Source organism: Drosophila subpulchrella, chromosome 3L (assembly GCF_014743375.2).
Source record: "Drosophila subpulchrella strain 33 F10 #4 breed RU33 chromosome 3L, RU_Dsub_v1.1 Primary Assembly, whole genome shotgun sequence".
In the NCBI taxonomy this organism is placed as follows: domain Eukaryota; kingdom Metazoa; phylum Arthropoda; class Insecta; order Diptera; family Drosophilidae; genus Drosophila; species Drosophila subpulchrella.
The window spans coordinates 3,612,983-4,077,691 of NC_050612.1; the positions used below are offsets into that span (position 1 = coordinate 3,612,983).

A 464,709-nucleotide genomic window follows, 5' to 3' on the forward strand; every position below is an offset into this window, starting at 1 on the left:
TAATAAATATCTGATGATTAATCCATGCCCATCCACGTGAATGTTTCTTTGGAAAAAAAAAATTTAATAAATAATATACTGGCTATAACTCTGCTTACACTTTAAAGTGTAGTGTAGTTAAAGTGTAGACCAATTTCAAACAATTGTTCCGATAGTAGCTATATGACATAGTCGCTAGATCGGCATATTTCATTTAATGCATGCACAAATAAAAACAATTTGCAAAGTTTCATGTCAGTAACTCTTACATGTTACATAACACATTATAACGATTGGGAAAGTTTCAATTGAGCTTTTAATATCGTTTAGTGATGCTGATCATGATCATAGTATATACTGTGGCGCCCACAGTTTTGATAATAGAATAAAAGTATTGCTCTCTTACATACCTATCGATTGACCTTAACAATTCCACGTGCACTCTAACGTCCATCTCCCTTTTGCTGCCATTATCTGAGTAACAAGTATCTGATAGATAAATTGCAAGAAATAAGCATCGTATAAACACGGTACTTCCAGCCGGGGACAAACTCAATTGGATATTTGTGGTGCTGCAGCCCTCATAAAAATAAATCTCCCTTTCACGTTTTCCTGGTTCTCCTCTAGCCCTTTTAACGTGTCTGAGATTGTGGTGGCATTATAATTAATTTTGGTGGCCCAAATATGTAAATTTTTGATTACGACAGCAGTAAACAGAAATGGAAAATAATATGCATAAATATTACGCATACGCACTGACAGCGAATGCAGAGTCCCCAAAAAACGGTTTCTGTCCCTCTAAGCGGCTTAAATTGACAGGTTTCCGTAAAACGGGGCTTGCGGAACGGGAAAGGGAGGGCAAAAGGTGGGGAGGTCCAGTTTTCTCATCGAGAGCATGTGTGACCTCGCCGGACGCCGAGCTGCGAGTTCATCAACTGAGCTGCAACTTTGACTCGTTATGACCGGGAAAACTTTCGGTTCTCTTGTTGTCTTTCGTTAGGTTTTTTATTCGCGACTTTTTGACTGCAACTTTCAATGAAATTCCATAATAGTTTTTGCGAGCGCTGCCAACTTTGCATAGATTAGCTGCAAACAGAATATAAAAAGCAGGATAGCGTTGAAGGGAAAAAGTTGCCTGTGGCATAGCGCCATGCTTGACTTTTGGTGAATTATTTAATTAGCGAGCAGCGGGGACAACTTTTCCGGGTGCTTAATTAATCACTGTGGTTTTTTACGTTTTAATCCGATCCGCTTATTTTCGTAGTAATTTGTTTACTTTTCATTTGTAACGCCAAATGAAAAAACCAACAGTTCAATTTTCAGGAAACTAAAAGTACATTCCCTTCTAAAGTCTGTAAAGTTTTCATTCAAGCAAACCGCGATGTATGTTTAAACTATTTATAAACAAAATTCCACATATGGCTCTGGCTCCAAACAGAAGCACGACAAGAAAGCCAAGTAAATTTGCCCAGACCAAACAGAAGAGTTTGACTAAGTCTACGCCCAAAGAAAACCTATTAGTTGTGTGCTATATGAAACCGGCGGCCGAGCCTAGCAACTAAAACTATAAATTTACCCCTTGGTGCAAGTAGATGACGGACGAGGCCAGACAAACTGAGCCAGGCAAAGTTTAGAATAAACACCAACATTTCGAAATGCCGTCAGGCCAAACGTCCACGTATCCAAGGCTATATTCAACTATGTGTTTGTTTTACGCAGAGTTTGTGGCAAATGTCTTGCCGAAGTCATCTCCGCTATCTTAAGGCATCATCATTTTCGGGAAACCCTGGCAAATAATTTGAAAAATCAACATCTGACATTCAGACGTCGCATGGCGACAATTTGCCCCAAAAGGAGACTTGCGCCAAAGTTTGCATTGCATTTACGCCACCCACAGCCCAGTTCTCAGCGCGATTGTTGCGGCGATGGGTTGGCCTTGAAAAGTCAGATTTGAAAAACATACTTTTGCCATTTTCGAAAATCGCACTTCGGCTCTTGTTGGCTCCGTCCTTGTTTGCGTACCGCGCTGTTGTTGCTACTTGAGCACTGAAGTAGATGAAAGGCTTTTGGGTTCTGCCATGGCGTGGACCTGAACGCGAATCGGGGTGGCTGTTTACTTTAGCGGCGGGTGCGGTATCTTTTTTGCTGCCAGCCGACTCTAAACTCGTGTAGCTCCCAAAGCTCGAGTGTGTTTGCCAATTGAAATGCTAGACAAAGTATCTATAGGGCGGTTTGACGTGGGCTGATGATGATGTCGTAGAATGCCACAGATGTATAGATGGATATAAATGGGGTAGCCCGCTGGCGGGAAAAGCGAGCAGTGATTCAAGACTTAAAACAACATTTAATTTAAAGTCTTTGGGAAAAATAACTTTAAGTGCCTGAAAGAAGAGGAGGTAATATGCCAAAGATAATATAGATAATATGGCAGCTAGGTGGCGCCACCTAGCGTTTGAAATCGGTACTACTTACAAAACAATGCCTTTATCAAATAATAACTTTTTAAATATTCGGATGACTTCACTAACTCGCAACATAATCTATAGCGCCACCTAGCGCTAGTGAAAGTAGTCAATTTGCTGCATGTGGTGTGCAATCTTGATTGAATTAGCTTATTATTGATTATTGTTTGTCAAACCTTTTAATGAATGAATAAACAATATCTCATTTAAATTTTGACAAAGTATTAAAAAATGTGGGTGCTAGACGGGCGTTAAAGTGGGCGTAGAAACATTTTATTTGGTCAATCGATAGGGATTGATGAGAGCAATACATTTTAGTTACATTTATTTCTAGCTTTCAAATTGCAGGAGCCAAAGTTCGAGCGGCTTGTGGGCGTGGCATTTTCCGCTGCGTACGAAGATAAGGAATCTAAATCTGAAATCTCAACTCTCTAGCTCTTATAGTTTTCGAGATCACAGTGCTCACTAGGCAAGACGCTCCATTCTTCCTGTTACACACTTTTCCCCGAATACAATATACCTTTTAACTCTACGAGTAACGGGTATAAAATCAATATTGAGAAATTAATAAAACAATTTTTTATTCCTAGTCGATGATAAAAAAATACTATTAATCATCAATTAATATATTATTTAAATAAATTGTAATTAAAGTTTTGACGAAAGACAATTTATCCGAAAGGCTCAGCTAAATAATTGTCAGAAACATGTTCTGTAAGTTCAAATAATTGAAGCGACATCAACATCGCAATACGCACAAAATTTGCTTCTGGTTTGGCAACGAAAATTTTATGCTGAGCGCGTGAAAATTAATTAAAATATTCCCTTGTAACTGCCAAACGCCGTCGGAGCATAACTGAATTTTAATTGAACGCAATCAATGCGAAATTATGAAAGCTGGTAGCCCTGCCATGGCCCTCCCACAATCCGGCCCACAACCTGCAGGCATCCGATTTGCACGGGTCCAAAGGCTCCCTGGCAATTGGCGTTAATTTGTCTGCCGAGAAAATATTGAACAGAAAAATCAACTTTACCTTTCGGATTTCAATTGAACTGCGACCTGTTTAGAGACGGGACAGGGCCAGGGACAAGGGCCCTGAAAAACTTAATTAAATGCATGGAATTCGCTTTGGGCCGGCTTGGGGGTTCACGGTAACCCAATGAATATTTATGCGTGTTAAAGGATTTCAAACAGTCTGGGAGAGTAGAATATCATAGTTCGGGTGGATTGCATGTGAAATGCAATTAAATAAATTTAAATGCCATCTCAGCTCACCTCGAGGGCCCTTCGAATATTTATTCAGATTTTAAAGCCCGTAAGTGCAGGGCATAAAAATAAATCCAGAGTCCGCAGTCGGAGCAGCAGCCAAGTCGAAATGAAATAAATCGAGTAAAATCAGTGTGACAGCAAGAAACAATTTAAGCATGTTGGACAGGATAAGCCTTTTGAGAGCGGCCCTTGGAGGGGCAAGGTGTCTGTGACAATGCAGTAGTGCCGCTGGAGAGGTGGGAAGGGGGGGGACACTGCAGTTTACACACAGTTGCCAGCGAGACATGGTCGTAGATTCTCCGGCAAAAAGGATTTGGATTTGGAGAGCCAAACGAACCGAAAAGCGAACACGACACGAGGCGAGATGGGACGAGACGAGCGACGCAGGACGAAATGTTCTAATGCAATTGCCGCTCCTGTGTGCGTGCGGCTGCGTCTGTGTCTGTATCTGTGTCTGCGCCTGCATCTGTGTCTGTGTCCGCACACATGCAGTTGCAGCCTTGTAAGCACTCGCTTGTGTCTGTGAGTGTAATTGATTTTATCGGTCATGTTAATTTTGATTAAATATGCAAATCGACGATACAAATTCTCATTTGTCGCCCACTGACAGAGTGAGAGCCGCTCACGTGCGAGTAGATTACCTTGGTGGGGGTGGGGGATGCCAAGGCCCCGGGGAGGGGACTATTGCCTGGTACTTGCAGAGGTGTGCCCGTGACACGCTTTGCTTTTTGAGCTAGAAATTATATACTCACAATATTTGCATTTCAATGCAGTGGTCATGAAACAGCAAAACCAAAAATGCAAATTTATATAAGAACGTTTCACAAAATGTTCTATGTTTATTGCAATACCTCTCTGTAACAGTAAATCAATCTGTAAGTCTTCCTTATGAAAAACTTTAGAAAATTCCAAAGGGTTTTTTTAATATTTGAAGGTAAACTCTAAATCTGAAAATACTTGGTGAACCCCTTTATTGTAAATAGTCTTAGTTCTCATTGAAAAGCTAAGCCCGTTTTCCGTCTAGATCTATGTAAAAAGCCAACATATAGCAAGTTTTTAATAGTCGAAGCAATAAATTAACTCGTGCTAGGAAAAGTTCTTACCAAAATTTGTACATTCATTCGAGTGCTTACTCTAATTGTATAAATATTAATATTTAGGCTGTTTAAAATGTATTTTTTAAGGTAATTGTGTTAATGTGCTAAATAAGTTTTCCAAGTTACGTTAAAAAGGATTCAAAATCAGATCGAATCGACAAAATTGATCCAAAGTAAATCTCTGAACCGTCCATATGATACGTAAACGTACAATACTTAAGGGAAACCGTAGACGGACGGTTATTACATTCAGGACTCATAACTTCTTCCTCGAGCCTGGGCAACGTGCTTTCCTAAGCCACGATTCACGGTTGCATCGCTGGTGGAAGGGCTCCCAGTGACAGTTATTATGTTACGGTATTATCTCGTTATTTATGCAGCAGATGACAAATGCAATTTGTTGTTTGCACACCGTACCTGGACCAGGAAGCATCGAGCATCGGGCATAGAGCCTGGCAACTGGCAGCCCCGAAAATGGATGCAAGCACATGATAATTTCCAATCATTTGAATAATCTCCTCCTGGCTGGCCGTCCTCCACCTCCACATCCATCCTCCTCCAAGCCCGATCCCGTCGATGTCCGTGTTCGCTGTGCGCTGTGAAAATATTAGCTTAAGAAAATGTCTAACGAGCTCTACGTGCTGCGGCATTCGAAAGTGTCTGCCTCTCCTCCCAGGCCACCCACCCATTCCTCGGTGGGCGGCGTGTTCAGGGCCTTAGGTGAGTGGCCGGTGGGCGTGGGCGTTGGGCGTGACCACGCCTATTAGCTTCGGTGAGGACATTGGTTGACTTTCGTGCGGTTTTTGTGTATTGATTAAAATTGCTGGCCAAATGCGAAATTGACACATGAGATGCATGGACAATTAGCAAACGTTTGGAAAGGGCGAGACTGTGATACGAAGGGCACAGTGTTTGTCCGAGGAGGGGGGTATTTACACCTTCTGAACTTTGCCCTGGCCATCTATCAGCGCCCCAAGCTCCTATCGAGTCCCCACGCTATCGCTACGCTGGGTGCATAGCATGTTTGCCTATGTCCAAATGCCTAATCATAAATCGAAATCTTTCTTTAAAAGTGGAACGCGGCAACAACGTTGTACGCCCGTATATATCTTATCGGGGGCTACGGACGGCTCTAAATTAAAACAACCTTCTGGCGATCGCATATAATATAAATTGGAATGGTATATAAACAAGTCAGCGCAGCTCGAGTACAGTCCCCACTAAGGTCTACTTTTGCACGCAGGTGTCGCCTTCAGGAAAGTTTCTTAGGACCCTTCTAGAAAATATTGAGTGATGGCTTATTCGGGGAAAGCGAATATGTAGTTCTCAACGACAATTTAATAGATCATGGGCTCTCCCAGATGATTGATGGGCGAAGATTTGGAAAGCGGACCCGAAACTCTCTTCTGCAAGTGCTGTCTTTCAGACTCTGCTCCTCCAAAGGCCCAACTGAATTGGAATTGCAGTAGAAATAGAAATAGACGCGCGGCATATCTAATTGCCGTGCCAAGAGCCTGACAAATGATGCTGCCTGCCGGTGAATGTCCTCTCCCTGCCCCTACCCCTCCCCTCCCCCTTTTCATTTCCCCCAGTCCTCACCCACAAATGTTGCTCCCATTTTCACGCTGCAATTGTTGCCTATGGCCTTTTTCTCACCGGCTGGCGGACTGACAGACTGATTCTGGCGAAATGACTGCGCAAAGGCAGCCTAGTCAAAAGGGCCTGGATGGGAGGCTCAGCCCCAGGGAGCCCAGGGCACCCTCGGAACCGAACTGAACTGAACTGAGCCGAACCGACTGTGTGAATGGTGTCATTAAACGATTTTTCATTGCAAGCTGCCGCAGGTGAAATGTGTTCGTGCTGTGTGTGACTTTTTAGCGGTCCACGACCTTTGGCCCTTTAATCTCTTGAATCGCATTTGTGTTGCGGGAGGTGGAACATTTTTGTGCTTCTCTCCACTTGCCCGGAAATTGAAAATCAACTCACCTGGAGCGGAAATTATTATTTCTTCATTTATTGACGAGTTTTCCTTACTGGCCTCGCCTGGCATTCCGTTTCAGAGAAGTTTTCACCCCGATTCTGAACAAGGCATTGTTCGGCCTCTTTCGCCATCCGCACCCCCACAGGAATGCAGTTTTGAATACATTTTACAATCGGAACACGTAGTTTTTAATCAATTTTACGTGCTAGTAATCGTCCAAAAAGTACGATTCAATGGAAAATGGCCGTAAATGGTTGGCGGTCGTTAATATTGCAAGCCGATGTTATCATTCGGGAAGTGTTAGTCAAGAAAACAGATCTTTCGTAAGCTGTACTTGCGCTTGGATTTCCCTGTTTGGTAACATGTGCAAACACAGTACTCGAGCTATCGATGCGCTATCAATGAGGAAATACTTATAAAGTTGCAAAACTGTGTCGCGCAAGTCATAAAATGAAAATATCCCCGAAACAATGTCGGCAAGAAAGTCAAATAAAGATTGTACTAGGCATTGTACTATGTACTAGGCATGAAGGAAGGCTCCAAATTTAGCTCGGTGAGAGTGTCAGATTGTCATATGGAGGTATCAAAGCTCTTCTTTCTGCGCAAGAAACCTCTATTTGTGGGACTTATGACCCGGACAGGTCCCAAGTCAAGAACTTTACTCACGGCTTATCGGAGCGCCAAAGGGGTCATATCGACGTGTGTATATACTTTTTACTTTGAATCGAGATAAGATATGGCCGCATACTTTTAGTACACCCGAAAGCGAGCCGCAACGAAATCGTAAAAAGAAATTCGTCGCCTGCTTACCTAGAATTAATTTTTGATGGCCATGTGGCCAAAGTTTCTTTATATAACGACATAGTTACAGTCTAAGACGGAAATAGCCAAGCAAGCAATCGATAAGACAAGAAATGTGGGTTAATACTCACGGACCTCATGCGATCGATGGAAAGTAAATTCAAGCAATGTGCTATAGTAGCTATCTTACTTATGAACAACTGTTCATAATAACACCCTTCGAGATTAGGATCTCGACCAACATCATATAGGCATATCGGAAATTTACAATATTTGATTATCCCATGAAATCGAATTTTCAATTCCCGAATGTGACGGCTGCCATCTCTTTCTTGGCTAGCGCTCATGCGATCGGCATGTATCGAAGGTGCCCGTCTTTATCTTATCTCGAAAAAATGCCTGGTAGGTGCCTCAGTGGAAGCATGTACATCGTCGATCGGTAACACATCCTCAAATACACGGTTTGGGTTTTCTTATCGACGACCTTTTTACACAATTTCTATTGCTTCGAGACTGTCACTCTCTGGTTTGTTTGTTTGCTTGCTTCCGACCACATTGCACTATCATGATGGAGAGACTGTTTTCGGACCTCGCTTATCGGCTAGGTTCCCGGGAAGATATCGGAGCTTACCAGGGATCCGTTCCTCCCTGGTACTCGCCCTAACCCTTCCCGTCAGCCCACGGAGCGAGCCCCAACCTGTTTGCCATATCTGCCGGGCGTATTAGACGTGTTTATCCAGCACACATTCGTCATGAGTTCGTCATATCTGCCCTGAAGAGCAGTCGATGGTTCCCACTGCTCACTCGCTCGCCGAGGTATCGATAAGAGTCCCAATCCAAATCCAGCTATCTGGCCGCACGCACACTTTCGTACCTAAAGGTAAAGCAAATAAAAATCGCTCCCCAGATAAGAAGTATCGTATAAAAAGCAATATCTATGAATATATGTCATTATTTCGTTATTGAACTCCGAAGTGTGCAGCGCGCTCGAGGCGCGCTTGTGGTGTTCCTGGTCATGCGGATGTGGTGTTATATGTTTGGTGGACTAAAGTGTTCATTATCGCGTTGTCCTCAAGGATTTCCTCGATCGGCGTGTCTTTGGCAAGTAGAATAGCAGGCTTATCACATGTTTTATTCAATCAGCTGTGAGATTCTTCTATTCTACTTTCGACAACACCCGAAAACATCACCTAACTACGAGTGCAATTTAAGGTAACTGACAGAAAGCAAAACGAGAGCGGTAGAGTTTCTAGCAGTTAACATATATCGTAGCTTATATCGTATACTTTTTATCTGTCGGCGAGTTGTCTCTTTTTCCTTCCTATCAGTCTAACCACTATGCTGAATCACCATTTCCCCGAAACGGGGAGCGTCGCTACCCGTTGAAAAAAGCTCGTGGGCTGGAGCCCCTGGTTTCGTGCTGATCTCATTGCCGCCCACTTAGCCCCTTCAGAGACCATGTGATAGTCGGGTCGCTTATCACCGATTTAGTTGGGACTCTTTATAGAGACCTGTGCTGGTGAAATCAACTGGGACTTGTCGCCACTTTTCTAGATAAGCAATCGCGGTTCGTTTCGCACTTTATTAAATGCCATTATGGGGTCTCGATAAGGAGTCACTGAGTTTGGGGATCTTAACTTGGGTACAAAACCCAAAATAGGAGGTGACACAGATGGATGGGAAGTTATTGATACACTTAGGAATTCCACCCGGTTTTCGCGCAAAGAAATATCTGTGCCGCCCCGATTAGACCCATCTTACCCACTTAGAAGCTTTTTTAATGTGCAAAATACAAATTTCCCTTTAGCTGCAACCCATTTCCTAAGTCCACTTTCGTTTACTTGGTGCCCCAAGCCAAGTTGAAGTTAACGACAGTTTACGACTCACGTATCCTGCCATCTCCCCCTTTGCTGGATAAAAAATAAGCGCCTATATCCATGTCATTTGTCTGTCTGCTCCAGTCGCTCCAGCTCGTTCCCTTTTGACTTCGCCAGTCAACATAATGAAAATGCAATTAATTTTTTCCAGCCATTTCTTTTCCAGCCCAATCCACGGTTCTCAAAGCTGACGCCTCGTCTGCGCTCGGCTCCACTCCACCCCCATCCCCACCCCTTTTCAGCTATCCGATGCTGTTGCAATATTATGACTCCTGCTGTTTGTTCCGACAGCCGGCTGAGGGAAGAGCCGGGTCCGGGGGAAAAGCGGCAAAAGAAATGTTTATTGTGAAGCATTTTCTATGGCGATTGCACTGCCTCTCTGCCCTTTCACCCGGCCAGCGGCAGCCATTCGCATTAAATGAGGAAACCAATTATTCGCGCTTATAAAGATTTACCGCCACAGAGCCGCACATACAGCCCAGCAGTTAGACAGTTGGAGATATAGATGCGAGTGCTCCAACTCCGATGCCCCACCACTCGCCTCTGTTTTGTTTCGCTTTTAATGGGAGCACTCCGCGCGGCCGCAGGCTCGCTGATTAAAGCCGGGGATTGCATCGCAGGGTGTCCTGGGGAGCGGGATGCAGGCACTCCGAGTGGGCCCCAATATGGGTTAGAGTCGAAGAGCAGTAATTACTTAAAAGTATACAAAGGGAAATCGGCTGGTAACGCTTTCTTAGCGTCCAGCCTCCCCCTCCCGGCTGGGCCATCTACTTCCACTTATCCCTAATGCGGCCACAATTTCCTGTTGTCCGAAAAACATTTTCGCAGGAATTTTGCTCATTTCTGATGGCAAATGCCTGGCGCGGCCAATTTGGGGCGCATAGTCGCCGGGCGAGACAAAGGCCTACTCAAGGGCCCCGTCTGGGCATCCTTCTTGGGGTCCTGCCGCTGGCATAACTTGTCATTTGTCTTGGACACTTCGGCGCAGGAAAAGCGGAGCGAAATCCCGCTGAAATTACCTTTCATTTTGTCATCAAAAACCACTTGAAGGGGGCATCCACGAGTCGGAAGCAGGCGTCAGAAGCCACTCGCCGGGTGTCCGGTCCTGTCCTGCCCTGTCGTTAGGGGTAGTCTGTAGTCTACCACAGCAATTACAGACGTTAATGTCCCTGCCCTACCCGCTGAATCTCCGATTTTGGCTTAAGGTCTTTCAGACCCGTCTTCCGGTTCGCCTTGGCCGGCTCCTTTCGGTTTTTGCTTTTATGCGACCCTTTGTGCGATGCACTTCCTGAAACCGAAAGCGTATTGGGGCCGGCGCCGACCTGCGAAATGGATGGAAGAAGCCCGCCGAGCTGAGCTGAAACAGAAGCGTTAAATTAAAACGTAAATACCACTTAGCCGGGCTATAAAGCAAGTGGCCTCGCCGGCCCTACCTGTAATCAGTGGGTAATTAAGCGGAGGAGCGAAAAGTGAGCAGGACACCTTGGGATTGCTTAATTTGTGCAACCTGATTTAATGACTGAGCAGAGCTGGTCGCAGGACTCGGGAGGCGACCGGAAGGAGTCCGCCACCCAACTCGGCGGAACTCGAACCAGGGGAGCGAAGTTAATTTCATGGGACGCTTATCACGAGCCAAACTATAAATAAGCTTCTAAACATTCGTTTTGACAGCTTCATCTGCTCGCAATGTGCATCCACACCGAAAAAGTACAGTACCGCCTCGGGGAGGATGTGGCCCCGCAGTCAAAGTTTTTTACACTTCTTGTGCTCGGCGCTGGAGTTGGGTGGGCGAGGACGATATTGCAGCGGCTGCAGAGTGTGCAAAAAATTCTAAACTGCAATAAATTCATCAAATGTGCAATGAAACATGCTGTAATGTCACGCCCACGGCCCCATCCATCCTGGCCACTCGTTCCGTATCTGCGGGGACCCCGTCGCCGCTAACTCCATTAAATGTGCTCCCTTTTGGCCCGGAATTGGGTGATATTTTGTAGGCAAATGTGCAATAAATTGTACATGTTTGTGCCCGTGTGGGAGGGCAACGTCCCGAGGACCACGGACCATGGTGATGTGGCAGCTGTGGAACGGCGCCCGTTGCAAATTTGTGAAGCCCCAACGAGCTGGGTTCGTCGAAAAACTTGTCCGCTGCACGCCTGTCAACTTTTATAAGTGTTTTTGCAGATTGTTTTTCGACCCGAATGCTTTTTCTATGGGACATTTTTCGGTTGGGAACCTAAAAAATTCAGGGAAGCGATAACGGTAGCATGCAGCGAATGCAATTTAGTGGGTGGGTAAGAGGACCAGATAATGAAACATGGATGCAAAAACTTGGGAAGAAGTGAAATCATAAACTAAGACAGGAAAGCCAAGCTTTTCAGGCACACGGGAAGATAAGTAAAGTTTATCTTATGGCTCAATCAATTTGGTGACCTTAAATAAACGTTTAATCAGTTGAATAAAACTAACTTCCACTATTACTTGGTTTGTGTGGTTACAGAATTGGTAAGATCAATTTTCATTCAAAATGGTTCAATACTTGGTATATTTATATTTATCCCGAACGAAACAAAAATGTTATTAACTTAATGGCAATTAATAACGAAATACTCCGAAGCCCTTCATGTATTTTGGACTAACAGAATAAACATAATGTTATCTAAGGGAAGTCTTTGGGAACCTTATTATTGTTTTAGTTATCTTTGTGTCCAATTTTTGTTCGGATCCTATTAGTTGTTCTAATGTATTAAATAGTATTAAAGCAATAACAGTCTCATTTACACAACACCGTTTGCAAAGATTTGAAAAGGGCAAAAACAAACAAACCAAAAATATGTGCCCCACACACGTCCTTACGTTTGCACAGCTCATTCAATTATGCAATTATTATTTGGCTTTTATTTAATGCAATTAAAAAATTAAGCCGACTGCAGAGCGGACAGAGGGGGAAATTGTGCTGCGTGTGCAGATTCGCGACACCATCTCCACCCACCTTGAAATGCCCCATAGAGCAATCGAGTGGGTGATGCAACAATGCAATCAGCCGAAAGCTGCAAACTTCTGAGGTCGATGGGCAGGGACCTCGGGAGGGGCCACAATGTTGCCTAACGCAGCAGAAAGGCCCCAATACACAAACCCCCCTCCCCTAAAACGTTTGCGTAATTTGGCTATTAAATCGCATTTTTATTTAAGGTCGTGGGAAGGGTGTAAAGCAGAGTGCAGTGAGCAGAGAGGGTGAATTCGGGTTCGGGGTCACCGCATTTGGGAGCCTGCCCTAGAGCTCTGAGCCGGGGTTTTCACACGTGCGGAGGAAGCGAGTTTTCGGGGGAAACATTTCTGCCAACGCAACGGAAACGGAAAATGTTCTATTGGTTACTCCTCGTGTGAGCCCCCACCACTGTGTCCTGCATCCCAAAATCCGAAATGGTAAAACGGCTGCGTGCTAATGGCAGTACTCCACTCCGGTCCTACACTGCAAAAAAATATTACCATATATATTATGGGCCATACAAGAAAGTTTTTTATTGTAATGTATCAAAAGTCATAAATTATCAGAATATGTTATCAAGCAACAAGAACGGAAGCTAGCTTCGGCAAGTCGAAGTTTCTATACCCTTGCAGATCGATCCTATGGGAGCATCGTATATTCAGGGCTTTCCGATTTTTAGAAAACTAAAAATTAATTACAGAAATATTAAGATAATATTTCACTTTAATTAACTATAGTTACTGTATACAGTATATGTTTACCGAAGACGACCCGCTTCAGATAAAGCTATAGTCGAGTACCTCCACTATCAGATACCCGTTACTCAGCTTAAGTGACCAAAGGGAAATGGAGATATGCAAAGCGAGATAGAAATGCGCCACCCACCGGCGTTATGGGCGTCAGAATTGGCGTGGCAAACTTTTTTGGGTCAATCGATAGGTATTGACGAGAATAATACATATCAGTTAAAATTTTTTTCTAGCATGGAAATTGTGGGCGCCACAGGCTTGGGCGGCTTGTGGGCGTTTGAGTGGGCGTGGCATATTTGCGTAACAAACTTGCGCTGCGTTCAAAGCTACGGAATCTAAATCTGAAATCCTAATTCTCTATCTTTGATAGTTTTAGAGATATCCGCGTTCATATCTACGATTTGTAAGGCTTGTGGGCGGTTTGTGGGCGTTAAAGTGGGCGTATACTTTTTTTTGGGTCAATCTATAGGTACTGATGGAACAAACTTGCGCTGCGTAAGAAGCTCAGGAATCTGCATGCCAAATCTCAATAGCCTAGCTCTTATAGTTTCGGAGATCTCAGCGTTCATTCGGACAGACAAACAGGCGGACAGACGGACATGGCTAGATCGACTCGGCTAGTGATCCTGATCAAGAATATATATACTTTATGGGGTCGGAAACGCTTCCTTCTGCCTGTTACATACTTTCCGACGAATCTAGTATACCCTTTTACAACGGGTATAACAAGAAAGAACGCTATAGTCGAGTACCTCGACTATCAGGTACCCGTTTCTCAGCTAAAGGGACCAAAGGGAAATGGAGATATGCATGCATATGCAAATTCCATTTTAAATTTAATAATTATAGCGGGAAGGGTATACAAACTTCGGCTTGCCGAAGTTAACTTCCTTTCTTGTTTGAATGACATTTTAAAACGTGGGGAAATTTAAAAAACGTTTTTTTACAAAGCCGAAAAATGCGCAGTCGGAAATCTGGCAATTGAGTCCGCCTTTTTTTGAGTGCAGCTCTGTGGCTTTGGCAGCAACAACAGCTTGGCACAGTGGAGCGTAAAATTAATCGTGGCAGCAGCCCAGTTCAGGGGGTGGAGAGGGAATTGGGTGTTGCGATGAGCCGACCGATTCGGCTATTTTTAACGAACCACCGCGATGCTGTGTCCATCGTGTCCAGCTTATTGGTTTTGCTGCAATTTCTGCACTCTTATCTTTGTCCTCGTTTTTTTAAGGTCCTTGGGGTGACATCAAAATTTAAAATATTTACTTGAGCCCGCATAAATCTTTTATAAGGCAAGCGAAAATGCTTCCTTGGGGAGCATTTTTATACTTGTTGGCAATTAACGGTTAATTCATGAAGCAGCTACGGCAACTACAAAAAATTCTGCATCTTTAAGTGCATACCTACACATTTTCAGGTAGATATCAACTGCTAATTGTTTCGCTGTATTGACAAATATTCTGGGATTCTAAAAGCTAAAAAGTGACTGCTGGGCTTGGAGAAACATAGCCCCATCGCCGCCCATAAGGTCAATCTATATTCATTCGCTAGGAGCAATCATCACTTGGCCTGTGGTGTGCAGCAATCCAATTAGTTCACCTGGGCATTTTCGTTTGTAATTACCAATACGATTGGAGTCTTGGATGGCCCCCTCTGCAGTGGGTCATTTTAATCTCAGCAGGGCGGGGTGGAAGGGAAGGCATCCCCACAGAGGCAACAGCAGCAGACTCCGACAATTAATATTCAAATTTATTAGCCACCTATGAACCGAGTGTGTGCATTATCAGCAGGCACTTCACAGACCGCAGACTGTCCTTTTCCCCATCTCGCCGAGCACGCAGAACCCAGATACAGGAGCAGAAGGATCGCCGGGATGGGGGAATCGCAGAAAGTATAGGCGAAAATTGCACATTGGGGACCTGGGGGAAATATTTCAACGACTGAGCCGGACACTGTCCTGCACCGTCCTGACAGGGCCTCCTGGTCCGCCGGTCTCGTGTCACACTGCGCTTAATTATTTGCATATGATTAGACCTAATGGGGGGTGAGATCCGCCCCTCGGTCCCCCTGCTCGGACTAATCACCAGAGTCAGCTACGTTGTGTAATTGTTAATGATGATTAGATTCAATTTGGGGCACCATTAGTTAGCTGACGAGGCTACGTTCCCAGTTCACCCCATTGTCTTCTCTTTAAATTTATGCCAACGCCGCAACCGAGAGTCCGGCAGTCCGGGAGGCAGGCACGACGGACCCCAGTGACTTACGTGGACGTTGCAACGTGACCTGAGGCCGTTGCCGAGTTTGAGGTTAATTTCGCAAAATTGTCGAGTCAACGGGTTAACACCCCACCCCCGCCCCTTGACATGCGCTCCCCGGTTGAATAGTTCAAAGTGGTATGCAAATGTGAGGCATTGTGTGGTTTTACTTTGGCCGGAAGGCGTTCACCGTCCGCAGTCAGGACTCCGCATTCCTCAGTCCTCGCAGGTCATCTTGCGGACGTCCATTGTGCGATTTTAATCACTCTGAAAGCATCGGCGCAAGAGTCAACTAATCGTCGTTAGTGGCCTCTGAGGTAATAACTATCGGGCTGTAATTGGGCTCGCCAAAAGTACTGGAATCCGTCCAGTACTTCGAGGTTTTCTGCAATAGATCAGCTCATTCTATTGTAATATGGCAATTTCTTGGGAGTATCGCATCTAATCAAAAGTGTGTAATTACTGTAAAATATTTCTCTGATTTTTCAGGCCCGAGGCAATTTTGAATTGTTTTGTATTTTTGTATTTTTTAATTCCGACCGCAATTGGTGTCCTAGGGCTATGCGCTTCATCGGGCCCTTGCCTCTGGCCATTTGCCAAGATTTCGAGTTCGGTTTCAGTTTATTAACGCAAACAACGAAAGTAAAAATACATCGCCGGGACGAGCAGAAAAGTTTTTAATTTAGGCGAAGCTTATTATCTACTCCCCGCAAGGCCTCTTCTCTAGCAGAGGTGAGGAAATTATTAAAAAAGTTGCCAGGGAATTAAAGATTAGTAATGCAAAATTATGCGCAATTTTCAGTTCGCTTTCCCGCTTTTAGCCACCGGATCCGCCCGAATACCAATCGCGCAACGAGAAGTTGGAAGAGCTACTCCTTGAACACACGGACCATTCGGGCATGAAATTAACAACGCTCTCGAAAATATTGCTAAATGCAAAAATATTGCTCAGTCTTGGAAACGGATTCTATGGATGGTGCATCAGGAGGACCGGTCTAGAAATGGCAGACAGGAGCAGACGACAAAGTCTGTGGGTATTTAAATAAGTTCAACCTAAGTGCAGCCCTCACGATTTATAGTTATTGTGAGCTCCACCTAAAACCCTTTCGATGAATGGTATCAGCCATAAGCATCTAACTGGTTGCAGCTTCAGCTTTATGAAGTCTGCAGACCAGAGATCCGAAGATTTATTTTGTTGCCAATTAAAATTGAAGGTAACTTCCCCCTGCTCCCCTACGCCCTTGTAACTGCTCTGAGATGAAATCTCATTTCTGTAATTGCGAAATCAAATCATTTTTCATATATTGCATGGAAAATATTTATGCCACTCCACTCTTCTGCGGGGCAATTGTGTGGCTGACTGGCAGAAAAATGAACTTGTTAGGACGCAGCCAGCCAAGTCGCCTTGGGGTGCAGTTGAGATGATTTTATTCCCATTTTTATTTTCCAAGTGCCCGCCTTTCTGGCCAAATGTAAAATTGTTGTGCTCGGCATTGTTGGGCCGTTGTTGTTGCCGCTGTTGTGCGGAGCTCAAGCTGCTGCACTTGAGTGCTCACTTCATGGCAACATATGCGAAAAAATTGACCACCTCCAGTGGACCCTCGGACCCTCGGACCCTTGACCAGGCGGCACTCCGTCGAAGGTGTAGCCCAGTGAAGTCACAAACTAAATAAGCTGGCAGAGTGATTGGATTGGGTGGGGATGGCGGTGATGTAATTGCTGGCCGGATTGGGAATCCTTGAAGGAAACAGGCTTTGGCTCACTTCGATCGGCTTAAAGCCCGTTCGAGAGCCTTTAATGAGAAACAAAGGGAGTGCTTCCCCCTGGGAGCTCTGGGAACTTGAGCAGCTGCCAAAAAACTTGTCTCGCTCCAAATCGAATTAAGTTCAATTACAATTCTGGGGCGGGGCAAATGGGGGCTGAAAGGGCTAACCCAGTCGATGAGGAGCTGTCACAGTTTTTTCCCGCTTCTCCTCTGCTAAAATGGAAATCGACTCCGCCATCGGAAACACTTTTCAGCAGACAGGATGCGGCACACATGGCCGGGGCAATGCGAAAATGTGTGAAAACATTTTTGATTCATTAAAAATTTAAAAAGTTCAAAGTGTTTGGCAGACGATGTGGGTTTGCGGGGTGGGAATGGAGTCGCCACCGGATTTGTTTTGCTGTTCGTCTTTTGGCCACTCCCTGCAAATGGGCTGAGGTGAGCCGTTGCGGGGCTGCTCAGTGCATCCCTGGCTGCTGTCTTGGCTGGAAGTAGTCATCGAACACAATCCGCATCCATTTCGCTCACAGTTATCGCCTCAGTTCACCGTGAAGTCTGCAAATCATCAGCCCGAACAGGAAGGCTCGAGGACGGATACTTGTCGCACAACTGTGGCCAGGCCGAGGAAAGGATTTCGAGAGCCCCAAAAATATTAAGACGAAGCAGCTTGTCACCAGGGCGGAAACGGGGAGGTCCGCTGGCTTTGATCTGGCTGCCTGAGATTTTCGGCTTGTCCTCAAACGAAGTGCAGTCGAGCGTCGATAAGCGCACCTGCGTACGTCAAGACGTATCTCCGATTCGGTCCTTCGAGGACAGGTCCTGTGGCTGTGCCCTCGCCCAAGGACCTCGCTGAGAAGCCTGATGCTCAGTTGCGGTCTGCGGCCCACTGTGCCCGACGTCCTCGTGCTCGATGGGCGTGTAAGCAGCGAGTGAGCGAATGAATGACTGGATATCCATTCAGGACGCCAGTCAGGGCGTCGCAACACTCACCGAGCTGTCCTTTTTTCGCTCCCCTCAATACTATGAATGGGAGTGGGTGTGGTTGGGGGATGGCACTCGAGCAGCGAAGCATGTGACAAAACGATAAACACATTGCGGCCCTGCATTGTAATCACTTTGACATTTATGCATATCAAGCAAAAGGACCAGCGTCATCCTCTCCGTCCTCGTCCTCGTCATCTTCAGCAACTTGTCTCCATTCAAATGTAACGCTTTTAATGATGTCCAAATATATCGGCTCAGCCTGCGTTTATTTTCATGCTGGTCTGATTTTCGTTTCATTTTAAATGCAAATGAAATAAAGACGAATTCACAAGCGTGCCGAGGAGAAGCTTCTATCTGATAGATGATTATGTTTTTCCAGCCGCTTACTTTTTGCGAAGTTGGCAAAATAAAAACTTCAAAGGCAGCTCAGGAGATTTATTAAGTTCGAGCAACCGCTCTGCGTTTTGTTAAGTCAGTGAACGTTTTTAATAGGCGGCAAATGGTACAGAAGTGGGTATCCTTACTCGGGACACAAGACACCCAGGCCAGCTGGGAAGTCACCTGAAGAACTATCGCGCTAGATGGCGGATGGGGCAATGTCTAACACAATAAAGGGCCCTGGGACAATGTAATGAAATAATTTCCATTGCTGAAATGATAACAATATATCAAGCAGACACGACAGGAACATTAGGGCTGCTTCCAAAGCCAGCAAAACAACAGAGGCGGCGGAGAATAGCGGCGTTTGTCGCGGCTGGCTTGACAATTTTCAGAACCGAATTCTGCGGCCTGTCGTGGGGGTGGGATGAAGGGCTTGTCTGGGGGTGTCTGGGGCACATGCTGCCGGCTAAAAAACCAATTTGTTATGCGCTATGGTACAATTTAACGGCATTTGATTCCCCAAATTGCGTGGATGTGGATGCATTTGAAGCGGAGAATCAAAAGAACAATGCGAAAGGGCTATGCAGTGTAGGCCAACCCTTCTCGTTGGCTAATTGTCTGCGCTCTCCATGCTGAACACGTGGAGATCTTCTGAATTTTTATTGCGAAACTTTGCTCGAGCTGAACTTTGCTCATAAAGCCAGCCGGCGTGGTTGGGCGGCGTACTTAGGCTGCTAAGAATTCCATTTGTAATGTTGTCCAAACTCATTTGGCCATGTTATTTCATTAATTCAGCCCCGCCCCGAGCAGCCACTGTCTTGGGCGCCTCGATGCTAATTGCCATTTCAAAGCCGCTTTACACCGGAGTGAGGTCGTTCGGATCGCTCCTTGGAAATAAAAGTTAAAATCATCGCAATACGTATACGCCGCGTGGGATACAGAAAACTAATTCCCTGGCGCATTGCTTCCGCAATTAGGCTTGCCCTTCTCTTTCTTTGTGCCTTTCCCGCGCGGAGTTTATTTTATACGCCATCATCGATAGTCCACTACGGTCCGGCACAGTGGGTCAAACTGTGAAAGAAATGGTCCGTAAGGCTTCTTTTCTGGGTATGTATAACTATTCGATCACATAGATTGATTTTTCTAATAATTATTAGTTATAATTTTAATTATAATATAACAATGAATGTTTTTATTTGGGCATTCAACCTCTTGAAGAATAAGTAAGTCTTATATCTTTGGTTATCAATAGTTGAATAAAAACCATTTTCGGGGGTGTCAATAATAATAGCTCTCCCAACCAAAGTTCCTCCAAAAGTGAACATCGGTGTCACGGAAACCGTTCCAAAATCATCTTGGCACTAAAAAACCAACCAAATACTTTTTAAATTAATGGTCCTTTAAGCCGTGGGAGATTTCTGTACCACCCCTGCATATCACCCTTAAAAAAAATATTTCTTACTGCTATAAGTGATTACAAATTATAACTGATATTATTCATTTGCTGATCCTTCTTTACTCAAGCCTAGCTTTTTGGATGGAGGTGGAGGGAATATACGAAAAAAACTTGTCAAGTAAAAAGAGACAAATATTCAAGTACATTGTTCTTGAATGGAGAACATTCGATCTTAAAAAGCGTGTAAGTACATTTTAGGTGTAATGTTCTCAATATTAAAACAAAATGGTGAGAAGAGAAATGTTAAATTGACTTTGTTTAATACATTTTGATAAATATAGACTACTGACAGGCATAATAGTTTAGCTTTGGCGTACCGCCAAATCAGCTTTATTCAAGGGCGTTGAAAATACTTTCAACTTAAAAAATGTTGTACTATTTTTAAGAACATTTTTAGATCAAATGAGAACGTCAGAATTCTCTCTAAGCCTACTATCAAAGTAACATTCTGATAAGATAACGCCCTTAAGAAGTTATTTTCAAATCACTTAATATTTTAAACAATTTTTCTAGAATAGGATATAGTCTGTAAGCTCAAAAGCTGGCTTTATAATTCGGGCCACTTTTTTAATATATGTTCCACGGTGCGTGGCCTTTGATTTTGTGCTGATTTTAGCGCTTTTGTAATTGGAAAAACGCTTCGTATATAGAATGAAATCAATCAAGTGTGGCAGGGAGCACACTATCCTCAGACTGCAGTTGGGAATTGCCACCCCCGCCCCATCCCCACTGCTACTATGTCTTCCGAATCTGTTGAAATTGAGGGAGGAAAATGATACTTCATTTTTGGTTTTTTTTATCTCTAGCCACAGTTGATTTCCTTCACTGAGCAGGCTTTCGATTTGGCCTTTCCTCGATTTTTTCAGCTGTGGCGTCAGTGGCGCTAAATTAATTTGACTGCTTTGTTCTTTATTCCGGCCCACACACACTGGGCAGTCTTTTGTGCGCCCTCGAATGCTGTTATAAATATTAATGAATCTGTTCCTTAAGCAGGCAGCAGTGTAATTTATTGGCATAGTTTTTGAATTGCGCTCAGGGAGGCCCAGAATACTGTGATGTGGGGAGATTTGTTGCGTTAATTGCTGCAAAAAGTTGTAATTACCGTTTGAAATATATTTCCCTGCTGTGGTGCGATGCCAATTCAAGTTTTTGCATTTTCCGTGGCCCGAACTTAGTTGAGACAACTACTTGGGCGCGAACCAAAACTTTCCTTGTCTGGCTTAAGCATTTTTAATGATTGTGTGGGCCACAAAACATCCCATAAGGAACAATGAAACTATGCCAGCCCAACAACTGGGCCCAGTTGTAGTTGTGTGTTGGGCGCGGTGCATGCAAAGGGAGTCGAAATTGTCTTCAAATTGAAAGCGAAATGTGAGCGTATTTTAATAAAACATATGCGGTGCCCCGCCTGCAGACCCTCCTGCGACAAGGGACCCCGAGCCGTACTGCCTGTCGCTTGCCAATAACTCTTGCACTATCTTGAGCAGGACGAGGGACTGGGGACTGGGGACTGAAGGACCGGAGGACATAAAGACCGACCTCATCGCTTGCTGGAAAAGTGCAGACAAAGCCGCAGTCACAGTTCGCTATTGCGGTTGAATTATGGGCGGGCCCGGCCAGAGGGCGCTCGGCCACGCCCACTGCCACACTCCGGTGGGCGCACAAAATGTGCAAGCGACACAAAACATTTCGGAATATGTAGCAGGCTTTTAGGCGGCCCAGCCGGAGGGCCCTAGCAAAGAAAAACAACATTTTGCGGCCAACATTAAGCCCAACAGAAGTGGGCAACAGGATGGGGCAACAACAATGAGCCGAAATGAAATGAACTAAAATAGAGTGGAATAGAATAACTTGGCCCAAATGCGACAAGAAAATTGTATTACAACAATGGAAAGCGATTGTGGTGAAAAGTACAATAAAATGTCGCTAAATTAGACATGAAGACAACCGCAGTTAAAGGGGCGAAGGAGCCGCAAGTGTCGTCTGCGGAAATCATGGTACGGGGCAGTTCAAGTTGGGAGACCGGGTTTCAAGGGATAAGTGGGGCTGGCCAACTAATTGAACTGTGGGCGGAAGAATGATAAGTACATGGGTCTTAGATCGCTTCTTGGCAAGGCTCGCTTTCTTTCCGTACTTCATTTTGATATATTTATAAATTGTTATGCCTAACTGAAAAATAAGAATTTAAGGATATACAACACTATTTTGCCAAATAAGGAATATACCAACATTTTTCGTAAAACATTTATTTTTATGTAAAAAGATGCGTTTACATTTGAGCAAGATTAAAATGTTTGGGAACGTGTTAATTTTGCATTTAATTTGATCTAACACGGTCATAATGCCCCTGATGAAAATAGACCACAACTTGGAGACATGCTGGTTTCAGAATACGACAACGTGTTTTTAAAGCACAACAAACTATTACTTAGGATTTTTTTAAAGACATTTTATTTTCAATGTTCTTGGACTACAAATTCAAAAAAAAAAAGGGAGAACGCTATAGTCGAGTACCTCGACTATCAGATACCCGTTACTCAGCTTAAGGGACCAAAAGGAAATGGAGATATGCAAGCAGTAAAGCGAGATTGAAATGCGCCACCTACCGGCGAAAGACAGATTTAAGCGTTGTGGGCGTTAGGGTAGGCGTGAAAAATTCATTATTCAATAGAGTAAGTTAGCCGCGCACTTTGCTCTCTCTGAGCGCCGGCAGACCTTTTTTCTTTGCCGCTACACACACATACACGCGTAAAAACATTTCGCATTTTCTGGCTCTGACGTCATAGCTTTTTTTCTTGGGAGGTTTGTGGGCGTTAGAGTGGGCGTAGCAAAATTTTTTTGGGTCTATCGATAGGTATTGACAAGACTAATACATTTCAGTTAAAATTTTCTAACTAGCATCAAAACTGTAGGAGCCACAGTCTTGGGCGGTTTGTGGGCGTTAGAGTGGGCGTGGCAGTCTACTGAAACAAACTTGCGCTGCGTAAGAAGCTCAGGAATCTGCACGCCAAGTCTCAATAGCCTAGCTCTCATAGTTTCCGAGATCTCAACGTTCATCCGGACAGACGGACAGACGGACAGACGGACAGACGGACATGGCTAGATCGACTCGGCTAGTGATCCTGATCAAGAATATATATACTTTATGGGGTCGGAAACGCTTCCTTCTGCCTGTTACATACTTTCCGACGAATCTAGTATACCCTTTTACTCTACGAGTAACGGGTATAAAAATGAAGTTATAAAGAATCAAAAGCTTAAACTTTTACCCTGAGCCAAGTCCAAAATATTTTTCTTGTGGCAGAATGCGTTTGTGTTAGTATAAACATATTTTTGGATGTATGTATATACTAAAACCAATATTTATATTTTCAAAATTTAAATAATAATTTAAAGTGCCTAGTTAAACCCAAAACTTAAAAAATTTAAAGCAAATCATTTGATCTACAAACATGGATCGAAAAATTTGAAAAAGTACTTTTTCAAAGAAGAATTGTTATCTGTATTATAAGCCATATTGGCTTACAACCAATAAAAAAACATTTTGCTTTGGACAAATGATAATCGTAGCTAAAACAGGTATATTATATCATTAACTCTGATCAACATTTCACCAGCATATTAGCACAACTATTATTGAAAACGATTATTAAATTAAATTGTTATTGGACAAGAACCAATCACCCACATATTTCTCACGCCCAGTTCTTTCAGCCCATCATTTGAGATTGCCATCTGAATGTTGTGAAATTAAAGCCAAAGTCACGTGCACCATTCAAAAACAATTTAATGAGACGATTTAGACGGAAAGTAATATGCAATATGCCGGAAGGAGCGGAAGTGCTGTCAGTCGTCTTAATAGGCCGAGGGAACGGAACTCCTCAGCTCCAGGGCGGCCAACCCTCTCGCCGTCCTGTAAAGTGTCCGGGGACTGAAATTATGCGATTATCGTGACATTAAGGCGAGAGAATAAAACCCACGCAAGCCGCTTAAAATGCTATCAAAGCCGTATTGGTCGAGAGCTTCCGTCTGGGTCGACCTCCCAGTCCCTCCTCGTATCCTCCAGCTATCCCCGAACTGACAACACAATGCTCGATGACGACGGAAAAGTCGCTGAGGCAGACGCGGAGACGACAGGACACGCTACTACCATCCTGCGACTGAGAATGAGACTCTCACTTCTGTACTTTGTGTGAAATAATTGCTAGGAATTTTCACGCGTATTTCCGCCTCGCCTTCCGCCGATCCAAAGGCAGTCCTGGGAGCGACTTCCTCGGCCGGGCACTAAAATTTCACAGCAATTTTCAGCTCACCTGCGCGCAAAGTATTTCCACAGCTCGTTCCGTTCGTCGTTGCGATTTTAACAATTTTATTAAATTGAATTTATATCATTTACACGCTTGTCGACTTCAAGTCTGCCGAGGACCGGTGGCATCCACCTGCTCCTCCCTCGCCGCCGTTTAATTTCGCGCTTTCGTTTTATGTGGCATTTCCGCTGGATGTACTCGCTTTATGCAGAGGGTAGGACGGATTTTTTCATAGGCACGCCAGGCTTTTGGCAATTTTTGCTTTCATGATTATTGATGCGGGAGAAATTTAATTGGTCGCCTTGTCTGTCCGTCCCTCGGCGAGACCCTGGAGCTCGCGTCCGCCTCCTTATTAGATGATATTTTTCCAGGCTAACGAGTTGCAGTCGCTTCCCGGCACATTAGACCACTTGAGGCGGGTTGAGCCGTTGCGGATGCCTCTGATCTCCGGGATAATGCCAATTGACCGGGCTAGGAGTTTCTTCCTGCGGAAAGCGGATACAATTCTTTTGACCGCTCCCCCTGCTCTGTCTTTTTGTCAAAAGTATTCCCGACTCGGAAACTTTAAAAGAGTTGCCACGCATGTCTGCGCCAAAAATTTGTTTAAATAAAGGAAAACTTTTCTTATTTCGCGCAAAGCTCTCTCGAAAAAAACGAGCTAGCAACAACAAACAAGTAAGCAGCAAAGAAAACTTCGACGCCGATACAATTTCGCAAAATGTCGAAAACTGTGATTGCGTGGCAGGCATCAGGGCTAACCCCTCCTGCTCCCTTGGCATTCAGCCCCCGTTCAGCCCCTTTTCTGCCCCGGCACGCCCCTGCGAGGAACGCCAACTGCCTCGGCGCCCAACTTTGAGTCAAATGTAAATACTTTTCCTGGCAAATATTATCACAATTCCACGCGGCTGCTGCCAGAGACACTAAATAAACTGTTGGCTTGGGTCGCAGCCGAAAAGTAAGCAGCAGGAAATATCCTGCAATTGCAATCAGGGCGGGAAATGATGGGAGTGAGTGGTTGGATCGGGATCCATAACCTTGCAAAGCATCAGCGGCGGGAGTGGGTAAGTCATCATATACTCGATAAGCTGTGCCATCGATGGAGTCCCAAATTGAGCTTGCATTCCGGCCACCATCACCGACGGACTAAACCATATCCATTTCCATGCGCAATTAGCCGGCGTAATGTGACGGACAAATTAGCCGAAATCCCCTCGGCCTGCAACCGATCCCTGCGCACTCACTGGAGGCGCATAAAAATTCATGTCCTCGAATATTGCGCATACGCCGCGTGGCGCCTCCCTGCACAGCGATAAACTTCAAGTGCCCTGCAATGGACGACCACATGGCCATCGTTTGGCTGGGCAATGACTAGAACATGGCTCGCCGCATCCGCATCGATTGCCATCGAGAAGGGGTTACGGGTTCGGAGTTCGCGGCCCGGGTCCTCAGATCCGGGGGCTGTCAGAGGCTTCGCCCTGCCATATTAATCTGGTTAATGATGAAACTGAATCAGCGTTTTAAACGAGCCACTGCACAATGAAGTGCTTGGTCCTGCTGCTGCTCCTCCGGTCGTGGCCGTGTTGCTGTGTCGCATAAATGGCCCGGCCTGCAAATAAATTAGCTGCGGCTTCTCCCGGCTCTCGACCACTGGCCATAAAGTTGCCATTCTCGGCGTTTTTTCTGGCGCAGACTTGAATTCAAGGCAACTTTATCTCGCTGGCAGTCGAGTTTTCGGTTGCATATTTTATTGCATCGTCCGAAAAAGCCCCATGTGCCCTTCCGATTTAATCAATCATTGCCTTAGTTGGGCAGTCTTGTGGCCCCTTAAAGCAATGCCCGCTTAAAGTTCCCCCATGCCCATTGATTCCCCATCGCCACGCAGTGTCCGAAAAATTGCTCAATTATTCAAACGAATTTCACGCATTTAATTGTGTAAATTTAGCCAGGCATGACAGGCCCTACCCCCAGGACCCAAACCCCAGGACCAGGACCACGGCCCACCCACCGTTCCACGTCCGGCAGTCCGAATGGGCCTGATGTGCGTCGGCTAACGGTACGTAACGTCATAATCACCCCGAAGCGCACGTAATTGGCCAATCAATTGTGTCATTGTTCGCATTTATTACGCGGCCTTTCGGTCTCTGACTCTTGGTCTGTCTGGACTGGCCCGTCGTGATTTATGCGGGGTGGGTGGCCAGGGGTCCTGGCCAGGGTCCGTCCAAGTGTTAGGCCTAGCAGAAGGAAAATTAAGAAAGGCGGGACTGCAGCACGGCAAACGAGATCCTGCGACAGCAGTTTCCATGCAGTTCTGTTTCGCCCTGTTGTGGCTTTGTTTTCTGCGTTTTTCCCTGTTTCCAGCTGTAACTTTTTAACAAAGGCACAAAACGAATGACAACTTCCGGTTCCGGTGGGGGAAGTAGGGGGTGCTTTGCAGAGTGGGAACGGGAATGGGGCTACGGCCGGCTGTCACTGCGAAAAATTACATGCCTTGCGCAAAAGTTTTGCCTCTTCATTATTCTAACATCAAGTCGACACGAGTTGCGGTTTTTGCAATTTTTCTTCAACTTCCCGCCCCACGTCGCCGCATTCTTCTGCGAGGAATTTGTGCACAGTCAGACAAAGTGTGAAGCGAGGCACAAAACTTCTTCTGGGGCTCCCGCTTCTTGGGCGCACATGCTGTCAACTCGGAGACAGCGCCTCAGACGCCCAGTGAACAGGAACCAGGAACTGCGAGCTGGGACCTGGGAACTGGGAGCCAGGAGCAGGACCGGGGAAGCGGGCGGAAATTATACGCTGCATTTTAATCACAATTCAAATCAACGGAATCATCGTCTTCATTGCGAGCAGCAGGCGTCCCTGCTTGGCAATCCATTCAGGGCTGCTCCGACGTGTTTAAGAATGTTCCCAAGTGGAAGTGAGCGGGAAGGGGATTGATGACAGCTATTCGGAGTCCTCCACTTGGTTCTTCACCAGCTCGCTAAGGTCGTCGCCATCCATGTGGATCAGGCCAATGTGCATTGTACAACACAGAATTAACTCCCTGAATGACCCTAATTTGCAGTGCGTTTCATGTAGCTCTTCCGAATCATTTGCAATTATCCGTGTTGTTCGAATTCCTTCGCGCGTAAACATTTGCACATAAAATTGAGCGTGCAATTCCCAATTGTTGTGTCGGTAAATGATAAATATTGTTAATAGCTGTAAAATCACTGGCAAAAACGGCTGACCATCCGTTATCAACTGCAGTTTAAAGAACTTCAAAGTGCCTCCTAACAGGCGCACCTTTGGCCCGATGGGAAAACTTGTGGCCGACATTTTGTGGGTGATTTATTAATGTGTAAGCCAATGCAATTTGCCGGCCTTTGACAGATGGCGATAAGCGCCGAGCACCAGCCCCAAAAAACAGCAGAGAAAATGGAAACTGTCAAAATGAGGCAAAATCAATGACAGTTGCAATTCGGGAAAGTTCGCCGGTCCCAAAAACGAACCAGACGGAGAACCGAGTCGCCTCGATCGTATCGTATGCGGCAATTAGCATTTTGTGGCAATGTTGCAACAATAATTTAACGAGCCAGCAGGAGCAGTTCCAGAGAAAATTCGCAAAAAAGGAGAGGTCCTTCGGCGAAGGACAGGATAGGAGGAGGCAGAGAAAAAATTATTTGATTATCCTGCGGCCATGCGCTGTCACAATTTCGCAGACTGCCCGCCGAGCGTGTCGGCTGAGTCCCGATGTCCTTTCAGAGTCCTGGTGTCCTGGTGTCCTGCAGCGCCACGAAAGTGCCACATCAGCGAAAGTCTGTTAACTTCCGGTTTATGGTTGCAGCAGCTTATGGAGTCATTTCCGCCTGCTCCACCCACGGCTCCTCGGCTCCCATTCATTCGGCTCAGCCGGCAGGACACGGCAGCCAGCTGGCGGTGCCCGCAGACCATTCTATTAAATCATCATTTCCCTCCGAGCCTCTCTGCCCCCTCCAGACACCCTTCGGCGCACTGCGCTTGCGGTAATTTCTTCGTCCTTTTTTCGGTTGCAAGTGCTTCCTTTAGATTTATAATTAAGATTTGGTTAGCAGCAAATAGCGGCTCTTTTTGAATTTATGCTGCCTTGTCGGGTGGGCAACTGCAGCTGCCCGTTAAGCGGCAATTTATCATATTTTTAGCGTCAGTTCCTAGCAAATTATATGGGCAGCCGTGGATGGGGAGGGGCCGAGTCGGTTGGGCAAACTTCTGAACAATTCCGCAATTTAATTACGCTGAGAGGCTCGGCTTGAGAGCCACCTGAGTGGATCTCCAGTTTCATTAGCGGACACCGACCTTTCCCGATATTGAAGTTTCGACACGAGCATATCAAGATGATGTGTTCCGCAAATGGGAAACTGATGGGGTTTTAATGGGTCCACCAGAACCAAAGCATTGTGGGCTTGATCGAGTTCAATCAGGTGCATTGGGGCCCACAGCGAACAATGTTGGCGATCCGTAGAGCTCTTCTTCTGGGACTGGTCCTCTTTTCAGTCTGCAGATTTCTCGCAGGCCATAAGGTGAGACATAGCAGACATGAGTACACCGTATTCTTCAATGACCCCCCACAGTCCCTGAATTTTTTGCTTTTCCGGAAGACTGTCACCGGCTACAACAGCAAGTACGTTTCGCTGTACGAGGCAGCGATCAGTGAGGACCGCACTACGATCAACTTCACCCTGAACCTGGCACGGAACATCACAGCGGACATATGGCTGAGGGCCACAATGGGGCAGCGGGTGTCCAAGGGCGGAGACTCCTACAGGGACGTCTTCACCTACAATGTGAACCTGTGCCAGGTGATGGGCAGGGGCAAGGGCAACAGCCTGATCAACTTCTGGCTGAACAACATTATGCGGCATTCCAATATGCCGCGAAGCTGTCCCTTCAAGGAGGTAACCCATACTTTCCAATCGAACCGCCTGACCCCACTTTAATATACCCCTACAGGGCAACTACTACATGTGCAACATCCGCTCGGAGAAGGAGACCATTCCGCGGTTCATCCGCTCGGGCAGCTTCCGGATAGACTCCAACCTTTATGTGAGGGACTGGAACAGCGTCAATTTGACAGACGCAACCTTCTACATCGACATCAAAATGAAGTGAATGGGACCAAGTCTGTGTGGAGGGGGCACTGGATGCCGGCGCAACTGGTCACATTAAAAAGCAATAAATCATTGAAGAGCTCAAATCTCCACTGGCTAACACAATTTCTCACTTCCAATCGGGTAAATCGTTGCACGTGCATTTCGCATAAATAAATTAATGAGTCCTCCAACAAGGACACGGATGCGGACACAGATTTGAGCCCGGAACGTGGCTGGCCGCGCTGCAAGCTGCGATTTATACGAGTGCGCTCCCTAAGCGCAAAATAATTTAAACACTGTCAATAATAGTTTGGGGACAAAGTATTTTTCCACCGACAAGTTGCCCCCGAATTCCCGACTCCCCGGCTCGTCCTCGGTCCAGCTCCTCTCGACACGTTCGCACGCGCTCCCAAGGATGCCAAGGATGGCTTTCCTCGTCGTATTTGCCATCAATTGCACTTCCGCCGCTGGAGTGGGGGCAGAGAGCAATTTCTTGTATTTTGTCGGAACCGGGAAGAACAAACGCCAGACCAGTGCAGCCGGAGCTTCTTTGAAACAAATGCAGGGCAAACTGGGGAGGAGCGTTGCAGGGGGCGGATAACTGAAGAAGTGGCGTCGTGTACTCAAGGAAATTGCCATCATTATACTTGTCGCAGTTGCCCTGCTTTGTGTTAAATAACGTTTAATGTTTGTTTGCCATGAAATTGATTTGCAAAGGGATCGCCTTGGCCTGCCAAGACTTATAAGCTTTGCCCCGGCCCCATTGGTTTTCTATAAATTAAATCATCTGCAAGCCATTCTTTGGCTTACTTCAGAGGGCCCAATTACATGGCTGGGTGGGCGTTTGAACTAATTAGGCAAAGCTCACCTGACTTTCACTCGTTCCCTGGCCCACACTCATTAGTCATCCGACATGCCTGCCGGCGTTGTCAGGACCAGGAGCCGCATGTGGGTGGAGTGTATCCGGGGATGCGCTGTAGAGGGGCGCAATCATCACCGCACAACCTATAATTATACCAGCGGGACTCCGAACAAATTGGCGAGCACGAGGCCTGGGGCAAATCACTTTGGATGCGCCAGTGTGTAAAAGCACATTATGACCGGACCACCAAGGAAGAAGACCGAGGACGCGGAGCACAAAAGGCATCGGGCGGCAATTAGGAAGCAATAAAGTCAAACGCTCCCAACACAAAGTCACATGTTATGCAGACCGTTGGCAGACGATGTCTAATGTATCCTTTCCCTTTGTTCCTTTTACGATTTCTTTTGCTGCATGCGACATCTGCGATCCCAGTGTGACACTAAGGACATTCGAGCTAAATTGAATGCTCCAATGTCTTCTTCTGCTCCTTTGCTGCATCGATAATCAACGCAAACGTTTCGCCGTGCAGCATGTTGCAGCCTTGTTCAGGATATTATTATTTCTCGCCATAAAATTGCAGCTATCATCCATTGCAAGCGCTCCCTGAGCAGTGTGAAGAAGGCAGTAACCATTCGATTATCGCTGCGTGAGTGCGGAAGCTGTTAAAATCATCATTGCACCGGGTACACATCCCGATAAAGTTTCAGTTTTTCGTTGCTCCTGGCATGTTATTAATTAATGTGACTACTTTAAGAAGAGCGTTTTACGTCGTTTATTGCTGTATTTGAAATCATACGGGTGGTCGGGATCCTAATTGAATATTTTTTGGGACTGCCCAGATGTCAACTCGATCCTTACGAGCTTGAATAACCATAGCTCCATCAAAAAGTAGTGACCACATTTAACATTATATTCTCAACTGTAATATAAATTCCATTATTCGTATTATTATTCAAAATATTGTAGGAATATTGGAACGAACATAAGTTTTAATGAACCTGATCCAAAATCTGCACTCCGGTTAAAGGTTCAGTTCATATCCTAAAACAAACTTCTTCGAAATGGCTCACAGTAGTGTTGTCAAATACAAGTTGACATTATTATTTGTGTATTTCTTACACAAAAACTATTTCATTTTAAATTTTTTCTAGCGATATGTTGCAGATCATTATTTTTCAATCCGTTACTCGTAGAGTAAAAGGGTATACTATATTCGTCGGAAAGTATGTAACAGGTAGAATGAAGCGTTTCCGACCCCATAAAGTATACACTAACCGAGTCGATCTAGCCATGTCCATCTGTCCGTCTGTCTGTCTGTCTGTCTGTCCGTCCGTATGAACGCTGTGATTTCGGAAACTATAAAATTAAGTTATCAGGTTCTTGAGATTCTGGGACGCCCACTTAAACGCCCACAAACTGCGAACAAGAGTGGCACCCACAGTTTTGATGCTAGACACAAAATTTAACTGAAATGTATTGGTCTCGTCAATACCTATTGATTGAACTAATATTGCTGTCTCGCTTTCTAATGAGCTGTAAAAACTTTATTTAATTTGAAATTCGTTACCTGAGTAAGAGGTATCTAATAGTCTCGAGGAACTCGGCTATTGCGTGCTATCTGTTTTTTTTGGTGGCTGTTTATCTCTATAGGGAGGCGGGAGATTTTCACTTTGAAATTCTTTATTTACGTTGATTATTTGATATTGTCTGATTTGATATGAGTCTAATTGGTTAGGATCGCGTCAATCGTCAGTCTCAATGTCTCCTCAAAAGATTTAGTCCGATACTTGCCGTAGAAGAAGGTTACCTTTGCGCGATATTCACCAGGGATAAGAAACTTGTGGGTCATGGAGCTCCCCATGCGCCACTGGTGCATGTAGTAATGTCCCACCTCAACTGGACAGTTGTAAATAAAGTTACCATTTTTGCTCATATCCTTGAACCAGCTCTTAAAAAGGCTGTTCTTCACACTCGATGTTGTGGCGCACACGTCGGTCTTTTGGTTGAACATGGACTGAAAGCTCTTGGCGTTGGCAAGACGTAGCAGAATGTCGATGTGGGCCTTGAAGCCCCTCTGAACGGGCCTGTTCAGATACATGTCCATATTCATCATGTTGTTAACTATGGTCATCGAGAAGTTTTTAAAATACTTGGGATTATAGCTGCAGTTGCCGGTGAGGAACTGTACACTGCGTTCCTATAAGAAAGCTGTTCTGGAGAGTTTTTGCAATTGGGGCTGGAGGCTGACTTACCCCCTCGACAAGATCGATTTGGAAAGGCAGTTGAATGAGAACGGACCAGACAAGCAATTTCCACATCTCAGTGCCCACGATGAAACTCAAATGAAAGCCCTCTAAATCTATTCCAAACTACGGTCGCGGGCATGATGTGTTTATTTCCAAACCATTAGCCATCGGCATCAGTGCCTCAGATATGTATGACAGCATCGGCCGTGCAACTCATTATGAAGTCCTCGTCTTTGCCCTTGTACTTCCCAAAATAGTTGTAGGTCTCCAATCGGTACGATCCACTCGTTATGAACGGTGGCACCAAGCCCTCCCCGAACTGCCAGCCCCTCAGGTAGTAGTGGGTGGCATTCAGGGGACACTGGCGGAGGAAGTTTCCGTACTTGAGCAGGTTCTGGTACCACTTCTTGAACAGGTTGATCTTGGCCGCGTTCACAATGTTGCATACGTCCACATTGGTAGAGAAGAGGCTCTGAAAGCATTTCGAGTTTCCCACTCGAGTCCTGAAGTCCAACCTGGCCCTCCATCCCCTGAGCAGTGGCTTCCGCAAGTACATGTCCAGGAAGATCTTGTCATTGCGAATGGTAAATGTGAAGTTTTCAAAGTAGTCCCGGTTGAACCTGCTCTCGCCGGCTATGAACTTGATGCTGCGTTCCTGGGAGAAGCAAGTAGGATCTCGTGATAACCCGCCGCAGTGAGTGACTACCATAGACTACTCACCGCCCTGACAGGGAACAGAAATATGACCAGAATCTCCAGCCTTACTACCTGCAAGATCCACATGGGCAAAGCCATCTATGATCATAAAAGCCAGAGAACGGTTTCAATAAATGTTTTTGTGTTTGCAAAATATATTAATTATCCAGCCTGTTGGAGCCTGACTATCCAATTGTACACTTGGGGATCGTTCTACACTGCACTCCAGTAGGGGATTGTCCGACTGCTTCTTGAACTTGCCATAGAAGAACGATCCGCCGATTCGGTAGTCACCCAGGTAGAGAAAAGAGGGCACATAGCTTGCATCCAGGGTCCAGCCATGCAGGTAATAGTAGCCCCCCTTTATTGGGCAGCTCGTTGCAAAGTTACCCACTTTCAACATGGAATTAAACCATCGCCGATAGATCGACTCCTGGGAGCCCTTGATGAGGGCACAGTAGTTCAAGTCGTGCTGGTAAACACTCTGGTAGGGCTTGCCCTTCGAAAGACGGAACTCGAAGTCCAAGTGCGCCTTCAGGCCCTGCCGCAAAGTGGTGACCAGAATCATGTCCATCATCACTTTGGCTTTGATAATTTGGATAGTAAAGTTGGAGAAAACCGATCGGTCGTATCTGCAGTCACCGGCCTTAAAAGTCAGTCTGGGGGCCTAATTAGCAGATTCTCAAAAGAGCCCACGAGAAAGAACTCTACGACTTACCACACCTTGCCGTATGACAGCAGTTACAACGATCCAGGCCAGAACAATGGGTGCAGGCTTAGCGGGAAACATTGCGGGATGATGTCAACGCGAGCATTGCCGCTAAAAACCGATTTTTGTATATAGCAATTAAAGCCATTTAATGGGCATGTTGTTCGTTTCAAGTTACGCGGTAGATTGATTATTAGGTCAAACAATTACACTCGCACAAATCAGGTAAGACTCGGAACTATTTGTTATGCATTGTTGCCTCCACCAGGCACTGGACGAGAAACAACTGCTTCTTGGTATGATACTTCCCGTAGTAGACCAAGGCTCTCAGGCGGTAGTCCCCGCTCAGCAGATAGGAGGGCACCAGACCCGTGTCGACGTGCCAGCCCTTGAGGTAGTAGTGCCCCTCCGGAACTGGGCAGTTCTCCATGAAGTTGCTGTTCTTGGTTACGCTCTTGATCCACCGCCGGAAGAGCGAGTCCTTGAGGGTCGAGAGCAGCTCACAGTAGTCCGTGTCGCTCTGGACCAGGCTCTGGAACTTCTTGGCATTGCTGAGACGCAGCTGCACGTCAACGTGACCTCGGAAGCCGGCCTTTAGGGCCTGAACCAGCTCGATATCCGCGGAGATTGTGCTGTTCACATACGTGACGTTCATGGTTCTGAAGAATTTGGAGTTCTTCTCGCACTGGATGCGAGTCAGGCTCACCGAACTGGGCTGCCGGGTGCAGATTTATTAAATAAGTTATCTAGGATCGTTCTCCTCGTGGACCTGTGCTTACCTCTGCCCAGGACAAGAGTACACCGATAATAATAAATGCCACTTTCAACATGGGTACTTCCGATCGGAGGTGCGAGTGCAATGACAATCTGCTCTCAATGGTGCTCTTGTTGTTCGTTTGCACAGGGGCCGGTTTCCCTAATTGGTTTTAAATTACTTCGAAATGGTCACTGTTTCAGAACTGGCTTTTTGCTTTCGCTTTATTTATGAACGAAAATCAATTGGCTGTATCGAATTGGAGACCTACGTAGCTTTGAGCAGAGCATAGACGTTCAAGTCCAGAAAAAAGTCCTCCTGCTTTGACTTGTGCTTGCCATAGAAAAAGTGAGCAGTGATACAATATTCCCCGGGAAGCAAATAGTGCGGAACCAACTGCGAGCTCAGCTTCCAGTCATGCAGAAAGTAGTGACCCGCGGGAACGGGGCAGTTGACCATAAAGTTTCCGTGCTCCACCATACTGTCGAACCAGCTCTTGAAGATGTTGGATCTCACCGAGGAAACCACGGCACAGGAGTCCAGAATGTGGGCGAAGAGGCGTTGGTAGCTCCTGCCCTTGTCGAGACTGATCTGGGTGTCGATGAGGACTTTGAGGCCTCGGTGGACGGACTTTAAGGTTGTCATGTCCATGTACAATGTGTTGTTCTTAATTTCCAGTGTGAAATTTTCAAAATGCGTTCTGCTGAAATTGCTCTTCCCTGCCTGGAAAATAAATGACGACTTTGCCACAAAAAGAAAGGAATTGTTTGCAAAATGTCCTCTAACTTTGGTCTAATCCATACTCACTGCATTTGTGATCCTCAATCCGTGAACATAAAGCAGAAGGCCAACAGTGAATACTTTTAACATGTCCATGCTGATGTCGAACGTGTAATGATGCTTAAACTAAATTTCCATCCAGCCACCAGCCAGACTAAACTAATTTTAATTAATGGCAACTTGTAAAATTATGGAAATCACTCTTCGCTTACTTTATTTCAACCACAAAGGCACAGCCCACCACGAAATCTCTGATTCTATTGTTACTCCTTAACTGATTCATGTCAAACTTCACGCGGTACTTGCCTGCATACAAAAACTTTGGGATGTAAAGAGTGCTATAATTGTAGTTCCTTAGGTAGTATACGTTTGGTTCTACCGGGCAATACGTTTTAAAGTTTCCGGCATCGAAGAAGGTTGCGAACCATTTTTTAAAGATGTTATTCCTCTTTCGTGCCAGCATATTGCACATATCCAGAGTGTATTGAAAAATTTTCTGATACCTATTAGAGTTCTGCATGCTAATAAGGAACTCCATATCCATTGTCACACCCGGGACCAAATCCCTTAGCAAGTACAGTTCCAGATTTATCAGTGCATTTTTTACAAGCAGCGTAAAATTAGAAAGATAGCTTCGATTAAACTTTCCACACTGACTCTCCAGCATTATAACTTTGTCCATCTGAAAACGATTTAAAGTTTGCTCTACAAAAGACTGTTATCAATCTTGGAACACTTACAACGGAAGTGGGCATGATCGTAAGGCACACTACTATCGCCACAATACTTAAGTTTTTCATGGCTATTTCATAAAGTCGCGTCTGGTGGAGGGATGAATTTTTACTGAGGTCGATATCAAAAACATTGGGACTTAAATGTTTGCTTCTTATCAAACCGATTATTTTGATTGGAGCTAAACATATTTAAACGGCCATTTTAGAACGCTTATTCAGATTATCATATTCAATGTTACTGGCCTCTATTTTGAATAAAAATCGAAATAGATTAAAATCAATTATATCAGATTTTTATTTTTCCTTTGGTATCAACTTTTTAACATATTTTTAAAAGGGGTGATTTCTGATATCTGCTCTAGAATTGAAATTGTCTGATATGATCATGTTAATCACACCTGTTCAGCAGTGCGTGGCATTTCAAATATTTAACGAGATCAAGTGAGTAATCTGCACATTAAGCGAATACGTTGGGTGCATTACTTATTTAGGCGAACCGAACTCATTTTATAATTGGTCCCATGAAGCCAGCGTGTCAAATTGAGTTCATAAGGTTTTTTCAAAAAAATAATCTGACTGTTTTTGCTATCCTCACAGAAATTACTGGCCATTGTGAGTAATTTGCTGTTCAGTTAAGTGCTTTGCATTTCATATTCTCCCTACAATAGGAAACACAGGAAGTGCTTAGTCTAGGATGCCATCATAATACGATTTACATGGAATATTTTAACATATCGTGCATTGAGAACCGCATTTCTAGTGAGCTGCACACGAAAATGGAGATCCCCACTGGTGTAAAGATTCATAAAAGCCTTGAACGAGGAAAAGGGTGATCGGCTCTAATCAAAACAATGAGGGGTTCTCAGTCTGGATAAGTCAGTCTGGTGAAATTCCAAATAGCTACCCCTAACCGGTTGGTCAGTAGTATAATTGCGATCTGATTCCGCAGTTCGTTGTTTCTCGTCATTACAGAAGCAAAGTGATGACTTACCTAGGGAGTCGTTTGACCTTTGATTGATTGTGAGATTTTCTCAAAACTGATTTGATTGATAAATGGAATGTAACGAGAAACTGTCTTTAATTCGTTGGGTAAGACTGTCAAATTGATTTTCTGGCTTTAAAGCCTTTAACCCGCAGGTTCCTCGGGCTGCAGCGGTACCCACAGTCTTAGTCTCCTGCGAGCATTCAACAAGGCACTCAGTCATTCGTGGCGCTCATCCTAGATGCAGTCAACGTGTCTATGTTTACCCAGCGCAGGGCCCCACCCGAATCCCCGATGCCGCATTTATGTGCACGAACCACTGCAGAAAACAATTGCACGTAATTCTGCTTACGCCGTTTCATTGCAACAATGCTCGGAAAAGGCAGACAAAAAACCGACCTGCCTAGCCATTTGTTGGCGTTTTCCTTTTTTCTGAATTTTCCCCCTTGCCTTCCTGCGGTTGCGACAGACTGATGGCCAGACGGAGTGACAGAGCGACAGATGGAGGGTTGTCCGCCGGGGTCGGCGGGTCAGAGGTCGACCTATGCGCTTAATCAGAATCGGGTCTGTCGAAACTAAGGCGCCATCCAGCATTGTCTGTGCCTACTTCCTGGTCCTGGTGTTGGCCAAATAAATGTCTTGCCTTCGCTCTTCTGGCTCCTTTTGTCTTCTGTTTGTCCCTCGTTCAGCTTTCACTCCGTGACTGACTGCCTTTCCCCTTTCTCCATTCTGCTTCCTCTTTTCCGCCTGCCTCCGCCTGCATATTGCATTTATTTACATAGGCCCGGCCTGACTTTTGATTTTAAGCTCTTTGGCTCTTTGGCTCTTCTAACTCAATTCCCTCTCGGGGCTTTAGTCCTTGCAGCTGTCATGGCGCCAGGTACCAGTGTTTGTGCGGCTGTGATTGTGGCTGTGTGCTGCCTTATGTATTTACGGATGCAGTTACGTGCCCTGCCTGCTGCGGGCTGTGCAAATAGGACACTTGCCCCTTCTGTAGGTCGCCAGGATGCAGACTCGGCCCGTGACCATCGCCACAGTCCTTATGTGTGACTTTTGCTTCTTGAGCCATCCGGATTATGTGGGCTGCCCTAAGAGAAGCTCGTTCTTTAATGCTAACAATATACTGGGCAGATTTAGCCCAATGACATGCTTTGTGTTAATGATTGTTTCTACAGGTTGGAAAAATGTATTGAATTGTATATTATGAGGTAGCCATTCTGAGCTCAGCAGATTACTTTCACGTAGATATAATATCAATCAAGTATTCTCAAACGGTTAGGATCGAACTTAGTTCCTGCGAGTCTAGGATATGACCCCATAGCTGCTTCCATTCTTTGGAGAAATCTGATTGCCCTCAGACCCGCAAAAACTATAGAAAACGCCTCGTCGACGATTTCAACCACAGGCTGTGATTTAGCCCTACAACCCGACCCGTCCTTCTCCCTGGCTCCTTACTGAGCGCTCTCCTGCCACTCCAACTGAAAACGGCAATCAAAAGTGCAACGGAGGAAGACAATTTTCACACTTGGCATGAAAGAAATATATTTTGCTTGGCAAATATGCTGACCTGACCCCTCAGAGCAAACAAGCTGGCAGTGCAGTGGCACTCGTGCGAGTCGGTCGAGGGAAAACGTCATCATAAATGGCCAGGAAGGACTCTGAAGACGGCAGGAGCAGCAATCAGAGGCGCCTGGAAATATGCAATGCGAAAAATCAACACAGCACAACGATGGGAACGACCCCAATTACCCTCGATTCGCAGTGTGAATGGGAAAGGAGTGAAAAGCAGGAAAAATCCCTGAATATTTACAGGCGTTGGCATGAAAATTTGTCACCTAGCAGAGCAAACACCTCCGAATCGAGCCCGAGTGCAGTGCCGGAGTGTGGGTGGGGGTGTGGGTTCTCATGTAATCGAGCCTACAGATATGCAACCAACGAGTATCCCAGTAATCGACACTTGGGCGCGGCAAACAGGACTCCGAACCGAACCCTCCTCGACTTCCCTGCGCCGCGTTTGCGCCTACCGGCATGCAGTTGTAGGGGCAGAGTGCAGCGCCCGCCTGGAAATGTGCAACGCTCTGATTGGCCGTCGCCGGCCGTGCTCATAAAGTTTTCAGGAGCGGTTCGGATTGGTCCAGGCCCCAGCTAAGGGCAGCTCCCAGTGCGCATGGGCGGCGAGAGAAAGTGAAGCGGAGGTGCTCAGCAAATAGAAGGAGCGCCCCACAGTGTGCAATGGTATTTTATTTTCATCCTGGCTGGTTCGAGGGTAGTGTGCGTGCTGTGTGTGTGTGTGTGTGGGGCGATTAAAGCTCCGTCCGTGGTGAAAATGGCCGGGGAATCGCTCTGGAGTGGTGGTGGTTTTTGCAACAGCCACTTCACGCGTGTGTGTGAACTAATTGCATTGGAATGTTTTTGTCTCGCCGCCCTCGATATTGTTGTTATTGTTACTGGGTGTCTGTATTTGCATTCGGGTTTCGGGTGTTTGACATTGATTGCATTTGCAATTTGTATCATTGGGGCAGCACGAATTACTTGGCTATTCATGGAAAACCTAAGCTTAAAAGCAGCTTGGGAATGGAACATTTTGGAATTTAATGGTATTAACAGTCTACATAGTGCATTTCGAATCTCTGCTCTCCTGTTGCATTGGTAAGTGTCATTGTGACACTTAAATTCAATTAAACCTGCCTTGCCTTTATTTTAATGTTTCAACCCCAAGTAATACCCTTGGGCAAGCTTTTGTGTAGACTTCGCTTTTCATTTCTCTCTTGTGCTGCCACATTCTCGTTCGACTGGTTTTCTTTCGTCCTTTTAGGTTACTTGCGTGAAGTCTACACAAAATGGGGTCAAATTCGCCGTGATTTGAAGAGAATCGAGAGCTTTCATACATTGCGAATAAATGTTCATTAGTATAGAAATCATATCATAATTTAATTTGGTACTATTGAGCAACTTCAAAAACTGCTTCTAATTTATAAGAAATATCTCCGATTTTTGATAGACTTTGCTATCAAAAAACTAGTGACATTCGCACCTTCAACATACAAAAGTTCTGATATCAACTTTGGTATTGATCTACTAATTAAATACGCTTTCTAAATTTGTCTCATTCGGCACGCTTCATCAAAAGCGTACAGCTAATTGCCTACACAGGCATATTGATGAATATTGACATGCGGCGTGACGAATGCAAGAAATGTACAAAGTGTATTTACTTAGTGGATCGTAAAAGTTGATATAAGAAAGAATTATAGAAATTTATAAGTTTATTGATATCTCAAACCGTTATATACTTTATAGGGTCGCAAGCGCTTCATTCTATCTGCTAAATAATTTCCGACGAACCGAATCCTCCCTTTTACTTTACGAGTTCGGATATAAAAAGAATTAAACCATAATAATAGACTGGGATATTCATTTTCACCGTCCCATAGCTCCAATTTTCTAAATTTGTAGATTTTTATTGTGCTTTTCGCCTAACCAATACATTTACCTTAAGTCTTGTTATGCATACCTGTATCGCATTAGTGACTAACATGAGATTATTATTCTATACTTTATATGCTCTGCGTAAGGACCGAATCTGTAGTGCCTAAGCTGGAGCTTTTTTGACTGCCCCCAGCGTAGCGACCCTTTTTGCTGTTCTTGAATTAAATTTCTGGTTGTGCACTGCAAAACCAAAAAAAAGTAAACACGTGTAGTTCGCTTGTGCCTTTATCAACTGTTATTTTAACTTGCACTGTTAAGGTGACATTTGCGGCTTACTTTAATTCTTTTTGATAAATTCCTAATCTTTTGCCAAATGACATTTAATAACACTGTGCTTATTGTGATCTTATTGGCTTTGAAAAGCCATTTTCAAATGTGTGCTCGAAAAAAGATGCGTACACACGTATGTGGGATAATACAAATTTAGTTTATTGTGGGAATAGTTACAGAATGTTTCTTAACTTAATGAACGAATTGTTTCTTGATATAATGTATATGTATGTCTTTAAAACCGACTTCTTCGCGGAACCACGCACTGGACGACTTCTTCACTTTACGACTTGCTGCACTCTTCCTCGGTAGCGTCGCTTTTTTTTATACTTTTTATGATTTCTCAGAAAGACTCGATATTCTTTAATATACTCGATATTCTTTTATGTACTCGATTAATAGTATTGGATAACAAAATAATAAACGGACTGTAGAAGAGCAATTCAAATTCAAAATAAGGGACAGGGCCTAAACCGTTGATGTCGCTGTTACTCTTACGCTGCAAGGGTGATACACTAATACTAAACTCCCCAATCCTACACGTATTCTGAGAAAAATGAGGTCACAGTGGGAATAGCTCTGTATTTTGCTAATATTGAATAACAGGTAAACGGATTCTTGGTTTGTAAGTAAATAAAAAAATGTAAATGGTCCAACTCTATATCTTTCTACCATTTGCTTTCAGCTATTCGTATGCTTAACATTATACTCTAACATAAAACGTCTTTACATGTACTGGGGTAAAATGCTACACGTTTTAGGCATTGATATGGCTTACACGCTTATGCTTTGCGTTGGAAACCAATAAATCTTTGCAATAATATCTAACATTTTATCTCTCCTTATGTAACCGATTTCATTGTGTTATTTAAGGAGTATCATCTCCATTCGAATAACTTATGCTAATGTTCCTCTAACTGTTTCTTTATCTTCTGAACTTTTGGGTTCTTGGCCTCGCAAATAACTAGATTGTCTTCAATGAATTTGATTCTACTACTAAAATGTTTGTACACCCGCTAAAGGTGTCAATTCAGTTCCCTTATTTTTATACCCTTGCAGAGGGTATAATGATTTCAGTCAGAAGTTTGCAACGCATTGAAGGAGACGTTTCCGACCGCATAAAGTATATATGTTCTTGATCAGCATGACTGGACGAGTCGATCTAGCCATGTCCGTATGTCCGTCTGTCCGTCTGTCCGTCCGTTTCTACGCAAACTAGTCTCTCAGTTTTAAAGCTATCGGGCGGAAACTTTCCCAAGAGTCTTATATCTTTTTCAGGTAGTATATAAGTTGGAACCAGCCGGATCAGACAACTAATCTTAAAGCCCCATAGGAATAATCGGAAAAAAAAATTTTTTTTAAATATTTCGTTTGTGTATTTTAACATATAATCTCCTAAGCTTGGAAATAACATTTTTTAACAATTTCGAATTAAATTCTATTAAAATCGGACGACTATATCATATAGCTGCCATAGGAACGATCGTAAAATTGGTGGGAAAATAATATGAAACAAATTATAGCCTCGGTGTTTTTTAACATATAACCTTCTACGCTTGGAAATAACATTTTTTTAATAGTTCTGAATTTCGAATTTAATTTTATCAAAATTGGACGACTATATCATATAGCTGCCATAGGAACGATCGGAAAATTAGTGGGAAAATAATATGAAACAAATTATAGCTTCGGTGTTTTTTATCATATAACCTCCTACGCTTGGAAATAACATTTCTTAATTAGTTCTGAGTTTCGAATTTAATTTTATCAAAATCGAACGACTGTATCATATGGCTGCTATAGGAACGATCGGAAAATTGGTGGGAAAGTAATATGAAACAAATTATAGCTTCGGTGTTTTTTGACATATTATCTTATGCTATTGGTTATATCATTTCTTGTATTCTTAAATTTAATAATTATATCTGCAAGGGTATACAAACTTCTGCTTGCCGAAGCTAACTTCCTTTCTTGCTTCTAAAAAATATCACCTAATTTAATATTTTGTATGATAGCCATTATTTTTAAAGGTATCTGTGAATCGTTTTGACATATTGACTATAATTTTTTTGGTGTGTTCCGACCCAATTTTAGCCCGCTTTTCCTGAAGCCGTTTTTTTAAGGCCGACTTGGACGATATAGGCATTTTGTGTAAACGGCGGTCGCACTCACTCCACAAATTCTCAATTGGATTGAGATCAGGTGATTGGGGAGGCGTTTCCAAGACTTTTGGGTAGTTATACAACAACCAGGACCTTACTTTATGGGGCTTGTGCTTCGGGTCGTTGTCCTGATACAATTTAAAGGTGTTGCCAATGCCCATTTTCTCTACCGACTGCTTAAAATTTTTTTTTTAAATTTAAAGGTACCATTGGTTCATTACACCATCTATAAACACCAGATTTCCCACTCCTTTGTAGAGCTCGGTGCTCTAGATGCAACTGGAGGACAAGTTTTCGCTGCTCCAAGGACGAATTCTTACTTTTGCGGCCCATTTTAAATTCGTGGCTAAAACTTAATGTTTGCGGCTTGATTGGCTTTTTGGGTAAACACATCAATTGCGCCAATTTATGGCCATTTGGAGCTGCCACAGGGATTTTTACACTACTTTCGAAAAATACCGAATATTAAAGTAACGCAAATATAGAGTTTTTTTTTTGTTTTTGTATGTTTTTTCGTTAGATATCAAATAAAGTATTAAAATATATTTATATGTATGAAAAGGTATTATTAAAAGCTTTGATATACCAAAAAGAAGAAGATGTCCCTATTTAGTCTTATACATTTTATTCGCGTTTGAAGATGAAAAAAACCGAATATTAATGGGATCCACTGTAGAAGAATCTTATGTGTATTTTTTAAATTTTCAGTTGGCTTTTAAGCTCGAAGTAGTTTAAGAGTCGATCTCCATCTTTATTTCAGAGGATATACCACTTGTTTTGGGGAAAGATATTGGGCTGCCAGTGTCTATAAGGCATGCGGTAATTAATGGGGTTTTGGGATTAATTATTTGTATTTGCGCTCTTACGCTCTGGGCAGTCTTGAAACTTCCCACATGCGTGCCAGGATCCGTGCTTCCTTTTCGGTATAAGGCAATATTTTTCGTAGTGCCCATTTTAATTGCAGTTGGCGAACCGGAAATTCTTCGTCTCCGCCAGGATCAGCGATGCGAAGAATTCATTTCCTGCTTTCGTTCAGGCAAACGAATGCCAGACATTGGCAAAAAAACATTGTATGCGAGCATGGTCACGCAGTCTGGTGCTGGAATTCCTTCGATGATGTCTCAAAAAGCTCTTCCTTGATGTTTATGTCGTTGGCCAGTATAATTTTCTCATTGAAGTACGAAGCGAACCTTTCTCCTGAACGCCATTGACGACTTTGAAACGCGTTCCTCAGCTCCCCCTTAGACATCTTAGTTGAAAATGCGAGGATCAACTGCTCACAAGGACGGTCGGTCGGCTCCGAAATGTGCATGGCGTTTGCCTGCAACCAAATTTGCGCCTTCCCCCTTAGTTTGGCAATAAGGAGCATACGCACACCAAACGAGTCCAAGTTGTACACCTGCGCGATGTTTTGCTGTTGTGTCGTAATCCATTGTGATTTCTTTTGTCAGTGCGATCGTTGTTGCTGAAGATTCGAGCCGTTTGATTACATAGGTAATCTGGCGTTGATCATCACTGCTTGTATCGTGCTTTCCAATACTGGATTCATCGATGTCGATGTTATCCCTGGCGCTGTTAGCGGTGGGGCTGTTAGTGCTAACAGCGTCGATGAAAGCGCAACTTTTGCCAGAGTTTTCTAAGTTGCTGCCGACTACGAGTAAACCCGTGTGCCTAATGCTATTTTGGCGAATCTTCGAAGGGTACTCCAGTTCTAAAGCGGTCATCTTACATTTTAACTTAACTTTCAATCAAACAAAAACACCTCTTAACGAGGTAAAAAGTAGTGGCGAACGCGCCTTTAACAAAAACTTCTGATATCAACAATTGTGACGAAAAATGATATTACATTCGATAAAATAAATAAACTATATTAAATTTATGATTTCAGAGATATATAGCACGTTTCTGTAGCATTAGTTGTTTAGATACTATAAGCATTTTAAATCTGGATTTTTTTTTGATTTCCCGCTAAACTAGCGTGTTTTTCCAAAAGTCGTAGAACAAACGTTTTCTATTTCAAGCTGCTTTATACACCCATAGGGTTTCCAAAACCCTAAAACTAAGATGGGATGCATACAAACCCACAAACAAAGGGACAAACATTTTCATTTTGGGAAGAAGAAGAAAATCTTGTTTTTTGAATTACTCAACAAATGAGGTGTCATTCGACGCGTATTCTCAGTAAGAATAAAACTAGCTAAACAGACGGGGGCTTTTATCCCCACCGTATCCAGCAGCTCCAATTTTCTAAATTCTTACTTTTACAGTTTCACCGCTTTTTCTCCCAAGCAAATCTATATTTCGAGAGTATGCAATCTCCTTAGTTTTTGCAATACCTTTCGATTGGTGTATCACTCGTTGCGATCGGACCATAAATGCAGATTTTCAATTCTGCGGCTATATATAGTAGTTGTCTTCGCACGCTCTCTTGCGCGCTTCGCCACTACGTGTACTGCCGTCTACAGTGATTTAAAAGCTAGGCTTTTCAATTTTCAATTTATAAGCAACGTAACGGGTTTTTGATATTCGAGACTTTCGACTATAGCGTTATCTCTTGTTCAATATTTAAGAAAATCAATATCAATTGTTCATACTTTAAGACGTTTTGTTTAAGTTTAAGAACCTTTCTCTTAATTTTTAACTGTTTTATTATTATGCAATACTTATACTTTTAGCGCCATTCCATACACTATACATAGTTTAAAACGATTTTAATTGTGGTGTTACTATTTACGATGTAGTGGGTAGCGTATGAGCATTTTCAAAGTCCCACCCCTACACCCCCAAACTTTTCACATTTCTATATTTACGGCATACCAAAAGACTTTTTTTTGAAAAAAACAAGTTTTAAGGTCTGCGCCTTGGTTTTAGAGCTTATCCCTCATACGCACTGTTGCCGTTCATCGAACATATTATTTTCCGTGTTTAAAAAATCGTACTAAGCTTTTTCAACCAAAAAACTATTTTTAGGTCTTATTGACCTATCATGAACTATCTTATTGACCTTACGTGAATACATGTAGTATAAGTAATTTTGAAGGGAACATTTAGGCCGTTAGGCAAGGCCTATCAATAATTCACTATTAATCTACCAAGTAAAGGGTTAAGAAAAATATTTAATTTTTTTTATCCTCCTGTATAGTACATATGTAGCGTCTCCATTTTTTAAATAAACCTTTATTTTCTTAAGAGATATGACTTACTAATAAAATGATAAGAAAATTAAATTTTTTTGGGGTTGGAAACGAAGCTGAAAAAAGAAGGCGATTTCACGTTGGGCACGGAAATTCCCGATTACTGTAAACTTAAGGAAACAAATATTTATCACTTTTTTTTTTGACTACATTTTTAAAAATCAAAATATTAATATAGAAGAGTAAAAAATATTTTTACAAATCCAGCCTAGCTAAGTAATGCGTATCTGGTATTCGAGACACCGTGGTTTCGACTATATATAGTTTTTTCTTGTTCGTTAGCTATTACTTCCAGTCAGAGACTAGTGTGCCCTTTTTTTCTCTGTGTCTACGGGAAAAGCTCCCACTTAATGCATGAGCTTGAAACTTACGGCGAAGAGTGTGTAGAGTTCCGAGTGGGAGGGTTGTACTTGTTGCCAGTGTTGTTGTCTGCGGCGAATTCGGAGACGCAACATGTTTGATGGTGACTTATCTCGAACGAAATGCTGTTGCATACTGGACCATGAGAATAAAATTGGAACTAAGCGATATTCCTATATAACCCAGTGAAGTCGCTAATGCAAATATAACCTATAAGAATTGTTTTGCATATTTATTTTAGGTTGCATCTCCGCGTTGTTAGATGTGTTCCAGGGGCACTCATCGACGAGGTGCAATCTTCGGTTTTTTGCCGAAACTTTTACTGTTGCTGTTGCTGCTGGTGTCTCTACTTCGCAGCTCAGTTGCCTCCTTATTTGCCGGCTAACAGTTCGGAGAGGTCCTCGTGCGAATTCGTCGTCTGCAGCTTCGCCTCGTCGTCGGCTGCCCCAAGGACTCGTGCAGTTGGATAGGTTCGTGCCCGTTGCACAATTCGCCAGCGATGGCAAGCTTAAAATTTTCGGAATGCGTTAAGGATCAGTTTTGCGCGAATTACGGTCATGAAAGGTTGCTACCGACGAAGAGCCGGCGTCCGAAACAAACATTTTCAAAATAACATTTCCCAGAGTCTTCCGTTCTGTGCGTGAGTGTACGGTCCGCGACTTTGAGTACGTCTTGAGTGCTTGAAAAAGCAATGTAAACATATCGCCTATGAAAACTGACCTAGCACAAGAAACGTTGAGGAAGTAACTGACCTAAGTCAAGCTCGATAAAACGAAACCAGGATTTGGACAATATAAATGAGGAACAGGAAACCTTTAAATACATAGAGATAGAGTAAATTAGTGTATAAAGCTGGTGACGACCACCAAATAGTTTTAGAACAGATACAAGTGCTAGTAGTTCTTAGTCTTTTGCACAGCTTTTTGTTAATTCATATCAGTTAGAATTGCATTGTGTATCTTAGACATAATTAGATTCCTTGGACGGCTTAACCAAAAAAAGCTAAAAACATTTCCCAACATCGCTCGCTTAAACTATAAATGGTTGTGAAATGTAGTAACGTAAATATCGAAATGTTTGAATAGAACCTTGAATAAAGCAGTACTTTTGAATTCTACTCGCGTTTTCTGATATATTTTAATAGATTAGCTAAGCTTACATCTATAACATTAATTTTTCGGTAAAAGACTGTAGTTCTTTGTTCAGTACTTACACATTAATAGTGAGCAGTGAAAAATATCGAAGAATTTCCAATTTATAAACGGAATAAGTGCTGGAAAGTGTGAAAAAATTCTGAACCGATTTAAAAACCGTGGCAGTCTTGAGTTAAAGAAAACTGAATTAATGGTAAGCCAAAAGTTTTCGATTATATTAATTCAACTCTTTAAACACAAAAATGAATACATTTTATAGGCACTTTAGATTAAATAGGCTTAGTAGATTATAGATATCAATAAAGGAAATTCTGTTTCTTGTGCAAAAGCTTAAACTGAGATCGGAATCAGTCTGTAAGCTTACTAACAGATCATGTCGAATACTGCCCCTTATTCTGGTTTTCAAGCTCGTCTCTTTCTCTTGTTCGGCACAGTGATCTTCCACTCACAATTATTTTATGAGTGTGATAGGAAAACATGTTTAGGAAGAGTAATATAAAATATTTATTGGCTCAAATTATCAGGAAGTAACTCAGTAAGGTCTTGTGAATTTCAAAAGCTTAACTGTGCTACCGTTTGAACTTGGCTGTACGTGACTATAAAAACGGATGTCCAGCAGCCAAAATTGCGACAATGGAACTCACCCGGCTTAAAATCATATTGATTTTCTTGCCGCCTATTCGACACTTCAGATTCAATTAAAATTTTTGGACTAAAATTGCTCTTTGCCAGTTGGTCAAGTGCAACATCGGCAATTTTCGCAGTCAGCTGGAGGACAGGGTGCGGAATTGAGGGGCTTGGGACAGCTGCTAAACAAACGCCAATCCAAGCAATTTCAGAGTTGACTGCATTGCAATGGGCGGCTCAAAGGGAGGAGCTAGGCTGCATGCACTGCAGGAAAGTGATTTTTGCAGTGATCCGAGCCCAAATCCGAATCCGCTTGTGTGAAGTGAGTTGCATAAATGTGCAAGCTGTTCAAGTGATTTCGAGTGAAAGACTCTGAATGAGACGTTGTCTGGCATCGGCTGCGGATCCCGGTCCTTCGACCGTATCTGCCTGCATTATTTTGTTGCATACTTTGCTGCGTCATTAAACCAATTGATGAACCTGAGCAGGAGCGGTGGTGGGGGACAAACGTGTTTATTACGCTTACCGTGCCGTAAGTGGAAAATCAAATTTAAATTCCAGCAATGCTTGCTAGTTGAAGTCCTCTCGAGTGGTTCTTTTGATTAGGCTGCTAAACATGTAGTAAAAGCCGAAGAGGGTCGGTTGAAGTGCTTTAACAGTTCTTTAATATTAATTTCAAAGCAGATATCCCAGTGGTTGTTACACATTGTGCTGTTGTATGCAGGCAGGGCGGTGCTGAAGTCAAAACATTTCATTAAAGGCAGTAACGAACACTGTGAAAAAGTACACAAAAGCAGCTGAAAACAAAATGTTGACAAAAAGCGTAAAACACACAACTCAATAGTGCACAAAATGAAATGAAAATGACGCAACATGCAAAGAGCAGAAACAAAACAAAGAGACTTGCAACAAACTCGGAAAAAATGTAACCAAACCGACTGACCAGCGAACGGAAAGTCCCACCGACAGACGGACCATACAAATAAATACGCAGTCAAAGGCAATCAACGTCAGCCAGCAAGGCACGGAAGGCGGGAAGGCAGCTCGCTCCCCCTTGACAACTACCGATATTTGATTTGAAAACATTCCGAAAAACGCTGCCCAAATGCATCCGCCCTTCTATTTTGAATGCTCGTCATCGCCATCAGCCCCATTTGGCTCCAAGGATCGCTGCAAATAAATAAATGGCAGCCATTGGCACAACAATTACAATCCGCTGCAGACATTTCGCATTTTGTACTCCTTTTTTCGGTTATTTCTTGTTGCCGCTTTGTCACTTGATGTTTTAATTGGAAGGCAACATTTTACTTTAAAGCCGTTGTGCGTTTTTAGACTTTCCAGAACCAATTCTAAATGCGCGGTTGATGGACACAAATTTTGAAATTTAAGACAATAACGTTCGACTCTGATCTACACATGTACATTACAATTCAATTTATACTTAGTATAACCCATTTGGTCGATAATAGCCGTTCCTCGGTTGTCACGAGTTATAAGTCTATTTGTTAACAAAACATGCAATCTGTTACTATGTTTATGCTATGAATTTCATGCATTCTCCAATATGCGATGCCGAATTCACGCTTTCATTTCGCGATTTCAGCCGATTCGTGTGTGCATAAACACCATTTCGTGAATTCGGCAACACACGAAAGTTGACTATGAATTCAACCTCAAAGCGTGAATTGGTGACAATTAAACTCCGGTAACTCTATATAATTATCGGAGTTGCCACATCGATATAAATACATAAGTACACCTTACATTTAACAAGTTATTTGATCATTTAGTGCCAATGGAAACTAGTTTTCATCGTTTATTTTGACGGTAAAAATATGTTATACTGGCTTGCACATACTTTATCTTTAATACTAGCAAGATTATTTCATGCGAATCGAGAAAAAATAATCGGTTTAATAATCGCTAACACCATTTTCCACCGGTCCGGCACCTCTGTCAGCTGAGATTAATAGAATGCATGAATTCGGCGGTGTCGCATAAACAGGAGCAAATTTTATTTCACGCTTTTAAGAAATCATGAAACCCTTAGCATAAACATAGTATATACAACACAGACAAATTCATGAAATGATATTAGTAAAGCTGTCAAATTTTTTGAATTTGATATAGAGCTCTATGGAGTAGTAGGCTGTGAAGTAGGCTGTGCCTCACCATTTCGTAAATTGGGACTGAATTCATAGTCAACTTTCGTGTGTTATCGAATTCATGAAACGGTGTTTATGCACACACGAATTTGCTCGTTTCATGAATTGATTTCATGAAATAGGCATAGCATAAACACAGTATGTAAAGATTTTCCTATTTGATAATATTATATTGTAAATATAACTTGAGTGGCACGATTTATATGCGTATATTTCAAAACGAAGTATTGTCGATTTTAAAAATATTTACCATATTATTTCCTTAAATGAAAAATGGTTTCTATTAAAACTATACGCTGTAGTCAAACTTTTACCGAACCGGGATTTAGCGAAAGTTGTATAACTCATGCTTAAGCCAGATTTTGCCTCTAAGGCTTACTATACTTTTTGCAATATTCAACTTTTTTTAAACTAAAATCAAGCATTATTAAGCTAAGTGAAGGAAATGTCAAGGTAACATTTACACAGCACATACAGATAGCCAGCCAAACAGAAAATAAACGAATCAAGAATGGTGTCTTTCCTTAAACAAATTAAACGTATTTATTATAAGGTTTCAGAGAATTCGGGACTGTAGTTTTTTGAAAAATCTTATAAAGTAAAAAATGTATGGTAAGGGAGACTGCGGTAAGGATAGTTAAGGGTCAAGGATAACTTGTGGCGGTTAAACGGCTCGTTTGAAATGCGTGCCGAATATAGATGTCCTCAATGAATTACTTTTGAAATGAACTAATCATTTTATTATCATTAAAAAATAATGCTAATGCTAAAAGTAACGCTAACAACAAATTACATTTGAAAAAGTAATGCCAATAAAAACATTATAAATTTTAATTGAAATAATCATATTTTTAAAAAGTAATGCAATGGAAAGTAATGCAATGCTTTTCCATTAGAATTACTTCTCCATTGGCATTACATTTTAAAAAAGTAATATTGATTTTTCATTAGCACTACTTTGTCAGAAGTAATAAATTATTTAGCATTACATTTTTAAAGTTAATTAAACTTTGTCAAAAGTAATTAATTGTTAAGCATTACATTTTAAAATGAATTTAAAATTGATGATGATGATTATAGACACAACACTGTCTTCAAACGCCATCGGTTGAGAAGTTATGAATTAATTTCCGTCGACGTCATATTTGATAAAATATTTTCATTCCGTTCGAGAACCTATTGCACATTGGGCGCTCGCGAGATTTATGAATGTAAGTATTTTACGAACCGAAATCTCGTGCCAAACGCGTAACTGTTAAAATCTTGACACCGCTGAATTCTAAGATTATAATAATATTCTGTAAACCAATAAAGAACAACATTAAATTTACATAAATGCTGTCTTCCGCGTCAGTGGGCTATAACCGCATTTCAATATCCTGAAGAAGGTTTTAACAAATAAAACAAAAAAATCTGTTCCATTTTATATAAAAAGATTGGTGGCCAACGAGTCCAAGTATATTTAGAAAAAATGTATTTTTTAACAAAGTACCATTTACAGCGGAACATTGTTTGAAGGCTTTGCATTGATTTGCAAATGGTGAAGTAAAAAGTTAACGCCAAAAAAAAGGCTTTCAAGTGATACCATGGTAATGACTTTTTATTTAAAGCTGCTATGTCCAACCAAACGGTTCTTACTATCCTTGACCCACTCTACCCTATAACGGAATAAGGTAATAAAAATAAGCAGTCAGAGATGCTGATTAGCTGGTCAAAATTGTTTATAAATAAATGTAACAAAGTTCAACGTCTCAAATATATTTCCTAAAAATCATAACAAGGGTTGCTTTTTCTGGATTTTTATTGCAATTCAAAACCAATTCAGTTTTTTCAGTTTTTGTCAGTCGCCTTATTAAGTAAGGTATTTTCTTTCTTAAATTGTGTACTTTAAATATGGGGTAGGGGAGTGTAGAGTAAGGTGACGAGTAGGGTAAGGTGACGAACTCGTCAAACTTCATATGTGACGTCAAGTGGAAAATTCCAAATAATTCTAGTCGGTTTCTCATATCGTGTCCGCAACGTATTCACAATAACATTATTAAGAGTTCGCGTAATATGTTCGTGAGATAATTATACCCGTTACTCGTAGAGTAAAAGGGTATACTAGATTCGTCGGAAAGTATGTAACAGGCAGAAGGAAGCGTTTCCGACCCTATAAAGTATATATATTCGTGATCAGGATCACTAGCCGAGTCCATCTAGCCATGTCCGTCTGTCCGTCCGTCCGGATGAACGCTGAGATCTCGGAAACTATAAGAGCTAGGCTATTGAGATTTGGCATGCAGATTGCTGAGCTTCTTACGCAGCGCAAGTTTCTTTCAGCAGCGTGCCACGCCCACTTTAACGCCCACAAACCGCCCAAAACTTTGACTTCTACATTTTGGATGCTAGGGTAAATATTTGAACTGATATGAATTGTTCTCAACAATACCTATTGATTGACCCAAAGAAAAAGTTTGCCACGCCCACTTTATCGCCCACAAGCCGCCCACAAATATGAACGTATATATATCTCGGAAACTATTAAAGATAGAGAATTGGGATCTCAGATTTAGATTCCGTAGCTTTGTACGCAGCGCAAGCTTATTACGCGAATATGCCACGCCCACTATAACCGCCTAAGCCTGTGGCGCCCACAATTTTCATGCTAGATAAAAAATTTTAGCTGAAATGTATTGGTCTCGTCAATACCTATTGATTGATCCAAAAAAAATTTGACACGCCCACTCTAACGCCCGTAACGCTTAAATCTGTCTACCGCCGGTAGGTGGCGCATTTCAATCACGCTTTGCGGCTTTCATATCTCCATTTCCCTTTGGTCCCTTTGGCTGAGTAACGGGTATCTGATAGTCGAGGTACTCGACTATAGCGTTTAATTTGTCTACCCTTGCAGGGGGAATTGTGATTTCATTTAGATGTTTGCAACGCCCTTCACTACGTTGACGTTTCCGATCCAATCTTAATCAGCATCGCTATCTGTGTCAATTAAGCCATGTCCGTATGTCTATGTTAACGTTGTGATCTCCGAAACTACATAAGTTATTAAGTTAGGATCAATCCCACAGATTCCAGGGGTTCCTGCGCAGCGCAAGTTTGCTATCACGATAAGTAAACTATGAAAGCTAGAAATTTTTTTTCTTGATTTCCCCCGAGTGCACCCTGCTGTAACACCTTCACATCGCAAAGTGCAAGAAATTGGCATGCGATGAAAACAAGCCTTTTATTTATGTATTTTGGTATTCACAGTTTGGAAACTAGAATTAAAATGTTAGATAAAATGGAATTTTATTTTTAAGTTGCTATTCAAATCGAGCTTGGTCAATTTTTTTTCATATATCCTTTTTATACCCTTGGAGACGGTATATTGATTTCAGTCACAAGTTTGCAACGCAAACTAGCCTTTAAAACCATCCAAAAATTGTATTTTCAATCGCGGGTAGTATATAAGTCGTAAAGAGACGAATCAGGCAACTATAAAAATATTGAAAAAATGTTGTGTAATTTAGATTCTGTGTTTTTTGACATATTACCTCCTACTCTTAGAAATATCATTTTTTGATATTTCAGAATTTCGAACTAAATCTTTTAAAAAATCGGACGAATATATCATATAGCTGCCATATAACGATCGGATAATTAATGGGAAAGTAATAGGAAAGTAATTAAAGCCTTATTATTTTTCACCATCTCTTCTACTTTGGTACAAAGCATTTTTTTAATAATTCACAGTTATAAGGACAATTTAATAGAAATCGGACTACTACGGAACGAACTGCAAAGGTATATAAACTTATACTTGCCGATGCTAGCTTCCTTTCTTGTTTATGCTTTAATTACCTTGGTTAACAAATATTTCCTTGGGTGTTAAAATAGACTTAATACTTTTTCTTTATATTTCTTTTGGTATATCACTCTTTTGAAAGGGCACATGTCCAACTGAGAATACGCGTTGATTGACACCTCATTTGTTAAAAATCCAAGGATACTTTTAAAATTTATTCCAAAAGCGAGATTTTGGGGGACTTTCCAAAATATAAATGTTTGTCTCTTTGTTTGTGTATTTCAATGAATACCTTTTTGATTTAAGAGTCCTGGGACCCTTTAAAGGCTTTTAGTTTCTAATAAGCTAATGCTCCAGATGTGTCTGAAAAGTTAATTTAATATGCTAAGCACGTTGCCTTTAGAGCATTGTAACATTTTCTTAAAATTGGTTTAATCGATTTCATTTTAAATTTCAGACTCAACTTTGAATATAATAACACTTTTTGTCATTAAAATTACCATTTGAAAGTTTTTGAGCCATAGGAAGTGCAACCCGTTTCAGTTCAGTACGACAAACATATCATGGTTACCTTAAATGCCCAAAACTATGCAACATTAATTTGATGAAACAAAATTCTTATTAGATATTTGTATACCCTTAAAGTACACATATTCTTAATCAGCACCACTGCCTGTTCGTCCGTCTGTCCATTTCTACGCAGTTTTAAAGCTATGGGGATGAAACCTTCCCAAAAGTCTTATTTTTACTGCAGGTAGTATATAAGTCGGAACGAACCGGATCGGACAACTATATCTTATAGCTCCCTAGGAATGATGAAACATTCTTTTTTTTTAATGTAAAAAATTATCACTTAGGTGTTTTTTGACTTATTAACTTCTACTCACGGGAATATCATTCTATTAATATTTCAGAGTTTAAAAAAGATTTTTAAAAATCGGATGTACGATCGGATTATACATGTCAAAATATTACGATATTTCTTTTTCGGTAAACATATACGGTAGTGAATTGAAATGGAACATTGTCTTAAGATTTCTGCAATTAGTTTTTAATTCTCTAAAAATCGGAAAGCTCTATGCATACAATGCTCCCACGTGATCGACCTGCAGAGATATAGAAACTTCGGCTTGCCGAAGTTATCTGCTTTCTTGTTCAAGTAAAAAGTTTGTCATCAAATACAAATTTTCTTAACAAGTAAATAATTAAAGGCTTAAACAACTTTCTAGGTTAAATTTCCGATGTCTAACTACACATACTTTATTTAAGTTCTTAGAAAAAATATTTATACCCGTTAATCGTAAAGTAAAAGGGTATACTAGATTCGTCGGAAAGTATGTAACAGGCAGAAGGAAGTGTTTCCGACCCCATAAAGTATATATATTCTTGATCAGGATCACTAGCCGAGTCGATCTAACCATGTCCGTCTGTCCGTATGAACGCTAAGATCTCGGAAACTATAAGAGCTACAATACTGGAATTAGGCATGAAGATTCCTGAGATTCCTGCGCAGCGCAAGTTTGTTTCAGCACAGTGTCACGCCCACTCTAACGCCCACAAGCCGCCCACAACTGTGGCTCCTACAGTTTTTATGCTAGAATAAAAATTTTAACTGAAATGTATTGTTCTCATCAATACCTATCGATTTATCCAAAAAAAAAAGTTTACCACGCCCACTTTAACGCCCACAATCCACCCACAAACTTCACAAAATCGTAAGTATGAACGTGGTTATCTTGAAAACTAGCAAAGATAGAGAACCGGGATCTAAGATTTAGATTTCGTAGCTTTGTACGCAGCGCATTTTTGTCACGCGAATATGCCACGCCCACTAAAACGCCCACAAGCCACCCAAGCCTGTGGCTTCCACAATTATGCTAGATGAAAAATTTTAACTGAAATGTATTGGTCTCGTCAATACCTATCGATTGATCTAAAAAAAATTTTGCCACGCCCACTCTAACGCCCATAACGCTTAAGTCTGTCTTCCTCCGGTAGGTGGCGCATTTAAATCTCGCTTTGTTGCTTGCATATCTCCATTTCCCTTTGGTCCCTTAAGCTGAGTAACGGGTATCTGATAGTCGAGGTACTCGACTATAGCGCTTTCCCTTGTTTTATAATAAGTACAGTATACAGTAAGTACAGTATAACTAAGTGGACGTGGCCTAGCCAACAGAAATATATATATATATATAAATACATTGATTTGTATGCTACTACAATAGATCATATAAAAGTATCAAATAAAAACACCTCTTAACGAGGTAAGTAATCGTGACGATCGCACCTTCAACTTACAATAGTTCTGATATCAAATTTTGTGACGAAAAATGCTTTTTAATTAAACTAAGTAAATACACTTCTAAAATGTTTTCATTTTGCCCGCTTTAGCAAAATATTTTAGCTTTGAAGCATCAACGGCATATTCTATTGCAGCTTGATTGTTCATAACAGTTTAAAAAGTGTAGGGAAGTGTAGGGTAAGGCGACAAACTCGTCTAATCTCACGTCCGAATTCAAAATATTTCTAGTCGATGCCGACTGTAATTACAATAATTTTATTAAAAGTTCGCTAATTTTTCGTGAGATTATTTTGACTAAAAGGTGGAGCAAAAATTAAAAATATTATTTAATTTATATGATTTTTAGTGTTTAGTGTTATTAAAAGATTTGAGGAAAACCAAGTTAGATAAATAAACACAAGTATGAATAAGTTCTTGGTACTTTGTGATTTTTTTTACGCCTTTTAAAAGTGGCACCATCATGTTTCCAGCAATACCTTGTAGGGTATCGTGACGACAATTTTGTAGGGTATGAACCCTTTTTATTTCTTGAAGAAGAAATAAATAATTTTCACATCTGCATAGAGTTTTATTATTTCGTTATCTTACCCTACAATTTTGAAAAGTGAAAAAAAATTTTGGCTTACGCCAAGAGCTGTAGTATTAAACTCCGCTGAAATTTTACCTTCGCACTTTTACAGGAATATGTTCAATAGATGTCAGCAACTTTCTGCTTTAAAACCTTTGAAAAATATTTATGTTTGGAAAAGAGATATTTCCAAAAATAAATCGTTCGTGTCTATACCCTACACTCCTCTATTTATTTAGTCGAATTTATAAGCATTTTGCGTTGCAACATTTGATATCAGAACTATTGCAAGTTGAAGGTGAGATCGTAACGATTCCTTACCTCGTTAACTAACTAACTTTTACTAGAAGGTTTGTAAAAAAACGACTCATGTTGCTATTAGCTCATATAAGATTTGAAGCTTCAAGCCACAAAAAATCTTAAGTTTGGTAAAAATGTAAAAAAAAAATTTGAACTTATTAAACCATAAATAAAAATTAGTCTAAAAATATTTTTAAATAAATTTTGTTTGTAGTAGAGCCCAGCATGAATCAATCATTGCTATAATCTCACTCACAAAACGAATCTTAGGAATCCTTTATGGGGTAAGATACACTTGTACCGGCTAAGAAACTATATACTTTTACAATTACTTGCAGTATATAATTTTAATAATGCTCATACAAAAATCATAACGATCGGACAGGGAGAACCGAAGATATTGTATTTTATAGCTTACTAATAAATCATTCAAACCTTATTTTAAATAAAAAAAATCAGCGCATTTCTACTGGCGCGGCGCGCACCACGGATGCCAGCGCCACAGCCCACATTGAAATGGTTAGAATCGTATAAGTCGCATTGTTATTTTAAAAGTTATGACGAACAAAATTAAACAGAATTGGTCAGTAGTACCGCAGCCTCGATGGTGTGTGCCGCGCCAATAGAAATGGGCTGAAATGTCATTTTATTTGAAACTCGAAACAGAGTAACGGATATCTGATAGTCGAGCTTGTAACCATGTGCTCGTATCGAACGATGGAGAGTCTACTCTTGTTTTGATTAATTTGCGGTCTCATTTTCTTGAAGAACTCTTTCAGGTGGCCCATACTGGTTCCTCTTGCTCTAAAGAATTTCGGTTGATTTTGTTTAGAAAAAAGATTAGTAAACCGATTCCACGATATTAGTTTTGACAGTGTGACAGAGTATATAATTTGTATCATATTATATTAACATATTTTTAAGCACGTTACTCATAGAATAAAAGAGAGTATTGTATTCGGCGATAAGTATGTGGGAGAATAATTGGAAGAAAGATTTAGTTTTTATGTTTGAAGATTTTATAAAAGTGAAAATAAGATTTCGTTTTGTCTATCAATAACCACATACCTACAGGACAAGAAACTTGTAGATCTGAGCATTCATTAAAAAGTTATAGGCAAATAAATTTGTGAATATCTGCCAAGAGTGTATTTGCTCCGTTAAATTGGTTAGCTGAGTAAGGGGTCTATGATAGTTACTATATTGTGCACTTAGCGATTTTCAGCGGAGAGAATCAAGGTGGCATTTGGAGGAGTGAAATCTCATTTCCCAGCCAAATATCTACTGCATACGGTCAGAAACTCCAGCTTAGTCGGCTTCATGTATATTCCAAGAATTGAGTCATGGTGCACTGGCGCAATTAGCACACACACGGAAAATAAATTCGGCAAATCCTTCGGGCATGGTCAAAGCTCCAAACAAGGGTCCGTTTCGGTTGGCTGAGTTGTGACCCCGAACCCCCAAAACGGATGGCTGGAGTTGGCACGGAAATCGTTTGAGCGTCTGCAGCCGTATAAAGTTTAATGAGCCGCAATTAATCGTACATGACAACACTATAAAAACGTTTACGAAAAATTATGTCTTTTTTGTCGGGTTTCTCTCCCTCGTTCACTTTCTGCTGTTGGAACGGTTGTAATTGCTGGTGTCTTTGCTGGAACACTCCCGGATGGAAGTCTCTGTGAAAGGGATTCAGTAGGGGGAGCCAAATTTATCCATGAAGTACACGCTTTAACTGGTGAGGGGCGGAAGGGACAGGCGGATCAGGTACTTTTTAGAAGAAACTCCATGTAACAGCTCTCACTCCAGGCGTAACCCGATCAATTTGTCATTGGAATTGCCTTTCCTAATTAACAATTTAAATAAATCGCGTCGCATTTTCACCGGACCAAAATGTAGCAAAGTGAATGCAATTTAATTGGAAATTTAATTGCTTTTGTGGTCGGAATGTGACATGAGCGCCCATTCACCTGTGCGTCCTGGCTCACCTTCGCCCCGACCACCACAATCCCATTTTGCTTTTTCTGTTACTGCTGTCGAGCTCTTAATTTAGACGTGTCCATCCATCGCTGTCGCTTGGCTTTTGTTGTTTTAATTATCTGCGGTTATATTTATTTAAATATTTACCAATTCAATTAGGGTGACCGTTTTTGTGCACCGTCCTGTTTTGTCGTTTATTATTTCATAGACGAATTGAATTGACTTTGAAGCCGGTCCCCGGCCGTGGGTCACTTTCGAAGCCCGAAAGTAACTTCAATTAATATAATGTCATATCTGACAAATAGTATTTGCAGACATCGCTGCCAGAGATCTCGGAAAAAACCTTGCAGACAGTTTAAGCTCGTCTGCTCCCTATTTGTTGGTCCCCCAGATATTCCCTTCGAGTTTTTCTTTTGGCTGGCTGCGTGCCAATTATAAAAGTGATTTCGATGTAAGCTGCACCCAGACCCCGCATCCCACCCACGGGCACACACGAAGCTCACTTCCGTCAACGGGAAGTCATAAGACGTATGAACTTGTCGCCATCGCCGGCGAAGGAAGCCGGGGTCGAACTCGCAGTCGCATTCGCATTCGGGCCAGGCCAAATCCAGAGCCAGGCGAGAAGAAGTTGACGGGGAGCGTCCTGACAGATTCCTCTGTTTGGCTAGGTTCGGTTGGGTTTGACTCGGGCCAAAGAAATGCGATAAATTGAATGACTGACGACGCAGTAAATACTTTTCAGACAGCGGCGGAGTGGGTAGGAAATCACTTGGATCAATTTCCACATCCACACACGACAAATTGCGCGTGGTTAGATTTTTCTTTCGAAGCCCGCTTTTATCCATTTTAGTTTGCCATGTGCACTCATGGTGGATGAAGACCTAGTGACGGGGGAACGAGCAGCCGACAAGGTGCAAATGGAGGGCGGAAAGTGCTGTCAATTCGGGGAGGTCGTGACTGGATTGCGGGATAATGCAACTAAGAGAAGGATGATCCTTTTCCATTACAAAATTTACTAAAGTTACTAGAGTAGCAGCATAATTATGCCTATCGAATGATTTCCTGGAAATCCGCCGCTCTCATCCGCTCATGAACAGCAATACCTCGGCCCATCCGCCTGGCTTTTCGCCGCCGTACAAGGAACACACTAATTTAAATGCACAAAAACTTGCCCCAGCGCTGATTGTGTTTGCCCAAAGTCTCGTTTCATAATTTTTGCACAAATTGCGGTTTTTCAGGCAACGGACAGCGAACAGCCAGCAGCAACAACCGCCAAACGCTTTGGCAACTAATAAAAATGACCAACTCTTTGGCCCATTCCCCGACACTCGCCCACAACTCCCTACATGTGTAAAAATTCACGCCGCAGCCGGGAAAGAACAGGATCCGGATTCGTTAGCCAGACTGCACAGATAGGGGATAAACAGGGGGGCGGTCGGTCGTTGGCCATTTTTGTTGCCAACTCGACATATTTCAATCACGTAAATTTATTACGTAAACATTTGCTTTGCTTTTCGCACACAATTACGACGGTTGGCGGGGCTGAATGGTTGAGGGGCGCAGGAGGGAGCGGGGAAAACGCACAGCCTCCAATGCAGGAACACAAATTTCAATTTCAATCTCTTGGTGCTGCACTCCAGCACATCAGGGCCCCGGGTCCGTGCCACAGCCCATCCTCCGCCCCATCCTCCATGCTCTTCGCGTCCATCCGAGCTAGGCCGTCGGCCTTCTGCCCGCCCGTAATATTCATAATGGATTTACCAATATGGTGAACAATTTTTATTAATGCAACCGACAAGCCGGGCGGCAAGAAGTGAGCGGTCAGTCCTGCCCCGGCCGCCCAGCCCGCCCCGCCCCATGTCCTTTAGGTCTCTATCAACACGGCAGGCAGCTGTTTCACCAGGGGAAACACATGTGTGGGTGCCGAGTCCTGGGCCGGGTTAAATGGGCTTTTGGCTTTTTGATCTTTAAATGTTTGTACAACGCTTTGATGTTCATATGCTGGCCAGCAGTCGTTTTGCCTTCCGTTTTCCGCATTTTTTGCCGTCCTGGGCTGTGAGACATTTCCTTTTCTGCGGGCTGGGTGGCCACTTTTATTCCTGTATCATTGGGATGCGAAAAATCGTAATGTGTAGGTAGTTTAAGAACTGTATTTTATTTCTTAATATTTTAAAATTTATGAGCCTTAATAGTAGGAGGATAAATACATAAATTTCCTAGCCAAGGACAGTTGTCTACTGGATATTTAGAACTTATTAACTTAGCCGTTTTGTATAAAATGGCATTTAGTTAGGTGATGCATGTACTAGCATTACCCATTACCTTCTGCGTCCTTGGCAGCAATATTTTCACCTCCATTACGCTCAATCAACTTGTACGAACAACAATCCCCTCGAAAACAGCATAATGATCCATTTATGGCGTCAAACTTTGCCCACAGCAGCATCTCAGAAGTTAAGTGGATTTCTCGGACTCAGTGACAGCCAGACTTCATAATAATCAAAACCAGATAGATTGTGCGATAGATTGTCTGCCGCGTGGGTCCTCGGGACCCGGAAAACCACCTGCCCGACTTGATGTGGGTTGGCAGTCGTGGAAAATTCTCCGGCCGGGGAATTAAAGGCGAATTGGAGGCGACTGTCCTGGCATCCAATAATTGAAATATTTGCATAATTATTAACTCCCCTTGCGAAGGGAAATCTCATTAAATTGCGCAAGGGCCCCGCAGTGGACTTGATCCACTAAATTGTGGAAAACTCAAAAGAGCGTGAAATGTAGCGGCAGAAAAGTTTTCAGCGGGAGAGAAAATAAAACTATAAAGGAGCACGCCTAAAAGCGCACTTCACAGGGCGTCGGAGGAGGCGGGTTCGGGGGCGTGGCCGGCTCCTTGGAGTCGGGAGTCGGGATTCAAGAGCGACGGCGTCGGCGGGGCATATGAACATACAAAATATTCCCTACAAAGGAGTTGATTACACAAAGGAAAATTACGACGAATCATTTCCGCTGCTTGGCTGCTTACACGACCAGCGAGTGCACAGACCCTTTTCCCGCTTTTCTTTTTGGGGGCGGGCCATTTGGTAAACGGCGGCAAAAACAAAGCCTTTCCACCCACTCCCACTTCGCCCGCAAGTGAGATAGCAAAAAAGGAAATAGGTTCCGTTTGGCGCTTTCCCTCGTCTTAAGTCTTAAAGCTTTGGACTCGACTTGCCCCCACTGCTGAGTCTCTCATCAAGTTGACAACTTTTCGGGACCACATAAATTATATTTAATTGAAATTCTTTCGGCAGCCGCGGCACCTCGAAATTAGCGAGCATCGGCCGAAACAGACAGCGCCCAACTTGGCTGAACTCATAAATCGCTCGGGTGTCAGGGCATTAGCCAGCCAGCCATATAGGCCATAAGGCGGCCTGCCTCCGCGGACTTGTAAACGTCAACGATCGTCTAATGTTTCCATGCGTCATAAATTTCATTGAAAAGCGCTTCCGTTGCGCCATTTCCAGACGTTTCGAGGCATTCGTGGGTCGGGGCAGGTGCTCGGCACGGCTACAAGGATACAAGGATACAGGATACCTGGCTCCTTGGCTCCTTGGCACACACATTCAAAATGCATAAGGGAAATGAATTGCTTTACGAGCAACCGCAGTCCCAAACGACGAGCTCGAAGGACGAGCTGCCTGGGCCGCTTAGGAATATGCAACTGTAAATCAACACCCGGAATAGTGTGGGGGCGTTCCATTTTGTAGGCGTTTATAAGCTGTCGAAAGTAGTTAAGCGTTTTTCATAATTTATTTATGGGCGCCCGGAGGGAGCGGCTGCGTTTAAGCATGTTTTATATTAAGTGCGCGCAGTTTATGGCTCAGTCGGCCATAAAGAGGGATTAGTGTGGCCCACAGCCCACTTCTTGCCACCGACTATGCAAATCGGGGCTTTGCAGATCTGTTTCCGGGCAGGCCCTTTGTAGGTACTGGATTGGCGAACCTCGCTCTCATCGGTAAACAGTTATCCGCAAGTTCGGCTGCTAACACGATTATAACACTGCTGCAAATAAAACTCGCAAACTTGCCCGAAAACTTTTACCGGAGAGAAGAAGGGAAAGTTGCCACTAACGACTGCCAATTGAAGTTGTTAATGAAATAATTTCTTATAGCGGGTGGCAAAGTTTCGCCAGTTGGTCGGGAAAGTGAAACTCAGCGTTTAAGTTTTGCGGTTGCCTTGCCGATAATTTGGCATAGATTTCCCCAGCCCCACTTCCCGAGTCCCCCGCTCCCTCTCCGTTTTCCTGGAGCGCAAAAAGAGCAACTCGAGCTAGCTACATTTATAAAATGTATCCCGGGTCCGGCCTCGAGTCCTTGGAGCCCATTGTGCATTTGTGCTTCATTATGCGCAACTCGTTTTTGTTTGACTTGGCCGGGGCAGCAACTCTAAACAAATTTTCTTTCTTGGCCGCAATTCCCGTCCAAGGCCCTGTCCGTTCGCACTCATCAGCAGGGTCCTTAAGTCTGCTTTCGTGCCATTGTGCGCTTTGTTTAATGTTATGTAAACTTTTGCTCTATGGCCACTCCTGCCTTGTCCTGCCACACTCACTCGGGCTGGTGCTTCTATCTGTTCAGCCATTCATTTGCCGCTTTCGGATGTTTTGTTGCTGTTTCTGCCCCACCCAGCCCCTTTCCCCGTCCCACGTGGGCCCACTTAAAGGTCCTTAAAGTCGCCGGCAGATTGAGTCATTGCATCCAGTGGGGCAAGCAACCGCGCTCGGCTGGGGACTGAGTTTTTGCCAAACTGACAAATTTCTTGCTCCGCTGGCTGCGCGAGGCCGCATGATTGATGACTTTTCAATATGGCAACCGCACCAGCCACAAATGTAAATACTGCCCCTCGTCCTTATCGCGCACCCACAAAGTCCCACCCCGGCGTTTCAGATAGACCGCCGACTTTCATGGCATCAAGTTAAGCACTCAATCGTGGATTACATGCGTTTTATTTATGATTTTCCTTGCTGGTATTACGGAATGTTTGCCTTTGGCTTACTTTTATTGTCATTTATTGTCGGTTTCGGATCTGCGTTCCCGAGGGAGGGTTTCGATTTTTGCTTTTACTTTTCCTCTTTCGCCTGACGGGTTTTTTACGCTACAACTTCGGCCGGGCAACTTTTCTATGCACAACTTTTGCTGCCAAGTGGCAACATTTAATTGCTCAGAAAAATATTTCCCAAAAAATCAAAAACGATGGAGACGAAATAATAAAAATGTTGTCAATTGTTGTATTTTATGATGTTGCTCAAAAGTTTTCGGCAGAGGGGAGATTTCGGACCGGCACTCGAGCAACTTGTTGTATTTTAGATTTTGTTGTCAGCTGACGTCTAGTTAAAAACTTTCTATACTTTTCAGGGGATAGGTCTGTAATGGGAGGGGTCCGTCTCTCTTATGCGTTGGGTATGCCTGGTATTACGTTTTAAAATCGGTGAAAACAAAATAAATATTAGGGGCGGTGTTTAAGGAATCAGGGCACTGTTGTGATCGGTAATTAGTAACTAACATTTCTGTAGGTCTTTGCAAACATATAGAAATTAAACCATAGCTTTTCACTCTGAAACACAAAATTTTGACTGTAGCACCATGAGAACTCAGCTTTGAAAACACCCCCACACTCAAAAGGCTCATTTAGACTGGCCCGAACCAAATATTTCCGCCTGCGCTATATTTACATCGGAGTAGAGAATGCTGTGTGAAAAAATTACCATTTGACCCAACGGATGTGTGCCAAAAATTCAGCAGAAAAAATGAAATTTTTAATGGTAACCATCAAAGCGCAGGGCCGATTAAAGCGCATTAAGGCTTTAACTACCGAGCTGGTTCCTTTCAGTTCCTGGTAGTTATTTCTATCTCTTTGCCTCGTCTGTGTGTGGGAGTCTTTATTTTTATTCGCGTCAATCGTCGGGTAAAGAGGTATACTGAGGTTTTGGAAAAGTGTGTAGCAGAGAAAATAGGGGTTCCTTTAAAAACGATGTTTTAATTCATTTAACATTACAGGGTAGTTGATCTTGCTATATGTAGTGCATTACATCCCTTATAACGAAAACATTTCTTAAAGAAAAGTGTAAGGACTCATAATACTTGTTTTTATATTAATATAAGAGTTCTAAATATTTTGGCAACAGAGCAGAGAGTAACTGGTATCTCAAAGTCGACTACAGCCTTCTTTCTTGTTTTGGTTGCTTTTCTGTTTCTCGGCGGCGATTGCGGATTTCTATGCTGATGTTTGTTGTTTGCTCGCTGCACTTAATGTAATTAATTTTAATTAAAATCCAGCGGGGACGTGAACAAAAAATTTGCCACAGTAATGAGCACCGGAGTCCGTCCATCCGTCCATCCGTCCGTCCGACTGACTGAGTGTCGAATGGTGAACTTGCGTCGCCCCCACCTCCCCCTCCCTGGCCTCTCGCATATCTTTTCGCGCCTGCAGAGTCGAGAAGAAAAAAGGTAGCCTGCTTTTCAGCGCGCTCCTTTCGTGGGTTAAGCGCAAATAGCAACAGACACTGCTGAATGGCCGAGGGTGTGTGGGTGATGGGTGTGGGTGGTGGGTGTGCTGCGGTGGTGCAGCCAGTGTTTGGATACTGCTGGCCCGTAAATTCACATTACATCTACGATGAAGCGCTTGGTAAACATTTTAAAGTTGCCATTTAAATTATGTACTCCGCTCTCGGATGTTGCACTTTCCAAGCGGAATCGGTGGGAGGATTGAAAGGGCTTACAATGGAAAATGTTTACAAATAGTTAAGCAAATACGATTGCAAATGATGCCACATGTGTTGAGCCAGGTCATCAGAGCCATGGCGTTCAAATACACATTGCTATCTGATTGAAAAAATACAGTGGTTTTAGCAATATTTTTATATTAATTCAGAGCTAAATACTTTTTCATCATTGCCCGATCACAGTGCCACCAGAATTTGTTTTAATAACAAAAAATCTATAAACTTTAAAGCGAGCTTAAAATATTAAGAGAGAGGTTTAAAAAAGATTGGTTTTCTTTTCACCATTTTCCAAAGACAACAATTGTAATTGATTAAGAATAAAGCAGTTTGTATGCTAGGACAATTTTTGTACAAAATATTAGTAAACACTTTAGCACTTTAGTTTTTCTAGTTTGGCAGGGCGTTTCACTTTTACGCAACTCCTGAAAAAATCCCTCCAAAGACCCGTAGTGCACATAGATACCCATATGCGACAGACAATAGACACTTCCACCCAGGCAAGTCTTGCACGCCCCATATTGACAATGTGAGTGTGGGTCTGTTGCACCTGGTGGGCTCTAAAGTCCTTTCTCTGCTCCTCGCCTTTTAACCGGCAGCTGCGTTGCACTTTTTGTTGGCCGCCTTCTGTGCTATAAACAAATAAATTCTTTTTCCACAGCCACCCATCCACATACGTATTTACCCCACGTTGGCTCTGGTTCTCTGTGTTTGCCTAGACATTGCATTTTTACCTTCTATACAGATTCACGCGCTGTTGCACAAAGCAAAGTCGGCGTTTCCTGCCGCCCCCATTTTCCACCTTCTGTCAAGGCTCAATTGCTAGGCTACGTTTCGCTGGCTCCTCGAGTTTCCCATGCGAGCAGCGCATGGCTGGAAAATGCGAGCTGCAAAATGCGGCGCGTCAAACAAATAGAAAAATGTTGCACGTGGCTGGGAAAATTAAAATAAATCAGTGTCGGCAGAGCAGAGCACTGACTGGCTTAAAGACGTGCCAAAAGTTTAAGCATTAAAAGTGGGCTAGGGCAACGTTAAAGTAAACAATATACCTGGCTTAAATATAGAATTGACGAATAAAATAAATTAAAATTGTATAAAGCTGTTTTTAAATAAAAAAAATGTCCATACATGGTTTTGGAACACATAGACTGTAAGAAACCTAAAGTTCGGCCGATAAAAATTGCACCGACAGTATTTGCCACTTTTGAAAGTTCTTATAACCGATATACATATATAGGTAGGAGGTAAGTAGTAGCAAGGGAAATTGTATGAAGTACATATATTTTTGGACGCAGTTTTTTGCCGTGTCAATTTAGCCATGTCCGTGTTACCTTCTATCCGTCTGTCCGTATAAACTTCGAGATCTCGAAAATGGTTTTAGGGATTTTATTGATACTTGCGCAGTTGGATAATACTAATCTTAAGATGGCAGATACTGTTGATAGTACTATTAGTTAATTTGCCAGTTCGAAACTCAAATGACTCCCGAAAACAGTGTTAACGTACTAAAGTATGTATTTCTGTATTGAGTATCTCCTTGCTTGCATTACACACATCTTACCTCAAGTGTAGTATCATAAAATGAATGCTAGTGCTCGGGATAACTTTGTAAGAAGCCCTCTGTGCCAAGTTAAAGCTAGTATTTATTTAAATGTATTTAAGACATCCATTAAAGGACAGCCACCGCAACGGAGGCGACGCTAAAGCGACCCTCAAATCCTGTTAACGAGACAGCAGGAGACACAAACACGCCAGAGCAATCACACCCCGCACACCCCTCACACACACGCCACACACACAGGCGACGTACATCCGTCACAGCACAGACACAAACCCGCCGCAGGCGCTAACTAGCGTGGACACAAACACGCAGGACCAACAAGGACAACAACAAAGCGGGAATAGTTTAAGCTGCTGAAGCGTTTGGGGGCAGGGGCTGAAAACTGAAGAGTTTATAAAATTAACATCGTCATGACATCCAAGCAGACGCCGGCACTGCACTCGGGTCCCGGCCAGGACATTCGGAATATCCTTTGAGCCGTTGTTGCTGCTGCCGCTTTGCATTTGTATGGAGCCAGTCTGATTTATGGGGGGCGTGTGTCTGTGCGAGTGTTTACGTCTCGTGTCGTGTTGGCATTTGTCGTTACAAACTTAATTAATGCCATGTCGGGGAGGGGGCTGCCTGTGAGCTCTTGACTTTTGTCGAGCCAGGCAAAAATGTGCAACCAGGACACGCTGTCAGTTTCAGCTGACGTTTGGTGTTTCGGCTACCGGTTCTCGTCCCGGCAACTTCCCGCAGATTAATCGGGAGCGGACTCAGACTCAGAATGGAAATATATTTTTAGAGCATTTGCAATCGTTATTTGGGGATTTAATCAAAGCCATCGCCTGGCAACGCCGCAATCCTTTGGCGAACTCCTGCCGGCTTATGACAACTTCGTTCCCCAAAGCCCCTCTTTGGGGGCCCACCTCTTCGGGCCTTAATTTCGGTAATGCCATGCTGCTTACCCGGCTGGCAGTTAACTGTTATTGTTTACAGGACTCTCGTCAGGAGCCAGAAGTCCTGGTTGTTTGCCGAGCCGTGCCGAGCTCCTATCCACTTGTTTGCTATTTGACTTAATTTAATGAAAATGTTGCAACCTGCAATTTACAAAACTAACGCCAACAAAACTTGAGATTGTTTGCTCGCTCCTGCTCCTTGAGCCACTACACCGTCTTGGGTCCTCGGCAGATGCTCCTGGGATGCGGGCTCAGTTCTAAGTACACATCGAGAACGCTGCCATCTTTTTGCTGGATGGAGAAGTCAAACAAACGAATGCAAAAGGTTTTTAACTGCCTCAAGTAGTCGCAGAAGTAAAAATGTGCTAAAGTGGCAGAAGACGATGACGGCGATGACGGTGTTTGCCGAAGGGCTGGGCTGAATCTCTCCCTATTATGGTGATTGCACCGGGCGCGGGCTCTGTAGTAATATCATAGAAATTCTTAAGTCATCCATAAATCTGATCATTTCATTCCCTCCGTCTTTCAGTTCTCCACACCGGCTTTGCGGCTCTGAATCCGGCTCTCATTCCCCTCATCCATGCGCAACTAATTTGCAATGATGAGTTATCAGAAAGGTAAGTCACCAATCAGAGGATACATTCATTACCTTCCTGGCCGTGACACATGCCAAATTACCGACCATCCATTAGCGCAGGCTCAGCTCCAGCCAAGTCCATGGGAAGCGCGGCAAGTCGACATTCGGGGACCTCTTCTGCAGGTCAATCAATTTGTAAGCATGTCGGATACACTTCGAGGCCACGATGTGTACGATTTTTTATGGGATTGCCCCAATCTCTGCCACAATACAATTTACAGTAAATCAGCTAAAAGCAAAATTACGCGGGTCATTCTCAAACAATTTGCTCGACGGGGACAACAAAAGATAAGAATGCGTTCGAGCATTAAAAGGAACCCAGTCGAACTGAGATACAGATTCGCAGACGAAAACTTGCAGTTGCTGAGGCGTGTGGCTGGGATACAATCGAACAAAGGATACTGCTGCATATTTTCGGGGGTGGCCTGGCCAGTCTGCCAACTAATGAGCTTCCATGAATCGACATGAATTGGATGCCCCATTGAGTATCAGGGAGCGGGGATGGCTGATGCGCCCTTCCTGCTAGTTTCAAAATTAATTGCCACCAGTTTTGTGCTGGCCCGGCTAAAAACGCGACGGCTCAGTGGCTTAGGCGGTGCCGGCCGGACAATGTTGGCAATATCGAATGCTGCGCCGTTCAATTAACTTGTGCGACAATCCAATCAAAAGTGTATTAAAGGCCCGTTTACGGGACCATCGCCATAGCCGTCGCCATTCCCGATCCGGGATGCGGCCACGAGGCCATTTTGGAGAGCCAGCCGCTGTCGATAACAGCAATTACATAAATGTTTTTATGGCAAAAGTCCCAGGGTGGGGCGGGCATCGCCTATCGCGATGCAAAGTGACCGAGCGCCAGCAATCGGCTGACCAAATGAGATTTAATGGCGCCCGCTGAAACAGCTGCAGCTCAATGTGTCCACAACAAAAAGCACTCTGCAATTAAGGCACACACTCGCATGTAACGCATACGACACGTTGGCCGATGGGCTTGGCCGAGGAGTTATTATCAGGAAGAGCCCTTTCACATTACCAGGCAACGCAATACAAGTCCTCTGCCTAATTTATATAGCTACTTGTAATATGTAATATTTAATAAAATCGTTCAATTGGTCCTGGAGGCACAGGCCCACACGACACACACATGCTTTCGGGTCGGGAGCCTGAACTCAGGCAATCAGAATTTTTATTTACAGGGCTGAGCGAGGCCTTTCTTCCTTTTGCCTCCCGTCTCCGAAGAAACACGTGCCTGGCTGCCCCTCAGCACGAACTACGTAAGTAAGCGAAAGCGACGGCGAAGGCCCCAGCCCCATCCTTCTGCCTTACTTACTACTAAATCTGGGAGGAAAAAACTTTTCCAATTTTCCCCTTTTTATCGTAAATTACGCACGATTCAATATTTGGCCTTTTTACTGGCTTGTGTTTTGTCTCTGCGTTGTCTGCCTTTTTTCTGCCTGAATAGCTTCAGGAGTGCGTTCAAGGGGCGACTAACTGGTGGATGGGGCCTCTTACTTTGTCCTTGCTATTTTGCTATTTCTTCTGTGTCTCCCTATCGTAAATAAGAAATCTTATACGTGCGTAGGCCTCTCATGAGATACAGTTTAATCCAGCCCCTTACCACCGAACTCATCTGCTTTATGAATGGACCAAAAGTTAGTTTCACTTTTGTTCCTGAGCGAGTCGATCCCTCTAATCGAAATTGGCCATGGCTCACAAGTGTAATGATTGTTTTTCCATGCGGGGTAATTTATTTAGCATTATTTATAAAGACGTTACCGAAAGGGAGGGCGAAATTAGTTTGTGGAAAGTTTGTCCTATTGATTATGGTACACTCCAGTACTGCAGTCCACCATAAATGGAATTTTTTTTAAATTGAAAGACAAGCACAGTTAGCGGTAAACTTATTTGTTTTATTTTATTAAATTGCTTTAAAAAGTTATTAACATTGTGTACTTATAAGCTATACGCGTTTGATCTGAACGTTCCTTCGGAAGCTTAGAATAAATGAATCCGGTTTTAATTATATTCAAGTCCATACTGAAGCAAAAGAGAACGCTATGGTGGATGTCCTCGAATAGAAGATACCCGTTAATCAGCAGAGGGGAGTGCGAGGGAGATCAAGATGCCACCATGCCACTTCGCCACCTAGCGTCGTTATCCTTTATTTTTTATAACTTTTGAATGGACGTTCCGATTTGAACAATTTTCGGCATATTGATGGACATTGATAATCAAAACAAAATTTACATTACATTATTACATTTGAAATACAATTTCTTCAAAAATGTAAGATCTCGACCGTTTTTAGCGTTATGGGCGTTTGTGGGAAATAAACTTGAGCTGCGCAAGAATCTCTAGAACCTTTATTCTTAGTCCCAACTTTCTAGATTTTTTTTCTATTTTCGAGTAAGGGCTAAGAAACAACATTTAAGCCATATGGTTATGTAGGTATTTTGTTACAAATTCACTTTAATCTATTGTGGTGTAGCATTCAAAATGTTAATTTATTGTAATTCCTTTTGAACAGTATTTCAGTATTTGTAATATAAAAGTCGGATTTTCTTACAAGAGTATTCGTGTTGATGTATTGTTTAATGTGCATGCTTTATTAATCACAAAGTTCTTGAACGTCAATGCTTCGGGAGCTGTAAGACCTGGAGAGTAAGGAGTCCTGCCAAAAGTTACACAAAACTTCATATATGTGTTTTAACAATTCCCAACCAAGAATATAGGATATCTATTGATCGGGGCACTAGACAACGGCTTTCCTTCTAGACTTACATATCATTTGTGACAGTGCCTTTTGATCTGAATATACATTTTTTTCGGCTGAGTCACCGCATCAGATTTTTGACTTCATGGCCAAATAAGCTTAGCTAAGAAAGCAGTCTTCTCTGACAGAAGATAAGCAGAACAAAATTTCAAAAAGATTCCCGTGGCTGCTGCATACAAAATCAAAGCATGAAAACGACCTCAACACGTATCTCGGGGTTCGTAGGACCCTTTCCTGAGGCTGTTCCTCTTCTGGTCAGGGTCCTGACAACTCGGAACAGATACATATACACACATTCAGACTCTCACTTAGCAGATAGGCCGTTGTGTGTGTGGCACTGCTCTGCGCCGAATTGTATGCAACGGCTTTTGTGTCAAAATTTTTATGCCGTGCATGGCACGCAAACGTGTGCAAAAAAGGAGGAACGACGGAGGAAGTGAATAGTCAAACGTAGACCCAAAACTACAGAGGAACAACAATGGCAGGGGCAGTAAATTGAAAGACCGAAGACACGGAATCGGTAGACCGAAAGGTTGGGGGAACGGAGCCAGTACTAGACGACCAAACTGATTCAATTAAATCAGTCCAATTGAAGCGGCTGACGAAATGTGTGGAGAGTGTGTGCATGGAATATTTAAGCTGCCACAAAGGCCGTCGAGGAGACAACGCACTTACTGCAGCCCAGTTCGAGGCCCTGTTTAAATAAGGGCTTAAAGCCAGTCGATCGAAACTTCATCATTATCGCGGGGCCAGCTCTCGCAGCCAAATGTTACCGCCGAAAAAGTTGTCGCATCGCAATTTATACAAATAACTGAACATTTTGTTTGCGCCACACTTGCGCGGGTATTTTTTAATGTCCCGGCACTTTTTGCCGCCTGTCGGCAGCGAAATCAGCGAACCAAGCGCCCAACAACAGCAGCCGCATTTGGAGTCGGCCCTTGTCGACCGGTCGACTGGATCCCGTGACTTTTGTCGCGTATCGTATTAATATCTCAATTTATAGCAATTTATAAAAATATGAAAAACGCTCAAACGGGTGGAAAATTCAGCGGGATTGTGGGGCCACCCCGGAAATAAAATTTAAATGTGCCTTTTTGTAGTCGATTCCCCACCCCACGTCCGCCCACATTTGCATGCCCGCCAGTTGCGCCTAACGAAGCCCCCGGGGAATGCAACTGGAGGCCTGGTTCTCTGCGTTTAAATGGGGATTTGCACTGGCCCGGCTTTAAAAGAGATTCCAATGCAAATTACCATATTCCCCAACTGGGAAACCGCTTCAGCCGCTTCCCACTCGATGCGGCCCACCGTGCGCCCGGCCAAGAACGGAAAACTTTTTAGCACCCAGGCATTGGGCTCTGTGTGAAAATCACTCAAAATTGTGTTTAACTAAGCGTAAAAATTATAAGCAAATTAATTTGCGCAAATCACAACAACAGCAGGGCAACAAATACAACAATAGTGGCTGGGCTTGCAGCAGAAACTTTTATGAAACAATCGGGCAAAGGCAGCTCGGTTCCGTCGCTTTCTGGGCCTGGGATTGGTTTGGGTAGGGGTTTGGTCTGGGTACGGGTCTCGTTCCACTGGGTCCGCCTGGACCCGGATCCTCCAGATCCCGCCCCGAAACAACTGACGCGGCAACCAGACGAGGCGGGGAGTCCAGGGAGGGAATAACCGACAATTTATCTGCATAAAAGCGCAGTGTGCAACTTTGACGTGGATGTCTGTCTTGATGGGGATTGATGGGTGTGGGCTCGGAAAAACTTTGCTGGCTCTGCCGTTGCAAATTTTGCTCCGTCGAGCTGTTGAGCTGTTCAGGGAGCAGGGAGATTAAAGATTGAACAGGACAGTTATAGGAAATGTTTCAATTATTTCGTTGAATTAGGTAAATCTGAAACAACCCCAATCTCAGCTGCCCCTGCCCCGTTTCACGAATTACAAGTACAATTAAAACTTAGAATCAACAAAATTTCAAGAGCAACATAATTTAAACACCCCCAGTGAAATCATTGCCATCATTAATTTGCTCGCAACAAAAGGCGCTGACTGGAAGTGTCCATTAATGTTCGTGAAAAGGGTCGCTTGGCCAAAGGGGTGGTCTTGGGCGGCCGGGAGATTCCTTGGCAATTTTTAATTGACTTCAATCGGGAAATACTCCGAGAAACTTGTACTGTTGCTTTTCCATTTAGAAAAATCAACAATTAAAGGGCGTGGCCCTCCCACTTGAGTCACATGTGCCCAAGGCAGCAGAAGCCGCACACGAAATATCCCAAATTTATGCCTTGACTTGGCAGAGGGCTCATTAGAGGACACAGGGGCGGCTGGGGCGGAAACAACGCCCATTTGCATTTTGTAAATTGTTGCCAACGCAGCCCTGAAATATTTGACAAGGGAGGCGTTGCCCGGCCCCAAACATCGTTCGCTGGCATTGTCTGCGTTTAATTATAGGCGCAAATAAATGTCTATCACTTTGGGTTGTGTGGTCCAGAGGGCCCTCCCCCGCCTTGAGTTATGTGCAGAGTTTTAATGAGCTATCGACATTGGTGGGTGTGCTGGTGGCCTTGGATGGGGGGGGAGTATTTGGCATGGTTACCCAAAGCCAAACCCTGCTTGACACTTCGCCGAGCCGAGCAACTAATCAAGGCTTAGCTATAAGTTTCAGGACCTGCTTGAGAATCGCTTAATCTGGCTTTAACGAGGCCTGACTCCTCGCACCCACGCCCATCCATCATCCGCCCTTCGACCGGCTGCATTCCACCCCAGCTCGGTGGGAGACCAACCCCCTCATTAACGCCCCAATAATTAAACTCAATTAATGGCCAAATGACCAATCAACTGGCGCAGCGAGGGCACATCAAAGGCTACACCGAAATGCATCGACCTCTGGGCCCCGCTCCCCATTCCCTCAGAAGGGTCGGCCATGAAAACATCTCTCTGGGGCCACCCGCTAACAACTTCATTTGTCTCTGTTAAGACCGTCTTGGCTTAGCCACCAAGACTCCTGACAAACTCCTTTCCCGCCGCGAGGAATCCTTATCTGGGGTGGTGGTTCAGTGGGTCGGAGGGGTACGAATCAGACCAAACCACACGCTGTGCTGTGCTTATCTTGACAGCAAACATTTACAAAAAGAAAACAGCGAGTGGGGAGCGAACACGTCTTTATCGCAGCCAAACAACGCGTTTCCAATTTTCCCTTCGGGTGGCTCCGCTGCCGCCTGCGACCCGGCTTTTAAATACTCCGGAGGTAGATTATTCACCGCCCCCACTCCGATTACCTGCTCGCCTTGAAAGCAACTTCTCCAAATCCAATTATAATTGCGCTTATCAAAAATAAGTTTTCGATACTTGTTGGCCTGACTGCTGCAGCGAAAGAGCTCAATAAGTTCGGAGAAGAAGACGGTGTCTCTGCCAATTTCACCAATATGGCAATTTAATCCGCACAATCAGTTTAAGGCATCGCCATTTATCTTTCCAGCAGCAGAGGGGGATGCTTGTATTCCTTTTCCCCGACCTGCGGTTGCCAATTGGGGATTTCTTTCCTCGGCATCGCTGTCAATTACCTCAAGTTTAATTGAAGGTGAAATTGTGTCAGAGCTGAGGAGCAAAAGTTGATGTGGTCAGCTCAGCCGTTCCGGGGTAGGGTTTTGGCCCGAAAGTAGTTCGAATGAACGATGATATTTGTTGGGCTGAATGTGGGGTGGATTAGAGGGGGTTAGTTAGTAGTTCGGAAGTAATGTGAAATCATTTGATTAGCTTTCGCTGGTAAGCCAGGGCTTCACAAAGCCCTGCACTAGTCGAATTCCCATTAAGTAGCTAAGAGTATCGCACTTATAACATAATTGTATTTAAATTATTTGGTGATTTGTGGTGGTTCCTTAAAAAATGATCGCTGACTAAAATATAATAAATGAAAAGGAAGTTTAAATAGGAAATGTTGTTCCCTTTAGTGTTCTTTAAAAGATCTGCAAGTTGTTTTGATAAACCAGTTACGCTTTTACGGGTTAGTAGACCTGATCTGCCTTGCACCCAATTGTACAATTGTAGTAGAAGAAGGCACTTGCTATAAGTATAATTAGATGTAACTCTGCGATGGATATGTATTTGTATATATAATTCCCAGGTGTAAATATATATCAACCAGGACTTGAATGTAGCGGTTAGATATTTAGTAGTCGTTAGCATCTAAAAGTATTGTCAGTTGTAAAGTTGGCCAATCTGGCAACTCTGGTAAAATCGATGTTGATCAAGCAATTGCGAATAAGAAACGAAAGTTTTAATTTATCTGTGTGAGACAGTATATACCACTTTAGATTGTCTTGTCTATTGTAATAATTTTGGTTGTATTATTATTTGTTACAAAAATTATTTAAGAGTAGTCCAGTTGATAAACTATGTGAGATCGGATACGATCTACATTGATTGTCATTAGGAGGTAGCCACTTACCTAGTTTCTTGACATTTGCTTGACAGGCCATCAAAATCGTGACACGCGCTAACAGTCGTGGCAGATAAGCATAATTGGCACTTTCCACCGGTAGTGGAATCGAATGAAAAGCCTAGCTTAATTACATCCGCTCCTGGGCCGAGACTTAAGTTCAGAGGTCGGCCGCCTCGCACTTTCCATTTCGTTTTTGGGAAGTATAATAAATTCGCTCTTAAAATTCATTTCATTAAGCACTCGCCAGAGCTACTGCCACACCAGCCCGACCAGGGACAGGACAAAGGAGCGGGAAGTCTTTTGTTTATACTCGAGTTCCGTTCCCCCGGATCCACCCGTCCTCCTCCTCCGGCCTCAGCCGAACTCGGGCAAATTAAGCAAGCTGACAATTTTCTCTCTCTAAACTGTACAACAACTTAATGAGCCTGCATAACTTTGCGACAACAGCAGAGGGCGGGTGGGGCGTGGTGGCAGCCGGGAAACCAAAAGCTAAGGACTTTCCCCAATTCACAGAGGGCGACAGATAAAAAAAGCACGTAAACTTGGCCGGAGGCATCTCGCCCGGCGAACGGTGGCAAAAGTCATTATTCACTGTACTGGCGCGAGCCTCACTCTCCGCGACTCCCGGCCTCGTAACGCCTGCTAAAAAATAATCAACTTTTGCACGACTGTCACCCCAACCCGGACCATTCCACTCGGTGGCAAGTTCAGCGCAAAGTTTCAGGCCGGCATGGAGACAACTTCCGTATTGCCAGCGGCCCAATGTTGCATATGGCGAAGGGCGAGTGGTGTGTGCCGAATGGCGATGTCCTAGCCCAAGTCTGGCCAGGCTCCCTTTACAAATGACGCATTAATGAAGTGATTTTGCTTTGGGAGCATTTGAGTTTTTAGATTTTCCTCCATCCTAAACCCTGAGATGGAGCCGTGACACGATCGATTGCTAAGAAAGATTGCTGTTAGGTAAACTGATAAAAAGTTATTATTCATTTCTAACTATTTAGACATCTCATAGGGGTGCTACACAAAGACACTCGGATTATTAAATCACTATAAAATGTAACTTTAGGTGTCTAAAAGTATGCAGTGAATGAAAAATAGTCGTGTTTCTAAATAAATTCATTGTAGTTCTGAGCTAAAAGTATATTGTTGCATACTTCTAGACACCTAAAATTACATTTAAACGAGTTTCAAGCCGCTAGTACAATGTTTTATAAGTGGCTTCTCAATGAATTATTAAATTGGAGTTAACATGACACATTATATTTTAGCTTAAATTTGCCCTGCTCTTAGCCTATAAATTTGTCCTATTAAAACCATTTTCTTTATATCAATGATTCACTAACAGAGTTCATGTCTTACATTTTTGAGTGTAATAATATTTAATTATTATTTAATTTTAATATAACAAATTTTTCCCATTATCTCTTAGATCACCGAAATATCCCTCCCATTATTGCATTATTATTTGTAAAAAAATATAATTTCTAGTGGCCCTTGGAAGTTGTTCCTTGCACTTAAGGATTGCTTTGGGATCAGTGGTTACGTGTCACGATGCCATCCCAAGGCCCAGCTCTCATTAACTTCCGCTTGAAGCCTTGGTCGTCTGCGGCCCACTCCATCCAATTCCCTGTTTGTTGCTTTATGCAAATGTTTTTCTTGTTATTATTGCCTGGCCGCGATTCCCGCTGCCGCTGCTGCGTTTGTTGCTTTGGTTTTGCTTTTGGTTTTATAGGAAAACACGCAAAGCAAACAAAGTTGGCTCTGCTCAGTGTTTTCTTACATGAGAGTTTTCCCTCCGGTCTGTTTGTACATATTTTAATTACGCGTCTCTGATTGGGAAGCATTTGCGGCGGGGCTTGACATTCTGCGACTCTGCGGCACAGCTGTCGTCATCCGAAAGGCAGTTTTTCGGTTTCCCTTCCCCAAGAGGTTGACATTTCGGGGGATGCGGGTTCGAGGGCGGGTCGAAAGGGTGCGGAAGTGTTTGCTTTGCGGGCAGCGCATTTTTTGGATATTTGCTTACTCGAGTGCGTCCAGCAAGCGTAATTTTTGTCGGGGAATTAGCATTGCAGATTGCGACACTGGGGCTCCAAAGTGGAACAGTTGCAGCGACAACCTCATGGATAAATTAGGCGCTGTTTCCCCATTCATATGAGGCAATAAAAACCAGCTCCACCTCACGCGCAGTCAAGAAAAGAAATCCGCACTACAGTCGTATACATAAAGCGTGCCATTCCGGATCGAATCTCATATTTCGCCAACTGCTGGCGGATGAAGAGCCCGGCAACATGTTGACTTGACAGTCTGAAGTTTCCGGGCAATTGACACCCTTTTGCAATCCAGCGGTACAACCCCAGTTCAATCTGGGTCTTCGCTTTATAAGGGTAATTCCAATAAATCGAGGGCGCCACCCTTAGCGCGGAAGAATATTACTTTTTTGCATAGCACACAAAACTTGATTATATTTTCTCCTCTGTTTGAATGATGGCAGTGGCATTTGGCGGGGTTGGGCGCCGTGCGCCAAAATCAAACTCCAATCAATAAATCGATGGGCGAAAGTCATCAGCATAAATTGTGATGCCCAGACAATTAACAATCGACCTGCAATCATCATTAACAATGGCCCATAATCCACTCAACGTCGGGCAAATTGCCTCGTTTTAAATTGTAAATATAAATTTTGATAGCATTAAAGGTTATTAAGCCTGCAAATTTATTGTTGTGGCCTGTAGCGAACCCTTTGCTCCTCGCCTTCGCCGCCTCCCCAGCTTGTGCCTTCGATAATTGTGTGTGCTTAATTAAATTTTCATGCAGGTGCCATAAATGATTTTCACCCTTGACGTCTAATTAGATTTACATTTTTACGACCTGCTGCATTGCTCCACTGCGAATCCTCTTAATTGTCCTGCTTAACATCGTAAATAGCACAGTGCACTTGCAAAGGAACAGGCAATTAGCAGAACACTCAATTCTTTTCAGCGCATTGTCAATACAGGAACTATTAACTCGATTAACGCGGCCCCTCCCAGGAATGCACCTTGCCGGGCGTGGGAAGTTTCTTGGCGCGGGAATCCTCCGTCTGATCGCAGTCCTCCGCATCGGTATCCGAGGACTTGGCAGGCGGGGCTGGGCCTCCGTCCTTGGGGGCATCTCCGGACTTGGCCTGGGCGGCCTTGGCAGCTTCCTCGGCCTTCAACTTGGCAGCCAGCATCTGCTTGTGCTCCTGGACTAAGTCGACGGACGGCTTGACCAGCCGCCGAGGGTCCCTGGTGTAGTAGTAGTTGGAGAACAGGCTCTGCGCAGGACCTTTGGGGATGTCCGGGGGCGGTTGGGTCCTCGGGGAGACAGTGTCCGCGAAACGCAGGGCCGTCTTGTGGGTGCGGCCCAGGAAGAAGTTGCGCACCCGGCTCAGGAAGCCGGCCACGTCGCGGTGCTTGGGCTTTGGAGGCATTTCCGGCTTGTGAGTGGGCTGGTCGAGTTGATCGGAGTTTAGACACAAGGCCTAGGTGACTACAAAGTCAGTGGGCAGAAGAGTGCTTATGCACAGCAAGCCTTGCCACTGTTTCCACACGACTTGACGCAACATTTGCCGCGTCAAAAGTCAAGTGTTGCCACCCCTCGACGGATGACTCAATTCAATAAGCGTCAATCTTTCCACGCGCTCAGCTGTCAATCAGTTCGGCATCGAAATCTGCCAACGATGAATTTCAATTATGGCCACAGAAAAGCAACAAAGCTGGCGGGGGAAATCGGGCCACTTGGCCAAAAACAAAACCTTTCGCAGTATCATCGAAGACAGTGCAAAAAGTCGGCATTGGAATTAATAAAAACACTTCAATTTCCGATGCCAGTCAATGCGGAGATCCCTGGTCCACCTCCCCCATGTGACGCCAGTTGACAGGAGCACGCGTCGGGCTTTACTGTACTTAGAGCGGTACAGCACGTCCGGCTGTCAGCCTGTCAGCCGAGCAGCCCACGGCCGGATTTCTGCCTGAGAACACGGGCTGGAGATGTTAATCACGGATACGGATCCTTGAAACTCCGCTCACATTGCATCAGATAAGCAGCTTGTCGAGATTTACGAAATCGAGCTGATTATGTCCTTGCGAGACGGAGATTCCTTGGACGCGTGTCAAAGGGTGGCCCGGTAATTTTCGAACGCTGCTGATGTGTTTACCTTTTGGCTTTTCCAGGGAAATCCTCGAAGCTCCTGGGTGAGGGGTAGTTGTGCCTCGGGTTCCGAACGCTCGAATGGAGAGTCATCGGCTATGGGAAATGCATAAATCAGATTGACTCCTCTCCCAATTTGATTACAATTTACGGCACACGCGGAAATCGCTCGCGATAAGCTCGGCGAGCTAAATATCAGGTTAACATTTATCTGGGAAGGGAAGAATCCGGAGAAATTGATTCAATGTGTGAGAAAAAAAACTGGATTCGGAGTGGTAATGTGGGTTTCAGCTTTCTTTGGACTGAGTTGTGGACACAGTCTGAAAAAATGCCTTAAAAATAAGATTATTAAATACGATATGGCAAACGAATATTTGTAAATATAAAAGAAAAACTCGGATCAATAGTTATAATTTGAAGTGATTTATCAAGATTTTAGAACCGAATGTGGGACATTCATTTTATGTGGGAAATAAAGCAGGAGTCGGAATGGAATAATAAAGCATTTCAACTCCCTCTTGACTGGATTTCTAAAAAATGGATTATAATTTATAAGTAATACATTTTATTAATTATAGAATGGCAAAAAAAGAAAAGTTGAAGTGAAAAGAACAACAATTACATAAATTTAAAGATTCACAGATAATAAATGTAAACCAAAGAAACCCAGCGTTATATTGGGTGAAATTAAAAGACGAGGATCATTAATCTAATGGTTTTGTTTAATATTAAACAAATCATTTTAGGGGTGATTTCGCTGCAGGCGTGATTTACCTATTTTTTTCTGTCATTATTTTCCACATAAAAAATGGGCTATGTAGAAACCTTTAAAGTGACATTCGATTCGCAGCTGACAGTCTGGGGTAGTTCATCTGGGGATGGTACATGCGGTCGATATGTGTTCGCCCTTTGATTGAACTAATTGACACATGTGAGGAGAATTTACCAAAATATCGGTTTGGGATTTCGTAATTCGAGCCAGGGTTAGGCAAGAGTGGCGCGCTCCCTGAACTTTCCCGTTCTCCGATGGCCCTTACCGCTGGTTCTCCGTCTGCTCCTTGTAATACGATATGTCAACAATATCCAGAGGTCGCAGAAAACTTAAAAAGAAGCCGAGAAGCGATGCCGTGCGGCGAAAGTAAAAGTAAAAGTAGCGAAGGTCAACATCATCAAAATGTCTGTCTGGCCCAGGACAAACATCTGAAGGAGCAGACTCTCGTCCGGCAGCGCACACATGCTCCAAGGATCTGCCCGTGTCCTGTGCTCCACTCCTGGTCCTGGCCTGGTCGTAGTGAAAATGATAATGTTAAAGTTTTACAACTTAAGTCGTCAAAGTCAAACACACTCTAGGGAAATTACAAACACATTCGAGACAAGAATGTGAAGCACGAAAGTCGTTGTCCGCCGGGCGAGGGCAGGATCTGCAGAAGGCGGAAGGGGCTGGGAAGGTCAAGGGGCGAGGGTGGTCCCAAACTTTGCGGGTGGTGTGATGAAATATACGCACTGCACATCCTCGCAACTTTACCTGCTCAAATCTTAAGCTCACTATCCCTTGTTGTTCGGCATACCAGCTTTTACAGTGCTTCGGGGTGGAATTAGTGACAGGTCCTAGTCCCTGCCCTCCCCTGGCCCACTTCCGCCATTAGCATAAATAAGCGCTTCTAAGTACGCCCCATAAAGGTGTAAATGCTCCGGTATTATTAGCCAAAGGCGAGCCCGGGGACCCAAAGACAAGAGAAGCTGAGGGGGAGTCCGGCGAAACCGCTGGAAGCTCTTCAGTGACTTTTGCTAGCGCTAAAATTTTATCGCCGCCAACTCACATAAAATTTGCTCTCCAAGTATTTCATAAAATTTTGTGGCGCATCAAAATTGTGGGACTTGCAGCGGACTCCAACTTTCCCTGAGCGCTGTCTTTGTCCCTAGGACGTTGAAATGATGGGTGGAAATGAAATTTTATTAAATGACCGTCGAGTTCTTGGCTTCTTAACTTGGCTGTGAAATTAGCCGGCCACTGGTGGGGGATTCGATGGACCTTCCCGGCTTTGGCTGACTCAGCAAATGGGTCAACTTAAAGATATGACACTGGGGATAGCCTGAGCACTAGGCATGAGGTGTAACAATGTTGCGGTGACTGGAAAGTGGAAGCGATGATGCAGTTCGTATTTCAGCTCCAGGGCTAGCCAAACCTTTACCCAGTTATCTTGGCAAAAAGTTTGCGCTGCTCCGAGAGTGCTTTAAATTGTTTTCGGCAGAAAAGTTTTCACCTCAGGGCATCTCGAATTTATCCCAAGACCCACGGAGTGCCGGGAACCTATCGAGCACTCGAAGCCCGCCTCCTGCCGCTCATTAAAATGTCCCAAACGTTCTGTTTATGCACCGCGAACTGTGTGCCCCATTGGTATTCCCCCACTCAAAAGAGACACCTCCATCCACGCAACCATCTCCCCGGCAAGAGAACACTGGCTTTTTTCGTTTCATGCCCACGTTTATTGTTTTCCCAGTCATTTTCAGCATCTTATCAATTTGACTCACAGGCACAGGCAGAGGCACAGGTTCTGGCAATAAAAGAGTAACCATTGTTTCCGGCGCCAACCTCTTCCGCTTTATTCTGTCATTGATAATGAAGACAGCAACAACATTGTCTTTCCCTTTGCCGGTACCAGAACGTGACTCCCTTATCAATGCGACTTATGGCCATGGCGCAGACTGCTCCTCTGGGGCGCCTGCCACGCCCCCAGCCGTTCAGATATCGCTGAAGCAATTAAAATTTGTAGCTATTGGTTGAGTGGAGCGTTCGGAATTCGGAACTCAGAATCGGGAATTCGATAGCGGCCGCTCGTCGTTCGCAAATCATTTCGCAGTTGCTCAAGACTGCCTCCTTGGCGATTCCCCGGGGGCTCCCCCATCGCTCATTTTTCATACTGACAGCCCAATGGGCGTTAATTGCGTGGGTTTGGTTAAGGTTTCGGCGCAGATAAGCGCGCGTGATTTTTCTGTGAATTCAGTGCCCAGAGGGCACCATTTCCCTGCCCCTTCCCCAGTGCAGGGGGATGAAACCACGCCTCGTTATGTGGCAGTTCACATTACTCCCCCATCAGGCGATTCAAAGGAGGCCTCGGCCTCTTCAGCTTTGCATTTGGTGGCGGCGATAAGACGAAGATGCCAGAGGTTCGGAGGTTGGAAGCGGGCATGAAGTACCATTTTTGAATTGGCAAAACGTGCAGCAAATGGCTTAATTACGTCTGAAGAGATGAGCTTTGACTCTTACAAAAGTAGGGGGTACTTTTTTGTATATTTTTAATGGTGTTTTGGTAGAGCCACGAGATTATAGATACGTGGCTCCTGGGCATCTATTCGGGGAGGTATTTATCCTACCAATATCCCTGTGGCCGCCTTCTGTAGGTGCTAACAAATGATTCCCTGGGGCACCTCTGCTCCGCATTCCTCTCCCGGACCTCCTCCTGCCATGTCCATTTAAATGCGCATATTTCACAGTTAACATGCCTTGACAACATGCCCTGCCGGCTTTCTTCTTTGGCCTGCTCTAAATATGTAAACAAATAGTTTTGGCAATTGCCAAGTGGGGCATGTCAGACGCAACCCTAGTCCCAGACCCCCGCCACCCCGATCCCGGCCGTAACCCCAGTCCCGCAGGTCGTCCAGTCAGGCTGCATGTTGTGGCATGCGGTTGTGCAACGGCAACAACTTTTGCAACATGCAACCAGACTGCTGCCCTCCACTGCCGCCCTCTGCGAGGATGGCAAAATAAACGAGGCCTTAAATCGAACTTTGTACACGGGTCGTGCTGGGTCGGAGGCCGGATCGTCTCGTTTGAGGTTAACATAATTTAAGGCAGCAGGGCTGGATCCCCTGGAAGGAGGTGGAAAGGGGCAGGTCCCCCTGAATGCCCATTTAACATGCTGCCAACGTGCGTGAGCCGTGTGTGAGTGTGGCAATTTCGCAAATTATAAATTTTCCACCTGCGCAATATGCCGGGTGCCTGCCCTGGCCCTCGATTGCCGTTCGTCCCTCCCGAAATGGGGGAAAAGTTCTGGGGCACCGAAGTGCTTCCTGCTCACAGGCAACAATCCGAAAATTGATCGTTGTTTCCGGCTTCTCTATTGCTTCGGTGCTGTTCGGCATATGAAGTCGACACCGAACACAAGCTATACGTGTATGCTTACAGTGCTCACTCGTAAGAGCGGACACAAATAGTAGGATTTATTAAGTTCATTTGATTGCCTTAATTGTACAACACTAATGAGCAAATTAAAATTCTGTAATCAATTCCCAATCGATGGCATTGAACACACGAAGTATATCATCCAACAGTTTCCTGTTGGGAAAAAAATATTAGGTTTATTTATATTAAAAGAAATGTCTTGAAAATTAATTTTAGGATTGTATTCCTTGCTTGAGAAAAAAATGTTAGTTTATTTATGTAACAAAAATCGTGTCATGATAACTTTTTTTTGACTTTTTTAATTTTTGGAGATCAATCAATTTTTTTGCTTACTTGAAAATTATTTAAGAGGGACAATAAAAGTTACTTTGTTGGCCAATTTTAAAATTCATATTCTTTTTTTTCATGGCCACCTTTTAAAGTGGTTTAGTTTTGAATATGCTTTTGAAAAATTTTGTTTACTTAACACCTTGTTTGTAAATCAATGGGCAGTTGGTATGATAGCTGTAAAAATATTTTAAATGTTGTTTGTAAATAAATATTGCACTAAGATTCTTACACTTACTTTGATTCTGTGCCACATTAATCACAAGGGTTTTAAAAAAAACTTTTAAATTACACTTTAGGCGTCTAAAAGTGTGTAGTGAATACTGAAAGACGACTGTCTTCTGAATGAATTCATTGTACCTCTTAGCCTAAAATATATTTTTACTTTTAGACACCTAAAATGATATTTAAAAGTGATTAGTGGCATTCCCTACAGAATAAAAGAAAATGTGTGAAAATAAATGAAATATTTACTAACGTACAATATGTATTGAAAATATACTATTGTTAGCTTTTTACTAAAAATGTAAATTTTAAATATCAGAACTGTAAGAGCTGGCGTAATAACTGCAACTACAGTTGATGACGCCTAATAAAAAAAAATGTTATAGAACGAAGCGTAAAAGGCAACAATTTGTGTAAGAGCAAATTAAATATTGTAACTGTGAGATAAATTCGACATTGCCGCACACCGGACTGGATGGGAGACGGGGTGAAAAGGTCAGCCGGGTATCAGCCGCCTACTGGGATGATTGCATAAACAAAGTGGGAGCCGGAAAGACAGAAACTCGAAAGATGTAAACAATATGCAAAACACAAGGAAGGCGTGCAGGCCAGACCCAGGAAAATCCAGGAATGCATATCACGGATACGCAGTGGAGTTCGCTACATGACTTTGCATACTGAAGAGCAGTGAAAACTCAGGGCGGATGCTGGAGAACAAGGTCAACCTACATCAATTTAACATCAATGTCCATAAATCCCGGCTGGGAACTCGAATTTGGAGTTTAGTATCTGCTCTGCATAAATGTTCAATAAATGTCGCAAAATAAATATTTAATAAACATAAGCGAGAGGCAATATGGAAAGCAAACGGCACGGCCAAATATTGGGATAAAATCCGGGGCAGGAGAACCACCCCTCGTACTTTACAGCTAGATTTAAGTCTCAATTGCGACATAAATTTGCATTTGATGGGGAACGGGGAATTAGGGGGCAAGTGCTCAGAGTTCTCTGATGGAGCTTCCACCGTTTATTGATCGACCGGTTGACGTTGCATCAATATCTGGCGAAAGTTAACAAGCAAGTATATGATGCCGAGCTGCACGATTTAAAAGCTTTTCCCTGCTTTCCTCATCACTTGTTTGTCTTTCGCTTTCTGTTTGTTGTCGCGTCTCGTCTCGGGAGATTTTTTCTTCCCTAAAGACGGGGGTTCAGTTCCAACAGTCGGTCGGTAGAATGTGTTGGTAAGAATGTTTCAACCGAACATCAATTATTTACGTTATTAATATCCAATTAATATTCGATATTCTGAGCAAGTTTTCTATTCAATTAATTAAATGTCCGACGCCTCCCCGCCCGGGTAGCACATTTTTATGTCACGTCAGCGAACTGCAGTTCACTGCACCCCTCCGCAGCCGCCTATGCACACTCATTAACACAACAATAAAGTACAATCGCCCCACGCCCACCAGCCCTCGTGAAGGGGCGTGGACAATTAATGTGACTGACACACATGCAGATTTTGCCGCCGTTCGCGTTGTCATATTTGATTTACAGTTGCAATTTACGCACTTTCCGCAGGAGGAGGCCAGGATCAGGACTCGGGAGGCGCTTGGGCTGGGGCTGGCCGACAGCTGTCCACGTCAGCATCCGGCTTCTGTTTGATGTTGTTAATTGATTTTCAAAGTCAACTGGCGTCCTCCAGTGGCGGGGAAAGGGGAAAGGCGGACGGGCAAGGATGGGGTCCTGCGGGAGGAGCAGGCCTGCTTTCGCTTTCGCCACGCTCGCAGATTAGCAGGGCAGTGTAAAATGCATCTCCATTGAGGCGCAAGCGACATAAAACCAATTCCCAATCCGCATTCGCTGGACAATTTACAGACTGTGGACCCGACAGTATCCCCCCCCCCCCACACGCCTCCCCTGATGTGCATTGTAAGTGCAGTGAGGCGCATTTGCAGCTGCAATTGCCGAGTGGATTTCGGAGTTGTTCCCGCAGTGGCTGTGGCAGGATCCGCAGGACCAGGGGCTCGTGTTTGTTTTATGTGTGGCAATTGTCCAGCGCCCCATCGACATGCAACTGTATCTGTTGTCTGCCTGGCATGCGGTTCAATCAAAGCGATTTTCAATGTCCACAAAATTTCGCAAAAGGACATTTTGGTAATTTCAACGATGCACCCTCCCAAGTCAGGAGCGGACTTCACTCGGTAGAGGTTGAAGTGAGGCCTTACTTATAAAACGGTTTTACATTTTGCACACTTCGATCTTAAAATATATTTCCTCAATAAATTGTGTAAATTATTTGAATACTATTTTAATCCATAAGTGTAAGCATCACCAGCTAGTTTTAAGGCTTCTGTTAACTTTCCATTACTTTTTCGAAAACTTTAGTATACTTAATTGCATACAAATATAAATCTGGTATACTTTAATATTCTTCCTTGATTGGCAAAATAATATTAATTTGGTCAGAATTAGGTGTATTGATTCTAGTCTTGTATTCTTTTAACTGAATTCCATAATTAAGCCAAAACTGTAGTTTACAGATGACGCATATTCAAATCATGTTATACAGTGATTTTCCTATTTTCCTGGAGAGTAATTTCCACTCATCTAAGTTCTTTTTGTGTCTCTTTAAGATGCCAGTACTGCCAGGGCTCGTCGCCCAACAGCCTCGAAAAGAAAAATCCACCACTGGTCGGCAATCCGGCGCTTGTTGTTGGTAATGAGTTTGGTTTTACTGTTTAAATTTAAACGTGTTCGCCGGGTGGAGGAGCGGTTAAACGGGCTCGCCAGCGGTTGGCTACAGTTCTAAAGTGTATTTGCATTTAACGCTAAATGCATTCTGGCAGGGGCGTAGAGGGGGTGGGAAAAGGGATGGATTCCTGCCTGCGGGAGGGAAAACATGACAGTTGCATTAATTTTGATTGCGTAAATATTTTAAGTGTGCGGATTGCGAGAGCCCTCTCAAAAATGTTTGCCCTGGGCCCACTGCCTGGTTAGAGGGTTGTGTGGGCTGGTGCGGGGGAAATGGAACGGCACGATTAAGTGATTGCAGTTGAGATGAGCTGATTGTAAAATCTGGGTGAGCACAACTTACTCCTCCGGCGAGGGCAATGCATATTTAAAGTTTGTTGAAGGACTTGCAGCTAATGGCGAACCTCCGATGCTGCTGCTCAGTTCGATGAACTCCTGAATGGAGTGGAACTCGAGCATGGGCAACTTTTCTAATTAACCCAACAACAACAGCCACCCCACCCCCACTTTCATCTGAGTTCTGCGCCCTCCAGGTTTCCCATTCCCAGTTGTTGCTAATTTCAGACGCCAATAAAATGATTCAGGCCACAAATGTTTGAGGGCAAAAAATGCTTCGAAATTTATGAGCACGTAGCTGACATAAAACTTTCGGATGAATATAGTGGAGACGTACCCCCGTACTCATCCCTCCCTGGCGCATGACGTGATAATTTACTTAACAGGCCCTATCCTGCTAACACGCTCCGGAGACAATTTACAAGATGCAAACATCAAATTTTATGATGTCTAGGCCATAATTAATCGAGATTTGTTGGGGAGCTGACTGGGGCTGAAGGTCCATAAAACTTAAGCAACTTCTTAATGAATATTAACTCAACTTCACTTTTATGAATTCTCGCTGTGTTCTTCGGCTGCCTAATCCGCACCCGTCTCGACTGTTTTTTAAACGCTTACTCTATTTACTTGCCACTTTTCCCCGTTTATTTGCCCTCACCAGACCCCGTCTGACCTTAGCAGCTCAACTGCAATTAAACCTTAACCACATTATCTCCAGCTCCGCTTCTTCCCAACAGCCCCATTTCAAGTTTTTCGCTTTTGGTCGACCAATACCGCAAAGTCTGCGGCATGTGGGGAATTTTCCCATAAGACTGCAATTTTGTCCGGCGTATTATTTAAAGGAGCATCAGCATTTGGCTGAACTTTGGTGCAGCAAGGCCCTGAAACACCCTTTCTTTGAGGGATACATACCTTTTGTTATCACAAGTTGTCGATTTCATCGCTCTTAGAATGGATCTCTTTGGGGTTTATCATTGGAAATATAAAATATTCATAAATGCTACAAAACTAAAAAAATAAATCATAATATATGTAATATTATTAAATGTAAATGAAACTAAATGTAATGTAATATTATTAAATTTGACGTCTAGACCTACAGAACCAATTTGGTGAAATGTTGGACTCATTTCGTGAACAGTTCTTGTACAATTTCATGATTGGGTGTGATCAAATAAACTACTACGTACAAAATAAATTATTGTGAACTTTTGATATGCAACTTTATTGAAAGGGTATTAAAGGTTCATCCAATCTTAAAATGTTGTATGTTTTCCCTCCATTGGCTAGACATTATCTGAATTGAGAGAGAATGAGCGTTCTAAGGGAACAAAGAGCGGAGCTGTCGACTGCTTTGCGGTGATAGCTGAAAATTAATTAAATGTCGCGGCGAATGAAATTAAAATAAAAATGTCGAAAGCTGCTTAGGGAGTGCTTAAACAAAATTATAGCTTAGAACGGAAGGCCTTGCTTTCCAAATGGCATTAAAAAGGGAACAAGTCAAATGGTTACTTTTTCCAAGAACTGTCTGAAGAACTCTTTGTGTTGATAACTCATCCGTTTTCGGGTTTCTTGGACGTTCTTTTGGATTTTTCCGGAAATCTAAAACACTTTGATCTTATATGCAATAGCCTGATCAAAGTGATTGCAGCTTCAAGCTACATAATCCTTATTTAACATGTTCCGATGAAAAATTATATTACTCGGCACGCTGGCATTTAATTAAGCTATCTAGCTAAATCGGAAAAAATAGAAAATTCAAAATATATATTTATTTTGTCGAGGGTATGCGATCGTCATGACAAGTTTACCTCCATCAAAGGTGTTTTTGTGTGATACAATGACAAAATAAAGGACTTGTGTGGGAAAGAAAGGACCTTGCCCTCGCGGAGTAGCCTTTGCAGCAGAAAAGAATGAACTTCCGCCCCAAAAACTTTAATCCATTTCCGACCTAGCTCGGTTAGGAGGCGAGAAATTAATTAGTAGCTTACAGAGTTGAGATACCAGGCTTGCCTTGCCAGGATATCTATAGCTTCCATCTGTTTGGTTTCGTTTGTGCCTTTCCTTATTTTGCCTTCACCTTTAATTTTCTGCGATTTATTGGTCAATTCGTATACTTTTTCTGGGTGATTTGTACTATTTTCTGGTAGCCTTTTCGAAGGGGTAGCTCTGTTGGTCAAGATTTATGAAAAGTTTTCTTTACTTGAAGGTTGTAATTAGCGGTATTAGTATCAAAACTTACACTACGCGAAGTTTTTACAGACATACAATGTTACTCCAACTAGAATTCCTAACCAAATTTCTCTCTTCTGTTGCAGGTCTCAAGGATCCAAGCGTGGACAGGCACACGAGTAAAGGTGAGTCTCCGCACAGCACTATGTTCCGATCAAAAATTAATTAAGAAGCCACTGGAGATGTAAATAGTCCGTAATGGTTGCAACCGAAATTTGTTCTGCTCAGTCAAAGCGACCGAGACAAAGGTCCACCCACACACTGCTCCACCCCGCTCGCCGCAATAACTATAAATTCCCAGGCCCAAGGCAACCGCAAGACATCACCGAGCCCCTCAAAACATAAACCAAGCGGCTCTTTAAAACGCAATCAAGCTGAAAATTAATTAAAATTTCAAGCGGGATATGAAATTAATGCGAAGTCGAGGGGGAACGACGGCGCTGCTGCTTCCTCGTAGACAAACGGGTTGTGCAAGGTAAATCCAGGGTTTAAATTAAAACACACTTGTTACTGTCTTAGACGCTGCCGTCTCCGTTGGAAGTCGTCGTCTCGATTTCATTAAAAATGTTTTTATGCGCGCATTATCCTTTCGCTTTCCCTTTGACTCCTTCCAGGGAGCAATTTAATTTGGCTATGAAACGCTTGCCGCCTCCTTGACACTTTCACTTTCATTTCCCTCCCCTTCCGAGCCACCTTTCACCTTCGCTACCCCTTCCTCAACCCCTTCCACTCGAGGCAATGGCTTGTTTTAAGCAGCTTAAGCTTGTCGTTGACATTCGCCGTGCTGTTGTCAGTGCTGTAAAGGCGCTCATAATTTCACGCTAAGCGAGCACACACGCGTCCTTCTGGGTCCTGAGTCCTGCTCTTGGCTTCCACCGGAGCGTTTCCCACCTCAGTTTTCCGCAGCACTTGGCTTTTCCACGAATCACATTTTCGGAGCGGAGTCGCCGAGGATATCACTGAAATGCAATAAAGTTGAGTGCCGATTCGCAGCGAGTCTCTACTTTTCTTCGTGTCTCGATCCAAGGAGGTTGGCTCTCCCATCCCAACACCGAAAAATGATTTACAGAATGTCTTCTGTGAGAAGTCAATCGATACATATATGGAAAAAGTTTTGGCTGCGCTCTATCCACCATTCGGTCATCCGATGGCTGTTGTCTTTATTTCATTCTGATGAATGTTGCGATTTGACTTCAGCCCAAAAAGAAATACTCATTGCATGCTCGGGGGCCATTGAATGGATTCGTTTTGGGGCATTCATATGCTTTTAACAGAATTAGTCTAGCCGGCTAATGTGATAAATGGACGCGGCTGGCAGGGGCTGGAGTCTGGTGAACCCTTCATAATTACACTTGGAGCGCATGATGAGCTGCAAGTCATTCCGTAGGCAGAAAAACCCATCTTTCCTGCTTCGCCCTGCCAGCTCCTCCGGCCCAAGAAGCCCACTTTAATCTCATAAATCATGGACTGGAAGAAGCCGCGGAGCCAAGGGCAACCGCACATATCATAACATTTAGCATATTTCACTTAGGCAAACATTTAATCCGACATCTTGTCTGCCCCCTGTGCTCCACCTGCGAATAGAGCTCGTTCGGAATGCAAACGCGGGCTACATTTTCATTTCCGCTGGCGTTTTTATTTTTATTCCATGCTGCACGTTATCAAATAATGAATATCAAATGTAATGCTTATCATTTATTTGCCAAACCGAATCCGAGCTGGGAGCTGTGGTCGCCGGGGGAGCTGCCCCTCCCCGCCATGTGGCAACATATTATAATATTTACTTAATTTTCATTTCTAATTCGGTCTGCCTTCCGTGGGCATTTTTTCATGAGGCACATGATATGGCTTTCCGGGACGAGGACCTTGGCATTGGCAGGCGGAGCCGGGGAAAAATAGGAAAAACCTGCATAATAAGCAAGTCTAGCAGCCAAACTTTGGTGTTTGGGGGCCCAAAGTCAAGTGATTGGGTGGGCCGCTGAGGGGTGTTGATTCTTGCAGGTGGCTTAAGCTGCGTCTAAAGCGATAAGGCAAAGTATTTGAATTTTTAATATAACGAAATGCGGATCTCAACGAACAAGGGACCCCACCCCAAGTCCTTCCAGACGCGGACAAGAAGGCGCTGTGGCGAATCGCAGATACTCTGCGCGGGCGGATTTCCCCTCCATGGCTCCCGGTTATTTAACAGTGCTGATGTATTCAAATACGATTCGTGGCCGCCATTTTCCTGTCACTGGCTGTGAAAATTCGCAGCTTTTCCTCTCCCCGGCTTTTCTGGCTAATCTTTTGGTCAGCGAGCACCCATCCCCGCCCTCCCCTTGGACGTCTGCTGTCCATTCGCTTTTTTGAAATTCCAATTTGGATGCTTGTGGCTTTCTCCGGGCTGTTAGTGGACGGTTTGGCTAAGGACGTCTCCCGCAGCAGCCAATATTATATTATTCAAGCCATCGCAGTTGGCTGCCTCCCTCCGCAGACCCCGCCGCTCGTTCGCTGTTCTTGAAAATCGTAATTAGAATTGGTAATGTATTCAAATTGACTTTCATTTCCGTTTGTTCGTCGGTCGCTTCGTTTGTTTTACTTTTGGCATTCTTCATCAGGATTTTGCGCTTTTCGGCGAGTCGTCGCGTCGCCTTTCCCAGAGAGAAGAGGGCCATTCCGCCGTGATTACAGCCATCGATTCGCACACCCAATCGCTGGGAAAAGTGATCAACCGGCAGCCAGGGGCCAGACAAAGGCACTTTCGATTATCGGGGCAGGCTGATTCTCCGGCCATATTTCAAAATCTCCGAACGTGAAACTTTTTCCTCGCAGACCCTGGCGGAAAAGCAAAGAAACTGAAACTTTTCGCTGGCAGGCGGAACGCAGTAAAACCGTAAAGAATTCAACTAATAAAAATCAGGCATTCAAGTGCGAAAAAATCGCGAAAGCATCATCAAATAATGTGCCACTCAAACCGATTCGCCGCCCTCCGCCGACCGCCCACCGAATCGCAGTTTGGATTCAACCAAAGACAAATAGAAAAGCAGGAAAGTAAAAGGCAAGTTGCGAACAAAATAAAACTATGCTGGCAGCAGGGAGTGAAAAGTTTTTCTTGAGATGGCAGCGTGAGCCAGTGGGCCCCATCCAAGATCCTCCGGATGGGAGACCCCGGGAAAGCCCCGGAAAACCGCGTGGCACGCGGGCATCTCTGGCTGCGAACAGGGCCATACGTCATCGGGAAAAACTTCGATGGTTTGGCCAGGAGCGCGTGTCTCTCCATTTTCCTGGCGGATGCGAATGGCCACATATTTTCGCTGCCACGGAGCGTGCGAGGTATTTTCCCCATGTGCGGATGTGGCTGCCGCAGTGTCTGCGCGGCGGAAAAGCAATTTTCCTTTGTGTCGTGCCCAGGTTTCCAGTTGGCATTGTCTTCCGCTCGCCGCACTGAGCTGGCAAATTTGTTGCAACCGAAATAAACACTTTATTAAATGCATTGGAATAAGCGCTGCACTCGAAGGAGTTGAGGTCCTGCGAGCCCCCCGCATGTGGCGGAGGATAAACTTTGAGCCAAGTGAATTTGGTGCTAAGCTCGAGTAAGAGATTCGATGCCGGCAAAAAGTGGATTGCTAATGCACTCGGAGGGCTCAGGGAGCTCAGGCGGGCTAAGTGGGGTAAGTGAAATGAAAAGGGATGGAAACCCCTCCGAAGACCCAAAAAGTCGCCACACAAATATCTCCGCCGAACAGGCAAAGGCCTTCACAGGTTATTACTTATTTATTTTCTGTTTTCTTTGCATTCCGCTTTTCATTTGCCCCAGCTCACGACCCACCGCTCCGATAATCGAAGGCAAGAATCAAATTATGCTAGAATTGAGATTGATTTTTTATTCAATTTTAATGCGACAAATGCAGGCAGATAAACAGACGACAGCTCCGAGGACACACATGGCCCGGAGCCCCTGGCCCCAAACAGGATCTATCCTCTGCGAACACGTGGCCTGGGTGGGCGGTTCAGGGGATCCTGGGGGCGGGGAATGGGAAATTATAACGGCGATGGCGCACAAGGGAGTCGCACTGGATTAGGTCGTCCTCCGGGCCAGGTCCTTATGGGGAACTTTTTGAATATTACAGCATAAATCGATTAGCTTTTACCAGAGCGTCGGTGCTCGTGTGTGGTGTCTGTGTTGTCACTGATTGACACTTGAAGCGGTTTTTTGCTTGCTCGTTGGCTGTTTGCTCATGCTGCTCCAACTCCGGCGCCGAGGCCATTGATATGCGTCCTGAGCACTTGACTTCATCTAATAAGCACCCGAACATAACTCCACTCCCGGGGAGCCCATCCTAGTACACAGCCCATCGTGAGCTGGGCAAATTGGCTGCCGGGCCCTTTCAACGGGATGCGACCTCGATTTGCAGCATAAATTGGAAGGAAATTAAAGATTGAGTGGAGGGAAATGAGCCCTCTTTGAGCTGCAGCGGAAATTGTTATGTGATAATTGGGTATTGCGTTTCTATCGATGGCAACGGGACTCGGCCGCAAAGTGGGTCAAAGGTGGCCCAACTATGGGAATCGAAATCCTTTGGCTCGGTGTTTGTCCAGGGGATTATCGCGTTTCCTGTTTGGGCGCAAAATTACATTTCAATTTGGATCACTTCACATCATCAACGCACCGGGAACCAGTCAACAAAATCTGCTGAGCAAATACTCAAGGCCCTAACCTACGAACACACTGCAATTAGCGCTGGCACACACGAACGCAAGGGTAAATATGACAGTTTTGCAGGGGCCTTGGTCAGGGGTGGATTCGAGCGGAGCATAAGTTATAATTTAATAGAAATCAAAGGCAAATCGCGTATCGAATCGAAACTCGGGAGTAAACGTCGATTTCAGGCAGTCAAAGGGTTGGAGAACGGGTGATCCGGCGATGAGTTATGGGGCAGACGAAATCAATTGTCTTGGCAACAGACACAGCCATCCCATTGTGCAATATTCCAACGCTTTAAAGCGAAAGAATTTCGCATTTCTGCCCTGCCTTCCTTTGTGTTCCAATTAAAAGGGTTTGCGCCGAAGGATTCACTCCATTGTCGGTTGGCTTAGGGGATATTTTCTTTTGCAGTGGCTCGGCCATCCATCCATCCATCCATCCGGTTCCATCCACCACCCCACCTGAAGATCCAAAGATCCGAGTCGAGTTTCACGCTCCGCTCGTTTGGCAATTTGTTGTCGCGGCTGTTGACTTTGTCATTTCACTTTTCCCTTCCGGAACTGTGCTTTCCCCGTGCTTGCACTTTCAACCTTAAGCTTTAATTGCTCGACTTTCCCTGCTCGAAATTGTTGACGTTATTTTTTGTGATTCGCTGGATCTGTGTCCTCTATCTCCATCTCCTTCCTGGCTTTCGCCCACTCATCGTGACAAAGCATGTTGGCCTGGCCTTCGCTTTGTTTTCGGCGCTTCTCGTGGGAAACTTTGCTAAGATCATGTCAAACTCTCGTCAGCATCGTCCTTTTGGCTGCCCGTCTGGTCGTAATTATCACGCTAATGAATCAAGTGTACTCGCTTGTAACTAATTGATATGAGAAAGGGCCTCTGGCAAGCATAGTTCCCAGATTCCGAGTGGGTTGGTTGGGCCGATGAGAATCATACCCGGACAAACTGCGGCGCGTGTGCTTTCTGCAAAGGGTAGTTCGCGGATTCCCGATGATTTGCATGTGAATTTTCCCCATTAGCCACTGACCATATTCGCCGGAGAAACAGGGGAAATTTGATTAGAATTAAAAACTGTGCGGAGGTAATTGCCTGTAGCTCCTGTGAACTTTTCTAAGTGGATTTCGCTGATTTCGCTTACTTTTGTCTTACTTTCCCGGCAACTGGCCCCAGGGATTTCCCGGGAGCTTGTTAAGCGACTTTGCGCCCGCTCAGGTGGCGATGATGATGGGTTTGTTCGCTGCTGATGACTTTCGGCTCCCTGGAGCATTGCCAGCAATAACTGCGATTGTATTCCTGTTTATTGTTATTTGCAGGTAGAACTTTTCCGAAATTGCAAAAGAAAGGCCGAAGCGGCGGAGGGTCGCGGAAAACTTTGCATAAGCCGAGGCGAGCTGCGCTGGCAATCAATTTCAATTTTTAAGCCCTTTACCGAGGACAACGTTTTTAATTAATCGTCGGATTACCAGGAGCTGCAGGACTCCGGACGTGGCTGCTGCCCAGGGCAGCGGTTTACGCTCATCCCGTCCCATCCAGCTGTCCATTTTTTCCATTATCTGTGCCATTTATTCTATTTTCGTCGCACAACTCAACTAAACGAGCGGCAAATTGCCGACCAGCTCCGACCAAGTGCCACCATCCTCCGGCCCAGATGAACTCCATTGTCCCCGCCCGCGCTGCGGCGCTTAATCCTTCCGCGCTTTGTGTCATCAGTGCGAGGACTCCGTCCGCCACTTGTGATGGATTTGGCAGACATCGTACAACGGGCATTCCGGCCATATGGCCATCTGGCCACAAGTGTCATGGCGAATTTCGGGACGAGTGCGGGCTGCATCCCCTTCGATTTACTCGCTTTGTGGTCTCGGTCCCCTGCGCTCCGAAAATCTGTTTTGAAAACCAATAAATCAGATTTATTGGCCGCCTCCTCTGCGCTCCTGCGACTCTGCCGTCTCTCTTCATTTGCGATTTAAGCTCGGCGCCAGCGTTTTTTCCGGTGTATATTATGACAAACTGTTGTTGGAAGGTTTACACTGCGGCTCTATCAATAGCTCCTGCGGGCAATTCCAAAGTGCGGATTAAAAGCTGATGAACAGGACCAACTATGGCGCATGCATGGAAATCGATGTGGGGATAAATCAACAGAGACTCGGAGTAATAACCCCCTACCCCCTTTAGCAACAAGGCTCCGGAACCCGAAGCGGACGCCAATTATCATCATCAAGGTCCATCAGGGGCCATCACAGCGGAGTCATAAATTACAGAAGGTGCTAAAAGCCACATGGACGTAGTAAGTGCCAAAAGTAATGACACATCTCCCACACCTCCTCCGGGTCATCTCGGCATCGGGGATGGCCAGTGTCATCATCGTCGTTAGAGGCGCAAATCTGCGCTCTGGGCAATGTTATTGTAACAATCGACACCCAACGCGTTAAAAACACACATATACAGGCGAAATGATTGCAGGGGTCGGAGTGGTTCGGCATGACCCGTGGCGTATTTCGGTTTTGACCACCATTCCCATTCCCACTGCCATCTCTCCACGGGGTGTTGACAATTCAAACGCAATAATTGCGACGAGAACCGCACGACGCTCGGCGGGATTCGTAGCTGCGATTGGGATTGCGAATGCCGAAAGGTGTGGCGCGCTCGTTACGCCGTGTTTGACACAATGTCAACTTTTGTAATAAGTTTCTACGGCGGTAAAAAGAAGAAGTACATGGTCATGTTAATGGCAGTTGCAGCTCGCTTTGATCTCCGCCCCGGGGTAGTTCGACCTGGACCGAAAGCCGCACCCCAATGAAGACTCACCCCGAACGTCATAGTGGTCCTGGCTTCTCCGGTTGCTGATTTTTGATCCTGTTTCCCATTGTGGCCATTGTTCTCGCACCCCGCATTCATCATCTGCGTTCCGTTTTTTCTTACATTTTTTTCGGCTGGGTGTTTATTATTAGCCTGGCAAATACATCCGCACGCCGAAGTCGCAACGGCAGCCGGCGATCCTTTTTGTGCCTTTTCAGTCGAGTTGGCTGCCATTGTGTCCCGGCATCGGTGAATGAATGTTGGTTTAATGAGTGGAATATGTCAATGGTCGCCTCGCGAGTCTGACAGGGAAGCAATGCAGTCATTAGCATTCCGAAATTACGCAAAATATTTGGTGAAAGGAAAACGAAACATTGCGCAGAAAGACCGATTTTAGTGGTGCGGCAGCCGCAGGCAAGGTTGTAAATGGTGTGGAAGAAAACCGGCATTGTTACCTCGATCAGGATATTCCAGCACAATGTAAAAAAATAAACAATACAGCTTGTGGATACGTATATTTCTTTAAATCGGGTTTAAAACAGTTTTTCCTTTTTTCATTTTTGGAACAGCCCGAAGATAATCCACTCTTCTTATACATATATTATTTACTAATAATGTGGGACTAAGTTGTGATTAGGTTTCAAAATAACTTACACACAATCCCTTTTGCTTAATTATATTTATTAAAGTTTTATTAAGGAATGTTTATGTATTATAAGTTGGTTTAGTTAAACTGATTAGTCTGCGTCTTAGATGTTCGTCTTCACTTTTTCACCGATAGCGTCGTTTTTCGTACGTCTTTTCTGTCGTCCTCGCGCATGCTTCTCCCTTTTTAAGTTTGGCAGACTTGCCACGTCGTCAGATTTCCAATTCTCTTTTGTGGACCAGCTGTTCTGCGTTGCCAGACCATTCCCACAATAATAAGAGCTAAGAATGTTATTATCAGATCATTTTCAATCCGCCATTCTACTGCAGACGATTCACTAGGTTAGTATACCCTTGCAGAGATATTAGAAGAAGACTTGTCCGACCATAATAAATATGTATATTTTGATTAGAATCACTAGATGAGTCGATACTGCCATAAACGGGTGTCCGTCTTTTTTAATATCGTTTGCGAGTTTAAAAGCTGTGGATTCGAGATTTTCCCAATCGTCATTAAATATGCCCCCAGATTATGTTTTAAAACGGCCCTGATCGGATGTTTATGTTCTATATGAAAACATTTAAGATGGTGCATTTATGTACAGCATTTTTCGTCACAAAATGTCATATCAGAACTTTTGTGTGTTGAAGGTGCGATCGTCACGACCCCCTAACTCAGTTAAGGCAAAGACCATAGAATTGTAGTAGAATAGTTGTTTATATTATCTTTGGTTAAGGGGTGTTTTTTATCTTGATACTTTATTTACACAAACTTTGCATTTTTTCTTTCAATATTTCAATATTTAGTTTGGTTAAACAAAAGCCTTTAGCTCAATTAAGTTTCAAAACGGGGCCGATTATATAACATTTATAAGCTTTAGCTTTGACTACTCTATTCGCCCGATCCTCAAAAGCTCAAATAAAGAACTTCTGATCCTAGCACCCAAATAAAAAACTTTTTCCCTGGAAAAATACGACGAAAATAAGGCATAACGCTCTCGAAGGAAATAGTTCGATTTTGAAATTATTTTATTTTAATTAAATAATATATAAATAAGATTATCTAATTAAATAATTACATTTTAATGATTTTTTAAAACTATTCCCAAGACTTGTGCTGTTCGACAGCCATTTCGGCGCCCAAGACTTTGAGCTTGCACATTAATTAAAGGCGACACATTTAATTGCGGCATATGTTCAAGGACCTCTCCGTAACAATATGCCCCGTGGAGCCATTGAATGGCCGCAGAAGCCACCAGAACAGGCTGACATATTGCACAAAAGCCGCCGACCAATGGGTTACTCTGCACTGAAAGCGCCCGCCGCTGGCAAGGACGAACTGCCGGCAGGACTCTGCTTATCGGAGCGCTATCTCCGCTGCCGGTGCTCAGCAAACCGCGAAATCGAATCCGTAGATCAAGCGAACGAGTGAAAAAATAAAACTGATTCAACTCGCGCTAATAAATGAAAGGCAGCCCAAATGTTTGCAATTGCTTTGACATGTTTGACAACAATGGTGAACGGAGGCCGGACGCGGAAGGGGCGCGACTTAAGCCGCTGCCAAATGCGATTGCCCATAGAAATGGAAAACCCAACCCTTAAGTCGCGTCCTGCGAGGTCCTCTGGGCCCTGGGCATTTGCATTGATTTCAATTAATTTGCTTGTTGTGTCATCTCCGATCCTTTGCCGTGTTGTTCGGATTGCTGGCTGTAATTGATATTTGGCTCGGTTGGGATTTCGGGCTGGTGCGAGTCAAGTGCCTGCAACCCCTCGTGTCAAACCCTTCCCCGATGGAAATTATGTAAATGCCAAACATGCATTAGAGGCCAGCGGACCCCTCCGCTCCCACCTCTAATCCTGGTCGGAATTATTCACGCGGATAACTTCTGCGCCGTCTTCGCTCAGCTGGGCGAATTTCCGCGATTCCTCGGCTGCAGAGGATGCGCCGGGGTGACAACAGCCAACTGTCATTGACAGCTTCACTGCCATCCGCCAGGACAACAAGGTGTTTGTCCTTTGCCAAGAGGATGAGTCAGCGGCATTGACATTCACATTCGCATTCGCACTCGCATTTCCCCAGTGCTTTTAGTTTTGTGAATTTCAAATGCCAGGACATCTGTTCGAGTGTCCCGGGGATCAGACCCAATCCTCAAGCGGTTTTAATGCGCTTAGTTTTGAAAGTGTACCTAAGTGGCAGGGAGCTTGGAGAACTGCGATTCGATGAAGAGTGCTTGCCTCACACTTAAGTTCCCATAATTGCGGCCATTTGAATGTCCAACCTAGAACAGTTTAAAGAGTGTGACTATTATTAGTGGTTGCCAGTTGGGCCGTGCGTGTGAACACCGAATCAGGCTGTCATGAATTGATAATGAGGATCAATCGATGAGTCTGTCCTTGGATGATTTTTTGAGGGCTTCAAATATTTATAGTCCACTTGGCATTTATTTATAAAATTCTTTGGGCCTGGGTTAATCGGTTTAAAAGTTGTACCTTCGCAGGGCTTTATTTTCCACAAAGTTTTTCAGCAGCAACTTTCTTTGGCTTCCATTTCGGGCTGCCTGTTAATTGTTAATTGGCTGCATCGATTGTTAATTGTTCCAGTTGTTCTTGGTGGAGACCTGATTGGGGGCATTGTGAGTGAAAAGTTTCGAGTGCTTTCGTCTGGCCAAAGTTGGCGGCGAAACAAAGGGAGCTTCGCTTGCGGATTGATTGGTTGGTGAATTAATTACGTGGATTGCGCAAGATTACATAATCCCCCGTGGCCGTTCATCCCCAATATCCGACTAGTCTTGAAGTTTTCCACACACACACCACTCCTCCCCCAAGTTATGCCCCATTTCAGCCCAAAAATGTTCCGTTGATAATCCTGAAAAATAGAATCCTATTCGGCACTGTCCCCAGTGCCCTCGCAGGCCCATTTCCATTTCCATTTTCCATTTCCAGCTATTGCCCGTATATAGTATACAGTTTTTATTTATTTTGCTTTTAACAAAATTTGGCAAATTTACACTTCGCTGGCAGGGAAACAAACAACAACAAAGGCATCCCATTCCAGTCCCGTCCCACTTTCAGGGCAGCCTGATTGCGCCATAGCCCCATAAATAAGGGCAACATTCAATGCAAATTGGACTATTTACGCAAATTTTATTGCCACACAATTTTTACACATTTATTTTGTTTTTGTTGCCGCTAGTTTTCTTTGCCACATGGAGACGCAAATGCTTTATTCCTTTGTTGCTGCCAATACTTTGTTGCCTCTGCGGAGTTGGTGCCCCAAGCGACTACTAAATCAGGCCATTTGGACGCTGCTTCCTTGACTTTTTCTGGGGCGACAATTTGGTTTCTTTGTTGTGTTGTGTTGTGGGCCTCACCCCACGACGAACCCTTTCTGCCTCGTCGAATTATGCGATTTTGTGTCATTATTCCCTCGCTAAACGAGGCAAATTTCCCCAAGCCATCAGAAATCGTTGGGTGGCCGAATGTGTTTTTTATTGACATTTAGACGCGTCGCAGATTTGCCCCGGCCTCAACGAGTTGATTCCAGTTGGCCTGGCTGTGTCATAAAGCCGCCTACGGTGGGGATTTACCAATAAATTCGTTCTAGTGAAAATTTATTGGCATTGCTTTTTAAACCGCGACGCGTGTTGCCCCCAGAATTTTTATCTCCAGGAAATTGACATTGATGGCCTGCCTGCGAGCGAGTGGAACTGACCTTTAAAGCGGAATATGTTTGCGAAGAATACCGATGGGGTAATTGTTCGGACGTAATCGATTGATTGGTGCATAAAAGAGTAGAAATTGTTCGAGATTGGCTTAGCTTTGCGGTTTAAAATAAAAAGGAAACGAACAAGTATGGGATTCTGTGGTGTAGGAACCTATTAAAGTAGGGGAGTGTGGGATAAGGTGACGAGTAGGGTAAGGTAACGAACTCGTCAAATCTCATTGTAGTTAAGTTTGTATTCCATTGTATGTAGAAATTATCACCTCTTCTTAAAGAAGAAATGAATACTTTTCACATCCGCAAAGTGTTTTATTAAGTTTTTATCAGTTCGTCACCAAGCCCGACAACTTTTAAAAGTGGTAAAAATATTGCTTTACGCCAAGAGCTGTAGTATTTAACTCCACTGGTATTTTTCCATCGAACTTTTACAGGAATATGCTTAATTAATGACAGCAACTTTCTGCTGTATAACCTTTGAAAATATTAATTCTTGGAAAAGTGACACTCAGAAATCGAATCGATTTTAAACTATAGACTATAATAATGAAATGTGTCACTACAAAATGCAAATACTCTTATCTTTCCATAAAATAGTAAATAGACCTGAATCATTTTTTGCCAGGACACGACGCTAAGGACGGGTTTCACCATGCAGACACTGAATCGCACGTACATCAGGGCCAAAAATTAACAGAGTTATTAGCTCGTTATCTTTCGCACTTCATATTTACACAGTTGGCTACCAAAAGCCGAGCAAATCAGTGTGAAAGCCAACCGAAAAGCCAAAAGGGGGCCAATACGCCTTCCCCTCCCCCCAATGAACAGTTTACCCCTAATTTTGTCGCTTGTGTTGCTTAAAATTCAAACAATGTGTTGATGCCTTCACACCAACCAAAACATGCATAATTAATATGCAAAGAGCGGCAACAACAACTACAACCACGGGCAGGAGCTGCCGGCAAGGAGGAACTTTTCCGAGCGGGCTGCTTGTGGAAAATTGAAAGGGTTAGCATAATTTTTTGCGGGCAGCGGGGAGGGTTCGGCCGAGGCGACACTCTGCTTTTGCCTGCTTCATTATCACAGCTTCCGCGTCAACATTATTTCCGCAAAACAGCAACAGCAATGTGGCAAGGGGTGGGGGTGCGTTGTTGTTCTTGTTATTGCCATGCATAATTCATATGAGAAAAGCAACAATAGGCGACAACGATGAGCGGAGGAAAAGTGAAAACCTCAAACCTTTGCGAGGCGGCAGTGAAAATGCTTTAATTGAAGCGAGCACACACAGACACACAATCACTCATTTGCATATTTCAATGCATGCAATTAGGCCCAAGGGGGCGGGGATGGGAGGTGCGGGCGTTTAGCGGAGAAAGCAGCAACTGTCGTGACACGGAAAAAGTTTAGCCCCTTTCCTTGTTCTCCGTCAGCCCCATTTTAACGCATTTCGATTCGCTCTCCTTTCAGCCAAATCCCGGCATTTCACGGTCAACGGTCTTCTGAGTGCCAATAACACGCTCCAGCAGCAGCAGAACCAATACAACCTGCAGCCCTCGAATGACAGTCGCAACATCTACAACAATCCCTATATTCCGCCGCAGCAGCAGCAGCAGCAGCAACAGCAGCAACAGCTGCAGCAGCAGACGCAGCAGCGCACCGCCCACCTGTTCAAGGCACTGGCTGCCTCCGCTGGCGGCACCAACAGCCTGACCCATCCCTACGACTTCTCCAACTCATCCTCCTCCTCCAACGCCAACAACGAGCACCAGGGATCATCCTCGTCGGAAGCGGAGAACGCCTTCCTAACTCATAATAACGGTGAGTAGCTCTCTTTTTGTATATCAGACTACTTATATTGGAAAATGGGAACATCCTACAAAGTGGTAGCACAAGACTCGGCACACACTCAGAGAAAAAATGAAACTTCGCCAAGCATGGAAAGTCCCAGTCTCGAGAATTTCAGTACGTTTTAAGAACCTTTCGGTCTACAATCAAGTATGAATAATTCTTAAGTATAGTCACATTTGTACTAAAGACAAGTACGTATAGTACAAGTAAGTAATTTATTAATAAAGTTAGAAAGTTGCCATGAGTTAGGGACGAAATAATTCTTAAATCAGTATACATATTTTGTGAATGTAAATTGGGTTTGGTAGTACTGCTGATATGAAAAACAAGTATTTTAAACTGAAAATGAAATAAACTAGATATATCTAAAATACATTTATACTGTACGTTTGCTTACGACTTGCCCCTAATTTTAAGAGTTGACAGGTATTTAAATCAAAATGTGCACAATTTAAGACCGTTTTCAGTACGAGCGGTCTTAAAATGGTAAGCATGAAATCCATTCTAAATTAAGACTGTTTGTTTTTCCCTAAGTGCAGTTTACATATCTTTTGCCATCTGCAAGAACATAAGGCATTCAAGAACTTGGTTTAAAATCTTAAAGCTATTGGGTCTCCAGCTTTGCCAACTACTTCTTGAATAACTGTTTCTTTGAACAAAGTTATACTATAAGTTACGATTGTAGATACAGTTTGAATATAATGCTCGTTTGACAACCTGCCTTAGAACAGGAGAAGATACAGCTCAATAATCCTTCCCCTAGTAAAAAATTGAAAAAACCTGTGAATTATCAAAGCCCCGTTAAATGTTGGTGCCTTAAGAATGTTTGTTCTAACTGTTATATTACCGCAGATTCGTTCTTGATTTTAAAACGATTTCGTGGGAAATATTGAAGTAAGAGACGGTGCGTCCGTAGAGAAGGATGCATAAAATGCATGGCTGCAAATTGAATTAGGACTCCTGCAATTAAAAACACAACTTTCCGGAACTCCCAAGTAATATTTCCTTTTCCGGAGCCTTCGCAATGAATCAGAAGGGCGGCGGGCGAGCGGCAACTTGTTCACCTGCCCGGTTGGATGCCAGCTTGCCATAATTTGCACGCAATTTGCATTTCAAGTGGCCAATTCCCCCGCCACCCCGCTCGCATCACCTTCGCCCCAAGTTGGCCAGTGGCCGGGCCTTCCTTCTAATTACGTCTCACAAAAAGTGCTCGGTGCTCATAGCTCAGAGCCAGCTCAGTCTCACCATCCAGAACCAGGCCCGAACTTGGCGCCCAGTCCGGCGGCAGTAAGTGAAATTTATGTGAGTGCTTATAATTTGTAAAAGTAAACGAACCGGAGAGCGGACCAGTCAGAGCAAGAGGTAAATGAGAGTTTGTTTAGCAACAAATTACGCAGGAAGCGCTCGGAAAAGGTGTGCGGTCCTGAGATTTATGTGGGTGCAGCTAGTGACGAGGAGCAGGGGCAGGGTCCGAAAGGAATGCGGATCAGTGGGAGCTGGCCATGATTATCCGAGGAGAATTGAATCATCAGAGTACGTGTACCTATCGCGTGTTCCACTGTCTCTGGCCTGAAGCTGTCCTGACTCCTGTCTGCCCCCAATCGGCTGTTTGGCCCCGGGCAGGAACATCATATCCCCGCCATTGTTGGCTCGTTCCTCGGGACGGATATAAAATGTGGCAAAGTGCAATTGCCTGGCAGGCCGGGTCGAGCAGACGCCGCCAGTTATGCAATAAAAATCATTAAAAAATACAAAAATGAAAGCGGCTAACTTAACAAGCAGACAGCTCCGCCCTGCGATGAAGCCGTGAGAAAGGAATTGAAAAAATCGTGGCAGACGCTGCGAGATGCATCGTGGCTGTAACAAGGACTGGTAACAAGTAACAGGAAACCGGAGACTAAACGAGCGCCCAGCGCCATAGACTTAAATCACGATTAAAAGTGTGATTATCCTTGTGGCGCTACAAATCGCCGCCGCTGCAGCTGACAACCCAGAGGACCAGGACACAGCCACCGCCTGTCCTTTGGCCTCCTCGGCTGCTCCTTCTGCGGAGGTCCTGTTGTTGCCGTTGTCTGACTTTATATCTTTACAACCAGACAAGGCTGCCTTCGATGTTGTATCCCCGGCTCCTTTCCAGAAGTAGTTCCCGACTGTTGTTGCTTTGACTTGTGGATGCCCCACGGCTGACTAGTTCGGCCTCAGGACAACCGGAAGTCAGCTATCAGATACACGCAATCGTTGCTTACTTAAAGCAGTTTCGTGTACGCCTTAAAGTCTGTTATCCAATTAATCAGGGCACAATTAACACAACACTTACGATCACAGAGGAACTCTTCAATCTAAGATTTCAGAATAACGGGTAAGCTTTAACAAAGGATTTCAGGAAACCCTTTGATTTTTTGGTTGATTGAGGCAAAAAGAAGGCAGAGTCCCAAAAATAAAGCCGTAGTTAAACCCTTTTGCAGCTACAAATCTTGGCATTATTTTCCGCTCACATTGTAAATAACCCGAGCTGGGATTGGCCCTTTGCATATGTCCAGAATGCCGTCCGTCAATTGTCGGCTTTTGCCGGGATCCGCCCCTAAACTGTCAATTGTTCGATAGATATTTGCCAATTTTACAGTCGTCCTGGCCGTTCGGCTCGTCCTGCCTCGATTTCACTGCAAACACAAACAAAGGCGAATGCAAATAAACGCCGGCCAGAAGTGGGCCTAGAACAAAGGAGCAGTCAGGGGTGGCTCGGACATTCGGCTTATCACAATTGACCCATCACACGCCTTTGGCCGTCTGTCTGTCTGACATTGGTTTAAGGCCCCTCCACCTCCACCGGTCCCCTTTCGAAGGCGAACAATTGACTCTCGTATTTCACTGATGAACTTAACTTATGTCAAAATATGCGATAAGTAATCCTTTTTAGCCTCGACAGTCGGCTTCCTGGGTCCGTACACTTGTCCTGAGCCGCCTGCCCAGAATCCCCGAGCCGAACCTTTCGCCTGTGCAAATATTTTCCTCCAGCGATAATTCCGTTCCGGGGCAGAGAGTTGATGGAAATGGCTATTTCTGTACATTTGTCACGAAATCTAAAACAAAAAGTTTATTTATGTTTTCTTTGCCCGGCATTGAGGACTCGTAATGAATTGTGACAGGGCCTGACAGATGGGGGAGAAAGTGGTCAAGATCCGACTTTGTTTGAGTTTCATTTGTCCAGAGTTGTGGGGAGGAGGACACTTGGAAGAGAAAAGGACTGGCACAGGTCACCCCAAGCCCAGTCTCACTGATACGGAGTGATACAAAAACATTTCTCGCAGTGCCCCGTACTTTTGATTGCGACAATTTCATGGTTCCGCTTCATTTGAAGGATGCTGCCAGGCAGAGACACATCTATCTATCTGGGCCCGGTCTTATCACCCCTTGCGGGCCAGGACCCCCTCGAAGCACAACGCCGAGATTCTCAATTAGGATAATCTCCAAATGACTAAGCAAATATTGGCCAAATTCGAAAATTCGATGCGGACTAGGCCGGGTCAAAACGCATTGGACACAGGCGAAGTCAGTGCGTGGTCCTTGTTTCAGTTTCCGCTCTGCCAGATGAAATGCGTCTCTGGGGGACCATGGATGAGGATGGTGGGGTGGCATGAGGGTGCAGTCCCCCATTATATGCACATAAAAATAAATTCCAAGACTTTATTATGCCCATGTACTTGTCATTGTCGATGTGTGTGCAATGGACTGTGTTTTGTAGGGGTTTCAGTCCGTGTTCTTTTGTCCCGGGTTGGGGTTCGGTGTTCGGGGTTCGGGGTCCTGCAATTGCAATTGTTGTTCATCCTCATCCCACGTGGGAGTGAGCAGGGTTGGGGTTGCAGACAGATTACAAGTGGGCAGGGGTGCATTTTGCATTTGTTTGTGCCCGAACTGCAGACTGTGTTTAATTTTTCGCAAATGTCCAATTGAATAACATGGGATAAACGCTTCATTGCCCTTTCTGCTGTGTGTGATTTCTATTTGGTTAGTCAATTTTGGATTATTGTGGACAGTTTGGCAAGGACTTTCGAGCAAAGCAGCTTGACAAATTAAATTAGAAACTAAGCCCGATTTCTCTCTGCCAAACTTTCGCCCAAGTTTGCTGGCTTCTCCACCCGGCCGCGGCAATCTCCAATCATGTGTTACTTCGCCAGCGTTTTTGCCTTTGTCGACTCGGCAAAGTTTACTGGAGCACAGCCGCCCACGGCGCAGGAAGACTCCTTGCGCGGCTGGCAAACAAACAAAATGGCATTTTGATGCACCGAAGTAATAGACAAAAAGTGCAGCCGCCTTTTAGGCGCTCGGCCGAGGGCCCGCCAAGCGGGCGGCAGTGCAAAAGTTCTCCATTCGGACGGAGATGGTTATTGATAACCGAGAGTGGCTTCTGGCCCTAAGTGCGCCTAAGTGTATGCCTCAAATATTGTGCAACTGTAATTTGGTAATCTCAAGTACGCCACACACACTCAGGCCGAAAACGACCGGCAGGAGGGGACTACTCCTGCACAAAGTGACTTTTCAATCTCCATTGAGATGACAAAATTTTGCTTTCAACTGCTGGCCAAGCACTTGAGCAGGTCTTTTGGTCGACGTCAAGTGGGATGTTGTGGTCAGGCCATTATAACTTATAACTGGGACTGCTTCAATCCACTTTTTAGTCCTTCCATTTTCCAAATGAAATGCAAGCTGACATCGTATCAATTTAAATCAAATGAAGTGCCATTTGTGCCAGCCCATCCGGTGGACTAGGACGACAGGACGAAGGGACGAAAGTGCTCGGGGCTAAGCAGTCCAGCGTTAAGTGGAGTGCCCGGAAACTTTAGCACACTTTTCGGCTCATAACTAAGCCCCGACTTTCTACGATTCGGAGCCCGGCCGTTGACATAGTTTTGGGCGGACGAGGCACGTGCAAGTGCGAAAGTTGCAGCTCATTACGTGGCGAGAAGTTGCTGGCCAGTGTTGTGTGCAAATTGGAATCCTTGCGCCTGGTCTACTTTAAGTACGCAGCTAAAGGATGGGAAGGGTGTTAACCGTCCTCATCCCCTCTTTCCCCACTCTCCCCACCCCCTACGCATGTCCGGGCACCCAACACACCTGGCCAATTTGCGCTTTTGACCCCTCGAAGGCGAAAATGATGCCAGCCATTTAATGAGCTGCCATTTATATAAAAAGCAGCAAAGTAGCCAAGTGCCGGGACCGGGACTTGGGCTGGGCTGCAGGCAGACAAATATTTAGCAACGTCGGTGGACTTCTCCCCGCAGACAGACACACAAATGAAAGGACTCGGGCACTCACATGTCCCCGGAGCCCCTCCGACCCCCACTTCCGCTCGACTGTGATTCATGCAGAGCAGCAGCGGCAGCAGCTGGCCATAAAAATGGCTTAAAATGATCATCATAAACGTTGAGTGAGCAAATATTGCAATAAAAGTAAATGACTGAAGGACGTCGTAAAATATTTATACGTGAGCTGCTCGCACGGCGGCAACCTGCGAGAGCTGCAGGACATCCAGGATGGGCGGGAGTCATGAATACCGTAAAAGTGTCGGGCGAATGCCAGGAAATTAAGGGTCTGGCGAAAGAAATGTGCTTAGCGCGCGGAAAAGCGTGGATGGATTTGACCCAGTGAGTGCTCAGGTGGCACAATGTTTGGGGTTCCGTTCCCAATTCCCTTCCAGAAAGTAGCCCACCCCCTAAGCAGATTCTAATGTAGTCCAGTGCAAATTTCATTATAGTGCACTTTATGGTGCAAGTTTCGGTTATAAAACGAGCGTTTTATGATAGTTGCAATCGAGGCTCGCCTGCCCAAAGCTCCGCTCCTCTAGGTGGTGTTGTTGAAAAAGCTAAGCCATAAAAGTCTGAAAGCATCCCATTCACAAAGTCGGTTAACAGCAGTAGTGAAAAACTGCACACACTTAAGTTCAAATAAGCCTCATAAATGTCCTATCTCTGCCACCTGATTTTGTTCTTCTTTGAAAAGGTATTATTTATTTTATGACAATACGGTGACATTTTAAAGCGATTTTAGAAATTGCAATGTTTTGCTAAGTTATCTGCTTACAGTAGGCTATGCAAACTGCCTAACATTGATAGTAGCGCCGTTCTTCCGAGCATCCAAACATCCACCCTCTCTCACGTCTGCAAACTACCCCTATTTGCTGAAACTTGCAGAAGTTTCGTCAAGTTTTCCGCTACCCCTGCCTGCTGAGGGGTAGTTAGATAATCTGGGCTAACATTGCAACCCCTCAGATACTCTGTTACGTATAAGCCCCTAATGGCAAGTCCTTTCCAATGTTATAGGAGCTTTTCTGTTAGTGAAATGTAAATGTTATAAATTATTTAAGTTTAATAAATATGTTTGTACACTTCTGTATAAAATATAAAGATTTTATAATAGCAAGCAAGGAACTGTTATTTGTATCTAGTTGCTCCATTCCAAATGGTGTTGAGCAACCACTGTGAAATATTCAGCATTCCTATGCATTTAGCATGAAATGTTGTTACATCTTACATTCTACATTCTGCAGTCTACATCTGCCAACTCCTATTCCAATGGAGCCTACTGCCCTCCGAGGTACACCAACAGCTTTAAGCTCCCACTGCTGTTAGCCAACAGCGGTCCTTTAGGGGAAGCGCCAAGCCAAGCTCCCCGAAAGCTCCTCGCAGGAGGGGGCAGCTCCTGGAGAGTCCTGCTCGCAGGAGCCGAGCTGCTCATTAATGGCTGCTGCGACGCAGACGCCGACGTCGGCCGAGGACTTACACTTACACAATGAGCGATGGCCATTACACTCGTGCTGCACACTTTTAGGCGCTGCGCTGCTGTTTCGGCTTTTGCATAACTTTTATTGTTGAAAACACAGCTGGCCGAATTCGGGCGGAGAGAAAGCCGAGAAAGCCGAGAAAGCTGAGAAAGCCGACCAGGCCAGCAGCCAGGAGCCGACGGCCAGAAGAGCCGACGAGAGCGGAACGCGGAAGTTAACTGCCAGCCGACTGTTGCTCATCTCCCGACGACGCCATTGTCCGTGCACCGTGCCCGTGTGTGTGTGTGTGTGCGTATCTGTGTCCTGTGGCCGTGTCCTGAAAGCTGGAGCTGGCAATGCGGCCGGTAGTCGCATCGTCGCATCTGGCAAACGCCGCCATAAAACGCAACGCATTCAATGTGGCAAGCGCAACAATGAGCTGCTGCCGCCGCTGTTGCTCCTGCTGCTCCTGCTCATCGCTGTATCCTTCGAAACCGAAATCGACGTAGTCGCCATCGCATTCGCAATCGCAGCCGCTCGTCGGGTCGTGTGTATGCAATTTTGCATTAATTTTTGTTGCTCCTCGGCCGACAAATTTAACTGCAGTTTAGTTCAGCTGCCGGCCTGCGCGCTTCGCAATGGCAACTTGAACAACCAGTGTGTGCGACTGTGGCACCCCGGACCGATTCGGCCGCTTTAGTGAACAAATGTGAAAAGAAAAGGCAATTTATTACATTTTGGCGCCAAAAGTTCGACTCGCATCTGCGGGTGTAAGAGTGAGTGCGATTTGTGTAACAAGTTGGCGAGCATGTGGCCGGAAAAACTGAGTCCGCTGGTCAACTGGCACCTCTAACTGCTCATTGCTGGTAAGCCTGCTAGTTCGGTATTCCGCAGCTTATTCATGGTAGTTCCATCCCTTGCAATATCAAAACCACATCACGCCCTCCAGCGCGCTAAGTTAGCTATAATAATCTTGAAATCGGTGCGTATACGCAATCTATCCCACCCTCTATCCTATTATCAGGTGCCTAATAAGTGGGTTTTATTAACCGATACATGGCCACGTTACGTATACGCAGCGTTTCCTAGTTTAGCAGAGCACCTAATTAAACCGATTGCCCACATATCAACTTGCACAGTAGGTAATTAAATAACTAAAGTGGTTGCCAGAACATAAGTTCAAGAGCCCTCCCTAGAACACATTTCCGGAGATAGCGCACGCAAAGTGTAAATTAAATCAACACAAAAGCACAACTGCGAACAAATCGCATCTCCCTAATAAAATAAGCCGCCGCAGGCATTAAGACCGCGAATTCTGGCACTGCTTGGCTGGCCAAAACACTTGAAAACTAAAACAACACAAACATTGTGCCAAAATAGCCGACGGCACAGCGCGAATATTTGCCAAATTCGAATTAATAAGCAAACAGAAAGGGCGGCAAGTGCGTGGGAGTAGGCGTGTCTGGGCTGTGAAGGGCTGCTGAATCGCATGAGTGCATACAGACAGTGCCGGGTCAAAACTAGATAATCTGCCGGCAAGCACCTGCAAATCGGGCTTGAATCGAGTGCATAAATCGAAAATTGCCAAGTACCAAAAACTAATCAAACATCAAACGCGGCAGCAGCCATATTTCGATCCTTCCAATTGAAGCCAGAGTCAGAAGCCGACATTGACAGAAAAGCATTATCGGTGTCAAAGTTGCCCTAACTCGCGCAGTAATATCCGGAAACCTTTTTAACCGACATACAAACTAGTAGATAGTGTTCAAAGTCATCGCCAATTATCGGTTTCGTCTTGTGCTAATGTTACTGACAAATGTACAATGAAATTGACTGTCCAAGAGGTGAGTGAGCTATTCTTTTTAAGTCCCCTTTATACCATTTAAAAAATGAACAGCAAAAGAAGCAGAAAGAAACCCAAAAAGTCTTTTGAATTCTCGACATATTGGCTCACTTGTTGCATTTGCGAGCAACTAATATGAATCCATGCCGAAGGGGGTGGGGTGGCTTTTAACGCATTTCCCCGGCCGCAGAATGATTGCAGCTGCTGGATTCCTCTGGTCCTATTATATATTAAAAGAAAATACGAGAAAATACTTGCAAATATTTTATCAATAATGCAGCTGAAGACAAAAAGAAAGCAAACGCCGGAGAACGAAAGAAAACATCCGGAAAAGCATTGAAGTCCTGGGTTGGTCCTAGACTTGGTCGGGTGGCGATGGGTTTCCTGGCAGTGGATTCTCTGGGAAGCTCTGTTGTTATCGGAAGGGGGAACAGTCGTACAATAAATTCAAGAAACCATGCAGCAAACGACTGGAGAGACGTTATGATAATCATATTACACATACGCCCTGTCCGCAGCGCATCCTCGCATGCTTCTAGACGGCGGAGGAGACCCTTTGCTCTCGGATTCATTTTGTGGGCATTTGCATATTTCCTCTATTGTTTTGAAAGGCCTCATGCCGCACATTACTTATCAATGCGGGCTGAGCCCGACAATGGTGATATTGACGACCGAATGTTGGCTTTCAGCTATTTGGGCTTACTTGAAGATTCTGGGCGCATCTCGATCTTGGTTGGGCATCGGAAGGTGTTTAGCTGTTTTGTGGAAGGGCTATCTCAATTCAATATGGAGGATGGCGACTGAGGCGGTGCTCGTTTGGAATTTTTCAATTTTGCAGCTCGCACACTTCCTTTTATTTCACTTTATTCGCTCGCATATTACATATACAAAACCCACATGAAGACGTATTCATACGCACGCCTAAGCTGCCCGGAGTGGTAGGAGAACCTGGGCAGGAGCGCCATGCGATTTGCATAGGGAAAAGGAACGTCATCAGGCCGGGAAGGCAGAGGGTCCTGGGGAAACAGAGATGGCCGCAGCCACGAATGAGATGTTGCTTTAGTGATTGTCTCTTCTTCCTTCGTGCCTCTGCCACTTGCCTTTTCTTTGTCTGGGCTGTGTCGTCTGCCTGCAGTTCACTTCCGCTCCCATCTCGTTGCATGTGCGAGCCCACACATCCCCTCGCATTTAAATATACATTTGAATTCCCTTTCAAGTTAGCGGGTTCAAAATAAAGCCAACGAGAGAACGTCGGGATATTATTTTTAAAGGTAAGGCGAGTATGTAAAAATGTTATTCCTTTCCTCAATTCACACTGGCAGAAAATTGGCAGTCTATTTCGAACAGAACAGCACTCTGAGGCATCAAAAGCTTTTTTGGATCCCTTAAAAAAGTTGAGACATTTGAGTTGTTAATTGTAGGGTACGTCCATTTTTATTGGATTTTAATTTATTGAACACGTGTTAAGCAAAGTTATTTTAGAAAATGAGGTTTATGAAAACACCTAACTTCTTAGCGTAATAAAATGTAATTTTGTAAATGATGTGTGCAATACCGCCCACTGTGCCTTCAAAGCTTGTGTAGGCCATATAATATTGGGTTTTTAATTTATGGAACACATGTTACTCAAACAATATTCAATAGAAATTAGGACACTGTAAATACTTTCATTTCTTAGCCCTATAACATTTAATTTGAAATTAATCCATGCGATTTCTCCCACTGTGCCTTCAAAGCTTGGTGGGGGGGGTATGAAAAATTGAAAAAGCTGGCGCTGAGGCGAACCACGAGTAGGGGCCAAAAGACGCTCACAAAAGGCGTCGTGAAAATAAAATAAAAATGTTAAAACACAAAAAGAGAAATAAATAAAAAGCAGTAGAAGAAGCGCAGCTGGCAGGCAAAAGGATTTGCATGCGTGTATCTGTGTGGGCGAGTGTGTTTGTCTGGGTGAGCTCCATTTGCCTTTTTACCAGGACTCTGGGACTCAGGGCTCCCAGGGGAACTATTGTTCTTATTGTTGCCTTGGATATTTTCTATGCTGTTAAGTTGACGCAAAAGGATCTCCAGGATCTGCCTGCAGGCCCGAGTACGCGTGTGTGTATGTGCGGAAAGGTACTAAGTCGGAACAAAGCTCGAAATTATGCAACATATTTTTTTATTTTATTTCCGAACGCCCGCCTCTTCCTGGGACCCACCACCCACTCCTTAGTTCGCTCCTCAGCCTGATGGCTAGTCGCATTGGCTTCATTCATAGGCAAAGTAATGAAATTACAGCTGGGGGGAGACTTTGAGTCCTGAGCCTTTCAACTCTGAGCTGATTATGGAAATGCGAATGGGAATTTATCCCCAGCATTTATGCAGCTCCTAATGACCTCCGACGGCTGACAATGAGTTAATTAGATTGTCGAAGCATTTCGATCGGATCTGGGTCACCAAGCAGACTCGTCAGGTATGTGGGAAAATATCCTTGGAGTGGGCAAACTATTTTCTGGTGACAAGTTATGCTTCCGCAAGGAGGCGCATCCTGCCAGCCATGTCCAGCCAACATTTCTTGATTATGCAGCTGCAAACCAAAATGTCAAAAAAATTTAATTAAAATTGTCAAAGTTGATTTCGCCTGGGCGGCAGCAAAGGACACAACAACAAGGACAACAAATACGCAGCAGTAAGAGCCGGAGCTGCATCTGAAGGAAGCGTAAAATGCCGAAATAAGCATGCAACACAACATGTGGCACGGGAAAGTGAGGATGGATCCCGGCTAAAAGTCAAAGCAATGGTCCAACTTTTGCTGTCGGCCAAAGGGAAAATCAGGCTGGGTGCGAACACTGGGAGGGGTGGGTGGTCGAACTTTAGTTTTCGGAGACTTTGCTTGGCGTTTTCAAATAAATTTAATTCAATGTCTCCTCAGTCAGTCGCACAATGGCCACCTCGCACCCCCACCGACTCACATGCTCCGGCATTGTCCGGCCAAGGTTGAGCCGAGCTCCATGTGCGATCCATTCAAGCTTCACTCCTTTGGCTTTCATTGGCTTTCAGGCGAGGCAAACTTCTCTCGATGTATGCAAATTGAAAAAAGAAGGCCCCGAAACAGAAAGGAGCCGAGCTGAGGGGCAGTGACCAAAGGCAAAACTTTCCGACACTTAATGAAAGGCCCCAAAAGAGGGGGCGGAAGGACCTTGATTCGGTGCGGGCTTGATTGGCCCCAGCGCGTAGAAAGTGGAAGTGGCGAGCTCTAAATATGCGAGCACATGTTTGCTTTGACATACTTCTAATTGGGGCTGGCTGGGGGAAATCATCCTGGCTTGCTCGACAGGATCTACCCGAAACAGAGGCAATATGGCGCCTTGAAGAAAGGCCCGACCCCCCTTTTCGCCCCCAAGAGGCATAAGGCCATGCATATTAACAACCTACTTTCACAGCCCAAACGACCGCAACGCAACTATGGAAGTCGTGACTTACTCAAATGCACATTGGTTGGATGGGAAAAGGACTCCCATCCATGTGTGGGCGTTCTGGACGTCGCCCGAGCTCTGGCTCAAGTGGCCGGGCATTTAAATTCAATCGTCGCCATTTTTATGCGTTTCCTTTTCCTATTTAATTTGCGTCCCACTGCTCGGCCATATTGGCGAAGGGGAGTGTCCCGGCAAGTTGGCTGAACCTTCTTCCGCTCCCTGCCATTCCGCTTCTCCACTTCCGTTCTGTGCATATGCATGTGGGGGCGTTCCACCCACCCCTTCCTGTGTCCTGTGTCCTTCGTCCATTTCTGGCGAATGTCCTGCGGATGTAATAATTGTCAGCAGCAGTTTTGCGGTGCTAGTTTAAACGCAACCCTCGCAAAAAACTGTCAGCCATCGGAAATGCTAAAGTGAATTTTATGCTAACACGGGTGTCTGTCCCCCGCTCCGTCCTGTGAAAATCGCAGTGCAAATTGAATTTTTTGCTCGATATTTCTGGCGTGTTGGCATATGGAATGATCTCCGCAGCCGTGATTCGCGGATCTGCATGGCCACCCAGTTCGATTACCGCTCCTACTAATCACATCTGCTCCGGTCTTTTGTGCGCTGCTCGCTGCCAATTAAGCCGGCAACTCCTTTACTATAATCGTGCTGCTCCTGCTGTACATTAAATTACCGGCTGCCAATTAGCCATCGCACCCAAAGCACACAAACACGGCCATAGATAAGCAGCACACAGCACACCAGCTACATCAGCAGCAGCAGCAACATCAGCAGCAGCAGCATCAGCAGCAACACCCGCAGCAACAGCAACACCAACACAAATGAGCGCATTTAAAAACATTACCGCGCTGGGCGACTGCAACAACAAAGGGGGGCAGTAATAAAAGTGCAGGGGTGCCGGGGTGCATGCACAGTGGGGGTAAAAATTGCACGACATGACAGCAAAATGCATATTATGCATAATTAACTGTTTATGCGAATGAGTGACAGGCGAAAGGACATGGGACGTCGCGCAGAAAGGATGCCGGGACACGCCGGCAGCCTATGACCATGATAATCACGGCTCTGAATACGATAATTACGCCGGCGGAGGACAATGACGATGACGATGATTGCATTCCGCATTTGCTGAAAGTGAAACAGCTCTGTGGCTTTTAATAATTCACACCCGAAGACAAAGGGAGACACTCGAGCGGCGGCGGTGGAAAAAATGGGTTAAAAAATGGAAAGCAGACCGGCAGGGCGGTCCCCTTTGTCACCGGGGGCTGGCTGCCGTCGCTTTCACTTCGCAGGCCGTCAATTTGACATGTTTACCATGTGTCTGGGGCTTCTCGTGTAACAAAAGGCTTGTTTGCGATTCGCACGGGCGGGGAAAGAGGGGACCAGGCACAATCCGGGCACAACTTCTAGACTCCGAGGACACTAGTTTTGTTCCGTTTTGCGGTCCTTCCGTTCTATCAGCAAAAAATCAGAGAGAACGAAGATTTTCGGCATGTGTGTGGTGCAAGTTTTGATGACATGACAACAGCGATCATTGTCCACAGTTGGCAGCAATGTGACTTAATAGGTTGTTGACTTTCGATTGGCAGACGGCCCGAAGGAGGAGTCGCAGGAGCATAGGAGCCGGACAGGACTTTCAATTAGTGTCCTGCGATGCGGCAGAGCCCTGTTGACTTGCAGCACTGATTAAATTATGCACATCCCTGCGGAGTGGGCCAAGGAATGCGGCTTTAATGCAATGCTTGGCCAGGCCTAAAAAACCTCGACCCCTCCATGTATAATTCAGTGAATGCCATGGCAATTGCAAATTATGCAGAAATTCAGCCAAAACAGCAAGAAACTATTCAATTTCATTCATGTGCAAATATTTTATTACCCGCACACACAGCCAGACAGTCGGCCAAATTAATTAATAAACGCAATGGCAACAATGACAAATTTTCCGCTTGGAAAACTGCAACCAGCAACGGCAACGCAGAGTACATTCAACCGGACAAAAGGCAAAGGTAAAAAATCAAACACTGCAATTAGATAATCTTTGGAGAGTACACATTGCACCACTGTTAAACAGATAGAGAGTATCTGATTGGCTACAATTTTACCAAATTTAAAGCAAATTATTTTGATAGTTATAGCTTCTAAAAAATAAGTGGTAAGCCTTATTTAATAGAGCTCCTTTTTAATATGAAAAACTGACTATACCTTAAGTAAACTAGAATTTGTTACGAAAGCCATTATTTGCTTAATGCTTTGAAGTATTCAAAATTATTGATGATAAGTTTTTTGGGCTTATATATAACTATCAAACAAAAACACCTCTTAACGAGGTAGAAAGTAGTGGCGAACGCGCCTTTAACAAAAATTTCTGATATCAACAATTGTGACGAAAAATGATATTACATTCGATAAAATAAATAAACTATATTAAATTTATGATTTCGGCCCGCAACAGTAAATATTTATTTACCTACATGTACATTTTCTGTTGTAGAGTGCCGAATACTTACATTTCCCGCCGAACTAGCGGGTTTTTCCAAAGTGGGAGAACTAATAGATCAAGTTTCCTATTTCGATTAGCTTCATGCAAGTAAAGGACCCTAAAACCATAACAGATTTTCCGTTTGAAAAAATCTAATAAGAATATTTTTCATCAAATTGGTTTTTTCATGTTTATTCCAATAAGTATGAAATATTTCGTATACGGAGCTGAAACGAGTTGCACTTTTTATCGTTTAATATCTTCCAAACGGTAATTCTTAGGGCAAAAAGTGTTATAGATCAAAAGTTGAGAAATCTCACAGACTATATGATTTAAAATTTAAAAAGAAATCGTTAGACTCAGTTTTGAGAAAATAGTCAAAAAGTGATTTTAAAAAATAACTTTTTGTCATAACTCTAAATCTATTATATTCAGACAATTTTAATATATGAAGAGTATTTAGCAAATTCAATTATCTTTCCAGAGATATATAGCATTAGTTGTTTAGATACTATACGCATTTTAAATCTGGCCTTTTTTTGGATTTTCCGCTAAACTAGCGGGTTTTTCCAAAAGTCGTAGAACAAAAGATTTATATTTTAAGCTACTTTATACACCCATTGGGTTTCCAAACCCCTAAAACTAAGATGGGATGCATACAAGCCCACAAACAAAGGGACAAACATTTTCATTTTGGGAAGAAGAAGAAAATCTTGTTTTTTGAATTACTTTTGAACGGGACATCGGATTTCAACAAATGAGGTGGCATTCGACGCGTATTCTCAGTAAGAATAAAACTATCTAAACTATAACAGCCGGGGGCTTTTATGTCCACCGTATCCAGCAGCTCCAATTTTCTAAATTTTTACTTTTACACTTTCACCGCCTTTTCTCCCAAAAAAATGTATATTTCAAAAGTCTTGGTATGCAATCTTCTTAGTTTTTGCGATACCTTTCGATTGGTGTATCACTCGTTACGATCGGACCATTATGGCAGATTTTCAATTCTGCGGCTATATATAGTAGTTGTCTTCGCACGCTCTCTTGCGCGCTTCGCCACTACGTGTACTGCCGTCCACAGTGATAAAAGTGAGAAATTAACTTGATCAACATTTCGGATCCCAAATATAGAATATAGGATAAGAAATCCGGACCAAGTGGTGTTCTCTGAGTTCACATTATTAATACAAGAAAATAAAAATCACAGTCATTTCCACCTCTCAAGTAAAAATTTATTTATATATCATTTTGGGACCGAAATTTGTAAAATATTTTGAATCATTGTGAAAATGTTTCGATACAAAAGAGACTCTAATATGTTGTTTCATGTAGGGCCCCACTATTTATTGACTTATTGTCATAGTGAGATGGATTGACTTTTACTTTCTCTTCAAAAAATAAACCTTAAAGATTTGAATGGAGTATGAGGGCCTATGATTCTTTTGTCAAGAGGTCTTCTTCCGCATCTTCCAGCTCTTTAGTAAATTTTTATATATAAATAATTTTGAGACCGAAACTTTTTTAAATGTTTTGAATCATTGTGAAAATCTTTCGATACAAAAATGACTCAAATATGTTGAATCATATAGGGCTCTATCATTGGCTTTTTGTCATAGTGAGATGGATTTATTCTTACTTTCTCTTCAAAAAATAAACCTTCAAGAATTAAATGGAGTATGAGATTACATGAGTCATCTGTCAAGAGGTCTTCTTCCGCATCTTAAGACGCCAAGGGTCCTCTGGATCCCCTCTCCGCTACTGTGCGCTTTTGATTATGATCTTCTACAGAATCACTGACACGTGCTGCTCTACAATAAAATGGTCCCCTTCCTTTTCAACGGATTCATTTGTGCGTGCGGGTGCACTTCGGCTGCGTTTTGGGGTATTTGAATTATTAATAAATGGCTGGATAATGTCCGCGAGCCAAAATCAAATTGCGGCACTGATGGCTGTATCCATATTTCATCCGAGGCCTTCTGGCGAACCACTTGGAAATGCAACTCCTCAGCCGCCTTCTGTCTGGCCAAAAACGCAGCCAGCGACAAAACAAAGCCCGAAGCCGAGGAGAAAGCCGCTTCACACAATCAAAAGGAACTGAAAGTGCTCAAGCATCAGAAAAACTTCAAAGGCGGCTTTTCCATTTCCATTCTCCCGCTAGTCTCAATCTTTTTTCCTTTGCTGTGGCTTTTCCTGCACCACCAAATCTTTCCTCTATTCCAGGATTTTTCCGTCGGGTTTCGGCTGCTTGGTGCAGTTTTTAATTTAATTTGAAAATGCTTAAAACGCGCAATTCTTTTTGTCTCTTCGGCTGCCTTTGTATGCGAGTGCCATCGCATTGTGGCAGGCTCATGTGTGTGGGGCTGTATCCTGAGTCGGGCTGAAGGATAAGGGTCCCTGCCCGATTTTCGCCGGAGAACTGAACAGACTGAGGAGGCCAGTGAAAAGGCAGTCGAAAGTCGCGCTTATGCTGCATTTGTTGAGGGAAAGTTGGCAACGTTTGTGCATAAATGATAGGTCCCTTGCTCTGCGCAAGTGCTTCCATTTTATTTACCACACGTTGCACATACGCCGCGTTGGCTCCTCACAAAAACCACAGAAAACGAAAGAAAATCAACGCACTCACACACGCACACAGTAAACACTCGCAATTATGTGTCACAACTGGAGTTGTGAGTGTGCGAGTGTGTGTGTGTGTGTGTGTGTTTGCCGACCGGTTTGCCAGAGTTGCCAACCATTTGTGATGTTTTGGCTGGCACGCTATCAGAGCGCACACAAGTCCAATGTCAAATATGCGACTCCCGACGTTGGCAAACAAGACAATGAAAATACTTCCCCATCTGTCTCCTGTCTCCTTTCCGCTGGATCCTGCCCCCTCACCCCCCTTGTCCGACGCCCCTGTTTGCCCCGTCTGTTGGCGGCAGCGGCGGCCCTTGATGTTGGCTTTAAAAAACAAAACAAATACGCTCGGCCGGCACAGAGATGGGATCGTGATGCAGGACCTGCACAGGAAAAGTCTCCTTAGAACAGCGAGGCCAGTTAAGCTCCGTTCAGACAAATTTTAAACTTCAAAAGTTATATTGAGTACCACTAACTAATCATGATAATGACTTAAAAATGTAACAGTCAATGTCGCACTCAATAGTTCCTGTTAAACTTTCAAACAGCTCGTTGTCCATTTTCTCGGTACTAAAAGTATGCGTACTTTATATTTTCGTAACTGACTAAAAATCTTAGTAAGCTAAGAAGAAATATAAATATAGTACCAAGTTTGATTTAAATAAAATAATGCGTACGCCCAACGCAGGATGCAAATTTTTTTAAAAGACCAAATTTAAGTTTTGTGTTATGGATTACTTGAAAATACCAAAATTTGGAAATAGAGGACTACAATATTATGCCAATAATTATTTTAAGACAAGCCAATGTGTACCAGTGCTAAAGGATTCTAGGACTAGAATTCGCTTGTGTCTCTAAAAGCTGTATTTGGTTTTGACGCAATTCAAGTGGTTATTCGATTGATTTGGCTTTTGGTCATGTTTTTAAAGCACTAAATATGAGGTAATTTGGGAGTATAGGGCGACTCTGAGTTACAGAGCGGCCTTGACTTCATAATTAAATACGGTGGCAACAATGGTCTTCAACGATTCAATAGCCGCGAGGTGCTTGATTTTCTGCAGTTTGTATAATTTAATTTAAATGAAGCAGTTGATAAACTGCTGTACGAAATTCAACGATTCAGCAAGTCAACCGTTCAGGAAATACCTTAAAAGTTAACTGCAATTCTTGCTATCCATTTTAATCCTTTTAAAAACTTATTTTATAATAAAGGTTTACACAGAATGAATTTCCAAAATGAAGTATTGAAATAAAATATAGAATTTATTATTTTTTCCAGGAGACTAGCATACTGTTTTCAATGAAAATTTTTAATTTAAATTAATTTTTAGACACAACGTTTTCTGTTTTCTTTATTTACGTACATTATAAGCAATAAATCTTACGGCAATTAAAAAATGAGTTATCTGCGGCTTTTCGAATGATATGGCAGAGCCGACATGTGTATGTTTCTGATGATTACCGAAGTGCTAAAGATTGCAGTGCAGCCTTTGTTAATATAACTGATAATTGAAATAATAGTATGTATACATATTTAAAAAAAAAAACCATGCTCTTCGCGTATATTTGTACAGAGTTCTTGGTCAGAACAAGCTCGATCGCAGTCACGGGGCCACCTCTGCCACATAGTCTCGCCGCTAGTTGAGTCCTTGCCACATTCCTCCTGGCCACATGATTTTGTCATTCTGTGAATGCGACCAAAGTTTGCCGAGGGTCGGGAGGCGGGGACGAGCGGAGGGGTCAGAAGCACAATTGCTTTTATGAAATTAAATTACGGAGCACATATTTAAGCACTCCCGGAAAGGAGCTTGTTTTTAAGGAAACTGGCAACATTAGTGGTCTCACTAAAGCAGAATGAAAGCTATCCCTAAATGGCTAAAAGTAATCAATTAACGTCCATCGCAATCGATAATCAATTTTAATTTGAATTACTCCGGTAATTGGATGAAGATTTAATATAAAATTATCGTCAAGTGTCTGCCAGCCAGGCAGAGGTAAGCTCAGACAAAGAGGCTTCTTTGTAATGCAATCAACAAAACAGAAATGCCTGCGCTCCTTTGAAATGTGCTGGTTTTTTCCTTCGAATGCGAGATGAAGAATGAAAGCTGACCGCAAAACTCAATAGACACATGCCAAAGTTAAAGCTGCAAATGTAATTAAATAATTGCAATTAAGCATGGGAAACGAGAGCGCAGAAGGAACTCGAAAATCACATAAATACCTCAAATAATCAACACATTATCAACTTTTACGTAATTACACATGCAGCACGCAGCGAAGATGCAGATCCGGATACAAAGGCAGATGGAGCCGCAGATGCAGATGCAGATGCGGATGCGGATAAAGTTAGATCCAAGCAGATGCGGAGGCAACTCAAACACAGCTCAACAATGGGAATCGGCAAACAAGCCCGACTGGCAAACAGATAGACAGTCCGAACAACAATTGCGGCGTAATTTGGTAAATGGAAATGGATACATTTAATAACTAAACTAAATAGAAAGCCATTCCTGCTTGCCATTGGTCTCCGGCATTCGGTCTGCGTCTCTAATGGATATTTGTTTATTTGCATGGAAATTCGAAATTAAACTATTGAATCATTGAAAGCCCTTTGACTCGGTCTGCCGTGGAACGTGTCCAGCTCCGGTTTCTCCGGTTCCGTCCACCTGCCCGGGCATCCGTCCTGGCTGGCCAGGACAAACAAATCAAACTGTGATTGCAAAATTTAATGGGATTTAAAAATTCTAAATTGCTAAACAAGACTTAAGCTCCCCCTCCTTATCGAAGGTATGTGTGTGGCCCTGCAACCACAAGCTGCTGTGGCTGCGTGCCTAAAGTGGAATTGTTTGTAATGCGTTGATGAGGACGACATCAGCCCAGCAGCCCGAACGCCCAGTGGGAAAACGGGTGGCAAGGACCCTCAATGGGGATTAATTTAAATTAGATTTTTAATTTACTTTGGTCTTTTGAGGCAGCAGCAAGCGGGCTTTTGTTTCCGCGCTGATTGCACAATTTTGCCAACAATTTGTGCGTACTTTTGTGACCGAGGTGTGGCCCGGGGTCGTCATTGTGCTGCCCCACATAATGCCACCGATCCGCCTTCGCGGCGCTTCCGATTAACTTGCCAGCGTCTTAACTGCGATGCCAAAACAATTCCTGTGCCGCTTCGCACTCAAGAGCACTCAATCAGGAAAGGAGCAATGGTCCAACCACTTGGACACGCAATCAGAGGAAACTTTTCCGCACTTTCTCTGTATTGTAATTCAAGACTTTCCCCGACTTTTCCCGACCTCCCCCATCAGGTCAAGCTGCCAACGACCGAAAACCGGAGAACAATAATAAGAGCAACAATGCAATTGCCAAATGCCAACTCCGAGGTGCAGGAGGGTCTTGGGTCTTGGTGGGGCAGCTGGGAGGGGAGCCGTGCAGCTGGAGATGAAAATAGTTTAAGTGCAAAATTTTACGCTTTATCGAATTACCCGCGGGTGCTTTAACTTACAGCCAAACTTCGGGGTGAGCAAAACTTTTCCTGGTGCAGCTGCAACTGGGCGGTCAGGTCACAATTTATGATTCTAAGGTGTTGCAATGAAAACTACCAGCTCCCTGCGATTGCCGGGTAAATTTGTTATATTTCTTACTGTCAGCCAGACCATTTGTTAAATGAGTTGGCAAAGCTAATCGAAAAGTTACGGCGAAGACTGTGGGAGTGTGGAGCTCGCCGGCAGATGCACCGCCTTGACCTGGATCCCGGCCAGGCCCACCTGAACCCGGCCACTTCTGATGACCGGCACAAACAAACGAATAAATAACGCCGGGCAAACAATTTAACCGGGCAGCATACGCTATCCCAGGGACCTGGTTCGGGGCGCAATAAAAAAATAATTTATAACAAAGGCGCCCAGGAGGAAGAGGCTGCGAAGCGAGGGCGAAGCAAGCCCAAAAATGCTAAAGTAAGATTTATGCAAATCGGAAGTAAACATTAATCAAAATTTTTTATCCCTTGTTGTTTGTTGCTGCTATTGCCACGGGCAGCCATTGTGTGGGTGTGCCCCAGTTTCTGGCGCCACTCGCAAGATTCTGGGTCACCGATACGGCTCCGGACTCGGAAGCGGATACGCAGGTCACCTCCAGGGGAACAAAGTGTTTTTCACCATGAACTTCATAAATTAAAACTTCATATGTCAAATATGGCAATCGCTCTGAGGGTTTCCAGCTACCAAATGCGGCTGCGTCATTTATATTGAAGTGTCAAATCAGCAGAACGGGTGCCACACATCCCAACGAGCTGTCCGTAGTCCGGACAGATGCAACCCAGATCCCGTTGGGCCAAGTGTGACCCAGTCCAGTGGTAAAAGTTAGGCCATTCAATGTTTACTTTAAAATCTTAATTTTATTTTTCAGCCAGAAAATAATTTTAAATAACAGTTCCTTGAGACCTATGTATTTTCGATCTGAAAATATTATTTTCATTTGGTTTATTCAATTCACTTTTATTTTTATATCTTAAAGCCTAGAAAAATAGGTATTTTTGTCGATTTTTATACCCGTTACTCGTAGAGTAAAAGGGTATACTAGATTCGTCGAAAAGTATGTAACAGGCAGAAGGAAGCGTTTCCGACCCCATAAAGTATATATATTCTTGATCAGGATCACTAGCCGAGTCGATCTAGCCATGTCCGTCTGTCCGTCTGTCCGTCTGTCCGTCTGTCCGTCTGTCCGTCTGTCTGTCCGTCCGGATGAACGCTGAGATCTTGGAAACTATAAGAGCTAGGCTATTGAGATTAGGCGTGCAGATTCCTGAGCTTCTTACGCAGCGCAAGTTTGTTTCAGCAGAGTGCCACGCCCACTCTAACGCCCACAAACCGCCCAAAACTGAGGCTCCTACAGTTTTCATGCTAGAATAAAAATTTTAATTGAAATGTATTGTTCTCATCAATACCTATCGATTGACCCAAAAAAAAGTTTTCCACGCCCGCTTTTACGCCCCCAAACCGCCCACAAATTTCAAAAAATCGTAAATATGAACGTGGATATCTCGGAAACTATCAAGGATAGAGAATTGGGATCTCATATTTAGATTCCGTAGCCTTGTACGCAGCGCAAGTTTGTTACGCAAATATGCCACGCCCACTCTAACGCCCACAAACCGCCCAAGCCTGTGGCGCCCACAATTTTCATGCTAGATACAAAATTTTAACTGAACTGTATTGGGCTCGTCAATACCTATCGATTGACCCAAAAAAAATTTGGCCACGCCCACTCTAACGCCCATAACGCTTAAATCTGCCTTCCGCCGATAGGTGGCGCATTTAAATCTTGCTTTGCTGCTTGCATATCGCCATTTCCCTTTGGTCCCTTAAGCTGAGTAACGGGTATCTGATAGTCGAGGTACTCGACTATAGCGTTCTCCCTTGTTTTATATATTATTTTTGAAAGAAATATTTTTTATATATTGTCGTAGGGGAGATTGGTAAGGATAGTAAGTTTGGTTGAACATAGCAGCTGTAAATAAAGAGTTATCACATTGGAAAGCGTCCTTTTTTGGCTATACCTTTTTCCTACATCTTAAATGGAACATATTTTTGTTTTTCTCTTAATTAAGAATGAAGAGCACAAGAAAAAATAAAAAACGGTATCGCGTTTGACACGAAATTGTGCTTCTGATAGATAGATGGTCGTGAGCGACCAATGTCCAATAAAGTTTCTCTAACAGAATAAATATATTTTATCAAACGTGACAATGACAGAAATTATTTAATATTTTCTTCACTTTGAGACGTTTATAGCTCAATTTTTTTTGTGTCGTCCTCTAGTGCTCTAAAGTTTCTTCATTTAGAACTGTGCTGGCTGTCAGATGCCCGCTATAATTACAAATATCTGGAAACGTCGTACTTCAATCACTACCGCAAAACACTGAACAAGTAAACACCGGACTAACTGCAGCAGGAGGCTGGAGTGGGGTCCCGTCCAGATCTCTTGGTGATGGAGAGGCGCGTGAACTCTTCGGCGGTGGTGGGGTGGATTCCCACAGTATTCAGCAGGGTTTTGACAGTCAGGCCCGACTTTAGGGCAGCGGCGAAGCCCTGGATGACCTCGCCGGCCACTGGGCCGATGTAGTGCAGGCCCAGGATCCTCTGGTCACCGGAAATCTCGGCCACGGCCTTCAGGTAGCAGTGGCGCACGCTCTTCTGTGGAATGAAGAACTCGGTGGGCTTGTAGTAGCCGTGGAAGACCTCGATGTTCTCGGCCCCGCGCAGCTCGATAGCCGTTTCCTCGGACATTCCGACACAGCTGTACTCGAGCGGCGTGAAAACAGTGGTGGCCACGTCGGCGTAGTCCATCAGCTGGGTGGATCCGGCAAAGAGGCGCCTGGCCAGCAGGCGACCCGCCAGGATGGCGACCGGCGTGAGCTCCGGCCGCCCATATATAATGTCTCCCACGGCAAAAATACGGGGAGCGCTGGTGGCCTCCGCGGCGTCCACTACAATCTTGTCGTTGTGCGTCCTCACTCCGGCGGCCTCCAGGTTGAGGTCCTCGATGAGACCCCTGCGTCCGATGGCCCACAGCACGGTGTCGAAGACGTCGCTGCCCTCCGTTTGCGTGGTGGTGTTGTGGTACCGCACCAGCAGCCGTCCGTCCGCCTGCCGCTCCACGGACTTGGGGATAGTGGTGCCGAGAAAGGGGATTCCCCGCTCGGTCATCATGGCCGCCAACAACTCGGACATCTGTCGGTCGAAGCCGCGCAGCACAATGGAGCGCACCATCACGGTGGGCTCGTAGCCGAGGCCCTTGAGAAAGCAGGCGCACTCGAGACCCACGTATCCGGCGCCCACGACCAGGGTGCGACCCGGCTCTCGCTCGTAGCTGAATATGTCGTCGCTGGTGATGCCCAGCTCCAGGGCTCCGGGGATGTCCGGGTAGCGGGGTCGTCCACCCACGGCCACCACCACGAACTCCGAGGTCACCTGGCGGCGCTCGTCGCTGGGCCTGGCCACGTACTCAATGGTGTGGCTGTCGAGGAAGGAGCCCACTGAGTTGACGTACTCCACTTTCTTGTCGCGCAGGTCCACGCGGGTCACCCAATTGACCGACTTGATGTGGTTCTGCACGGAGCGCACCAGCTTGCGCCAGTCGGGCCGGAGGTTCTGATCGTCCACGTTCCACCCGTAGGCCACTGCCTCGTGGACCGCCTCGCCCAGCAGCGACGCCTGGTGCATCAGCTTCTTGGGGATGCAGCCCACGTTCACGCAGGTGCCGCCGATGCCCCACTTGGTGCCCGCCGGAGTGGGCTTCACAAAGTCGAAGCACAGCACTCGGGCGCCGCAGTCCGCCGCCTCCTTGGCGCAGGCCAATCCTGCCGAGCCGCCGCCGAGCACCACCAAGTCGTAGTCGTAGCGCAGATTCGAGGACGCATGGCGACACCATCCGAGGGAGCTGCGGATCGAGGAGCTGGCTGAGGAACGCAGAAACTTCATCGCCGACATACTAGACTGATGGACGGATAAGATGGGGATGTGTGGGAATCGCAAAAGATGGAATAAAACTTGTAATTTACAATCCGGCACTGCCAACTTGTGTAAGTAACGTTGATTTTAAACAGGCTTGTAAGGTGTAGGAAAACTTATGGGTCCTGTGCGTCCCAGCAAAATATAGCAAATAAAACCAGCGAAAGTAAAATTCGAGCTGTTATTAGTAATCTTATATGAAACAAAAACAGTTGGTCACGTAAGATTATTTATTTAACAAATTAAAGCTAGTATATAATACTAAAATTAATATTTGAAAAAGAAGGGGCGCTGGAAGCTAAAGTCCTTCGGCCCGGTAAGATTATAAATTTAACCAATCTTGTTAAAAGTTTACCATTCCCTTCGCAATACCTGTCGATTTGTGTATCAGACGATCCTATTCTTCATATGTCACAAGAAATTATACAAAATTAAGTATTTTTAATAACATAAGGGTTACTGCCACATTATAGGTGTTCAGTGTTTTAAAGTTCCCTTGACCGATGCTCTTACTAAACCCGAAGTGGGAACGACATTTTTCTTTTAGTAAGATAAGTTTGTGCTTAAGGCTATGGGTTATGGAGTTCTCCACTTTGGTCTGACGATTTCCCTCAGCGTAGCTCACATTCTATACCAAAATGATTTATAAGAGTTAGGTTTTTGCCTGAATCTTTGGGGAACTAGTTCAGGAGAACTAATCGAGTGCACCCCGGGACCCAGTTCTTCGTCGGAAGGGCGCGTGCCTCCGTATATCCTTGAGAAAATCGACGGATATCTTACGCAAATGTCTCCCTTCGAAGTGGCCGAACCTTTAGCATACACATACAAATCCAGTGAAATGTCAGTTTCAATGATTTATGCTCCTCGGCCATGGACCATTTGGAATTTTTGGCAGGCCGTTGGTAACCAGTTTCCTGCTCAGGCATCCCATCCCCAAGTAAATGGCGTTCTGGTCTGCTGCCTGCCCAATCCCACAACCAATCCAAGACCATGTCCATGGCTTCCTAATTTCTAATCTAATATTTTTGCGTACGAGTGCCAGGCGGCGGACGGGTGAGGCAAGGGAAATTCCTTGCCTTGGATGCTTGGCCATGTCCAATGTCTGCTCTGGATATGATTTACTTTTGCGGTTTGTTTTTGGTGCGTTTAACCGCAAATATTTAATGGTTTTATTTCCCGAAGCTCGGCCAGCCCTCAGCTGCGATTCATTTGTACATGTCCTGGTGTGCGGGTGTGTGCGTGCCGGGTATCTGTGTGCCTGGTGTTTTCTGGCATATTTATTAGTTGAACCAACGACCCAGTATTTGTAGATGCCGCAAGGTTAAGCCCCTGACTGATGGCGACCCAGTTAAAGGCGGCTGAACCTGAGCTTCGGCGTTCAGCTTTATATTTTCTGAGTCCTAACGTTCCGGGCCATCGCCAATCGTCACTGAATGCTCCACTTCTGGCTGAGAACGGGAATGCGACTGGATCTCCGGCTCCGACTGGGTCTGGGGATTTTCGGGACGCTTAATCTGCAACTTCATTGTGCCGACGATCAGACTCAAGTGTAGCGTGTTCAGAACAAGTCCAAAAAGGACTAGAGGCACGTAGTAGGCCCAGCAGAGGTCGCTCCACCAGAGGTGCCACACTAGCTTTAGGTAGAAATCAAATAGGCGCTGGTAAGCGTAGAAATTCCACATGAGAATCAGGGCCACCAGCAGTCCGAAGTTGTGGATCTGGTGGGGCAGTAGGTTAATGACGTCACCGGGCAAGAAAGATCCTTACCTGGAAGAGGGCCGGCAAAAGGAGCAGGAAGTTCACGTGCAGGTTCACGCTCCACAGGACGTCGTCGAACTCTACCCCATCATTCAAGGTATCCGGTGGCTTGGGACCAAAGATTCTACCGATTAAGGGGATCCGGCGCCAACGACTAGCATTGGTTGATGGAACTAGACGAGGGGTTTTAGAGATTAGAATTTTTTCTTAACGCAGAGCTTACCTTTGATAATGCGTTGTACTTTCCTGGCCATGTACACCACAAGACCGTTGTAAAGGAGCAAGTTAAGAGCTGGCATACAAACCATTATGCTTCTGTGAAAAATATACTTTAGCTCTATCTGACTCTGACGGGATCAATAGGGCTACTGACTGAGTCGGTTTGGGACCTTACCAAATTGGTGACTTAAAAGGAGAAAAGCACTAGTCATAGGAATCCTAAAATACTTCTATTGTTACCATGGTTTTGAATTTTCAAGTAATTTCCATTTTTATTCTCTCTTTTACAGGTAAGTGGCACCTATCCCCCTCGGGTGAGTACAATCGCGTTTATTTGCATTATCTCGGGGACTAGGGCGAATTTAAATAAAGGAATTAATATCTGAAAATTCTCCAACAATGAAACTTTGCCAGGGAAACGCGGGAAAAACTCTCGGAATTGATGCGATAAAAGTTTAATTCAAAGTAAGGCTTCCCATCCCGCTACCCTGCCGCCAACTTGGTAGGCCTAATGTGCTGACAATCGTTGGATTCCAGACCACTCAGACCTGGACTCGCTCCCCCTTGGTATAATTTAAACTTTAAAATGACCAGAGACGGGGCTAGGCAACAACAGAAATGGCAGAATGCAACCGGGGGAGGTGGGGAAGTTCGGCGCAAACTTTTGTAAAAGTTGTAAAAAATGAAAAAGTTTCCCCAATAAACATTAGAAAAACTTTTGCGCCTGGTCTCACCTCACCATTTTATGACTTGAATCTCCCTCTCCATCGGTAGGCATAATGCCAGTCCTTTTTGCGGCGGCACCTGCCTAGCGACAAGTTTATCAAATGCTTTCCCTCTCAACCAAATGAAGCTCAATTTCGGAAAATCCTAAAAAGTTATCTTTATATTCTGTCTGTCGCCAGGCAAACGACGAGGGCCACTTAAGGCCTGAGCTCTGAAGCTCTTTGGCCGCGCTGGCAGCTCTTTGGGAGCCGTCATGGTAATCAGACAAAAGGTCAAATAATTCATCAAATATTAATTAAGTTTGCGCCTAATTAGTTTGATTCAGCGCCGAGACGCCGTCTTCGCCCAGGGTGCGACATCAAAAAGGTGTTGGCTCTGGGCCCGGGGCACAACTCGGCCAAAAACGCGGGAGAAGGACACCCCGACTTAAAAAGCCGCCTGAGACGGTTACAATTGCCCAATTAAAGTCTAATTACGCAGGAACCTATGAGGGAAGACAGACGGCTCGGGTCAAAAGTTAAACAATTTGGCAAACAAAATATTTGACAAATGTCGGGCATGGGCAGAGGTTCGAGCTAATACTGACGAATAGGAAATGCTTAGTAAATTAACAAAAAGCCAACGATTTGCCAGAATTTCGAACAATACCATAGAAGCTTCGAGAGAAAACCAATGGTTTATTTTCGTTTGTTTGCTGAAATATTTGCAGATGGCAAACTTTTTGCAGCAATTATTTAATTTGTTGCCGATGCGAGGCATAAAGTGTTCAATTCTTTTCCAATTTCCCCATGTTGTTGCCCGCCTCGGATCCTGAGAAAATGTTTCATTCCATGCACAAATATTTAATTTCGTTTATTGAAGTATTTGTTGTTTGGTTTGGCTTCCAAACAGTTTGTAAGGTGGTTGAATGTTGGAGCAAATTTCTGGGAAAGGCAGGACCACACACGTGCCTTGGCACACGCAACTTCTTGACCAACATTCCGTTCCGAACCAAGTCTTTCTCAACCGGGGGGCATGGGCGGTTCGGCCTTTATTTGCAGTTTGTTGTTTGTTTGTTTGCTAGTCCCACTTGGAACAAAAATTTTATTAATTAATTTGAAACTGTTGCTATTGACGAGGTTTCAGGAATTAGCCCTTCCAGCTAGAAATATTTTGATTCGGCCTTCTGCCGAAATCGATTAGTTTACATAGGCAAAGTATTGTAAACTCATATTGGTTGGGCAGTATATGCTGGATAAGATTTCCCATAATTGATTTGACGTTGGCCCCTGAAACCTGCCTGCCTTGGAAAATCCTGCGATGCGCTGGGAAATCCCTTTGTCTTTTACTCCAATTAATTAGAATCCAAATCCAGAACTTATCTCAGAATTAACTACACCAATTTTCGCCTGAAATTGTTTTTAATATTCATAAACCAATTTTCCCCATCGCTCTCGATCCCTCATTCCTGCAGAGGCTATAAAAGTGGGCCATAAAAATTCCAATAAATGCATAAACCCAAATCCACAAAATTGGTTAGACATTGCCAAAAAGTCGGTTTTACGAGCCTTCTGTTGAGTCCCTTCCCCGTATGTTCGACTCCTCTCCGGAGCGAGAATAAACGACTTGAAAATGTTTTTAATTGCAGGCGAATATTTTGGGCAGATTACATAACTAGCATTCGAGAGCTCGGCTGGGCTCATAAAATCCATCGCCCACACACAAATGGTAAGGGAGTGGGATATCTGCCCTATAATGGCACATAAACCGTTTCGTATCCTGCATATATTTTTCAGTTATGTGGCCAGCAACAACTACACCAGCCACAATTAAAACCAAGGCAAGCTCAGCAGAACGTTGTGCGTGGATATTGCCCTTACAGCCCCTTCACCACTGTCCCCTTCAAAATCAAGTATACGACATGATAGCCACATTTTTGTGTGTGTGGCATTGGTGAGTCTGGTAAAGTGCGAATTACAACACTTCCTGCTGGGCCCTTCAGTGTGGCTTTCTTTACGAGCACGGCACTCGACCGAAAAACAAAAGTGTGAGAATTTGGATGCTCATGGGGTGTAATTGGAGCTGTGTGTTCATATTTCTAGTTGTATCGAAAGCAGCTTTCTATCGAATTATTACCTTTGGAAGGCAAATCTATTTGAAATGCCGCACAATGGGCTTAATTGCCCGCAGTTGACCAATATTGTGCGAAATTAATTTATCATAGAAGAGCTGAGCAGTGTGAAAGTATGCACTTTGTGGATGAAGAGCAGTAGATCAAACTGTAGGGTACATGATTCTTTTAAAAAAGTAACACCAATTTAATTTCAATAATAGATGGGTGGTCTATTAAAAATGTTATATTGGGGTTAGTTAACCACAATTTAAATATATATTCATAATCTTATGAACTGTACAGACCTTTTTTAAACCAGTTATTAAACAAATAAAATTGAAACGTAAACGTTCACAGATTGTAAACATCAATATGTTTTTATTTATAGCAATTTGGAACATAAGTATAATATATCTTCGTCACTAAGACCAATTTTTCCTTAAATTTAATATTATTATATTTGATCTACCACTTGTAATAATTACGTAAGTCTTTAGTGACTGTTTCTCAAAGAGAAATATAAAAATCTAATTAGTAATTAAGGACAGACAGTTGAATTCCATGGCATTGATAATTACAATTGTGGTACAACGAATGAATTTAGAGCTGGTTAATGCAGAACCATCTTTGATTGTCTCATTTTTCTATGCCTGCTCGCAATTAGAGATTGTTAAATGCAAAAAACGATGCTCTAATTACACATTTAATGCTTTTAACTGCGGCAACAAAAAATAAATTCAAAATCAGTTATGTTTGGCATCTTTTGATATCAATTCAACTAATCCCGTAATCGGATTTGGCTAGGCAGGTCAATTGCATTGAATAATTAAAACCCTAGCTGGGGAAGCTGGCATGGGAAAATTATTCGGATTCTGATTACCGAATTGGTCTCCTTCTTTGGAACTCGAGCTCTTTAATAATTTCGGTTGGCATATACATCACCTACATCATCGTAAAACTTGAAAAAGTTTTGGTGTCGGAAAGATTCGACATGCAAAAGTTTTTCATGTAAATGACTCAGAGTGCGATGTGTAGTTGGATGTATAATACATATGTGTTTTTGGTAAGCAGTTTACCTATTGCTGAATTACCGTGCTGCCTAGGTAAAAGTTGAAATGGTTTTTGCATGTTTCTGCGGTTATCAAATTTTCTGCTACCAAATGTGTCGGAAAAGTGCTGGAGACAACTACTGATGGGATAATGGACAGGTGTGAAACAATTTAGTGCGCATATCTGAGATGACATCAATGCCGCGAAGCCCAGTTACTCTTCAGTCGCTCTTAGGATAGATTTTTTGCGCTATTCTATAGGAAACAACTTGTGTAGTGCAATGGATAGACGTGATTCGAGCAACAGAGAGAGTTTCTGGGCAATCGAATCTAGAGAGAGTGCATAAGTTCTTAACTTAGCAGTCGATCATTCAATTTCCCAACCGTAAGTCGCCCTTAATCACACGAATCCCACATCACAGCAACCTCACATCATCGATTTCCCCATGGACCACAGATTGGGTGTCCACTTGAACTTAACTACAATTTGGTCGCCCCATTCATGCATATTGATAATCTTGAACGCTTCAATGCTCATTTACTCATCTTGAAAGGTGCACTGCCCCGCAGCACTCCCCCCAAAGAAGGTCCCTAAATTCAAGTTTTTAATCATGCGTGGGCGGTCAGTTAGCCTTTGATTCGTTTTTCCCCATCATCTGCTCGGCGGTGTCCCCATCCCCTGGTCCTGTAATCTCTAAGGGATGTGTGTTCATTTTGGGGCTACATCATTTATGGGCTTCTTCATCCTTTTCCAGCCAGAGGCGGGCACTTTTCCAATCAACTTGAGTGTATGCCAGTGTGCGTGGGGCCGTGTGCGGAAAGGAAAGGGCAGGGAAAGGATCCTTGTCCTATTTCCTGCTGATGCTGACTTTGTGCCGATTTCATATTTTTCATTCGGCAAAATAGATATTTTTTAATGCCTTTTATTAAATCGGCTTAGATTTATTGTGCATGTATATCATCGTTTCACATATGTGAAGCAACACTCAAAGAAGTTGGTATCATTTTTGAATTTACTGAACATACTTGGAGTTTCATAAGATTTATATGTAAATAAAACAAATATGTGGTATCTAATGTAACATATATTATTATTTATAATTTATTTCAAATACATCAAAAATATTTATAATTCGAAAGTAAGGATAAGGATAATTTAGAAAAGTAAGGGTATTGATGGTGGACCCGGACCCACACTATTGACTACTCGGAGTCTTTCATTGATCTATATTGTTATCGGTTGTTTTAAAAACCCAACTGCTTTAAGTCCGAACAAATTGTTTTAAATCGTTTATTTCTCCAGTGTGTTTAAGCAAAAGCTTAGTGTGTGTAAGTGACTAAGATCTTTACTTGAGAGTTGGCTCGTGAAAATGGGAAAATTCCTTTATGGGTCTTAAAGAAAATATTGGCTTATAGTCGGCCTAAATTGCTTTTAGAGGCAAGGGTCAGCGAACCGGGTTGAAACATAATCCCCCGTAATCTAATGAAGACGCAACGGAGTAGCTTTCAATTTATTTTGAAATCTTAAAAACTTGCAATAGGAATGTGTAACCGACTAAACGTTTACAAATTTGACACAATTTTCTATGAATTTTCAATGTCCTTCGGCCGGACTCTCTTCGCCACACACATTTGCAGTAGGACATTCCGGTCACTAATTGTGATTGATGCACTTTAAAATTGTTGGCAAATTATTATTGCCAAAAGGTACGATGGGCCACCACCCCCTGCCTAACTCAATTAGTCAACCTGCCTGCTGCTGCTGCTGACGTTGACGTTCCTGCCGTTGAGTCCTGGCGTCCTGCAGTCCTAGCCAACTGTTGCAACGAAATTACCACAAAGTTTTCTGTTTGCTGCATAATTAAAAAGTTTGAAAAGCTTTTGCCGAAACCAGGCAACAGCCAGGACCCGTCCCCTCCCGGAAAACTGCCGCCAGGCTCCGGTCTGCCTCGTCCTTCATCCTTCTGCATACTCCGGGCTAACTATTATAAACCAGCGGTTATGCGGCGGTTGCAGTTTTTGCATGATTGACAGCCCAACAGCCTGAAACGAGAGCGAGGACGAGGACGAGAAGCACCAGGAGAAATAGGAATACGACGTCGAGGACATGCCGTTCATGGCACCAAAAGCTAGTCAAGGACATGCCCACGCATGTGCACCCCTCACCCCCTCATTGTTGGGAAAATATTTTGAATTTTTCTAAAAGTTTGCCACTGGCTCCCACAAAATGTTTACATTTTTCATCAAATGAGTTTTAGATAATTAATTCCTCTGGCGAAATGAGAACAAAAATCATTTATATTTCGCTCTTTATCCTTCCTTTTTTTCCATTTTGTAATTAGAATTTGGGGCTAATTGCGCATGGGTGTGAGTAGCCAAGGTCGCAGCGGGTTTTCAAAAAGTTGGTGGGAAACTAAAGTTGTCGTTGCCGTTTAGTGGTGATTCTTTGAGCCCCGCCGTTGAAAAATTGGGTACCACGATGCTTTGGAAACGTTTCTACAATTTAATTTCTGCCCCTCTGCGGAGTCTACACATGGCTAGCTAATGACAACTGATTAGGGCTTAGCTGCGTTGTGTTTAAAACTTTTTAGCCAAGAAACTATTTATGCGGGTTCCCCATGTCCACATTTTGAAGAGCAGCACATGTGTGCGGGAAGGCACACAAAGTGTCAACTTACCTGTCGGAGGAGAAGAGGAATCTGGAAGTGGGTGACGTGGGGTTCCGAGGGCTGTGTTGTGGAAGTAGCCGCCGCTTGTCTCATTAATCATTTAAAATAAACAAACACAAGTGGAACGCAATTTGTTTTATCGTCAGTCGTGGCCCCTGCTTTCCGTCCTCGGCTAACACCCCATCACACTTATACGGACCCCCTATCCCGTGGTAGCTCTCAGAGCCTTTGCACTGATTTTCGCCACTCGCCAACACGGATACTCGCACACGCATAGCCAGACACCTGACCGCATGACATTAAACAATTAAAATAATTACGCAAACCTCTCGTAGGATTTGCTTTACCTGGCGACTGGTTCCTTTAGATTTGCAGGGTATGCAATAAGCGACTATTTGTAATTTCCCATAATTTCCCATACTAAATAGTTAAACAATGTAGGTTGGGACACTTTTTATTTTTACCTGCCAATTGGTTACTGACTTGTAAAACACTACGTGATTTTATATTATACCCTTGCAGAGGGTATTATTATTTCAGTCAGAAGTTTGCAACGCAATGAAGGAGACGTTTCCGACCCTATAAAGTATATATATTCTTGATCAGCATCACTAGACGAGTCGATCTAGCCATGTCCGTCTGTCCGTCCGTTTCTACGCATACTAGTCTCTCAGTTTTGAAGCTATCGGGCTGAAACTTTCCCAAAAGTCTTATATCTTTTGCAGGTAGTATATAAGTCGGAAGCAGCCGGATCGGACAACTATATCTTATAGCTTTCATAGGAATAATCGAAAAAAAATTTTTTTTAATTATTTCTTTGGTTTTTTTATCATATAACCTCCTACGCTAGGAAATAACATTTTTCAATTAGTTCTGAATTTGGAATTTCATTTTATCAAAATCGGACGACTATATCATATAGCTGCCATAAGAACGATCGGAAAAGTGGTGGGAAAATAATATGAAACAAATTATAGCTTCGGTGTGTTTTGACATTTAACTTATACTATTGGGAATACCATTTTTTGTATTTTTAAGAATTTTGAATTAAATTTAATAAAAATCGGACGACTCAAACATATAGCTGTTAAAGAAACGGTCAGAGAAATTATAAATGAATTATTTAAAAAAAAAATTTTCTTTGTTGATTTCGATCGTATTTTCTTTTACTCTGGGATAAGGAGTATTTTAACTTTTCAGTATTACGAACTTAATTCTACACAGATATCACTGAAGCAAGCAACAATCCTTAAGAATTTAACATGGTGTTACTAACATTGATAATTTCTTATAACTGCAAGGGTATACAAACTTCGGCTTGCCAAAGTTATTTTCCTTTCTTGTCTATCTTTTACCTTTAAATATAAAATTAACTTAATGTAAGAATATAAGCGGGACACTTTTAAACCTATTCAAACTCACCTTAAAAGCACTCCAAACGTTTGGTAACATCAATTTTTTTTTATTTTATAAATTTTTGTTACTCCTGACCATGGTTTCCATTTTTTAACTTTGACCAAATTACAACTAAAACACGAACGCTGTTTTACCGACACATCCTCTAAATTCAAATAAATAGACTTTACCGAAAGCGTCACCTGGAGGCTGAAACAGTTTTGCATGCAAAGCGGGTATTCCGACTCACAAGACCAAAGACGCTTTAGTTAAAAAAGTTTGTTGTTAATCGTCAAACTTGAACTTGAAAGGATTGATTAAAACTCTTTCTTACCTTATTCCACTTATTTTATTTCATCATATTGAATTTTTATTAAATTTTCAAAAAAACTGGAAAAAACTTTTTTGGTGCATAATGATAATCAAGTGTTTTAGACTAAATCTGACTTAAGTCTCGTTTGCTGAAAAAAGATTTTTAGAGTCAAACATTGAAGAACTTGGCTGTCCCAACTTATAGATTTCCTCAACATACACCCCTCTCCCTATCAATATTCTGGGTAAGAATTACCCGTTACGGCGAGCGACGATATTTCAATGGAATAACGAGCTACGCAGGAACCCCTAGGGTCTGAGGCTTTGTCCCAAACTTTCTGTCTCTTACAGTTTCCGAAACCGTAACGTCCATACAGATGGACATGCCTAGAGTGACTTGGCTGTGATCCTGATCAATAATATATAATTGCCTTCTGAGGGTACAAAAACAAAATCATTTTTATACCCGTTACTCGTAGAGTAAAAGGGTATACTAGATTCGTCGGAAAGTATGTAACAGGCAGAAGGAAGCGTTTCCGACCCCATAAAGTATATATATTCTTGATCAGGATCACTAGCCGAGTCGATCTAGCCATGTCCGTCTGTCCGTCTGTCCGTCTGTCCGTCTGTCCGTCTGTCCGGATGAACGCTGAGATCTTGGAAACTATGAGAGCTAGGCTATTGAGATTTGGCGAGCAGATTCCTGAGCTTCTTACGCAGCGCAAGTTTGTTTCAGTAGAGTGCCACGCCCACTCTAACGCCCACAAACCGCCCAAAACTGTGGCTTCTACAGTTTTGATGCTAGAGTAAAAATTTAAACTGAAATGAATTGTTCTCATCAATACCTATCGATTGACCCAAAAAAAAGTTTGCCACGCCCACTCTAACGCCCACAAACCGCCTACAAACTTCAAAAAATCGTAAATATGAACGCGGATATCTCGGAAACTATCAAAGATAGAGTATTGGGATTTCAGATTTAGATTCCGTAGCCTTGTACGCAGCGCAAGTTTGTTATGCGAATATGCCACGCCCACTCTAACGCCCACAAACCGCCCAAGCCTGTGGCGCCCACAATTTGTATGCTAGATTAAAAATTTTAACTGAAATGTATTGGTCTCGTCAATGCCTATCGATTGATCCAAAAAAAAATTTGCCACGCCTACCCTAACGCCCACAATGCTTAAATCTGTCTTCCGCCGGTAGGTGGCGCATTTAAATCTCGCTTTGCTGCTTGCATATCTCCATTTCCCTTTGGTCCCTTTAGCTGAGTAACGGGTATCTGATAGTCGAGGTACTCGACTATAGCGTTCTTCCTTGTTAACTTTAATATGCTTCTAGGAAATTCGTCTAACATGTTGGAATCCTTGCTAAAAAATATTATTAAACGGAAGTTGTGCTAAATTGACCCGTCAGAAACTTAATTTTTGAGAATTGTGGCAGATATATGCGAGCACTAGTCACGACATGTATCATGCCATTGTTTAGCTAACCCACCTTCGTGTCCTCTGATTCCGGTTCTTTACTGCAGCAAACTTTAAATGTTTTAATCCCCGTTCAGGTCAGAGCTGAGGGCAAATTAATCTGCTGCGTCCTAGCCACTTTTAAACTAAAGCCAAACGGCTTAGCTACCCCTATATGTCCGAGGACCCAATCCCTATTTCGCTTCTCCTTTGCTCCTGCCGGGTTAGAATGCTGCATTACTCGGCAAGGCAACCTGCAAAATGCCTGATAATGGATTATTCCATGCCATAAATGCAAATGCAGGCCAGGGCGCATAACTCCTCTCCTACCAACATGGTGGTGCTGGCCAAGGGCTCAGCCAAGTTACCAACGATGAGGCCATTTTGTGTAGCAACAGTTACGGCTGGAAAAAGAAAGCAGCAGAGAGTGGGGACAGAAGGTGGGAGGGGCCGGGGGCGGGCCACCGGCAGGTTTTTACGGCCACGGCAACTGCAGTCAACAAAGACGCGTAAATTATTTTAGATTTACATTTCTGCATTTCATTTGTGCCCGTAGTGTCTCTATCCCATCCCCCTGCCACGCCCCCGCCCCTCGCCCATCCTGTTTGCGTTATTGTTGTCCGCCACTGCCGCCGCAGGCAGGCGTTAAGCAAGACGGCGTCGGCACATAATTTATGCAATTTTTATGATTATTCATTATGAGCCAGGAAGCGCCAGGCTGGCACAGTGGGTATCCCAGAACTTGGTTGTCACTGGGTTCGTTGCAGGAGTAGGCGACAGTTTTCGAAGCGCAAATTTTTGTCCCAAATTTGCTCAAAGCCGATTTTTGTATCAATTTTTGACCTTGAAATGAAACTTCTCTAAAATAGGAAGAACTACAAATTAACGAAGCCATTAAATCTTTATTATGCCGTTTATGAACAACTATTTTTTTAAGCAACATATCAATTCGTGCTTTTTTGGTTGGGTTCATCTAGGCCAAAAATTGGGTTCAAGTCAAGAACACAATATTCTTGATTCAAAAAAATTAGATGCTTTATTTAAAACGTATGTTCTAATTTCAAGACATACAAAATAGGAGAAAAACTGTCTTGAAAAAGAAAAAACTTTATTTGTGGTTGGGTGCATTTAGTCCGAAAATTGATTTCAAGTCAAGAACAAAATTTTCTTGATTCAAAAAAGTAGTTCCTTTGTTAAGAACGAATGTTTTAATTTCAAGACATGCAAATTAAGATAAAAACGGTCTTCATTAAGGAATTTTGTTCTTGAATGCATCTCGGGTTTTTCCTCATTGTTGAAGAGTTAGAAAGGCTTTTGTCATCCTATAGGTAAGTACTTAAGTATATATGCTCTTTTAGTCCGGCTGAAAGTCTTAGCAACTATGTCCGATTCCTCCCTGTACCTTAAGTTTTTAACTTTTGGCAACAGTGTACAATAAATAATTATATGCTCTTTGTAAATGAAAACCACTTTAACAAAAAACGAAAAAATAAAACAATTGTGTCTAAATATTAAAAGACGATTAAGTGCTAAATGTTTTCATTGTTACTAAAAGCGGCCAGTGGATTTCGTTGCATGGGGATTTGGTAACAAAATTGTTGTTGCAAAACCATTTTTCCTTTCACTTTTAACGCGAGTGGGTGAATGATATGTAAGAGTTAAAAATGGTATGGTACCATACTTAAATTATAGGTTTACATTTAAGGGCATAATTTTGCATGGCTCTAAATTCTAAGGTAAATTGGATAAAGTTAGATACGGCCTGTTTTGTACTTCGAAAAAGTAAACGTTTCAAAGTTAACTAAGCGACGGTATGCACATCTAGGTAATATTTCTCGAATTCATTTTGTGCAGGACTCTAACCACAGTGCGGCCTCCTGGTTTGTCATGTCTGCGCCGCATTTGTTTCATATTTTATGCATTCATACAAATTTTTTCTCTAGCGCCAAGCGGAAATGCAACAAAACGTTGGCATTTTTCCTCCACTCGTCGGAGGAGAGCAAACGACTCTCATATATTTTTTAACTAATTAGCATTAATTTAACCAACTGATAATCCCCGCGGCTTACACCCACTCCAACTGGCAGTTTCAGGTTCGTTTTCAGCGCCCTCTCCTTTTGACTCCATGCTGGTGTGGATGAAGACTGTTCCTGATCCTGGTCATCGTTCTGCCTCGTCGTGCAAGTTGTTGATTGCGTTATGGGCCAAGTTAATAAAGTCATTTGCATCTCTGCTTTAAGTGGCTCAGTTTCAGGAGATTTCTGATTAACACATTGTTGGCGCTCTCGGAGGGTTAAATTGATCCTACCCGTATAGGAGAGTGCTTAAACAAAAGACGCTGAAACTGGAAATCCTATAAGCCGTTTTGGCATTGAGTTTCCTTCTTTTTGTTTCGGAGATTCTTGACGGAAAAATGGATATAAGTACACAAAGAAACCCACTTTCCCGTCGCATCCCGCACAAAACGGCGTGTGCCACATAAGAAACGTCAACCTAATTGAAATTCTAGACAAAATCTTCCGCAAATTACCTTCATTGACAAAAATCTCTAATCCCCGCACAGCGCAGCGAGGGAGACGAAACCCGAAGACGGAACCCAGACTCCGATAAGTTATTCCTCGCTGTGGGGGAGTCCCAGAGCAGCAGGAGGAAACATACTTGAAATGAAGCTGGAGCAGAAGCCAGCGGAGCCCGGCGGAAACGGAAGTGCAGCCGGGAGCAACGATGTGTCTGTGTGGGTGTGTGACAATTGGGATGCAGGTGGATCCTGCTTGAGTCGCTCCGCTCCGTCGATGTCTTCTTCCTGCCCGAAAGTCGAAAGAAATACGTAAATACTTTGCGGTCTTCCTCCTTCGCCTTTTGTCGCCATTACGCTGAGTGCACTGGCCCCGGCCACGCCCACTCTGTCCCAAAAGGGACGACAATGATGACGACGGTGACGATGACGATGATGATGATGATGATGATGGGGCAGAGGGTGGCACATGAGGCTCTCCAGCTGTATTTTTCATAGCCTGCAGCTGCTTTAGCGATTTAATTTAATCAACTGAAAGCGCATTTGCAGCTTTGCTAACCGCGCACACATACAAAAGCATACACGGCACCCACTCACACACCCGAGGCGAGTCTTATCCTCCAGGACACTGCTCCTCAGCTCCTTGCATGTCTTCGTTTTGGGACATTGCTGTCATTCAACCTGCTCCTCCGCCCATTGAGCAATCTCGCCTGGATTGAGGCATCTAAGCTGGATGCCCTGAGTTTTCCTTGCCCGACGAAAATTCAATTTTCGGTAAGCTTTTCTCTCCGATCTTCGCGGCTGCATCTTTTGTTGGGGTTGTTATAAATGTTTCAACAGGGGCTCAATCGAACCATTAAAAGCTCGGAGTTATTGTTAGGATTTATAACACAGGCTAACAGAAATTTTGTGCTCGCCTGATACACAGATAATTTGCCACTACACCTAGTCCTTTAAAGCTTTGGATAGTTGTGTTTTAAAAAAAATTACAATTTTTATTCGCCTATTTATACCCGTTACTCGTAGAGTAAAAGGGTATACTAGATTCGTCGGTAAGTATGTAACAGGCAGAAGGAAGCGTTTCCGACCCCATAAAGTATATATATTCTTGATCAGGATCACTAGCCGAGTCGATCTAGCCATGTCCGTCTGTCCGTCTGTCCGGATGAACGCTGAGATCTTGGAAACTATGAGAGCTAGGCTATTGAGATTTGGCGTGCAGATTCCTGAGCTTCTTACGCAGCGCAAGTTTGTTTCAGTACTTCAGTACCACTTTTACGCCCACAAACCGCCCAAAGCTGTGGCTCTTACAGTTTTGATGCTAGAATAAAAATTTTAACTGAAATGTATTGTTCTCATCAATACCTATCGATTGACCTAAAAAAAAGTTTGCCACGCCCACTTTATCGCCCACAAGCCGCCCCAAAACTTCAAAAAATCGTAAATATGTATGAACGTGGATATCTCGGAAACTATCAAAGATAGAGAATCGGGATTTCAGATTTAGATTCCGTACACTCAGAAAAAAAATCAAGTATTTCGTGCTTGAACCTAGTATTTTCGGTGTCAAAACTTCGCCAAGCATGGAAAATACAGAACGCGAGAACAAAATACTACTTTTGAGCACGAATTTTCAAGACCGAAAATACTAGATTTAAGAACCTTTCGGTCTTCAATCAAGTATGAATAATTCTTAAATCAAGTCATATTTGGACTAAAAACAAGAACGATTTAATAATAAAGTAAGAAATTTGCAGGCATGATTTAAGGACGAATAATTCTTAAATCGATATATAAATATTATGAAACTAAAATGAGTTTTTATTTTATGCTAGTAAGAGAAATAAGTATTGGAAACTGAAACGAAATAAACGAGATATATATAAATAATATTAATATTTTAAGTTTACTTACGACTTGCCGCTCACGGGCACTAACACTACCTTATTTATGCGCGTTATATACTGAGTACTTTCAGAATAAACAGTTGGGAATTATTAGAGTTGGCAGACATAAAAACTCCAAAATGTGCTCAATATGAGAATTTTTTGAGCACGAACGTTCTTAAATGTTAAGCATGCAATTTTTCTTAAATCAAGGCTGTTTGTACTTGTTTTTAGCACGGTGTTTTTCCCTGAGTGTAGCTTTGTACGCAGCGCAATTTTGTCACGCGAATATGCCACGCCCAATCTAACGCCCACAAACCGCCCAAGCCTGTGCCCACAATTTTCATGCTAGTTACAAAATTTTAACTAAACTGTATTGGTCTCGTCAATACCTATCGATTGATCAAAATTGCAACGCCCACCCTAACGCCCATAACGCTTAAATCTGTCTACCGCCGATAGGTGGCGCATTTCAGTCTTGCTTTGCTGCTTGCTTATCTCCATTTCCCTTTGGTCCCTTTAGCTGAGTAACGGGTATCTGATAGTCGAGGCACTCGATTATAGCGTTCTTTCTTGTTTTGATTTGTCATTCTTATGTAAGAGCAAGAGTTTAAGACCACAGCAAATCTCAATTTATGAACAGCGACTAAAAATCAAACAAAAATATATTATTTGACGATTTTTTTTAACACAGGGAGACCGTTTTCCTTATATTAGAGTCATTCTCCAGACTTCTGTAAAAGTTTTGCCTTAAAGAAAAAATGTATTTGTTTCCATTAAAATATACAGTGCTCATAACTGTGGTGGCTGAATTAGTGGTCTTGGCAATTGGACGGCTCCAACTTGAATTGTTCATCAGATCTGCAAGTAATAAGATACCTCCGCTTTATATAAAGGGACTTCTTTTACCTTTTATACAAAATAAAACGTTTTTACAGGTATCACAGATCCAATTTTATTTTAGCTACCCTTAACCCTCTTGGCATTTTTAAACAAATGTTCAAATATATATCTGACTATGACAAATGATATATAGAGTGCACTTTCGAAGATCACGAGGAACTAATCCGGTGCACTCTTCAAGGACTGTCGTCCAAATCGGCTCCCCGAGTGTTGGGCCGCCTGCAGCTTAATCATGTGCTAGACAACACTGAAACACGCACAGAAACACCCACGCAGCTAGGCAAACAAACGCGCGACACGCAGATTTACACTTCACTACACTGAACAACATAAAACGGGTAGCAGGGGGAGGGGGGCAAATTTGCCTGCACATTACCAATGACAACAAGCCCATGGGGCTTTTGGGGGCGGCGGTGCTGGAGCAGCCCTAGCTGAGATAATAATGATCCCGAAAACACCAGACACGCAGCCAAACAAAAAACTGGCGAAACTTGGCGCAAAAAATAAAACCAACTTCAAAAATGGCAGCACTTTAAAAACTGCACGCTCATCTCCCTGCTCGCTGCAGCCACGCCCCCAACGCCGCCGCCCACGGCTGCCGGCGGATTTTCATAGCGAGCTCAGCGAGGGAAACTTCTGCTGCAGAGCGCCAAAGTTGGCCTAAGGCCAGCAAAAAACCGAGTGATGGAAGGGTCTAGGGGAGGGGTGGGGCAGTCAGACTGACAGGTGGGGAACCCCCCCTTTTAGCACCCTGCGGGCTTATAATTTGTAGCATTGTTGTTGCTGCGGTTTGCTCTGTCGCTTTTTTCCACGGGTATAATTTTCACTCGTAAGCGCGCGTAAAATTTGCACGCATTTTAAAGTATAATTTGACATTAATTTGATGCCCGCGGGACAGCGACGCATCCTGTCTGCTACTCTGCCTATTTACCGCACTTTTTTCGTTTATCGATTGCCGGGAATATGAATGAACTTCCCACAGCATACTTAGTGGGATGGAGTCTAGATGAACCCTCGAAAAATCATATGAAACAAGAAGCCTTTTAAGAGGGCTGTGTCGTTGGGATCGCCGTTCCTCTGGCGATCTGAAAACTCATTAAAACGCGATGACAGAACCCAAGTTGTAAGAGGAGTGGGAAACCTGACCGCCAATTAAACTCGATTCGTTTTACAACAGATTTTAGATTTGGTTTTATTGCACTTGGCCGTCTTCTTTTCGCAACCCCTCAGTCCACAGTCCGCATAACCATAACCAAATTTATTTAAAAACTGTAAACTCGACCAGCGGGCGCAGGGAGAGCGAACCGAAGCAAAAGATAGAAAAATGTTGCACAAATGCTGCCAATTTTAAGCACGGGAAGGGGGAGGGGAGTGGGGAAACCTTGCCCCAAAGAATTTCAAACAATGAAGCTCAGTTCTGGTCAAAGGCAAATACCACTGATTGTGACAATCAGCGTGACAATAAAATTGGCGCCCAGGAGCAGGATTGGGATTCGAATGGGATCGGGATTGGGCTTTCGGTTTGGGTTTGGGTTCGGGGATTGCCTCTGGGATTGAGGCTAAATGCTGGCAACAGCTGGCGGCGGAGGGCGGAGATCTGGGGCAGCTTTAAAACTTTGACAATTTCCATGGCCACGCAGAGCGACGGAAGAATTTTAAAATTCCAACATGTCAGACTGGCAGGGGCGGGGGCGTGGCCAGCAAAATGACAGCCCGGTGACACGCACAGACCAACTGTCACACCCGCTGAGCGTGTGTGTGTGAGTGTCTAACCCTTGCAAAATCTTTGCAGAAGTAAAATTCTCTGAAACGGCCCGGTCGAAAGGGGGGAGGCGGAGGAAAGCAGGGCAAACGCAAACATTAAAGGCACACACAGCAAGATGATGACTTTCCCTCCAGGCATCCACAGCCACATCCACATCCACATCCACTTGGTCCGTTCCTTAGCTGCCTGCAACATTATCTAAGCTAACAAATTGTCAACACGTACAAATGCGTTCACTCAAACGTAAACGGGGTAATAACCATTTTTCGTAATAATTTTATGTCACAACAAATCTAGGTTATATAAGCGATTCTCCTGCGCTCGCAGCAGTTTTGTTTGCTCATCCTCGAGGACTGGCAGATGGGTCCTGTCATGGAGGTCGTCCCTGCCATGCTAATGTGGCATTGAACACCCTGCAAGCCCGAGATTCCTTCGAGGGTTAGCACTCGGCCGGCTTAGTGGTCGGGGTCTCGGCTCGGCCAAGTCGGGCTTCCAGGGGTCCAAGTCGGGGTCCGCATGATCCGCCTATGCAAAGGCTCGTTGGCGCAAATTGCTGGCTTCCGCTCGACCAGAAGCAGTCGTCCCGTCGTCCTGCAGCAAAGTCCTGCTGCTGTTGTATCGCGCTGAGATATAAACTAAAGTTGTCACGTAAGCAAAGTTTATGGCCAGAAGGAAAAACGAAAAGAAACCGGAGGAAGCTGAAGTCACAGAGAGAGACTCGCATCCCGGCGATTTTGCAGCTGCTTTTGGCAAATGACAGCATTTCGTTGGACACGCGCCATGCCACCAAATCATCCGCAGACCAATCCCCCGCCAAACCCCTATCCTCGAACCCTAGCCGATCCCGCCAAGACGTTTTAAGCAATTGCGTTTATCATTTAGCTGCTCCGCTGAGCTGGCGAAGGGGCTGGCCGGGCCGGGGGCGTGGCCTGCCACTGATTGACCAAATGATAGACAGACGACACGAGACACGGACTTCCCTCCGTCCCGCCACCCGGCTTACATCTGCAGTTTCGCCTTTGATTGCAACTTTCTATTCGCCCATTTAGCACGTCCTGGCATTCCGTCGATTCCCCGTCCCTTTCACCATTCGCAGTTAAATATTTCAACGGCGCCTGGCAATTGCGCAATTTGTATCTTTCCTCCAGTTGGCACTTTTCCCCGTTTTCCTCGGCCCCTCCACTGCGGGAAAGCGCCGGAAAAGTAGGTCGAATCGTCTACACAAGGCCCCGTTAATAATTCCGTAATTGTTCATTAATATTAAATGGGTGCGGGCCATGAAAAACTAAGCGGATTGCGAGGAGGTTCGGGTAGAATATTTTCTAGAATTTGTGCTGGACCTTGTCTTCCCCTATTGATTCATTCGGTGGGAGAATGATTACGTATTATATCCCTGAAATTTCAGATTTCGCGGCCCATGCCTCATTAGGATACCCACAAATTGGCAATGCAAACGTCGAGCGTCGCCTAATTGGATTTTTGACAAGCAACGGGAATCACGACATTTGCGACAGCTTCGACATCAAGGCCGGCGATTTGGGCCAAATCAGCATTTCAGGCGGCACATTCCTTCATTCCGCCCTAAGCCTTTCCGCACTTTGCATACATGCATGCGCATATGAAAACGAATGTGCAATTTGGCAAATTAATTGCGAAATTGGCGCAAATTTTGCATCGAAACATGAAATTGGGCAAAGTAAGTTTTACTAATTAAACGCGCTTTCAATTAAAACTGATTGGCAGGAGCCCACCGCCCTCTTCCCTTCCCATTCTTCCCCTGGGTCCGCGTGTTCATCAAAGTGACGGCAAAGGTCCCAGCGGGATTCCTAATTGAAGGCCGGCACCGCAATCGCTCGAATTTAAAGAAGCCGAGTGTCGGTATCAATTATTAAGAGCGCAGATGATGAGGTCCCTCGCCAATCACCCTTGAAGTGAGCCAGTGCAGGCCTCAGATTCTGATGGAAACTGGGAAAATATTTGCACACCGCCGCACGTGGCATGGAAAAACAAAGGTCCAGAGTGTGTTTGCCTAGCTGCAGGGAGCACGTGTGTGTGCTGCGGTATCGGCCCCTTCCTAGGCCCGGTTCCACTCAAAATAAAGCGTCATCTTGTTACGCAATCAAAGACACATTGGAGACAGACAGAGGACAGTTCCACCTGGCGGATTCGAGGTTCGGAGGGAGGGCCACACCGTCTGGCTCGAACGAGAAATTACATTTTTTATAATTAAAATCCAATTTGTGCTAATTTAGCGCGTTTGTCTCGCATTACGCGGCGACCACGCCCCTCCCGCCCAACTCACACCCGCGGCAAGGACGCGAACGACAAATATTGTTGCTGAAAGCGAATTTATTTGGGGAACTCAGAGCCATATAACTGCAACTAATTACGGGCCTAGCGAAAAAACGGGATGGGAATGCGAGTGAGTGGAGAGGAAAGTTGCGACTATGAAAATTAATTGAAACGCTTAGACAAAACTTAGGAGCGACAAGCACTTAATGCATTTAGCACAACTCCAAGTTTCCCCAAAGCGGGGGAAAGGGAAAAACACGTCAATGGAGTGCGGGGAAGAGGACTCGCAGTAGCGAGAAGCAATTTAAATCTTACTAATTACTTGGGCGACAAATTGCGCAGGGCGACAGGATAACATAAGGCTGGATCCGGAGTCTCCTGGGATTGGCAGCCTTCCCCCGGCGAAGGTGTCCTGGAACAGGTGTTGGGCCTCGTACGACGCCGCGTCGTCGACTATTTTGAAAAATTAAGTGTCATTTGGCTGTCTCGTGGGTTCATTGTTTACTTATCGTTCCTCGTCTCGACTGCCGTTTTCTGGGACCTCCTGCTCGTTTAGCTCTGCGCTAACTTTAATCGGTAATAGTAAGTGAAAGGGGGAGTGTTGTGGCTCTATAAAGAAGAAAATGATCTCATCTTCAGCAATTAAGTGACTGTTTTCTTTTCCCGTTCCAAAACTCTTACAGATCAATCGGTTTCAGGAGAAATTGGGTTGGGGATAGTTAAAGATGTTTGGATATACATATAAGAAAAAAAAGGATTTTCCTATAAAGATTGTTTATTTGTTTTTTACCTTGCAATATACAACACTCTCGACAGATATAGAAGTCTTATAGAGGCGTTTTTGACATAGTTAAGCCCGATGGCCTTAGGGTGAGCTCGCAAAGATCATTTTCAAAGCGGTTGAGTAAAATAATAAGTGAATTGGAGTAACTAATCTCCTAGGAAGACGTCAGATTATGCATATGTGAAATATAATTAATCCCGTTACTCGTAGAGTTAAAGGGTACAAAATGTAAAAGTATAATATTGATTAAATGTAAAAAAAGTATATTTATTTTGAATTGGTTAGCGGAGTAACGGGTATCTGAGGGTCGAGGCTCTCGTCGATTTCCAGTGAGACTTGAATGGTTACGATTTGGTTAATAAATTCATAAATAATTTTAACACTAATATAATTACGCTATTATGCTAAGATCTTGTAACTAGTTTAAAATACCGTCAAACGGATCATATATGATCTGTAGATTAATGATCTCACATATAATCCGACGACGGTCATATGGGTTTTTGAGCTTTCTGGAGTGCCTTTGATTTTGTCTGCTTTGCCTTACATAGTGAGTTAATATTTTTAAAGGCCATCGAAGGTGTAGCTTTCCTTACCCTGCAGTGTAACCTTTGACGATCTCTCATTCTAACGGGGCCAGAACGCTCCATAAATTCCCTCCAAGTGTGGCCGGTCCAGGGCAGCTGGTTTCGGCTCCGGCCATAAATTTTTAGTTTGTCGCAACAAAGTTCATTATTTCTGGAGTCTTGGGCAACTTTTCTTCCAGGCAGCCGAAAATAAACAGCAGCCGTTGCCCAGCTCCCTTCTGCCCTGCGATAACAATTGAAAATCTTTTTAAGTAATTTCCACACGTAATCCAACATTATTGCAGTTTTTCCAGTCTGTGCCCGGCCAGAAAACGCAACTGAACCCAAAAAATATGGCAAGCGGAGGGAGTGGAGAGCGGGGACTGCAGGGCACCTCCTTCCAGCCAGCTCCTTGCCACTCCGCTCCCCTTTCCGCCATCCTTGTCCTTCGTTGTCGTAACAAATTGCAGATGGCGCATGTTTTTAATTCATTTCACCAGTTACTCGGGAGGATTCAGCTTTGTTGTTTGTTATTCATTCGGCTCCGGCTCGGTCTCCTTCCATCTTCCCTTGTTTTCCCAGTAAAACAATAAATGCAGGGGGATAAGCCGGGCATTCATATTGAGTAATGTGTGTGCTTATGCGAATGAATGCTGAGAATTGCATAATTGGAATCGCCGAGATGGGGCCAAGGATCGATCGAGTGGAGGAGTGGGTGCATTATCGCCCCCACGCTCCCCGGCAGGAACTTTTCGTCCTTCCACCTCGGGGGATGAAATCAATTGGAAACATTTAGTTGCCTTTGAATAAATTATTGGGCAAATAAGCCTGCGACAGTGACGGCGACGATTGAAAACAATTTTCACAACAATTACGCGCCAAAGTGAACCGAGCGTTTCGCAGAAGGGTCCTTGTTGTCCTTGTCAATAATTGATGCAGAATGTACTCGAAAAGCACGTATTTTTCGCAGCGAATTTGTTGCAAATTGAATTTGTTCGGCGATTTCCGGAACCTTTTCGGAGTGCAGAATTATTGGGTTGGAAAGCGATTTAGCTGCCTCATTATGAGCTGCTTATTGCATCCCATAAATTCTCAACTGCTCGGCAATAACTCTGCCCCGCTCCAGCCCGGGCAGAATATTTTTTAATTATGCGCTAAAATCCGTGAAAATTAAAACATAAATCCCGTGAGCTCTGGCAAAAAAAGAATTCCGGGGCACCGAATGGCGATGAAAATTATGCCAAGCGCATGCATCCGACGAGGATTGTGGGTGAACTGCACACAAGGCAAAATGTGGCGGACGGGGCTGAGAGGCAGTGCTTCCCAGCTCATTTAGCCAAGTTAAGCTGCATTCATTATATTCTAAACTATGCTTTATTTGCTCAACATGCTCCCCCTTGCTCCTCGCCGAGCAGCTCCTTCCGTTCGAGGTAGTATAGCATTTATTGATGCTTCGCCTGGCATTATGGCCGCAGTACCGGCCGAGGGCGGATTTGCTCGCTGGATTAGTAAGCGACGATGCTGCAGTTCCCAGACCGGAGTCAGGCGGACCCCGAACCCAGATCCTGCCAGGACCCAGCCCTGCGACCACTTGCAACTTTATTAGCTGCGCTTTATACCTTTATAATGCTCCGGGGCGGGAGGACCACTCCATGGGCTTATTAGTTTCGTCCGTATTGCCTCGGAAGCCCGCTTAAAAATGCAGTCAGCTCTCGTCGACTGCATCGTCAAGTGGCTCAAGCGCTGCTCAAGAAGCTCTGGGCTGGATCCGCATCCAAACTCCGTGTAATTTTGTCCACAGCCCAGAACGAGAAAAGGGAAAACTTTTGCAGCTTGTTTGTTTGCTGGCTGGCTGTTTGTCGTTTATTATTATTATTTCGGTTTTCCTTACCGCCCACTTCCACTCACCGCCTCCGGGCCGCGCTTTATTTAACTTTGGGCAGTTTGATGGCAGGAAATAGAATTTTAATGGATTTTGTAATATCCTCGGCAACGACGGCCACGACGGCGACGACAGCGAAACTTTGCGTCTTCCGCTCCGCTTTAGTTTTCGCATATTTTTCTGCCGTTTGCCTCGGCCCAAGTCGCGGGTTTTGTGTTATTGACATTTTCCTCTGGCTGCCCCGAAAAGTACGGGAAGTGGGAGGGAAAACCACTGAAAGAAAGCGAGGAGTGGGCGGATTAATTAAGTTGTGGCCCGAATTCGGGCGGAATTGGCTCTGGGAAATGCTTTGCATTCGCCGCCCGTCTGCACTTGGCAGAGTAGCTAAGTAGTTGGCCGAGGAGTCCATTTCGCATTGGTTACTGCGGGCCGCAGCCCAAGTGTCCCGTAATCCCCGGGACTTATCGCTCCCCAACACATGTCCAGCTCATCACCGGACCATTCAGGCCATTCTACGTTTCATTAAACGGCTGTCCAGACAGATTCGATTTCACTTGTCGCTGTCTGTCAGCCGGAGTAAATAAAAAATCGAAGGAGCAGGACGGGACTTAAATTTTATTAGCGCCATTTCTCAACTTTTTACGGGTCGAGCAGCACCGGAAGCATAAAGCGAAGCCAGAAGCAACTGTCAATGAACAGTTAATATTTTTGTGATGACGCGCAATATGTCAGTGACAGTCTGGAGAATGTTGGCCTCGATGGAGGTCCTGCGCTCCCCCAGGACGCAATTTAGTTTATAAATTACGGACGCCCCGTGTCAAAGGTCGCCTGACACGACACTTTCTGCGAAGGCGGCCCACTAATCGCCCCAATTAGGCATGGATTTCTCCAAGCTCGGCTCTAAAAAATTATCAATAAATGCGAATTGGGAAATGGGAAATCGGAGTTGCGGGGGAGCAGACAAAATTGGCGAAGGACCTGCAGCAATTTTCCGGTTTCGATGTCGGCATTGACATTGTCATCGTATCTCCTCGATTCGTCTATGTCCCCGTCATCCATCAAGGCGTTTGGGGGGCGTGGCAGAGGGCGGACCCGGGTGAGTTGCCCGCAGCTTGTGGGCTGCCTTTGATCGTTTGGCGTTTTTGTAGCTCATATTTTGTCCTGCTGTCCCCAAAAACCCCCCACTCCGTCCCACCCCGGACGCATTGTCATCAGCTCTCCCCAGCTGGCTAAGAAACATTTTTGCTACTTTTATGTATTTTTTTGAATTCCCCTTACAACAGCCCTCTGGAAGTGTGGGGCTGACGTTGATGATTTTTCATTGCTCGAGTTTTAATTTTACACTTGAGTTGAGAGCGACGCCGCAACTGCTCCCCTCCAGAGCCACGAAGAACCCACCCCAGCCAAAGGGGGCAAAAGTTGGATCTCGAAGAGGTGAAGCTGGAGCTGGATTCGGTAAAATAAAACCTATATATCTGCCACTAAGCACCGCCATTTAATCGATATGTAAGGCATCTCCGAGTGGCTTAAAGCCGCCACTTGCGAGTTCACTGAACCTTAAAGTCGGTGGACCGACCCCTCCGCTTTAAACTTTCCGCTTTTGGCCCGGCCGTCTGGTGATTTATGGCCACGTCGCGAGCTGCTTTGACACCGTCCGACATTTGACAAGAGCTCTGCGAGAACTACTCTGGCCCCAGGACTCCCGACCGACTCCCCCGGAGCTCTGGAGTTATGTAAATGGCTCAAAGGCTGCCCGGCTCTTTGCGTCGCTTGTTTAGCAGGTTGCAGATAATTCATCGCTGACATTGCGTACCAATTTAAGGGTTGAATGATTCGCCCAGCAGGAGCAGACCAGCCAGCCAGCCAGCCAGCCATCCTGCCAAAGGGGTAAGCCGGGGCAGGAGGCGGCGAAGGAGGGGGCGTGGCTGTCTGCCACGAACTGGGAGCGGCGTCTGGCCCTCGTGGCCATGACAGTGGCCCTGGGAGCCACGGCTTTTGTGGCTAGTGATTTAGAAAAAAGGTCATCCGGCAAAAGTTGGTTGGCCAGCTCCAGCTTCGTCGGTGACATGTGTGCCACCTTTGACCCCTCCCCTCAGGACTGCTTAATTAGACACGTGAGTGGGGCCAGCAGTGGGGTGGCTTTTTTCCGTCCCCGGGTTGAACTCTTTAAAGCATATTTATGGGCGCTCGCCACTCATGTGGGTTGCTCTTAATTGCAGCTATTGAAACTAAGTGCTCGTCCTTTTTGGCCCACTCCGGCAGCGGGGTCTTTAGGGCTTTATTAGTTGGGAGACAATTGCCCGGAGCATTTATTACCTCGTTGCGGGCTGTTTTAGGGGGAGGAGTGGGATTGGAGCGGAATTGCAGGTCCCCTTGTTTTGAATGCTAATGAGGCCATCTCAGAAGATTTCAGCTGTTAAATATTCAATGGATTAACGGGATGGGGCCAGAAAGATTTGCCCAAGTTCCGTTTCAGTTGAGTTCCCGCGCCATTGCCTTTAATTTCAAAGTTCGGGGCGACTCCTTGAGTCCCGGGTCTCGGCAAAACTTTCCACATATCAGCTGCGATATTTCCGGGCTCTGTTAAGCGCCCCAGGTAATCACCTCACCTCGCCCGGGACTCCAGACCAAGTCGGGATAGTTTGTCCATTGTACGCAGGAAGTCCAGAGCAGAGCCCAGCGCCAAGTTAAATGCCATCTGACAGCAGTCCAGGAAAGGAAGAGCTTGGCCGTGGGAGTATGGGAATGGCCATTAAAGATTGACACGTGACCGTGCAATGATTTCCAGTTTAACGTTGTCACATGCGTTGTGGAGAAGTGACATAACGGGGCTCCTTTCGAGGATGCGTCGCCTCGTTGGTCAGTCGGAGGGGAGGAAACTCCTTCCTGCTCGTCCTTGGCTCGGCTGGGTATGTGTGTATATTTGGTTTCAGCCAACGTGCAAAGCTTCCGTTGATCCTTTTTGCTCCTTAACATTTTCATAGCTCCTGCTGGGGATGTCTTGAGCCCGACCCATCACTCCGCCCCCAACCCCCTCGACCTCCCCGGCTGCCACTGCTGCGGCATTTGTTGTGTGGCTCGGATTACGCGCTTCACTTAAGTGTGCTCAGTTGCTTCCGTTTCCTTTGTCTCCAGATGGGGAAGGACCCGCAGCCCGAGCATGATTCCGATTCTGATTCCGTTGCCGAGCCAAGGAGTCTGGGCTGAGCGGTCTTGGGTTTCTTTCTCGGCGCGGGCGTGTGGATTTCCACGTCGGGAGTGTCTTCATTAATGAGGGGTTCGCTTCGCTGCCTCTGACTTGATGTATATGACAATTTAAATTACGCAAACGATGCCAGCAGCCAGACAACTGATTGAATGGTCGGAATTGAATGCGCCTCAGTGGCCGAATCGTGACCCCCAAAACACGTCCGTCTGCAAATCCCTGGACGTATGCCTCTAATCACTGGCGTCCGATGGTGCCACACGCCTTGTTAATGTGGCACGCCCCCAGCACCACAGCGCCCTGCCTAACAAGCGCTCGTGCCATCGCCGGACATGTGCGACTCATTAAAATGGCCACGGCGGGAAAAATGTGCGAATCCGGCAATCGCTGGCCAGAGCATTTCTGCAATTTTTCGGGGTTGCAGCGCAATTTTAGGTCGAGAGAAAGAAAACTAATTTCGGCGCAAATTAGTTTCGCACCTCATAGAACGACACGACAAAGCAATTGAATGGGAAACTGAATGCCCCCGTTCGGATTGATGGTCGAGTGGGCATGGTCGGGTGGGTGGTCGGGCGGGCGGGCTTTTCTTCGCCATCGCGCTGTGTGCGTGTGTGCACTTAATAACCTGATCGAATCGCCAACACACAAAAACCCATTGAAATGCCAAAATCAACAAGGTAGCTCTGCGTCCTGCCATCCGCCCTCCACTCCCCACTCTCCAATCTCCACTCGTGCAGCTGAGCTGGGGAAAGAGCAAAATCACTGAATCACAATAATGCCTCAATTTCCGCTGGTCCGAGGCTGCGAATCCTCGAATCCTTGAATCCTCGAGTGCAGGCCAGCTCGACCGTTCGGCGGAGGAGGCGGCCAGGAAACCGGGGGCGGGGCATCGGCGTAATGAAATCGCATTCAATTAAACATAGCACTGGGGGAGGAGAAGCCACTGGAGCCGGAGCCCGAGTTGAGTCGGACTTTGAAGCCCTTAGCCGGGCAAAACCACTCCCATTTCGTCCTGGCAGCGTGCATTCCTTACAATTGCCGAAGGAGCAGGACGAAACAAGTCCTGCAACTGCCATGGGCAACGACTGGGGAATGACTTTTTATTTTCGCACGTTTACTTTCAATCGTTCAATGGCCAACGACTTGGCCAGCCCACAAAGAAAGCCAAATGGGGGTGGCCGGAAAGGAAGGCAAAAGATGAAAAACGATGGCCAAAAAGGCCAGGCAGGTAAATTTGTTCTAGTTTTTGGCTTTTCTTTTTGGCACTCCGTTTGGTAGGCTGAGATTGTCATCTATTGCGGAGGACGGATCGAATGGAATCAAGTTGGGCCGAGCTGAAGGCAAGGATTGCCAATAGTGCAAAGTGGTTGCGCCACAGACGGGATCAGGGCATAATTATTGATTCAGTTCCTTAAACTCCTTAAAAGATTTTGTTCCTTTCAGTCTTTTCCCGCTCTGTAGTAGTTTAAACGCTTCCGACACCCACTATTGCTTAGGAGCGAACATTTTCCAGATTTCGTTGACGCAAAAATGTTGTTGGGCACATCGCGAAAACTCATAAATATTAAAATGGGAAATTGTAGGTTTTATTAATTTAACGGTGGCAATGTAGTGCCGGCGCCAACGGTACCTGCGAACTGTAACGGTAGTTTGGCAGTCAGCCATCTTCTTCTGCCGCTCCGCCTGCTGCTTCCGCTTCCGCTTCGGCTTCTTCGAGGTGCAAATTATGCAAGAAACAATGACACAAAATGGCGTCGCGCGCTCCATTCGCCACAGCCGGAGGCAACTGTACCTCGCGAAGAGGGGAGGGGGTTGTGGGACCAATAGAGCCGTGTCCATGTTCTATGCGGATGTTGCTTAGTTTTTGGCCAAGGATTTGCATAAATTTGCATTTGCGCCGCCCTAATTGAAAAACAGTTGCGCGCTTCCCCGACTTGTGACACTTTAAAGCGGAGCGCATAAATTATGCAGACACCAGGGGAGGGGGTGGGGCACGGTTCTGCCTGGCTTATGATTTACTCGACGCCTGGCTGCAGCTAAATCATTGGCAAATCTGTTGCATGAGCGAGTCTTTAAGCGGAAATCCAACGGGTGACCAGGGAGACGCCCGAATGCCCTTTTCCCACCGGCCAAGGGATGGGATGTCTTTCTGCATCCACATGCTCCGCTGCAGCAAGATGTCTCCGCGACATTAATAAGCTGCTGCTGCAGTTGCAGTTTTTCCCGCTGCGCCGCGGCAGAATGTAATTTTAGTTTGGCAGCTCCGCGTCTTCACGGCTCCCCCTTCCCCGGGAGGCTGAGAAATTGCAGTTCACACGTGCTTCCCATTAAATGAAACGATTACAGCGCGATCTCAAGTCATAACGAAAATTTATTTGCAACGCACTTGCAACTCGCAACCCCAGCGAGTGTGGAAATATTATGTGGGGTTCACGGTTCTGCGGGGCAACTTCTGCCCGGAGTTATTTGTGGGAATGGCTCCCGACTCTTTGGCACTTCGCATAAAGAAGTTTGACATAAATTATGGATACTAATGAGCTCTGTGTGCAGTCATAAAGCATCTTCTGCCGTCTGTGATTTCTATAAATTTCGCTATATCCCACGATATGACTAGGACGGAGCTCGAAGAAGACTGCTTAAATTTTAATTGGCCCTAGCGGGTGGGACTGGAGGGGATATTTATGGGCGCCAAATCAAATGGCTTCTTTCAGACGATCTTTGTTCTTTATCACCCGAAGTTGGGGCTAATTAACAGTTAATAGCCGCACCCAGAGTGCCGTTGAACCCTTGGCCGTGGTTCAGGTGGCTCAGAGTGGGCATCGAAGTCGGGGAAAACTCAAGCGGAGGACCTCGAAGCAGGGAAAGGCAAATTAATTATGCATTTATGTCGTTGCAATATGTTCCCTTACACACACGCGCTCACACACGCACTTCACGTAGGCACACACTCGGCCAGCACTACAACAATGAGGCCTTCGTCCTGGCCGCAGGACGCAAAGACAATGGACGGCACATTTGACCGCAAACAATAAATGCTTGCAACTAAATGCACTTTGGGGGCTGACGTGAGTGTGTGTGTGGGGGGAGCTGGACGCAAATTAAGCACGACGAACACACAAAATGGAGGCCCGCCCCCTGAAAGCCCAACCCCCTTTCGGACAACTCGACTCGAGACACCAGCCCTACCAAAACGTGTCATGAGTGATGTTGTTTCAATTGCTGATTTAATGCGGCGCCCCAATGAGGCGGAGGGGGAGTTTTGGGGAGTTGGGGCGAGGGGAGGCCTGCACTTTTGGCAAGACAAGCAACATGCATCTTCTTGACAATGCGACAAACGATGACGACGACGACAAGGACAAGTAACATGGACTTCCCCCACCATCGACCCGCCGACCCAACATCCCACCGCCGGGAAGACAAACAAACAAGAAAGCCAAGCGACATATATCAACAGAGCAGGGCCCCCAGCAGCAGAGGAGCATTGCATTGGATCGCATCGCATCGGCAGCGATGCATCCCGGCCAAGGAGGGCGCAAGGCAGCCCATCGTACATCAGGCCATTTGCTCGTCTGTCACTGTTGACTGCACTTGTTGTGCTCACAGGCAGGCGACCACCACTGTAGGGTACAGTGGGACCAGCCTGGGTCGAAGGAACCTAGGAAGCTGTACCTTGGGACTTGTATATTCACTTGTATGTGATAGAGCTTTTACTTAATGCACTATCTATCTATCTAATTAACTACGGGATAATATTAATTAATGTCTCGTAATCAAAAAGTGTACCTGGTAATTAAAGTACCTGCTAGTAGACCATAATTAAATAATCAACAGGTCCAGTTAAATATAATCATTAGCCGTTAAATTAGGGCCATTTAATTTCCACTACTAATGGTATAGTCGCACCGAAACATTTTAAATGTCCTTAGGTAGTTGGGTAACGCGGGTCTGCGACTCTAACCCACTGTACTCAGCTTAGTTTTAAGTTAACGATAATGCAGCGACGTCGGAAAGGGTTAACCTGATGTTTATGTTTTAGACGCTGTTGCAGGAGTTGCTGTAGTGGCCCTGTCCTTTGTTTAAAGATGATTAATAGCCAATGTCGCTGGCTGCAGGCTCAATGCATTTCCATTATCAGCATCGGCATCATCACCACTAGATGGTCGGGGGACCATCGTCGTTATCTTCATCGTCAGCTTTTTGGGTAAATTACTCAGCGTCCGACCAAAAACTGTGCGGGACTTTCCAGGGGCCAGGCCAAAGTCGTTTTCTATTCATTAATACTCTTAGTTTTTGCTTCTGCCCCACTGCCTGCCCCCCTTTAGTTGGCCTTGTTTGCCTTGGCCAACGAGTTGTCGAGTTCTTCTGGCTGCTGATAATTAGCTGCACTGTCTGTTGTTTCTTCTGCCCTGGAAGGGCTCCACCAGTACTACTGCTCCTGCGTTTCTTCAGAGAGTCTTGTTCTTGTTGCAGCTTGTTTTATGTATTTTGTGGCTGCATTACTTCCGTTGATGTTTATTCTTAGAGCTGTTTGCATTTGACAAATGACATTTTTGGCATTGTGCAACGACAACGCAGAGTTGCCACAATCTTTTTTCCCTGCCCTCCTGCTGGCATCTCCAGGAATTCGTAGGGGAAATCTAAATTATTTTTTGAGTTATTGCTGCTAGCTCGGCAAAGTTTTTGCCGCCCGACGAGATCTTGATGTCTGTCTGCCCGGCCTGGGCCTTGGCAATTTGTTGGATCCTGACAGAGGACACGTGTAATAATTAATTTCACAATCCGAATGAGAGCCAGGATGCGTATCATCTTCCGTCCCTAAATATTTTCAGTGTAGAACTGGGTGGCCCAAGTACCCGAGCATCCCAAAAAATTATTTATTAAGCCATCCAACTGGAGCCGAAAACTTTTCCCCAGCAACTCGCCCAATTTCTTGTGCTTTTACTTGGGAAAACTTAACTCATAATTTGCTGTTATTTAAAACCATTCATTTCCGCTCATTTTACTATGACTTCCTCCCGGGTTGTCCCCACTCCTCCCACGCCTCCTTCCTCACAAATTGGTGTCTATTTTTTGACGCGCTTTCTCCCCTCGCACTATCGAACTTCTGTAGGTGGCAGGGGTGCTCCACGCCGGTCCTGCTGAATTCCATTAAAAGTTTTACACGAAAAATAGTTGCACACTAAAAAGCTATAACTGTAAAATTATAGTGCCCCAGCAAAGTTCCCAGCTAGCCGGCGAGGAGCAAATAGCAAGTGCAATAAACTATCAAATGGGTGGCGAGTCCTTGGTCCTCGCTAGCTGCCTTATTAATAATTTTTAATTTCCTTGATGACTTCCAAGTTATTAACAACTGCATCGGGCAGAGGACTCCACTCCAGCCACTACGTTGGGCTGGTACAGTTGTGCCGCTGTCAGGAAAGTTCTGGCCTGCTTTCGGGCCAACTTGGTGATGACTTTTATGCGTATTCTGCTTATTTATATAATTACTGCATCGGGACAGCGGCAACAACATCGGCAGTCCTCATGCCTCCGGGCATTGTTTTAATTGTCATTTCGCCCGCTGTTTGTTTGCCTTTCCTGCGGTGCTCTGTCCCTCTGGTCCTGGGACTGGTTTTGCTTTAATGACAGCTGTCAGCATTTTGCGCCAAAGTTGCCGTGCAATAATAGCGCGTAATTTGATTGATTGATGGCGGAGTGAGGTGGGGCGGGTATGTGGTCTAGTATGCCGACATGGCAATTACTTTTCGCATCGACGACTGGCTAATGTCCATAAGTTTCCTGCCAGCGGAACTTTAGAGCACCAGCCATGAATCTCATTTGTGTCAAAAAAGTATTTTAAGACCGACTTGTGAAAAAGTTAACGTACTTAAGATCGTTTTCCTGGCCATTCAACTAGTCCGACCATTAAGTAAGGTAACCTAGATTGTAGACCTCAAGGCAGATGTCCCAATTGTAGGTGTAAGTCATCAGCCAGATTTAGGTAAACTTGTATTATAAAACTTAAAATTTGATAAGAATCAAATTAGTGTATTTCAACATCTGTGTAAATGACAGTCGAGAATTGTTCGATTGCTAACCCTTGCAAGTAGCGTAACGATGGCGGTTGTGGGGTGAAACAACAAAATAGGAAATCAACCCACTGCCCGCGGCTCGAATAAGGAAATAAATAAAATGCAGTTAATAAATAAACAAATAAATTTAAAATACATAAACGGCCGTCTCCCTTGGCTGGGTTGCCAAATGCATATTTGACCCGGCGATTCCCCCACGCGAGAAACAAAAAACTTCGGCTCAGGGTGAAGGTGAAAGGTGAAGGAGGGCGCAGCGTTGTTTGTACACAGTCGGTCTATAGCTCGGGGCAATGTTTATTTTTGCAAAATATGTTGGGCACATATTTACACAAAGTACATATGTAAGCCCCGGCAGCACACACCCAGCTCGGGCATAGAGCCATCATGCGTTACCTTCCGATTTCGGGAGACCTTCGCCCATCCTCCCCTTTGCCCCCACCCCTGGCCTTCTCCGTCTGCGGAGTAAATTCGTTTTGGCATTTTGGCCTCGGCTTTAAATTGCTTTGGCACTTAAGTGGTTTGGCCCTGTCGCGTCCCTCCCCCTGCTCCTCCGATGGTGGACCACGTGTCGTCGTTTTGCTGCTAAACGAAAATTACAAAATGTTTGTTTAATTAGAACTTGTGCGTGTGTGCAATACATCCTGCCGCACCCCACCCGAGTGATTATTCTGAGCTATTGAAAATATGAGCGAGCTCCGGTCCCCGTGAGGCACACATCCTGGTACATCGTATCTCCTTTCTCAATCACATGCCCACACCGCAGTTGCATTAGTGAAGAGGTCTGCCAACCAAGCCCATTAAATACGGTCAACTTAACCTGAGAGTGGCCTCTTGTGCGGTTTTTCCACGTGCATTTCAGCAGGAGCTCGCATTCCGCATTTCGTTGCCGGGCACATGTATTTGTATAATTCAATTCGAGTTTTAATTTAGTCCGATCCCGGGAAACGGGAAAGGGCTTCGTTTGGCCAGAAGTGTTGTGTGGCTTTTGAGTGCTGTGAGTTGCAAAAGAGCGGGGCTGGCTGCGGCATTAGGTGAGGCTCGATGGCACTTGGAGACCCGGTGAAGTGGGGCCCTCAGCCGGGAACTTCGCCCGGTTGAGTACCGAGCGGAGAAAAATTTGCATTGATTAATTAATCGGCCTCGAGAGCCTGAATTAGATGCGGGCAGACCACTAATTGCGGAATCCTTTCAGAATCGCACTTATCAACCAATCATATATTATTGAGTTTGGGGTTAATTATCTGCCAGATGGAATTTCAAGAATAATGAGACCCCCTAACTCCAAATTGTTTCTGATCACATCTTCCTTTATAAACAAAAGTGAAATATTAAAAATAAATATCGACATATTATGATCAAAGTTTCGTAGGACGTGTTTGAATAAGTTTAAAGTTATTTAAGTAAGGTAGAACATTTTGTATACGATGCCGTTTAGTTGAAACATACAACGTCGTTTCCATGTATAACATTAATACAATTATATAAAATAAATACGAATGCTTTGGAAATACCATGTTTTTAAATCAGTGAGTGGAAATCGGACGTAATATTGCGAAAAATGGAAGAAACTTTCTTTAAATTGTAATTATACTCAGGTCCTACAGCACTTAAACAGTGTTTAGACCTTTTTAAGGCGGATTTTCCGCCCAGAACTTGGCGTTAAAAGCAAGCCGACCGATTTCCGCTGGTCAGAGTTGACAGGACTGCCTACATTGGAGGTCCGGCTGGAGGAGCATCCAAAACACAAATGCAACGCGGCGCATAACGCGGCATTTCCGATCCCCTCCCGCCCAACTTCCGCAGCAGGAAACTTTCCGTGCTCGCCGCTCGCGCCAAACTGCGCCAAACATGGAACAAGTTTTGATATACTCGCCAGCCCCAGGATGGCATCCTTGCTCGGATCGAGATCGGGGTTCGGGGGAGGTTCCAGGCTGTTTTTTCGGGCGGTTGTTGCTGGGTCGTTTTGCTGGAAAAGTTGTACGACTTTTCTGGTTTTATGGTTTTGCAGTTCGCAGTTTGTTTGCTTGCTTTGCAGATTTGTCTGCTGGGGCCTAACTAATTGCGGATAATGTGCCTGACTTGCTAATGAATTTGTTTTCTGTCTTTTCGTTGCAGGTGAGTTCTACCGATTGATTTTCGTTCAATGAGTCTCCGGAAGGGTAAAGTATTTTATTCTAATTCTCCTGTACTGTGAGATGTGTTTGCAACTAGCGCATTATTTTACGTTTGCATCTTTCGTTATTATTTTGGTAATTGCAAGTCAACACCAGTCGAACAAATCGGTATCAAGTGTCCGATAAAGTGCCCTTCGATTTGATCATCCACGAAAATCCCAACGTAGAATGTTGTCCACAATGGACCTTAGTTTTCGACGTGTTTTGGTGTGCTGGGGAGTTCTATTCCGATTGAAACCGTCCAAAACTGAGGCCAACTGTGAGGCGTGAGCATCTAACCAAAAAGCGATACCAGCGAGCGCGTCCTTTCAATTCATTTTATTTGCAGTCCACACAAACACATTTGATTTTATATTGTTTGACTTTGGTTTCGGATATAGTATCTCCTTATTTGCCATGTAATTTGGTGTTTGTTTGATTCGTCACGAAGCCCAAGTATATTTTCAATAATATTCCACCACAACAAGTAAACAAATGAAACACGGCATTAAATACGAATACGAATACGAGAACAATAAACTATCCGATATACTTAACCCAATATACCACAAATGTAGACTCAAAGGAAAAATGCTAATTTAATTTCTCAAATAGAACACGACACTGCAAACAAATGCCCGATAACATTGCAATACCGATTTTTACATTGCGTTTGTATTATTTCAACTGTTGTGTTTTATGATTTATTAACGACGTTCCAACTGCGAACCATTTACTTTGTTTACCCGCGCTTAAATTAGCGTGTCAACAGCGCCCGGACCTGGCAGTTAAAAAAACGGAGAACCACCGGCAAAAAGTGTATCGAGTGTTTGTGAAAAGTGATAAATTGGTAGTGCGAAGTGGACAGTGAACCCTGTGAGGTGAACAGTAAGCCCTTCCTAGTGGGGACAATGTGGGTAACAAAAGAGACTGCCATTAACGCTTTGATTTATGCATTTTACGAGCTATTTACTTTATATGAATTGGAAATTTCAAATTTCCGTATCTGTTATAATTCGTTTCAGCATTCTGTTACTGTTTGTTTTTTGTGCATGAGTTTGTGTTAGGTCTCGTTTTATTTTGCAGTGTGTTCAATTGTCTTGCATCTGTGATGATTTACCATAAATTGAATAATAATCGCGCAACAATTCTTCTTTAGTCCTTATACAGCTGTGCTTTCATTTGTCTACTGGTTCGATCTTTTTCATTCTATAACTTTGACTTAACAAGCTCTTTATAATTGCATTTCTTCTTGAATTTCCTACTTCCTCCTATATTTTCCACTTTAACAATTCCTCTAAGCACCTATTTTTCCCGGTTTCTTGGTTTCGCATGCATAAAATCCATTGAATAGCTATGGTAATAATAATAATTATACCGATGATAGTCGAGAAAAATGCATCCAACTGCAATTGTGTGGAAAGCTCATTGAAAATTTACGACCGAAACTCATTTTCAATCGCGCTTTTTTTTAGTTCCTGCTGTTTACCCGTTTTTCAATGAGTCATGGCGAAGTCAAGGATTCAAATGAGCTTTTAATAGAGAGTTACGGCTGAAATAGTTTCGCCCCGAATCGATCTGAGTGGGTTAACCCCTCGTAATCCCGTAACTTTGGCGCGGAAGCTAAGAGTTTGAAATTATGGCACAAAGGAAAATGTAAATGCATTTTTCTCTGCGAAATTTATTGCCCAAATAAATTATCGTAATAATATCAAATAAAAAACGGGCAGAAGCAGGCAAAAGGGGGCAAAAAGAGAGGTAAGGAGAAAGGGGCCCAGGGCCCAAAGCTAACGGTTATTAACATATGCACGAACCAAAGACAAGCCAACGTGCGTCTGAGCGAGAGGGTGAGTGAGTCAGGGGCGGAGTGCGGAGAAAGTGGGGGCAGATGAGCAAGTGAGGAATTTGCAGGCGGCTAAGTGGCACGGAGGGGTTCTGGAGGGTTATTGAGGGTTCGGGGTGGTGAACTGGGGAGTTGCTGTTCTGGAACAAAAATCCTCTGCATGCACAATTTAAGCAGGATTTATGGCTGGCAATATTGCGAAAAGGAAGATTTTCCCCAGCATTCTTGGTGAGTGTGTGCGTGCGGTGAAAAGGGGGTGGGAAAAGGGGATTGCCGGGGCACTGGAGCGACCAGTTCGTCGATTGTGCGTGAGAGAAATTAAATTGCCAAATGGCCATTACCTTGGCGCACAAGGGTTAAGAAAGCTTTTGAGGTTATGAAAATTGCTAAATTATGTTAATACCGCGCCTTTTCCCTCCTTCCCCTTTATTTGTGGGTGTGAATATTGAAAGATTTCTGGGCCTTTCAGCTCGCTACTCTAATGCATATATTACCACCCTTCGCATCCCACCTCTGCCATCATCATTATGCCCGATGTCCTCGAAATTGATTGAGGAATTGCCAACCGGGTCAAAGTGTCGGCGTGAGCAGCCTAAAAGCTGCACTAAGCAAAAATATACCATTTGATGGAAGGGCAAAACTTAATATGACCAAAGCACTACTTTTGTGGAGTTGTTTGGATTTTAATAATTATTATTTTCTTATTATTTTACACATATATTATCAGATGAAGTACAGGATACGTAGCCCTTTCCTCCTGCGCATACGCATGGTATTAGGAATTATTTTTGTCAAGCAATAAGTGTATTCGTACTGAGGAAGGCCACATAAATACATCATTCCTCCAACAGCAGACCAGAATTATATCTGAAGTGCCAGTTTTTTTCTCTGTGCAGAAAAGGAAAGACCCCGAGGTCTCTCCATTTCTTTTTGCACTTTAACTCGATTTGGGGCGGCAACCTGTCTTTGTTCGGTGACCCCTTTCTGTCCCGGGCTCATGCAAAAGTTATTGCTTTAGACACAACAATGGCAACCCTGGCAGAGACAACGGCATACATGAGCATTGTGCTGGGCTGTTCTGTGTTGTGTGGCTCTAAATATTTAATATAAATCGTTGCCATTGGCACTTGCCTGGTGCCGGTGGAGCCGGAGCAGAAGTGGGGGACTAAGTCAGGTTGTGCCTGATTCAATTTTCTTTTGCCAGCTTTGGCACAGATTTATCGCTTATTAGAAAGCATACTGGTGTCGAGAGGAGAAAGGAGCGGCTTATGTCCCAAAATCAGATGATTAAAGGCGGACTCCATTTTTGTTTCTCTCTCCCCCAGTTATTCCACAGGTAGGAGTGCTAGACTAAGCATCTTAACAATTAAAGTTGGCCATAGCGAAGGCAGCTCTGCCCGCCATCCGCTGTCATTTCAAAGTCAAAAGCAGCCACTATTAGTAGCACAATCATAAACTTATCCCGACTGCAGGCACAAAGGAAAATCCAGCATCGACGGCTCAGCTTCCCCCTGCAATATCCTTCGTTTTGCGAGGTCGAGGCATTGGATGAAAGAAATCCAGCCTGACAGTCCATCGTCGGCGTCCTGGCCCTTCCATTATTATGGTAAACATAAAGGAGTCCCGACTTCCTCGCCCATTCGCCACCTCCCGTCTTCCATTTCTTGTTCGCCCGTCGTTTAGGCCATTGAAAAGTTAAGTCGCGTAATCGATTGATTTGCCTGGGCGGTGATTCCATTTTGCGTTTCAAGGTGCGTCGAGGGCTATAAACTTTTGCCCCGCCTCCCGACGGCGTCCTTCTCAGCCTTTGTGCTCGAAATTGAGATTTATTGCAGAATTTGAATTATAATGCAATTTATAATATAAAATGGCAGCCGCCTCGGAGATATTGAGCATGATAATGATGATGAAGCTGTGCAAGGGTTTCAGCGCCATCCAACTTCTGCTGGGGTCGGTGAGGTGAGGCGAGCCCGGCTTGGTCTTTTGTTGCTAATATTGTTGATTCAATTTGACTTCTGCTGCAGGGATAGCTATCCTTGCCGTCGTTCGTCCTGCCATCGCCGACATTATCTGCTACACAAAAGCCGTTCAAAACCGTTCGGATTTGAAGACGTATTAAAATGACAAGCACTCGGAATTAATTTTGCATTGTCGGGCCAAGGCTTCAGCTTATGCCTGGGACTATTTGCATGATTGTTGGCGGGAGTTGCCGGCGGGAAGCACATAAATCAGCTCGGGGAGATAGCGCTTTCACAGGCGGCTCTCAAGGCGAAACCGACTGCCGAACTACTTTCCGAGTAGCCTGGCAACGGCAAAAAGCAGCACGAAAATTTAACTGAAAACACTAATTTCCTGTAGTTAATTGCACATTTTCTAAACTCGCAAACTATCAAACAGCAACAACGGGGGCGGTAAACAAAAACAGCTCTTGAGGCTGAAAGTTTGCTCTTGGTCGGAGTTTTTCGGTCGGTTGCTGTGAGAATTCAATATGTAATTTTGATTGAAATATGCCTGTTTGCTAAGCCCACACACCCAGGAAAACACAAACACGGAGAGACAAGCTGATCCAGGAAAAGGGGCGAAGGCAGAAGACAAGTCCTTGTGCTGGGAAACGAATAACTTTTTAGTTGGCCCAAATGCACCGGCAGAAATCGAAGTGCCCGGGAGCAAGCTCCGCCAGCGGTCGGCCAGGCGGCGTTTCTCCCAGTGTATTCCGGCGTGTAATGAAGTGTATGCGTTTGGCAGACAGGCTGACACCCCTTTCCCTCCCCCTCCTCACCCGACCGCCCGATCCAGCCTATGTTGCGTATTTGCTAAGCCTGGCTGCTCAGCCCGAGTGGAACCTCCTCCGACCTGCGACCTGCGTCCTTCGTCCTGGCTGTGCGGGTTTGTGTCTTTTTGCTTGTAAAGCAATATTTCAATCAAAACAAGAAATAAATTACAGGCTTCACTAGCAGAGAAAGCGCTGGGCGGGAAGGGGCGAGTCCAAGGGGAAGACAGTTGCAGGAGAAACTACGCAAAGTAAAAGCCGTAGAAACAGCTCACAGGGAGTCGGGCTGGGCGGCAGTTGGAGTTGGAGCTGCAGCTGGGGGACAGGGATGAAGAGGGGTGGCCGGCCAGAGCGCTGCAGTCAAAAACAATGCAGGCAAAAAAGTTGCGGCAACATTTTTGTGCCCCTCCGGCTGAAAAAATAGTCGGTGAGGGGGACACAGAAGCAGAAGAAAGCCAACTGAAAAGTTCAAGTAGAAGTAAGTACAAAACTATTTTGTAAGCACGCACACACCAACACACTCAGCCGTGGATCAGCATGCATGCAACACTCGAAAGTTGCAAAATGAAGTGCAGCGTAGGTAAGGCCGGCAACGAGTGTCGAGTCCCGGAGTCCCGGAGTCCTGGAACCCTTGAGCCTGACGGCAGGCGGCACTAGCAGGCAATTCAGAACGTCAGTCCGTGGCCCAAGTCCTGACAGGGAAGGGGATCCTGGGAATGGGGAAGTACATAAAAAGTTCAGAGGCCGGTGGTAGAGGGGAAGGATTCTAAATACCCTTATAAACAACCACTTACTTCATAATTAGGTACTAGTACTGTGAGCGTGTTTTTTTCGCTCACTGTAAGATCATATTCTTGCAATCGATTCTTCAAAAACATTGGCACGTTGAAGCTATCAATTGACCCAAAATTAATGTTGGCTGTATCGTCCACATTTTCAAAGATAAAAATTTAAAAAAATTTTATTCTATTTCGCTTGCCATGACGGCACAGCCATTATACAAAAGTGAAAACTGTAAAATGTTGAAATGTAATGAAGATAAAATGTAAAGATAATATTTATTTTGTAGCTAGTTAGCTGAGCAAAGGGTATTCGATATTCGACGCAGTTGACTATAGCGTTCTGTCTTGTTTTATTTAAATTTATTTGAAATTGGTTTAAATATAAAAGTTAAACTTAAACCATATCATATGTAACATTCGTGTTAATGCTACATATGAAAATAATTAATAAATTGTGTTCTTCGAAAAAAATGACAATTTTTTTTTTGATAAAAAGATAAAATGTAACGTTTTAAAAAGAAATGTTAGCTTTTGTGCAATGAAAAACCTATTTACCTTTGTAATTGATCCAGAAAAACAATTTATAAAAGCACATACCTGTATCATAAATCGAGTAGAGGAAATATGTATGTGTGCCAGAAAAGATCGTTCTAAATTTGGACAGACCTTGAGCGTGTTTTGACACGCATGTCATAAAAAGTATGTGGAAGAGCCTATGAGTCTTATCAGCTAGAAAAGCTGGCCTGGCCGTAAAACAATTCCGTATGTTGTTGTAGACTTAAGCGCTTATCCTGCTAATGACTTGAAAAAGTAGCTACTGCACACATCTCGGAATTAGACAGCCTGGGGCTCGAATGCAGGTCCTGTGAAGCTTGCAATTAACTTTTGCGCAGCTTAAGCCGTTTCTTAACTTAACCGCTTTAAAGCCGACTGCTGGTATTTGCGGGACTTCCATTCTTAATGAGATAACCTCTCCTCAGTCCGTATCCGAAGGAATAAATATCAATTTGTACCTGGGCCCCAAAATCGAATAAAAAGAACACATACAGACAACATAAATAACTGCATGTGGCCGTCATTTCAAGGAGGCATACTGGGGGATGGTGTTGCGCTGAGGATCCGAAAGTCCTACAAAGGGTACATGAAATGCCATAAATCGGTTAAAATCCATTTTAAATATTATTATGGGATTCAGGAAGATGATTCATCTTACTTCGTTTTAAATCCCCGTACGTTTGTTGTCAAATGGTACATCGGATTCGTGGAAATGTATGTAGATGTGGCAGTAGACGTGTTTTTACCTCTTAAGAAGATACTTGCACAGTAGGACCCCAAGTTGTCCAGACTATAAGTCAGAATGTCCTGTTACACAACTATATCTTTGTGAATTCAGGTACTTTCAAATAGTAATAAATACCCTATAATTTCTCATGTACGAAATATGTTTCTAAAATTTGTGAAAAGAACCCTTAAAGTACTCACAAACATATGTGCTTTTAAGCCCCTTTTTGAGACTTCAAGAAAAGCATTTTTTTGAATTATCAAAGGGGTTTTCAACAAAACAAAACAAAACTCAAAACATTTTATGAATCGTAACTAAAAAATGTTAGAATTTTGTTTTCTTTAGATTGTATTTTTTCCATCGGTAAACACGGCGCAGACTTTATTCAGGGGGAACTTAACATTTATTGGCTCTTTGCTGGTCTTCCGGCTGCTGAATGTAAATGGATACGCAGATAAGAAAGGGACCTGTAAAAACATCTGCATAACTTAATATTGGTGCAGGAGGCTTTGCCGAGAGGGTCTAGACGGCAGGAATATCCTCAAGTTCAGCATCGACAACTAGCACGGCTTCGATTCGCCCTTCCTCGCCAGCTGGAGCACTAGGCCTCTTAGAGAGTCAAAGGAAGACCCGGGGACTGCACATTTTATTATAATTCATAAAGCGTGCAGATGAGAATCAAAAGAGCGTCTGACAACTTACAGGGCCAACGGACGTCGGGATGGCAGACTAAACGCAGCGGAGGAGCAAAAGGAATCTAGTAAAATAGTAAACTTTTTATCAAGTCAATTTTCTACGTTGACTGCAAGCCACAACGGCAAGATTTACAGACAGGCCAATGACATGGCCGAGGAAACTGCACAAAACTTTTGCTGTCATGTTTCCTAGTCCCCATTCAGCCCAGTCCTGTTTTGGTCGGATCAGACCAGACGGCGACTCCAGCTCCAGCTGCAACCTTTGCTGCCATATTTTCGCTCCTTGGCTCTCGATTTTTATTCAATTTCGGCTGTCGCTCCTCGATTGCAGCTCAATAAGCTGGAGTCAAGCCCGCCGGATTAGAGTCCTGGGAGTTCGGCGCTGGGAATTGGGGAGCCCTTGGAGCGCATTATTATTCATTGCAGTGGGAGTTTACATAAATTACGCATCAGCCAGGCGACGGCCTGGCCAATGGTCAAATTGATTCCCTTTAAAGGTCAGTCCTTCTGCCGCAAAACGAGACTACAGTCTTATACGGCAGGACTCGAGCTGCGCCTGACATCTCAGTTGGCAGCTCTCCATGGCCTGGAAACCTGTCAGTTATTCAGTTAGCAGTTAGCAGTTAGCAGTCAGCATTTAGCCACTGCTCAGCAGGTGCTGAGGTGCCGAGCGTTTTGGGTCCTGAACAGGAGCCTGTCAACTCCGGGGAGCTGGCTCTGCTGGTCAACTCTTCGCAGCATCCCGAGTGTTGCGTCTGACAATTGCCTCCAGGTGACTTTTTCACCTGGCTCTGGAATTATTTCATACAGCTCGGCAGAGGGCGGAAAGTGCTGGCGAGAAATGGAGAAATCCTGCATTGTTGCAGCTCCTCCGCCTCGATCTTGCTCGCTTTTCCCACCGAAATGGCTGGACCACGTTTACGTCCACGGGCCCGCAGCATTAACTTACAATAACACCGCAGGGCGAGAGAATAAAGAGTGGTTTAAGCGAAATCCGTAAAGTGTGTCAACGAGGTCGCCGTTCGGTCGGTTGACAACTTGTTTGACATAATTCAACACGCAGTTGGCGGCGCGAACCTTTCTGACAGCAATTAAAAACGCATTTCCATCGCAATGCGATACGGGGGAACACGGGTGCTTTGAGGAGGGAGTCTGCTCATCTGAGCTGCTCAATTCGCTGCCGAAGGGCCTAAAGTAATTTACCCAGGAGAGTTCGGCGGCAGCCAGGACGCGACTCCTTTGTGGCCCGCCCCTGCTACGAGGCTTGAAACAAATAATTGCAAATAAATGCTGTTCGGTGGAGGGAACAATGAGATGCATTGACACTGGCGCGCACTGTCAGCTTCATCGCATCGCCAGCCCGGCACTGCCCTTAAAAATGAAAATTAAAATTACAAAATGCACAAATTGCACCGAAGTGAAGCGAGGTGAAGTGCAGCGAAAATCATATTAATAAAAATAATGAGTTTGCCCGTCCTCTTTGGACGCGGCTCCTGCGAAAGCGGCTTGAAAACCCGATTAAAAATTGAGCAGCGAGCGAGGATGTTAAGTAGAAATGTCAATATGACAGCTGTCGTCTGGCCAAAAGGCAAGCGGGTTGACGAGGGCCTCCACTCAATGTCAGCGATGCACATTGTACCTTGATGCGTGGAACTCGATTTCGAGTTTGTTTGCTAATGCTGCACATTACCATTATCCCTGGAAAAGGATTCAGGTATCCAAAGCGCTCGCAGATGGTGAACTTGGTTCAAACTCCGGTGGACATCAACCATTAAGATTAACCATTGGGAAGATTAACCTTTTAAATCGCTTATTAGCTGAGCTGAATTGTACGTATTGATTTTCGTTTAAATTCAACGGCCGAGGCTGGCTGCTAAATGTATTATATGCAGGAATAATGATGCCGCACTTGCTAGCCCGCCCATTTCACTTTGACTTATTGAGCGGAAAATGTGCAATTACCAAAGTTTTAAGACCTAAAAGCTATCACATTCAGGATGCGACAAGCGAGTGTAAATTAAATTAAACATGTATACAAGCAGGGTTAAGCGAAGCTCAAATGGACAGATAACCGGGGAAAATCGTAAAAACCTTAGAGATCCGCCCGTCCGATGACACTCCTCGCGACACTCCCCGGCCAATTTATGGCAGCCAATAAATTACCCGGGACAAAAGCAAATTATTTTCTAATTCCAGCTAACCACGCGTGGATTCGCCCAGGACCTGGCCTTATCTATCTGGGCCGTCGGCGTGGAACAATCAACGGACATTTGACATTGATTAGTTTTCGTGGAATTTTTAATACATCTTTCCAAGGTGGCAATCAGACGCCCTCCTTGGCTCAGACGTCAGTCCATTAGGCGGCCACGCTTCATTTACTCATTTCGTGCAATTTCTTAATATCAATTTTCTTTTGATTTTCGGTCGCCGACTTGCCAGACACGCAATCCCAATCCCCTGCACTGTCCTGCGGAATCTCCCACACGCACACTCGGCTCCTGCGACTGCTACTCCGTCGTCCTGTCCTGACAGCGAATAATTTGCTGTCGTTTGTGTGGAGCCCGCTTCCTTCTCCGCTCCTCGGCTGACTTTCGGGGCTCCTTTGTTGTGGCAGCACGTGAGGTCCTTTAACGCGTCCGCGCTTCCAAAGGTGGTCCTTGCTAGTCTCGTGACGTCTCACTGGCGGGCAGCAAAGTTATAAGTAGTTTTACAGAATAGTACAATCTCCTTTAATTTGTTGCTTCCACTTTTTTCGAGGGGAAATTGTTCATAGCCCATTAAAAGCAATTCTTGATGTGACCAATATCTGAGTTTTAAATTTAAATTGGGTGAAAATAAATCTAACGACTCTCTATGCCAAGTGTACTGATCAGAAGATACCAGGGCTTCTGAAAGTTGCCTGCACAGCCTCTTTCTTTCCCGAAATTAAAGTACTCACTTCAATCAAAAACCCCAGTAAATGAAAATCTCTATTCGAAATATGGCTTAAATCATTTTTGCTTACTTGCCTATTTTATTGTGGTAAGTACTAGGCATAAAGATAAAATCGATTTACTTATGTATGAAAGGGACTTGGATAAAAAAAATGTATAAAAATGGTTAAATGGTATTTAATAAAAATAATTCCGACTTTCATAAGTATGTGCATTGCTAATACATTAGGACCCGCATCTCTTAAACTATTTGCATACCTCCAAGCTCCTGCAAGGGACAGCCAACTCAGACTAAAAGCCGCAATCAAGCTGCGAGCCAAATCAAATAACCCAACATCAAATATCTGGAGGCCTCGGCACGCACTTAAGTGCCACACAAAGCAGGCCCAGTCGCGATGTCCAGGGAGATGCCCTAAGATCGCTGACTAACAGTGGGCTAATGTGTACCCAAACTTATACCAAGTTCCTATAACTGAAAAATCTCATATCATTTTTTTTTTCGTTATAAACCTAACATAGTTATATATTTAAGCCAAAATGTTCAAAATTTTGTAGCCAACTAGAATGAATGCTTAAGAGAAGAAATGATTGTTATATTTGGAGAAATAGGTTGACAGACAAATTATTATAATAATTCAAGGCAATCATAATAAGATTTAAAATTAATCATTTTAAAATTCAAGTAACTCTACCTGCCGCTAAGACTTTTATGGTGAGTTACGGCACGCTTATTTGGCCCACTGTGCGCGATGTTAATACAATTAAAAATCCCCCAAATCTCCCCCAACTTGGCAGCGGCCCTAGGTTTCTGGCAGATATCCAAGGGCCATTGTGGCTGTTGTTGCTGTGGCTGCTGGTGGCAGCAGGATAGTTGTGACAGGATGAGGTCCTCGTGGCATCTCGCCACCGATGCCGTGATGCCATTAGTCGTAAGTGGCGTTTTCCTTTTGATTTTGGTGGCATTTGACTTTATTAACCAAAACTACTCCGGGCTCCTTAGCCCAGGTGCCGTGTGAGTGACTGGGTGCGGGGGCTGTCTGGCAGCATCGAAATGGGTCAATATGTGTGCGCTCCACTTGGGCGGCTCATGTAATATGTATTCAGCCGGCCGCAGTCGAGTGACATCCTTGGAGACTCGGCGAAATGAGCGAAGCGGAGGGTACTGTTCGTACTGTGGGGTGTTTGCATCTGGTTTATGCACGCGACGCCTTCAGGTTTGAGATTTGTCCGCTCTGTTCTGGGCGTGACAGGCGGAGAATACGGCGACTGTACCTGCTCAATCATTCATTTGCCCTTTGTTTATTTATTTTACTAATGGAATTATTTTCTGCACCACTTGTTGGCGCTGTCCGTGTAGTTAAAGCTCCTTGATTCGGATTCATCTGCAGTTTGGTGGCTTAGATGCGTCTTCTCTTCGTGTTGGGCTACCATTCATTATAAAATGTGTTCGTTCAATGGTGCCTATCGGATAGTTTAATGCTATTTACTATTACTATTGATATGGTTAGCAAAGACCGCTTTCTCTTTGAGCAGTCTGTTCCTATAGAGTTTCGCAACTGGGGCTTGTCAATGCTTCATCTGCTAATACAACCTGCAATCAGCGATTGTGGATCTTTTTATGTATTGGCAATATGTCAGCGCAAGGCGAAGCCAAGCAAAGCCAAAGCTGTCACCACCTGGGGAAGCTTGTGGAAGGAGATGTGCCGAAGGCATCGTCAGCTGTAAATCATGTGACATGTATTAAAATTACAATGAAGCTGGCACAAAGGCCGCTCGATGGATATTGCGGAGGAGGTTTGAGGACGTAGCAAGGACATCAGCGCGCTATGCCGGCAGCGAAGTCTGCGAATGGTAAGATGGAATTGTAATTTCAGCTTTGAATATGTGCCAGAAGGGTTCTGCTCGGAATGTCATTCACTGGCAGTTTTGGCATTTTCCCGGCTTAATTCGGTTCTTTTCTTCGGGCTTGTATACCGGCCAGACAATACACCTGCGCTACACACTGGCTGTCACTCCAGTTCCCAAGACGCTGCTTTGCAGAACACATACGCACCCCCATTTATTATTGTAATTTAATAAAGGCAGGCAAAGGAAGACCAAGGGCCATACTCGGACCAGTCCCAGCCCGACATCTCACATAAAATGGAGTTAAATCGAAGAAATTGTCATCGGGGCGAAATTGAAAGTAAATTTTATCCAGCCCCCTCCTCCGAGTCCCAATCATTTTATTGCTGCAGCCCTTTCAATGGCTGCAAGTACAAGAACATGTAAATCAATTTGTCGAATTTTTCTTTTTACTTTTGCTGGCCTCCTCCGATCAATCATCTCCTCTGGCACGTAGTTGCTGCAGTGAACTCGAAGTACAGATTGAGTGACAGGGGTAGAATGGTAAACTGTATAAAAAGTAAAACAATTGTCCGCAACAATTGTTATTTTTGAAAAATAAAATTTTAAAAAGTATTTCTTCCATTATTATAAACAGTTTTATTGCATGTGAATATCAATAGAATGCATATAAATAAATGTTTCAGCGCAACTTTTGTATTAATTGTACTTCATGTTTATAAAAAAATAATTAATACACAAATGAACTATATTCAGTCCAAAATGTAAATACAAGTTATTTGTACACATTAAAAAATCCATTGTCCAAATTTAGCAATATAAGTAATAGCTAAATGGTCGCAACCCCAATTGTGACCAATGAAATACTTACCTTACATTATACGTAGAATGTACATAGAAAACCTTTAAGAAATATTTTGAAAAGTGGCCAAATAATAATTTAAATCTGTTGATTTTATCATTACCTATCGATTGGTTTTTCCTATTTAGAGAAGAAGTCCCACTATAAGTAGTTTTGTTATAATATGTTGATAGTTTTATTTACAAACAAGGAAGAACGCTATAGTCGAGTACCTCGACTATCAGATACCCGTTACTCAGCTAAAGGGACCAAAGGACCGGCGGTAGACAGATTTAAGCGTTGTGGGCGTTAGAGTGGGCGTGGCAAAGTTTTTTTTAAATCAATCGATAGGTATTGACAAGACCAATACATTTCAGTTAACATTTTTTATCTAGCATAAAAATTGTGGGCGCCACAGATTTGGGCGGCTTGTGGGCGTTAGAGTGGGCGTGGCATATTCGCGTAACAAACTTGCGCTGCGCTCAAGCCTACGGAATCTAAATCTGAAATCCCGTTTCTCTATCTTTGATATTTTCCGAGATATCCGCGTTCATATTTACGATTTTTTGAAGTTTGTGAGCGGTTTGTGGGCGTTATAGTGGGCGTGGCAAACTTTTTTTTGGGTCAATCGGTAGGTATTGATGAGAACAATACATTTCAGTTAAAATTTTTGTTCTAGCATCAAAACTGTAGGATCCACAGTTTTGGGCGGTTTGTGGGCGTTAGAGTGGGCGTGGCACTCTTTTGAAATAAACTTGCGCTGCGCAGGAATCTCAGGAATCTGCATGCCAAATCCCAGTATTGTAGCTCTTATAGTTTCCGAGATCTCAGCGTTCATACGGACAGACGGACAGACGGACAGACGGACAGACGGACAGACGGACATGGCTAGATCGACTCGGCTAGTGATCCTGATCAAGAATATATATACTTTATGGGGTCGGAAACGCTTCCTTCTGCCTGTTACATACTTTCCGACGAATCTAGTATACCCTTTTACTCTACGAGTAACGGGTATAAAAATAGTGATGAGTAATTTGGGCATTAGTTTTAGTTATTTAAATGAAGCTGATCTGTGGCGGGTTGGGCCAAAGATAATATAGACTACATCTTATAGTCTTTGGTTGGTCTGACGGGGATGCCAGACCTATTCCCACTTACCTATATGAGAGAGTTAATGCTCTCGATTATTTCGTAATGGTTATACCCGTTACTCGTAGAGTAAAAGGGTATACTAGATTCGTCGGAAAGTATGTAACAGGCAGAAGGAAGCGTTTCCGACCCCATAAAGTATATATATTCTTGATCAGGATCACTAGCCGAGTCGATCTAGCCATGTCCGTCTGTCAGTCTGTCCGTCGTAAATATGAACGTGGATATCTCGGAAACTATCAAAGATATTGTATTGGGATTGTATTGGGATCTCAGATTTAGATTCCGTAGGCTTGAGCGCAGCGCATGTTTGTTACGCGAATATGCCACGCCCACTCTAACGCGCACAAACCGCCAAAACCTGTGGCGCCCACAATTTTCATGCTAGATACAAAATTTTAACTGAAATGTATTGGTCTCGTCGCGAGATTTGCCACGCCCACTCCTACGCCCATAACGTTTAAATCTGTCTACCGCCGGTAGGTGGCGCATTTCAATATTGCTTTGCTGCTTGCATATCTCCATTTCCCTTTGGTCCCTTTAGCTGAGTAACGGGTATCTGATAGTCGGGGTACTCGACTATAGCGTTCTTCCTTGTTTTTTTTCGATCCCTGCAGAGTGTGCTTATGTAAATTAGATATATTGGAAACCTTGCGATCAGATTTAATTATTTTTATTAAACTCAAGCATGTTTAACATCTTTTACTAGCAAAAGTTGTTAGAAACTTTTTCCAAAGTTGGTCATGGTCCAGGATCATCGACATGACATGCGGCTATGAATCGGAAAAAAAGTGTCCCGAACGGAAAAACTTTTTCTTTTATTGGGTTTATTTGTTGAATATTGACTTTCCCAATTGAATGCATTTCAATGAGAACGAAAAGTTTGCTTGCTATCATTTTATTTATACACTTGAAAATAATAAAGGCATTTAATTTTACTGTGCCTAATAGCAGGTCCCTTAATTGATTTAATTTTATCATTACGAGTTTTTCAGGATCTAATATATACAACTCAACACACATTACTCCTCTTAAAAACCCTCAAATGCAAAGGGTGTATTTTAAAGAATTTCGGAACCGAGAATAAGTTTGCCATTTAAAGATTATCAAAAATGTTTGCTTTTTTTCTTAAGTACCTGAATTTTGTGAAACCGAATGGTTTCAACACACCGAAGTGTGTTTGCGGCTTACTTTTGGCATCATATAGTGATAATACTCTTATAGCCTTGCTAATTATGTCGCTTGTGTTTAGAATTGGAAACCTATAAGGAATAGAAGAAATTTATTGTCATGCGCTTACACTTGAATTTAGTTGGACTTTTGGTATATTTTCTGGCGCCCTTACTTCAAATTCACGCTTTTCGCAGCTCAGGAAATTGCTCACTCGTCTACGAGATACCCTTTAAATTCGTGTGCAAGGGTAAAGTGACTAAAGATATGCACACCTTGTTTCGGGACAACCGAGCACCACCGGGCACGTCCTACAGCGTGTGGCACAGCGAGGAGGACGCCGACGACGTTTCGATGGTCCTGATTACGTTCCACACCCCGCAACTGTCAGACCTGGACTTCATCGCTCTGGATAAAAATGTGTTTATGCTTAGCCAATTCTTCGTAGGGACTTCAGGGAACGGATCCTTCCAAACTATACTTGTCTCACCGTCTACACTCCACTGCTTCCCCTTCAGTCTGCGCTATCCGAGAGAGCTAGAGAGGCATTGCCTCGGAGAAGACTTGGGTGATGGAGACGATGTCACCAAGAAGCCGATCCTGTTCTACGGCTCCCTCATCGTTAAAATCCCCGAGGCCATCAAGAACGATGCTCGAACACTCAGTCTCTTTAGGGCGTTGCTGGTTGTCGTGTATGCGAAGACTGTTTATTGATAATTTATAGATTTTGTGCCAGCACACATGCTCTTCTTTTCGTACCAGTTAAACGACAAAATTACAAGTACAAATTACAGTGTTGATTATTTTCAATAAAATCTTGGGCTACGATTACTACCGATGCCGAAATGTCAGCCATGATTTATCAGTCGGTACACATCCAAACCCGTTTCAGACCCCACTCAGGCAGCCATGAGAGGGAAACTGTGGATACTGCCACTCGCATATCTTCTGGCCTCCTCCGAGGGCTCCTTCGACTCTTGCGAGTTTATGCTGGAAAACGAAATTCCCTTCACACTGGCCTGCAAGGCCGAGTACAGCACCGACCTTAAGCTGAACTACCGAGACATTTGGGTCAAGGCCGACGTGCCCTACTTTCTTTGGTGGAGGCGAGAGCCGAGTCTGGAGGTGCTGGTCTCCTTCTACGAGTCCCCCATATCCCCCTGCAAGAACGTTAGCCTGAGCCTCAACTGTCTTCACTGCTCAGACTCCGAGGAGCCCGGCATCCACATCCGACCCGAGGGCTTTCACTGCTTCGAGATCTCGTTCTCCTATGTGCGGGCGCTGATGAAGCACTGTGGCCTGTCCCCCAAGCATAGGATCGATCACGTGGCCATCCACTACGCGAGGCGGGTCCCCAACCGGGACATCCCTTCCGGGGCCAACCGACCTCGTCCTTGGACCCCCGGCAGGCATCGATGGTAAGAGGCGAATCGCAGGGCGGGGGCAACGAGAGAAACTTCTGTCAAGCGGGAGACAAGTGATCGGAACCGTTTTTATTCTCCTGGAAATTCCCATCAAATTTTTCGAAAATGATCAAAGAATCATTTGCCTATAAGCAATGCCAGTGCGCCTCTCAAGCGCACGAAGTCTGAATAACAAGTGGATCGACTGTCCGCCGCTCCATCATCCTCAGCAAACCCAGCATCCCCAGCATCCTCGGCATGCCCTGCGGCCGCCCCGCAGGCCACCGAGTCCGACTCCGCCTTCGCCAAAACTCCAGCTCCAGCCCCACTCGCCGCTCCCTGTGTTCCAGCCAGTGCTCCTCCTAGTGCTCCTGCTTATCCTCGCACCCGCCCCGGCCCTATGCAGGGACGAGAACTGCACCTTCCTCGAGGGCTACATCCTGCAGTTCGTCTGCCACGGCACCTACGTTGAGGAGATGCGGCTGCAGTACAAGGACCGCATCCCGGCCATCGGGACGCCGTACGCCATCTGGAAGCGGTCCGACACCCACGACCCGTCCTACCTGCTCATCTCCTTCTACGACTCCCAGCTCTTCAACTGCTACACGGTGGTCATGAACAGCGGCAAGTTCTACTGCGATGGGCGCAACTATATCGAGCCGAACACGGAGGCCGCCCGGCTGCACTGCATCAACTTCCCGTTCCACTATACCACACACCTGTACGATGCGTGCTCCAAGAAGCCGAGCACGGAGGGATCGCCGCCCATCTCGGTGGCCATCGCCTACATGAAGGACAACATCAGGAGGACGGATGGGACAGGACCTCGCTTGCAATGCCCCGCGGTTGTGCCCCTCCTTGTGACCACGATCCCCTTTCTGCTATCGCGATATTTTGGTATTTTACTATGTCAATAAAATGGTTCCGAATAGTTATACCGTCGATCAGTGGTGGGGCGTCACAGATTGCGGCTGTGGATTAACTATCCTGTCAGCCGGTCCGCCGCCACCTCACTCCTCGTCTGCGGCTCGTTTGCCCCGTGATTGCATGCATTATCTCGAAGCTGCTTATTTTACTCGGATAAACAAAATGGGCGGCGACCTCTGGCCAGCAGTTCAGCAGAGTCCATTGTAGTTGGACATTGCTGTTGTGGCATGAAATTTTAGACATCCCAACAATGGCAGCCAAATGCAGGCATGGACAGCCGCACACACAGGCACGGCTAACTGCCATTTTCAGGCACCCAGGGAGGGGGCATCACATTTCATTGTCGTCATTGTCATTGGCGTTGGCGTAATTTATGTGCTTATATGGACTGCCGCCATATTGGCCTGTGCTGGACCCGCAAAACTCAAAACTTGCGGGGTAGAGACTTTAAGCAAAGTCATTAGCTCTGCGGGGTTAAAGTCTGGGCCTCAAATCGCATACGCAGTGCAAAGTATCTCTTATATTTTATTGACTGACAGAAGAAAAGGGGAAAATCACTTGGGAATAATTTTGAGCAAGGCTCGGAAGAGCTCTTTATTCTTCCGTCCTTGGGAAATAGTGGTCTGTAGAAGTCGAGTTGAGGATCCTCCCATCGCCAGCCTTTCCTTGAGGTCGCGTCCACTATTGGCTTCCTCCAGCTTACGCACTATGTAGAGGAGCACGAACATGGAGCAGAAACGCATTTTGACCAGACTGAAAGTATACTGGAGTTTCGAATATACCAGTTGACAGCAACCTCACTTTTGAAGCAAGACGCACGCCAGACAGGGCAGCAAAGCTTCTAAGCCAGGCATTCCGGCAGCAGAACCCACCTTATGTTTTTTAGACTTGGCAGCATAGTGGATCGCAGCCACTCCCTCCCATTCCGAACCTAAAAAATGGGTAATTCCTGGCTTTGTGCACTCGTATATCAAGTCGTCCACGTAGCTCATTATGTTCCTGTGGCAAAATACCTGGGAGTCCGGCAGTCTCAAAGGCGATTCACCGTCCCCGCAAAAGAAGTCTAAGCCATCGTTCAGCTGGATCGTGCTTTCACAACTCTGTACTGGAGACTCGTTGAAGCTCACCAGCAGAAAGTAGAACCCGTTCTGGAGGTGGTAGAAGACCTTGTAGGGTGCATTAACGGTAGTCAGAGCGTCCTTGTATTTCAAGAAGAGATCGGCGGTGTAGACTCCCCCGCAGAGCAACTCCAGGCGAGCTTCCTGGATCAACGGGCAGGAGAGCTCGTTTGACCCGTCCTCCAAGGAAACGGATGGTCGGAACGTCGTTGCGATTGCCAAAAACAATGAAATACTCAAACTGTGCATCGTAGATTTGTATCAATTCAACTTGAAGTTCCTGTGTAAGACGACTACGTAAACATCGAGTAAGTGCAAAAATTTAGCCGCCCAAACTGAATACGATAGAGAACAAACTCAGAATGCTTATCCAAACATTCACACTCAAATGCCGCTGCACATTGAATGTCAACCCTGGAGTACACGGTGATGAATATCGCATTAAAAATAAGGGAAAGCAGCGCGACGAGTCTGTATTATCGTCATTAGTTTCTAACGTGGCCCAAACAAAGCCCATCCTCTCACGCGCATGTCCTGATTTTCACACATGGCTGATAATGCACACACACGGAGAAGCATTTCAAACAGGATATGGAAAGGGCAGGGCTCGCTAAGTGCGCATTTGCGTGGGACTTTCTGTGAATTTCTTTTTGTTTCTTTGGAGCGGCCTTTCACTTTCACCTGCACGAAAAATATGCGCTCACAAATGCGCACAAGTGTAAACATACAAGAGATGGCTTCAATACTAAAACTAAGGGTTAAAACTTCATAAGTACCGAGTAAAAGGTGGGTTCCAGCCGTGATCCTTCACCCCAATCCCAAATCTGTTAGAACAAACGGCATACGAAAACAATAATTGATGTTTTCCTTTCCTAATTTCATTCAGCTTTGATTGAATTAAGAGTCATAAAAAGGAACGTTTCCCATAACGGACCCAAATTTAGTTTGGCTGTCCCCCAGCCAACATGCACATGTGCTCCCCCACGACCCTTGTCGACGCTTTTTGAGCAATTAAAATTTCTCTGTGCTCTGTGTGCCATTTTTGTTATTGCCGTGGCTCTGAATGCATTTTTCAGCGCTGAATGTTTTCTGTTTTCTCTATTTTTTCGTTTTGTTTGCTTGTAAAATAAAAATTACGTATACGCCAACAACTTCAAATGGCGCAACATGGCGTATGCGTGATGTTGTTGCTCTTACTGCCATATTCCGCTGCACACCGGCTGCCATTTCCGCACCAAACAAAAGCAAACAGAGCGAATGGCAGATACAACAGCCGCCCACTCCTTCCTTCTCTCGCAAGGACCGCGCATATCTATAAAATACGCAATTACAACATGTTGCCGCAGTCGCAGTGGCAGTCGCAGTCGCAGTGGTTCTCGACGCCATTCCCCTCCTCGCTCCGTGTTCCTGTGGCTCCCTTTATGAATTTATACATAACCCAGCCCAGTCGAAGCCCTTTGCCCCACTACACGCCCCGCAGAGTGCACTCGCTTTGTTGCATCCACTCAGCAGTTGCCATTAGCGGAGTGCGATGCGAGTGGGGATTTAAAAATACATATCTTTGATATGGTAATGCTTAGAGCATCTAAGCGGTGTCCACGGCGCGAACGGCGCAGATCAAATCCAGCAGGATCTCGGCGAGAGTGGAATTATTCAATCCCCATTCGAGTTAAAGATCTTCCGCCGGTCGCAAGTTTCAGGTGACCCCGGCGAAAAGCCAATGCTCAGATTCAGGGCAATCTCTGCTCCAGCGAAGCTCCAGTGAAGCTCGTTAGGGGCTCCTTTCGCCCCTTTATTGTCACTGGTTTTGTTTTTGTGCAGTCGGTTACAAATGGCAAGTGGCACACGCTGCAAGGGTTCGCTGGGAAACAAGGTGGGGCCGGGTGGCCCTGAGTTATGCCCTGCGATATGCGCGAACTAAGTTAGTTTTGTATATTTTATGTGCAGTTAAGCGTTTGCATACTGCATCTCGGCGGGAGGAGCCGAAGCAGGAACAGGTGTCGAGAGGGAAGACCCAGCACCAAATGGCTTTGCAAAGGGAGGAATTGCGGAATGGAGAGCTCCAACCTTTCAGCATATGATTGTGAGTGCTTAATTGGTATCAAGTTGTTGCTGGCTGTGCCCCTTCAAGTTGTTGAAAGAGCTGTGAAGGATGGGTTTTCGCTAAAAATGCCCTTCTCAATTGGGATTAACTGCATTCCATGGCTCAACCAAACTTAACTGCTTATATCCGTGTAACTGATCGACAAGGAAAATCTTGGTACGAATTTCCTATCGGGCTTGATTTGTACTCCTTTGCCCCAGAGAATCCTTCGAAAGCGCTGCAAACGCGATAAATTAAAACAGTAAAAAGAAAGCAGAAGAGGAAAATATTAAATCTTCTCGAGTGCCACCCATCGACCGGCAAGAGGGGAGGGCGGGAAAACGAGTAGTACATGAAGTAATTGGAGCAATAAAACCAGAAACCGTGTGAATAAAAATAAAGAACAGCTTCGACGACTACCGAGCTCTGGATACAATGATGTGGCTGGGGGAGGCGCAGTGGCAGTTCCTGGCTGCATCCTGGCAGGTAGTAAAGTAACAGGAATCAAAATAATAAATCAAAATTGTGTGAGCTTGTGCAGGAGCACCATCCAACAGTTGGCAGCTCCCTGCTCTTCCAAGCCAGGAGTGCCAGCTGCACTGCACTGCATGCCAATGGAGACCTCTATCCCCCTTCCTCGACCGCCAGTGATGTGGGCGTGACACGGTGCCGAGGACTCTGCCTTGGCCGTGAGGGAATCTTCGGCCACGCATCCTTACTATACAGACATACATATACTCGTAAGAGGATGGCCGAAAGACTTCGGACGTAAAACTCATTTTATTTTAATCCCTGATTGGTAAGGAATTTCTATTACGAAACAAAAACTACATTATTTTATGATTTTATGAAATCAAAAGTGACTGGGATTCATATGTAAAGTAAACAATTTCTTGTAAAAGTCGCCGTCAAACGATAGATGATGGTTAACTCAGTACTTGTCGCATGCCAAAAGTCTAATTAAAGAATTAAAGGAACGGAAGAATTGTTTTAGAAAATTTAATGAAATAGGCTAAAAAAACATCCAATTGACAATTTAAGGTGGGTGCCCCACACATAATCAGGCGTATAAAAGTATGTAACGATATATTTGAAAGTTTAATTCCCCAAATATAAATCAGCGAATTCTTTAGAACAAAAGGAATCAACCGAATTCCAACAGACGAGCTCTCGGTGTCAGTACCGTTGGCAATAGATATATTAGAATTATATATTTTTGATCATTTAAAACCTATTACATATAGACTCTTATCGTAGCTAGTACTACACCGCCTATGTTAAAATGTCAAAAGTTAGACTTTAGACCTTTACTCAATAGTCATTGAATAAAAGTTATGGTTTTCAGTGTTCAATCATAAAATAACTGTTTTATTTTAAACTTAAATGCTTTTAGAAAGTCGACTACACTTTACTCAAAGCATACATAAAGATACCTAAAATTACATGCTAAAACCCTAGTGATTTTTGGGGAAGTGATATTCCTTACTTGACGATTGCTATTTAAAATGGGTTAATTTTTTGTCCGTGTAGCATGTCTCTCTGCCTGGGCAACCCACCCAAGTTTCACGTTGTTAAAAATTACAAATAAAATAAGCATGGAGTGAATGGCGGAGCCGCGATGGTGCCACAGCAAAATGTGGCATTTGATTTACGTTTGCAATTGCTCGAAGCTGTTAAATAGTGCAGCTCCCGTGCTTGGCGCCCGTTCTCACCCCACTCGGCGGTCCACATTCAGTGTTAATGATCAAGTGGCATCCTGACTTGAATGCCCTCGGGGGGAGGGGGCTGGAGGTGGCGGAAGCTGCGGTTTCTGGCAGCTTAAAGTGGTCGGTTAGTTGCCCGAAACCGCTTTGAGGTTCTGGAATAGCGCGAAATAGCACGAGCAGCTAATGGCGCGTTAAAATCAATGGAAGTCAACCCGGATTTTATAAATTATGACGAGAATGGAATCAAGTGACTGCAAACCGCTGATATTTCAGCGAAGAGCTTCGGAGGGCCTTCACTTTCGCTCTCCGGCCTCTTCAAATATTTTTAATAATTTCACAATCATTTTGATTAACCTGTAGTGGGATCCCCGGGGTGTTTGTTTTCAATGAGGCCCCTCGAAATTCCGACCAGCACTCCCTGGTGCAAATTAGCGCGTTTCAAGCTCGGCTTACCGCTCGACTGGTGAAACGAAAGCCGGATGCCTCTCATATTCGGAATGATCGGCCTTTGGCCGGATGTCAGTCGCTTGTTTAATTACTCATCCGCTATCCGGCGGGCGAAATTGGGTCAGGAGCAGAAAGTAATGCGGAGTGTTGCATAGTTTCATTTAACTGGGCGCATTACGCCTGACAGGCAACAAGCGACAGGCCCGTGGCAACAACTACACATTCTGCAGCATTTGCAAAATCGTCGCAGCACTTAAAACGCCATAAAGTATGCAACAGAATGCAGACAAAGAGCGAACATCGCAACTGTCGAGCGGTTTTTTCCGCCATAATAATTCAAATGAGATTTAAAGTTTCACTCCGTATCCACTCCACTGCCACCCAGCTCTGCCACTCGCCCTCCCGGGCCACGCCCATCGCCCACACAAGGCGTGCCACAAAGTATGCAACGATTTATTTAAATAACAGAGCCAACGTCTTCCTCAGCACCCAGTGTTTGTCCTTGTTTGCCTGTGTTTGTTGTGCTGCATTTGCGCAAATGTAAGCACTTCTTCGCGGTGCGTTGCCTCCGCCTTCTATGCTTTCTGTGCTTTCACTGCTTTCTCTGCTTTCTCCGGCAGATAAGCAACACAATGCGCCATTTGCAGGATTTGCGCCTGCGATGGCGGGATAAACAAGCAAACAAAAACAGGCAGCGAGCTCAGGTAAACACACACGGCAGGTGCTCACAGCTCCAACTGGGGGCGGGGAAGTCCCTAATGATGTTGCCAAAACTAACACGGGGATCGTCTTTGTGCGAGGTGTGTGGAAAATTCCAGCGACTCAGGGAGCAGCTTTACCCGTTTGCTTTTCTTTCCTAGCCATTCGAACGAAAGTCGATCAACAAATAACCCAATTTCGATTGGCAAAACAGTGGCTGGGGCTCTACAACCAAATCCGGCCGAGAATTAAATTAAACCGCACACCCGATTCATTGCCTTCATTACCGAACAAGCCACACCCATAAAAAGGGGCGCAACAGAGCCGTAAAACAACATTTCAAACTTAACTTAATTAACAATTTTTATAACCAGCGCGGCAAAACTTTTACAGCCGACGAAATCCAAAACTCGGCACAAAAATGAAAACGAAACAGAAAAATTGGCCCAGAAAAAGGCCAACCAATTTAAGCGGCTTATGGCCCGGACCCCTGCCCGAAAATAATTCTGCCATCGCCATCCACGTCCATTGCCAGGCACTCGGCTTGAATTTTGCCGGGCAACAAGAAATGGGCGCAGAAAAAGTCTGCCGGCGAATACCGCAATAAATACCGCACAATAAAAGCAAATCTATAAAACACAAGTGAGCAGGACCCGCTCAGGGGAAAGGACGAGCAGATACTGTACACTAGCTCGCACCAGCTGGGATTGCGGCCCAGTCCATGCCGTTCTCGGATCCACACGCAAAGCAATCCTGATTCTGGCCACATTTTTTGTTCAATCGATTTTTGCTAGCTCGCTTTGGCTTCCTTTTTTGCATACTTCACACCATTGACGGGCCTGCGGGCGCTACGCCTTTCTGGTAGGGGTGGGGCTACGGATACCTGTCTCTCCTGCAATCAGGGAATCCAAGCGGAAACCGAAAATCCCCGACACTTTATTTTATTACATTTTAGTGGTGCGGCGCAGCGAACCAAAGGCGCGCCCAAATGCCACGACACGACCATAAAAGAGGCACAGAGCCCGCTGGGGTCCTGGAATTGGTTGTTCGTCAGGACTCTGCGACTTTTCGATTCGTCCATCTCCTAAATTTATAGAACATAAATGGTCTCCGTTCCGTATATGTATTCAAAGCTTAAAAGTTAGGCTAACAAAATGAGTACATGTTTGAGAAGTTCCTTCCCAAACTTGATATTAATTTAGAAAGTATTTTGATGAACATAATATTGATAGATCGAACCACTTAGAATAATATCACAGCTAAAGCGCGATTCTTTCTAATGACAAAAGCGCCAATTATCAATATATGAAGAAAAACACATGCACTCCCTTTACTAGTACTCGAAGAATCTGACATATCCTTAAACGCCTTGGATGTATCTTAATGTACCTGCCACCTGATTGTTTTAAAGCCAAAAAGTCCATTTTACTTATAGAAATCGATCCTCAGTCGATATCATTAGTAGATAAAGTTTCTATTTACTCAGCTATGCTCCCCTTTAATGATTCCAATTTCCAGATTTTAGGGTTACCTAATATAGGCTTCTGTGACTGGGGAACCGTTTGCTGTCTAGCTTAAGGACCTTACTGTCCGCCTCTCCGTCACGAACGTGGCTCTAAAAATTTCGCACGTCGCTGGTCATCGATCTAAAACTAATTAGCAGTAAGTTGCTCTGCCATGCTTGAAGGCGATGGCCAGGAAGACCCGGCACAGTGGCTGCAATCGCGTTCTCGGGCGGACACTTGAGCGGGGCTTCCTGGGCGAACGGTCCCACTGTGGCACTCAACTAGTTTCCGTTATAATTGCAGCAGACACATAAATAGTAAACTGCAATAAAATGCGAGCGGAGCGGGGGGCCATAAAAGAAGCAGAGGGGGCTATCAAAAAGTTGCTAGCAGCGCTTTTGGCATAAAATAAAAGCAAAATGTTGTAAAACGATTGCAAAGTGAGATTGGAAATTACCGACACATAGACGGGCACACTGCTCAGACACAGTGGCTGCCAGCAAGTGTGCGCACAGCCAGCAAACACAACACACTGGCATAGATGAACGTGCAAAAATTACAACAGCTCGACATGCAAACACTGCAGGCAGGGGAGGGGTGGGGCGGGGGGATGGGGCATGGGGCACGGGGCACGGGGTGGCCTCTGGGTGGCAGACACTTTGCACATTACAATGCAATTATTTCGGGCTGCTTGAACTGGAAGCAACCACCAGTCCATGACGTGCACTGATTGCCACAGTTCCGAAGGAGCGGGCGTCCACCCCGAGCTCGAATTCAAGACCCCTTTCCAGGACCCACTCACACCAACACTAACACTCGCACCAACACTAGCACGCACCCGAAGGGTTAACGATCGACGGGAAATTAAAGCGAGGCGAAAAGGCTTCTCCGTTTTCCGACCTGCGCTGAGCGGTGGCAGACTTGCAGCAGGCACTGTGCCAGCTACTGCACTTTGAACTTGACTGACGGCCTGAAGAGCGGCTCGACTTGACTTCCCCCGAGCCCGGCTGAACAGGATGAGCCGGGATGCGATGGCATGGAGTGGAGTAGAGTGGGATAGACCTGGTGGGGTTGGCAGGGCAGGGCAGGTCGTATCGCGTGCCCGAAATAATTTTCGGAAAATGCCTCGTTAATGTTTCTATTAACGGATTAGAGAGCGCAGCGAGCGCTGGTCACGTCAATCAGGCACGAGCAGAAGAAGCGCCAGGGACCCACTGGCATATAGCCTCGCCCCTTGTTGACTTGCCACGTACGTCAGTCATCCAGTCAGTCACCCAGTCAGTCAGTCAGTCATCCAGCCCTGATGTGGATTCGGATTATACTGCGATGATTTTCTTGCACTTTTTCAGCTTTAGTCACACGTTAGTGCGGCACTCGTTTGCTTTTGTTGTTAGCACATTGACACGTTTTGCATAAATTTGCATTCAAATATGTCATGGCGAATGGTCCGGGGAACGGGCCTCGGTCTTCGTGTCTGATTGAAGGCCGCTCGGCCTCGGAAGAGCCTGGAAAAGAGCTCAAATTATAATAATATCCAAGTTTGGCATGTTGCATGTGGGGCAAGCTGAAAATTTCTGATATGGAGTTTGTGCCGGATCTGGGCGTAGGCTGATTCCGTGTCCAGATTGCAGTCTAATGCAGTGAACTCGTTCAGCTGAAGAGGGAGATTACCTAAACTTTATTTTTAGGGAGCCACTCTGGAACCCTCTGTGATTAGCACAGCATTATAATCGGGTCGGACCTCTCCTGGATCATACAAAAATTACTGCAAAGGGAGGACTTTCCACTGGAACAGGTGTTGGGACCTGGGTTTAACTGCCGGGGGTCAGGGGTCGGGAGCAGAGAGCAAAACGCGAAAACATTTGCATACTTTTTGGCACTTTTAAATTATTCAAAGAGAGCACACAAAAGCCGAGCAAAACGGGCGCTGAAAATAAAAGAAAGTGCTGCTGGAGGGGGTCAAAAGCCGACAGGGCCGAAAGGGCCGTCCAACCGTTGGTAGTGACAATTAAGCTGCACTCAAATTGCTTTCGGCCCTACCCCCTATGCTGTGCGCCCGTAAATATGCAACAAGATTTTTATTTAAATGCCACTCCATTTTTAAATCAAATCCCGACACCCGGCCGCGAGCCTCTGCCCTCCGTTCCTCCAGCGCCGTCCGCTTTGTTTTCCGGCTTTTCCTCTGTTGTCCTCGGTGCTTTTAATTTTCATCTTGTTTACTTTAACGTCATTTTCAACTCTTCGGTGTTTTCTTGAGCACTTTTCGCGCGCCCTTGCCCCGAACCCGCTTGCCCCTCCGGTCACGAACCCATTGTGGCGTCCTGGTCCTCGTCATTGTCGCTCGTGTGTGTCCTGCTCGTCTTGCCTGTCTCCTTGGGCGCTCCTTCGCTGCTCGTGAAGTGGCACTCATCCGCACTTTTAAGCCCTACTGAATTCCTTTTATCCCTAAAATAAATATCTTCATCCACAGCAGTGTTCCGTGTTCCATGTTGTTTCCCCGGCCGCCGCTCCTGGCGCTCCTGGCTCTTGGCGCTGGAGGTCCTCCAGTCAGGGGCATTGTCTGTCTGCCGACTGTCGCCTTTCTGCAGGCTCCTCTTCATCATCTTCTTCGTACTTAAGAGCTCTAAAAGATTTTTAATAGAGTTCTCGGGCGACACTTTCGATTGTCTTTGCGTGCGACTTGTGTGGAAATTAAGCCTGAAGTGTGCAGTCTCCGAGATTTCCCTCGCCCAGTCCGCTTTCTCTTTCCACGCATTAGCATCCTACGGCTTCCCTGATTTCCCCCAGTCATCTGCAGACCATCCTCGCCAGGATCCGGGGCGAGGAGAAGGACGTGGCTGCCAACCCATCAGTGACCAATTGATGTAATGCTTAACCCGATTTCTTCGCCCCTCATTACCCCTTTCGCACGTCCTTCACACATTCCAATGACGTTATAATGATGACAATTCGAAGGGGGAAAGTAAGGGATATGGGCCCGGGGACGACCGGATTCGATTTTGGCTCTCGATGTCTGCTGGGGAAATCAGGAAAGCACAAAATGCCAATGAAGAAACAAAGCGAGGGAAGCAGAGCGAAATACAAATCAAATGTACCGCAAAACTGAATGAAGTCAACAAAGGATGCCAACTCCGGACTAATGGACTGGGAGACTGATGGACTGGGAGACAGGACAGGACATGGGATAGATTGGGGAGGGGGGAATGCCCCAGGGTCGAGTGAGAGTGACAAATAAATTGGCGATTCCCATGGGTACACAGCTACAGGACTGCACTCGACGGTCGGGGAGAGGGCTGCATTGTCAAATGCTCACTTTTCATTGTCCTTGCGTGCGGGTGTGTGGCTGTTTCGAGATTGTTAAGCACATAAGTTGAAATATTCCGATTGAGTAACTTTCATTATTGCAGCAACAACGAGAGCGACAACAACAAAGTGCCCATTTTGTATAAATAAAACAATGACAACGATTTCAACTCATTTAAATTCTGTGCCATAATAAATTTGCCTGCATAATTTCTATAGATACGACAACTTTTCCCTCCGTAGCACCAAGCCCCGCACGCCCTTTGTCGGGGCAGGACATTGTTTAGTTTGTTTAGTGTAGACTCCAAAGTGCCTGACTGAATTTTCAATATATTTTCTGCATTTTAAATGATTTTCATGTCACAAATTTGTGTGCATTTCCACCCGGCCTGGGCAGCTCCATGGAATTGCAGAGCAGCTCAGCTGGTTGTGGGTTTTTAGTTTCAGCTCTCCGACTAAATTTCAAGGCAGGGCTCTTTAAGCCGGCATTCCATGGCCCATAAGTCAATGATTGCAAATTACTGGCCGCTCGGCTGGTCTGCTGCGTATTCCATCGGGTATCGGGGCCAACTAATTAAAGGGCTTAGATTCCGTTCTTCCCGTTGCTTCGGAGTTCGGTTGGGAGCCGTGATAACAGCCCGGGTCCAGAGAAAGGACACCAGCCTCGTATAATTGGAGGCGGAGCAACCAGCAGTGCTGCGCTTGCTGTGATTTAATTAATTTCAATGCATAACGCCAACTCGGAAACCGGAACCCGAACTCAAAACCCAAAACCCGTAGAGCCCCGAACCCGGGCCAGTCAAACTTGACACCGAATGCCGAGTCCGAGAAGAGATAGACGCCCCAGCAGGGGGAGATGTACATAGAACAGAATGACTGGCCCGGGAAACGACCATTCCGAGAGCAGACAAGAACTGAACTGGAAAATTAAATCGAGTATAATTTTTTCGGGTGACACTCTGCTTTAAATTTTGAAGCCGAGAACAAAAACACTGCACCCCACAACAAGCTAGGTGAGAGGGAGATGCCCATAGCGACCTTTAAGTTTCATTCTTGTAACTCAGCCTGCCCTCCTTCTTCAGGGACGAAAACATTTTTCCGCAACATTGCGTTCTGACTTTAATTAGCATTTTTGCTCGGCAGAAGGGAAAATGGGGAGAGGCCAGTGCGATGTGTTTTCAGGTTTCCAAACAAAATATGTCGGCCAGCGATGAAATTTGCATTTTCTTTCAAAAGTAAGGACTTCATTTTGAAGGGACTACGACAAGTAACTAGAACGACGAGAACATTGATCCTGTGTCTATTATGACATAATATGACTATACAATAAAACACACTAAACATTTTGAAGTTGCGATATAGTCCTCCATATAGAATTTCGTTACTATTTAGTAGATGAAATGTGCACATTCAGAAAAATTATTTATTCTCAAAATTAAATTTATTAAAATTACCTATAATACCTTACATTATTTACCTATAACATTTAAATTTGGCATAACTTTAAGATGTTATTTAGAACTAAAGGCCTTAAGAGTCTGAGTCGTCATTGCCAGTAGAGGTAGATTCACCGCGACAATAGAATTGCACCTGGAGGCATATTTGCTAGAAAATTGGTTAGCATAGAAAATATCCATTTCGATATCTACTACACAAAACAAATTAAAATTGACCACCAAACAGCAAACTGAAATTGTAGAATTTAAGCCAGTCTAAAGCCTAAGTAGCAATTATCCGTCCCTTTTCGATTTGTCTACTACCTCCAAAATAACCAGCAATGTAAGCATCTGACTGATATTATAATACCCAAAGCAAGGATATGTAATTCCTAACATATTTTATTAGTTACAACAAACAATTTTTTATAAATATACTGTTCATTTTTTAATTATTTACCAAATTAATTATATTATTTTATTTCGTTTCAGGTAAGTGTGTTTCACTATCAAAAATATAGAGTAAGTAATACGATGATCATATCTACATGGGGCAAATACGTATAACTTTCTAAAATTATCAGCAGACTAGAGAAAATGCGACAGATTTCATTGAATCGCCATTAGAATTTTAACGTAAAGATGGTGGTTGAGTTAGAGAAAAGCGTGGGCCTACTTTATTAACATCTAATGCGAAACGGAAATCCAACACTAATATTTCCTAATGACGCAGTTTTCCAGAATTTAATTTTTTTCTCGGGAAGGAGGCAAATTGTCTACCCAAATTACGTTTTTTGTTAACTGTAATTTTTGTTTTTATTATACTTGCGGCGTGCTTAAGCAAAGACCCTCTTTTAATGGATCTCCGTGGAGAATCTTTTCCTTCAACTTCTTTATTATATTTTGTTGATGATGTCTCACTTTTGAGTCATTTACTCGCAAAATTTATCACCTCAGTTTATGTAACACCCTTTAAAAAAAGGTCTTTTCTTTTTTTTTCTGATTTTAAACTGTCATCGTTTAGTTTCATAAATACGTATTTACGTTTGGCAGATAGTTCTGAAATGTGGAATTAGGCAAATGTGCTCCATAGAAAACTCATATTCTTTATGTGTAGATAAAATAATTTTTAAAAAAGTGTATTCCAAGCTTCGGTCTTCGTCACTAACAATACTGGTTGTTTCAGCATTTTTTTCGGCCAACGGTTCTCAGTCGTTGATTTCTTTACTTAAATGGGCACACGGTGTCCAGGAGGGAAAAAAGGGAGGCGGTGATTTTTGTGGCCCCACGACTTAAGCTAAGTTTATGGATTTTGGGTCATTAGCTGTGGATCTTTAATATTACCTTGGCAGGAGTTTTTTCGAAATGAAATATTTGTGAACGTCACTTCTAGTGTAAACAAATTATCAGTACGTCTAGGAAGTGGATAATTCTAGCTAACAAGCTGACTACCCCTCCGCCCACAAGTTTTCTCCGCTTCCAATTAAAAGCGGAACATCCTCTAGTGCTTGCTCCCATAAGATTCGAATTAAGAAAACCTGTCGCAATATTTTGGTATCCCAAGAATAAATTACCGAAGAACGGATTCCCAAGCCCCGCAAGGACACGCGACTTTCAACGAAATTCGACAAAAGCCAAAACCGTAACAAATCGCATTTAAATTTACCTGCCAAGGGGAAGCAGGAACAGCAATAGAAGTAGATCCGGACGCAGGAGCAACCACCGAAAAGGATGCGATAATTTATAGCGTTTCATTTGCTGGCTCGACCCCTCGCGCCCCTGTAAATTCTAATTTAAATTTCGTAGTGTGCCAGGAGCAGTGCGAATGGACTGGAATCTCAGAGGGAGGAGGGGATGGCCTGCGAACAATAAAAAATATATTTTTATTTATGTGGCTTAATTTGCCGAGCGTGCAGAACATTCACAGCAACAACTAGCCGTCTACGGCACTGCTGGCTCATTTCGAATTCATTTCCATATCCTAGCAGTCCTTCCTGAATGCGACAAAACACATACACCAAGTGCAATTGCCCCTTGCAAGGATTTTTCAAATGTTTTACACACAAAATTGTTCATTCCCTGCTCTTTGTTGCGTACAATTAGTTTGACAACAACAATAACCGTCGCCGGGAGTGGGTAACTGCAGTCCCATAAAACAAAAGCGAATGACAATTGGAAAAGGACAGCGACGAGGACGAGGACGAAATCGGGGAGTGTCCTTCCACCGAAAGGTGACTTTTAATGCCTTTTGTGTTGCTGTTGTTGCTGATGTTGCTGTTGTGATTGCTGCTGGTTTGTCGCAACAACAACGAACACGTGTTAACGGGCGAAGGGGTGACAGATTTAACCCCTTAGTCGCAAGCCGCCCTGTTCCACCCGTCACGGCCTCGATTTTGTTTTGTTTTCGCTTTTTATTTTAATAGTGGAAATTATTGCACGCTACAGCGAGGCGAGTTAAAAAAGGTAATATTAACAAGCTGGTAAATTGCATTCGGTACTGGGTACTAGTTACTAGGTACTCTCTCCCTTAAGTGCCGGTCCTCCAAGCGTAAAACTCGAATGGCAGTCACAAAAGTTGAACTACAGAGCGACGTTTCAGTTTAATTTTCACATGAAGCGCTGCCGTATGTGATTAGAAATGAGTTATTCTAAAGACCCGTCTGCCGTGTTATTCAACGATGGAGTTGTCATCTCGTAATCCCATTTCCCTTCTGCCGCTTCTCACTGATTGTTTCGCTTCAACAACCAACCGCTTTGTACCATAGCCCCCTCCAGTCCCCCCAGCCAATTCCCGTGCAGCACCATAACAATTGAAAAACTGTTGTAATAACAGAACTTTTCTAATCAACCTGCTGGACATGGGACAGGAGAGGGCTGGCCACTCTGGCCTCTGCCCCACTTCCGCTTCCGCTTGCCCGACCGGCCAACCTGCCAGCCAGCTGATGCCATGTAAGTTTATTAAAATTATGTCCTGCAGATATTTGCAGACACTCGTCGTGAGAACTCCGGTGCAGTGAACGGATTGGATTGTATCGACATCCAATGAAACGAGCGTTGTGTCGACTAATGTCCAAGATGACAATGGAACCGGAGAGCATTAAGGACCAAGCCGGGCGGGGCGGGGGCAGTGGAAAAACTGTCGAGGCAAACAAAATGGAAATTCAAATGGGTGCAGCGAAGGAGCTGGGGGAGGACTCGATTGGAAGGGCGGTGGATCAAGGGCGTCAAGCTGACAAATCAAGCAAGCTGGGGGCGGGATCCGCCTGCCGTGTCCTCCCCCCTCCTCTCCGATCAAATGAAAATGCATTTATTTATAAAGCAAATGACAAAAGTCCCAAGTGCCAGGGCCAGGCAGGAGCAACAGGACGTATCCGTATCCGTATATGGGTCCGCATCGACGAGGGTATCGCTCGCCATCTCCTCGTGTATCCGTATCGCGTACATGGCACAAATGCAAAACTGCATTTGCGTTCTGCTGTCTAACTAGTTACCTATTGGCAGGACACACACAGCCACCCAGGACAGACCCTCCAGTCTTGTAGCTGTTGGCAATTTTATTGACAACCCAACAGTCGGGTGGGCGGACGTGGACCCCGCCCCCACAAAACCCTTTTTGCACAACCCGCTGCTCCAACTGATGCTGATTCTGGTGCCGGCTGGAGGGTTCGGTTGCATTTTGTGACAATGTTTATTTAGATTTTGCTGCTGCCAATTGCTGACATTGCAATTTCTATTCCTGCCAGGGACAAACACGCACACTCGTAGATAAACACACTCCCAGATGTGCTGCGTGTGCAGTGCGCAGCGTTGCATTTCATTATACACTGGCAAAAACCGTCCTTGATTAGCGCTTGGGACCCACGATTCTGTGCCCGAGTCTTCCCAGAGAGTGGAATATCCGGCAGGAGCCTGCATACATTTAATATGAATTATTCCTCAGCTTCTCGGATTGCATCTGCTAGTGCATCGCCCCTGCCGTCCCCAGCCGGCTCTTTTCGGCATTGCGGTCGTGTGTGTTGTACTTTTGGCATTTTAATTTCAAATTGTCAATTGGATTTAAGTACATTCGACAGGCTGTTGGCCTGGCTGGCAGAGCTGTGATTGCCTTCATCGCTCCCCCAGCGCAAATTTGGGAAATTGTTTGCCCATTATCAGGCCAGGGAAACGAAGCCACAGCTTGAGATGACTTGGCTTTATTGGCGACGTTTGTTGGCCATAAAATTTGATTTTAAAATGTGTCAAGTGTGCTTTAAATGTGACGAAATTTGATTACGCTCTTGTCTGAGCCAGAGCTGTTGATTGCCACACCTCCTCCGAACCTACTCCTCAGGTGGGATCTATCGATTCCCTCGGGCAGTGTGGGTCAAATAAAGTTAATCATATTTGGCTTGCTAAACTGCTCGCCTCGCATTACGGCGTTCAAATGTTTTGCTAGGCCCGCCAACCGATTGCCAATCAGCGGATGCTGTTTCATAATTTTGGGGCTGCACACAGCTCCAATCGATCAGCCGTTTCGAGTAGAGTTTTTCAGCTGCGGAGCCGGTCGCATTTGGATTTGAATGGGCACTTCGATTACTGGTGCACTGGAGCCCATATTGACTGTGCCCCTCTCGATTTTGTTGCAATTACTCGCACCAAATGATTTCAGTATCCATTCATTTGCTGCCTGCATCCCGGTGATAATCGTCTGCTCGTTGGCTGGGGGCGTGGTGGGGTATTTGCAATTAGTGTCAATTAGCGTGGGTTTTTAGATATTGCGCCAAATGTTTATGCAGTTGGTGGGTACACAATGGCCGAGTGAGTGAACGACCTGCTGTTGCTCACTGGTTTCATTTCAATTCCCAGCACATCTTCAGCCCCGAACACACCTGCCTGCGCTCAGTTATTTCAGCAATGTTATGATCTGTTCCCGAAATTAATATACCGACCCTGTCCTGGTCAAGTGCACTCATTTTATATGCCAGCAGCATGCTCGCCAGCTGACACACAAGTTGGAAGGTTACGAAATCGCATTATAAGGGTTCTGCCAAAATATGCGCACTAGAACGGCTGTTCTCCGAACCCCTAACCCTGCCACTTCACCATTTGCCACGCAATTTGAAAACTTGCAAAAAGACGTTGGCAGGGGACAATAGCGAGGATATTTTGCAAACAAATAATAAAAATCCAATTTTACATTTAATCACGCGCTCAGTCAAACAAAAAGAGGGAACTGAAAAGGGCAGAAGTAAACTTTCGACAACGGCTGCCGAGATGTCGCCCAAAGGACGACGCTCGAGCACCAACCCTCGATGCCGCCCCGCTCGTCCATTCAAGGATCAGGAACCGGGGCTCAAGGTGACTCAAGTATTTTGCTTAATTTATTGCATTTTCCACGCTGAAGTGCGCACAAACTTTCGCACAAGCCCCTGAAAATTAGGCTGCTCAACTCGACAGCGCTGAATGCCGACTCCCGTGTCCTGCATCCTCCTGCATCCCGGGCGACCTGCGTCATTATAAATTTAAAAAGCGTGTTAAAAGGGGTGCAGATCCCAGCCTGCTGCCGCAAGCAGCTTAAGCCCTCCCCACGCAGCTCACAATAAATTTCATTTTTCATCATTGCAATTTCTGCGCGTAATTTTTCGTACATGTCGCACATAATTCATTCCCAGGGCTGCGATGTCGCCTGCGACACATGGATTAACAGCCGTGAAATGCCCTCCTTATGCAGCCCCACCCCTCCAAGGACCTTCTCCCCTGCGCAGAGCGTTGAAAAATTAATCCTGAAGTGCTGTGCGACTCGCAGCCCTTGGCTGGTTTCACTTTCTCCCCCGCCAAGATTTACTGGGAACTTGCCACTTGTTCTGCATTAGCTGCAGATCGCACAAGAGCAGCTAAGACTTAAATTTGAGGAAGCCTTCCTCGAGCACGACCATTCCAGGACAGCCCCATAGATGTCATCACAGTCCATGGACTGACTGACTGACGTCACCGAAGGAAATCATGACGCATTTGATAATGACAATGATTGCACAGCTGACGAGTCCACCTCGACTCCTGCCCCAGACGCCTCTCACTTTGATGACAACTGCTTTGGTGGGCCAGCCAAGCGAGAAGCGGGATGCCGGGGAGGAGTCGAAGGAGTCCCAGTCGGAAGAACCATGTGTGATGACTGTGAATGGAGATGGACAGACTGAGCAGAACGGAGGGCCAGGGGGAGCGGCATCAGAAGCCAAAGCCAAACGAGACATGGATGTTACTTTTTACTGTCAGTCCCAGTCGCAGTCCCGATTCCCCCACCTCGCCGTCCCAGTGACAGTTGTACAAGAAATACAAATTTGCAAATTAAGCAGAGGGCCAGACCAGACCATTGTGAGATAAATGACGACATGCTAAAGGAAGTGTCAACTGATTGCGCTGAGCTAGGCAGGCGTAAAAAACACGACGACGACTCATCCGCATCCCCGTCCTCATTCCCCATCCTCAACTTCGACCTCGTCTCGACTCCTGCACGTGACGTATACGCCTCGTTGTGCGTGTGATGAACGAACGGATCTGGAAGGCCCGACAATAAAACACAATAAAAGAAATTATGAATAAATAATACGCAAAGTAACAATAGCTACAGCACCGACACAAAAACGCCAAAAAATTGAATGCAAAGCGGCGTCATCTGTTTATGATTTATATATTTTTTAATATTTGACTGAGAGACATCCGCACCGTCAGAACCACCCGAAGACGGACGGATAGACAGCCTGGCGACCCTGCTTTTTCCCCCATTTCTGGCGAACCCGACATCTGTTATTCATGCAACGAAAATCATCGCAAACAAAATCAGCTACCATTAGGCGAGTATTTGTTCGCCAATTTCAGATGTGGCTCTGTTCTGCACCGCTCACCTTCCGACTTCCTTTTTACTGCTGTTGCTCTCGCCAAATTTAATTAATTTTCACGCCATTTCCGCAGTGCCCGCCTTGAAAGGATTCGCAAGCCAGGCCAAAAATTCTCATTAGCAGCTGCTCAGTGACAAGAAAAGAAAAGAAGAGCGCTCGAAAGTCGCTCTAATGAAATGTTTGCTCGCCACTCGTGTCACTCGCGCATCCGTTTGTCCAAGCGGAAGGGGATGGGGCGGGGGGAGCAGCCGGAAGTGGCGCTGAATGGAGCGCATTCCTGCTTCCGGCCGAAAGCTGCGCCTTGATTAGCCTTAATTAAATTCCACCTGGCTGCTGCAACTGACAATAAACTGGGCTGAGGGGCCCTAATCCAGAATCGACGGTTCATAAAGCACCGGGCAGGGTTTTGGCTCCTACCAATCCTTTATTTTATTTGGGGAGCCTTTTTTAACTTCTGTAGTAGGAGTTCTCAGTGGTCCTGGAACTTCCGCATCCCAGCTGTCGAACTTTTATTGATTCAGTATTAACATTAGTCGTTTTTCATTGAAAATAAATTCCCTTAAAGTCGGGCAATCGTGAATTATGCTAGGGAGTCATGTTTGGATCTGTGATCGTGTGTGATTGATGATCTGTAGCAATGTGACTAGGACAGACTTTAATACTTCAGAAGACCATTCGCTCACTTTGCCTAACCCAAGCTGGATTGGCTAGTTTGGGAGCATTGGTGAAGAAAAACTTAAATAATTAAAGAAAGAGACCGGATCGCTGAATAAAACTTTCCTTGGACTCCAAATGGTTCCAATTCTAGTTCAAATTTAGCAAACAGGTTCGCTTAAAGACTCCATCCCTGCCAACCAATCCGCAGCTGTTCCTCCTCAGAGGAAGAAAGCGCTAACCCAAAAATTATGATCTTGAAATTAAATTTTCCGTCTGGTGTTGCCTTTATGGTTTATGAAGTGTTGCAAAAATATCTACAGATATAGCCGCAATAAAAGCGAACCGAGTCAAGACACACAGCGGAGGATGCTGCATCAGCAAATGGAATCCTGGGAGGGTGGAGCTCAAACGGAGGGCGGCAGGAGTTCCGAGGGCTGCCCACTTGCAGAAGAACATGCAAAAGGATTTTCGTCGATTTTCGAGTGCTGTATCTGTGCTCCTGCCATATGTGCTGCGAGAACTGTTCCGGGGAAGGGGGCTTTCGTCCTGCAGCGCCTTTCCCGCCCTGCATAAACATTGGCTCCCCACACTCCTTCGAGTGACTCGTCGCTGTTGTTTTGCCAGGCTACTTGCGACTTTTTCCCCATTTTCCGCTGGCCATTTGGCACTTCTGCTATTTTGTATTTTCCTCGGCGGCAGTGGCTGTGTTGTAGTGCTCAGCGGCATTTATTGTTTCTGGCGTCAGTTGTTGCACTTTTTTCACTCGCACTGGCACTCGCACATCCATTTCCAGTTCCTCTTTGGCTGGTTCACATCGCGCGTTCTCAGCATTTTTAACAGTTTATTTGGCCGAGGCACAAAACGAGTCCTGGTCCTGGTCCTGGGCCAACTGGCAGCTGAGAAACCGGGCGAGTTGCGAACTACTCCTATTGATTAAGTGGGCTGGGATTGGAAATCACGCAGTCATAAATTAAACAACTGACAAATCAAATTCCCATCAAATGCGCCGTGTACACAAATGTTTCAAGGGCTAAAACAACACAGCCAGAGAGCAACAATAAATCCGCTCAAAATCCTCAAACAATTACATGCAAAGAATGGCACATGAGTGGGTGGTCGGGCCGAAAAGCACAAAGTGGCCATAAAAAAGCAGGGCAGAATGGAATCGAAGAGTCAAACTGCAAGCGCAGCAAGGCAAATATCAAAGAATCGTTGCACAATTAACGAAGGAAGAAAGGGTATGGCTGAAAGGACTGAAAAAAGGAAGTTCCGGGGACGAATCGCTTGTGTGGGTGTATGCCTCGTTTTATGAGATTTTGATATGCGGCCCAAGTGTGGGAAAAAGGACGAGAAGGCTAGGATGTTTGTGAGCCACAGGCAGGCAAAAAGTATGCTGGGCATGGGCTCACTCTGGACGGGGCGAAGCCGCAGCCGCAGAAAGTATGCAACAATAATCCGCACCTCAACGCGTGTTCTATCTGCACCTGAACTGAAAAACCCGACTGCCCCGGCCCTTTTGGTAGGGGGGCCATTTTTCACTCAGCATAATTTTCGCCGCTTTCGGCATTCATCTTTGACCCATGACCCATCTGCAGAGGCCCCACTTCCCACTGCTCTGCGGCAAATATTTTATATGCGTTGCATTGCTCAGTGAATCTTTGGCCTGCCTTTGGCCAGTTTTATTGCCGTTGCAGATGATGGACATTTGGCGTTTGAGCGGGCCTTTCCCCATCCCCATCCACCCCACCCACTTTCCATTCGGCCGCTTTATGCGCCGCCTGCCGAACTGATTGGAAGTCAGCGAATTCTTCGCCATTTTTCCGTTTTTCCTCTTTGGTTTTCCCTGTGTCCAGTCAACGGGCACTTCACTAACAGCTTTGAGTGTCCACACGAAATCGAAGTGGGGAATGGGGAAAAGCGTGTTTGGCATCTTCAACTAGTCGCTTTCCTCTGCCGAATTTCTTGCTCTGCTGATGCAGCAGTGGAGGGGAAACTGCAGAAAAACTGCAGCCGGGCAATACTTCTTCATTTTAGTACTGGGGCGGGGCTGCGATGCTGTCTGAACTGTGATTAGACCATGCATTTCGGCAGGATGCTGCCGCACATACTCGTATGTATCAAAATAAAGCGATTCAACATCATTATTTTGCGGCTATTGCCCCGAAACTTGTGCAAAATTCAGGCATAAAATGACAGAATATCGGAGCCCACCGCAACAATATGGACATTTACCGACCATCCGGCCCCACATCAATATAAACTGGGAACCGGCGGCAACCGAAAATGACATTTCAAAGGCAAACCGAAAGCATATTTCGCCTGCAACATTTTCGCGTGCTTTAATGATCATTTTCATGGCACTCCCACCGGGGAGTGGCCATCCGGGCAGTAGGCCGCGGAAAGGGCCTCGGTGGTGCAAATTATGCATACGGCCGCGACGACACACGGGTCGTATGTGTGATAAAAACCCCCAGAGCGTTTCGAGTGCGGTTAGGCCGGCCAGCCCTCCACGGGGCTGCAGAAGTGCGAGCTGGACTTTCGGGTCTCTGGGCCACAACATCATCTCATTAACAATCAGGCGAAGCGGCGGCAGCCACGAGGACTAGTGCCATCGACATGGTTGCGATTCGCTGTAAGTGTCGGGCACATTTCAAATCAGTTTGCCACGGCTTCCACCGCTCACCACCCTCCACCCGCCGCCTCCCAACTCCCAGCAACCATTATTTAAATTCAAAAAAGCGATAACGACCGGGTAATGATGAAGTGCAGCACTAACTGCCGCTGGACACTGCAGCAGGGAGGCAGGAAAACAGCCAAACAGCGAAACGCGACGGCAGCAACCTGCAACACATCGAACGTTGCAGGGGTTGGCCAAAATTGGTTACGCGTTTTGGTCAACAGACGCCAAAAGTCCCGGGGCGACAGATCCGCAAAAGGGGGGCTGCGACCGGGAACTCGTTCGGCCGGTGACGGGGTCACCATGTAGGCATCAATGGTGACGAGCGATGGGCTAGTTTCCGGCGATGGGAGCGTGTGAAAATGAGTGGCAAAGTGGTCAAAAAGGGTCCAGCAGAGGGCGTTGGTCCCAATATACCCTTCCACTGCCTTCACAGGGTGTTCAAAGGAATCAGTGAACTCCACTGAAATTACAGGCTCTTCCGTAGGTCCAGTCCGCGTCCAGCTTCTCGGTGGGCACATAAAAATGTCTAAAATATGCTCGACAAACGCATCGCCTATCCCCCGATGGTCCGCCGACGTAATATAAATAACCGACTTAGTGGCCTCGACCCTCGGCCTCCCTTTCGCAATTTGTTTGCTTTCAGCTCTGAGCCTTTCGGCCAACAGCCAACAGCCAAAAGCCGGTATCCATGGGCCAGCCGGCTGATAACGGAGCCGCCTTTGTTGTGCTGAAACAGACTGGGCCCAGTCGGTGGTCTGGCCAGTTGCTTTTTATGTGTCATAACCATGGCGGCGGTGGACGCGAATGCAAGCCTAGACATGGAGCAGCCGTGGAGGAACATGCGGATCGGGTTAGGGCCTGTTGACAGCGGTGGCGGCCTTTAATGGCAAACAGGAGCTGCAGGACGCGGCGAGAGCAAACAATGGCCGCGCCATCATTGACTGCGTTAATTGCTGTCATTCATTTGAAAAGTCATACGCGAGATTTTCGGACCGGCACGGTCGCAGGACCTCCTTTCGCTCGTCCTTTGCGCCGTTAAAAGTGATGATTATGCGTCCACCCTTTCGCTTTCGCTGGGTGATTGCCGCCAAGTCCTTCTATAAAATTTAACGGGGCTTGCTTTTATGCCTTGCTTGCTTTTTCCTCCGCATGTCATCATCGATGGTCGTGCAGATATTAATCCCCAATGGGCGGGCGGGCCCAAAAACAATGTGCGCTTCACTTTTACTTTTATTCCGACCCTTTATTGTTATTTGCTTACTTAGACCCGGACCAGGATTGTTACTCGTTTTCCCAATCCCTCGATCCCCTTCGAATCCAATTTGGCTTCTAAGCCTTCGACATTTTCGCTGTGGTCGTTTATTGATTTTGCCCCCAAACAGATGGAAGCTGAAAAGGATTGGGCAGAGAAAATACGATATGTGGCTGTCATTATCCATTGGAGCGTGGCCTGTATCATGACCGTTTAATAAGCATTTTAAAAACATTTATTTTTTCTGGGGTTGCGATTTATAGATGGCAATGCAGCTCCAGACCCTCGCCCCAAAAGAGACCGCATCATCCACTTTGCGCTCCGTACGGGGATAACGTAGCACTTAGCTTTAACGCGGCATAAAACAGGAGTTGCATATTGAAATTTTAATGCAACGCCCTTCTGGCAGAACCCCTCGGTGGAACGGATGCACATACATAAATTCCGCTCGTGTGGTTTTCAAAATGCATTACGGCCAACAGCTTCCTCCGGCTGCTCCTCCGGCGTCCCCACACTGACCTCCCTTTTTGAACCCGGCTAAGCTAATCAAGGGCTGAGCCAACAATTTACTTAGCCCGGACCTCCCGAACCGTGATGGGTGGAAGTGGTATCTCCTTCCTCGACTTCTTCCTGCCCCTCCCCTCCGCCGGTGTTTCCATCATATCAGCTACGGCTTTGGCCGTTACAGTGTGAAGCGCCTTACACGCGGAAAAATGTTACATAAGTTTTTGAGACCGAAAAAAATGGAAAAAAAAATTCTGTAAATTTGTAAACCAAATACAAAAAATATTCGCACGTTATTGTGTACATAAAATAAATTTTGTAATATATTCAACCTTCAAGCTTAAATAAAATAAATAAAAAGATGTTCTAAAGTTAAGAAGTTTTAGTTCTTGAAAACATCATTTGTCGTACTTATTTCGATGCTTTGATCAAGAACGTTCTTGGATTGCGAAAATGTATGCCTCCGTACTTTCGACGCTTTTTCTCTGAGTGTACATCCTTTCGCTACGATTCGTTTGGTTTGGTTTGGTCTCGTCTGTCCGCCGCCTCATGCATAAACCAATTTGCTTTGCATAAGCAGGGGGCAGAGGGCAGGGGCTGGAGGAAGTGGAGCGGTTCCCCTAGTGAGACTCTCCAATTGCAGCAATTTTCCGACTTCACTTTATGCATTTATGCGCCTTTGTCTGCGGCCGCTCCTCTTCTTTTTCCCGGCTGTGTTCCCTGTTTTTGTTGCTGCTACTCATCGTCTGCGGCGTCGGGTCATTAATTTGGAAGCGAACACCTCCTGAACCACCTCCGGGGAGCCCTCCCTTCTCCGGCTAGCCAATCAGCCGGAGCGACCCGGCTCGAGTGGTCAGCAGAGCCCGTCCAGGTCCAGGTTCTTAGCGCCATTTCCCCAGTGAGAAATTAGGAAATTGCATTTGCTGGCAAAACGAGCCGGCAGCGACGTAACGGAATTTACGCGATGCACTCCGCCACGGATGCGGCTCGCAGCCCGCACCCGCCGAAGATTTCCCAGGGCCAGAACGGGCCTTCGACAGCTGGAAATTGCCAAAATGTAAATTCTCATATGCCCGGCAGGCAGGGCCAGGCATATAAATTTATTGCCCGCATAGGCGAGCAGCACCAGAACCCCAATCACCATCATCATCATCATCGCCCTCGGGATGATCATCGCAGCGGCTGTTCGGAACCCTAAAATATTCATAATCAACGCGGCATTAGCTATGGCGCGTTTTCATTTCGTTTTTGGCTTCTGCGGAGCTCATCAATGAATCAGCATCGGAGCTTGTGGCATAATTGGGGCTATGTTTTAGTTATGAGCTGACTCTCAGTGCGCGGGTGATTCGGCAGAGGTGGGGTAATGGATGCCGCTCCGATTTTAAATCGATACATCTTCAATCGCACATCCCGGACCTGGGCAATGCGCTGCTTCTTGCACCGTCTTGCATCCGGCTTTCCCAGCCGGACGGCGACAATAACAACCATTAAGTGCGGCCAACACGTAACCGGGCAATAAACAAGCGTGACAAATGATGCTGCTAAATGAAAGTTGATTGCCAGTTGACGGCCACACCTGTTTCGACTGCAGTCCAGGACATCCCCGATTCCGTGCAGGACAACAGTCAAAATTGTCAGAGACATCGGAAAGAAAGCACGAACCGGGAAATGGCAGCGAAAAAATCCCAGCATTACGGAGGCCAGCAGTTCTGCTCCTGGTCCGGGCTCAGACCCCGGTCCTGTGCCAGCCCATTAATAATGATGGCGGCGACAAAATGGCCGCCGTTCTGTCCTTTGATGTCACGTGTCGGAGCTGCGTGTGATTTCTAGGACAGGACATCGAATCCGCTGCGCCCTGGACACAAAGGTGGCGCAGGGGACAACCAGTTTGCTTGCCCGCCTTGGTCGACAGTCCCGCTGTTTTCCATTCAAATTGCAATGTTGTCGCGCTGTCACACGAGTTTTCGATGGACAATAAGCATCTCAGAGCATGCCTGTGGAATTAATTTAAACAAATTGAAAAAGAGTGCAACAATGAGAAATGAATTGCTTCCATCAGATTCCCTAAACATTTTATAGTAGTAAAACTGATGTGCAGATTTATATGCTAGGGTTGCACTCGATAACTTGAATTTGGTTGCGACTAACATCCCTACTTAACATTTAAGAGTTGACAGACTGGCAACTTTACAACACATTTAAAGAGTACCTGCAAATACCACCGAATATGCTACACCTAATAGTTATAAGTGGATATAGTTTTATATAGAGGAGTTATACATATATTAAGTAACTTATCTACTGCAATACTTTAGCCCGCAACTCGTAGATTAAAGCAGTGCCAGGTGGCCAAACTTTAAGCTAGTTTAAGCTGGTGTCGCCCCTTCCATAAAGCCAAGGCCGGTTCCCACCTCCAGTATAGTATTTTGAAACTCCCTGAGGTTGTCAGGGACAGACCGAGCAGTCTAGCCTGTTCTGGCCAACCGTTCCCTAGCCGGGCAGCAAGCAAATTACTAATTGGCAAGCAAAACGCTCCGGTTGTTGTCCAACAAACAACGACAACGACAACGACAGAGTCCTCTGGCTGGACTGGCACTGCCAAGGGATGCCATCCGAAGGTGGCACACATGGCACACAAGCTTCATTAACTCAAACTATGCTGCATTTTGCGATTATCAAATTGTCTTTACACACATGAAGCCAACGATTGAAGCAGGGCTGAGCGGAGTGATGGGGTCTTCTGGTCTGGTCCTGGGCTCGGAAGGGAAACACTGATGACTGCTGATGGCAAATAGCAAGTGGAAGAGCTGCGCAGCACCAGGACCAGGGCCAGGACCAGGGCGAGGTGCAGGACGGCAACCGCAGAAATATGAAGCGCATGTTGCAGCAACGACAACGGCAGCAGCAGGATGAGTGGAAAATCCCCGAAATGCTTTGGGATATTTTGTTGAGCAAACAGCCATGCAAAAATTCAGCAGAACATCGTTCTCGTTCCCGTTCTGAAAACGACGGAACAGCCAGAACGATGGACATCTGGCGGCGGGGCAGATAATGCGGAGTGACAAACTGCCGGACTGGACGGAACCCGGACACCGACTGGCCGCATTATCACACCTGACGGTGATTAGAGACTCGACGACAGCGGAGCTCTTAAATTTCATGTGCTGCAGCGATTGATAGAAAGTCCGAGCTGATCAAGGGCTTTGATTGATGGCAAAGGTCGGGGAGGGATTAAACCGAGACAGGTCTGGGTCTGTTCCCCCAGATGGCCTGACCATTTGCAATTAGCCTGTCGCACGGAGAACTCCCTCCAGCTGCCTAATGAACTCCCAAGGAACTAAGTTCCGAGTTCCAGCCGGTATCGGGTAAACAAAACAAAACTTTAGCCAATGCGGATGTGGGTCATTGTTTCGGATTGCAGCTAAACTTGCCTGTTATGCAAATATTTTCCATTTAATTAACGCATGAAAACTAGCTGCCGACGGTGGGGGCCGGGGGAAGGGCTAGTGCGGCAGGAACTGTCGCTGCAGATTAAAATAAATGGCATAGAAATTTATCATTCGAATCTGGAGGCACACAACAACAAAGGCAGCAGGAAAGCGGCAAAAACAACTTGACACAGTTGCAAAAGTTGGCAAGAAAGTGGAGCTTTGGGTCAGTTTTCCTGTGTATGCGAGCCATAATTAATCATAATAAAAGCTGGAAGGGGGAGGGAACACGGGGCGGAATTAGTCACAGGGGCGAGGAAAAAATAACCACAATTTCCCAGCATTTTCTTTGCCATTAAAATAAATGAGCCAATTAAGCTGCGGCCCAGGCGCCCTTGCCCCACCTGATGAGCGGTTCGGAGTCGCAAATCCGACCTCGGATTGGGTTGTTCCTGGCTCCAGGTGTTGCGCATCATCATCAGCGAGGAGATTGCTCTGGGTCCTTTTCCCAATTTATGCGCTGCCTGCTGAAATTTATTTGTTCCTCCACTCGGTTCGGGCCAGACTTGTTGACTGGGGCTAAGTCGTTCGAAAACTCGCTGCTAATGAATCTGAAGGAGCCGCTAATTTTTAGCGCATTGTCAACACAACAACAATGTACATCGCATCATATTAGCTAGCTAGGTAGCTTTTTTTGTATTTCCTGCTATTTTTTCTAAATACGTCACACGGGGGAGATAGTTGAGATTTGGTTGAAAGCCTTCTGGGACCTTCACTTCTTACGAAATCTATTTTTCTATCCCGCCAAATAAGCCGATAAAAATCCCCGGAAAGAACATAAACACCTATCCACCACACAGAGTACCTCTGAAAGTAAGTGCAAATCACTCCATCCAAATATTGACATAGCCTTAAAAGGTAGCCATAAAATAAAATACATACTTTCAGGTATAACGAGTAAATACTAGATTTGAAGAAGGTTGAACAAAAGAATTTAAATTGCATTGGAATTGAGAAAACCGCAGGTTGTAGTGAAAAAAGTATGTTGATTAGCTAAGCTAATCACTGTTTTTCTGTTACTTAACTCAGGCGATCAACCGCTTGATTGATCTCGCTGTTTCCAGTTTCCACCGACTCGGCACGAGATGCGCATTAATTGATCGGGGTTTGAACAGCTGCCCCTCCCACCGCGAGAACAACTGCTGAGGTTCCCTTGTCACTAACTTTATTGTCAACCTTAAACTAACAGCACTGCAGTGCCAGAGGGCACCGACTAATTAGAGCTCTGGCACGAAACCAGACACAAGTCATGCGGCATCTGCTGGACACCCTTGGCTGCGGTGGCCGAGGGCGCCGCAGCCTCCTGCTTCACACTCGCCTGCGCATCCTGGCACCTCCTTCGCTGCTCCTCCAGCGCGGCAGCCCGGATGACCGCAAAGGCGGTGCCGGCCCCCAGCAGCGATCCGGCCGCAACATCCGACCAGTGGTGCTTGTAGTCCATGACCCGGCTGAGGGCCACGAACCAGGCCAGGCACACGCAGGCCAGCTGGAGCACGGGGCCCAGCAGGGATCCTGGCAGGGGCCAGCGGCGGTGTCGCAGGAGCAGCGCCACGAAGACCAGGCCGTAGAAGGCCATGGCGGAGTGGCCGCTGGGGAAGGACACGCGGACGTCCCGGATCATCTCCTCGCTGGCTCCGGACAGATCGGGCCGGCAGTCGTAGTCCGTCTGGTATTTCAGGACTCCGCGGTGCGCCTCATCGGAGCAGCTGCTCCCGTCCGGGAAACGCGGACTGCACACCGCGAAGAAGTGGGGCCTCAGTCGGCCGATAGTGTGCTTGCCAATGCTCTTGAGTAGGTCGTTAAAAGCGTAGCCGTAGAGAAACCAGCGCGCCGTGTTGAACACCTGCCAGTAGGACGTGTCCCCACGGTAGCAGAGGAAACTCTCCAGGACGACAAGACCGATCAGCGGGAGGTACAGGCCCAGCCAGTGCAGCAGGGCGGGGCTCACGGTGTTCTCGTGGTAGGGGTACATCAAGGACTCGTCGTCGCAGAAGAAGCCGCGCTTCGTGGGCGGCCCCCAGAAGCGGGCGAAGTTCTCCACCAGGACGAGCACCAGGCCCAGCAGGACAATGTCCACCAGCAGGCGGAGTGGCGGCCGGAAGCTTAGACTGAAACTCATCTCGGGTTCTAGATTCCGGATTGCGTGCGATCGATCCAACGGCCCACTAGTCACTGATCTGCGGCTCGGGTCGAAGTCGGACAACAGCCCCCAGCAATCTGGGCTCTGGCCCACTCGACGCGGATTATTAATAAACAATTCTTATTGTTGTCACTGATTGTATTATTAGACTGCAGCCGAAAGGGGCTCGGGCTGACGTAGACAGTACAGTCCGTTGGGAGGAAGCCCCGGGTCGAAAAACAAAGTCCCCATCCATCCAATGCGTCCATCTAGCTGTTCTGCGGACTATCACTCTGTTGCCACGCACGTGCTGGCGCTATTATCGACTCGATTTCCCCGTCTGGCCCTGAAATGGTCGTCGGCAAAACACGCGAGTTGCTGTTTACTACGGATTCCACATCTCATGCTTACGTAGCCCCAAGCTCGAGAATGCCCCCGAAAAGCTTTTCGAAAAGCTCTAAGAATGCTCTTCGGCGCTCTCTTCCAATTTTATTAATTGGTGGGTCAGGGGTCCCCCAAAATCAGATTAGCATCTCTTGATTCACGAGCTAGGTTTACCAATTGAATGAATTCTACGAGAAGCGGCGCCTTCTCACGATCATCGCAGACGAATTTCGGGAGAAGCCGACCTCTTGGTGCTGCGCTCCTCTGACGCAGCACAATATGATCAAAAAATCGAGGATGAATCATGGCCAGCAGACATTCCAACCGACACCAGTAGCCAGGGCAGCCAGGTATGACAACACTGCGCGAAAATCTGAGTCAGTTGAATGCTCTCGATCTAGAATTATACACTCGTGTTCATAAAAACGGTATCATCGCATGTTTTAGCTATTTGTTTTTAAACTCAAGGAATTATTCATCAATTTGTAGAATATCGAAAATAGAAAAGCCCATCATACTATTGTTCATATGTTGGTCATTTTCGAAATAAATAATGTTTATCGACATTTAATAAAAATAAAACGTTCATGAGTAACGTATTTTCCGGGAAGCTTTGAATAAGTAATTATTTTTTTATAAATTATTTAGTACTAAGAATTGTGTAATTGCAATTATTTCTCACGCTGTTCTGAAAAGAATAAATTTAAAGGAAGTACTGACCGATTTAAATAAGCAAAGTTTTGGATAAAAATGTTCCATAATTGAATTTAAATTTTTAAATTAAATACAAGTTTTAATTTAAACATTTTGAAAGCTAACAAAACATTTGAATTATTTATCATGAATTTCGGTAATATTATTTTTTCGTCGAATCAAAATAAATCGTTCAAAAGGTTGCTTCTAATGAAAAGGGTTAAAAAAGGTGTCAAAGTGTGACATTGAAATGTGAAATTTCAGCAAACAAGGAGTAATAAGTACAGATAAGCGAGTACGCAAACAATGGATTGGGTTAAAACAACACAGTGGGAGTATGCGTTATATTCGTTATAATTATTTATTTTACTGGTACCAATTAAATACACAAATAATACGGTGACTTATACGTAAGATGGGATCGCGAATACAGACTCATACGAACTATACAAATGGGTGATTCCTAACTGTAATGCTCTATAACGAGGTTTGGATACTACAGATTCAACTCGGGCTGCTGGTACATCTATTCTTTATTGCTACCTTTGGAATGTTTCGAATTTACATGACTGTTCGGTTCGACCTTAAACCTTCGAGCAGTACTGATCCTCGTTGAAGCTGCTGTTCGCGGAGTAGGGCGGTGGCGTGGTGGGGCACACCTCCTCCTGCAGCGTGGCCGCCGTGTTCTCCCTCCGCAGACCCCTGGTCAGGATGCTGTCCACCCCCTTGTCGAACATCCTGGCTATGAAGCGGGCGGTAATCAGGGCGCCGGCCACGCCCAGGAGCGATCCGGAGAGGACGTCGGACCAGTGGTGCCAGTGGTCCATCACGCGGCTGAGGGCCGTGTACCAGGCCACCATCACCAGCGCGAACTGCACGAAGTGGCGGCTCAACTTAGATCCCCGCCAGGTGATCTTCCGCTGCAGGTAGAGCGCCACGTAGACCATGGCGTAGAAGGCCAGACTCGAGTGTCCGCTGGGGAAGCTGAGCCTGCCCTGGCGCACATCCTCCACGGTGAAGCCCTCGCCGGCGCACTCATAGTTCTCCACGTAGCGGTGCTGATTTACCGGGTCGGAGCACATGCTGCCATCCGACAGCTGAGGCTGGCAAACGGCCAGGAAGTGGGGCCTCAGGCGGCCGATGGTGTACTTGCCCACCTCGGTGGCGTCAAAGGTGAGCAGCAGGCCGAAGCAGAAGTAGGTGGACTGGCGGGCCAGCTCCACGTACCAGGTGGACACCCGCCAGCCCAGCAGCTCCACGGTGGCCGAGATGTCCCCGGCCCTCAGGTGGCTTACGTACTCCACCACCACGAAGACCACGGCCGGCAGGAGGGCCACGATCAGGCCGAGCATGACGGGCGTGACGGTATTGTCGTGGAACGGGTAGCTGATGCTCTCGTCGTCGCAGAAGAAGCCTCGTCGCACAGGATCTACTGCGAACTCGTACACGCAGATGGGGATGACGAGTATCACCACCACCAGGAGCTCCATGAGCAGACGCCGCGGCAGTCGGCGGTCGGACGGCGCTCCTCCAGCGGAGGCGGATTCGGAGGCCGGCATGGAGACGGCTACGGGCTGATCTTCGGTCGCGTCGCGCATTTCGCTGGCTTTAATTAGTTAATATTCCAAATGGCCTTTATGCTCGCTGGTAATTAGCTTTTTAGGTTTTCGTTTCGATTCGTTTGGTTTTTTACCCGTTTTACCCGTCGCGTTCGCTCGTGGCGTCGGGTTCGTTGTCAGTGACTGACTGAGTCGGCGTCGTTTGGGTAACGATCTTTTAATTTAACGCTCATTCAATAGGCGGGCCTCTCCCGGCATTGTTTTTAGCTCCCCGACACTCTTCTCACTCAACTTATTTTGAAACTCTGCGCGCCACAGCAATTTGTTTATGGCCTAGTTTATGATCTGTTATTATCCGTCTGCGAGGATCTAAGTATAGTTGCAGTTATTCACTTGTCCAGATTAGACAAGAGCCACAAGCCACTGAAATAAAAATAGGATCGGTTAAGACTGCGAACTTCAAAGATGCACAAGGTAATGAAGATGAGAAAACAGATACATAATGCCCAGATATAATCCATTCAAATATAAGGAGTCCGTATGTTACGTATTATTTGTCGCAGTGCAGCTGCTCAAACAAGCTCAAGATCACTTTGATAAGATAAATTAGAGAGTGAATGATAGTGGCGAAAGCTTCTTTAGTGCCATATCATTGCAATTCAGCGCATTTGCGATTACTCAGTTCCCCAGCCGGTGTCTTCATGAGATCTAAAAAGCGTTTGATAAGGCATACAGGAGCGGGAAGCATCGATAAGACCGGGTCAACAAGCTGGGGGAGTGACTCACAGGTTACTCATTAAATGGCATACTATTGTTCTAGGGCAGCCAGCCGTCGAATAGGCGCGTCTTCACGCGCAAGATTTGCATTATCGGGGCCGCAGAATTGCAGCTCTGCTTGGGCGGAGATCCACAGTATAGCTCTCGCTAATCTCTCGCCAAGAATGGCCCCCATTGTGGCCCATTCTCTTTCCGAGTCTCTGATCTGCATGACATCCCTGAAGTGGGAGTTTCTTCCGAACATGTGCACAAAGTTTAACTGTCAATTACATTAAAAAATGGAAACAAGTCACAGTGGGCACCAAATCAACCCCAGAGCCGCTGTCTTAGCTTCGGACTCACTCACTCGCTTTGATATTTGTATTCACAGACGCATTCATAGTGGGTCGTCAAATGGCGCGACCTTTAATTGAATGAATAAGCGACATTTGATTGAATTAAGGCGGCCTGCCTCTGCGAGTATGTATCTCTGGCCCTCCCTCGAATCCACTTCCCTTACACAGCATATTTATACGAACTGTATGCTGGACTTTGTGGACCCTTCACATTCAAAAGAGTGCTCCCTGGCGCTTATTCGGCGCTATTTATTTTATCAGGCCCTAAAGTTATTTAAAAGAGCCCTGTGAACTTTGAGCTTGCGAGGTGCATCAGGTTTCAGAAGACCAACTAACTCACATTTAATGGGTCCTTTACGATGGCTTTATGGTTTTATGTCATCACGTTTCTGTTTTTATTTCGACTATCGTGTATCGAGCCGTGTAATTAAATAATTGTCCACCTGTTTGGCAATTTATTTGTTGTACAGCGCTGGCTACCGACTTTTGGAACCCGTTCTAACCCGATCCGTAAACTTTTAAGCGCCGCTTCGGGATCGCGACTGAATGAAACCGAACAACTTTGTAAACAAATCTATAGAGCTGTTCTTGTACCGGCGATTATAAGCTAGAGAGAGAGGAACCAAACTCACTTCGGCAGAGAGATAGAGTGCTTCTGTGGACGGTGGTCAGCTCCCATATTATAAAGTGGCGATCCCAAACCACTTGTTGAGTGGATCGTAAGCGATCAATGGTTTGGAACGCTGCTAAGCCAAAATGGTGTTCTGCTGTCGGCTATCAGCAGTATTTACGTTTGAAAGCTTTCAGATCGATTGGGGTAGGTTGGATCTTGAAAATGATTAATAAATATGTATATGTGTAGCATCGACTTAAAAGTTTGGATCCATTTTCGACTTGGAATTCAAAAGAAGAAGAATCAGGATTACTAAAGCAGTCAATCTTGCCATGTTCGAATGTTCAGGCGCTGGACAAAACTCTATAGATGCTTGATATTTCACAGGCTGATTCTAGATATGCTACAATTTATTTATAAGTTGCCCACGGTTACTAAATGCAAAATTGTATGGCGCCCAAAGTTTTTAAGGGAGTACAGTTAAGAGTACTTTTACTTTATCATGCCATCAACATATAGGATATTTTTATACCCTTGCAGAGGGTATATTAGTTTCAGTCAGAAGTTCGCAACGCAGTGAAGGAGACGTTTCCGACCCCATAAAGTATATATATTCTTGATCAGCTTGACTAGACGAGTCGATCTAGCCATGTCCGTCTGCCCGTCTGTCCGCCCGTTTCTACGCAAACTAGTCTCCCAGCTTTAAAGCTATCGGGCTGAAACTTTTCCAAAAGTCTTATATGTTTTGCAGGTAGTATATAAGTCGGAACCAGCCGGATTGGACAACTATATCTTATAGCTCCCATAGGAATAATCGGAAAAAAAAATTTAAGAAAATTATATCTTTGGTGTTTTTAGCATTTAACCTCCTAAGCTTGGAAATAACATTTTTAATTAGTTTTGAATTTCAAATTAAATTTTATCGAAATCGGACGACTATATCATATAGCTGCCATAGGAACGATCGGAAAATTGGTGGAAAAATAATATACAACAAATTATAGCTTCGGTGTTTTTCAACATATAACCTTCTACGCTTGGAAATAACATTTCTTAATTAGTTCTGAATTTCCAATTTAATTTTATCAAAATCGGACGGCTGTATCATATAGCTGCCATAGGAACGATCGGAAAACTGGTGAGAAAATAATATGAAACAAATTATAGCTTCGGTGTTTTTAACATATAACCTCCTACGCTTGGAAATAACATTTTTTAATTAGTTCTGAATTTCAAATTTAATTTTATCAAAATCGGACGACTATATCATATAGCTGCCATAGGAACGATCGGAAAATTGGTAGGAAAATAATATGAAACAAATTATAGCTTCGGTGTTTTTTTTTGTGTTTTTAAATTTAATAATTATAGCTGCAAGGGTATACAAGCTTCGGCTTGCCGAAGTTAACTTCCTTTCTTGTTTAATCAGAAAATTAGTGCCAGCAGTTAGAGAAACAATCGTCTATCGCTAAGCCCTGCTTAGGTTGCACACGTTTAAATAGAACGAAGTGGTATCGGTTGTAGTTATCCTCGGTAACAAGGTGTTCTCTGGACACATCGGATTGAAATCAAATCCGGATCAACCCAATGAGCTAGTTTCTTTCATTTCATTTCTTGAACCTTTCCCCGCAGCACACTAAGCAGAAACAAGTTTTGTTCATAAATTAAATGCTTTTTATTACCATAGCTAAGTCTAGTAAGCCTATCATATATATTAGTAGCCGTAAGTGGCTCTGTTGTAGTACCCCGCATAGCCGTAGATCTGCTCGTTTCTTGGCCACTGTCGGCGTTTCACCCGCACCTCCACGAAAATGTGGGCCACAAACACGGTGGCGTAGAGGGCCATAAGCCCACCGAGAGCAGCGCCCGCCGCCACGTCCGTCAAGTGGTTCTGGTAGGTGGAGATGCGCTCCCAGGAAACCACCAAGGCCACCGAGCCACAGGCCAGTTGCAGGGTGGCCCGAACCAATCGCAGCCAGGGGGCGAAGAGCCTGGCCTGCGCGTAGAAGATCAGGAAGCCCATGGCGTAGCAGGTTGTGGCCACAAATCCGCTGGGGAAGGAGTGGCGCACCAGAGCGAGCAGGTCCTGCGAGGCGGCGAAGTCCGTGCAGCTGAAGTCCTCGAGGAAGCGGGTGGAGTTCTCCGCGGACTGGCCAGAGCAGCTCTCCCCACCCTGCTCACCCCACGTGGGCTGGCAGACGTCGAAGAAGTAGGGCCTCAGCCGGCCCGTCGAGTGCTTGGTCAACCGTATGGCCAGCAAGGTCAGGCCCAGGCCAAAGAGGTACACTCCCACGGCCTTGTAGCACTCGCTGATGAAGCTGGGAATGCGGACGCCCACGAAGACGAAGCGCTGCTTCAGCTCCGTGGAACTGGGCACCACAGCGGCCCGTAGCATCTCCACCACGAGCACAAAGGCTGCCGGCAGGGCCACCACTGCGATCGTCAGGTGGACCTTGGTCAGCCAGGGCTGGCGATAGGGATACTTGAGGCTGGCATCGCTGCAGTGGAACCCACGCTGAGCCGTGGCCAGCTGCTGAGGCAGCACCACCAGAGCGACTCCATAGATCCCCAGGAGAATCAGGAAATCAATGACGAGCCGAGAAAGCAAGCGCGTGTTCGGATTGCCGCACATTTTCACACTGAAGAATGGGCGGATCGAAGCTGTCGGATTCTTCCGACCTGGTTCGAGTTCATTTGCATTTCCATCAGTCCAGCCGTGTTGGAGGTTACTGCCACACAAACTTGTTTCACAAACCTTTGTTTTGCTTTTCCCTCTGATCAGGCCGTGGGTCTCGCCAGCTTATCGATCGCTCAAATATGCTAAGGCTCTAATAATTTATTCTACAATCAAACAAAAATTTAAAACATGTTAAATTGAATTTCCCTTTATCAAGATCCGAGAAAAGACTTTCAAGAAAACAATGTTGAGAATATTAAAGTTTTTTGGGTTAGATTTTGATTTCTATTTGTAAATTTTAAATCAACAAATCTTGACATATCGTTTTTATTTCTTATACATGCTACAAAGAAATTGTAATTAAATCTTTCGGTTGGGTTCATTAATAACCGCTATTCTTTTAATTATTTCCAATTAAAATTTGTCTTCTTAAAAGCAATTGTTTCAAATAACTTTCTCAAATAAAATAAGAAACTTTTTTTTGAGTGTAACTTCTAAGTCTGGCAACTATCAAGCTCTTTGTTTCACCTAAGCAGGTGTTTTTCGCGCGCCCTGAACTTGTTGTCTTTCTGGACAAAAGCAGGGCTAACTGTAAATATCTGCAACCTATATGAGTCCAAATTGTATTATCTCCTAGAATAAGTCTGTTGTAAAACCATCGGAATGTGCAGAATACCTTGTAATCAAAGCCCTTCTGTTCTTCTTCTCTTTGCAGGTAAGCCCGGACTTTGGATTCTAAAAATGTATTTGCTAGCTGCAAGGTTTTTGGTCACGACTTTCGAAAGCATCAGTAGTTCTGCCTCACTCGCCAATCGATAAAACACTTTCTACTCCACCGATCCACTCATCGAATCTTCGATGCGCCATTCTACCGACTGAAACGAGCTGCGTGTTCGTATCGTACTTGAATATTTATTTCGCTAGAATACAGACAACAAAACAGGGATTCCGTGCAAGTCTTTGTTTGTGAATGTGTGAATGCTTGCGGGGTTCTCTAAGCTACAATTTGCTAATGGAATCCGGCAGCTGGCTCAGGGCACGTAGCCGTAGTTGTGATAGGTCTGAGCGTACTGCGCCTGCGCCTGCGCCGGGTGGGCCGCCAGGTAGGGCAGCGTTCCGAAGGTGTATGCCGGCAAGGCGGGCGGCTGTGCCGCTCCAGCGGTGGATCCTCCCGCTTGGGACTTGGCGGAGCTCTTGGGCGACACCTGCGGCTTGCGCAGCGTGTTGGCCGAGAAGCCGGCCTTGGGCCACCGCCGGCCGACGAACAAGTCGGCCACGTAGGCAGTGGTGAGCCAGGCGAACACCGCGCCCAACGCCGCCCCCGCCAGGACGTCGCTCCAGTGGTGGTGGTAGTCTGTGATCCGCGTCAGCGAGACGTACCAGCCGAACATCACGAAGAGGAACTGCAGCAGGTGCTTCAGCAGCTTGGAGACCCTCGTGCTCAGCGCCGCCTGGAGGTAGATGGCCAGGTAGAGCATCGCGTACATCGCCAAGCTGGCGTGGCCGCTGGGGAAGGACTGGTTGAGCTGCTTGAACTGGAAGTCTGACATGTTGGCGTTGCTGCACGTGAAGCTGTCGATGTAGCGACCCAGGTTCTGGGCGTCCTGGCAGCCACTCCCGTCCGGCAGCATGGGCTGGCACACGGCGTAGAAGTGCGGTCGCAGGCGACCGATGCACAGCTTCGAGAGCATCGTGGTGAACGTGACCATGGCCAGGCCGTACAGGTAGAAGATGGCCTGCCGGTACAGGTGGCCCAGTCGGTGGCCGATCCGGCAGCCGTCCGCCCGACCCTTGCCGCCCGCCTCCGGCAGCTGCTTGAACAGCTCCACCACCGCGATCACGGCGGTGGGCACGCCCAGCGCGATGGCGATGATCAGATCTTGGCCAATGGTGCCTTCGCGGTACGGATAGCTGAGGGACTCGTCCCCGCAGAAGAAGCCGCGCCGGAAGGGACGCACCAGCTTGTGGAGCAGCAGGCTGGCCACGCTGAGGGCCGCCCAGATCAGCAGGTCGCAGAGCCCGCGGGCCAGCTTCGAGTACTTGGACATGGCTGAGATTCACGTACCGCCGCACGAGCAACAGATCGACTCGACCGGCTGACAATCCGCGCTTAACTAAGCCAGCGAAGCTGCTGAGTCGCCCAACCTGGCCGTGATTCGGGGCCTCTCTCTCGCAGCGCTTTGCGGTCCGTCAGCTTTACAATGGTGCGTGAGTCCCCTCGCACAGCTGTTGTTACTGCTGGTGTTGCCGGGGCAACTGTGGAGCTCCCCATCCGCCTCATCCGCCGACATGCCATAAACATTTGTTGTTTGTTTGCTTTTTATTAATTACCAGAGAGTCAAGTTTCCATTGCGCCGGCAGAACGATAAAACATTCGGCTAATTGGCAGACAAAGGCCAATCAAAGCCTAGGTGGGTTGCGAAAATTCTCGCGGTGCAGTGGCGGTGCCAGAAATGCAAACTCCTTAAGCACTCGTATTTCATATACCATATGCAAACGTTAGCACTCATATTTCATCTATAATCGGCGAAAAATAAACAGATCTCGAGATGCAACACCCACCTCGCACTCTATTGTTTGCAGATTGGGAAACGGGTTTCACTTATTGCTCATGGGCCAGGAGAAAACAGATAAGACTCCGCCAGAAGAGAGGCGGAAGATGCAAACTGGTTTCTGCGGAGAGAGTCTTCGGTTCTCGCCTTTCGCTGCAGATCGTGCACTTTTCGGTGCGTGTGCATAATTTCCTAGTGGGCAGCAAGTGGAACCGACACAAGAAAGGCTGAAAAACCCACTGGACCCCCACTGGATGGGCACCACTCAAGTGTGGTAATTTGGGCTTGCCGCTGGTTAATTGCTCGGATGAGTATGAGTCGCCCATCGATTGGAGCTGAGCGTTGGGAATTTTCACTTTTAGGCATTTCTCGGCCAGTGATTCACTCCGTAACTTCGATCGCACCGCAGTAGAATGGGCAGGGGCTCGTTGGCGCACTGCAGGTGATTCCACACCTGTTCTATGACGTCGCCCAGTCGGATGCGCATTCTTCGGGTTGGCTTGACGCTTGCCTTTTGTGACGTTCGCTTAAAAGCTTAAAGCTTTTGCCTTGCCCGATCGACGATTACCGAGGGGAAACCGGCTTGCTTTGAGATTCTTTCCGCTGTTTATTTTTATGCGATTGCTAATTGAAACGGCCAGCGGACAGGGCTGGAGCGGGCTAAAAGCGGGCTTAGAGCGGGCGACGCGGCTCGTTAGCTTGTAAAATTAACATCGAGCTTAGAACATAATTCGGTGTTTATTAAAAATTGATTTTACTATTTGTCTGGTAATTTAGTCATTATGATAATGTATTTTGTATGCGCACACTTAAGCTTAACGACTTTAAGTCCGAAGAGTTTGTCAATTGATTTTAGTAATTGCCATGTTTAAATGTTAGCATTGAATTTATACAACATTCAGAGACTATACAAGTATTTGATTTAGAAGTATTCAATACTTGTAGTTCCTCTAAGCGCTTGCTATTTTTCCAGTCGTCCACAGAGATCATTGTTTTGTCACTAATAAAAATAAATATATTGAAAGAAGGTTTTTTTCAAGAACTAGCTCATTTTAAATTTGCTTTAAATATATTTTCTTTAAATTAATAACAGTGGCAAATTTTTACATAAATGTTCGATATGTGTTTTACCATACCATTTTCAACACACACAAAATTAATGAGCACTTTTAATTATAGTTGCTTTTAAGAAGACATTTTTATTTAGCTGAGCGCCATATTAAATATCTCCAAACATTCTAATCGTTTTAATTTTCCGAATGGAAATGCCTTTATATCGTTTTAAAAATTTTGTTATCAACACTAAATATGTTTATAAGTGAAATTTTTACACCCTTGAGAGGAATACCTTTGTACCCTATTCTTGATCAGCATCACTGGATGAGTCTCCGTCTGTCCGTTCGTCTGTCCGTTTATACGCGAACTAGTCACAGTTTTTAAGCTATCGAGATGAAAAAGTCTCATTTCTATTGCACTTCAGGGACCGAAAATAACAATTATTTTATTATTTTTGATCAAAAAATTCATACACTTTGGATAAGACTACAAATCGGAGAATAATTCACAAAATCATTTTAATGTGGCCTAAAATTTTTTTTTTTTTTTCGAAATGGTCATGAAGTGATTGTTATTATCTGACTTTTATATATAAAAGATATATATGTAAATATAAAAATCTTAAAATAACAGTTATTTTTTACTAAAAAATATAAATCTTTCCGTTACTTTATTTTTTTATTTATCTATTTAGAATAAAAAAAAATCTAAATAACTGTTATGAAAAGACTTTTACTAAAAAAAATCAATAAATAAAAGTTATTTATTGATCCGGAACAAATATAGCTCATGGGTTATAAATAAAAGGTGAGGAATAACGAATAATGAATGACATATAAAGTAAAAGTTTTACTGTCACGGTTCCTGTTGTAGGTAGTATATAAGCCTGATCGAACCGGATCGGATAACTCTATCATATAGCTCCCATTCGAATTTTTAAAAATTAATGGAAAGAAATTTGTGCCTAAGGGAATGACATGAACCTCCAAGCGTTGGTCAATACTGAAATTCAAATTTCAGGCGCTATCCTGCTACAACAGCCATGTCTTAAAAAAATTCCACACTTTCAAAGTTTTCCGAGTTGTAGCTCACAATATACTGAATGTTGACTATTAATTTATTCGGACAAATTAATGTGTTAGTTATAAGCTAAAAACGTATATTTATTACCTAAATTGGTTAAGCAAGAAGTTAAGTTAAAAACACGGAGATACCCATACTTAAAAAAATCATTTACAAAAACTTATCCATTTAAAATCTACCAGGACGTACCATCATCCTTCTTGGGGCAGTTTCAAAATATTATTTTGTAAACTCGGGTTATTACTTAATTTTCTAAAAACCGGAAAGCCCTTCATATATGTACATTGCTCACATAGAATCAAACTGCAATAATATAAAAACTTCGGCTTGCCGAAATTAGCATCAATTCATGTTTTGGTTGATATTAAAATGTAAACAAAAAATGTATTTATATTACCTCTTAAATAGTTAAAATAGATTTTATAAATTTGAAATTCTTATGTACTGAGTTACACATTTAAAAGACCCTGTAGGTAGGGCCTCCTGACTCCACAAAACCGCAACAATGGTACTAAATAATTTCTGAAATTTTGATTAATATTGGGTAATCTCAGAGTGACTTAAAGAGGTTTCTGGCTCTCAATCGCTTGGGTGCATTGCACGTGCAAGAAATTAAAATCAATTCCAGTCGATCTCGGTTAAATTGCTCAATCCATGGAACATTTAGCGTTGGGATAGGTTCGCAGACCTTGAGGAGATTTGCGGCCATCTATTATTGCTCCCTCAACGAGTCGATGTAAAAACGTCAGTTCTGATTATTCACCCCTCACTTATCTCTGACAGTTCGATACGCCACCTGTATAATGAGTCGTATTTACCGTCCAAATCATAAACTTCCTCGTAGCGTCCACCTGATTGGGTCTGCATACCTAACGCTTTTCGTATCAGCTCCCCTTGGAGGAAATACACTAGGGTCTGCGAACTCGCAATAGCTGCCGGCGTCGGCGTAATGTCAACAGCGTCCTATTGTCGCAGCGCAAACAGATTTCCCCATGCTAATCGCGGAATGCCAATGCCAAGCGTTTCCCTCGGGAGGGGCAAAGCACTGGAATCTTTATCGGATTGAATCGAATATGATCGGATCGGACTGCCAGAACTTCCTCACTTGCATACTACGTCTCCACATTCCCGCCGATTTGCGTTAGACGCGCTATCAGCTGAGCATCGCGATTTCACGCTGACACTTTGCCGAGCAAATTCTTACACTTGCTTATCAGCGACCTGGAGAATTGCAGCCAGCACAGAAGTAAAAACACTTACTTGGAAATAATTTGCTCAGCAGTTTCAATTTTTCACTAGACAGGAAGTGCTTCTTTGGTTCGCAAAACACGAAACCATGTTCCACACATGTGCCGAGTCAGATTTTCTTGTTTACCTCGGTCTGGGCGGGAACTGGGGACAAGGGGCACAGAGATTATTTACTTGTACCGAGAAAATCGCGTGGGTTGTGCAATCGGCGAATACCCGCTGGATCTGCGTATTTAACGAATTATGTCAATAATAAATTTTGATTTAATGTCGCCTCAATCGAAGGTGTCACTAAAGAAGATCCCACTGCCATATAAAACCAGAAACCTTACGATCAGCCCGTCCGCTTCTCGTGGAAGTCATGATGATTGTAGTAATGATCATGAATACTCGTTTTTGGCGCGTGCTGCGGTCGTTCATTGATACGACTTGCGCAGCAACGATTGGCAAAAGGGGCGGATCTGGTGGTTCGATTTCTGTGGAGATCAGCTTACATAAATCCCAGCTGGTGGTTACCGTTCAGCGTCATGTAATCAGATCATTCTGATAGTTATGCTACATTTGGGACAATTTGACCATCGCTTCTGAGTTTCGATTACTCTAACCTACAAACATTACATTAAAGACAATCGCGGATCCACGAGGGGATATGGGTGATAGACCCCAACTTCCTTAAAAATTATATGAAATTGTTTTCTACTCAACCAATTTTTTTGATATCCTCCCCTACAACCAAATTCTGTATCCGCAACTGATTATGTTATGGTTATGTTAAGATATATATTGGAAGGATATTAATAATTTTCTCTGATCATATAACACTTAATAAAAGCGAAGATGAGGAAGTAGTTGCAAGTAAGAACGTAACTGTTTGATACAAAATTGAATTAAATGAATGTTTTCCCATGTTGTTAAATATGTTACCTCTGAAGAGTTTCAATATCTACAATTTCTGTCAACAGCCTAGGGTGACCGGTGTACCGAAGGTTCGGTTCGGCCGTTTTCATTTCCGTGGTCCGCATTGCCATTGTCCGACCAACTCTTGGAGTAATTTCCTTTCAGAGCGACTCCGAAATTAGCATAAATTAACAGCAAATAGTTGCAAGCACAGCAATTCCGATGTAAATTGAGCAGTTGAAAATTGCCATAAAGAAGCCCGATTCGTAGTGCAAATACAAAGTGGCCATAAACTGGCTGCAGTTTATGCACTGCGGCTCGAGGTCCAGCCTCAGTCCCAGCTCCAGCTCCAGCATTCGGAGTCTGGGCAGTGTTTGCCTTCGTCTCCATTACTACAGAACCCACTCCGCCGAGGTCCGCTAACTCACTGGGGTCCGAGCAACGACCTACATCAACACAAATGCCACAAAGGCACGCAGCGAGCAGCAAGCCGTCTTAAGTCACGTTGGAATGACCTACTCCTATGGCCACATCGGGCAGCCCAAGGAACTCCTCCACTCCCATCTTCGCATCCACATCCATCTGCCTCGAATGCAACTCTTTCATTATGCGCAAATGCCAAGTCGCAGGCAAACAAGCCTAAGCAAACTGAGCAGAGCAAACCTTGAAACAATTCAATAGTTTCCTCATTAGCAACATTCGTGCCAAAGCCAACAGGCGACAAGAGAAGTGAGTCTGAGCGGGAGTACACTGCACAATTACGCACTGAAATTTCCCTTTAAGTAGCCTTAAAAACTCATTATATCGACCAGTCAAATTAAAAAAAATGTTTTCAAAAATGTATGTCATTTCAATTAAGCGAATTACTGAAGAAAACTGGGAGGTTCTAATTTATTTTGTGGATATTTAATTGTATAACCGATGAAAACTATTTTTGAACACCATAAAAATTGAAAAAAAAAATGTTTTTAAGTATTTTATTCAAATTATACAATTCAAATAGCTTCGTTCAATGTCGCTTACTATTCGAATTTTAAAATTATTATTATTACATATCGTATAGGAATATGACTAATGTTTAATTTTTAATTAGTAACTTGTTTATTCACAGTTGTCTTAACCTATATTTTCTAAATACGCATCCCATCTTTAAATAAAGACACATGTTTTTATTTAACTATAATTTTAACTTTGATTTAAAAAAAATCTATATATAAATAGTTCGATCGATAAAATAAAATTTTATAATATTATGAAAAGATTTTGTTTTGCACTTCAACAGACTGCTCAGAAATAGAAGGAAAAAATGAGGCGAAAATTTCCCGTTTTAGATTTTGCAAACTCTGAACAAACATTTTAATACCCCCTGAGATAGAGGTAGATAAACATCGATGTAATTCGATGTTTCATCGATCTTTGCCTGTCAAAAATAATTAAATCAAATCAAAAATAATAAATAATTATAATTGTATTATTTATCAAGAAAAGCATTCTACGAAAAACCCTTTTTGAGCAATCTTTATGGGCTTTTAGTTCTGTAGTACCTTTTTATATTTTGATCGTAAAATTCCGGTGAAGTCCAATGAAACATTACTTTTCAGTGAAAAGGCGAACTGCAAACTTCTGACTAAAATATAGAGGTTATGAGAACGTTTGAGAAAACAGAAAAAATCATTTTAATTTTATTATTTAACAAAAAAAAATATTCTATGAAAAGCCCTTATGGGCTTTTAGTTCTATAGAACCTTTTTATATGTTGCTCGTAAATTTCCATGAAATCCAATGAAACATTATTTTCTCAGTGTACGAGCGAATTGAGAGGAGCGCGGTCGTGATAAGGAGTACAAGTACAAGTACCATTGAAATCCAATATCAATGCGAATCGCACACAGCGCTGGGAACCTTCGACGCGGTGGGCCGTCTCTCAGATTCAACTTTGTTTGGGTTTGGGTTCTCCGATCCGAAGACCGTAGGCCGTAGACCGTAGACCGTAGACACTCCAGCGGGCCAGAGGCGAACGCCTGCTTCGAAATCGAGGGGCAGTCGCTACCGGCAGCTCGGCAGCGATCGTCGCCTTCGCCTTCGCCATCGTAGTCGCAGTCGCAGTTGTAGTCACAGCCAGCGAGCTAGTCACATTCGCCGACGATCCCAGACAAAGCGTCAGAGCGGCCCAGAGCCCCATAGACAGCGAAACGTAGTGCGGACCATTGGTTCATGGGCTGCAAGACAGCCTGAGCCAACTGAGTGACGGCTGTTGGCCGTAATTCGCTAATTTCCCGCGAAGAAAATCGCCTTTGAACCCGGCCTGGGAGATCGTGCGCGAGTTTTTCGAAAGCGAAAATCGCAGTAAAAATGCCCGGGCCAGCGAGTAAGTGCGCAATTTGTGTGACAGCCGAAAAATAAGTGAAACGAATGAGCGAATGGCCGCAGATATTGGGCGTAAAAGGCATAGACAAATGTACTGTCACAAAAACCAGTGCCAAGTGTCAAGCGATTGGCTTGAACCCACGCGATAAGAACGCGGCTGAAATACAAATCTAAGAAAAGCCACTCGCAGCCATGCACACTTTCAAGAGGGGGTTCTTCTGCTCGGACCTGAGCATCCGCTATCCCTACAGGGACTGCACGATCACGGTGCCCATGCTGCTGCTGATGATGCTCCTGCTGCCGATGCTCTTTGTGGCCGTGGTGGAGATCATGCGCGTCTGCAAGCGCTTCCGCACCCGGCTCTACCTCCGGAATCTGTGGCGGGCGGAGGCCACCTTCAGCTTCGGCTTCATCGCCACCTACCTGACCACGGAGCTGGCCAAGCACTCCGTGGGTCGCCTGCGGCCGCACTTCTTCCACGGCTGCCAGCCGCGCCTGGACGACGGCAGCTCCTGCTCGGACCCCCAGAACGCCGAGCTCTACGTGGAGCAGTTCCACTGCTCCAACCACAACCTCTCCACGCGCCAGATCCGCGAGCTGCACGTCAGCTTCCCGAGTGCCCACAGCAGCCTGAGCTTCTACTCCATGCTCCTGCTGGCCCTCTACGTCCACGGGGTGTGGCGCGGGCGGGGCGGGGTGCGCGTCCTGCGGCACGTCCTGCAGTTCCTGCTCCTGATGGCCGCCCTCTGCGTCTCGCTGAGCCGCGTGGCCGACTACTGGCACCACTGGTCCGATGTCCTGGCCGGTGCCCTGCTGGGCATGGCCTACGCCTCCATTACCGCCGCCTACGTGGGCGACTTGCTGCGCCGCCGGCCACGCCCCGTGGGCAGGGGCAGCTGCCCGCCCTCCATGACCTACAGCCACCACCTGCACCACCAGCTGATGGCGGACAACAACAACTCGACTGCCTCGGCCAAGGTGCACTTCCTGGCCGCAGCTGCCTCCGCTTCGATGACCACCACCACGCCCCTGGACGACATGCAGGACTCGGATGTGGAGGACCTGCAAGACTCGCGTGACTCCCAGGACTCCCAAGATTCCCACGGGGAGGATGGGGAAGAGGACGACGAGGAGGAGGCCTACAAGCCGCCAGCATCGCGCCCCTCCACCCCGCCCAGCGATCTGACCCACGTCGTCTAAGACAGTAAGCTGGAAATGCGGTGGAAGGGAAGGGACGGAATAATCAGGCTTATCGGCCTGCCGGCTGCTATTTCGACCACTTTTCCATTAGAAACCGAAGCAAACAGAAATATGTGATAAGCGCGCTGCGCACTCTCTACCTGATAGGCACTGTCCACCCCCACACACCTCCTCCCCGGCGTTTTTCGAAATCCAAGCGGATCGGTTGTGCAAGCGGGAAATCGAGTCGGCCTTCGAGCGCCCGAAGACAAATCGGAAGAATTTCGGCCATGTGCGGGTATCTCGCCAAAAGTATCTGCCGCCGATATTGCAAGCCGGATCGAGGCTCTGTATCTTGACCACTGGCTACTGGCGACTTGTTTGTTTGTAAACAATGCCGCAGTCACGTCGCAGTCGCCGCTGCCGCTTTTGAAGTGGGCAGCCCGCCAACGTGGATCCCGCTCGCCAATCAGCTGCGACAATCTCTGGGCAGCGACGCCGACCGCGGCAGATAGTGCATTATAAATAATAAATAATAAATAATGCCCGGGCTCACGGCTCTGCAGCTCCAGCCTCGATCGCATGCGAGGATGGCTGCGAGGCGCGGGATTTATGAACAAATCAATTAAGTCGAGTTTAATTTTAATATTTGTTTTATGTTAATTATGTTTGGCTCTCGACAGATTTTAAGGCTTAATCTAAGTGTTTGCTCTACAGGCTGAATAAATATTTATTGCCCAAGTGATTTACGAGGAGGAATTTTTTAAGTTTGGCTCCCCGACATTCCAATACGGTTGGGTTTCCCATCGACGACCATATTTCCAGGAAACCCCATTGTCGAGGCAGGGTCTTATGGCAACTTCTGGCTAAATTGTCCATAAACAAAGGCTAGATAAGAGCGCCGCCTATCAGATAGATAGATAAATATGTAATTGTGGTCATAATACCACTCGAACACATTCCACATCGCAGAAACGAAAATAAATATTCTTGGGCCGACTAATTGTATACGTCTCAAGCGTGTCGCGTATCTAATCGGAGCCGTGTATTTCATAATCGCACAAGTCGTTACCCACATACCGCCCAGAATAGTCACACTCCCAAGATTCGCGGAGGAAAGTTCGAAGCGGGTTGGCGCCACATTGAACCAGGTGCCTGCTCCTCCTTATCACCTGGATTAGAAGGGTGAAAAGTGGAAAGGTTCTCCAGGTGAAGCAGATACCATCAGCAGGCCATCAATCATGCTTCCCCGAACGACATTTCTTGATTGCCGTATTCAATTTAGGACCGTTCCCCCCGCAAACTCTATTGATTTACCATGTCCAATTAAGCCGAATTTCGGCTATTTATAATTCGCTATTTTTGCGCTCAATCTGCTCAATGCGCAGTTTCCTGCCGGTGACCTCCACAAATCCATTTTGCAGAGACACCTCCCCAGCGGTCCAATCAAGCGACTTCCTCATTTATATTGATTTTCAATTCCATCTCACCGCCCACCCACCGCATTGATATGCAAACGGACGCACGACTGATGTCTTGAATTTGAGGCGCAATTGAGACCCATTACCCAGTCACCTAGATATGGAGGGATCTCTTAGCTGCAGATGTAAATACCGATACCGAAATACAGATACCGAAACCACTTTGCTCATCTGTCTTGCGCCGCTTTGAACTACCTCTACTTATGAGTACAACAAAGGGGAAAAGGAGAAGGGGAAATGCTTCTGCGGCTGCTGCAGATAAACCAGACCGCAACTACAAAAGAAAAGCCATAGGAATGAACGCAAAACTAAAGCCGAGCAATTTATTTTTAAGCACACATATCGGAGGTATAGTATCTCACAGCCATCCCGAACTAAGCCAAGGAAGCCTCGCCGAACTGGAGCGAACCGAGGGAAGGAATCACTTTGCTAATACAAAACAATTGTGTGCAATCTTGCAGATAAATTTCGATGGAAGTGAAAGGGCGGGGAGCTATGCCGAGGAATGCAGTGCACACTAAGGCAGCTGCGTCTTACTTTTTTCCAATTACAATATCGATATTTTTTGGCTTTTACCTTTTAGCCCAGCACGATATTTATAAATGCCAAAGATGCCGCGACAGGCACAGTGGGATGAAAAGAGCTTGCAAGGACCAAAAACTAGTACTTAAAGTTGGCCAATTGTATTTGAAATATGGCACGTTGTTTTAATTGTAGTTTTTAGCTATTAACTATTTTAATTTTTTACCTTATACCTTGTGTAAGCACTTAAGCTTCATATTTATAATTTTTTCCGCAGATAAAATATAATTTATTGTTGCAAAAGGCTTACAAGTGGGTTTGAACCAGTTCAGAAAATAACGAACAAAGTACGACACAAATGTATTATTCTTGCAAATGATATATACACAGAGAAATTTCTGACGTTCTCATCTGAGTTGAAAGTGTTCTTAAAAATAGAACGATATTTTTGAAAATGTTTTTATTTTACCTAAATCAATTGAATTACGGTTATTTACCTCAGTCCATAGTTCATACTTATCAAGATTTTGTTAAAAAAATTAATTAACCTTTTATCTTCTAACCACTTCAGTTATAGTATTGACAACATTGATACAACAATGAACTTACACGGTTTTTAAGAACGAATGCTCTCAATTAAAGAACAATGTACTTGAATATATCTCTCTGTGTACGCACTATTTCTAGTACATTTCACGTGTACTTTACTTACAGGCTTACGTTTTTATATCTTACATCACTGTTATGCTATACTTGCATATGTGAAAGTAAGCCAAAAAATACCTATTTTGATAAATCCAGCATCCCAAACATGATTTTTTGTCAAGAAGAAAGCATTTAAAAATCTTAAACTAAATCCCTATCTGCAGGGGCCACTCACGGCACAAAATCAATCACACCAATCTTTTTTGTATTCCGAAGACTATCATTTCCTTATCATTTTTAAAAAGTTCTTGGTTAGAACACCAATCCAATCTGGTAAAGACTTTCCTTTGTTTCATAACTTATATAGCGATTTTGAATAGACGCAAGCAATTCGGGTGTTCATATTATCTCTTTTATATACTCTTTAGAAAGTACTTTCCAAAACATTTTGGCAGCATATTCGAAACATTTAAAAATAAATTATGAAATAATACAAAAAAGCACCCCCACATACAACTCAAAATCTCACTTAGATTGTCAATGTTAATCTTGCAATTAGGTTCCGCTTCTTTTGTTTGAGTGTAGGCAAGGGTGTTACTATACCTTTGACATTTACTCGGAATTTTCCGCTCGGTTCCACAGTGCGAGCAGACTCCCTCGCACATCGGAGCATAGTTTGTCTCCGCTCTCTATTGACATTTCCTCAAAACTTTTCTCATCAATTCCCGTCAGAGTGTGTGTGTTGGTACTTGTAAATACGACAACGTTTATTGTCATTGGAATTATTACAGCCATATGCGAGTGGCAGGCAATCCCAGGCCCGAGCCCAGGCCCGTTCCAGGCCCCTCTGCGGGTCCCCGGCATGTCGTAGGTAGGACGCACAATGGTTGCCAGGGGAAACCTGTTCCTCGCCTCGGCTTTTCCTTGCCCGCAGCCTGTGGGTGGTGGAAGGTGGGTGGGTGGCGGCGTGGGGCTTATCTTGCGTATTTTTTTGGCGTATGCGAAAATTTAACGAATCATGAAATACGATAATTGAACCATGCACAAGAGTTCGTCGTTGCCGTTGTCGCTAGCGGTGGCATCTTCAATCGAGCTGGAGCTCCAGCTTCGTCTTCGTCTTCGTCTTTCCATTGTTTGCTTGTGTACGCTCAGCGTATGTGTGTGGCATAATAAAATTTTATTGTAGCCAAAAGTTGGCTACCACTTTTTCCATGGCACCCAGGCAGTAGTTTTCCCTCCTCCCGTAATTGTTGGTGCCCACCCGCGGGGAAAGTGGGCTGTGGGGGGTGGCCTAAACGCCCACATAGTTGGAAATTAGCGTGGTGTATGTGGGCGGGCTTTTCTGCCGCACGCGCAACAATGTGGCATCGTCATCATGGCGGTTCTTTGATTTCGCCTTGTCTCGCCAGTTACTTTTGGTTGGCAATTTCATGGCATACTTTCGGGCGGTGGATCGGCTTGGAACCTTCTGGGACGGCCGAGATCTGTAAAGTAGATGAGCTAAGCCACCCAACCAGTCCCGAAATCAAGTTTCCTATGCTTAGTGGATTTTATTTTGAAACCTTACAGTACTTATTTAAATATTATTATTATTATAGTTAAGACAATGAGCTAAGAGAGGGTAGCAGCAGAAGCCCTTAAGATATTTGATAAGAATCATACATCTTTTTTAACATTTTAAAACTATAAATGTTTTTAAGGATTTGATATATGTTATTTTATATGGTTGTGTCTATGGCATTTGAACGATGCAGTTCCTTGGAGAGAACGAGGTGATAAACTGAGCTTTGTTTATTGGGTCGAGGTTGCGCAGAGGGCAGAAAGAGGCGAGATTCTTATCGATGTAGTGAAGTGAAGTGAATAACTCATGGGCGCGTACCACATACTTTGAGGCGCCAGTTGGACCCTACTACTGGCATTCGCAACCAGCCTGATATTAGGCAACCATCCAACCTTAGCGAATGCGATCCCGGGAGCCCTGAATGCTCTTCAGCTGCTTCTCCACCTCCCGTAGATACTTCTCCGGCAGGCAGTTCTCGCGCATGGCCGCGATCTTGGCGCTGATCACCTGCCGGATGTTGGCGTCCCGCTGCTTCTCCTGGTCGAGCCACTTCTCCACCCGCACGGCCTCCAGCTCGGCCAGTCGCCGGCGCTCCGCCTGCTTGTCGGTCATCTGCTGCCGCAGGTCCTGGCGGTACACCTGTCGCTGGGCCTCCCGCTGGCGGTCCAAGGCCTTCTCCCTGTCCTCCTCCTTGCGCATCCGCTCCATGACCTTGGCGAACTCCTCGCCGGAGTGGGCGATCTCCAGGGCCAGGCGCTGCTTCATCTCCTGCGCCTGCTGGGCCCGCGACTCAAGCAGGTCCCGCTCAGCCTCCCGCCGCGAGATGGCCGCCTCCTTCTCCCGCTGGCGGTACTCGCGCTCCACGCGGTCGCGCTCCTTCAGATACTTTAGCTCGTCGTTGGTCTGGCGCGTCTCCATGGCCTCGGCGGCCACCGTGAAGATGCGCTGCTGGCGGCGCTCGAACTCCTTCTTGGTCAGGCGCTGCATCTCCTTCAGCTGGCGCTCCTTCTCCTGCTTTTCGCGCATGTAGGCCGTGACCCGCAGGTCGGCCAGTCGCTCCTGCTCGCCGAGCATGGTCTTGAACACGTTGGACATGTCCCGGATGCGCTGCAGCTCCTCCCGGAACCGCTGCTTGCGCTGCTGGACGAGGGCGCGCTGTTGCTCCTCCTGGGCGCGCAGGAGCTCGGTGGCGCGCCGGATGTCCTTGGCCTCGTCGGCCACCCGCTTGGCCTCCAGGTAGCGCACGTTCTCGCGCTCCGAGAGCTGCCGTCGGATCTCCTGGGCGTAGCGGCTCCGCTTTTCCACCTCCAGCCGCTCGCGCTCGTCCTCCTCCGTCAACGCCTTCAGGGCGCGCTCGTTCACCATGCGCGCCAGCCGCTCGTCGTCCTCGCGCAGCGCCTTGGACAGGAGGTGCTTCTCCTGGATCTGCGCCTCCCGCACAGCCTTGCACTTGGCGTCGAGAATCATGCGGTTGATTTGCTTCACCTCCTGCTCCTGCTCCTGGCGGGCCAGGAAGGCACGACCAAGCACCGACTGCTTCTCCTCCAGGATCTCGCTGAGCAGGCTGATCTTGGCCTCGGAGGTGTCACCGCCCCGCGCCTCGTCGATGGCCTTGAAGCGCCGGCGCGTCTCCTCCACCAACTGCAGCTGCTTGCGGTGATCCTCCTCCTGCTGATCTATCCTCTGCAGCTTCTCGCTGACGGTCTCCAGTCTGCCCTGATCCTTGAGGCGCCGCACCTCCCCGGCCCGCAGCACCACCTGCTTTGTGCCCTGGTTGCGCTTCCGCTCCCGCTCATTGCGCTTCAGCTGCTTCTGGTCATAGGCCGCCGACTGGTCGCAGGGTGGCCGCCTGAAGGAGCCGAAGGCCGTGGTGGAAGGACGAAAGCCCCCCGCCGGTGGACGATAGGCTGCCGTTTGGGCTCGAGCCCTGGCCCTCAGCTCGCTGCACTTCTGCTGCAACTGCGACTCCGCGCTGACGAACCGCACATTGGAGGCGGAGAAGCAGGGCATCTTTCATTAAAACCAACGGGGTAATGAGGTGTGTCGGAGTCACGGAACTATCTCCTAGATGAGGATCTGAACCGCAATGAGTGGGGCCTCAGAGGAAACCGAGTTTATACCACGTTGCTGGGACAACTTGTTTGGATAACAAGCGGTGGTAACCTTGGTGGCCCACCGAGTAGCCATGCAACCCGCTGCGAAGTGCGAAACTATTCGAAAAACACTTGGGCGACTATAAAGAGGGGATGAGACTGCCGGGATAGAGATAGCTGGAATTGAAATACGCTTCCCGGAAGCTTTTCTCTTGATTTGTTCTGACTGCCACCGCTCTTATCTTCCCTGCCCACTGGGCGGGCATTTAAGCAGTCCCCGCTTTTGGGTCCCGGGCATCAAAAATGCAACCAAGCATAAATTTCGGGGCTCTGCGGCAGCCCCCGATGATTTATGCGCCTTGTCCAAGGACAAACACACTCCGCCCACCCAAATCGGTCCTCTTCCCTCCCTTCCAGTCCAGAACAGTCCGCTCCAATGATGTGTGCGAATGTGTGAAAGAAGTCAGCAATTATGCGGCATAGAAAAGCAATAAGCCAACAAAATTCACACATTGTGGACGGAGCCCAGAACTGGACATTTGAGATATCGGGGGACTGGGCCTCCAACCGTGGCGGCAGCATCCATCCATTCATCCATCCATCCTGGCATCCTGGACGCCCACTGGCCAGCGAGGCGTGTTGGAAGTCTAAGCTGGCAAAAGTTTACGGCCACACATACAAATTAACTTGACCAGAGCAACAGACAGAGCCCAAAGCCACGCCCACATTGTCAAACACACACACACAAAGGCGGAGGGGGCGTGGGCGGAAGAGGGGTCTAAGAGGACTGGGGCTAGTTTCTGGGAGCTTGGAAATCCGAAACCGAAACGAGCTCCAGCCATTCCAGCTGACTTTAATAAAAAGTTTTCCTTTTTTCCCTGTTGCACACACAAAAACTTTCTCCTATATGAAATGCCTTCGCATTTCTCCGCCTCCATTTCCATTTCCAACTGGCCCTTCTAGTTGGATGCATTGAGGCGTTAAAGTCAACTTAAGCTGGCTGGGGCCCAGATTCCCCCACAGGGGAAAATGCGTTGCCAGCCAGTCCGCAAATGTAAATTGACATTTTCGAGTGCACGATTGAGCAAATGAACGTTTTTTTCCTCCTCCGCCGACTCCGTCCTTCCAGCTCCATCCGCCCGAGTCCTGGGGTAATGGCAGTCAAGTTGTTGGATTAGCACCGTGAGCCTCCCGAGAAGACGGATCGAAAACTCTGGGAGAAGCCAAGTCCAAGGCGAAGTCGGGGAAGGTCATGCATGGGCTGCTTGATTATATGCAAAGCATTATTAGCCGGACCAGGAAAGGACAGCCGGAGGACATCATTAGCATTCCTAAGTCCAGGCTCAGGCTATAATTTATGCGCTTAAGTTGTGTTCCGGTTAAGTTTAGTCCGCCCTGCCAGCACGCCTCCTTCGTTAATTAAACCCGATGTAAGTCGGCTTGTGGCCAGGGATTAGTCCTGGGCCACGTATAGATTAAGTATTCGAATGCCCTGCCCCAAAGAATCCAACATCTTTTTATCTCCGTCCTTGCAGGTGAGTCTCGGCATGCGGTCCCGAAATGTATCTTGTAGGCAGGCCTCGGCTCTTTGATCACACCCATGCCCAAGCTGCTGGAAAGACAAATGTTTCTCCTTAGGAAAATCTGCCAAAATCATCTCAGTTCCGGACGGAGACGGAAACTGAAATTGACAGCGCTCAGACTTGAGCACAAAACTTTCCCTGCTCCAACATGCATTTTCCAGCGTCATGTTGGCGCAGACATGGAGGGCCAGAAGGACCCAAAGGGCCCATTACAAGGGCTTGAGGCCTTCAAATGCCTTTTGGCATATGATTCATTTGTGGTCCGCCGGGGAAACTTTTCCAGCAGACGCACACATCCTCTCCCAGCTCCGTGTTGACTTATTTGCATAATTTGCGGGGAACGGGGAGGCCAGTAGCCATCTCTATTCCCGACTCCCTACTCCAGTTTATAGAAATGTTTGCCCTGACAGACATTCGATTTCCGGCTGCATTTTCATAAACATGCTCGAGAGATTTTTTCGAACTTTGCATGAAATATTGATCGGCTGCCAGCTTTCAAGTTCAGAGCACCAGCACCGCCCACTTCGCAGCCCGGGGCAATTCCTTACAGTTTCCTGTCATCGTCTGAGGCTGGCCAGGACAAACAACCCCACATTTATATCAAATGGAGTTCCTCATTCCTGGTTTTCACTCCGTGCGCCGGAATTTTTATTTATTTGACAACATATTTCGTAGCCGCACCGTTAAACTTATGTTTTGGTCAATTTTTTACTGCAAATCCCGGCCATTTGCATCTTTTCGCACATTTTCATTGCAAATTAATTCGGGCCTGCTATATATTTTATGAGCAACCTTTTTGCCGGTGGATTCGGTTGATTCATGTGTGGCACATTTGTGGGCCAGAACTCGAGCTAACCCAAATCCCCTGATTGATTGATCCAAATGACACACAGAACTCTGCGCTGGATGGGCTTATTTACTTGGGCATTTGCCCCACAATCAGATTCGAATCGAAAGTCCCTGAATTGAGCCAATTATTTTGCCCCTTGCGAGCAGACGACTAATTAAAATGCCCAAGTACCGCTCAAGAAGAAATATGATTTGACTTGATTCGAGCGGTTCGCCTTTATTTACTATCAATCAAGCACTCTGACCCAGATACGAATATTCCGGCATGGAAATCTATTGAGAGTTGCGTGGGAGGCAGGCCGACTGGGATGAGTTCAATTTCCCATGATGGATGGGGTCCCCGCTGCATGCGAAGTGGCAGCTTAAAGTCCCCAGCTCTTCCCCATAATTCACCGGGGAGTGCCCTTCAGCAATTGCAGAGCCGCCTCGCCACACAAAAATTCATTGGAATAAAATTTTAATCATTTCGCAAGCCAAACTGGTTACTTTGGCTCTCTCCGGGGAAGACTCGCTCCTCGCACGGCCGGCAAAAAAGAAATATAATTTATATTTAATCCAGCTCACAAACAAGTCATTAAGCATATTTGGCCAGCCCAGTGGGGTCAGGGGCGGTTCGGGATGGCCCAAACCGAAGGGCACTGACATTGTGCCGCATGTAAAAATGAAATTTATGAAGACTGCAGGAAAGAATTACGGTGCCTCTGCCGGGCACGGAATCCGCGAATGCCAGATGTCCGTGTCCCTTTGCCTTATTTATGGCGGCGATGATAAGATGTCAGGTTCCTCCGCTCGCAGTGAGTCACTTGGTCCACATCCACCACCTCATCGATGCGCAATTTGTCATTAATATCTGCGGTCCGAAATAGACTCAGTACCTTCGCCACAAGCAATGGATAATTGCCTCGATTTGAATTCACTGCAGTGGCTGTCAGATGAATCAACTGCGAGTTCGCAGAATTCAATTGAAGCGATTTGGATTCGAATTCATATGCATAAGGCATAGGCTGAGGGCCCGAGCGAAACCACATGCGTACGTGCGGTGCTCGCCGGAGTCCGGAGATCTCTCGCATACCATATATGCACCCAAAAAAAAATGATCATAGAAACTAAACTATTCGTACATTAAAACTAAACTATTGAGTGTCAAAAATATCTTGATAAGATGTGTATTAACCTTATGACACCGAAAGTATTAAACTGAAACTTTCGAAGTTATCAAAGTTAAACTAACGAGTATACAATCTATACTCACTCAGTGTACTGAAATTTTTGCTGATAGTTTACTTTTTATACTATTTAGTATAAAAGCTATGCTATGTAGTCTCCGTTTTATACTATTTCGTATAGATATTAAACTAATCTAGAGAGCCGTAGTATACTTTTTGAGCTATTTATCGAAATCGTTAGTATACATTTTATACTATTTCGTATACATTTTATACTATTTCGTATAAGACTTATACGATTTCCCCGTTGCCTGTAGTATAAAATGTATATTATTTTGTTTTTCGTGGTATCCCAATAATCCCAAACCCAATAAAATCACGTTGTATGTTGTTTTTCTTTTATTACTATTTCATATATTATTTTGTTATTATTTCATAAATATTTATACAGTTTTATTTAAAATGATTTTAATCTTACATAGCTAACAGCATTTTTTTTATGATATTTTACAGGGGGACCTTGGAAACTACTTATGTTATTAATTTTTAAAGAATTTTCTTTTCCACCAACTGTATAGGCTTGATAGTGCTCACTAAACTTCAAATGACAATTTTAAACTAGTTTCAGCACTTTAAGGGATTCCATTTTGAGAGCCACTCGGAATATCGTCCAAATCTTCATTACTGTCAAAATATTCAATGTTGTGGTCCCCTGAATTACCCTGAGATCTGTACTCCTCGGTCCCTGTGTTGGTCAAGTTGTGGACAGATTTTATATTTATATAAATCAATTTCCCTTAAATTGTGGTGATGCTTAAAGTGTAAGCATAAATTATTGAGGTCAGAAAATTCTTTAAAACACTTAAAGCAACGCATGTTGTTAATGGCTAGGTATTAATATTATAAAAGAACTAAAAATAGAAATTAAAAATATAAGACTTAACTAATAACAGAATATTTCAAGATCTTAAAATTAAAAAGGATATGAATAAATTTTGAAATTAAAAATATTTTACAAAGTATTTACATTTTGTTTAAATCTTCAATGACATTGGATACGCACGGATATATAATATCAAATTCAGTTTTCATATTATAGAAAAAGTATTGTAAAAAAGACTAAACTTTATGGGATTCATTTGGGTACTTTAGACCAAATACTTGATAAATTTTAAAACATATATCTAGTGCAATAATGAAAGAGTTAAACTTATAAAAGGACTTTCCAAAGCTAACATAGAATTCAACCAAATTGAAAATGTCCACGCCCACAACAATTATAAATGGTTGAATGGGGGAGTTTGACTCGACACTTTTTCTGTTCAATGTTTCAATTATGTTTTGAATGTCATTGATTTCGGTGACGTGCAATACCGCGCTGCTAACGCTGTCTTCGATGGTCGCCTTTCGACAGAACTTCTGGTCCGCTTGAGTAACAGTGTACCGGTACGTTGGTTTTATAACAGCGTGCAAGGCCATAAACAATATACAGTCCCTTGGGCCTAAGATGTAAAAGAATTTAGTTCTTAAATAAAAATATCATTACTTAAAAAAATGTACTTACCATCGCCAACAATATTGCCGAACTCTTGCTCCGGTGGTCTTCATCAGCATTTAGCGATCAGACCCGAAGCGGCGACATTAAAGTAGGACATGCTGATCGTCTTCAACAATCCCACTGCCGCACTCTGGACAACCGTTCTCCGTGTCGTGCCCGAAGCGCTTAAGGAAGCTTCGGAAGCAACCATGTCCACTCAGCGCCTGCGTGAGGTAGAAATCTACCTGGCCGTGCTTCCTATTTACCCTTGCGTCCAGCGTCCAGCGTCCCTTGCTGGAGTTGTCCCAGGCTGCCTGCCAGTTGTCGACGCTCTGCATCCTGGCACTCCTCTTCACCTCGGTCTTGGTTCTGTGGCTCCCGCACCAGTTCACATAGGGGAACTTGCCCTGCAATGACGAGCGCTGCGTCGTCCGAGATCGTCCGGATGGCAATAATAATTAACGCGTCAAGCAACGCCAACTCCGGTAGCATTTTCTGTGTTCGTATACTCGCTTTTGTCCTGGTTTCACACCAAAATATATGTTCGAATAATCGCTTTTGTCCTAGTTTCACACCATGAAAAACTATTTAATGTTCAGTGTACTATTTATACTACTGAGTCTCACTCATATAATAATTAGTATAAGCTTAATACTACAAAGTATACAGTTGAAACTAATAAGTGTTGAGTTAATACTTACATTTTTATACTAACTTTAGTATACTTTTAACACAACGCTTATTAAGTGTATACTTTTGGTTTTTTTTTTGGGTGTGGCCCATGGTATATAGTATGTAGATGCCATGTCAGATCCCCAACTTGACGTTGGCGCCGCCCATGGCCCGAGCTTCCAGTCCGGTACCGATGACGACGACGACATTGCGATTACGTGATGTTTTAATCAATTTTTGTTTGCCGCATTCGCAAATCGGCAGGGGAAAACGGGGACAGAACGCTTCCATCTTTCATGTAAACAAGCCGAGGCTCGCAAGTGCAAAAATTATGGCAGAACCGGGGGCGAAAATGTTTATGCAAATTCACAAATGTTTTAATTGATTAACGAGCGGCGAAGTGTGCCGGGGAATCTTCTTCCTTTCTGGCTGTATTTTACTGTTGTCATTGCATATTCAACGGGAACTTAAAAACTCCCCGACTGTTAATTTGCCCCAAGAAATAATATTAAGCTTCCAAACAGACAACGATGGGGAAAAGTCAAGACTTAAAATGAAAGCAATTGATTGATTAAGCTCCCTCATTAAATATAATTGCTGTTGCCGTGCACTACTTACATCATAACAATAAAAGCTTACAATGCACTTGACAATAATATTTTTGTAGCATGCTAATTTAGAAAACATGTCGCTTATAAATATGTTGCTTAGAAAAGACATTTAATTGACTTGTATAAAACAATAATAAGATTCGGAGTGCCCAAAACAATTACAGATTCTCGAAATACTCGAGGTCCGGAAAGGGCGTGGTCAATCCTTAAAGAAATATTGGTATGATGGACAGAAAGAGAAACAAACACACTAGATAGACCACTGAAGCTGATACTAAGTAAAATGTTAGATATGTTAATTCTAATTAAGGCAAATCTTATCAATAGTAATGGTAAAATAAGAAATAATATTATAAAATTTTATACAGAATCCTAGTATATATTTATGTGTCCAGATAAAGTGAAGTCTATTCGAAATTCAATATAATTTCCGTCTACAAAATTGGGCTAAATCGAGATTATCATCTTCCGAAACCTAATTACCTATAAGGTCCTAGCGGGATCCCCTTGGCCGCAGCTGTCGCCCGCCTGAAGCTCGGCTGTGGTCACTCCACTTCAGTGTCCAGACCCAGCAGCCCCATTAAAACCAAAACTCAAACTTGACCGCCAGAGCCGACAACGTCAAGCACTTTGCAGACAACACACATTCGCAAAGGGGGGAAAGCCGGCGGAGCACAGAGCCCCCAGTTGAAAAACCAATAAACAAAAACCGAAGTCGAGGGAGAGGTAGAAACGCACTCCGAGGACTTGGGCCGTTGGGAAATAAATTACATACAAAATAACTGCAATACATGTAAATAAAGGAGGCAGCCAGGAGGTCCACCGCAGGCGCCCCACCTCGGGGTCCTGGGGATCCTTGGGCCGCGCAGTCTTGGGTGCTCCACTGCGGACTGCTGCCTGGATCCATGGACGACCCTCCTGGTCGTGTCTGGCCGACGTCAGCGTCTCATCAACTGGCAGCCGAGTAAAAAGTCAGCTCGGAAGCAGTCAGCAGCCGGCAGACGGCAGGCAGCCATTGTCCTGCGAGAGTGTGTGCTTGTGACGACCAAAGGACTTTCATGCTTGCCACATGGCTGCTGTCCGGGGTAGCGACATTTTGACGGCCCTCGGAGCAAAAGGAGGGGGCAGGGAAGGGGGAGCGAGGCCCGAGGCCAGAAGTATCACTTGTCAGATTAATTTACGTGTTTGTCCTGCCGCCGCAGCGGAAAGAGCCACCCAGGACCCCAGACCCCAGACCCTTTGCCCTGCGTGCGTCCTGACAAAGAAATCAGCTGCTACTGCTACTGCTACTGCTGCTTTTGCTGTTGCTCTTGCCACCGCTTCTGTGGTGTTGCACATGCAAAAAACCGGAGCTGAGGCATGTCGCCGTCGCATTTGCTTGGAGTGGCCACCCCGCAGACCGCACTCCAATTCCGTCCGCTCCCCCGAGCAGGCCAGGCAAAATAACTGTGTCCTTTAACATGCTGAAAATTTAAATGGACAAGCCAAGCCCCTGCCCCCTCTTGTGGAGTGTTCCCGGGCCGCACATAAACGCAATGTACTTTAATATTACCGGAGAACTCTCGAGCTGCCCGGCCACGCCCACCCGACGTCGCCTTGCCCCGTACTGCCTTTTTATTTGGCATTTTTCAATTTGCAGCCCATAGGCCGACAAAGTGAGTGAGCTGTGTGGAGGGATCCAGAGCAATGGGCTTACGATTAAAAGAGCCAGGACAAAATGGCTTGTTTTTCATATTGTCTTACATTATTTACTGATGCCTTTACTAAGCGTTTAAGATAACTTTTAGTTTTTGAAAAGAAAACTACGTACTCAAAAATAATGGGATTACCATTACCATTACTTTCGTTATAAGAAGGGTTTTGAAAAAGTTCATGAGCATGTAAAATATATAGTACTTTTTCGGAAATGCATGACAACTATACATATTCCGACCCTTATATAATTAACTGTATAATGGACTATACAATAGATTTTATAGTAATTTACAGCCCTTTGCCCCACTGTTGTGGTACCTTCCTCCCGCACCCAACCCATCTAATGTTTGATTCCAAGTTTTAATTTATGCAAATTGTTGCTATTTGTTGTCCTTGTTGCTGTTATTTTTACACATGTGTTCGTCTCGATCCCATCCCAAGATCCTGCCGCTCTGAACTCCCTCGCCCCAGTTTGTGTTTTAATGTTTGCTTTAGACGAATTTAAATTTTCTGCCACATCCCCACCGCATTTCCCTGCGGCCCTCGTCACACTCCTGCTGCAACTGTGGCACACACAATCAATGGCAGCCTCCTCCCTCCTTTCGGTTCGATGCCATCGATAAGGATAATGGAAAATTTATTAGTTTAATTGAATTTCTAAGGCGGAAGTTTTACGTTTACGTAATGATATCGTCCTCGTCCTTTCGCATCCTCTCGCATGCCAGGACTCAGGTCCTTGTTGTCGACGGTGGCTGCGGCGGTTTGTACACATTGTCTCCATCTCCTCCACAAGGAGCGTGTGTGCTCGCCTGCTTTTAGTTTGGGGTTTCGCTTGGTCCGATAATTTATTAATGAATGCATTTGCCTACCACTTTTTTGGCCTTCGAGGCAGACGACACTTGAATTTCTACACAGGAAAAAAGTCATCACTGCAGAGGGATGATAAATGGTATGTTACCAGATATAGAGAATTGAAAGAAAGATTTTCTATATAAGAAGAAAATGTGGGTACATAAGTCGATTAAATATAAAGGCCCTACTATATATTGTAGATAAATTATGACGGTTTGTTTTATTATTTTCATTCAAAGACACTTATAAGAGACTGTTAAGCTTTTTGTTGAATATAAAGTTGTGTATTATGTATGTAAAGACAAATAGAATAGAACACGTTTAAAATTTCCTATTATTGATCGAGTGCAATTTATTTGTTTAGCCCATGTACCGTAATTTGAAGCCTTAAAGGCTGATATAATCAATGTTCCAACTTCAAGATTAGAACAATTTTTTTCGGTCGTCTAGGAGTAGCTAATATAAATGTTGCGGGCATATACGTGCACCCTTCCTGTTCGCAATTTAAACTGATTGTTTACGGTAGTGCAGTTCTCTTTACTGCAAATAGTTCCAATTAGCCTAGCCGCGTTACCTGATCTTCGCTTCGATATATACTTCTTCTTATCGCTCGTTGAGCCCATGTAGTCTTCGCCTACTTCCGCTGGAATCCTCATTTCCGGTGCCCCTAAAACGAGGCTAGACAAATTTGCTCCTTCCCCAGGCCAGTGGCTTTTTATCGAATTTTTAAAGGCATCAAGTTAATCAGTGGAAACAAGAACAAGAACGGCAACAGAAGCGAATAGCTGCAACTGGGGGTTGGCGCTGAGGGTGTGGCAGCTAGTCCAATAGGGGGCCTGCTGATGGACGGATAGCAGCCCCTGAAAGACCCAGCACTTGGCGGAGCTGACTGAGTGACCTGAAGCGCAAAGCCCGCTCCGTTTGGCGGTGGGGAGGGTGGGGGATGGACAGCCGGACGGCAAACGGTAGCTGGCCAAGTGGCAACCCTTCGCTGCCACTGCCATCAAGTGGTCAAAAGTGGCGCCCGGGTGCAAATGGCAAAAGCCAAAATGATGAAAGTGCTGCGCACCCCTGTCGTCCCATCGTCCCATCACCCCATCGCCCCTTATGTTGTCGTCGATGTGGAGCGCACATCAAAGGTGCAAACGGCGCTGCAGGGCTCTGGATTGGCACTCGAGGGGTTGGGTTGGCCGAAAGGGTGGTGTGGGGCTCATGGTGCGCCACTTTGCATAAATGACGGGGGACGAATGGCGAGGGGGCTGAAAATAATAAACAAGGAATACGCATGAGAGGGGGCCGGCGCAGGATCGATGGACGGGCTCCTTTCGTGACCTTTGGGTGCCTTTTAATGTGGTTTGCCGGGCAGACACCCCTGCAATTTGCAATTAATCAGCCAACAGGCAAACACGGCTCCTGTTCCTGCTGCATTAACTGCGGCCAAGTCCAAGGCGGAAAAAGCCCCAGACAGTCAGACAGAGAGACAGACAGACCGAGCTGCAGTTGCATACTTTCTGGCGAGGCGCATTGATAGCAACGCAGTTGCAGCCAGCCCATAAATTAACTCGCTGTGAAGGGGTTAATTTCGTAAAATATTTTAATAGCCACCCCATCATGCGAGCGGGTGGGATCCTTAATTTATTTTACACTTGCCAGCTCTAAATTTCACTTCCACACAAGAGTCAATATGACCAGCAAACTGCATTAGAGTCAGACCAATGAATAATGAAATCAAGTCGGGGGATTGGCGATGCGGAGCTTTAAGCACGCCTCAGCGAATTGGTTTTTTAGAAGGCCCTTGAAAGTCGTAAAACGAATTTTAAACGAAATACAAATTCCTGCCTCCGTTCGAAGGGAATATAATTCAAAAAAATAATAAATGACAATTTTATGGAGTGGGCCGTCTGCCAGAAGATCCCGGTAGGTGTTGTCTACTTATAAGACGGGGGACACCACCCAAAATCCACTGCCAGCCAGAGGAGCCCATGAGCTGGGAGCTGAGGAGCCCATGTGTGGAATCTTGTTGCCAAAAGGCAAGCCGAGAAAATAAGTCATTAAAATGCGGATTACCAAAAGCGTAGAAGTGGATTTTGCATGTTATTTGGGCGACGCGGTGCAGACTTTAGACATTGTTAGGTTGGATTCGGTGGGTCCCGTCACTGGAGCTCCCCAGCGGACTGACAGAGGCCCCGGCAGGCACAAGAACAACGAATGGGACCACTAAGCCCTCTGTCTCTGCCTCTGCATCTGCCTCCCGCCCTGACAGCTGGGCGGGATTGAGATTGAGCTGGAGCTGGAGCTGGAGTTGGAGTTGGGTTTGGGCTGGAGTAGAACTCAAGTAGATTGAAGCGGCTGGGTAGACTCTTTCCAGCGAGCAGAGTGTTTATTAATGATCCTTTTTTCAGTTTTTGCGTGGCAAGCCAACATATTTCACTTTGCCCATAAAGCCAGTCAAGGCCACAAATAGTTCCCTGCACATGTGGGGAAAGTGATCTGTAGAACAGGCGAGTTGTTTATGGGCCCTGGGATCTATTATCACCATGGCTCATACGTACCTGGCTCATTATCGAGCCATCTATGCATCTCATAATTCCACGCATAAATCTCGCTGCGAACCCTCGTTACACAGATTGGAGCCAGTCACAGCTCAACTTGCCGGCAATCCGAAAAATGCCTTTAAATGCCAATTAATTTTGGACCGCCGCGAACTGTCAAAGTCGAGAGATTTGGTCGGGCTCGCGAGAAATTCCGAGAATATTCGACACACACTTTGTGTGGATTACTTTTGCAGCTTTGTGTCCTCTCCTTGGCTTTGTATTTCTTTGATTTTAATTTTTAATATCAAAAACGTAAAAATCATAAAAAAGATACACCGCCTAAGCCCACGCAGCGACTGTCCGTCCGTCGGACACCGGCTTTGTCAGGGGTTTTGTTTACGATCTTTTAAGCCTGGTTTATGACGCCGCCGCTTCGATCGATTCATCCGCGAAATTTTGTTATTTTATTTGCCTCGAAATTAGCAATTAATTTTGTGGTTGGACAGGGGACCCAGAGGAAGGTGAAGATACGAGTAGGCGTGGCCCGTGGTGGTTTTTTTTGAGGCTGACCCTCTGACTCAGCGGCCCAGTGTGAATGAATCGAGTGGGAACGACGAAGATTTCATTTTATTTTTGCGGATGGGAATGTGAATGGGAAATTAATTCGAGTAGTGATTGCAGGTGCATTCCAAAGCAGGTCTATAAGAAATGTAATATATCTGGGCACTGAATCTGCCGCCCTTCGACTCCACTTCATAAATATACAAAAATCTTGTAGGCTAATCCGAATATGACAGCTAATTTTTTATGGCATCAAGAGTGCGGCTGCTGGTCGTCCAGGGGCCCATTCAAGATTCTTCCCCCGGCTTTCAGCTTTCAGCACGAGGCCTAATCCCCATTTAACATGCATACGCGAATGTGTCGCGCCTTAAAGACGCCATAAATTTTCATTTTCAATAAAAATAACGAGGAAATGTATAATTTTTCTTCCCCAACCAGTTCGCCCTTGCTGGCAGTGCAAGTGCGTAGAACAAAGCCAGCCGAGGTCGGGGAGCCACGAATTGCGTTCAATAAATTCTGCACTCAAATCCGCCACAGAGTCCAGAAGACCAGGGGAGAACTGTGGCCACCGAGCTCGGATCCGGCGACAGTACTCGCGCCTTATTTTTTGCCAGCGTTTTGCGATTTTAATGCGAAAACATTTCCACATAAGCGATTTTTCACGTAAATCAAAAGCCGGCTCGATGATGGGGCTCGGGTCGGAGTTTGAGTTGAATCGCAATCGGAATTGGAACGGGGTTGCTCCTCCGGCGACATGTGTCGCATGTGGCCGCCTTGCCCCTGCCACCCCATTGCAGCTATAAGATTAATTCATTCGCTTTTTGCTCGAGTGCAAATTACAAAATTACTTCATTTCCTTTTGGCATTTCTCAATTTCTGCTGAATTCCACGCCGTCGCTGCACTCAGTCGCCAGTCTTCCGCCTAGCTCCTCGGCGCAGATAGACGCTTTTGTTTTTCACGTGAATTTAAATTTATAAATATTTAAGTATTATGATAGACGAGATGGGACAGCTGCTGGTCTCGCCAGCGTCGTCTGCTCTGCAGGCTGTTGGGCAAACAGAACCGAGAACCAGGGCCAAACCCAGGACCAGACCTAGACCCAGTCCCGGAGACAGGACCGCAGGCATAGCCATAGTCATATCGAGCCAGGCTTGCCAGACAGCCGAGCCTCGGCATGATAAAAATGAATCTTTGATGTGATTTGGGTTTTTGTATGGGAATTTGTTTTAATGAAAAAAGGGCACAGCAAATACGTTCTGTGTGCTGCTTTTGTTAATGAAATTTGTTCGAGGACTTTTGGGGGAGAGGATGGGACGGGAGTCCCCTTTATTTGCCAAAAATATTAAATGCTTTAATAAAACATGAGACTGCCGTAGGGGGAAGTTCTTTGCGGTCCCGCTCAGGCTCCAATGCTCGTACCTCCCCGAAAACTATCTGCAGAGTTTGGCCGAACCTTGCCCTGAATAATTGTTTAATTAAATGCCCAACACCCTACCTGTTGCACTGTTCAAAGCCCTCTCCGCATTAATATTCCCTTCCAATTAACGTCAAAATAATGCTTCATACCTGATAAAGTAGCCCGCACTTCCCCGAAAGCCCTTGAGAATGGGGATTCGTCTAATAGGCGCATCAATCAGTTAGCTGTACTCATAAAACACCGGAGCCCAAGTGGAAATAAAACATACTGACTTGTGGGGGGAGATGGATCCGTAGATGGAGCAGCCTCGGCACTCGTGATGCACATGCACATTTACATCTTTCGCTGCGTTTCATTTCTTTTGAAGTGGCAGCCGCTAGCCACACCACACTGCATATTTGCCGCGAACGTCTGTGGATCTACAAGTTACAAGTTACAAGTTACAGATAAAACGCGAACAGTCCTGATCCACTGGCAGACTGGTCCCGCGCTTAATTGTTAAGACAAATCATACGCTAATGGCCATAAAGCGAAGTGAGCAGCGCGCATCCACGAGATACGCGAACGCGAAACGTGTGCGCCGTAAAAACAAAACTATGCCCCGCCATCCCCTCACCACTTCTCCCATCGGAGCACACATTAAAAATTAAATAAACAATTTGCTGCAGTTTCATTGGAAAATGTGTGATTAAATGCGGTTCGTTTTGAGAAGTTTGCCCCTGCTTTTATGGGCTTCTCTCCCTCCGAACTTGTACTTCGTCTGGGCACTTTTTCTGCCTGTTTTCCCAAATGAAATAGTGTATTTGAGATGCATTTTCGGTTCGGTTTTGGGCCATCAATTTTATGGCAAACGGATGTGTTATGGGTTCCTAGTAAGCTAGTTGAAGTGGTGGGGACTGGGGAGGCCCCCACCCACTTAGCACCTCCACTTATCTTTGGCATGAATTTCCCAAGCAATTTCCAAAACACTAGTTTTAAATGAAGCCCGACCACAATTTAGGCAAATCTTCCTGTCAATCGCGCCACTAATTGGCTCGGCTAGAGCTTGCAGAGAAACCGTAGCTGCAGGATACCAATCTCCACTGCCATCTCCCCGATCTAGGAATCTGGCCAAATCAAAGTTAATATAAGTGCCAATTGCCAGCTCCCCTCCTCTGTGATCCCAGCCATCGAGGCTGTCAATCAGCTGCAGCCCGAGTGTAGCCCGTTTTTATATCTCTTTTCTCCCAAGTCGTAACTCTCGGAAATTTGTTTCCGCTTTTGGTCCTGAAAGTGGCAGGGAATTCTCCCCGGTCCCCCGGTGCGTTACCAATTTTAAAGTTGGCATTCCTGGCCCGGGCCGCCCTTTTCAGCAATTACCAAACCACACAACAGTCGTTCAACGGCAGAATAAAATCGACTTAAAAATAGACAAGGGAGCGAGGCATCGATGCTCCATGGGACGTATGTGGAAGGGACCTGGAAGGGGTCCAGAAATTGTCGAATGCTGTTGCAGCTGCCTCGCCTCCTCCTCCGACGCTTTCGAATTGCTGCTGGCTGGCTGGCTTCAATTTCGAGACAATCGCAAATTGACAATCAAAGTCTTCAAAGACAGTGAAAACTGCTGCGGCGAGGAACAGCCGAAAAGCATCTGAAAAGAGCCAACACGGCATCTTTCCCCGGCTGTGCACGTGTGTATCTGTGTGCCTGTCTGCGTCGCAAAAGCATTTGATTTAAATTGAGTTTGCGAAATTTTCGTTGATTTGATTGAAGCAACTAAACTTGCACCAAGCGGAACCAACTATGGGCCAACAACCGAAGGAATAAGCCGGCGGTGCGGCAGTGGGATCCCATTCTCATGTCTTATTCGGGGGGAACGCGCAGTTTTGGTCCTAGCTCAAGAAGTAGCAACTTCTGGTAAGGATTATGTACTTATTGTTCTGTAAGCTGAGATTCCTCACCATGTAATTAGCCAGGTCGGACGATTTTCATACTATACAATTTACTGTAATATGCTAGAGTGGGCAGATTTACCTCCGATTTAAAAATCACATAAACAATATACTTGTAATCCGGATTAAAATCTTCATTTAAAGAGAACGAGAAAATCACAGGAAGTGCCTCCAATTCATAAGTTGGGAAATGTATATCAGGATTTCGAAATCTTGGGAGAACGGTTCTTTCATGTTTCCTGTGTGAGTCACTTTCACCTTTAGAAGTCTTTTTAACGGAATATTCCACCCACTCTGGATTTCCCATCCCCTTCAGAAAAAGGAGTAGGCCTGTACATATAATAGCCCAGTCATTAAGGACCGATGGCCACTTCAGTCTAATCTCTAATGGGCTGGTTGCTCATAAACATTTTACTCTACAGCGATGTCGATGCTTATGCGCTGCTTTCACCGGTTTTAGCCTAGAGGCTGAATGGATTGGAGTTCCTTGGTGCTAACCAGAGCTGGTCGAGACTTGTCAGTACAGCGATTTTGTCACCTCTATGAGCGGGCCGCGTCACATCATCATTATTATCGTTTTATTGTCATCCAGATCCGAGTCGAAGGAGCTGAGAGCTGAGACGGAGCTCGTGGGCAATCTGGCACCCACATGCTCCACCGCTCCGCCGAACTAAACGACCCGGCGAGTGGCTCATTAAGTCGTAAAACCGCTTTAATCGCCGCCGTCTCCAGGCCCACCTCCATCCTCGGCGGCCTTCTCGAGCTCTGTGGTCCAAGACCCGCTTGCCAATCCATAAGGAGTTAATAAAAAACACGAAATCACGGCGTCCTCCGACAGCGGCTGTACTCGTAAAAATAAAGAAATTTATATTCCTAACTTATACATACTTCCACCGCAAGCCCCGAGACCCTGTGGCTGCTCTGGTTTTTATATTTAAAGCCCATGGAGACATTTCACTGCTCATTGAATGGGGAGAACACATCCGCAACTTGTCTGTGTGTAATATGAAATGTCTCATTATCATTTGTCGGTTTGTTTATTTTCGGATTTCCAACGGGGAGCCGGGGACTGGCCGGATTTGGCAGGATGATCCGGGGCCCCACAAGAGCGAGAGTTCAGCTTGGTCGAACGGATCTGTGTCGAACATACTCTCAGCCATTTAATAGCCATCGATTGTCGTTGTTAACATAAACTTGAACTTGTAGACAAGCGAACAAAAACTTATACAGCAGAAATCCATTTAAAAATTCACTGAGCGGCGGGAGAGGAGTCCGAGCCGCAAATCGATGTAGAATGCGGGGAACGCAGACGCACAGCTACGGTGACCTGGGTTCCATGGGCTCCATGGGTTCCCCAGCCCCAGCAAACCTTTCAGTTTCAGTTTCCATTTCTGTCGTCGCCTTCTGCCCGCTTCATATAAATTATTGCGACACGAGTTCATTTCGACTGGCAACTGGCACGCCCCGAAGGCAGGCGATCCTGAATCGGAGGTTGGGGCATCGTTCGATTCGCGATGATTTGGCCGCGGATTCCTCGCCAGACTCTGGAGCGCTTTGCATGTCCCCAAGGTGCGTTCCGCACTACCTTTCCTTTCTTGCCGATTGGTCCTTTGTCTGCGCTGCTCCCTGCTCCTTTCGCCTCTGCTGGCAGTTGGCATTGTCTGGGCTCAAAGTCTAGACTTTTGGCATCCATGTCAAGGATTTTGCCAAAAATGTAATTTTTATTGTTCTCTGCGCATTGCTGGGATCCATTGAAAGTTTCCGCGTCTCAGATGGCGAGCCCATTGGCAGGGGTAAGTCTGAGGAATTTAGGACTGTTTCTGTGATCAACGACAGCCAAAGAAAGTTCAGTGCAGTCCATTAACCATCGCGGCCCAAACCTTCGCCCATGCATCATTTCCTCGGACGGTGCTCCCAAGCTCGCCCATCTAATCGCTACCTAGGAAGACACACATGTCCGTGTCTTGGGGCCCTGTCGAGCACCCAAGCAATCAACTGGCGACCCCAGAGGAGCACACTCCCAGCACTGCCCACACTCTACACTCTGCGCTCCAACCGGTCCCGAAGATTTGGTCTCGGCAAGTGCTTTTGGCTGGAGAATCTTTAGAAGGAAAGGGGAGGGGCAGATCTGGCCGCACAATAAAGATCTCATCAAGTGCAACATGCATCGTGCGTTTGGAACTCTTCTCAGCGCTTCGCCTTCCCGGGTTATTTGTGTTGTCCTTTTGGCTTTATCTACGGCCTTTAATTTATTAATATTCTCAGGCACTTCCCACTCGGTTTCGCAGGGGTCTCCATCGGTCTCCGGGCATCTCAGCCCGATCTCAGCGCTTTCTGGCTGCATACATTTTTCAATTTGCGATCTTTGAACCGCAGACAATGAATTCTTTATAGCTTAACCTTGTCTAGTGGTTCTGCCACTCGCCCCACTCCCCGGGGCATATTCCTGCACTTTTCGCCGAAGGTGAATGGGCAAAACAATCTTGGGTGAGTGTCCCTGGCATCTGGTCTTATAAATAGCTCAGCCAGATCCCTCTGCCGTGTGCCATTTCCTGTTCATCATAACGGATCCCGGGATTCCAATGCCCTTTGTTTTTTTAGTGGGAGTAGAAGGGAGCCTATGCGCAGTGTGTCATCGACGACCCACTTTAATGTTTATTGAAATTGAATCTGATAACTGACAGGGTAGCCATTGCCAGACACGAACTGGCAATGAACTCCTTCCAAGGCGATGCAAGCTAATTGAAAAGCCCACAATGATAATGAACTTTTTACCTGGCTGACGCTGCCACTTTTTATGCGAGTACGAAAAACTAATGTTGTCCCAACACGAACAACAATACTGCCAAAAACAAGCGCGAAAGAGATCAGAAATCTTCCCATAGCATTGAGGAGCGACGGTCAAAGCGATCACGATGCTGGAGCTCTGAATTTATTGATCATGATTATTGGAACGCCGCACAAGTCGTGGGGAGCAAAAAGAAGATGCCCCTGCCCCCAAGGCATCCGAGGGCATCCCAGTAGGATCGGGGCAACCTGTTTGCCCTTTTCCTTAGGGCTTCGTTTAAGCTGGAAATTGCGCAATAAAGGTGGAAGATATGATATACAGGGTATGATCGCCCAACGGAACTTATGTCGATTCTACAAGATTCATGTCCAAAAACAATCAGAGCTTTAAAATTCTGTGATTGTTATTGGTTAAATAATTTGAATTTTAGCTTCGTTTACAGTTTATTATAGCTTTTGAGTTGTTAATAAAATATAATTGTTTTAATAGTATTATTTGTTTTACAGATCTGATGGGACCTGCACAATTAAGGGGTGACAGCAAATAAGACTGAACTGTATAATACTTTATATTGTAAGCCAGAACATTTAGTGTGAAGGGTATAACTCAGTCTGATATTATTATCCTTACGTCTGCTTGTAGTAATTCCGACAATTTACGGCTCATGGGTGGTGTAGCAGAAGTATCTGTCTGGCCTCTGATTCTGCTCTGTGCCAGTTGAATTGAAATCGGAAATTCATAAATAAACTTTGCCTTTTATTGATAAATCAAAGTGAAGTGCAGCCACAGCAGCAGCCAGTAGGCAGCTGCCCCCTCTGGCCGCACAATCCTTTCCCCAACGAGTGGTATGCGGCACATGTGGGCAGGGAAGTACTGCCACTGGGAAGGGGCCTCCGTATTTGCATCGAGTGAGGGAGAACTTACTGTATTAAAGTAAATGCAAGTTGACAATCGCTGGGAGTTGGACCCGAGCCGAGTTGCGGAAATATGGAATGGACCATTGGGGGCCCTGGCGGCTCTTTCTCCGGATCGCTGATTCGAGACCAGGTCGGCTGACTCACTAACCACATTAAAGCGAGTCGCCAACTGCTTTATGACTTTTCCAATGAACAATCCCAACAATCGACAACTTACCGGCGACAATCAAAATATTTACGTTCGAAAATGTCTTCCAATAGCTGACGCTGACCATTAAATGGCTTATTAGATGCCTGTCCAGACAAAAGCCGCTTTTGTTCAAATTTGCCCCATTTGAATCGAAACGGTTTTTTAATTCCGAACCATAAACCGGCAGGGGAGATGGCTCTTTATGAGTAATCTCTTCGAACAGCCATCGAACAGCCCAATAATGAACTCTTTACATCATCTGTGCTGTTTATTCAATAATAAACATCTGAACCTTAACACTCGGAGCGTCAATCGGGGATTTGCCGGAGTGACAAAGCCCGTCCGGGGACCGACACTTTTCCGACCGTATGCTAATCTGGCTAGCGGTCTGAGGAAAATCAATCAATGCCCCACGGAGGCATCAAAAGCAGCTCTATTGAGGCGAGAAGTTGTGTAATCTGATAGGGCTTAGCGGATGCAAAAGAGCTGGGGCTGGGTTCCATTGCGTAAGCAGAAAATAATGGACTCGGAAATGAAAGTGACGGTCGATGAGGTGGGAACTTTTAGCCAAGTTACGGGCGAAGCTGGCTTTCCTTTATGCTCTCGGCCTGGGCATCCTTGGGGTCGCCTTTCCCCATTCCTTTTGTCCCAGAACCAGAACCAGAGCCAGAACCTTGGCATAATCTCATCAGCAGAACCACCTGAGTGTGTGGCCGTGTCAACCATCGTCGTCATCGCCGGTCGTATCCATAACGCTTGTTTCGCACTGCAGCTAATGAACACCGCAGACAGTTTTACGTCTCCCATCCAGCTGCAGCTCCAAATCCATCCGTCTCCCACTCTGGCCGGCCATTTGGCAATTGGATTGTGGTCCAGGCTGCCAGCTCAACTTTATGGTCTCAACTTTGCGACTGCGACAACTGCGCAATGCGAAATGCGAAATGCGAAAAATCCCCAACAACCGACACCTCTATCCGGAGACAGACAGGGACTGGGGCCACGTCCAAAAAACAAAAGTCAGCGTATAATGAGATTAAAACTTGAACTTTCGGCAAGCCCAGAAAGTTTCGACAGGCAAAAGCCAGGAGAGTAAGTAGGAGCAGTGGTACCGGGGTCAGGTAAATCATTTTACGCACCCGCAACCGAAAATGAACTTGAGCAACTTTGCCAATATGGCAGGGCCGTCTGAGTTATGGATCGAACGGAAGAAGTATCGAGGGGGGTCGATGAGCCCCCACAGCCAGTGCATTCATTTCTCATTATCGACATTCGCTAAAAATGCAAGCAAAGTTTCTATTAATATATTTTCTTTCATCTATACCCTGCCAAAGTTAAGGGGTGTGTAGGTTTGGTACCAAGACTGTCTCTAAAAACCAAAGTCCTATCCAAGTAATCCCAGTAAAGAAATGAAGTATCCATTCCAAGAGCATTCAGGATTCGGTGGTGCCTACTCGAACGACTCTTGTTTTGAATACTTTTGGCATTATGCCATTAAACAGTTTGAAATGTGTGTTTTGGCTTTTGGGCTGCAAAGTTGCAGCAGACGCCATAAATATAAGCCAGCACGCACCCCCACGTCTCGCCCAGTCATCGTCCAGGACCGAACTGGACGCATTCGACTGTTTTGGCTCCGGACCCAGATTGAGTTCGTGATATACTGGGTGTAGTGCGGTCATCGGGGGGAGGGCGCCAATGAACGTCTAACCAAGCGTGGCCAATAAAACGTCGCCTTTGCATTTGTTTTGATTGTTTATTACTGCGGTAAAGCGACTCTCCCCCCGCAGACGGGAATGAAATGGGGAAGAAATCAAAAACAAATGGGAAAACAATGACGCGTTGAGATACAGACATCTAGCCTCGGTCTGTGTCTGGGCAATCAAATTTGTAGAAACGCGCTTTCGTGTGGGCCACGATGACCAGCGACCAAGTCATGACTCCATTCCGCTCCTTTATGGCCAAATAAGCCACGACACTAACTCACTTTCTTTGAGATTCGGATTAGCTTGAAAAGAGCAGGACTTAAGGCTTTCTGTGTGGGTTTAGCCCTGAGGTCTTGACCCAAACTCAGATCATAGCTGGCCAATACTGGACAAAAAGGCCCCCATAAATCCACTCTGCTCTCTTCCTGCCGAGTTAATTCGGCTGACATGTGGTGGCCAGTACCCTGAGTCACTCACCATCCCGTTTCACTTGTCAAGCTGTCATTTATCGCGTCAGAAATACCAGCCATACAGACCTCATAGACCCAGATATTGGGAACAACAATAGTTTTGTTGCTCTCTGCCATGAAAACTGATTCACAGCAAAAGCTTAACGTTTATTATGGAGCGCCATCAGCCCACAAAAAGCAGCATGTACATATTATGCTAAATTAATGCGGCTGTGTGTGAATGCATGACTATTCCCGATTTTCCAGGAAAACCAGGCAGCTCCACACGCATTATGTATGCCATGCTCCTGCATCGATAAATCAGTCAAAACTGTCAAATGCATATAAATTATATGCAAAAGCCAAGCTCCACTGTGCGGGGCGCACAGTGGACAACCGGGCAGTGGACAGTGGGAGTGTTCCACACTGGGAGAAACTCTCCGGCACTCAGCCCTGCCATCGAGGGGGATTAAAAATCGTGGCCTCTCGCTTTTCTCCCAGTGCAATTGCACTCGATTCGCGATTCGTGGATTCCTGTTAGCGTCAGAACAATAACAAGCCACCTTTTGCATAAATGCGCACTCAGATAGAGAATCGGAGACAGGCGGAGAAAGGGAGAGGGAGTCGGGGAGATTCTGGAGGTGCGTGGGTTCTCCACGAGGTGGACGAAAGACCCACGTAGGCGGCTGAGACGAGCGAACTATTAGAACTTGTTGAGTGCCGGGAAAGTGGGGATGCGAGATGAGCGGACGTGGCCCATGGTGGAGTTATGTTAATGGGCAATGACTGTTGGGATTCCACATTAGATAGGGTAATGTGCAGTGCCCGCCATAACAGAAAGTGCTGTTGTGGACTGTGGAGTCTGGGATGGGACAGTGCGAGGAGGTGTGAAAACGTTTACGATTATGCGCTCGGTATTAAACTATCATCGAAGAGAGTTTGAGACGTGCTCCTATTCGGGCTGTATTCATATTGCGTTGTTTTCGGCTCCACAGCTTGGAGCACATTGGCACCAAGGCATAGCCCACTCAGCCAGAGATATCTGGCCATCGACATCTGGAGTGTCCACTCCTTGGCTTTCCCAGCCCCGTGGACTAATTTGCATACGTAACTCGCTGCCCCTCCGTGGGCTGACCTTTCGGGTTCATTTTAATGATGCTGTCCGAGAACAGTGGAGATCACCATCTGTCCCTTTCTCCTCCTAAGATGCATTCTCAACTGATTCCAGGCGATGATATGAAAAACAGGGATTTCCTGCTTCCATACGCACCGTGAGCTGAGATACTCTACCTGAAGTGTTTCACCTTGATTCCCTCTGAAAACTGCTGCGTTCTCTATTCCTTTCACCTGGAACTTTCTCGGGCAACACATACCCCGAGAAAGTGTACTCGGGGAAACCACAACAAAACCACCGCACAAAGGTTCTTTGACGATGATTTCGTATAATATTGCAGCATGATGCGGCATAAAGTTGTGAATAATAAATCAATAACTTGACGGTGGAGCAGAGGTAATGAAGGGTAAACCTCTGCATTGTGTGCGTGATTTGTAAGAAACATTATGTAAATTATTGTTTTACAACGGTCTGCATTATATACACTTTTGTTGCAGCAATTATAGCTGACCAAATATTTACGCAACAATTATGATTTCTATCTTTGAAAGGGGGGTGGGAGGTCAACTCTTTACTGGCTTGAGAAAGCTGTCTCCCCGAAAATCTATACTCGTGCACTGGGGGAAACATCTTTTTCTGCTGACAGGGCAGACGGATCCGCTGAACACAGTAGCGACAGCCAGCAATTGACAGTCGCAACAGCTTATGACAAGAGGCGAAAAAGATGCAGCTGGGATGCAGCATGACGCCAGGAAAATGCAAATGAGCCATGCGACAGGCGTAGGAGGCGACAGCGAAGCTGCAGGATCGGGGAAAAGAAAGTTGCCTGGTAATTTGTGCCAACTGTCAGCGTAATGCAGTCGAACCCGCCGATACCCAGCCTGATCCTGCTTCCCCGCCCGCCGCGAATCACGCGCAATGAGCAATTAAATATGCGCAGTCGTGTGTGCCACAGAGCCAGAGGAAGATGGTGACTCTGCCCCGTCACCATCATCCATCCCAGCCACATCGCCGTCTCCATCATCATGGCTTCCATTGTGATCGGCGCACGAGGCTGACTATGTGGCTTTCTGGCTTTCTTCGATTCGTTCTGCTGAAGAAGCTGCATCGGCGACAGGGACAACTGCCGCATGACCCGAATAACAATTGCAGCTCCATCCACGAGGATGAGCTGGTTGGCTCATGCCTTTGGGTAAAAGTCGTTTGGCTTGGGGAATGTGATGGGCTCGCATTTGCCGATTGTCTCTTGCTTTCGAGGAAAAGCACAGTCTCCGTTTGCCCTTGAAGACTAACACTGTACTAACTCTTTTTTCACTCTGTTCTTCTCTTTGCAGGTAAGTCAGCAGACTCAAGCCCAAAGAAAATAGTTCTGGTACGCTTATTAAGCAGTAAGTAAGAGGCATAATAAAAAATAAATTTAAGTAAAAGTAGTTTAAGTTAAAAACTCTTTGAATAATTATCTACACATCGAAGTTATATTTTCAAAATATATTTTTTGTTCACTTTCCAAACACTTTACGTTCTTAAGGTTGCCGAAAACTTCAGTGTAGACCACCAAGATCGGCTAAGTTCCCTGCCGCTTTCTGGGAACTCCCGCGCATCCCGAACAAGCTGCGTGTGTGATCCTGGGATTGTCACGCTAGTTAGCACAAAATCTTTGCTCACTCAAGCGATCCCTGTGACATTAGGATAATGCCTCAAATTAAGCATAACCGGGGGAGGGAAACCCTGAGGAAGAAAACCATAATTCTCAAGTGTTTATGCGGCCTTTCTTGGACCCTAATAACCAGCCCAGTATGCCGCCGCAGACTTCATCTAGCTGAGCGCAAATGCCTTTGTTCTCAGCGAACTTTTTTTCCTCCCTATATATATGAAGCTTTGCAGCCCAAGTATATGAATGGAAAATCCAGGGAAAAACTCCTTAGGAACGGGTGATAAAACTTTTCGCACATGCAACTGACGGCGACAAACTTCTTTTGCAATCTCCCCGGCAATGCACAAAATCAAAACATTAATTTATTGCACTTTTTGGCAAAAACAACAACAGTCAGTGGCTGAGTGAGGGGAAGGAAAAGGGGCCTAAGTAGCCAGAGGAAAAGTCGCCTCCTGGTGGAGACAAACTCTCCTCACTCGCATAAATCACTTTCTCCGGCGACAGAGAGGGAAAGAGTAAAGTTGGCAGCCCATAGAAAACATTTCAATAGCGATTCCAGTGAGTGAGAGAGCTCCGAAAACGAAGTCGGGAAAAGTGAATCTGGGTCTGGAAAATCCGAGCGGAGCTGGCGACAAAAATATTATTGCAGTTGTGTAAATAGTTGTCAGGACGGAGGACTTCCACCCTGTCCCTGCGTTCCTGCTCCCAAATGTGTACTTAAAACTGCTCGTACGCCACATAAACATAACCCCAAACTGACAAAAGAGAAACACAGAGGGCAAAAAATCTGAAAATTTTCAAGAACACTTATGCATATCCTGGCCGCAATTGAAACGCCGGCCAGACGATGAACACAACCTCTCCCAGACATCCCGACTCGGCTTCCTTTTCGTCCTGCATCTTGCACACATGTTGTGCGGGAAATTATAATAAAAAATGCCTCCTTCCCGATCCTCAGAGCAAATACAGCGACAGTCCGCCCCTCCGTCCCTCCAGGGTCTTGTCCTCCTCACTTTTTCCTGCTCCGTCTGCCTTTTTTAACAAGGTGGTGCCCCGCATGCAATTTTTGGGCCGAGCTCCTGCGGCTCAGCATTTGCACAGTGGTCATAATGCAAGGGAAATACGTAAAAAAAGGTTTCTTTACTGAACTCCTTAACATTTTTTATAAGTAAATGCCCACAGTTACAAGTACCTCATCGCGTAAAAATGTAAGCCTATACATGTAAATTAAATTTGGCGCAGTTAGGCTCATCCAACCTAGGTTAGTAATACATCAATAAGAAATTTTAGTCCTACTTACGGAAGTCCATTTCTTGAACAGTGGTCTTAATGCAAGTGAATGCAAGTATTTTATTTTACTGAACCTCATTTAACTTTTATAAGAAAACGCCTGAGTTATTAGAGTATATTTCCGAACAAAAATAAATTACCTTATTTCATATTACATCTATATCATCTGTTTTCGTTAAAGATTTTGTAAGTCTTAAAATTATTATCGTATGTACCTCATGGCATAAAAATGTAAGCCAATAAACTTAAAATAAATTTGGCGCCGATAGGCTTATCCAACCTATGTTAGGAATATATCATTAAGCCAACTTAGTCCTAATAATGGAAGTCTATTTTTATGAGGAACCCATGTTTGTCACAAGTGCTCGAAATACTGATGGAGAGCGAATATAAAATTTTGATTCACTTTCAGTTAACATTTTCCCCCAGAAAGTTTTCATTCCAGAGTTTTTCAGAGTTAAGGGAATGTACGCTCTGTGTATCTCAAAATATTCTCTATTCTATTTTATATTTTCCATGCTTATCACAATGTAGCCGGCGACATTTCTAACGAGCTGACAATTGACACAGTTTTTGCCCTTTCCTTGATGTGCTGTTCTCTGTTCCTTACATTCCACACAGCCCTGAATTATTCCAGTGTAAAATTACACCGAAATGCGGGTCGCATAAACAAAAATGACTCACATGCATCCCCTGAAACCGCTCCCAGCTACGAGTATTGCTGTTTCCCTTCCTTTTTCTGAAAGTTCTTGGCAGGCTGCATCAAATCAAAACTAATTTGTTGGATCTGCGCGCCCCAAAGACAGGAAAAATAAAAACTAATTTACATATGTGAAATTCAATAGGCCGCATCCACGCCCCCGATTTCCCTCTCTTTCAATATTTTTCCGCGCACTGTTGCAATTAACGTTTCAAGTGGCGTCAGGAGAGGAAATTAAATTTGCTCTAATCGATTTCCTCGCTTTTCCACTCCCACCCACTAATGGATCAGAAAAATGCTTCTTGGGAAGTTTCGAAAACGGGTAAATCCATTTGCCAGCTGCATCATTCCAATCCTCCAAAGTCTCTTATCAGCGCATTTGGAAATTTCCGCGGCGGCGTCTTCCCTCATCAATAACAGTGTCCCACTTTTGTTTACATTTCTAACTGAACTCCCAGCAACGGCACTCGACATTCTGAGATCGGTAAACCCTTTGCTACCCAATTATGATTAACGATGCCCGAGGAGGAGGCACTTCCAAAATTAGCTGACAACCGCGACTGTCCCCAGATCTTTCATCTCGTTCTCAGCAGTTTTGTACATTAACATTTATCTGAATACTTTTGGTTTGGTTTTTGGTTTATTGTCTGTCTGGGTACTTGAGATGGGAAGAAAAACAAGGAGGATGGAAGAAGGTCCCCCACATTCTCGTGTCAATCGTTGATTGATTTCCCTGGGCTGACATCTGAAAACAAAAATTAGTTGTAAACTGGAAACGGATTGAAGTTCGTTGGGTTAGTGTGCAATCGTGTTGTACGGAATGCTCTATTTAAGCACAATACTAAGATGCCATAAATTCAGAACTTAATCATGTTAACAATTCATATTCGGTTGAGTCTCACCAGCCGAAGAGATAATTGCGGCATTCTCCACGGACTCGAAAATCAATGAACAAGAAACAGTTTTCATAATGGGCCGTGACACTACGAACTAAAACAGATACTGAACCGAAGAATCCGAAGAGATAAGGCGCAGGGAGTAATTAAACCATTACCCGTTATGAGTTCTGTGCAGGAAATCCCTTCCAAGGGAGGTTTTTGAACCGAAATTTACAGTTTTTGTGGCTAATGCATTTCACTTATTGAAGATGATAAAGGCTTGGCGATAAAGAAGCCGACCTTTGGAAGGGGGCCTCACGCGTTATTGCGGGGCGTGTCTAATTGCATTTCATGGCTCCGCTTGTCAATCGAGTCTTCGAGCGTTTTCTTCATTCTTTCTCTGACATTCCTCCAGCGCAGCTGAAATTTGAATTTATTCTTTGTCAATTGCTGTGCGAGCTCACCTCTTTTGACAATTTTTTGGAAACCCATCAGAATTTTCAATGCCGCGTCTGATCAATTCCACCTAATTGAATTTAGAAATGTACTTTTATGACTTTGTCACGAGCTGTCTGGTCAAAGAAATTTCCATTTGTTCTTTTCCGACGAAATGCGGTTGATCAATGGCATTAGTGGGTAACCCAAGATCGATAAAACACCCACCCAACCTAATGATGAATCATAATCCGCACGATTTATGGACTCACCTGATAGCCAGGCTTGTAAATTTCATTACAAAAGCTTTTTGCACATTGTAAATTGGCCTCAACTACGGCGACTACATGAAAATTAATTTTTTAATGCACTTTTTCAATCCCTTTGCTAAAAAAAGCCCACAGGGACAAACAAAGTTGCCGGGGGCAGAAGGTGGGGCAGGGGTAAGTGTAATAAATTTAATTTAATTTACAGAATTGGATTGACTTTGTCCAGCAGCAGAAACAACAAGGACAACAACAGCAACTGCAAATAGTGCAAGCCACTGACAAAGAACACACAATTTATTGCATTTTGTTTGCATTTTAACAAGTTTATTTCATGTACTCAACAAGGGTATGATATAATTGGGGATGGATAGCTTCAGTGTACACACACCCAAAGATACTAATACTTTGGCCATACACGTACGGAAGATAAAGTTCGTTTGAACTGATTTCGCCCAGTAATCACAATCAAATTTATTAACGAATTCATTAGCATTATAAGAACCGTAGAGGTCCAGACCTCGCCCGCTAACAGTCCCAATGAAATTAGCATAAATTGACATCAATTCTTCCCAAATTGATTCCTCGAAAATGTCCCGAGAAGTATAGAAGAACAGAAAGTCGAAAAGAAAATGAAATTTCCAAGCAAACATGTAAGTTTGGAAAGAAAACACAATTTATAAATTAGCCAAGCAGGCTCGAGAACGCCCGAGCAAATCATAAATATTGCACGAGAAGGAAAATCGAGAAAGCAAAAGGATTTTCAAACAAATTTTCACGCTCCAATGAAAACTAAAGCCCGGCTCTACTCAACTTCCCATTCCACGGGCGGTCAAGCAAAAAGGAAAAAATATATGTTTTATAGAAAAAACAAAAAGAAGTCGAACAAAACAAGGCCCGGCAACGGACCGAGGATAAGCCTGCATAATCAAGTGGTTTTCGATAAATAGAAACAGAAAGGGTAAGCAATCCCTTTGCTCCACCGCCAACCCTTTCCCAGGCCAGTTAATCGAATATGTTTGTTAAAAAAGTTTTGAGGCGTAAAAGGGCAAAAGCAATCCCTCCCCAGCCCCCAAACCTACTTATCCCTTGGTCCGGCGAAAATTTAATTTCGAAAGCCACCTAGCTGGGGCGCCTGCTCCCATTTCCCCCAGAGATAATGTCGTGACACGCAGGGAACAGATGGCTTTATGGGAGTTTTTGTTAGCTAGAAAAATATTGTAATAATATTAAAATGGTAAACTTTCTTTAATGGGACTCTCAAAATAATACCCAGAATGAAATATTCGACTAGATTGTTCTTCAACTGAGAACATTCGTTCTTAAAAACCGTGTAAGTGAATTTTGAATTCAATGTTCTCAATATCAGAACAAAATGCTGAGAAGAGAAAAGTTAAATTGAGTTTATTAGGCAACTTTTTATAAGTATACACAGACGAATAGCTTAGTTGTTGAGATATACCAGTTAAATACCGCCAATTCAACTTGATTCAAACACATTAAAAATATTTTTAACCTAAAAAATTTCGTACTAATTTTAAAAACATTTTCAACTCAGATTAGTTTTCTCCGTGTAGACCAAGTAAAAATCAGCTAAAAAAGATTTACCATACTATACTGAACATCGTTTGGTATCAAAATATGACCCATATATAAACTTTAAATTTAATGTTCAATTCTTGAGCAGTGGCTCCTGTCTGAATTATTCTACAGACACATACGCCCCCGATCGTTATGATCCTTTCGAGGTCCCACCTCTAGGTGTTGACACTTTGCACTTCAGTCTCGTTGACCCACATTACTAGAGGCTCTTCGCCTCAAGTTGCTCTGTGTCGGCTTTTTTAATTTCCTCGCCTCACTCGACTGGCCCCACTTGCCATTCATTTTAATGCGCTTTTGCTCTAAATTGCATCCTTTCGCCAGGATCTGCCTCACCTGCGTCTGCTGTTGTTGATGCTTCCATGTGCTATATACAATTGTTGCCACATTTCCGGGCCTCTTTTGGCCCGGTCCGGAGTCGGCGTCCTTCAGACATTTTAATGATTTTCCGAGTGAGAATTCTTATTCATTTCTGCTCCTGCTTCAATTTTCCTGCTTTAAATTGCTTCTGCCCTCGTTGTATTTACGTTTTGTTGTTTTCGTAGTTTCCTTATCCGAAATAGTTGGCCAGGCCTGAGGGTCGGATTTGAGGGTGGTTCAATCATGGGTAATATTAAGCGATTTATCAATTAAGACTCAAAGGCTTTTCTTCACCCTCCACTAATTTAACCCTTGAGATGCACGTGCCTGGGCCGCAAAAAAAAGATTTCGAATAAAAAAGTTATGGAAATTCCTGGCAACAATGGAGCTCTCAAGCCCCTGACCAGACCCCAACGAAATCAACCACTTGACAATACAAAAGATAATTAAATAAGCAATGAGCGAACTCCAAGGACTAAGTGAAAATGAGAAAAAGAAAACAATGCAAATTGAGAAAATCGTATGCCCCTTTCTAAAAAAATGAAAGAAAAACCGAGAGTGTAAAGCCTTAAAAATTCATTGAAGGACCTCAAAGAATAAGCAATCAGGGGATGGCGGGGGCTAGACATTTTCCCGAGGCAGGAAAAAATTACAAGCGGGCTCATCAAAACTAATTCAGCAGCGACGTAGATTTACCTCGGAAAACCTCCGATTGCATGCGAACTTTAAGAGGTGCTTCTCAGATGGGGTAGCACTTCAACCCTCCAGCGGGCCCCATTTCCGCTTATCGCTCCGAATGTCACAACTTTACCGCCGCCATGAACATCATCATCATTATTCATAATCATCAGCAGGAGCGCTGTCTGTGCCTGCAATGCGTCGCCCTTGGGCGATAGGTTCTTCTCCAAGAGCCCCCACCGATGGCCACAGCGAAACACAAACAAGAGGGAGTGTTAGTCTCGGAGACCTCGACCATGAGATACCCCGCACTTACTGACCTTATGTTTTATCCACCTCGGTTGGTTAACTTAAACCTATGCAAAAACTAGTTATTTTAGAGTAATTCGCTTACAACTCAGTTTTTTTTTAAAAGCTATACTTTTATAACTTTTCTTTTTGACGTAGTCTCTTTACTTTCTATCTGTAGAATCAGCGGCGGGCCTAAGTCGTGTTAATCTATTTCATAAACTATGATTAAGTTATCCTTAACCAAAATAATGTAATAAATATAATATTGGCTATAATATTTCATGTTTTTCATCATTAGCTTGAGTTAAACGCTGAAATGCAGACACCATCGACAGTTTTGATTATTAATCAAAATTATCGATACTATCGAAAATCAAAGAGAATAAACACCAAATTATAAATACAAAGGAACATTAGAAGTGTCGAGTTTTTAAAGTTTATTAGTTTTCCAAGCGATACTATCGATAACGAACAAAAACCATCGATTATTTCCAAATTCAAAAACAATCTTTAGTAATGATAGTGTTATCGATCTTTTTACATTGAAAATTTTTGTTTATTCTTTAAATTTCTATGTCCAAAACGGAAAACCACAAGCCAATGTAAATAATCTTTTTTCAGTAACGACGATATACCCGGGCTACCGACTACGGGGTACAGAAAGTTGCACCGCTTCCATGACAATGATGACGGCGTCTGTTTCCGCTGCCATTTTTTGCAACTGGTACTGCCGCCGCTGGCCTGAAGCGGTGGTCTCGGGCCTACACTCTTGATACTATGTTGAATTTAACTGTTTGCTGTTGCACAGCAGCAGCCACACGAACAAGTACAAGTTTGTTAGAGACAAACGTCGCCATCGCCGCCGCTTGCGCCGCACGTTGTGCAAACTTTTCCACTTCATTGCATGATTGCAATTTTTACGCAAAACAATTTTATTTGTTTAGTTTTTCACTTTTTTGTTTCTGCTGCTCTTTGGCGACAAATGTTGCACTGCGAAGCAGCAGCTGAATTTCAAGATTTCCGAGCACCATTCGCAGAAAAACTTAAAGATTTTCTTTGTAAAAAGGTAAAGGGAAGTTAAGAAACTAAATGAACAAATGCAGGGCCATGCGATCTCATTTCACTTGACCATCACATTAAAAATTATAGTTATTGATTTAGTATTATTGTATATATAAGTATTATAAGTATCCCATTCCAGTAAAGATGTTCATATCGTTGAAGGCCAAAGAACATCGGTGTGGGGCGCATCTCTATGAGGTGATTAAGGTTAATATGTCGTTTCTAAGTCGATAGAGCACCACTGCTTAAAGTGTATTTATTGAAAACAAAAAATTTTTATTTATTAATTTTAATCGGAAACTTGTAAGAAAATAGTTTGTATCAAACCAAATAATCCTACGTTCAGAAACTTAAAGAAGATTTTGATTACCTTTATAACTTAACGTAATATATGTTTTTAATTTGATGTATAGAAATGTTACCATATACATATACAAAATATAGTTTCTCTAACATTAACATTTAGTTTACGCAATTCAGAAGAACGAACTGGTATAGAAATATTTCATTCTTTACCTATACCTATAATGTATATATACATATATGTAACAGATAAGTTTCTTAAAAGCTGCATTGGCAAATCTTGAAATGTACCATGAATTTAAGTTAGCTGTTATCTAGATCAAGCAAAATAAACTTTCGAACCAATCTTGGTCATTAGTATTGAAGGGTTAGCAATGAACTAGTTCACTCCTTTCATTGGCGATAATCCGTTTTAAGGCTCCCCCTTGAGATCCTTTTTGTCCTTCGCTTCCTCCTCGTCGATTGGCTTGGCTCTCATTGTTTGTTTGGCTGCATCAATTTCCCCTTTTCAAGTTGGCCTTCCCTGCAATCAGTTTCATTTTCACACACAATTTTCTTGGCCATTTTTTGTTCGGCTGGCCGTTTATCTATTTGGACTATCCATCTCTCGTCTCTCCGGCGCTGAATTGCCTTCCTGGCACACCCTCTCAAGCTGCTCGGGCAAAGTGCAAAATGTTGTAAGTTAAATGGAAACAATAATGGGCTTGGGTTGGCCCGGGCCGGGTCCTGGATCTGGGATCTGGGATCTGGGTATAGGTCTGGGTCTGGGTATGGAGCGTTGGCTTTGGCTTTGGCCAGGACCGGACTGGGGCTTCGCTGCGTTCATCCTGCGGAGCTCTTGAGCCGGGGCGAAACCGCACTGGCGTTCGCCATTCGCTTTGTGCACTTCCCTCTTGATTTCGATTATTGTCTTGCACTTTTCACTCTTCATTCGGCCAGCTTTGCTGCTGCCAATCCTGTCTTAGTGGCCCCGTCTCCGTCTCCGGCTCCTTGACAGACGAATTACTTTGTCGGCACTCGGTAATCGCACTCACCTGGCCACTCAGGCTTCCCCTCGGGCTGCCAGCGGGAATGTTTTAATTAAATCCATTCCAGCGCTGGCAAAAGTTTCGCCAAGCGGGCAGCGCTAAAAAGTAGGCTCGGCAATTGTAGGCCAGCCGAACAGGACCCAAAGACATGAGCTCCTAAACCTAAACCGCCCATAACAAAGCCAACCGCAGCAGCAACAACATCATCTGCCTGGCTAAAAAGCGGAGCAGCCACTGCAGCAAAGAAATAGTTGGCCAGAACTATTTACCAGGCCGCCATTTTCGCATGCAGCAGCAGCGACGTGGCAAGTTGTGCCATAATTTCATGCCACAGCAGAGAAACTTGTGCGGTCCTTGCCACGCAGACTGCCAGCCACGCCTAATAATAAGAAATTAGAACTTACGACAGCCACTAAGACTGTCCGCAGCAGCAGCGGCAACCGGAGGAGCGGCGCAGGACGAGCCAGGACTATAATCGTCTTGTACTTGGCTGGGTAAGGAACTTTAAGCTAACCGCAAAATGTCCTGCCAAGTGGGGATAGAGCCGGAAGGAATGGGATTGGGCGGTGGGCTGACGGCAGGATGGGAGGTGCAAATGGAATCGAGAGTCTGTTGTGTCCTAGCACCTTGGCAAGAGCTTTCGCAGAACAGGAACCTAACAGGGTCTGGATCTAAGTATAGGTGAAAACACGTTGAAAATAGGAGCATCAGATTTTGGCTTCTTGAGATCGTACAAAGGATAATCGAACCTGAAAAGTTTTTTGTCATTTTGTATAGTTATGGCTTTTGATAAAAACATATTAATTCAAATCTTTTTATATTTATGGTTTTTTTGAAAGCTTAAACTTTAACTGTTTCTAATCTTCATAAGTTTATTTTATAGCCTCCTTTAAAGCCTTAATTTATGCGATAATTTCCAACTTCAACCAGTGTTGTTTCCGGATTCCCCTTCCTCTAGGCAGAGTATCAACTTGGTTACCTCAGTTTTGCTCAGCTTGTTGTCCTTGCAACTGGGGCTCTAACTTGCCACCCCTCCCCCTCCCCCGCACCTGGTCCTTCATGGGCTATTCCCGCGGCGACATCCTCGTCGCTTCTCAGATGCTGTGAAGTGAGCGCAACGCATTATTTAGGATTTACCTTTATGTTGTTGTCAGCGTGGTTGTTGCTGCTGTCGCCGATGTTGCTCCTGCTGCTGGCTCCTTTTCCTGCACTGCAATCGAGGCTCCCCTCCCAGGACCTCCCCACCGTAGTGGGTCGTTTATAAAGGTGGAGTCGGCCCACTATCCGCCTTGTCTTTGTTGTTTCTGCCGGGGAGGTTGCCGTTGTCGTCGTGCTCATGATGCTGGGTGATGAGAAAATGCGAGGCTCGTGTGACATTTTCATTATCGTTGTGGGATATGCGCTTTTCTGTGGCCAGCCTTCGACCTGCGCCACGCCCCCTTTTCCCTGCCTTTCCCTTTCCCGCTCTGTGGGCTTGTGACAACAAGAGCAGCAGATAAGGTTACAAAATTATTAGTTGGGATTTACAATGCTCCAGTTTTAGTGGCCGGTGTGTGGTTGTGCGGCGGAGTGTTCGAGTGGGTGGTTTTCTGATAGCTGGCTTGTGCTGACGGAAAGTACTTACTGAAGCTGAGTAAGAACTTGGACCTGCATGGCTCCATCGATTACCCATTTCAGCTCCAGCTACGCTGGCCAATTCAATAATCGTAAAGACCCTCAGCTGCTCGGGGTTTCTCGCCAAATTGGCATCAATTTGCCATCTCCGTTCCAGCGCCGAGTGCAATATTTTCCACCAACGACTCGGAAACTTATAAGCTCAAAGATTAACACAATTTCGACAAATAATGAAAGCGTAATGAAAGCCGAGGCGGTTGGGGGAGCTTCCGCTAAGGAAGTGAACGGAGCCAAATAGATGAATAAGCCAGAGAGCCGAGGAGCAAGACGGCGATATTTCCTTTATCATCACATAAATTCCATTTCAGCCTGATAAAGAGCGATGAAGAGGGGCCGAGCGGATGGTGGGGCGAGAAATGCAAGCAGGAATTTGAAAATTTTCAATTACGCGTGCAATGAAAATTACGAAAACCCACAAAAGTCATTTTTCTTGATCGATTTTTTCTCCGCCGCCTTTTCCTTCGCTCGCCCGCAACCCATGGGGTTGCCCTCAAAGAATCGGAGGCCAACAATGCCAGGACAGCGCCGCGCTGAGCAGAGTCCTTGCCACATCCCCACAAAGGTGAAATGGCGCTAAAGCTGAGGTCCTGCGCGGGGGAATTGGCGATGGGCCGCCGAACACCGAGTACCAAACGCAGGGCGGGGATGAAAAGTTGCCTCCTGCACAGGGCTGCGAAAAGTAGAAAAAGCAATTTCGAAATCCCAAAGAAATTGCAAAATTCCATGCGGCAACGACAACGGCGGTTCAGTTCAGTTCAGCTCGGATTGGTTCGGTTCGGCTCTGTTCTGTTCTGTTCTGTTTGCCGGCTCCGTGCGGCGACAAAGGATGTGCCCAGGACATATCCACAGCCTTGTGGCGACAGCTGATAGCGAAAGCCCCGATGCACCTGCAATAGCCCCCCAGTCCCAGCCCCGCCCCGTCCATTCTTCCCGCCTCAATCTGCCGTCGGTCACATAAGTAAGGTTAACTAAGCAGCGAGCACAAGGGTTAACATGCTCCAATGCTGCACCCGACCACACTGTCACCCACTTGCAGTTCCAAGAGCTGGGAGGCTGGAGGCGTGGCACAGTGGAACAAGGAGATTGCTTTAAGACGCAAGGGATAAGTACATTTAAATGCGGTCCTTAAATATAATAAATAAATAAATAATAGTATTTTATAGAGAATTCTTTAGCTGCAAAGCTAATAAGTTACCAAAGAATTAAATAAAGTTTTCCTTAAAGATCAGAAAAATGATACTACACTAACATTACCAGTTTTAGTTTCATCACTAATACGAGTAGTATTTTAAATAAACGAGCCAATACCTCTATAAAGTCAATTTAGTGGTATCTTACTTATGTTTTTCGACGCTCTTAAATGTATTTGTCTTGTTTTAACGGAAATAACAAGTCAAATTCAATAGCACTATTATCAGACAGCATTAGACAGTTAAAACAATGAAAAATGTAAATTTAGAATCTTTGTTAAACAAGAATTTACTTATTCTTTTAAAGTTATCAAACGCGTAATATTTCCATTATCGAAACTACTGAGTCTCGAAAGAATATTCCATTAATGATGGGAACATTACTGTTTAATGGTAAATATATACTTTAATTCTGGAATTTTGGGCCATGCAGAGTGCGAAATTGTAATGTTAAGATGTTATCTTTACATGTAGTTTGAGTATAGTGATGTAAATTAAGAAGATTTAGAGAATGGTTTGATATTGTACTCCTAGTTTAGGTCAGTTAAAACAGTTATCTAAATTGTTATAACACAAGGCAATAATAAACAAGTTCCCGTGTCGGTTTTGTTAGTCAATCACGCCAGTTTAAGCCCTTCTTGAGCAAGGTGGGCCACTGTTCCTCCCCAGACGGCTTCCCCTCCCCCTGGCCCCCTTTCCTGCGCCTTTGTTTGTGTTGACATTTGCCAGCTTGGCTTTGGACTCTCCGCGGATCCTGCAGCGCCTCCTGCCGCACTTCACTAGCTGCTGGCTGGAACCCCACTTCATCCCGGAGCTGCTCTTGTGTGTTCGGGGCTTATGTCACCTGCCCGGGAAGGAGTTCCCCGCCATCTGCCTTCTGCTTCTTTATGCTGCTGCCTGACATAATATTTTCATTTTTCTCGGCGATGCTGAAAACACTTTTCATTATTTGGTTTTTCCCTTTTTCATATTTCACATTTTTGTTCGAGGGGTGACTCCGGTGGACGGGGGCTTTCGCTGATGAGATTGTTGGTGTTGTCTTAAGGTGACTTTCTTGGAAGGTGCATCTCAGATGTGTGCAGGAAGCCACCTTAGAGATTATCTTAGTTTATGATAGCGTAACAGATACTGCGGGGATCAGTGGTAGCTGAGTCACCTGCATTCGTTAAGGAAATGAAGGCTTCCACCTTGCCAAGGTGAGATCTTTATTTAGACCATATAACGGCAGTTCCTCGGAATTCTTGCCCAATGTAAACAATCAGAACGCAAAATAGCCACAAAGTGGCATTTATTGCTCGCCAATTCAAAGTAAACAGCACCATGAATGAAATCTGCGTCAGTCGATTGCTCACAAAGCCAGTTCTTTAAATACCTGCCACGATGAATCTCTACTGACCGCTTTCGATTTCAAGATCAATGTGTAGAATGTTTTGACTTAGTTTAATTCCTCAGCAGATGAATTAGTTTTCAGAAGTGCCAGTGAAATTACCGAATGTAAGCAATCCATATGGGAGAGGCCACATAGCGAGGACAGGCCTGGAATGCCACAGAAAAACTGGACTTGCAGCGGTCTCCCCCGGAATCCCCCAGATACCCCCATAAGGGGCACGGCCTGTACTGCTCTTTCTGCCCCACTCCGTGGCAGCCACAAACTGGCTGCGATTAAATCTTTCAACGCCCGGCGACTGAGTCATTGGACTTGCCGCTGCTGCAGCTGCCCAGAGAAGCCCACAAACAGAAAAAACAAGAACGGGAACCACAACGACGAGAGTTCATATTCAAATTTGTAGAACGTGCAATGAATTCGAAAATGAAAATGAGTAAACACGCAAAAACAGAGCCGAGACAAACTCGGAATAAATGCATGGGGCAGGCAATTGGTTTTATTTTTTCTGGCGTAGGGGTCAATCGCAATGTTGTCAGCTTAGTCATAATTCCGCTGGAACAATGGAACCGTTTCTTATACGTATATAGGAACTGCAGTCTCAAGCTGACCCGCCATCGAAATTGATAACCTATCCCGGGTGGAAAGAATGTTGGGGGTGGGGGATCGGCGGGACTTAGGCTGGCGACAACTTCTCCTTGGCTAGTTATAGAGATAACCTTTGCATTGCCTTCTATATTCGCTGATTGCGCACCGACTCATATTTAAGTGTGGTCAACTCTATAGAGAAACCCCGCATTTCTCGAGCTGAGCTTTTCTTCCTTCCTCACTTTCGTCTAAATTTTACGATTCTTTCGGATCAGCTCTGTTTCTTAAGTGATCGTTAAATGCCGATGACGCCGGGGAAGTGCATTCGATTTTACGAGGGCATTCCACTTATGATAATTTCCATTTAAATATTATTTTAGCTATAACGAACTGTTTAGTGACCTGAAGATCCCCGTGGGCCTAGCCACTATAACTTTATAGTCCCCCCTCCTGACCACACACAAAAATGGTTATTGGCGTCATTTATGGATGGGTTCTTTGTTCCCGGTCATCGGTTGTAATCATTCAATTCCACATCAACCATGTGCATGTGTATGTGCATGTGGAGCACGGCGAGGAAAACCGGAGCAGTCGCCATCGAAGGCGTTTTCCATTGGCCATTTATTTGCAATGCAAATGCAATGCGCCACATATAAGGCAAATTTCCAAATGGACAAACTCGTAAATTTCGCCATTCGCGAGCCGAACAATGGAGGCGAACAATTGATATACCAATTACCCAACGATACCCAAAACCAGCCGCGACTCGGAGGAAACGCCAACACACGCAGCTGCCCACGAGTGCCACCTCCTCGTCCTCTTCCTCGGCTCGTCCACCCACCCAAAGTAGCGCCAATCGCGGATCAAATCTCTGTTAGGAAATTAGCAACATTAGAAGGTACCCAACTATTTTGGGTGCGGAGGGGGCCTCGAAAACCACAGGCCTTGGGAGATCGGCCAGCGGGCCACGCAAGGGTCAAGTCGAGTGTGAAGCATTTACCCGATCACAGTCTGCAGCACGAAACCGAAGCTGAACTTGGAAACTGTGGAGAAAACATCTTATTTTTGTTTGGCCATTCAAAACTAGCTTTTGATGGGACAATTTGAATTCTGAAATAACTAGCTAGCTAGCCAGAAAATGTTCCAAATTAATCTCTGTAATCATTAAAAACCCTTTATTGGATTAATTTGGAACATTTTCTGGTTAATTTCATACATCTGCTAACGTTTGCTCATACCGAACACTACATTATTAGGTTATCCAGTAAATTTATCATCAAACAAAAAATGTTCGGAATGAGTTTAAGAAATTCTGAAGTAATAGCTACTGAATTTTAAATCTTTTGAAAAATTCTTTTGATTTTAAAAAACTTTACTGAAAAATATTTTTTAAGACTAATATTTTAAGATAAAAAAAACTCTAATAGTTTCAAAAGAAAATTTATAGTTCTTATGAAGCATATGCGGGCCGAAAAATATTAAATATTAATTTTTGAAGAAAATATATTCTTTTATAAGACTTTATTATTTTTTATATGATCAAATATAATTTTTCTAGCTGTGCAGTCAAAAATGTAATATTTTTAAAAATTAATTGGTACCATTAATTACCATTACCATTAATTAGAAGATCTTTACTCCAACTAACTTAAAAGACTTACCCCTTGTAGTAAAATTTAATCATTTTTATATCGTTTGTTCTATCGTTTGTTATATCGTTTGTTGCCTCATAAAAAGTCATAAGATTCACATTGCTTGGCTTGTGATAATATTTACTTAAGTATCTGGATGCTGTCCAAAAAAGATAAATACAACAGAGTATTTAAAAAATGCAAAACTTATAAAGAAATAAAAAAATTAACTGGCCAATAATGCAAAATATGCTGAGTAGTGTTTTTGGTCGAGCCCAAATAAATAAATATTATTGGCCAGTTAGAGACGGCGAGCCCAGGCGGTTGGCCAAATGCCAGGCAACTTGTGGTCGTCGTCATGGGCCAATCTCCGAGCGATCTCGGATGCAGTTGCCTGAGCAGTTGCAGTTGCAAGTTGGCAGTCGGCAGAGCCTCTCCCCCGCTGCGCATGCGCGTTTAATAAGTTGTGGAGGGGGACGGGAGGGGGATAACGATTTCATTGCCGCGATATGGGCAGTCGGGGTCCCCTATCCACTGTCCACCCGGATCCGCTGTTTTGGCTCTCCTCATCAGCGGCTCGCGTAATGAGCCATTATTGCTTTAGATGCGGCCTTTATTGCCTCAGCCAAAGTCGGCGGCGTCGTCTTGGCCGCAGCTGCAGCAGAAGTCTGCTGGCATTTTGGCCATATTTGTCGCCCGTGTGGCATTCGGGCCTGCTTGCAGTTAGTAGCCAAACTTAGGCTCGGGTTTCCTGCCCCCGGTGCGTGAGGCAGGCATTAATTGGCATATGGCTCGAACATGACAGCCGTAATAACTGTTTATGGCCAGCCGTCTTGGCCGGGTTACCAAACTCTGCCCATCGTAGGTCCCCGGGGAAAGGCATTCCAGCCCGGGAGTTGGGATGATGGATAGGAGTTGACAGGGCTAGAAGTAAGATGGCCTGGAATATTCAATATGAACTCATGGATCTCCTCTTTTTCTCTCTTTCCAGGTGAGTCTGACGAAGAATCCAAAACTTGGGCTACCCACACTTCCTGTACAGGCAAAAAATCATGGTGTTCGAACTGCTAATTTATGTTTACATGGTGGAAGGCCGAAGATTGTTTACGAGGCACTTATAACCAAAAGCAACTAAATTGTTTATGGTTCCTTGTGGAATTCAACATATGATTTTCCTATTCGCTTGTATTTTTGTGATTATCGCGCAACAGCAAACAATGAGCGGTTGTAAAATAAATCGTATAGGAACAATCAGAGGCGCGCTATCTACAGTTAGATGGGTGTTCAGTGGGGGAATTAAAGAATCGGGGACCCCGAGTTCTGTTCCCAGTTGCACTTCCCCCGATTTAATCAGCTAAACTTTGTTGTTTCCCTCCAAGCTCACACGAGAATTATGTATATTGAATTTGAGCCGATAAAATCTGTGGGGAAGGGGGTGGAGAGTCGCCTGTGGCAATTAAAGCTCGGGCCAGGCATTTGTCAATAGATTGCGGGCCAGAAAAAAGGGGAACCGAAGGCAAGGCATCCGAGCCGCGACCCAAAAAGCTGACCCAAGATGCTGTTGGCCTGGTCGGCTGGGTCCCAGGCAAACAAATGATATTTATCGATATCGGCCGGCGTCCATTGTCTTTGCCTTTGTCTCCGTATTTGCTCTCAAGGGTCGCCGACGGAGTCGAAGTTGCTTGTTAACCGAAATGCGTCAAATGACAAATGATTTAAAATTTATTATCGCCGGGCTGCCCTGTTGTTCGGTCAGATTATACATACTTATTGTGTTTGGATCCAGTTTGGCCCAGCGAAAGTGAAAATCTGTTTTCGGCTGCGATTTTGTCAAATACCAAGTGTGTTTCGCCTTTGTCGTGGGCTCAATGAGATTATTAATCATAGAAATTGCTGCCGAAAGGATTGGGGCAATTTCCCATTCGAACCGGTTTCCCAATCTCCAATGAATCCGATTTACGTGCCCCCTGATAATTGGCCGAAATAACGTTGATCAATTTGCTCTTTTGCTTTAGCTGGACTTAAATTACCCCGAATTGCGTAAACATAAAAGAAAATTATAATCATTTACAATTCGTTGACTTTGGCAATGCGCAAATTTGCCATTTTGGTGTGTATTTGCTGGCCAAACAACAACAACAACAGCAACCAGGCCGAAAGCAAATAAACAGCCGCCTACTCGCACACACATTAAACTATCAAAATAAACAGTTATGCGTTGGGCGCTGGGGGTTGGGGGTTGGGTTTTTGGGGGTACGGTGCAATTGGGGGCGTGGCACATTCGCATTGAACTCGCATATTAATCAAGCGCATAATTTTGCCGCAGCTCCCGTCCTTCTGGCCAAAAAGCGAGTCCGAACAACGTGAATAACGAGCGATAAAAACTTGGCAAATATAAAATGCAAACAACATTCAAACTGCCAATGGGGCGGTGAGCGGGTGGGATGGCACCTCCAATGGGGGCGGTATATGGCTGTAATGGCTGTTAGTCATCGGCATTCGACAGTAGTTGCAGTTGTAGTTGTCGTTGTAGCTGCCTTGTTGCCGGTTAACCGATGAAAGCCATTTGGAGAGAGCGGTCCCAAAAATTGGTGCGGCTGCGATTGGAGATGCGGCCGTGAGTCGCACATAACAATATGCCATTGAGTAATGTAAATGAATCCAGTGGGGCAAACAAGTATACATAACTTGAACTTCCCATAATAAGTCTTCGATAAAAAAGCTGGTTTTACTGGGAATTAAGAGCAAGACCAAACATTTTGATTGATGCCATAGGGTAAAGATATGGAAATTTGACTGTGTACCATTTATAATTTACGTTTTAAAACCGTTTATGAAGATCTATTAGTCTAAGAAGAAATATACCAACCCAACATTTCTTTGATTTCAGAGGCTTTTTAAATATATACACTACTTCCGATGTATCATCAAAATAAAAGTTATACTTTTACGTTTAGTTAAACAAATTTATTGAGATTATTAACCTTAAAAGATTATATTTTTAGATCAATCCAACAGTTTGTTGACTTTAGAGCCCTTTTAAAATATGTAAGCCAAATATTTAGGTAAATAGTAAACAATTTCTTATGATTGATCAATATAGTATGTAGTATATATAGAACAGAGTGACAATTCCTTTATTTTAAATGATTTTTAAAATAGATGCACCACTTCTGTTTTCACATTTAAATAAGACCAATAGTCACAAACTATAAAACATATTTTTTCCCAGATTGGGTCACGCCGCCATCTCGAATCGCCACGACAGCGCACTAATACACCGAACAGTATTTGCATTTCGGCTGCTGCTGTTTATTTTCGAGTTGATTTTGAAGTGAACAGTTTGCTTAATGCACGATGTCGGCCGGAACGCAAAGCAAATGCAGAATTACGCATACGCAACGTTGCCAAAGTTTGCGGCTCGCCGCAGCGCCCTAGTCCAGTGCCACGCCCCCTCCCGGGCCCGTCCAATAAATTCAATAAATGCCGGGCTCACACACACAGAGAGGGCCCTAAGCCCCCGCCAACCCCCTCGGTGGGCCACTGGTGGAACCGAGCTCTTCAGCGTTAAATTGGAAGCACTTTAGATTCACATTCAATTAATTAATTTAAGCAAATTGTTTGCTTCAAATTAATTGAATTTGCATTTAATTTGCGCTCACGAGGGAGGCCGCCCCCACAAACAACGGCACTAGCAACAACAAAGGGGCCAGTTTGTCAGTTTGTCAGTGTGTCAGCTTGGCAAGCCGGCAGTTCCGCAGTTCAGCAGTTCAGCAGTTCCGCAGTCGAGGCCTACTTAGGGCCAGGCCCTTGCCTTTTGGCCGAGTCCCCGATTGATGGCCAATTTGCACTCTTCCCTGGCTCATCAACGTTATATTTATTAACTAACTTCGGCTATCCCGAGTGTGTGTGTGCGTGTGTGGGCGGCGACACAGCATTAACAACAAACAATGCAAACATTCTCCGGAGAATTGGCCAAGCTTTTCCGCTCCAGATAGCCAGCTTTCAGAGCCAAGGGGATCGGATGGCTGACGTAATCAATTAACAAAACGAGTATAATTGAAATCTCACTTACGTATTTGGCCAAGTGTGTGCGCATTGGCCACGAGTGCGCAAAATGAATAATGCAGAATTGTGCAAATTCTGGGGAAAACACTTTTGGGATTGTGTCTGTTTAGTTCTAATTTCTCCTCTTACCGGATTCCACAATGCAGCACTATCTCTATCTATAAATCCAGAGAAATTGGGTCTTTCGGTGCGAAAGACACATCGAGCTGCGCAGCGTTGAGAAGACTGAATGGAAATCGAACACTTCTAAATATATAGGTTCTAAAACACCTGAAAATGCACTGGAAAATTTCATCACCTGGAAAATGAGCTGAGAAAAGCCAACAGGTTGAGCATAAGCGCGATAAGAATTATAAATATAAAGCCGGCATATAATAATTATCAGTCGTTGTAAGCCAATTACGACTCAGTGGCTGTCGCCGGAGGGCGGGGCAGAAGGGGGCGGAAAGGCGGAGAATAATTTGCGCTTTTCACACTAATTAAAAGCGAATGAGACAGAGACGGACTGTATGACAAATGAATTGCACTGCATTCCAAATGCGGAGCGGAAAAGCGGGCGAGATGGATGAATTAAAGTCAGAGCGTGGAAAAATGATTAAAAATGTAAATTTTAATTCAATTTCGCTTGCGAAAAATAGGAAAGAAGCTGCAGCAAATAAAACTAGTAGCTGTAAAGTGGTTTATTGTGAGCCAGGAGCCGCCAGGACACCCGCAGGACGAAGGAGGAAGGGCGGTGGAGCTCGAAGACGCGACAAACTTTGCCGCTAGGCAAGGCGTCAAGACAAAGATACAGAAGACACAGCCAGCTGAATGCGAAAAAATACGAGAACATTGGGGAATGTGGGGAGAGCTGATAAAGTAGCTTGCCGGGGGCCTTCGGAGAATCTCGGGAGAAGAGGAGGCTGCGTGGAGAAAAATCTCGAGAAAAGACAAATCGAATTTTTCTTGAAGAGAAAAGCGAAAACAGGCTTTGAACCTAAAAGTTCCACAACGAAGCCAATAATGCCCTCAAAGAAGAAGTCAATTTGGTTTAAAAAAGTGGCAACATTTCTGAATTCAGTAATAACCAATTTCAGATTGTTTTCAAGCAAAATAAATTCAACTTAGAATAGGCCATTCATTTTGGAGATTTTTTTAACGTTTCTTGATTTTTTTAAAGAAGTAAACCATATCTTTTTTCTCTATTATAATTTCTCAATTTTCTTTTTATTTTTATTAATAAAATAGGCGCCAAATGAAAGGGAATTGAGAACGAGTAAAGGCTTGAGCAAATAATGCAATTTTTAGATGCAGTCAGCTTTGCAGAAATTCTAATAAATAATTAATTGGGCCGCATCTCGTTGAAGGTTGTTTTCGCTCTGTCAGTTTTCGCTCAATGAGGCTGTTTCGCATCCTCTATTTAAAGTAAATTCAAATTTTAATTGATTTAAGCGGATTGCAGGCGAACAATGAAGGGGAATTCTGCTGTCCCAGTAGGGTTAAGTCTCGCATCCCCAACTGGGGCTCTGTGGGGTTAATAAGCCGCTGCTTAGATGATTTCCGAATGGGTTTCCACCGCCCTGCTCCTTGCCAATCTGCGGTCGTCCTGGGAATTGGGAGCCGGGCAACTGATTTGGCCTTTGACCTTTTCCTTTGGCTAGGGCAAGCATAAACCAGCTAAAAGGTAATGCCACCACCCCGCTGCTCACCACATCTCGCCAACTATCCCGCCCGCTGAGTGAAATGAATCTGCAATTCTATTCCATTTTGTGAGCAGCTCCATTTTTATCCCCTTTTCCCATTTCTCTCCGGGGCAGCAGCACAAGATGATGATGCCGGGGCAGGTGTGGACTTAATGCGAGTTAGCCGAGGAGGAGATGGAGAGAGGAGGTGGCCTGCTCCACTTGCCGGCGGCGACGGCTGCCAAACACTTTCATCTTTCGCCACAAGCCAACGGACGGTAAACGGGCTCGGAGAAAGGAGAAAGAAAAATAGAGGAAAGCGGTGGAAAGCGCGCTGCCCTTGGAGTGAAACGGATCCCCCGTGAATGCAAATAACTTGCATCCATCCACCTTTTCCGGGGTCGAAAAGTGTGGCAAGGCTGCGGGTAATCAACAAACGTTTATGGCGCCCGCTGATGAACTTGTTGATGATCGCGGCCGGTCATTTGTCTTGGGATAAGAGAGCCGGAGATGCCCTGATATAGTTTTGATGCATGCCACTCCGCAGGAGTGCTCAAGTGCTTTCCAGATTTGCATAAATATTTGTTCGCATTTTTTCGCCCAGCAAGACGAGTTCTCCACGACTTATGCAAATAGAAAAGTCGAATGACAAACAGCTCGGGCACAAAGGAAAGTGAAAATTGAGTTTTCGCCAGCGCGGAATAAACAAATTAAATTATAATTAGTAAACAAAAACGAAGGAGCCCGGCAAGTGGCGAAACAAAGCCGGATGCAAATGGAAATTCAGCTGGGAGTCAAGGTCTTGATTAGTCCTGGTTTGTCTGCTGATTGCGCCCCGCCCCCAACGGCAATTATCGGGAGTCAACGGGTATCCTTCCAATTGCTTATCACCTTTGTGGCAATGACACATTCGTTAGGACCCAGGGCTCCGCCTGCCTCGTCCTTTGGCCCCATTCACCGCTGACAAAATATGCAGCTGCGTCGTTAGCACTTTCCACACATCTCGCATTTGGAAATATTTGCCATGATTCGATTGTGTAGACACCGCCCGAGACCCGAGCTCCCTGCCAACCGCATCCGCATTCGCATCCGCAGCCAAGAAAGGAGGGCATGAGGCACTCAATTGAGTTTGGGTTTGGCGCCCAACGCTCTGCATTGCTGGTTATTATTATTTCTGATATATGCGGTCTTACCCTGCGGTTGTCACTCACCCGCAGGAGCAGGAGCAGCCGGGGGGAGCAGGAGCAGGAGCAGGAGAACTCCTCCTTCGGTGGTCTGTGCGGTCTCCGCTCCATGTGTCGCTGTCTCCGCCTCCGCCTTCTTGTCATGGTTACATGCAAATGAAGCGTGAGTTCCCGAAAGGTGTTGAAAACTCGTGTGTGGCTTCGCTGGAATGGGTTTTCTTCCCGGCAAAGCAGAGCTCTGGCATTGAACTGCGCTCCGTGCGCATCTGCATAATTCTATGCCCAAATATTTCGCTTTTTTGCATGCCATCTTTTGTTGACAGCCAGAAGCCAGGCTCTGCTCCGTTTTCAGTCGTCCAATTGGTGCAGCAGGCTGTCGAAATTGTTTCGTAATTGCAGTGTTGACAGCAGCCACGTGGAAGGTCCTGGAGAAGACGATCTAAGAAGCAGATGGCAGAGAGCTCGAGCGGAGGGGAAATGGATTGAATCGAGGTTTCTAAGAAGCCAGCGGAAATCTCAACTTTTATAGTCGTGCGTGGAGCAAGAAAGTATTCTTTACTTACTAAATCAAACAAAACAGTATTCAAGAATTTCAAAATTAGCTTTACTTAACGATTATGTTTTAAGAAAACAAAACCGTGGTTCAGGAATACTTTTTAATAAGGAAAAGGCTGACACTGGCCGCCGGTTTTTAGAGAAGAGCTGCAGAAATCAAAGCATACAACTTTAAGCAATATGTTAAAAAACTACACAGAGAACAACTGAAACTCAGTATAAATTCTATTTAGTACAAAGTGCCCAGAATATAAGGCTCATAAAATACACGGTGTTAATGCCCGGGACCGGCAAATAATCCCATAAGATTAATGTAATTTAGATATATCTCGATTTTTCATTCTTAGTTTCCAATTTCTTGTGATGTCCATAATTAAAATTTAATATATAATATATTGATTTAAGATTTATTCGACCTTAAATCATGTCCGCAACTTTCTTATTTTATTAATAAATCGTACATGTTTTAAGTACCAGTATCGCTAGATTTAAGAGTAATTCGTTCTCAATTGTAACGAAATCGAGTATTATCTGTCTTGAAAGTTCGTACATGAACGTTGTATCGGGATTTTCGATGCTTGGCGAAGTTTTTACAAAAAAATATTTGATTCAAGCACAAAATTCTTCATTTTTCTGAGTGTAGATACGGTGCGTATAATTTTGTGGTATTAATCAGTTTGAAATTTTATTTCTTGTTGTTTGTTCTATTTCGAATATGGAAGTGTAAATAATTAAATAACATATCTCAATGTGAAAATAAATGTACTTTAAAAATTTGCCATGCGGAGAACAATTTCATCCTCACTTGTTATCTGTGTTTAACTTTTTTCTTTTTACTCAATTAGTATTGCTTATGAATTTCTGCAAAAATGAACAGATTGCCAGAACTTTCTCATTTTGACTTCAAAAGCAATGTCTACATTCTTTTTAAGTGTGCCGGTTTTTCAATTGCCGACTTCTTTAGAACTGACATTTAATTTGAATAATTTAAATTCGCCTTTTCTAATATCTAAACTTTCGTTCAGAAAGTGGTTAGACTTGAGAGAACTTAATTGCTCATATCCCGGGCGTTTCCCCACCTTCTTCTGTCATTCAGCATATCCTGACGCATCCACGACGAGATCTTTTGGCAAAACAGAACGCGCCACAAAATTGCTCAAATGCAGCCAGACATTAACGTGTTTTCAAATTTTACGCAGGCAGCCAAACGAAGCGATGTGGTCCCTACCCCTCGGAGATTCCCAGGAAAAGCCACACATGTGTGTAATTTTCTTTACGAGGCGGGGGAAGGGCGGAGGGGACTGGGGCAGGGCCCAAAGTGTTGCCTGATAAACGATGTCTGCTCTTCAGAGTGTCCTGCTCCATCCGACCAACAGGCAGCGTCGCCAACTCCGTCGGAATAGAAAATTCAAATTTGAAAATATGGAAATGCCGGCGACGACATTGGGCATGGCTGAGGCAGCTGATGCGGCTCCCTGCCCCTTCCTGTGGCTCCTCCTCTTCCCCTTTCCCAGAGGCATGCACCATTGGGAGTGCAGCTATGCAAGTCGAGCCCCCAGCTGAAGTCGCAGGCGATCTCGGGGTCGTAATTCGATTAACACCTTTCGGGCGACGGGGGAATGGAGATGACAACTATTGGCCTTTAATTGGTGAACGGCGTCGATGATGGTGCCACCCCTACTCCCCCATCCCCTCCAACCACCGCCACACGACTCCCCCCTTGTCTGCGGCTTATTAGGTGCGGAAATCTTTATTGATTGATGCATTGTTTGTTTTGGCTTGTGGATGACTCTGTGACTCCTGCCACGACCGCCCGCATTGTCTGCCACAAGGAGTCTGGAATGGGGGAGGGGGAGGCCACCAGATGGGCGGGCCATCGGAGTGCCAAGTGCTAAAGTACTTCCATCTCAGATCGTAACTCTTTCAATCAGACTGCGACGCCCTTCGATGGGCGACACGTGTTTCTCCGGGGAATCCGCTTGCCAAGGATTGCAGCTGTGACCTGGGGCAATACGCTTCCGGAAAACGCATTTTCAACAGATAGATATAGAGAGAAGCCTTAGTTGGTAAAAGTAAATCCGGTTCTTTAGACAAGCTCCAGATATACTTGTAAAACACGCAAATTGTCACCGAATTTCAGAATAAGCCATTTTAAATTAGGGTAAAAGATATAGAAATAGGTAAGGAAGCGGATAGATCCCCCCCACCCGGGTTAAGAATAATATAAGTGATGTGGAACGTCCTATAAGTAATATGTGTTTTATTCGAAGTATTTGATTTGGATCCGCCACTGAGGTTAGGTAATATTTTTGTATTCATCCTTTATAATATATTTATTTAGAGGCCTCGCAACAGGAAGTATTCTAAATTCGGTACTTAGGAGACGCACTGTTTAAAACCGTTCCTTTAAAAGAAAAGATACGATTTTAGGTTTTATTCAACAGATGCTTTAACCCCCATAAGTTTCCGCGCTGGACATTCTTAACTGGCCTCCATCTCCCCTTACCAACTTTAATGCCAGACTGCAAATTGCATTGCCAATGCAAAAGAGAAATGGAGAGACAGAAAGCAGAAAGGAGACAGGGCGGAGAAAGGACGAAAAATCGCCTTTAATTAGTTCGCCTTTCGTTTAATGCAATCGCGAAAAAATATTTTTAATTTAAAACGCGTAATTCAATATCTCGAGTAATTTTATTTACCGCCCACCCCCACCACTTACAAGCGGTGGCCGGGGGCGGAGGTATCTGCGGATGGCGATGGGGGCGTGGCTGTTTGTGGGGCAGGACACAAAGTGCTGCCAGTCATTGTCGCTGTCCGCTGTCCGTTGTCCGTAGCGCGTTGTCCGCGTGTCCTGTTCGATTTTTATGCCAGCACAAAGTTAAGTTGAGCATTTTTGCGTGAACCCCGATCGATGCAGCACACATCCCATATATGCGCTACATATACGTATTCATTCGATATGTGGGGCAGCATTCCGGCAGCGGGAGGGTCCTCCAGCGCTGTGTAAATTGAGGCAGGAAATGCCGTTCGAGGGTTCAAAGTTGATGATTTTCAGGTCAAGAGCTGTGCAGCGGCAGCAACATCATCGACGGCAGCTTGCCACTTGTTGTTGCTGCCACCGATGGTCAGTAATTTCACTGGCTTTTTTATTTGGTGCTGCCTTAAGTGGCGATCAAATTTCTTGATTGAAGCTCCAAGTGCGAGACAATGTGCAGCTGCTTGTCCTTAAACAGGATACTCCAAATGACCCGAAGACTGGGAGCCAAAGGCGGACAGGGAATGGGATATTGTGGGGCTGCAGAAGTAATTGCTTAAATTGAAGCTATAGTGCAACAAACGGAGGAAGTTCCAGTGGCCGGAATAGAAATTTGAGACCTTATCCGGCCTGGGAAGTCCCTCAAAGCAGCTTAAGCGACGAAAATTATGTGCATCGAAACATTTTCGTTAAAGTATATAAGGTCTGCTATACTTATTTCTGTCTGGTACTTCACTGTTATTACATAACATACATTTTTTGATTCCTGTTGGTAGTAAATACAATATTACCATTTGATTATCAGATGTTCTATATTAAAAATGTTGGTTGTCAAAATAAGTTTATTAATTTTATTAATCGATTAAACCGCCTTTGAATTTTTATTTTAACATTAAAAACGGAAAACAGGGTAACGTAATGTTGATAATTACAATCTATTTGTTGAAAATTTTGAAAAATGTGACTTAAATAATGTTTAAAGAACACAAATTAATTTTAAATCCATAGGATCCTTTGTGTACAACTCTTTTTGTTTTATAACTTTAATAACAGTGATAAATTAATATTAAAATAAAAACAAAGTCTCAAAAATCGGATTTCTTTACTTTAAAAGTCTAACAATAAGATATAAGTAAGTGATCATTTTAAATTAATTGTTCTCACTTTTTCTATTTGCTTAAATTAAATGCAAGAAGTAGGATCAAAGCCCCCTAACATTTGCAGAATTGGCCTTTTTAATGTTGTATTCTGAAGCTTATTTAATAAACGCTTAGGAAGCAAAAAATATTGGTTCCTGAACCGAGAGCCAAGTCCGACTGACGGCAACTAGCCAAATCAGAAGGCGTAATCGCAGCCCCCTCGGAATCCACAGCCTCCGATAATATTCAATGTGTCAAATGCAGGCGAGGGATTCCTGCTCGCCCTTTCCGAATGATGCTCAAACATTTTTGCATACAACAGGAAATTGATTTTTCATCGACAGCAGGGAATATCGGGAAAGCAAGACGCCATGTCCTATGCAAATACTTTCAGACTGCAAAAAATTTGCGTCACGCGGCGTTGCCACATTGCGAGAGTCGTGAAAGAAATGACAATTTCTTCAGCTTCTTCTTCCCTCCGTATCCTCCTCGTTCTGGGAAAGCTGTCAAAAAAGCTTCAGCAACAACTTCCGCTACATGGCAGAGAATTGGTGGAACCTGGGGCGGCGAGCGGGGGCAGGATGCGACCTGCGCTCAAAAGTTAAGCCATTAGCGAAATGTCCTTTACTTTGCTTATAACGCAATTTTCTGCTTCTTTTCTCGGCCATGAGCCCCTCCCCCGCCAGCCACCTTTGTTTGTTTCGGACACTTTTTGGCCAGGTCCACTCGGTTTTGGGCTGGGTGCTGAATGACAACTTCACTTGTCAGCGTTTTGGAACTTTTGCACCTCCCCTCGCCAGCGCTGGCTAACTTTTTCCGGCGCTAATGAAGTCGAAGGGTATTTTTTGGCTGTGTGGAAATGTTCCTACAATCTGACAGCATAATTAGTAAATAAAAAACTGTTTTGTGTATTTCCCACTTCAGTGGTGGCTTACAAATTTTTGGTAGTAAAAAAAGAACGAAGTTCTTAATAAATGTGTAGCAATCATTAAAACGTTTTATTTAGGCTCTTGATTGATTGGTTGAAGATTTAATAATGTAGTGTTTCTAACTTATTTTTGTGGCTTATGGAACATTGGGTTATTTTTGGTTCGCATTTAGATTTACTTTTAATGTCCGGTAATAACTACATGCATACAGTGGTCGGCATAAGTATTTTGACAAAATAAAAGTTAAGTATACTCATAACTTGAATTTACTTCTTGTAAACTATAGGCATCAATGGAAAGGTAATTTCAATGCCGTTTGAATGATACAATACATTTCTTTACCCATTCAGTACTTATTGAAAAGGACGAATTTGTGTAAATCAACTTTGAAATTTAAAAAAAAAACTTTTTTCCTCGTCTTGAAAACTTAAATTTTTTGATGCAAAAAGTTTCTTCAAACAAAAACAATAGTAACTGCAAAAAGAATTTTTCAAAAATCATTTTTCTTATATTTTTTATGATTTTTTGAAGGTGACAATGTCGGAAAAAATTTGTATGAAAAGGACAAAAATATGGCTCAAATGCCTGTTTTTAAGCATTTTCAAAAATTCATAAAAAATATAAGAAAAATGATTTTTGAAAAATTCTTTTTGCAGTTACTATTGTTTTTGTTTGAAGAAACTTTTTGCATCAAAAAATTTAAGTTTTCAAGACGAGGAAAAAAGTTTTTTTTTTAAATTTCAAAGTTGATTTACACAAATTCGTCCTTTTCAATAAGTACTGAATGGGTAAAGAAATGTATTGTATCATTCAAACGGCATTGAAATTACCTTTCCATTGATGCCTATAGTTTACAAGAAGTAAATTCAAGTTATGAGTATACTTAACTTTTATTTTGTCAAAATACATATGCCGACCAGTGTACGTTTAAAAGTGAGTTCTTTAAATTCCTCAAATAACCTATTTCTTGTGGTGCACACAAAATATTGAATAAAAATATCAAAAATATGTTTACAAATTATATAAATCAATTATGTATTTATTTTGTATAAATGTTTTTTTTTTCCTTTTTAATATATTTGAATCTGAACGATTACTCATGATAATAATAAAATGTTTCCTACGTACATTATATTTTTTTTTTAGTTCGACCTCAATAACTAAAAACATTTTAAAGTCCTAAAAATGACTTCCAGTATTTACTTGCTAACTGATTAGTTCATTATTTAGCAGGTCCATATTACTTTTCAAATTTTTTATTGGGATTTTTGTGAGCCCTTTGTGCGTGCTAGGTATAAATCGTTAGGGAATATATGAACCTGCAAAGTTGTGACTAGCGCAGTAATTTATAAGTTTTAGAACTTGTAGCGTTAGGAAGAAGCCTAAAACAATAAATAATAATAATAATAATAATAAGGCGGAACTCTAAAGATATGTTAATTTCTTTCAAAATAAGCCCCTGTTTTCAATTCTTATTATTTTTCATCCTGACGAAATCCAGAAGCATGTTACTCCGCTTTCTGAACGATTAATAATAATAAAATGTATCCTACGTCCAATAATAAGACATATTCTTATTATAATTTATTTTTTGAATTGGTCCTAAAAAGTTAGAACAAGCTTAAAGTCCTAAATATGACTTGAAGCTTATTATTTGCTAATTTATTAATCCATTTCCATATTTTTTTTACATTTTTATTGAGTATTTGGGAGCCATTTGTGTGTGCTTGGTTTAAAACGATATGGAATACATACATGAATTTACAAAGGTGAAAAACTCTAATTATTTGTTAATTTCTTTCAAAATAAGGTGTATTTTTTAAAATAAGCCCCATTTTCCAATTCTTATTATTTCTATTCCTGATGAAATCCAGAGGCATGTTACTCTGCTCCTAACAGAGACGCTTCTCTGTTGCCCGATAACAGCCCTGTTGCAAAAGTCTCCGCCAACAGTGTCGATGTAAGCCGCTGGCGATGCTGTTATTACAGCGCTGTTGGCCGCAGATAATCTGAACGAAACTGGCGTGCAGCGCGTAACTCGGTGGCAGAGCTCCCCTGCGCTCCCATTTCCATTTCCCCTCAGCCAAACAGCGGCAGCGAGTTGGCCAAAACCAAACGCACTTTTTAACCTTCAAAACAGAGATTCGGTGGGCTCTCCCGCTCTCTTGCGATGCTGCAGCGGCAGCGCTGCCGACGTCGCGACTTCACCACATGCGCAGAAATCGTGCTGCGGTGAGCAGCGCTCGCTCTCTGCAGAAACTCCCACGACACTTGCGCTCTCGACGCACTCTCTGCGCTCTCCGCTCTCGCAACTGAACGAAAGATGAGACGGCAGAGAAGCGCAGGCAGAGCAGCGACGACTGTTAGTTTAACAGCTATGCATATTTTAATGGAACAAAATGGGCATTTATCTCAAAGGAAGTCGCTCTTTAGTCACTTCTAAAATAGGAAGTATGTAAAATATTTAGTAGCTAAACCAAATGCAACTATTAAGCTCGGAAAATATTTATGCAAGATAAACATAAGTGGGTTAAGCTAAGCTAACTAAGCATAGTTCAATAAGATCTTTTGAGAGCAGTAAGTGATTTTAAATAGTTTTACAATAGTTCAAGCCTTTACAATAGTAAGCCCCAGGTATTTGTGATGTTTACTTTTAAAGTTACCAATACGCTTATTTATTTTTAATACGTGAGTTGGGATCGATCATTTCTAATAGTGCAAAATGCGTGTAGGGGATTACATTGCAGCGCTCGCTAACATTTGTGCATGGACCACGGCTCTCGCTCTCTGTTAACAGCGCTGCCATCGGCTTCGTTGAGTTGGGAGAGGAAGAGAGAGAGAGAGAGAGAGAGCGCTCTCCCCTCTTAGCCGCTTGCTTCCGTGGTTTCTCCACACACGGACTCGGTTCGTCGTTCGTTTTGCACTCTCATTCGCATTTTGAAATTCGTCTCGAACGGTCCAAAATTCGACGTCGTCGCTCGCGAGTTCGCTCCACAGTCCGGAAAATGTGGATATACGAAAAGTAGCGAAAGTATCGAAAATCGTCGGGGGGAAACCAGAACCCAGAACCAAGCGAATGGTGGCTGGATCCAACGAATTCTGAAACAGCCTCTTAAGATCGCCGCGCAAAACAAATCCAAACCAAACACCGTCTTCTCGTCGCGTTCTGTACTCCCAATCTCCCATCGTGTGTGTCCCGTGTTTTTGAGTGAGCGTCTGCGGGAAGGCCCAAGAAATAATATTCCGGCCTCGGCCGATTGTGATTGAGCTGGGACCCTCGCAGCCCGCAGATTAACCGCCTGGAGTGGCCCAGTAGAAATGTTTTCAGTGCAGTGCGCCCAGTGAAAAGCCTGGAGTAGTGCCCACCGAGGAACCTCTTCTCTTCCTGCTCCCCCGCGGAGTCCTCTCCTCCTCTTCTTCTTCTGTCCGGTTGGCCGCGCGGCCAAGAGCCCCCAAAGCCGCCAAGATTAAGTTCTCAAAGCAGCACGCCCACCACGCGTACCGCCACACGGACAACATCTACGACGGCGGCACGGACACGGACGACGACGAATGTCCGCTGGAGGCGACCGCCATGAATCCCTACGAGTATGAGTCGACGCTCGACTGCCGCGACGCGGGCGGCGGCCCCGCCCACGCCCAGGCCCAGGCCCACGCCCACGCCCAGGCCCTCGCCCAAGGACGCACGCTGCCCATGAGCGGCCACGGGCGGCCGGCGGCGGAGCTGGCCCACGGCAGCCAGACGCTGCAGCACCAGAACCAGCAGAATCAGCAGGCCGCCCAGTCGTCCCACTACGACTACGAGTACCAGCACCTGGCCCACCGACCGCCGGACACGGCCAGCAACACGGCGCAGCGGACACACGGCAGACAAGGTGAGTGCGCCCTCTAACCCCTGGCCTCCGACCCGGAGGAGGAAGGGTTCCCTCAACATGCCTGTCAAGAACTCCTTCTTTGCTCAAAGGATTGGCCTTTTGCATTGATTTTTAGTTCTAGGAAGTCTAAAAAGTTATAATGCTTGTGGGATGGGTCGAGATTAAACCTTATACTTTCTTATAAAAGAACAATCCACCCCGCACTGCCCGTTTTATAATTATTAGAGGCTTTTAGGGTAATTGCTTAATAATAATAACTGCATTGATTTCCAATTCCCTGAAAGTTTCAAGAGAATGTAGAATGGGACAAGTTCAAAACCATTTATTTTTATTTTCTTAAGAAAGAAACCACCTTACTCCTCGTTCTATTAAATGTTTTTAAGGTAACCTTTCAATAAGGGAAAAGCTAATATGGCCTCTGCATTGATTTCCAATTCCCTTAAAGTTTTAAGAGAATGTAGAATGGGACAAGTTCAAATCATTTTACTTTTATTTTCTTAAAAAGAAACCATCCACCCGTTCTATAATTATTAAATGCTTTTAAGAGGACTGTTTAATAAGCAAAAAGCTTATTTCAGAACCCGCTCCGTTGCACAAAGAAAAAAGGAATTTCTTAATTCAAATGGCCATGTACCAATTCAGAATTCTTAAAAGCTTGCAAGTTCTTAACTTTAGAAATCCTCCTAGCTAAAGTGTTTGATATGAGTAATATAGCAAAGTAGTTTCTTGATTGGTTTCCCTTGACTTTTGAGTGCCGGAATTTTGTACAGACGAGTTCAAACTGGATTGTGCAAAATAAATTGTGATTCCAGCTTATGATTTAACATGGCTGTCTTTAAATACAGATCAATCGGTGTGTTTGTTTAATTTGGCAGAAGGGAAAACACATTTTAAAACCATTCAATAAACGTTTAGTGCTGTTATCATTATTCTTAGTTTTTGTGTGCATCAGGTATGATTAAGGAAAAACACAATAAAATAGGAATTTCCACGAATTATACCAAGCATTAATTAAACAGAAAATAAAGATAGTTGAACTGGCAAGCAAGTGGTAGACAGATTAAAGGGAAGGGTGGAAAATGAGTTAATCCGAGGAGGAGTCTGAGTGAATTCCCATGTTATCTGCTACTCCCAGTAATTATTCCTTCTGTTGGCGACGCAAACAGTCGGGAAAGGGGAAGAAGCAGCAAGTTGCGACAAGTTTGAACAAATTACGCCGCTTATCGTCGAATGCGGCCAAACATTTTGCATAAATTAAACAAATTAAGGCGGCATCCCCGATGGGAGTGGGTCCGCCTGACATTGAGCCCGCTCTTGTTTCATATTTCATAATTTCCCTTTTTCCGACCGAGCGCGTTTTTTCACGATTTGTCTGATTAATAAAGCAAGAGCCACAATAGCGAGCGCACAAAGCGCAGTTGAAAAGGATACTCTGTCAGTCAGTCAGGAATTAGGGGAATCCCAGACGCAGTCCCCGTCCCCGTGGAAAATGCCTGCGGCTGGAAAAACGCGAGACCTCTGAGAGGGGTTCGGTTTCAGTGGCCTGATTATGCACTGAAGGAAAACAGACACTTAAAACATCATGGTTTAATAATGAAATTAATATCATATGTCATTACCAAAAATATTTTAAACGTGTTATATCATTTAAAGATTATAATATCTTTACAACAAAGGCGATTGTTTTTATCTTTCTAAAAATATGACACTCCATATTTTGTAAATACCTCGCTTTATTGCTATTTGGGCCCAACTAATTAGCACCTCTGCAGCCAATCCGACCTATCCAATACTTCCCCGAACCCAGCCCTCTGCCACTTCCCAATAACCACAAATACACGCTTCGACATGCTCGGTTTTATTATTTCCGACTCTGCTCCTTGGCATTTGAACTTACACAAAACGGAATTTACATAACTTTATTTCTGGCATTTCCTCTTTGAGCTCCGCTGCTCCGTAGCTCTTCTTCATCCTCGTAGCAGTCATCCCACATTTCCCCGGTCTTCTGCTTCTTCTTGTGCCTTTCAGCGTTTTTGTGGTGTTATAAAAACAATTGCCAAACAATTGGAGCTTTGAAACGAAATAAAAATCAAATGGAAATCGAACCAGTGGAAGAAGCAGAACGTGTGTGTGGCTGTGGGTGTGTGCTACCTGGCAGCAGAGCGAAAAAATTGTAAATTTACAGCAACAAATAAATTTCGTAACTGGCAAACAATAAATTCCTGAGTCCCGAAGACTTGAGAGAATTTCTATCCGTTTTTGGCGCAAGAAATGAAATTGAATAAAGTGGGCCAAGGGGGTGTGCGATGGGGGAGGCGAGCTCGTAAATTTTCAACACTTCACCAGGCAGCAGCTTTTCCATTCCCATTGCCTGTCATAAAATTGCCAAAAAGCCAAAACAGGAAGAGCGAAAAGTGTGCTCCTGGAAAAGCAGCGGAAAATGCTTTCTCCCCCACTTTGACGCCGTGTTGATGTGTGAAAATCGCTCGAAGCTGGCGAGCAGAGACTTGAATGTCTCAATGTTTGATTTGTCGGCCGCCAATTAGCCAAATTAGGTCGAAAAAACCGCCCGCTCTCGGCCACTCTGCATTATTAAACGCAAACCACAAACTCCAGATGGCCTCCAAATCCAATCACAATCCCCGTCACAATGCAGAAAGGCGAGAAACACGCAACTAATTTCGAAAATGGAAGCTCAGCAAGGTCACCCTCCGAATCGGAATCGGAATCGCATTCGTATTGAGATTGGGTTTGGGATTGTATTGGATTGGATCGGTGTCGGGAATCGGAGGGCCCGCCATTTAGATTTTCTCACACTGAGTTTTCCAGCAGCGCGAAACCGAACAGAACAGAACAGAACGGAATGGATTATTATTTGTTTATGCCGCGCCCGATTAGTTTATGGCCCGCCCTAATGAGGCCACTTTGTTTATTTTTGTCTTGGCCACAATTTTGCAAAATGAAATCTCCACTCGTACCATTATTTCGAGCCGCTTACCACTTGCTTCTGTGCGCGGAGTGGCCCATAACCCAAACAATCCGTATTGTTTTGGTTGCCGGGTGTAATTACACGGGTGCGGTCGTTTCCCCAAGTGATCGGATGGACTCGTCGGATCTTGGCGTGGGCATGTTTCAATAATTTCGTGCTTGCGCCGCACTCCCACTTGTTCTCTACGCGGATCGCGGCGCTATTTTCGGATTTGGCAGGGGGCAATATCATAGATGGTCGGAGGAGTGTTTTTGGGCGAGTGCGGGGCTTCCTGTGCGTCACAGACAGCTGGGGGAGCTTCGGCTGAGTCAGCAGGAACCTTGGAAAGCATTTGAATTGGAAATTCATGGGGAATAGTCTTGGGCCCCTCAATAATAATTTATACAAGTAATGCCCATTATCAAGAGGGTAAATAAAGTAAAAACTAAGTCTAAATACCAACATAACCACTTCAATGCTAACACCGCTTAAGCCCATCCTTTTTAAGGATAATTGAATTGAAAAGCACATCGTAATACCTTACCCTTAGCAGAAATCCACCCCTAGTTTACTATTTGCATAGATCTCAACTGGGTTTTCGCCATGGTTCTCCAGATCCCTGTCAACCCAAGCATCCCATCGCTATCTGCGATCCCATTTTCGGACTGGAAGCGGCTTTCGCCCGCTAATCCTTAGCTGCCAGCTAAGCCGCTTACCGGCTAATCCCCAAAATCAACCTGAGAAAGGACCTCGGCGGCGTTAGGCCCTTGACGACACCACAAAGCCCTGCTGTCATATTTGGAGAACCTGTTTTGGGGCCAATCGAACGCGAATATGTACAATTTCGAATCTGATTTTGGCCCGTTGTTATCGTTTGTGGGACTTCTGGGCGCCGCAGGTCGTGCCTGCCACATTTGCAGAGTGTCGGCCAGGACTCGTTCCCAGCTGTCAATGTCAGGAGACGCAGACTAGGCGCCGGCAGCGGGCGGAATTCCAACTTATTACTTCCTGACAGCTGTCAAAAAATATGCAAACACCCAACAGCCACGGTGGGGAAACTATGCGTCGAAATGTGCGCAGAATTATGTAAATCAAAGCGATTTGTAGCAGGCAAAAAAGCAAACCGAAAAAGGAAAAACTGAAAAACTGAAAAGGAGTGGAAAAAAAGGTAGAACAGAACTGAAAAATTGACAGCCAGGGGAAATTCAAAATGTCGAGGGCCTGGCTGGCAGTGGAATGCTGGGAAAATTACACGTAAACAGCAGGAGGCCAACAACGCCTTCTCCGTTCGAGCGGGTTCTTTATTTTTTGCAAAGGAGCACAAAGGAAGGGCGCACAAAAGACCTTTAAGCCCACACACTCGAGCGGGAGAGGCACCGACGGGAGGGGCGATAATGATGCCGCAACGCGCAGACAACCGCAAATGAGCAGGCGAGCAGGCAGATAGGGCCGGAATTTGTTAGGTGTTCGGATGACCTGACCTGGCCAGAAGTCTCGCCGCGGAGTACCTGCTGCGAGCCAGCTTCAACAGGCTGCAAATCCCATCTCCCTCTATGTGTGTACTACGTGCCCGTTCTCCACTCGAGCTGCATCAGCTGCTAGCGTTTTGTCATTTCGGGATTAGTCGGGGAAACGGGGAACTCAGGCAGAGGCGAAGCCATTTTCCCCTTTCCCGGCTCGACATGCCTCATTTGGCCTCGCACCGGGGGAAACAAGATGAACTCACTCGTTCATATTATAATTCGATTTTCCTCCCCTGCCAAAGCCGATTATGGAGGCAGAAGAGTTCGAACCCGAAGAAATTAATGCTGACTTAGTGTTCTGGGGACCTGGAAACGGAATCTGTTCCATGCCCCGTTTTGGGTATTCAAAGTCGGACTGGTTCGGGTTCCCCACATATGTATCTCAATTGTATAGATATATTATTAATATTTTAGTATTGCAACCAACCCATAGATTGTTTTCGATTGTTTGAATGACCAGTTCGAAAAATGCCATTGTACTATCTGACATTGTAATGATTTTGAAAATGATTTTCCCACCATATTTGCCCTAACGAAAATGAATTGATATTGCGATGTGTATGTATACCTTGAGCACCACTATATCGTACTTTGTAGGGAGCTGCAGTTGGCTCTGTTTTATGACTGTTTTGTAGCGAATAAATTTGTGGAAATCCCACATTGTCTCGGCACTCGTCCGGGTGGCACGTCCTGGCCCGACTTGATGATTGTTGTTTACTGTAATTGCTGCACAATTGCTGATGTAGGGAAAAAAGAGTCCTGTCTGTCCTGCCTGCCCTGTCCTGCGACCCTCCGCCTCCCCCGCCCACTGGCGGCGAAGAAATATTCACGCAAAAGTCATAAAAAATATGTGAATTCTGTTTGGGTTTTTGTACTTCTCGCTGGCTTTTATTGTCGAACATTAAATTTATTATTTTTTATAGAATGTTTCACAACTGAATGCAAATTCAGGGTCCCCGCCCCCAATCTTTACGAGCACTTTACATGTTTTTTCAGCTCCGTTCTGTTCTGTTCCGTTCCGTTTCTGCGTCTGCTCCTTAATTGCAACGGCAGCGTTGCAGGCGGAGGGTGGTGCCACAAAGGGTTGCCCCAGGGTCCCTAGTCGAGCCATAAAAATTATGCTCTGGGTTTCCAGAAGCTGTAAAAACTAAGCGTAATGACAAATTTCGTGGCTGGTCTTTTATGGGGCTTGCGATGAACTCGCGCCTGAGACAGGCTCTCCGGCGATCCACCGATCCGACGATCCACCGATAACCGAGATGCACTTGTCTTCCCATCTCAGTCATCGCCTAGCCCCTAAGACGACTTCCGCGGCATTCCGACACCCAGCAGCAGCTGTCGCTATCGCTAATAAAATATCTGAGTCTCTATAAATACGGCGACCATAATGTGTGCCACTTCAATGGAAAGCAACTCATCTCATCGCGGCTCAGAACGCAAAGTACAGCAGCCGAGTTGCTGAAAGATTTCGTTTATCGGCGGGACGGAAGTGCTCAATGGCGAGCCACATAGGAACTTCTGACCGATATGTATCCGCAGTATGTTCACGGGTATGCATGGACACTTGGTCAGGCCATAAACCCCAGCAAACTGGAACGAAATCGAAAAGAAAAGCGAACTTTTAATGCCCAAAATCTGGCACCTTAAAGCGGCTTACAGCCGGAAATTAGGCGCAGGGATAAGAGATAAGCGAACGAGGACTGGGGACATCTGTCGGTGCTCTAAAAAGGCAAACACTAATAAAAATTTGGCAGGACGAGCGGTCTCCGGGACATTTCATCATTAGGAGCGAAGGCGATAAAAATAGCAAAACAACGTTGCCTTATCACTCGGAATGAAGAGGAAGACCAAAACAACAACGCACAGAGGGCGAAGTAAATCTCGGAAAATGATTTTCATTTTATGCCGCGGCGCGGCCGAACGAGGAAAACCCAACAAACCCAACAAAGGGAGGGAAAACAATAAAATAAAATTTAAGATACATTGGAGACCAAAACAAATAGGCAGCGAAATAGGAGAGATACGGAGATGAAAGATACAAAGTAGGGAAAATGTCGCAGCTGTACGAGATACAGGGCGAAAGAGAGAGGGAGAAAGCAGGATCTGGGCAGGATATCTCGGTGCCTCCTTCTCTGTCCCTCCTGCGGGCCTCGACGGCACTTGAAGTAGTTTCGATGCGAAAAATAATTTACGTGGGAATGCCAGGGGCGGGGAGGGAAAAGGAGCCAGGGGAAGTGGATTCATCAAACAGAACAGATCCAGTGCTAGATAAGACTACAGACTAGGCGTAATTGAGAAGAGGTTCCCCCGGCGTCGTCTGCCCGCCTTTTTCTCCGTTTCTGTGTTTACTCGATGGGAAATGAGTATTTCGTGGCAACATAAGCGTCCCGCGGCAAAGTATCTCTAAGATACTCCACGCTAATGGAAATTTTATGATAGTTGCGTTGACAATTTTTATGCAACCGAAATAAAAGCCAGAGTATCTTTTCGAGTCGTGCATTAGGCGCCTGCATAGAGACGCAGATACCCGATTGCTCGGATTCAGATACATTTTCGTACGCACAATGGCGCGGCGGGAGGGGAGCGTAGTGTCGGCCAACGACCGCACATTTTTAGCACATTTTCAGGATATCGCCTTACAATGGCCGGAGCAGCCGGGAGCGGCAGGACAACGCGTCAGGTTACAGGACAGCCCGGTCCCGTTCCCGGTTCTTCGTTGCTCGTTTTTTAAGGCATTTCAGTACGTATCGTATGACCTGCGCCCACCCTCGTGGCGAGCCTAATGAAAGGACTTCGGGCCCGTCCGTCAAAAGGACCGTCCATCGCCACACCAACTGCACACCAGCATGCGGGTGTCGTAAAATAATAATAGTTGCCCGAAAAAGCCGAAACAGGTTTCGGCTAGCGGCACTCCGTCTCTTTCCCCCTTGCAGGCCATGGCTATCAATGTGTAAATGTTGTTGAATGTTTTTATTTGATTAGCGTTCGCTACGTGCCACATTCTCCTTTCTTTCCTTTTGCTTTGTCTGAGCATCTTGTGCATTTTCCTGTGAATTTCTTCTTGGCTGCGCTGACCCTGATGGAGATTTCACTGCCCGTTCCCGTTCCCGCAACCTCATCATCCGCTGCCAAGATTAATTGTGTAAGCGTAAATTTTTTAATTTCGTGGAAATAATGTTCGGGATTATTCATCGGGGTGGGGGGATGCAGAGCGCTTCGGAATTTCCCATTTTGTGAGGGGCTCTAGGCAATTTGTTCGTGCTCCGCCGGGGGAACAGCTGAGTTGGGGGCCTCTTACTATTGAAAACGCTTGCTAATAAATATCTCTCTTTTTCCTTTCTTGCAGGTGAGTAACTGACGATTTAAAGAGATTTAACACATTTTTCGTGGTAAGTGCTCTGGCAAAGGTGCTACCGGGATGGGATATTAAGATGAGGGCCTGGTCCCCAGGGGCTGAAAGTGAAATTGTCCTCCCAGCACCACCCACATAATTGTGTAAGCCAGAAAAGTGAAAATCTTCATTGTGCCGAGGGTTGGCTTTCCGCCTTATTGCACGGCCCACCATTCATTTGATGTGTGCCAAGGCTGGGCACATGAATCGGGCCGAGAATCGGAGTAGGGAACCAGACAATGGCCGCTTTGTCAGGTGCAGCAGAAACACAAGTAGGAATAGGAACAAGAACAAGAACGAGCGCCAAGTGGGCACACAAAAGATTCGCAGCCTCTAAGCCAGCGAAACTTGCACTTCTGCTGCTTTCGCCAGCTGGATTTTCCCCACAATGATTTACTCTAACTCTTTCGTCGTTTCCTCCGCTTTGCGACTGTTGGGAAAAGTTTCCGCCAACTATTTTCATGCACTTGGCTCCGCTGAAATTTCCAAGGCCTGGGCAAACTTTTCCAGCTGAACGAGGGAATTCTATCGTGCCCTGACAGTTGTCATTTGATTGTTTTCATTTCATTTTCGGTTCGGCATCAATAAGTGGGGGACATAATAACTTTTGCACTGCCAGCTGGCGAAACCCCAAGCGTGTGTTGGCCGAATCTGAGGGCCTTTCTCGCACTTTAAGTCCCCTGAACGGATAACTTCTCCAGCAATCCGCCCCGCTTTTAATAAATTCAGGAACAAAACGCAGCGCTTCCTGGGGAAGAGCAGAGCGGGAAAAAAGTAATAAAATATTAATGAAATTCCAAACACTTGGTCGTGTGGAGAGACAGACGGCGCAGGCAGGAACAAAGCCCTCGACTGGTCCTCCGAACCAGAACCCCTCCCACCTGGATGGCACCTGGAGAGCCATTTTTTGTTGCTCTCGTTGTGCTAACAAAGCACGCACCGAGCAGGTGGGTTTTGGTGGGCTGGTGGGGAGATAGACGCCGTTGGAGGCCACTTCCGCTGGGCGATGGGCAGGTGGATTGGGCGGGACAGGACTCGGCCATGTTTTCGCACCTCATCGCGATGTCTCCGCCCGGAGAAAGACGGATGAACAGATGGCAGACGGGCTGTCCTCCCTGCCCTGCCCCACATATGCAAACCGATGAGAAATTTAATAGAATTTTCTCTGACAAACAAACAAATGCAACAATTTGTGGTTGAGTGGAAAAAAACAAGCTGAGAGCTGAAATAAAATTGCAATTGAAACATGCGAACTTACAAAAGCCACTGCCACAAGCACCCACCTCCCACCGCCCAACCACCCACCTCCCAGCCACCCACTGCCCAACCACCCACCTCCCAACCACCCGATGTCAGCAATGAAGTTCTATGCCAAATTGAATTTGCCCGAAACTACAAAACACAAAAAAACACAAGGGGAGGAAGACCAAAAGTAGATGAAATTGATTTTAAAAAGCTGAGGCAGGAAGCAGGGGGGCGAATGGGGAGGGGCACAACTGCTGCGGCGGCACGAAAAACAAATTAAAGTAAATTCCCCAATTTCATTTTGCGGCAACAAAGTAGAAAAAATAAGAACAACAAAAGACCGAAAACAGAAGGAAACGCCGCAAGCCAAACAATTGCATTTCTTAGCAGAACAAAGCAGGGAGCCCGGGAATAGAACTTTCGGAATGGAGTTTTCGGGGCGCAACGTCCTTGGGAGAACTTTTAATGACAATCGCACAGATCATCATAAGATAAACCCAATTCCGGATCTAATCGGGAGTTGTGAGCTGCAGGGCGTGCCCCTCTGCTGCTTTACATCCATATCCATTAGCATAGGGGGCTGGTTGGGGGCCAACTTGAACCTGAACCCCTCTATGAACTATACCCGCTAAACAAACTGCCAAACTAACTTTCGACTTTTATTTAGCCGGCCAGAGAGGGACTTTAATAAAGTGTGAAAATGCCCCAAGATGAAGTTTTAGTTTCGGCCCTGAAAATCGATGGGCAGGGGCAGCTGCGGCGGCGTGTTTCATAAATTTTTCAGCGCTGAAAATGTTATTTATATTTCATGGCGAACGGAAAATAGAGAGGGCCGAATAAAAATAAAAAGGCGAAATAAAGAAGGAAACTTTGGCGCAGCACGAACGACTACAAATCGTGCGTACTGGCCACCAAGAGGGAAAATCGGGGAAAACTTTTATGCTTGGGCCTTGGGCCAAAGTCGTCGGCCAACAGCGCTTTACGGCTTCGTTTATTACGTGTGAAAAGTGTGGAAGGGTCGGGGAAAGCGGGGGCGAGCGAGTCCTGCGACATTTCCCCAGCATCATCAAGTTGGGGCAGGACACGTGCCCAAATGGCCCACGAGCAGTGCCCAAATGCGATTTTCTATGCGATTTCGATTTTTGTGCCGTTTGCCACATGAGTGGAGAAGCCAAGGACTCAATTGTGAAGCCCCTTCCTCTGCCACCAGATTTATAATTATTATTTCCACTGAGTAAATATAAATATTCGCCTTGCCACGCGACTTTGCTGACCACTTTGATAAATCATTGTCCCGGACACGTGCCCCTTTCCAGCTGTTAACCCCTGATGGGGCACTGGGGGTGGAATGTGGACAGACACCTGCCCGCTTCCAGCCGGGGCTGACCTGGCCCAACAATTAGGACTGACATGCAACTTTGTCTCGAATTCGGACTGCCTGACAAATTTATAGCTACGGCTGTACGAATTTGTTCAACAACTTCCATTTAATTATACAAGTGAAGCGAAACATTTAATTTTCCCGTTTGATGTGGGGGATCCCCCTCCCCTGCCTGCTTCCACGATGTGTGAGCCGTGTAATTAGCGTCTGGTTTGGCTTCTGAGTGGGAGCCCGGTTCTCGGAGTGTTAATTGATCGAAAGCGCAAAGCGCCGTCGAAAACGACAATTACAGGGAATACTTTGGGGGCCGGTCAGCCGTGTGTGCGGTCACCCAGCCGTATCGTCACTGTATTGATTTATGCAAATATTGACACATCAATTAATATGTCAAAAAATCGCGCAAACACACCACGGCCCTCTAATGCTAATTGAAATTTGCGGTTTCGGCCGACATAATGCACACACGGAGTATATAGAGTGCATGGTGGCTGATTGGGTTTCAGTTTCGTGGCTGCCGTGCGGTTAACCCGAAAAGCCGCGTGAGAAAATGGGGAGCGATTGCACATCTCAAGATGCAAACGGGCTGGAAACATCTGCATTGTATCGAAAACTCAAAAGCTGACCGCAGCAGAGCAGTTGGGATTGGCTCAGGGCTTGAAGGAGCTGCAGGGGGTGATAAAGTGGAAATGAATATTTTAAATTCAACGGTAGAGAAGCCCGTTTCAAGGATTGTCGCCGCCGGGGATCCTTTATCCCTTTGCCGCCATAAACAAGTATTTTCATTGTCGGAGCACAAGGCCCGGAATGGAAATGTCAACATAAAATGCGATGACAAAACAAAACGGGACGGAAAAAACGCGAAAATCGGCTCGGAAAATGTATTCTTAGCTCCTCCCCCGCCCGCCAGGTCTGTTTGCTCCTCTCGTTAGATCCGCACATATGTGCGGAGGGCAATACATAAATAAGATAAATAAAAATTAGCATAGACAACGCATCCGAGGGGTGTGTGTGAAAATCAGCGCCACATAAATACATAACGTCAAATGGGCGACAGCGAAAGATATTGTCAAATTTTTCCCGAATTTTATTTGCTTTCTTCCGCCTCCTGGTTCCCTCTGGAGGTGTTTGCCTTTGAGTTATAAAAATACGAGACACATGCAAATTATGACGAGTTCTAGAGGTGTCATCCCTCCAGCCCCATCCCCCTGGGGCCAGTTCAAGTTGGCCCAGGAAGATGAAAATGGAAATGAAAACAAAGTAGATTTATTTATTTTGGCTGTAAAAACTTTATTGACTCGCAGGGGGCGAGGGATCGGGCTGGGAAACCGATACGCAGGGCAGGTGGACGGGCAGGTGGGAGGACTGGGCCCCGCGAGATTTGATGTGGGACACATTTTAATTACTTGTGATGTAATACAAATGGTTGGAACTGCTTTACGAGTCACTGGGGGTGAACGGAAATGTCAACATCTTAGAAGTGGAACTTATAAATACTTTAAATGTAGGACATTCCTCGGACTAAACCCCAATCAAAACATTTCCCCAGAACCGTTTAATAACCCGCGCAGAGCGGGACTCTACCTGGAACTGCTACTTATTTTATTTTACTCAAATGGTATTGCGGGTGGTACACCTGTGGGGCATGGCCAGACTAATTGACTTGTCGACCGGCCCTAACAAGCCCCACTGTATGCAGTTGTGCGGGGTGTGCACTGTGTGTGTGGCACACCCGAGGCCATGCACACTCACGAAAATATGCAAATTGGACTGGGGAATGGGAGCAGGAATCATTTGTAGAACACGCAGAACTTCGGAGAGCCAGGGAACTAAGTTATGCCGCCTTGGAATGCGGACGAGGAAAGGAAAACTTTTTGTGCTCCGCATGAAAATGAAAATCTGTCGCAGGCCCGCTTTCCACCTTGTGTTCGTCTGCGTGTGGCAATTTAATAAACATAATGATCAGGACAGATACAGTATGTAGGATGGGCGGGGCGAGTGATGAAGTTGCGTCCGCTGCGTGACAAAATGACATTTTGCTACCAGGACCAGAACCTGGAGCAGCTCCAGAGCCAGGACCAGACATGACCCACCCACCTGGATCTCCTCGACAGTTGACTTCGGACCCCGCCGCCCGGAGAAGCCCTCCGGTGCCCAGGTAATGAAGCAACTGGCGAAGGAGCCCAAAGAAGAGACCAAGAGCCAAAGATGATGGGGACGCCCGAGAAGGTTGTTATTTTAAAATTTAAATTTCTGTATAAATACACGTGTGCACGGGTGTTTGTGCCTCGAAATGTGCATAAGCATGCCCCAGAGTCGTCGTCGTCGTCGTCGTCGTCGTCGACGTCATTAAAAGCCAAAAGGCGGCAACGTCGCCAAAGAAAAACTCACTTAAATTTCAGCGCACGTGAAGGGAGTCACGATGGTGGGGTCAGGGGTTCTGGGGGATCTGGGGGTTCTGGAGGAGGTGGTGAGGTGGATGAGGGACTCTGGAGGAACGCGTGTGTTCTTATTATTTTCCCCTGCTTTTGGGGCTTTTGGCTGTTGCTCCTGCTGTTGCTAACGGTAAATGTAAGCGAGTTCTTCCCCCGTTTGGGTGTTTGAAACGAAATTTAAATACGACTCCATGTATATTTTGGGTATTTTCTGAATCTGCTCTTGTTGATTATTAAGTAAATTGCTTGGGAAGTTTGTCCAACGGGAAATCGATTCGCGGATTCTGTCCCACCGATCGCCGAGCTTGGGGCTCACCAATGGACCCTAAGTTTGGGGATCGTTTTCGGGGTTTCAGTCACGCCAAGACTTTGGTCCGAAGAAGTTTCATTTCGCAGTTCGGTTATAAGATGCCTTGTGCTTTTGTTTTTGTTTATGTGAATGATTTGCTGAAGATTCGAAATCACTTGTGCTGTCATCATTATTTGTGTTTTATATTTTAAATGCCCTTCTAAGATATTTTGATATTTTTTTCAAATTTGGCTGGTTTTTAGATACATTGCTGGCAAGAGAAAATAGAGTGCAATTTTCTCTTCAAATTGGGTATTGCCCTCGTGGCATTTTTGGCATGAAAAAGTAAGAGTCACAGTAGTCTTTTCAATATAAAACTCACAAATAATGATTATTTTCGGTCCCTAGTAATAACTCAGTAGGTTAGTTATATTTCTCGCAGTGTCCGTAATGGCTTTGTTGTTTTCCGTTCGTAATATTTTGTTTTGTTCTGCGGTTGAGTCATATCAGTCGTTCGATCTTGACCTTGCTTAGTGGATAGCATCTCCAGTTTCCTCACTGGGAAGGGATCTCTCCAGAGGGGTGGATACCATCGGACTCCTTCGCTTGTCACGTACGCATCTCTGTCTCTTTCGGCATTTAAATTATTTAAGCTCCGAACGAAATCCTTGCCAAACGCTTCCTCCTACGCTCCTCGGCTAAAGAGCCTTTTAGCAGGGCTTTCGGCCACCCCAGCACTCTGCAAACAATAAATCCATTGTGGCCAAAGTGAAATCAGGCTCAGCTCTCTCGAAAGCCACTTCATCGCCCCGGCTCGCAGGGTGCGGAACAAAAACAAACACTTGAGACGTCGCTGGCTAATGCAAGGCAAATGCCAAGGCTGCGCAGTGAAATGTTAATCAGGCTGATTGAGTTGTCGAGGCCCCGGCGAGCACATATCAACCCCTGCCTCGCCGCCCCCCACTTTCACTCTCAGCGAAAGTCTAATTTTAGGCGCTAAAGGCTTTTCCTGCCCCACTGCAGCGGGAAACAAAGACACAAACAAACAGACAGACAGACAGTGGGTCGGATAAAAAGGGGCGGCAGGACGGGCGTTTATTAACATTTTCATTGAAGCATGAAAGCCAGAAACTGAGAGCCCACGGAGGGAAAAGAAAACGGCGAAAGGTGCAAAAAACCCAACAATAAATAAGCGTTAACTTCTCGTAGAGCCGAACAAAGGGGTGAAGAGCCGTGGAGGCCTGTAAAAACATGCAAATCCCCAAACAAACAATTTTAGCCAGAAAGCGCAAGTGGGGGTTGCAAGCCGTCTTAAGTGGCATCCTGATGAGGGAAGACTCCCGAGGAGCGGAAAATGAGAAGATGCGAAGCAAAATCGATGGGTTGACATAAAGATGAAAGCTCGGGATGCTCAAAAAAGGGCTCAAGGGACTTCTTCCAGAGCGTGTGACCTCCGACTTTTTTTCTTTTTAATAAAAGAGAGCGAAACGGGGATGCATCTTGCCTGGAGAGTCGAAGGAATAAACGAAACGACTTATGGGATCCACCGGGATCGTATTGCACTCAGTTAGGAATAGTTCCTACAACATTTTTTCTAAACCCTTATATAACTAAATTATATGGATTTCACTACTATGTATCAGCATATTATAAATGTAAATATGCATATTCTTTGCTAAGTATCACCACAAACTTTTCCTTAAAATTGGTGTACGGATACATGGACTCCTCTCGCCCAAAGGCTGTTGTTCTTTGCATAATCTCCAGTGCTTAATAATTCTGGATCTCGGTAAGGGAGGGCTGATGGCACGCAAACTTGCGGTAGCCCTATGCCGATTTCCTTCGCTCCACCTTGAGACGTGTGAGGGAAAGTTTTCCCCGCTGGCTGCCGCGCCATTCTGATTTTTTCAGGGGTTGCTCGGCCCGCACTAAACGCACCATTAGTCTTTGGAAATAGCTTAGAGCGAAATTTACATTATTAAGCTTTCGGCCTGGCTGAGTGGTCCTGGTCCTCCGCCCGCTTCCGTTCCGTTTTCGCTGCCGTTCCTTCTCGGGAATTGCTTTTCCATTTCCGTCGTTAGCCGCCATTTTGGGTTTTCCTCGTGCTGCTGTTGCTGTTAATGCTGCGTTATTACAACGCAATGTCAATATTTACTCTACTTCTTTTTTCTTGACAATTTACGTGCAAATGTTTGACGACGGTCGCTGTTGCTGGAGGGGCAGCAGGGCAGCGGAGCTGGAGTGGAAATTAAATAAAATTGGCAACCCTAAATAAGCTGTGAGGTCTTAATTGGGGCACCGTAATGGGCGGTACACGGGGTCACCAAAGTGGAATGGGAGCGGGGCCTCTGATCGATATCTTGACAATTTCCAACTCTCCGCCTCATAATTTAAAGGTACACATTCAACTCTCCCACACCAGATAATATCGGGCAGTACGAGCCCCGCCCCACGAGGGCTTTCACTTTCAAATCCCCGAGCAGAAATAGCTAAATACCAACTGAGGTAATCACTCTACAAAAGACCCACAACCTCAACAAGCGGCAGATTAGTGAAGCGGAGACGAGAAAACATCTCCGTTTAATTGTAGAAAGTATGGTCTGGGCGAGATGGACGAGAGCTTAACAAAAGACAAACAATTAGCAATTTTTGCCCTCTCCACCCCCGCAACCTCTGTGCGTTTGCCATCTGGTCCGACAAAATATGATTTAGTTTGGCTTTTGAACCCATCTTTTTTGGGTCATCAGCGAGCTCAAACTCTTTGCACAATAGACGATTTTGTCTTATTATTAAACCATCAGATGGAATCCGCAACCACACAAGACACAGATACATACAGATGGCTCGGTGGGGATGGACTAATTAATCATTTGGTGGGGCAAACAAGAAACTACTCATGGAACGGCTTGGAGTGGAGGCAGCTTCTCCTTTTAAATGGAAATTAAATTGCTGTGGCAACTGCTTCGGCCTCGGCTTCTGCTCCTACATATGGCTGCTGGGAAATGGGAAATAGGAAATGGGAGAGCAGGCTTGAGCCGGGCAAATTTATGCCCACTCGAGTCATTAATCCTCATAAACGCGACCCAGACACCCCTAATCGAATCTAATGAAAATGAGCCGACCCATAGATAACTTGATTAGCGCACGAACGTTGAGGATTGGGGCCTCCTAACCATTCGCAGAATCGGTATACTCGATTTGAATTGATACGGCAGCCGGAATCAGCATCAGCATCGGTACAGAATCCACAAATTATATTTGGAGTTGGCCGGGCAACTGCAAATAACTCAATCAATCTGCGGCCGAGCACTTAAGCAAGCCATAAAACACGCCGAGAACAAAATAAACACCAGACTTCTAAAGCCATCTATGGAAATTGTGCTAAATTCTGTTTGTTTTTTGTTTGTTCTGGTCGGCTTTTGTGGAACAAATCGCAGCACTAGAGTGTGCGAGAGCGAATGAGTTGGGAAATAATCCGTCAAAGAGCCAAAAATTTGTGAGATATTAATCAGCAGCGCGACGTGAAGGTGTGGTGGTGTGGCGGTGTGGAGGGGCATGGGGCACACACATGTGGCAACTGTCCGTGCCAAGAGCAATAATTCGATGGCGGCGCATTTCAAAGGCCCCGAGCCTCTGGCTTGGAGCCCCAGCCCCGCCGATTTGTGGCCTTTTTGTTTATAATTTAAATAAATCAGCAAAGGCGTCTGCTGTGGCCCACGCGAAAGATGGTCGGGCTGAGGGGTCAGTGGTGAATGCTGAGTGGGCGGGAATCCGAGAGGGAAACCACTTGGAAACAATTAAAGACATTTGACATTATTTTGGTTAATGGCCCTCGATATGTTGACAAGAATTTCGGCTGACTCCGAGTTGGCCGCGGTCATTAACCATATTTAGGGGCAATAAAGTTGTCAATTCTTTGACACTCTTTGACTGGGGCAGGCAGGGGATTGGACATGCCTTCGATGGTTTCTTCGATTGTTGCTACGATGATGATGATGATGGCTCCGACAAGTGCCCGGCTAAGGGCCATGAAATGTGAGCAGGGAACGGGATCAAGATGGGCTTGGAAGTGGACATCGAATGGGTTGGAAATGAAGTTGTCATTTGGGTTATCAGGGCCGAGGCATCATCGTGGCCGTGTCAGGTTGAAGAACCTCTAAGGGGAGCGTGTGAAACGCCCGCCAACGGGCTTTGTTGGGATGCATGTCGGGCCATCCACCCTGGGCCAGCAATTCCAATTGCAAATCCAATTCCAGTTTCCAATCCCCAGCTGCCAACACCCACAATGCGGCAAACAAAATCAATTTACAGCATACGAAACAGTTTTTCGATAACTGCCGGCCACCAGCAAAACGAAAAGGAAAAGCCGAAAAAATGAAATCATAACAATCGATTGCATAAAAATCAAGTGCCCTGGCTCCAATCTCCAATGCCTTTTGCGAAAGTGAATAGTCGGCAACAAAACCAAGAGTGCCGGCCATTGGAGGTGGCTCGAAGCTCGTTACCGGGAAGCAATTAAGAGTCCAGCCATTACCACAGTAAACAGTCGCGGTCGGTGACAGTGAGGAGACAGTTCAAGGTCTCGGCACTGGGAAACCGAACCGAAGAGGGTTCGGAAAAGAGCCAAATCAATGGCAATCAAATTGACAAAACGTCAGTGTAATAAAGCGTTGATAAACCGCAGCGCAGAAGAACGGAGACTGAGAGCAATGAAAAGGAAGAATTGATTAGCCCGCGACAGGGGGAGGAGAATCAGGAGCTTGAGGGGATCGGGGCAGCCACGACAATCAGCGAAACCACAAAAAACCAAAGCGAACCACGCGCATGCGCAGCAGCAAAAGTGGTCAGGCCAGCATCGAACTGGAGTCTTCGGGTTGGGCCAGCAAATTGCACACGACTCACGATCGATTGAGGGAGTGGAAGGGGGGGAGCAGCCGGTTCAATACGATGTGGCATTCAGACACGTTTGCCGCAGCGGCAGCGCTGCCCGACCAATTTACAATTTAATAGCGCGCCACAAAATCGAACGATCTTCGAAGATGCCCGCGAAGATCCCAAAGAAGGCGAAGCACGCAGTAGACAAAAGATGGTACCGAGTGTGGACGAGGGGGCAGGAAGCGGAGATCCGATCGGGGAAGATCTGATCGGGCTGTTAAGCTTTGGAAAAGATGCAGGCCTAGGCCCACAATTGCAGGGAGATTGATAGATTTCCCGAAAGTAAGGGGTCTGACTATATCATCAAATGGAAGACAACCGAAAGTAGAGATCTCTTTGGGAGAATTTCGGAGGTAGAAACTGTTTCATATTCCATTGTCTTCGAACCTCACTTGTACTATTGAACTTTCCTTTCCTCCCAATGGCACTCGAAGTCTTTAATTCCCAGGCATCTTCATCTCTCTCCATTGAGAGCTTGGCTTTTTCTAATCCACTGGTAGATGCAATTTTCTTTTCAACTGCCGCTCGATGAGCCCCCAATTGAGCTGACTCCGGGGCTAAAGCCGAGCCAAAGGCCCAGTTGCTGCGGTCAGCTAATGTCAGCTCCCCACTACACCCAGATTCGGATTCGATTGGGTCTGGACTCATCCCCAGCCGGGCTCCACTCGCCTCTTGTGCATTGTGCATATTGTGTGCCCTATGTTGACTTTTCATTTCCTTTTCTCATCAGTTGATTGTTGAAATTGTTGATGGTACTCGATGCAAGTTGCCGGTGTTCAAGTTGCTCTTGCTGGAGCACGACGGTTGCCCATTGCCCACAGCAGCTGCTCTGAGATGCGGAGATGCTGCATGCCGCATGCTGCATGCTGCATGCTGCATGCTGAATGCTGCATGCCGGTACCCGGGACCAGACTCAGACTCAAGCCCAAACTCAGACGATTGAGACTCTGCCGCAATGCATTCTGCTGCGCTTATTTATGTGCGCGACCTTATAAGGCGAAATAGCCAAGAAGGAGCAAATGCATCGCCTCCGTCTGCCGGTCGCCCGCCCCCTTGTTGGCTATTTGCGAGCCGCTTTTGGCCATATTCAATTTTAGCCGAGCACCGCCGACTGCACCCTCGACTCTCGACCCTCTCGACTGGGATCGGCACAGGTACACACGATCCGGACCTGGCCGCCTCTCAACGCCTCCGGGCCCATCGATTTTGGCCGCAAAGCGATTGCTTTTTATTGCTCCACGTTCCTGTACAGTGTTGCCTCATAATTTGTGCATTGCCATTTAGGCATGCGTAATTTTCGGCTCTGACTTTGGTACCGTCCCTATTGTTTCACTCCCCTCTGGGAGCAGTAGAAGCCAAGAAGTTCTACGACCTGGTGCATTCCCCCCGACCCGGATGCCGAGCTAGAACTGAAGCACTTAACCTGCAGTCAGCCTCATACATCACCCGCCCAATTCCATCCGTCCAATCTATCCATTATCCGTCCAGTCAGAGCTTCCCCCATCGGCAGCCAGAGATTTTGACAGCCAGCAGGGCTCTGCTAATGATTTAAACTTGCTCTCACAACTGCCCGCCTGGTCGAGCGGGAGACTAATGTTCTAATTAACCATACGCTACATCATTAACTGCAAGACCAGGCCCGAACCCGAACTTAACCAGGCTGGCAGCCGAACGAAAATTGCGAATCATTCTTCATGCTGTCAAAACGTCTGACAGCTAATCAGCAATAACTGTCATTTAGCAAATAGTTGCTCATATTTGCACTTAAGCAAATAACCAGAGGAGAACTCCACTCAGGGCAACTGACACTGACAGGGCCCTTGGATGGTATGATGTGGTATGGTGTGCTGTGGAATGGGATGGTAATGGACAACTCAGACCTGGGCGAGGCATCTTCCCCCAGCACCCTTTGCGACCGTCATCTCTGGCTGTCCCCCCGGGCTACTCCTCTCGTAATGTCTCATTGTAACACTTCCGTTAAAATCGCATTGTCCATCGTCGTCGTCTAACTGTGACTCATGTCCATAACAGTCAATAAACATAAACATGGCTCGTACATCGAAGCCAAATGAATGATGGACATCGAGTGGCTTTGGCCTGCGATGCCGCTGATGCCTTGGGTTCTCGGCGCTGGCCAGAGAGCATCATTAGCCCAAAAATAGCCATCCCAGTGGATGGACATTGGACAGCGGAAGGCTCTGACTGGACCTGGACCTGGAGCTGAAGTTGAGGCTGGGGCTGGGGCTGGTGCGCTGAAAGCGATCCCGAAGCTGTAGCTGTGCCCATTTCGTTGATTTCCTAGGAAATGAGCAGCTTAAATGTTTAGCCAAACGGTAAAGCGGTGTACATTTCCCAACCAAAGCCGAGTGGAGGCATAACTCCATGGCAGGCTGCCCGAGTGCTCTCTTCCCAGCCATTAACCTTGATGTTGTGCCAGCTAACACACAAAAACTGCACATGGGGATCAGAGCATCATCATCGTCAACGTTGCCTTGTCTTGTCCCGTCCACCCATCCCGACGCCCATCCCTAATCCCCAATCCCGTACACCATACCCCATACCCCATACCCCATGCACCATGCCATATATCCCCATGCAGCTCACGAAAACCGCAAGCTCGGCAGGAGGAGGAGGAGGAGGATGAAGGAGGTTGGCTGGCAGTTGGTAGTTGGAAGTTGTGATATATGCGACGCATGCCAAGCGCTGCCTCAGAGGTTGAGCAAAAAGTAACAAATAGTGCTGGGGCACGGGAAAAAGAAAGCAGAGAAGGAAAATGCCAAGGCAGGGACACATGTGTGCAGCGCCATCTTTCGGCGGTTCCGTTTCCAGCCCGATTCCCGAATAGAACCCGGTTCTTGGGAAGCCGCTCCTTTGCATCCTGCTGCCAATCTGGTTGGGCCATCTCCATTCAGCCCAGTCTAGGGCAGCCTTATCTCGCCCCAAACATCGGGACTTGGCTCCTCTCGGCTGGCAGAGTCAGTCAGAGTCCATTGATGGCACACGACGCCGAGATGGGATGAGATGGGGTTGAGTTGTTGGGGGGGCTGAGGTTGCAAGGCGATGCTTAAGTTGCGCCGCATGCGATTACCCAGCAGTTAGTCTGGTCTGGCTCGGGATCCAGGCAGTGCATCAGCATCAGCATCAGCATGCCGGGCTGGCCGGCACCTCCTGGTAAATTGCTGCTGTGCGCCAAATAGAATTTTAAACGTGGCTTTCGCCCCCCTCCCCTCCCATGGATTGACCTTAAAGCCCGAAGCGGCAGATAACTGTTCACTGAACCCCTGCGAGGCGGGTTCTCAGGTGGGGTCACGGCGGCTTCTTCGGGGCAGCGCGCTTTAATTCGCTTATAATTTCCTCCTCAACCGCACACACATGCAATTACGCGACTCATATTTCACTTGATTGCCGGCCTGAGACCGCAATTGCACTGGCTGCAGGATTTGCGTGCGTCTATGATGTGGGAAAGGCAGTATTTTCATTGATGGCTTCTCGTTTCGCGTTTTTCGTGCGTGCGAACCCGATTCGCAGCGGAGGGAGAAAGTGCTGTCTGACGATTGACATAGTTTCGCGACTGCGATTGCAACTGCGATTGCGGTCATCGAAATTGCAGATGATAAACACGAGGAACCCACATACGAGTAGAATCGTATTTCAACGCCCCGAACCATCCATCTCTCATGATAATTAATCGTTGAACCGAGCTTAGTGCAGAGTAAACACTTCCGTCAAGGGGCCCCCACAAAAGCGAAGAATCATTATTATTTAAATATTTTCATTATTGTTCGCCATCAGTATTTAAAATGTCAAGAGTACATCCCCCACCGAACAGACGCGGCCAGACAAACAAACAAACGGAGCGCAAAATGAAATATGTAGAATGTTTTTGTATGATTGATCGTTGCCAGAAGAGCTGTTAGTTGGCCCGTCCAAAGGGGTTAAACTGTAACACATGGGTGTAGTGTAGTCCGCTGTGGGAGGATTGCCGGGCCACATGTGCCCGGTGCCCTCCCTGGAAGCTGGCCGTGATCGATGGTGGCTCCAGAGTGAGCTTGCACTTTCCGACGATTCACCGAGATGACATGAGCTGCACTTTTGCGCTTGTCTTGAGATTGGCTTAATAAAAAACACCATCCCGAAAATATTACAGCGTATTGTGAAAGAAGCGTCGCATAATTTTTGATTTATGCCTTTCGAGCAGAGTTAATTATCACCCCGATCCCGATGCCAATCCCAATGCAGCCCTGTTGCCAGTACATGCCGACTGTGTCGAACACATTGTAAGCTGTCAGAATATGACAGATCGTTTTGAGTCCCATTGCCAATCCGATGCTGGAAAAGAACCTTTATAGGCCGCCGCCGTAACCCGATGAAGTGTTCGGGAGTTGTTGATGGGTGCCTTGGATGCCAAAAAAATAAAAGCGTTAAGAACGTTTTCCGTTCCACATCCACTGTTCCAGGCCAACTCCTTTCTGGCCTTGTCTCTCGACGTTTGGGTCTGAAATTTAATTAAAAAATTCCCTGCTATGCATAAATTTGCCTTTTGTTTTATGCCAAGCGACGGGGCAGGGGAGTGATGGCAATAAAAATGTCATCATGCCAAGAGTCCTTCGTCCATCCACTCACATACACAAACACTATTTCCGACGCATTATTCCATAATAATAACGGAACGGAGCGGAACGGAACGGAACTCGGGCACAGGGACATCCATACAAATATAAATTAAATTTAAAATGCTTTCTTACTCGCTTTTCCCACTTTCTCCACTCCCATTCTCATTTCCATGCTCATTGCTTTTGCCTTATGCCTTGTCATGCTTAATTGCTTTGTTAATTAAATGTGTTGAGGCTGAGGAAAAAAGGATGTTAAGGCGCGCAAGTCTGAAAGGGACATTAAGTTGACAACAACAACTGCGGAGGATACTAATATGAAATACATTTCCATTCCCCCCTCTTCACGTGGCTGTGTGCTCCGTAAATTATCCCATAATGGCTGGTAAAACAGGCAAGGGTGGGGGTGTAGGAAAAACCTGAAATTGGGTGTTAAGTCCATGCAAATGAGCAAATGATGTGGCAGATGAATGGAGCCATTGGACAGATGGTGCCCACCCGGGCCACGCAATTAGCAATTAGGATCTGTCGTCGCCGTATCCAAAACTCCTCTCTCGGATCAGATTTTGCGCAACCACAAGCGATTTCGGCAATCGCCCCTAACACGCAGCGGTTTTGCCATATTTTTTGGCTTGGGCCAAGTCAAGTAAACTTTCAAGCCTGCACCCAGAAAAGAGTAGCTGAAGAAACATGCCAGACTGTCAACGCAAAAACACATGAGCAGGCCGAAACCAGTAGTCGCCGAGGGGAGGAGTTGGGAGGGGCAGATCCGACTGATGTGGCGTGCAAAAGGTGCATAATAGAAGGTAAACACCAAGGCGGCTGCGCTGCAGAAACTGCACAGCAGCAACGGCAACACACCTCTGCGACTGGAGGCAACTTAATTAGGCATTCAGTTGCCACCGCGCAGGCGCCACACTTGTGGGCCGCGGAAATGTTAATTTGAAGCATTGTGCAAAATGTTTATCCAACTGGCGGACGGACAACTGAGTGACAGTTGCTGATGAGTAGACAGCGCCGAAACACATGCCTTGAATCAAGAAAGGCGAACGAAACCACGAGTATGTGAAAGATAGATCAGCAATCTGCAAAGTTTTCGGACAGCAGGGAGAGCCAGCCAAGCGGAAAGGAGCCCAGAACATGCAAAGTCGGGCAGATGATGAATTGGCACCACCGTGGAGGGGGACTGCCAGTATGGTGTGCATTAACGATATGTTAATCGGGAGAAGTAGCCACTGCGATGACTAATTCGCTTTCCAAAACTAAGACAACGTGCCCCACCCCTTCGGGGGAGTGGAAGGGCGGGGGCGGATTCGTAACATGTTGCAAATTCTCAAGCGTCAGCGGCATAACTCATTATTTAATGTCAAATCTGGTCGATGGGGGAGAACTGGGAGGGAATCGACTGAGAACGAATAGTCGTCGTTAAATGTCAACAGCTCTGCAGTTTGAAAGTCAAAGACAGCAAATCGATGCGCCAAGCTGGCTGCTCCGCTTACGACTACTTACTACTCGCTCCAGAGCCCCACCCTCGAGTTCGAGGCGGACTCACCCTCTTAATGACATTTACACGCATGCAAACACACATAAATCATTTGCGTTTGTCAGTTCTGACAGCCACGAAAAAAGCAGACTGAGCGGAGGAAATATGTGAATATTTCTTGTTTTTTCTCCTTTTTGTTTGGCTTGAGGAATCTACGGGGCAAGGGGACACGTGGGACGACAAGGATAATCCCGGGCCGCCTTGTCGCAATCGTAGATTGAGTGCAGACAATCGATTCGCATTGGTTAATCAGTCAAACTCATATTCATTTCGGAATCCGATTCTTCTGCGCTTCGTTTTCTGTTTCTGACTCCAAGTCGCCGGAGCTGAGAAGGGTTCCGAATGCATTGGCCACGGCTAGTATGGGAAATTCTTGGAACCCGTGATCGGGGGAGGAGGGTTCTAGGTCTGCCTTTAATGGCGCTGCGATTTGATTTCGGCTTCGTAGCTCACTTCACACGCCATATGAACACATTTTGGGGCATAGCCATAACTGTAGGACCCCAGCTGGTGTCGTCTCCCCGTAAATGGGTCATGTGCCAAAACACAAGACGCTACCCGGGACTGGGGCTCCAAGCCAATGGAGTTCGTGTCGTGTCTGCTTGCGTACATATATCATCGTGTGAGGACTAATTTATGGAATGTCATGGATTTATTTAACTTCAAAATGAGGTTACAAGAACACAGGGGCGGAGCAGTGGTTCTAGGAACTGGGAACCGCAGTCGTGCTAATCCCCGCACTCACCTGCTGAATATTTTTGAATAGTTCCCCTTTGGGCTGCAGCGAAAACCGCAGACCAGCCACCCCCCGGGGAGAAGGGCGGTCGGAAGGGGTTGCAATCACTGGAAATTGGAAAAGAAATCCAATTCTAAATGCTCGGCCGCAAATGCCGGGGATTATGTTGGGCTTCCGTTCGCTGCCGGTTCGGCCTGATCTCCGGCCGGGCCTAATGTCATTAGCCACAACTGTCGACGCCACCGCCACATGTCTTCATAATTAAACAAATGCAGTTGCCATTGACGATAATACCTAACAAATTTCGGTGATTACCGGGCGGTATCGAGCTGCAGGGAGATCCTGAGCCCGGCGACTTCATCAAGGCGCACACTCAATAAAAAATAATTAATAGCACTTTTTGGCACCGAAAAGATTTGCAACCAGAGGGCGATCGCACGCCATATGGTTGCAACGTTCACACCCCGAAGAGGAGGTCTTCAACCCTCTGTGCAGATCCCCGGACAATGCGATGATGCTTTTGGCGTTGACAAATAATGTTTTTATGAACGCCGCGGGGAGGGGGTGGATTGTGTATGGTTGATGGTGCTTTGGAATAGTGCCAGTAGCTCGTGTCCCGTTATTGGCGTTGATAATGCAATTTAGATGCCCGTGGGTCTAATGACCTGTGGCCGAGCAAGAAGCAAGAAGAAGCGGAGGGCGAAGAGGAAGCAGCTGAAGCTCGGCATGACAATTTAATATTGTTGTCGTCATCGCTGGCTTAATGACTTTCTGTACTCCCCTCGCACGCAGTTTTCCGTATGACTTTATGCTTTTCTTTTTTGGCAACTTTGCTTTGTTGTTGACCATTTAATGCCTCATAAACTTTTAATTTAACAAAAACGTCGTTATTCTCCATCCCTGCGAAAGCTGTACCATCCATTGTTGTTATTGCTGCATTTTGTTATTGGCTTTATTGCGCAGCTTCCCCTGTTCCCTTTTTGCTTCGCCTGTTTCATTCTCTCCTCATCCTCCATTCCTCCATTCCCCTCCCATTCCATTTCACTGAACTGACAGCTGAGCGAGCTGTCAAAATGACAGTTGTTGAGGTAATTTCGCCTTCGCTGGGCTCCAGCGATGAAGCATTAATGGATTCTTTTTGGAATAAATTATATTTCGACTGAATGCTAATCAAAATCTTCTTTTCCTCTGCTTTCAGGTACGTAAACGACACCAAATCCCAGCAGCCATGTTCGCTAGCGAGTAACGATGGACCTATCACATTTATCCGGGTATCTTTTTAAGTATTTTAAGCAAAACAAAATATTAAAATCTCCCCCCAGACATCGAGTTCCCACAAACGAATGGCAATAAATTGTCCAAATATTTACACTCACACTCGCGCGCTCCGAAATAGAGATAGAAACGGAGAACTGTGGATGCGCGACCCCGGGCTAATCCCCTCCAGACTCGTATCCTCCAAGGGCATGTATAGCACAGATAGTTATCGCCAGACAATTGATTGAGGGAATGAGCGAATGAATTGACAAAACGAGACAAAAGTGGCGGCCACTGAAAATAGACAAAAGATGACGACAGGAATGGGGGAGACCGACTATCACAATAGCCGCCGTGAATTAGTCATTTATAGCACGTAGTTTTGATCAGGGAAGGGGAGTGAGTGTGTGGGGTCCCCAGACGGCGGCTGCACTTCGATATTAATAAAAGATGGCAGCCCACGAGTATTGCAATTAATAATCATTTACGAATGCAGACTCAGACGCAGAGTTTCGGGGGCCAAACTAATCCCCGTTGAGGTTGCCTGATGGATGAGACCGCTCGCCGGGCCACAGCTCTATTTCCACCAGAAAGGATTAGCACGAGATACAAATGTATCTCTCGCCGGGACTCGGGGCTGGGGCGAAACAAATGACCCAAAAATAATGTTCGAGGACGGAAGTCGCTGGGCAAGACAAACTATCGGCGATTAGCTAAGCAAAGTAGTGGCATTAATATTGTGACTGGCTCTCCTTATAGAAGGGGTGCGCCCTTCCCCGCTCGAGTATCTGGCAGATACCCCGAACGAATTCCCGATATTTTCGGCTTACCCGATTCGTTCTATCTCTGCGTTCTCCTGCCTTTCTGGATGGTAGATAATCAGACATCGCATATGTTTTACTCGCTGCTTCCTCATTTCACGAAAGTAACACAAATTATGGGTTAGCAGCCCCCTCGCTCTGGGCCATGTAGATACATACAGCCAAGCAGAGACACGAAAAATCTTTGAGGCCAACCCAGGCCCAGGCCCAAGCCCTGGCCCCAACCCCAACCCAAACCCGAACCCAAAACAAAACAAAAGCCCAGAAACTTCATGAATGAAACAATAGCCAAGACCAGGCCAAAGACAATGACGGAGTTGCCCTTTTCCCCTTGTATCTGGCCATTCCTCGGCTCATCCGCATTTCAAGTGCCCAGTTGGCTTTCGTTCCTTTCGGCCGTCCACTTAGAAGTTGTTTTTCGCCCTCTGTGTTGTTTCGCCTGGTATACATTTTTCGGTAGCCGCAGGAAAAAGTGCATAACATGCCCTCTCCGCAGGAGGGGGAGGATCGGTAGGAGGGTTCCCGTCCAGGAGGAGCTACTTTGCTTATGCACTTAAATTTTTTACTGCCGTCGGGAGTTGCGGCAGCAGAAGAGACAGCAGATACAAACTACTTTCAATTTGTAATTTGTGGCTGCGGCTGCCAGGAGGCAGTGGGTTCCAGGGGATCGGGGCCGTTGGAGACCCGGCTAGGTGTTAAGGATTCGCTATTTCGGGTTCGGTGCTATTTTTTGCAGGCTGCGGTAGCAAAATTGAAAAATGGAAAATACTAATGAGTTTAGTGTCGTTAAGTGCACAACATCATGAGGAGCCAGGGACAGCAAGAAGTGGCCATTAGGTGGTGGCACTAACATGACGTAAATGGATTGAGGTGCCTTCGGTTTTCGGTTTTCGGGGTCCCATGATTAACAGCAGCCCATCGGGAAGACAAAGAAATTCCTCAGGGGGAGAGCCGAAAAAGAAAATTGTAGAAAAGTAGGAGGAAGCAAAGAGAGAGCTGTAGAATCCGCTTGGAATGCACTTGTAAACAAAGTTTGCGTTGGGGATTGTTTAGAAGTTGGAACAGGAAATTTGTTGGGGAAGTGCTCGGCCCACAGTCAGACTGACTGGCAGTCGAGGGAACTGAAACAAAATTACTTAAAAAACCATTAGGGGCCCGGGACTTTGGACTATATCGAATCGATAAACCCCTTGGCAGACTGCTCAAGACGCTGGGCCCCGGGAGAAATTCAAATGTTCATTGGCCGCCTAATGAAATATGCATGGGCAGCCCCGAAAAGCGACACGCCCCTCCTCAGCTCGATAAATCAAAATACAATGCATACTAAGTGCGAGCGGCGGATCGAACGAGGCCTTGACCTATGACCGAAGAAGCCTCGAGGAGCTGGAGGACAGACAGAACCAAGAGGTCTCTTGCTTTATGGATTTTAATTAATTTGCAAGCAAGTCCAGGGCGACTTAGCCCATGCCAGGCTCCTTAGTCCACTGGCTGTAATAAGAAATTCAATTTCCGCTGCCTCGTAATTATTTTCTTTCAATTTCAAAACAGACGCCGCATGAATTATGGCCCTCAGCCATGGAGGCGGCCACCCTGGCCAAGTCAGTCCACCCACGCTCCAGAGTTGGCAACTGGGATTGGGCATCTCGGATTATGCAGCTGCATAATTAGTGCGAAAGGGGAAAAAACTATTACTGGGATGGCTGGCAAATAGTTTTTGGGCCACAAAAAGAGCCCACCAGACAAAGGAGCCGGAAAAAATGCACTGAGGAGGAGGGCCGGAAAGGCAAGGAGAAGATCTAAACTAAACGGCGGCGACTGTTGCGTGCATTGAATTTAAAATTAGCCAAGCTGGGACGGGGAACATCCAGTCAACGTCAGGTTATGCCTGCAGTGATGAAGTTCGCGGATCCCGACATGAACAGCGCCTTGACAAGTCCCTCCGTTCTCATCTCCCCTGTCTGGGATCTTCCTTTTTAAAATCTCAGCCTGGTCTGTGGCCGTGGAAAGCGTCCCAAATCAAGGCGAGGCGAAGAAGTATGTGCTTTGCATGGTGGATTTCGAGAGGACTGGATGTGGCAAGAGGGATTGGATCGGATGGGTTTCCAAGTTGCCTAAGACGCGGCGATAATTTGCTAATTTAATGCGAATTTAAAGGCAATAGGAAACTGCAGAGATGGAAACCGCAGAGTGATTGGAAGATTTATGGGAAATCTTGGCCAGAACTCCCTTTTCTCTCCAACTGCACTTGACACAGTGGCCTCGTCTGCTGGCTGTGCCGCTTCATCTCCCGCTTAATTGGTGGAAATTAATTATTTATTCAAATTGCCAGTCGCAACTTTCGTTGGGGCCTTCTTCTTGGGCTTCTTTCCTCGCTCCGCCTGGCAATTTGTGGTGCGTCGAGGCATTTGATAACATGTTTTGCCAACCGGCCCCTTTGCTCGTGAGCTCACGCACATGCTGAGATTTGAATGCGCTGCGATTTTTTGCGATTTTTTGCGTGTGCTGCGGGCATTTCTCAGGTTAGGAGCACGCAAGGAGCTCGGAAATGGAGTTGGTTGGAGGAAAGGAGTCCGCCGAGGAATCCCTGTGCTGGGCCTTTGCTAATGTCGCATGTCAACGTTGTCATGTTGACCACTTTTTCTGCAGTCAGCATCGCGTTTCGGCGTGGGCGTTGTCGCTGATGAGCGAAAATTGCTTGTTTAGCCTTTGCCTAGTTGCACCGGGGACTTGTGGCATGCCACAGCTTGTTGGCTTTAATTGCAACATCCATAGAGAGTGAGATTGGGGGGAGCTTGGGTCCCGAGATTGTTGTAATTTACTTTTTGTAATTTACTTTCAGCCTGCGTAGGTGTCTGAGTTTGACTTTCAGCCGGAGTCGTAGGATCGACATTTGCGCTTGCGTGTGCTGCTGCACCCAACATACAGCAACACACAGCAACATGCTGCATGCCGCATCTTCCCCCTTCTGCAGACTGCAATTTTCAGTCTCGAGGTGCGGAGTCTGCAATTGAGCAATTTATATGAGAGGCGAGGAAAAAGTATCAACAAAAATGAAATGAAATAACACTTCATTAACAGGCGGGGCAGGGGAGGGGATCCGACCACTTACGTGGGCCTTATCGCCACACAAAAACAAAACGATCCGGCCGCCGCTTAATGAGCTTCCAGAGCCCCATCGAGAGGGTCAAAGCGATGGCGTGAGAGATGAAGGCGAGGCAATCATAAGCCCTTTAGCAGATCGCTTTCCTCAGATGCAAGTCGGGCGATGGACTCCCAAAGTCATTTGGCCAGCTCACACACACAAAAGGGCTTTAAGGAAAGACCCTTTTTGTTTGCTGCGGAGCGTAATCAAGGAAGCTGGGGAACGGGAAGAACGCAATTTTCCCCAAAAAGAAAATGGGCAAAATAAAGCACCAATGCGAACGGAGCCAGTGAAACGTCGAATGGCTCAGAGGCTCAGGGGCCGACTGGCTTATTGGCCCGGTCTGGTCCATAGATGGAGGCCTCCATCCGCTTGCCGCTTTCGGAGGCGGCCAAATAGCAGAATGGCAAAAATGGTAAAATTGTCAGAGCCCCCTGCCCCTGTGTGTTTGTCTCTGGAGAAACGGGTTAGTTCCTTGGGTCTTGTAATTTAACAAGCAAACAGATTGTAATCGATTGTGGCCATCATTATTGTGTTGCTGGTGGAGGAAAGGAGGAAAGCCGTTAGCCGGGACGGCCCACGCTCCTCACATATTAGCCAGAAATTGTAATAGATTTCACTTAATTTATTATAAACAGCGAGCACAACTACGAAAATCCCAACGGTTTGCACAATTTTGCAACTATTTTTCACTCCCTGCCCGTCCGAGTGCTTTCCCCGCCGGGCAATTTTCCCATTAGCCTGTCGTCTCATAATTCTCGGTCATAACTTTTTCCTTTCTTTCTTCGCGCCCGCCTCGTCCTCCCACGTGACGCCTTCGAGGAGACGTTAATAGTTTCCAGCGCACAAATCATTCCATTCGCTCCAGCCGCCGGGCCAACCGCCCTCCGAAGTTTTCCCTCCCCGCCGCGGTGTATTTATTTTAATTTTCATGTGAGACAAATGCCTCTGAATAACCAAATTAAATTTTTCCTGCGACTGCGACTGCGTCTGCGTCCCAATGTCGTTCAACTTTGGCTTTGTGTGTGCCTTGGCCTGGTACGTGCCCGGAAAGATTGCGCTGATGAGAGTGCTGTGTTTATCTACGCACTGACTGCGACTCGGTTTGGGCCGCCACCGACATGGTTTTTATGGGCCCAAACACGGCCGCGTACATTGGCCATAAAATGACCCGAGGTTTCAATTTTAATGACAAGTCACTTACACGGCGATGCCTCTGGAAGCGCACATTAGGTCTAATTGGTCTCGGGGTGTGAGTGGTTGAGCGATCAGCACTGCCTCAGTACTGCGAGAGTCTCCCGGAGGCTTTATCTACCCATTGAATTCGCCCCAAGACCCCGTCGAAATGCCTTCCTGCTCGCTTTATCGACCGATGGATGAGCCAAAGGAATCCGGCTCCCACTCTTCGGCTCATATGCGTGTCTCCCCATTATGGCTTTCTAGATAAACGAGCGAGTGGGTGTTGCTAGGAACCCCGACAAACGGGACTGGGATTGGGTTTGGGATTGGGTTTGGGACTGGGACTGGAAATGGGGGACTGCGATGTGCGTGCCTTTGAGCAAAGGATTTCTTGCGGTCCGCCGTGTGTGTCGATAGCCAAATTGCCGATGCCAAAACAACGGCCACATATTCGCATTGTGCTGGGGAAGTGAAAGAAAACCCAGAAAAAGCTCTACTATGAAAATGAAAACCCATATAATGGCGGCCTGCGATGTTGGCCCTGGCGACAGCGCGTACCAAGCTCCTGGGCCACCGCCCCCGACTTTCCTCATTAGGGAGTTTCGGTTGAGTTTCGGTGGAGTTCGATGGAGTTCGGCGGAGTTGCGTGCCTGCCAGCAGGAGCGGTCCTCGCATGGGTTGTGCGAACTACTTTTATTATCATTGTATCCGCCGCACTATCTCAAGGCATTATCTCGCCGTGTTCGAGGCGTGGGCGCAGCTCGTGTAATGAAGTTGACTGCAACTCCACTCCACGCCACTCTAATTGTGTTTTAATGTGTTTGTGTGGATTTGCAATTTGATGCAAGTTGCGCTGTCTGCAAATTGCCACAAAAGCTGTTTGTTGGCCAAAATAATTGGCTCGCCAAATTGGGCAATTGCCCGCCCCAGTGGGTGTGCGTAATGGCCGGGAGTGGATTGGATAACTGGTTAAGGGTTAAACTTACGGAACGGATGCCTCACCATCAGCCATGTTGCACGATGGATCGAAGAGGAAATATGATTTTTAAGTTGCCTGAGTAATTGGAGGCCAACTCCCGGGGGCAGAGGGCTCTGTCTATTCCCAAATGAATCCGCAGATGTCCCCACTAAGTAATGCAATCGCATTAAAAGGAGGCATGCCACATCGGGGCATGTAATCAATGTAACTACAACTTGTTTGACAGCTCTTAGCATAAATACTTGACAACGGCATCTGCCAAGTCCAAGTCCAAGTCCAGGTCCAGGTCCCGGGCCAAGTCCTCCTCCTTCTCCCGCGGCGTTGACAGTCGCAAGGTGTACGGCGGGACAGGCGAGCGACATAAAACACAAAGGAAGCTGGGGAACAACCCATTCGAGCCCCTCCGTGCTTGAAATCAATACGAGCAGAAACATTTCTTACTTTGGCACATTTAACGAGTGTTTTGCGCACACTTGAGAGATGCTCGACAGATGCAATAGATGCGGAGATACAAAGATACGAGGCTACAGAGATACAAAGACACAGGTACAATTGCGGAGCAGCCAGCCCAACGTCATCATCGTCGGCCACGTTATGATTATCATGGCTATTATTCCGTCGCAGCTCTCGACTTGATGGGCAAGTTTTGCCAGTCTGGGAATACAGTCAAGTGTCTGGACTGCGACTGCGACTGCTATTGCGATTGCGATTGCGACTGGGACCTGGTCCTAGGCCATATCCCTTTGATCTTTTGTCTTTTGCAATTACAATTATATTTTATTTGCTCTAGTTGACACAGGAGACGAAAGTTTACCTTGCGGCCGGGCTGCCTCCAGACTGTACTGTTTTGAAAATCAATTACCAAAGGTTCTCATAACTGGGCGAGGAGCTGCCCATCGGCATTATGTCAATAATTTATTTGCCCCATCTTGGCCCCCAACTCCCTGCCGATTGAGTGTGCAGTGCACGTTCGCTGGGCTGGACACATGTTCTAGCAGGAATTCTACATTGGTAATGACATCAATTCTCCGGGGACGGAAGCAAGCCCTCGAAATGCATTTTGCAGATACTTTAGCGCAATTTGTTCGCTGCTGCAGCGAGGCAGTCTTCTGATCCTCTCCTGCCTTTCGAATACATTCGACTCTGGTTTTTATAGCCCTTTTTTGGGTTCACTTGAGGGGCATCGAAATTTGAGTGCATGATAAGCAAATACAAGTCCTGCAAATAGTTTGGGGACAGATATTTATTATTTCCCTACTAAAAGCCAAAAAGTATGGTGGCACACATATCCAAAAATGTGCAGCAATACCATTTTTCAGTTGGTGGGAAAAGAGGGCGTGTGGCGTTAACCAGGCAAAGAAATTCCTCAAGTACCTTTGTGACTGATAAAAAAAAGGGGGGGGGGGGGCTCAGTGGTGTGGAAAGTATGCTTATGGGTATACACACGCCTGCATTTCTCCCCCATTCCCCCGCCGTTTTGAGCTGTGCCATTTTTCTTGCAGTGCGCACTTTTCTTTTCCATTTTTGCGTTGCATACTTTGCCGCAACAATTGTTGCCACTTTGTTGCTGCAGAATCGCTTGCCATTTGGACGGCACATACATACGCGCAAATATAACAAATATATGGTAGTTCTTTATATTGTTGGGGCCATTTGAGAAATATTACCCTTGGCAACTGGTTAGAAAAAGTGGCACAAACGAGTATCGTGGATGCGTTTTCCGCTCGGTTCGCTGCGCCATGAAATATATATTTAATTAAACAAATGAATTCCGTCATAAATAAATTTTAAATTGCTGTGGCCATCTGACCTCTTGACCAAAGCGCATCTCCCTCTCTCCATCTCTTTTTTTTCTCTGGCCGCAATTTTCCATAAGAAAAATGTGTTTTCTTGCGTTCCCCTCAACCGAAAAAAAGAGGAAAACTGGCCAAGAATAAAAAATCCGGTTTTCTGTCTACCAGAACGACCCCTCGGCTCCCCCTATCGCCGTGGTGCGACTGCCTGTCTATAAGCTTCAATATCCATAAATGTCGAATGTGTTGCCATTGCTGTTGTTCCTCCTCTGCCTGGGAATGGAGAAGGGGATGGGGACTTGTATATGGGACTGGGTCTGGGCCTGGTCATGACTTTGGCTCTCTTGGGCCGGCTTTGTCCGGTCGTTGCTGCCTTCAGTCTTCTGCCTGTTCCTCTTGTCTTCTTGTTTTGTGTTGTGCTCACTTCTTAAAGATTTTTATCGGTTTCCACTTAAGTGATTGTCAGTCAGTCATTGGCCATCCTCCGGTTACCAGTCGATAGACAGTCGGTGGCCGATTGTTGCCTGTACTGGCATCTTTTTTGAGGAGGGCATCTCCGGGTTTTACGGCTGAAACTGCGAAATCCTGGTTCCATTAGCGAAGGTAACAGTTTTGGGTCTCAACTTGTATTCCTATAAATATTCGCCTGGTTTCGGATCATGTTTTTAATGAATACGATCCATTCCTTCAATTTTCTTTTTATTTCAATGGTTCTTGTTAACGTAGATAGGAACCAGGGAATACAAATTAGTTTTGAGTTCCGAAACCATCTATCGGTGATATATGCACATTGTATTCGAGCAGTGGGTGTGACGAAAAGGTTTTCGAGAGGGCCTGAGTGGGGAGCTTAATTAGGTTCACTAACTGGAAGCGAAGAGGCTCTCGCCGAAAGTCGGGGAGGCGGACGGAATAATGTTGCTCACAAAACTGTAAGAATTTGTCAAGTGGCAACCTAACCAAACAGGCAAGCCAGCTCACATCCCTTGCAAAATGTGTAATGCAAACGTAGAAAGGGATCCAGATCCACTTGGGGCTCTGCCCAACCCCCAATCCCCGCCCTCGAAGCCTGCACTATTTATGCGCATTTTTCATGTGGAACCTTTCGTTGGCAAGCTTTTCTCTTCGCCAGCTGCCTCCTGCCTCGTGTGTTTTTCTCGTATAATTTTATTTAATTTTCCTTCGCTCGTTGCTGTCCTTTCATCTAGATGTGTGCGAGTTTGTGTTAATTCTATTGAAATGCTGTCAAGCTCGCAAACCAAAACCAACGCATGAAACACCCGCTGAAGTGGCTCGGAGTATTCGGGCGGGTGTGTGCACCTCTCGTGTGTTTACATGCCTGTAAATAAAATGGCACAAAAAGGTTCCAGCGCTAAAAATGAGCAAACCCTCACTCACACACAAAAGCAAACACATGCGTGGTAGATTTTTGCAAATTAGTTTTAGTTTTGTGCGGAGCAGCCAAAAAAGCAGGAGGAAAAAGAATGAGTGGAATACATATGCATCATACAAATGGCAAAAAGGCAGTCCGTCCGTCCGTCCGCCCCTACTGCCCCACTCGACTGGAAATTCTTTTCCCACATTTGGTAAATTAGAATTTCGGTTCTGCCATGAGAAGGTTTGTGGGGCATGGGACTTTTCATTTCGTGCCAGCTGCTGGTAAATATGCAAATATATTTTGATTAATTTAATTTAATTTCGGCTTGTGGCCCGCCTCTCAAAGCCCAATTTGCGAGCGATTCCCTATGATTCTCGTTTCTGGCTTGGTAAACGGTTAGGGGCTGAAAGCCATCTAGCCGCAGAGTGCAGCTTGGCACAGTTCTCGCCACAAAGGGCTTTTACGCAACTCCCTCGACTGTCGCCCTTTCATCCGCTGTTTTTCTTGCAACATTTCGGGGTGCAGCAAGTTCTTCGCCTCAGAAAAACTAAATTAGTAAATTATAAGCCGCTCAAAATTAATTGCAAAAAAATATTTACACACAGGCTCTGCGCCACACACACTCAGGAAAAGCGCTGAGCACTCGAAACTTCGAGCGACGTCGGCAGCCCAAAATGAAGTTTTAAAATTCTTCCACACACACGCACACACACAAAGTCGGGCTGTGGGAAAAGTGCAGAAAGTGCGGGGAAAGTAGACCCAAGGACGCGGGGGCGGCGGATAGTTTGTTGTATTTACAGCGCAAACCACTTGAAAAAATATTTTTAATTAAATTACAAAATTGCTAAAGAGTTGCCCGATGCTGGTTGCTCCCCCCAGCCCCTCCAACCCTCGCCCCGCCCCACTTTGCCGGAGATATTATAGTAAATGCAAAAAGCAGTGAATGCAAAAAGGCTGTAAAGTAAGTATGGGGTAAGGAAAGCCGCAAAGCGCTGGGAAAATATGGGCACGAGTGGAGTCTGGAAAAGTTGTGTGAGTTGAGTTTGGCCTTTGAGTGCGGAGAAAAGTTTAAATTAAATGTATTCGAATGCCAGCGGAAGCCGGGTGCCTTGAGATCCCACCAATAGACTGTGTCCCATTTTCACCACTGCTATTTTAACTTATTTTCTGAAAAGAAAGGGTCGAAAAGATCAGGGGCTTAATATGATAACGATAAAAAGTAAATGAAATATACTCACAAAATGTACGTTCAGAAGTCGCATCCCTTCGTTCAAACTTGTGCTTTCATCGACTGAAGAATTCGCGAAGCGTTAGCGTGGTGGAGAGCACTTGGGGCAAATATTTTACGTGCTAAGTAACTGTAAACAGCAACTGATCCGCCGCCCGCTGGATGGCGCCACCATGCTACTTTGAATAACCCACTGCCGGACACTTTCGGGGCTCTCGAGTGTTTTAGTCGTTGACTTTTGTTGTCTTTTGCACTTTCCACAGCGTTCCCCGCCGTTCCGCCGTCAGCCATTCTCCGCAGACTTCCTTTTGTGCCCCGCCAACGACGCCATTTTGTTTTGTGCGGCCATTGAAGGGGGTTTTCAGTCGGTTTTCAGGGGGTTTCCAGGGGGAAATGGCGTGCGAAATGTAGGTGAATGCACCGGGGGCTCTGCCTGCCCTCGCCTTTTGTCCGCCGGCACCGCCTTCCGCCACTATTTGCGGTTACTTTTCACCACGGTCGTTGACTCGGCCAGCCGAGGCACAGGCACCTTCTTCCCGGAGCGCCAGTGTCCGCGGAATCCCGGAGATAGATTTGCGGCTCAGGGGTTAAGCAAGCAGCCGGCCAAATCACCCGCCCCAGGCGATAACTGTCCAATTAATATTGACACGAGCGGCTGGGCAATTTTCGTTATTTATGGAGGACAATTTGCATTTGAAATCGCCTCGTTGACACTGAACTGACAAAATTAATTATTACGCGACGGCAGCCGAGCCCAATTAAAGATAATTCACGTAATTCGGCTGGCTTACGGCGCGGCTCTTGAAGCTTTGTCAGCCGGACTGGGTGGAATTTTGGGCGGGAGGCAGCCACCGCAGCAACAGCTCCTTTTGTTGCCACATTTTCTATGAGTCTCTGTGTCTGTGAATAACTTAAAATGTGGGCCACATGCGTTTGTTGCAGTTCTGTTTTGTTATGCCACGCTTTTTGTTTTTAAAATATCGCAAACAATGCACAACTTCCGCATTTCGCGAACCCTCCCCCACTGCTGCCAAAACGCCGTCTATGGAGATATTTCCGCGTGCTGGGAACTTGAAGGAGACCTGCCCTGGTGCCCCAGTCGCCCAGTCCCCCAATCCCCGAGAGTAGCAGCTCCAGAGTCTATTTATTCATTGCCGTTGACATCAAGTGGATGGAATGGAATGAACCGGAGTGGGAGGACGGACGGGGGTGGCTGCCGCGCTGCACTTTAAAAGCTGAAGATACAAGATTTTGTAATTTTCCATCTGCCGACATATGTAGTTCATTAGTGCTTCGCTCCGAGTGCTCTCCGCTCTTCTTTATTTCGCATGTAAAACGTACACAAGATTTGAATTAGAGCTGTCAAATCTTTGTCATACATCACCGACGGGGGAGGGGTCGCCGAGAGGTCATGCCACTCAATCAGAGCGCTGCCAGGAATAGCTTTTTAAACCGTTCTACAGTCGACGGCAACGACGACGATGATGAGGACGATGACTATACATGAGGCATAGTTAGTCGGTGGTTTTGCAAACACACGGAACTGTCCGACCAATTGCGAGTGTCGAAAAAATTGATTGATTAGCACATGGGTTGCCAGGGCCATGCAGTATTCATAAGGGTTGCCAGGTTGCCCGCTCGCGTGCCCCGAGTTTGCTCATTAATATTTAGCTGGCCCGGCTCCGACATAATTAAAACTGACTTTTTCCTAAGCACCCCCTCCACCTTCTCCGCCTGACCAGAATGGAGTTGGGTAATGTGTTAAGTTTTTCGTCAACGTCTAATGTCTGACAGTTGCTCGAAATGATGATGACAGTTTAGATGAATTAGTTTGCCCAAGTAATGCGCTTAATTAATCCCGCTTTCTATCTCCCCCCGCTTTTCCCCAGTGTCGCCGAGTGTGTGTATTCGGTGCCTGTTTCGGGTCAATCTCAGCCGGAATGTGCCCCACTTTTGGTGCAGCACTTTTATTGACACTTTGAAGCAGCGGAGACATAAAAACTATATTAGTTTGAGCAGCCAAGTGTCGTAAAAAAATGGCACACTCAGTGTTGTAAACTGGAGAGAATATCAGACACACAGCGGAGCATTAATAAGTTCTTCTGTCAATGCTAAATGACATTTCCCCTAATATGAACTGACATAAAACGTGGAAAATACTTTAGAACATCTCTTTTGGGAGGAATAAAGTTATGAAATTTCGACATTCAGCCCCGCGTCTAGACAATCATAAAATATGGGAGTTTTCTTGAATTAATTTTATTTATTTTTCGGTAAAATCTTGCTAGGGAAGATTTTAGAATTACATCGAATATCAATTAGTGGCCACCCTTGTCTCTCTTTATGACCACTCTATAACTTGACCCAGATACTCTGCTCACCCCCAGCAGCTGCCGTTGAATTTACTGCATTCTCTTCCTCCAATTTATATTAATTTCGATATTAGACTCATTAACATGACTCAAGTGCCGTCGTTAAAAGCCCCGAGATGGCAGTCAGCAGGGTGGAAGGGGAGCAGGAGGGGGAGCCCGAGTTTATAAATAGGAAGAACATGGTTTGCGCCCTATCAGAGTCCAAGTATCGAGAACTATTAGCCTGGGCCAGAATAATTTCCCGGGAACCGAATCAGAAATGCAAAAATAATCTCGAGAAATCGCAGGCAGACTGAAGAAGTTGTAGTGCCGGAGGGAAGGGATGAGCAGCCAAAGTTCTGCGTAATCTACATCGCGGAACAAAGAGGCGATATGAGAGCGGCCCAAGAATATGACAATTGGGCCTGCCAGCTCCACCGTACAGGCGCTTTTGGCATAAATTGAAATCGAAATTGAAAAGAACTCGCAACCAATTTGACGCTGGGCAAGGGCAAAGGCAAAGGACCGAAATTTGCATGCAAAATGTGGGGAGAAGACGGCGAAATTTGAATACAAATTAAAGTAAAAAATAGGAGGCAAAGTCAAGGGTTTTATCCAACGGAAACCGAAGCCCACAAATGAGTGCATCTCGAGATAACGCGGGTCCAGTCAGCCCTCCGATGAATGGAATGTGTTTTTTTAGAAAGTCGCAATCTGCGGCGAGCATTTGCCTTGTGAAAAATATTTAATTACAAAGCACACTGTTGCGTGGGCGAAGGGAAGTGGGGATCGAAAAGTACATTGACTTCCTGTAAGGCTAGATGGCACAGTGAGTTGTCGTTCGTACTTCACCTACTTAGCGAAAAGTTGAAAGTAACTGTGTATCTTTGCTGCAAGCTCCAAGCTCGAAGAAGTATCTATTACATAGACAATGGGACCAGAGGGGAACTTAGTGAAGGGTGGCACACCATGTGGCCAAGCCGGTGACCATAGCAAAAGTTTCCTATATTGAAGAGTACACTGCAGTCTTAAATTTAACCTACCTTCTCTTAGATATCATACTAAGTCAGTTTTCTCTCTCTTCCAGGTACGTACCATACACTTAAAATTGACTGTGTGAACTGGTAAGCTAGAGGACTTTTAAGCATATCCCTCAGGAGAGTTTTCCAAGTAAAAGTCAAACTATAAAATGCATTGAAAACAAACCGGGGAAGACAAACACGTCCAAAAAGGGGGACAAACCAGTGCTCGGGGCAAAGTGAAAACACTGTGAAGGTCACCTGAAGGAGGAGGCTGAGTGGGAAAAGTGGGGGGGTTGACGTCACCCTTCAGCAACCGATCCAGGTGTAGCATGAATAAACGTAACGTGTGGCATTTATATTTGCGGCAACAAATTTATTTAGCACTCGAGAGGGGAACTGCAAACAGTGAAGCTGTAAATTTTCGGGTGGCGCATAAAAAATAAAGAGTACCTGAAGGGGGAGGGGGAAGGTACAGGAATACCGTGCACATTCAAAAATTGATTTTCGTTCAATGATACATATGTATCCCCCCACGGATACGTGAGGCGATGAGTGTTGAGGCAAACAGATGTTTGCATATTTGCCAAAGCGCGCTTTTTAAACTGCCAGCCAACATGTTTGAATTGCGGTTTAATTAGTTAGTTGGCCAACAACCGATCTGGCGCCCAAACAGTTAGTGGACTAGCCAATATTCACATTATTTCCATTTTCCCGAATTACTCGAATTGTTTTCGGTTTTTCGCTGTTGTTGATTGACTCACATCCGTTCTTTGTACGGGGCTCCCACACAGAGTCGACTGATTCGTTTCAGTATCCGTATCCGTTGGGTTGCGATTAGAGTGTGGGTGAGGCTGCTTATCAAGGTCCCAAAAATCCCCCTCCACCACCCAAGTTATCAGCTTCGCGTTTAACTCAATCCCATTTCAAAGGGGTTTCAGTCATTAAAATCCCAGCGACAAAGCTCGGACTCGCTTACTAAATACAGTTTTGGGATCAGGCGGATCAATGTCGAGCTAATTGGGACATCGAGAGCACGTAATCAGTCGACTTTCAACTTCATATGCACTACAAATTTGTATAGTTACGACTTGACCATGCCCCGAATCCTCCGCCATGCAACCAATAATTAAAACTTCCGCGGGAACGGAGCGATCGGGGCATTTTCGTAACCAAGCATTTGTTCAGATTATTTGTGCGTTCAATTAATAATAAATATGGGCAAAGCTGAGCGCGAAACATAAACAAAATCCCCCTAATGACGCTTCATAAAATTCCACCCCGGGTGGATGGCGATGACAGTGGGGATTTGGAAGAGCCGCGAAGACGGGCCACTTAATAATGGCAACTAAACTAAAACTGGGAATGAAACAAAACGATAACTAAAACATGCAATTTACAGGCAAGAATCTCCCAGCGAACCAATCCCCCGTCATGAGTCGCATTTAAAGTCGCTTAAAGAATTCTCTTAAAAGCGGTGACTAGGCAGAAAAAGCTGGGGAACCGGGGCAACCACATGTAGGTGTAGTGGCCGCCGTGTTGAAAGCAAGAGATTTACAAGATTTACACACGCACTCACTCACTCGCGCTCGGCGGGCCCCATGTTAAATAATAAATAGCCAAGAAAAGCCAGGGAGAAAAGCCTGACAAAAGAAACAGCTCATACATATGAAAAATTACGGCGGCATGCCGGAGCGTGACACGGCATTAAAATCGTAGGAGCGGCAGACAGTAGTTTGAAACCCGGGCTTTGAGCGGGAGTCTATCCCTAATAATTGGTATGCCAGACCCTCAATTAAGTCCTTTAAAATGTGGGCGCTGAGGAGACAACAGCAGCAATAAACTGCACTAAGAGGTATGGGAAAAAAAGCGGGTTACCTAGTCTCAACTAGGACTGGACTTTTGGGGGGAGTCCGATCAAATGCATTTCACTGCGGTTCCAATGCCTCTGGCAATTTCACGGTTGAGCGGGTCACAGGTCACAGGGCGCAGGCGCCGCCGTCGCAGCTGAGTGATAAGTGAAACCGAACGGAGACAAATGACCCAGCAGGGCCATAAAACGAATTGCGGGAGACGCTCCGAAGACTCGCTCGAACAGGTAATCCAGGTTGGGTCAACGGAAGCCGGTGAACGTAAAACGTTTTCCGGTTACTTACCAAAATTATAGGTTACATAAAAACCCAGCAGAACCGAAGACGCCTCCAAGAAAACATTCTAAACCGAAAGGAAGGGGCAGGGGCTGACAGTTCGTCAACTATCCCTCGCCTGGATATTTATTTATTTATTTGTGTTCTGTTCAGTTCTGTTTGTTGGATCCCTTTGTTGCGCTCCATTGTTGGTTTTGCCTATTTTATTAGCCGTAAAGCAGTAAAAGCGGTTTAGGTGCGAGACGCTCCTAGTTGACGCAGTTGCGTGGGGTCAAGTGTTAAGTGAAACCCAGCGGAGCGTGCCAAGACACTCTCGGCAAACAATGGAACGTACACCGAGTACGCTGCTTAGCCCAGTTCTTGTCGTCGGAGGCTTAAATATAGCGCGAAGCCTCGTAGGACCCATAGGCCTGTGGCAACTGCTCCACTTTTATCACATGCAACCATCGACAGCGGCCCAGAGTGTGTCTAATGTGGGTGTTGACCGGCTAAGAGGGAGGGGGTGCTCTGCTGAACCGAGATAATAGCTTACGTAGAGTGGTTTGACAACCCCTTCCGTTTTGTCAGTTAATGAAATGCGACATGCAAACAACTGATGCGATCTGATTAGCCGATTGGGGTTCTGTCACCAAACGAGAGATGTGCCCCGTACTAGAGGTCCCAGAATAGAACAAGGTTAAGCCGCGAGGCCCAGAAGAGCATGGGAACCTGAGACAAATACTAAAAGACAAGGTAGTAAGGGGGCCTTCGGAAAAGTAATACCCACTGGACAAACACGGCAACTGGATCCGGGACTGGACGCAGCTGGAACCGCAGCAAATGCCACAAGGCATTGTCCACGCAATTACCAACGCATGTGGAATATCCTGCGATTCACGGTATGCGATAAACAATATAATACGGCGTATGAGTCGAATGCATAATGGGATACTAATAAACCGGTAATACGATAGGGCCGGCGATGTCTATCGGGACTCTACACGTCGTCGACTCGGAGACGTCATTATTTATGCCTAACTAAGCCCGGTTGGGTGGCAGTGGGTGGGGTGGTCGAGGTGGGTGAGGTGTATGCGTGTAATTAGTCGCAGTAGTTATGGCAGCCACAATGTAACTGGCCGGCAGATATGACAGGCCACCCCTCCATATGTTTGTGGGACGCACTGTAATTGAATACCTCGCGTTGGCTGCACACATCATTGAACCTTCCCGCAGGAGCTCCTGGAAATCGGTCAAGCTGTCAATCAGATGGTGGTGCCCCCTCCCAGCCCCATCTCCCCTGCGGTTTTCCTCGCCGCACGTGTGGGTGTTTGAGTTTTGAGTTTCCTTGTCATGCATTTTTCATGCGCTTCGATTGCCCGCCATTGCCACATGAATGGAAGCGTTATCCTAGCCGTCGAGGGCCTCAAATAAGTACGTGGGTATAAATATATGGCTCCGCGCTGGGAGGGGACATTTACTGTTAACAAATTGTTGCGTGTGTCTGTTTAATTCAATTTAATTGGTAATGACAACAACGGGACTGGTAACGCGAACTATAATCAGAGGAGAAGGGTTACCGGCGTGTGTTGGCGACTTTCAAATGACTTTTTCATGGATGGAAATGGAAATGGATATGTTTAGACCGCGGTGCTCCCCTGAACATTCCCTAGTAATGCATTTTTAATCGCTCGCCATTGCGTTCTCACATTCTGCTCGGGACAGCTTTCTCCCGTCGCAGAGGGAGCTTTTGGGATTTTCGGGGAATTTGTACAATTTATTTGCATTAATGACACTCAATGTTGGGCTCTGCAGCATCTCTCGATGTTGTTCTTGGCGATGTTGTGCCAACGACAACGACATAAATTAGACAAGAGACAAAGAAAATGGGAAAACAATTGTTTAGCCAGAAGAAAACATAAAGAACAGAGAAAGCACGTCATTAACATGCACGGAATTCGGAGTGGGATTTGGATTGAGGAAAGAAGATCAACATATGGAGTGACATTTCTGTTTATCCCCGAGGGATCGATCGTCAAAAGTTCCCCATCAAATGTTGTTTTAACAGCTTGAGTTCGGGCTGGGGGCTCCGATTGTTTTCACAGTTGCATTCGACATTTTGACTTTATCACGTATGAAGGGAACTTTTGTTTTAATGCCCTTAATTTGCTCTCTATGGCTTAAAAAGTTGGCCCCTCGCATTTTCAATTTTGCAGTCTGCCAACAAATTTCCACGTACGGAGCAGCTTAAAATCAGACAAAACTTTTCCCGATTAGGTGGCCATTAGCACAGTCCCCACTCCCCCCGGCCAGCCTCATGCTAAAAAGTTGGGACATTAATCACGCTGCATTTTTTTGGGATTGGATTGCCATTGGAGGAATTTCGGTTCCGAACGGACTTCGACTTTCGATAGCCCAAAGTTGCCGGGGCTTCATTTGCATATCGCACTCCGAAGTTGTCAGCCCCGAGTCCACCCACAGTTGGTCAGAGTTTCATTCCGGGCAGCGCAAAAGTCACATTGGATTAAAAAACTAAATTGTCCGACTTCTTTTTGTTGCTTTCGCCATTTCTCTTCCCAGTCCCCCCTCCTCTGTCTTTATATCTAACTCTATATCTGTCTCTGTTCTGCTAAAAAAGGAATAAAAATCAATTTAAAGTTTTACTGCATAAATTTGCACAGCAGTTTTTGTAACCAAGATTGCGTTTCTGCTAGGGATTGAAATTCGGATTTGGATAGGACCCTGCTCAGCAGATAAAGTTCGTTGAAGTTTTCGGCACCCCTCCTCCTGCATTTCTGCGATTCCCTACAAAAACATGCATAGATCACCTTATTATTTGACTGGCCAAAATATTGTCAAGTATTACGAACGTTTTGGTATAAAGAGATAACTGCTGATGACACAACTTTAATGCATTTTAAAATATTTCAAAATTAAATATATGTTATTTTTTATTTTTTTGCTTTGGTTCATTGATTTGAAAAAGGCTTAGTATGGCATTAGCAATTGAATTTCCGTTGAATTTTAATTTTCTAATATACTGTTTTTTTTGGTATATTTTGAGTTTTAAAATAAATTGATTAGCATGACAATCGGCTGTTGAATTATTTAATTTGCATTCAGTTTCCCTTCTCTTTTGCTGTAGTATTTTCCTGCAAAACTTACGGTTGTCTACAAACAGAGACAAATATTTTTTAATTAAACCTCAAGCAATTACAAGCTGTGTCAGTCCAAAGGCGTAGCACAAAGGGGGTGAGTTCGAGCTTGGGCTGAGGTGCGGATGTGTTTTGGGGCCGAGAAGATGACACCTCACACAGTTTACACTCGAAATGACAGGCAAAGAGGGACAATTTTTGGCAGTCGGGCGGAGTGGGAGCGGAGTCGCCTGCCACATGCCTCTGTGGCTTTGTGCGGCACTAATTGATGTGCCAGGCCGAGCTTTCTATCTCCCCCTCCCCCTTTCCCTCCACCCATGTGGAGTTTCCTGGGGGTGGGGTTGCACATGCAGCTGAAGACAAGGAGGCTGCAGCAGCTGCCTATGAAGTGGAACAAGAAGACTGAGAGGCAGCGGCAGAGGAGCCTGCCACAATTTTCTAATTATACGCAAAATTTTATGCCAACAAAAGCAGCACACGCACACAGATACGGACTTGTGGCGCACAAACTGCAGTCGGGGGGCGGGGCCACCCATTAAATAGTGGTCGTTGGGGGCGCCAAGTTTTATGCAACATTTTTCGGATGCAGCAGAGAGCGGCAGCAGCTGTTGCAGTGGCAACAATAACGAGAGTCCCGACCATTTTTGCAGCTGTGCAGCGGGTAGTTAGCCCCCGCAAACCCCCCTTTACCCGCAAAGCTTTTTGGTGTTTGTGTGTGTGCGGTCTAAATTTTACATTAGTTCGATTTTCATTTCATTTGCTGCCAGAACATTTTGGCATACATTTTTCAGTGCGGGGCCAGGAAAATTTCTCCTACTCTCCTCCCATTTCCCGCTGTTTGGGCTGCGTGCTTTTTGGCTTTTGCTGCCCCAGATGCTGGCCAAATACTATTCGAGTCTTCTCCCCATTCGTTTCACATAATTTTTTATGGAAATGTCAAAACCCATTCATAAATATGCACACCAAATCCCCGAGAGCAACAGAAATCGTCTAACAAAAACTGACAAATGACAATTAATTGCTGCCCTAATGAAGGTTGAACCGCGCCGAATGGAGCGACTGACGGAAAGACAAACAAACGGGTTGTAAAGCGCGATGGAGCATTGCGGGTAAAAAAGAGAAATAGAAAAACCCAAGACCCAAAACCCCAAAGAACCGAGCTTCTGACGGAGAATTGGGCGTGCCGAGGCAGAAGACAGACTGCGACCTACCTACAACAAAAACCCGAAACGCAAATTGAATTCGGTGAGAAAGACAAAGAGAAAAGGCCACAACAAAAAATGGACGCTTCATTAGGTTTTCGAACAGTTTGCGCTTGAGATGACACCGGGCGAGAATCTCGGATTGGAGACAGAACCGCAAATAATCGGGCTGCACGGAGCCAAGATAGAACATCTGAGGAGTATCTTTAAGATACACTTCAATCACTCGAAGCGTATCGTTGAACCAGATTCCCGTTCCCCAGCTGGCTACCGAATTGAGCTTTGAACAGACTCCGACGAACTAAAAGTTGATTTTCAAGTTAATTATCAGTTAGCATCTGCGTTCAGCTCCATGTTGCAAATACCCACGGAGGAGCTGGGGATGTTGCAGCAACGCAACGCTGATGTTTTAATTGAGTTTCCTCCGACGGCAGCTGAGCTCAAGTCGCTTCACTTGAGATCTTCAAGGAAAAGTTGCCCAAGCCAAATAATTGCATTACACTAAACGGTATAACTTGGTCAAATGAGGGGGCGATTGGGTTCTGATGGGTGGCATATTGGCATGGTGATGTGGTGACCGCCCAAATCCCGGCAATAACCATAACAATGGGTAGCTCTTCGACGGGCCGTGCATTTGCCATGTGCAGTGAACAATAAAAATTAACTGGAGCATCAATAACAATGCAAAAGCCATAAAATTGGTGCTAACAATGTGGAGCATCGCTGTGGCGCCTCCCATTCTATTCCCCAAAATATATTGCAATTTTGTAACTGATAAGGGAGGGGGCAGGGGCGAGGAGCTGGTGTGGATCCGTGTGCATTCAAAATTCGGATGTTGGTTTTCTGATTCTGATTCGAGTTTTTATTTTCGCTGGGGTGTCATAAAAATTGATGGATGCTCCTGACCCCCCGTTCGGCAAACAAAACCCCCTCCCTTCGCCCGCCGCCCGCACAATGGAAATTGATGAGTGCAAAAATTTGAGATAATAAAATTTATATTTTACTAGCTGCAATTTGTTGTTTGCGCTACCTAACTGGAGCAACTCGAACAGGGCACCGAAACACAAACGATAAATAAGAGGCGGAATGACAAGTATTTATTGAGCAATCGATACGGTTTTTCCCTTGATTAAAAATCGGAACAATTGTTGGGCAGAGCGGACATGCACGTGCACACAAAAATTGTAACTCTCGATGAGATCCAGGTCCAGATGCAGCTTTTGTGTCCAGCTTGGAAATTAGAGAAAGAAATGGTCGAATAAAGGACGTCAAGGACATCAAATCGCAGCAATTGAACTGTAAGGAAGCATTGCCAACAAAATGACGATTGCAGTTTCCCCGGCTTTTCTTCATTTTTCCCATTTTTTGCCGCTCATTCCTGTGTCATTTCTCTTGGCATTTCTCCTCGCTTTTTTTTCGGTCACTTCACTTGTCATAACGACAAAGTCCGGGCTCTTGCGAATGAGAAAAGGGGCGGAGGGGCCAAGTGCTATCGCTTTTCCCCTGTCATTGGGCTCTCCAATCAATTGCAGAGAAATCCTTGAGAGGGTTCGCTGAACTGCTTCGAGAATCCGAAGTATGTGACTTCCCACTCACCCAATATTTACATAATTTCCCTATGATTTCGGCCCTGCCCCCTTGGAGTGTGATTTTTATGGCCTGTTATTACTTGCACAGCAAATGCAGTGGAAAACCGAGTGAACCCCCTGCCCTTCTGGCGATAATTTATGCAATTTTCAGTTTGTTTTGGCTTTCGGGCAGGGCTTGGCAGCCAAATCCGTTTTCAATGGCTGCGCCTAAAATGCGGCAACGGTTGCCGAGGGGAGGTACAGACAACTGAGTCGTAAACATGATTTCTAAAAATTGCTTTTGTCGCATTTCCTCGACACATTTGGCAGCCGTTCAAGACGCCGAAGCTCGCGCCAAGAATTCTAGTCAGTTATACCCTATAGGCCACTTAGGAGTACATAAGCCCCTTCGAGCCCATTTGACCGACCCGACTAACCGAATTATTCTGTTTGCTTATTCTAATTGCAGGTACGTTCAATGCAGCACATGTCCTGGGCCCAGAGTCCAGCCATCCGTGATTTAACCTCGGACCTCGGAACGCCGGGGCTTATCGCTAAGTGACCTCTTGACTGGGCGCACAAACACAGAACTGTTGGGTTCATAATTTCAATTGTCTTAAGCTGCTTTGGCAATTAGTCGCCGGCGAGGTCCTGCAGCAGGACTATCGACCGATTCAGCTCCAATGACTGCCCTCGAACACACAGCTTGAGCCTAGGACAATGGGGAAGGGGTTAGCTGGCAGACAATGAGCTAAGTCCACTAACTAACTAACGAACTTATAAACTAAACAAAGCCGCGGGTCATCCAGGCAGGGGGCAACGGGCTAGTGATAATTTAACACGTCCGAGTGCAGAAACATACCAGTCGAAGTCCGGATCCGAGTTCAAGCTGGACTCCGAAGTCCGAGTTCTGAAGTCCGAGGCACGTCGCATGTCTCATCATAATCAAGTGATGCCAGCCAGCGGCATAAATGTCAACGATTTGATAATGGAAACGAAGCTTGGACTTTGGGGGAGGTATTGAGGAGCGTGACAAATTCCTGGCTGGTCCTTGAGTGCGGCTCCCCCGCCCGTCCACCATTAGTTGCCATTTGTTTTGGTTGGCAAGAACCAGAAGAACCCAAAGAACCCGAAGTACCAAAGGAACCAGAAGAAATGCGGAACGAGGGAAAAAACTCAAAGACAAATATTTGAGAAATTGCACAAGAAAATAAAAGCTGTTAATATGGATGCGGGGGTGGGAGGTCCGGACCCATAGATGGACCATCATCATCCACCACTTTCGGATATCGATTTTCCAGCCACATGCGGGGAAGGGAATGTCTTGAATGGATCTGGGGCGGGGGATATCCCAGCCAGACTCTGAATAGCGGTTTATTTGGCAACTTTTTGTTGCTCTCATATTTACTTAATACATTTTGTGGAAATTATACCAGCCAGCAACCACCACCCTCGAAGACGCGCCCACTCATAACTAACACATTTTGTTTGGGAATTTCCTTTCAATCAATTCGAATGTGTGTGTGCTTGTGTTTGCATTTATTACTCGCTTTCATTGGCATTTATTTTGGCCACCCCTCCCCTCCAGTCAGCAGGGGGGTTAAGTGCTGTGGGCGTTGCTATCCCATTCTTAAAGCAATGTCCTCGAGGGGGTCCTTGAGCCAGAGCGAAATGGAAAAGCATCTCGGCAGAAGAAACTTAAAATTAAAGAAACCGTCTCCGGAATCCTTTGAGGAGTCTCGCCCCTTTGGCATACCGGCCAAAGCCCCAGCTGTTGGCCCTAACTCAATCTTGTTCTGCCCTCTCTGCACCTCACTGATTACGAGGACTTTCTTTTTTCCTCAGCCGCATTCTCCGTTTTCCATTCCATTCCCCCTTCGGCCTTCAATTTTCCTTTCTGCCTTGCTTATTTGGCCAACTAAATCGACTTTGCCTTTGTGCCAGGCACACAATATGGAATTTCTATAAGCGGAGATAAGTACGTACATGTATGTATACGGTTGTACATGGTTCTGTACGCTACGTACAGGCAGACCACATGGGAGACCCTCACCCACACACTTACGTTTTCAATTTGTCCGCTTTAATAATTCACAATTCAATAAATGCTAACAAATTGACATTGTCCAAAGGCCCAAAGAAAGAACGAAAAAGTTTCTAAGGATTTCTGTGGGTTCCGTTTATTTCAGCCAACAACAACCCCATAATCATATGGGGGGTGTTTGGGGATGGGACCGGGAAAACCTACCAATTACGTAGCCGAGGAATTAACTTGAGCGACTTTTATGTCAATTCAATACATTTCATTTACTCCACCAAATCTTATGTAGTCGAGGGTGAAGGGAGTATGGGCGAATCTGGGAGGATTGCCTTCATCGTAATCGCATCTCAGCATATTTTCAACGTAGTTTTTGCGCAAATTCTCGGTAAAATTAATTTGTAATTTTAGTGACTTCGAATCCTGTTCGTCCTCGCCCTGCCCCCGCTCCCTGTTGTTCCTACATCTTTTCGCATATCCTGCGGCAGTGCTGACAAATTATGTGCAAATAAATTGCTTTTTGTTAAGTGGCTTTGCATAAGAAGTTAGAACTTGTGGTTTCCTCCGCTCCCCGATTACATGAGCCCAGCTGGAGGGAGTTTTCCTCAGAGTCCTGGGTCCTGTCTGTCCGTGCTGTTGTCGATGCGGATGGCTCGGCATTATTTGATCGCACATGAATATTTAAGCCGGCAAACATTGCCTGCTGAGATACAGGGACACTTACCCCCACTTCGCTCCCCCACTCGAGGCACATTCAATTTATTGCTATTAATAGACCTGCTATATGCATTTCGTATGCTTTTTATCGGGTATTTCACTCAAATATTAACCATTTTTGCCAGGCTCTATCCTTGTGGTCCCCCTGATTGGCAATTTTAATGGGGAAATCGAGCTAAAGCTGATTAAAGTCGAGAGTGACGCGGTGGATGGAGGGCAGGTGAGACAATGGCTGACAAATGTTTTGGAAATATAAACGACAATCGGCACTCGGCAGGAGTCGGGTTCATTACTCGAAGGTTATTTTATCGATTTTCTCCCTGGGAGCTTCGATTGATTAGCAAGCGCTTTACACCTGTAATCTATCAAAGTCCCCGTAAATTGCCATGAAATTTACACTCGTTACCATAACAAACAACTCCGATCTAGGGCCAAATCGGCTTAAACGGCGCTATCCTCTCCATGCTCTGTCGCTCCGTCCATATTTTAATTAATAAAACTCGTTACAAGCGAATTCTCCATGGCCCGTACTGAGTGGCAGCTCATTAGAAGACAAAGCCAAGACGAATAAGCCAGACAAAAATTGTTTAAACAATAGAGAGGGCGGAGGAAGGGGCGGTCGCAAGCCGTTTCTTTCTACGAATTCTTCGTAGAACATGGGACCGAAGAAGGAGAACGAGAGTTCTATATAATTAATTATTGTGGCCGGGCGTTACAGCCAATTCTTGAGGAGCGCGAGAGCATTGAACGGTTTCCAAGTCAGCCGCTACCTGTGAACCGAAACCGGGCAGAGCAGACCCAAACCCAAACCCCCCTGCCTGTGGAGAGTCATTTATATTAATTTTAATAACATTGTTAAGACCGAACTCGCTTGGCCAAATCAGTGCCGAGTCTCCATCTCCCAGCGGAGTGTTAACGACGAAACACTTTTCGGTCTATGAATTTTTGAGCAGCTAATCAACCGAGCAGTATTCAAAATGTTTCCATAATTCTTGTACATGCCGCATATTAAAAACAAATTAGCGTTTTGTACTCTTCGCCCAGCATTGGTTTCGTCCGGGGGACGCAGGCCACAAATATTTTATACGCCGGCTCGTACATGTGATTTCGAATGCAAGTTTTGGTTGCGTGTCAAACCGATTGCATTATGGGAAAGCTAAATTTGATAAATTTCCTCATTTTGGCATTGCCATTAGCATGAAAATGGTTTTTAATTGACACATAATCAGCCCCAAAGAGCCGGTTAGTTACAGTCCGCCGGCAGTTGCTGATTGGCTCCGACAATGAGGTTCGGATGGGCCGTGACCATCGCAATTATGTAGTACAATTTCATTTGTTTCCTTTGAATGCTGCAGTTTTCGGCAGGGCGCATTTAACTTTGAATTAACCTTGGCTAAGCTGCAGAATGGGGGCAGCTCCCCCAACTGACTGTGGCAGCAATCGAAAGTTCGGCATATTAATTACTTTCTTGTTCCACTCTGCGATAATGACCAGGCCAGCGGGAGTGAAAGGCCCCAGTCTTTGGCCCGCACAGAGATGGCCAAGAACGGCGTCACGTGCCCATCGCAACTATATACGGCGTACTTAGCACTTCCCCCAGCGAAGGGAAAACCTCAACCGAACCAGCATGCCACTGGAGAAGGCCGGACTCTGTGGCGGTAATTAATCATCATTAGATTTTCGTAAACGGAGCGGATTTTAAGTGGGATTTGCAGCTCAGACAGACGGACAGGCGGAGACGACGTCGTGGAGATAGCTCGGGGAGAACAAGGACTCTATCACGGGTCCTTCTCCCGCCGAACATGCTCATTTAGTAATGATTTCTCTGTGGCCCAAACTTTTTCTCCGCCCTGAGAGCACCATTTATCCTGGATGCTGGCGCATTGACAGCTTGGGTCTGCTTATCTGTCCTGCATTTGACATTCAGCATTAAAAACGCTTTAATAATAACGCAATAATAATAAGGACGCCTCTATCTGGCTGTCTGTGGCCATCTTTGAGGCAGTGGGGTTCCCCGGAGCCGGCTCTCAACTAGATATTTATCAATTCATCAATCAACCGGCGGACAGATGGGTGGCAGTGGCAAGCACTTGCGAAAACTTTTCATCATTTCACTCTGCTCGACTACAATTATCCGAAAAAGCTCAAGTTCAGCCGGGGTGGGGGTGCCCCTGAGAGTCCTTCAAGGGCATCATCAATCTCCCTTAGCCGCGTAAGCAAAAATGGCGGACAGGAAACAAAACTTATCAATTACAATGGACACTACCCCGGGGCTCACACACGCACAATCCCGCAAATGCATGTCATATTTAAAAAGCCAATGGTCAGGACAAAAGCACTGGACGCCCTTGGCTTTGTCGTAGACTCTCGTTAAGGAGAAAGACCGGAGATTCCCGTCTCCAGATCTCTTTGTGGGCTGCATTTGAGTTATGACTTAAGCTGACATTTCATTAGTGAGCATTAAGTGTTCTGCGAATGAGTTCAACAACAGCGGCGCTGTCATCGCTGGCCACCAGATGGAAAGGGGGCAGCAGGGGCACTGAACGTGGGGCTAAGAGGAGCTGAGTGCTCCAGAGTCTGCTCGTTCCGCTGGCTTTTATCCCGAGATGCCCTTGGTTTAATTAGTCGCTGTCCGGCTGGCCATAATGCGGCATTCACACGAAATCGTTGACCCAGTTCTCTGCACACAGAGAAAAAATGATAGGAGCTACATATCCTATCCATATCCACATTTTGATGAAAATACGTATCAACTCTATTAAATACGGCTAATAACATATAACTCAAAATCAATATGGTCGCCATATTGCAATTTGGCCTTTTTTCCATCTTGAACAGTTTTGATTTTTCCCGTCTCGCTCTTACCCAGAGTAATTTTAAACGCTAACCCGCACATTTCTAACTTTAAAGAGAGGAAAAGCAGGAACTACCATTTCTCAATATCAAGTTAATATTTACCTTGTGAATATGAAATCAATCCGTTCGTGTTTTGTTTCTGTGCACTTTTTTGCGCAGTTTCATCCCTATATTAATTAAACACGTTATTTATCAAGAGCGAAGGGCCTAAAAGGTCCGAATAGGCAGCTAACCGAACAAATGTTTACCATTTGTTTATCGATTTCCGACCTATCCACTCAAAATCCCCTGGAATTAAAAGCGAAGTAGCGCCGTCTCTTATCCGTATGACTATCTCAACTTTGGCCAACAACAATGCGTGAAACGGGCTGGAGAAAATGGGTATATAGAAATAAAATTCAAATTCAAAGGAAGTGAGCCCGAGCCAGGTCCTGCTCAAGTGGGCCACTCGAGTGGTTGGCACCGCCACTTGGAACTGAATGGAGCTGACCACGAACCGACTCAATGGCTAGCTGACTGACTGACTGAATGAATGAATGAGTGGGGGAATGAACGAATGAACGATTTGCATGCACACAAAACATTTGCGCAAAACCGGGAAGAGAAAAATGTGCAAGCCAAGTAAAGGTGGAGGAGGAGGTGGAGGTCCGGAGTAGGTAGCAGGATGTGGCAGGAAGGACTCGACTCCACTGCGGGTCAATTAATTAAGGCTAAATTAAGTGCAGCTGTGTAGTGGTCGAGTGAAGGATCTGCGGCTCCTGCCCCAGCTGCTGCTTAGCGATTCGAGGGGCAAGATTATAAGCTCGGGCCGAGCCCAAGCATAAGGCATAAATCCTGGCGAGGACCCCCCGGCTCCTGGCCCCGTGGCTGCTCGGAAACGGTTTAGTTCGTTGACCGGAAGTCGGACAACAAAAGTGCGCTGAAAGTGGTAAACACTGCCAAGTCTGTGGGCTCCTGGCCGGGCCTTTCTGGAGTCCTGGCATGTGCAGATAAGCCGGCCTGCATTTGTATTGTCGGTGGGGTTTGGCTGGGGAAGTGGCCTATCGGAACTGTTTTGGCATACAAATGAACTCTCGAATTGACAGAGAAACATGGACAGGAAGTGCAGGGCTGGGCGGCCAAATCTGGGCCACAGCCGATAAAAAGTAGCCGTGGCTCTCTGGCGAATCAAGCCACTCTTCCATGAAGATCGCACCTCATAAAGATCAGCTCGGCAGAGTCTTGAGCCCACGCAGCATCTCCTCAAGAGCGAACAATAAACATAATAATAACCCCACAACAGCAGATAGCGACAGCCACAATAAAACTCAATAAGCAAATAAAGTAGCCCGGCTGGAAGGGGAACCGCACCAAATTTGCATGGATTCCCGAGAAGAGTGGGGGGGAAAGGCAGCAATTTATGATGGCGGAGCAACTGGACAATTGACTTGCCCCGTGGCATTGTAGGTGTACCAGGGAAGATGTCTGCAAAATGTTTGCAGCGATAAATTAAAGCCGACTAACTAACCACAGCAGAGCGGAGGAGCTGCGACTGCAACAAGATAATGGCAAATGAAGCCGTAGGAGTTGCACAAAGGCCTCTCCTCGTCCTCCCAGCAACATGTTGCGCATTCAAATGAGAACGGAGCTGGCCACGTGACACGGCACCGGGAGACTCCACGCGATTGCCCCATCACGATCTCCTCACGTCGGCATCCTCTTCTCGGGGCTGGGGATCTGGAATCGCAGATGGGGAACCCACACGGAGGCACGTTCATTCAAATTGCTGCTCCTCCCGGCGTGGTCATTGTTTGAAGCTCCGTTTCGTCCGCTGCGCCTGCGCAGTAATTTATTTCATTTATATTTCCCATCCCGCCTCGCATGCTGCGTTTTTATTATCATTGCATAAGCAAAAAATGTGAATACGCCTCGCATTGTTGGACTCGCGGCTTTCGGAGCCAGAAATCCAGCAAGCCAGAAAGCCAGAAAGCCATTAGCTGGAGACCCCGACTCGTGTTCCTTGTTGCCCGCTGCCAGTTCCTTGTCTGACATGTGCTTGCGGCTACTGTACACGACAGCGGGATGGGGATGGCGGGGGAAAAGATACTCAGATGCTTCCTACGCAGAACTGAGCCACGGAATCGCTGATTTCCTGGGGGCTGCCAAAGGTTGCTCTGTTCGGTTCGGTTCTGTTCTGTTCTGACGAGACCTGATATGGATGTTTGGCCGGAGCAGCTTTGATTGGTTTTCTGGGCGGCCAACAGGTTGGGCTGCAGCTTATGCAACATTCGAGGAGGTGGAGCCGGCTGCCGGGGCACCTGCTGCGAGCCAAATCAGAGGAAAAGTGCATTTTTATCAAATAATTCAGTCAAATTTCTCCCCAGCGATAGCATTTGCATATCGATTCGAAAACCATTTCACAGTTTCACGCTGCGCGACCCACAGATCCCGGTATAAATAACGATAATTGGCCATTGGAGGGGGGAAATAGAGACAAAAAGTGGTGCGGCAAGTGTCGGGCAACATGACAGGTGACATCTTTCACGAATCCCCCTCCTGCGAAATCTCCGCTATCGATGGGACATCTAGTTGGCTGCATCTAATTTCTTCTCACTTCTCGTGTGATGTAAGCCAAGCTGGTTTCCATTTTCCATCTCGTTAGCATCACAATGGTGGCAGAAGAGTTATGAAAGCTGTAAGCAGTCATTAGGAAGACATTTAAATTAATCTGTGCCATGTTCGCTGGACAATGAAACGAAAGTTGGATACATCGAACAATCAAATCTTTGATAATTGCAACATTTTTCAATCAGATGCAGATTTTATTCGGGCCTTTTAATTTTTCTGGCTGAGTAAATGCCCATGATTCCTGGTGTCACTTGGCAATAGCATTTGCTGCCAAAAACAGGACTCGCCGGCTAAATAAAATTCATCAAAAAATTTTCATATTTATAAATGTGCTGGTGCATTCACAAATAAACAACAATTGTTTGCGATGCATTACAATAAAATGGTGTGAAGCGATTTCTGCAGCTGACAGTGGCACAAAAACCCCCAAAAAGAAACAAATGCAAAAGTTGAATAAAATAAATAAACCAAATGCGGTTAGCCGCAGTGTGTAACAAATTAAATTATTGCACGAGCAATCAGCAACAGAGCATTTTTCCACTTTAAGACGAGGAAATTTAATACATGACGAAATGAACGGACTGTCAATGGCTTTGAATTTAACTGCACTAGTATTTAGTATTCATCTAGGGGAATTACCTCTTACTCACATTATCTCTCTTTTCTATCTTGCAGGTATGTTTCTTGATGAATTCCCCATTGACTCAGAAGTCTCCCAACGTGAGTTTAAACATGCAGCATTTTCCAAAATAATTAATGGATAGAGCAACAACTCTTTCCGTTCTACCACCAACCAGCTCACTTTCGTTTTAAAGCTGCCAGGTGAAGCCAATAAGCCAAAGTAACTGGGTAAACACATGTCCCAGCACCAGCACCCAAATGGCCAACAATTTTTAAACAAGATAGAAAACACCCGGGAACACATGTACACAAAGATACACCCGCACGGACTTAAACTCTGTGAAAATAGTTTCAATGGAGGCAGCAGCAAACAAGCCAGCTACACGTGTTGGTGGCTAGCCACGCCCACTAGCCCACCGCCCACCGCCCACCGGCTCCTGCTCCTGCTGCTGCTGCTGCTGCTGCCATTGTTATTATTTATGCGAGCCAAACAGCAGCTTCCGTTTGTGCCACATGCGGCTGGCGGAGGCATGCAGCCGACGGAGGAGCATTTAAAAAATGCACGCAGCGAAGGCCTTGACTGCAATATGTTGCCTAACAGCGGGCGCTTGTCCCAGCTTTCCTAGCATTTTTATAGATTTTTTTACCAGGTCAGCAGAGCAGACAAGTGGGGGGCTGGGGGCTGGGTGCTGGATGGCTGGGGCTTGGCTTGTTTAACATTTTCAACAATTTCCTTAATCACGGGCTAGGAGCCCAGCTGCTGCGCGCTCACTACCCCCTTGCATGCCATTAAAAGTCAACTGTTTGTTTGCCCGCGAGTGTGCGCCTCAAGTTATGCTGCATTTGCTGCATTTGGTGGCTGTTGGCGGAGCCTCCGCAACATTTTAATTGCTTTACATAATGCAGCAGGGCGGGCTTGCTTCCCTCTTTAATGTTCGCTGCTCTGCAGTTTTTCATTATTTTTAATTGTTAGTGCAGCCGTGTGTGCTGGCACTAAAAAAGCGGCACAGCCTAATGGCTAAATTATTTTCGAAATGAAAAACACCAATAAAAGCGCTGCAGGCCCACGATTGGATTGGCAAATTAGAGGCAAACGGTGTGTCCTTGTCGCCTGGCCACTCCGCACTCTTTCCACTCGGCAACATCATTATTCACATGCCTCACAGCCTCTGCAGGACCAACTTTAGTGCTCTGCACGCAGCATAATTACCAGGCAGAAGTTGCTCCTTGTTACCCCCAAACGGTCCACAAACAGGATCAGCAGGGGCAGGAACAACACCGGCAGGCAGAAGTAAACTTGAAAAATTCTGGGCAGCAGCTAAAGTTCTCCAAGACGTTCAGAGCTCAGAAACAGAAGCAGAAACATTAATAAAACCGCAAGTTTCCACCCCTTGAAGGCAGGAAAAAAGAAACCGAAAGTTTCGGCACTTTTCGATTTCGGGAGCACTTCAACGCCCCCTTGCAGCAGGGTCAGCTGGAGAGTCTGGAGCTGGAAAGAACTTCAAAAATTTAACGACTCTCCAAAGCCCACTAAAAGCCGGAGTGGAAGGAATCCGGAAAAAGAGCAGTGCAGGAAATTTAAATTATATTAGGGAAAATGAAGGGCCTTCGAGCAGACCTCCGTCCCCCGACCTCCGTCCGCTCGGACTTTTGCCATCGGAGCGAGTAATAAATAAACAAAACGACAAAGCTCAAAGCTGAAAATCTACACAAAGAACCACTTGACCAGGGCAGAAGCAATTGAGAGTAGAAAGGCGACTTGGAAATAGAATGAAAACTTCGCTTTCAAGTCGCTCCAATTAAAGTTGCCCAGATGGAAATGGAGATGGAGATGGAGGAACCTTCGCCATCATCCTCCACCCCCCTCCCCTGATTCTCCCACATTCGTAATGCGAAACTTGTAATGTATACATGGCAGACATTCCATCAAAAAATAACCTCACCACCCACTGCCATCCACCTCACCCGAAAAGTTTTCCATGTACTCGCATTATGCTCTGGCTTGCCCCACGTGACGAGAAGTTTTCCACTCGCTGGCGCTTTGTTGTTGGACTTCGATAATGATTTGTTGTTGTTGCCCAGCTCGTTCATGTTTCGCGTTTGCATAGCAACTTTTGTCAGCTGGCAAATTGAATGAGATGGCTGCCAAAGATGGAATCCAATTAGAATTTGAATCAAAATAGAAAAGTTCCTTTGAACGAGAAGCGGAAAAAATACGAGCACGAGAGCATTAAAATCGTTATAATTGCTTCAACCGGTTGGGAATTGTAAAGGCACCCAGAATTGTTTGTCTCTCGCCGAGACTTTCGCATTTCGCCCACCAACTCCCCCGGCAGCCATTGTTCGGGGCGAAACAAAGGAAAGAGCTCGCCAAGAAGGCCAGAAGACCATATCTGGCCACAAACTAAACCCTCGAGTGCCCCGAATACACACACACCCACACCCAACCCCGAATGCAAGGGAAACCGAGCCAAATAGCTGGGTTAGGTTAGGTCATGTTGTCAGCTTGTTGCACTTGGCCCGGGGCTCATTAATAGAGCGATTATTTTTTCTCTATTTTGTCCACACACCCACATGCACAGTTGCGGTTGAGAAATTAGCACTGGGAAGGGTACGGTTTTGTTATACCAACTATTGTGAGTCAAATAAGTAGCAACAGAAGAAGAAAAGAAATACCTAACTGTAACAAGGATCTTATTTTAATCATTCCCTAAGATCACTTTTTTAAATTTATTAAAACAAAATTTGTAAGATATGATGAAAATTTTAATAATTGGACTTAATACTTAAAACAATTTAAGTGTACTTTTTGCTTTTTGGGAAATATCAGAAGTAATAACAGAAGATGAAAAGAAATACCTAAGTGTGACAGGGATCTTATTTTGATTATTCCCCAAGAACACTTCTTCAAATTTATTTAAACAGAATTAAGAGGATATAATGATCATTTTGTTGATTGTATTGAATAGTTAAAACTATTTAAGTCTACTTTTTGTTTTTTCGCTCTCTTTATCTATTTCGTGGTTTCAAATATTGGTGTCTCGCACTTACCCAGAGCAGATTTAGGCGCTATTCGCTCTTTTTTTCGGTTTGAGAAAATATTAGAAGAGAGGAAATCCAAGTATAACTAGGGTTATAGAGTTATGTAAAGAGAGCTTTAAGATATCAGTTTCTTAGCCATGGACTTTCATTTTTTTTTACCAAAATTAAGGTAGCCTACCTATTTCCTTGACCCCCACTGTATAAACTTGCATGGGTGTGTCACTCTTGACTTGTGTCGCGTCGCCTCCTCGGGTCGCTTGTTGACACTCATTGAGACAAAAGTGCTTAACTGCCTGCACTTTTCCGACGGCTGCAAGAGCAGCGGGCTAAGGAAACTACGAGTTCTCTTTCGCTTTTACCACTTGCTTTTAAGTTTTCCCACACACACAGGCACACCGACCACGTACAGATAAAGCTTTTATTTTCTGCTTAATTTGTTTGTAGGCTTTTGTGTTGCGCAGACAATGGCCGCCCCACTCCCGGCGAAAATGTGTTGCATAACTGAAGGCGTTCGCGAAAATGTCAAGCACCTCGCCTGGCATTACGACACGTACAGCGAAGAAGGTTAAGCACGCCTGACACGCCGTGAGTTATGGCGAAAGGCGGAGGGAGGGGGAGGGGTCAGAGCCAGAAAGAAATGGCCTGAAAAGTGTGTGTTTTGCCCCTTGGCTGCCACTTTGAAATGTTAATGAGCCGCAAGCAAATGTCAGTTATCTATAGCCTACTTTCGGTCGGCATCCGGCACAAACTTTTCGCTGCATTTCCTTTCTCCCTCTCCCATCCCCCTGCGCTCCTCTAACACAGAAGGAGCCCTTATAATTTCGGTGTAATTTCCAGCGAATCAAATGGCAAAGGGCAAAGAAGCGGCGCGGGGTCGACCCACTTTTGCAGCAACTTCCACTGGCAACTTGCATTGGGAAATGTGTCAAATAAAGCGTTAAATTAGATTTCAGTTTCGCCGCTTTTTCCACCATTCATTTGCCCCAAAACTTTTGACTACTGGGCTGCGTCGGAGCAAATAAATCTTCAGAACTTGCAATTTTCAGAAACTGTCACTTGACGTTTATTACGTTCCCGCTTGACAAAGAGCCAGAAGTTATGCCAGGCTCGCAATTGAGTGGGCGCTTTAAGGCTTAAAGACTTTCTTTTCCTTTTTTCCGGGCGGGTTTCGAAAGGGGTGGCGCCGCTTACCCACACGGCAGGGAAAAGCCGCAAAGTATGCGAGCGCTGAGACATGGTCTAATAGGATTAGCGGGGCAGGGAAAAGGGGCCCTAAGTAGGAGAGTTTCGGGCTGAGGGCGCAAAAAATGAACTCAAATCGGCTGGCTTGCGGTTTTGGGGCCGTCTGCTGAACTTTGCATGCCACAAAATCAATTAAGCAGCGTCGCGTCGTCGTTTTCTGGGGGGAAAAACTATCACAAGCTGTCAGAGCTAGTTTTTTGGCTGGATGTGGATGCCTCCTAAGCAAACCGGGTCACTGCTGAAATTTGATTACCCCGCCGCAATGTATGCTGCAGTTGGGGCAGGATCTACCGCCCCCCGAGGGCTCGAATCAAAGTTTGATCCTCGCCAGCAGCGGAAAAGCTGTCTAAGTCTAAGTCTGAGGTTAACTAGCTCACAGAATTGAAACTAAAGTAAACAAAGCGTCGACTCTTGTTTTTCCTCGCCGGCTCCTTCTTCTTTTGCTTTTGGCCCGTTAAAATATTCGCATCGCGTGCCTTTGGCTTTTTACCTTTATGTCGTGTTTAGCATTAGCGTGGCTCCTTGCGCCCGCCTCCTCCTTGGCCATATCCCGACGCCTGGATCTGTATCCGTCGACACATGAAACGTGACTAAGCTGACAATTGTGTCGAAGTAAATCCCAGTTTTGTGAGCCCGACTAAATAAATCTCCCAGGCGAGCGCAAAACTTTGACAAACAAAGATTGTGGATGCGCAGGGCTTTGCAAATGACGCACAATGGGCCATGTGTGTGTGTTCTAGAGAGGAGGGGGTTTCCTACATGACAGGCGACATAAATAGTTGGGCAGGCTCCGGCTCCGGATCCAGCTTTAGCCTCAGTTCGGGCGGGACTCGAATTTAATAAACTGTACACATTCACCTATGCAAAGGAATTACTTGACCGGACCGGTGGCACAAGGCACAAGGCACAAGGAATTCCCCACTAAACTTTGACAACTTTGTGCCGGAGTGTGTGTGCGTCCGCTCTATTTATATGTCAAGCGCAGGCGGTGCAAACACACAGATACGCACAGAGATACAAAGCTGTGTTGGTGCAAATATAAACAGAGACTGTACACGCATACAGATGGCCCGCATTATGCTACTCCCCCAGGAGGTCGGGGGTCAGAGGTTCAGGGGCGGGGACAGGTCAAACTGGGCCTGTAACTGGATGCAATACACAGACACGCTATAAACAAAGCGCCCAATTGTCAGTTTAGACGCCTTTTGTTTGCTCCCCCTTGCATCTGCCCTCCTGTCTGTGGCTGCTGCTTATCAACAAAATGGCAGCAGCAGCATCCCTGCAACCCTGCATCCCTAGGATTCCCAGCTTCCCAGCTCCCCAATCACAACAAAAAAATTGCGTATACGCAGCGTGGCACACATGTGCACTTGCATTTATTCAATGCCGCATTGTGTGCCCTGCTTGTTTTCACCTGTCATCATCGCTGTCTCTCTGGATTATTGTTATTATTGATGGTGCTGGGGGTTTTGCCGCAATGTAATGAGCTAGAAAACAGAACGCTCCATCGATTAAGCGATTGTCATCACCTTTTCCGGGCCCGACTGCGTTGCAATTTCCCGCTTGGCATCTTTATCTTTCGCTTCCCACTCACTTAACTCGGGCAGACGGAACACGGGACAATTGCAGAACGAAACTGTAGTTAAGAAGCGCTGAGAGCGGCTGTCAGTTGGCGCCGCCCACCTGGGGACTCGGCGGGGACTCGGCAGGGAAGTAAGGTGCTACTAGCGACCCAGCTCAGGTCGCCTCATTTTCATTACTCCAGCACGCCGGCTTCACCCTCTGCTGGCAGCAATTCATGCTTAACTGACATTTCAGCTGTCATACCAAAAGTGTTTTACATTTCTCTCTCGTCACGGGAGCCGGGAACCTGAGCTGGGGAAGAATTTCCTCCTGCGAAGGTGTTGGCATGCCCCCGCTGCCCATTGTTGGCATGCCACAAGCAGCTGGTGTCGCTTTTCGGTCCCCGCACCCCGCCAACCCGGCCCTTAATTTAATTAACATATTTCACCCGACGCGTGCTTGAATGTTTTCATCTGCTGGCCCGATAATGCGGTATCCCTAATTGAAGTTTCCCTGGACGCGAAGCATACGCCACGTCGCCGAATTCCCCTCAATTTAGCAGGGAACTTTGGAAATACTTTTTGCCATGCTCGCTGATTTTCCATTTCGGTTTGTGGCTGGCTTTTTTCTGCTGAGTGCATTATAAAAGCATTAAAATGCAAGCCAAAAAACCATAACCGAAAAAAGGGTCAGGGAAGAGGACAGATGGAGGAGGAGACAAAGCAAGCCCAGCAGGAGAATTCGCTTTGTCACACACTCACTGGGGGAGGCATTTGGCCTTGCAGCCTCCCACCTCCCAGCACCCACCTCCCACTCAGCACCGCCCTTGGTTATCACTAAAGCTCGCCTCGCTTTTTCATGCTCCGTCTGACGAAATGCCATTACACATTTTGCGTACCCTAAAAACAGGAGCAGCCTCTACAGCTACAGCTACAACTACAACTACGGCGCATTCGCATTCAAAATGACAACGGCAACAGAAGCGCCGGCAGAGGAACAACAACGGGAACAGCACAAACAAACAAACAGCAGAGGGGAAAAATAAACGCTGGGGGTTGTAGAAATGGAGATAAGCTGCTTATCAGCGCCATTCCCAGTAGTTGCCCGTTGTTCACTCGCCTGGCTGCCCCTTCCCGTCCTCCATCCTGGCCCATCCTGGCCCATCCTGGCCCATCCTGGCACATCCTGCCACATCTTCTCCTTCTTCTTGCCTCCGACTGCGCTTTAAGTGGTCGCTTGGCATTCGCATTGGCTCCCAGTTCATGGCAGCTCCTCTACGCCTGTCTGCATGTGGATATAAATGCGGATGGGGATGCGAATGGGGATGTGGATGTGGATGTGGATGGGGATGTGGATGAGGATGTGGATGTGGATGCGGATGCCAACTGGCAGGCAAACAGGCGACAGCAGCCACGACCAGTGCAGAATCCTCTCTGTTAGCCACTTTCCTTGGCCCCCAACGTGGCCATTGTCAGCGTTGTTGTCTTTTTTTTGCCATTTGGCTAAGCCCTTGACTTAGCCAGGCCAAAGAGAACGACCAGCAGATACCCAGCAAAGACATCCTAATCAGTGCGTTTAAAAATGTTAAAATATTTTGAGTTTACTATACGTTGTTAAGGTTGCGAATGTTTTTCAAATATCGATTTGAATATACAAATTTCACTAAAGATTTGAAATCATTCTAAAATATTAATTGCAGGTGTCCAGAAGTATGTTATAATTTATTTTAAGATCAGAAATAGAAAAATTTTATCAGAAAGACTCCCATCCTATTTTAGTGCATACTTTTAGGCAACTAAATTTACATTTATACCCGATTTCAAAACCATAGTTTCTTGTTTTGAAAAAATTAAGAGTAACTTGATGTTCACTAATATAAATGTTTAAATTTAACTCCAATGGACAAAACACAATCGAAAGTGCTAATATGCCCCCCCGATCCTTGCGAAAAGAATTGACATTTTTGCTCCGTTCTTGCTTAATATTAAACTAATGCATGCAGCACGCCACAATCCCCCCCCCCCCCCCCCCCACAGATCTTATGTGTATTTAAATGACGCCATCGCTTGTGCATGCAAATGGGGCTTGGTTAGCTACTTTAGCTTAACTTTTGCGCTTGATGACGATATAATTGGAGGGCAATGCAGCGTCGAGGAGCTCCAAGTTCTTGGCTAATGATAAGTTTCTAGAGCGGGGGATGGAGGCAAAAAAAACAGGAGCACGTCACTCATACGCACCGGCGGCCCGAACCCGGCCATTTTCAATTTCCATTTTCCGCGCTTCAACTATAAGCGCCTTAAATCCGAAATCTAATTACACGCAAGGCAAAGACAAAAGTCCGCAAATATTCTCCGCCCGATTTTAATCACAGCTGACCGACCGGCAGGGCAACTTTGCCGCTGCCAATTTTGAGTGAGAATTTTTGGGGCAACTTTCGGTGCTTTGGCTGCTTTTGCTGCTTTTGCTGCTGTGTTTAACCGCGTGAAATAATCTTTGCTGGCAGGCAGTCGGCGCCAAATCCTGCGGACCTCCTCCCCAAATTTCTGTTGTTGTTTCCGCCGCCATGGGTGTGGGGTAGGGGGCGCGTTTCATTATAACGATAATGCGCAGGCCCGCGGCAGTCCGGGCAGCAGGCAGACAAGTTGGTGTCATATTTTCCGCAGCTTAAATTTCCCACAGCCAGGCCAGTGGCCACTTGTGCGCCAGATTCTTCTGCTGGCCCCTGGTCCAGCTTAGCAAAAGGCAGGGGCGGAGGCAGAAAAGGAGCAGCAGGAAAAACGGGAATTGTCTCGGCCTAGCGCAATGCGATTACGGCCAAGGAGGCTCTAGGAGGAGCTCGCAGGACTAACCAACTAAGCCAGAGGCGGCTCACACACGCACACGGGTCCTTAGAGGGCGGATTAGGACGGGATAGTGTGGGGTTGGGAGGGGTACGATTTTCGCGCCCCACAAATCTCAACAAATTTGAAATTCTCTTCCTTGGCCGTTGGCGCTTCCGTTTGTTGCCGTTTTTTATTAGGCGTTTTGTCCGCTCTTCAGTCCTCTTTCGCTTTTGGCGTTTGAATTTGTCGAGCATCCTGTTTGCTCGGCACCCGCCCCACCGCCTCCCAATTCCAGCCCCGATCCCCTCCAGAAGGAGCCCTCGAAATGCTTTTTAAGCCTACAAATGAGCTTAAAATTTTCTGTGCGAGTGAATGCGAATGCTTTTGAAATTTATTACAGCGCAAGGAGTGAAGAGGATAAGGGAGGCACACTCACACTCGCAAGCACACACCGACACCCCTGGCGTGGCTATGTGTGGGTGTGGGTGGGGGTCGGTGTGGGTGAGTATCAAAGGCATTTCGGCACTCGATTTTCGTCCTTCTCATCGTCGCCTTCTCGTCGGCATTGAAATTTTTGAGCGCGGCAAATTGAATTTCATTTGAATGTTTTTCCCTTATTTTTATTTATATCTTGTTACTCGATTTGGAAATTGCCTTTTGCCTGGTAATTTTCAGTTTTTAGATTTCTGTATCTATTTCGACCCCCATAGAGCTTCAAGTGTTTGTTTGTTTAGCCATGCCCGAAAAGGACGGCCTGCAGAAGGAGACAAATTGAATTTTCTATGCTGTTGAATAATTTCATTTCGATTTTGTTCCTTTCGCCTGATTTTTGCCTGGCTTTCAATGCCAACTGATTGCAGCGCCCACCCGCCGTTCCGTCAGATCCATTTGCAGTTTAAAAATTCACGAAATACTTTTAGTGTCAAATGTGCAATGATTTCGCCATTCACACAGTGAATGCAAAACGACCGAGAGAGTGGAGTGTGATTTATCGCCGGTTATTTTCCCGGAAGCACCGGCCCGAAATGCAATTAGGCTAAAAATAAGTTCTCGATCTAAGCACTCCGCCGCCGTGCAAATATTTTGTGGCTCGCCCGACTAATGCTCCCCTATTTTTGCAACCTATTTTCAGGCTTCCTCCTGGAAGGAGTCACGCCAACGGCACCCCCGGATGTTCCGCCGCGTAATCCGACAATGAGTCGCATGCAAAATGGTCGTTTAACCGTTAACAATCCCAATGACGTTGACTTTGAGCCATCTTGTTTGGTGCGAACGCCATCGGGCAGCGTTTACATTCCTGGTGGAAATCTAAGTGAGTAAAGCCCGATAGATCGCTGTCCCCCGCCCCGTCTATCTACATACAAATCCCATTTGGAAAGTGTGCCGCTCGACCGCTCGTTTGCTGTCTAAAAGCCTCCGCAAAGCAATTTTTCCAGCCATATGCAAATCCAACCCGCAGCAAACCCATCCCCCCTTTTCGGGGCGACCATCAAAAAGCCACTTGACTCATTTAAATGTTTAGCGCTCGCATCGTGCACAAAAATTCCATTTGCCATATTGCTATAAAAATGCAAAATCAAAAAAAAGAAGGGAATCGAACGGCGGAAGGGAAAAGGCCGCAGCATTTTGCAAATTTTCAGCTCTTTTGTTTCCCATGCGCCATGCGCCTAAAATGCCCCATACATTTGCCATTTATTGTTTTTCCAACAATGTTCTTGGCCTTTTTTCCTTTCGGCCGGGCTCAGTTCAGTTCGGTTGGAGTTGGTTTTGTTTGTGTTTTCGCTCTATGCATATCCGCAAGCAGGCTTTGGGGATAAAAACATTCGAAAGTGGAGTGAAAATAGTTGGCAGCAGCGATGGAAATGGAAATGGCAACGGCAGTGGAATGGCTATGGCGGGCCAACAAACCGAAAAAAGCCAAACGACCGCAGGGGCCTAAACAGAAACCCGGAAAAAACTGACAAACAACTGCGGCGAATGGCTGTCGGAAGATATGATGTAACGCGGGGCGGGTATTTATGGGTCTATTAATTGAATGCAGCCTTATCGAAGGACTTTCATTAGAAGGCAGCCGATCCCTGATGCATTTCGCTGCATGCATTTGGGCGCTCGCCCTGAAATGTCAACAAAATGCGAGAAAGTAACGAAAGTCCTGCTGCCACGCCCACCGTCCTGCGCCGCCCACCTCGCACGTCCTTTGGACAGGCAGTCTGTGCGTATACATTTGTGTAGCACACTTTCGGGCTGCCTGTGTATTTGCCTTGCCGCCTTTGTTTTCCTTTTGCATTGTGCAAATACACACACACTGTTATCGTATGTATGCCAAGCTTTGTCTTGATTTTCCTGCGTGCCATATAATTTTCCCCACCTTCTGTGTGTGTGTGTGTGTGAGTGCTATCCCCATTTTTTATCCAAGACATTTGCTTCAGAGAGCGCAGCTGCGCAGTTGGCTTACTTTCGAAACTTTCCTGTCCCGGATTTAATGCTGAATTTTCGGCCTGAATTGGGAGCACTTTAAACTGCACTGATAGATTTTGCATACGACACTGCCTAAGTGTTCTTTCTGTCCGCCAATTTGCATTTTGCATATCGTTTATAGGCCGGCCCCGACCCCGCCCCCTCGCTAGCCCAAAGTGCAATTAAATGACTATTTATGAAATTCTATTTGCATTTATGCATAAATTGATAAACATTCTAACCTGCCAGCCGCAGAGGGGGATGCCCGGCAGGGGCCGTTGTCATCGTAACACAAATATTGATTAAATTCTATATCAAATTGAGATTCAGGTTGGCCCACACACACGCACACTCACTCACAGGGATCTGTATGAATAAACATACATGGCACACAATCACATGACATTTGGCAGCGGCCTCTTCATTCTGGCCCGCCCCAAAGCTGAGAATATTTTCATTTCAATTTTTCCACCAGTGCCAATTTTTATGGAAAATATTATTTGTTGACTTCTGGCGCCCGAAAAAGGAGGAGCGGCGCAGAGCCGAACTTGCAAATGAATGAATGAATCGGGCGCGGAACAGGGGCCTTCGGCCTGCGTATTTTCCGGGAAAACTTTGTCCGTAATACGCTCTCGAACCCGTGCATGTAGCTTAAAATTTCAGTGCCAGCTCCTGTGCGCGGGATGAAAAAATGCTTATGCACCATATGCAAATACATATAAAAATGGGCATTCTGCACGATTGGATACACACGCATCCCATCGGGAGCGGGACAAAAGTTTGGCCAGGAGTTAAAAACAACGAGTGTGTGTACATCGCGGCGGAAAAATTGCATAAATTGCCGCAGCGCGGGAAAAAGGAGCACTCAAGGGGGGATCCTCCAAAACAAAAGTGGACATATTGGAGGGAGGAGGACCCAAACTCTGCTGTGATTCCAGACCCGCCCAGCGGCAGCTGCTCCCGATTCCGTTCCCGATACTTTTGCCATCCTTAAAGCTTCGATAAAACGCTGGCCCCAGATCCACGTCCTGATTGGGCCGCACTTTACACCTTAAATTGTTAATAACCCGTGGGGGGACCTCCACAATCGCTGCCCTGCACTTGAAAAGGACGACTGAGCATTGGCCATGCAAATGTAAACGGCTTCCGCCGCCGTCTGCCGGTCCTTTAGCAACTTTCCAGCCCCACATCTCCAGTGTCTAGTGCGGTTTCCACCATCGCCTGCTACGTTTTTATTATAATAACAGGCCGTTGCGGCATTTTGATGCGGCAGTCTGTGCCTGCCACTTTCCCCTTCCTGTTGCCTTAATTTTTCATCGCTCTCGAGGTTAGTTTGCAGAAAAACTTTGCGCTGTCATTGACCGCTGCCATTCCACCGCCACTGCCACCTCCTCCCGAGGGCCAGTCGAGCTGCACTAGTTCAAGCGCCTAGACTAGGAAAGCCCACCACGCCCCCGGCGTCTGCAGGAAAGGTCCTGTCTCCGCCCGCCCCCGTGTCCTTCAGCCGGCTTTTTCTGGCCAGTCGAGAGTCGGGTCGTCGAGAGTCGGGAGTCCAAAGTCGGGAGTCTAGTTCACTGTCTATTGGCCGGTCGTTATTGCTTTCGACTGGTTCTGGTTCTGGTTTATCGCCGCTGCCAGCCATGGAAATACTCGTAAATTTGCCAGAATTTTTGCAAAACCTCAACTGACCTCCCGCCCGCAACTCTCTTCGGGGCTGGGTTGCGGGGATCCCCAGAAAGTGCTTTAAATTTGTATAAATATAAGGGTAGCATAGTGAGGGACCAAGAGATACGGATAGAGTCGGCGGAGAGCCGGCACGTTTTGGTTTTTGCTGCTGCTGCCACTGCTACTAAATTCATTCATAATGGGTTTTTGCCCCATTTCGGTGTGGCAGTTGCCCCGCCACTCCGCCCTGTATAGTGTATATAAATTTAACGTTTTTACGCAAACTGAAATTTATTATGGCGCAGCGTAGTAATTTATATTTTATGCCTGCTAAGTACGGAGCCCTTCCTTGGCACCCGTTGAATGGATATGTGGCACATCCTATATCCTGCACTTTTCACGCACAATTTTAATTTTATCTGCAGCGGAGGAGGGCAGGTGGCGGCACTGGAGGCGGAACCGCGCCCATACCCTCATTCACATCCATATCCATTCGATCTGCCGCTTTTTTGTGACGCAACAAATTGCCTTCGTGTTCCGCTTGGCACTTAACTTCCCAGACATGTATATATGGTATATATATCAGCATACATGCATTCGGCCGTGGCTCTATGGCCATATAGCCATGGCTTTGGCTTTGGTTTGACTTTGGCCATAGGTAAGAGCTGTGGCCATTTCGGTCCTCGTACGTGAATTTAAGTCCAGTTGTTGCTGTGGCTGTGGCTGTGGCTGTTGCTGCATTTATAGACCGGGCAATAACCATTTGGCAACTAGAAATTGGCATTTTATGCTCGCCTGTCTGGCCGTCCCCTGCCCCTCGGTGCCTGTGTGTGTATCCTTTGATTTTTGAATGCAGATTGTTGCGGGATTTATTGATATTGAGTGCGATTGAACCGAACGACCCAAGTGGGGCCAACCCAAAGCTCTGCTCCCTGGCCAAAATACCTAAAATTCCCAGCTACTCGGTTCGATGCTAAAAACGTTGGGTGAAAGCACCTGGAATATACTTCTGGGCGACTTAATTAGGCGCAGGGATAAGTTTTGCCAGTCTGGGCTGCTGAATTTCTTAAAGCATACTTTCAGGTGCGCATACGAAATTACTTGGCCCAGCCCCGATTTCCTTTGAATCCTTTCGTCTTGGCCCGCCTCCCCTCGAAAATATGCAGCGAAGTCATGCAGAACATTAACAAAACAATGTTGCCTCCTCCCCGGCTTCTCGGCATCCTCAGCATCCTCAGCTTCCTCAGCATCCTTCGCAGCTGTCCTTGCTGGTGGCATTTATATGCTGCATAATTATGAGGCATGTGCACGGCTGGGGTGTCTGCATAATTTATATGTTTTTAATGATTTCGCCCTTCGCAAACAATTTTTAATGATTTTCAGATGGCAACATTGCACATTGCACAGCTCCTGCCGTAAGATTTGCCGTTGTGGTGGCATCTATGTGTGTGATTAAAATTGCAATGCACACGGAGCGTATGTGGCGAGTGACTCGGCTTTTGTTGCTGCTTATCCCCCGTCCGTATAAATATGTTAATTAAAATAATGTTACCCGGCTGCACAAAACAAAAACGCCGAGCAAATGGCTTAGAATAGCTCGGCAGATGGAGTGGCTGGGCTCCCTGCAGGCTCGCTTTGTCGCCATTTTGCATTTACATGCCACGCTCAACGCCTTTCAATAGGCACACCCCCACATCCAGTTTCCTCACAAGGAGTGCGCACATTACTCGGCATTACGTATACGCAGTGGAGCGCCTGGCCAGCCGCACGGAATGTAAACAAGCGGCAGCAGCCTCGTCAGCTGTGGGGAGTGACTTTCGTTGTGGGAAATGCCGCCAGTGTCTGGGCAACGTCTTTTGTGCCTTTTCTGCTTATTCAAAATAAATTAAAAATGGAAGAGGAAGTGGTTTGCTGTGGGGGGAGTCGCTCGGGGAATGCAGCCAGCCATCGCATAATTATGAACTTGAAAATTCCTCAGGACGGGGGATAATGCATAATTATTCAAATAAAAGACGCTGCGTTTTCGCCGCCCACTCACTTTCTCCGCCAGCATCTTGAGACACGTCGAGTGGTTCAATCCTTTTGGGGACCGCTGTCCCCCATCCAATCCAAATTGAAATCCCAACAGCAGCAGGATTACTCCATATGAATTTTTAATTGGAGTATTTTTGGAATGCAAGTGAGAGTTGGCGGCAGAAAAGGAAAACTTTGATAAATTATATATACCCAAGACTATTCCAAATTCATATTTCATTCGACAGCTTTGCCAGGGAGGTTTGGGGTCTTAGGGCTTGGGTTTCGGGTCTTCCGCTGCAGCTCCACCCGGATGATAAGTCATTCAACTGTGTGAGGCGAAGGATCTTGTGACGTGCCTGGCATCTGGCTGCCTTTGCCGTACACTTGCCGTATTTGGCTGCAACGGTCTTGTTGTTGCCCGAGGTCATTGCAATTTTGTGCTGCGACACGAGAGTGTCTGCCACTCACACACCCACAGATCAAGTTGCCCCACATCCTGCTGCTGCTGCTGCTGCTCCTCTTTCTGGTGTATGAAAATTCATTTCAATTAGTGAAATGGTTTTGGGATTTGTACGGCAAACCAGCAGCGCGTTGAGCGGAGAGGGGAATGCACGTCACTTTAGTGGCATGCAACGAGCGAGTTGCAGCAGCAGGAGCAGCAGCGCTTGTTGCAACTTTATTTACCTTTACGTGGGACATAACTTGTAAATAGAGATACAAGCGCGAGGGTTGCATGTGTGTAATTTTGTGGCGTGGGATTTGCGGCAGGATTAAGAGGCATGCGAGAAACTTACGGCGAACTCCCCGCCCCAGTGTCTTGAGGAGGCCGTTGAACTGCGGGCCCGATTAAAGGGACTGTTGGGGTAGCAGGCTGGGCCAAAAGTATGCCAAGGCAACAGATATTTAAATTTTAATGCGGGAAACGAGAACAACTTTGTGTATTTGAAACTTTTTCCGTTCGCTTGTCGTTCCTGTGGCTGCTTTTTCTGCCCCGCAGCTTGTTTAGGCAACGCAACAAACTCGTTTTCCTATCCGGCCACATCTCTCCCTGGCCCTGCGCAGTTTTGCTTAAGTTGCTCCCCCGACGACACTTTTTTGACGCTGTTTTATCAGCGGACCGGCGGCAGTGGCAGCGGCAACAATATAACGAAATTTATGCAACTAACCAAATGTTTTTGTTTCTGCATTTTTATCGCCCTAAACGTTTGTTGAAAAACACGACAGCGACTCATGTGGGAATGGAGCGACTGCTGTTCCAGAGTTTTATTTTCCCAAGTTCCACAGGGAGCTGGCTGACTTCAATGAGAATTCGCCAGCCGGGGACAGAGTCCTCGGCGAGAGAAAGCAGCGTCTTCCAGATACCCTTATGGTAATAGCCTTGACTTCTGCCAGCTCTTTGACCCCCAAAAGTGGACCGCACACACTCGAGCCCGGCAGCTGTATCGGTCAGAGAAATCTTACTTTCTTGAGCGGGAACGGAAAAGTTTTCTGGGAGCCAGACAGAGGGCAACATATTGTCGCACTCTATAAATTATGCGCATAACCAGAGAAACCCGAGCCGGGAGCCAGGAACCAAGAGCCAGTAGCCAGGAGCAGCCACCCCCAAGGATCCTTCGGTTTGTGGGACTCGGTTCGGTTCGGTTTCTGTCTCGAAAGAAAGAGAAACCAACCAAGCATAACTATTACAATGGCAAAAAGTTTAACTAGTCATGTGAAGGCTCTCCATCTCCAACTCCATCTCCACCTCCACTTCCATTTCCGCCCTGTTGGGTGGGTTTAAATTTACTATTATTGCTTTACCTTCTACATGTGTAATGGGCCTAGCCTGGTGGCAGGAAACCACAGCATTTGTTCGGGGAGTTTTGCACTTGGAGTCGTTCACACAAGGTGAGCTGGGGATGGGCTGGCTGCTTGGCTTCCTTAGTTATGGGCCTTAAAACTTGTCACACTTGTCAGCAAAAAGTTTCCAACAGCCCGAAGATGAATCGGCCCGGAGAAAGGGGTAACCAAAGTTTGGGAGCTCGACTGATGGAGGGATGAGGCAGGCGGATGACGTAACTGTGGTTATTTGCTAACCCAATCAGCATCGCAATTCTGAGCCAGCTGGGATTATCAATGATGGCTTTGGCCAATTATCGAATATTGTCGCGCCGGAAGGCAGAGAGCACGTGATTGATAAATGAGATTTAGCTTTTGCGGGGCCTAATTGTATGCAACGTGTGCAGGCACAGATAGGGGAACAGGACCCTCCCGAAGACAAGGACGCCGAGGCACACTCAGATAATCACAAACGACATAATCACAGCAATTAGGTGCATTAGTTTATGGTCAAGCAGCAGACACACAGAAGGGACAGGCCAACTGACAGGCGGACAAGCGGACAGATGGCCAATTGCTTTGCCCGGTTACGTCAGTTAGTTGGTCAGTTAGTTTGTCAGCTGGCCAAGCCGGCCACGCCCCAATTAGTTTGGGCCCACTGGCGCCGCCGCCCGAATCTCTGCGCCTCAGATTTGCTTACAATTGACAGCTGAGTGACATTTTGGACTTAGGCCGGGCTTATATTTTTCCCCTGCAAGACGAGCATCGAGTTGACATTCATTATTCAAATGTCGCACCCGCATGGCAGACATTCCGTAATCCCAGCTTAGTCTTTCATCACACAAACTGATTAGGCACAAGAGAACCTGACAACTGATGACCACAATTGCCGTTTAATTAAAGCCCAGGCAGTCGACAAATCTGGGTGGGCTACAGTGAAGCCCATGCGAGGTGGCAGGAGCAGGGTTTCGAGCAAAGAAGCTGTCATAATCATTGCGTTGCCAGTTTGCCCTGGGAAGGGGTTGTTTTCCCAGCGGGGAAGGTGGTAAGTACAAAGGTAGGCCTTCTCTATTATTCAGACCGCCCTCATTAAACATTGAACCAAATGCTTTTATGGGGAATAAACAGAGGTCGTCTGGGGAGGATAAGTTCACCTTGGGCTGATCGGAAAACTCGAGTCCTTCGACTCCATCTAAATTACAGCACTTCGATTGATGTTCAGTCGCATGTGAATGGGAAATTCGGAGCTAGGTGGGGAATTTATGCATCTGACAAACCTGTTAGGCAGAGTTATTTGAATAATTAAAACAGTTCTGCTGTTCTTTTTAACCATAATTAAATAGCTTAAAATTGTAGTGCGTTTGGCAGTTTTGGTTTTGTTGGTCTAACATACTTTTGTAGCTGTTTTTTCTCGCTGCCGCTCCACTGCAATACATTAGCCAATTCCGTTCCTCCATAATTTATTTGAAATTTATTAGTTGGCTGATTGGTTTGTAATTAGCCGTCGGTGGGATTCGATTCATTTTTGTGGTCGGCCATCGAGAGTGCTGCAGGATCATTTAAAACCCATTTCGATTGGCCTAATCTTTGCCATCTCGGTGGGAGGCCTGTATCTAAGTGCATGCAATTTGTTTATTGGCGTTAAAGCCGTGCCCCAAACTCGGCAGCCGATTGCGTCTGACATTAATGCCTGCGACAACAACACCCCGCCTACTTTCGCACACATTTGTTAGCCAATAAACTTTTGACCTCATTTTGCCGGAGAAAAAGTAACACACACATAAACTAAATGCAGACGAGTGGGTGTGCGTGGGTGGGGCTGTGCAGAAGGGGAACCAACAAAATATTTGTGCTGCCAACCTGGGAGATTCCGCCTGGGCAGGTTTCGAATAAATAAAACACGACAAAAAAGAAGGCGGAAGTCCGGATCATAGAGAACGAGAGGAGCAAGCAAAATATTTGCACTCCCCGTGGCAGTCCAATGTTATTTCTGCTCTTGTTATTCTGTTGCTCTGGCTGTTGTTGTTGTTGGGTCGCCCACAGCAAGGATTATAAATTATAACAGCCTCACACGGTTATTTATGTCGAGTCGATGGGAAGGGTGTCAAACGGCCGGGGATATATCATCAATGCATGCGCTTAGTTGAGTGGAAATAGCTGCAAAATAAAAACTATGAGTCGGGCCCACTTTAAAGTGGAGCAGGGCGAGATGAAAGGGCCTTAAATCGCAGCCAGCCGCAGAATCCCAGCCCCACCCCCAGCTAAGCCAGAGATCTGCTTTGAAGCTTTTGATTTATTTGCTTGATGGCAAATCATTAATTTGTTTTCAGAGCCAAACCAAAAAGAAAGCGGGAACAGCTTAGCATGCTTTTCAGCTGCTGTCAGATTTCGGCCGACAAACAACCACCGCTCGAGCAAAAAGGCAGCCGAAAGAAGCAAATTTAAATAAAACGCAAACCAACAAAATAATCCGACACATGCGCTGCCAAATGATTACCCAAGTCCTCGCCCCAAAACCCCCACCTAATCCTATGTGCAATGTCTTTCCTTTCCCTCTGTGGGTTTCTGTGTGTTTGCGCCGAATATAAAACCGGGAAATCACTTCATTTTATTGCACCAACAGAGAAAGCCGAAAGCTGACACTTCCAGTCGCAAAAAGGGCCCATCATTAAACGAAATTGAAGGATCTTAAATCGATTTTTCCGTTTAAAGGATACAAAAATGCTGGGTTACTTTAGAGAGAGAGAGTGAACAAGTCGGGAAGTAATTTTTCTACGCTCGTGGGGGCGTCTTCGCGCCCTTGCGCTTCACGGCAGAACTCTCTTTGACCGTCCTTATGATTTGCTCCACCAGATCTGAATGGAGAGCCACCCGGGAGCTACCGTCAAAAAAGCGGTACTCGACCTCCTCCTTGAAGGTGACATTCGCCTTGCTATTCTCCTCGGAAGTGTCGGCGTTGATAAAGTTCTCGATGGACTCGGGCAGCCAGTGGGTATCCACGAAAACGTTGGATGACTTGGTCTCAAGGTCGTGCTTGCTCTGAACAACCGGTTCGCAGGGGCTCTTCAAATCCAGGAAAGGCTCAGGGATGTCCCTTCGCTTCCAGATTCCCTGCTTGTACTCCGGGCCGTACTTGGCCTTCATGCGCGCCTCCAGTTCGTCCAGTCTCGCCGGCGCCTTTCGGACCACTCGGTTCTGTGGGACAGTAGACCGACGTTAAAAGTTGGAGGTACAGGCACCTTCCTAAACTTACCACTCTCAGCACATATTTATACACCCCATAGCCGATGCCGGCCAGAAAGAGGGGAAAGCCCAGTAGCAGAGCCACGTTTAAACCGTTCAGCTCGGGATCGCTGACCACGTGGGTGACATTGACCGCTTCCACGGCGAAGGGGGGATAAAAGAATCGGATTACCTTGTAGGTGGCGTTGGCCACAATCTGCTGCGGAAAGGGCTTCCAAATGTCCACGAACTTCAACGACCAGTGGGCATCCTCCGGCGGCACAGTTATCTCCATACTCTCCGCTTTCAAAAGTACAAATGATTTTTAAAATATATATGATGTGTACAAAGGAATGTTACACCGAAACAGGCAACGTAGAATTTTTGAATCGTTCTGGTGCTGGCTCTACTTGTGACTGAGAATGCGACACTCTAGAAATGACTGATCCATCAAGGGCAACTCAATTAGGCCCGGGAATCCTGGAAACCCTTTAGCCAGACATAAATCATCGCCTACTTGGGAGTCTCGGAATGGCGTCATTGATTTATTAGCAGGACAAACGCTCGATTCGCTGCTAGGAAAAACCAGCGGCTGAAATGGCGGTGGAAGATGAAGCCGAAGTGGGAGCTGAGCAAAACCAGCCAAACCATCATCAGTCACCAGGCAAACAAACACGCCGACGACCCAAAGCGCAACGGCGTCATATACAAAAAGTGCTTGCATACATTACTCCGGAACCCATGAGCCGGAATAGATCTGGGACGAGGGACGTCGGATGTGGGATGTGGGACAGGGTGCCGAGTGGCAGCGGAAAGGACGCGTGCTCTCAGGCAGAAACACGTACAAGAAATCATGAAATGTTGCCGCCATCATACCGAAAATTGTACGGGTAACGTGCAAGCAATCAAAGTACATGGAGGCAGGACTCGGCTCGACTCAACTGCGGCAACTGGAGCGCCTCGACTTCGCCGCTCCTGTGCTCCTCGAGCAGCGCCCACACGTCTGATTTTTACTACACACGTGTGCTGATGTGACGTCGACAGGATTGCGACTGCCTACCGACAACACCAGCGGGCCTCTGCTCGGTCCTGGCCTCGTCGGTCCCAGATCCAGACCCAGACTCTAACTCTGGCTGTGACTGTGGCTCAGACTGAAACCAAGACCCAGTCTGGCCGAAATGTAAAGCATAGTTGACGCAGACGTGCCAAGCCCGACGTGGCTGTCGTAGAGGCTGCTTTTTGCTGTTTAAGTAAGCATGCAAATGTCACATGCAGTCGGTAGTCGGAAGTCGGTGGGATCGACAGGAGGGGACGGGATGTAGGCGGGGAGTGGAGAGTGGGCGTGATAAGCACTCTCAGTTATCAACGTGGGTATTGCTTGGTTTTCGGGCTTGCCTTTTCTTGCCCCTGCCACACATAAATGATGAGGTACACATTGCCTTGGGCTGAATTTAGTGATTTCCCCGAGCATGTGGCATACTTTTTATGCGGCTCCTCCACGTGAGCATAAGGAATTTCTGTTTATGGTTATTGATTCTGCCGAGCGGAGGTGGAGATAGTTTGAGTTATGGCCGTGGGCTGATTTGTGTCAGCAGGAAGTTTAAAAGAAATTGTTGCATACTTTCGGGGCCCAAAGTGGATTACTCTGAGGGTTGCAGGAGGCCCGGCCCCCTGATTGAATTGGTTGGGGCGGGATAGAGATTGGCATTGGAGTGGCATGGATTGGATTGGATGGGGACCTGCAATCAAAAGCCTAGTTTAGTGCGGCCTCCCCCAAGCTCATCCTTATGGGTGGCGAACCCTCGTTCCACTCATAGTTTCGATCAAAAATTCATGGCATACCCGTACGTCGGAGAGGTGTCAATAACTTGGCTGCTCCACTGACACTTGCCGAGGAACCGTGTCTATGCCCGTACGTAATTTACAATTACCGCACGCACAGACAATTTATTTTCCAGCGCTAACAAATAAGCTAAACATTTTCGTGGCCAAGGGTTGTCTCGCTCCCAGGTGTATTGCAAATCAAAAAATCAGGAAGGGCTGGGCACGAACACACGCCCAGGCAATCAGTTAAATGTTTGTTGAACTCACCAGCGTCGAGGTCCTTAAGTTCTCGAGAACGCAGGACTCGAGGAGTCCCAGGGGCTTCGCGTCTCCGCTCTCGATGCGTTTTCTGCCCTTTGCCGAAAATTGAGTTTGTTTGGCGCCCAGAAACCGCAGAACCGAACAAAAAACCAGAGGAGCAACAGCAGCAGCAGCAGCTCCGGAGAACGATGAAGCGGCAACTTGAAAAATCGCTTGTCGCAATGCGAGCGGAGTGACGGGGTAGACTCACGCGCAGACGTAGTGATTTGGCTTTAAAAAAGCAAGGAAAATTCCAAAGTTCCGGAGTAGGATGGACGGGAGTGGGGACTGAGGAGTGAGGAGTGAGGAAAGCTGCCACGTAATGAAACTGACAATTTAACTCACAGTCAGCCAGTTGTTTTGGATTTCAGTCTGGGTTCGACGGGAAGCCGGGGCTGTGTGCGTGCTGAAAAATCGTGTTATCGATTTAATGCGTTACAATATATAAGTATATATACCCCTAGTGTGTGGAGGTAGAAGGGTTGGGTTTCGAAAAGGGTCGCTTGCCTTTGGCTTTGGTTTTTATCGTTCGCCTCTGTCTTTGTGACTGACTGACATTTTCGTGTTTGTGTTTGTTTGCCAGTCTTGTCTTTTGACCGTTTCCACTCGCTCTCCACATTTCGCCTTTTCGGGCTGCAAAGGCATTTGATTAATTTGCAGCAGTTTTCAATTTGAAATTGCTTTAGTTTCCTGCAGTTTTTGCCATTCTCCTCACAGTGTGCAGGAATCGACAGCACTTTTGAGGCCACTCTCCCTTCTGCTTTCTCCAGCACTTTCTCCCCAAGCCGTCGGCTGCGTATGTGTGTGTGTTTTTGGGTATGTGAAACGTTGAAAGCTTCTTATGGAATGTTAAGTGATTTTTTATTGAATTTTTAAGCCCCACTTAGGCGTTGTCACTGGAAGTATCCCGGACCTTTTCCCGAATGTATCTCTCTATCTCACTTCCGCCCATCCTGCCAACTTGCTTACTAAATTAACAACCTTTTCTTGTTCTCTTTTTAGGTACGTATACGCAATTTTATGACTATGTCCTCTCGGGTGAGTGCAAGTAAAATCAGGGCAGATATCGGGGTCTTACGGGACTGAGATATCAGATAATGGGGAATCGCTTTTGTGCGTTAGACGGAGCTTTAACTCGTTCACACTTGCAGCAGCAAATGAGTACGCAAACAAAGCCGGCGGCAACAATGATCAAATTTAACGCGCTTTTTAAACCAAACAAAAGCAAATTGCAATGGCAGCGCCCACACACAGAGACCCAGACATTGCTGGCACAGACACATGCACAAATACGCACACAGCCCTCCCCCAGATGCACACATGCATACTAATTATGAGTATGCGCCGCACATTTAAGCAAATATAAACAAAACGGTAACGACAACAAACAGGCGCTCGGTAGTTGGGAAATGCGGGGCTTGGGTGGGTCGGGCGGAAAGAAAGATGTAAATGCTGCACATGCTGCGGCTGCCGTCGAAGGAGATGGAACGTGCCATTGTGGACGCAGGGAACTTGATGAACTGCAGCTCCGACAGCTTATCGCATCGCCTCCCGATGAATGTGTGATTTCATGTGCTTATTGTTATCCTCGTTGTGGCCGCCGCTGCTCCAGCTATTGTGCATTACTGTGATTATTATTATTATTAAAATGCAAATGAGTCGTGCAGACTTGTCAAGCATTCGCATTCACCCATTGCCATTGATGAGCGAAGACAACGACTGAATCGGAGCGAGATGAAGGTGCACATCAAGTAATAAACATGCAAAATGCTTTAAGCGACGCGATTCGATGCACCGAACTGTTGGTCCGGTCATCATCATTTTTGCAGTCGGGCAGACGTCATCATCAATTGCTGGTTGGCTGCCCATTAACATAATTTCAATTTGCATAAAATGGCGTTAAATATTACATTTTGGACAGCTGCCGCCTGCAGTGACTGACAAGAGCGCGGATTGTCGAGGGGCTGGCAGGTTCATTGAGCTAATTGCAGGTGCGAATGTGTCGCAATGAGCATTGCACGCCCCGCCAGACACGCAAGGCGACGAGGGGGTGAAGTGGGAGTGCCCTGTTGGCTTTGTTTGATGTTTAATTTAGATTGAATTTCTGCATAAATTATGGCGCGCAAAAATGATTTCAAAATTATTGCTGGTTTGTTTGCGGTCAATTTGGACTGCAACTATTGCATAATTTGAGGCTTCGGGCCAATTAAACGGAGCCCGCACACACAAGCATTTCGAGAGCATTCAGCATTTATAGGGTTGAATTTTTTATTGTTGTTGCAGCGCACTCCGGCAATGGGGATTTTCATTTGGGCCCACCTCCAGGCAGGCAGGCTGCTCCATTTGCCACTCCGAGCTCCTTCCAGGCAATTTCCCCGAAAACGTCGACTGCCATGGCTGCTGTCTAATGTGCATTTCCCTGCTCTCGGCACGGTTCCTACTCCTGCTCCCACCAACTGACACTTCACACGCTCAACGATTTTTGATTTGGCAGCTCGTTTGCCAAAATGCAGCAGCAACAAAAACTGAAACTGAAACGATTCAGCCAGCCGCCATGCCACGTCGCTCGCTTAGCGCATTTGCAAGTGATTTTATGCATATTTCATGGCATACTTTTGCTCGCTATTAGTAGCTTCGAGAGCAGCCTCAGCCCGGAGTGGAGTTCCCCGGGCGGGGATTTTCATTTATTATGACGACTATTTTGGCCCGAACTGAAAGCCTTTCAATGGGGCGACTGGCAAATTGCGTGGCAGCGCAGCGACTAGGCCATCATCGTTATTATCGAAACTTTGAAGTATTTCCAACTCGATTACCATAACCCAACTAAGAATCGTAATCAAATTTACCCATTTGACACTAAACTTTGCGCAGAACGGCGTAGAACGGGGTTGGGGTTGTTTACGCAGAGTTTGCGGGGCCCTAAATTGAGTTAGACAATTAGAAATTGTGCGTCTGCATTCAATATGCCCTCAGGCATCCCATAAACTTTGGCCTATTTCCATTCCGGCTAGGGTCTCGACATTTCTAAAGGCAGCAGCCTCAGAGCCAGATCTTCGCAATGCACTTTCAATCCGGGCCATAAGAGCATGCTTCTGCATAAAGCGCTCTGGTCCCGAAAATACCCATGGCCATAACCGAGTTAAGACCGCAAATGCTTTGCCAATGAGACTGAACCGAAATGTTGCTGGTTCTGACTTTGTCTCGCTTCCGACTTTTTATGCAAGCGATATACAGTGAGTGCACACACATTTTCCCAGACATATCGAAGGAAATATGGAGGGATGTGGGGCATCACGTAGAATTTTAAAGCATACATGTTGTGGTAGCTATAGCAGCCAATGTATTAGTATGGGCAAAGCTCATTAAGCTGCCAGTCCTGGGACTTTGGTGAGGCTTTGCCAGTGAGTCTCGACTCTATCTAGTAAAAATGCGCTTGACTTGGGTCCATGCAAAGCCAAGCAAATAGGCCATAAATTCATATTTTATTGTCTTGGCCAACACTCCCCACTGGCAATGCCGATGCCTGTGTCTTCCCCTCGGTCCACGAACAGTCTAAACTCTTGCCAAACATTCGAGAGCTGCATGCACATACTTTGGGGCTTGACTCGGGCCAAAGGAGTCGGGCTGGAAGGAATGGGAGTGTGTTTGTTGACAATAGACTTTTGGCATTATGTGCATTATGTGATTGCATTCTCGCAGGTGCCTGGCCAAAATGCCAAAGAACACATCCCAGGCATATTCACACTCTGCACAAATCAATTTGCAGTACTAAACACGGCCTTTCCCGAAGAGCGTTCTACTTAAAAACCAATCCCAGAGATGTCGCTGTGGGCTCTTTCATTCCATGGCTAATAAATAATCCAAAAATTGATTAATATCAATTTGGAAAATGCATTAAATCTAAAACAGGCCATCAATTAAAGCCACGAGAGCGTCGTATGTGGCTGCCCGTGTCTACTTACCTAATTTCTATGCACAATTCATATATCATTTATGTACGCACATGTGTATATGCGTTTATCTCCCTCCTTTATGCCTCCCCGAGGCATTTCACATGGACAAAAGGCTTTAAAATGCCGATTTCGCTTTAACAAAACCGGGCTGGCTCGAAAAGCGTGCCGCAGATAATGCAATTTGATTATTTTTGCACTATCAACTAATTAAAATTATGGAAAATATAATAATTACTCCCCCGCTTCGAGGCTCCCGCCGCTTTGAATCAGTGGCTGCCCTATAATCGGCTCAATAAATTAGCGCGATAAAAACGGGACGGAAATGAGGCGAAAAATTGCAAAGCACACTTTTAGGCACTTTCCCCATTAATGTCGGTTGCCCACAAAGAATGGCAATCGAATTTAAACTTTTTCAGTTCTCGCATTTTTCCATTCATGGCAGAATGAATATTTCAATGTTTATAATCAATTAAAAATGACTTTTTGCTGTTGCAGCTTTGAATTTACTAGCAAATGATTTGACCTCACCTAGCGAAATCGCCTGCCTCCCCCCATTTCTCTGCCTGAAGCTGCCTGTCTCCCTCTGCCACACACACAGAGCACTTAATGCAATTTGCATTCCGATGTTTTTGTGTTTGCATTTTGCATAAAAGCCGAAACTCTCCATTTCCATCCTCCCATAGAGCTCCCTCTGCTTTCAGTGTGTCTCCTGTATAAATTTCAATTTGGCTTGGGAAATTCTGCATTTTGCAGCTGTCAAGGAAATTATTGTCTGCCAGGCTAAGTCCTTGATATGTTGTTGCCTTAATTAAACAACAACAAAAAAGAACAAGACTTCTTCTCGGTTCTGGACTGTGAATTGTGTAAAATATGTATATTCCTTGTGTACTCTGTCTCTCGTTAAAGTGTTAATTTTATTGACATGTGACAGCCAAACAAACAATTTGCTTGCCTCCCGGCCAAATTGTTTGACTGCCAATGTTATTTGTGGTCGCAATGGACGTTTTAAATGAATTTAATGAACGACCAACCGAGTGGGACACGGTTCTCCTGCTTTCTCCCAAAAAGAAAGCCCCTCTGGCAGGTGGAAGGCGCAGCCCCCGCCCAACGGGAGTGGAAAATGGAAGGCAAACTGTAAAAAAGAAAACATTAATCAGCGTTAAAAGTCGCATTAGCAGTAAACAAAATGGGGAGCGCCAGGGGCTGGAACAGGAAGGGAAAAGGACTCTTTTGGGGAGGGAGCTGGCAAATTACCGAACCGAACTGAACCGAACCAAACCCAAAAAGCAATCCAGTGCGAGTAGAACTGTCGAAACACAAAACGCAAAAGTCAAAGAAAATTGGTGAAAGCCAACGAAAGGAGAACGCAGGGCACGCGATGGTGGCGAAATGAGTGACTGGCAGTGAAAATCATTAAAAAGTCGTAAAAATCAAGGAAAATGGTAAACAACCAGCACAAAAAAGAAGACCGAAAATGGGCAGCGATGGGCGAGGATTTTTCCTCGGACGGATCCAACCGAAAATACGCACGCTTTATAATTAGAATTTAATCAAGCGCAAATCGCAAACGCTGGCAATTTCCCAGAGTGGGAAAAGTGGAAAAATAGGGAAAGCGAATGGAAAGCAAAGGGGTTGTGAAAGGCGGAGCTGGCTGCGTGCAGCTATTGTTTAAAGTGTAATTAAAAGCGTCGTGGAAACCTTTTAGTGTGCAGTGCAGGACGCAGGACGCACAGCGCAGGACGATGATATTAAATTTCCTCCTGAAACACAAACAAACGGCCGGGTGGCAGAGCTTTACAGCATGCTTTTAGGCACGACTTAAAAATAAAACTCCATTAGGCCCCGGCCCGACTAACCTTTGCTGACCTTTGCCAATTGATGGAGCAGATGGTCTGGAATGGGTCGAGAAGGGTCAGCCGGAATGGGCCCAAGTTTTGCATGAGTCATCTAACAAATGATGCGGCGGGTCGGCTGTGGGTCATTCAATCTTTGCCAATTACAGGAGAGCGATGGAGGAAAAGGGCGATAGTGAAAGTGAAAGCCGAAGGATGCTGAGTACGAGCCTAGCCGAGCGATCCATCAATATGCCGCAAAGCGGTCACCTTGATTGGAGTAGGTCCATATTTATGTGGAGCACGAATACCACTAGCTCCATGGCGTTTCAGCGCTAAGTGGGCCAGAAATAGCACCCAACTATGGCAACTTTTCTGACATTCTAATTACTGACGACTGCAAAAGCAGAGGGGACACGACTCACGGCATAAACTTTGGCCATAAACAAATTTTAATGGAGCAATTATAAGCAGCGTCTGGAAAGCCACGCAACAAACTACCAAAAGAAAAACTGCGCAATTTTCATAACTAAAAGCCAAACTATTTTTGCACACCCTTTGCGGAGGGGTCTGAAAGCGGTACGGATTTGGAAACACGTCAAATGCAAATGTGTAACACTTGGAGCCACGCACGACCACACGGAAAGGTTACTCCGATGACGCATGCAAGTGTAAAAATGCCGTTAAACGTCTTTAAAACGCCACCCCACAAGACCAAACAATCCGCCTCATTGATATGCAGCCCGGAAAAATGGGGAGTGGGATCTGGGATCTGGTTTCCTTTCATGCTTATCAGCGTACGAAATCAGCAAACAGCCAGCAGAGAAATATCTTTATAAATACCCTGCCACCCCTGCTGCCCAACAAGTCATTCAGGCAGTGACTCATAGAACAGTTAACCCCTTGTGCAACTCGTGGCCCATCAAAAAAATAAATCAGGGGATCGGTGGAGAACTGGGCCTTTTGTCTACGCCAGGAGCTTTTCTATGCCCTACGCTCTGTTTGCTTGCCTAGGCTTTTTCTATGCCCAGCCCCAGACAGACACGCCCACCGCCCACCGCCCACCAGCCACTGCTCTTTGGCAATCTATTAAATGTTGTCATTGTGCTTGCTCTTTAGGCAGTAGACAATGCGGAGCAGCAACAAAACGACGGCAGCAAAAAATGAAACTGCTGAAGTGATTAAAAATAGTAGTTCCCAACTCCCACTGAAGAGCGTAAACTGGCATGCACTTTTTCAGAACACACTTCAGTGCGTGTTTGTTTTTTGCGAGGCAGTGAATCCCTTGTTCGCTGGACCAACCGACCGCTCCGCAAATCGATCACGTCTATAGGGCGTTAATGGATTTCTGGGCTAGACAAAAGTTTATTGAACTGAGTCGCCGATGGACGCGGATTAAATTTGTCTGTGCGGTGAACTACCCCTTTCCCGCGGGACCTTCCGTATGGAAAGTGGAGCGAACCCATCTCAACCTCAGACCCATCAAAGTCAAATCTTGGACTAATCGCTTTCTGATTTCATACTATACCCTCCCCAAAGGGTGGGCCTCCATCTAGATAGTCCGGTAATAAACGCCTATCTGGTCGCCAAACAAGCCGCGACAACGACCTTTGGCCCCGGTTCCCAGGGTCGACCCTTTTCGCCAAGTAACTCTGAATAATGTCATTTTAATTACCGCAACACTCAAATCACAAGGAAACGCGCAAATAAATAAATAACGCGGCGCGAGAAAAAGTCCATTTTAATTAAACTCGTCGAAAGAAACGGGCAGGACGAGAAAAAATGCCCCTAATTACTTTTGTATGTGGTTGCGGAAGCCGAACTGAAAATAAAATTGAAATTACTTAAACTGGAGTGGCGGGAAGATTTATTACCGCAGAATGCTGGATTTTTTAGCACTCGGATAATTTGGCGAGCGTTTTTAGGTCTTCCGTTGCCCTCGTCTCAGCTGTCGTCGATTTGATTTGGCCAGGTCGGTTGCCTTGGCGCCGCTTTAATTATACAAAGGCAACGCAAAGCGCTGTCTCTCGGCCACCTCACATCCCCACAATCCAATCAGCCGCTAAGCCGACATCGGGGCTCTGATTAAAAGGCAGTTTTTTCTCCTTAGCCGTGGGCCCACAAAAGTATGCTACCCAAATGCGTTCGCCTAATTGGCTGGCGTTTTTGGAGGGGCGAAGCGATTTGTAATTGAATTGAATTGATTTAGTGGATTTTCGTGAGGGGGGAGACGGATTCTTGGATTCTTGGCGGCCCTCTTCGCGTGGAGTGCGTGGCGAACAGGTGCTAACAGAGCAGACGTGCCACTAATGAATTTCACTCACCTGATGGGGGGAAGTAAGCCGACTCTTGGGGTGGATTTTAAACCAAATCCCCCGTTCGCCCACTAATTCAATCCTCCGCGACTCGCATGCTACAGTTCACAAACAATTACATTTCCATATGTGTTATCATCATTTTCAATTAACTTCCGGCTCGAGCAGGACGCTTTCAAGCCGATTGTGAGTTCTAAAGCTCGTTCGCCCGCATTTAGCATTAATGAAATGTCCATTGAATGGCGCTTTTTGCTCATTTCTGGGTGGGATTGGGCCCTGGCTGGGGGCATTACAAATGCATTGGGTCGGGGGCTATGTGTCAGTATAACGGTTTGTATAAGCGATGAACGGTGAGTGAGTAGCACAGTTTTGTCGCCGCACATCATTTTTATTGCATAACGAAAATTGTCAAAATTGTCAGTCTGCCCCGCCCCCAGAACTCCCCGATTCCCCGATACCGCCATGCATTCATTGATGTGTGCGGTTGAACTCGCCCCATCCGACTTCCCCTGCTATCATTGCAAAATTTCATTTCCGGCAAGGCCTGACAGGTAATGCACCCCCACCCCATCCAATGCAACCCCCTCCCTTCTGCTGCGTCGGTGTTTTTGACAATTTTCGTGTTTCAATTTTTCATTATGTGCAGCGCGGCCTTTGTTGCTGCTCAACCGTCGGCTTCGAAATTATTTATGCATAATGCTGGTGGGCGTGGCAGCATAATGCCCCGCCCCGCCCCCACACGAGCACACACCCGCAGAAAACGAGCCGCAAAATGCAAAATTCCGATCGGTTTTATGGAATGCAATAGTCGATGCCGTTTAACGCTTCGCAATCGGTCGATTTTGATCGATTATGTGGGGCCCAAACCAGTGGCGTGGCCAGGGGCAGTGACAGAAGGGGTGAGCTCGCCAGTGGTGAAGGGGTAGCCAAAAGGCAGCAGCAACCTCGACTCGCCTTGACCAAGTTTTCCCGACTTTCCGCAAATGGAGGAAGAGCGTGCCACGTCGCAACTGGGCTAAGAACAACCCAAATACAAAACACCATTGTGGGAATGGGGGGGGGGGGTTTCTTTGACTGGGCGAGGCAACTGTGCGTTAATGACAGAATAAAACGAAATCCAAACATAAATTACGCGCTTATCAATTTCATTTATCTTTCGGATTTCGCTCTGGTCTCTGCGAGAGTTTCGTTTCATTTCATTTCGTTTTCGTTTTGATGGGTTTGTAATTGAGTAATAAACTTTGGTATCGTTTCGTTAAAGTTCCTTCGACTCTGGCCAATTTCCCCAATAAATTTTCGCAACCTCGCTTTGCCGCTCCTTCGGGTTCGGTTTCTGTTTCTGTTTCTGGTCCTGGTCATTGTTTATACTCCTTCGCGATAAGAGCGCAAAAGTTCGGTTTCGGCATCATTATATTCACTCGGTAATACTGGCGTTTATTGTCTTCGACGCCTCCGATAAGTGACCATAAAAAGTGCCATTATCAAAGTGTGTACTTTTGAGTCTCTCGTTTCGATTTGGTAATGAGTTTCCACTGGATCGTAGTTCTGGGAGAGGAAAGGCATGGAATGGGGCTGTTCAGCCCAGCAGTGCACTCCATTTATCAAGAGCCCGCTCTCTTGAAATCCGTTTTTTCCATTTTAAACTTTAGGGCAATTTGAGCGCAATCCATCAAGGTGACACGCAACCCCCGAATTCGGATTGCAACCCCCACAAACGCCGTCCTACATCCCCTTATCCCCCACGGCTGCGAGTGCATATCTCCATAAACAGAGCGATTTATTTCAATCAAATTTTAAATGTGCAAATAAATCTTGGAGAGCAGATCGAAAAAATGGCTTCAAAAGTATCTCCGCAGCGCTTAAAGCTTAGCTCGGAGCTGCTGCCCCGCCGACCGGAAATGGCCGCCTATCAGATGAGCAAATCAAAAAATTGTCGGTCATTGTCGTTCGTCGGCGATGGGGATGTCCTTTGGTCCTGTCGCAGTGCGCCTAAAATGACACACGATAAATTTTTATTTGCCGCTTTATTAAATTTTATTTGCCCTCGGTGAGGGCCGTGCTACACTATCATCTATCCATCCTTCTGTCTGGCAATCGTCTGGCATTGGCCGTATATAAAAGCCCACATCCTCCCATCCTCGGCTTCCTTCTGGCCGATAACCACGGACTGAGTGAGTGGGCGCAGGGTGGGCGTGGCTCGCGGAAAAAGGCAAATTCATCAATTACTTAATATAATTACTTTTGGCTTTCGGATTATGCATACAGCGCCCAGACACACACAGGGCGGAAAGCGAGGACCAACATTAATACTTAATACAATAAATTGTAGCCAGTCGGTGGGCAATGGCATCCAGGGCCAGTCCCGGCAGAGCCACCCTTGTGGCAATCCCCGAGTGCGCCCCAGCCCCGTTATTGCATATTTTTTGGACCGAAAAACAGGACCCCAAACAGGGGCCAGAGGAGGCTGCGTCTGCGTCTGACTTCTGGGCACTGGGGCTGTCCTGGCCGGGAACTGCAACTCCATACACGCAATTACCAGTAGCTCTGATGAAATTAACAGCGCCGGCTGGGTGGGGGGCTCTTTGGAGGGGAAACATTTCATGGATTCCAGGGGCATGGACAACTCGGGCAGCCTGTTTGCCGTTTTAATGGCTTTTAAAGTGCAGCCGAGGAGCAGGGGCTTAGTTCGTGGCGAACATGCCATGATCGTAATAAATAAGTTCACAAGAAAACGGCAGAAGCGGAAAAGGGGAAATGGGAAATGGGAAGCAGGCAGTCACGCTGTTGACTTTGAAAATGATTGCATATGCAATCTTGTGTGTTTGGGAAGGATACATTCACAGAAAGATGTAAATTGAAATGTAATAAAGTCAGGCTATCTAGTTTTAAACCGTACACATACCAAATACTAATAAAACTTTTCAACTCTCTTCTCTTTGCAGGTACGTATGCCAAAAGGAGTGTAACATTAAAGAGTTCTCCAACTCGTGAGTGGATCCAACGCAATTTAAAGTCCATTAAAGTCGGAATTGCTAATCCGAATTAGTGTCCCGATAATAATATTAATATATGCCAACACTATGTGCACTGGTCTTGGTTATCGGCCAATAAATGCGCCATTTTATGGGCCCGGCCGGCATAAATTGCCATAATTTAACCGTTTGTCAGTTAATAATTTTACATTAATTTATCGGGCCCATAACTCTGTGGCCACCGGCTCAAAAGCAATTCGACTGGCCATCAACTTTACATCTGACCACAATTAAAGGGGTTTTGGGGTTAGAGCGGTGAACGGATGTTCAAGGCCTGAAAAAAGTCAAATTGTAATGTAATTAATTCGCCTGACAATTAGAGCCGGGCATAGAAAAATTATTAATTTCATAAATTTCATAATGTCAAATCCATTTTAGCCCTGGCTGCTCTTATGGCCGTTGTTGTTGCGCATATTTAATGGCCATTGTTGCACACAATTAAAACAATTAAATGCCATAAAAATGGCCAAACGGCAACAACAACGAGCACTCATAAATAATGGCAGTTTTAGTGTAAACCAGAAAGAAAAAACAGAAATTATGACAATTATTGGCAATAATATTAAAGCAATATTAATTGACACGCCAAAGCCCAGGGAAATGTTAATGACAGTTTTAATCACACTTAATCTATTTACTCTCGCAAAGAATGGGGCAGCAAGCCCGGACCTCAGGAGGCATTAGAACGATATTTTCCCAGTTTTTCCTTAAATTGCCACGCCCATCCAACTGAAATTGACCTCGTCACACCAGCCACTAGGCAGGCAATTGGCGATTTCACACACTCACTCGCTTGCACCGATATTCGCAGGGCTTTTCCTTTCGCTTTTCCTCCCAAAACCCCTTCTGCGCCCCCGGCTCGTTGTCGCCGTCGGTTTAACTTTATTAAACATAATGGCAAACCAATTTTTTCGCTATGATTTTTATTAGTGCGCCGTTTATGGATGGAAAAAGCGCAATGCTCCGCTGCTCCCGCCGCGTTGTTATTTTTATGCAGGTATTTCAGTCACAAGCCAGAGAGCAAATAAAATATGCAGCGGAACAGGCCATGGTTCATTAAGTATGCGCCATGTGGCCGGCAAACAAACGAGTGCGCTCGAAAGTATGCAATTGAATTTAAATATTGCAAGTGCATGTCCTGGCCGTCAGGGGCTCGCGAGGGGCTCGCGAAGGGGGTGGCTGCAGCAGGACCCCCTCTGCGGAGAAATGCGCCCGCCCAATGCTTTTTGCAGCTGTGTGCGTTAATTAACACAAACTTTATTACAAAATGTCTGCCACGGCAAACTTTAATGGCCGCACATTTCGCCCCCTCATCCGTACATATCAACATAATGAAATTATAAGCGGTTTGATTTTAATATAAATTACTTTTTATGAGACAATAATTGATGTCCGCCCGGGCAGCTGCCGTTTAATGATTGCACGCCATGGATATGACGAGTCCGCCGCCCAAAGAAGTCGGATAGACTCCACTCTCAAAGGTCCGATTCGTCCCCAGTCGAGGAACTAATTTCAATTAAGGCCGATAGGGCTGACAATGTTTATTGACTATAAATAGGAAACCGACCGCGATCGGGAAATCAGGGGAGAAAGCAAAAACAATGCCAATAATAACGTTGATAAAACAACGCTTACAGTAATTTAAATTAAATGCATTTAAATGATAAAAATGCAAGCGCAGGGCAAAAAAACAGCGAAGCCAGAAAAAAACAAAACCAAACGTGCAAATAAACAATAACGCAAAAAAGTACGCAATAAATATGGCTGCGCTTTACAGTTCATTAAATCGAAAACAAAAGGCAGCCCCAGCATTTATTTTCACCTTTCTCCGCGACCCAAAAACAACAAACAAACAAATTTAAATGCGTAATTAAAATATACTTTTTGCCCGCCTTTATTGCACTGCATTTAATGCTGGCTTTATCGCAATTATTGTTATTAGTTTGCCAAAAGCGGGCCTCATCTCACCTGCCGTCCTGGGGCTCCGAGGAAATTATGCAGCATATCAGCTAATTAAATTTAAAACCGGAAATGCCGAGCTGCAGACAAGGCGCGCATCCCCGTGCCATTAAGCACTAATTTACACGCGTCGTAATTATAGGCGGGCGTCTACCCCTTCTTCCAGGGGATCCCCCGATCAAAGGATCCTGCACGGAGCACGTAGCAAAGGACATCGCCGTGTCCTTCCGACTGGGTTTAATTGGTCTAAAAACTGCACGTCAACGTAGATAAATTTTTATTTGAAAAAGTTTATTAAACATTTGCATTGCTCAGGCACCTCACGTACCCACCGCCCCCTGTTCCATGACCCCTGACCCCTGCCCCGCCCCCAGCGGGCACTTGTGTGACGTCGTTCTGGCCATTGGCGTTTTTATTGCAAACTTTTTCACAGTTGCCTTTTGGCATTGCCATTTGTGTCGTTCTCTATTGCTCCTGCTCTACGGTCGTTTTTCTTTTTGTTTGTGCAAATTTTTGTTATTGAAAAAGTTTTGCGTTTTTGTAAAAATTATATGCGAAACTTTTGCATTGTAATTACATGCAGGCAGTCGTCCTGGAAAGCCAGTCGCAGTTAGCAGGCGCAAAAAGTCCGGTGGCCAGGGGCCATGAAATGTTATCCCTACGTGTCCAATTACATGTGAGACTGCTGATTGGCGACGCTAAACGTTGGCCAAGAAGAAAAGAAGGGGTAGGAGTGCCTCGCACAAAATTTAATCTGAGCCAATATTTGACCGGGCAAAACAGCCAGAATGGGAACAGACAAAGCTTAAGCTACCCTACACTATTAAGCCGGGCGTTAAGCGACTAACAGTAAACAAACCAACCCCACCAGGCCCCAACTAACCCATCGCGCCCCCCGTCGCTCGGCAAACAAAGGCGAACGCTCGAGAAATCTTATTTATGCTGGGAAAACTGAAACTGTTATCAAATAATTTATTCGTCTCACCTGCAACAACAAATTAAGTTTTGTTTTCCCCCCCACCGAAAAGGTAAAGAAAAATGAAAGGACCTGGAGTCCTGGGAGCGGACAAAGGAGCATAATCCACGTGCCCCGCCACTTTCAACTCATTAACTGCCCGCCCGGGCCATTAAGAGACTTATTTTCACACTTGCATAAACTCATTTAGAGCGGGAACCAAGCTGAACTGTAAGGAACCACCCCAGCCAGCCAGACAGCCAGGACTCCAAGGACACCCGAAGGAGCAGAAGAGTCGCCACCTTATCACACGGCACGTCGGCTGCGAGCGCATCGTGACATAAAATTAATGCCCAACCGACAATTTTAATCGGCAACAGTTTTTGTCTTGAGTTATAGCACCAGGAGCGGAACGGAGCCGGGGCAACCTGTAGTCAGGAGTCTGGATTCAGTATTCTCGATTCTGGATTGCGGAGTTTCGAGTTTGGAGTTCGGAGGGCGGGAGTCAGGGAGTCGGGGAGTCGGGGAGTGGAGCGCCGTAAACTTTGCAGCAAGATTTTACCAACTTTTCGGGAGACAGACAAAGAGAGACCGAGTCAGCCGGATGCGTATATTTAAAACTTATTAAATTGCTATAATTTATACGACTTATCTCGCCCCGAGGGTTGCTTAAGCAGGAAAAAATCCCGCTGCATGGCTACGGGCCACGGGCACACGGCGAGGGCAATTAATTTACATGCAAATCGTGCCGAAAGTTTGCTCCCCCACCCGAGTGACACTCATCTTGGCTCTGGCTTTAAGCCCAAGCCCATCGAATGAGCTGGAAGGTCGGAAGCCGGAACCCAGAACCCAGAACGCAGAGCCGGAATGCGAATGCCAATCCGGATCCGCGACTACTCACCCATCCGCACACACTTGATTAGAGCTCGAGGCGGAGCTCAGGTCGCCCGCTGTGCGCCGCCTGCTTGAAACAATATGGCGCCGAGGACTACGACCCTTTTGGGGTCTCCTCACGGACGTCGACAGGTTGCCGCATCGTTAGAGAACCCAGTCCTTTATTGTCCTTGTCTGTCTGTCGGTCTGCCTTGCTGTCCTTCTGTCTTTGCGCGCCTAACAAATTGCACAATTTTTTGTGTTGATTTATCGCACAAGAGCAGCGGCGGCAACAATAAAAATAACAACAGCAGGGCGAGCGGGAAACGAGCGCCCATTAAACATTCAGTAATGAGTTTAAAGTTTTAAATGGAATTTTTGATTATAAGCAGCCGAACAACAAAGGACAAGGCGGAAAAGCCATTCGGAGTATCGCAATTTGTGCCCACTTACGGCTGTAATTACGAACGGAGCGGCTTGAGCGGACCCTATCTATATATTTCTGCATTATAACTAGCATTATAACCGGCCCATGAATGCGGGATTAGATGAACAGGGTATACGACTGTTGGCACTACACCTACTGATACAGGGCCATGCCATCCCAACCCTTCGTGTCCTACATTTCCACCCCAACGGTCCCGGCCTTTGGGGCCATTGTCAATCCATCATAACCCCTGTGCAGCATGTCTTTAAGGGGCTCAAAGGGGGCTCAATCAAGCCGCCAGCCCCAGCAGCAACCCCATCAAATTCCAAGGCAAATCTCTGGAATCTCTGGAAATCCCAACACTTTGTTCAAACATATAAACCCAGATCTTCTTCCCTTTGCTGAATCTTCATCTTTCGCTCGTCCGGAACCCGTTTGGGGGTTTTCTTTTCAATTTAGCCGAGGACTTGCCGAAACGCGATGCCATTAAACGCTTTAAAATAAACATCAACACCGATGACGACGACAGGGGCAATAAAGTCGACCCAAAAATTGCTTCCTGTGCACATAAAACCCAGTCGGGGCAGGGAACAGCCTAAAATACCCATACACACACATAGCGGTACAACTGCCGAGCCCCGCAAACAAACGCGGTGAAAGTAAACGAAACACTTGCCGCCCTTTCCCTTCCACCGGCCTCCACTTTCCACCCTCCCAGCCCACTTAATACTTAAATGCAAACGTGTAAATTATGTGATTTTTCCCCGGCGGCCATGTTTGTTTGCAAACTCCATTACCAACATGGCGGGAGCCCCGCTTCCGCTTCCCGCTCACCTGCTTGTTTCAAGCAATCGTCGCGCTTTACCATTAAAATGCGGGGAATAACAAAAAATCCGTAGCCCAGGCTCTGGATACCCCTTTATGTGCCTTTATGTGTTTTTCATGTACTTTTATTTGATTGTCGCACGCTTTGGCGCCCCAGCACGGGGGCGGCCCGGGAGAGGGGGCGTGGCACCTTCCACTTAATGGCGATGTTTTTTAGTGCTCAAAATATTAGCAAATGTTCATTAACGGCTATGCAAATTGGTTGTAGCCAGGACCGAGCAAGTCGACTGGACTCCGAAAAGGCAATTACTCAAAAAGTACTTAGCACACAATTGTTGCGTGGGCCCCAGGGATGGGAGTTGAGCCAAAACCCCCGAAAAAGGCACTACGTATTGAATCTCAATTGGATTTGCTCTTCGGAGGCCGAGTTCATGAGTTCACCATACGCCTGATTCCTCGGTCTGCTAACTTTGCGAATTTTCCACACTTGAAATAATTTTTAATTACATGGGGAAGGATTCCACACACTTGCAATACCCTAAAGTCTCTCGGGAATATTTAAAGTGATAGAGTCTGGATCTATGGGTCTAAAAGATACACAGGAAGAAGCTGTGTCTTTCAGTATAATTGGGCTTACCTATACCTATGCTGGTGCTATACCATCATTAACATATTTGGTAACAGGGCATCTCACAGTCGAGGCACCCCAATGATCGCCCCGTTTTCATCTTCCAGCTTAGCGAGACTGAAGTGGAGGGCCAGTAGGGCGAAATGCAGTCGCCTGGAAAGCCAATTAAAATGAAATCAAGCCAGGCACTCGCCCACTCACCGCTTTCGCCCCCAACTTAGGGAGTTTATTGGACTACAACACCTTGGAGCGCGCACACAAGTGGATGTGTATAAATTTGTAATTTTAATATTATTAAAAATGTTAAATTGCACGCAGCATAAATCACAGTTGTGTTGCATTGGAGTTGCGGGGTGGTGGCGCCAGCTTGTTGCCGTTTGTGGCCCAGGGGGGTTGACACCCACAGAAGTACGCCGCGACACATTATACCCTCGCCATTACTGCCAGCTGCGCTTGCCACACTATTTATATTTTTATTGTTCCGACGCTGCTAAAATATCGCCAATCCCACCACCACTCTCGCAGGCGGCTGTGCTATTTTAATTTAAGCGATTTACTCTCGGGTTCATAAAACAGCCGCAGGCTTAATCCCCATTTTGCATAGAATGTCAATGTAATAAAATGGAATGAAATTAATAAACCGAAGTGTTGTGCTTCAACGCATTAAACATTAAAGCAGCGGGCCGAGAAGGAGCTGCCAATTTTCAGGCCCGACAACTCGAAAGTTCTCAAAGGGGATAGAGCCAATCCCACCGAAGAGTTCATTGGGTTTACTCGACTGCTGCAATCAAGCCAAGAGGGTGAGAGATCCGGCAGATTGGTGATTGGGCCGTTTGGGGGAGATACGAGCTAAAGCAGACATATTTGTGATCTATTCCGCCGATAAATTGACCCGTGTGGGCGGTGGAGGCCATCTATCGTGGCATACTTTGTCGACTCTGCCATTACGTTTAATGACCCCGCAGCACTTTCATCTCATCAGCCGGCGAACACTTCCTGGGGAGACGGAGCCTCCTTTTTTAAAAGCATCCAGCGCCCATTAACTTGTGTGAATTTATATCAGTCATTGGCCCAGCTCCTACCGACTGCTATTATGCGTTCGTTAATTATTCACACACAAATACTATGCCATCCTGCCGTCCCCTTTCGCCACACGTTTCGGTCATAAAAACTGCCCGCCCGCCTGCCACGCCCCCTTAACGAGGCAACTAACTCCGGGCTCGCCCAGAACTCTCGGCTTAACCTCTGCGCCCGGCTTGGGGATCTCCTCCCGGGCATTTATGCATCTCCTTGCCACCAGGCCCACTCCTCCGCGCACATATGGAGGGATCTTGACATTAAATAAATCTAACATCCCGCACACGCTTAGTGGGCATCTTTAATAGTCATCCGCACATTTCCACAAATGTGTGTATATGTAAAAAAATGACGCAGACATTATTCACGCTATCATTGGGCACACACGAAAGGGCAGGGTCAAAGGACAGGAGCGACAGGATCGGGGGACCAGGGGGTTCGACCGAAAAGCGTCCCAACTATGCTCTTGTGGGCTTGGGGATTCCCGACTGCCGTGGCTCGTTTGGCCAGAAATTACGACGATTTTCGTGAAAGCAAACATTTGTCACAGCCGAGCGTATGATTTTCCACATTTAAGCCACATGTCGCCAGTAGTTGGGCCGCACGCCGCAGAATGTGAAACCGAGTCTGCCGTTGATAGCAACACGCGTTCCGGGCTCTGGACCAGCAGGCCCTCGGAATCCTCGTAAAACGACCGCCTAAACTTTATTGCGCGAAAGTGAGCGGGCCAAAAGTTGACCGACTCATGCCCGGCTGATTGCTGAGTAACCCGAGCTATGGCTTAGTTGGACAAAAGCTCTCTGCGCTGGGCTCCCCATTTCCCAGTCCTTTCCAGGGGGGGGATTGAGCTTCAACCCCGTTCAGAACAGCTCCCGTGCGACCGCTCCATGTCACATAATCGAATTATCATCATGGCATCAACAAATGATTTCAACTTGCGCTGTCCTGGGTCCTTTGGTCCTGCCGCTCCTGGCGCTGTCACCACCGCACTGGCCGTCCTGCGGCGTTGCCTTTTTTCACTTCACTTCACTCCACCGCAGCCCATCCCTTTCTCCCAGCTTTCTCCTCGCTTTTTTACCATTTCTCCCGCTGCTCCTGTTTTGCCAACGTCATTGTCGCTGGTCATTTGCGCTGCTTACTTCATCCATTCATTCGCAGTTCGTCCTTTTCGTTTCATTTCGTTTCGTCCTTTTTTCAGCTTTGTTCCGTCTGTCGTCTCGTTTGTTTGAGGTTATGTTGAATGTCAGTTTGTTATCCTTGTGCAAATCCTTTTATACAAATGAAATTTGCGCCAAATGGCGATAAGCAAAATACAATAGTGTGCGGATGGTCTGCACAGACCCCATCCCCCCTCCCCTGCTGTGCGGTTTCCCCGGAAACGGTGCTGGGTGACCATTCCACGTCCGAGCTGGGTTTAAATGGGAAATCGCACGCTCAGCTGCCCGAATTGATTACTAACCCACTCCACCCCCTCCTCCATTGCAGACATCAACAAGGGCTCACCCATCGACTTCAAGAGCGGCTCGGCCTGCTCCACACCCACGAAGGACACGCTGAAGGGCTACGAGCGGAGCACGCAGGGCTGCATGGGTCCTGTGCTGCCGCCGCGCGGCGTCATGAACGGCCTGCCCGCGCACCACTACTCGGCGCCGATGAACTTCCGCAAGGACCTGGCCGCGCGCTGCTCCTCGCCCTGGGTGAGCGTCGCGGCCATCGCGGCGCTCCTCTTGGGCGTGCTCTTGCTGATCCTGCTGACCACCTTCGGCGGCCTGCACTGGACCCAGTCGGCGCCCTGCTCCGTTCTAGTCGGCAACGAGGCCTCCGAGGTCACGGCTGCCAAGAGCACGAACACGGACCTCTCCAAGCTGCACAACTCCTCGGTGCGCGCGAAGAACGGACAAGGCATCGGACTGGCCCAGGGACAATCGGGACTCGGAGTCGGGGGCGCGGGCGTGGTAGCCTCCGGCGGATCCTCGGCGGCCACCGTGACGACCGCCACCTCGAACAGCGGCACCGCCCAGGGACTGCAGTCGACGTCCGCCTCCGCGGAGGCCACGTCCTCGGCGGCCACGTCTTCCTCCCAGTCCTCGCTGACGCCCTCGCTGTCCTCGTCCCTGGCGAATGCCAATAATGGAGGTAATTATGCACAACTTTTAATTATTTTTAAATGAGTTTTCGCAAGTTTCGCCGGGCGGTCGGAGAGAGTGGGAGGGAGAAAGCGATTGAGACGGAGCGAGAGAAAGCCAAGACGTCGGAGTATTTAGCGCTTAGCGCCCTCTGGCGGAGACAAAAGTTTATTGTTTTTGCAGGATTTTTTAGCTCGAAGTTTGCGCCTGACAGACAGACGCCTACGCCGGATAGGGATTATGCGAATGCCGTTTTCATTATTTCTCGGAACGCCTTCCATTTCTTTCAATTAAAGTTCAACTTGAGCGCGTTCTTTGGGATTTGTCGGGCTAAAATATTGCATTAATTACTTTTTTGAATTGACAGCGAGGCGCCCGAGAAGGCGGCAGTCAGAGGGAGACAGTCGAAAGTTTTCAATGCCACAGCTCGAGTTGTTGGGAGATATATCGCTTTCTCTGACTCTCCGGTCCCTTCAGCCCCAACTCAAGGGCTCCTTAACGGGCTCAATCAAGACAACTAGGATTGAATTAAAAACACATTTAACGCTTCATTTAAAGAGGCGTGTGACTAGGGGTGGCTTTCGTGGGAACCCATCCCAAAGTACAGTAAAAATCACTCCACGTTCGTTTCGAATCGAATCGATCCCTTCGCTTTGTTTACCTGTAGGAAGAGCAATGTCAACGCAGCTGTCAGTCAGTGGGGCAGGGGAAAAAGGACGACGCCGTAGACGAGGCTTAATCGAGGGACAGGACGAAGATGATGCGGCTACAGATGAAACTTTCAGCGACTTAATTACAAGCGAAAGCCTCAACCGGCAGCCTGCTGAAAAGTATTTGGCAACTACCCCAGCCGAAAGCCTGTCAGGCAGTACCGATAAAACTTTTCCCCGAATCGAAGGAGTATCGGGTGCCCAAAGGAGCGAGGAAGATACGGAGACCACAGAGGACGACTATGTCTATGAAGACGAAGTCGAGCCGGCGACCACCCGTCCGCCCAGCCGCAGACCCAAGACGGGGCAACAATTTGGCAAATCATTAAACAGCAATTTACGCAGCGCTGCTAAAACACTGGTCAACAAGCGGAGGAAATATGACCATGGAACGGGGTCGCAGACCAGCACATCGGCTGCTGTTATTGATGACGATAATCAAAGTGACAACAGCAGCTCAGGCCCAACGCCGGAGACGACTCCGAGGAGTGACACCGATGACATTGTTGAAATCAACACCCCCCCACCAGAGCCAGCTCACAGCTCTTTCTCCGCCGTATCGCACCAGCCTGCCACTGAAAATGATTTTCAAATCAAAGGTACTGAGGAGGCAGGGCGGCAGACGGAGAAACCTGCCACTGATGATATCAATAATGAGCGTGATTTAGCTGACAACTATGAGGTAGACACCGGGGAGCCGACATCAACAGCCACACCTCCACAAGGTATAAATCAAGCTCCCCTCGACCGGAAGTCGAGCCATGCCAGTGGTATAGAGTTGCGACTTGAGCTCAGGCTCAGGAATTGTGCATATGATGCTTTTATCTTGTGAACCTTGGTTTTTTGCAATGGATTTCGAAATCGATCGTTGGTAAAGAATAACAAATGGCATTTTTGTATCCCGATTCTAAGTAATTTTCCTTAAAGTACTAAGTGACATAGTTAGAAAATTTCCTGTTTAACCCAACTATCGATCTTTCGATCCTCAAAAAAAATACCAAAGGAAAAACTGAGGAACGCATTGTAATTAGGTTAACTGAGTCTGAGCATGCAATTCTATACCACTTGTGCTTTTAACTCACCCATAATTTGGTATCAAAGGTAAGAAAAGTCAGCAAGTCAGCGAGGACTTACCGCAATCCAATCAATCGGACTCTGATTTGATGATGAGCGATGCGTCGCAATTCGAGGACATCGACATAGTCAAACTAGATGGGTTGCCCAGTTCCCATGAAGAAGAAGTTTACAAGACGGCAGTTAAGGAGAAGATAGCACCCAAGGTGGAACCACCTCAGCCCGCGGACAGAAGTGAGAACGAAGTGCTCAAGGAGCAGCAGAAGGACGACGAGGAACCCCCTCACCTAGAGCCCCTGAAGCCCTACGTGAGTGAGCGCGTAGATGTGCCGGGCAGGCGCATCTTCCTGAACCTGACAATAGCCACCGACGAGGGCAGCGACTCCGTCTACACGCTGCACGTGGAAGTGCCCACGGGCGGAGGGCCGCACACCATCAAGGAGGTGCTCACCCACGAGAAGCCGAGTGCCCAGCCAGACAGCTGTGTCCCAGAGCCACCGCCCCGCATGCCCGACTGTCCGTGCAGCTGTCTCCCGCCTCCGGCGGCTATCTACCTGGACGACAGCGTTGACATTGACTCTGAACCACCAGCCACGACTACCAAAAGTGCCCCGACCACGACCTCTGGGCCTTTGGAGATGGCGACCACGTTGAGTCATGTCCCCAGCGAGGAGGACAAAGACGGGATTGGGGTCTCGGAGCCAAGCACCGCTACTAACCTCACTAGCACTGAGATCGATAACAACATTGCCGCCTCCTATACTGAACCCTCTGTTGGTGCTGGTGGGGAACCGTTTGCATGCCCTGATGTGATGCCAGTACTTATACTGGAAGGTGAATTGTGCACACGCATTTGTCGCTAACTCCGCTTTGTCTAACCAGCGATTGATTAACCCTACTAAGCGCTGTACAGCCTATTAACTCCTAGTCTATGTAACTAAACCAGATCATCCCCCACATTTGTACAAACTGCCTTCAAGCATAAGCCATTGGCATCACATCAGCATTAGAATCAGCATCAGCACCAGCCTCTGGCTATGTATATTTTTCGACCTTTCATTCATTAACTGGGGGTCTCGCGAGTAGGATAGACGAAGACCTGTACAAAATCGTGCTACACTAGCAATACCACACATACCATATGCCTAATCGATGACTAACCAGAATCTAATCCTATTTGTATCTCTATCACCTTCCATCGCACGCTCGAAACATTGCCAAACCAGGAGCCCGAACATTCCCGGCACGCAGCTTCCCACCGGACGGCACCACCTTCGGACAGATCACCCTCGGCCAGAAGTTGACCAAGGAGATCCAGCCGTACAGCTACTGGAACATGCAGTTCTACCAGTCGGAGCCGGCCTACGTCAAGTTTGACTATACGATCCCGCGAGGCGCTTCCATCGGTGTCTACGGCCGGCGGAACGCCCTGCCCACCCACACGCAGTACCACTTCAAGGAAGTGCTCAGCGGATTCAGCGCCAGCACACGAACGGCCCGGGCCGCTCACGTAAGTAGCCTGCATCCGAGTGCCCCCTGCTCCCGATCGTCTACTAACTCTAGTCGTGTCTTTTCATGCACACCCATCATCACGCATCCCGCACTGCATCCATCACTCGCTCGATCGTACGCTTCGCACACGCTAATCCCGTGTAGCTGTCGATAACCCGGGAGGTGACGCGCTACATGGAGCCGGGGCACTGGTTCGTCTCGCTCTACAACGACGACGGGGACGTGCAGGAGCTGACCTTCTACGCGGCCGTGGCCGAGGAAATGACCCAAAACTGCCCCAACGGCTGCTCCGGCAACGGACAGTGCCTGCTGGGGCACTGCCAGTGCAACCCCGGTTTCGGGGGCGACGACTGCAGCGAGAGCGTGTGCCCCGTGCTGTGCTCCCAGCACGGCGAGTACACCAACGGGGAGTGCATCTGCAACCCGGGCTGGAAGGGCAAGGAGTGCTCCCTGCGGCACGACGAGTGCGAGGTGGCCGACTGCAATGGCCATGGCCACTGCGTCAGCGGAAAGTGCCAGTGCATGCGTGGCTATAAGGGCAAATTCTGTGAAGAAGGTAGCACCAGGATCTAGGATCCCTTGTCCCCCACCTAGCTTGACCCTTCTGCCTGACTCCTACTAACTTTCTTGATTCTTCTCCCCACCAGTGGACTGTCCGCATCCGAACTGCTCGGGCCACGGGTTCTGCGCCGACGGCACCTGCATCTGCAAGAAGGGCTGGAAGGGACCAGACTGCGCCACCATGGACCAGGACGCGCTGCAGTGCCTGCCCGACTGCTCCGGCCACGGCACCTTCGACCTGGACACCCAGACGTGTACCTGTGAGGCCAAGTGGAGCGGCGACGACTGCTCCAAGGAGCTGTGCGACCTGGACTGCGGCCAGCACGGTCGCTGCGAGGGCGACGCCTGTGCCTGTGACCCGGAGTGGGGCGGCGAGTACTGCAACACGCGCCTGTGCGACGCCCGCTGCAACGAACACGGCCAGTGCAAGAACGGCACCTGCCTGTGCGTCACAGGCTGGAACGGGAAGCACTGCACCATCGAGGGCTGTCCCAACAGCTGCGCCGGACACGGCCAGTGCCGCGTGAGCGGCGAGGGCCAGTGGGAGTGCCGCTGCTACGAGGGCTGGGACGGACCGGACTGCGGCATCGCTCTGGAGCTCAACTGCGGCGACAGCAAGGACAACGACAAGGGTGAGTGCCGGATTCTGGGCAAGTGAGCAAGCGGATTCTCTAACCTCAATTCTGAATCCTAGATGGCCTGGTTGATTGCGAGGATCCCGAGTGCTGCGCCAGCCACGTGTGCAAGACCTCCCAGCTCTGCGTTTCCGCTCCGAAGCCCATTGACGTGCTGCTGCGGAAACAGCCGCCGGCCATTACGGCCTCCTTCTTTGAGCGCATGAAGTTCCTCATCGACGAGAGCAGCCTGCAAAACTACGCCAAACTGGAGACCTTTAACGAAAGGTAGGTGCTTCCTGGTAGCCAGTTTGTCCTGGACAGTTTTTAGTTACAAATCGAAATCGAGGCCGCCCTGGCTGTGTATAGTTTCCACAATTGGCATACAAGCTAAAGTCCTCAACTGTATATTACCGAAAGTCTAGTTGGTTTCACTACCGTAACCAAACATATAATACCTAAAAAATAATAATCAATAGTTGCATAATTAATAATTTTCTATGTTTAAATATTTACGTTTTTTGTTTTCGTGCCCTCGTCTAAAAAAATCCCAAAAGTAAAAACATATCCAACCACACCACATACCAAAGATCCCATTAAATCTTGTAAATATAAACCCTATATGTCCTTTGTTTTAAACGAACCCAGACAGAAACATCCTAAGTTAGCTATTAAGTGCATATGCGTTAAGAAATATTTTAAGCGCCCTAGGTATTCGGATTAGATACCATTAAGTAACGACGTCGCGATTTCGGTGTGATCGAAACGGAGCTCGGCTTTAGGCTCCCCAATCGATCTGGTGGGGCAATATGAACACACTTATCCATTCTAGCTAACTAGACCATAGACAACCATGCTAATTCAATTATTTTCTCTCTGCTCTCTTTTCTTCTCCACACGCGCTCCCTAAACCGTGTTTAAAATAATACATGCCACCTACTAAATTACTCCTGTTCTACTCGATACTACCACTCACTACTAACTACGCACATACTCACACCACACTACCCACTACGCGTCACGAAATTCCAATTCCGAATGCTATGCATTAACCAACGACTGCTAAACGCGCTCGTTACTCGGTACTCGAAATTGTTGCCCGTACTGTTTGTTTCTCGATAACGAAATACGTTTCAAATACTAACAGCATTTTTTGGAATTATTTCAATGCAAGGTAAGCAAGCGAAAAGCGGTACTAAAATAATACTAAAACTACTACTCTACTACTACTGATTCTCAATGGTTGTTTGGTACACATCTGTATACTTTTAATCTCGTTACCTTGGCTCCACTCGATATTACTTTCGAAAACTTTACCATTGTCATTACACTTACCGTTACAATTACATTTACCATTGTCATTATCATTTCGTTTATAGTGTAGCTATCTTTGTTTCTTATAAGCTCAGTTGGTAGTTTATTTTAAGTTCATTGCCCAAACTTTTTATCCAGACAACCAGGCCAAACGTTGGGTTTTTAGTTTACCACGTAATAAATCTAAGCTATGGAAAACTCGTTCTCCTACTCGTACTTAGGTCAATGCTAGGTCTCAAACATGAGCCATACCGAGATAAACCATACATAACATACTATATATTGTTCAACTGTAATACCTTTATGTGTTCAAACGAGTCTTATGTTCTGTGCGTGTGAATTCTTATTATTTGTACTTATTTGTTGCTCAAGTAGTTGCCAATCCTCAGTTTGACTGCTCGCTAGCCTAGCTAGATCTACGCCTAGATATCCCCAGAAGACCCCATCCCTGCGAGACCCGACTAATCCATCTTCTCTGTCCTCCCAACAGTCGATCGGCGGTGATCAGAGGCCGCGTGGTCACATCCCTGGGCATGGGCCTGGTGGGTGTCCGCGTGTCCACCACCACTCTGCTGGAGGGCTTCACCCTGACCCGCGATGACGGATGGTTCGACCTGATGGTCAACGGCGGCGGCGCCGTGACCCTGCAGTTCGGACGAGCTCCTTTCCGGCCGCAGTCGCGCATCGTGCAAGTGCCGTGGAACGAGGTGGTCATAATCGACGTGGTGGTCATGTCCATGTCCGAGGAGAAGGGACTGGCCGTGGCAACGACGCACACCTGCTTTGCCCACGACTACGATCTGATGAAGCCCGTGGTGCTGGCCTCGTGGAAGCACGGCTTCCAGGGCGCCTGCCCCGATCGCAGTGCCATCCTGGCTGAGTCTCAGGTGATCCAGGAGTCGCTGCAGATCCCGGGCACGGGCCTTAACCTGGTTTACCACTCGTCGCGTGCCGCCGGCTACCTGTCCACCATCAAGCTGCAACTGACCCCCGACGTGATTCCGCCCTCACTGCACCTAATCCACTTGCGCATCACGATCGAGGGGATCCTGTTCGAACGTGTTTTCGAAGCGGACCCGGGCATTAAGTTCACGTACGCCTGGAACCGACTCAACATCTACCGGCAACGCGTCTACGGCGTGACCACAGCCGTGGTGAAGGTCGGCTACCAGTACACAGATTGCACCGACATTGTGTGGGACATCCAGACGACCAAGCTGAGCGGCCACGACATGTCCATCTCGGAGGTGGGCGGCTGGAACCTGGACATCCACCACCGCTATAACTTCCACGAGGGCATCCTGCAGAAGGGCGACGGCTCGAACATATACCTGCGCAACAAGCCGCGCATAATTCTGACCACCATGGGAGATGGCCACCAGCGACCACTCGAGTGCCCCGACTGTGACGGACTGGCCACGAAGCAGCGACTCCTGGCGCCCGTCGCCCTGGCCGCCGCTCCCGACGGCAGTCTCTTTGTCGGCGACTTCAACTACATCCGGCGCATCATGACGGACGGCAGCATCCGCACCGTGGTCAAGCTGAACGCCACCCGCGTCTCGTACCGCTACCACATGGCCCTCAGTCCACTGGACGGCACTCTGTACGTCTCGGACCCGGAGTCGCACCAGATCATCCGTGTGCGCGACACCAGCGATTACTCGCAGCCAGAACTCAACTGGGAGGCGGTCGTAGGCTCCGGAGAGCGCTGTCTTCCCGGCGACGAGGCCCACTGCGGCGACGGAGCCCTGGCCAAGGACGCCAAGCTGGCATATCCGAAGGGAATAGCTATTTCGAGCGACAACATCCTTTACTTCGCCGACGGAACCAATATCCGCATGGTCGACCGGGACGGAATCGTGAGCACTCTGATCGGCAACCACATGCACAAGTCCCACTGGAAGCCCATTCCCTGCGAGGGAACCCTCAAGCTGGAGGAGATGCATCTGCGCTGGCCCACTGAGCTGGCCGTGTCTCCGATGGACAACACTTTGCACATCATCGACGACCACATGATCCTGCGCATGACACCGGACGGACGAGTGCGCGTCATCTCCGGAAGGCCCCTGCACTGTGCCACAGCCTCAACCGCCTACGACACGGACCTGGCCACCCACGCCACCCTGGTGATGCCTCAGTCGATCGCATTCGGTCCCCTGGGCGAGCTGTACGTGGCGGAGAGCGACTCGCAGCGAATCAACCGGGTGCGAGTGATCGGCACTGACGGACGCATCGCTCCGTTTGCGGGCGCCGAGTCCAAGTGCAACTGCCTGGAGCGCGGATGCGACTGCTTCGAGGCGGAGCACTACCTGGCCACTAGCGCCAAGTTCAACACGATCGCCGCGCTGGCCGTCACGCCCGACAGCCATGTGCACATCGCCGACCAGGCCAACTACCGCATCCGCTCGGTGATGTCGAGCATACCGGAGGCGAGTCCCTCGCGTGAGTACGAGATCTACGCGCCGGACATGCAGGAGATCTACATCTTCAACCGCTTCGGCCAGCACGTGTCCACCCGAAACATCCTGACCGGAGAGACGACCTATGTGTTCACCTACAACGTAAACACCTCCAATGGAAAGCTGAGCACCGTGACCGATGCCGCCGGCAACAAGGTGTTCCTGCTTCGAGATTACACCTCGCAGGTCAACTCGATCGAGAACACCAAGGGCCAGAAGTGCCGCCTGCGCATGACCCGGATGAAAATGCTGCACGAGCTGAGCACTCCAGACAACTACAATGTGACCTACGAGTATCACGGCCCCACCGGCTTGCTGAGGACCAAGCTGGACTCAACCGGACGATCCTACGTGTACAACTACGATGAGTTCGGCCGCCTGACCTCAGCCGTCACGCCCACTGGGCGGGTCATCGAACTGAGCTTCGACCTGAGCGTCAAGGGAGCCCAGGTGAAGGTGTCGGAGAACGCGCAGAAGGAAATGTCGCTGCTGATCCAAGGCGCCACCGTCATCGTGCGCAACGGAGCCGCCGAGTCGCGCACCACCGTCGACATGGACGGCTCTACCACCAGCATCACACCGTGGGGCCACAACCTGCAGATGGAGGTGGCGCCCTACACAATTCTGGCCGAGCAAAGTCCTCTCCTGGGTGAGAGCTACCCGGTGCCGGCCAAGCAGCGCACCGAGATCGCCGGTGACCTGGCCAACCGGTTCGAGTGGCGCTACTTTGTGCGCCGCCAGCAGCCACTGCAAGCGGGCAAGCAGAGCAAGGGTCCGCCGCGTCCCGTTACCGAGGTGGGTCGCAAGTTGCGTGTCAACGGCGACAACGTGCTGACCCTGGAGTACGACCGCGAGACGCAGTCCGTGGTCGTGATGGTGGACGACAAGCAGGAGCTGCTCAATGTGACCTACGACCGCACGTCGCGCCCCATCAGCTTCCGACCGCAGTCGGGCGACTACGCGGACGTGGACTTGGAGTACGACCGATTCGGACGCCTGGTCAGCTGGAAGTGGGGAGTCCTGCAGGAAGCCTACTCCTTCGACCGCAACGGACGCCTGAACGAGATCAAGTACGGCGATGGCTCGACCATGGTTTACGCATTCAAGGACATGTTCGGCTCTCTGCCGCTGAAGGTGACCACTCCCAGGCGTTCAGACTACCTCTTGCAGTACGACGATGCTGGGGCCCTTCAGAGCCTCACCACACCTCGCGGCCACATTCACGCATTCTCGCTGCAAACCTCGCTCGGCTTCTTCAAGTACCAGTACTATTCACCAATCAACCGACATCCCTTCGAGATTCTGTACAACGACGAGGGTCAGATCTTGGCCAAGATCCATCCGCACCAATCTGGCAAGGTGAGTAAATCAATCAAGAGCTTGAAAAATAGGTATATCATTTATTATGTCGTGATGAAGTAGGCGTCCTAAGAATGGATTTCAGGATCTATGTTTTATGTTTCTAGTCTGCACTATACTCCCTGCTAAATGTTCCTTTTAATATTTACGAACGTTTTTTTGCATACCGCCTTTTATTCGGTGTTTTTACTTCATTTTCTAAATATCAAGACAGAAATAATAAATGATAGGTTTTTGTAGATCTGTAGATTGTAATGTCTAGGTCTTAGTAATAGTATTTAAACTAAATGTTCTTAATCATCGCAGGTGGCATTCGTGCACGACACCGCCGGGCGACTGGAGACCATCCTCGCCGGCCTGTCCAGCACCCACTACACCTACCAGGATACGACCAGCCTGGTAAAGTCCGTGGAGGTGCAGGAGCCGGGCTTCGAGTTGCGACGCGAGTTTAAGTACCATGCCGGCATCCTGAAGGACGAGAAGCTGCGTTTCGGCTCCAAGAACTCCCTGGCCTCGGCTCACTACAAGTACGCCTACGACGGAAACGCCCGGCTCAGCGGCATCGAGATGGCCATCGACGACAAGGAGCTGCCGACCACGCGCTACAAGTACAGCCAGAACCTAGGCCAGCTGGAAGTCGTGCAGGACCTGAAGATCACGCGCAACGCCTTTAACCGGACCGTAATCCAGGACTCGGCCAAGCAGTTCTTCACCATTGTGGACTACGACCAGCACGGCCGGGTGAAGAGCGTGCTGATGAACGTCAAGAACGTCGATGTCTTCCGGCTGGAGCTGGACTACGATCTGCGCAACCGCATCAAGTCCCAGAAGACGACATTCGGCAGGTCCACGGCCTTCGATAAGATTACCTACAATGCCGACGGCCATGTGGTCGACGTCCAGGGCACCAACAACTGGAAGTATCTCTTCGACGAGAACGGCAACACGGTGGGCGTAGTGGACCAGGGGGAGAAGTTTAACCTGGGCTACGACATCGGGGACCGTGTGATCAAGGTGGGCGATGTGGAGTTCAACAACTACGATGCGCGCGGCTTTGTGGTGAAGCGCGGGGAGCAGAAGTATCGCTACAACAACCGCGGACAACTGATCCACTCGTTCGAGAGGGAGCGCTTCCAGAGCTGGTACTACTACGATGACCGCAGCCGCCTGGTGGCCTGGCACGACAACAAGGGCAACACCACGCAGTACTACTACGCCAATCCACGCACCCCGCACCTCGTGACCCACGTGCACTTCCCCAAGCTCAGCCGCACCATGAAGCTGTTCTACGACGACCGCGACATGCTCATCGCTCTGGAGCATGAGGACCAGCGCTACTACGTCGCCACCGACCAGAACGGCTCGCCACTGGCCTTCTTTGATCAGAATGGCGGCATCGTCAAGGAGATGAAGCGGACGCCCTTCGGCCGGATCATAAAGGACACCAAACCGGACTTCTTTGTGCCCATCGACTTCCACGGTGGACTGATCGACCCTCACACCAAGCTGGTGTACACTGAGCAGCGGCAGTACGACCCCCACGTGGGCCAGTGGATGACCCCGCTTTGGGAGACCCTGGCCACCGAGATGTCACACCCCACGGACGTGTTTATCTACCGCTACCACAACAACGACCCCATCAACCCGAACCGACCGCAGAACTACATGATCGACCTGGACTCCTGGCTGCAGCTCTTCGGCTATGATCTGAACAACATGCAGAGCAGCCGGTACACCAAGCTGGCCCAGTACACGCCTCAGGCCTCCATCAAGTCGAACATGCTGGCTCCCGATTTCGGTGTGATCTCCGGCCTGGAGTGTATCGTGGAGAAGACCAGCGAGAAGTTCAGCGACTTTGACTTCGTGCCCAAGCCGCTGCTCAAGATGGAGCCAAAGATGCGAAACTTGCTGCCGCGGGTCAGCTACCGACGTGGCGTTTTCGGCGAGGGTGTGCTGCTCTCGAGGATCGGGGGACGAGCGTTGGTTAGCGTGGTGGACGGATCGAACAGCGTGGTGCAGGACGTGGTGAGCAGCGTGTTCAACAACTCGTACTTCCTGGACCTGCACTTCAGCATCCACGACCAAGACGTGTTTTACTTCGTGAAGGACAATGTCCTGAAGCTGCGTGACGACAACGAGGAGCTGCGTCGCCTCGGCGGCATGTTCAACATATCAACGCACGAAATTAGCGACCACGGAGGCAGCGCCGCCAAGGAGCTGCGCCTGCACGGTCCCGACGCCGTTGTCATTATCAAGTACGGCGTCGATCCCGAGCAGGAGCGCCACCGCATCCTGAAGCATGCCCACAAGCGGGCAGTGGAGCGGGCCTGGGAGCTGGAGAAGCAACTGGTGGCCGCCGGCTTCCAAGGACGTGGCGACTGGACCGAGGAGGAGAAGGAAGAGCTCGTCCAGCACGGCGACGTCGACGGCTGGAACGGCATCGATATCCACAGCATACACAAGTATCCGCAATTGGCCGACGACCCCGGCAACGTAGCATTCCAGCGGGACGCAAAGCGGAAGCGACGCAAGACCGGCAGCAGCCATCGGAGTGCCTCCAACCGGCGCCAGCTCAAGTTCGGCGAGATGAGTGCGTGAGTAGAGGCTCACAGGGAGAAGCAGGAGGCGGAGACGGGGCTGGAGCTGGAGCTGGAGGAGAGCAACATGGCCGACGAAGAGTACGGCGGACAGGAGGACTACCTAATTGCCGTGGGCAAGAAGGAGCCGAGGGACAGCAGCGAGGCACTGGACGAGCAGATTTTGTAATTAGGTGAAATGCGCAACAGCGACCACAACAACAGCACAACACTCGATGACACAACACAAAAGAAAAAAAACAAAAGAAAAGCGAGCATTCAACACACTTATTAATATAAACTTTAATCGTGCTTAAAGTTTAGTATTAGCCACAACGCAACCCTCGAATAACCGAAGAAACTTCTTATATGTACACAGGAACAGTAATATGTATGTTGATGTTGAGTTTAGGCTAACAATAGGCGTATGTTTAGTCCATGTGTGTAATGTTTAATGTAATTTTTTAAATCTGAATCAGTGTCCCCACGGGCAGCCAGCATACACTGGCTTAATACGCTAGGGCGCGTACTACATACATAGATTGGTACATTAGCCGAGGCAGATCGAACTAGACTTGTATAGATCGAGCCAACTGAACAGATCCGAACAGATTCGCTTGCTCGGAGTTTGGTCAAACGCTGCCCAATTAGCCAGTTGCATTACGATGTCAAACGATGAGTATTACACAGCAAAATATGCATACGATAAGTACAGATGTTAAACTACAAAACGAATAAATGTAAAAAGATTAAAGTTCTCTGTAGTAGCCCCTAGTCCTCGGCCCCGAATCTGGCCCACTCCAACACAGCCCACTCTCGTATGGCAACAGAGATGTTGACCGCTGCTTAACCTTCTTAATTGCTTTGTGTATATACGAACGAATACTTTTCTATCCTTTAGCCAACGAACAACGCGTGTTTATCCCCTAATCTAAAAGTCTTTTTAGCGAAATAGGTATCTGAACCGAATGCTCGAATTTAAATTTATCAGACGCGTCTACCTTTTTTGGATAGCCAAGAATCAAAAGGAATTTTATCAGTCCCTCTTCAATGCAATAGAATCTCTACCAAATCTTTTCACTCATTTTATAATGTTAACTGTTGAATTTATTCAAACGATAAATGCATTAAAAACTTTTTACAAATTGTGATATATATTTCTAAACATTTCATTTGACAACTTGAAGTGTAACGAACAAAAATCGAATTAACTCAAATTGAACCGAAAATGAAATTCAACCACATGTACTTTACTCATTTTTAAATATAGTCTTTTATGGTTAGTTTTTATGCTGCAATATTTAGTTCTAACCGTTTGCCATGTTAATTTGTAAAAGCAATACAGTTTTTAGTAACGAACCCCCACGGGAATGTCACATAAGTTTTAGTGTCTTTTTATACTTTTTTTTAACAATAAAAAACCTTTCTCAATCCCCTTTTATGTGGCCGACCCTTTGTCGGTACTTTGTGTTTATAATTATTATTGAACTATTTATAATTGAACCTAAACTATTGACTATTGAGATATAAACTAGCATAAAACTTAGTGCGCATAAGGACGTGCGCAGAACTTAAATATATACCCCCTATAACCATTAAAAACACACCTTGTATTATAAACACCCACACATACAACTAAACTTAGGCATAAGAACTAGGCTAAAGACGAAGCTCGTAAGAACAGAAAGGATTAGCACCTAACAGAAGTGAAAATAAGCGATTGGATTCTGTTTCATGTGAGGAAAGAACAGACGATTACAGAAGATAACTGCGTAGTAATTAGCTAAAGTGTTAGTAATTTTATTAAATAAAATTATAAATGAAAATGGATAAACACTTAAACTTTAAATTAAGGAATATGCATCATTCTCTGAATTCGTTTATTCGGATTGTAAATCTAGCGCTGTGTGAAGATCTGGAAGCATCCATTTTCAGGTCATTACACAGAATCAGTTCTTACAAAATAACGAAAATTGTAAAAATCAGAAATCGTATATGAATGTGTATGTAATAAAATTAAGCAGCATTATATTAACCAAAAAGCATATAACAAAACAAAATGATTGAAAACTGCAATGCGAATAATTGTGACTGAAACAAGAAAAATTATAGATACCACGCCGTTGCCGATGGTCGTCGTCGAGCTCGACTGTGCTTCAATCTCGTATGTTCCCCTAGTCCTTTGTTCTTTGAGTGTCCTTTGAACTGTAAATTTCCAGGAAGGGGAAAGGCTTACCCTACTTAATTAGTTGAGATCATGATTAGAGTTATTAACTGATTGTAACGAAAAACACGCCACACTTAAAAGCAGCCAGTCCGTTGAGGCAGTTTAAGCATGCATAAATTGCAACCAATATTCAATGTACGAAATTGTCTTTAAAGTATACAGATGCCGAGTGAAGTGCAGAGGGTATAGGCTAAAAATTACAAATCGATTGCAGAAAACAAAGGACAATTGTATACACAGAAAATACCTATAATTATGGCAAGCCGATATACATACATGATAAAGCATCCATATAAATATATATAATAACTAATAATATTACGAGTAAAAAGCGATTTCAATAAAAATGAAAACATAAAAAGTTATCTTTGTATCATTTATATGGGATTTTCAATGGTAAGCAATTTTGGGACTGTGGTCGAACTCTCAAACCAACCTGTTTCGAAGGACGTGACAAATCTCTTGCATTTTTTTTTCCATCTATACCATCGATTGACCCAAAAAAAACTTTGTCACGCCCACTTTAACCCCCAAAAGCCGCTCACAAACTTAAAAAAATCGTTAGTATGAACGCGAATATCTCGGTAACTATCAAAGATAGAGAATTGGGATTTCAGATTTAGATTCCGTAGCCTTGTACGCAGCACAATTTTGTTAAGCGAATATGCCACGTCCACAAGGCGCCCAAGCCTGTGGCGCCCACAATTTTCATGCTATTAAAAAAATTGAGATCTCGGAAACTATAAAGCTGCAATACTGGGATTAGGCATGCAGATTCTAGAAATTCCTGCGCAGCGCAAGTTCGATTCGTCAGTGTGCCACGCGCACTCTAACGCCCACAAGCCGAACAAAACTGTGACGCCCACAATTTTCATGCTAGAAATAAAATTTTAACTGAAATGTATTAGTCTCGCCAATACCTATCGATTGACCCAAAAAGTTTGCCACGTCCATACTAACGCCCATAACGCTTAAATCTGTCTTCCACCCATATAACCATGTATTAAGATCGCGGGTAGGTGGCGCATTACGGGTATCTGATCGTCTAGGTATTCGACTATAGCTTTCTTCCTTGTTATTAAATAGGATTCGTAGTTCTGAAATATTTAAAAAAAATGTCATATACCGGAGTAGAAAAGAATATGATCAAACATAACGATGCTATAATTATTTTCCTATTTTCCTTACTTCCCTTTAATTATCCGATCGTATCTATTGCAGATTTATAATATAGTCGTCTGATTTTTTAAATTTAAATTTTATTCGAAATTCTGAAAAATTAAAAGAATAGTATTCCTAAGTGTAGAAGTTTATATGTCAAAAAACACCGAAGTTATAGTTTTCTTACAAATATTATTCAAATATTATTTATTATTTAGGATAAAGTTGTCCAATCCGATTACCTAAAATAGAAATATGACTTTTGGGAAGGTTTCATCGCGATAGCTTTAAAATTGAAAGACTAGTTCGCGTATTTCTTCTAATACAGCGGAACTTTTCGAGATTTACGCTGTTGTTTCTATAAAAAATATAACATATGGACGTCTATTTTCGAACATATTTTCAAACGATTGGTTTAAAACAGATAGCTTGTTGATGCTGATTTATCGAATACGTCACCTGAAAGTTATTATACACAATTCGTAAAGTATACATTTTTAATTGACAAAAAACAAGAAAGAAAGTTAACTTCGGCAAGCCGAATACCCTTGCAGATATATTTTTATTAAATTTAAAAATACAAAAAATGATATTCCCAATAATATAAGATAATATGTCAAAAAACACCGAAGCTATAATTTGTTTCATATTATTTTCCCACCAATTTTCCGATCGTTCCTATGGCAGCCATATGATATAGTAGTTCGATTTTGATAAAATTAAATTCGAAATTCAGAACTAATTAAAAAATGTTATTTCCAAGCGTAGGTGGTTATATGATAAAAAACAACCGAAGCTATAATTTGTTTCATACTATTTTCCCATTATTTTTCCGATCGTTCCTATGGCAGCTATATAGTCGTCCGATTTTGATAAAATGTAATTCGAAATTCAAAACTTGTTAAAAAATGTTATTTGCAAGCTTAGGAGGTTATATGTTAAATAAACACCAAAAATATAAATAAAAAAAAATTTTTTCGATTATTCCTATGGGAGCTATAAGATATAGTTGTCCGATCCGGCTGGTTCCGACTTATATACTACCTGCAAAAGATATAAGACTTTTGGGAAAGTTTCAGCCCGATAGCTTTAAAACTGAGAGACTAGTTTGCGTAAAAACGGACGGACAGACGGACATGGCTAGATCGACTCGTCTAGTCAAGCTGATCAAGAATATATATACTTTATGGGGTCGGAAACGTCTCCTTCACTGCGTTGCAAACTTTTGACTGAAATCAATATACCCTCTGCAAGGGTATAAAAATGTATGTACCCCATTTCAGCCTAAACCATTAAAAATAAGCCGAGTACCTCGACTCTCAGATGCCCGTTACTCAACTAAAGGGACCAAAGGGAAATGGAGATATGCAAGCAGCAAAGCGAGATTGAAATGCGCCACCTACCCGTGATCTCAATATATGCTTATGTGGGCAGTAGACAGACTTGAGCATTATGGGCGTTAGAGTGGGCGTGGCAATTTTTTTTGGGTCAATCGATAGATATTGACGAGACTAATACATATCAGTTAAAATTTTTTTCTAGCATGAATATTGTGGGCGCCACAGGCTTAGGCGGTTTGTGGGCATATTGTAGCATATTCGCATAACAAACTCGCGCTGCGTACAAGGCTAGGGAATCTAAATCTGAAATCCCAATTTTCTATCTTTGATAGTTTTCGAGATATCCGCGTTCATATTTACAATTTTTTGAAGTTTGTGGACGGCTTGTGGGCGTTAAAGTGAGCGTAGCAAACTTTTTTGGGTCAATCGATAGGTATTGATAAGAACAATACATTTCAGCTAAAATATTTATTTGTTTGTCACCTTGCTGAAACAAACTTGCGCTGTGCAAGAAGCTCAGCAAGCAAGATCTCAGCGTTCATCCGGACGAACGGACAGACGGACATGGCTAGATCGACTCGGCTAGGGATCCTGATCAAGAATATATATACTTTATGGGGTCGGAAACGGTTCCTTCTGCCTTTTACATACTTTCCGACGAATCTAGTACAGGGTATAAAAAGGAAATACATATTTCATGTCGGTAAAAATGGTTTACAACTTTTTAAAAAAGTTGACAGCGTATATTTTATTTTCGTTTTCCATTAAATACCAAAAAGTACATAGTTTAACATAAGATGCGTCCCAAGGGGTTTTCCGTAAAGATAGCATTTCCTGAAGGCTGGTTCACAAATTTAGAAAAAGGAGCCGGTGATATTTCGTAGCCCGCTGACTGTTTCAGTGCGTCCTGACTGCGAGCTAGAACCAACAACTTTCCACTGAGGTTCTTATCGATGGACTTCAATTCGGTAATCTTATTTTGCTGGTCTACAACATAGATAATGAAGTTGACTCCATATAGTCCAAACAAATGCTCTAGCTCGCTGCGAAGCGTAGGCAGTGAGATAATCTCCTTGGTAACATTGTGCTGCAGAAATAGAGACCCTTTATTGCTGTTTCCAAATCGTGGGTTAAGGTCTTCGGCCAAGGATACATTTAACCAAGGCAGACTAGGAAGCTGCAATTCCTCGGTGGAACAAATGGTCAACTTTAAGGGAACTCCTTTAAGATCAACAAGCTCGCTAGCTATTAATCGTTTCTTGGCTGCCTGCTCAGATGAATATGGAGCAAACTCAGACTTAACAGCCGTCTTGATCATAGTTGCATAGCTAGCTAGAACTTTTGTAAGCTGAGCCTGAGCCTCAAGGATTTCCTTCTTAGCTTTTTGGTCGGCAGTAAGCTCATGGAAAATAAGAACTGGATCAGTCGGTATAAGTTGAGCCTTCTTCTTCAATTTCTGGACTCGGTTAATAACCTCACGAGCCAAGCCTTCTTCAAGCAACTCTTCGTTTGGCGTCATGTCCAACAGCACCAAAACTTCATTGTCGCTGTGGGCTTCAAAGTTCCCTCCCACTTGCTCAGAGGTGCAGTAAATTATGCGAACTTCGTCGAGTTCTATTCTTTGATCCAGGATGTTGAAGTAACCCTGCGAAACATGCTTCTGAATTTCATCATCCTTCAGAGCCTTAATTGCGGCCATAACCGCCTTAAAATTGCCCTTAAGCCGCTGCCCCAGCGCCTGAGAAAACAATGAATCATTAGCTTTATACAAACGAATAAAGTCTCTATAAAACAAACCTTGTGGTCAGGCTCTGCTCTCAATGAGACACCATACTTTTCCTTGTCGGAGCTCAGCGTTAGTTTGCGAACATTAAGTTCGCTTAGAATGAAGTCCTGCAAACTCTTAATAGCTTCGAGGGTTTGTGGATCCTTGTGAATAACGATGATCTCCGAAACTGGATACTTAACGGGCAAGGTTCTTCGATCCCGCATTACACGACCCAGCTCGACGACTGATTGCATCAAAGCAACCGAGCGTTCAATATCGCTCCGAATAAACTTGCTCTGACTGACGGGCATCATCTGGTAGTGAACTGAGTCAGCGTGCTCCAGGGAGCCCGGTGGCTGGAACAATGCCAACCTCTGGAATATATATTCCGTAAGATAGGGCGTGAAAGGAGCCATCATTTTGACCATTGTGTATAGAACATCGTACAGGGTGTCCAGTGATTGGATGCATTGCTGAGCTCCCAATTCACCCTTGATACGACGGCGGTTAAGACGCACATACCTGTTGAAAAATAGCGAAGATTTTGGTATACCTTAATAGACTAGTGAAGAACGAATAAACGTACCAGTTGGTTAGTTGATCAATAAACTTTGTCAACCTGGGCACGACTGTGTACAGACGATACATTTTCATCTCGGTAGCAAAGAACTCCAACAAAGACTCTTTAAAGGACAAAATCCACACATCAATTACGGATGCCTTATCCATATTATTCAAATGGCGTTCACGCTCATAAGTGTATTGTCCTTTTCCGGCCAAGTCCTCCTTCTCATAGCGCACGATGTTTTGCAGTAAGAAACGGTAAGCATTATACCAGGGCAAAAATACATCCTTGATAATGTCGCGTACTCCTTCTTCCTTAAAGCGCAGACTTTCAGCCCTCACCACGGGTGAATTGATTAGGTACAGTCGAAGGGCATCCGCTCCATATTTATGAACTACCTCCATGGGATCGGGATAGTTCTTCTTGCGCTTCGACATCTTCTGACCATCAGCGGCCAAAACCAACCCACTAGCAATAAGGTTCTTGAACGGTGCCTTGTTAAACAGTGCCGTCGAAATCACAAGAAGCGTGTAGAACCAGCCGCGGGTCTGATCTATGCCCTCTGCTATGAAGTCGGCCGGGAAATTGTTCATGAAGTCCTTCTCGTTCTCGAACGGGAAGTGCTGTTGTGCGAAAGGCATTGAACCAGATTCAAACCAGCAATCAAAAACCGGAGCTATGCGACGCAGTGGCGGGTTTCCGGGGACTGCCGATGGTATCTCAATGTGATCGATGCTTTCACGATGCAGATCCTCAACCTGAACGCCAGACAGCTCGGCCAACTGCCTAATGCTGCCAATAACCACGGTCTCTTCCCCATTGGGAGACCTCCAGATAGGAATCGGCGTACCCCAGTAGCGATTGCGGGAGATCTGATAGAATGTGTTTCATTAAGTAAGAAAGCAAAGAGAGTTAAATTTTCTATACTCACAGCCCAATCTCTAGCCTCTTTCAGCCAGTTGCCAAATCGTTTTTCCTTTACGAAGTCGGGAACCCAGTACGTTTGGGAACTGCAGTCCAGCAGATTTTTTGACATGTGCTCGACACGCACAAACCAAGAAGGCACAGCCTTATATATTAGCGGTGTGTCTGACCGCCAGCAGAATGGGTAGCTATGCTTCACCTGGCCGCTGGAAACCAAGTTTCCCCGAGCCTTCAACGCAGCCATAATTTGCTTGTCTGCGTCCTTCACGTACTGGCCCTCAAAGTCGCTGGCCTCCTTGGTGAACCGTCCAGCCTCGTCGACTGGGCAGAGCACCTCGCTGGACTTTGTGATGAGTCCCGCCGCCAGGCATACGCGATAATCGTCCTCGCCGAAGTACGGCGCATTGTGCACGATACCCGTTCCGGAATCCTCGGTGACGTACTCGTCGACCAGGACGCGGTAAGCTTTCACTTCTGCTCCGCGTTTCGCGAAGTACGGGAACAGCGGCTTGTAGTGCAGATCCTTTAAGGTTTTGCCTGCGAACCTGTCCCTTACCTCATACTCCGCCTCCGTCTTGTAGACGTAAGAGAGGCGCGACTCGGCGAGAACGAAGAATCGGTCGCTCTTCACGTCGCGCACCTTCACATAGGTCATAGTCGGGTGGACGCAGCACGCAAAGTTGGAGGGCAGTGTCCATGGCGTGGTGGTCCACACCAGGAAGAATGTATTGGGCAGCGAAACGGCCTCCAGGGCAATCACCACACAAGGGTCCACGACCTCCTTATAGTTCTGGTTGGCCTCAAAGTTGGACAGCGACGTTGTGCAGGCGGTGGAGTAGGGCATAACCTTCACGCCCTGGTAGACAAGTCCCTTGTCGAAGAGTTGCTTGAAGATCCACCAAATGGACTCCATGTACCACGGGTACAAGGTCTTGTAGTCGTTCTTGAAGTCGATCCAGCGACCCACGCGCGTCACCACGTTCTCCCACTCATCGGCGTACCTCATAACGATCTTCCGGCACTCCGCGTTGTAGGCGGCAATTCCCATCTTGGCCACGTCCTCGGGACCCCGGATGTTCAGCAACTTGTCGATCTCGAACTCCACGGGCAGGCCATGGCAATCCCAGCCGAAACGGCGGTCCACATGGTATCCCTGCTGGTAGGCGTACCGCGTGACGATGTCCTTGATGGTGCCGGCCAGGATGTGTCCGTAGTGGGGCAGCCCGGTGGCGAAGGGCGGTCCATCGTAGAAAGTGTATCTGGGTGACAAATCGCACACAGATTAGCAATTGTCTGATGCAATCGGCTGCGACACTTACTTGGGCTTTCCCTTCGACAGCTGGCTGCACTTTTCAAAGATATTTTCGGCACGCCACTGCTGCAGTACGTTCTCCTCCTCGGCGGGGAAATTGATGTTCTCCGGCACTCGGCAAACGTCGCTGCGCTCCAGTTTCTTTTCCATGGCTGTCAAAATGCACCGTTGAATTATTTATAAACTTTCAATGCCTATTCGCCCACCTTTTATATCAGAAATCAAACCAATTTGCGGCGATTTTTGCGTGGCACACAACGTGCACTATGGTATGGAACTAGTGGTTCCTCGGATCGCTCCGCCGGTCATCGGCTGCTGATATCGATAGTCAGTATCAGCTGACAAAAACATACACTGAACAAAAAGCTTAATATACACTTATAATCGTTTTATGGCAACATTATGGTATCAAAATGTTTTGCCAATTGTGAATATGGGCACCAAATTTAGCGATATTACATGCAATAAAATAAATTTGCCCATTGAAAAACTATACAACATTTTGTTCAATGCAATTTTTTCTGCAAATTAGATTACGTGAGAAACGATAGCTGAAATAATTCGGTTTATGAAGAGTCCCTCAATGTCAAGTTGTCTATGACTATAAATCCACAATTAATGGAACAATTATAAAAGTTCTTGTTATATAGTCCACTCTAGTATGAGATAACAGATTTGTAAATAAATTAGTAAAAAGAGTTGATAAATAGATTGTTTTAATAATTTAAAAATGTGGAATACCGTAAGTAACTGAAAATAAAATCTCCAAAATTTCAGCTATATTTTATCGATGGTTGTATATCGTCAGTAGCGGACCCTAACGCATCACTAGCCCGAAAATAAGAAGAAGAGTAATGTGTACACTTTTGTGTCGCTCTTTTTTGGTCAATTTAACAATCTGAAAAGTATACGTTACGGGCAGATTAGGGCTTATCGCTTGCCAAAAAAGTTCGCCAGCACAAATTTGTGTTCTGGGCTTCACCGGAAAGTCGCTTTCAGCCACTCGTCGTCGCCAACAGTCAGCGGACATGGCACGCCCAATTTTTCCGAACCAGCAGAAGATAGCTGAGAAACTAATCATCTTAAATGACCGCGGCCTGGGAATTCTGACTCGGATTTACAACATTAAGAAGGCCTGCGGCGACACCAAATCGAAGCCGGGCTTCCTCTCGGAGAAGTCGCTGGAGTCGAGCATCAAGTTTATTGTGAAGCGATTCCCCAACATCGACGTCAAGGGCCTGAATGCCATTGTGAACATAAAGGCGGAGATCATAAAGTCGCTGTCCCTATACTACCACACATTCGTGGATCTGCTGGACTTTAAGGACAATGTGTGCGAGCTGCTCACCACGATGGACGCCTGCCAGATCCACCTGGACATCACGCTGAATTTCGAGCTGACCAAGTACTACCTGGACTTGGTGGTGACCTACGTGTCCCTGATGATCGTTCTGTCCAGGGTCGAGGATCGCAAGGCGGTGCTGGGTCTTTACAATGCCGCCTACGAGCTGCAGAACAACCAGGCCGACACGGGCTTCCCCCGCCTGGGACAGATGATCCTGGACTACGAGGTTCCGCTCAAAAAGCTGGCAGAGGAATTCATTCCCCACCAGCGCTTGCTAACAAGTGCGCTTCGATCGCTGACATCCATATATGCACTGCGAAATCTACCCGCAGACAAATGGAGGGAGATGCAGAAGCTCAGTCTGGTCGGCAACCCGGCCATTCTCCTTAAGGCAGTCCGCACGGACACCATGTCCTGCGAGTACATTTCCCTGGAGGCAATGGACCGCTGGATAATCTTCGGCCTGCTACTGAACCACCAAATGCTGGGACAGTACCCGGAAGTTAACAAAATCTGGCTTTCGGCCCTGGAGTCTAGTTGGGTTGTGGCACTGTTCCGGGACGAGGTTTTGCAAATCCACCAGTATATTCAGGCCACCTTCGACGGTATTAAGGGCTATAGCAAGCGAATTGGCGAAGTCAAGGAAACCTACAACACGGCGGTCCAAAAAGCAGCTTTGATGCATCGAGAGCGACGCAAGTTCTTGCGAACAGCCTTAAAGGAGCTAGCCCTTATAATGACGGACCAACCAGGTTTGCTGGGACCTAAGGCAATATTTATTTTCATCGGTCTTTGCTTAGCGCGCGACGAGATCCTCTGGCTGTTAAGACACAACGACAATCCGCCGCTGCTTAAAAACAAAGGTTAGTGTACTGCTTTATATGTTTAACTGTTATTATTACTACAATTATTTTTAACAGGAAAGAGTAATGAGGATCTTGTGGACCGGCAGCTACCGGAGCTTCTTTTCCACATGGAGGAACTCCGCGCTCTGGTGCGTAAATATAGCCAGGTAATGCAGCGGTACTACGTGCAATACTTATCTGGATTTGATGCCACGGATCTAAACATTCGAATGCAAAGCTTACAAATGTGTCCGGAAGACGAGAGTATAATCTTCAGTTCGCTGTACAACACGGCCGCAGGTCTGACAGTGAAGCAGGTTGAGGACAACGAGCTGTTTTACTTCCGGCCATTTCGGCTGGACTGGTTCCGCCTTCAAACGTACATGAGTGTTGGTAAAGCTGCGCTAAGGATTGCAGAGCATGCGGAACTGGCCCGTCTTCTGGATTCAATGGTTTTCCACACTCGTGTTGTTGATAATTTAGACGAAATACTGGTTGAGACCTCGGATCTGAGCATATTCTGCTTCTATAACAAAATGTTTGATGACCAATTCCACATGTGCTTGGAGTTCCCTGCTCAGAACCGCTATATCATAGCCTTTCCCTTGATATGTAGTCACTTCCAAAACTGCACGCACGAAATGTGCCCGGAGGAGCGACACCACATTCGAGAGAGGTCACTCAGCGTGGTCAACATCTTCTTGGAGGAAATGGCGAAGGAGGCTAAAAACATTATTACCACAATTTGCGACGAGCAGTGCACCATGGCAGACGCTCTACTGCCCAAGCACTGTGCTAAGATCCTTTCCGTACAGTCTGCCCGTAAGAAAAAGGACAAATCGAAATCAAAGCATTTCGACGACATCCGAAAGCCGGGTGATGAGTCGTACCGAAAGACGCGGGAGGATCTGACGACTATGGACAAGCTCCACATGGCCTTGACGGAGCTCTGTTTTGCAATCAATTATTGCCCCACTGTCAACGTGTGGGAGTTCGCTTTCGCCCCACGCGAGTACCTCTGCCAAAACCTGGAGCACCGGTTCTCCCGGGATCTTGTGGGCATGGTTATGTTTAACCAGGAGACAATGGAGATCGCCAAGCCTTCGGAGCTGCTAGCCAGTGTTCGAGCCTACATGAACGTGCTGCAAACCGTGGAGAACTACGTGCACATTGACATAACACGAGTCTTTAACAACTGTCTCCTGCAGCAAACGCAAGCTTTGGACTCTCACGGTGAGAAGACTATCGCCGCTTTGTACAACACCTGGTACAGTGAGGTTCTGCTAAGACGAGTATCTGCTGGCAACATTGTATTCTCCATTAACCAAAAGGCATTTGTGCCCATCTCGCCCGAGGGGTGGGTTCCGTTCAACCCGCAGGAATTCTCCGATCTCAACGAGCTGCGAGCACTAGCAGAACTTGTGGGACCCTATGGGATCAAAACATTGAATGAAACACTTATGTGGCACATAGCCAACCAGGTGCAGGAGCTGAAGTCGCTGGTGGGCACCAACAAGGAGGTTCTCATCACACTGCGCACCAGCTTTGACAAACCTGAAGTGATGAAGGAGCAATTCAAGCGGTTGCAGGACGTGGACCGCGTGCTGCAGCGCATGACTATCATTGGAGTGATAATTTGCTTCCGCAATCTGGTGCACGAGGCGCTTGTTGATGTTCTGGACAAGCGCATACCCTTCCTTCTTAGTTCTGTGAAGGACTTCCAGGAACATTTGCCCGGAGGAGACCAGATTCGGGTTGCCTCCGAGATGGCCTCAGCGGCCGGACTGCTCTGCAAGGTGGATCCCACTCTGGCCACTACGCTAAAATCAAAGAAACCAGAGTTTGACGAAGGTGAGCATCTCACTGCCTGTCTGCTGATGGTCTTTGTGGCCGTGTCTATACCAAAACTGGCCAGGAACGAAAATTCCTTCTACAGGGCCACCATCGATGGCCACTCGAACAACACGCACTGCATGGCGGCGGCAATCAACAACATCTTCGGAGCCTTGTTCACCATCTGCGGGCAGAGCGACATGGAAGACCGCATGAAGGAGTTCCTTGCTCTGGCCAGTTCTTCCCTGCTCCGCTTGGGCCAGGAGTCCGACAAAGAGGCTACTCGAAACCGGGAGTCCATCTATTTGCTGCTCGACGAAATCGTCAAGCAATCGCCCTTCCTCACAATGGATCTGCTGGAGTCCTGCTTTCCCTACGTACTCATACGCAACGCGTACCATGGCGTTTACAAACAGGAACAGATTTTGGGACTGGCACTCTAAAATCGGAGTTGATCTGCGCCTGTGTATTCCCAATAATGCTTATGTAGTTTATCCGCCGATCGACTGTCGATCACTATGCTAATCTAATATACTTTAAAACTGTTAAACATACCCTAATGTATTCTAGACACTGCATTTTTATACTCGTACAACTTCGAATAAAGTGCTTATATAAACCAAAATGAAGAAGCAACGATAAATGTATGTTATCTCTTGATCGGTATGTATATTCTTTATTTCGGCTTATTGAAATATGTGCCCACTCCCTCGAACGTGCAGCTTCTCCGCTTAACTTTCTGTTACATTTTATTTGGACACATCCGCCCATGTTTGTGTATATTAAATATGTGTTTAAGGGAAAAATCTTCCACAATATTAAATTATTTGGTCACGTTCATTATTACTTTGTAGGCTTGTGTACAAATACTTGTAGGCAAGTAGTAAAATATGTTTTCGATTTTCGGTAATGTGATTTCTCTTTAATTATCATTGGTAGTATTTAAATTTCGATTTCGAGTTTTCAATTCCGATACAAAGACTTTTGTGTTTTATTGTTTTATTCTCTTAATTTATGTGACCTGGGATTGGATCAATTTCACGGATGCTGGGAAAATTTGTAAATGTTACGTTAAATAATAAACATTGCAAACTGAAAACTGATAGGAAAACACTTCTCGAAAATCGGCTCGTATCCAACTTAGGCTTAAGGATCTACAATAAGTTTCGGTTAAATGTACCAAAATCACTACACGCTGCTAAAAAGCTGTCAATATTTAAATTTTCATCTGTATTTTTGTGTTGAACATTCTTGATATCTACAATTGGGTTTCGTTAATTATACACATACCACTTTATTAATTTTATAGAAGGTATTATGAATTATGTGATTCTGAATATTTGTCTAGTTCGTATAATTTATTTAGCATGTTTCATTTGTTGGTTTTATTTGGTTTTGCATGAAAATGTATTCCTTTTCAGTCAGTCAGTTTAGGCATCTGTTGACTTAAAAATTGTCGTCATTGTCTTTTGTTTTGGTTTCACTTGTTTCTCGTTTAATAAAAAATATATATGTATGTATGTATATACTTATATGCACGTTGACGAAATTAAAACTTGAAAAACATTTTGCGCAACTTCTCGCGTTTGCTTCGTCGTTAAAAATAAAATCGCTTCTTTAGTAATTACATTTTAAAGCTCTCGAGTACAAAAATTAAAAAGCTTAAAAAATTCCACGCGGAACGTCCTCTTCACATATCGTATGTGTATGAGGTGTGTGTATCGGGTCCTCTAATGCTAACTTCCTCCATCGGATTTTCTTGCTAACGTACATATATTATTTCTCTTTACGACAAATTGGTTTGCATATAAAAGTTAAGCCTAGAATACAATACGAGTACGAAATACGTATGTTATGTATGTATTATTTAAGTGTGCCTGTGTCTGTTGTCTCTCTAGCGTCTTCGCGATCTTATGAGCCTCCTAGACGAACTCCTCCTGCTCCAGCCACGGATGCTGCAGGCACTCCGCCGCCGAAGCGCGGATGACTGGATTGTACTCGAGCATGGGCAGAAGAAAGTCGGAGAACTTCTTGGCCTCCACCGGGTCCCAGTCGTACTTCTCCACCAGCACGTTCATCAGACTCCAGGGCTTCAGCTTGGTGATGTTCCTCAGGCTTCCTGCAATAGAAAATAGAGTAGGGGTTATTACCTAATCAATCCATTGGATTCACACTATTGAGTGCCTACCATAGCTGGTGAAATACTTCAGGCCATGCTTGCCCCGCAGGATCACCGATTGCGGTATGGAGCCCAGCAGCTCGACAATGTGCGCCAAGTGGTCCTCGTCTCGGCTGTAAGACTCGCCGGCGTGGGGGTCGAACAGATAGTCGCCCGTGGCCAGCTCAAAGGCCAGGCAGGCGGTGCTCCATATGTCGGCGGTATAATTGTACGGCGCTCCCAGCAGCACCTCGATCGACCGGTACTGACGCGTCTGAATGTCCTCAGTGAAGTGATGGTACTGGCGATAAAAGCAATGGTGTTAAGTTGGGTTTATTTCACGTGGAGTATACGTCACTAAGGAGAATACTACTCGCATTTGATTAATGACCTACTACTGTGGGCAAAAGTAAGGGAAATTTTTTTTTCCTTCCACCCGGCCAAACTGTAAATAGAGAATATTATTTGAGCGTTATGCGTCGTTTGCGTAAAGCAATTCTTCTACCAAGACCAGAACTATGGGCAACAACACTGTGTCCGCCTGATTTCTCTCCATGTGTACGAATACTCAAGATACCACTCCGGGGAACGCGTATCGAGCAGATTGAGGAGATAAAAAGGATCTGATGGCTATACCGCTCTACTACTATTTGGAATGTTTCGAGGATTGGAAAAAATTTACTTTAAAGAGAATAAAATTTATTTAGAAGAACAAATAAAGATTTTTAATTTTACCATACTTTTTGCCCACAGTAGTTGTAGATGAAATTGGGTCATTTTAGAATATGATTGTCTTTTTTTGGATTTTAAAAAGTACTCAACCAAAGATAGTAAGTACTGTAATATCTCCATTATGAAATTTGTTGACACGGCTATCTGTTAAACAATTTTAAAATAAATATGCTCCTATTTGCACAAAAGGCAATTCTATTCAAGGAAACTTCAGACGAACCGAAGGACATGGCTAAATCGAGTCGGCCAGTGATCCTGATCAAGAAAGTTTTTATATAGAATCAATATAATAGAGCATTTATGTCTTCGAGTGCATAAGTGGGAATAATAAGCGGTCTAATTAAATGAGCCGAGGGCCTATATCTATACTGATGGGATAGCCGTTCCTAACTATCAATATGGTAAGGAGAATACCATATTGACCAAAATGGACTTAAGCCGCTAATGGTTTTATCTCATATATAGTATACTTACGTCGTAACAGGCGTTGCCCAAATCGGCGATCTTCACACGGACGTTGCTGTTGTTGATGAGTGACTGGATCGTATAGGTGTTGTTCTGGCTACTTTGACTCTGGTTCTGCGAAGGAATGGCATTGGCATGGACATTTAGTTTAGCGATTGCTGTTGTCGTGGTCGACGTTGCTGTTGTCGCGGAGGATATCGCGTTGGTTGTTGTCGATGTGCATATTGTTGTATGATCGCCATTATAGAGCTCAGTGCTTGCGGCTGTTGTTGTACAGGTAGTACTGGTAGTTGGAGCTGTTGCAGTAGGCGCTATACGCGTGAACGAAGGCGTGCACGTGCTGGGGGGCGTGGCAGATGCAGAGGCGGAGGAGGGAGTGGCACTTGGAGGGGCGGAAGTGGAGACAGTGTTTGAATCTCTATTGGTGTTCGTGTTGGTGAGGCTGTATTCGTTGGGTAGGGACGTGCACGTGCTCAGAATATTCGAGTTGATCTTGGACTTGGCTAACGTATTGGTGATGTGGGATGGACAGGAGCTGTTGGTGGAGTTCGGGGTGGGCAGCTGCATCGTGTGTATATAGCGTAATGTTGCATATAAATTGGTTCACACAAAGAAAGGAAGAAAAAGAATACACAATGTTGGTTTGCTTCTTTGTAGGTTTCACTAGTTGGTGCATATAACAAAACACAAAGAACACGGTGGTCACAGCTGGGATTGTCTGTCGAAATCCCAACGGTGACTAAGAGTGATTGTTATCCGCATGGAATACCTTGTTCGACATTCCATTTGGGGTTGGATGCAAATATACATATATATAAGCACGACATTTTTTGCACATAAAAAATAACTTAACCTAGTCTAAATTTATTTAAACTGTTGCGGCCAAAAAAAAAAAAAATTTTATAAATTCACAAATATTTAATAAAATATTATTTTTTAGTTATTTTTATTTAGTTTTATATTATGCAAGATAAGAGTAGCCAAATTAAAAATTTCAAATTAGGCTCTTCCCTATACCTTGCTCTTTGATACATATATTTACACGTAATCTATCCGCAAAACAATTCAGGTTCAAAAAATTTGAATTATTATTTAAAGGTATTAAGCGTTATAGGTTTTAGAGCTTTTATAGTTTCCGAGATCTTAGCATTCATACGGACGGAAGGACATCGCTAGATCGACAAAGCTAGTGACCCGTATATAGAGTATATACCGTATATATATACATTAATACCTTTTTTACTCTAGGAGTAACTCATATAAAACATCCATGCTAAATCCCAACTTTTTAGCTTTTATATACTGTGTTTATGCTATGCCTATTTCATGAAATCAATTCATGAAATGAGCAAATTCGTGTGTGCATAAACACCATTTCATGAATTCGATAACACACGAAAGTTGACTATGAATTCAGTCCCAATGCATGAAAAGTTGAGGCACAACCTACTTCACAGCCTACTACTCTATAGAGCTCTATATCAAATTCAAAAAATTTGACAGCTTTACTAATATCATTTCATGAATTTGTCTGTGTTGTATAAACAGGGGCTATTATAATTTCATGTATTCGAGAATGCATGAAATTCATAGCATAAACATAGTAATAGTTTCCGAGATCTCAGCGTTCATACGGACGGACAAACGGATAGACAGACTCGCTGCTAGCTGGCTAGCTCGACTCGGCTAGTTCCTGATCAAGAATATATATACTTTATGGGTTCGGAAACGCTTCCTTCTACCTGTTACATACTTTCCGACCCTACTTCATAACTATATATATAACATTTCGTTGTAAAAATGAAAACGTTATTAGAAGTCAAACCTAACGATAACATTTTTTAAATATTTAAAGTAACATATTCTTAAGGCAATACTTTGACCGCAACTGTAAATTCACACCAAGTAGTTATGTATGCATTAAAGAGGTTACATAAACATTTAAAGCTGGCCATGCCCACAATCAATTAAGCATTTGGCTTTTCGTTCCAGGATATAATTGCCGAGAGAAAGCGTGTGGGATCAGTGTGGGTGTGGTTAAAAAAAATCGAACTCAAGAGCGATTATCAAAAACAGAAGGTAAACAGCAGCAGGGCAAAGTTCCCCTCTTAACAAAACGTATAAAGCAAAGTCAAACACAATATCGAACGGCTCAAGGGACCGGGCTACGACTAGCACCACTATGGAATATCCCCACTTTACCTCAGGGACCGCGATGGGACTGGCTTCTGGTTCACGTTCGGTCTCGGGATCGGTGGGCGTATCGCTGGCCATGGTGCTCTGCTCGCCCAGGGTGTCGGACTCGGCATCCTCCTCGCCATCCCCAGAAGACTGATTCGAGTGTCAAACCAAAAGGCAATGATAACGCGAAAATAAAAGAACAAAAGTAATAAGAATTTCGTGTTCCTTTGGAAGTTGTGCAGTGTATGTTTGCAGGTGGGTTCACAATATCGAGTGCAAATGCTTTCCATGCACACCGCAACGGGTAATCCTGGCCAGAGCTTTCGAGTGTGGAGCAGGGGCGACCGCGCACCTGGGGACCTGGTGAATCGGCGTGGAAGCGGACTTACCTTGGCAGTGATTTTCTTCTCGGCTCTGTATCGGTTGTTCAGGTTCGCTGATCCGCCGAGGCCTCCGTTGCACTCGCTGTCTCCCAACAGACTGGAGTACTTCGAGGCCAGCGAGGACGTGGTGTTGGAATTGAGCGTGGACGAGGTGGTGGTGTTGGTGTCCTCCTTGTCCAGCGAGGACATGATCACGGCGGCCAGCGGCGTCGACGAGTTGGAGTTGTTCGCGGTGCTGTTGCTGGTGTTCGTGTTGGTGTTGGTCGACCCATTCGGCTCGATCAGAGGCCATTTGGCCCGCGACTTGGTCTGCTTCTCGATGGAACTGACTGCGGATGAGCGTATAAGAATCTTAGGCCGCGGACCCCTTAATAAGGTGTAGTACTTACTGTAGGAGTCGGGGAAGTCGGCCCCCTTCACCCGCAGGCTGTTGATCTCGTCGTCAATCTGCTGGTTCATCGCCGCGGCATTGTCGATCACCAGCAGGATGTTCTCCGGCTTTATGTCCGTGTGGATGATGCTGCACTTGCTGTGTAGGTAGTCCAGACCCTCCAAAACCTGGCGGATTATGTTCCGCACCTGGGCTATGGCCAGGCCCTGGTAGTTGTTCTTTACGATCAGCTTGTACAAGCTGCAGCCGAGGGCCTCGAAGACCAGGCAGGTGTGCATCCCGTTCACGCCGCGCACCGTGAAGTGGTTCATCAGCCGCACGATCCGCTCCCGCTTCACGTCCATGGGATCTGCGTCGCGGATAGCCTCCAGCAGCCTTATCTCATCCGCTGCCGTCTCTATGTAGTGAGGCGCACTCTTGACCACCTTGAGGGCCACGTACTTCTCGTCTCTGCGGGAGAAAAACGAAATGTTGAATGAACCTTGTCACATGTGACTTTGGCTTGATCACTCACTTGAGATCCCGGCAGAGCCAGACAGTGGAAAAGTGCCCCCAGCCCAGTTTTCGGACCACGCGAAACCGATTGTCGAAAATGTCCCCAATGACCACCGGATGGTAGCCTCCGCGGCAATACTGGGATGCGTCCTCCTGCTCCTCGTCCGAAACGTAGAGACTGCTGTCGGACGAATCCGGATAGATTTCATCAGTCGTGCTTAGGGTTCCGCGGGGCTCCGATCTGCAAAGAGGGGTTTTCGAGATTAGTTCTCAGCTTTCGTAATGCTTATCTAAGAGTAATAACAGAACAGGTCCCCGAAAACCCACATAAACTCAGCATGTTCCGTTTCCGCTTCCTCTTCCTTGACAGGCTCTGCCACCTGGGGCAGCCTGATGGTTAGCGGCTGCTCCCGCGGCGGCAAGTATGTATCCAGGATCACTTCTCCGGGCGTCACGGGCTCGAAGAGCAGGGCCACGTGACGATGGTGCTTCGGCCGCTTAGACTGGTGACGCAGGGCAATGAGGATGGGCCCGGCGGAGACACAGTTGCGCTTCTTGGTGAACCGCTTGCGCCGCTTCTTCTCCTCCACCTCCAGCAGGGCCTCCGTGGCTGCCTCCTGAGCAGCCCGCTTCTCCTGCTCGGTGACGAAGTTGAAGTCGCAGCTCAGCTCCTTGGCCACGTCGGGTGTGGCGTTCAGTGGCTGCCCGGGTCCGCCGCCGCAGCTCCACAGCCGGAGGAGGTGCATCAGGTAGAGGAAGAGCAGCAGCAGGCTGCCCTGCAGCACGCCCATGAAAATCGGATCCTGGCCGAGGGTGGCCAGGATGTGCCCGCCCAGCTGGTGAAGCCTGCCGGCAAGCGATACGAGTAGCTGGAGGCGGTGCACATAGCCAGGGTAGAGATCCATCCAGCGGTCCACCAGCGCCGACTGCCATCCAAAGCCCAACGTGGCATTGGCCTCCAGGGGGCAGGTGGCCTCCTCCAGGCCGCGGTTCGTCCCCCAGCCATCCATTTCTGACTCGCTTCACTGCTCGCTTCGACAATTGGATTTCCGACTAGGCATTCGCGCGCTCATGGCCCCCGGGTGCAGTAACGGGGTGGCTGTGGGCGGTGGGCGTGCGTGTGGGCGGGGTGGCGACCTTGACTTTTCTATGCCCCCACTTGCATCACGGACACCGCCGAACGAGTTTGGTCGAAACACAAACACTACGCTGCACACACCCCTTACATAACAATGGCCCGATGGCCCGGCGGGGTAAATAAATAAAATATATCGCACGGCGGAAAAATCTGAATTATGAAAAGTATCTGTATCTGCGCGAGTATCTTTCCTCGCTCGTCCGATTCGTTCAGTTGCGTCCGCGAGAATGTCGAAATGGCTTTTCGCTTTTGTTTTTGCCGCCTCTTCCTGAGCGGCCAAGGCGCAGCCGTTTCCAACTCGCGCGAGTATTTTCTGTTATTTCTGTTCTGTTCTGTTGTTTTTTTGTCACAACTAAGTTTAGTCTCCGTCCGCTCCCCTTTCCCCCAGCCTGCCCCGGTCCGGTCGAGTGTGACTGTGTGCGGATCACCTAGAACCCGTGGCCACCGATAGTTTTCCGCAGAGTGCTACATTGAGAAAAATCCGTGAAGCACACACTCAATGGTTTTAGAACACTTCGTTCTTAACTGACCTTAACCTTAATTAAAATGTATAGCCTTGTTGCTTTTGATCATATTCTCTTCTACTCTGGGGTTAGCAAAATCAGACAACTACATCGTATATCTGTCATAGGAACTACATGACATAGTCTAAGCTGCAGGGGTATATCAACTCTCCAAAGATAGCATTCTTTCTTGTTTAATAATTCTTTAGAAGATTTGATATCTATTGTTATAAGCCAAAAACATGTCATCCGTTTAAAAACTTATACAATCTTGGGCATGCCTTATCCTCATTTTATTTGTCAACCACTTCTTTAGTAATTGTCTGATATAAGAAATTTTAGATTTGATAGTTTTTTGTTTTCATAGCTCTATCGACATACAGTAAGAATAATTTGAACCGCTTTATTAATTTAGTCTCCAGTTATCCTTATTGCCAAAAATGTATTTATTAGGCCTGCGTTTGGAAAACAAATACTTATAAAATAGTTTGTATGTCCCCCGCTTCTGTTTTAACGAAGGTATACGTCTTTTGTAACTTCAAAACAACGAATTTTTCGCGCAGTGTACATCTGCTGGCGTCATTATCCAATGTACTTCATCAAGTCGATGTCGTTGCCTTCGTTGTTCGACGCCTTTGCCGGTCATGGACTGCACCACACCAGGATAGAATCCGCCTCATGAACACACATATGCGGGGCCCATCAACATCATCATCAAGTTCTTCGAGATTTCTTGGGCACCGTGCCAAGTTTGCCATCGCCATGCAAAGGGGTGTTCGACAAGCAGGATTTCAAATACCTCGAATTCCAGAAGGTTTCGAAACCACATCGAAAGGTAGTTTCGAGCGTTCGGGTGCAATTGAAAAATTCACCAAAATGCAATGGCACCCCGCCGCCCTCACAGTATGCAAATGTTTAGGTTCGTAAAATGACTAACCAGACTTTATTGATTTTCGCAACCCCCTCCTAACTTGGCACTTCCTTTGTTCCTTATGCAGCTATGACGACTCCTTTAAAGGAAAAGCTTGCCCCTGAGTCACCCTACGTCTCACACACGGACGCACCTTACTCGACACTGCCTTCTCCATAGTATTATTTATAGACGCCGATAGAAGCGTATAAGAACAACAAATCGCTGAGAAAATCAGTGCAAAAACAGAGCATCTAGAGCCAGAGAAACGTCATCGTTTTGCTCGATTGCAACGAGTTCTTGGGATTGTGGGGGAGGTCGTGGCTCTGGGTTAGGGGTGCTCATTGGTTGCCACTGGCGTCACGTGGTGCCCACTTGCGGTTAAGGCAAATTAAAAACGTAAACAAACCGAGCGGTCTGCCAGGGGAAAGTGCTGTGGGGGGTCGGCGTGGGATTACTAGTGGGTGGAGGGTGGTGGGAGTTCGCTTGGCAATCGGGAAAACTATGCCACGTAAGTAAGTGGTGTGTGGAATGGTTATCCCATTTTAGCGCACGGTGGCACGGAGGGGATCGACCGACAGTGCTCCGCGTTGGGCCAGTGACACCTTCTGAGGCCCACTGTGCCCGCACAGTGGGAACGCAGACACTTGGCCGGCCACCGACACAGATATTGGGGCTGCTCGTTACAGTTCGATGAATTTATTTGCTACGTATGTGATAGACACGTAAAACACACAGAGCGTATACTTGATTTTCATAATTTATCCGTATGTGAGGGAAATGAATGATAACAAGAAAGGACAACTTCTACAAGTAGAAGTTTATATGTATATCCTTAAATAAATATGTTACAAAACCTATCGAGATATCAATAGTCAGGGAAAACAGGCATACATATTTAAAAACCGTCGATTTATACATTTTCAAACGTTTTAAGTCAGCTCTTGCATTTAAAACTTTGAATTATGCTGCTTCATTTCTCGTTTGTAATTTTACCTCATTGACGTGAGCCTATCTAAAGTGCCTTAAATTGTGTTACTTGAAAGCTGAAATTAAGCAATGCTTTTCAGAAAAAAAATCCATAATAACACAGGTACACGCCAAAAATTTTCTCAAAGCATTTTTACTTTTCCGTGATAATTGGGTCCTACTGAGTAAAAGTCCCATACAATCTTCTGTGCCATCCTCTACAGGATCCGTGTTATAGCCAATTATACAGAAAACCGATGTTTGCCGACATTTTAAAATATGTGGCCTATGTAGTTGTACTCATCTTAAAAAGTTTTGCTCAAAACAATAATACGATGAAGACCCCATCTTGAACCATTAACCTATTAAAGATATACGAGTCAAAGCACTGAGGATTAGAAAACTACATACACCAAGAAAAGTTTGTTAAATGGTTTTTATAAAATTTTAGAGGAAAACTTAAAAAAAAAATGAAAATATAATAGATTATATTATAATTCTAAGGATTGCTAGGATTAGTGCTTACTAGTTATAAACCTTTTCCGACTTTGCTTATAAATAGACTCTCTTATACGCTCTTTTAATGATAATTGCAATTTTTAATGGTGGAACGTATAAGTCACCATACATTTCTGGCCGAAAGCTAACGATTGCAATTATAATTATTAATTTTAAGAGACTGAATAAATATAGATGTACTTACAGGCTGACAAAAGGACCGCGCAGGGCCGGCATGTCCCGGCGTCGGTTGAGCGGTGGGGAGAGTGACAGCGAGAGGAAGTCCTGCTGGGCCTTGTCCTCGTCCACGATGCTGGTCGGGGTGCTGTAGATGCGCGTCGTTGGCAGGTAGCCAATCTGCTGCAGAAAGTCGTCGCGGTAGGAGAGCTTGGTGGTGGACTGGGACGAGGTCAGCGGCAGCGACAGGGGGGATCCGTACAGCGGCGCCAGTGGCAGCGCCGCCGTCATCGTGGCCAGCGAGAGGGGCTGCTGGTAGAGTCCTCCGGCACCGGCGCCCGTTCCCGATCCCGTTCCAGCTACCGCACCCGATGCCGCTGCAGTGCCGTTGCCGTGGTGATGCAGGTGGAGGTGGTGTGGGTTGGAGGCCGTTGACTGGGGCGCGTGAAAGTGCGGATAGGGAATGCCGTGGGCGTAGGCGGGAGCGCGCGACAGGTAGGGCGGGGCGATGATCTTGTCATCGAAGCTGCGCCGGAAGCTAAAGCCCTTCAGCGAGTTGCTGTAGTTTCGGTGCGAGAGCGGCGAGCTGCCCAGGTCGATGCTGGCCGCCGGACCCAGGATCCCGGCGGTGAGACCGCAACCGGCGGAGGCGCTGTTTCCGCTGGACGTCGCCGTGGCGCTGCCCAACATGCTCAGAGCCGGCGAGGTGCGCAGCTGGGGACTGCCGCCACTTCCGCCCACGCCGCCACCTGCGCCGGACGCCGTCGTGGTCGAGGTGGAGAGGGGGGGCGAGATGGCACTCAGCGTGGAGATGCCGCTGTCACTGCTGCATATGCCGGCCGGCAGGGATGACGAGTGATGGGTGGGCGAGATGAGGTGTGGGTGGTGGTGCTTGCCGTTGGCGGCGCCGACGAGGCCGGCCATGCCGCTACTGGGCAGTACGGGCGCCAGGATGCCTCCGCTGGGCTCCGCCCGGATGAGTTTCTTGATCTGCGCGGCGGCTGGTCCTCCGCCTAGACCTGGTGACTACTGGGCAGCTAGAAGCAGCTTCCTCGCGTCCTTGTCCGCATCGCTGGCCTGCTTCCTTTGTTCCTGCTTTGGACACCGTGTAACATACTTTTGTGCGTAGGAAAATCAATGAAGCCCCGTGCCTAAAACATTTTAATGCATTTTAAGCAGCGTTTTTCTCGCTTTGTAACCCAAATTGCGCATAAAAAAGTAAGGCGAAAAGCCACACACACACTGCCACGAACTGGTTCGCGATGGGGGTTTTTCCACGGCCTGCCTCCGACTGGGCCTGTTCGATTCCGCTCCCCAGCTTTCGGCCAGGTACGCGCCCGTAATCCAGTTAACAGCGGAATTGATTTATCCTCGACAATTAAAGCGAACACATCACATCACATTTTCCACTTGGCGTTTTCGACAGGAGCAGCACAGCAGCGGAGCAGCAGCCTGGAAAAGTCTCCTCCTTTGTCCGCACTTTGCTCGAACTCTCCGACGGACTGCCCTTCGGGTTCTGAGGCGGAAAACTCTGCGGCGAAGTTCAGCGAGTCCGGGGAGCGGGCAGAGCGCATGTGCCGGCGGTGGCCTGTTACTGCCCCAAAACAAAACAAAGCCAGAGCGGAGAGAGTGAAAGCTACTGCAGTCAGCTGGCGCCGTCGAAAGTTCATCCCCGAAATCGGTTTGTTTACCATCCTGGTGGAGCTTTCCGGGGCTGATTCGACTTGGGGATGCCCTGTGGGAGTGGGTATAGAGAGATGATACGCAGCGGTGAGTTTGTATAGTAAATTTATTTCGGTTTCTTCGTGTTATACCAGAATACAATTGAAATTTGGAAACAATTGTTAAGTTCAAATTTAGTTTACTTAGTATTTTTGCTTTGACTTGTACGAACAATAAATACACACGCAAGACCGTAAAATTTAATTATCGTTAATTGAATTTCATATATGAAGTGTACACTATTAATGAGCCAGGGCACTCGGACATACGATCCCTAGAATTTTAAACCCGGGCCAGAGCTGATCCGCAGTAATTGATGTCAGTGATTTAGAATGGGAATACTACGTATATAAAAGTTAATTACTGATGGACTAATCGCATTCATTTACATTTAAAAGCGGGTTAACAATTAAACAAAACCAATAAGGACTCAATTCAATTTTGAAACAATTCAGAATACATATGTGCAATACTTTCGGGGGTTACAATTGAACTTTTGATTACTTGTATTTAATTTATATATATAGAGGGGATTATTAATATCTGTTATATAATTTATCTTTCCTTTAATTATTTCGCCCTTTATAGTGTTCTTTTTCGTCCTCCTCTGCTTGACTGTGTGATGCTTAATTGTTTAATTTGACTTATTTACATTTGCATTAGAATCGGATCGGAGCATCTGCTGGGCGCATCGCTCTACAGTTCATCCTCTTTACATAAGTAGTTCTTGCTTTAACAATTCAGTGCAAATTAACAGAAACAATCGGCGAAGAGGCGATCCACCGAACAATTTAGCTAGACTAGGCGACGACACAAATGCGAACTAGATACACATATCATATACATATATATAATTACAGTGCCTCTCTTCGCGAGAAGTCGATTCATTATCCACTGCGGCTGAATCCCAACTCACGGAGCTGCGCCGGAAGGGATCCGATCCCCAAGCAAATGTCTAGACTAACTCCCGATATACAATTTGATCAGCACCGCAGGTGCTTGTAGCATGGCTGGATAGATGGAGTTGGTGGGTGCGCAGCTGGGCTATCGATTCGAGTTGTGTATAGCTGTGCAGCTAGGTGAATGGCTTGAACAATGGAATTGGTGAATCGATTCCCCGAATTGGAACAAGATCAACCTGACTGGCCGAGAGGCTGCCACGAAGTTAGATTGTTTAAAATTAGAGCTAAGTGCTACGGCTTAAAATAAATACATAGGTTCATATGTTTACTCGCTTCAACATATCGCGCTTCTTAAAAACAACATTAATAATTAAGAAATAAATCTGGTTTTCTCTTCTGTTACGATTTAGGGGCTTGTATTTTCTGTGTCTGTATGTGAATGTGTGGTGTTCGCATGCACCCGGAGCTTGACTCACTCGCAGCACTTGACTAATATTTTTGATTAACCATATCTAGAGGTGAAGAGAGGGAGAGAGAAAAGTAGACAGTGATAAGTGAGAACAAATCAAAATTTACGCGTTGCATAACAAACAATAAAATCAAAGTAAATCAAACAAACTTAAACTAAACGAAAGTTACATGTGTTGATTCCTTTATGAAACACATACAGATGGTAATCAGGAAATTCCAATGAAGTCGTAAGGGAAAGAAAACTTGCGTAAGCTTGAAAATGGATCTTGATAATCGTCCTTTAAAAATGGGGGCTTGCGAACGGCTGCCACAAACCTAGGAAACGGAAGGCTGAGTCAATCAATTTAGGCATTGGTCATCCCGCAGCTCGGGCAGTGTGTGGTAAACCGATATCACATGGAGATCTGAGTTAGTGGATCCCATGTTCGCATGGACGTATGGTTATGCCTGGGCATGTGTGAGACTTTACATACACAGGAAGGGTCTAAAAAATACCTTGCCGTATACACGAGCTTAACTGCTAAGGAGGTGTTAATCTGATCTGATCGCTGGACGGGCTATGTCGAGAGGTGACTGAGTGTCCGCGCCACTTGTCCAGCGACCGAGGGTTACAATATTTGTTCGATTTATGCACAATAACAAGTTCGATGGTCAAAGACGCTTTGTTGGGTCGCTAACGGGCTACCCCTCTGCGGAGGCTGGCTGAGGGGCTGGCTTCTGGCCCACTGTTTATATACCTGGCGTGTAAGTGGTCTGCTCCGTTGTGTTCAGCGATGTGTTCTCGTTGGCTGCTACAGGGGCGCCGGTGAAGGGGTTGACTCCCACGGCTCCACTGGGCGGCGGCATGGCGAATACGGGCTGTCCTCCGGGCTGCTCGCGCGGCTGTGAGGTCACGGGGGCTCCACCCGCACCTAAGTTCACGTCGTCGAGATCAACATCCTCCTGCGGGACACACAAATTGGTGTTAGGATATCAGTCATTAAATTATTTTCTACGGCGTATTTAAGCTCTGAGAGCTCAGAGGGTTGGTCCCTTTGGCAATGTTTAGTCAAAAACTTTCGGTGGGTGTGCGGTCTACAAGCCATGTTAACTACTCTACATTTAAGCTACGATTATGCTACTGTTGTGCTTATGGTTAGGAGAACACTGAGCCAAGTACTACAAACTTAAAATCAGCCAGATTACAGCAATGTAAGAAAATCATAAATAATTTACCAAGCATTTACAGCAGAACTTTTAAAAGACCATCGTTTTTTGGCATCTCTTCTTCGGTGCTTTCGATCGAGTTAATTTTGCGACTGAATGTTAGTAGGACTTGTTCTCTTGGAACACATAAATTTGGTTTGGTTACCGTTAAAGTAGAGTTCGGATTTGGTCATTGGCTTTGTGTTAGTTAGTTGGTGGGTGCCAGGTGGCTGGAGGCAGGTGATCTTTCCCCGAGTTCATGCGGTACTCGTGCCATTATCATTTTCGATTCGCATACTTACAAGTCGTGGCGGCTGTCCCAGATGCGGTGGCATATCGTTGACCTCTCGATTGCCATCGGGGCGCTGACGGCGCGGTCGAGAGCGAGTGTGTGGTGGTTGTGGGTGGTAGTAGGTGGTGGATATGATGAGACGATCGCAAAGAGTTTTGAGAAAAAAAAAGTTAAACAAAAATAGAAACGTAAATCTTCGGCTTCTCTTCCTTGGCTTGCAATCAAACAAAGGAAGAATTCTGCTGATGTGGGTGCAAACTAAAACTGAATGCGGATGTGACAAGAAAAACAAGAAAAGCAATCGTGGATGAAATCAAAATCGCTGGATTTACATATCTGGAAATTCGATTTCGCAGACTCAGTCGCGGAAAATCCGAGCGTGTAAGTGTTGTCGTTGTCATTAGTTTACATTAATAGAAAGAGAGAGAATCGTTCGAAGCATTTGATGATTTTCGTGAAGTACACATTACAAAACAAACAATATCAAATTTTTAATACGTAAGAAAAACTTAACTCGAATTGATCGGAACAGTTGTGGATGGGTTAGTAGTGTTTACCTCTGGGCTCAAAAATCAGGGTTCTGATTTCTGCTGTGTTTAGAGTACTTGGAACCAAAAACCAAAACCAAACTCCATACTTACCCCAACGAAAAACTAAGAACAAAGCAGTGCAACCAGAGTCGAGTGTTTATACGGGTCTAAAGCAAAACCAAACAATAGAGGTGGCGTGCCAAGAAAGCTGATAGACCAGATAAATTATACTAAAAAATGGCTGGGCGTTTATTGATCGGTTAGCTGGTAAGCAAGCTTTGATGTCAGATGTAGGAGCAAGTTTTTGACTAAACATTAGCTTCTCTAACGGAACAACGTTACGGATCTCCTCACAAAAATCATCAAAATTGTGTTGGTGTTTAGTTGGTAATAGTACAGTGTGTGGGTGGATGGAAAGCATGCGTAAGGGATTAAATATTGGCGTTGCACCAGATTGGTTTTCTTGTTTTCTCTTTTTTCAACTAAATCAAAACGATTTCAGTTAGTAGCGGACTGGGTTAGGGTGTGGGTGTAGGGACTTGGACTTGGTTGATCCAATTCAAACTTCACTCACATTCAGATGTGCATATTGGTCATGCGACTCATTGACCGGCGGCTTGAATTTGCCGCAGCAGAAGTTGCAACAGCAGCAGCAGCAGCAGCAACAGCAGCATCCTGTGACCACTGCGCAGCAGATAAACAACGCCTGCAAGAAAAATCAGAGGTTACTCAACGCGTCGAGCGATGCGAAATACCACGATTCCTGACCTTCACAGCCGGCGATGTGACCACGAAGTACGCATTGACATTCTCCTCGCCAAATTGCTCGGCAATGTACAAGCCGAGCGAGCCGTAGTTGTCGTATATGTTGCGCTTCGTCTGGTCACTCAGTATCGAGTGGGCACGGTTCACCTCCTTGAACTGCAAAAATTACGGCGTTTAGAAAAGTATTAGGGACCCCATTATGTGTCAATACTTTACCTTATCGGCCGCATCGACGTTGTCGGGGTTCTTGTCGGGATGGTATTTGAGTGCGAGTTTCCGGTAAGTCTTTTTGATATCATCTCCGGTGGCTGTCTTCGGAAGTCCCAGGATTTCGTAGAGCGAGTCGCCCGATGTGCTGCACAAAAAGAAGAAATACCATTAGTACCAGTCGCCGCATTGTGGTGAGATAATATCGACCACTCAGCATTTGGAATTAAGGGCTGATACACAGTGTCCGATAAATTTTCAGGAAGCTCTGTGTTGCTCCTAGCGGAGTTGTACTGTGCCTCCGACATTCCATCAGCAGTGTATGATTCTCTCTGGCCGAGGGCGATAAAAGCCTAGCCATGGAAAGTACCTGTGGGCTATGAGTCACCGCAGCAACAGTTAGCTGTGGCACGCGATGGGAGCACTTCCAGGGGAGCGCTTGGACCTGTGGGCTTTCCCAAACCCGCACCCGCACCCGCGGACCAGGCGTTGGCATTGAGAGCGTCCAGGTCGGAAGCAGCTGGCGTTGATGGCTCTGCAGCAGGGTCGCGTGCAGCATAAATTGCACCCTTCCGCATGCACACCGTATGGATTTTCTCGAGCAGGGGGCTGCTATTTATAAGCTGGGCAAGTGCAGGGGGAAGCTACATATGTATGTCTAACCCCGCTCTGAGAATCTGCGAGCTGATAAGACGACAAGCGCTTCACAAAGTGGTTGAGGACCACGATGATGAGGGTGATTAGGGGCTCAAGCGGATGCGAGGCCCAGGGCCAGTGGGTGGTGGGCGGCTGCACAGGGCCAAGGACGCTGGCAGGCGTCACGACAGGCGAAGCCAACTCGCATTCGCCTTGGACAGCGCCCAGAACTGGGCCAAATAAAAGCGGTTCGTGCTGGCATTACTCATGTTGGGTAGTGGAGAAGTGGAGAGAGGGCTAATGCGGCTGTAAAACTCTCTGGCTGATAACGGCCAAGTTGGCTAGTTGGCTAGTTTGCTAGGTGGCGTGCGATTGGGGATCTATAGGTCTGCTGTTATCGCTCACTTAGCGAATTCGATATGTGTTGCATGGCAAGCTAAACAAGACCTAGCTCGGCTGCCCCGACTAAGAGATACGCTGGTGTGACTTGGTGCCAAGTGAAAACAGAAAACATTCTTCAAATGTTCACTATTTGAAGCGTTTTTTCTCTAGAAACGTATTAAAAATGTGAGGAACTCGTGAGTCATGCAGTCAGGAGATTTTAGCGGGCGGAAGTCATGGGGCATGTCCAACTCCATTTATATTTTCATGAAATCGAGTCTCAAGTATTGATCAATGATCAACTCTACTCTCTACCTGTAACAAACTTTCGCCCAAAAGAAAACTCTACATTAACTCGATGGGTACATGCGATTATTGAATTCGCCTTCGAAAAGAAATCGACTTTGCTCAGATTGCAGGGTTCGTCCTTGGCCTTGCCCAGGACGAAATCGCTTGTTCGCCTGTCCTCTCCTGCCGCAGCTGCCTCTCCCCCTCCCCATCACCATCCCACCCCTGGCCCTGATCCTTGTTTATCCCAACGCAGCAAGGAAATGCCTGCTGCTCGAGAAAATTTCTGCCGCGAAAAATCAATTTCACGCCGACTGCGCTGCCTGCGCGCATCTGCCACTCACACTCGCACACAGGGCTGTGTGTGCACTGTGCCGACGGCGTGTGTGTGTGCGCAGCGGAGGAAAAACGAAGGAATTCTGCAAAATACTTACGAGAGTTTTCTCTTGTCCATGCCAGGTGCGCTCATTCTGAAGCCTGTGCCTCTGTCACTTCGCCTGCGAACGGGTAATTAGCACTTGCGATCGCTGTCACACGCCCTGAATGTCTTTGTCTGCCGAGCACCACAACTCTGTCCGTGTATTCTTAAAATCGCAGTTTCAGTCGTCCGTGCCGATGCCCGATTCTTATTTTTTTTCGCAATGAAATTAGAGGTGGAACGAGGGCGATGATTATTCTGTTCTATCGATGTTTTCAACAACTTCGACGTTTTCCTGCAAGCCAACACTGGTTACCCACCGATAACGATAAAAACAACCACCCAACCTACAAATAAATACCATTTCAGTTTCAAAAATACCAATTAAATACAATTAATCTGCAAAAAACGATTAAGTGTTTTTCTTTTTAAATATTTTTTAGATTACGTACCATACTCCTTAAACTTGTGAATTGTTAAATTTCGGTCACCTCTTTCTGAAATGTTCCATGTAAACTTCATTTTCAGATATTTTACCAATACAAGAACCTCTAGGCTGCGTATACGCTATGTTGGTCAGCTATGAGAGAGAGCGAGAGGCCCTTTTTCAAGTCCCCTTTTGATTGCGGTACTCAGATCCATCTAGAAAATACCTAAAGATACCACAAAAGTAAGACGTAACCCCCTAAAAATTATTATTATGGCGCAATTGCAGATCAAATGCATTTCCTTGTCAAAAAAAGAATCCCGAAACGCCAAGTACACAAAAGTACACCTAAGACCGTAAAAGAATACTGAATAAAACACTGGAATACTGAATCTATTTGCGTGTGCGGTTTTATTTTCCGCTGAAGCGAGAACGGCGTTCATCGAAATTCACTCGCAAAATCTGGTATTTTTTCTGGTATTTCCTTAGCTCATCTGAGTACCGCGCTGAAAAACAGACCCGACGAAAAACGTTAAGCCTAGTACTCAGATCGACTAAGAGTTTCACTAGTCGAAAAATCGTATTCTTTGTAGTGTGACCGAAGTTTTCAAAGTTCACCCGCAATGCATGTAGCATGGTCTTACTGTCAAGCAGCTGGGTTTGTTGCCAAACGGAAAACAAATCAATTGGAGAAATTTAAAAAGGAGGAGTCTGCTGGTACACAAAGAATTAAAAAAAAAATAAATGGAATGTTCAACGAATGTTTTTATTTATGTAAATTAGTAGTTTAAAGCTTCCTTCTCGTCCCACGGATGCTTCGCCACCTATCCCGCTCCACCGCAGTCCAGCTCCGAGTCCCAAAAGGCATATTGAACCTTGAGAAAGTTGGAGCCGGATTGGGAACGGAGTTGATCCGCTGATGCTGCAGGAAGTCGCCCAGCATCCTGGCAGTGGCTGGCTATGGCTTCTCCAACTGTTGCTTAGCGGGCGTCCTAATTTCATTCTCCCTATATAAGCCAGCGGGTCCTCAAGCTCCGCTTAAGCTGGCCAAGTAGCTGGTGGTGGTGGTATCCGGAGTCCTAATGAAGAGGTCGTCGGATATCGTATTACTGGTGGTTCTGCTAAAAAGATACTTATATTAGCACAACGTAACCAAATTCTTTTGGCCAGGTTTTACTTTATTTCCGAGGACACGCCCGGGAGGATGTCCATGTAGAGAGCGAAATCCCACTCGGCATGTTCCTTCGCACTGGGATTCTCTAGTGGATCGCCTCCAGCACTTCAACTACTCTGCGGATTTGCCCCTGTTGTGGTATTGCTTCCTGTCGGTGAAATCCCACAATAAAGGCAACAGCTTGGATTAGGCGTCCTATTTCATCTGCACTGACCTCCTGCAGCCGATTTTGGGGTTTTCCTGCCATTTTTATACCCGTTACTCGTAGAGTAAAAGGGTATACTAGATTCGTCGGAAAGTATGTAACAGGCAGAAGGAAGCGTTTCCGACCCCATAAAGTATATATATTCTTGATCAGGATCACTAGCCGAGTCGATCTAGCCATGTCCGTCTGTCCGTAGTATTGTAGCTCATAGTTTCCGAGATCTCAGCGTTCATACGGACAGACGGACAGACGGACATGGCTAGATCGACTCGGCTAGTGATCCGGATCAAGAATATGTATACTTTATGGGGTCGGAAACGATTTCTTCTGTCTGTTACATACTTTCCGACGAGTCTAGTATACCCTTTTTCTCTACGAGTAACGGGTATAACGATGGTAAGCGTTATTGAAATCTTTATGTGATATAAAAAAAAAATAAAATGTTCATATTTGTTTGTTTTTCGATAAGTACATCTCAAATTTCCCTGCTCGTGATTCACAATATAATCATTTTAAATAGGTTAATAAAAAACAAATTATTTCTGCTTATTATCTATCTGTGGCGTGTTTGATAACAACTGACGTCCAAAATGTTATAAATTCACAGAAATTTTTGACTTTTGGTTATTATTTTTCGTCGCTCTCTAAGGCTGTATTTCATTTCAATAAAAATTTTGTAAACTTTTGTTATTGTAAAATTTGTGTGCTTAATATTATTAGCCAGCATTGCAGAATTTTAATCTGGTAAATTTTTCTTTTAGGATAATATTTTTCATTTTCTCATATCATATAATTTTTTATATAAATTCTGTTCGAAACAAACGATCATCGGAATTTTATAAAGTGACTATTTACAATGACAGTCGCGTTTTCGATTTTCATGGTTTTTTACATACGTGGCTGGTGATTCAAAACGAAAAGACAGAAACTACTTTTAGCTTTTCATCTGGCGGCCGTTGCGGCATATCCACATCCTCGGAAATGAAGAACAGAAGAAATTCCGACAAGCAAGAATATAATCTGTCTAAAAGTCAATACGAAAACATGATTGTCGAAATAAAGAAGTTCTACGATTCGTGCCCGGGATACAGCATTTTAGCGAATCCTGGAACATTCAATTGTGTTACAGCTGCCAACCGTATATTATCTGCGGGGGGAATTTGGGATTTTAGTAGATGTACTACCCCACAGGACGTGCAGAATAATATATGCCTAGACTTCTATTATTTATTCTCAAACAGTGAATATTATATCCTTGACTAAATATCACTGAGATCATTAATTATTTTCTTTGGTCACTCTTTTCCTACTTTCAATTTTGTAATTTCTTTTTGCAGTAACAAATAGATTCTTGTTTTATCTTGTTTTTAGAAAAATATATAAATAAAAAAAAATACAAAATTAACCTGAGTATTTTTATTTTCAAACAACCAAAACTTATGTCAAAAAACAGAGACAAAGACGTTTATTCAAATGAAGAAATTTTGAATTTTTTACTTTATTGGCGAGTATTGGGATAATAGCTGCTGGAAAGAATAATATTGTAGATCTCGTACTGACAGTGTATCAAATCAAACAAAAACACCTCTTATCAAGGTAAAAATGTAATGAAATATCTATCAACTTTTGTGACTAAAATATATTATACGATCTACAAAATAAATACACTTTCTAAATTTTGTACGTTCGACACGCTGCAGTTCAATATGCCGATCCAACCGGATACAAGAACAATAGTAAGTCGGTATAAGTATATTTGGTCATTAATTTTAGCTGCTAAAATTTAGTTCCTTTATAGCAGCCAAATAATGGTCCCGAAGATTCATCAAATGTAATATGGAGAAAACAAAAGTCGGAACGCACCGCTTCGTTTGCTAATCAGAAATATACTAACGCTTGGCAGACACCAGACAGCTGCTTTGACATATGAAACAGAAAGACATGTTGCGCCTGTAAAAACCGAACGAAATCGACTGGGATTCAATTAAAAGGCGAGCCGAAGCCCTCCGTAGAGATTCTGACAGGATGGGCGAACCGAAAGCCAGCGCTGAGCACGGGGAGGAGCAGGTCTTCAACTGCGAGGATGAGGCTAACGCCATTATCAATGATGTGAAGGCCCACGTTGCAGAGATCTGCATCTCCTCCAAACTGGCCAGCGACGCCACGCAGATCTACCTTAACATCCGCACCATCGAGAGTGCCACCTGCTGTGTGCAGGTGACCAGTCGTGGCTTTAAGATCGTCTCCTCCCAATACGACACCATAGACGAGAACGCGCGGATCTGCGCCCTACTTCGCGAGGGACAGGACCAGGACGAGACCGAGGAGCAGGAAGAGATCTTTGAAACGCCCTATGCACTGCTAGACAAGATCAGCCCTCGCTACGTGGAATCGTTCGGCAACCAGCTGTGCCAGCAACTTAGACAACTGCAGCAGATGCGGACTCAGTTTTACGAAGAGGACGAGGAGGAGGAGGAGGAGGAGGAGTGATGGCTACGAGTTCCAGCTCCCAACCGAGGCTGTTTACTCTTTAGACAGAAGATTTTAATGTTAGTTTAATTGAATGTTTACTCGTAATGGCAGAGCGACAGCTCTGATTTCCTACATATTTATGTGTGTGTGTGCCGCAAAAGTATTCCCGCGTGAGTTGGTCACGCAGTCCTCGCTTCACGATACCCTCTCCTTGCTTAGCAAACGAATACAGCTCCAGATCCGTTTTAGACCTTAAGGCGTTTCAAAAATAAAGATTGTGATTGCAACTCCAGGTCGGTCAGTTTGCGAACGGTGGGCACCAACTGCTCAACGTGGTCCTCGTAGCCGCTGCCAGTGTTGAAGTTCTTCTGGCCGTACACAACCTTTCCGTCAAAGTCGTTCACTGGCACCTCCATGGCCCGGTCCACCTGCTGGATCGTGATGTTCAGGTGATCCTCCACCTCAGCCAGCAGGTTCGGCTCGTTGTACCAGATGCAGCATCCTCGCACGTCGGTCAGGTTGGTGTTGTTACAATTGCGTCCGCGCGACTTGCACCACTCGCCGTGGTACCAAACCTTCTCCGGCACCGTGGCCACCAGGCTGATTGCCAGCCCCATGCGCTCCGCTCTGCCCACGCGTCCGATGCGGTGCACATAGTTGGTCTTGTCATCGGGCAGCGTTACATTGATCACTGATGATGAGAAGGATTGTACATTATTTGACGCTTCCGAAAGAGCATGGCATGAAATAAGTTTTGGCAAATATATAATAGACAAGCTTTAAATTTATCATAATTTATACAAATGTTAGAACTCAGAACAAAAACTGTATCCTGGCTAAATAAAAAAAGTAAGATTAAAACAAATAAAAAAACTACATTTAAGAGTAATGTAAACAAATGGCTAGTTAAGACTTAGGTTTATACGGCTTACCGTATAGGGATTTTATCAAATCTAACTATTTCCGGGAGGTTAATTTAAAATCCAACCGAAATCCGTCTGATCGAATCAAAAATTAACTTCAGTATAACTTAATTGATATTCGTTATGAGATGTTCTTCCTATTCTGAGAATACCCTTTTGCTAACACTCAAGACTTCTTTCCTTTCCTGGGGAGTCGTCTGACTAGAGATAAAAATTTAAAACTCACTGAACGGCAGTCCGGTAATGTCAAGACCGCGCGCAGCCACGTCCGTGCAAATCAGGAACTTGACTTGCTGTCGCTTAAACATCTCCAGGTTCTGTTTACGCTCCTGTGGTTTCCGGTCGCCGTGCAGGCAGACGCACGGGTAGCGTTGACCTCCACGCTGGCGGAGATATCTCTCCAAGTTGTCACAGTCTTGTTTGGTACGGCAGAAGATTATAGCCCGATCCATGTTGTGCTTCTCTATAGCGTGGACACAATACTCCCCCTTGAGCAGCTTGACTGCTTGCGACTGTGTTTCCTGCGAAGGGTTGCCCGGATGAATATTGTCCCGATCATGGACGCCGTCGGTGTTTATGGGCTGGCGCAGTGACTGCCAGCTGGTGTCTGCCTGCGGGTCGACTAGGCAGACAACGTGGTGTACCGTTTCCGGCACGGCATCCTCTCCCTTCAAGTCCACCCAGGTGGGGAAGTGCATCAGGCGCTCGGCCATCTTCTTCACTTCGAACGCGTGCAGCGTGGCCGAGCAGACAACCATCTGCAGCCGGCGACCATCCGTCGTGATCTTGGGTATTTGCTTGTGCAGACGGTCAATCAGTTCGGTGTAACCCTGCTTGAGAAGGGCGTCCGCCTCGTCGAGTACGAAGAAGCGGCAGTGAGTTAGCAGCACCAGGCCGCTGTTGATCATCTCCTCCAGCCGCCCTGGTGTGCCCACCACGATGTGGGTGCCCTGCATCAGCTGCGCCTTTTGCTCCTCCAGCCTTACTCCCCCGATAAGCAGCAGGGAGCGCACCTCGGGGTTGCTCAGGTGGTACTTGAACTTCTCGATCTGGTTGTAGGTCTGCTCGGCCAACTCCCTGCTGGGCTCGATGATTATGGCCTGGGGGGCGTTCGGCGCCGGCTTGGCGCTGGCGGCTCCAGCTGCGGGACTGGCCAGCGGATTGGCTTTGGTATTCTCGGTTTTTGCCTGGCAAGCGCCCACGAATCCGTTTCCCGGAAAGTACTTAAAGTCAGTCTTTCCGAAATTAAACTGCATTTCTGCGTTTTTAAGCACCACTGCCGGATAAAAGGTATCTTTGGCAAGGTTTTCCGGCAGGCGGAAGGCCACCCCAAGGTTCTGTCCATTCTTGGTGAAGCTCACCTCCAGGCGCTGCAGATCGAGCAGGCAACCAATGACGTCCGACTTACCGAAGGCCTCGCCATAGTCGTCGAACTGACGGTTGTTGGACTTCTTGCCGGTGCCGCCAAATCCAAAGCCCATGCGGCAGGTGCCCAGATCCAGGTTCGCCTGCTGCGTAGACCAGCCCACGCGGCACAGACCCTCGTCTGTGACCGTGGCCTCAAAGTAGAACTTTCCCTTTCCGCGCACACCGGTGGTGGCCCGGCATCCATGCCACTCCTTGAACTCCCGCGACTGGCAACGCAGGCCTTCGGGAGTGACCGCTAGGGCGTTGCCGCGGTCGAAGAAGGACATGGTCCATGGCGCTACCGCTCCTCCGCCTGTGCTGCCCTTGCCCGCCTTTCCCTCCTCCAGATCCCGCAGAGTCTCCCACACGATTTGCAGGATGGGCAAGCAAAAGGCGCCCGTTTTTCCCGACCCGGTCTCCGCCGCCATCAGCACATCGCCACCGCCCAGGATCAGAGGAATGGCCTCCGCCTGGACATCGGTGGGGAGGCTGCAAAGGAGATTTATAAATTTTTTGGAACACAAGGGATTTTTCTTCTTACGTCCAGTCCAATTCGTCCGTGGCCTTTCCCAGCTCCGGAAGCACACCAAACTCTGCGGCAAAAGGGTTAGTCAAGAACAAGCTTTATAAATATTGTTTTAACTTACCTTCGAATGCAGTCATTACGAGAATACTTCTAAAATCCTCTTTTCTTTACTGCTCGAAAGCCGGCTGATTTATTCAGTTCGAGATGCGAATTAAGTTCAATTTGACAGTGGTTTATGGTGGAACCAGTTTCGGAACTACAAAACCTTGAACTTCTCAGTGCTGCAAACCCATGTTGGTAAACAATACATAGGTTTTGGAAAAGTAATTATTATTAATTTTACAGACTTTTGGACAAGATTTCAAATTATAAGCTTATAAGCTTTAAGTAACCATACAATCTATTTGATAAAGATTCAGTTTAAGGTTTTCCATGAATGTAAAACTCATTAGATTTAAGCATAAGCATTTCTCTTATTGTAATGTTATTTTGTGCCGCGTTCGTATAATTTTTCTAACATTTTTGAATTGCCAGGGGTTACAGGATGTTTGAACATCTGTTTTAATTTAGGCAAGAATATGATATTTATGTCGATAAGCGCTTATGTTCTTGAATTCTTAAATAAGTTCTTCAAATGGAAAGATGTTCATGTCAAGCCAAAGCTGTATCACGGATTGTTTGCAATATCAATAAGAATGTATTTTTCATAACAACTGACGGTCTTTCCTAACGGGAAAAAAGCTTAGCTACCAGCACTGTTGCTTGAACAAAATCAGTGGTGCGAAACAACGATTGGCAAACAGCTGTGATTTTGGGACGTTTGCCAACACTCACATTTGTATACGCGTAAAATCGCGCAGACTTTTTTGTTGTGCCGTGGAATGTTTGGTAAAAGTGCTAATTAGGCGAGGGAGACCATGTAAAACTGGGCGTAACCCACAGAATGTAAATGCACCCGCACCCATGCGCTGACTGAATCCGTTTTTCCGCAGCCCTGCCCTTGCTAATGCAGTTTTTCGTTTGCGCAGTAACTTTTCACTCGGAGGATGTACTTTCCCGTGGGCTGGCCCAAGCGGGTGGGCCTGGCGCTGCCCGGCGAGAGCGCCAGCATCCGGCACATCTGCTGCGACGCGGTCAAAATACTCGTGGCCGCCGTGGGCGATGACTTCCTTGGCATATGGTACGCGAACCCGCTCATTCCCATCGCCTACTTCCGACGGACGGAAGACTCCCTGCGGCAGTACGGCGGTAACCAACTGATCGTGTGGAAGCCGGACTCGCGGCAGCTGGCCCTGCTCACCGCCTCCGGCGCCCTGTTGCTGTACCAACTGGACTTCGATGCCAACGGAAGTGGGATCCTTCTGCAGGTGGATCCACCCGCCGCGAGCCTTAAGCGCGACTCCGCCGAGCTGTTCATTAAGGAGAACATTCCCCGGCTGAGCGTGCGCGAGCTGTGCAGCGTTACTTTGGGCTCCGTCATCACAACTGTGTGCTGTATCAGTCTCAGCGAACTGCTTCTAGCAACCCAATCCTGCGAACTGCTGCGTCTTCAGTGGACTCAGTTGGAGCACGCGGAGAACGATCTGGAGCTCCCAGCCTTAGCTGCCATTAAGCTGCGCGACATTCCCTTTTATGTGCAGCAGCAGCCACAGCAGTCGTCTGCCCGGAGCGTTCCGCCCTTGAGCAGGGACTCCTACGTAGCCTCGTTGGAATACTCTCCGTTCATCGGAGGCTGTGCGGCCGTCTTCAGCGATCGCCGTGCCGCCTTCCTAATTGCCAACCATCTGAGATTCGAGACCGACCACATGCACGGCTTCTGGGTGCCGGACGTGGAGGATGCGAGCGTCTGCAGCGTGAACCACAAGTTCAGACTGTTGGCCTACGGCCAGGAGAGCTCCGCGGTTAATGTTTATGCAATAGATGATGCCACCGGAGGTCTGGAGTTTTCGCACCGCCTCATGCTCACGGAGAATGTGCTGCCCGGCAGTCTGGGTTCGGTGAACGAGCTAAAGTGGAGCCCTGACGGCTGCGTCCTGGCCGTTAGTTGGACGAATGGCGGTCTGTCCCTGTGGAGCACGTTTGGAGCATTGCTGATGTCTACTCTAAGCTGGGACTTTGGCCTCAACGTAGACTTGGTTCGCCAAAATCCACTCAAACTCCGCCGCCTGGAATGGTCCACCGAGGGCTACCAACTTTTCATGCTGACGCAACAGCCGCCGGAGAGGGAGGAAAATGATAAAAGCAATGTGCTGCAGCTACAGTTTGTAAAGAGTGCGTTAAGCATGAATCCCTGCATGACGACAAATCCGCACATCCTGCTGCAGGGCGACGACTGTCTGTATCTCAACCAGGGCAATAACTTGGAGCTTACGTACGCCGGCAGCCAGGCCACATTCCCCTCAAGCGGTGCTGGCTCGAATGATACGATGTCCGGCGACGGAGACTGCCTCGAGTTGAAACAGAGCCCGCATACGGGCAGCATTCTTACGGAAAGTAAGTATTGGACAGTGTTGCAGCTACCTTTAAACTACGCGGCCACCAACTGGCCAATCCGATATGCTGCAATTGATCCGGACGGACTGCACTTAGCGGTGGCTGGACGCACTGGACTGGCGCACTACTCGCTGGTGACCCGACGCTGGAAGCTCTTCGGCAATGAGTCGCAGGAGAAGGATTTTGTTGTCTCCGGAGGTCTTCTCTGGTGGCATGGCTTTGTGGTCATGGGCTGCTACTCACTTCTGGACCGCACAGACGAGCTGCGTTGCTATCCGGCGGACTGCAAACTAGATAACCAGTACGGCCATAAGCTGCAGGTGCGTGCGCCAGTAATCAGCCTAAACTCATTCCGGCACCAGTTGATTGTGCTCACAGCCGATGGGATCGTGAGCCTGTTCAACATGTCAAAAAAGTCGGCCTATGCATTGGATATTCAGTGTGCCTATGAACTGGATGTGAAGAGCATCTGCATCCACCCCGCATGCATTGTGAGTTTGACCGTGACGAACCTAAAGAATGAGCTAAAACCACAGGGTCAGCAGCAAGGTGGAGAGCAAGCGGAGACTATAATCGTGAATGTTTGCGGGCGCATCTTGATGATCCAACGCGACGCCAGCGAACAGGTAAATTATGGATTGAATTTAAAATCAAACAAGAGAAAACTTAATGTATATCTAAGGGCTTTAGGGTGTCTATTAGTACACTAAAGAAGAATTGCATTTTGATTTTCTTTTCGATGCCGAACCTGCCGTTACCGGATAGTTTAAATATAATTCGTATGAATTTGTTGTATATCACTAATGTTAACTTTGCTCTTTTACCAAATAGGTTCCCAACACTTTGCTTGCCACGTGCTTGGCTAGCTGCGTTGAAGTGTTTTGGCTCTCGCACTCCCTGGAGCGCTGTGCTATGCGCGACTGTCTTTGGCTTTACTCGGGGGCCCACGGTATGCGAGTGTGGCTTCCCATTCTGCCACCAGGAAGGGAGCGACGCGAGGGAGAGCAAGGCGGTGCTCAGCGTATGCACAGCTTTATGTCCAAGCGGATCATGCTGGGATTTCCGCTTAAACTTTATCCGTTGGTCGTGCTCTTCGACAATGTGATTGTGCTAGGTGTGGAGAACGAAAGCACGCTTTATGCCAACGAGCAGGGCTCCCACTTCTCACTACCATTTGCTGTGATGGAGCGCAAGTCGCAGATCTATCTGCACAAAGTGCTTCGCCAGCTGATCAAGCGGAATCTTGGATACTCAGCCTGGGAGATCGCGCAGTCGTGTCGCTCATTGCCGTACTTTCCACACGCCCTGGAACTACTCCTGCACGAGGTTCTCGAAGAAGAGGCCACTAGCAAACATCCCATTCCGGACGCCCAGTTGCCTAGCATTCTGGATTTTATAAGGGAGTTCCCCGTCTACTTGGAGACAATTGTGCAGTGTGCCCGCAAAACAGAGATCGCCCTATGGCCGTATCTGTTTTCAATGGCTGGTAAGCCCAAGGATCTATTCCAAATGTGTCTGCAGTCAGAACAGCTAGACACGGCTGCCAGCTACCTTATAATCCTGCAGAATCTGGAACCCTCTGTAGTAAGCAAGCAATATGCCACTATGCTGCTAGACATTGCTCTGCAGCAGCGAAAGTGGGAGCTAGCCAAGGATCTTATCCGATTTTTAAAAGCCATCGACCCAAACGAGATCGACTCGCCGCGCTCCTCGATGGTTGTGAATGTAAAAATTGCACCGCCTCCCCAGGTGAACACACAGCAGCAGGTGAACCAGAATGCAGATGCTTTTAATATGGTCCTCGGTCCCATTGCCAGAGAGAGAAGCTTCTCCACCACCGTGACTAGCAACCTGCAAAAAGACAAACAAGCTCCTGGTGCCCCACCAGTAGCTCCTGTGACAGAAACGAGCAGTTCAGGGGCACCTACAGTGGTGCGTCGGCGGTCTACTAAGCAGCGCGAGACGTTCTGCATCGATCTGATTCTCCAGCGCCATGCACGCCAGCTGCTGCAGAACCACAAACTAACGGATTTGGGTTATATGTGCGCCTATCTGGACTTTCACCTTGTTAGCTGGCTGTCGCAGGAATCGGAGCGTGCAGCTAAATTGGACGACTTTGCCGGAGCCCTGCAGGCACTACACTTGGAACTGCAGCTACCCAGCCCGTTTCCGACTTCGGTAAAGGACGATTTTGCCCAGCTACGCGTCAGTCTTCGGCAGACAGGTGGCGGGGGATCTTCACAGACGTCGGAATCTGGCTACTTTAGTCTTGCCACGCCCAATGGGGCTGCAACGCAGTCTCCACAGCTGCAGCCAAGTATTAGGGAGGAGGAGGAAGAGTTGCAGCAGCCCAGCTCCTTACCAGTGCTGAAGACGCGCTCAGGCTCACAGCTTTCGTTCGACAACTTCCGCTACCGCCGACTCTACTCGCTGCCGGCATCGGAGGACGACCTAGCTGCCGATCCGTTACCCGAGAAGCTGTCCATCAAGCTGCGTTATCTGTTGCAGCTATTTATCGAGGCTAACTGCACGGACTACGCGCTGGTTCTTTCCATTCTGCTCCAAGATGCGGCCTCCATCTCTCGAATTGTTAATGGAATAATCCGGAGCGAGTCTGTTCACACCTGTCGGCGCACGGAGACAGCCCTTAAGCAATTAAGTCAGAGCACCTTTGAACACAGTGGATCTTTGTACCGGGGATTTGTCCTCACTTTGCAGCCTCACGTTTACTTGCTGGAACAGTACATACAGTCGTTGGGGGAGACCGCCTGCTCACCGCTCCAAGATTCCAGCCCGGGCACCGAGCAGGGCGTGGACATCGCCACTGGACTGGAAAATGAGGAGGGCGAATTTGTGCCAAAATCGCAGCAGGCAAACGGAAACCAATGGACGTTGGCGGACCACCACCCAAATCTACAGCGGCTCACGCGGCACGCAAGTCTAGAGTCGAACGGGAACGCAGCGGTGGCCAGCGGCTCTTCCGCCCATTCAACGCCCACCCAGCGTCAGTTGCCCCGGCAGAACAGCCGCGAGCGGGAGGGCTGTCGCCTCATGTAAGCCGCTACCCGTTAGCCGTTATCCGAGAGGTTAATCCGTACTCCACATACTCAGCGCAAGGAGGAAGATACGTACTCTATACGAGCACTTTTTTTTCCGTGGTGGAAATCGTTTTGTTGCTGTAAGTCGTTGTTAAAATTTTCTGTTAATTGTAAGCCAGCGTACACACTCAGAAACAGGGTTAGAGAAAGGACCGGACAGAAACTCACACGCAGACAACGAAGCGTCGCCGGCTAACCAAAACAAACAACCGTAAAACCGTATGAAGCATACGTAACGTAATCCATAATTTAGTAGATGAAATTTGCTGCAATATTTGTTAATTAAAATTATACAAACAATATACTTAAATATACAAATCAAATAAAATTATATTTTTACTAATAAATGAAACTATTTAACAATAAGTGTCTCTGGTATATTAATATTACTGCGTGGAGTCACTGAGAGAATTTACGAAGCAAAAATACTAATCATGAAGAACTTATAAACATCCAACTAACGAAATGATTTATTGCTTGCTAATAACTCAGTCATTAAAACATTCGAAGGCCCGTTTTCTTTTTCTCATGGTAAAATAAATGTCTCATAGGTTGGCTAATAGAGTGCACTCTAAGAAACAAAATAATTGTTAGTTTTTATGTTAAGTAAAATATTTTTTCATGAAATAATGAACATGACAATTTCATTGAATATAAAATTACCAAAATAATATAAAATCGTTTAGTTTGTGGTTATAATTTATTTTTCATAGGATGTGGTCCAAACATCAAAATGTTTTTGTTATTATACTCGTTATACTCATAGAGTAAAAGGGTATATTGTATCAAGCCAAAACAATCTCTGTAAGAGCTAGGCTATTGAGATTTGGCGTGCAGATTCCTGAGCTTCTTACGCAGATTCCTGCGCAGCGAAAGTTTGTTTCAGCAAAGTGCCACGCCCACTCTAACCCCCTTAAACCGCCCAAAACTGGCTCCTACAGTTTTGATGCTAGAATAAAAATTTTAGCTGAAATGTTTTGTTCTCATCAATTCCTAACGATTGACCCAAAAAAAAGTTTGCCACGCCCACTTTAACGCCCACAAACTTCAAAAAATGGTAAATATGAACGTGGATATCTCGGAAACTATCAAGGATAGAGAATTGGGATTTCAGATTTAGATTCCGTAGCCTTGTTCGCAGCGCAAGTTTGTTACTCGAATATGCCACGCCCACTTTAACGCCCACAAGCCACCCAAGCCTGTGGCGCCCACAACTTTCATGCTAGATAAAAAATTTTAACTGAAATGTATTGGTCTCGTCAATACCTATCGATTGATCCAAAAAATTTGCCACGCCCACTTTAACGCCCATAACGCTTAAGTCTGTCTACCGCCGGTAGGTGGCGCATTTCAATCGCGCTGTGCTGCTTTCATATCTCCATTTCCCTTTGGTCCCTTTAGCTGAGTAACGGTTATCTAATAGACGAGGTACTTGACTATAGCGTTCTTCCTTGTTTTAAAGATTACAATTTAAAATCGCACAATTAGTTAATAGTTAATGACCAATGACCTTAGTCCCGTAGTCCCAAGAACATCGTCCATGCTGTTACAATCAGTAGATAAAAGTAAAAAGTTTAAAATGTAAAAATTTAAAGTAGATAAAAAATAAAAAAATCGGTGTTTCTTCGCCTGTACTTAAAAAATGTGGGTGCTAGACGAATTTTAGCGTTATAAGCGTTATGTGGCCGTGGCATCCTGCTAAAACAAACTTGCGCTGCTCAAGAAGCTGAAGAAGGCCAAGTCCCAAATTTCTCATTTTTATAGTTTCCGAGATTTCTGGGCGTTCATGCGGATGGACGGACAGACAGATCCTGATCAAGAATATATATACTTTATAGGGTCGGAAACGATTCCTTCTACCTGTTACGTACTTTTCCACGAAGATTATCTTCTTTTACTAGGCGTTAGTCAAATGATTTCGAAGACCGGAAGCGTTGCGTATTTTCACGTCTCCCAAATTTTCAAAGGATCAGAGGCCATGACATTCACCTCAGCGACTATTGTGACCTGGCATGTTGACTCTGCGACAACGTCAGTTAATTTGTTCGCTGCTGCTGTAAAAGTTAATCGCTGTGACTGATTCATTACGTGCTTTGCTTGATTTGGTAATGCAGGTGGTAGTTAGGATAGTGCCATCGCCGGAGTGCTGTCCCCGTCGAGTCTGTGTTGTGCGAGCTGCGCTTTTGAAGTTTTCCCACCAAGTTTTCGCATCGCCAATTCACAACGTTCGACTCACACAAATGCACACCTTCAGTATATGCACTTGGGAAAAGCGGATTTTCTTTTCGTGTTTCTCAAGAGATTATTTAATCATTTTTAGGAATAGTGGTTAGTAAATAAACATAACGCAACAAAATTACATGCTTGTCTAATGGTTTTCTTGAGTATCTGCCAACATAAGCAGCCTTTAATTAACAACTTGATACTTATACTACTTCGAATACTGAATTTTTCGCTGAGTGTAGAGTTCCGCGTCTATGGATGGCGGACCCGGCAGCTTACAATAAAACCGTAAGTCTTACTGGGCGTAATCACTGTAATGTTACGATGCGGCAGGCGGGCGGCCAAAGTCGCAGAAGTTGCGAGTTCGCTCTCAAACGTCGGGCCCCCGGGGCGCAATATTTAAGTTGGAAAGCAGGAATTCGTGTACCACGCATCCTTCCGGATCCGGGCGGGCTGAAATACAACTATTGACGCTTCGCCGAAGAGCCGGCCTACAGTCACGGAGGTGGCGGGCGCAGCGGCAGCACATAAATAAAAGCATCAACACCAGACACATGGCAAGTTGCAGCGGAAGTCGTCGCCGTCACCGTCAAGTGCGCAGACATTTTTTGAGAAACTTTTCCGAATTCCTTATATTGCGGCCAGGAGCTGGCAGCCACCGACAACAATAACAACTGTAATAACGCCGCAGACAACGCAATATCCAGCACCAACAACCACGCAGCCACTACAATGTAATCAACAACGCCACATGCGACTCTCGTCCTCCAGGAGCTAAAGGAGAAGGAGGAGGATGAGGAGATGTGGTGGGCGGGGAAGAGCGGCAAAGTGGCTGCCGGTCAGTCAAGGGTTAAGGATGCACTCAGATAATTGCCATGAACGAATTGACCCCAGGAAAATTGGTTTTTATTCAATATAAATACCATAGGAAAAATTGGTGGAAATGGGTCAACATTTGGTGGTTTTCTTTCTTAATTAATATTTGTCGGTATTAAAGTTATTATTTGGAATTATATAATTTTAGTCGCATTTTATTTCGTGTAATTTTCACTGGTGTAAATACATTCAGTTTTCAAGTAACAATGTTGCAAAGTTTTGGAAACTTTAACAAATCTTATTGGCGTGATCGCGTGATCGTGGTTCCTTATGATGGTAAAGGATAATGGGATTCTTCATGACAAATCCTTGCTCTCTAGCGCTAATAGTTTTTAAGATCATACGGACTAGCTCGACTCGGCTTGTAATCCTGATCAATAAAGATATCCATTCCTAAGGGGTTGGAAACGCTTTCCTATCTGTTGCATACGTCCTAAGAAATAGAATGTAACTTAGGGTGTTATTTTCATAAGTGTTAAATAAATAAAAACAGATCGATAATTTTCGAAAGCTTGTAGCACCGTGTGGTATTAGTCATAGTTTTTTCAGTTAAGGGTGTTTTTTCTTAGTGCCGGTACAAATGCATCCTCGTGTGTTGTGGTCGTAGAAGAAACAACTTTTGCCGAATATCCGATGAAAATTCGAGTTGCCTGGCGATTTTGATGAATTCCTCAATAAACACACAAACATGCATATGTGTGTGCAGGCATGTTCATATGAATGTGCTATTCAGTTTATAGTTGCAACTTGCAACTGCAGCCGGGGTTTATTGCAGCTGTGGCAAGTATCGCTTTGTGGGGATGAATGGCATGTAAGCTTGTTGTGGTTGCAATAAAAGTCTTTACTAGGACCTATAACGTGGAAATGTGTTTTGGCATTTTGGTAAACGAATTAAGCATATTGGATGCAAGTTCGCAGTGGAACGATTTTCGCTGACTAGCCGCTACAGAAATGTATTGGCGACAGTATTGAGAATGGTTCGGTGAAACTTTCTTTCTAAATGAAAAATATAATATAAAATATAATTGTAAAATATTCTCAAATTTAAGATAACTGATGTTCAAATCAATATAAGTAAATAAAATTATAATTAAACTAGGGACGGCAATAAGTTCAATCAAACTTTTATGGTTTAAGTCATTATCAACTTTGCATTTCTACAGTATACGTTTTATACTTTTATCGAAGACTGTTCCGTTACTGACCATGTTCTTACTACATACGGGTAGTTACTAATCAGGGTCATAACTTACCGATAGGTAGTATCAAGAAAGGAAGTTAACTTTGGCAAGCCGAAGTTTGTATACCCTTGCAGTTATAATTATTAAATTGAATTCGAAAATCTTAAAAATACAAAAAATTATATTCCCAACAGTATAAGATAATATGTAAAAAAACACCGAAGCTATAATTTGTTTCATATTATTTTCCCACCAATATTCCAATCGTTCCTATGGCAGCTATATGATATAGTCGTCCGATTTTGATAAGATTTAATTCGAAATTCAAAACTAACTAAAAAATTTTATTTCCAAGCCTAGGAGGTTTATGTTTTTCCGATTATTCCTCGGAAACGTCTCCTTCACTGCGTTGCAAACTTCTGACTGAAATCGTTATACCCTCTGCAAGGGTATAAAAACACCGAAGCTATAATTTGTTCCATATTATTTTCCCACCAGTTTTCCGATCGTTCCTATGGCAGCTTTATGATATAGTCGACCGATTTTGATATAATTAAATTTGAAATTAAGAACTAATTAAAAAATGTTATTTCCAAGCGAAGGAGGTCAAAAAGCCCCAAAGATTTTATAAATTTTTTTTTCGATTATTACTATGGAAGCTATAAGATATAGTTGTCCGATCTGGCTGGTTCCGACTTATATACTACCTGCAAAAGAAAGAAGACTTTTGGGAAAGTTTCAGCCCGATAGCTTTACAACTGAGAGACTAGTTTGCGTAGAAACGGACGGACAGACGGACATGGCTAGATCAACTCGTTTAGTGATGCTGATCAAGAATATATGTACTTTATGGGGTCGGAAACGTCTCCTTCACTGCGTTGCAAACTTCTGACTGAAATCATAATACCCTCTGCAAGGGTATAATAAAATGGCATTCTGTGCAAATAAACTTGCCCTGCGCAGGAATCTCTAGAATCTGCATGCTTAATCCCAACTGTCTAGCCTTTATGATTTCCAAGAACTTATCGTTTATAAGGTTGGTTGACAGACAGGCATGATCTGTTCGACTTAAACCTGATGAAGAATATATTTTATTTATGAAGTCGGAAACGCTCCATTCGTCCTGTACGTACTTCCGACATACTTTCCCTTTTACTCTACGAGTATCCGGAATAACTACCGAAAAATAAATAAAACGAAATTGTAAGTGAATTTATGGTAGGGTAATACGAACTAGTATAGATTTTCCAATTATTAAATTAAATATTACACTAAATATTAAATTATTTTGAGGACTTTAACAAACGTTCGGAACTTCAATAGTTTTGCATTTTATTTAGATAGCCATCTGAATGCAAAGAAAGAAATGGCGTTATCTTCAAGTACATTACACTTGGTTTTCAATTTGAGCCAACACACATTTTGTTTATTTATCTTGGCACCCTTCGCTGCTGTTATTTGTAGCTGCTGCTCCTCCGGTAATTTCGGTTGTTATGCGGAAAGTTTTTGTGAGTCCGGCAGGGGGTTGAAATTCGTTTTAAAAACCCGAAACCAAAAACAATTTCATTAGCATAGATTACGAGTCATTCAGACAAAACAACGGCTTGCATTTCAAATGAACTTTAAAAACAGACTGACGCCCAGGACACCAGACCCATACCCATCCTTGCTCTCGGTAAACCGTCTGTTGTGCAGTTCAATGGAAGGAAACATGGCAGTGCAAGTTGCTATTTCTCCCCCAACTGCAATGACGGTTCCATCGAGTCTACCATTTTTTGGTGTAAAAATTTCTAAATTGTACATTCATTGCATTTGCATTTTACAAGTAAATCCCCAACTGCCAATCCAATGCATGTTGCAAACGCTTCGCAGACTCGATTCCTTCCGTCTGTCTATTTGTTTGTAGCCAGCCAAGCGTCTAACCATTCGTCCAGGAACCCGATCCCAGTGTCAGGCCCCGGCACCGAATCTGACCCCCGATCCTCGACCTTTCGGTCGTGTCCATGCCGGCGCTTTTGTGTAAAACACTAAAAAGTCTACACTTCTCTTCGTTTTTCGCCCCCCAACTCCGCTGCAGCTTCAACTTTGAACCAACACGAGGCTGAGGACCGCCCAAAAAACATAATAAAAGCTCAAAATGCAGCCGGGCGAAGGACGAGGGCCAGGACGAGCCCCGGATAACTTTTCCCCCCGAAAATCACAGAATCAACTTACACTGCAGTCCATTGCGGGCAACGCAGCTCCATCTCCAGCTCCAACTCCATCTGCAGTTCTGTTTCTGTTGTTGTCCCTACATCGTTAGCTGCATTGAAGTTTGTCCTGCCCCGGACCACCCATACCCATCGCCCATCGCCAGACCCCCGAGGCTGCTCCGTTCCCGGACCCGGCGTTCGAATTGCTTTTTGTGAGCATGAATAGATAAATACGCTGAGCAGTAGCACCAACTGGTAGGTGTCGGTTCCCGGTCCCGCTCAGCCTCCCCTGCCGAGTCTTCCCCAGAGTTCGACCCAGGCCTCGGCTCGTCTATGCGAAATTTGAAAACCGCAAACTTTTTGATTCACTGTAAAAAATATTATAGTTTACTGGAAATGGTGCATTCGGAAACGGGAGATAAACTTCACAATAATAATATCATGTTTAAAACTATGACTTATCATTCAAAAAATGAAAAATTGTTAATTAATTTATTCTCAAGCAGTGGTCATCGTAATGCGAAAATTTTAGTTACACCCACTTCATGTCATATGATTAGGTTCTGAATAACCCCAAAGATCGGATAAGAACAGTAATCTTTTGATTATATTTTATTCATTCAAGTACTTTGATATTATTGATATTTTGATAATATTATAATGATATGAAAGACGCAGTAGGGAAAAAAGATAAAAATAAAATATCTGTTGAGTCAAATAATCTAAAATTATAAAAAAAATTTTGCCCACGAATTTTAATTTTTATTAGAAAACACCTTTTTACTCAACTATTTGCTTATAACACCAGTTGTTTATATTATATATGATCCGGGGAGTAGTATTTCTAGCTAAATAGCGGTTAGAAGGCACATGACTAAAACTCTCTTTCCTGCTTCTTCTAAAACCAGTTCCGATATTTATAACTTTCTTGCAGTGCTGGAGTTTTCACTTCGTTGACTTGGAGTGCGGAGGCGTTGGGCGGAGGTGTCTGAAGATGTCCATCGCAACTGTCGAATTTTATTTATTTCGCTAGGGCCAAAAGCTCACAATAGAAACGTTAATGGCAACGTCCGACCCCAGGCAGGGATCCATGGGCGTCCGTAACAGAGCTTCCGCCGGTTCCTTGAGGCGGTACCCCACTCGCTGGCCCCACCCAGCTGGACCGCCCATTACCACTTTGTGGATGGATGGATAATATAATGGAAGGTGCGGGATGCATGTGTGGTGTGCCCTGTTCTCCCCACAAAAGAATTGCCAAAGTTTTGGTTGTTGTTTCTTCGCAGCAGCGTGTGTGTGCGTGTGCCATGTAAATGTTAATGCCCTGTGCCCTGCTCACCTACAACGTACCGCTGCCCTTCCGAGGGGTGGCGCAGGTGGGTGCCTTGCTGGCTGGTTGGATGGGAGCCGGAGCCGGAGCAGCGTTTTATCACGTGTCAGCAGCAGCATTGACGTTGACTCGGCTCGTCCCAGTCGCCTGGCGCACGCCCCTCGGCAGGATCTGAAGCTGGGCCAGATGGAGATGGAGATGGACACGTGAGGAATGAGCCAGCTCATGTAAATCACAGTGGGAAATGCCATGATTTTTCCTCAGCTTGATGACAAACGGGTTTTTACAAATCATGTGGCATTTTCGCTCCTTCCTTTTCGGGTCGAAAATATCCGTTATAACACCTTGCAAATTTGACCAAATAAATAAACGCAATGTCTATGAGCTAATTATCGTATGAATATTATATCTGGATACGATTATAAGGTATAAGTCTAGTTTACTGGATTCCATTGACGGTAATTTTTTCCCGATTTTTGGGGCACTTGTCCCTTTTGTACACTATTACCGATAATAAGGATAATGGATTATTAAGGTAAATAAGTATTTGGTATAATAAGAGTATCAGCTAAGTAGAAAACATCGAAAAATAACCACAGATTTGCGAGGCTATGAAGCAGACAATTCTCCAGCCTAGTCGATCTAGTCCTGTTTTTGGTAAATGTTTTTTGTCGCGTCTAAAATAATGTACATAGCAGTAAAAAACTATGCATACCAAAAAATGATAAACTTTTTGTTTAAAAATGCAATATGGGATTTATTTATATAATTGCATATCTGATAGTCAAACAACTCGACTAAGCCTTTTAATTTGCTATTATTTTTCATGTGTCAGGCACAAGGTGATCCTTAAACCTATAGACTACACTGATAGAACAAGGAAGAACGCTATAGTCGAGTACCTCGAGTATCAGATACCCGTTACTCAGCTAAAGGGACCAAAGGAAAATGGAGATATTCAAGCAGCAAATGCGCCACCTACCGGAGGTAGACAGATTTAAGCGTTGTGGGCGTTAGAGTGGGCGTGGCAATCTTTTTTTTAGGTCAATCGGTAGGTATTAATGAGAACAATACATTTCAGTTAAAATTTTTATTCTAGTATCAAAACTGTAGGAGCCACAGCTTTAAGCGGTTTGTGGGCGTTAGAGTGGGCGTGGCACTCTTTTGAAATAAACTTGAGCTGCGCAGGAATCTCAGGAATCTGCATGCTTAATCCCAGTATCGTAGCTCTTATAGTTTCCGAGATCTCAGCGTTCATACGGACAGACGGACAGACGGACAGACGGACATGGCTAGATCGACTCGGCTAGTGATCCTGATCAAGAATATATATACTTTATGGGGTCGGAAACGCTTCCTTCTGCCTGTTACATACTTTCCGACGAATCTAGTATACCCTTTTACTCTACGAGTAACGGGTATAAAAATGCAATAGAGTTCCTTTTTTTTACAGTTAAACTAAATAAAAAACAACAATGAAAGCTATAGTCGACACCCTCGACTATTAGATACCTCTTATTAAGCTGAAGGTAGTGCGACCGAGATGGAGTTATCCAAGGAGAAAATCGGCTGTTTACGAAATTACACATTTAAGTTGCTTACAATTTTTTAATGGTATGACTTAAACAATTTTTAGAAAACAGAACTGTATTGATAATCTGAGCAAAATATCAAAAAATGTGGGCGCTAGACGGGTTTTAGCGTTAAGGGCGTTTGTGGGCGTTAGATTGTGCGTGCACCCTGCTAAGTTTTATTTTAAAAGTCACTTAAAATTACTATGTCTAATTTTTATTTAAAACTTATGAAATAATATGTCTAAAAATGTCAGTGGTGTAGTTGTATTTTTTCTAGGACTTTTCCTTGTCAGTGAATTTTTTGTTTGAAAAAAAACAGGTTTTGTAGAATCCTGCTTAATGAGGTCTGAAACGCTGCCTACTAGTTACTTTCCGACGAATCTAATATACCTAATATAATAATATACTCTCTATACTCTACTTTACTCTCATATACTCTACAAGTAACGTCTATTAATACTTACATACCATTTACATTTTATGAAATTAATAAGTTATTAAATGAAAATCAAATAAAAAAACTTCTTAGAAACTAAAGAACTGGTGACGATCGCACCTTCTAAATTTCTACATTTTTCTCATTTGGGACGCTTTTTAAAAATGGCACAGCTTCTTGTCTAAACTGTTTGCAGCATGCCAAATTCGTGTAATACAGTTGTTGTCATCGAATATAAAGTTCCAAATTTAAAAATAAATCGTTAAAGCCAAATTTTAGCTATCAGCCAAAAGGGGCCCCAAAAAACTTGTTTCTCATAATTTTCTAACTATGGTATTAATGGATATTAATGTATGATATACTATGGAGTGCACAGTATTTATAAATACCTTTTTAACGACATATAGCAGAAGTCTGTACCTTTTTACAAAAGTGGTAGCACTAAATTTTCATATATTAAGCTGTTTAACACCGTGTATCCAAACTACACACATACAAATTTCAATGATCGGACAGTGTTAGTTGTTATGAACTGGTAAATGTGGCAATTTTTGTTAATTAATAACTTTTAATCTCAAGAGCTTTATTGTATAAGGTTTAAACAGAAATAGAGCCGATTTTGAAAAATCCAAAAAAGATTTAAAATCGTATTAAAAAACACTTTTGGCCCTAATTTTAAAAGTATAGTTTATAGACAAGGCGTATATAATATTTAAAAATACCTTTTCAACGACAAACGTGCGTACGAAATTGATCTATTTATAGCTGTTTTTCCGCCAGCCGCAAAGCTGTTTAACATCATCTCATTTTCAGGACCCTAAAGCAACGTTTTGGCACAAACTGACAAACAAATTAAAATTTTCATTTTAAAAATCCACCAAATCTTGTTTTGGGTATAATTTTTAACGGATAATCCGATCTCAAAAAATGAGGCGTCATTCGACGCGAATTTTCAGTAAAAATACATCGAGACAATAAACTGGGGCAAATGGTTGGGAAAATCCCAACGAACCCAACAAATTTTCTCAAATTTTCTTAATTTTTACTTTTAAACCTTCACTATTCCTTAACTGAAACCCATTTGAAATCTTGGTATGCAGTAGTCGTAGTCGTCGTCGTCACTTCGTCACTACGTGAACTGCCGTCCACAGTGCTATTGCATAAATGTAGAAAATATTCGATAATGTGTTAGTCATATTTACTTTACATTCACCTCATTATATATTTATCAAGTTAATGAGAAAAGGATTAGACTGCTAAATTTAATTATTGATTATTTAAAGGAATGCAACCGCAATGTATGAAAATCAGAGCGGAAGATATTTCAATTAAACATGAAATCGTATTTGCTATGCTTCTATCAGTGAGGCAAACCAAAATCAGAGGAGACCCCGAGCAAGGTTACGTTAAGCTAAACGTAACATGACGTGACGAGGACATTAAAAGCAGAACTGCTTGGAAGGAGCACCAGGAGCTGTCCCCGCCCTCCGCCTTTTTGAGCTGCCTGCCATTGAGGTGCAAAGTTTACCTCATTAATTCATTAATCAATGTGTCTGCACCCTGCCCTTGTCTGTGTGCGTGGCGGTGGGAGGCGCGTGGGCGGGGGCAGGGCTGTGCGTGTGAGCAAGTGCGTCTGCTTTGTTTTGGCACTTTTGGACGAGCAGCACCTGTACATAATGGCCTTTGTTCTACGCCTCGCCGATGGGCGGTGGGCAACGGTGGGCGGGTCGCAGTCGGGGGCGGACCAGCTGCTTACGTCTCGTTGCACACCCCAACAACAGGGGGCGGGGAGGGGCATGACTCGACCCGACTGCGAAAACTCGAATGAAGATTTATGCTTTGCTCCAGTTACCATTCACCATTAGACGTGGAGCCACCCCTCCTCCCGCTTTTCGTCAATCATCTCCGTTTGCTAGTTTCGTTTTCGATTTCGATTTCATGGCTTTTACACGCGCTTTTGGCCAAAGAAAGCGAGGAAAACTAGAGCGTAAATTATGCAACTCACTTCCGTGGGAACTAAAAAGCCATTTACGCAATACAACAGCGCAAAAACTTAATTTCCTGCCCCATTCTGGCCAGTCCGGCTCCCCGGAAGCCACCCCCTCCGTGACCCGCAACATATGCCGAAGATCATTAACTGCCAAGGGGGGGTGGTACAAATGGGGAGGGCGAAACTATGGCTGGCTAGATAAACTGCAATTTCGTTGCAACACCTGCGAACTGCTTAAGTTTTACCAAGAGCTTCGCCAGTTATGGCCACGGCAATAAGCTCCATCCTGCTGCCACCCCTTGTATTTTGCCCCGACGTTGTAATCCAAGAGATTTCACCCTTTATGAGCCTGTTTGGCTATCAGTGGCTCCTGTGAGCCAGTGCATCAGCTTCAGAGGGTGTGCTGCAGGCGCATAACACTTAAGCAACATAGCAGGCCAAGAGGACATAAAAGTCCAGCCGACAAAGTAACCAAAGTGGCGAACTTGGTCCGGGCAAGACCGGTGAAGATGCGAGCGGGAAGCGCTAATTGCTGGATTTCCAATGCGACTTGAGGTATTGACCATAAGTTACGCCTCAATTAAAACAGAATTTAAGGTTTAAGTATACATTAAATTTAAATTTAAATTTATTCTTTGATTGCCGGGCTTATCTTGCCCAAAATTGAATAATACATAATAACTCCATTAAATGCTTGGTCTTGTTTTAAAAGCATTAGTTTACTTGGCACCTTTTATAATAAGTATAATGGCAATAAAGTAATATTTTAAATGATCGTTTGCTAATTACATTGAAGTCTAGTAGAAATTAAAAAGGAATGTGCTGTTTGTTTGAGAAAATACCTTTAAATATAAACGTTAACAAACATTTAATTATTTTCATAAAATCGAATTAATTATATTTATAAAATCTAATTAACGAAGCTTTGATACTCCTTCAGAGAAAATTTCGCAACGCTCCAGGCTTTAGACACATTTGGTCGCCTGGGTGTACTTGAGGAAGTGGAAAAATAAGCAGAGGCTTTTGGTGTGTGTGCTTTGCTTAAGATCATTTATGGCAGAATTATGCATATTTTTATTGCACTCGACTTGCATAAATTCAGGCATTATTGCACTTTACGACCAGCTGCTGTCCATGCACCCCACACCTCCTCACAGGTGACTGGCATGCAATGTCGGAATCAAAAGCCACAGACATAAAGGGAGCAGGTGGAGTGGATCGTCATCGGACATGGAAGGCATAGATTTTTGCATGCCTTGGCCTGTCACCGAGGAGGTGTCCCTGCTGCAGCTGTCCTGGCTGCACTTAAATACCGAGCCCTTCGTCCTTGGGCCCGTGCACAGGACTTTTGTCGAAAATTTCTGTCATTCGGCATGTCCGCCCCAGCCCACCCCCACTCCGAAACCCACTCGCCCGACCAATGCCAATGATGTTTGGCAGGCTGCTTTGAAATTTAGATTTTTATGACTTCTACGGGGGGAGGGATGCTGATGACGAGAGTGCTGAAATTGGCTCTCATCTATTAGAAATGCACAGTTCGGCATTATTTGCCGAATAAACTGTGGAAATATGCTAAAATTTCGGCCTGTAAATGCACAGGTATTCTTAGGGGTGTGCCGTGGCTACCATAAAAAGGGTTAATGGCCATAGAAATGCGAGACTTGTCAGCAGGAATTGCTGGGGAAATTATTGAAATTCTTTTAGGTGTTGTTTGCCTGGTCCGCCCTGTTGATATTGCCACTCGAATCGGATGTGACAGCGTTTTACTTTTTATTTCTATTCCTGCTGCATAATTTCCACCCCTTCTCACCCCCTGCTAAGTGTTGGTTTACAAATGTGGCACGCTTTTAGGCTCGCATTATGCCAAGTGTTTGAGTGAGTTTCGAGTGTTGGATTCGAATATCCTTGCACACACTCACCCACCTAGGGGCGGCCAACTTATGTGGCTGCAAAGTTGCCGTGCCAACTTCATCAAGGGATCGAAATCGAAAAGTGTTAGGCAAATGAGATGTGATAGTTTGGCTGTTAGCAAGGAAGTTCAGGGTGTTTCGGGGTGAGATTGGAATGCGGGGCTTCTGTTGGGCTAAGGAGGCTCCTCTGGCCTCCCAAGCCAATCAAATCGCATTTAAATTCCTCTATCAACTCTAATTTAATGCTCGCCACAACGCTTTAGATTGGCCTGAGCTCATTAAGTATACGCACTGGTGGCAATTTGCCAAGCCAACACATAACTCTTATTTCCTCTGTCCAGGGGGAATTTGTTGTTTTGTTCACATAATTCCATTGAAAACCATTTTTATGCCGGCGAATATTGTTTTCGTAAAAAAATTAAAACATTGCTTAATGATCACAAAAAGTTGGGGATAAAATGGCAAACGATTGCAGATTATATATTGCAAATAATGACACGCCCCGACCAACACCGACGGCCTGAGCTTAAATCCCTGGCACATTAAACGCTTTTTAATTCGATTTTTTACGATTTTATTCCGGCGCTGTTTGTTTGCGTCTTTGAGGCTATTTTATTATTTGCTGGTGCCGCCGCTGCCGATGCTGAAAATCATTGTCTGCCATTGAAAATAATTTAATATGCAAATTATTATAAATGCACATCACTTTGCAGAGTAATTTTAATAGCTGCCACTGTCGAGCCAAAGCAAAACCAGCAAAAAAGGACTTAAACTGATTTCACACAGGGCACAAACCAACCGCAATCGATGAATCGCCCCGTTGGAAAGGCGTGCAGAATAAATAAATAAATAAACAAACAAACCCGTTCAGTACTCGAAATTTGAGCTGTTTATATCGATGCATATATACACATATTTTTTATGCACTTTAACGATAATTGTTTAAATACTCTCAGGGCTTGGTCAAAAAGTTGACAAACTCTCTGTCGCACTGGCTGACTCGCCGGTTATTCCCCTTTGTTTGTTGACACAGTTTAAGTGGCCATGGCAAATGTGCAAATGCGTATTTTAAATGGTTAATTAATAGAAATGGTTTATGAGCTGAAAAGCGAGACTGCCTTGGGCACACTGGCTAAATGATGAAATGCGACAGGCTTTTATATGTATACCGATATGCTATATTCAGCCTATGTCATAAATTTTCCTAAGTGATAACTCAGTGCCTTTCTCATATTTACAGGTTTCACATACTTTCCGTGTTAGAGAACATTGACGCTTATACTGATATATTTTAAAATTTCAATTAACTATCTTGCCTAACGTATAGTTCTGGGAGAAAAACTTGAAATGGTGAAGTATGTACTACGAAAATTAAGACTTGCCTTTATATTATAACGTTAGGAAAACATTTTAAAATTATAAATAAGTTACAACTAGACTTATTTACTCTTGTCCAGGATCTCTAGCAGAGTCGATATATATAAATAACCATGTCCTTCCGATTGATCCGAAAGATCTCAGGAACCATAGTATAGACACTATCTGTAGTAAGCTGGTGATAATTCATTCGGTCAATAGCTTTTAAAGCACCAAAATAAATTAAAATTTAAATAAATATGTTAAAGGTCAAAGTTTCATGAAAAGGGAGTACAAAAGGAAGCAATATATTGATATTAATATTCGTAAATCTGATGTTATAGTTCGTTGACTTGCCTGACAGTTTTTCGCAACTGAACATAAATACCCCAGTCGTCATCGTAATAATAATATTGTGTGGTAAAGTCGTGGTATACTGTTCCCAGTAACTAGAATTTTTAATTTTGCTTAGGGTTATGTATCATACCACGACTTCACCACACTATTGTATTTAATGTATTTAGTCAATGCACAGGAATTGACTGAACGCACATAACAAATTTTATTGGTCAAGTTAATCAATGCACGCTCCTATAAAAATAGTAAGTTACTATATTAAATAGTTGTATTTGTAATTGTTTCTGAATTGTTTACTACTAACTAACTACTAGTGACATTGTTACGTTAACGTGATGTGTGTATTTTGTTATTGCAATGGTAAACAGTTAATAAACTACCAACAAGAAAGGAGGCTTACTTTGGCAAGCCGAAGTTCCTATACCCTTGCAAGTCGTTACCAGCATTGTATGTATTGAGATTTCCAATTATAGTAAAAACGAAAAACTAGATAAATAGATAGAATAAATAGATAATGTTCCATTTTAAGGTACTACCGTATATAAACGAAATAATAATTCCTATGGCATTCATCTGATAAAGTCGTCCGATTTTTTAACAATTTTATTCGGTGTTCTTAAAATTATAAGAATGATATTCACTAGAAAAAAAGTTTGTATGTCAAAAAACACCAAAGTTATAATATTTTTAAGATTAACAAAAAATTTGTTTGATCCTTTTTATGGGAGCTATAGCCTATAGTTTTCCGATCCGGCTCGTTCTAAATATATATATACTTTAAGTGGTCGGATACGTCTCCTTTACTGCGTTGGCAACTTCTGAATAAAATCATTATACCATCTGCAAGGGTATAATAATATCTCTTAACGAGGTTAAAACATCGTGCCGATCGCAGATTCATCATACAAAAGTTTTGTGAAGAAAAATGATTTTAAATTTGACTAAATAAGTACACTTTCGAAAATGTATTAATATGTCTATCTACAATAGAAAATGACCGTACGGCTGAAGCTTTAATATTTTTACACCCTTTATACCCCAACGCTGCAATACAGTATACCTGTTTAGGCAAGAAGCTGTACGTTTTTTTGTGAAGAGGGTCGAATGAGAAAAATTTAGAAAGTATAATTATTTAGTAGATCGTTTAATGCATTTCGTCACAAAAGTTGATATAAGATCGACTTCAGTTTTTTACTTCGTTAAGAGGTGTTTTTGATTCATAATGTATAATACATATAAAATATTTAGTAGTTTAAATTTCGGCTCCTTTTTAAATTTTTAACGGACTTAACTT

At 45.5% G+C, this 464,709-nt stretch overlaps 30 protein-coding genes across 44 annotated transcripts; 10 read left to right on the plus strand and 20 right to left on the minus strand.

The window, feature by feature from the left end:
- Positions 1-28,804: 28,804 nt before the first annotated feature.
- LOC119555361 lies at positions 28,805-29,468 on the plus strand. Its single transcript, XM_037866699.1, has 3 exons — positions 28,805-28,879; positions 28,931-29,254; positions 29,310-29,468. The coding sequence occupies exons 1-3, from the start codon at positions 28,805-28,807 to the stop codon at positions 29,466-29,468; spliced, it is 558 nt and encodes a 185-aa protein (XP_037722627.1).
- A 2,546-nt stretch (positions 29,469-32,014) lies between these two features.
- Positions 32,015-32,731, minus strand: LOC119554440. Its single transcript, XM_037865350.1, has 2 exons — positions 32,564-32,731; positions 32,015-32,508 (listed from the first exon to the last, which is right to left on the minus strand). Exons 1-2 carry the CDS (start codon positions 32,627-32,629, stop codon positions 32,035-32,037), a joined length of 540 nt encoding a protein of 179 aa, XP_037721278.1. The 5' UTR covers positions 32,630-32,731; the 3' UTR covers positions 32,015-32,034.
- On the minus strand, positions 32,656-33,352 carry LOC119554439. Its single transcript, XM_037865349.1, has 2 exons — positions 33,278-33,352; positions 32,656-33,212 (listed from the first exon to the last, which is right to left on the minus strand). The coding sequence occupies exons 1-2, from the start codon at positions 33,350-33,352 to the stop codon at positions 32,739-32,741; spliced, it is 549 nt and encodes a 182-aa protein (XP_037721277.1). The 3' UTR covers positions 32,656-32,738.
- Positions 33,353-33,380: 28 nt separating this feature from the next.
- On the minus strand, positions 33,381-34,043 carry LOC119554992. The gene is made up of 2 exons (XM_037866130.1): positions 33,972-34,043; positions 33,381-33,920 (listed from the first exon to the last, which is right to left on the minus strand). The coding sequence occupies exons 1-2, from the start codon at positions 34,041-34,043 to the stop codon at positions 33,381-33,383; spliced, it is 612 nt and encodes a 203-aa protein (XP_037722058.1).
- Positions 34,044-34,200: 157 nt separating this feature from the next.
- On the minus strand, positions 34,201-34,792 carry LOC119554997. The gene is made up of 2 exons (XM_037866136.1): positions 34,742-34,792; positions 34,201-34,677 (listed from the first exon to the last, which is right to left on the minus strand). Exons 1-2 carry the CDS (start codon positions 34,790-34,792, stop codon positions 34,201-34,203), a joined length of 528 nt encoding a protein of 175 aa, XP_037722064.1.
- A 191-nt stretch (positions 34,793-34,983) lies between these two features.
- Positions 34,984-35,634, minus strand: LOC119555302. Its single transcript, XM_037866619.1, is given in 2 exon segments — positions 34,984-35,439; positions 35,524-35,634. Coding segments are annotated over 2 exon segments (567 nt in total).
- A 70-nt stretch (positions 35,635-35,704) lies between these two features.
- Positions 35,705-36,251, minus strand: LOC119555005. Its single transcript, XM_037866146.1, has 2 exons — positions 36,237-36,251; positions 35,705-36,178 (listed from the first exon to the last, which is right to left on the minus strand). Exons 1-2 carry the CDS (start codon positions 36,249-36,251, stop codon positions 35,705-35,707), a joined length of 489 nt encoding a protein of 162 aa, XP_037722074.1.
- A 10,987-nt stretch (positions 36,252-47,238) lies between these two features.
- On the plus strand, positions 47,239-220,317 carry LOC119552616 (myb-like protein AA). 3 transcript variants are annotated; one of them, XM_037862279.1, is made up of 6 exons: positions 47,239-47,521; positions 47,875-48,034; positions 69,341-69,428; positions 90,964-91,002; positions 104,191-104,541; positions 220,203-220,317. In XM_037862279.1, the coding sequence occupies exons 3-6, from the start codon at positions 69,410-69,412 to the stop codon at positions 220,304-220,306; spliced, it is 513 nt and encodes a 170-aa protein (XP_037718207.1). In that variant the 5' UTR covers positions 47,239-47,521; positions 47,875-48,034; positions 69,341-69,409; the 3' UTR covers positions 220,307-220,317. The 3 variants fall into 3 exon arrangements, 2 of the variants coding, with proteins under 2 accessions (XP_037718207.1, XP_037718208.1); XM_037862280.1 differs by having other exon boundaries at positions 47,256-47,352; XR_005219722.1 differs by lacking the exons at positions 69,341-69,428; positions 220,203-220,317 and having other exon boundaries at positions 47,239-48,034; positions 104,191-104,279.
- LOC119552618 (NADH dehydrogenase [ubiquinone] 1 alpha subcomplex subunit 7) lies at positions 79,332-80,163 on the minus strand. Its single transcript, XM_037862283.1, has one exon. It carries the CDS (start codon positions 80,102-80,104, stop codon positions 79,664-79,666), a length of 441 nt encoding a protein of 146 aa, XP_037718211.1. The 5' UTR covers positions 80,105-80,163; the 3' UTR covers positions 79,332-79,663.
- LOC119552605 (thioredoxin reductase 2, mitochondrial) lies at positions 127,426-129,337 on the minus strand. The gene has a single exon (XM_037862267.1). The coding sequence runs from the start codon at positions 129,206-129,208 to the stop codon at positions 127,658-127,660; it is 1,551 nt and encodes a 516-aa protein (XP_037718195.1). The 5' UTR covers positions 129,209-129,337; the 3' UTR covers positions 127,426-127,657.
- Positions 130,324-131,424, minus strand: LOC119552615. The gene is made up of 3 exons (XM_037862278.1): positions 131,211-131,424; positions 130,997-131,160; positions 130,324-130,947 (listed from the first exon to the last, which is right to left on the minus strand). The coding sequence occupies exons 1-3, from the start codon at positions 131,293-131,295 to the stop codon at positions 130,630-130,632; spliced, it is 567 nt and encodes a 188-aa protein (XP_037718206.1). The 5' UTR covers positions 131,296-131,424; the 3' UTR covers positions 130,324-130,629.
- On the plus strand, positions 180,197-181,078 carry LOC119552613. Its single transcript, XM_037862277.1, has one exon. It carries the CDS (start codon positions 180,368-180,370, stop codon positions 180,959-180,961), a length of 594 nt encoding a protein of 197 aa, XP_037718205.1. The 5' UTR covers positions 180,197-180,367; the 3' UTR covers positions 180,962-181,078.
- On the plus strand, positions 181,053-181,776 carry LOC119552617. The gene has a single exon (XM_037862282.1). The coding sequence runs from the start codon at positions 181,157-181,159 to the stop codon at positions 181,667-181,669; it is 513 nt and encodes a 170-aa protein (XP_037718210.1). The 5' UTR covers positions 181,053-181,156; the 3' UTR covers positions 181,670-181,776.
- On the plus strand, positions 181,699-182,567 carry LOC119552611. The gene has a single exon (XM_037862275.1). The coding sequence runs from the start codon at positions 181,806-181,808 to the stop codon at positions 182,565-182,567; it is 762 nt and encodes a 253-aa protein (XP_037718203.1). The 5' UTR covers positions 181,699-181,805.
- On the minus strand, positions 183,092-183,992 carry LOC119552612. The gene is given in 2 exon segments (XM_037862276.1): positions 183,092-183,377; positions 183,380-183,992. Coding segments are annotated over 2 exon segments (666 nt in total). The 5' UTR covers positions 183,945-183,992; the 3' UTR covers positions 183,092-183,276.
- On the minus strand, positions 211,479-212,555 carry LOC119552610 (putative phosphatidate phosphatase). Its single transcript, XM_037862274.1, has one exon. It carries the CDS (start codon positions 212,447-212,449, stop codon positions 211,544-211,546), a length of 906 nt encoding a protein of 301 aa, XP_037718202.1. The 5' UTR covers positions 212,450-212,555; the 3' UTR covers positions 211,479-211,543.
- On the minus strand, positions 213,863-280,037 carry LOC119552607 (putative phosphatidate phosphatase). 2 transcript variants are annotated; one of them, XM_037862269.1, is made up of 2 exons: positions 279,947-280,037; positions 213,863-215,508 (listed from the first exon to the last, which is right to left on the minus strand). In XM_037862269.1, exon 2 carries the CDS (start codon positions 215,122-215,124, stop codon positions 214,111-214,113), a length of 1,014 nt encoding a protein of 337 aa, XP_037718197.1. In that variant the 5' UTR covers positions 215,125-215,508; positions 279,947-280,037; the 3' UTR covers positions 213,863-214,110. The 2 variants fall into 2 exon arrangements, with proteins under 2 accessions (XP_037718197.1, XP_037718199.1); XM_037862271.1 differs by lacking the exon at positions 279,947-280,037 and adding an exon at positions 216,538-216,695.
- LOC119552609 (putative phosphatidate phosphatase) lies at positions 218,468-280,033 on the minus strand. The gene is made up of 2 exons (XM_037862273.1): positions 279,947-280,033; positions 218,468-219,651 (listed from the first exon to the last, which is right to left on the minus strand). The coding sequence occupies exon 2, from the start codon at positions 219,440-219,442 to the stop codon at positions 218,525-218,527; it is 918 nt and encodes a 305-aa protein (XP_037718201.1). The 5' UTR covers positions 219,443-219,651; positions 279,947-280,033; the 3' UTR covers positions 218,468-218,524.
- On the minus strand, positions 220,378-221,615 carry LOC119552606 (putative phosphatidate phosphatase). The gene has a single exon (XM_037862268.1). The coding sequence runs from the start codon at positions 221,533-221,535 to the stop codon at positions 220,519-220,521; it is 1,017 nt and encodes a 338-aa protein (XP_037718196.1). The 5' UTR covers positions 221,536-221,615; the 3' UTR covers positions 220,378-220,518.
- LOC119552608 (putative phosphatidate phosphatase) lies at positions 228,340-230,614 on the plus strand. Its single transcript, XM_037862272.1, has one exon. The coding sequence runs from the start codon at positions 228,883-228,885 to the stop codon at positions 229,888-229,890; it is 1,008 nt and encodes a 335-aa protein (XP_037718200.1). The 5' UTR covers positions 228,340-228,882; the 3' UTR covers positions 229,891-230,614.
- LOC119552603 (cilia- and flagella-associated protein 45) lies at positions 234,472-236,088 on the minus strand. The gene has a single exon (XM_037862266.1). The coding sequence runs from the start codon at positions 236,086-236,088 to the stop codon at positions 234,472-234,474; it is 1,617 nt and encodes a 538-aa protein (XP_037718194.1).
- A 10,948-nt stretch (positions 280,038-290,985) lies between the features above and the next one.
- On the plus strand, positions 290,986-404,590 carry LOC119554509 (teneurin-m). 5 transcript variants are annotated; one of them, XM_037865447.1, is made up of 12 exons: positions 290,986-291,915; positions 358,801-358,980; positions 390,332-390,982; positions 391,640-392,407; positions 392,784-393,590; positions 393,983-394,266; positions 394,413-394,824; positions 394,916-395,461; positions 395,524-395,731; positions 396,591-396,617; positions 397,248-400,575; positions 400,882-404,590. In XM_037865447.1, exons 1-12 carry the CDS (start codon positions 291,615-291,617, stop codon positions 403,171-403,173), a joined length of 9,804 nt encoding a protein of 3,267 aa, XP_037721375.1. In that variant the 5' UTR covers positions 290,986-291,614; the 3' UTR covers positions 403,174-404,590. The 5 variants fall into 5 exon arrangements, with proteins under 5 accessions (XP_037721375.1, XP_037721376.1, XP_037721377.1 ...); XM_037865448.1 differs by lacking the exon at positions 396,591-396,617; XM_037865449.1 differs by lacking the exons at positions 391,640-392,407; positions 392,784-393,590.
- Positions 368,313-369,275, minus strand: LOC119554510. Its single transcript, XM_037865452.1, has 2 exons — positions 368,878-369,275; positions 368,313-368,819 (listed from the first exon to the last, which is right to left on the minus strand). Exons 1-2 carry the CDS (start codon positions 369,139-369,141, stop codon positions 368,397-368,399), a joined length of 687 nt encoding a protein of 228 aa, XP_037721380.1. The 5' UTR covers positions 369,142-369,275; the 3' UTR covers positions 368,313-368,396.
- Positions 404,591-408,589: 3,999 nt separating the features above from the next.
- On the minus strand, positions 408,590-412,725 carry LOC119553694 (isoleucine--tRNA ligase, cytoplasmic). Its single transcript, XM_037864249.1, has 6 exons — positions 412,655-412,725; positions 412,456-412,600; positions 411,144-412,395; positions 410,234-411,084; positions 409,677-410,169; positions 408,590-409,617 (listed from the first exon to the last, which is right to left on the minus strand). Exons 2-6 carry the CDS (start codon positions 412,596-412,598, stop codon positions 408,667-408,669), a joined length of 3,690 nt encoding a protein of 1,229 aa, XP_037720177.1. The 5' UTR covers positions 412,599-412,600; positions 412,655-412,725; the 3' UTR covers positions 408,590-408,666.
- Positions 412,726-413,288: 563 nt separating this feature from the next.
- Positions 413,289-417,035, plus strand: LOC119554044 (membrane-associated protein Hem). Its single transcript, XM_037864774.1, has 2 exons — positions 413,289-414,656; positions 414,714-417,035. Exons 1-2 carry the CDS (start codon positions 413,477-413,479, stop codon positions 416,912-416,914), a joined length of 3,381 nt encoding a protein of 1,126 aa, XP_037720702.1. The 5' UTR covers positions 413,289-413,476; the 3' UTR covers positions 416,915-417,035.
- Positions 417,036-417,127: 92 nt separating this feature from the next.
- LOC119554045 (SRSF protein kinase 3) lies at positions 417,128-428,981 on the minus strand. Of its 7 annotated transcripts, none has more exons than XM_037864779.1 (8): positions 427,500-428,981; positions 423,296-423,517; positions 422,780-423,231; positions 422,397-422,719; positions 422,029-422,157; positions 419,836-419,940; positions 418,660-418,930; positions 417,128-418,590 (listed from the first exon to the last, which is right to left on the minus strand). In XM_037864779.1, exons 1-8 carry the CDS (start codon positions 428,393-428,395, stop codon positions 418,394-418,396), a joined length of 2,595 nt encoding a protein of 864 aa, XP_037720707.1. In that variant the 5' UTR covers positions 428,396-428,981; the 3' UTR covers positions 417,128-418,393. The 7 variants fall into 7 exon arrangements, with proteins under 7 accessions (XP_037720707.1, XP_037720703.1, XP_037720706.1 ...); XM_037864775.1 differs by having other exon boundaries at positions 419,836-420,387; positions 427,500-428,980; XM_037864778.1 differs by lacking the exon at positions 427,500-428,981 and adding an exon at positions 423,604-424,776 and having other exon boundaries at positions 419,836-420,387.
- A 265-nt stretch (positions 428,982-429,246) lies between these two features.
- Positions 429,247-435,504, minus strand: LOC119554046 (dnaJ homolog subfamily C member 5 homolog). Of its 2 annotated transcripts, XM_037864783.1 has the most exons (7): positions 435,285-435,504; positions 433,555-433,693; positions 433,342-433,494; positions 433,148-433,279; positions 432,054-432,116; positions 431,304-431,508; positions 429,247-430,607 (listed from the first exon to the last, which is right to left on the minus strand). In XM_037864783.1, exons 1-7 carry the CDS (start codon positions 435,317-435,319, stop codon positions 430,585-430,587), a joined length of 750 nt encoding a protein of 249 aa, XP_037720711.1. In that variant the 5' UTR covers positions 435,320-435,504; the 3' UTR covers positions 429,247-430,584. The 2 variants fall into 2 exon arrangements, with proteins under 2 accessions (XP_037720711.1, XP_037720712.1); XM_037864784.1 differs by lacking the exon at positions 432,054-432,116 and having other exon boundaries at positions 435,285-435,502.
- Positions 435,505-438,733: 3,229 nt separating this feature from the next.
- On the plus strand, positions 438,734-439,833 carry LOC119553868 (GSK3-beta interaction protein). Its single transcript, XM_037864520.1, has 2 exons — positions 438,734-438,810; positions 438,873-439,833. The coding sequence occupies exon 2, from the start codon at positions 439,100-439,102 to the stop codon at positions 439,562-439,564; it is 465 nt and encodes a 154-aa protein (XP_037720448.1). The 5' UTR covers positions 438,734-438,810; positions 438,873-439,099; the 3' UTR covers positions 439,565-439,833.
- On the minus strand, positions 439,634-442,654 carry LOC119553867 (ATP-dependent RNA helicase Ddx1). The gene is made up of 4 exons (XM_037864519.1): positions 442,524-442,654; positions 442,418-442,469; positions 440,696-442,365; positions 439,634-440,237 (listed from the first exon to the last, which is right to left on the minus strand). Exons 1-4 carry the CDS (start codon positions 442,537-442,539, stop codon positions 439,792-439,794), a joined length of 2,184 nt encoding a protein of 727 aa, XP_037720447.1. The 5' UTR covers positions 442,540-442,654; the 3' UTR covers positions 439,634-439,791.
- A 553-nt stretch (positions 442,655-443,207) lies between these two features.
- Positions 443,208-448,355, plus strand: LOC119553130 (guanine nucleotide exchange factor subunit Rich). The gene is made up of 3 exons (XM_037863323.1): positions 443,208-443,347; positions 443,431-445,521; positions 445,727-448,355. The coding sequence occupies exons 2-3, from the start codon at positions 443,449-443,451 to the stop codon at positions 447,950-447,952; spliced, it is 4,299 nt and encodes a 1,432-aa protein (XP_037719251.1). The 5' UTR covers positions 443,208-443,347; positions 443,431-443,448; the 3' UTR covers positions 447,953-448,355.
- Positions 448,356-464,709: the final 16,354 nt, after the last annotated feature.

Coding starts and splice junctions, on each gene's coding strand:
- LOC119552607 (XM_037862269.1), bottom strand. CDS start 215,124: ATGCGCGACGCGACCGAAGATCAGCCCGTAGCCGTCTCCATGCCGGCC.
- LOC119552610 (XM_037862274.1), bottom strand. CDS start 212,449: ATGAGTTTCAGTCTAAGCTTCCGGCCGCCACTCCGCCTGCTGGTGGAC.
- LOC119555361 (XM_037866699.1), top strand. CDS start 28,805: ATGTTGGCGATCCGTAGAGCTCTTCTTCTGGGACTGGTCCTCTTTTCA. Junction 28,880..28,930: donor GATTTCTCGCAGGCCATAAG/GTGAGACATAGC, acceptor GACCCCCCACAG/TCCCTGAATTTTTTGCTTTT. Junction 29,255..29,309: donor GAAGCTGTCCCTTCAAGGAG/GTAACCCATACT, acceptor ATACCCCTACAG/GGCAACTACTACATGTGCAA.
- LOC119552605 (XM_037862267.1), bottom strand. CDS start 129,208: ATGTCGGCGATGAAGTTTCTGCGTTCCTCAGCCAGCTCCTCGATCCGC.
- LOC119554992 (XM_037866130.1), bottom strand. CDS start 34,043: ATGTTTCCCGCTAAGCCTGCACCCATTGTTCTGGCCTGGATCGTTGTA. Junction 33,921..33,971: donor CTGTCATACGGCAAGGTGTG/GTAAGTCGTAGA, acceptor TCTGCTAATTAG/GCCCCCAGACTGACTTTTAA.
- LOC119552611 (XM_037862275.1), top strand. CDS start 181,806: ATGCCAGTGCGCCTCTCAAGCGCACGAAGTCTGAATAACAAGTGGATC.
- LOC119554439 (XM_037865349.1), bottom strand. CDS start 33,352: ATGGCTTTGCCCATGTGGATCTTGCAGGTAGTAAGGCTGGAGATTCTG. Junction 33,213..33,277: donor TTCTGTTCCCTGTCAGGGCG/GTGAGTAGTCTA, acceptor TGCTTCTCCCAG/GAACGCAGCATCAAGTTCAT.
- LOC119554044 (XM_037864774.1), top strand. CDS start 413,477: ATGGCACGCCCAATTTTTCCGAACCAGCAGAAGATAGCTGAGAAACTA. Junction 414,657..414,713: donor GCCGCTGCTTAAAAACAAAG/GTTAGTGTACTG, acceptor TATTTTTAACAG/GAAAGAGTAATGAGGATCTT.
- LOC119553130 (XM_037863323.1), top strand. CDS start 443,449: ATGTACTTTCCCGTGGGCTGGCCCAAGCGGGTGGGCCTGGCGCTGCCC. Junction 445,522..445,726: donor AACGCGACGCCAGCGAACAG/GTAAATTATGGA, acceptor TTTACCAAATAG/GTTCCCAACACTTTGCTTGC.
- LOC119554440 (XM_037865350.1), bottom strand. CDS start 32,629: ATGTGGAAATTGCTTGTCTGGTCCGTTCTCATTCAACTGCCTTTCCAA. Junction 32,509..32,563: donor AAATCGATCTTGTCGAGGGG/GTAAGTCAGCCT, acceptor GCTTTCTTATAG/GAACGCAGTGTACAGTTCCT.
- LOC119552609 (XM_037862273.1), bottom strand. CDS start 219,442: ATGTGCGGCAATCCGAACACGCGCTTGCTTTCTCGGCTCGTCATTGAT.
- LOC119554046 (XM_037864783.1), bottom strand. CDS start 435,319: ATGAGCGCACCTGGCATGGACAAGAGAAAACTCTC. Junction 433,280..433,341: donor TCACATCGCCGGCTGTGAAG/GTCAGGAATCGT, acceptor TTTTTCTTGCAG/GCGTTGTTTATCTGCTGCGC. Junction 431,509..432,053: donor TGGGACAGCCGCCACGACTT/GTAAGTATGCGA, acceptor TGTGTCCCGCAG/GAGGATGTTGATCTCGACGA.
- LOC119552613 (XM_037862277.1), top strand. CDS start 180,368: ATGCGCTTACACTTGAATTTAGTTGGACTTTTGGTATATTTTCTGGCG.
- LOC119554509 (XM_037865447.1), top strand. CDS start 291,615: ATGAATCCCTACGAGTATGAGTCGACGCTCGACTGCCGCGACGCGGGC. Junction 394,825..394,915: donor GGGCAAATTCTGTGAAGAAG/GTAGCACCAGGA, acceptor TCTCCCCACCAG/TGGACTGTCCGCATCCGAAC. Junction 400,576..400,881: donor ATCCGCACCAATCTGGCAAG/GTGAGTAAATCA, acceptor TAATCATCGCAG/GTGGCATTCGTGCACGACAC.
- LOC119552603 (XM_037862266.1), bottom strand. CDS start 236,088: ATGCCCTGCTTCTCCGCCTCCAATGTGCGGTTCGTCAGCGCGGAGTCG.
- LOC119552608 (XM_037862272.1), top strand. CDS start 228,883: ATGCACACTTTCAAGAGGGGGTTCTTCTGCTCGGACCTGAGCATCCGC.
- LOC119552606 (XM_037862268.1), bottom strand. CDS start 221,535: ATGTCCAAGTACTCGAAGCTGGCCCGCGGGCTCTGCGACCTGCTGATC.
- LOC119554997 (XM_037866136.1), bottom strand. CDS start 34,792: ATGTTGAAAGTGGCATTTATTATTATCGGTGTACTCTTGTCCTGGGCA. Junction 34,678..34,741: donor TACTCTTGTCCTGGGCAGAG/GTAAGCACAGGT, acceptor TGCACCCGGCAG/CCCAGTTCGGTGAGCCTGAC.
- LOC119553694 (XM_037864249.1), bottom strand. CDS start 412,598: ATGGAAAAGAAACTGGAGCGCAGCGACGTTTGCCGAGTGCCGGAGAAC. Junction 410,170..410,233: donor ATTGATCAACTAACCAACTG/GTACGTTTATTC, acceptor ATTTTTCAACAG/GTATGTGCGTCTTAACCGCC. Junction 409,618..409,676: donor GAGCAGAGCCTGACCACAAG/GTTTGTTTTATA, acceptor TTGTTTTCTCAG/GCGCTGGGGCAGCGGCTTAA.
- LOC119554510 (XM_037865452.1), bottom strand. CDS start 369,141: ATGGAGATAACTGTGCCGCCGGAGGATGCCCACTGGTCGTTGAAGTTC. Junction 368,820..368,877: donor ATAAATATGTGCTGAGAGTG/GTAAGTTTAGGA, acceptor ACTGTCCCACAG/AACCGAGTGGTCCGAAAGGC.
- LOC119552616 (XM_037862279.1), top strand. Junction 91,003..104,190: donor GGACAGGCACACGAGTAAAG/GTGAGTCTCCGC, acceptor CTCTCCTTTCAG/CCAAATCCCGGCATTTCACG. Junction 104,542..220,202: donor CTTCCTAACTCATAATAACG/GTGAGTAGCTCT, acceptor TTCTCTTTGCAG/GTAAGCCCGGACTTTGGATT.
- LOC119552617 (XM_037862282.1), top strand. CDS start 181,157: ATGAGAGGGAAACTGTGGATACTGCCACTCGCATATCTTCTGGCCTCC.
- LOC119552618 (XM_037862283.1), bottom strand. CDS start 80,104: ATGCCTCCAAAGCCCAAGCACCGCGACGTGGCCGGCTTCCTGAGCCGG.
- LOC119553867 (XM_037864519.1), bottom strand. Junction 442,366..442,417: donor ACGGACGAATTGGACTGGAC/GTAAGAAGAAAA, acceptor TCTCCTTTGCAG/CCTCCCCACCGATGTCCAGG. Junction 440,238..440,695: donor CATTACCGGACTGCCGTTCA/GTGAGTTTTAAA, acceptor TCTCATCATCAG/TGATCAATGTAACGCTGCCC.
- LOC119554045 (XM_037864775.1), bottom strand. CDS start 428,395: ATGGCCGGCCTCGTCGGCGCCGCCAACGGCAAGCACCACCACCCACAC. Junction 422,720..422,779: donor CGACTTCCCCGACTCCTACA/GTAAGTACTACA, acceptor GCTCATCCGCAG/TCAGTTCCATCGAGAAGCAG. Junction 420,388..422,028: donor GTCCCATCGCGGTCCCTGAG/GTAAAGTGGGGA, acceptor CACACGATGCAG/CTGCCCACCCCGAACTCCAC.
- LOC119553868 (XM_037864520.1), top strand. CDS start 439,100: ATGGGCGAACCGAAAGCCAGCGCTGAGCACGGGGAGGAGCAGGTCTTC.
- LOC119552615 (XM_037862278.1), bottom strand. CDS start 131,295: ATGGTTTGTATGCCAGCTCTTAACTTGCTCCTTTACAACGGTCTTGTG. Junction 131,161..131,210: donor AGTACAACGCATTATCAAAG/GTAAGCTCTGCG, acceptor CCCCTCGTCTAG/TTCCATCAACCAATGCTAGT. Junction 130,948..130,996: donor TTTTGCCGGCCCTCTTCCAG/GTAAGGATCTTT, acceptor CTGCCCCACCAG/ATCCACAACTTCGGACTGCT.